This window comes from Castor canadensis, chromosome 10 (genome assembly GCF_047511655.1).
Source record: "Castor canadensis chromosome 10, mCasCan1.hap1v2, whole genome shotgun sequence".
NCBI lineage: Eukaryota > Metazoa > Chordata > Mammalia > Rodentia > Castoridae > Castor > Castor canadensis.
The window spans coordinates 64464148-64978562 of NC_133395.1; the positions used below are offsets into that span (position 1 = coordinate 64464148).

The 514415-nt window shown below is 42.2% G+C and overlaps 8 protein-coding genes, 3 long non-coding RNA genes, 5 other non-coding genes and 1 pseudogene across 50 annotated transcripts; 8 read left to right on the top strand and 9 right to left on the bottom strand.

The window, feature by feature from the left end:
- Window positions 1-69671: 69671 nt before the first annotated feature.
- Window positions 69672-74921, bottom strand: LOC141411314 (uncharacterized). Its single transcript, XR_012436085.1, has 4 exons — window positions 74762-74921; window positions 73552-73691; window positions 71958-72053; window positions 69672-71861 (listed from the first exon to the last, which is right to left on the bottom strand). It is a non-coding gene; the product is annotated as an uncharacterized lncRNA (long non-coding RNA).
- A 16642-nt stretch (window positions 74922-91563) lies between these two features.
- Ccdc70 (coiled-coil domain containing 70) lies at window positions 91564-94614 on the top strand. The gene is given in 3 exon segments (XM_020153095.2): window positions 91564-91588; window positions 93898-93947; window positions 93949-94614. Coding segments are annotated over 3 exon segments (741 nt in total).
- A 41489-nt stretch (window positions 94615-136103) lies between these two features.
- Window positions 136104-136367, top strand: LOC141411365 (signal recognition particle 9 kDa protein-like; annotated as a pseudogene).
- Window positions 136368-145390: 9023 nt separating this feature from the next.
- Window positions 145391-234146, bottom strand: Atp7b (ATPase copper transporting beta). Of its 7 annotated transcripts, none has more exons than XR_012436246.1 (22): window positions 206231-207810; window positions 190107-191337; window positions 185852-186109; window positions 183883-184046; window positions 178420-178581; window positions 176439-176515; window positions 174422-174596; window positions 172525-172758; window positions 171781-171872; window positions 167721-167848; window positions 167459-167613; window positions 167131-167265; window positions 164072-164266; window positions 162621-162803; window positions 161329-161497; window positions 159410-159553; window positions 158176-158318; window positions 156746-156949; window positions 156548-156665; window positions 155249-155351; window positions 152335-154593; window positions 145391-151976 (listed from the first exon to the last, which is right to left on the bottom strand). XR_012436246.1 is itself a non-coding variant. In XM_074043459.1 (22 exons), the coding sequence occupies exons 2-22, from the start codon at window positions 233471-233473 to the stop codon at window positions 154323-154325; spliced, it is 4404 nt and encodes a 1467-aa protein (XP_073899560.1). In that variant the 5' UTR covers window positions 233474-233516; window positions 233926-234146; the 3' UTR covers window positions 145391-154322. The 7 variants fall into 7 exon arrangements, 5 of the variants coding, with proteins under 5 accessions (XP_073899560.1, XP_073899559.1, XP_073899561.1 ...); XR_012436247.1 differs by having other exon boundaries at window positions 145391-150927; window positions 151827-154593; XM_074043459.1 differs by lacking the exon at window positions 206231-207810 and adding exons at window positions 233411-233516; window positions 233926-234146 and having other exon boundaries at window positions 145391-154593.
- On the bottom strand, window positions 196195-196327 carry LOC141413185 (small nucleolar RNA SNORA66). The gene has a single exon (XR_012437996.1). It is a non-coding gene; the product is annotated as a small nucleolar RNA SNORA66 (small nucleolar RNA).
- On the top strand, window positions 208558-213604 carry LOC141411470 (uncharacterized). The gene is made up of 3 exons (XR_012436248.1): window positions 208558-208620; window positions 209738-209862; window positions 211740-213604. It is a non-coding gene; the product is annotated as an uncharacterized lncRNA (long non-coding RNA).
- Window positions 234147-234356: 210 nt separating the features above from the next.
- On the top strand, window positions 234357-243865 carry Alg11 (ALG11 alpha-1,2-mannosyltransferase). 2 transcript variants are annotated; one of them, XM_020152872.2, is made up of 4 exons: window positions 234357-234502; window positions 237313-237543; window positions 238862-239790; window positions 243557-243865. In XM_020152872.2, the coding sequence occupies exons 1-4, from the start codon at window positions 234459-234461 to the stop codon at window positions 243826-243828; spliced, it is 1476 nt and encodes a 491-aa protein (XP_020008461.2). In that variant the 5' UTR covers window positions 234357-234458; the 3' UTR covers window positions 243829-243865. The 2 variants fall into 2 exon arrangements, with proteins under 2 accessions (XP_020008461.2, XP_073899584.1); XM_074043483.1 differs by lacking the exon at window positions 234357-234502 and adding an exon at window positions 236913-237162.
- A 720-nt stretch (window positions 243866-244585) lies between these two features.
- Window positions 244586-244718, bottom strand: LOC141413193 (small nucleolar RNA SNORA69). Its single transcript, XR_012438002.1, has one exon. It is a non-coding gene; the product is annotated as a small nucleolar RNA SNORA69 (small nucleolar RNA).
- Window positions 244719-246173: 1455 nt separating this feature from the next.
- On the bottom strand, window positions 246174-326091 carry Nek5 (NIMA related kinase 5). Of its 5 annotated transcripts, XM_074043464.1 has the most exons (25): window positions 323181-326091; window positions 322025-322100; window positions 321455-321927; window positions 320036-320174; window positions 314763-314859; window positions 306700-306797; window positions 304385-304468; window positions 304226-304296; window positions 301836-301922; window positions 297453-297507; window positions 295279-295479; window positions 295124-295205; window positions 293437-293570; window positions 290301-290485; window positions 285289-285355; window positions 283219-283335; window positions 282072-282158; window positions 280458-280550; window positions 277787-277867; window positions 277486-277554; window positions 275918-276044; window positions 270934-271044; window positions 267824-267958; window positions 263748-263859; window positions 246174-249385 (listed from the first exon to the last, which is right to left on the bottom strand). In XM_074043464.1, the coding sequence occupies exons 4-25, from the start codon at window positions 320150-320152 to the stop codon at window positions 249187-249189; spliced, it is 2409 nt and encodes an 802-aa protein (XP_073899565.1). In that variant the 5' UTR covers window positions 320153-320174; window positions 321455-321927; window positions 322025-322100; window positions 323181-326091; the 3' UTR covers window positions 246174-249186. The 5 variants fall into 5 exon arrangements, with proteins under 5 accessions (XP_073899565.1, XP_073899564.1, XP_073899566.1 ...); XM_074043463.1 differs by having other exon boundaries at window positions 321455-322100; XM_074043465.1 differs by having other exon boundaries at window positions 321744-326091.
- A 142-nt stretch (window positions 326092-326233) lies between these two features.
- Nek3 (NIMA related kinase 3) lies at window positions 326234-355165 on the bottom strand. Of its 13 annotated transcripts, none has more exons than XM_074043472.1 (17): window positions 355041-355112; window positions 352478-352522; window positions 351874-352033; window positions 350011-350104; window positions 349822-349919; window positions 347420-347503; window positions 345681-345748; window positions 345504-345590; window positions 344263-344317; window positions 339491-339691; window positions 338343-338415; window positions 334622-334671; window positions 331355-331457; window positions 330542-330691; window positions 329569-329703; window positions 327571-327694; window positions 326234-326788 (listed from the first exon to the last, which is right to left on the bottom strand). In XM_074043472.1, exons 3-17 carry the CDS (start codon window positions 351988-351990, stop codon window positions 326704-326706), a joined length of 1524 nt encoding a protein of 507 aa, XP_073899573.1. In that variant the 5' UTR covers window positions 351991-352033; window positions 352478-352522; window positions 355041-355112; the 3' UTR covers window positions 326234-326703. The 13 variants fall into 13 exon arrangements, with proteins under 13 accessions (XP_073899573.1, XP_073899570.1, XP_073899576.1 ...); XM_074043469.1 differs by having other exon boundaries at window positions 354973-355054; XM_074043475.1 differs by lacking the exon at window positions 355041-355112 and adding an exon at window positions 353851-354490 and having other exon boundaries at window positions 351874-352028.
- A 2590-nt stretch (window positions 355166-357755) lies between these two features.
- Window positions 357756-372333, bottom strand: Ckap2 (cytoskeleton associated protein 2). 4 transcript variants are annotated; one of them, XM_020178395.2, is made up of 9 exons: window positions 372170-372333; window positions 371264-371345; window positions 368145-368220; window positions 367173-368038; window positions 366581-366782; window positions 365406-365576; window positions 363492-363561; window positions 359866-360121; window positions 357756-359305 (listed from the first exon to the last, which is right to left on the bottom strand). In XM_020178395.2, exons 1-9 carry the CDS (start codon window positions 372237-372239, stop codon window positions 359041-359043), a joined length of 2058 nt encoding a protein of 685 aa, XP_020033984.2. In that variant the 5' UTR covers window positions 372240-372333; the 3' UTR covers window positions 357756-359040. The 4 variants fall into 4 exon arrangements, with proteins under 4 accessions (XP_020033984.2, XP_073899585.1, XP_073899586.1 ...); XM_074043484.1 differs by having other exon boundaries at window positions 368145-368223; XM_074043485.1 differs by lacking the exon at window positions 372170-372333 and adding an exon at window positions 371594-371832 and having other exon boundaries at window positions 368145-368223.
- Window positions 368328-368408, bottom strand: LOC141413196 (small Cajal body-specific RNA 18). Its single transcript, XR_012438005.1, has one exon.
- LOC141413231 (small Cajal body-specific RNA 17) lies at window positions 368486-368620 on the bottom strand. The gene has a single exon (XR_012438031.1).
- A 5173-nt stretch (window positions 372334-377506) lies between the features above and the next one.
- Window positions 377507-377579, top strand: Trnad-auc (transfer RNA aspartic acid (anticodon AUC)). Its single transcript has one exon. It is a non-coding gene; the product is annotated as a tRNA-Asp (tRNA).
- A 2505-nt stretch (window positions 377580-380084) lies between these two features.
- On the top strand, window positions 380085-409719 carry Vps36 (vacuolar protein sorting 36 homolog). 5 transcript variants are annotated; one of them, XM_020178385.2, is made up of 14 exons: window positions 380085-380238; window positions 387464-387532; window positions 389693-389763; window positions 392385-392499; window positions 393701-393790; window positions 394314-394400; window positions 399553-399585; window positions 399691-399768; window positions 400513-400647; window positions 402701-402766; window positions 404122-404186; window positions 404802-404886; window positions 406146-406222; window positions 406308-409719. In XM_020178385.2, exons 1-14 carry the CDS (start codon window positions 380143-380145, stop codon window positions 406399-406401), a joined length of 1161 nt encoding a protein of 386 aa, XP_020033974.1. In that variant the 5' UTR covers window positions 380085-380142; the 3' UTR covers window positions 406402-409719. The 5 variants fall into 5 exon arrangements, with proteins under 5 accessions (XP_020033974.1, XP_020033976.1, XP_020033977.1 ...); XM_020178389.2 differs by lacking the exon at window positions 380085-380238 and adding an exon at window positions 381132-381152; XM_020178387.2 differs by lacking the exon at window positions 402701-402766.
- A 2608-nt stretch (window positions 409720-412327) lies between these two features.
- Thsd1 (thrombospondin type 1 domain containing 1) lies at window positions 412328-437322 on the top strand. Of its 5 annotated transcripts, none has more exons than XM_074043488.1 (6): window positions 412328-412487; window positions 415347-415511; window positions 418548-419510; window positions 429157-429215; window positions 432986-433118; window positions 435688-437322. In XM_074043488.1, the coding sequence occupies exons 2-6, from the start codon at window positions 415454-415456 to the stop codon at window positions 437064-437066; spliced, it is 2592 nt and encodes an 863-aa protein (XP_073899589.1). In that variant the 5' UTR covers window positions 412328-412487; window positions 415347-415453; the 3' UTR covers window positions 437067-437322. The 5 variants fall into 5 exon arrangements, with proteins under 5 accessions (XP_073899589.1, XP_073899591.1, XP_073899588.1 ...); XM_074043490.1 differs by lacking the exon at window positions 432986-433118 and adding an exon at window positions 429537-429588 and having other exon boundaries at window positions 412329-412487; window positions 415360-415511; XM_074043487.1 differs by having other exon boundaries at window positions 412329-412487; window positions 415360-415511.
- A 52245-nt stretch (window positions 437323-489567) lies between these two features.
- Window positions 489568-507294, top strand: LOC141411315 (uncharacterized). Its single transcript, XR_012436086.1, has 5 exons — window positions 489568-489693; window positions 490542-490637; window positions 492552-492608; window positions 506344-506400; window positions 507241-507294. It is a non-coding gene; the product is annotated as an uncharacterized lncRNA (long non-coding RNA).
- The last annotated feature ends 7121 nt before the right edge of the window (window positions 507295-514415 follow it).

The following is a 514415-nucleotide window of genomic DNA, read 5'->3' on the forward strand; positions in this document are numbered from 1 at the left end:
GTGCTGGCAGAGAGGCTCAAGTGATAGAGCACCTGCCTAGCAAGTGTGAGGCTCTGAGTTCAAATTTGAGGACTGCAAACACACACACACACATACACACACACACACACAAAACACTGGCATAGAGGCCAACCTGGGAAAAAACTGAGATCCTATCTCAAAAATACCCAACATAAAAAAAAGACTGGTGGAGTGGCTCAAGTGGTAGAGTGCCTGCTAGCAAATGTGAGGCCCTGAGTTCAAACCCCAGTGCCACGCCCCCATCCAGTTAATGGGTCAAGTATGCACACCAACTGTAACTATCAGCAGGTGTGTGTATGGGGGGGGATTGTCCTTCTGTCCCAGGGAAGTGACTGGGGTCCATCTGAAGGAGCAGGTGGCCACACTGAACACCACTTGGTACACTGTAAAGATGATTTTGAAGATTGCCTTACCTGTGGAAGCCAGCAGAACAGAGTCCCAGAGAAAGGGAGCCATTTGGAGGGAGTAGAGGCATCAGTTTCTTGTGGGGTGCTGTGGCCTCCAGTCAGAGAGGGGAGGTTGAGTCAGGTCCTGCCCTTGGCCCCAACCTCAACCCATTGCCTTATCTGGTTCCGCTCGCCTCACAAGTATTTATCCAGGGCCTGCTAAGTGCCAGACCCACAGCTGTGGCTGAGGATCTAGAATGAGGGCTCCCTGCCATCACCAGGCACTAACAGGTTATCAAGTGGCCACTCTCCCTCCCAAGTAGAGGTCAGGGCTGTGCAGGGCTCTGAGGGAGGAGTGGAGGCCGCTCTGCACACATGGGGACAGGATGGGGTAGGGACAGGTCCCACTTAGCAATGAGGTGACATTTTAGCTGAGCCTAGGGGACAGGCAGGCAGAGAGCTGCAGAAGGGAAGGAGTGTGTGGAGGAGCGCTCAACCACGAGGCCCTAGCCCAGGGAGCAAGGCAGGGGCATCCAGGCCAGGCCAGAGCCAAGGTCACTGCCAAAGACATCAACTTGTATGAAACCAAGGGATGAAGGGAAGCACAATAAGTGGGTTTATGTGTTCAAAGACAGCTTTGTGGAGGAAGACTCTGGTGGGAGGCAGTCACAAGAGGGCATACAACATCATGGTGACTGGGGTGGCTGAGGCAGTAGCAGTAGAGTTGAAGAGAAGGGGACAGATTGGAGACAAGTTTCAGAAGCCATCAAAGGTGTGATCACTGACCCAGTGTGGGAGGTGATGGAGGAAGTGTCAAGAATGAGTGAGTGGGATGAGTGAGTGGTGGGCATGATGTCCCTGATGCGGCGGGGACAGTTACAGCAGGAGCAGGTCAAAGAGACATGATAAAGCATTGATTTTGGCCACACTGTTTGGGACATTTCAGCTCAGAGGAGAGACCTGGGTTGAGTGGAGACCCTCAGGAGCCAGGGCATATGATGGCATTTGGGGCCAGGGACAGGGATGAGGTCCTAACACAAAGCCTAGAGGGAGAAGAAGGGAGAGCACAGGACGGGGCTGGGAGGCACCAGAAAGAGGAGCTGTCCCTTGGTGGGTGGCATTGCAGGCTCAGACTGAGGGTGGCAAGGGAGCAGGGGAGGCAAGAACGGAGGCTCTCCCTGGCACACGGAGTAAGAGAGATGTCAGCAAGAGAGTGGCCAAAGTTTGGGGAGAAAAACCTAGCTGGGGAGGGTAGCAGGGTGCAGGAGGGGGTCAGGGGTTGTAGATGTGGACAGCATGACTGGCACTTGCTATCTTCCCCAGACCATCAATTCAGGGATGACTTGCAAGCCAGTCTCTGGTGTCAGGTGACTGGATTTTTGCCCCTGCTGTCACACCTATGGGGTTGTCTGTAGACTGCACTTGGACTTGGCTCCAGGGGCTTAGTTGGGATTCAGTCTCTAAGTTACTCCCAAACAAGTGCCTGTTGGCGGTACTCACCAAATCCCAGCCAGATAATCAAATGGGTCTTGGCCACAGGGTGACTTCCTGGGTTTGGAGCCAGTGCTCCTGGGCGGGGAGACTGAGAAGAGCCCAGGGCTCGAGCCTACCCAGGAAAGTGACAGTGGGCAGGGAGGTGGAGTCCTTCAGTGCATGGCCAGGGCTCAACTCTGGGAGGATGTCACAACCAAAGTGGCCTCCACAGCTGGCGGGAAAGCTGAAAGCCCTGACTTCTGAGCATCCTAGTCCTCCCCACTTAGGACTTTAAGGTTCTTTGGTGGGGCAGCAGGTGGGTGGTGAGCTCCTACTTGTGATTTGAGGAGTTCCAGATCCTACCAGCCTCCCCTGTAGTCCGAAATCTGTTCCCCAAGTTGAAGAAGACATGGTCCCCCTTCTAGAACCTCGATGATTTCTGGGGGAGGAGGGCACCTAGAAGCAATCGTGATAAATAACCCACTTCTTCCAAGAAATGGACTCAACAAATGCCAGGCTGGGTGCTGAGGTCACAATGTTTTATTTCTGTGTTCTTTCCCCTGTAGACATCACTTACATACAGTAAAATTCTGTGTCCATGTCTACACAGTTGTGTAGACAATGCATAGACTTGGGTACCTCAATCCACTGGATTGTGGAGTGACTTAAAACAGTCCCATCACCTGTCACTCTCTCATAGTCACATTCTCTTTGGGAGTCTTGCCTTCCTCCCATCCCTAATTCCAGAAACCCATTGATCTCAGTCCCTCTAGGTTTACTTTTTCCAGAATGTCACAAAGTAGAATCACACAGTCTCCATCCTTCTGAGTCTGGCTTGACTTCTGCCAATTGGGTTAAGATTCACTCATGTTGTTATGTATGTTGATGTTTTATTCCTTTGTGTTAGCGAATAGCATTCAGCAGTGCTGAAGCACAACAGTTTATTCACCAAATGAAAGACATCTGGGCTGTTTCTAGTTTGGGACAATTATGGTTAAAGCTGCTAAATGCATGCTTTTTGTGAGAACACAAGTTATTTCTCTTGGATAAATAACTTACAATTCACTGGGCATGGTGGTGCACACCTGTAATCCCAGCACTCGAGAGGCTGAGCCTGGAGGCTGGCAGGTTTGGGGCCAGTCTGGACTACATAGTGAGACCCTGTCTTAAATGATAAAAACAAAAACAGCAGCAACAACAACAGATAACTTACAACTCCTAATTTATTAGCATATACAAATATTTTATTAGCATGTAATAGTTGACAACACATTTTTAAATCTTCACCCCGGCCTATTCAAGTATTACTATCTCATTTTACAGAAGGGGCAAGAAAAGCAAGGGTAGGTTTAAGCAATTCACACTAGTCACATACCTGGAGGAGCTGACTAGAGACCCAGATTCATCAGCTCAGCTCAGCCAGCTCCCATGGGCTCCTCCTGAGAGCCAGGCTGCCCCCGAGGACCTGTGCTCTGTGCAAGAAGCCAACCCCTCAGCAGATGTCTCTAAGGTGTTTCAGATGACACAGAGGGTGCAGGGGGAGCCCAGAGGAGGAGCCCCTGAGCAGGATCTAGGCAGGGAGGAGCAGAGAGCACACCAGGCGAGGAGCAGCAGGGACAGAAGCACAGAGGGTACTGCTGGGGGTGTGTTCCAGTGGGCGGCTGCTAGAGGATCCACGTAGGAAAATAAGTATGTTTGAACAACTAGGTGAGCTCTGCAACCAGAGGACTTCAATTCCAGCGTGAGAAGAAACCATTTCTGCAGATCTGGCATCGTATGCAATTTCATCATGGTGTGAAGGTCAAGTGCACTCACACAGACCTAGATGGTAGAGCCTACTGCACACCTAGGTTATAGGTGTAGCCTGCTGTTTCCAGGCTATAGCTTGTAGAGTGTGTGACTGTACTGAACACTGTAGTGAACTGTAACTCAAAGCTAAGTGTATGTGTATCTAAACATAGAAAGGGAACAGAAAAATACTAGCCACAGGAAGTTTTCAGCTCCATCATAAGTTTACCAGGCTGCCATCTTCTGTGAGGTCCATTCTTATCCCCAACATCGTTATTCAGCGCATGACTGTACTTACTATTTCCAGGATGCGGTGCCTCTCTGGTAATCTGGAAGGCCTGTGAGCAGGAAAGGAACTCTTAGGAGCAAAATGGCACCTGGCTGAAACTCCTGATAAAGGTGAAGAATGCCTGGCATCAAAACCATTCTGCATCTGGGGAAATATTAGACCTTGAAAGGACTGCTCTCTGCTTCCCTCTGAGGCTTTGTATTCTCTTCATAGATGAAAAGGGAACTTGTCACGTGGTTCCTGAAATCATTTATGTGTCCTGCTCCCCTGTAAGGCCAGGGTTCCCTTTAATTTCTGAGTCTTCATCACTGTCCATAGTGTCTGGTATATATATTAGGCTCCTTACAAATATTTATGGAACAAATCAGGGGCTTCTTGGGTTTTTTTGTTTTGTTTTGTTTCTTATTCATTTATTCACATGTGCATACATTGCTTAGGCCATTTCTCCCCCCTATCCCCTGCCCTTCCTACACCCCTCCATCCCCCCTTGCTTCCAGGTAGAACCTGCTCTGCCATTATCTCTAATTTTGTTGAAGAGAAAACATAAGCATAATAAGAAAGACAAAGAGTTTTTGCTAGTTGAGATAAGGATAGCTATACAGAGAGATTCCTAGCTTCCATGCACAAATGTGTTACAACCCAAATTGATTCATCTCTACCTGACCTTTTCTCTAGTTCCTGATCCCCTTCCCATATTCACCTCTGTCGCTTTAAGGTTTCTGTATTAGTTCCTCTGCAGTGGGGACATCAAATACTTTCATGTTTTGGGTTTCTTACCTATCCCCTACCTCCCGAATGTGCTCTCCCCTTAGTATGTGACCCAAGTACAGCCACATTGCTGCATTTGCCCTAGATCTAAAGTCCGCATATGAGGGAGAACATATGATTTTTGGCCTTCTGAGCCTGGCTAACTTCACTCAGAATGATGTTCTCTAGTTCCATCCATTTACTTGTGAATGATAAGATTTCATTCTTCTTCATGGCTGAGTAAAATTCCTTTGTGTATAAATAGCACATTTTCTTAATCCATTCTTCAGTAGTGGGGCATCTTGGCTGTTTCCATAACTTGGCTATTGTGAATAGCACTGTAATAAACATGGGTGTGCAGGTGCCTCTGGAGAAACCTGTGTCACATTCCTTTGGGTATATCCCAAGGAGTGGGATTGCTGGATCATATGACAGATCTATGTTTAGTTTTTTAAGAAGCCTCCATATTGTTCTCCAAAGTGGTTGCACTAGCTTGCATTCCCACTAGCAGTGTACGAGGGTTCCTTTTTCCCCCCATCCTCGCCAACACCCGTTGTTGGTGTTTTTAATGATGCCTATTCTAACAGGGGTGGGATGGAATCTTAGTGTTGTTTTCATTTGCATTTCCTTTATGACCAGAGATGGTGAGCATTTTTTCATGTGTTTTTTGGCCATTTGAATTTCTTCTTTTGAGAAAATTCTGTTTAGTTCAGTTGCCCATTTCTTTATTGGTTCATTGATTTTGGGAGAGTTTAGTTTTTTGAGTTCCCTGTATATTCTGGATATCAGTCCTTTGTCTGATGTATAGCTAGCAAAGATTTTTCTCCCACTCTGTGGGTGTTCTCTTCAGTTTAGAGACCATTTCTTTGGCTGTGCAGAAACTTTTTAGTTTTATGAAGTCCCATTTGTCCATTCTTTCTCTTAGTTGCTGAGCTGCTGGGGTTCTATTGAGAAAGTCCTTGCCTATACCTATTACTTCCAGAGTGTTTCCTGCTCTTTCCTGTAGTAACTTCAGTTTCAGGTCTGATGTTTAGGTCCTTGATCCATTTTAAGTTGATACTAGTACAGGGTGATAGACATGGATCTAGTTTCAGTTTTCTGCAGATGGATAACCACTTTTCCCAGCACGATTTGTTGAAGAGGCTGTCTTTTCTCCATTGTATATTTTTAATACCTTTGTCAAAAATAAGGTGGGCGTAGTTGTATGGATTCATATTCGGTCCTCTATTCTGTTCCACTGGTCTTCATGTCTGTTTTTGTGCCAGTACCATGCTGTTTTTATTGCTATTGCTTTGTAATATAGTTTGAAGTCAGGTATTGTGATATCGCCAGCATTGCTCTTTTTACTGAGTATTGCCTTGGCTATTCATGGTCTCTTGTGTTTCCAAATGAATTTTAGGGTAGATTTTTCAATTTCTTTGATGAAAGTCATTGGGATTTTGGTGGGAATTGTATTAAACATGTAGATTGCTTTCGGTAGTATAGCCATATTTACTATGTTGAGTCTACCAATCCATGAGCACGGGAGATCTTTCCATCTTCTGTAGTCTTCCTCGATCTCTTTCTTCAGGGGTTTGTAGTTCTCCTTGTAGAGTTCATTCACATCCTTTGTTAAGTTTACTCCTAGGTATTTGATTTTTTTTGAGGCTATTGTAAATGGAATTGTTTCCATATATTCTCAGTTTTTCATTATTGGTGCATAGAAAAACTAATGATTTTTGTAAGTTGATTTTGTATCCTGCCACCTTGCTGTAGCTATTTATGGTATCTAGGAGTTTTTGGGTAGAGTTTTTTGGGTTTTTAAGGTATAGGATCATATTGTCTGCAAATAGGGATATTATGACAGTTTCTTTACCTATTTGTATTCCTTTTATTAATTCTTCTTGCCCTCTGGCTAGGAATTCCAGTACTATGTTGAATAGGAGTGGAGATAGTGGGCATCCTTGTCTTGTTCCTGATTTTAGGGGAAATGGTTTCAGTTTTTCACTGTTAAGTATGATGTTGGCTGTATGTTTGTCATATACAGCCTTTACAATGTTGAGGTACATTCCTTCTGTTCCTAGTTTTCTTAGAGCTTTTATCATGAAATGGTGTTGAATCTTGTCGAAGGCTTTTTCTGCATCTATTGAGATGATCAAGTGGTTTTTGTCTTTGCTTCTCAGGGGCTTCTTGTTTACAAAATGTTTTGGTTAATAATTACCACATCAAACTCGAGGACTGATTTCCAAATGATTTGAATGCAAAAAAAAAAAAATGCTAGTGATAGATTCTTGTTTTACAATATTCACTTCCAACTCTAGCACCTCCAGGGGTGACCGGGCTGGATTTTGAGCTCTGTGGCATGACTTGCTTTGGTCAGTTGAGAGCTAGCAAATGTGAAGCAAGTAGGAGTTTGGAGTTGCTTGCATACTTGGGTTTCTGCATTGCCATCAAAACACCCCGTGGCCATAAAATGGTCCAAAGAGGGTGCAAGACATTTGTACACTCCAGACCCAATCTGCTGCTTAGAGACACAGCTGAGCCTCGCTGAAATAGGCCACCCACCCAGCAAACTTGCAGAAGAACCAGCAAAAAATACTTGCTTAGTACTGTGTGCACCTAGATTTTGGCATTGTTTGTTATGTAGCAATAGTTAACAGATACAACCCTAGACTAAAAATGCCCCAAACATAATGTTGTTGCCCTCTATTGAGGATGGTGAGTTATAGATGCTGTTTTCAGATGACCTCTGACCCTCAGTTTCCTCATATGTAAAACTGTAAAATTATCATAAGGATTGAATGAGAGAATCTGAGAAAAGCATTTACTGCAGCTCCTGGCATGGAAAATGCTCAGGGTGTGCTATTATGAAGGTGTTTCTGGAACTTGGGTCCTTGTGTTGAATAGCAGTTGACATTGGGTATGGAGATATGCCAGTGAGTCAAGAGCGCCATGTGACAGAATGTCAAGTAACAACATTCACTGTACATAGAAGTCCCCCACCTTATTTCCAGGGATACATCCCAAGACTCTCCAGTGGGTGCCTGAAGCTGCAGTCTTGATCATCCACTACAATTTCTCCTATGCAGACCTATGATAAAGTTTAATTTGTAAGTCAGGCAAGTAAGATATTAATAATAATACAACAGAACAATTCTAGCTAGCGATATGCTTGATAAAATTATGTGAATATGGTCTCTGTCTCCTTCTCTCAAAAGAATAAAGACAAATATTAATATTTTCAAACTGCACTTGGCTTTGGGTAGCGGAAGCCACAGGAAGTGAGCCCATGGATAAGAAGGGACCACTCACTGATGTGTGTCCTTTCAAAATGACCTAACTCGAACTTCCTACCTTCTGCCAAAGAACCGAGGACTGTTTATGACAGTCTATTAATTGGTGATGCAGCTGTCCTAGTGGAGGCAGAATCTGTGTCCTGGTCTTGTGTCCTGCGGTGTGAGGGAGGCTAGGATGTGGGTGGAAGTTTTAATCCTCTAAGGCTGGGCTGTGGCAGGCTGCCAGCAGAGCACTTAGGCAGCCTCCCCTCCCTCCCTCCCATCTGTCTTCACTCCTTACTGACTTCTAATCCTCCCACCACTAACAGGCAAAAGTATATGAATGGAGAGTGCCCAAAACACAGGGTGAGACCAGAACCTCTCTCCTGTGAGCTCTTCTGTCCGTGGCTTTTCCACCCACTGCTTGCCCAAACATCTTGTTTTTGTCCCCCAGTAGGACAAACTATGAAAATCTCTCCATCTCCACCCCCACAAAAGGTTTAGGAGAATTATTTCCAAACTTGAGCTATCCAAGTACTCAACCAAGAGCTAGGTGCAGGCCTGGGCTCTGAAGGTGTCTTGTACCTAGCTAATGCTCCATCTTCCAAGCCCTCAGGATCTAATTTTAAATTCTGCAAGCACTGCTGTGTGTACCCTCCTCGGGGCATCAAAAACTACTGATGTTTGGCTGGAGACTGCAAATGTTTCTGGAGGCCCAACTGGATCTTGGAAAACAGAAAACAACCTACCCACATTACATAATAGGGCCGGGAAAACATGTTTCCTATTAGAGAGGCAGCCAGCAATTTCCCAGGACTCAGACAGAGGTCTGGCTTTTTCATTTGGCCTGGACCTGCTGGAGAATGACAATATTTTAACCTCCCTGAATCTCAAGCAAAGACACATTCAGCTGCCCCTCTGTGGCTGGCATGCCACTTTGAATATTGAACTGTATCTTTCTCAGAACCAAAGCATGACAGTCATGCTTCTCAGAGAGGATGGAAAGACAAATAAAATGCTTCTAATGCAAATAGGAGATGAAAAGAAAGACATAGCTAGGTTCTTATGGTCATAGCCCACTGGTAGAGCACTTGCCTAGTATGTGTGAGAACTTGGGTTTATCCCTATCATTGCAAAAAAAAAAAAAAAAGATATGGAGGTTTTTAGAAGCAGGTGATATACACAAAAATGCAATGTAACCAGTTCTATAATTAAAAAAAAAATGCAGTTCCTAGCTGGGCACAGTGGCTCACACCTGTAATCCAGCACTCAGGAGGTGGAGGCAGGAGGATTACAGCAAACCTGGGCTGTGTAGTGATACCCTGTCTCCAAAAGCCAAAGACTGGAGTGGGAGTGAGGGTGGGGTGGGAGGGTAGCCAGCCCAGTAGCAGAATGCCTGCCTAACATGTATAAGACCATAGGTTTGATCCCCAGAAACAAACAAACAAAACATGCAGTTCCTTCAGAGCCCACATTTTCAATCAATGCAAAGATTCCCCAATTTCCCTCCTCTTCATCTTTACCGAAAACCTTTGGGCTCCTCATCCCAGCCTTCCCTGGGATGGCTGGTCACCCTCCTCCCAGTACTCCTAAGAGAGTGACAGGTGTGGGCAGGAAGTGCTGGGGTTGGCAGAATCGTGTAAGTTACAAACATGGGCTGGGTGAATGGACTTGGGTTTAAACTCTGGCTCCTCCACTTGACTCTGGGCAAGTCTTACAAGCTCTCCAACCCAGTGTCCTTCTCTGTAATGCCTCAGTAGTCCCACCTCCCTGCCTCCTCTTATAAGAGCAGCTGCAAGAGTTAAAGGAAGTACACACATGAAGAACACTCACCACTGCTCAGCATGTAGGGAGCCTAGCAGGCTTTGCGGGGCAGCAGCTCATCCCACACAGTCGCACAAAGCCCTGCCCTTAAATGCCCTGCATTTGGCTGCATGTTCTGCTCCCCTGCACCAGAGTCCCCCAGAATTCTGTAACGTGGAGCCCCACATTTTCATCTGGCATGGAGCTCTGCAAACTACATAACCAGTTCTGCAAGAGGTTATCTCAGATGGCTGAGGATCCTTGGGAATCTTTGCCATCTATAGAATAATAAGCCAAACCCTGGCATGACCCCAGGTACAAAAGTACATATTGGTACTCCTGGTGGTTTTGGCATGGGCACCACATTTGGAACAAAGTCGATGATATCTGTGCTAAGCCTGCGGCATTTCATCGCAAGTTCCCAGGTGTGTGTTGAGAACCGTACAAGCCAACACTGGGGAGAAAGGATACCGCCCCCCCGCCCCGTGCCGCTCTTCCTCCCTCCCCCTGCACCGCACCTGACGCTTAGGGGGACTGCCCTGCCTCAGCCCTTCCCCCTCCCGGGGAACTGCAGCATTTTTCAACAGTGAATTTAGCTGATGTGGGGACGATGAACTGGACGGTGCTCGGCTCTGCGCCTCCCTTTCTTGTCTTTCTGGGGAAGAGGAGGAGGAGGAGAGGCCTGGGTGGCAGGGATATAAGCCTTTCCAGTCTTAGGCTCCCTAGTAGGAAACCCGTTTGACTCTCCCTCACCTGGCTCTGCAAGAGGGCAGATTTGGCCTTCATCTGTTTTCTGTTGTCCTACTTTTCAATTTGCTCAGGCGTTGAACAGGAAGAGGGTGCTACTTGTTAGGCATCCTTGGTGACCCCAGCAACCACATGTACCTCTGCCATCTATCTTGTGACTTAGAACAGTACTTAATTAAAATACCTTGCTAGCCGGGAGTGGTGGTCCATGTCTATAATCCCAGATACTGGGGAGGTTGAAGCAGGAGGCTCTTGAGTTCAAGGCCAGCCTAGACTACAGAATGAGACCCTCTCTCAAAAACATCAAACAAAGTGAAACCCCCACCTCCCTCAAAGCTTAACTTACTACAAGGCAGCGGTTCAACTACCGGGGAGGGTCTTAGATTCATGGCATCTTCCAGTTGAAAAGCACCAAGGTCTCTATCCACCCCTTGGTTCAAGAGATGGATAAACATCCAAAGCTTCGGTGTGCATCAGAATCATCTGGAAGGCTTGCTGGATAGATTTAGCTCTCAGCCCATTCCAGAGTTTCAAATTCAGTAGATCTGAAGGAGAGGCTCAAGAATGTGTATGTCTACCAGGTCCCAGCTGACGTGGACACTGTGCGTCTGGGAACCCACTCTGAGAACCACTGGCCTGACATAAAATGATTTCAGCTGCTATTCTAGAGCAGAATCCCGGTGTGCTGGGCTCCAGCAAAGTGGCCGTCTCAGTCCCCGCTCTGGTCCATGGCCTTGTCTTCCTCGGTCCTCGCCAGAAGTTACTTTACCTGCAGCTCTCACATTTGCATTCTCCCCACTGAGGCTGAACCTGTTCCCTTTTCCAAAATACTATCCCAATGAGCTTTGAACTTCCTAGAAAAGCACCCTTTAACAACGCTTAGTGACACTTAAGCGTGGAAAGAGAGGTTCCACGAAGAAAAGCAAATGTAATTAAAGACAAACTTAAAGGAAATGTAATTGTGTCGAGCATCAAAAACCCAAAAAGTTGACAAATGCTTTGTTTTGATCCTGCTGTGGTTCATCCATGGCTGTACTTACTTCACTAAAAACAAACAAGAAGACTGCTTGTAGAATACGAGAAGTTTAAGTCCATCTTTTGTGAGCTCGATAATGCAACCTGCATTACCAATCTAGAAACTCTGGAGCCCATTTCAAAATAAAGAAAATAGATCCAAAGGACTGGTGTCTAAATCCCTACCACCACCCCTGGCCTTGGCGTCTTTCCCAGTTCTGCTCAACTGTCACTTTACTCCAAACCCCTCCCAGGAAAATGCCACTTGCAAGGAGGACTGGGCCACAGAACTGCGCAAAGATCTCCAATTAACAGGCTTTAGTTAGGCAACCTAATCCTTGAGGGAGTGCCAGGGAATTCCTTAGACCTGCACTGTCCAAAAGAAACATCTAATTGTAAGCTTTCTAGTATCCATGGTTTTTGTTTTTTTGGTGGGACTGAGATTTGAACTCAGGGCTTCACACTTGCAAAGCAGACCTCTCCCACTTCAGCCACACCTCCAGTCCATTTTGCTCTAGTTATTTTGGAGGTGGGATCTCATAACTATTTGCCTGGGCTGGCCTTGAACTGCAATCCTCCCAATCTTAGTCTCCTAAGTAGCTATAATTACAGGTGTGAGCCACCAGCACCAGCCTAGTATCCATGTACAAAGGTAAAAAGAGGGGCTGGAGTGTAGCTCCAGCCTAGCAAGTTCAACGTCCTGGGATCCATTCCTAGAAACACACACACATACACACAATGTGAAAATAGGTAAATTAGCTTTAATAATATATTGTATCAAATATGTCCAAAATAATATCATTAAAAGTGCTTTTTTAATTTTTTGATTGGGGCTGGGGTTGGAACTCAAGACGTCACACTTGCAAAGTAGGTATTCTACTGCTTGAGCCACACTTCCAGTCCTGAGTGTCTAATTTTAATAAAAGTCTATAAACCTCAGGAATACAGCTACACAAATGGTCAGTTTAAGAAAAATGGACCAGACTCATCTTCTCAGGATACCTTCAACACGGACAGCCCCTTCTTCCCCCCCCCCAAATCTATCCAGCGTACTTCTCCGAGTCTTGAGTTCCACCTGGTATGACTGTGAGAGTCTAAGGTTCACATAAAGATGCAAAAAAGTACACAGCCACACAGATGAGAAATGTGCAAACGTGAGAATTACCCTCTACTTATGTTTACAAAGCTCCCCAGAACACTGAATTCATGTTCCTGCTTGAAATTTTCTTGGTATCAGACAAGTCTACTATGTGTAGAAAGATGTTCTAAATTAGAAAGCAAAAAAAAAAAAGTAAAGCTTTTTCAAAAACAAGACATAAATATTTTCATTCATTTAAAAAAAATTTTTGGCAGTACTGGGGCTTGAACTCAAGGTGTCAGGCTTGTAAGGCAGGTGCTTTACCACTTGAGCCATTCCACCAGCCTAAACAAGTATTTTCAAATTAAAAATATATGCACATTTTTTTAAAAAATCAAATACTTTAGAATGATATAAAATGGAAATAGTCTTACTCCTCAGAAGTAGCCATTGTTCAGTTTCTTATGAATTAACGCAGAAAATCTTAAGTATCCGCCATATATACACACATTATATATACATTTTCACACACACACAATTTACCAAACAAATAAGATCAGACTATATGCTGTCCTACACTCTTCTTTTTAACATTGTGGTAAAACACTTAGCATGAGATCTTCTTAACAACTTCTGAGTGTATGACACCACACAGCAGATCCCTAGATGAATGGGTCTTTCCTAACAGAAACCTTACGCCCAATAACTGGTCACTCCCCTTCCCTTTCCTTCCGCCCCTGGCAACCATCAGTCTAGTTGATCCCATGAGTGTGACTGTTTTAGCTATGTCATGCAAGTCGATTCATGCAGTATTTGTCCTTCTGTGACTGGTTTATTTCACCTTACATCATGTCTTCAAGTTCACCCATCGTGTCACATCTGGCAGAGTTTCCTTCTTTTTATAAGACTAACATTCCATTTTATGGATGGGCCACATTTTCCTTATCCACTCATCTGATGTGGATATTTAGGCTGCTTCCATATCTTGGCTATTATAAATAATGCCACAATGAACATGGGCGCAATAATCACACTTCTGGGTTCTGATTTCAGTTCTTTTGCAGAAAAGCCAGAAGTGTAATTGCTGGAGCATATGGTAGATCATCCTAGTTTTAATTTTTAAGGAGCCTCCATACTGCTTTTCATAGTGACGGCACCATTTTGCATTCTTACAGTGTGAAAGATCCCAGTTTCCTGACATTTTGTTAACACTTTTAAAAAAAATAATAGCCCTCGTGAGAGGCAAAAGGTGATACCTCATTATGATTTTGGTATGTATTTCCCTGATGACTAATACCAGTGAGCACTTTTTCATATGCCTGTTGGGCATTTGTAGTTCTTTAGAGAAATGTCTGCTCAGGTTCTTAGTCCATTTTTTTTTTTTTTTTTTTGGTAGACTGGGGTTTGAACTCAGGGCCTCACCCTTGCAAAGTCGGTACTCTACCACTTGAGACACACCTCCAGTCCATTTTGCAATGGTTATTTTGGAGATGGGGTCTTGCAAAGCTGAGGGAAGCTACAGGAGTGAGCCACCAGTACCTGGTTTCTTAGCCCATATTTTTTATTTGAATTCTTTTATTTATTTATTTTTTACCATCAAGTTGTAAAATTAACACTAGGTCTTGGAGATCTTTTTGTTATAAGTAAATCTATTCTATGTATATGTTATTGTTTTCTGATGCCAGTCATTTAGGATTTTTTGGTCACTATTTTGTTCTTACTATTTTAGGCACATCATAAAAATGTGAGATGCCTGCTTCCTCTGTGACCCTTTGTCTCTGCTTATGGTGCTTATCCAGTTTGTTCTTTCTTTTTTTTTTTTTTTTTTGCCATTTTGGGGTTTAAACTCAGGACCTACATCTCAAGCTACTCCACCAGCCCTTTTTTTTGGTGATAGATTTTTTTCGAGATAGGGTCTTACGAATTATTTGCCTGGGCTGGCCTTGAACCGTGATCCTCCTGATCTCTGCCTCCTGAGTAGCTAGGATTATAGACATACATGAGCCACAGACACCTGCTATGCTTATCCATTTCTGCTTGCATTATGAGCTTCATTGGACACAACTCCTTCCCCCAGGAGATTGGGAGCTCCCTCTTGGAGAAGCCATGTCTAATGTTCTCCTTCTCCTAGGTGGTACACAGTCGCATGCATGGTAAATGATTAACGGTTGTTTAAAAAACCTTTTCCTCTGTGCCAGTACACAAATTTAAGCTTGTATTCTAAGCACCCAAGGAATCAAGGCCGTTTCCTCTGAGTGTAATGGACATGGGTGACTTATCACCAACCCCAGGCAGAGATTCTTGCTATGGCAGAGACCAGAGAACCGAACCTACAGACAAGGAGGTGAGTAAAAGTCACTGTTCCTTTGATAACAGAGACATCAGTGCCCTGCCTCAGTTTCTCTATTTTGGGCCAGAGACCACAAAGCTGTGGTCAGAATTTGTTTCTACTGATCTTAAGACATACTGTTTTTCACCCTAAGACACAGACCCAGAGGGCAAGAAAGCAGAAGCAGCCCTCCATTTTCATGACTCGGAAAATCTGTAGTCAGCTTGAACACCGTATTTGGCTAAAGTCTGGCACAACTGAATGTTCCCCTACCTTCAAAGGAGAGGAAAAGTATTGTCTGCCCAGGACTGGGCTCTTTAAAATGCCTGTGTCATAAATATGTACCATCATTATGTGTCAATTAAAAAGAAAAGAAAATATCTGTGAAGGCCCTCATCCAGTCAGAGAGCACAAGGCTGCTGACTCATCCGGGCTCAGCCATGAGCCTATGTGGTGACTGCAGCTGAGCCGAGACACCTAATCCTTCCCTCTGAGGCCTCTCCGCAGCCACCCTGCACCCTCCCACCCCACAGGGCTGCGCGGCACTCGGTTAAACGCCAGCTTAGTAACCACCACCTCCACCACATGGTTCATGCGAACCACACCAGTTCTGCTTTGAACATTCCACATTCCACAAGCTTCCTGAACTTTCTGGAAGCATCCAACATGCCTCAGAATGAAAAGGAAAAAGCAATGAAGAATCACTTTCCTAGACAAATAACCATAGAGCTTGAGAAAATGAAGCACCATGAAAAGATGAAGGGGATCCTAGCTCTCTCTGGGACAAAGGAGGAAGTCAGAAAGCACCAGAGCAGAGGCCACACATGGCTGCTGTGTGGCCCAGAAGTCAAGAGGTGACATCATGGAGGCTGCTGATATGGTTTGGAACTTGAATGTGCCCAAAAGCCCCTGTGTTTAAGACTCAGCCCCCAGGACGGCACTATGGAAAGTGGGGTGGCCCCTGGAAGAAGTACCTGGTGGGAGGTCTTTGGTTCATGGGGGCATGACATCGAGGGGATTATGGGACCCTGACCCCACCCTCACTCTGTCTTTTGCTTCCGGCCATGGGGAGTAGTTAAGCTGTACCACGTGCTCCCACCGTGATGGGCTTCCTCAACACAGGTCCAAGGCAATGAGGCCAACAGACCATGAACTGGAGCCTCCAAAACGACAGACCGAAATGAACCTTTTCTCTTGGTAAGTTGATGACCTCAGGTATTTTGTTTCAGCAATGAAAAGCTGAGCAACACACATGATAAACAAAGGTAATCAGTGCATGGATGTGTCCTTAGAAATAGAAAACAAAAGGAACAAAGTCGCATTTAATCTTAAATAAGTACTTTGGGAAGCTAAATCATTCCTTTCATTTTTTTGGCAGTACCAGGGTTTGAACTTGTGCTTGCAAGGCAGGCATTCTACCACTTGAGCCACACTCCCAGACCTTTTTGGCTTTAGTTATTTTTTGGATAGTCTCACATTTTTGCCCAGGGCCAGCCTTGGACTCTGATCCTCCTACATATGCCTCCCAGTAGCTGGAATTACAGGAATGCACCACCATTCCTAGTTTGCTGGTTGAGATAGAGTCTAACTAACCTTTTGCCCAGGCAGGCTGACCTTGAATTGCAATCTTCCCAACTCTACCTCTCTAGTAACTAGAATTATAGGCCTGAACCACTGGTGCCCAGCATCCAAAAATTCTTGAGGAGCTGGAACTGTCCACTGGGTTGAAACAGCTACAAACTAAAAGCTCCGCTTTCTCCTCCTGGTGTTGTTGTTGATGGGGTCAGTCTCCCACCAGCTATGAGGCACTTCGACAGCACCTTGCAGCCACACAGGGAGGAGGCACCTCCTGAAATGCTGATCAGGCACCTGCACCTCTGCCATCTTTCCCTCTAGAGCCCATAATCCAGTTTAATCACAAGAAAGACATCAGACGGATCCTAACTGAGGGACATTCTACAAAGTACCAGATCAGTATTCCTGACACTCTCAAGATCCTCAGAACTAGAAAGTCTGAGAAACTGCCAGAGCCCAGAGAGCCAAGCAGACATGACAACCCGATGTAATGTGGCATCCTGGAGCGGACTGCGAACAGAGACATTAAGGGGGAAGTGCGGGAGTCTGGATAAAGTATGAAGCTCAGCAGTTGTGACAAACGAGACATACTAATGGAAGACGTTGGCCAAGGAGAAATGGGCTGTGGGCAAATGGGACGGCTGCATCATTCTCACAGCTGCTCTCTGCATCTAAAACTAACATAAAATAAAAAGTTTATTTAAATAAGCATTACCCAGGACTGGGGACATGACTCAAGTGGTGGAGCACCTGCCTAGCAACCGTGAGGCCCTGAGTTCAAATACCAGTACTGCTAAAAAAAAAAAAAAAGTTTCGCAAGGAGGTAACTGCCAACAAAAGTCTATACCCTTCTACCCAGACTGCAACGCGGTGATGAGGTACAACCAGAAGCTAAGGAGACTCCACCTGGTTTTCTCCCCACCATCCCCAATCCCTTGCAGACATGGTGCCAAGTGAGTGGTGAGCAGGGAATTTGTTCTGTAATAAGCATTCCTTCCCAAAGCCTGGGCAACATACAACTACTCCAGAAAGACCACCTTGGCATGGTATTGACCTCTCCATGTGTCCGCACTCCTGATCCTACCAAGCCAGTGTACCAGCAGCTCAGATTCCCATGTGACTTGAAGTGTTAGGTGGTGCCTGGCTTCCCTGAGATCACCTGTCTCAGCTGGCCTGCTGCACACCACTACCCAAGGGAGCCTGTCTTTGGATGTCCACCCAACCAGTCAGGACCCCTTCCAGTCCCTCACCCAATCACATATCTCTTCTGCTCCTGGGAGCTGGCAGGTTTCCAACCCCATAGAGTAGGATATAAGCATCAATTAAAGAGAGCTAGGTAACTTACATAGAGAATGGCAGATGGGAGACTAATAATATTAGTAAAAACAATAATGGTGACATCAGTGACATAGGCTGAGCATCCCTAATCAAGAAATCTGAAATGTTCCAAAATCTGAAACTGTTTAAGTGCCAACATGATGTCACAAGTAGAAAATTTTATACCTGACCTCATTCATATGACAGGTTGCAGTCAAAATGCAGATGCACTAAAAGTATTGTATAAAATGTCCTCGAGGCTCTATGTATAGCTGTATATAAAACACAAATGAACATTATATTCAGACTTGGGACCCATCCCCAAGATTGCTCCTTATACATATGCAGATATCCCGAAATCCTCTAAAAATCTAAAACTGAAACATTTCCGGTCCAAAGCATTTTGGATAAGGGATACTTGACTTGTAATAACAACAGCTATTCCTATTGGTTGAGAGTAATATGTTCCTAGAATACTTTGAGCTTCTCATGCTGTAGCCTTTAGTAAGTGTCTAACAGAAACTGCTTTCAACAGAGGGAACTGAATGCAGGGGATTGGTTTCCCAGGCAATGAAGGACAAGGAGAACTCAATAAGGACTAATGATGTTACCCAGAAATGAGTAACAACAGGAAACCAATACCAGCCCTAGGCTCAAGAAGCAAAGAGAGAATGAAGTGTGACCTGATTCAGAAGGAAAATCCAGAAAGGAGATTCAGCCATCGCCAGAGAAGCCAATATCCTGGTTCCCCTCCCTGCACCTACTAGTCTTCCTCTAATACCCAGCACTGGCCAAACTCAGCCAGAAGGTAGGACTGGGGTCCATACCTTCCACCCCACCCAACCCCTGCTGCCATCCAGAAGAGGGCAGGAGGCCAGAGCACACACATGCTTCAGAGAAATTCTCCCTTACTGCTTTTATGTTGCACAAGACTGTCTCTATTGCCTGTGTCTCCAGCTTCTACCATACTGCCCGACATACAGTTCACATTCAAATATATGTTAAAAACTGAATAAAGTTTTTAACCTTTATTTGTCAGATGAGGAAACTGAGGTTCAGATAAGTGGTAACACTGCCCAAGCTCGCAAGGCTATGGAGTGCAGGACACAAATCAAAGTTCAGGTTCTTCATACCAGTCTTTGGAGTATGAGCTTCCTACTAATGGGAGACCAGATGGAACCATGGAGCAGAGCTGATCTCTGGCAGAGCCTGGAGGGGACACTGAATCAGGAAGACCACACTAGGCAGACAGGTACCCCAGCCCTGGATACCTTGGGCTCTGAGCACCAGAAGCCACTTACACACAGGGGGGATTAGATTTCCTGGTATGTGTGGAAGTGAGGAGGGAAGGTGTTGAAGGGCTTGCTCTGTCCCTACCCTAGGAAACATGCTGGCTCCCCTTTTTTGCTCCCAAAGATGATGCAGTTGGATATAAGAATGGTTTGACATTATAAACAAAACTTCAACATTTCCCTTTGGAATAAGGTGGCCATGGCAGGCTGGAATCCAGGCACACCTTCTCTCTGTGGCCTGAGATTCATATTCTTGTTACCTCACGTGGCAGCACAGCTGAGTTATCAGCAGGTAGCCAGTCAGCTTTTGGTCTCAAGACCTGCAGCCACAGATTGCAGTGGCACTTGCACACATGTGCACACAGGAGAGAGGTTTAGAGAGCCCTGTGTGCCCACTCACTGCTAGCACCAAACCTCTGCAAGGCACCTGATGGCGTGGGACAAGTATCGTCCATGAGTCTGGGAGAGAAACAGCCACTAGCTTTGAAAATGTTGTTTAAAAAATAACAATAATCTCATGAGCCAAGACAAAAATATTCTACTGGTGATTGGGGCATTTTCCTCTCTGGCCTCAGTCCATGCTCAGGGGTGCTATCTGCCTCTCCCATGGTCTCTCCTATTGTGGGATCTGCAGAAGGAGGCTCACAGGACAGCGATGGCAATGGAGCAAGGATGATCCTGAGTGATGGTGAGTGGCGGTGGTGCCAGTGGGGGTCAGAGTTTTCTATCCAGTGTCAGCTTCATTGGGGTAGGATCCATGCAACTGTCCCACACTTAAAAGGACCTTACACTTATTTTAGCACTCTGCCTTTGCCATCTTGGAATTCCTTTTTTGCAGTATTGCAGTTTGAATTCAGGGCCTATACCTAGAGCCACTCCACCAGTCTTTTTTGTGATGGGGTTTTTTCAAGATAGGGTCTTGTGAACTCTCTAGCCTTGAGCCTTGATCCTCCTGATCTCTGCCTCTGAGTAGTTAGGATTACAGGTGTGAACCACCAGTGCCCAGCCATCTTGGATTTCTTAATAACTTTTACACAGGGTCCCACCTGTTCATTTTACAGTGAGCCCTGGAAATTCCATAGCCAGCCCTGGTTTGGCCTCTCAGAAGAGGGGGCTCACAAGACTCAGCCAAGTCTGAAGACTTTTTAGTGGCTGTCATCAGGACCTCTAGATTGTTCCTCTTCTTTGGAAGGCCACTGGGTTCATCAATGTATGGCTCAGCTCAATATCACCTGAGTCACCTTTGATGTGTCTCACTGATGAGGCTCCCTCTGGGGTAGAAAACCTGGCAGGGCCATTGTCCACGTATTGTCCCTAAAGCAAGGACTGGCCCCAGCCTGCTGGCTTCCTGGGCAGCCCAGAGCTCGGACCTCAGTGCCCCATTTACCCAGGGTCAAAGCCAGTTCAGCAGAGTTCATTTCTACGTGGGCTGAGGTGGCCTCTAGAGCAGAAGCACAAACACAAACACAAATCATGGCGAACCCAGGGGAGGAGGCAGGAATCCAGCTGCCTGAAGTTGACCACAGAGGCAAGAGGGCAAAGAGCAACACACCTGAGTATTACTGTCTTGATGACCTCACCTTTGGCACCTTCTACTAAGCTCTCCATCATAAACCGAGGGAACTGTGCCACCTGGTGGAATTCCACGAAACCATCTGTGAGTTTCAGCGTAGCTACAGAAACCAGCTTTTCCAAATGGATTAAGACATGTGAACCCACAAAAAGAATACCTGAGACTGACACGCTTCTGGAAAATCTAGATGGATGGTTCCCACAGTTACAGCAAGCAGCAAGGGTAATTAATACTGAAGTTGACACAGGGACCCTCTCTCCTGCCTACCTGGACTGACTGACAGTACATCTGGGATCAGGTACTGATTTCATTAAAGGCCCAAACATATCAGGGCTGAGCAATGCCAGTGTGGATATCTCTGTATCATTCACGTGCATCATCACACCTGACTCAGAGGGCACAACCCTGGCTACACTTTAGCTTCCCCTAGGGAGCTTTTAACAATCCAGATGATGGCCCCAAGGCTCCCTGGTGATTGAATGTTTAATCTACATGGAGAACCACTGACCTAGCATGTAGTAGGAACTTTACTGAAAGCTGGGCATGGTGGTATATGCCTGTAATGCCAGCACTCGGGAGGTGAGGCAGGAGGATTGTAAGTTCAAGGCCAGCATGGGGTACATCAAGAAGACGTGTCTCAAAACAAATGAATACATACACACACAAAAAAAGTTATTGAATGCTGAATGCATAAGTAGCCCTAATATTTATTCCATCAAAAGTCATATCCTCCTCACTTAAAGTTCATTTAAAGGGGACAGCTCTGGCTCTATCAGTTTAGAAGAAAGCCTGTGGAGTCTGCCTTCTTTACTAAAAACAGTCACTTTATTAACTACCTATTTCACAGGAGGCTCTGGGATGCCACAAAAGCAGCCCCTCTCCCTCCTCCTCTCCACAACTCTTCAGCAGAATTTCCAGTTGCTAAGATGTAGTTAATCCTCTCCCAGACTTGGCACATAATTAAATAGAGCTCCATATGATCTAACATTCCTCCAAAAATTGTCTATGTTGGTTGCAGAGTGTAAAGAAAAGGACTATCTTCAATATCTTGAAAAATTATAGATTCCCAACCTATTTCTCCAGCATCTGTGGAAGTACCAGTTTTTCCCAAAGAGGCTCTGGAGGGACACAGCAAAAGTTTTCCAGCCAGCAGGGCTCCACTTGCTGACCCACAGCAGCAAGGTCACACAGGAGATTCTGGCATTTACCAGGAGGAAGACCTATGCTGATTGAAGTATCACCGGGTGCTGGGAGGGCCTCTTTACAGTCCAGTTAGGGAGGGGGGAGGCTGCTCTAATCCTGGAGGCTGGACACCAGCCAGCAGGAAGATAGCTCGATGCATCCTCTAGCCAGCTATTTTGGGAGCACTAGTTGTTAACTCAGGTCCACATCCAAAATGCAGTGGACTTCCAGGGTCACCCCTCTCCCCCATTCTCATTGAGGAGACACAAGCTGGAGACCGGGTATCAGTTTTTTTAAGTTCCACTGGTGATTCAGAAGACCTGCATCAACGTTTGCCCCTCACTGCTTTTGGTTAGAAAACGTGGTAGCATGAGGGCAGGACTTGAGCTATCCTAAGAATTAGTAAATGTCAAGGAAAGGGCTCTATTCACTTGTTCTATCTGCCTCTAGCTCCATGTGAAACTGAGAAAGCTGCAATTGTGCCCATGAGCACAGGATCACTGTCCAGGACTTGCTGACCCACAGGTGACCTGGAGCACTCTTCCCAGTATGGACTGGATGGGGACACAGTGGGCACATGTGTCAGCAGGTTGGTCACCTCACCTGGCTATCTTAGTGGCTGCTGCTTTTCCAATGCCACTGTTCTCTCTGACGACTATGAAGGTTCTTGCAGGAACTTGGATCTCCAAGTCACTGGGGGCCAAAGTCCTTAGATTTACATTCATAGCCACTCCTGGAAAGAGCGCCTGGTGGAGAGCCCAGAACACAACCCCTGCAGGAAGAAGGCCTGCTTCTGGGGTTAGCATCATTATTGTCTGCTTCTAACAGCGCATCATGCACCTCCTTCCTTCCTTGGCCTTCCCCGGCCTCCTTGCTTCTCTCCTGGTCTCGCAAACAATACCATCTTCCTAGAGCCTTCCTTCCATCTCAGTGGTGGGAGATTTGCATCTAGTGTCTTTAGTTTTCTGAACCAAAATTTTCCTGAACTCCCAATGTTTTGGCATCCCAACTATTTTTTTCTAGCTGCCTCTAATACTGGAAAGTGACAAAACAATCGCTTTATAGATGGGGCACTTTGTACCCTCTTGGGGGGAAGCATAGGGGATCATTCATGTTTCTCGCATCTCACAACAGGTATCCTGACCTGGATGGAGGGGTGGGGGGAGATTTCCAAATAGGGAGTGAAGAAGCTATAGTTACTGAGCTCTCTGCCCCTGCTCAGAGGAAGCCAAGGCTCCTTGGGGACACAGGGCATGCACTGCACAACTCTAGGGTGTGCCACTGGGATCTCAGTGGTGGGAGACTTGCACCTGCGTGACAGTTTTCTGGCATGACAGCAAAGTAGACTCAGGAAGAAGTGCTTTTTCTAATTTGCACAAAGGCATCCATCATACTGGATAGATGGAACTCTGAGTTCCTTTACCATTTTTCTCTCCCCTTCCTTTAGAGGGACCTCTTCTAACTTTACTTCCCTGGGATTTCCTGGTTATAAAACTGGCTGAGGGCAGTGGAGGTAGAATGGAGGGACTGGCAGGAACTGGCTCTCCCTCACCCCAGGCAGGGAGGGGGGGTCTCAGAACTTGCATTTCTCATCCACTATCTGGTGAGTTCTCCCATGAATGTGAAACAGAATTCTAAACTGAAGGTTCCACAAGAGGCCAGGAGTCCTACCACAAGCCCTGTTTACACACACTCTGCCAGCAGCTGGCCTCCCGCCCGGTGCCCTGGCCCAGCACAACTCTACTTGTATGTCCTAGTACTGGGGAAGAGGCCAGAGGATGCTATGAGCTTGGGTTTGGTTTGGAAGTCATTGCCACAGGGCAGTCACTGCCTCTTGTCTCAGTCCAGCTAGACTTAAGAGAACAAGAGAGTGTTCCTGTTTGTGCCATCTGTAGCTCTCCTGAACATTACACATTTTGGGGGCAACTCAATGAACAACCGACCACGACTGCTCTGTTAGTGGCCCACTTAGTGGGGCAAGCAAGACTTCTTATTCTAAAACTTTCCTGAAAGTTTGGCTTGGAATTTAAAATAGTGCAACTAACAAAGGTTGTTTGTTTTGTTTTTCTACAACCTGGGTTTAAATGGCAGCTTTGCCTCTTATTAGCTCTGTGGTCTCCTGTCGATTTAACCTTTCTGAGCTCTTGTTTGCTCATCTGCAGAAAGGAGATAAGAAGAGCTATCTCTTGGGTGGCCTTAACAAAGTCATTTGTGTAAGGCACTTAGCATAGCACTCAACTTATATTAAGAGCTCAAATAAAAGTAGTTACAGTAAGGCTGGTGGTATGGCTCAAGTGGAAGAGTGCCCCACTAGCAAGGGCAAGGCTCTGAGTTCAAAATCCAATGCCACAAAAGTAGTTGTAGTTATTACTCTCCATGTTCAAAATTGAGCTCATTTGGTCACCCAGCCTTCCAAATCAGTAGGGAATTCAGAAGCATTTTAAACCATAAACAGAAATGAAGATTTGTTTTGCCCTAGGAGCAGAGATGGGAATCTCTATAAAAGCATTTTCTGTAGAGGCAAGAGCCCCAAGTCATTGAAAAACATCCTGGCTAGATGAAGTCTATGTGGGGAATGAGTCTTGCAAACCACAGCTTATCCAGGAAAAGAGCAGGCTACAGGGAACATTCTGGAAACTAGCCCAGAAGAGTCCCCTTTTCCTAGGCAGGAATCTGAGAGGTCTATCTCTGTTGGCATTCAGCTAGAGAAGAAGTCAGCCTATGAGCTACCATGTTCAGCGTATTAAAGACGAATGTTTGCTAAGGGCGGCTCCTGTGGATTAGACCTCTTCCTCGAACTCCAGGCTGGGAGTGCTGCCAAGGGGGCCGTGCCAGGTTGCCTTGCAGGACATGTCCTGCCTGCCCTCTGTCCTCTGCCTTGGATCTTTGCCTTCTACATCAGAATTCCATCCTGGTCCAATCTGTTGTTAATAATAAGACTTGGCTTTTATGAATCCTTCTGCCCCATTTTGGAAGAAGCATTTTATCTTTGAAAATTTTCTTCCTCTCTCCCTCTCTCTCTTCCTTCCCTTCCCTCTCTCTCTCTCTCTTGAAAGAAACTCACTATGTATCCCAGGCTGGCTTCCCAAGTCCTTGGGCCACACCCAGCTTCTTCACAAACTTTTGATATCACCCTCTGGTTGTCAAATGCAGAAAGGTATAAATGACTTGCCTAGAGCCACAGGAAGGTAGGTGATAAAGCCAAAGGTTTCCCTTTTCTGTAACACCCTACCTAGGTGCTCAAAGGGTGGGCCCCAGACCAGCAGCACCACCCCACCTGGAAACCTGTTAGAAAAGTCTTCTCTGATCACTGAGTCACACATATTAGTGTTTCATGAACCCCAGAAAAGGGGCAAGATCACAGGCACCTGTGTGTCCCCCACTTACCCAAATACGGTATTTGCTTAGGTCTCACCCACTCTTGTCAGGGACTTAGGAGTCTTTTTAAAACTTCCCCAGGGAATTATTAGGTTCCACAAGTTTAGGAAACAGGAAAACCTGGGGCCCAATACTGGGAGGCTTTATAAAAATCCTAGCCTGCCAAGAAAAACACTGCAAGCCCTAACTGCAAGTTCTCACACTGAGATCAAAATAAGGTTGTATTCCTCCAATTCATTAAATGCACAACAGCAGAGAAACCTTCCTAAGGTTGCCAACTGTCCCCCACAACTTGCTGTGGCTTGGGACTCTGCCTAATAACTTCCCTCAAGGTGATAAAATGGAAGAGTCCAGAATCTGAGACAGATTTTTACAAGCCTGTTTTCCTTGAGGCCAGCTGCTGGGTTACAAGTCAACTGGAGCTTTGCACATTCATTTTACATTTGAGTTCTTCGTAACATGGAAAGATCCAGCAAATAGTGGGCACTGCGAGACCACTTCCCTTTGAAACAAAGAGGCTGCCACTGTTTGCCTACATCCAAGTGGACAGGGCTGAGAGGGTTGCCTGAGAAGCAGGGCTGACAGCCAGCATTACCACCATTCTCTACAGTAGTGGGCCTTGAAGAAGGGCTGCACTTTTCCCAAAAGTATGTGGATGAAGAGAAGCAAGCAGTAGGCCCTGCCTCTCCTAGGGCTTTCGCCCAGTGTCCTGGTATGGTGGAAAATTGCCTAGGCTGCCTTAGGAACTGATAAAAAAACAAAAACAAACACAAAACAAAACAAAAAGCCCTAGAGCAGGGAGGAGAGCAAGTCTCTCGGCGATGAGTATCACAAGGGAGATTTTTATAAAATGCCAGTCTAGGCTCCACTGAATCAGTCTCTAAGGATGGGGCCTGAAAACTAGTATTTTAAATTCTCCACCAGTAATTCTGAGGGGCAGAAAGGGGTGAGAACCACTAGTGAGCTTGATGAATTCTAAGATTTAAAAGCCCCCCTCCATCTCTTCTCTGCCGGAATCTGTCGCCCCACGGAGGCACATCGTGCGTAGTCACGAGCGCATACACTGGGGGCACAGCCCACACCCGCCCTAAAACCCAAGCTCAAGAGAGCTGTCGCAGTCCACACGCCGCATTTTAGAAAAATCACACCCAGGAAAGCTCTACGTCGGATGCCTGACGTGTAGCGAGCACGCCCTGTACCGCGCAGAGGAAACGCCCGGGAGGCTGGACAGCGCGGAGGCTGCCCGGTTTATGTGGGTCGGCCCCCGAAAGGCGGAGCCCCGCCCCCTCTGACGTAGGCCCCGCCCCTATGGTGCGTGCCCCCGCCCACCAGGATGCCAGCCCCGCCCCCCTCAGGAGGCAGGCAAACCACTCAGCTCTTCGGACAGGCCCAAGGGGCCCGACCCAGCGGCCACTCCCACGGCCTTCCTCAGGGTACTAGGTCGCAGGAGGCACTGTCGCTCTAGACTCGGTTAGTCCGTCCAGCGAGGTGATGAAGAAGCTGGAAGTACGTCAGCTCTAAGTCAGCTCGCCGGCGCCAAGCAGGACCACGTGACCGCAAGCGGCCCCGCCCCCGGCGCTGCGCGTGCGCCTTGCTCCGCCTTTTACCTGGTCACTTCGCGCGGCCACTCGGAGCTGCGGTGGGCGACGGGCCGGGGCGCGCGCCGCACGCGAGTCCCGCGCCGCGCTCCCGGTGCCCCCGGAGCTACTCGCGGTTACGTCATCTCGGTTATGTAAGAGCCGCGACTTTCCTGGCTTTTCCCAGCCCCGAAGGCGGCCGGGTCCCTCGCGGGCCCGTCTTCTCCGCCCTAGCCTCGGGGTAGCCTGGTGGCGCTCAAGCTTCGCCGAGGCAGCCTGGAGCGTCAGTGCGTGTTTGGGAAATGATTATCTACATGTTGGGTAGGGCCGGAGTGCGGCGATGGCCCCGGAACGCACCTCCTAGATTTTGGTTACCTAGGAAATCATGTGCAATGAAAAGATGAGTCTTATGATAGTAAAACGATGTCTCTATCGAATGGATTTTAACATAACGTGTTCGTTCACGCAGTGCCCCTGTGTCTCCTCCCTCCCCTAGAGCCCAGGCTTTTGCCACTAGTTGTGCAACTTCGTACAGTACCTGATCTCCCAAATCTTCATTAGCTCGTTCTCTCCCTCCAAGCCCAAATAAACGTGAAGTGTAGATTATTTAAAAAGCATGGTTGTTCACTGAATCCAGATCTCAGGCAAGTCCCGCAGTCCATTCCCAGCCCTGTTATGGACGGCTCACAAAGCCCTGTGCACCTCTGTTCTCCATCCCTAATGCCAGTTAGAGATTGGGTCTCACTGCTGCTCTCAATCCCTGTCTCTCGTTTTCATTCTGTACTGATTTACCCAATTCAGGAGCACTCTTACGTAAGATGTCCCGAGGCCAGCTGTTTTAATGGCCTCATTACCTAGGACATAGGAGCATTGCCCAGCTCTCGCTCCCAGGAGGAATGTTTTTACTTCAGAGTCACTTTTGAAATAAATTTCCCCTAACAATGTGTTCTTCTAAACAGGACTCAGAGGTTCCACCGCATTGCTCTTGTTCTGACAAAGTGATGAAAGTCATTTTAAAAAAGTGGCAGTTTGCAAAGCCACTCAGCCTGGTGTGACTTTCAAGTGTCTGTCCAGTTTGGTTAGGATAATATTTTAGATCACCAGAGTTCCACACTGTGCTTTGTACACTATGCTTGGTATCAGCCATGATAAAGATGTCAGTCCATTTTGATTCTCTCTGTCCACCTCTGGAAGCATACTTTTGGCTCACAGAGAAGGGGTGCGAAATTGTTTTGAATCGCAAGTCTATTGAGGGCATCAGCGGCCCCTTGAAGTAAAAGGGTAGATGGAAACCCATGTCTCAGTTAGCCGTGTGAACTTGGGCATGTTGCATAGCCATTCGGTCTTGGATTTTTTAGTTGGTAAAAAGGGAATGAATGTGCTCACCTCATGGGGTTGTTGTGATGAGTAAATGCATTCATTTTAAATAGCTCAGTTTAACAGGAAGCAAGCTGAAATGTTTGTTGCCTTTCCAAAGTTTTCTTCTCATTCCTTTCTCCCCCTACACTTAACAATCAAACAGGGTACATTCAATCAACATGCCATGAGTACATGAAGTGTCAGATGTTTAGCTTCACATCAACATGTATCCTCAAGGAATACACTTCTAGAGGAGGTTTTAAGAAAAGCAACTCCTGTCCCAAAATGAGTTTCCATTCTCCCTTGGATGACAAGCAACACGCACACACACACACACTCAAAGGGCAGCATGAGGTTGCCCTTTGAGCAACTCCAAATTAAGAATCTGAACCAGATTCTAGTGCAACCTTTGCCACTGATAGCCTGTGTGATTGAGGGTAATAGTGATAACATTTATGGAGGGCTTCTCCTGTGCCCAAAATTGCTGATCATCTCGTTTACTATTCACAGTGACCCATGAAATTCATCTTGCTATTATCCCCATTTTGCAGACTAGCAAACTGAGACATAAAAGAGTTAAGTAAATTGGCTGAGGCCCCAGAAAATAAATGGTGGAGCTAGGGTCTGAGGCCACATGTTATGATTCCAGAGCCCATGTTTTTCCAGTCAGGCAAGGTGACCTCTGGACCACTTCCAGCTCCAGCTTTATGTAAGTAATGTGAGTGACAGAAAGATGTTACTGTGATTGTATAAGCCTTAAGTGTAATTCCCTCAGAGACTCATGCATGACAGGATTGGTCCTCAGTATAGTGGTATTGAGGTGGTGGGGCCTAGAGAGAGGTCCTTGGGTCAGTGGGGCAGGCCCTGGAAGGAATTGAGGCATTTCTCATGGGACTCTGGTTAGTTCTCATGAGAGGGTGTTGTAAAAGCCCGAGTCTAACCTAATCCATATTCTCCCTAGCTTCCTGTTTAGAGGTGGGATTTTCTTTTCCTCTCAAAATTGCTTCTGCCAGTGTTGTCCTCCCTAAAGCGATGGGGTATATGGAATGGGGGGGTGTTCACCAGAGCCTGCACCATGCAGTTTGGACTTTTAACCTTCAAAATGGTGAGCTAAATAAACCTCTTTATAAAGTTAGCCTGCCACAGGTAGTTTATTATAGTAACAAAAAATGAACTAATACAGATGTTAAATACATTAAGCCCAAGGAGCTTTTCAGAGTAACATCAAAGTGGGTTGCTTCAGAATAACTTTTGAAATAAATTTCCCCTCCAGCTTGCTCCTCTACACAGGACTCAGGTTCCATCGCACTGCTTCATTTCACATGGATAGAAAGCCTCAAAAACATTTTTTTATGTGTCCCTGGTTCCAGTTTGCCACTTGAAAGGCCAAAGATATCATCCTGCAAAGCTTCCTTCCTATTGATTTAGATCTTAGATGCTAATTTTGATAAAACTGGAAGAAGAAACAGAGGTATGAACTAAGAAATTCATGGCTTCTTGCACAACAGATACACATGATGGGAAGTCTGCATCATTTTACACACACACACACACACACACACACACACACACACACACACACACCAGTGTTCATATTGCTTCCCACTAGTTTTTCTAGCCAAGTTGTCATGGCAACACCCGCTGCCAATGAGATCATGGAAGACGAGGTCATGATGGCAATGGTGCCTTAATATTTTACCTGGCAAAGCCACTTACTTAATAAAATGAATAACCATAAATCATAGGCCATAGGAAGCCAGGCACCACTCACTGCATGTTTTGTGCATAACTGGGGGTGGGGAATGGAAATGAGACTGAGGGAAAGGAACAAAAAGGCAGAGAGGATGAGACGGGGGATGGAGAAGACGGGCTCTAATGCTGATTCTTCTTGTTTTCAGTGTAGTTTCGTTTACAGGTCCAGTCCCTGCTTGTACATAGATTAAGACATTGGAACTGGGCTCTTCCTAGTGACAAGAAAGGGGCCAACAGAGAGAAGCAACCCAGGGACGATGTGCGTTATAGACACCACACCACCCTCCTCCTGCAGTTCAGTGGCTCAGACAGTCACCATTTAGAATGCCTTTCTGTTCCTTGATGCCCTCCAGATTTTACAGACTGTCTCACCCCAGGGCCTTCTGTTGCCAATCCAAACTGTTAGACTGAAAGAGGCACAGAGTAGAAAGGTGGGGAGACTACTCAAACACCAGCACAGGATTTATTCAGGAAAAAGCCCTGCAGAGGGCGCCCCCAGCAAGAGAGCTGGAGTCCACAGCCACTTACAGACTTAAAGTAGATATAGGGGAGTGATCTGGAGGGGAAATTTTGCTGGGCGGGAAAATTTTTCAGCAGTGGAGTTAATGATTGCTAGGGGAAGCTAGAGGAGCTAAGCGGTAATTAGGTAGATAAGTTGCTCAGCTCTAGACCCCGTGATGAGGTGGCAGTTTGTCATTTCCTTAGGCTAGATGTGGACAAACCTGGGAAACAAAGCAAGAAAGGGCTCGAAGGAGGCAAGGTCCAATAGCAAAGTGAGCAAAAAAATAAGAGATCTCAGCAGAGCGAGGACCCATGGCATCCACTTAGCCCAGGAGGGCCACTGTCCCCAGCTGTCCATTGTTTGTTGTCAGAGGTTGTCACTATGCTTCCAAAGTCTCCTAATGGCATCACCAACGATCCCAGATTGGTTGACATAAAAACAGCATTTTTTCTGTAGAAGTGACATAGTTTTGAGTGGCAACCTGTGTAAAGGAATATAGCTTTTTGGGACATACAGTTAAATCCACATGGGCCAATGGTAATCAGCTTGAGAAGGAAAACCAAGGGATCTTGGGGCACAGACATTGGCTATAGGTTTAAGTTCACAAAAGAACTGGGGGCAGGGGACAAAAGTGTGTGTACTTAAACAGTGACAGGTGAGACCTGGTTGGTCATTATCTCAGTTTTTGTTTTGGGAGGGATTCTGAAGTTGTTATCTGGAGGGTGTTTCCATTCTGAGCAAAATCCATTGTTGGGGGTAGTTTTAGTCCCTTGTCATAAAGATTTCTGCCTCTTTGATTCAAAGGTGGCTGCAGGAGAAAATGGCTCAGAGCAAAGAACAATAGACAAAATGGAGAAATGCCATGTTTTCCTGTTTTTAGTTAACCTATGGGCCCAAGTAAGGAGTTAGTGCTTTTTAACAAAAGTAATTTAAGTACCTCATCATTTTTACATTTGAACATTTTTAATTTTGAGGGAATTAGGGCTTTTTGGCCAATGATAAATTAATACAAGAGAAGGGAACAGAGAGCTGGCAGTTAAGTCAAAAGTACTATTTAAGTTTAAAACTAGAAATACCTTTGTAAAGTAGAATACAGAGTAAGTAAAAGTCAGAAGACTCCCAGTTAAATAGACTGTGTAAGGGAAAATATCTCCATGAGCATGGACTACTAAAAAGATAAGTTTGGAGCCAACAAAAAATGCTTAAATAGAAGGCCTTGACCAAAAATATGAGTTTGTCTTCTGTCAGAGGTGCTTGCAAGGGCTTCAGGTCTAGTAATTATGTGTAAGGACACTTCTTTGAAAACCTCTTGGCTGTAGTAGCTTTTGTGAGGTCTGGCACAGGTGACTCCATCTGGACCATGACAGCTTTCCCCTCTTATCTCCAAATTGTTTGTCTCTGAACGGTCTCCTCTGAAGATTTTGTCAATTAACCCTTCTGGTCAGTGAAAGTCCCTTGTTGCCAGGAACAGCTTTTCCCAGATGTTTTTCAGATCCTATGTTGGAGGGGAAGCATTGGGCAGGTCAGTTGGGAATCAGTGCCAATTAAAGACTCCTTTGGCCAAATTATAATCAGCAAAAGAGGTTTAGATGAAGTGTGCTGGCATCCATTTTTAGTTTTGTCTGGATTGCAGATGATATCCTGACAACTTAAAATGCTGCAGAATGGCAACAGACAACAGTTAAAATTTTCACAAGGAGAATACAAAAGGCCAACAAAAGCGAATTCCTAAAAGACTGACTCAGTTGAAAAATAAGTACTTGTCAGAGTCATTTTGGGGATTCGATTACAAATACTCTAGAGAAGGACCCAGACTGCAAATGACAAGACTTAGAACAGCCATGGCTAAGTTTAGGAATTGTCAGAACCTCTAGTTATTTCCATTGGAGACAGCATTTTAGGAAAATAATTATGACTGACAGCATTACAATAGCAACACCAAGTGCTCCTTGTTGTAATAGGGAACACACGGACACAAACCTCCACCATCTAGCGTCATTAACTGGTTTAAATGTGGAGAACATCTTCATGGTAAAGTTTCTTCCTAAACAGGCTTATATGTTTGGGGAGTATAAATACATTACAAAGGAGCCGGCAACAATTAGCATCACAACTACACAGATGTCATAATGCATGTTAATTAACTTTTTTCTTAGAGTAAAATGTAGAAATTTTGGCTAGGCAAGATGATAGGTGTACAGCGCTGGCAAAAAATAAAATTTTTAGCTCTCTTACAAGATAGAGGGGACTGTGTCTATTATCCCAATAGCCTTATTTCCTAATGCACAAGTACATTTCATACATACAGTAACATTCATTTGGCTAAGACAAATGTAGGCCAGGTTTTAAATAGCAGGATTGCCTAAATGGCAGGGTTTTTTCCCTAACTATCACTGATTACAAACAGTAGAAATGCTAAGAGTCCATTGACTAAGTTTAGATATAGTGCATTTTGAGTAAAAGAGAGCATTACTTGGTCATTTTACATGTACTAAACTGACACATTTTTAATTCTGCAGATGTTTGTACAATATTTAGAGTCTAGACACACAGTTTTATATACTTTTAGTCACAAATCTATAGTTCACTAATTGTGTTAGAATTACTTAAAATAATAGATCAAGGTTACTGTCCATAAAATAATGCCTGTATTTTTGTTAGATTTGATTGACATAAAACCTTGAAAACTGGTTTTTCTTTAAAGCAGCATCAGAAGAGGTAGGGTAGAGAAGAGAACAGAAGCAGCAGTTCTTTTACATTAACTCTATAATAAGAATCATCCTGATGATGTTCACATATAAATACATGCATATGCAAAAAGTTCTAAATTAGGCTTGCCATAAATGTCAATTTAAGTGCACATAGATACAAGAGCTCAAGAACAGCAAAAATTAACTAAGTGGCCACAAGTACATTGGTCGGTTATTTAAAAAAATTTTAGGAGCAGATTGAGATGTTTCCCATTCTTTTCTTTCAGGACTCTTTTGGGAGGCTTGACAGCTGAAGCAAGAGTCAATCTTAGGAAAGTGTTTTGAGTCAGTCTCGGTCTACAATAAGACTGTTGCCATAGCTATCAGATTTTTGTCTCTAATCACACAATAGACATACACAGAATTCACACAATGACACACAAAACAATTACATTAATTTCCAAGTACACTCTTAGACATTGTCTTTGTCTTTTTCAGTAGACTAGTCAGCTAGAATTTACTCTAGGAGGCAAGATAGTCTTAATGCTTTTTATTTTTTAAGTTGTTTATAGACTTAGTATTTTTTATGGTTATTAGCCCATTTTAGTCATCTTTTAGTATGTGGAGTGCTGACTCGGAGATAAAATGAAAGTAAAGGTGGATTTTCCTCATCTGAGTCAGATGTAAGAGTTGTTATATTTGGTCATCACCTTTGAAAGTCGAGAGAAGAAGAGGACTGAAGTTTTTGTTGGGGTCCTGTGTATCTTTTTAATGTATTATTACTATTTTTTAGGGCTAACTGCCTTAAGTGCAGCCTTGTCTATTTTGGGCAGGAGGCAGGTAATTATGTGGCCTCTTTTTAATATGAAAAGATATTAAAGGATACTTAGAGGACACTTTTAAAATAATTTGTAAGAATAGTTTACCTTGAGTTACAGCAACTTTGTTATTAATTAAATGTTTTAGGTAAATTTAGAGAACCTAGTTTTGGGTGTAGGGTTGGCATCCCATATCCTTGTCCAGACAAAGGATATAGGATGCACAAGTCCACCCTCTTAATACCAAGAATTTGTTTTTTAAAATTAGAATTTGTATGTCAGGCCAGGAAAGGGGCAGACTGGTGTGATAAAAAGAATTATGTCTCCATTAAAACTGGTGATATCTGGCTATTTTAGTAGCATGGAAAAAGTAGAATGAATTAGCCCCTCAAGAGGCGATTTCAGAGAAAGGGCCTTGTCTTATGAATGCATAGCAGAACCCAAGAAGGCTGTCCTTTAGTCTTTTAGCTAATCCCATAAGCTAGAATATTGAGATCCCAATTTTTCAATGCATGGGCATTTGTAGGAGATAAAGAAAAGCTTAAGACAGACAATTGAAATTTCCTCTTTGGTCCCTCCAGTCTGTGCGCACGAAAGGCTGAGGGTATAGGTTCATAACCCTGACTGCATGGTGCCTTGGCCCAGCCCAGGGTCACTGCCTGCAGCAGCCTGGATATGACCTGTTCCTTCTCCTGGTCTGACTTGTCTGCCTTGAGAAAATGGCCCATTTCAAAGACTTAACGGAGAAAACTGTTAGTAGAGACTTTAGGCAGATTTAGAGACTTAGAAGTCAGTGGAAAAAATCCAGGAAAGGAGAAGCTCCAATCCTCAGCCACATGCCATTTAGATTCCCAATTGACTTTATGCTTTTATCTTGGGACTGTGTGAGTCACTCAGGAGACTGACAGAACTGACAATGTAACTTGAGCAGGACTTTGCTTTTCTCTTTCTCCTCATCCATTTCTGTCTCTGCCGTTCCTTCTTGGATGGCCAGTCTGGGAGAAGAGACAGGAGCAGGTTATGGAGTAGGAAGGTGGAAAAACCTCCATCATGACTGAGACAGATTTAGAGAGAAGAGTTTCAAAGCTAAACACTTTTTATATCTTGTGAGATGAGGGAAGAGGAAAGGATGATAGATTAAAGTCAGAGGAGGAAGGGTTTTTTAATGGATGACAGGGAAACCTGGGGGGGATTTTTGCTTAGAAGGAGAATGCAATAAAGGGAGCAAGACTGACAGCAAGACGGTCTAGAGCAGAGATAACAAAGACCTAGATATAGGGGGACCTTGGACCATGTCCCATAGCATTGGAGAAACTTCTTGAGATCATACTGAATTTGGAAATTGAAAGTGCCCTGTTTGGGCCGATGGTTATTGGAGTCAGGTCATGTTACAGTAGAAAATCAGCCATTTAGGCTTGCCAATTTCTGCCAGACCCAGGGTCTGAAGGTTTTGGGGGAGACATCCCAGTGGAACTGTCCCTCAGGGGCTTAGTTGATTTCTGGCCCATTTTTGTAAAAAAGGGAAGTAATCCCCACAGTGGTCCTACATAGTAGAACAAATGTATCAGATGGCAGGAGCATCCCCACTGGCAACTGATAGCTTATGATGTATGTGTGCACCTGGATTTTTCTAGGTCTCCCGAGAAAATAGCAGGTGAATCCACCTAGATGGTGGATGGAAGGAGTCTCTCTCCTGGCTGGGATTTCGCCATGGTCCACAGTTGGGCGACAGTGAGAGAGAAACCCAGAAGGTGGGGAAAACTCACCAAAATTGAAGGCCAGTGGGGATGGAAGTCCAGTGATAGAGATATGGTCCTTGGTGGAGCCGTCAAAGAAAGGAAAGGGTGGGAGAGCTCAAATGGTGGAAAGGGAGGCAGAGGCAGCAGGGGATGGGGAGGACAGCTCTAGCCTCCACTCAGGATCTGGGAGTGATCTTGGGAAGAGCTGCTGGTTGTCCATGGCTTCCCAGGCTGCAAGAGTGGAGGGCTGAGAGCTGAACCTACAAGCCCCATCCTGGGTTTTGGCTCCATCTGTTAAACTGAAAGAGGCACAGAATAGATAGGTGGGAGATGGCTCAAACACCAGCACAGAATTTATTCAGGAAGAAACCCTGCAGAGGGAGTCCCCAGCAAGACAGCTGGAGCCCACAGCCACTTACTGACTTGGAGTAGATATAGGGGAGTGGTCTGGAGGGGAAATTTTGCTAAGCGGGAAAATTTTTCAGGAGTGGAGTTAGCAATTGCTAGGGGAAGCTAGAGGAGGTAAGTGGTAATTAGGTAGATAAGTTGCTCAGCTCCAGATCCCCTAGTGAGGGGCAACTTACCATTTCCTTGAAGCTAGATGTGGGTGGTGGGGTGTTTCCAGTAAGCTGCCTGTAGGAGTGGGGGGGTCAGATCCTAACATGGCTTCCCTTTTATTCACCCTAACACAAACCAACTTCCTAAAGGACAACTTGGTTTTATTTAAGGGTTTCCTTCCTTTCATAAGAAATTAATCACAGTGCACATCTCTTGTAGGAACTTTGGTCAGTGGGGAGCCAAAGTGGAGAAGAGACTTAGTTTACACTGAATACCCTTTTCTACCTTTGAATTTTATACCATGTGTATGAATCATTTATTCACATTAAACACACACAGAGTTCTCCTTTCCCTCACTTTCTACTCTGCAGGTGCTGCATACATAGACAATGAGATGGGCCCAAGCTGTCCAGAAATGGGATCAAGATTCTGGAGCCTGAGTTCAGCATTCCCGCCTCCCTGAGCCTCAGTCTGCCTTCTACATGGGAGTACAGCTAGAAAGTCCTCACATGAACTAAATAAAGGAACTTTATAGAACAAACACACATCCTCCAGGGACTGTGTGTCAAGCCCTACTTCAAGCTCCCTCCAAATGAGAAAAATGAGACCCAGAGAAGTTAAGGGGTGTCCCAGAGCACAGGCACCTAGAAAGGGGAAGAGCCAGGACTCCAGCCTGAAAGTCTGGGTCTAGACGCCACATGGGGAACCCTTTTTCTGTAAGAGTGGAGATGTGTCCTGTGGTGGTGTCTCTTCAGTTTCTTCTTTTAATAACTTTTGTGGGACTGGGGACTTTTGCCACCCTTCTTCCCTATTTCTTGATTTTTTCTGCGAGTTGTTAGTTTATAATCCCCACAGGTACCTCTAGAAGGGCCTCCACCCCTAAACCCCAAGCCAGAGGCCGTCTGATCATGAGGTGGGCACTCAGATCAGTCAACTAAGAGTGGGACTAGGCTTTGAGGCTGTGAACATGTGTGCTTCTTGTGGACCAAATGACCAAATGACCTGCACATGCTGGCTATTATGTTTTTTTGGTTTTTTGCAGTTTTGGGGATTGAACTCAGTGCCTCCAGCATACTGGGCAAGCACTCAATTACTCAGCCCCAGCCCCAGCCCCAGCCCCAGCCATCATGCTGGCTGTTTAGAACTTGGCAGTTTGGTCATTCTGCAGCAGCTTTGGAGAACTAAAGGATATATTATTTTTTAAATGTTTTAGTTATGGCAAAATATACATACAATTTACCATTTTAGTCATCTTTAAGTGTACAGTTCAGTAACATTACGTACTGTCTATGCCAGAACCTTTATTTTTCCCAGCGGCAGGGATAGAAACAGGGCTTCACGTGTGTTAGTAAGTGCTCTACCACTGAGCTACACTCCCATTCCTGCAATGAGTTTTTCATTTTCTCAAACCAAAACTGTGTCGTTACACATGATCTCCCTATGCGCCTCTCTGCCAGCCTCTGGAAACCAACATTCTAGTTTATGATTTTGACTATCTCAGATAAATGGAATCTTCCATGATTATCTTTTTATGACTGGTTTATTCACTTAGTATAATGTACTCCAGGTCCATCCATGTCGTAGCATATTGTAGAATTTCCTTCCTCATTAAGGCGAAATAGTATTCCATGGTGTGTGTATACCACGTTTTGTTTATCTGGCCATCATTGATGAACATTCAGATTACTTCTGTGTTTTGACTATTTTGAATTAATACGGCAATGAGCACAGGTGCTGATCTGTCGGAGACTCTGCTTTCAGTTCTTTGGGGTAAATAAATACCCTGAAGTGGAATTGCTGGGTCATGTAGCAATTCTATTTTTAACTTTTTGAAGACCTTTCATACAGTTTTCCATGGTGGCTACACATTTTATATTCCTACCAACAGTATACAGAGGTTTTGATTTCTCCACATCCTCACCAACACTTGCTAGTTTTTGTTTTGTTTTGTTTTGTTTTAATAGTAGTCACCATAATGGGTATTAGATTGTATCTCACCATGGTAATTTTTATTTTTATTATAGAGCTTACAATGCATTTTATAATTTCTGTGATATTCAAGTGTTGCCTTCATCTTGCCCCAAGATATTTTAGTTATACACACCCTCACATGCACTTGAAAGGATCCTCCTGTGAGTTTGGTGTGTGATTTTATTTTGTTTTTTTGTTTTTCAGACAGGGCCTCCCTATGCAGCCCTGGCTGGCCTCAAACTTGAGACCCTCCTGCCTCGGCCTCTCAAACCTGGTTACCCAGCTGTTGACTGTTTTAATGGCTATGTTGATGAGGATGGTGATTTAATGCACACAGTCCTGGAGACTAAAGAATAGCACATCACCTAATCTACTCCTCTCTGTAGATTTGTCCCCATTATTGGAGACAGGTAAGTCACATGCCTTAATCCCAAAGATCCTGCAATTAACTTTACCTGGAGTTCTGGTTCAGTCAGAGGCTCATGAAGGGGAAAAGAAATATTTTCTCAAACTGAGCTCTGTTTATTTGATGAAATAAAACTTCACATTTGTAGTGAATTACTTGGCTATTGGAAATAATGAACGGGCCTCTGTAACGAGTCTTAAGAACATTGGTCTCTTTCCACTGACAAAGGAAAGAACTCCATGACTCAGAAAGCAGAAAAAAGTAGGCAGCAGAATAGTATGAATAGTCTGACATTTATGTAAAAAGAACGTATACATGCTTAAATACACATATGCTTTGAAAGGACACTAAAAAAGTAACACTGGGTGGCTTTTGGGGGCCTGGGGCTCAGAACTGGGATGAGCTTGAACTCTTTTACATTTTATTTCATACCTTTTGACAGTGTTTGAATTTCTAGCCATAGTAAATATCACTTTTGCCCCAGGGGCAGCTGGCTGCAGTCAACCAAGGGCTGTTATGGGCCTCCTGCTGGGGGAATCCCAGGGAATCTGGGTTGTAACCCCCTTCCCTGATAACTTAGGGATTGAAATGAAGCTGACTTCCTTATCAACAAATTTATAAACTGTAAATTGCTTTACTAAATGTTTTCTTTTGCAGAGAAGAGGGAATAGAAAAAGTACAGGCTACAAAAAAAAAAATCCGTTTGGAAGAATCCAGTCAGAGGATGAGAGTTTTGCAAGGGGGTAGGAACCATGAGAGGCTGTGGGACTGCTCAAGAGTGGTCCAGCCTCCCAAGGTGTTCCTGCTAGGGAAGAAGACCTTGAGGGTGCTAACCTGGCAGAAAGGGCACAGAGAAGGCTTTGTTTATTTTCTAACCTCATGGACAGCATATAACTTACTGTTGACTACATCTCCCTTTCTGCTTTGGTTGTTGAGAAAATTCATTTCAGACTAAGGAATCCAAGGAATAAGGCCAGAAAAAGGAGGATGCATGGGAAAGCCTAAAGCATCACAGACTGCTAGGATATCTCTGAGCATCTTAGGAACTCTGCCTTCAGCAGGAATGCCCCAACCCAGAAGGAAAGGCCCCCATCTGCCTAGTTCCCACTTTACCTGATCAACAGCCTGCTGGGCTCCACCTCCCTGACAGTCTATAAAGTTATTCAAATAAGCCAGTCACCCTGCATGGGAACTAAGGACACCCATCCTCTCGTTACTACAAAGCATGACCTTGCAGCCCTGTTGGTTTGCTGTGTCACTGAGTGCAACACCCCCCCACCCCACCCCCCACTCCCGAACCAGGTGGCTGTGCACGGTGAGCTGTGTCCTTCTGCCCCAGACTGTGGGGATATGTGACTAATAAACTGCCACCAATCTTATCTGTCCCATCTAGAGCTGCTGTGTTCAGCTACCTTATACTCTTTTGGGCCAGGGGACCCTCCATAACTAATGGGGGCAGATAAGAGGTGATCAGAACAAAGGGATGTTTTGGGTTTTCTTCCTTCCTTCCTCCTCCTCCCTCCCTCCCTCCCTCCCTCCCTTCCTTCCTTCCTTCCTTCTCTCCCTCCCCTCCTCCCTTCTTTCTCTCCCTTCCTCCCTCCCTCCTCCCTCCCTCCCTTCCTCCTTCCCTCTCTCTTTTCCTTCCTTCCTTCCTTCCTTTCTTTCTCTTCCTCCTCTGCTGCCACTTCCTCCTCCTCCTTTATGAGTGGTACTGGGCTTTGAACTCTGGGCCTTGAGCTTGCTAGGAAGGCACTTAAGCCACACCCCCAGCCCTTTTTCTTTAGTTATTTTTTAGATAGAATCTCACATTTTCCCCTCTGGCCTGCCTAGGACTGCAATACTCCTACTTACACCTCCCAAATAGCTGGGATTACAGATGTGCACTACCATTCTGGCCTGGAAGGATGTTTTGAGTCACAAGGTTTTTTGAGAGCCTGATTAGAACATGCTGTGTGTGCAAACCCTCACTACCAGCAGAGTCCACTTGCCCTTTCTCTACCTACACATCACAGCTTTACTTTCAACAATACAGTATGTTTAAACTTTTAACCTGGCTGATGTAGCAAAGGATATATTCTGCGGGGAGGCGGGGAGGATAAAAATGTGTTGGATTTTTTTTTTCTGTTTTTGCTGTGTTAGGGATCGAACCCAGGGCTTTGCACATGCAAGGCAAACACTCTAGCACTGAACTGCACTCCTTGCTCCCCCCACCTTTTTATACAAGGGTCTTGCTATGCAGACTAGACTTTTCTCAAACTCATGATCCTCCTGCCCATGGAAGTACTGGGATTATAGATGTGAACCACCACACCTGGAAGAGGATGTATTTGGAAAACCTGCCTCTTCCTATTTTGCTTCTACTCCCAATGGCAAAATGCCGTCTCCCAAGAGAGCCAGCATATCTTGGCTGCTGTGATGCCAGGCTGACCTGAAATGTGAACTACGGAAATTCAGTCTCTACGAAAGGGAGATCTGTTTTCTTCTTAGTTGTATTCTCACAAAAGAAATCACCACTAGAGTCACTAAGAAGGATTTTCTGTTAATTCAGTTTTGTAGAATCTCCACTGTAGGTCAGCTACCCACCTGAGGATTATGAGGTTTTTTTGAAGCAAAATTTACCTAGAACAGACCCTGAGGGTCAATGTTGTGTGCATAAGCTGAACCCCTATGACCCCAACTGGAAGCAAGAAGAAAGAAAGCATCCTAAGAACTGGAAGATTTTCTTCCCCAGGGTAATCAGGAGGGCACAGGGGAATAAACTGTACAAAGTTTATTTCATCACCAATGAAAAATACCCACAAAGAAATGGAGCGCAAGATACAGTCAGACAAAAATGAAAGCTTTTGACCATGTTGCTTCTTCCCATACCAGAAGTGGAAGTGACGTGAAGGATTACAATGAACATCATACCATCATCCTGGTTACAAGTGAGACAGCCTGGCCTGGGTCAGCCCATGCCTCCTGTGTGGCCTAAAGGCACAAATGCTAGAGACTAACCCACTGAATCAGAGTTAGTGGGCCCCACGGGTCAGAATCTCTGCCTTTGAAACAAACCTTTGGATAGTTCTGTTGGTTTGCTGGGTTTGAGAACCATTGATGTGGCTGACTTGACTGAAATGGCTCCATTTTTTACTGTTTGCAATGGTCATTTCTATAGATTCAGGCAAAGAGTGGCTGGCACAATGTGCCAACTAGAATTAAATGACTTCAACATCTAGTTTATCTTTGCTGCAGTCTTTCCTCGGGTGGGAACACTTGCCTTTTCCCATAGCTATTTGTTCCCTCAACTTTTTGTAGTTTCTGGAAAGTTCAGACGTTCCCATGTTCATTTTGCCTGGGATGTCTGCCTTACCACGTTTCCACTGGAGAGGGGTGGCAGGCTCTTTGGGTCAGACTTTCATTCTGCAGGTATACATCCACTTAACATCTGTGCAGAGTGCCTACTTCAGGCCATGTTAGCAGTTCTAACCATGGGCTTCCTATGCTTACTTAAGGAGATTTTGCCCTAAGTGAAGGAAATGGTATGACCTGAGGGTCCCTTAAAGAAAAGCAGCCTGTCACTTCCTACACAGTACACAGTCTGCATGTCGGCTCTGGATTAAGCCAGGCCTTCAAAGAAGCACTGGTATAGACCATTTGCTTGGGCCCCAGACTTCTTCCTTAAAACACGTCTCATCATAACTACCTCACCGTCCACTGAGGGAAGCTCTAACCATCATTGCATTCAAAGCTTGCTAGTGCTCTTGTCCAGTGTGCTGAAGATGTCACCGAGTCACTCAGTGGCCCCTCCATGAATCACACATGAACATTCTCTTTCACTCTTAGCTTGTGTTTACTCCAGAGAAAATATACAGCTTACAGCTGATCAGCGTATCATTACTGCCTTGGTGACGAGGAAACTCAAAAACCCAAAATTTGATCTCTAGGCCTCATGACAGATACTCTCCTTGATAAGGGGTTGGGGGGGCTGGGGGGTGCGGATTAGTGCACCTATGAGAATGAGCTCATTCCTTCCACCACTCACTCCCCATGGGGAAGAGGTAAGTGTGCTGGTGTAGAAAATAAAAAAGATGGAGAACCTCTGCCTTTTCACTATTGTAGCATTTCCTGTGGTTCTGTTTTTAATTATATTTTGCTTGTACTTTTTCCTTTAAATTATGAAATACAGTATTTAAAGACTCTGAATTTGTTGTGAACTAAGATATAAAGAAAGGAAGGAAGAAAGAAAAGAAATTCTTCAGCCAAGCCATTTCTGGGAGAGGGAATACTTTGCTGTATTGACAATCATATTTGATAAACCATCAACAATACCAAAAAAAAAATTCCAGCAAGACTCCAGGGATATCCAGGCCCAGCAGAAGCTGGGAATCTCCAACATGTGAGACCCGGTTGCCGAGGTACCCAAAGCACTAGCCCATATCTGCCATGAGGAATTTTTTTTATCCATGGATTTCTTTGGGTTCTTTTCACCTTTGCCAGTGCTCAAACAACTGCAGACTCTGAAGCATTCGTGTGGGAACAGAATGAGGCAGGCGTGTTCCTGGGCTCAGGTCTTTAATGCTCACAAATCAGGAAGACTCAGCATAGGCTGTCTCATGGGAGAGGATTCAAGTGTGCGTCCTTGTTATGCTTTGAATCTACAAATGCTCCCTGAAGGCCCATGTGTGAAAGGCTTGCTTGCAAGCTGGTGAACTTTTGTACGGTGAATGGATCACCAGGTCTCTAACTTCATCAGTAGATCAATCCATTGGTGTATTCATAGCCAAAAGGACTAAGGAGGGGGTTTGGTTGGAGGAAGTAGGTTACTGGGGGCATGCCTTTGAAGGGTATATCTTGTCCCCACCTCTTCTTCCCTCTTTCTCTGCTTCTTGGCCACCATGAGTGAGCAGCTCTGCTCACCTGCTATCTCTGCCATATGCTGTCTCACTACAGGCCCAGCCATGGGGCAAAGTGACCATAACTGAAACCTCTGAAATGGTGAGTCAAAATAAATCCTTCCTTCTTTAAATTGATTTGCTCAGGTATTTTGTCACAATGATGAAAACCTGACTAACACAATCTTCTGGTCCACAATCTCTCTCTGGGCAGACCTTCCATGTAAGTCACTCACAAGGCCCAACAGTGTTACTGTGAGGTGAGGACAGCATTGGAAAGTGAGTGGGAAAATTCACTCCCATGGCTCCCAGACCCATGACCTGTTAGCTCTGCACGTGCAGAGCTGTGGACCACGCTCCAGATGGAGGCAACTCTTCCATCTTAGCATTCTTTCTTTCAAAAAAGAGTACTACTGTGTACAACTGTGACTGGAGTGTACAGGAGAGAACAAATGCCAGCTTTTCCCTAACTGTCTCCATTGCTTGGCTTGATTGGTTTAGCTAGAGCAGGAACATCCAAATCCCTGCTCAGGAATTAGTGTCAGGGATGCAAAGGAAAGTGCTGATTAATAAAACCTGTTGATGTGTGGCCTGTAGTGGGTTTAGAGATTGGGTTCAGCTTTGTTCATTTGTGTTTGAACACTGACTGACTGCAAAAGGCTCAGTCTAGTAGTGGGGGAGGAAGGCTGGGGCTGGGTAACACTGCCACCCCAGTGTCACAATGAGGATAGAATCAGTCATCACAGATGAGGCAGGCTCTACCAGGGCACATCTGGTCCACCTTCTTGAGGGGGCTCAAGAAAAAATAAAATTAAACTGCCCAGAGGGACAGAGGCAAAATAAGTGCTGTTCCCCTTGAAACCAGCAGAGGGTGGACCAAGCATCTTCTCACCTGGGAGGAAAGCAGGGACCAAAGGTGACTCCAGGAGACAGGAGCTTGGAGAGTGCTTCCGAACTCAAGTGCAAAGCTTCTTGGTCTGTGTGTTGTTGGTACATAGGAGGACTACTGATTTCTATAGATTAATTTTGCTACTTTGCCAAAAGAGTTTATAATTTCTAATAGTTTTTGGTAGAATTTTTAGGGTCATGGAAAATTCTAAAGCAAGGGAGATTCCCAAAGGAGGAGCCCTCCCAATCCCACCCAGAAGCACCGACACACTGGCTAGCGCTAGAGCTCCCAGGTGCTTCATATCACAAGCACAGCAACAAGGGGGAGTGTTAGTGATCAGCCTAGACTTCTAGGCATCCTGACTTACAAAAGGTTTCCACAGCTGAGTCTGTCATTAAGTACAAAGCCAATGTATGATATTTAAGCTCAGGTGCCAAAACGCCTGCATGGGTGGCACTCAGTTCATGCAACCTGGCTGAAAACATACAGGACTGGTTTATGCCACAGCATCATCCACCAATCACAGCGATGTACATAGGTAGCCAGAGAAAGGAACAGACTCAAGGCCAAGTGTGGAGTGTACAGCAGCACACAGAACACACTCTGAAAGGAACTGTGCTCTTTGAATGCCAGGCTAGCAAGCCAGCTACAGCCCTCTGTGGAATCTTCTTCCCTGAACTTGGCAGATGGGACTGCGGTCCTTAGGAGGGTCCCTGCCCACCAGAGCAAGCCCTCTGATTTGGGGTGGGGAGTTGCTGCTTCTTAACTTTCCCAAAATGCAGCTGGAGTTATTATAGGATGTTCTTCTTTTAATAACAAAAGGTAACACAACTAAAGTAAGCAAGGGCTTGTCTGAAGGTCCAAGCTCCTCCCATAACTCTGTGGTGCGCATGGCTGAATGACCTCAGCAGTAGCAGCAGTAACAACAACAAACCTTCTTGTGACAGTCCTTGGAATTGCACCATAATTAGGGAAAAATGCCTTTGAAAACTCTTGTGAGTACAAAATTCTCACTGGGAGAAGCGCCAAAGTCCTTTTCCCACATCCACGTTGGCAAGAGTTTTTTTGTTGTTGTTGTTTTTTAAGTCTGGCAGAATCCTCATGCATTTTGGTGGTTTCTGCAAAGCCTGCAGGGAAGGTTCTATGGACTCACTGGCTTACTTTTCTCCAAAACTCTGTTCATGTGTGTGAACATGTGTGTGTGTACATGTGTGTGTGCCAGAAGGAACAGTGGGCAGTCTTCGTCGTCAACAAATCTCCACCTGGAACACACATAAACACATCTGCACTGGACAAGTAAGACCAGCATAGTATGACTAAGCACCAGAACCCCCACCAAGAAGCAATACAGGGTTTCGTCACAGTAAGCTTGAGGCTTTTGGAAAGGGGGGGATTAAGTCAGGCTGGTACACAGAAAAGACCCAGTAATTTCCCAGAATGAACCAGAGGAAGAGGAAGAAGCTGAAGACGAGGTGGATGTAGTATTTGTGTGTGTTCTGTCTCCAGGTATAGTCATTGTCATCATCGTAATCAGTCACCACGACCTTGGACTAAAGCTGCCTCATCCTAGTGGAGTAGGGTCATGGGACAGGGCAGGATAGAAGTTAAGGGGAGAGGGAGAGAGAGAGAGAGAGAGAGAGAGAGAGAGAGAGCGTTGTTATGAAAGTGCACAGACTGGAGTTATAAATGTTGCCAAGGAGCAAAATTTCACTTTGAAGAATTAGAATGAGAACTGGCAAGAATGAAAGCATAAATCCGTAGTCAGCATCCTGGACTGCAGTTCCTGTTGGATGTGCGAGCTGGTTTGGATGAAGGGTTAGCTGACTGAACTTATTTCTGTAACAAGACTTGGGCTGACTTTCTCTCCTATTGTTCTAGTACATTTGCACCCTGTGTGGGGTGGGGTGCTTAATATAAGTTTTCTCCATTAATTCTCCCAGCAGCCTGAGGAGAGAGGTATTAAATAAACTTGTACACAGTAGCCCCAGACTTGGAGCCATTGGGCCACAATATCAACAGTGATTTTTGCTAGGTGGCAGCATTTGTGGTAACTTTGGCTTTCCTCTTGGTGCTTATCTGTATTCTGTTATTTTCTACAATGGAGAGCTATTACTTATGAAAACATAGCAAAACCTAAGTACAGTGGTTGGCCCAATGCCTGGCAGTATGACTGACTGTGTTAAATGTTCATACTAACCTGTGGGCTGTATGTGATCACCCCTGTCTCCTGGATGAGGAAACTAAGACTCAGAGAAGTTCTGGCAGTCCACCCAGTTCACAGTGAGTAAAAGATGAGATGGGTGGCAGTCCACACCTCCTTGACCACCATCTATACCATACTACCTGCTGCTTAAATGGAGGGTTTCTCTCCTATGTCAGAAGACCGCTGCCAGTGGTCTACCTGCCCAGGTTCTCCATGAGTAAGATGGGCAGCCCACCTAGGAGGGAGAACTTTTCCATAGAAAAGCAATGTGAGGGCATGGAGGAGCCAGAGAAGCAGAGCTGTTCCAGGCAGGGCATCCTGGAAGCAGGGTGGAGGTGTGGGTGGAGGGAGGCTCAGGAGCCTTAGGAAGAGGAAGAGGTGGAGAGGTGGAGGGACCCCCTGTGAGGGAGAGTGGTGTGGCAAAAGTGAAGGGTGGTGGGCTTAGGAAAGACGAGGAAACAGGGTTGGCTAGAGCAAGGGCTCTGCCCTTCTTCATTCGTAAGCTAGAAATAATGGTTCAGTTTAAGTTTGGGTCACTCAGTATCTATCTCTCTTCCCTTCAGGGCCCCATTCTTTGTGGAACCCCCCCACCCATCCCATGTCTAGGGAAGATGAAGTGTACAGCTTCTTTCCGTAGAGACCACTTCCCTTACTCTTGGCACACAGGGCCTGGGATGGGATGTGTGTCACAAGACCCTCAAGATCCAAAACCTACATGCCCTCCTAGGACTGGTTCTTGAGCCCAGTGAATGGGGGGAGAGGAACAAGCTGAGGTTCATCCATTTCACCACTCACCTCAGTAAGGGGGTCCCACTGCTCAGGCTTTCTGGAACCTTCTGGATCCTTTCTCTTCCATCATTCTTTCAAATTGTGAATTCTTCCACTAAATCACATCTGAAGTTGTCTGGAGTTGATTTTTTTGGCTCGTTGTAGTCAAAGAATCCTTCTTAATCCAAGTACCTGCATCAGGGGGGATTAGGAAGACAGAATGAATTCCAGATGAGGCATAGCTCTTACCATGGCACCGCACTCTTTAAAGGCAAGGGCTGGCAATGGTAGCAATTATCACTGAGAAGGGGATATTGAAGAGGAGGTGGAGTGTTGGGTAGGTAATGGCCGCCAAATCAGTGGTTTTGAAATGAGCACAGCTCTCAAGTAACAGATACATCTTACATCGCGACCCAGCCACTGGGTGACTGACTGTCCTCATGACTCAGAGAAGTCATGGCTTATGCTATTGTCCAGGCATGATGATTGTTATAGCCTCCTGTACTCTAAAAAGTTTCCCAGTTTGAGCTGGGTGTGGTGATACACACCTGTAATCCCAGTGCTTGGGAGACTGAAGGGAGAGCATGGTGAACTTCAGGCCAGCCTGAGTTCATGGTGAGACTGGGGTACCTCGCAAGACTCTATCTAAAACAAACAAACAGGAAGAGTTCCCAGATTGGGTGAGTTATATGGCTAACTCACCGAAACACACACGTGTGTATGTGTAAGTGTAACACAACAATTACTCGGCACTTTAATATTTTCTGTTTTATTTTACTTGCAAAGCAGATCACAACCTGATGAATTCATTTCACGATCTTCCAATGGGTTGTGACCCTCAACTCTTTCTGGTGACTCCAGGAAATGTCCTCTCACTTCTCAGATTTCTCTTCGACAGAATGCAATACTCTGATGCATTTAGCAAAGGATGCTGGGATCCAATGTGCAGTGTTCCGAGGGGGGCTAAATGCATAGCACTATCATCTCAAGTCAACTTTTGCCTCTGGGGACTCTATAAACCTGTCTGCTGCCGCTCTAATGGTTATGGACTCACTGTGCATTACCTCGCCATGATGAGCACAAAAATTTAATTTGGCTTCAAACAGTTTTAGATTGCCAGGGGAAAAAAATCAATGCTGTTTATTAGGACCCTGGTTTGTTCATTAAAATAAATTACCTTTGGGTTCTGGGCTGGCTTTCATAAAGGAGAAGTTAGGATGAGGCTGTTAGGATAGAAACGTCTCTAAAGGAAAGTTTCACTTAGCAACCCGATGATGACGTAGTCAGGTGGGGGGCGGAAGGCAGAGGTAATTACTGCTGAAAACTTCACCCTTGTTTGGAAGGTATCTCCATGGTGTCCAAACCAACAGAGCCTTTGCCTAACACCATGGACCACAGGGGATATGCAGCCCTGTGGAACCCAGAGCCTTGGGGTTTCCTTGGAGCTGGGTAGTCTCAGGCAAACCCAAGTGGAATGTTGGAGGGATGACTGTGTGTATTTACACATTCCAAAACACTGCTCACCAGAATGTGGTCAGGAAATAAGGGCATTTAATCATGAGGTGACATCAGACATTAAAGTTCCAATGCTTTGTTTAAAATCAGATGTTTCCACAATGGCGTCGAGTTTATGGCTATGATTGCATATAAGAACACAAATTTTAAAACATTCCTTTGATATTTTTGATTAGAAGCATGACCAATGTCACCGTCCAGCATTTTTCAAAGGACCTGGGCACTGGGAAAAAAAACTGGTAAGCAAATCAGACAGTGGGTCAAATGAACTTTTATATACGGCCCTCGTGATTCTGTTTTCTTTTGTATTTTTGGCTTATTTCTATGAATCCACTTTGGAAAAATGGCTGCTGTGCTTTCTAGCCTTGATAAGAAAGCTGTGAGATGTGCTAGGGTGGCTAGGAAGAGTCCTGGATAAATGTTTGCAGGTTGACTTATGCGACTTTTGGCAGGTGTCAGAGATTTTGGAAACCTAACAGCAAGCTGTGCATGCCCCTTGATATTTCTTCTTCAGTTGCTTTTTCTGTGTAAGTGGGTGTCAGTACAACCTATGAGCAAGTCAGCTCGCTATACGGACACAAGCTTGAGAACCAGGGAGAAGCACTCCCAGCCCCAGATATCAGAGTTTAATGGTTGACTGATGTCTGTAGCCAGTTAATTCTACATAGTCAACGGACAATTAGGAGCTTAGTAAATAGAAATACAAACCACTGCAACAAGTGCTTTTGAACCAAATACAAACTCTCTTGCCCTAAACAGGACACTTCTTTTTTTAAAGAAGCAAAGAGAAAGGTCGTAATTATATTGGCTAAATTCAACGGTCAAAAGGGCAGTCAGTGAGTCACTCCTCTGCGTAACTCTTGCTAGACCAAAGCGACAACTTAGCACATTGAACTTGACAAAATGAAGGAAGTTATTGTGAAGATGTACAGTCCTGGGAGAATGCCCTCATCTGGAAATCCCTGTGTCTCTGAAGCCAGCTGTCACTTCAACAACCACCTTTGAGGGAAGGTGTTCTGGTGCCCCAGTGAGAAGGGAACAATTAATGGATTCATCCCACTGTGCCTGTAAGTTAAACATCTGTAGGAAGTATAAACAATAGATAAACATACTTTACCTTTAATGTACCAACGATCCCACCCACGAGCAGATATAGAGGAATGAGGGGCTGTATGGGGCAGTCCTCCATAAACTTCATTCCTGCACAGGGCAAACAGAAGAGCATTGAGAGAGATGCATTCAAGAGCACAACACCTGGTTATAAAACTGAAGCCAAAAACCAAAATGTAAGTCACACAAACCATAACTTGATTCCTTGCTCTGCTGGTGGAATCCGCTTAGCCTCTTGGGCCATCTATCCTTAGGATGCTCAGAGGTTGGATCCGGCAGAATCTGCTTGGCAGAATGATGGTAAGTGAACCATTAGACAGACAGCTCATGTTTTGTCTCCCATACTCCCTCCCTCTTGTCTCCCTCCCTTCTTCTCTTTCTTCCTTCTTTCCTTCTTTTTTTTTTATTTTTTATTTTTGCTGTACTGGAGTTTGAACTCAGGATCTTCGAGTCCTCGAGTCACTCTACCAGCCCTTTTTTGTGATGGGTTTTTTCGAAATATGGTCTTGAGAACTATTTGCCCAGGCTAACTTTGAACCTCAGTCCTCCTGATCTCTGCCTCTTGAGTAGCTAGGATTACAGGTGTGAGCCACACATCTGGCTTTTCCTTTTCTTCTCCTTCTTTTTTTTTTTTTCCTGTGTTTTGAGAGGCAGTTTCACTATATAGTCCAAGTTGGCCTTGAACTGTCAATCCTTTTGCCTCAGCCTACAGATGTCACCATCACACCGGCCCAGAATTCATGATTTCAAGGGTTCATCTTATAAAAGGATTCAAAGATTTCATTTAACTATCCAGTTCCCTTGATATGCTTAAAATAAGATTCAATTTATGGGTTATGTTCCCAAAACACATCCGCTGTGTAAAATGAGGTTGTCACTCTTATACTGCTTTTCAGAGCCTGGTGGCAGAAAGGAGCTGGCAGAGAACCCTTCCGCCTGTGCAGAGCAGGCCCTCTGCTGTGTTAGTCACTGTCACCATATTGTCACCACTGACCATTTCACTCACTGGACTGTAATATGGGAAGCACATATGCCCTGACACATCTTTAGCAACTGGGTATGGAATTATACAAAACCAACCAGCCCAGAACCAAACTCTTTCTTAATGGCAATTTTTCTCCCCAAAGCAATGACTTCTCTTCTTTCCTTAGATTTTTATCTTCTAGGCCTATTATTAACCAATGACATGATGCATCTATTTAAAACTAAAGGAAGAAAAGCCTGTTTCCCTCAGGGACTCAATCAGTGACCAGGCTGTAGAAGAACTCTAAGACGTAGCTTTCCCGTGTGGAGGCTCATACGTAGCTCCCCAAATTTCCATTCCTCCTGGAGGTACACAGGGCTGTGTGACTAGTTTTGACAATGGGCTTTGGGACATTTGGGGCCAAAGCCTCTCAAATCTGATGCATGATGCTTTGTTTCCTCCCCTTATTTTGATCACCTGGAAACCATGGGTGGAGATGGCCCCACTAAGGATTGAGGCAGCTTGGAATATTAAGTCATAACATTGCCTGGAGGAGTCCCTGATCCACAATGGAATTTACACAAACAAGAAATAAACCTTTATCATGTTAAACCACTGAGATTCCAGGGCTAATTTGTTCCTGCAGCACAGTTATGTTACCCTGACTAATACATCTGTCAACAAAGCCCAAGAAAGAGAATTCTCAATGTAGAACAAATCATCTGTTCAAAAGACATTTAAAGTCTTCATTTTGATTTGACATTTCCTCCACAAATGCCTTGATGGGATGTGAATCATTTTCCTATATCCACATAATATTCTGCTGACATTAATAATAATTTTAGGCATATGGAGAGCTATAAATTCAGGGCCCAAAACAGAGTAAAATCAAATATACACACTGATCCAATGAGACTTGCCTTTCTAGTTATCTCTGGTGTTCAGCTGAATCCAAGCATTAGATGGAAATACTTTCCAAGTCCCAACAAAGACCTTCAAGCACCTGGTGCCAAATTTGTTGGATATGAACTGTCTTTCAATTCCAAACCCAGCTGTGAAGTGAACATTGAGTAATGCCTTAAATATCTGCCCATTCCTAATGAATAAAAACAGCTGCTGCTCACAGGAGAGTCAACCCATGCACAGATGGCTTAAAAAGATCTGATGAATTTAACAAAGACTGCCTTCCCTCCTGCGAGCTTCACGTATTGCTCAGCACCGGTTTTAACTCTAGATTTTCTTTCTGTCTGATTGTCACTATAACAATTACCCCTTTGGCTTTTAGTACACTCGCCAGTGCAGTTAATAACAGCTATAATGATTTTTTTCCCAACATTATAGATTTTTAAAAAATTTTTTATTGTGATAATAGCTAAGCAAAAATGTTGCCATTTTAGTAATTTGTAAGGGTACAATTCAGAGGCATTCACCATCTTGTGTGACCACACTGCTGTCTATTTCCAAATATCAGCTCTACCATCAATAAACAATAGCTTTCTGCAGTGGATGCAGGGAAGTTAGTGTAATGCCCATGAGAATTGGCTATGTGGGGTCTTGTCTCATTGTCTTATTGATGCAGTCCTCGTGAATAAATTGTTCCAGTCAAGTTCATATGTCAGTTAAGCTTGCCAGGTTCCCAAGGTTTCTCTTACTTCATAGATTTTGCACAGAACACTCTTTTCAGGGCATGCCTGATTTCCCAAGCAGGGTGACCCTGATGTCTTATGAACTCTTCTTGAAAGAGCAGAGCCATAAATGAGTGTTAATTTTTGAATTGATCATAATAATACAAGCGCCCAGGCCTATTGAAGTGGTTGAATTTCTTCACCTTACATTAAACAGCCCCCAATTATTCTGTTGTGTTAGTTCTGAGCAACTTGAAATGTTTATTTTGTTCCCTTTATTCCTAACGGGCCATCAAATTTCACATCTTAGAGATGTTTCATTTTTAGAATTGTTACATTTTTAAGGTGAAAGTCATGTGATATAAAACCAAGCATGTTAAAGGAAGCATTTTGTCAGCATTTGGTGTACTCACAGTGCTGTGCAACCACCATTCCTATCCAGCCCCCAAACCTCTCTGAAGGAACCTCACACCATTCAGCAATTAAGGCATTGGGTTTTTTTGGTTGGGGCATTTTTTGTTTTCAACAACTCCCCTGCTCCTCTTAATTTCTGCTCCATTCTACTGTAAGCTTGGATCCTAGAGCACTGGCTTGCTGGGGCTCCAGGTAAACACAACAGCTAGGCTCAGAGGCTCCCATCAGCAATGTTCAGAAACATAAGACCAGTTTCAGTGACATGTGACAATGATTTTTGGCTACTCAAGGAGCTTACCCACTATTCCTGCCATCTCTCCTATACATCATACTTCTGGAATATGAAGTTCTTCAATACAGGTGATATTACCAGAAAAAAATGCATCTGTATCCACACATTACCCTAGCAGGAGATGCATTTTTCACGTGGTTCCCAGATTCCACATGGGAACACAGGAACTGGAAAGAGGCTTCAGGCAGCCTCTAGCCCAGTGACTCTCAAACCTGGGCTGGAGGGATGAGATTCATCTGGGGACAGAATATAAAAGCAGATGCCTGTCCATCCCAGACATACTGTATTACTATCTCCCAGGGTGGGGCCCAGGAATTTATAGTCTTAAACATTCACCAAGTCATTCTTGTGACAGCAAACAGGTATTATTTGGGAATCACTGGTCTGACAAGTCTCTTTCTCTCTCTCTCTCTCTGTCTGTCTGTCTCTCTCTGATTTACAGGGCTACAGATAGAACCCAGGGCCTTGTTCATGCTAACTAAATGCTGTACCACTGAGCTACACCCCAGCCCCTGCTCAGCTCTTCTTAAGCACACATTATATGCTAAATATTACATGTCAACCCATGGCCCGACCTTGTTGACTGGCTGAGGCCAGTAGCTCAGCAGCCCCTCATGTGTGAAAGTCATGGTTCGCGGCAGAGCCAGGAAGGTGAAGAGCACAGAAACAAAGCAGGCTGCAAAGAGAAGAGGGAGCTGGGTTAGAGACACACCAATCCTCTCACTACCTTTTCTGCATTTACTTTGCTTCTTGTGAAACCTGAATTCCTTCAAGTCTGGAGTCAGCAGATGGGACAGAAGGTCATTGCCTGACTCGGGGTTGCACAAGTGGGTGCGAGCCAAGACTTGCACTGCTGAGAAAGCCCGACCCCTCTGTGAACACACTGCTGATTCTAGGGCCCAGACTTCCTGCATGACTCTCCAAGTCTGACAGTTTATAGGAAAAGGATTTATAAGCTGGTTCATGCAGGGTGCTAGGCAGATGAACCCCATGTTTCCTGGGAGCCTGTACCCAGGGCAGATGGTTCTCTTTCCTGGTAAAATTCCCTGACAATGCATTTTTCTCACTTAAAGAACTTGCTATGTGGCATACAATAGAGACACCTGCACACCCATGTTTATTGCAGCACTATTCACAACAACCAAGCTATAGAATGAGGCTAGGAGCCCATCAACAGATGAATGGGTAAAGAAAATGTGGTATGTATACACAATGGAGTTTTATTCAGCCATAAAGAAGAATGAAATCATGTCATTTGAAGATCATCAAGTTAAGCAAAATCAGCCAGATTCAGAAAGACAAATATCACATTTTCTATCATATTGGAATCTAGATTTTTTTTTAAATATGAAAGCAGATGGGGGACTACTTTGGGAAGAGGTGGGAAACAAGTGGGAGTGGGGAGAGAGGACAGAAGAGGGTAATGGGTGGGTGAAGATGATCAAAGTACATTATATACATGCATGAAAATGTCACAGTGAAACCCATTAAAATGTACAAAAAAGAATTGGCTTTATGGAATTTTTTTCACTTTTCATTTATTTGGTTATATGTTCCATGACATGTAATACCTGGGTGTGCTATGGTTTGAGTGTGTCTCTCAAAGGCTCATGTGCTGGAAGCTTTGTCTTCAGTGTGGTCTTGGGAGGTGGTGGTGGGGCCAAGGTGATGTAAGTAGGCTATTGGGGGTGTCATCAGAAGAGATTGTTTGCTTTTCCATTCCTCTACCATGCTGTGACACAGTCAAGGAGGCCTTCACCAGAGGCTGAATGGATGAGGCCATCCAATCTTGGACTTTTATCCTCCAAAAGTATGACCTAAATAAACCTCTTTGCTTTATAAAGTTCCTAGCCCTGATATTTTGTTACAGCAATAGAAAATGGGTTAATACTATAATTAGTCTCCTAAAACCTCTTATTGACACCCAGTATAATAGAGCTCTGAATTGGCTTACAGTTTCTCTTCCTGTTCATGCCACCAATCCACCCTTTAGGCACTGGGCAAGAGAAGAGTCATGGGGACTAGTTCAGGTCTGGATTCAAATCCTGGCCCTGCTACTCATTATCTGTGTGGCTTTGGGCAAGTTCACTGGCCTCCTGTAGCCTCATCTTTCTCTTCTGTAAATGTGTTAGCAGATACATGTGAGGAACTCAGTGTACGGCAGCTATTATAATTAGGCAGTTACTTCTCCTCTTTGGTTTTTCATCTGTTGAATGGCCTGCAGATATAGGTTTTGCTTGCCCAGAATTATTTTTTAATTCTTAATTTAAATGTCTTTTGGATAGGCCTGTGCCCAGTACCCACTGACAATCTCGCACATTTTTTCTGCTGGGTCCTGTTGCCAGCCCTGATTGCTGAGACAGGATCTCTAAGGCAGACATCATGGCAGCATGATGGGTCTACTCCCACCTCTCTAGGTCATCACCCCAATTTTTGCTCTGGTGTCCCCACCCCCCATTTTCCAAAGCAGTGTGTGTGCTGTGGCAGGAGTTGACTCCACCCTGATCTTCATCCCTAAATTCTTCAGCATGGTCCTACTCACTGGATGTGCTTTCAGTTGGTGGATGGACCCATTACCCATTTGAGCTTTACTGACAGCAGCAAAAATATTTCTCATTCTTCCAATAGAACTTCTAGAAGCAAAGCTTCTCCCTCCCTGGACATTGGTGAAGAAGCATGTTGCCCTTGGGGTTGTTAGCAGCCATCTCGCCATCATGAAAGGGAACCATGTTGAGAATGAGGCCGACAGCACAGAAGGCAAGAGAAGAAGCAAAACCAAACCAGGTCCTCAGTGACACTGTCATCCATTGAAATACAACATACTTCATGTTTTCCTGTTACCATGTTGGAATTCTAAATGACTTTGTCTTTGTGTTTTGTGAGTGAAGTCTGATGGGATGGTGGAGCACAAGGGTGAGCAGAAGGCATCTGTGCAATATCCACATCTGTCACGCCTTGCCACCACATTTGTAGCATTGGTAAATTGCACTGGGCTGACTACGATGGTTGGAGTTCACCAGGACTCAATGAACACAAGGTAAGTGGTTGTGTCTTTGACTGGGTAAGTAGGAACTCTGACAGCCCTGGAGGGCACATTCCATTTGAACCAGAACTCCCTCGAGTGCAGGCCAAAAGCAATGAGGCGAAAAACAAGAACCACCTAGCAATCTCATCACCACCTTTCTGACTCATGTAATGATCACTTGTCACCCAACCACTCACCTTGCAAAGGACAACATAGAAGGAAAGGAAAGACAGCAACTCAGATCTCTTTTCCCTTCAGGCATCCTTACTCATGGCTAAGCAGAAATAGAGTGTTGGTGGAATGTGTACATGTCAAGAAGTGAAATGAAGACAGTTGAGTTAGTTTTGTGTATTGTTTCCACTGTTCTAATAAAACCAAAAATATATAGGAGTACAAGAGCAATGAAACGCAAATCATGCCATTTTGGTGACTTCATGTGCAAGTTAAATGCTCTTACAATTGCATTTGAAACAGTCATAGGGGCTGGGGATGTAGCTCAGGGGGAATGCTTGCCTCCCATGTACAAGGTTCTGGCTTCAATTCCCAGCACTGCAAAACAAGAATACTGGCACTATACAATATTAATGAATGGTGTATGGAAATATTACAATGAATCTCCCACTGCACAATTAATATGTGCTAATAAAAACGTGAAAAAAAAAGAATCTTAAAAAAGATAATTGGTAAAATGTATGCAAAAATTAAAATTTTTAAGTTTTCCTCTGTTAATGTGACATTAAACAGCAAATACAAATACCATGATTGGTCAAGAGGAAAAGCTTTCTGGTAGCTTGAACAGTGTCTTTTCCTGCTGTTTGAACAAGATGCTCTTCTGCATTTTCGTTTGGCTTTGGGTCTTGCACATTGTGGAGGGGACCCTATTGTTCATGGGTGACACAGAACTCCTGACAGATTTGGCCAGTTAAAGAGAGAATTTTGACCCAGCGCTGGTGGCTCACCTCTGTAATCCTAGCTACTCAGGAGGCAGAGATCAGGAGGATTGCAGTTCGAAGCCAACCCAGGGAAATAGTTCATGAGACCTTATCTCGAAACACCCATCATAAAAAACAGCTGGTGGAGTGGCTCAGGTGTAGGCCCTGGGTTCAGTACCACCAAAAAAAAAAAAGAGAGAGAGAATTTTACTTAATCCAGCTACATCTGTCTTAATTTCCAATTCAGAATGGGGTCAAGGAAGAAATTTCTTGCGGGTAGAGGATAGAAACCCTAGAGGTGATGGGTCCTATTCTCTAGCTCTGACCTCAGAGCTGGTTGCCAGAATGATCCTGGGAAACCCGTTCTTGTGCTGCAAGCTTGGGACAGATGGTGCTACCTGACTCCAGATGTGATCCGGTGTTCAGTGAGACAGAGAACCGAAGCAGGTCCCAAAGGAGCAGGGTCACTCAACCTTCCTACAGCTGGGTAGCAGAATATGCCACCCCAAATCATGCCACTTTGGAATAAAGATTATTTTGAGCTAAAAGCATGGAAGGAATTGCAGGAGTAAGAAGGGTGCTCTACCCTTCCCCCTTTCTTCCTCAAAACAGGAAGTAAACCCCTCACTTGGAAGATGTCCTCCCTACACCAAAAGGAAAGTGACATTCTTCTTATCAAGGCTGGGACATTGAAACTAAGACAATTTGGCACAAACAGGTCCTGTCAAAATAATTCGTATCTTCAGTTAGCCTCCTCACAGGTTGCTATTTCTCCACAATTCTCTTTGTTCTGCCTAGAAAAAAAAATTTAGGTTTTGTTACTTCTTTGAGGTCTTCATTTCTTATAAAGGCTCCTGTGTCACATAAAACATATTAAAAAGATACGTATCGTGGGGCACACTTGCAATCCCAGCACTCAAGGGGTTGAGGCAGGCGGATGGTGAGTTCCAGACCAGCTTGGCTGCATAGTGAGGCCATCTCAAAACAAACAAACAAACAAACAAATATCCCTCATATTAAATAAATTTGTATTCGTTTCACCTGTTAGATTGTCTTAGGTCAGTTAAAATTCAGACCAGACTGAAAAGCCCTAAGAGAATTGAGATAGAATTTTGCCTGCCCTCTGCTTTCCTAAGTAGGGCAGAGAGAAGGCTAAGGCCAAAGCACTCCTAATGACCAGCAAGAAGAGTACTGCCTGGGGACAGATACCCGGCTCACCGCCCACTCCAATCCTCACCTGCCCTGTGGCCAGCAGGACTCAGCCCTGATGTTGCAATGTCCTCATTTCAAACCCAAGCATAATCCTAGGGCTTTCCCAACCAACTCGTTATAATGATCCAAAGTCCTAATCCATGTAAGGCATGAAACACAGGGTCTGTCACATATCCACGCTGTCTGCCATTATCATTTCACAATGGTGGGAGACTGTGGCTTTCCCTTTTATTTCAGCCCCCCCCCTAGGGACCAAATGGATAAGAACAAATAAGGGCTGCACTGTGGTTCTCGTGGACTCTGGATGGGCTGAGATCGGATTGTTCTAAGCCTGATCTCCCTGTGTGGACTTGACGGCATCCCAGACCTTGTCCTCAGGACGGGTTCCAGCTTCCTTACAATCAGCCTCTCTGGACCATCACTGTCAAGGTTAAATGCACTCGTATTCTCCAAACCTCAGAACCATGATTCTCAGACTCCTAGATGTCATGCTAGACCTAACAGATGGCTACAAACAGGCCTTGGTGTCTGCATTTAAAGCATGTAAAGCGACTAAGCAGCCACTTTCCTGTAAGCTGAGCTGGAGACGCTTCTGCAGGGCTTTCCTGTGCCCAGGTGCACGGGGTCTCACTGGATGGGAGACCCCACAGCAAGGTGCTGGGCTGCACAGGCCTGTGGGGGTCTCACTGGATGGAAGGCATTAGTGGTCAACAGCTCCAGGGCTTCCTTATCACTTGGTCCTAATAAGGACCCAAGTCACAGTCCTGCCTCCTGCGGAAGCTGTGTTTGTGTTTCAGAGAGCTCTCAGGCCGAGGAGCAGGTACCCTCTTAGCCCTGAGAGCTGTCTGAAGCAGAAACCCAGCTTGGTGACATCCCTGTGCTTGGACAGCATCATTAGCACTGATGCCACCAGCTAATACTACTCTGCCTTACAGTTTAATAACAACTTCAGTGTGGCTCTGAGTGCCACATTCTGGTTTCTGGTAAAATCAGAGTTTCTGTCTACAAAGTCAGAGTGAAAGAGCCAAACCCCGGGGAGTGCCAGGGGAGACAGTAATTTTGAACAAGAGCTATGATAGAAGGATATTAGAATAAAACTGTTAAGAGCCAGAACACAGCTCAACTGATTCCTGATTCCTACAGAGAGCATTCGGGGGAGGGGGGGGGCTGTCCTCTGGACGACTTCTGTATTACCACCTTGGGATTCTAACATCTTGAAGTGGATTTAATGGGTAGTGGCTCTTATTGCTCATTGCTGCTGTCTGTGGTTATCAGAGAACCAGGTACACTGACAGGCATGAAAGATATAGCGGCATCCAGCTATGGGCAAAAATAGTACCCATATCAAAAGTAATGGGTAATGCGTAATCTTGGTAGGGAAAGTGGGTAGCTTTTGGGTTAGTCTGTTCTCAAGGATTGTCAGACTCTATTTCCTATGAATAGCAAGGGCACCCCTGCTCTCTATCTTAAATAGTTTAGTGCAGAATATGAGACCATTTCTCTGCAACACCATCCTTGGGGAGTTCCATTGAGCTACCAAATACCCAAGAGGCAATTGACAGAGTGCAGGGGGATAAACTCAGAGGAACCTCCTCCAAATTGCCCCTCCACTTCCCTGCATAGGTAATGGCACCAAAATCTCAGTTACCTAGGCCACTCCTGCCCTCTCCTGGTACACTCAGTAATTCTGTGCCTGGTGGTAAGGGAGGGGGTGGGGGCAGGGGGGAGAAATGAACCAAGCCTTGTATGCACATATGAATAATAAAAATGAAAAAAAAATTCTGTGCCTGCCTTGTCTTTAGTATCCATCCTTCTTCACCCCCTCACCCAGAACTCTGCATCACTCTATTCCATGGCCATCCACTATTTACCAGAGGTCATGGTCAAGAGCAGGTTGTAGGAGGTGATTTTCTTTTTTTTTTTTTTTTTTTTTGGTGATATTGGGGTTTGAACTCAGGTACTCATGCTTGCTAGACAGGCGCTCTACCACTTGAGCCACTCTGCCAGCCAGGCGGTGATTTTTAACACCTAACCTGCTTTGAACAGGGATGAACTTCTTCTACAGATATGCAACTATACATTCTTTCAATTGATGAAGGTTTGGGGACAGGCATGGGCATGAGGAGCCTCACAAGGGAGAGGAGATATGTACCATGGGACCGGGAAGATCAGTGTTGGAAGGGACCACCAGAGGTGCATGGAGCAGGCAGGAGGCCAGGAGAAGAGAGTCCTGAGAAGTCATGGAGGCTTCAAGAAGAAGGTGGTATTGGCACTGGGTGTTGAAGAATAAGTAAGATTTTGATGGGCTGAGTTGTGAGAAGATGGCTTTTTAGTTGAGGGGTTGGGAGACCACAGAAATAAAAGATTTGAGCCAGAGTGGCTAATCGTCAAATTATCCATAATAGAGAAGTGACAGGTGAGACTGCAACTAGACATTGTGAATAAAAGATGTTTCCATTCTGCATCTGGAATTTTATTAGAAAGATGGAGTCTTAGGATTTTCGCTATGATTTGATAAGTGTCCCCCAAAGGCCATGTGTTGAGGGCTTGGTTGCCAGCCTGTGGCTCTTTTGGGAGGTGGGGGATGTAGTGAGGTTGGACCTATTGAGAGAAAGTTGGATAATTGGAAGTGTTGCCTTTGAAGGTGATACTGGGACCTGTCTCCTTGCTCTTTCTCTCTCTGCTTCCTGGACACCATGAGGCATGGTCTCCACTGACACATGCTCCCGCCATGATATTCTGCCTCACCACAGACCCAAAGCACAGGACCAAGTGACAATGGACTGAAACCTCTGAGAGCATGAATCAAAATAAACCTTTTCTTTTACTAGGTTTATTATAAAAGATACTTTGTTACATGATTGGAAACTTCTAACAGACATGGAGTTGGGAAGTGAAAAAGGATGGGGCAAAGTTGGTGACCTTGGGTGTGGACAGCAGGTGTTGCTGGCAGGGTATAATCTGTGATCAGACTTCCAAATTCTTTGTGTCCGGTGGGGAAGAATCCATGGCAGGACACATAGGTATAAATTTATTAAAGTTTATTAAAAGTTAGGGGAGGGAAATACAAAAGGGGCATAGTGGATGCAGGTGGAATCTGGAGGCAGAGAGAGCATCTCTTCTTCAGGTGCTTTTAAAATCTACACTAATCTACGGGAAGGGAGGAACCAGGTGATTCCCATCCAATAATCAATGAGTGCGGAGGGGCACGGGTGGTTTCTGGCCAGGTGAGGGCAGTCCCTAAGCCAGAGCGTGGTTAATCTGAGATGTAATATTTTTCTGAGTCCTGAGCTTTCCCTAATGTTATCCTGCCTCACAGAGAGGAGGCTGGTCTGTAATTTAAAGAGAGGCGTCTGAGACATGGCCTTGTCTGTCAATGAGATGCAGGAATGAAGGAAAAAAAAGGAATTAAAAAAAAAAAAAAGGCTGAGTAGTGCTGTGCTTAGGTGGCAAGAATGGTGGGGCTCGGGTAAAAATGTGAGAGACAGAAAGGGAGAAGCCTTTGGAAGAGAACGTCCAGAATTCTTTGCTTTTAATGTGGCACCCAGTGAACCTGCTGGGATCTAGGACTCCAGAGCCCCAGAATTTTCTAAAACCACCTCCACTGCCTGTGCTCTTGACTCTCTAAAGCTTTGAGATTTTGGGTTGCTCACATAACACGGTGAGTTAGTAAGAAATAAATGGCCTCTTGATGTCATCTACTTGATCCCTGAAGAAATGGCATGGTTTTTGGAGCCCACAGAGAGCAATTCCATGGGATTTTCCCAAGGGAAAGGATAGACAGAAGTGCCCAGAGGAAGAGGGGCAACAGAGGGGAACTGAAGAGGGATGGAACTTCCCTGGCAGCAAAGGGAAATGCTTTGAGGAGCACCGGGGAGGTGCTCCTAAAGATCTAGCCCCTAAAGATCTTGACATCCAAGTTTGGCACTGATGCTGGCCCAAGAGCAAGGAGGTAGGGGCAGGTGAGGCTTGGGGGTGAGTGAGTGTAAATCCCTCTTGCCTAGGGGGTACACACTCCATTCTTCCAACAAAAGCACTAGCAAGTTGTGTCCTAGGACCACTTTTGCTGATGGGGAGCAGCAAGAGATCTGCAGAGGCTCACAGTGGTTTTGCTCAGAGAGCAGGAGCAAAAAGAGACAGACATGATCCCACCTCTCCAACTCCCAAGGCTGAGTGACCCAGAGGCCCTAGACTGCCTTTCCTGCTGCTCTGACATGTGCGAGCATGGAGTCAGGGGAATTGTATTTAAAGGGGGGGAAATTTTAAAAGTGAATTAAAAATAAAATAAGGGTTGAGGGTGCAGTTCAGTTGTAGAGTGTTTGATTAGTGTGCATGAGGTCCTCAGTTCAATCCCCAGCTCTACATACATACATGCATACGTAAAAAGTGCTCCTTCTCCTAGCCAGAAATGTAGAAGATGGTCCACTGCTCTATTCAGGGTATCAACTTGTGGGAGCCCATCTCATTGGTGGGGGGCTGCAGATATCACTTGGTACAACAGGTCCCTGGGTCCTGCCTCAGGTAGAGGGCCTCTCTCTGTGTCCTGAACCTAGGTTTTGCTGGGCCCTTCTGGGCTGTAGTCACCACACGGAATTAAGGAAACCTTCCCAGGACCCCTCTGACAGGTACAATAGCCTGAAGTCACTGCCACAGGTGGCACTGATGGAGTTATCCCATAAGGGCTGGTGGCCTCAGCCCACAGCCCAGGCACTCATCATGATTCCTGCTTTCCTGGCAGGACAGGATGCTCAAGGACAGCTGAAGTTCAGTAGCAGAGGTGCTACTCAGAGATCATGAGCCAGATGGGGATGCTGATAGCTAGGCAGGCAGGAGAGCTCCAGAAAGCTCCTCCAGGTGACTTGCTGAGGCCTGAGGCAGCAGACCCTGCCCTGCTCCCTGGAAACAACGAACAGGTGGAAGAACCACCCCTCTGAGACCAATGGCCACCCCACCACCACTTAGCTAACTTCACATGTCAGTAGGGATAGCCACAAAGCAGCCTGAGGGGATCTCTGAAGATTGCTCTGAACTTTCCCCAATTACACACGCATGTAGTGCTTTACAGGGAATGCAGAAAATAGAGTAAATTGTGCAGAAGAAAACTCAAGTCACCTGAAAGAACAGCACCATGCTCTATACTCATGAATAACATAGTGTGCTAGTGTGCATTTGGGAGCAGGCCAAGGAATTGTGGAAATTCTTAAATATTCACAAAAGTACAGACAGTAATGAAGCAAACATCTAGACACACGCTTCTAGGACTTTTGTCTGCAGGCCTTTCAAGGTTTTTAGCTTTTTATTTTATTTTATTAATTTGTTATTTTGGTGGGGCTGGAGCTTGAACTCAGGGCTTCGCACTTGCAAAGCAGGCACTCTACCCCTTGAGCCACACCTTCAGTTCATTTTGTTCTAGTTATGGAGATGGGGGTCTCACAAACTATTTGCCCAGGTTGCCCTCGAGCCACAATCTTCCCGATCTCAGCCTCCCAAGTAGCCAGGATTGCAGGTATGAGTCACCAGTGCCCGGCTAAGGTTTTCAGCTATTTAGTTAGAAATAATTCCGGTGTGCACTTCCTAAGGATACAGATGTTCTCATACATAACCTTACTACAGTTGCACCTTCTTATTTACATTGCTACAATACTTTAATCTATCATCCAATGGTGATGACCTAACTACGTCCTTGGAGCCAATCTAGAGTCAAGTATTTTGTTGACATATCCCCTTTGCTCTTGCTATACTTTGAATGTGTTCCCTAAAACTCATATGTTGGAAACTTGATCCCCAATGCAGCAGTGTTGTGAGGTGGGGGCCTGGTGAGGGGTGATTAGGCCATGAGGGCTGAGTGGATGGATCAAAGCCATTATCACAGGAGTCAGTTACCATGGGAGTGGGTTCATTACAGAAGGGGGAGTCCATCCCCTTTCTCTCTCTCACCCATGTGATGCTTTCTACATTGCAAGAAGTTCCTCACAGGATGCCAGGCTCTCCATCTTGGACTTCCCAAATGCCAGAACTGTGAGCCAATAAATTTCTGCTAATTATAAAAAATTATTGGATAATAATCATTATTATTATAAATTATTGTGGTGTTTCTGTTATAGCAGCACAAAATGGACTCAGCCATCCCTGACTCTGGCATTTCCACTGCGATCCTTTGTTTGCTCTGATGTTGACATTTTCAAAGAATACACTTCTAGGCACTCATTTTTAATAGCGTTTCTTGTTTTGTGTTTGTCACATGTTCCCTTACATTTAGATTAAGTTTAGGCACTAAGGAACCGCATAGGTGACAGTCCCTTGCTGGTGGTGTCCGTTTTGAACCCCACAGTTGGGCCCAATTTCTCCACTAATAATTACTGTCTTTTTTCCCCCCCTCCCTTGTTATCAGTAAGGACTCTGTGGCTACACATTAAGATAATGCAAATACTCTGGTTGGCACCAAAATGTCCTCTTACATTTGGCAACTTCTGATGATTTGTTCCTGATCCAGCCTTTACCTGAGGGGGCCAGATGTGAGGAAGGAGAGATGCATTTCAGAAGGCGCAGGGGACAAACAGAACCTGGTGGGGTTTTGTTGTTGTTTTCATTTGGTTGTTTTCTTTTGGCGGTATTGGGGCCTTGGGCCTTGTACTTGCTAGGCAGGTGCTCTCCCATTTGAGCCATACCTCCAGCCCTTGTTTGCTTGAGTTATTTTTCAAATATAGTCTTGTACTTTTTACTCAGGGCAGTCTCAGGCTGTAATTCTCTGCCTACTCCTTCTGAGGAGCTTACATTACAGGTATGAACCACCATGCCTGACTTGTTCTTTGAGAAAATGTCTTATTAATTTTTTTGCCTTTAGCAGCCTTGGACTATGATCCTCCCCATCTCTGCCTCCTTAGTAGCTGGGATTACAGGGATGTAATCAACACCTGGCCTAGAAACTGGCTAAAATATTTTAGAGGCTAAATATTTTTTGTCCTGCTGGATTTTTCAGGGTCAAAGGGAAAGACATGATATTAGAAGAAGCAGGGACCAAACCACAAGGGACCCATTTCTATGGGTATGAGGAGCTCATTTTGCAGAGATACACTCAAGTCCAGGCTGGAGAGGGAGTTGTGCACACCACAGGCAAGAGAGTCCAGGAATCAGGGAGAACACAGGGCAGACCACCAGCACTTTCACGTCTCTCCATGGGTCTGAGAGGAGTTAATGACCCTGAGTGTGGGTTTCCTGTGCGGCCAGGATCATCTCTTCTTCTGGGGAGCCCTCGAGCAATACTGCCTTGCTTGCATGTGGTGCTGCCAGCAGGGCAAACATCACAAGAACAGGACAGAAGCACAGGTGTATTGGTGGGGTAATTTCAGGAGGATCCAGCGCAATAATACAATGATATAAAAAATGATGCTCCTCCCACCCCACCCTCACCCCCAGCAGCATTCCATCCTGCTAGAGCAGAAGAACCCCTGAACAGAGAACCAACTCCACCCCCTCCTGCCCTTCCTGGTGGCAGTGCTCCCACAGTAAAATGGGGGAACTGCCCTCAGACTCTCCCTGGGGAGTAAAATGACAGAGCGGTGCCTCAGGAGAAAGAGAGGCACTGGACACCCAGCTGAGGGAGCAGGTGGGTTGTATGTGAGCAAGTAGCTTCATCCCTTCTCCCACTTACTCATCAGTGGATACCTACTGAGCTCCTTCTGTGTGCCAAGCACTACCAGAGGGGCTGGAGGTACAGGAGGCACCTGGGAGCAGTGGTGGCAGGAAGAAAGGTGGGGCTAGGACATGGGTACCAGCAGGTAAGTGCAGCAGGTAAAGGATGGTACCCATCCTCAGTCCCTTGTCCTCTTCACTGCTCTGCATTAATCCTCTCCTACCCTCTGACTACTGTTTCCTGAAATTTCCGCTCTAAGATCCACTGTCAAGGGTCCCACAATGTTCTCTTCATTCACATTTCATCTGTATAAAAGTTAGACCACCCATCTCACCGTGATGGAGTCCCAAGGCTTGGGATCTGCTTCCGAGATACCCCAAATGTCACAATATACACTGGACCTTCTGTAATGTGAACACAGAGGTCCCCAGTCAGTGTGGAGGAAAGTCTAATTTAGCCAGGCCATAGACTGGGGTGGGGGTGGGCAAAGGCTATCCCCTACCCAAATCCAATGCTTCTCATCCTCACCCACCCCCCACCACAATGATGCTCAGCAATGCTGCTATTACACACTAGTTGTATCAGTGCCTCCAATCACAGAAATGTACTTGAGCAATGTTGATATTGAAAACATATACAAGTTAGGAGCACAGGGCAGGACACCATCTTTCCCAGCTCTACCCAGGGCCTCCCTGAGCCACCCACAAACTGGTTTCAGCTCATCAACACATCCCAGAACCCAAATTCTTCAAAGCTAAGGCTTTGCTCCCAGCTCTCACTCACCATTGCTGGTGATTTTAGAAATGCAACGATGGCACGCCTTCTCCAGGCCACCTGGCCTGGTTCTTGCTCACAAAGCTCTGAAGATCAAAAACAATGCATTAACAAGGCCGGTGGGAGGATTTCCGTGGTACCCATAACTGTGTCTGTAGCCTGCAGGGTGGCTCAGTCAGCCTGAGAGTCTGGGTGTTGTGTCAACGTCGGCCTGCCTACAGAAGTGGTCTTGACATTGGGGCCAAGAGAAGCACCTCTTATTTCACAGTGGGAATGACACTCAGAGAGGTTAGGGGGCTCGCCCAGTGATGTCCAGCCAGGAAGACACAAGGCCTGGAGGGCGAGGTAGAAACAGCTACCTGCCAGTTGTTGTGTTGGTGCTCTGTGTCCCTCATCTCATATTTCATCCCACTATGGCCCTCTGTTTTAACTTTGTTTCACGGATGGAGCCTTGGAGGCTCAGGGAAGTTAAGAGTTGCCTCAAAGTCAGAGCTGGCAAAGGCAGAGCCCAAATTCTATCCAGGCACAGGAACAGATTTTGTCCTTCTGCCTTCCATCGTAATGCCTTCCCCCAAGACCTGAGGCTGAAGGGTCACGATGGGCTTGGCCACAGCAACCTGGCCTGTACTCTGGAGGTTCAAGAGCCATCTGTGTCTCTGTGGGTCACACTGTGACCCAGGCAAGCTGGGTGACACTGTAAGACAGAGCTTCCCTTCCTTGAAGGAAATGTCCACGCATTTTATATATGCAACAGAAATCCATCCAGTGGGACAGCAGATTAACCTGTGCAGTGGAATAAGGGAGCCCTGTAAAGACATCGCGTGGGGAGGGAGAACATCAGTCCCTTTGCCCCTAATGCCCAGGTGTGGGGAGCTCTACCATTTTCTAGCATTTCATTACTTGCAGTGAAACCTTCGCAGGACTCGCTGACCTAGACAAAGATCCTTACTTCATACACAAAGTCTCTCTAGGAATCTGTTCTTAGTAGTCATGGTTCCATTTGAAAGCAGGCTTTAAGAGGATCGTGATTCTTAGTAAGGTTTGCAAACGTGGGTACCGCGGCACCTTAGCCACGCTGCCTACAGGCTGCCTACAGGAACTTGGCCTTCGTGCAGGAGGCTAAGGCAGTGTAGGGCAGGATGTGTGCTGCAAGGACAGAGGTAAGAATGATGACAGAAGAAGGTGAGCTCACACCGACCAAAGCCTTGGTTCACTGTGATTTTCTCCACCACCCGCAGAGGGCATGGCCTGCTGGATACACCTTACTCCTGGCTTTGCCCTTGCAGAGCCTTCTGTTGTGCACAAGACAAGTGTCCTTTCCAACAGCGGTGAATCACCAGTGCCCTGCCAAGGTCTCCCACATGTCACCTCACTTAATCCTCCATCTCCCCAGGAAGCAGGCATGCCCTCATTTCACAGAAAAATGGAGATTCAGGTCATTCATATGCTCAAAGTCGCCCAGCTAGGAAGTAGTAAAACTAGGCTTTGAAACAAGGCCTCCAGGACTCTGTTTGCAACTTCGAAGCCCACACCCTCTACCTTACCCCAGAGCGGAAATAAAGGGGAAAACACCAGTCAGGAGCAGCTTCTCAAAGCAGGACCAGGGCTCTGCCAGAAGCTCATTGTTTCTTCACATTGGTCTTGTGGATGCCTGAGTCGATTTAGCCAGGCAAGGATTATCACACCCATTTCACAGATGAGGAAACTGAGGGTCAGATCATATAGCTAGACTGAATTTCAGGTGTTTGAAGTTCTCCCACACTATCTCTCTGTCCTGACCAGAACTGCCTTTGTCCACACTGAGGTGACAGGGCGCAAAGCAACAGAGCTGAGCACAGAGGGTCTCATGGCCTCTGTCCCCTATGGAATGTCCCCTCCCAGTTATCATCCACTGTTCCTGCCACCCTTCTCCCAGAAGCAACTGTGGAGGATGTATGAGTCTTTGTCTTCCTGGCACACAGTAGGTCTTCAATGTGTTTAATGAAAAATTCCACAAATGTCTGTTCAAATGTCCTTTCACAAGGCTCCACAATGTCCTTGCAGAAATTGTCACTATGGTGTCCTTACACACAGAAACCTCACCCTCAGTTCAAATACTCCTCTCACATCCTCTATACTCAGCTTTCCACTGATCAAAGGGAAATTAGATTAGTCCTCTGGCCAAAGGGGTCAGCCAGGTCATGCCCTTTTGTTAAACAGAATGGATTACAGGTAAGTTACATTAGATGAGGTCAAATCCCACAGGAGTGCCCCATAAGGGAAGCCACTTAAAATTGGTTCCTAAATTGTCCAGCCATCTAAAGCAGCAAGCAGGGGTGGCAGCCCAGCCCCCTGGGGCTCAGAAAGCTGGTTCTTTTCCCCACTCTCGTGGCCTGCATGAGCTCATCCTAGGAACCTAACTGGGAGCAACGGGAGATTGAGAAAAGACAAAAGACAAACATGCAAAAAAGCTGAGGTCAGGTGGGCTGAGCGCTCTGGTGGAGACACACAACAGCCTCCACCTCCTCCAGCAAGTTTATTATATACAGTGGCAAACAAGGAAGTAGAGCAACAGTTCTTGGGAGAGTGACACTGTAGTTATCGGGAACAGGGGGAACCTGTGATCACTACTCTCTGCATATAAACATCTTATGAAAAGCAGCTGTGCTGCATTTTGCCCTTGCCCCCTTCTACAGCTGGGGGCTGTGCTAAATCCCAGCCTGCAGATGATTTGACATAGCTGTGCTCATAGGCTTCTCATAATCCACTCCCCACACCCCACCCTTAGATAAAGAGGGGTGCATCTGTTTTACAACACAGAGCAGCCCCTTTTGTTAACAGCACTGGTGCAGTCTGTAATCTCACCAGAAAGAACTCATGGCAGGACACATGAGTATAAAGGGAGTTTATTAAAAGTTAGGAGAGGAAAATACAAAGGGAAGCATGGTGGGCCCAGGTGGAAGCCTGCAGGCCTAGAGAATGTGTTTCTGCCCTTTAGGTGCTTTTAAAACCTATGATTACCTATGGGAAGGGGCAGACCAAGTGATTTGCACTCAGTAATCAGTGAGTGGGGAGGGGTATGGATGGTTCCTGACCAGGTGAGGGTGGTCTGGGCCTTCCCTTGGCAACCTACATGAGCCCCAACCTTTTCCTACTTCTAGCCTGCCTCACTTTCTGTCTGGGACGCCGCTGCTCTGTGTCTATAGAGTGAGCCATGTTCACTCTGTCCCTGGCCACATTACAGAAAAAGTCCCCTTTCTTCCAATCTCAGGTTGCTGCACCCCCACTCTCCTGGGTACCCCTTGTGAGGTTTGAGAACTTGGAAACTTGTACAACATAGGCCTGGGCTCCCCAGATGCAGCACTCCAATGTTAAGAAGCTGGTGGCATTTTTTCCTCAGGGCCAGTGTGGCCTTCACATCTAGCCGCAGGCTACAACACCCTCCACCTAGGTGGCTGGAGGGAGGTGAGGATGGTGACACAGGGAGGAGAAATAAGGGCAAACTCTGTAGCTCTGTGGTGGATTGTCACTGATTGATCAAATTCCTCTGAAACTCGGTGTGCTTTGTCTGTCATCCGGACAAACCAGCATTGCAGTCTGTGAATCCACAGTGACTTTGTGGAAACCATCTGTATTTGTCTGTGTCACCATGTAACAACACAAGAGTTTGTACGTGGTCCACTCACGTGGCACATGCTTCACTTCCTGTGCCCCTTGAAGAATGATGCTCCTCTATGTAGGGCAGAGTAGATTTTTTTGGTAAAATTCAAGTATCTCAAATTGATGGATCTCTTTAGAAACACTAACTGCAAATGACAGTAAAAACATCAGTGGAAAGAAAAAAACCAGTGACACCCTTACTGGGAATAATATCAGACCTAATGAGGTAGCAGCCAACAGAAGAGATTATTATAACCATTTTATAAATTCAGCAATTCTTACTCTTTCAAGCCCTTTATTTTCATAAACTGGCAAGACGGATAAGAACTAAAACAAGAACCATGTGCTACTGATCCTATCACATATTAAAGAATGTTCCCTGACAGTCAGTAGCGGTGTCAGCAGACCTGAGAGTTGGCACCCAGTCAGAAAGGGAAGATGGAATTCCCAGCCAGGGCCCCAAACGCTGTCTGGCAAATTCAGTGTATTGTCCCCAACTTCGCTCACAAGGAATGAAATGTGCACTAGAATGACTGGGAGGCATTGGCAAAAGCTTAACAGTTTGGGATTTTGGTGGAGGTGGACAGGGAACAGAGCTAAGGATATACTGTCCGTGATGATTTAAATGAGTGTCACTTTTTGGAGGGCAATTTGACACAACTTAACATAATCACCGTAGGCAGGGTGATACATATATGTAATACAATTTCGTTCATGTGATAATGCCTACCTATATGTTTAAATGCATAGGAAAAACTCAGAAGCATTCTCAAGAGCCAGGCATGATGGTTCATGCCTGTAATTCCAGCTACAAGGGAGGGGGAGAGGCAGGAGGATCTCAGTCTGAGGCTGACTTTGGGGCAGAAATTTGAGACCTTATCCAAAAAATAGCTTAAGTGAAAAAGGACTTGGAGGGGAGGCATGGCTCAAGTGGTAGAGCACCTGCTTAGCAAGCTCAAGGCCCTGAGTTCAAATTTCAGTCCCACAGGAAAAAAGAGACCTACTCACCAAACCACCGTTAATATTGTGTCCCTATGGGGAGAGGGAAGGGAAATAGGGCATGAAGGAAGTGTTAGAGGTTGGCAAAGTAAAGACTTTGTTTCCACTGTACACCCCAGTTCTGCCTGACCTCGCTCCACCTCCACGAGCAGGTTTAACCAGCACAATTTAAAACTTCTTATTTAAGACTGGGAAGCTCAGTGGTAGAGCACTTGCCTAGTATTCATGAGGCCCTGGGTTCAATCCCCCACACCACAAAAACAAAACAAAGCGAAAAAAATTATTTAAATCCTGTTAAACTTCAAGCAGCATCTTCCTAAATTCCGGAGTTCAAAAAAAGTATGTTGTAGGAGCACAGGTTAGGAGTCAATCTCCCTGGGGACAGAAAAAAAACAAAAAGGAGAGAATGATGGGATGGTGGTTGGGAGAATTTTCTCTTTCAGAATATTTCTCTTCAGATAACAAAAGTACCTGGCATGGTGGTATACAACTATAATCCCAGCTATCCAGGAGGCTGAGGCATGAGACTTGCAAGTTCCAGGCCAGCCTGGGTGACTCAGCAAGACCCTGTCTCAAAAATGAAAATAAAAAAGATGCACTCAGTGGTACAGCACCTGCCTAGCACGTGCAAGACCCGAGGCTTGATCCCCAGCACCACACACACACACGCACACACATGCATGCACACACATGCACGCACACACCCGCATGCACACACATGCACACATGCGCACATGCACGCACATGCACGCACACAATGCAAGCACACATGCACACATGCACACACATGTGTGTATGTACATGCATGCACGCAAGCACACACGCACATATGTGATGCACACGCACACACATGCACACATGGACACACACAAACACACACACAAACACGCACACATGGACACAAGCACACACACACATATGTGTATGGACACATGCACACACATGCACACATGAACACACACAAGCACACATGCACACACACATGCACACATGGACACAAGCACACACGCACATATGTGTATGCACACACGCACACACAAGCACACACATGTGTATGCACACACGCACATACGCACACACAAGCACACACACGCACACACGCATGCACACATGGACACAAGCACACATGCATATATGCACACGTTTTAGATGATTGCACTCATATGACATGTTACATTAACACTTCACATTTTGACTTTAGAATTCTTTCCATAACTACGTGGCCTTTATACTATCGTTTTCACAGCTGTATCATTTTCCACAACAAAGGCTTCACCATCCCATACTTACCCGTATTTTCTTGCTGGATATTTACTTACTTGCCATTTTGACTATTATTATTATAACCCAAAGAGAAAAGTATTTTCTGTGAAAATTGCTTTCTTTCATACGTCACACAGTTCCTTTAGAATAATTAGATGTGGGGCTACTGAATAAAAAGCATGAGTAACATTTTTGGTTTTTGAGGTAAAATTGATTTCCAGTGCCACCAGCTTCCCCACACCTCACCAGCACTGGGTGTTGTCAAGGCAAAAGCATTTTCATTACTTTCCTAGGCAAAAATGGAATTTTTTTTTTTTGATTGCCAGTGATAATTGCACATTCTTTCTAGGTTTATTTTCTGGTCGTATGTTCTCCTTCATGAATTAGTTCATATGACCTCTGATATGGATTTATTTCAATTCAAAACAAACACAAACGTTTTTGGAGTGCCACGTCCAAAAAAAAAACAAAAAGAAAGAAAGAAAAAAACAAGATGAATTTTGTGACAATGGCAGTGAATCTGCTTATTTAATCACAGAATTCTCTGTGTCTCTGTGTGAATTTACAGATCCAAACATGCTACAATAGACCTATTTGCTGTCACAGTGGGAGCTTGAAAAACCTCCTGCCTTTTCATCTGGTGTCTCAAAAGCAGGAGTAGATCCACACCTGTGATGGCGGTGATGACTCAGATTTTAGTTATCCCAGCCCTAAGCAAGTGGCCTTTTCTCATTTGGTAGACATTTCCTCCTTTGGTAGAAGCTGAAACAGGAAGAGGATGGGGCAGAAGGCTGGGCAGTACCTTCTCTCCAGTGTGAACACAGCTGACAGAGAAGTCCGTCCTGTGTGACTGTGATCCACAGTGTCACTTGCTTCTGCATCAATGAGGGAGTGTCTTAGCCCCTGTTGCTGCCATGCTTGAAGCTGAGTGTTGATAAGAACCTGAAAGGGATTAACAAATCATAAATGCTGAGCTGCATTCTCAACAGCTTCCATCCTACAAGGAGCAGGGCTGCCCCCCAACACACACACAAACAATTACCTAGTCCACAATGTCAGCAGTACTGAGCCTGAGAAAGCCTTTTCTATCTGTCTAATCTTCCTAATTTTAGTGTTCAAGTTCATAAAATACCTCTTTTTATTTTAAAACCCAATGGTGTCACAAAATCAAAATGAGCTTGTGTATATGACGTTTGTAGTGTTAAGTTTTTAACACTTAGCACTGGGTCCATAATCAGCAGTACTGATTTTTTACCCCCAAATGCCAACCTGGAACAAGAACACATCTTTGCCCTGGTGTGGTTGTGCTTTGAGTTTGACTTGGTAGATTAAATAGCTTGGCCTAAATTAGAAGCCAGGGGGACCCCAACTCACTGGTTGGTTTTGAGTAGCATTAAATGTTGGGCATCGCCCACCGGGATCCCTGCTCCTGCATAGGTGGTGTCAGCAGGCAGCACTGAGTTTCACCCCCAAACACTTCCAGCAAGCTTTCCGGGAGCTGGGCACGCAGCCCTTTCTTTCCTGGGGCTCTCTTAGGGCCACTTCTTCTCTTCCCTGCACCAGTGCCCAGCAGATCCACGGCGTGCCACAGTGGTTCTGCCACCTCTCCTCACTCTTTGGCTCCGATGAAATGGAAATAACTTCCTTTGCTCTCTGCCTCACGTTTCGAATGACCACACCAAAGCCACCTGCTCAGAGACACGCAGGCCATGGCTATGGTCAGGTCCCCACTCTGCCCTGGAGTCAGCAAGGGGTTTGTGACAACCCGGCATAAATTGCTTTCGCCCTATAGTCCACTGTTCCTTTATGATAATTCTCTTCCACAGAAAACCCATTTTCTTGGACTTAATGAAAAGCAAGATTTTCTGTTCTCCACACAATTAAGAAAGGCACCTCCACCGCGCTGTCATTGTCTTTCCGGAAAGCGTAAGTCAGCACGCCGCCGTTATCTTCCTGTGAATGCTCCCAGAAACCCTCTTCCCAGGCTGCACCGGGCAGGCCTGACCACTCACCTTCTGAGGATCCAGAACCTGGTGGCACTGGGGCAGCCGGGGTCCCCCAGGGTGATCCAGGTCCAAATCTGCAGGGATCCTCTTCACTTGAGGCTCCCTTTCTTTCTCTTTCCAGCTTAGGATGTCTCTCCTGCAGCATGGCAGCAACTCGTGACTTTTCCTCTATGGGGCGGATTATCTGTCTTTCCCACTCCCACGTGCAGCACCAGACACCCTGCCCCCCAACTCCCCCCACCCCGCCCCGCAGCCGCCGGAGAGCCCTGCAGTACCGCCCACGGCCACAAGGGGGCAGAAGAGTCACACCCCTCCCCCTCCCCTCCTAAATCTGGATTTGGGATGTGAGTGCCATGGTCTTAGCGGGGGTGCACCTGTTCCCACTTCCTGCTTTCCCTATGTGCTGGTGACCCATGAGGAAGAGTCTAAGACAGAGAACGGCCACAGGCAGGCAGAACTCTGCTCCATAGATAAGCATTCTTCCTCCTCCCTTCCTCTCTCCCCCTCCCCCTCCTCCTCCTTATACTGCTCTCTCTTTCTCTCAGGGTTTTGATATGTAGCCCAGGCTGACTTTGAACTCAAAATCCTCCTGCCTCTGCCTCCAGAAGGCTGGGATTACAGGGGTGAGCTACCATGCCCTGCTTAGAATAAACTTTTTGATAGCTGCCCTCCTAGACCTGAAGGAGGCTGCTTTGTGAGGCTGTTTTCCTGTTATAAACATCAAGTAGTGAAAGTTCTCCGCTAGCAGTTTCTCCGAAGTGAGCAAAACTATTAAAATGCAGGTTCCTGCCCCATCCCTTAAGATTCTAGCATGTAGGGCTGGACTTTGGGCCCAGGAATCCACATTTTGGCCTCTGCTGCCTCCTGTGGGTGTTCTGTAGACCACACTTGGAGAAACAGTGGAGAATTGAAGGCATCAGCCTCCAAATAAGACTCCTGAGGTTTCTGCTGTTTTCATGGAAAAGTCCATTCTCTAGGGGTGTGACTAGAGTGAGGCACGAGTGACACCTCTGCACAAAATCTAAGGAGTGGCCCCTTTTGAAGGCCACCTGGCCCTGCAAGGCCCTGGGAGTGACACCTCCTTAAATCCTGTACCTCATTGCCTCATCTGAGCCCTGACCCTGTCATTTCCTAGTCCTGAAGGTAAGCTGATACCTCACACAACACTATGGCGGCCAGAGAACAGATGGGATGAGCTGTTGAAGGAAGGTGGCCTCTCCAACATCTGGCCACACCGTACACTAAGCAAGTCCAAGTGGAGAGATGGTGCCCAGGGAGGGCTATGATGGTGGGGTCTGGAAACCCAGACGCTATAGCCTAGCCTTTTGACTGTGTTTCAACCCATTGGTATGGGAAATGGGCAAGAGAAGGAACTCTGGTTGGCCTCTCAGTAGCTACTCCAGATATAGCAAAACATTTAGGAACAGTTTTCTCCCAAGCCAGACAACAGAATGGGTAAGTAGAAGAATAGGGAGTCTTTGGGTAGTGACTATGAGACTCCAAAGCTGAGTGACAGCAATAATAATTATTATTGTAGCTGTATCACTTAAGAAAATAGAAGGAATCGGTTATAAAAGACATGGCAGACTAACCAAAGACACGGTGGCCATGCTGGTGCTACTGCTGGTGGGGTAACCTGGGGATTAGCAGCTGGCGGTGCAAGCAGCTGCTGTCCCAGGGACAGTGAGTGGAAAACCATGTTGAAATGCTGCCCAGCACAAGGAAGGCGCTACTAATATTCCCACTTCACAGGCAAGTAGCGTGAGGCCCAGAGAAATTAAGGAAGTACTCAAGGTTGTGTGCTGCGAAGAGTGTCACCAGTCTAAATTCAGGCAAGGGAATTCAGAGCCTGTGCTCTGGACAGCTACACTTACTGCCAGATGAATAAAAGGCACACTGACGGTAGCATTAAGTGAAAGTTCAATTCCAGGTGTAAACTTTATTATGAATGAAGGTGGTTGAGTTCATTCGTTCATTCAGTGAACAAATATGACCAGATGCCGTGAGTGAAAGGATTATTCCACAAAATCCAGTGCATCCCATATAGAATTTTAACTCAAAAGATCGATGAGTTAATGAGCACATGCCTAAGTTTAATTACAGAGAAGTCTGAGTTAATGAGGGATGCTGGACTCCTTGATGGAAGCCACAGAAATGAAAGGAGTTACTCCAGTTGTCCAGACATGAAGTTCTGCCACACATGGGGCTGATCAGAGAGCCTGTGGACACGAGTCCACTCCCCCTCGCTTCCCGAGATGGTACAAAAGGTTGTCTGCTTTGGCTTTTCCTCTGTGTTATTCCCACATAAATTTGTTCTGTGTGACTCTTCTCATTCTTTTTATATCTTCCATTCCTATGTTGCTCTTCTATTTGAGTCACTTTTGTTTTTTAGCCATCTGTAATTCTGGCAGATTCTTGGTTTGGGGAAAGCCTGTAGGGTCCCTTATTTCTACTTCTACCTGGCTCAGAAAGCTTTATCTATTTTTTTTTTGGAGGGGGTGATACTGAGGTTTGAACTCAGCTGCGCTACCACTTGAGCCCCTCCCCCAGCTCTTTTTTCTTTAGTTATTTTTCAGATAGGTCTCTCACTTTTATGCCTGGGCTGGCCCTGGACCTCGATTCTCCTACCTCTGCCTCCCGCCTAGTTGGATTATAGGCATGCACCATCACACCCAGCTCAAAAAGCATTTAAGAAATGGAGAAACAGGATATCCAAATCATGAACTAGTTCATATTCCAGAAAGAGAGGAAATAAACGATGGGAAACCCCTGATCCGCACTACAACCTGGATGGACCTTGAGCTCAGAAGCCAGCGCAAAAGGGCAAACACTGTGTGACTCCACTGCTGTGAGGAAAGAGAACAGTCAACTTTCATAGTGCTGAATGAATAGAGTAGAATGGAGGCTACCAGAGGACATTGGAAGTTACTGTTTAATGGTTTTAGACTTTGTTTCACAAGGTGGAAAAGAAATTGGTTATACTATTTGAATGTACTCCACACTACCAAATGGCACCTTTTTTTAAAAAAGTTTTTAATTAGCATATGTCAATTGTACAAAATAATGAGTTTCATTATGTCCTTTTCATACATGTATATAATATAGTTTGATCATGTTCAACCCAATACTCTCTCGTCTCCTCTCCTCTTCTACGGTCCCCTCCTCTTCCCAAATAGTCCCCCTTCTACTTTCAAGTCTTTTTTTTTTTGGTGGGACTGGTGTTTGAACTCAGAGCTTCAAGTTTGCACAACAGGTACTCTACTGCTTGAGTCACACCTCCAGTTCATTTTTGCTCTGGTTATTTTGGAGATGGGGTCTCAAGAACTATTTACCCTGGCTGGCCTTGACCCATGATCTGCCCGAACTCAGTCTCCCAAGTAGCTAGGATTACAGGTGTGAGACACAGCACCTGGTTTGTGTCTTTTTTTTTTAATCTAGATTCCACATATGAGAGAAAATGTGATATTTGTCTTTCTGAGTCTGGCTTGTTTCACTTAACTTGATTTCCAGTTCTACCCATTTTCCTGCTTTCTTTATTTGTTAAATAACACTCCATTGAATGACATTTTAAACGATCAAGATGGCGATTTTTATGCTATGTATAGTTTATTATAATTTTATGAGTAAACACATGAACTTCAGGTTGAGGGTGACCCCTAATATTCTAAGGGACTGGTGGAACTGAGCTGTTGTTCAAAGTGGACTGTGAGGTCCTCTATCCTTATGAGCACAATGTTTGATGCTCCACTAAAACATTTGTTCAATGAATGCATGAAAAAGTTACTAGTGAATCTCACTCTGAGCGTGAAGATTTACCAGGTAAAATTGATATATTTTAAAAAGTGATAAATAGATGCAATTTTATTCCCTTTAATGAATGATGCTGTGGTTACAGAGCAAGTGACACTGTTCACATTACCTATTGCTGCAGAAGCACTGCAGACCAGGTAGTGTAAGAAACCTGGTCATTTGTTGTCATCTCAGCTCTGGAGGTGACAGGGCCCAGCTGGAGGTTCTCAGTTAGGCCTCTCCAGTGAAAGGCAGACATGTTCTGCAGTCATTAGAAGGCATCCTTGCTCTGGAGGGATATGACACCTGGCTGACCCTCCCTTCCTGGTGTCTGCCTAACTGCTGGATATAAATGATGGCTGGATTCTTCTATCACACAATCATACATTTCACTTAAAACTAGAATGGAATCTGTGTCATGTTATTTTGAGACAATGTCTAGTTCTCCATCAACTAATAATGCAGTGCTTTTAAAACCAATGGATCAAGCTGAGTATGGTGGTACACACTATAATCCCAGCACTCCGGAAGTGGAGGCAGAAGGAGCATGAGTTCTAGGGCAGCCTGCACTACACAGTGAGACCCTGTGTCAAAAAAGGAACAAAAATGGATCATCTTTCCTAATGAATCCTTTGACTAGCTATATGAAATGATTTTCTCATTCTTTCTTTCTTCTCCTTTTATCATTTTTACATTTATTTACAGGTGTTTACATTGTCTGTGCCACCTCCCTCCCACTCTTCTCATTCTTTCACTCCTCCTACATATAGCAATCAGGGTTTCAACAAAACTCCAAAACCAGATGGGACTAGTTAGCATCATGTCTTACCCTTTTTTTTTTTTGTCCTAGCAGTACTCTGGACCTCACACTTGCTAGGCAGATGCTCTACCACTTGAACCATTCCACCAGCCCTTTCTTGTGTTGGGTATTTTTGAGATAGAGTCTCTCAAACTATTTGCCAGGGCTGGCTTCGAACTGCAATCCTCCTGACCTCTGCCGCCTGAGTAACTAGGATTACTCAGCGCAAGCCATTGATGCCTGGCTTAATTTTTTTTTTTTTTTTTGAGACAGGGTCTCACTCCACACTCCAAGCTAGCCTCAAACTTACAATCCTGGTGCTTCAGCCTCGAAAGTGCTGGAATTACAGACATGAACCACTACACTGGGTTCCCACACTGAAAATCTTGACATTATTAGCACAATTGTTTATATGCTTTGTCATACAATCAAAAGAAAATTTTACAATAAAAATACTAACATTACTACAAAAATAAAATTATTGAGTTGGAGTTTCAAACTTCTTTGAAATTCATTTTGTCTTTAGAACACATCCCACTGAGGAAGCACAGATAGCCCCTGACTTACACTGAACATTTCTTACACATATCATTTTCTACTTGTGTAGTACTTGCTAGATCAAAAGGTAAATACATTTGTTGTTTTGTTAGTTACTGACAATTCCTCTACACAGGCATTCTGACTGTATTGCTGCCATCCCTGTAGTCAGGGCTCATCTCCTTACAACTTTGCTAACAAAATGTATCACCAAACATTTGGATATTTGCTAATCTATTGGGTGAGAGATGAAAATTTGATTTTCTATTGTACTTTTGTAATTCAAAGTATGGTTTGAATTTTTCACACATTTAAGAGCTATTTGTATTTATCTACAATAAATTTGTCACATTCTTTGGCCATTGTGTTAGTCTTTTTCTGCTGGATTTCAGAAGCACTTTGTACAATGGGCACTCTGACTATAGCAGTGAACAAAACCAAGAGCTTTGCCAAGGCAGTGCCTGGGCCTTTCCAGGACTGGTGCTACTGCGAAGAATTCCCTTCTGTCAGTGCAGAGGCTGGGGCCACAGACGGTGATCACTAGCTATGTGCCTCAGGCTTCTCCTTGGAGCAATTGTCCTGTTTGACCTACTCTTCCAGGAAAACAACACATTCCTAGTAGGATAAATCAACTTCCCCAAACAGGGAAATGTGCACACTTGCTGTTATGAAAAATTCTAAAAATATTTAAAGAAGTGGGGAAATATTAATAGCAGTATTCCATGAAAAAGCAAACCAAAGACCAGCATAAAAATGATAAAGCTAATAGTGTAAGAGATACTTAGCCAGAAGCACAGAAAAAATATGGGAAGAATATACCCCAGAATATTTATAATGATGGTCTCTGAGTATTTGGCTTATGGATGATTTTAATTTTCATCAACATCTTCACTTTCTTTTCTAATTTTTTTTACAATAGGCAGATATTGCCTTGAAAATTGGCAAGAATGATAATGCTATCCTAAAACATAATAGTATTGAATGAAATTTAAGCTTTAATTTTCTATCTTGAGTGAGCCTAAATTAATGACTTTGTGCAAAAATGTATATCTTTTTCAATTCTGTGAGTTCACTGATGTCAACAATTTATTTTCTGCGCTCCACTCTCATCCAGCAATAATAATCTCATGTGCTATTTCCAGAGGCAGTAAGTTTCACCTGTAAGAACAAACATTTTATGAATCATGAATCACTGAGAGCCATCTGAACCAACTCCAGCTCAAGTTCAAATTTCTGTCAGTGCACACTTTCCAGGTTTCCATTTTGTTGTTTTGTAATGTTGAGGGATGGAGCCCAGGGCCTGTGCGTGCTAGGTACACACTCGACCACTGCAGGTAATTTGGCCAAGCATCTGAGACCTGTCTTGGACTTCCTTTATCCTCATGCCATGCAACTATTTGATCACCTGTTGAGTCTTTTCTCAAAACAGTTCTTGCAGCTTTTCTTCTCTGATTATCCAGCTCTAATACCAGTTGTGACTCAGCACCTCCATTATGACTTCTCTACTTCAGAGAGGTACGCTTTCTAAGCCCAACTGCCTGCAATCAAATCTGGGCTCTACCTCTGGGCATACTTGATTTGGGCTCTTAGGCAAGTTTCTTAATTTCTTTATTCATTTCCTTCCTCAGATACACAATGGAAATAGCAATAATATCTAATTTATCAAGATCAAATGAATAATGTATGTACAAACTTCAGGACAGTTACTGCTGATAGGTAATGTCTGTGATCATGCATGCTAGCTATTTTAATTATTATAGTTGGTTTATTTATTTGGGTTTTTGTTTTTGTTTTTTTTTTGGTTCAAACTGGAGTTTGAACTCAGGGCTTCACACTTACAAAGCAGGCACTCTACCACTTGAGCCACACCTCCAGTCTATTTGGAGATGGGGTTTTTGAACTATTTTCCCTGGCTGGCCTCGAATTGTGGGTTTCCTGATCTCAGTCTCCCAAGTTGCTTGGATTACAGACATGAGCCACCAGTGCCTGTCCTATGGTTGGTTTATTATCCTCTACTTTGGACCTTTTGACCAAGTCAGCTTCTCAAGGTCTATCATTTCACTCTTTTGATTATAGGCCTCCATTTGAGTTTTGCACTGAGCGATGGTTGACTATGTTGATTTGGACAACATATCCTGATTTGAACAACTTGAAGAACTAGATATCTCAGAGGTACCTAGGTAGAGAGAATTTTTTTCTTTTTTCTTTTGGCAGTAGTGGAATTTGAACTCAGGGCCTCATGCTTGCTAGGCAGGAGCTCTTCTACTTGAGCCATTCTGCCAGCCCCCTCCTTGTCCTGGGTTTTTGTTTTGAGATATGGTCTTGCTTTTTTCGTCTGGGCTGGCCTCGAACCACAACCCTTCCGATTCCTCCTGAATAGCTAGGATTACAGGCATGAGCCACCAGCACATGGTGGATTGGGAGAAATTTTGATAAAGTCAGTAGAGGCGAGTCTAGCACTTGAAGATTCTTTTCCCTCAAGTTATTTATAGATTCAAAAATTGCAATCAGTGAATGAAAGTGGTTTCAGTGATGTGAAGGGGTCTGGAGATACAGTTGCAGCAAAGGGCCTGGGTAGGGGTTTTGGGAGCCACCAAAAATCTTTGGAGTAATGACCAACTGAAGAAACATATCTCATCAGGAGTGAGGCCCAGTGAGAATCTCAAGTCCTGATTAGATGAAAGTAGTCAGCTTCTAACCTCTCCACCTTCAGAAGCAAAACTAAATATCTCTGGAAGATGATGATATTGTGCAGAGCTGGAGAATATCGACAATCAAGTCAAACTGGCCGACATATAAGAAAACAAGTTTTGTAGTCAGGTACGGTGGAGTGTCTATAGTCCCAGATATTCAGGAGTTGGAGGCAGGAGAATCTTTGATCCCAGGAGTTCAAGGTCAGCCTAGGCAACAGAATTACACCCTGCCTCCAAATAGCAAACAAATAAATAAGTAAATTATCCTACATGACATGGTTTGGATATGAAGTGTCCTCCCAAAAGGCTCATGTGTTGAAGGCTTGGGCCCAGCTGACTGGCTTTTGAGGATTGGATCATCGGGCCACTCACCTCATCAATGGGCTGGTCCATTGATGAATTCATAACTGAATGGACTATTAGGAGGGGGGTGTATCAGAGGAAGTAGGTCAAGGGGGTCATAGCTTTAAAGGGTATATCATGTCCTGGCCCCTTCCTGTTGCTCCCTCTCTGCTTTTTGGCTGCCATGAGGCGAGCAGCATTCCTCTCCCATTCCTTCCTGCCATGATATTTCAACTTTGCCTAAGACCCACAGCAATGGAGCCAGCTAACCATGAACTGAAACCATGAGCCAAAATAAATCTTTCCTCCTTTAAATTGATTTTCTCAGGTATTTTGTCAGAGTGGCAAGAAACAAAAAATACATAATTGTATATTTAAAAAAAGAAAAAAGAAACAAGTTTTGATTAAAAAACCAAGAGAAAAAATGACTAGAGATTCATAGGCAAGAAAATCCAGAACTTGATTATAAGATATAGACTGAAAATAGCTACAATTAAGCCAGATGTGGTAGCACATGCCTGTAACTCCAAGTACTTGAGAGGCAGAGGCAGAAGGATGGTGAGTTCAAGACCAGCCTAGGCAAAGGTAGCGGTAGGACCCCATTCCAAAAACAGTGGGCTGGAGACATAGCTCAGATGGTAGAGTGATTGCTCAGCATGTGCAATGCCTTAGGTTTAATCCCCAGTATCACCAAAAAAAATAATAACAATGAATAATATGTTCATAAACTTAAAAATCAAGATGGATGAATTTGGTACAAATATCAAACAACCAAATGAATATATTAGACTTGAATAAAACTCAGTAAATAAATTTAAAGACTGATGGACAAGTTAAGCCATACAGCAGCACACCTGAAGAAAATAGAAAATATATGAACAAAAAATAAAGACAATAAAATTGGAATATAAGAAAATACATGGTCTAAAGCACAAAGACAAAAGAATGGCGACTGTAGAAAAGAGCATAAGAAATATAAGGAAATGAAAACATTTAACATATATGATAGTAGGATTCCATAAATAAAAGAAAGAAGGAATTAAGAAGAAAAATAATAGCCACGAACATCCTAAAGTTGATGAAGGCTATTGATACACAGATACAGGAAGTATGTCAAATCCCAACTATGACAAATGCAAAGGAAAATGCATTGAAGTCACTTCAAAATAAAAGTGTTAGGGGGCCAGGGAAAAGTCCTAAAAGCAGCTCAAGTGAGAAACCACACTACCTTCAATAGGCAATTGCATGGTGCTGGCTTCTCCACAGAACCAATGGAACCCAGGAGAACTGAAAGCAAATAGCGATTAAGCTAGAATTCTCTAAGAAGTAGAAATATTCTTCAAAAGCAAAGGCAAATGGGCTTTAAAGGATAGTAGAGCTGAGTAAGAAAGCAGAGGTATTCGATTTCAGGATAACATGATCCTAAATAATGCTTTCTTCTTTTCTATAAAAACTTGGAGCAATTAGGAAAATACATATCTATCAGAGACATTGATTTTGTCCAAATGAGACAATAGTTGTTTTTACTGATTAAGATTCATTTCTTATCCATGCTTTCAAATCCTCTACCATAAATTCTCAGTGATACAAAGAACGAGGAAGTATGAGAAAAGTAGTCCTTGATAAGTAGCATTTTAATTATCATCAGTTAAATCTCTTCTAAACTGGGGTGATGGCATATGCCTGTAATCTCAGGAGGCTGAGGCAGGAGGATTGCAAGTTCAAGGCTGGTTTGGACGATAGTTTGAGGCCAGTCTGGAATAAATAGTGAAACGTGTCTCAAAAAAAAATCTTTTCTGATATCCATTATAATTTCTTCTTTGTTCTATTTGCTATTTACAAATACATTCCTTCATTTTCAAATACGTGAAGAGTTTTTCCCCAATTACCTTTTCGTTAATTACTATTATAGTTCCACTGTGGCCTATCTCTGCACAGAGTACATGGTTTGTACACTGGGATTTCAGTCACTCAATTTGCTAATACTTGCTGGGCGCTGGTGACTCACACCTGTAATCCTAGCTACTCAGGAGGCAGAGATCAGGAGGATTGCAGTTCAAAGCCAGCCCTGGGCAATTAATGCTGCGAGACCCTATCTTGAAAATACCTAATATAAAAAAGGGCTGGTGGAGTGGCTCAAGGTGTAGGCCCTGAGTGCAAGCCCCAGTACTGCAAAAAAAAAGAAAAATTGCTAATACTTGTTCTAGGGCACGACATATATTTAATTTTGATAATTTTTTTGTGTCCATGGAAAAATTGATATTCTTCAGTTGTTTGATGCAGTGCTCTGTATATGAATTCGGTTAAGTTTTTAACAGTGTTGTGCAAATTTTCTATTGCCTTGTAAGTTTTTCCCCCTGGTTGCTTGTCTCAGTTACTGAGAGAGATGTATTAATCTATTTCTCCTTCCAGTTCAGGTCTTACTTTTTATATCATGTTATTAGGTGAGTGAATACTTAAAATTATATATTTTTTGGTATACTGGCACTTTTATTTTTATGAAATGCCTTTCCTTTTATCTTAGTAATATTTTTTCCTTAAGTTTTACTTTGTTATTAGTACAGGTGCATCGGCTTCCTGTAGTATTTGCACAGTACAACTTGTCTAGCCTTTAAGTTTAACCCTTCTGTGTTCTTCAGTCCAAGTGTTTCTTGAGGGTAGCGGGTAGTTGAGTTTTGTTTTCTCTGCTCTGCCACAATTTGTCATTTAGCTGGAATATTTTTCAATATTCACACATAATATAACTACTGATCTATATTATCTATCTTTTTATTGTGATTTCTCTAGTATTAGCTGTTGCATGTTATTCTTTTTCTTCCAGATTAATGAAATTATTTTATCATTCCATTACCCTCTATTATTTCATTAGTTATAGATTATTTTACAGTTATCCTAGATTACAATAGGCATCCTTGAGCTACTAAAGTCTAATATACTTTGCCACTGCCCTGATAATGCTAGAAGCTTAGAAGATTTTAACCCATTTCTGCCCCTCCCACCTTTTCATTTCGTTGTCATGAATTTAGATCTACATATATTTTGAGACTTCAGGCCAACACTTATAGTTACCCATCTTTTTTACTCTTTCTGGTGCTCTTTATTTATTCCTACATCTCTATGCTTCCATTTGGAATCATTTTCCTTTTTCCCCAAAAGTCATGCTCTTTGTGCATCTTGTGATGAATTCTCTCTGTGTTGTTTCAGTTGTTGTCCTTCCTTATCACTGTTAAGGATCACTGTCTATGGTTTAGTTATCACAGTCAACCACACTATTACGATATTGAATAGAAAATTCCAGAAATAAACAAGTCATAAGTTGTGCCACATTCTGACTATCAGATGAAATCTCATGCTTACTGCCCCATTCCACCCAGGCCATGGACCATCCCTTGGTCTGGTGTGTCCATGCTTTATACATGATTCACTAATTAGTCACTTAGTAGCCATCTCAGTTATCAGATGACTGTGGTAGTATCTCAGTTCAAGTAACTCTTGAACACAAGGATTTCATATTATCCCCAAAATGCAAGAGTAATGACAATAGCAATTCAGATATGACAGAGAGAAGCTGTTGAAGTGCTTCCTTTCAGTGAAAGTTTGAATGTACAACAAAATCTTTTGAGAGACCACATAATTTTGATTGTGGTATATTGCTATGATTGTTCTATTTTGTTATCATTTATGTTACTCTCCTGTGCTTCATTTTTAAATTAAACTTTGTCATAAGTGTTACAGTTTGGATATGAAGTGTGCCCCAAAAGGCTCACGTGCTGAAGGCTTGGTCCCCAGCTGATGGATCCAACCATTAAGAGGCGACTGGATCATGAGTGTTGTGACCCAAGCAGCAGATTAATCAATTGATGGATTCGTAATTTGGTGGCATAATTGGGAGGTGGTGGAAACTTCTGGAGATGGGGCCTAGTTGGAGGAAGTAGGTCACTGAGGACATGTTTTTTTGGGGGGGTTGATATATCTTGTCCCAGGCTCCTTTCTCAGTCTCTCTGCTTCCTGGCTGCTATGAAGTGAGCAGCAATGTCCCACCATCTTCACCCTTCTGTCATGGTGCTCGTAGTCCTAGAAACAATTGGGCCAGCCAAGCAACCATGGACTAAAACCTCTGGAACCTTCCTTCCTTAAGTTGTTCTCTCAGGAATTTTGTCACAGTGATGTAAAACTGACCAAACAGTGGTATGTACAATACAGGATAAAGCATAGTTTATATAACTAGGTATTTTCACACTCCATTGGGATTCTTGGAATGTATCCCGCACAGATAAAAAGGGACAACTACATATAAGAATAGTTAAAACCAATGATTGAGGGTCCCAGAATGCCTAAGGGGACAAGATGGGTTTGGAACCCCCAAAATTCCCATCCCCAAAGAATTGTTACTTTTTAAATTATCTGGCAGTTCACTGATAATCTTCCCTCACAGACTCATCTTTATTTGACCTGACTCCAAGTTTACTCTATACAAACAGCCCTGTCCTCAGGTGACTGGGTATGTGTGGGTGCAGGGAATCAGTAGTAATTTAACATTATAGAGGCTTCAGGTGTGTTACCAGTTGGAGTTAATAGGAGGGTGACCAATAACTTAAAAGGAAAAACTAAAGGATAAGATGGAGACTTTGAAAAGCTTGAAGTATGATAAAGTCCTGAGAATTTAGAAGATCACATATATGTGGCTTACATGTGCCCAAGAAAAACCCAAAAGGCCATAGTCTCTCACCTCAGGCCAACACTGAGGCTTCGAACAGCAAGAAGTGAAGGCTCAGGCAAAATTGTGAACTGTGAGTATTAAAAGTAAGCCCCAAACACGCACATGCACACACCACACACACACACATCACATGTGGCTTCTCAAAAAGGAAGGGAGATGTATCAGTTCAAGGGGATCTAAGTCCAATTATTAGCTAATCGTCAAGCAAATCAAACAGAATTCAGTGCTTGATTTCTAAAAAGACTTTCTAGAATTCATCAGGAAAGTTACTAAACAAACAAACAAACCGCAACTACAAGAACCATCAGGAGATTCAGATGTGGGGAGGGGAAATCTCATTTCCAGAGTTACCACGTTGTTACCTAAAGTTACATTATTGTAAATGTTCAACTTCAAGAGAAAATTCCAAGAAATGGGAAGAAACAGGAAAGAAGGGGCCACACACAGGGAGGAAAAGAAGTTAATAGGTAACAGAGGCCCAGGAATTAACTATAGGCAGGAAGTAGTTAGATGCCTGCACCGCCTCTTTTCCATAGAAATGGGAGGAATAAATTGACAATAGGAAAAATGTAACGGGGATGATCAAAGGGAAAAACTTTTTTATAGCCAACTTGCCTGTTAGCCAGTTTACTCTGTTTCTTAATCTGAGTAACATTGTTCTTTTTGTCTGCATACTGGAGAACCCAAGGTTAAACTCCCCTTTACCCTCCAATTAAACCAGGCAGTCTTCTAGCCCTTATCTCTCTCTGACCACCAGAGATGTAAACCTGTCATCTAAGACATACAGCTTTGCAGACACGCTGCCCAGATGCCTGGAGAACCACGGCCAGCAACTATTCTGGGACATGCATTTCATCATGTACTCAAGCTGAGCCTCTGAACTCCCCTTTAGAAAGTGGACACTTTATCTCAGAAGTGAGACATCAGAATTTTGAGAGGCTGACTCTCTCTGTCCTCCTCTTCATCTTCTTTTTCCTCAAAAAGCCTGGATTTTATTATTTGAGGCTAGAGGACTGGCTTTCCAGTAACAAGTTGGCACTATTATTCTGAGTTATTCTCTTTATGGTTAGAAACACTGGACTTACTAGACTAAGAATGTAAATCAGCTATTATCAATATGCTCAAAGAACTGAAGAAACATGCCCAAAGAATTGAAGGAAAATATGTGAACCATCTATCAACAAATTGACAATATGAATAAAAGATGGAAATTACATATTTAAAGACATATAGAAGGGCTGGAGGAGTGGCTTAAGTAGCAGTGTCTATCAAGCCTAGTAAAGCGTGAAGTCCTGAGTTCAAGTCCCCTTACCACCAAAAAAAAAAAAAAAACCAGATTCAATTTTCAAGCTGGCTTGGTGGCACACACCTGGAATCCCAGCTACTCAAGAGGCAGATGCAGGAGGTTTCAGGCCAGCCTTGGCAAAGTTAGTGAGATCCTATCTCAAAAACAAAATAAAATGTATGCTAATTAAAAAGACTATAGAAACTCTGGAGACACAATGGAAATTTCTGGAGAAGTTCTGGATGGATGAATAACTAAAGAAATTGCCTCTCTCTCTCTCTCTTTCTCTCTCTCTCTCTTATATGTGATAGATGTATGGTATGTATTTGAGTACGTATATTGAAAGGAATATTATTAAACCTTTGGAAGGAGATCCTGCCATTTGCTACAATCTAGTTGATCTAAACGACATTATACTAAGGGAAATAAGCCAGACACAGAAAAATATCACCTGAGCTCACATGTAGAATCCAAAAAGAAGTGAAATATATAGAAACAATAAAACAGTAGTGATGGGGTGGAGGGGAGGGAGGAAAAAAATGGGAAGAAATAGGTTAAAAGGTATAAAATCCCAGATTTGTAGGATAAATATTTGTACAGATATAATTGTGTTGCCTTCAGGATTCTTGCTAAGAAAGTAGATCTGGGTTCTTTTGATTTAAGGACAATAAAAGAATAACTATGTGAGATGATGGATGTGTTAATTTGTTATTTTGTTAGAAAAGTTTCACTATGTAAAAAAATTCTAGAATTCAGAATGAAAAACTAAATAGAAGGGATCAACAACAGATTTGAACTGAAAGAAGAGTCTATGAGATTCTAGTCTAAGTAACAGAAAGAAAGAGCAAGAAAAATAAATGGAACCTCAGAGACTCATGGCACACCATCAGGCTTCAGATTTATTCATAATATATGTCTTAAAAGGAAAAGAGAGAAAGAGAAGAAAAGGATATTTGAATAACGAACCCAAACTTTTCAAATTTGATGAAAAACTGCATAAAGTCCACATATCCAAGAATCCCAACAAAATTTAAATAGGAGACGCTCAAAGAGATACACACCAAGACACACCAGAATCAAACTACCAAAGGTCAAAGACAAAGGAAGATTCTTGAAAGCAGCAAGGGAAGTACTTTATTACACACAAAGCCCCACCCTGAAACCTGATTTCCCAGAAGCCCCTTCTGGAAACATTCCAGATGGAATTTAGATTAACAATCATTTGTGAGTCATCAACAGTGCTACCTATTAGTGAAGACGAAGATGGAAGACGGTGATGTGTTTCCAAGCTTTCAGGTGCTCTCTCCTTTCCATAAACCTCTTGGGTCTTATCTGGGGCCCCATTTTAGCCCCCCATCCTGTAAACCAGAACTGAGAGGGCACAAAGTGATCACTGCAGCAGTGTTTGGGTGAACCTGTGAGGATACATCACTAGGGGGTCTGACGCAACAATGACTGCCTGCCCTCTGAGGGCTACAGGATTTGCCCAGTTGGGAACAGCTAAGCAGTAAGTAACTATTGGCTTTAGATTGTATAATATTTGGCTTAAGCATAAGTTTATATGTAGCATTTCCCTTAAAAGTTAGTCCTGGTCTTGAAATACGATTATGAAGACCAAGCATGTTTCATTTACATTTTAATATCTACATAGATACGTATCAACAGTTTTATATTGTACTTTGTATCTGAATGCACATCTATATATTTGACAGCTATTTTATCTTTCTCAAAGATTATTTAGTGGAAACTTGAGGAAAAACTTGGAGTCAAGTTTTTCCCAACAGTCTAACTGATGCTTTTTGAACATCCGTTCTATGCCAGCCATTGTGGCAGGCACAGGACATAGAGATGGGAGATGAGGCGTTCCTAGTAGGACAGGAGGTGCAACACTGAGTTCAAGCTTGGTGAGGGGCTGTCAGGAGAGGCTATCTAGTGGAGGTGACTCCTTATCTGAACCTTGAAGGATTAGCTAGAGGAGGTGAAATGAACTTAGGCCAGGCTATTCAGGGAGAAAGACTAGCATGTCATGGAAGTGAAGGAGCACTGAGCATATCCAAGGATTCTAGAGAAAGAATGATAATACGACATTAAAAAGCCAGCGTTCCAAAATTCAATTACATTTAGCTCAATTCAGGCAACATTTTCAGCATAGCTACATGCACAGCTTTGTATTAGATGTTGGGCTACATAGATGGCAGAAAGACATATCCACATATAATTTTAATCAACTGTGACAAGTAACAACAGGAAGGTAAAAGACAGATAGTATTTATGAGGTGGTGAGGAACCCTGCAGGGTCCAAGTAGCTTTCAGAGAGGAAGAGAGGAATAGGAATGAAGCCCACAGAGGAGAAAAAGGAAATCTCAGAGGACACAGTATGTGTTTTGGTGGAGAGGCAGAAACAATCAGGCTATGTTCAGAGAACTGAATGTAGCTTGTTATTACTGAAATTTAGACTTGGAGTTGAGTTAAGACTGGGTAGGAAAGCAGAGGGGCAAGCAGGAGTCAGTGGGCTATGGAACCTTTGAGGGTTTGGAAGCAGGTGTGATACAATGGAGTGGGATGGTGTTTTAGAAGTTCCTGGGACTGCAGTGTGGGGGCAGACAGCAGGAGGATAAGCTCAATCTCAGAGAGAACTGGGAGATGGTGAAGAAGATGGAGGGGTGGGGTGAGTGGGTGCTTTTAAGAGATGTTAAGGATTGTAACTGATAGGGCTTGATGGTTGCTGAAAAGCCTGATGAGGAAGAGGGAGAGGTTAAGGATGAGCTCCAGGTTTCTGGTTTGAGTGACTAGGGGAATAGCTTGCAGCATGGCCACCCTCTTTGTACACACACACATCAGCTGTGTGTCCTTACTTCTTCCCCACTCTTTACCCCCATGCTAGAAATGAAAAACCTGGAGAAAACCAGGAAAAGGTCTCACGTTGCTCTGCAGTGTGGTGCTTGGTGAGTTCTATCCAGTGAGGTCTGATTCACAGGTTTTTCCAGAAAACACACAATGACAACCAGCACACGTACCATGTGCACACACCCCTTGTCTGGCTATACTGGGAAGTTTCCTATACTCTGACCACTTTCCTGTGCCCAGCTCTTTTTCTCATCTCTTGACCTACCTTGGTAGTTTACAGGAATATTTTTGGATGGTTCTGATATGTGATACCTCTGATATATGGCAATGTTTGGATGTTTGGAGATCTCTCTTCTCCTCCCCATCTCCCTCTCTGTTTTCCTTTCCTTTCCTTTCCTCCCCCTCTCTACATCTGTCCCTCCATTCCTCGCTTTTGTTCCCTTTCTCCCATTCTCTTCCTTCCCTCCCTCCCCCTCCCTCGTTCCTTCTTTCCTTCCTTCCCTTCCCTTTCCTTTCATTCCCTTCCCTTCCCCTCCCTTCCTTCCCTACCCTTCATTTCCTTCCCTTTCTTCAACTAACATTTATTTTACTGTGAACACATTATTCTAACACACACACAAAACCACCCAAGCAGAGAACTAGGCCACTTCCAGCCCTTCAGAAGCCTGGCTGACTTCACAGCCCTGGGAAGCCCACCCCAAACCCCTCCACACCTAACTACTATCTTGGCTGTGAGACTCTCTTCCTTCATTTTCTTCTCTGTGTTATCATCTAAGTACATTCCCCTAAACAAGAGTTTGGTTCTGCTTTTCGGCTAACATTATTCTTACAAATATCTTGATCCTGCCTCTGTCTCATGACACTGTTTATAAGATTCATCTACGTTGCTACATGTAGCTCTTCTGTCCATGGCATGCATAGACCACCGTGCTTTATTCCATTCTATTCTGATGGTCATTGGGTTGTTTCTAGGGGTGAGCTGGAACAAAAGTCCTTGAATATACTCATATATGTACCCTGGTCACAACTCATAAGTTCTCCCAGGACTCATATCTGGAGTGGAGCTGCAGGTCCTAAGTGTCTTCACTAGTGTTCCATATACCTGATGTATGGCCTTCCTCTCGCTCCACATCCTCACCAACATTTGGCATTGTCTCACCTCTTTGCTTTAACCTCTGTTTCCAAAATGCTCTTCTAAAAGAGACTTCCCTAGGTCGGTGGTCCACCCCCCTGATTCTCAGATGGCTTCTAACAAAGGACATAAACTTGTGAGTCACTCTGCTATGAGCCTTGCCCATAGGAGGACATGAGCAGTTCCCAAGTTGGAAGGCCAAAACTTTAATTCTGATGACTTAACAAAATTAAACTCTTTTCAGGTCGTAGTGCTTTATTATGGTGGCTCACGCCTCTAATCCTAGCTACTTGGCAGGCTGAGATCAGGAGGATTGCAGTTTGAGGCCAGCCTGGGCAAAAAGGTCATGAGACCCCATCTCAGTCAATAGATGTAGTAGTGTGCATCTGTCATCCCAGCTACGTGGGAGTCAGAGATTGGGAGGATGGTGTCTCCAGGCCAAGTTTGTGAGACCCCATCTTAATGGGAAAAAAAATTGGGCATGGTGGTGTGTGGCTGTCATCCGAGCGACTGCAGGCAGCCTCAAATAGGAGGACTATAATCAGGCTGGCCTGGGAAAAAGTGAGGCCATATTTCATAAATAACCAGGGCTGAAGGCATGGCCCAAGTGGTAGAGTACCTGCTTAGCAAACACAAAGCCCTGAATTCAAACTCCAGTATCACTGCCTTAAAAAAAGCAAAACTACTGGACACACCTTTTAAGAGATCATGTCACCCTGATTCCTGGTTTAGTAGCACTGTCTTTGTTGGCTGAGATTGTTTTTGGCAGTCTTGAGCTTGAATGTATTGACCAGCCCAAAGCCATGATCACCTAGCATGTTTGTCTTTTAATACTTGTCCCTCACAAACACTATCCATGGGACAAAGACAACAAACATCAAGTTTTCCCAGATCACATAGTACAGACCCAGCAGCTGTCCCCGTATGTGATACTCATGGACTTATTCTCTCTGGTGCCCTCACAGGGTTTGACCAGCTGACCTGGACTTGACCAACAGCCCTGTCCTCCATCACAGCCACCCCACCATCCTGGCTGACTAGGAAGAGAGTTTCCCTTCAAGATGAGCAAATGGAGGGGGCTTGCTTGTCTCCGGTCCCTGGTGGTTTCCTCACCCAGTATTCGTCAGAAGAAATTAACCCACAAGCTACAAGAGGAAAAAGCTTTTCGGGAAGAGATGAAAGTTTTCCGTGAGAAAATAGAAGACTTCAGGGAAGAGATGTGGAATTTCCGAGGCAAGATTCATGCTTTCCGGGGCCAGATCTTAGGTTTTTGGGAAGAAGAGAGACCTTTCTGGGAAGAGGAAAAAACCTTCTGGGAAGAGGAAAAAACCTTCTGGGAAATGGAAAAGTCCTTCCGGGAAGAAGAGAAAACTTTTTGGAAAAAATACCGTATCTTCTGGAAGGAGGATAAGGCCTTTTGGGAAGAGGACAATGCCTTATGGGAAAAAGACCGGAAACTTCTTCAGGAGGACAAAGCCTTGTGGGAGGAGGAAAAGGCCTTGTGGGTAGAGGAAAGAGCTCTCCTGGGAGAGGAGAAGGCCTTGTGGGAGGATAAGAAGTTCCTCTGGGAGGAAGAAAATGCCCTCTGGGAAGAAGAGAACGCATTCTGGGTGGAAGGCGGTCTCCATATTGCCGGGCAGCAGATGCTGGAAGACAGGCCCTACAACATCAGCAGAGGGGCCCGATCGCCAGCCTTGCTCAGAGGCAGGGCGTAGTGAGCACAGGAGATACAGGGCCATGGGTCCAGACGCCAGGGTGATCCCATGTGCTAGAGAAAATTGCACTTATTTGTCTCCTTGATTTGAAAGATCTAATAAAGTCCTGAGGAGAGGTTTGAAAAGCCAGCTCTTCAAGGAAGGCCAGCTGCATTTTTTTTCCAGATTCTGTCATTCTCAAAGTCATATTCCTGTCTTTCAGGCTGTATTGCTAGCCCCACAGCTTGGTCACAAGCAATTCCCAATGTTCCTGGCCTGTTTGTGAGTAGAGACACTGACTGTCTTCATGAGAGCGGGAATAGGGGAAGACAGGCTCACACAGTGACATCCACACAGACGGGCAGAGAGAGGCTGAGACATCCCTGCCTCTGTCACGTGGTGGGCCAATCACTTCTCCTTCTCTCTGTGTAGTCTGGGAGGGCTACATTTCCAGAAAAGGCCACATTGTTTTCAGTGATTCATTTGTGTGTCTTCCTCATCTGGTAGGCCAGAATCCCTTAAGATCCACTCACTGGCAGTTCCAAGTTCCCACCAAACTTCTCAGCTGCCATTAGGGCACTCAACATTGGCCTGTAGCTCAAGAACATCCTTTAAAAGTTCTGATCTTTTCTGGTGGAGACAAAGTGGACCCACGGGGTGACCTGGGAGAAATAGGAAGTCCTCTTTACCCTGCCCCTGCATATTCCCACCCTCATACATGTGTTTCTGTGTTGTAAATTCATTCCTTTGGATTTCTTGCCTTCATTCACTTAAAATTAAAATGTGCCAAGGAAATAATATGTTGAGTGTATGTACACTAAAGCAATCAAGCAATTTATGGGACTGGAGGTGTGACTCAAGTGGTAGAGCACCTGCTTTGTAAACATGAAGCCTTGAGTTCAAACCCCAGTCCTGACCAAAAAAAAAAAAAAAGCAATTTATGTATCCAACTTTTCTTCGGGGGGAGGAGGGAGATTAGATGGTCTATATGGGGACTTGGTATGGAAATGACCAGCAGTGGAAGAGTAAGAAACACTAAGAAAAACATCTGCTTCCTCTTCTCTTAGGTCCAGCTTTCATTGTTATTAATACATCAACTCACCTCACCTTTGTTGGCCCCCTACTGCTCAGTGAACACTTTCACACACTCCAACTCATGTGACCTTCCATGACCCTGTGGGTTGACAGGGAAATACATTCACCCATTGTACAGATGAGGAAACAGAGACCTAAGGCAAAGTTACAGCATGTAGCCAAGCATTAGTAAATTGAAGGGCCAGGACTAGAACCTACGCTATCTGCCTCTGGGTCCCATTCTTCCTCTAATACAACCTGGCTTGTAGCATTTGGCCTTAGAGTTCCTCAGCTAATAACAGCCCTCAACATTGCATGAGACTTAAGTGCTTTGGGATTTCACTGTGGTTTGGGGTAGAATGGAAGGATGGAGAGGACCAGGAACATTACAAAGTACTCTATATATGCTCAACAAACATTCTTGATACCAAGAAAGTGAGCCTGCTCCCTGGAGAAGCTGGGCTCTGGGACTCTACTCACTCTGGGAAATTCTGAGTTTTCCTTGAAGCCTTGGATTCTCAGAAGAATCAGGCCAGGGAAGTGAAAGCAGTTCTCTCATCCATCCCACACCATTTTTAGCTCCCTGTGGGTCTCTGGGCAAAGACCTCAGCAAGTCTGGTGCTAGGGTTTAGATAACTGTCTCCTTAAGGTCCATGTTTGAAAAGCTGGTTGTCAGCCTATGGTGCTGTTGGAGATGTTGGAACCTAAGAGGTGAGGCCTAGGGAGAGGAAGTTAGGTCACTGGGAGTGTGCCCTTGAAATAAATATTAGGATCCCAGTCCCACCCTCTTGCTTCCTGGCTGACATGAGGTGAGCATCTTCCTCTGTCACATGCTCCTGCTATGGTGTGTACCTCCCCACAGGCTCAAAAATAATGGGACCAACCAACTGTTGACTGAAACCTCTAAAACTCTGGGCCAAAATAAGCTTTTCCTATTTTTAAGTTGTCTCAGGTTTGTTGTTATAATAGGAAGCTGATGAGCACACGGGAGAGAACAAGATTTTGATTGGATAGATCTCAGAAGAGCCTGCCAGGGCCCACACTCAAGAAGATCTGCCCAGTGATGGGTAGGATGGCAAGAACACAGAATAGTAAAAAAGCTACAACAGTCCCCAGGGATTCTCCCAAAGTCCAAATCAAGGTAGTGATAATCTTAATATCAAGAAATGGGCCTGGGGATGTAGCTCAGTAGTAGAGTGTTTGGCTAGCAAGTGTGAGGTCCTGGGTTCAACCCCCAGCACTGAAAAAAAAGGTCAAAGAAATGTAAACCATGCAGAGGAAAGAAGTGGTAGCAGGCAATGAGTAGAAATGACCCCCTTAACAGTATGCCAAAGAAACTACTGGAAGAGACAATTGTCACTTGACAGAAGACTGGAGGAGCTCCCAGAGTGGACAGGCGGTCAGTCCCTCTGTGATGCCTTCACCCAGCAAACAGCTGTGACCTTTCACTGCCCTATCTCTGTCCTCCTGGCCTAGATGAGGAGATGGACTGGTAAATGGGACAGTGCATCAGGATGCGCCAAGTGCTGGGGGCTGGGAGAAGGGAGTGCCCCCAGAGTGGTCCTTTGCTCTCTTTGAAGCCACTCTGGGAGTGGTGGTAAGTGGGTGGAGTCTGAAAAGGTTTTCTAAGGTAGGTGATGGCTGGGAGAAACCTATCACTCAAGTAGGAATGGGTTAAAGGACGGGATAGGAACTAGGATGCATTCCTAGTAAAATGTGGTGATTTGAGGACCTGCAAACACTTCAGTGAACATGGGGGAAACACAGAACAGTGAACTGGAAAAGAGCTGTTGATATAAGGCCTTGTGGGAAATTGGGAGCCTTAAGAGTGACAAGGAAAGGAATGCCAAACTTAGATTTAAATTTCATTTAATTAAGTCATCATCACTATTAGTATTATTATTATTAGGTGTTGGGAATCAAACTTAAGGCCTGGAGTACACTAAGCAAGCACTCTACCACTGAGCAACATCTGCAGCCCAGACTTAAATATTAGAAACAATACCTGGCCACCCAAACATGGCCCATGGAAGAGCTGCAATGGCCTCACACGGGGGCTTCTTGGAAATCTAGAATCTCAGTCCTCAGTCCAGTCTATTAAATCAGGTCCTGCATTTTAACAAGGTCCCTGGGTAATCAGCCATTAAATGCAGTTGAAGATACATTTATATGGAGTGAGTGAGTGCAGGAGACTGGAATGGAGAAATGGCAAGATTCAGCAGGTTGTGGTGGAATCAGGGAAGAGGTGCTGGATTTGGGTGAAGCAGCAGTGGGGCTTGGAGAGCCTCCAGAAAGCAGCCACTGGTTGAGGCTGGATTGGATTTGGGCAATGCAGGAGAGGCAAGGTGATGTGTAGGATCCTGATTGGAACAATAGGACATGGTTGTGCCTGTTGCTGAGAGGGGGCCAAGGAAGAGAAGTGGGCTGAAAAGAATGGGGAAAGATGGGCTGGGAGTGAGGGCCTAGGACTGTAGTCCCAGCTATGATGGAAGCAGAGGAAGGAGAATTGTGGTCCAGGTTCAGCCCAGGCAAAAACATGAGATATTATTATTCAAAAAATAACTAAAGCAAAAAAGGCTGGGGCATGGCTCAGCACCTTTTTAGCAAGCATGAAGAACCTAAGTTCAAACCCTAGTATCATTTAAAAAGAAAAAAAAAAGAGTGGGGCTAGGGAAAGATGGAAGAGTGTAGTCTAGGACAGCAAGATTGCAAATTCTCTTTATCTACATGGAGAGCAAGTTCTCTTGGATGAACTCAACTTTCTCCTTATTCAGTGCCACCCTACAAGATGCTATGAATCAATATCTCTTTGTAACATAAATCACTCATCAGTTAATTCATCATCATTTGTCTATCAACCACCATTGTGACTGACTGACATTGTGTCACATCTGAGAATGTGTTGATTCGTGCCTACATGAAGCTTTCAGTCCATTAGAGTGGATGGTCACATCATATGATTTGTACGGGTAGGGGTGGGGTTGCTTTTCAGACAGAGCACTCCAATCTTGCAACGAATGTGTTTTAAACACAAAACATGACATGTAGAGATCCATAAAACCAAGTTAGTAAAATTAGCCTCAGGTGAAATAAGTTGTACAACTAATAACTTGGAGTCAAATGACCCTCAGCATAGCTCACAGATGAAGGTCATGTCCATAAAAGTACCTTCTGACTACTGGGTTATTAGCACTGCTGTTTGTACAAACAGAGATCGATTTCGGCACAACCTCATCAGCAGCCAAAGCTGGTCTTCCTTTTAAGACAGCATCCCTGACATTATCAAGTGAGATCCTGGGAGATTTCCTGGGTGTCTTAAGACAAGGTACATTCCCCTGGGAGTCTCATTGTACAGGAAGAAACCATGCCCAGAAAGGGGACTTCCTTATGACTGGAGTCATAACCAAGGTCTGACTCCTCTGCCACTCTCCATCCTCACATCATTAGCCTCAGTAAAGCTGCTCCTCACTTTCCCAAGAGGATGAGCCACTTTCCATGGCCTGTGTGCTGGCATCAGATTTCCTGAATTCTCTTGTTGGACTAGCTCAGTGGTAGAGCACTTTTCTACTGTGCTAAGACCCTAGGTCCAATTCCCAGAGCCACAAAGTAAAAATAAAAAGAATTCCCTCAAACAGGCATGATTCATGAGATGCAATTAGCAACTTTGTCTTGCTTCCCATTACCCTTTAAATGTATCAGTTGGGCTAGTTCTCATTTGTCCCTAAATGAAAACATAAGTATGCACCATGGCTTCATCTCATTACTTTTAAGTTAAAAACACAGTTCCAATTCAGTAACTAAGATATTCCATTGCCACGTAGCAATCAAGCTTTGAGCTCTCAAGTCAGGTCTGTGGCAGTCAGAGTCCTTCAGTGATAAGAAGTAGCCAGTTTTTTCTCCCTTTTCTGTCCTGTTCTTTCTCCTCTGCCTTACTTAGCCTGGTTTGGATCCTTCGAGGGTGGAAGTACAGGGATGGAGGAGCAAGGAGGGAAGCAAGACAGTGACTGGTCCGAAGGTAGAGGTCTAGCTTTGATCTTTTCTGAATTTGAGAATTGTTTAAAGTTGCTTCTCCTATGGTGGCTCTTTGGTGTCCCATCCTTCCAACACACACACACACACACACACACACACACACACACACACACACAAGAGGAAGGACACTCGCACCTGCTTTGCTATCCATGAGTGTGGGATGTAAGTATTCAGCTACTTGCTTGTTACACTTACTCTAGCCCAACAATCATGGTACCCCAACTCCTCCAGAAGACCGTTCTGCACCTTTTTGCCTTCTTTTGCAAAGCCTATGTCAGACCCATAGAGATTCATTACTCAACTTTGGCCTCAACAAAAACTTTGGAGTGCAAACCACAGCCCTCAATTCAGTGCCGGTGGCTGCTTCAGTCAGTGTTATGATTTGGATCCTAAAGGTCCCGCAAAATTCATGTGCTGAAGGTTTGCTGTCCAAAGTGATGTTTGAAGCTGGGGCTTTTGGAAGGTGATTAGATCATGAAGTGCTCATTGAATGGATTCATTGCTTAATGGACAATTGAAGGGTGGTAGAAAGCTGGAGGAAGAAGGTCTCTGGGGTATATTGGTATATTTTGTCCCCAGTCTCCCCTCTCTCTTTGATCTCTGGTCACCATGAGGTATATAGACAGGCACTCTGCCACTTGAGCAACTCCACTAGCAACCATGAGGTACATCTAGCATGTACAAAATCTCCATGAATATGGCCATCCCAAGAGGGCAGGCCTAAAAACAAATGGGCAAGTCGGGGGCTACTTATCTCAGGCACTTGCCTAGCAAGCACAAGGCTCTGGGTTCAACCTCCAGGACCACAAAACAAACAACAACCAAACAAAAATGGGACAGGACAAGAAAGAGTAACTGTATTGGTTTGGGCTTTAACTTCAGTGTCTAGCAAATATTGTGCATATAATATAGTGACATACAGTACATGATTACTAATACAGACGAATGAACATTTGAGGGCAGAACATTTTCTTGAAATCACTAACTATGACCTTGACTTCTGTGAGGGAGGAAGTATGGGACCATTAGAGGTGCTTCCCCTCCTGCTCCTTCCCAACTTGGACCCATGCAGACCACACAGCCCAGACCCAAACACAGGAGAATGTGAGATGTCCCCTTGGTTCATAGAGGATGCCACTCAGAAGATGTAAGGTCATCTCTTTATCCTCAGGGAAGGATGAGCTCAGAGTGTGACTGCCTGCACTGCTGCAGGTGGGCACCAGCACACAGCACCACCTATTTCTTAGCTTTCTGCACATTATGAGCTCTTGGCCAGAAAGGCTGATCTTGTTCATGCTTTATGGATGTCTGGCTCACCCCCCTCTTCTTCCACAATTTGAAACGAGCTATTAACTCATATAAAATAAAGCTGAGCAGCAGCCTGGCTGAGCCTCAATTGCTAGGGGCAGTCACTGTGCAGGGGAGCCTCAAGTAGGCGGAACTCAGTGCTGGTTGCTCAGCAACAAAATGAGATGCTGGTATAACTAGCTCAAGATCCACATTTTCCTAATCAATGCAATTTTAACCCTTTGATACAGAGCACGGACCTCAGCAATACCTCTAGAAGAGAGTTCTAAATGCTATGTACCATGTTATAGCTCAGTCAATCCCTATGACAACCTACTGAAATGGCACTAGTATTAGCTTTGTTACAAATGTGGAAACCAAGGCACCACAAGAGCCCACAGTTACACAATCAGTAGGAGGTGGAGTAGGGATCTGGTTTCAGAACCCATGTTTTTTTCAACCAAGTTTAAATGCCTCCATTAGTAGCCACTCTTCAAGAGCCAAGGCAGAAAGCTCGTCACAGACAGATGTGTGTTCTTCAGCTGTATCAAAAGTTAAGCTAGAGGGTTATACAGGGAGTATGTGCATTTTTTATATATAAATGATGCCTTAATAAAACTATTTAACAAGAAAAGTTAAGCTAGAGTCTCTGGTTGCAGTGGTTCATGTATGTAATCGCAGCTACTCTAGAGGTGGAGATTGGGAGGGTCACAGTTGGATAAAAAGCTGGGTGGTGGTGTGCCCCTGTCATCCCAGCTATATGGTAAGCATAACTAAGAAGATCACAGTCCAGACCATCCTGGGCACAAATGTGAGACCCTATTAAAAAAATACCTAAAGCAGCCAGGTTCCAGTGGCTCACACCTATAATCCTAGCTATTCAGGAGGCAGAGATCAAGAGGATCATGGACCAAAGCCAGCTCAGGCAAATAGTTTGTGAGACCCTATTTCAAAAAAATCCATCACAAAAGAAGGGCTGGTGTAGTGGCCTGGAGTTCAAACCCCAGTACCGCCAAAAAAGAAATTACCTAAAGCAAAAGGAGTTGGCGTCATGGCCCAAGTGGTAGAGCAAGCACAAGGCCCAGAGTTCAAAGCTTAATACCAAAAAAAAAAAAAAAAAAAAAAAAGTTAAGCTAGGCTTAACATGCTCCTTACCTCTAAGTGCTCTCTGCAGAATGAACGGAGTCTGATGGGAGACCTTTGCACAGCATGATACAACACCGTGAAGGTATTTTGATAACAATCTCTGCCCTCTCCCCTCCTACCACTCTCCAAACCTGGTAGAGTGTCACCCAAATTCTGACTTGACATAGTGGTTATCTTAACCCCCAGAAGCCCCAGGGGCTAAACCTAGCTTAGGGGGATGAGAAGTTGTGGCTATGCAGGGAGAAGGGTGTGTCTGGCTGGAGGCAGAAGACTGAGGAGAAAGGAACCTCCTTGTAGCAGCTGCTGACAGGGAATGACCACACTCCTCCTGGTGCACAGGTACAGCAACCTAGTCAGGCTCTGCTCACACCATGCCAGGATGGCCCCCCTGCAGACCTCCAGGTATGAGCCCTGTAGTAGGCAGCTGCCTCCTCCTCCTCAACCACAAAGATCTGCACAGATGCCAACTCCAAAATCACAGCTTTCTACCTGCCTCCCTCTTGTGTATTTAGCCCACAGCAATTGTGTTCTCACTACTATTCACTATCTGATCTCTAGGCTGCAGTTCCCTACGGCAGGTCTCCTTTTCTAAGTTGGGATCCACTGACCACCTCCTTACAATCCTCAGCCCTGTGCATTCCAGTTTGTTCTTCTCAGTTCACCTGGGGATGCTCGGGAAAGAAATCTGCAAGAGAACGAATGGGGCCAGGTATCTGAGCATTAGATTCTTGGCTTGTAGAACATCTCCCACATCCTCCCTCAACTCTACCATGTTCTCTTCCCAAAATATGCTCCCTTTTCATAATCCCTGTTGGATTTTCCAGTAGGAAAACCTGCTGGTTCATCAAGGTATCAAATAGCCTCAGGCAGAGGATTCAGGGTGTTCTAGATAATTTCATTAGCATACATTTTACCAGGTTGAAAATAAGCTTAATGTGAGTACTAGAAATCTAAATCTTGTTGGGTTCTTTTTTTTGGTGGGGGGAGGAGAAAAGAGTCTGACCGTATAGCTCAAGCTGGTCTTGAACTCACAATCTTTGTGCTTCAGCTTCCCAATTGCTGCAGTTACAGGTGTGACCTCCACATCGGCTTGTGCATTAACACACGCACAGACTTACGTATACTGCAAAGATTATTCTGTTGGCACCTCGGTTAATACCCACCCAGTTAACTTCTTTTATTATTTACTGTGATTAAATTTGCTGGTCTGGTTTTATTATTATGTTGTCGTATATCCTCATTTCTAAGATTGAATCACGGGCTCCAAAGTGGCTGACTGAATGGAATGTGACAGCAAGGAGATGACGTTTCGTGGAGTGATGGGTGGAGAGAAAGCAGAACTGGTGTGAATTTGTGATGAGGAATTGGAGAACCATTGCAGGGTTTTATTTGCTTATTTGTTTTTTTTTAAGTGGACATTTCTTTTGCTATCTAAAACCCTAACTCATAGCAGATTGGACTCTGTTAAATGCAGAGTTCTTGGTTGGTGGCATTCTCACAGACTGACTTCCAAGCTGGAGAGCACGATGCAGGGAGGGGGAAATCTTTCTGGACAGTTATAAGAAGAATCTTTGGAACGCTTAGCTGATGTGGCTCCAGAATTTCTGCACCACAGAAAGTAGATTTGCTTGTAAGGGAGGCTGAAGTTAGAGGCCCTTCTTCCTGCTCCCAGGAACAGATGAGAGGCAGAGAGTGAGGACCAGAGACGGGAGAGAAAAAGAGACCCAGCAAACTGCTGCACAGTGTGATCTTCTCTGTTGGCTCTGTCACCTTGATTTATCACATGCCATGTGACTTGGCACTTCAGCGGATTAAATGTGATGATATGTAAAGTGCTAAGTATATAACAGTTCCTCAATAATTATCAGCTCCCTGCCTTCTCTCCCCACCCTTACATGAGATGCCCATTGTACTGTAAGGATAATGCTATAGTTTAGATGTTGAATGTCCCTCACCCCAAGGTCCATGTGTTAAAGTGTTGGTCCCCAGGATGGTGCTATTGGGAGGTGCTGGAGCCTTTAAGAGGAGGGCCTAGTGAGAGGTCTTTAGGTCACTGGGGGAGTACACTTGCAAGGGATTGTGGGACTTGGCCTCTTTATCTCTTTCTTCTTTGCTTCCTGGTCATTGTATGAGTTTTTTCTGCCATGTGGTCCTGCCATGATGTGCTTCCTCACCACAGGCTCGAATCCATGGGGCCAGTTGATCATGGATTGAGATCTCCAAAAACTGTCAACCAAAATAAACTATTTCTCTTTATAATTTAGTATCTCAGGTATTTCATTATAGTGACAAAAACTGACGAACACAATAGGTTAGCAAATTTTCCTTGTCCCTCTTTTATCTTCAGCTCCTTGCACAGGGCCTAACTGATTGTAGGTACTCAACAAATGTTTGTCTGCTTGACAGAATAGGACACAATTCACTAAGCCATTTACTAATAATTGGACATTATATTTGTTCAAAATTTTCCTTCATTATAAACCTCACTACAATGAGCTTTCATCCCTAGTTTGGATTATATCTTTAGTTTAGGCTTAAGAAAGTAGAAATGGTAAATCAAGAGAAAAATTTCTCAAATTATATTCTGGCATGTCTGTATTGACCATTCTACCAGGGTTTTAAGCATTTTATTACCAATTTATATGGAGTATTTAGGTATTAAAGATCCTAACTCCTGTCTCATTTGCTGGTCATTCTCTCCCCACTCTGCTGTGTGTTACTTAAGTACAGATACACAATTTTATTTCAGTTCTACTGGGTCACATAATTTTTAAGAAATTAAAAGTCACGGTTTCTTTCCTTAGGTCTCTCTCATACACAGGTTTGATGAATATTCACTTCTGTTTTCCCCTCTGATAGTTTATTTTTTAAGTACATAACTCTTTTGTTTTTTGGTTATGAACAACTGAAAATGAATTTATTGGATATTTATCTTTACTCAAAGAAGGAATGTGAGGACCTAGCACCAGAAAGAAACATCTGAAGCAGCCACAGGAAAAAATCTTCTAAGGACACTATCCCTGGAAGAGCTTGCACAGGCACTTCCAACCACACTGCTGGATTGCTGCTCCCAGAATCTCCTCACCAAGACATTGGGACTTCTGTTCCTCCTGCAGACCTGAATGTCCAATGTGCCATTATTTTCTTCCAGCCTGGAGAACATCCTTTGCCATCTCTTGTAGTAACAAGTCTCTGTTTTAATTTATTGGAAAAAACCTTTGCTTCTCCTTCATGTTTTGAAATACCTGTCTGCTGCAATATAAACTTCTAGGGTGACAGCTGTTTCCTGGCAGCACCTTAAAGAGACACCCTGGCTTCTACTGTTTCTAATGAGAAGTCTGTCAGTGCTCTTATTAACGTTCTCCTCTATGTGAAGTGTCTTTTTCTGTCTGGCTTCTTACTCTTCATATTTTTTCCTGTACCTTTCATTTTCAGCAGTTTGACTATTATATGTTTAGATGAGGATTGTCTTTTTTAAATCCTGTTTTGAGTTTGTTGAGCTTCCTTGATGTGACTTTTTCATCAAATTTGGAAAATTTGGTGATCAATACTTTTTCAAATATTTTTATGACCAATTATCCCTTTTCTCACTTTTTAAGATTCCAATTATATATATATGATAGATTGCTTGATAATTCCCCTATCATTGAAGTTCTGTTTATCTTTTCAGTATTTTTTTTCTTTTTTATTGTTGTGCTGGGTGGGGGTACATTGTGGCATTTACAAAAGTTTTTACAATGTATCAAATATATCATACTTGAATTCATCCCCTCCATCATTCTCCTAATCCCCCTTTCCTCATTTCTGGAATAGTTTCAACAGATCTCATTTTTTCATTTACATACATGTGTACTCAATATTTGCACCATATTTGCCCTCCTTCACCATTCCCCCACCTCCTCCCAAGAATGTAACTCGCGAATGTACGTGGAGTTAAATTGATATTTGGTATATGCAAAGAAGCTCAAGGGCCAGAGATAATTTTCTGAGATGTTAAGTAGGAATTCCTTCTGATGTACTAAAAAACTCTTCCTTTCTTAATGCAAAAATCTCAAATTACACGTAATATATCCGTCCATATCTATTATCGTCATTTAATGTTTTATTGCAATATTTGGAATTTCCACAATGGTCTTGTTCCTAGTTCTAATAACCAGTCGATTTGTATGTATGCAGAGATTCCAAGACTTTAAGCCTTTCATGGACAGGGGAAGCCCGCAGCCCTGGGCCCTTTGATCACAAATACCAGCATAGACAGACTGAGTTTTGTAAGTGCTTGGGGTCAGTGGGAGTTCTGAGAAGGGACCTGTGAGCAGAACTGGCCTCCCAGCCGAAGATGGTGAGTGTCTGCCTTGGTGTGACAGCTTTGGTGCAGTCAGGCAATCTTGCAATGGCAGCTCCCGTTCACGTGGGCTGAGAACCAGAGAAAGTCAGTCTGCCGTGGGAAAAGAAAAGAGCAAAACAAACTTTCAGAGAGAGGCAGAGTGAGAGCCAGGGACAAGACACTTCCTGTGTTCCTCACAGCAAGTTGGTATCTGGCCTTTACTTGTGAGCACTCCAGGGTCCTTATAAGACCTTTCCCTCTGCACTGCCACAGAAGCCATCCATTAAACTGGGCAACCGTGCTGATGGTTTAAAAGTATCTCCTTTGTCATCCAAACTTGCCTGCAGAGAATGCAACCACTAAAATTTCCATAGTTCAGATGAAGATTTGAAACATGGGTTAAAGTTAAGATGAATGGTGACAGTAGAAAGGCAAATAAAATGTGTCCACCTCCTGCCAACACACACAGGATCCTTCTATTTCCATCAGGAATTTCAGATCACCAGGCACTGAGCACATAATGGTGACTTATATATGATCATTGTCCTCACAGACATTAAAATATAGTGGGAGAATGAGACTTAATTTAAACAGAACATGGTAGGTGCTGAGAGAGGTTTGCAGAGGGGGGAGAAGAGTCATTTAGACTAAGAAGGGGATTGTGGAGAAGGAAGGGGTAAAACGGGAGACCAAGTCATGGATGCCTCAAGCTCACACCCTTCTTGACAGCAAACTGTGTTACATGCATAAATATCTTCCTGGTAAGAACTCAAATTCACTGCTCCCTCCCCCAACATGCCATGGGGGTTGGTGTGGAGTGGAGGTGTAGTGGAATGGATTGTGTGTGGGGAGGAGTTGGTCAACAAAACTGTAGAGTTGCTGTTTTTAAGCTTAAATTTTACTTGAGCGAATTAGTAATAGAGCAAGCATGGGAAATACATAATAGAGTCGGTAGTTTTGATGGGTGCTTATTTTTGGAAGGTAGTAGGTGGTTGCAGTAATTTTGAAACTCCTAGATCTTGACTTTTAAATTCATTTTCTTCCACCCAGAAGAATAAAAAGTCTTAGGACTGAGAATCAATTGAAACCTGACTCTATAGTTATGACTCTTTCCTAGAAGTCCTTATCTGCCTTTAAGTATTTGGAAATTAGAATTAATTGGTTTTAAACACCCATTTTGGGAGGCCAAGAGATTAAGTATGATGAGGTATATTAGGCAATTTTTGAATAAGTATTTTCTTTGTACAAAGTTAAAAGACAAAGAGCAATACTAAGGGAAAACTAAGTCAGTGCCCACTCTCCTCCTCAATTCCCTAACAATTCCACTTTAGTGAAAAAAATAGACAAAACAAATAAATACTAATGACAAAAAGGAGAAATCTTTAAGTAGAAGTGTTTTGAGACTATTTTTTCCATTAGGATTACATTTTTAAACTCAAGCGACAGGCTCCACAGTCCCATGTGTCATGAGAAAACGCTCCTTGGGGCTAACAAGATCTAAGTTCTAGTCCGGGTCCTGGAGAAAGATGGGGGAGGTGAGGATGGTGTTTATGGCTTACTCTGGGAAGTTAGAGGAGCAGAGTGTGTGGCCAAGGCCCAGGAAGCTTCAGGGTGAGCTTACAACAGTGACAAAGCATTGTGTGTGCCCAGGCAACTGGATAGCCTCCACAGGCAAGGCATGGAAGGCAGGGTCTCAGTTCATACACACTGAGGCCTCTAGCTGGTGGCTGCTAGGCTGGGAAGGATATAAAATCCCTTTTCTGGGACTCCAGGGACAGGACAAACCGCCACCCACCAAGGAGAATCCCAATATTAGCTGCTAAGAATTGTAAAGGTGGCTTCAGAAATGGTGAAACCTAAGCAATAATTCTATACGTTCTGCAAAGGCATAAATATTATAACATTTCCATCAAGAAGGAAAAGGAAAACCATGAGCAGCTGGTGGTGAGCCGTGAATTGTGTACACCTGCTGCCAGTGAACTTGTGAGTTCCCCTCCAGTCACAGAAAGCTCTGCTTCCCTGGGTACATCCATTCCTTTTCCATTTTATCTTCTAGCTCCCATCCATTCTGTTCTTTTCCTTTGTAACTGAAATTATTAAAATTGATGTCAAAGGAAAAATCTCTGTTGTTATATTTCTGGGTTCAGGTGTGAGGGAACCCTTGATAACCTAGAGTAACTAGGAATTTAATCATTAACAACTAGTGACACCAAGTATTTAATCACAATGGATTATTGACCAGTGTTCAGGTAGCATCAAAAAAGACATAGAGATTGATGCTGTCTCAAGCAGAGTTCTACCATGGCTAAGGTTTGCCTATGGAAAGATCTACTCTCCCACAACCCTAAAATTTTCACAGTAAATAGGAAAATGCCTACACCCTGAAGTGGAAGATACACACGGATATTAAGGACTGGTCTTAGGTTCTCTCTCAATGGGGATTTGGAGAAGGGAATTGGTCACTGCATTGAGTGTTCTTATGGTCATGTCATATGGATTTGAGATTGATTCTGCTACCTATTAGCTCCGTGACTTTAGTTAGCTGCACCAGGCTTTGCTGTCTTTTCTGTATACAATATTACACTTCACAGGGTTAATTTGATAATTAAATGAAATACTACAAAAAAATGTGTATTTGATAGCCCTAAGGCGGTGTAAAATGTGAGGAACAATTAAGACTGGGGACGTTGAAGGCACAATGACTCCACCATCTTCCTCAGTAGCAGTTGTAACCTTGGTTGTGTGTGGTGAAATGGCCTGACACTGGAGCCAGACTTCCCAGGCTTCAATGCTGACTCTTCCCCTTCCTAACTCTACAACACAGGGTCAGGTGAGGTGGCCGCACCTGTCATCCCACTTCGGAAGTGGAGGCAGGGGAATTGTGAGTTCAAGACCAGCCTGGACTCTATAGAAACCCTATCACATAAAAAAGGAAGTAACAAAGGAAGGAGGGGGAGGGAAGTGGAGGGGATGGGAGGGAAGTGGAGGGGAGAGGAGGGAAGTGGAGGGGAGGAGAGGGAAGTGGAGGGGAGGGGAGGGAAGTGGAGGGGAGGGGAGGGAAGTGGAGGGAGGGGGGAGGGGAGGGAAGTAGAGGTGAGGGGAGGGAAGTGGAGGGGAGGGGAGAGGAAAGGGAAGGGAAGGAAACCTGACTATAGACGGAAAAGAAAAGGAAGTAGTGGTGGAGAAGTTGGTGTTAAAGAACCAGCAGGTTGAAGACTTTGGTTTTAGTTTTAAATGTCAAGAGACTAAGCAATAATGTTTACATTTGTAGAAGTTACTATATGGAATCTTCTAAGTGCTACATATCCTCCAAATATCCTACGAAGAAATGCTTACATTATTCCCATTTTAAAGATGAGGAAAATAAGGTCCAGAGCTGTTAATAAGTTCCTCAAAGCTACACAGTTAGTAAATTGCAGAACAAGGATTTGAAACCAGGCAGTCTATCTCTAGAACCAATGCTCTTTATTTTCCCACATTGGCACCTTACAAATGAAGTTGTTTTTTTTTTCTGTAGACTCAAAGTTTTCAAAAGTTCCCACATCATCCTAATTTCAAGTAACAGTTACTACAATACAAACCAAAGCTGGGCACTGGCTGTAGACAGTGAAGGTAAATACTTAGTGGGTATCTTGGAGTTTACTGTTTGCTGTTGTAAGATTCCATCTGCAGTAATTTTCCGGTGAATAAAAGTTCCAGAATCATGAGGCCCTGAGTTCAAACCCTAGTAACACACACACACAGAGAGAGAGAGAGAGAGAGAGAGAGAGAGGGGCAGGGACAGGGAGGGAGGGAAGGAAAACAAGAATCAAAACACTTCCTTCCCCTGTCTGAAATAGCACTGAGACCAGGCAAAAATAATTTAGCTGCTTGCACCAGAAAGTACTTGGAGAAGGTAGATTGCAAACCAACTAACAGTTAATTTATCAAGACTATTTGCTTGAAGCTAACATCAAGATCCTGATCTTACTGCGTTCACCAATCCAAAGGTCAGCAATTCTGCCCAATCCCAACAGGTTTCTATTCCTGCATGCAAGACCCACCTTAAAACCATCAGCGTCAGTCCTAAAACTGCATAGTGCTTCTTCTATTTTCCTCTTCTGAGGCACTATGAAGTCCCAAAAAGTGGTGTGCTCTCTATTGCGATAAGCCTAACAAACTTGACTTTGCTGGTCACGTAGGCTTGTCTGGTGGTCTTCTGGGGAGCCAACAGTTGACAGTGGGGATGCATTTACCAATTGGGACTTGCTGCTCCAACTCCTCTGAGTCACTCTCTAAACACCCCGGGCGCTTTGCAATGGCCAGAGCCCTGCTTCTATTCTTAGATGAACTTTGGCTGCAGAACTCTGAAGAATGAGACCCACGCCTGGCCAAGGAAAGTCAAGGAAACAGGAACCAGGAACCAGAGCCTTCTTCCTTTCTCTTAGGTTTTTTCTTTCTTTCCTTCCTTCTTTCTTTTTTGTTTTCTCTTTTCCTTTCTTTTTCTTTTTTGTTTGTTTTTTTGAGACTGGATCTCACTAGGTAGTAAACTCACTATGACACCAGGCTGTCCTCAAACTCATGATCCTCGTGCTTCAGCCTTACAGACATGCACTAACACGCCTAGCTGTTTTCTTTCTTTTTTTTTTTAAATAAAAAAATGATGATATTAACAAGATCTTTGCAAAAATTCTACAAACTTGCTCTACAAGCTGAGAGCCTAACAGGACTTCCCAGCCATGATTGTTTCTGTTGTGAAAGTTCTTAGCTTTGAGCTTTTTCCTCCACACTAATCCAGCAATGCCTATCTTTAAGTGCCTCTCATTCTTTGGCCTACTTAAAGGGAATTAGAGGCATTTGTTTCCATGACAGACCACAGGATGAGGAAAATTACGAGTGTGTGGAACTGAGCATTCCTGAAGACTCTGTCAACTGTCCTCAATCCTATGCTTCCTTCTGTTCTAGACTATTTCAGGCCCATTGGGGAACTGGGAGCTCTGAGTGAAGGGAGAGCTGGGCTTTTCCTAGCTAACCTGATTCCTGCCTTGCCTGGGTCTCTAACCCTGTAATACCCAGTTAGCAACGGCTTTGAGACAGACTGTGTTCCTTTTCATTTAATTTATTAAATATCTCTAAACATATACACACCTTTAAAAGTTTACATAAGTGATATAAATATGCTACACATATTGTGTGTTTGCCTAGCACAACCTTTACAAATTTATTTTCTCCTTTATAGCTCCACGTCTGCAGCCACCCGATCCCCACCAGTCCCCTTCCAGGAAGGAGTGTTAACAGCCTTGAGAATCACAGAAGGAAAGCCCTATTACCAAGCTTCATAGTCACGCACCAGCAGAGACACACATAAGAACGACTTTATCCTTCTTTTTTTTTAATTTTTATTTGCATTTATTTTGTGCTTAATTTATTGCTGTGACATGAGTTTTGTTTCTTTAGTTTTTTCTGGCATATCCTTTTATTTTGGGCAACTTCCTTTTCTGATCTAGGAACAATTTGTTCCTTTTCGATGAGGATCAACTCTTTGCAGCATTGGAGCTCATGTACAGTGGCACATTTCGGGGCTTTGTTCACCTGGATCTGTTCAATTACAAGAGAAACGACAACCCTTAAATTCAGTACTGCTCTGTGCATTTTAAACCATAGGCAGCAAAAACTCAGCACTCTTTTTGGGTCATCCACTTTGTGTCCAGCCCCACTGGCCTGGGCACACCTGCCAGCTCCCACCATTGTGACCCTGGAATGGCACACATTGTTTCTTCACCTTTGATGGCCTATACAGTTTCTCTTGTGTTCTTAAAGTGATTACAAAGATTAAAACCTCTTGATTTGCATGATTTTGTGCGGTTCTCTGGGTCAAGAGAGTAGTGAACCATTGTCACAGGTCACTTCAGACTGCTAACATCTTAAGCACACTTTTTTCTGTACCATGCTTTTCTTACACAATAGGTAAGTTCCTTCCTTCCTTCCTTCCTTCCTTCCTTCCTTCCTTCCCTCCTTCCCTCCTTCCCTCCTTCCTTCTTCCCTCCCTCTCTCATCCCTCCTTCCCTCCCTTTTTCTTTTCTTTCAGCAGGGGCTTGAACGCAAGACCCTCCTACCACCACTTCCTGAGTGCTAGAATTACAAGTGTGTACCACACCACCACGCCCAGCTGTGATTGAAAAACAGACAAACTTTTCTCATTCATGGTCATTTTCACAGTGTCCAGATGTCGCTGTTTACCGCTATAGCAATGCAGTGATAAACACCCTTGGACACATGTCCGTTCTTACTGGTGGCTTTCTTGCTATGTTGCAGGACAGCTAGACAGAGACTGCGAGGGCACCAAAGCTTTCCGGAGGCAAGTTTGTTAAGCAAGCCGGCAGCAACTGAGCAGACTGGAGTCCAAAGGCTGAGCCCAAGAACAAAGGGGCTTTCCTTACATACCACTTAGAGCAGGTTACAGAAATGGGGGGGTACAGCTTGTCCCACACATAATCACATGTTATTTCATTGGCTGCTTTAACCTCTGGGCAAGGTGACCCTCCTCTGGTCTCCAGGTTACATTCCCCAGCTCCTGTTTTCCTTTGTTTTACTGTAGCACTCATTAATCTCTCTCCCCTCCCTGCCTTCCTGCCACAGCTATGGGATAATTTCTTGGGATTAAATTTCTGGAAGTATTTTTTGTACTTTAACATATTTAACAGATATTGCAAAAATTACTCTTTTTTTTGGCAGTGCTGGGGATCGGACCCAGGGCCTTGCCCATGCTGGCAAGTGCTCTAACGCTGAACTACACCCCCTGCACCCTACATGATTTTTTAAAAAGGGGGCAGTATTTGTGCTTTTCCTCATCTCTCTCTTGTTATGGGCTGAACTGTGCCCCACTAAAATTCATACAGTGAATCCCTAACTCCCAATTGACTACTTGGAGATAGGGCTCTTAAAGATGTGATTAAAGTTAAATTAAGTCTTATGGGTGGTGGCCTTATCAGAACAGGAACAGATACCAGCCAGGTACACACAGAGGAAAGACCATTACGAGGAGACTGGTGGCAAGAAGGCAGCCATCTGCAAGCCAAGCTGAGAGAGAGGAGAAACCAAGCCTGCCAACACCTTGATCGTGGACCTTCAGTTTCCAGAACTGTGAGAAGATAAATTTCTCATATTTAAACCACCAGTACAATATTTGTTATGGTAGCCTGAGCAAGTCAATACACCCCTACTCTTTGTGTTCTTCAAAAAAAATTTAATTATCCTTAAAAGTCCTGTGTATTCCTTGCTAAGTTTATTTTATGGGTTAAGTATTTTATGGGTTATGGTTAAGTATTTGATGGGTTTTGTCACTTACCTATTCTTTTTATGTAAATTTGGGATACCTAATGTTCTCAAAAAAATTCTTTTTGTCTAAGTTTTGAAACAGTTTTCTTTTTTTTTTTTTTTTGTCATGAGCTACCCAGCATAGTCTTAGGAATATTTGAAGCTTTCCTATGTTTTTATTGTGTTCTGCTTCTCCTTCCTAATCACTCCTACTTTGCTTCTCTTTATTCTTTTTATTCTAGTCAGTACCACGATAGGTTCATCTATTTTATTGGACTTTTCTACAAATTAGTCTGTGAAATTAATTACATTTCTACTAGATTGTCTTTGGTCTTTCATAACTTTTGGTCTTAGTCAAAATTTTTTTTTCTCTGAGTAGCTATTTAACATCTTGTTGGAGGTTCTAATGAGTGAAACAAGAAAAATAAACAAGTCAGGCACAGTGGAATGTGCCTTTAATCCCAGCCACTCAGGAGGCAGGGGCAGAAGGATTCAAGTTTTAGGTCACCTGAGAAATATAGCAAGTTCCCATACCCCCTTCAAAAATATAAAATAACAATAACAATGATATAACTCTCTCTCTGTCTCTCACCTCCCTCCCTTATGTCCCTATTCTTTCTTTCTTTCTGTCTTTCTTTCTTTCGTTCTTCCTTCCTTTCCCTCTCTCTCTTTCTGTTCCTGCCTCCCTCCCTTTCTTCCTTTCTTCCTTCCTATTGTGATTATAGCCTTAGAAAATCCCAAGAGACTGCCTTTAAAGAAAACAAAAGACAGTTTTGCTATGTAGCCCAGTCTGTCTTCAAACTTGTCATCCTCTGCCTCCACTTCCCAAGTGCTAGGATTACAGGCATGTGCCAATCATTAAGCCTGGCTAAGACTGTTGGGGTTTTTTTGGTTGTTGCACTGGGGTTTGAACTCAGGACCTCACACTTGCTAAGCAGGTGCTCTACTACATGAGTGAGATCTTTATAAAAAAAATTTAAATTACCATGGTAATATGTCTAGGTAAGACAATAAATATGCAAAACTAGAATTTTTCTTTATTTTGGCAAAAGTACCCCAAAATGACAATGAGAAAAGAATTCCATTTTCCTCACAGAACATTTTAGTTCGTCTTGTTCTTTCTGTAACATTTAAGAGCCTATTGCCTCCTCTCTTTATTCACCCTTCTTTCCTGACCCCATGACCTTGCCCTGGCATTGACCTCATTCTATCTGTTCCTTCCCTGGCTCGTTCACATTCTCTCCCTGTCGCCCTTTTATTTCAGCTCCCTCTTCCCACACTTTAAGTAAGCTAGAAAACAGCTCAGAAAATCACATTCCTAGTTGCGACTTTACTAAATCGTGAAAACACCTGTAGCTAGTATTTTTTATATAAAGAAATGGTGTTGTTAAATATGGAGATGGGACCCGTGTGTGTTTACTGGCCACCTACTGAGGACACCATGACTTTCCCCAGCAAGTCCTGTGGAAGACGCCTTGGATGTCTATGTGCCGAGGTGCTCTGAGATCTCTCTGAGTCTGGAGGACATGGGAAGGTGTCACTGCAGCCACACCTGTTTCAGGGGAGCAGCAACAAGGGAAGTGGCAGGTCACCCACCAGACACAAACCTCAGGAACATGTTTGCATTTGGGGCATACACAGAAAATGCTGGCAGCTGAACCTAGGATCAGTCAACTCTTGTTGTGAGGCTCCTTCATTCACTTTCTCTGCAATCTTCTTGGAAATTTCCTTCAAGGAAGGAAAATCGCTAAAGGAAAACCTTGATATTTGTTTGGAGCTTAGGTTTACAAACCACTTGCAAACTGGTTATTTCATTTGATTCTTCCCTACAAATCCTCATCCCCTGCCTGGGGACTTACTTGCTTCATTTGATAGACTCTGACTTGCCAAGGGGTGCACAGATAGTAAAATTGAGCAATTTTTTATGACAAGCCTAATTTATGTTTTGTCTCTCAATAGATTTGTTGAGGAATTTCTGTTCTTTTACTAGGTTGCCCTGAAGCATGGGTTTACAAAGTTTGCTTTGAAAAGGCCCAGGGATTCCAAAAATGTGCTGGGAGGGGGAGTCCCAAGTCAGAGGGGGAAGTGAGCTTGGAAAGTAGAAGAGTACGGCCCATTCAAGCACTGCAGCTCCACTCCCCCCACCTTAGAAAATTATTTCCCTCAGTGAGGTGACATCTACAAAAAGGATTCTTTCTGCTGGAGTGGTTTGGAAAGAGGGACACCGACTGTGCTAGGAAAACAGAAGAAAAGAGGCAGGACTGCTTCTTATTCATGTTTGAATCTCCAGTTTCTAGCCTTAAAGAGATGCTCCATTAATATTTTTTCGGAAAGACTTTGGAGAAGGTGATGTTGAACTTGATCAGGATTGTTAAGAAGGGAGCAGGGAATAGTCAATGAAATGGAATTGAAAGTTAAATTAAAGCTTTGTAAGTTCAGTGACTTTTGAAGAATATTTAACACAGGAGCCTTTGGGGGACGGGGGGGGGGGGGGGGGCGAACTTTATATACAACAGTATACCTAACTACCATTAGGTGGTGTGATGCAGAGTTGTCTTTGGGGACATTGATTTTTCTCAGTGGCAATGTGGTCTTATTTTCATGCCCAGCGGTAGAAGGACTGGGGGAAATTTGGGTCTGGGAGAGGGATTGAAAGACTCTCCTTTCTCTGCCTTGTCGAATCTCCTACAGCAGCTGCTAGCAGTGGGAAACTGAGGAAGAATAGGATGAACCACTGTCTTTCTGTGACAGAGAAGTCCTAGACTCTTGGATGACTGGGAAGCTTTTCCCATCAACTATCTATAGATATGCTGCTTGGTGTTTTTTGAAGCCTGGAATTGGAAATATCCGCATCCCTCTACACTTTGGTTTTCATCACCACCATCATCTCATCTCATCCAGGGACACTGGCTGTGTCCTGACACTCACATGGCAGAAAAATAGCTGGCAAAGGTGGAAAGGTCACCTGCCCGTTTGCTTTTGGATCCATGCCCTGCCTTTCCCTGCTCTGCTCTGGACTCCCAGGCACAAGCCCCTAACTACTGAGCTGCTCAGGCTCCCATCCCCACTTGCTTTGGGATAGGTTGAGCAGATGAGAAGCAAGGGTAGAACAAATAGCCTCCATAATATGCCAGCCCACCTTGCCTTCTCGCCCTTCCCAGCCACAGTGGCCAGTTCTCTGCAGGTGACAGATTTCTTCCTTAGACCCAAGTCCAACACACAGCCTCTGCTCAGCTTCCAGCTACCCACCTTCACTGTGGTGGCCCTAAATGCCATCCCTTCTCCAAAGTTCCAGCTCATACTTTCTGGGACTGTGACTCAGTCTCCTTTGTTCCTCCAGTTCTAGGAGTAGTAGTGGCTTCCTGAAGCTGTTAATCTTTGGGTTGTCTTACCCACCCTCCCACCCCCCCATCAGCTCTTAGAACACCCTGATAACTAGCCTGAGGTATTAAATTCCTTCTGAGGGAAGGGTCTGCTTTCTCGGTAGCACCCTGACTATAACACAAGAGTTCTCAGTTGATTTATTTGTCCCTCTTTCCACTCTCTGACACCCATTGAGAATCTATCCTTCCTGCTTCTTGAGTTGTCCGTATATTCCTGAAACATCCACTGTTCTTGGCAGGATCAGTTATTACCAGCATTCTTCTCTCCCAGGTGACACAGAAACAGAAGGCAACCAAGGAAGAACTTCTCAGGTACAGATTAGCCACCATTGCATTTCCGGAATATTTGTTTGGGGTATTTGGAGAGAGTTTAAACTGTATCTATTGTTTAAAAAAGAATTTGGACGGGAGATATAGCACAGAAGTAGCACAGGGCTTGGGTTTGATCCCCAGCATTGAAAAAAAAATGTATTTGCCAGTATTAAATGCATTAAAAGTTAAGAACAGGCATGGTACCTCATGCCTGTAATACCAGCTACTTGGAAGGTAGAGATAAGAGGATCTCTGTCTAAGGCCAGCCCTGAGCAAAAGCAAGAGATCCTGTCTTTTTTTTTTTTTTTTGCAGTACTGGGGTTTGAACTCAGGATCTACACCTTCAGCCACTCCACCAGCTCTTTTTTGTGTGATGGGTCTTTTCGAGATAGGGTCTCATGAAACTATTTGCCAGGGCTGGCTCTGAACTGTGATCTTCCTGATCTCTGCCTCCGGAGTAGCTAGGATTACAGGCATGAGCCGCTGGCACCCCGCAAGAGATCCTGTCTTGAACAAAAAAGGCTGAGATAGTGTATGGTTCAAGTGGTGGAGCACTTGCCTAGCAAGTACAAGACCCTTAGTTCAAACCCCATACCATCAAAAAATAAAAGAAAAAGTTCTATCTTCCTCAGCAAAGTAGAAGCAAGGAGCATCCAAAATCAGAGTTTGGGCCTTGCTTTTGTGTTGCAGACCCTCCCCAGTCGTAGATGCCACCTTGGTTGCCAGTGGTGAAGGCTGGGGAGGTCTCAGAGTTAGAGCAGTTAGAAACCTCTACCCAATATTTCCAGGTCTTGTCACCAACAGAAAGAATTCAGAAATGAAAGTAAGGAAGTTTTATTACAGAGAGAAAGTACACACATAAGACGGATTGCAGGCTTCTCTTGGTGGGTTTCATACTGAATCTGGGGGTGTGGTCAAGGTCATATCAGTTATTTTTTGGCAAAGGTGACTTGACAAGGAACACTTTATTGCTCTGTCATGCCAGGGTGCGGGTTACAAGGTCACACATGACATCTGCAGTTGAAGCTGTTTTTCTTTCAACACAAAGCCCAGTTTGAAGGTTGTCGACTCCATGTCTAGATACTGTATGGTTTATCTCTATAAGTTCCTGCTGCTTGCATTCCTTCTTGTTTTTTCTTTACGTGCCTCCCTTTGACCCTTCCTGCTCCTGTTTCACCTTGCCTTTCTTCCAGCTCAACTAGGCCCTGTTGCTTCAGAATCGCTTTTGTCCTGCAACTAGTCAGAAACAACAGCAACAAGGACTGTGTGCGTTTCTGGAGCTCTCCGAAAATCATTTTTACTCAGAGGAGTTGTGCAAGAATTTCTTTCTCTAGTGCTCTCCATCTGTGCTTCTGCTTGGCCCCATCCCCTGAGAATGTGAACATTTAAGTGACCACCTCCTGCTGAGGGCTGACCACCAAAGAGTGTGATAGTAGTCGGAGGAGGCCATTCGGTTGGTTCTGTGTTTGGGGACAATGTTCCTCATTTAATTAATACTATTATTTATTGGATATGTGCCCAGAAATAAGGTCAGCCCTAGAAGGGATGTTTACAAAAATGTACAAATCATCCCAAAATTTGCCATCTTGTGGAGAAAACAAGTATTGAAATCCTCAGTGCAGAACTTTGTGATTTAAATACTAATGACAATAATGGCAAATGGCAAAGGCAACAGAGCTGTAAGTAGAGTGAATAAAGAAGGGCTAATACTCAGGACAGAGCCCTTAAGATTTGAGGTTCAATTCTTGGGGATATACCCAAAGGAATGAGACTCAAGTTACTCCAGAGGCACCTGCACACCCATGTTTATTGCAGCACTATTCACAATAGCCAAGTTATGGAAACAGCCAAGATGCCCCAGCACTGACGAATGGATTAAGAAAATGTGGTATCTATACACAATGGAATTTTATGTGTTAGGGTCCGAGAATCCTATTCCTCCGAGAGACAGAGAGTCACGAGTGAATGCAATCAACAAAGCAGAGTTTATTGAGCTGGCAAGCCAGGATCAGGCTCCCACACAGACGCACAGGTCCGACTGGGCAGACAAGACCCCGAGCCTCTTTAGGGAAGATCTTATATAGGCCCCTACCGGCCGTTACAGCAAAAGCCCGCACAGTACATAGCCAATGAGTTTGTAACACCACGTACATTTCCAGCCTATCCATTTAAGAGTACATTACTTCTTAGCCTATAGATTCAAGGGTCAGTATTCGCGCATGCGGTTACATTTAGCAAGCAGGCAGGGCACATCTTGCACGTACTTCTAGTCGTCTTTCGCAATCTGCTCACATTCCTCACATTCCACCTGCCTCCATTCTGTTTATCTTATTCTGCACGGGGCATCCTGTGCTGGCTTTACTGGTTTCTGCTATGGGGATCTGCTGGGGCAAAGGGCACATCCTTTCATTCCCCCCTTTTCTTTGGGCTATATTGAGGAATCATTCTCAAGGGGATGAAGAGCCTGGTATTGTTGGCGGAGGACCAGAAGTTGGACAGTGTTAATTCGGTATTTGATGAAAGTCACAAGTCGGTTTAGAATACAAGGTCCTATTGTTAGAGTAGAGACTGATTGTCGCACACGCCGCAAGGTAAAAAGGGCTCCTGGATGATTTGTTTTGTAGAGTCTGACTCCACGGGATTTATCCAATTTCCAATTTGTTGCCTTTTTTCAATAATAGTCTGCGATTCCTCCACATTTTTTTTCTGTGGTTGGGTTGGGGAGCAGGGCAGACATAGAAGTAACTTTGGCGCAAATCCCATTGTCCCCTGCCAGTGAATAACGCCCTTAAGTCAAAGTATAATTTTGGGAACCAGGTGCTGGGAGGGGTCACCTTGGAGGTCTGGTTAAGAATGTCTCCTGTGGATACATCTACAATCATCCAGGTCAGGTTAAAAGGTTGATGTGGATTTGTATGCCCCAAGCAAGTGGTGGACAGGGTTAGAGAAAGGAATAAGGTTACCGAGGTCCAGTTTGCTGAAGTTTGAGTTTGAAGGAATTGTCCTTGTGGTGGGACACCCTTCTTGTTGGCAGGAAGTCTTCCTTCACAGCTACCGGGTCCGCCGGTCTGATGTGGGTGTAGTGGACCCAGGTGATGATCCCATTCTAGGAGGGCTGAGGAGCATCTGGGGTGTTTTCGTTTTCTGGAGCATCCCGTATCAGCAGAAGCTTGAGTGGATTTGTGGGATGCTGTCGTGCAGTCCAATTTTCCTGCTCCTCCTGAGGACGTGCCCGTCTCACATGGGAGCGGTGTACCCATGGTGCAATTCCATCGACCTTGAGGGCGGTGGGGGTAGTAAGCAGTACAACATAAGGTCCTTTCCATCTAGGCTCTAGGGTTTTGGACTGATGCCTTTTAACCCATACCATGTCACCCGGGACTATGCCATGTTCCGGAGTCGGGACCCTCTCAGTAGTATGGTAAGCTTGAATTAAGGGCCATATTTGTTGTTGCACCTTAGCTAGAGCCTGTAGCATAGTCAGGTAATTTGGGGCCAGATCACCTAGTCCCGGGCTTAAGGTCCTTTGAATGATGGGGGGTGGAGCCCCATACAGGATCTCAAAGGGGGTTAGCCCATGGACATAAGAGGAGTTCCAGACTCGGAAGATGGCCAAGGGAAGGAGTGTCACCCAATCACCGCCAGTCTCCAGGGCCAATTTGGCTAAAGTCTCCTTTAGTGTCCTATTCATCCTTTCTACTTGCCCTGAGCTCTGGGGGTTATATTCACAATGTAGTTTCCAATTGGCCCCCATAGCCTGGGCTAGTCCCTGCAGGACTTTACTGATGAAAGCTGGACCGTTATCTGACCCAATTGCCTCAGGCACCCCGTACCTGGGTATGATTTCCTCTAGTAAGGCTTTTGCCATTACCTGACTCGTCTCCCTCTTTGTAGGAAATACCTCCACCCAGCCCGAAAAGGTATCTATGAACACTAGCAAATATTTGTACCCAAACTTTTCTGGTTTTACTTCGGTAAAATCCACTTCCCAGCTTCTTCCCGGGGCCCTCCCCCGTTCCCGAATACCTGTGTGGTGCCCCTCCCTTCGTCCTGGTTTCATAGCTGTACAGCTAGCACATCCTCCACAATTTGATGGACGGCCGCGGTCAGGTTTGGAAATCGGAGTTGTGTAGATGTCAGCAAGTCTAGCAACTTTCTCCGCCTCAAGTGGGTGGACTTATGTAAGTTAGCTAACAGGAATCGGCCAAGTTTCTCGGGCAGGATTAGCTTGCCTTCCAAGTCGCTTCTCCATTCATCCTCCCTTTTTCTAGTGAGGGAGTGGGCTCTCATCCAAGTGAAATCCTCTGAGGAGTACTCTGGTCGGGGAGGTAGTGAAGGGAGCTCAGGGACAAGCACATCTATAGCCGCGACCATGGAGGGACTCACCATTGCTGCTCTCCTAGCTTCTTGATCCACCCTGTTGTTACCGACAGCTTCCAGAGTCTTGGCAGACTGATGGCCTGGGACATACATTACTGCCACTGCCTTCGGTTTTTCCACTGCTATTAATAGATGCTGGACTTCAGCCAGGTTTTTTAAGCCTTTCCCTTCTGCTGTGCGAAATCCCCTTTCACAATAGATGGCTCCGTGGACGTGGATGGTACCGAAAGCATAGCGGCTATCGGTGTAGATATTGACTCGTTTTCCTTTTGCCCTTTCCAGGGCCTCAGCCAAGGCAATTAATTCTGCCTTTTGGGCTGAGGTTCCGGGTGGGAGGGCGCTGCTCCACACCGTGTTTCCTTCTTGGTCGACCACTGCTGCCCCTGCCCTTTGGACTCCATTTTGGACAAAACTGCTTCCATCAGTGTACCAGTTTAATTTATAGCCAGACAGTGGGGTGTCCTTTAGGTCAACCTGTACCTGGGTAACTTCGGAGAGGAACTCCTTGCAGTCATGGACAGGTGTCTGTAGTTCCGGGTTGGGCAACAGGGTGGCAGGGTTCAGAGTTATGGGATCTGTGAAGGTGATCCGAGGGGAATCCAGCAAGAGCCCCTGGTAGTGGGTGAGCCTGGCATTTGTCATCCATTTCCCAGGGGGTTGTTTAAAGACTCCCTCCACCAGGTGAGGGGCCGTGACCCAGAGGGCCTGTCCAAAGGTTAATTTGTCTGCTTCTCTCACTAACATGGCAATGGCCGCTATGATGCGGAGGCAGGGGGGCCATCCTGATGCTACTGCGTCTAATTTCTTGGAAAGATATGCCACAGGTCTCTTCCAGGGACCTAACTGTTGGGCCAGGACTCCTTTGGCTACCCCCTTTTTTTCATCCACAACAGAGTGAACGATTTTGTGGGGTCTGGTAGGGTCAAGGCAGGGGCCTGGAAAAGGGCGGCCTTTAGCTGGTCAAAGGCCCGCTGTTGTTACTCTCCCCACCTCCAATCCGGAGCCTCTTTGGTGGCCTCATATAGGGGTCTGGCTATCTCCGCAAATCCCGGAATCCAGAGTCTACAGAACCCTGCGGAGCCCAGGAACTCTCTCACTCCCCTAGTGGATGTGGGGGGTGGAATAGTCAAAATAGTCTGTTGCATGGTATCAGTCAGCCATCTTGCCCCATCTGCAATCCGATAACCCAGATATGTCACTGACCTTTCACAGATGTGGGTCTTCTTGGCACTCGCCTGATATCCCAGCTCACCTAACTCCGTTAGCAGGTGTTCAGTAGCCTCGCTGCACTCCTCTCGGGTTTCTGCCGCTAACAGTAAGTCATCAACGTACTGTAGTAGAGTGACTCATGGGTGACTCTGGCGAAAGGGCTCCAGGTCCTGGCTCAGGGCCTCGTTAAACAGGGTGGGAGAATTTTTAAATCCTTGTGGCAGTCTGGTCCAAGTGAGCTGTCCAGTCCGGCCCCCATCCTCTTGCCATTCAAATGCAAATAGCGGCTAGCTGATTTTTGACAATGGAATGCTGAAGAAAGCATCTTTCAAATCAAGGGTTGTATACCATACTTGTGAGGGCGGTAAGTGACTGAGCAAGGTATAGGGATTCGGTACAGTGGGATGAATGTCCTCCGCCTGCTCATTTACCTTTCACAGGTCTTGCACAGGCCTATAGTCCCCGCTTCCCGGCTTTTGGACGGGGAGCAGAGGAGTATTCCAGGCGGACCGACAAGGCTGCAGTACTCCTTCCTTTATTAGCCTACGGATATGAGGGGCTATGCCTCTTCAAGCCTCTTTGGGCATAGGATACTGTTTTACCCAAATGGGAAGAGCAGAAGCCTTCAATTGTATGACTAGAGGAGGGAGGTGTTTGGCGAGGCCAATTCCCGCAGTCTCTGCCCAGGCCGTGAGAAACCTTTTTAGCCATTGGGCTATGTCCCCTCCTGGCTCCTGTCGGCTCTCAAACAGTTGATATTCGTCAGCCAATGATAGGGACAGGATGTGTATTGGGCTCCCCTCCCGATCCTTCTTTCTCAATTTCTCCTGGGCCTCCCTGTCTTCCTTTCTCCGCCTTTCCTCCCTTTCTTCTGGCATTTCCCTTGCAGTAAAGACCTTCTCTGCTATCTGTAACATTTCCCTAATGGTTATCTCCCCTAAGTTTTCCTGTTTATTGAGTTTTCTCCTAATGTCTGGAGCTGCCTGATTAATGAATGAGAATACCACAGCAGACCGGTGGATCTCCGCCTCAGGGTCAATAGGGGTGTACTGACGGTATGCCTCATAGAGGCGCTCTAAGAAACCGGCTGGGCTTTCATTTTCCCCTTGGACAACTGCCTTTACCTTTGCAAAGTTGGTGGGCCTCCTAGCGGCCGCTTGGAGACCTGCCATAAGAGTCTGGCGGTAGATTCGGAGACGCTCCCTACCTTCTGCGGTCCCGAAATCCCAATCAGGGCAGCATAGGGGGAAGGCCTCGTCTATGGCCGGTTGGAGGGTTGTGAGTCTCCCGTTGTTCCCCAAGACGTTCTTTCTAGCTTCGTGGAGGATGCGCTCCCGCTCCTCCGTCGTAAAAAGAGTATTGAGCAGCTGGTGACAGTCGTCCCATGTGGGGCAGTGTGTATGCATGACGGGCTCCAGGAGATCTATGAGACACTTAGGGTCTTCTGAAAAGGGTGGGTTCTGCGTCCTCCAGTTATATAGATCACTGGAGTCGAAGGGCCAGTACTGAAACTGTTGCCCCCCTCCTGGTCCTCCTTGGCCTACCGTCCGGACTGGAAATGTGGGGACAGTTTCCTTCCCATGTGTTGATGAGGAGGGCCCATCTTCTCCCTCCCTTTCCCGTACCCCTCGGGGGTGGAGTCTTCGACCCATTCCTCCTCCGGCCATCGGTCCTGTTGAGGAGGATGAGGAAATTTCCTCCTCCGGAGCACTGGCCTGACCAGGGGGAGTCATGTATGGGGGCGGCCGATCTTCCTCTACCCCCGCGAGGGATGGGTAAAGGGGGGAACTCTCCGGTAAGACCGGGGGTGGTAAAGAGGGTGTCCTATTTTGAGGACTGGTCAGGGAGGGAAGGGGAGGTTTCTCTTCCTCTTTTATGACCAAGGCAGGCGTGACTAGGGTTTTAGCCCTGGGAGCCGAACTGGAGGGGTGAGTCAGAAAAGCTGTTAACCAAGGGGGGGGGGTTCCCCGCTAAATCTTCCCAAACCAAAATGTAGGGGGCCTGATCTGGGTGGCCTTGATTGCCTGGTCGGAAAACGACAGCCTTGACCTTAGTATCAGGTCTAGGGAGAGGGAACCTTGAATGGGCCATCCGACTCCGAAGGTGGGCCATTCTGCAGAACAAAGGGTGTCGAACTTACCTTTCTTAATGACCAGACCCACATTTAATGCCCTTTTTTTGACTTCTGGAAAGTGAGAGAGAATCAAAGACTTTGGGGTTGCTTGTCCCTGTCCCATTGTGGGATGAGAAGCAACCACCAGGAGAAATAGAAGAAAAAGGGTGAAAGCAACAATAACTCCACACACACAGAACACTCTCCACCACTCGCTTGGACCGGTCCTTCTCTCACACTGGTGCGCACCCCATTCAAGCTCCTCACCGTCCAATTTGGGTATCAGGCCGAAAGGCGTCCACTTGACGGGTGGTTGGTTGACTAGTTCAATTAGTTCTTCACCTGGCGCCAGGATTCCTGAAATGCTCGAGCCCAAATGAGAGGAAAGCCTCTCCCAGCAGGACCTTGTGGTCCCCTTAATGAGATTCCCAGAATGATTCTCCCCAGGGATTGGCCAAATCCCTGCCGCGGCCCAAACGGGAACAATCATCTACCAATTAGTTCCCTCCAAATGAGAATCTCAGACTCTCCCAATGCCTAGGACTTGGAATCACCTCTGCTTTCTTGTGGATGGTCTGCCTTCTTGAAAAAGGGTATCTCAGTGGAACCTCCAAATGTTAGGGTCTGAGAGTCCTATTCCTCCGAGAGACAGAGAGTCACGCGTGAATGCAATCAACAAAGCAGAGTTTATTGAGCTGGTAAGCCAGGGTCAGGTTCCCACACAGACGCACAGGTCCGATTGGGCAGACAAAACCCCAAGCCTCTTTAGGGAAGATCTTATATAGGCCCCTACCGGCCGTTACAGCAAAAGCCCGCACAGTACATAGCCAATGAGTTTGTAACACCACGTACATTTCCAGCCTATCCATTTAAGAGTACATTACTTCTTAGCCTATAGATTCAAGGGTCAGTATTCACGCACGCGGTTACATTTAGCAAGCAGGCAGGGCACATCTTGCATGTACTTCTAGTCATCTTTCGCAATCTGCTCACATTCCTCACATTCCACCTGCCCCCATTCTGTTTATCTTATCCTGCACGGGGCATCCTGTGCTGGCTTTACTGGTTTCTGCTATGGGGATCTGCTGGGGCAAAGGGCACATCTTTTCATTTGCAGCCATGAAGAAGAATGAAATGTTATCATTCGCTGGTAAATGGATGGAATTGGAGAACATCATTCTGAGTGAGGTTAGCCTGGCCCAAAAGACCAAAAATCGTATGTTCTCCCTCATATGTGGACATTAGATCAAGGGCAAACACAACAAGGGGATTGGACTTTGAGCACATGATAAAAGCGAGAGCACACAAGGGAGGGGTGAGGATAGGTAAGACACCTAAAAAATTAGCTAGCATTTGTTGCCCTTAACGCAGAGAAACTAAAGCAGATACCTTAAAAGCAACTGAGGCCAATAGGAAAAGGGGACCAGGAACTAGAGAAAAGGTTAGATCAAAAAGAATTAACCTAGAAGGCAACATACACGCACAGGAAATTAATGTGAGTCAACTCCCTGTATAGCTATCCTTATCTCAACCAGGAACACTTGTTCCTTCCTATTATTGCCTATACTCTCTCAACAAAATTAGAGATAAGGGCAAAATAGTTTCTGCTGTGTATTGAGGGGGTAGGGGGGAGAGGGAGGGGGCGGAGTTGGGTGGTAAGGGAGGGGGTGGGGGCAGGGGGGAGAAATGATCCAAGCCTTGTATGCACATATGAATAATAAAACAAACAAACAAAAAACAAAACAAAACAAAAAAAAGATTTGGGGGTTCAGGCTAGCAACATTTGCTTTTTTCAAATGGAGATTAAATGGATCACCATCACCTGTGTTGGGAACTGTATGGGAAACACATTGTATTCATCACATCTTTAGAGGTTAAAAGTGTCAGAAACAATTCAAATCATTAAACAGACTGTGGAATTTATTGGTACATGTAACTGGACAGGTACAGAAGTAGCCTTGGGCACAACTGGATTCAGGAACTAAAATAAAGTCATTGGTATTGTACAACTCAACAGCGTATTGTCTCACCAGGTTGGTTTTGTTCTCTCCTCCACAGACGAACTTTCTTTGAGTTACAGGGGAAAGGAACATCAGCACAGGTAAACCAGATTTACATCATCCTAGTTAAAGATGATCCAAGATGGAAGAGAGGACCTACTGGTAGAAATTCAGTAGGAGGGCTCTGATTGGCTGGGTTTGGGTGTCATAGTCATCCCTTGAGCCAATCCCTATGACTGGGATGAGATGATTGTGATTGACTGGGATGGAGTCACACACTCATGCATTCTGCCTGGGAGCAGGGCCCTGTAACTCAAAACCCTGTCCCAGTCCCACTTAGTAAGTTGGAAGGTGGGAAACAGATGGCTGGCAGATGTCTTTGGAAAGGCATGAAAAGACTGAGAATTAATTGGTGAAAGAGCAAACCCAAATGTGTGGATGGAACCTGCAGCCTCTTTAAAGGAAAGGAGTTAGGGTGGGCCTGCCTAGTCCTGGCTGGGGAGGATTGTGGGGGAGAAGCATAGAGCCTAGAGCCAGTGTGGGCTCTGATAGCATGGCCCCCTTCTGCTGCCATCTTGGGGTTGGAAACTGCATCTGCAGGTATTTTTTAAAATCCTTCAGCCATGGGAAGCCATAGTCACTGTAGGATAGGGCTCAGGCTCTGTGAAAGCTGCAGGGACATTGAGACCCATGACCACGGGCTCCAGTCAGATTTGCTCTGTTTTGGGAGAAATGAATTCTGGCTGTTTCTGGATAGCCCTGAAAAGAAAATTCCCCTGTAATGGTAAACATTCTCTCCTCTTTTCAGATTAGAATCCAGGATCCCTAAAACTCAGGATGTCCTCCCCCAAGTTTCTCTGCATAGATGCCTAATCCTTTGCCCTTGAGGCCCAAAGACCTCCTCTCTTTTCTGTGAAGGATGCCTGCTCTAAAAGAGCTCTTTTCTCAGGGAAAACAAGGGTATGCAAAGTTCTATTAGCATTCAGCAAATGCTGGGGCCCCACCCCCACCCCTGGCATAGGAAATCCAATATTCAGCATCTCTCTCCCCAAAGGATCCAGCCCGTGGGAAATCTAACTCAGCATACAAGAAAGCTTCAAAGTGGCTTCTCTTCTTCTCCAATTTCTTCCAGCAGTGCCATGGGAACATGTTGGTGAATAGAAAGGTTTTTAAAGCCTCTAACAAGCACACAGCTCTAGAGAAATGTGTGTGGGAATGTGGGGGAGAGGGACAGAAAGAGAACACAGATAGGAGATTTTTTTAGTCATTAGTGCTATAGCCTGGCACGATGGTGCACACCTGTAATCCCAGTTATTTGGGAGATGGATGCAGGAAGATCTCAAGTTCAAGGCCAGGGGAAAGTTAGCAAGACCCTATCTCAAAAAGAAAGTATAAAACAAAAGGGCTGGGGGCATCACTTAAGTGGTAGAGTGTTTACCTAGCATATACAAGGCCCTGGGTTCTATCCCCAGTACCAAATAATAAAAATAATAATAATATTAATAATAGCAATGTTTTATTCATTCAGAGACTGTTTGAATTTGAGATGAATATATCAGCAGCACATTTCCACTGTTAGGAAAAATGCTGCTCACAAAGAAAGCTCATGAGAAAAGTCTCACATCCAAGAGCAAAGTTTAAGGGCAAGGCTCAAACTGCTAGGCTGGCCAGGGAAAGATGGCGCAGCACAGACTCTGGGCTGGGTGTGGCTTTTATAGAGGAGGGAGCTTGAGGAAGTTAGCGCATGTGTGGTAGTCTCCGGTAGGGGTAGGGTAGGGCTGTTATTGGGAATGACTCCATTTCTCAAGTGAGGCCTGAGGATTAAATGGCCATTGATTTACAAATGGTGACATTATTGTTCTATCATTCCCCTAGTTTTTCTTTAATATTGATGAGGGTAGGGGCTGAGGATCAGGAATTGGAACAAAGCATCGGCCTCTTAGCTGCTTCCTGCTGGCAGGGGGCATTGTATGGAGCAGGATCCTCAGACTCCTGTGGCATGCTGGTGGGGGCCCTCATAGCAGTCCTGTGGATGGTTTTGGAGAGGCTGGTATCCCTGGAGGTACAACTGGTTAAATTTTTGATTAGCAATAGCAGACATGTAGCATGATACAAGGGAGGAAGTTTAAGAATAGGAGAGCAAGAACACAGGCATTAGGATGGGCATTGGCCAGGAGAACCACTGTGAAATGTTGTTCCCTAGAGGATTCCAAGAGTCCTCCAACTCCCTTCTCCATTTTTCTAGTTGTTCCTTGAGAGGTGCCACCACTGGGGGATCCCATTGAGCTTGACAGCAGTGGGTGTTGTGAGAATGACCAGATGAGGGCTGGTCCACCAAAGTCCCAATGGAGAGGGTTGAAGATCCTTTAGGAGAACAAGATCCCCTGGTTTAACAGAAATTGTTATAGGATGGGGCAGGATCTGGTCTGCATGCTCTCTGAGAAGTTCCCTGAGAAGGTTAAAATAAGGTAGATAGTCAGCCAGAGGAGCAGGGTATGTTGGAGGCAAGTTTATTAGAAGGAGCATAAAAAGGTATCTGCTATGGGACTGCATATCTAGGGATCTAGATTCTGCAAAATCCTGTAACTCCCAAGAAAGCTCTAAGCTGCCTTATAGTATGGGGGAGAGGAAAACGGAAGATTAGGTTGATGCACTGATGACTCAGGGAGTGAGTCTGTCCCTTTAAGGCCACACCTAGGTAGGTGACCGTGGGAGGCAAGGGCTGACTGTCAGGATTTAAATATAACACTCTTGGATAAAAGAGAGCTCTAGCTCATTTTTTATATAACTTTGTAAATGTTTGTACCTTGTTTGGATAAAGTATAGACACTACACTGTTGCAAGGTGGTCATTTAAGACACATAAGCAAATATGTAAATGAACTCTGAGTAGTGCTTAAAGCTTGACAAGATTAGCAGAAAACACAAATAATTTCTTTGATAAAATCTTTCCCTATAACAGTGTTCTGTAGATGTTACTCAGAGCATAACAATGTTAAGATAGACTTGTTATTTTATAGACATAGAGGATTTGATTTTAGTTTGACATGACCCTAAAAATCTTTTAGGCAGCTCTTAGATTATACTCAACTTTAAATTTATTACACACCAAAGCTTTTTATTATACACTTTTAAAACTTACTCAGATCTTTATATAACATACTAAACCCTTTGATGGCTTGTCCTTATCCCTCCTATTTGAAACAATCTTTAGGACAAACCTTTCTTTAAAAAATCCTTTCTCATCCAAAAGAAAATTCCTTTTTCCTTTAACTTCTCAAAAAATATATCCACTGCCTACCTATATCCTTTCCAGTTGTTTACTTTGTAACTTGTATTTTAAAATTAACTTTTATAAGAATTTTAAATTTATTATAGGGGCTGGAGAAACTAATTAGTAGCCTTTGTTGTTTTAAGGAATTTATGATTCGCCATAAGGCCTTATTGTCCCTCAGACTTGAGGGGATATTGTTTTGGGTGTGGAAACTGTGAAGGATCTTTGAGTTTTATTTCAATAGGGAGGGCCAGCCTGGCTGCCCTACACTCATCCCATCAGTCCACACTGTGGAATCTATTTGTTCCTGAAGGAGGGGGCAGAAGAGATAGCTGCCTGGGGGGAGGAGAATTTGAGCTTTTAGTTGAGATTGTAAATCCCATCCCAGTAGAGTCACTGGAGTTTCAGGAACTATGAGGAAAGAATGACAGAAGAGGAGGTCTCCCCAAAAGCAGGCCAGAGGCTAGGTAAACTAGTGCTCTAGGGGCTGGCCAGATTTTCCCCAAACAATAACCTTGTCATTGGACCAGGGACTGGGAGAGAAAGGTAAGACAGAGAAATGAGCTCCACTGTCTAGCCGGAAAATTATCTTTTGTTTTTCTGCAATCATGGCCACTCTGAGGCTCCTCAACATCGATGCCAAAGAAGTGGAGTGTGGACAGGGGGCTGGGACCCATCAATCCATAGGAGGTGGCACCCTGCCTTCCATCTGGCTACGGGGGCACTTAGACCTCCAGTGATTACCTTTGCAGAGAGGGCAGGGTCCCGGTTGAGGGTGGAGCTGTCTCCCGGGCTGTCCCCCCTTAAGCATTCTCTGCAGAAATGCCCCTCCTGTCCACCATGGTAGCAAGTTCAGGATGCAGGCCCCAGTCAGGTGGGGACTTCTCTGAGAATAGCAATGAGGTCATGGTGTCTCTTATCTTTTTCTCTCCTGTTAGTAAGGTCCCGGACATACAGACATACATACATAGCTATAAATACAGACATGGCTAGCTGTATTACTTGATCCAATGACTTTTCTCCTTCAGCCACAAACTTTGAGTTCTTTACAAATATCTGGGGCTGACTGCATTAGAAATTTATCTTTGAGGAGAACATCTCTCACCTGTGACTCTGGGTCCACCGTGGTATTCTTTTGGATAGCATCCTTAAGATGCTGCAGAAAGGTAAGGGGATTATCTTCAGAGCATTGCTGTAAAGTAAAGTTGTTATTTCACATTGACATCTGATACTCTGGAGAGCAGGTCTCTGAACTGTTCTGGGCCTCAGTTTCCTCACTTGAAGAATGAGGGATCTGGTCTAGGTTAAACTACTTTCTTCCACTATGAGATGGCTGAAGTGACATTAACGCCACTTATCTTCCTTACCATTTTTTGTTTTTTCTTAGCAATGCTGAGGAATTGAACCCAGGGCCTTGCACATTCTGGGCAGACACTTTCTCACTGAGCTACGTCCTTATCCCCAAATATTGCTTTCTCTTTCCTTTGGCTGTACTGGGGCTTGAACTCAGGACTTTATGCCTGCAAAGTGGCACTCTACTGCTTGAGCCATATCACCAGCCCCTTTTGATGTGGATGTGTCAAGGGGACTGCCTGTGCCCCTGTAGGTAGGCACATTTATTTCCTCGTTTCCAGGTGCCACTAGTATTGGGGCTCATTGTAAATGGTAATCATTTCCAACCTGAGTGGACTGGGCCAGAACCCATTGCTTTTCTAATGAGGAAAGAGTCTGGTCTAGTAGAAGCATAATATCCTTTCATGCCAATTGAAAGGTTTGGATCACAGAGATAAAGGCTTGAATGTATTGGTCAGGTGCATCAGTATAGCTGTCCAGATGTTTTTTAATTTCCCTTAGATCTGATAGCTGGAAAGGGACATAGACTTGCCCTCTTCCTACCATTACCTAGTGAAGGAGGAAGCACCCATTAGGAAGTTCTGAATATTAGGGTGACTTAGAAGGTAGGGCAGAGGGTGGAGCAGTAGGGCTGGGCCTTGTCATTGATAAGGGGCTTTTTTGGTCCTCCTTTCCATGTTTATCCTGTGGCTTACAAAGAATGACCAGCGTTAGAGTATCTAAGTAGCAATTGTGGAGCCAATCTGAGATGAAAGAAAATTTGTATAGGGGATCTCAGTTCACTTTTTTTCCTTTTATAGAAAAGGTCTAATTGGAGTATGGTATTGTAATTTAAGGAACACCGTGAAGGCCACTTCTTTTGGTCACCCAAGGCATACTGAGGCCAGGCCTCAGTACAAAGCTTCCAACATCTACCAGCCAGAAGACTGGAAGGTGCAGGTCCCATCTGGAAAGAACAAAATGCTAGGATCCTGTCTTTAGCTAACAGCAGGAAGCCTCTTTAATAAAGGCTACCTTTTTAACAAAGGAATAAATTGTCTGTAAAGTTAGAGAAGGGCATTCAGAGGGCATCCTGGGGCCAATAACAGTATAATATGGGACAACTAGTGTTAATATTTGGAGGGAAAAATTTATGCTGAGGCTGAAAGTATAGAAAATTTTAAATGAGAAGTTTAGAGACCACAGTGATGTCCATTTTGCTATTTTTGGAACTATAACCTTGAGCCTACAATTAATTGGCTTAAAAGAGCTGGGTCCAGCGCCCCGAGGTGTGAGGTGGGGCTGGGAGCAGGGCATGCTCAAGGCACCGACCCCCTCCACACACACCCTGGACAAGCAATCCTGACTGCCTAACTGCCTAGGCCTGATCCTGCGGCCCCTCTCCCCTTCCTGTGTACTCTGCATGCATTTATTCTATGGGAAGTGGCGGCGGGCCACAGCCACTGCTGTGTGCGGCTGGCGGCCTAGGATGTGTGTTGGGTCCTCTCTATGGATTCTGTTAGCTATGGCAGGTGTTCCCTCTGTGCCCAGGGGCCGGTATCCCTGTGCATGAGTGCCCCATTTGCTTTCCCTCCTCCCCTTGTGGGGGCAGAATTAGAATGTGAGTGTGGCAGCCGCAGTTTTTTTTTTTTTTTTTTAAGCGCTTTTGCCTCACTGGTGCCTAGCAGCTGATTTAAAGTTACTTTAGACCGAGAGGCCTGGAAACTAGTTGGAATAACTTAAGTCATAAGGTACTATGCTACAAGTTTTTCATGGGAGGCAGGGTCCCAGTAAGCCCAGGGAGGGGAAGGCAGACAGAGACAAAGGACATGCGGTGAGACCATGGAGGAAGCAGAAAAGGTGTCCTGACATCTTAGGTAAGGGAGGGGAAGGCAGAGCCTGGAGGCATGACACACGCCTGAGGGATCAGCCATCACCTGTGCCTCTAGGTCGCTCCCATTCACTGGTACTGGAACACTTTCAGCAACACAAAACCTCCACTCTCCGGTCACTGTCTCAGACAAAAGGGGCATTAGACAGGGGGGAAAAGAGAAGCAGTCATTAGATGCCATAATCAAACAGGACTCTGCCAATGTAGTATGAGGCATACCTGAATAAGCCCCAGGCTTGGTCTCAGCCCATAGGGAGGGAGCATGAGCTCCTCCAGAGCCGGAATCACCTTGAGGCCAGAGTTGGCAAGGAGTAGCTTGACACCATGACAGGAAAGTCCCTCAGGAAGATAGGAAGAGACAGGCAGGGTAAGCAGTGCAAGAAGTCTGCTTATGTAGGGAAGGAGGAGGTTTGGGAGAGGATTTGGTTGTTTTAGAAGCTGGTTTAGAGGCTAATAGAACCTGCACAGGGGAACAGGAAGTACAGAGGGAGGGTTTGGTGCAGAGATAGGAAAAGGATTGGACGTAGGCTATTTCCATTCACCAGTGAGCTCACAGAAATTGTATAAATCCCTTAAAATATTGGGATTAAAAATGCCATTAAGTGGCCATTTGTTGGCATTGTCTAATGGATATTGGGGCCATGCCTGACTACAGAGAAAAATGAGCTCTTGGGGCTTAAGATCAGGCGTTAGGCAAAGGGGACCAAAGTTGGCCAGAAGACATTCCAATGGGGAGTCTGAAGGAATTTGGGATGGTCCAATCTCCAAAGTGAGGCCTGAATTGAGGAAAGGATATGACAGGCATCCCTGAAATATCGGTTCCTCAGGAGAGAGTAGATGTGGAACACCTGGGAGGGACGTCTCCATCATGGGGGCCCACAGTCCTAGGGGACCCAGTCCCCAGGGACAAGAGCAAGCTGAGACTTAGCACTAGGATTTTGAGGAAATGAGAAAGAGATCACGGTTCTGCGTGTGAGGAGGACTCACTGAGAGAGGACCTTGAGGGAGGATTGGCCGGTGATGGATAGTGATTAGAGGTGCGCTGGGGTGGAGGAACTTCCCCATGAGCAGTGAGGGAACAGCGTTTTCTAGGATCAGGGGTCCTGGTAAAGCAGCTCAGATCCCAGAGGAAGGAAATGGGAGTTTAAAGAGGGAGAGAGCGAGAGAGCGGGATGGGGTGGGGAAGGCTGGGAGAGCAAGGTCAGTGCCAGGGGAAAACCCTGATCTGAGTCACGGCACCAAAATGTTAGGAAAAACCCTGCTCACAAAGAAAGCTCACAAGAAAAGTCTCACATCCAAGAGCAAAGTTTAATGGCAGGCTCGAACTGCCAGGCTGGCCAGGGAAAGATGGTGCAGCACAGACTCTGGGCTGGGCATGGCTTTTATAGAAGAGGGAGCTTGAGGAAGTTAGTGCGTGCGTGGTAGTCTCTGGTAGGGGTGGGGCTGTCTTAAAGTGTGGGAATTTCTGTTTAAGGCGGGGCTGTTATTGGGAATGTGTCCATTTCTCAAGTGAAGCTTGAGGATAAAATGGCTGCCGATTTACAGAATGGCGACATTATGGTTTTATCATCCACGAGAGAGAGCCCTCCCACCACCTGGTTAAAATGCGCACAGCAGGTCCATAGTCTGCACTGCCACTGCCCTGTGGGGAAGGTTGTTCTCTGAAAAGCTGTGGTGCAGCTGTCCTACACCTTACCCATCTGGATGCCCCGAGAGGAGGATGCCATGGATCTCAAGCACACCCTGCTGAGGCCGTCAAAAAGGCTCATCTCTTCCCAAGGGACACCCTGCACTGGCCTTCTTACTCTACAGTGTCTCCAGAACCCTCTGGGCACTTCAGGCTGAGAATTAATGCCTGTCAGAAGTGTGGCCCCCTTCAGGCCTCACGCAGGCCTGACCGGCATGAGAACCCTGGTCTCAGCTGGAAGTGTGTATCAGAACCATCCAGAGAACTCACACACACCCAGGCAACTGGGCCTGGTCCCAGACATACTAAATCTTAGCCCCTGGGGCAGGACCCAAGTAGATTCGTAGTTTTGAAACCCCACAGGAGATTTTGATGAGCACCTTGATAGGAGTCAGTCTGCCACCAGTCAGCTGCCACAGTCCCAAGGATGTTAGCAAAAGACTCCTGGGTCAGAGACGAAAGACTTGTTACTCATACAAACACATAAGCTTCAAGTTCAAGTTGGTTACTTTTGTTCCTCAAGTGCCACAGGGTGACGCAGAGGATACTGAGCAGAGTGGGTTGTCACACTAGAGGAAGCCCAAAGCTAAGGAACCCAAGTCTTTTAAAAGGTCTACGAGCACATCTGCCCTCTGCCTGGAGGGAATGTTATTTCTGTCTTCCAAGGGGATTTGCTTTATAATTGTCCTAAAAAAAGGTATCTGAAAGTGGGGATGATCACCATCTTGGGTCAGTGGCCTGGCCTCTTGTTGCTCTTCCACACCTACCAGGATGCTGCAATACCAGACCCTGGAGGAAGTCAGCCTCATGGTCGAAAAACTCTACCTTACTGACCCTGTAAAGGCACCTGTGGTTCTGAAACACAGGGATGCTGATGGGAATTTATGCATTAAGGTAACAGATGATTCTGTTTGTTTGGTGTAGAGAACAGAACAACCTCTAGATGTAAAGAAGATTGAGAAATTCCATAGTCAACTAATGCACCTGGTGGTAGCCACAGAACCCCAGGGTATTACCATGGTGGGAACGCACTGAATGGTTGGACACGAAGACTCAGACTGTCGTGTTTAAGAAGTAAATATCTTGCATTTCCATAAGTGCTGGGTCAGAGCTAAGAGAGCTATTCAAAAGCTGAGAGAGGTTGTTTCTTCTACTTTCCTCCTAGAAGTGTTTGCTTTCAGGAGTTAGGAATGCTAATGCTTTGTTAGAAACCCTTTGTTTGTTTTTGGAAATTGAACAAAATACATTATCTCAGAAACTTTTGGCAGACTTTTGATGTTGAGCAAAATATACAATGACTTCAGGTGAATGTATATCAGTAATTTGAAAATTAAATGTTAAGAAAAGCCGGTTCTTCCTAAAATTTAGTTCATCTGTCTTTAAGAGAAAATTAAACATAACCATTTTTGCAGGATCCTTCTATTTCTTTTTGCAGCATAAAATTTGTGCTATAAAGAACAATAAATACCTGAACTGTGCACTGTGGTGTGCTGGCTATGGAGGTGCAGTTTCAATTGTGAGCAACAAGTTTGTTCTACCTTGCAAGCTTTTTAGATTTGAACTCTAATTTTGAATGTTAGGGATTCGTAGTATCAGCTTGTTGAACAATGACTTAGATCCGGTTTTCAGTGATCAAAAATGAGACACTTGACTGCATGGCCAGAATGAGATCACCCTATGGACTGAAACCACCACACTGCAGAATATTTGCTTTGGATTTCCCACCTGTAGTTTCCCAGAAGGATTAAGGATTATTCCGACTGATCTAAGGCATTAATCACGATTGTCACAACTGTTAGGTGCTCCAGTAAGCCAGAAGTCTGATATTATTTCATGTTGATCCTGTATTTGGAATCTGATTTTACCATCAAAATGTAATGTTCATATGTTGGATTGAGTGAACCGACATTAAAATAGTTTTTGTAGACATTTGTCACGTTAAACATTTTAGCATGGAAAGTTCCATTAGCTGTAAGAATTTTGGCACGTTTCGGAGAAGTTAGCAAGTAAAATAGTACATAAAATGTAGTGATACATTGAGATTCCATTTCACCCCAGTCAGAATGACTATTAAAAACAAACAAACAAAAAACTGACTGACAACAAATGCTGGTGAGGATGTAGGAGAAAAGGAACATTTATACACTGTTGGTGGAAATGGAAATTAGTGTAGTCACTATGGAAATCAGTATGGAGATTTCTCAAAAAGTTAAAAATAGAGCTACCATATGATCTAGCTATACTACTTCTGGTTACAGACCTGAGGGAATCAAAGTCAGCATTCAACAGAGGCACCTGCATACCCATGTTTAGCGCTGCACTATTCACACCTAGGCTGTGGACTCAGCCTAGGTGTCCCATCCACAGATGAAATAGAGTATTATTCAGCAATAAAGAAGTGTGAGGTCATGTCGTTCTCAGGAAAATGGATGGGCCGGAGATCATGTTATGTGAAGTAAGCCAGACTCAAAAAGACAAATATTACATGTTTTCTCTCATATTGCAAAATCTACATTAAAAAAAAATACATGAATGTAGAAGGAGGACTATTTGGGAAGAGGAAAGGGACCAGGGAGAGGAGGTAGGTATACAAGAAAGGGTAATAGAGGGGGGTGAGTATGATCCAAATATGTCATAGGCATGTATGAAAGTGTCACGGGAACCCCATTATTTTATAATTAACATATGATAATAAGGCTGGGCCTATAATTCCAGCTACTTGGGAGGTGGAGATCAGGAGGATCACCATTTGAAGCCAGCCTGGGCAAAAAGTTAGGGAGGCCCCATCTCAATCTATAAGCACGGTGTGGTAGTGATTCCAGCTACATGGGCGGCCACAGGTAGGAGGACTGCTGTCTGAGGGCAGCCCTGGGCAATAACGCAAGACCCTACCTGACATTTATATATATATATATATATATATATATATTTGTATGTGTATGTGTGTGTGTGTATGTGTACAAAATGGAAAAGGAAAGAACAAACAGAAGAAAGATTGAGGAAAAGACAATCTAGACAAAAGCACACCAAACATGTAGGAACACAAGAGAGCCATGGACAATGTCCTTCTAACACAACCCTGGTTAGGAGTCACTGATGTTGCATATATATACAAGTGCTTTTCAGTTTCAAACAACCAGTGAGAAATGAGCTCTTTGTAACAGTGGATGCTTGTCCTGTGGGAGGGCAGTAGGCCAATGCCTTCTGTTATGTTGAGCACTACAAATTCACAAACCCCAAACAAACACCAGATTCACATTTGCAACCACAGGAACACTGTGAGGTTAAATTCAACAATGCACACAAATGTTGGCATCACTGATAATAAATATTAGTTCTCTCTCCTCTTCTACCCTTTGCCTACTTCACAGTCTTGCCTGGAGTTGTCCCGGCCGTACAAAGCCAACAAGAATGGCTTGGATCTATGTCTTTCCTGCTACCAACTGCATTGCTAGAGGGAACCCCTTGGATTCTGTAAATGTGTTCCAGGAGAGGCAACCATCGAACGGCATGAAATACCCAGAGTTTCTGTGGAGAAGTCTCAGGGTCACTTTAGCTTCTGAGATGATGATCTGTCCATGAGAGAGCCTCACCTGAGGTGTAGAACGAGTTTGAAATGGGCCTGGGCTCCCTGCCAGAGCTGGCAGGCACTCTCATGGGATGCCAGGCCTTGAGGTGGTTTGAGGGACAGCAACTCAATGTTGTGCCAGCCCTCCTCTAAAAGCGCACAAAGTCCCTGCAGCTTCTGTGCCAGTTACCAGATGACCTTCGAGGCTGGGGAGCAACTGTGGGAAGGAAGTGACACCCTCTCCACTTGCTAGCAAGGACAAACAAGCTGTGACTCTTCCTGGCATTGTGATCAATTCAGAGAGGCCTTGGCAGTATTCTGGAGCCAAGTCCTCTGTGGGAGGTCATTTTCAGGGGGGTCACAACAACTCTCCCATCCTGCACGGTTAAAAGTTCCCTCCTTTCATCAAGGGTGGGGAATTGGAGCCAGGCGCCCAAAGTCCCAGCTACTCGGGAGGCTGAGGAAGGAGGATGATCATTTGAGCCCAGGAATTGGAGACCAGCCTGGGCAATATATTGAAACCCTGCCTCAAAAGAAAAAGAGTGGGATTGGGGGTGGCTCTAATGCTTTGCTTGCTGACCTGGGGGATGGCCTTCCCAGTGTTCGCCTGTTCCTAGGGACAGGAATACCTTGCCCTTCAACTTACCTTTTCTGTGCAAACCAACCATCCCACACCCAGCTGCCTCCTTTCTTTCTTTCTCTTTTCTTTCTTTCTTCTTTCTTTCTTTTCTTTCCTTCCTTCCTTCCTTCCTTCCTTTCCCTCTCTCTGTTCTTGCCTCCCTCTCTTCCTTCCTTCCTTCCTTTCCTCCCCCTCCTCCTCCCTCTTCCTCTTCTCTCTCCCTCTCCCCTCCACCCCTTTCTCGGATGGAGCCCAGGACCTCCCATGTGCTTGCCTGCTAGGCAATCACATTCTCAGCAAGCTACACCTCCAGCCCAACTGCTTCCTCTATCAGCCTTCTGCTAGCTTGATGCTCTCTACCTGACCAAGGAGCAGACAACTAGGACAACCCTGGCACCCCAAGTCTGCTGCAGTTATTCAAATTAGCTCACCCCAAACCTGATCACCTTACCTCACCTATTCCTCCCCATGGCAACCACATTAAAGACTCCTGCCTGTGCTCTCCCCTCGCTGCTTATGGTCTCCTGGCTGACCCTTCTGCTCCCACCGGTGGCCTTGTGACATAGCATGTCCCCTTCTGGATCTGTGAGTAACAAATTAGCTTTTCGATGCTGTTGTCTCCCGATCCACTGGTCTCATCTCACCTGGATCACAATAAAATCTATGTTTTAAAACAATACTGCAGCCTGGTGCTGGGGGCTCACGCCTGTAATCCTAGCTACTTAGGAAGCCAAGATCAGGAAGATCAAGAATCTAGGCCAGCCCAGGCAAATAGTTCTCGAGACCTCTTTTCCAAAATAACCAGAGCAAAATGGACTGGAGGTGTGGCTCAAGTGATAGGGTGCCTGCTTTGTGAGTGTGAAACCCTGAGTTTAAACCCCAGTCCCAGAAAAAAATAAAGAAAGAAACTACATGGAGAAAAATGCCCAGGTAACGCAGCCTCACAATTTTGCCCTTCTCCAGGCTGACCCCTCAGCCAATATAGCCACGTGAGTGACCCCAGGTGGGACCAGCAGAAGACCCTCCCAGCTGACAAAATCAGAAGGAATCAGTGTTTTAAGTATCTAAGTTTGGGATCGTTTTGTAGCAGAAGCTAACTGAAACACCCACCACCATACTACTTCGGTGTTCCAGCGTTTGTCATCAGAAATCATTGGTTTCGGTGTTTGACTGAGATTTCCCCATGGTAAATCCTGAGAGGTAGCACTATAGATTAAATAGATTAATAGATTAAATGCATGTCTCCTCAGTAACTCCTTTGATTTACTGAGGAGACACTTATAGGACTTACTCCTGCCCGATGAGGGAGTCGAGTTTTCTAGATAAATCCCTTCAGGAGAGGGCATCTCCCAGGAACCTAACAGGACGCCCAGCAATTCCAAGCACAACTGAGGCCTCATCTCCAGAAGTCCCAAACGCTTGGACATTTGCCTCACCGTGAGCGCTCCTCTGCCTGTGCATCTGTACTTTTGGGTCCCTTGCTCCACTTCTGAGACCTTGTGACTCCTGCAACTCGGGGGATGTACTGCCCTGCACTGTGTTGTCATTGTCCCCTTTGTGTGCGCTTCTCCTTTCCCCAGGCAGGGGCTCATGCCTTCAGGAGCAGAATCACCCAGCGAAAGAGCCTCCACCTGCTACTGGGCTATAAGTATTTCTGCTCAGTTAGTTTCTACAGCCCCATTTTCTTCACTAAGCACCAGTTTGCTGCTCTGAAGTCTGAGCCTGCACTGGCCTGAGAGCGGGTGCTTGCATGAAACATGAGCACACCACACTGTCCCCCTGCCCAAAGCTCCGTGGCTGCTCAGTTGGCCCAGCATTACAGCTGCTGGTCCTCTGGCTTTTTATTTTGTTCTTCGGTGGTACTAGTGCTAGAACTCAGGGCCTCACGCTTGCTAGGGCAGGTGCTCTACCACCTGAGCCATTCTGCCAGCCCTTTTTTGTGAAGGGTTTTTCGAGATCAGGTCTCATGAACTACTAACCCAGACTGGCTTTGAACCACAGTCCTCCTGATCTAACTAGAGTAACTAGAATTACAGGTGTGCTCCTCCCGTGCCAGGCTGGCTGTAGTTCTTTCTCTTCTTCTTCTCCAGTTCCCCAACTCCCAGGCTGCCTGGGCTTTCCCTGAACACAAGCACCCCACTGCCTCAGGGCTTTTCATTCACACTTGGCTCTGCCTGGAGATATTCACAAGGCTTACTGTCTCAAGTGTTTTTGCTCAAATGTCACCAGAGATGAGGCTCCCCATCCCACTCATTGCTACACTCTCTTGTCTCCTTTCCTTCCTTTTCTCCATTGCCATTCATACCATAGATTTACTTGTTTGTAGTGGTTGTCAGCTCCCACATCAGTACATAAAGGTCCAAAGAGGCAGAGATTCCATTGTGCTAGCTGCCTGTTCCCACACCCTAGGACATGGTGTGATCCACTATTCATTAACACTGATATGTGAATGAATACCTGAGAGGAGGCAGGGCTCCTGGTACCCGAATTTTCTCACTCATGCTTGCTTTTGTTTTTGAGACAGGGTCTTCCTATGTAACCCAGGATGAACTGCAACTCACAGTCCTGCCTCTGCCTCCTGTGTGCTGGGATTATAGGCATGCACTACTATGCCCAGCATCACACTTGGCTCTTTGCACTGCTACTTGTGGCTACTCAGAAAAGAGCCTTCTCTGTGTTGTAGGGTGCCAGTATCATGGTCTGCACATCCAGGATGCCCTCAACAGAGCTGCCAGCTGGTGATTCACTCCCAGAAGAGAGGATCTTTTAGTAATGGAAGTGGAGAGACCGGGAAGAGGGTTTATACACACCACAGGGCTGCACTTTTCAAAAAGTTGCTTTCAACTTCTTTCTCCAAAGCTTCCCTGTAGACATGCTCCACTCACTTCTCTAGGACCTTTCTAAGGTCTTCTGTCCCCCTAGGCCCAGTGGGTGCCACTCCATGTGCCCCAGAGCTGCCTGCCTTCCTCCCTAGCACTGGCTTGTGAGCGAGTCAAGGGCAAGGACGGTACCCCGAGTGTCCAGTGCAGCCCTGGCATACAGTTTACGTCTAATGGATGCTCCTCAAATGGACAAATGACTAAATGAAGGAATGAGGAGTACTGTGGAATCTGTGACGTCAGACCGATGGAGTGGCTGTAGGAGGGAGCACGGAGCTGTAGAATTCACTCCTGAGGACACACAGTACTAAGCGGGTGTTCGTGAAACAAAGCTTTCCAAGGAAAGGACCCTCACCGCCTCCCCTCCTCCTCTGCCCGGGAGCCTGTTGATTCAGGCACCGCATTAACTAGCCGGGTGGGCCTTTGCATTTGAGGGCCGGTGCTCTTCCTGTCCGGGAGCTGCTGCTGTGCGCAGAACACAGCAGAGGCCACGGGGTTTAGGATGAGAGCTTCTCCACCCTTGGATTCTCCCCTCCCACCAAGGGGCAGAGCCACGAGCTCACCCCAATGCCAAAATAACCCTAATGAGATGCATTAAATCCTAAACAAACCACCAAGGAGCTGGGGGGGAAGCAGTTTGTTTTTACCTGTGGCATTTTGAAATTTACCAGTAGTTTAAAAAAAAAAAAGTCTTGGTACCAAAGAAATGGGAGGGGTGCTCCCCCAAGGGGCACTTCATGTGAATGACTCTATTGAGACTGTATTTATATTGTCTCCTGGCCCTCTCAGCGGTGACAACATGTGCTTAGTGAGCTGTTCCCTGGTGAGCAGGCCCTATGTTCCTCTTTTTTCTGGATTTGCAGGGCAGCTTGAAAATAACCAAACCAGGCCAGCCTGCCCCTGGATGTGAGATCCTGCAGAGCCTGGGGTAGGACCACATGAGTCTGCAGCCATTATGGCACATGTCTTTTTGGAGATGTTAATGATCAGGAAGTCCCCAGAGGATCAGGACAAGTAGGTGACACACTCTGTCCCTAGTCATTAGCATTTCCTTCTGGGAAAAGTGTCTGCAAGACAAACATCTGAAGGCCCTAGGAAAAAATACTGCCACATATGCTCTAAAGATGACAACATTGCCAGGCGTGGTAGTACAAGCCTATAATCCTGGCTACATTGGAGCCTGAGATCAGGAGGATGGTGGTTGGAGGCCAATCCGGATAAACAGTTTGTGAGACCCCATTTCCAAAATAACCAGAGCAAAATGGACTCATGATGTGCCTCAAGTGGTAGAACGCCTGCTTTGCATGAAGTCCTGAGTTCAAATCCCAGTCCCACCAAAAACCCCCAAAATCTGTACATCCACAACACCTGAGGGTCTCTTCTTTCTAAACTAACAGCAGCAAGTTGGTGGGGATATGAGGCTGCCAGGGAAAGGGAAAGTTTTACTGGCTCAGGTAACAGGTGAGGTCAGTTGGGGACAGAGAGGAATGTTCCATATAGAGGGTGCTTAGGAAAGCAAGGAGGGAGAGCATGGAAACAGGGTCAGGACCTCAGCGACAATGGAAGGGCATCCCTAGGTTCATGAATCCCCAACCTTCTCCTACCTCTACCCTGCTCGTGTGTCCAGGTACCTCATACACCTGAGCCATTTCCTGGGAGATGCCAGAGAAACACATCTCCTGAGAGCTGGCACCACCAGTTGAGTTCTGCAGGTTGGGTCAGCAGGTCCTCAGCGCTGTGTGAGAAGAGCAATTCTGCTGTTTGCTCAGCATATGTCAGGTGAGTTACCTGAAGTCTCCAAGTCCACTTTCCTGAGCTGTCATGTGTGTTGATGAGGCTTCAGTAGGATGAAGAAAATGGACAAATCACATCATCAGACTCCTGGGTGGACTCCTGGTCTCTTTATCCATAAGGAGTCCCCATTTCTCCTGTGAACTCAGTGCCCTCCAAGAACATCACCCTTCTCCTCCCACCTCTAGATGCTTGATCGACTTCAACCCTGTTTATGAAGAACTAGCTTGCCATACTCTCTCTCGCTCATTCTGCCGCTTTGAGGATCTGCTCCATCAATCGTGCTTCCGTTCTCCTGCCTATCCAGTGAGTCTCCAAATACTGATCCTCTCCATCCTGAAAATGTTGACCTTGTCCTGGCCATGCTCAAATGCCATCCTCCTCCTCATCCTCCTTTTTAATTTTCTAACCCTCAAGTGCCTCAAGAGTGATGCGCAGTTCTCAGAGCTGATTCTCTGCAAAGTCCCCCATGACCTCCTTCTGCCAATGCAGTAATGCCTGAAGGTCAGCACTTCCTCCTATCACCTCTGTGGCCTCAGATGGGCTCCATCCCAGAACTTTCATGGCAGCCCTTGGTCCTGAATGCTGCTGACATTTCCCTCCTTACAAATCTTTCTCAGAGCTGGGTGCCAGTGGCTCATGCCAGTAATCCTAGCTACTTGGGAGGCTAAGCTTATGAGGATCATGGTTTGAGGCCAGCCTGAGCACATAGAGAGGCCCCATCTCCCAAATAATCAGAGCAAAATAAACTGGAGGAGTGGCTCAAGCAGGAGAGTGCCTGCTTTGTAAGCACAAAGCCCTGAGTTCAAACCCTTGTCCCACTTAAAGAGACAAGAGAAGAGAAAAGAAGAGAACAGAAAAGAGAAGAAAAAGAAACCTTTCTTCGTGTCAGGTGTAGCGGTGTGTACCTATAGTCCCAGCACTTGGGGGGCTGAGGCAGGAGGATCAATTGAGGTTAGGAGCTCAGAGCCAGGAGGGGAAACAGTAATACCCCAGCTCTTAAGAAAAAATAAAGAAGTTCTTTGGTAATAAAATTTATTTTTAAAAAACCTTCCTTAATGTCTGGCTATTTTAGAAAAGTATACTGCAAAATGTAGGTTTGGAAAGACATGAGGCCTGGGGTTTACTTTACATGACTTCAGAAAATAAAAAAGGAAAAGAAAAACGGAGGAGGAGGAAAAAAATAGAAGAAGCAAATGTGTCGTGGTAAAATCTTATCAATCATTTAATTCAAGGAGAGGTTCAAGTGCCTACATGTGGGTTCACTATAGTAGTCTCTGTATTTCTATATACAGAGGAGTTGGCATTTTTCATGATAATTAACACATTTTTCTTTCCCAGACCACCTCTGCCTTTTCTTTCTCCACCTCCTCTCCTGAAAACAGGAATTGCGCTAGGCCTGCACTCACCTGTGCCACGACCATTGCCCGGGCCAGGAGAGCACCAGGAGCACCTGCTTTCCTGCTACCCTGCCCCTCTCTGAACTCAAGACCCACATTTACACATATTTTAAATTCATGTAACATACAAAGAATGACAAGAAAGTGTGTGGACCCACCACCCAGATTTAATCAGTGTGGACATTTTGATGCATCTGATTCATACGTATAGAAATAAATGTTCCAAACATAACACCTCGCCCACACCCCATGCTCTTCCCTTTCTCCCCAAGGGAAGCCACTGTTCTGACCTTGGTGTGCGGCTCCACACCATGTTTGTAACTTGATAACAGAAGCCTATCCGAGATATACATAGAACTACTTTGTTTTATTAAGTTCCCATGACTCTACGCCTATCTGTCTGCAGCTTTTCCCACTCAGCAGTGTACCTTGCTGATACTCGTGGATCTAGCTTGCTTATTCTGAATGCTGTGTTTTCCTCATGACACATGGCACAAGTTGTCTATCCATATCCCAGTATGGTTGTTGGCTGCTTCCTATGCAAACGGTGCTGTAGGGCCATCCCTCATGGGTCTCCTTGCATGTCCTGCACACGTGAGAAGGTCACTCTCCACCACATGGCTCCTGCCATGGGCCCTTGACGTCTGCTGTGCATGTTTATTTGTTTGATCCCCCTGCCTGCTCTCATGCAGAGAGCACATTCATTTCATCTCTGTCATTTGCTCATCATGCCTGGCTCTAGTGGATCAATAGGAAGGGAGGGAGGGAGGGAGGGAGGGAGGGAGGGAGGAAGGAAGGAAGGGAAAGTCTTTATCACCAGGGTCAGGATCAAAGGACGAGCAAGTGGGATTATTTTGGAGAAATCCAGGTATGAATTTGGTAATGAGGAATGAAAAAGGCATTTTAATAGTGACTTTTATGCCTGCCAGAATGTACTGCCAGTGTGGTGTTTAGATCTTAGCAGAAAACTGAGCACCGCCACCTGCATCTAATGTAAGTACTGAAACAGGCCCCGGTAAAAGTGAGTCAGACAATTTAGTGTATTTAGGGTCCTGCTCACTTCCCAGTCACCAGAGGCTCCCTCACTTCATGGGGGAATGGACACAATTCACTGATTCTTCTACACCACCATTGTGAGGACAGATGGGAGAAAAGCTCTGCCCTACAGGACCCCTCCTAGCCCACAACAACTGCTCTAGAGAGGGGAGAGGGAAGAACACACAAGACTAAACCAAATCAGGAGCCTCCATTATGTGTGTGTGGGGGGGTGTAGGGGCCACACAGGGAGAGAAGGGTCAGGGTCATTGGCACCATGGTACGAAGGAGGGAGCTAAGGTAAGTGACAGTGAAAAGTGCACATAATGTTAAAACATCACCTAGAGAGCAGAGTGTGGTGACACATACCTGTAATCCAAGTACACAAGCGGCTGAGGCAGGAGGATCTCCAGGTTGAGGTCAGCCTTAGCTACATAGCGAGACTCCCATCTCATCTCTTCCCCACCCCTCAAAAACCACCCAGAGATGGATGGAGTTTTAAGTGTCTAGTATACTTCATGCTTTCAAAGACACTCTTCTAGACCTCAAGTAAGTGTGCTCGAAGTCAGAGGCTGGCAGTGTAACTTCTACATTTCCACAGTAATAATATTACAGTAGCTGGATTCTAAGCTCATGTGGATTTTAGCCTTAATTCTGAGCATCAAATGAGAAAAGTTTTTAAAACACACATATGCCTCCAAAAACTAAAAGATCCTTTCACTGCCCCCATCCCACCCTACAGGCCTCACTGTGCTATTGAAGGCAGGTTATTCTGTGACTTAAATTCACCATGGCCCACTCACTGCTGTGATGGAAATACCATGCCACTGTGCTTGGGGTTATATATAGCCCCTAAAGCTAGGTCATCAGAAATAGCAGAGCAACATCATTCTATTTTAATAAAAAAGAATGAGTACAATTTTTAGGAAGCCATACCTGAAGACATAATTCTATCTTAGGGAAAAGGGAAAGACATCAAATACAATTGGTAGAATGATCCAATTCCTAAACATAATGCATGTGGGTGGAAGGAGGTAAGGTCCTGCCTTCAAAACCCAGACTGGAATGGCACATTAAAAAGAAGTCACTTTCCTTTGTGCCATCTTGTATGCACTAGCACCCTTTGCACTCACCTTCTCAACGCCTACTGTGCACATGCACCATTCAAGCAGTCAATAAGTATTTACCGAGAGCCATCCCATCCCAGGACACCCTTGACCCTCCCCAAGCGACTCTGGGAAATCCTATCAGTGTCATTCTCAGGATGACACTAACCAGTGTCTTCTGTGTGCTAGGCCTCTGGTGTATATAATTCCACCTAACCCTCACAAGCCAACGAAGTAGGAGTTAATTCATTTTACACTGATTGGAAGCTCAGAAAGGCAGAGTGACTTCCTTAAGAGGTGGAGCCAGGTTTTGAACTCAGGTCTACCCAACTCCAAGGTTGGTGCTTTTAACATTCTCTGTATTTCATGGCCTCCCATTAGAACATCCTTCCTTGAAAACAGGGCATGCCATGCTGGAGGTCACACACTAGGACTACTGGTTGATAGAGGACCAAGGGTCTAGCCTGGTGTACAGCAAATGGTCAAAGGCTGCTCCTTTTAAACCAAATTTCCTACTTCATGGGCTTGTGAAGTTTAGTCCACAGGGTCTTAGAGGCAGATCTTGGGGTTGGGGATGTGGCTCAGTGGAAAAGCATCTGCCTACCTTGCATGAGGTCCTGGGTTCAGGCCTCACTATGAAAAAAAAAAAAGGAGATCTGTAAATAGCACCTCTTCCAGCTCAGCCACGGCTCATACAAAGATGGCTTACCTGCTCAGGGAAAAGGGGCAGAGTTGCTGTTTTCCTACAATATAGACCCCCTGGTTCATGACACCAGTAGCAGACACTATGCTGCATGACTTCACCCAGCTGACCTTACCACATGCTTCAGTAGCACTGAGATAGCACCTATTGTCATCCCTGTTTAGAGAAGAAATTCTAGATCACCTTTGTTTATTTTCTCAGTTGTAATGAGGTAAGATGATTGGAAGGGGTCAGGACCATGCATCCGTGGCCCTCTTGAGATTCCCTGGGACCACTGACCACCTTGCACATCATGGGGGGTATCCTAGGTACTGCGTGGTGGTGGGTGGTATTCTAGGTACTTCCTATCTCCAGAAACTGAAGACAGCAGATCCCTTCATTAGCAGGTGTGCAAAGAGAGGTTCAGAGCAGGTAAACCTCTGAGGACAACCAGCCCTGGGAGCCTTGATAAAAATCTATCCTCAGGCCATGAGGGCCCTGGGGGGCTGGGTGTAGTCCTATGGACCCAACGCAAACGCAGGAGTTTTCCAACTTCGTGTTTGAGGCCACCAAAAATGCTGTGAGCCCTTTTAAGACCTTTTTTCTTTTTCCAAATGTTCAAGCCTAAAACAATTATCTGAATTTGCAAGGATATGTAACATGAAGCTCAAATGCACCTGATGACAGATAAGCATGGTGGCACATGCCTGTGATCCCAGCTGCGCCAAAGACTTAGGGAGATTTTGGTTCAAAGCTTGCCTGGAAAAATTTAAGATGCTATCTGAAAAATAACTAAAGCAAAAAAGAGCTGGGGGTGTGGCTCAAGTGGTAGAATGTCTGCTTAGCAAATGTGACGCCATGAGTTCAAACATTCCAGCATACCTGCTCTCAAAAAAATAAATGACCATTGTGTCATCCCAATAAAGTTCTGCAAAGCTAAACACAAGTGTGAGGAAGCCCTGACCCCTGGCTGCAAGAACAGGTATTAAATATATTATAACTCAAGCACCCAGGTGCCAGGGCTAAACTCCAGCCTCAAGCTCCTCCCTTCTTCCCATACTCTCATTATGACATTTATTTGAATTTCTAAATGCTTAAACAATGATAAAGAGAATTTGGGCTCCAGATGCAGACTGAGATGTTGGTTTGGTCAGAGAGACATCTGGTGGTGCTCCAGATAAATCACACTGTCCTGCCAAAGAACACCTCTCCTGCCCCACAGGAGAGCATGGACAGTCACTTGTGTGGGGAGGAAGGAGCTTTACACTGGGAACATGATGGATTTCAGGCTTTGGGGTGAAAGTCAAGAGAGTTTGAACACCCCAGCTGTCTTCCAGAGAAACAGCTCAACAACCCTGATGTGTGCTTTCCATCAGTGGCAATGGGAAGTAATGCCAGTAACTTTCAAGGTCACTGTGAGGCATATTCCAGGGACCTGGATCAGCTTATAGCAGGTCCTTCCAGGACCCACTGTATCAGCTCTGGGTTTAATAGTTGCAACTTGGTCAAGAAGTTGGTTGAGCTGGGTGCCAGTAGCTCATACCTGTAATCCTAGATACTTGGGAGACAGATATGGAAAGGGTCACAGTTCAAGGCCAGGCCAGGCAAATAGTTTTCAAGACTCCATATCAATCAATAGCTGGGCGTGATGGTGCATGCCTGTCATCACAGCAACAGTGGGAAGTGTAAAAAAGAAGGATCAAGGTCCAGGCCAGCCTGGGCAAAAAGCAAGACCCTACCTCCAACATAACCGGAGGGAAAAAGCTGGAGCCATGGCTCAAGCAGTGAAGCACCTGCCTAGCAAGTGCAAAGCCTTGAGTTCAAACCCCAGTACCACCATCCCCACCAAAAAAGAAAGTTGGGTGAGAGGCACGGAAGGGAGGCTTTGCTTTCTCGGTATCATGATGTAGTCCACTCAGGACCAAGGACACCCCTCCACAAAATCACGACCATGAATTTTCCTTCTGGGACCAGGGTTGGTTATGCTAGCTAGTCTTTCTTGCCTACTTTCTTCCTGCATGTTTAAATTTTTGTTATCAAAAGTTATGGATTTTTGTTGTTTTTTGTTGCCAGAGCTCAAAACCAGAGTTTGGCACATACTAGGCAAACACTACAATTTATAGTTACATTCCTAGCTTATTTTGTTAATTTTTAAAATATTCATTTCCATTTTAGAGAGAAAAATGTTAGATTTGCATCCATTCTTGTTTTCATTTAGTCCTTGGATTTTACATTTCTGTTTTTTCATCTTTTTGAATAAAAATAAAGGAGAAGCTGGGATTTCACAGGATTAGTTAGTTTCTCACATTCTATCCTGTAATTTCAGCCGTTGTCATTGTCTTCACAGAAAGGAGGAGGGCAGACAAGTAGACATCTCCGCCTGGAGTAAGCCCAAACAATGGTGTTTATGGGCAGCCCAAGGTGAGTATGAAAATTAAGAAGGTGGAGTGGCTTCTTCCTGACCAGCCCGTAATACTTTCCACACCAAATCAGCTTTCCCACACAGCCAGGTAATCTGAAAAGCAACAGAGAATTGGCGAGGATGGCTGCTTACCAAATTTCTTTGCAATTATGTTCCAGTGAAAGATGTAATTTAGAGAAGGCTGTGTGCAAATCAAACTTTTATAAGTCAAAAATTTTATGCATGTTAGGGGATTTGTGTAATGAAATACTGATGTGAGTTTTTGATTTACATTGGGGCAATGCTGGGGATGGAACCAAGGGCCTGGAACACATCAGGCACTTTACCACTGAGCTATAACCCCTAGCCCCCGACTTGAATTTTTTTAGGTCAAAAATAAATGTAATCAAGTAATCTTTTCTAGTTAAATTATATGATTGACTGATTTTGGTCTGCCTGGGATTGTCTTAAAATGAGGTTATTAATCTTTATTAATCTTGGTTCATGGTAAACCAGCAGAATTCAGGGATCTATTTTGTGATGTGTTAATTTCCAGATACCATCAAAAAACAATTAGAATTATTCACTTATTAAAAAGGTAATCCCACCACAGTTCCTCACAAAGGTCTTTGTGTGTGTGTGTGTGGCACTGGGGTTTGAACTCAAGGATTCACACTTGCTAGGCAGGCACTCTTATTGCTTGAGCCACTCCCCCAGACCTTTTCTGTGAAGGGTTTTTTCCGAGATAGGGTTTTACAAACCATCTGCCCAGAGCTGACTTCCATCCGTGATTCTCCTGATTTCTGACTCCTAAGTAGCTAGGATTACAGGTGTGAGCCACTGGTGCCCAGCACGAAGGTCATAATGATTGAAAATGTCCTAGGGATGGAGAGATGGTGGGATTTGGCCTGGTCGGGGAATCCGGTCAGGGAAGTTTGCTCAAGTTTCTGTCTTCCTAAGGTGGTAGCAACATTTTCTTTCCATAGCACAACAAGCAAACACAAATTCCGTACCTGGACCAACTGAAGTCCTTCAGGGTGTGCTGAGGCAATGGAAGCACCCAGGGCTCATCTAGCTCTGTGGTCATGTTGAGCCATAGGCTAATTATCTCTGTGATGCTACAGAGAAATGTTGGTATCAGATGTGGAAATTGGGGGACGTACCTTGAAATGTGGTAAGAATTATGTCATCAGCATGGCTCTGGAACCTAGTGTCATATCCCTTTAGGCATAATTCACTTAGCGCCCCACCACCACCTGGTCATTCCAAGATGTCCACAGAGTTTTCCAAGCAAATCCCCATGGTCTGAGTTTTCCTACTATTTCCCCACCCCACTCCTTCTGGGTCAAAGAACCTCAAACATATTCCTCCTGAATATCATGCATAGGTTTCAATACAGCTCTTTAGAGACAAAGGCCCTGAAGCAGAAAAGTGCATTGTGGGGGAGGTGGTAATCAAGTATCAAAGCTCGTGTCAGACAGGAGCCATCTCTCAGCAATCCTGGGCGCCACTGAGGCTTACCACTTGCAGCCAGCAGGACAGGGCTCAGACCGCAGCAGAACAGGGTACATCAACAGGATTCTGGCCACTTCACATCCTCACCGATACTATCCCACCCTTCTCTGTGCCTCCAAAGCCATTGGCAAGCCAGTTCCTGGCAGAAGTTCTCACTGGAGACAGACACATGGGCCCATGCAGACTTCTGGATGAATAAAATGAAGCTTTATTCTCATGTTGCATGGAAAATTTTTTGAAGTAACTACTGTTACCTCATCAAAAACACTCCTGACACTTTGAATACCTAAAAGGATATTTTCTGTACAATTGTACAAATATTTTCAGGTCTCCATATGAATGTAATGCTTATGGTCCTAGGAGTTTTAAAAATCAATTGTATTTTTTATGAAATTATCAGCCTAGCTCAAAATAAGAAATATTCCAAAGAAATAAGATAGGATGGAATGGTGACAGGACAGTGGGAAGGGGCTGGGGGAGAAGGGAAGAATGAAAACAAGTAAAACACAAGAAAATCCTGAATTTGGGTTTGGAAGCTAAAAAGCAGCAAAAACTATACTATATGTAAAAAACTGAAATAGCCACCCAAAGAGAAGGTGAGATGACCTCGTGAGCAACTGCATTTAAAGTTGATACAACTAGTATTTGACCGACACATTTGCTCTTCCAGGAAAGAAGACCTTTTCCTAGTTAATCTTACCAAGCAATCTGTTAAGGCAGTGTCAGAGTAAAAGAAAAGCCTCAGAGCATCAGATCCAGCATGTATTTTGACTGCATGATCCTGGGCAAGACACTTTGCCTCTCTTAGCCTATTTCCTTGCTTGTGAAAGGCAGACAATTGCGACTGTGCTACTTTGTTGGGGAGATTAGAGAAAACCTAACACTGCCCTGGCAAATAAGTGATAATAAATAATGAAAATTATTTGTGTGTGAGACCAGGGTTTCACCTTAGAGTAATCTGATTCTGCCAAGCTGCTCTGGGATGGTTCTGTAGTTCACCACCCACTTCAGAGTGCTCTGCTGCCAGCTAATCACAAACAGCCTCTGACAGACACAAGCAGACTTTCTCCTGGAGACCAATGGCTGCCCCTTCCTCATGCCCACTCAGTGTGTGGAAGACTCTAGAAGAGCCTCTGATGGGCCAGTTCCCTCCAGGCATACAACACTTGGACATCAGAGACTTGAAGCTCCACTGGACCACATGAGGTAACAGCACCTGCTTCAAGCACCACAGGGTGCAGTAGGGATGTGCAGGATGCTCTGGGTCACAAGCACCCAGAGCCCACTGGGAGCTGGATGTGGACTCCCGGTCAGGCTGAGCCCTCACTCCAGTTGGTCAGCAGCAGTGTGCGTGACTCTGCAGAGGTGAGTCTTAGAACTCTCATTGTGAAGTGGGGAGCAGCAGCTCTCAGCTGGGGTGTGGGCCAGTGGGCAGATGGCCTGAGAGACTGGAGACACCTGAGGGTAAGTCTTGTCCTTGGAAGGTAGGCAGACACATCTCCAGTGGCAAGGATGCCAAGCTCAGAGGTGAGAAAAGGAAGATTGTGCCAGCAGCAAACAAAAGGTGCATTTGAGGTAAACTGTGGTCTCGCACCTGCTGATATGTGGGTGCTGTTGCAAAGAGCCCCACCCTGATTTGTAGGGGGATCTCTGGGGAGGCCCAGCTAGGTTTTGGTCCCAATGAGTTTGTTCCTTGTTTCACATGCAGTGATCTGAACACTACAAGCAGAGCTTTGCAGAGAGTGCTGACTTCCTCCCCTCCTCTGCAGTCCAAGCAAGGTTCCAACATTGCCTGTGCCACCAACATGGTAAGGGGAGGAGGCTCCAGGCAATGCCACGGGCTGCAGGGAGGGCTGATAGGATGACCAGGGAGTGGGAGCCCAGCATTATGGCGAGCTTCACCCATCCTGCTGCCTCCTGCTGCTGGGGGTGCACCTGCACAGCAAGGGGAGGTGAGTCAGACCTTCAGTTGCCCTGTGTATCACCTGGAACTTTCAGATGCACTGCTCTTCATCCCTGTCACTCAGGAGCAGAGACCACTTGTCCCCACTGTCATCTGCAGCGCCATGCCGAGACAGCTTGTCCGATGTCAGGGAAGATAGAGACACTTGGCTGATGTAGCTGACCTGGTCCCAAGATGTGGGCCTGGGGGAGTCCCGCCGCCGATCATCCATGCCAACGTGCACGCTGACCTGGGATGCGCTCAGGGGCTTCATGCGGCCATGGGCCTGTGCCTCGTACCGCTCCAGGTCAGGCTTCCTATAGCTGGAAGGCAAGAAACCAAGAGCATCTGAGCCACTCTGGACCTAAGGCTCTTTTTCTTTGTGAAGTCTGTTGAAGGCCTCACATACAAATCTTTTAGTAACATTCAATATCAAAACCACATGGGTTTAAAGGCAAAGGACACTGAACTCCAATGTTTAGGTAAAATTCATCTGTTTCAGAAACTTCCTACCTTGCACATAGGCTGCTCTTAACTTCTGTTAAGCAAATTATGAATAAATAAATGAACATCTTTTCTTTCTTTCATTGCAGTGCCAGGGCACTGCACATACTGGATAAGCCCTCTACCAGTGAGCCACATCTCCAGCCCTGAATGATTTTTTTTTTTTTAAAGGAAAAATGGTTAACACAGGGATCTCATGTCCACGTGATACCCACAGAAACAACTCATGAGCAAGAAAACAGCCCAGCACATGACAATTGGTAAGTGGTCAATTACTCGCTTGTGGTCCTGACAAATCGGTACAGAAATACATTGGGGCCATCCCTGCAGTGTTGGCCTTGGGTGAATGAATGGGGAACAAGAGTGCATGCCTGTTTATAGGAAGCATGCTGGCACGCACAATCTGCACACAGGCCAGCACACAGGGTGAAAAGACCCACAGACTCTCTGGCAAGTGCCCTGCCCAGGACTCACCACTTGAGCTGCAGAGAAGAGAGCACCACAGACACGGAAGAGGCCGCCATGGCCGCCGAACCCATCCACGGCTGCAGAACAATGCCGATGGGCATGAAAACACCTGCCAAAAGTAAGGCACGTGTTCACCTGGTAGCCAGGGGAAGAGCTGGGACCCCACCTCAACTACCCCTGAGCGACTTCTTCAGGGGGTTCCTTCCTCAGGGTGCTCAGATGTTCTCCTGCCCACTGACTGGCCTGAGGTGAGGCTGTCCCTAGGAAGCTGGCAGTGGGTGCTATCAAGGGGACCTGGGTCTCTTGCTCAGAAGGAGCTGGTGGTGTCACCAGATTCAGGAAGTGGGAACCAGTGATGGAGAAGGGAAAGCAGCAGAGGTGCAGAAGCCAATGTCCTCAAAACCCATTCCCCTGGGGGACAAACACTGCTAGTGTCCACAGTCTTCATCTAGACAGATTCTCTGGCCTTCAGAGCTTCCTAACACTTTTAAAAGGGAAATGAGAGCCAGGTCCCAAACAAGGCCAGAAGACTCAAGCAGAGTATGGTTATATGGTCAATGTCTGTTGAGAGGCACAGACACTGGAGGGAAGTGCTCCTGAGCTGGCTCTTGGGGTAGAAAAGACACTGCCTGACTCTCCAAACTCAGGAGACAGAGGTGGACTTGGCCATTCCTGCAAGGGGAGTCACCACTGACCACTGGGGTATAACAGAAGAACTGAGATAGGCAAGTCATATTTAAGAACTGCAGGTGCCCTCAGCCCACAGAGGAGTGCTGCACTGCACATGAGTCTGGAACATTCCCCTACAGGGAATGGTTTCCTCTCCTACAGGATTTAAGGGCAGAGAGGGAGGGGGCAATTACAAAGCAGAAAAACCACTTCTCTTCATGGTTATTTGTGGGAGTAAGAGTGAAACCTGGGCAGGATTCCATTTTTAAAACTGATCCTGAGACACCAATCAATGTCTAGCACGTAACAGGTACACTGTAACACCCACGATGGCTATTTTTCAGACTGTATGTCTTAATAAATGGTCAGAAAATAGGACCACAGTAAATAAATAACCAAGCATCTTCAACAGCTTTTTAGAGAACAGTGTAAGTGAGACTTGGGGTCCTCCCCAAACCTTCTCTTTTGTCTTTCAAGATGTATAAAACAGGAACACCACTAGCCTTTGCACATGCATCTGGCCAGATAGCCAGTGAGGTCAGAGACTCACTAGTTCAGCAGGGACCTGGCAGAGAGAAGCCTCTCTGACCGCAGGAGAAGCCAAAGGTGACAGCAAGTGAGAGCTGTCCTCCCTACCTGCCGCAATGGGTATCCCAACCATGTTGTAAATCAACGCCAGCACCAGATTGACTCGGATCCTCCGGACAGTCCTCTTGGAGAGGTGAATGCTGGCCACCACATCCAGCAAGTCATTCTGTAGGAGAAGAGCATGCTGAGTAACGGGCCATTCCCCCAACCTCCCCACTCCCACAACCTGGATGCAGCTGAGCTCACTCTGATGAGGACCACATCAGCTGCCTCAATGGCAACATCCGTGCCGGTCCCAATGGCAATGCCCACGTCAGCCTGAGCCAAGGCTGGAGAGTCATTCACCCCGTCTCCCACCATGGCAACTTTCTTTCCTTCGTTCTGGAGCTCCTGGACCTTGGCTACCTTGTGAGAGGGTAGCACCTCAGCAAAGACTTTGTGGATGCCCACCTGAAAGGAATGAAATCAATACTCAAGAGTGGGCAAGAGGTTTCAAACAGCAGCAGAAACCCTGAATCACCCTTGTTCTCTTCTCATCAGTCCCCAGGCCCAGTTACCCAAAGCCTGCAGACTCCAGGTCACAGGGGAAGTGAACACCCTGCTCCCACCTCAACATCCTGCCCTGGCTTAGGGCCCCTGCTGCTTTGCCTGTCTCAGGTCCAGCCACCCAACAGTTGTCCCAGTGTGTGTCTAGAATAGCAACTGTTTTGTTGTGTTACTTTCCTGCCTCAGCCCTCCAGTGGACACCACTCACCTCTCTAAGGATAGTGTCTGAACTGTTGGGGGTCTACCTTCCATGGTCCCCTGAGTCAGCCTTTGCCTCCTTTGGCACCACACTCAAGACTGCACCATTTAGCCACCTGTGGCCACCAGCAATCACCATGCCACTCTGTACCCCCAAGGGATCCTCAGGCTGCTTGCTCTGCCCTGGAAAAGTGTGGTTTTTCTCCAACCTTCATTTCTTCATCTCAATACCTCCAACTCAAGCTTCCCCTCCCCTGGGAAGCTGTCACTGACCCCTGCCAGATCGTGGTAAATTGCTCCATGGCAGTTGCACACCATTGCAGAAGCCCCAGGTACTCAGAGGTACACCCTCCCCACAGGACTGTGAGCTCCAACGAGACAGAGCCCTCTTCATTCCTCTCTGTAGTCCCAGTGACAGGTACTATAGCTGTCTGTCAACTTCATTAACTCTTGTTGAATGGATGAACAAGCTTTAACCAGGAAAGGGGGAGAGGATACTCAGCAAATCCATCATCAGCAAGGGCTATGCATTCTGCTTCCCTCATAAGAAGCAATTAACTTTCACAAGTACACAGCCATACACACATCTAGGAACTTCTAGGAATTCATATCAGATCCATTGCTGTGTGGGGGTCAGGCAGCTATCCAGTGGTGCTATCATGGCCCAAGACCAAGTTATTCGTGTGGGCACAAAAGTGAGCTGAGCCAGCAAAACGCTCCCTTAACCAAAAGGTTGGGTGATTTTTATCTTTGCCCTCAAGTCATGATCTTTTTAGGAACTGGCTAGAGAATACTGGAATTGTTTTTTTCCTGAATGCAGAGGACAGGGCAGAGCAGATGCAAAGCTAAGCACTGTTGCACTGGTGCTTTTGAGTCTCTGCTTCTGTCAGCTTATCACAGTTTGCAGTTTTAAAGGAGAAAGACAGTCATACCTGAGTGGCAATGGCTCTGGCTGTCTTTCGGTTGTCCCCCGTGATCAGAACCACGTCCACACCCATGCTTTTCAGAGTGTGCACAGCCAGGGCAGCCTCTGGCTTGACAGAGTCTGCGATGGCAATCATCCCGCAGAGCACACCTGCAGCAAAACACCCAGGATCAGCAACGGTGCCGGACCAGACGGCCCTCATGTGAGTCAGGACTTAACAACGGCTCTCGTCATATGATGTTACATGCACAAAACAAAATGCCAAGGTATGGAACACAATATGGTTTGTTCTTAAGTTACGCACATTTACAGAGACACATATCAAAATGTTCACAGTGGCTCCATGAGGGTAGGACTATGAATGGTTTCATTTTATTCTTTACAGCCCTCTGAATTTTCCTAATTTTCCACAAGGTACATGCATTACTTTACAAAGGGAACTCAAAACATGTTTTCTATTAAAATATGAGAAATATAACAAATGTCATGAATGTTATTTAAAGTGATGGACATCCAACCTAGAAAAATCATTCCTTTTTTTTTTGATGTATCTTTGAAGCACGAGTGTTCTGGGCTGAGGTGTGAACAGGAACACAGTGAGGGATGTATGACAAGGCATGGATCCTTTACTTGTGCTCATTCTGGCTTGCAGAGCTGAGGGGACTAGGGATTGATGAGGACTTAGGAGAAAGGAAAAACAGAGGAAGAATACAGCATTGTAAATTATTTATTATCTACGTACAGTTTTACTTCTCTTAACAGAAACTAGCATGGACCAACTGGAGATTCCAATCTCCAGGGGGTACAGTCCAAGGTATATTCTGAGTGTTAAGACATGGGGTTGACAGAAACTCTGTGCCCAGCAATGTGTGGTCAGACAACGGAAAGGTGCAGAGGTCTCATTATTTAATGGGATCCTGTAGTTACATCATTTGGGCAGTAGATTCTGAGATGAGTGAGAAGGATGACTTTGAACTACGAACTTGGACAGAACAAAGATGACGGTAAACACAGTTTAGAATCCAAGAGCAGAAGGTCAACACAAAGCCAGCTCTGAGTCGAGATGGAGGTAGTGAGAAAAAAAGGGCCTTAGGATGGGAATGAAGTAAAAAAGATGGCAAGACAATCTCTGGAAAATAGGACTAAAATTAACTTACTTTTTAAAAGAAAAAAAACAAAAGAAGGAAAAAGAAAGAATGCATTCTCGCAAGAATGGAGGGAAGGTGCAGGCAGGCAGATACCATCAATAGCCACCAGGATGGCCGTCTGTCCTTTCATCTCATGATCTGTCATGGCGTCACTGATGTCACTTGAGATGGTTAAGCCATTGCGCCTCATCCATTCGCGGTTTCCAATCAGCACAGAGAAGGTCTGGGGGGCTGCATCTATTCAAAAGAGACTAGTTATTTCTGAACAGTCCAACTTCATGATAAACTAAGGATCAGGGAATTCTTTTAACAGTGCAACAGCCATGTAACTGTCCTGAAAAACTCTAAGCTGGTAGGCCCCTCTTGTAACACCATCCTTAAAGGATCAGGGAGAAGGTCCAATTAATGTGTAGGACATAAGGATGTAAATTAAACTGGGGCATCAGTACTACATGCTGTATGCGGGAAAACGTATTTACCTTAGTGGTGTCTGCTGATTCTTTTTCTACAGGGGTTTTGAGGCAGTTAGGTTTTAGGCCAGATCAAAGCAAGTGTTGACTAGGTTTTTTTCTTTCTTTCTTTTTTTTGGTGGTGGTGGTACTGGAGTTTGAAGTCTGGGCTTTACACTTGCTAGGTGGGCACTCTACTGCTAGAGCCATGCCTCTAGCCCTATTTTGCACTGGTTTTGGATATAGGGTCTCACTTTATGGTCAGGTTGGCCTGGACTGTGATCCTCCTATTTTAAGCTTCTTGCCAGCACTGAGGTGACAAGTACCTGCCACTTCACCCAGCTGTTTTCTGTTGAGATGGAATCTTGCAAACTTTTTTTACCCAGGCTGGCCTAGAACCAAGATCCTCCTGATCTCAGCTTCCCACATAGCTTGGGATGATAGGAAAGTGCCACCACCACTGCGCCCAGCTATTGTTTGAGATGGGGTTTTGAAATCCTCCTGATCCTAGCCTCCCAAGTAGCTAGGATTGTAGGAGTGAGCCACCAATAAACTGCTAAATTCTTTACTGTTGGGTTTAAAAGACTAAAGGAGAACCAAAAACAATCAGGGAAGTCTGTTTCTATGATATGTCTCCAGAAAGGGCAGCTGGGCCTTTCACTTGTCACCCTGTAATATTTTGTGGCCGTGCCTGAGGCGCTGCTCTACTGACCAGTCCCTGGATGCTCTAACAGAAATGTCACCATAGGGTTTTAACTGCTAGAAGGTGGGAGGTGACTTCTAACAACATCACCTAAATCAAGATTTAACTACCAACATTAAGGAAAAACACTAGACATGGGTTTTGGGGGCACTGGGTGCTCCCACTGGCTCAAGGTTACAGCTGGCAAACCATCCTTAGATTAAGAAAGGCAGCTGCCACTCTGAACAGTGTCCCTTCTTGGTTTGGGCAAGCCATTTCATCTGCTTCCCTGACTTTCTGTCAGCTCTGTAAATACTACATGTCCCATCAGAGTTCACCATATGGGCAAAAAACATGAAAGCCTCAACTGTCTTCTCATCTTGAGGCTTATGAGAAGCAAAATAATTTGGAGAAAGAAAGAGGAGACTCAAAGTTTCCTTTGTAGTGAGCACTACTCTGTGTGTCTAAGTCATATACCACTTTGGTCTACCATAAGCATCAAAATTTAGAGGCATCAAGTTGGGCCTGGTAGCACATGCCTATAGTCTCAGCTTCCTGAGAGGCTGGGGTTGGAAGATTAGTTGGATCCATGAGTTGGGAAACCAGTCTAGCAACACAGCAAGACCCCATCTCAAAATAACTCCCTCCACACACACACACAAAAAGATTTAGATGCATCAAAGCACACAAGAGAGAAACTCCAGGCTTTCCTGGGGAAGGAGGCACAGGGCGCCAGCCACAAACCACCTGTCTATACAGCAGGGGAAATCCCAGCAGGCGGACCTGGCATGGAGCTCTCTGTGGTTTGGCTCGCCTCCACTTTGACCCAGCTGGGCCCAGTCACCAACAGATCCAGCAGCTGAGACAAAGGCCAGCGATACCTTTTCCTGTGGGAAGGCTGCCAACCCCCTTCAGGTGACTGGCCTGCTCATTCAGCAGGTGCTCGCTGTGGGCCACGATGCCTTCCACGTTGCTGACTTTGCAGCCGATTCCACAGCCTGGCACTGCCTGGAAGTCCGTGCAATATCCCAGGGTCTCTGTTCCAAGTTCCTATGGCAGCAGGAAGGCAGGAGAGGGGCCACAGCCAGAGAGGAGCAGGATAGAGGCCCAGATGAGGGCAGTGAGAGGAAGAGGGAAGGGGAGTGGAATCAAAGGCAAAGGTTAGTAAATCAATTGTTAACCCAGCAAGTACTTTTCTCTCATTGGATACAAATATTACTTATCAAACTTAACCTGGTTAAGTTTAAGCAGGTTAAGCAGCCTAAACCCTTCTGGGGTGATGCCTCACGACAGCAGACAGGCTGCAGACTAGAAAGAGGAAAGGCAGTTCATATCAGACACCTAAAATTACAGAAAGGTATTTCTATGCTACAAGTAATCTCATAGAAATGATGGAATAAGTAAGTGGTGGGTGGGAGGCTATCATAACTCCCCATGTGTCAGACCCTGGAAGGACGGCAGGGGAGATAGGAAAGGAAGGCAGAACAGCAAGTGGAAGAGCCACTGAGGGGCACCCTTCTTCCTGACCTGTCAGAGGGTGGGTGTGAATTGTGGTGTGTTGAGCCCACATGAGGAGCAAAACATGCAGTGGGGTTTCTGGAAGATGCTCTGTCCAGGAAGTCCAGGATGTAGTCAGTTTTCCCAAGGTGTCCCTATATCCCCTCTACATTTATGACAATAGATTTGCTCAGGTCTTTTTAAAATTGTCAGACAGCATCCTATACTCAACTGAAAACAAACATGAAACAGGACTTGTCTGGAGAGAATGAGAAGTGCAATGGTTCCCCATGAGCTGTGCCGAGAACACTTGGGCCTTTCAGCTCACCTCCACTGGTTCCTCCCCCGAGCAGGCCAATTTTGTATTTGTGTCCCCTCACACTAGCCTCACAAAGGATGGTGGAGTTTCTAGACCACCCATCTTCCCCTGCTCAGACTATGAGGTCCCAGAGGGTAGAGGTCACTTCATCTGGAGCTCGTGCCACACACATGCTCAATAAATGACAATGGCATTGAACTGCTTTTGTGGTAACCTGGAACTGTGACAGGGCCAACTGTGAGTCCTGTCTACCACAATGAGGCCCACTCTGGGACAGCTAAGAGGGCAGGAGTCTGGTGAGGAGGGGAGGACCAGGACCAGGAAAGAGACAATGCAGCAACACCTAGGTCTGCATACCTCTTTGCAGTATTTGGTGACTGCCACGCCCAGGGGATGCTCACTGCTGGCCTCCGCAGTGCCCACTACAGCCAGAACCTTCCTGAGGGACAACGCAGTCACATCCGAGAGCAGCAGGACCCGCATGACTCTGGGAACCCCGTGGGTAATGGTGCCGGTTTTGTCAAACATCACCGTCTTTATCTGCCAAAGACAACCACATCTCAGGGAGGGAAGGGGCTTTCACAACCCACAGATCTTGAGGCGGAGCTTCACCCAACCTGCCCCAGGCAGGGAGCAATGCTCCTTAACCTGGAGGTAACAACTACTACTATGATGAATCCCACACATGGTGACTCACCCTGGGTACAGCTGGAAATGTCCAAAGCTGTATAGGCGATGGTGTGGCATGGCCTCTGTGATACCATCCACAGACTTTCTCATGCCAGGTCAGAAGTCAGGCCTGGGGACCTCCTGTTCCATTCCCTGCTGTCTGCCCAACCCAGCCACTTTTTTCTCCTATCTGTCTAAGTGCAAGGGCGTGCCTAGAATAAAATCCCTACACTCCCAAGTTCAAGAGAGGAAAGGGTGTCTCTATGGCCATAATAACAAGCAGCCACAGCCAGTTGTAAATCCAACACATGTGGCTGATGGTAGTTTTACCCCTGTCTCCTTCCTGACCACTGGTACCACCCCAATACCCCTAATAAGGCAGGCCCTGTTACACTTCCTCATGGCATCCCACACACTCAAAATGCCTGGCATTTGTTATTTACCCATTCAGTATCTGTCTCTCCCACTACACTGTACGCTCCTTGGAAGCTGGGAACCATGATTATCGTCAGACCTGGAACAGGGCCCACATGTAGTAAGTGTCTGAATGAAGAAATAGAGGTGTGGAGGATCAGGGGCTGGTATGTTGGGAAAGACAGGGTTTATTTATGAAGGACAGGCCAGCCAGAATTCCTGGTCCTCCTGCATTAGCTTCCTGAGTGCTGGGGCTTTAGGGTGTGCCACCATGCCCAGTTAAAAGGAAGAGTGTCATATACACTGTTGCTCATTATTCCACCCACAATGTCATAGGACTCTGCCACTAATTACATGGATTAAGCTGGCATATTTTCTGCTGGAGCCTGACTATTTGGGAGTGAACAATCACCCACCTGACAGCCATAGGCCTCTGGAAAGCTTACCTAACCTCCCTCTCCTGCAGTTTCCACATCCGTAAAATGGAAATAAAAGGCATCTACCACAAGGATCTTATGAATATTCATCAGCCATTATTATCTGAGCACTAACCACTGCTGCTCTTGCCCTTGTTATTCCCAGTCAATCTTGGCTTTCTACTTTACTTAACACTGCTGCCCTCAGGCTTTTCTCTTAATAAGAAATAGAAAATAGATACTATGGTCATTAGGTCTCTTTAAAAAATGCTAGCCCACCCCTCATAGTGAGGCGGGCTGAGGACCCACCTTGTGTGCCATCTCCAGAGGTTTGCCTCCCTTGATGAGGATGCCATGCTGGGCAGCCACCCCGGTGCCCACCATGACCGCTGTGGGTGTGGCCAACCCCAGGGAGCAGGGGCAGGCGATGCACAGCACAGTGATGGATGTCTGGAAGGCGAACCGGATGATGACCTCGGTCTGTGAGATGTGCTTATTGGGGTTCTGAAAAGGAAAGAGACAGGCAGGAGGAGAGTTCAATGAGGAAGGAACCTCACAGAATTCTCATATAAGAACATTTCAGCGGGGCAGTGGGAGTGCTCAGGGAGCTGAGTGTAGGAAACATGATTGCACTCTGTGTAGCTCTGGTGTCACAGAATTAATCCCTTCACTGCTCCACATCCCTCTTGATCCTACAGGCTTCCCTCAAAGAGGCAAGACGGGAGCAGAGCCAGGAGTTGGACCATGTAGATCATATCCTGCCTGATGCTAACGTCACCTCTCTACACTTTAGTTCCACCTAATACAAAACAGAGACAAAACTCAGCTCACAAGTGGTTATAAGGATTGAATGAGGCAATACCCATATACATCCAAACACATACATCATAGGTAGTATGACGCAGGCATAGGAGAGGGATCTAAGAAATTACAGCTATGTATCATTATATTTTTGTCAACATTATTATGAAAGCTTAAAAATGGGTCTCCAGAGTATATTATATGAATGTATGAAAATGTCACAATGAAACCCCTTCAAACGATTAATATACACTAATTAAAAATGGGTCTCCAATGAATGGGTCTTAAGGAGATAATCGTACAAATGGGAAAAGATACAGGGCTATTTATCACCGTGAATTATTTTTATAATGACAAACACTGGAAACAACCAAAAGGGGATTAATCAGTTAAATTGTGAGCATAATGGGATCTTGGGCAATTGCTAGAATGACAAATATCTTATCGATATGGGAAGATATCAATGACATAGCAGAGTTTAAAAAACAAATGCAGAAAGGCAAACGCCCTGATTTTATTCATACAAATTTCTTTGTCCATATCTGGACACAGCCTTTCAATAATACTGGAAAGATGTTTGTCAAGGGGCAAAAAAAATGGTTACTTTTAGGGATGGGATTTGGAACCATCTTTATTTTCTTCTGTGTATTTTTTGTTACTGTTTTCCTTGTAAACCTAAAACAAAATATTGGGTGTACTTTGTAGATTTTTTAAAAATTTTGTTTGGTTTCTTTTCTTTCTCTCTTTTTTTTTTTTTTTTTCTGGAGACAGGGTCTCGCTATGTAGCCCAGGCTGGCCTCCAACTTAACAGTTTCCTTGCCTTGCCTCTGCTCTCAATCTTAGTGTATTAATCAAAGTGGCTGTGGTGACCAATACAGTACATTCACTTAATTACAGTGAAATGCACATTTGCTAAAGCAAGGACAAAGGCCACAATCTCTACCTTCTACCTACACTTTATTCTTTGATTTTTGAAAGGTAGGATTCTAAAATAAGGTATATTATAAGCGTCATTTAATTTTCATAGAAACAATGTAGTTAGGTACAGGAACACACTGCTTAAGATATGTGATTTTTTTAAGAAATAAAGATGATGTGATTTTTTTTTTTAAACACAGCCATTCTTATCAAAATAACACCTGGCATTCTGGTGACATGGTGGACCTCTGGAAGTTAACGTGAACCCTTCCCTACAAATGACGCTTGTGCAGCTTAGAGATGACAGTATCTGAAAGGAACATGCAGTATCTCATTTGCCAGCATCTGCCCTGATTTGGCAGATAAAATAAAAGAAGTCAAAGCAAGACAGAAAATCATGGAACAGCAGAGAGCCACACATTCTAACTTGTGTAGAACTGAGTTTTCCCACGGCCACATGCCAATGAGCTGTTGTCCCCAAATCAGAAGTTTTAGGCAGTCAGGTGCCATGAGTACCACTGGCAATGCTAGGAATACATTCACAGGTTGCTGTTAAAAGCACTCAGCTCTCCTTGGATGTCAGAAAGTGCTTAAGTTGGACCTTTTCCAAGATAGGAAAACTGAGGGAGGAAATGACATCTTAGTAAGAGACGTGCACCCTAAGAATATCTGGTAGACCTTTATCTATGGGTGTACATTTTTTAAAAAGAAAAAAAATATCCATTCTATATTTGAGGTTTCTTATTCTATGGCTCTAAAGGTAAAACAGCACTAGACTGAAGGAGGTCAGAGACAACGTAAAACATGGTTCCACTTATTGGGCAGTCATCCAATACTCTCTGTGGGTCAGGAGCTTTTTACGGGCTTCTCAATCCCAGCACTATTGACAGTTTTGTTTTGGGGGGCCCATCCTGGACCTGTGTACTAGATGCAAGTGGCGCCCCATTCATGAAAACCACAAGTGTCTTCAGATATTGCCAGCTGTCCCTGAGAATCAAGGATGTATATAGGTCTTGTTTCTCAAACTGACAGTTTTTGAGGATGAACTGTATTTTCCATATTGTTTTTGTGAAGTTTAATAAAATAACATTTCCTAAGTTAATACACTTTGCCCACGTTTTAAACTCAAAAATGTATATTCCACTGCCTATAATGTTCAGTAAATACTTAATTATTAAAAAGCTCTGCCTCGATTGGTATACAATCTTTCATTAACACTGAGAAGTATTATAGCTTGGGAAGGTGGGAGGGTAAACAGAGTACTGGTAGATATAGATGGCAAAATATACATGTTTTCTTAAGACCAATTAAATAATATCATGTCATCAAAATTTTGGAGTGACCTATCTTTGAAGACATAAGCTTTATAACCTCAGAAATATTCAATACTGCATTTTGTAAATGTTTTAAGCATTATAACTGAAAGCTGACTTGATGTTTGTGAAAATTATCTGAGTAGAAATAAAACCCTGCAGCAGGAGAGTGACTGAGTGTGCTACCCTGACCTAGATTTTGTTGTCAAAGTGAAGGAAACAAATAAAATGTAATGGATAATTAAAGCCCAGTGAATCTAAGACACAAAAGAATAGAAGTCATGGCAGTAGATTATTTAAAACACAACAACCATACTGCCAAGGCGTTCAACTTACAGGAAAGTATTTCTGAACAACACCAAAATCGATAAAACCGATTACAATCCATACCACCAACGTCAAAGTTGAAATGATGATGATAAATGGGACAAAATATCCACTAAACCGGTCAGCCAGCTGCTGAATGGGTGCCTAGGAAAATAAAACATCAAGACCATGGGATATTACAACTACGAAGACAAAGTGCCACAAGCCTGAGTGGGTGGGAACCCAGGTCCTTATTGCCATGGTTACTAGACAGTCTCTACTCAACACCCACCTAACTGCTGGATCTATGGGCCTCTTGAGTGAGGGATTACACAGTGCCTTTAAGTTTCTTTGTTACCTTTGACATCTGTGCCTCTTCCACCAACTTCACAATCTGAGCCAAAGTGGTGTCATTGCCCACATGGGTGGCTTTAATGAGCACAGAGCCATGTGCATTTATTGACCCAGCAATCACCATGCTCCCAGGTTTCTTGGTGACAGGCATGGCCTCTCCTAAGGTGGAGAAGAGACAACGGTCACTTGTTCAGCCCTACTCAGTATCACGTAGCTGGCAAATGCTGTGAAACCTGCTGAAGGGAACACAGAACAAGTCACCTAACCTGTGATGAGGGACTCGTCAGCCATGGTATTGCCTTCCAGGACTTTCCCATCCACTGGGAACTTGCCCCCAGGCACGACCTTAATGATATCGCCCCGCTGTACCAGCTCCATGGGCACCTGCTCCTCTCTGTAACAGACAGCACTCAGGTCACACATGGCAACTCACAGCAGCTCTGCTCTTGATGTGTCACCAGGTCAGGTCAGATTATCAGACTAGTCACATTATACAGCTGATCCTCTGTATTTTAGGGTTCTACACCCATAGACTCAACCAACCTCACATCAAACCTCACAGGGCTGAGTGTGTAGCTTAGTGGTGAAGCATTTGCCTGGTATGCATCAAGACTTGGGTTCTATCCCCAGCAACACACACAAGCACACACACACAAAAAAAAAATTGGGAAGAAAAATTATGCCTGTATTGAATATGTACATATTTTTTTCTTCTCATAGTTCCCTAAACAATATGGTATAACAACTACTTACATGGTATTTACAGTGTATTGGGTATTCTAACTCAGTAAGAGATGATTGAAAGTGTACAGCAGGGCACTGGTGTATGCAAATACCACTCAATTTTACATAAGGGACTCGAGCACTGGTAGATTTGGTGTCTTGCAGGGGTCCTGGAATAGTCCCCATGGACACTAAAGGATGACTCTACTGCTTCACACTGAGTAACACATGGGAGCTGAGCTTGAGAAGTACATAGGCAGAGGCTGAGTCTCACTGTTATGTTGAGGACTGCGCCTTTATCCTAAGAAGGCAGGGAACCACTGAAAGACTTTCTGCTACCGAGCAGTACAATAAGGTCTGTGCCTTCAGAAAGCTCATTGGTGTGAATGTGGTATATGGAAGGAGGCAGCCAATGGAGGGCTGCCACAGTGCTTCAGGGAGACACGGGGGTGTTCTGAACAAGCGTGGAGGTAGTGATGACGGCCCTGGAGATGGAGAAGTGAGGACCAGGAGGCTGGAGGCCAGATGTCTGAATGAGGGAAGTGAAGGAACCGGAGACCTAGACTCTGCCCTGGAGCTGTGTGCTGATACTGGGGAAGAGGCAGCACTGGAGGAGAGCAAGGAGGCAAGGCGAGGACAGGCAGGATGTGAGCCCTGTGGGCTCCTGAGAGAAAGCTCAGGAGGTGGTCCTGGGGTCTGGAGGGAGGTTTGAGAATGGGCTCCACACAACTGGTACCTGAAGATATGGGAGAGATGCCGTGTCCCGGAGGGAATCAGAAATACATGAAGACAAAAGGGCCAACACTGACTCCCAGGGATTGGCCTCAGTTAAGGAAGGAGAGGGAAGAAGGCCCACAGGACTAAGCATCTGCAGCAAAGACATTACAATGTGCCAGGTGGTCAAGCTTGTAAGTGCCCCTCCATCCAAGACTCACGGAAAAGAGAAAGGACAGGTGTCCTGGCAAGGGACAGAGGGAAGAAAAGGCCTCAGCCTCACTGACAGGAGCCAGCTGGTACAGGAAAATTTGGAGGCTATCAGCAGGCACCAAGGACTTATAAGCAGAGGCTGAGGTGGGAGGGCCTTGCAGGATGGAACTAGGGACTTGTTTTGCCTCATGTTGTAGCACAGTTGCTCCTCAGAGGGGTCTGGTGGCAGAGGGAGTGGCCATGGCCCTAGGAGAGTAGAGTGTGACTGTGGGCTTGGAGCATCCTGACAGGAGGAGTGGAAGAAGTGACCTAAACTGTGTGACAGCAGTGTTAATGGACACAATCTAAGCACACAGCCTGTCTGAGGCAAAGCCAGAACAACCTCTGGTCTTCTAATCCCCCCTGGTTTAAAACATGGTATCACCCTGTTACAATGGGAGTAGTCAGGCCCACAGTGTGTCCACAGCCAAAAAAATGAATCACCATCACTGCAAAAGAACCAAGTTATGGCAGGTGTAGGCCATATTCCCTTGGCATCTCAGTAGCTTACACCCTCCAGCAAAGCTGGCCATCACCCCAAGTTCGATCATAGGAGCAGCTGTGAGCAACTACAGCAGGTGCGTAAGTGCTTCAGCCTGAGCGCAGAGGCCAGTAGGGTGGATGGAGGCTCAGTAAGTGAAAGCAAGTGCAGCGGCTTTGCTCCCCATGGTTCTAATTCTCAGAAACGTCCAGGCCATTCATGTATAAGAGGAAAAAAAGAAGCCACTGAAGTCCAGGTGAACCAGGAAGTCACATAGGATTCCTCCACTGGGACACAGTGTGGCATAGTGGCCTAGAGGGTGGCCCTGTGCCTCCAGGACCCCAATCTCAGCTCTGCCACATGCCAGCCACGGACTTAGGCCAAGTTACTTACCTCACTGAGCTTTAGATTCTCCACAAAAATGGGGGTGGTGACAGTACCTTCCTCCCAGGAGCGTCACCAGTACTATGTTAGACTATCTGTGTAAAGTACTGAATAGTGTGCTTGGTACACAGTAAGGGACCTAATCTCTAAAAGCCAGTACCCAGGGGCTAGAAGCCCAGCAGTACAACATGTGCTTAGCATGTGTGAGGCCCTGGGTTCAACCCTCAGCACCTCCTCACTCCCAAAAAAGCCAGCATCCTGAAAAAAAAAAACAACTGCTGCTGGGCAACAGTCAGCTGCAGTGACTTCACTCTCACAGGTTCATTTACTCGCAGAGACTCCTGGGGGCCTGTACTCCACTAGCCCAGGATAGCCCTCAAGGGCCAGTCCCCAGAGGACACAACTAGGTACACTGGTACTGGTGACAGTGAGATGAATGGGTGAGGGACAAGCAAGAGTCTGGATCTACATCGTCCTGGATAGTGAGAATGAGAAAGACGGAGACATTGGAGAGCAAAGAGGCATGGTAAAGGGTGGCTCCTGAACAGAGGCCCTGGGGGAGGCACCCCTCATCCATTGTGCTGTGAAAAGGCTGGCCAAGTAGGGTGATGGGAGGGAACTGGTAGGCTTTCCATCACAAGCCTTCTGTTTTCAGCAGAACGACTTCAGAAATGTGAGGAAGGCCTGAAACAACCATTGTCCACAATACAGAAGAGAGGCTAACCAATACAGAAGTCTTACTTTGTAAAAACTTCCATATTACTAAGTATGTTTTAAGAGTCAGTTTATGCAGCCAGGTATGATGGTGCACACCTGTGATCCTAGAACTTAGGAATCTGGAGGCAGAAGGATTGAGAGCTCGAGCCAGCCTGGGCTACACAGCAAGACCCCATCTCAAAAATCCCCTCCCCACCAACAAAAAAAAGAAGAGTCAGTGTATGGAAATGTTAAGAAAGTACTCTGGATCCAATGGCCTGGGTCTAATCCCATTATTTTATCCTTGTGTAACAACAGTCTCTTCCTTAGAAAGCTTTTTCTCCTGGGGGAGGGGTGACAGACTAAATACAAAGAGATTAGAGGAGTACTGACAAGCAGGAAATGTTATATTACTTTCCACAGTAATGATATGGCCCCTTTTTTTCTTCCAAGACAGGGTCTCACCTCCCACGTGCTGGGATTACAGTTATGCACCACCCACCTGGTTTCCAGCAACAATGCCACTAACAATTATTTTTAGTATCAGGCAACCTTATGAGGATGATAAATACTACTCCCATTTTATTCTTTGGTAAGTTGAAGCCCTTCTCTCTCTGCCTGTCTGAATCCTCCATATCTTGCAGGGAAGGCTCGGTTCATAGTGCATGTTCTTTGCGAAGTCTTCTTCAACTAATACCAGCCTTCCTCTTCTAGTTCCCAGAATACCAATCATCTGTACCTCTCATTTGCCATCTTAGCATCCACACACCACCTCCAACTCTTGCTTGTTCATTCACCTAAATGCCTGATTTGTTTATTTATTTATTTTAGCTAGGATTTATTTAGCAAAACAGGATAAAGTAAGGAGAAATAGAAAAGGAAGACAGGAGCACCTCTGCTTGCTGTGCAGGGACGGGATCAGAGAGGCTCCTCAATGCCTGCTTTATGTAATGGAATGAGGGTGTCCTCACCCACCCTTTTAAGGTCCAGTGCGACATCATTACACAATGGGTGCTTGCTGCATTTACACAGGCGATATAAATCCACCTCAAGTTCTACTGACGAACACAACCCACCTGATGATTAAGTTGTCCTCACCGAGGGTCACAACTGTAGCTTCTGTGGCTTGGAGAGACATGAGTTTGGCAAGGGCCTCTGAGGTTTTGCTCTAGGAAATAAGCAGTGTGTGAAATGAGAGCTGTGGTATACTGTCTGCCACAGAGCTGTGGGAGGTGTTAGTGTGAAGAGCAGCTGTGGGAAGAGGCTCCAACACAGCCACACAACAAAGGCTCTGCAGGGATGGGTGTGACCCAGACAGCCACACAGTCACCACTGCACTGAACACACAACCTGGGCCACCAATGCAGTTCTCGCAGTTCCATTTCAGATGGAAAACAATTCCCAGTTTGCCCAATGGCTATTATCTTTTAGCTTCAATGTCATTTCCTTCACAGTCCAAGTCCCAATTTACAGGACCCGTTACAATGCTGGGTGCAAAGTGGGGCATTAAAATGCCCTGACCCTGAGGTGGAAGGATGGTTTCTACACCAAGAGCTCTCCACTCAGGTAGGCACTAAGAGACCAGGTGGGCCCAGACCTGAAGTTGAGGGTTCTTTCCATTGCACAATACAACCTGAACAACGGTTTTAATAATTAACCAGATTAGCTGGGATTTCAGAAGTAGCAACCAATTTGGAGATTAGTGGCCACAGCACCTAATTATATGGAGGTTTCAGATTTCTTTAAGACTTTCTCTAAATCGTGTGTAATGAGTAATTCTCCACCCCAGGCTCAGGCGGACTGAGATTTGTATTACTGACCTTGGCCACGTGTTCCAGCCACCGCCCCAGGGCAATAAAGACGAAGAGCATGGGGGGTGTGTCAAAGAAGGTCACTGGGCTCTTCTCAGCCTTCTCTGCAATAGCGACCACCAGGATGACGAGGGAGTAGGCATAGGCAATGGTTGTGGCCAACACGATGAGCACATCCATGTTGGCTGACTTGTGTTTCAGAGACTTGTAGGCCTGAACATAGAAGTACCATCCACCAAGGAACTGAAAGACAAGGACAGTGAAGGTTGCCGACAAGTAGGACAGAGTTCTGTGATCAATGGTAGGACCAGGGCCCTTTGGGATGGCAAATATTCCAGGTTTGTGTGCAAATCTGACATCACTTTGTCCATAGTGATTGATACTGATGAAACATACTTTCGGGTTTTTTCTTTTTTTTAAGTGGTACTGTTTGAACTCGGGGCTTTGATCTTCCTAAGCAGGCACTGTACCACTTGAGACACTCCCCCAACATCTTCCACTTTTTTCTTTTTTGAGGCAGGGTTTGAGCCCAAATTGGTCTCAAACTTGAGATCTTCGGCCTTGGGCTCCCAATTAAACATACTTTCTGATTCAGAGGAATACTGGCCTCAAAGATGGGTGATCAAGATCATGAAAAACTTAAAACCCAAAGCATACAACATAAACATCCTCCAATAGAATGGTAGAAACGGTGAAAAAACATGGTTCATTTGTATGGTGGGTAGGGTTACACAATTGCTAAAGAGAAGGCACCATATGTATAAACAACCAATATAAAACATGTCCACAGCTGGGTGCTGGTGGCTCACATCTGTAACTCTAGCTACTTGGGAGGCTAGATTGGGAGGATGTGGTTTGAGGCTAGGCTGGGCAAATAGTTTGCCTTCTCCAAAATAACCAGAGCAAAACGCACTGGAGGTGTGGTTCAAGTAGCAGAGTGCCTACTTTGCAAGCATGAACCTCTGAGTTCAAGCCCCAGGACTAACCACCCCCTAAAAAAATGTTCATGATATGTGGTTAAGTGAAAAAGTCAGTATATGTCAGCGTTTTATATGATCCTGCTTCTATTAACATGCATCTGTGTGAATCAGATGGACATGCATATGTAACACATGCATGCAAGTATGTGTCCTCTCAACATACGTGGGACCTGGAGAGACACCTGCCTACCTCCTAATGATGCGCAGTAACACTGGGCAACAGGATTGCACTAATATTTCCGAATGGCTGGAATTGTTTCTAATAAGCATAAAGTACATTAGCAATTAAAAAGAAAATACAGGAAAAACAAATTCAGCCTACAAATGTTTGCCCCCAAGCAGTCCTAACATTCCAACATTAACTCAGGAGTTTGGTTTTATATTTCAAAATACATGCAAAGAGCACACTTCCCATCAGAGACCTGACTGGGTCTTTAATGTCACCACCACAGTAGACATTTCACCACACTGTCTCTGTTAAACAATAATTTACTCAAAGGCTGGTGGCGTGGCTCACGTGGTAGAGTACTTGCCTAGCAAGCTTGAGGCCCTGAGATCAATCCCCAGTATGGAAAAAAAATTTACTCAAAGAAAAGGACCACATCTTTGCTGTTCAAGATAGAACACTCAGGAGAAGCATGAGCTCCAAGGGCACTTGCCTGCTGCTTCTAATACCAAAGGTAAATTAAGCAAATTTGGACACATGGCTCAGTGGTGGATTGCTTGCTTAGCATGCTGGGTTCCATCCCCAGTGTCACAAAAAATAAAAAAATTAGGAATACACAGGTTCACTTTTATGGGGAGGGGCAGCTATTCTATGGAGTTTCATGAAGTCAACCCAAAGGACTGTGTTTGGCCTAAAAGGGAAGACACTGGCCATGCACGAGTGCAGAGGGCAGAGGTTTGCCCAGCTCCCAAATACTCACCTGGACAAAGGTACACAAGATAAAGAAGACAAGATTGAGAATGGATAGTCCTGGGATGATATTGTGGTCCAGGACCATGGCCTCGTGGGGCTCGTGGCTGGGGATTAGCATGTAGATCATTAAGCCCATAACAGGAATGCCAAACACCAGGCTGCACAGGAAAGATTTCTTCCACCTGGAGGGCAGAGCAGCCACATACATGCATTAGATACCACTCGGCACCTACATTACGGGAGTGTCCCCCCACTCCCCTATTTCCCCCCAGGACTTGGTTTAAGATTTGGCTTTGTCACACATCTGGGACAGAACATCAAGGGCTAAAACAAAAGCAAGGCTCCCTCCAACACTGACTTCCAAGGGATAGTCAAAAAGATAAACAGCACAGGGATGGGCAGAAGGTTCTGAGGCCCAGCCCTACCTCATATAGCTGACCCGTGACTCCAATTTATAGGTGAGGCAACTGAGGTCCAGAAGCTGAGAATCTAGCCCCAAAGAGTTCACTGTCCCCCGTCTATGGCTAGCTACAGCTCTTTTCTTTCAAAATGTAATCTTATATAGACCTCCAAAGGAAAAAAAAACAGACAAAAATAGTATTTTATACTAATAAAATGTGAGCTTACTTACACATTCAGTTTTTATTTTTTCAGCTTTTCAGACAGGGTCTCACTATGCAACCTAGGCTGGTTTCCTGCCTCTGCTTCTAAGTGCTGGGATTACAGGTTGGTATCCCCACACCTGCCTCACATTCAGTTTTTAAACATACACATAAAATACAGTCAGTGAGAACAGTGAGGCTGTTGATAAGCACAAAAGTCTGAAATCAGGGGATGGAGCACAGGTGACAGCTGTGGCCTTGTGTTAGCTGCAGCACACATGAAATTTCAACTTAGTAGTTGTGGGACCTTAATGTAAAGCACGTCCAAGTTAAGGCACCCTAAACAGGGCATGGAAACCAGGAGCCTATGAGACCAAAGTCTTCTATGCTTGGGCTCCTGTGCAAGGCCCTAGAGCATCAGACCTAGTAGCTTTCCAGATCCTCAGCTGCCAATCCCTCATCTGCCTGAGACACACCAATCGGACCAAACCACAGATATCCTTGAAGACCCTAGAAGGACCCCTTACCCCCATCAACTCCTTCAGCCAGGCACACTTCCACTCCTGAGGCTCAGATCCAGGATCTCCTGTTTGAAGGCTTCCTAGACCTTCCAGAATCCACTTAAGCTATTGCTGTCACTGTCATTTACTACTGTCCCAGTCATATCAGGAGCCTTTCTGAGGCAGGGATAATGCTCAGTTCATCCCACTGTGTCACAATGTCCTGCACACAACAGCAGGCTTTAAGTTTATTAAAAGAATAAGCGACCACCTGAAACAATAGTGACAATGAGTGAACCCAGGTCTCCCACTTTCTTTCTTTTTGCAGTTCTGGCATCAAACCTAAGGCCTAGTGCATGCTAAGCATGGGCTGCACCACTGAGCTATACTCACAGCCCCTCCCAGGCTGTTCTCTTTTCCCTTACCCCAGATGCCTGTCCTCAAATCCTAGTTCTAGAACATAGGCAGATAAAGTATGAAAACATTGTAAAAGGAAAAGCTGAACTTTTTACAAGCTCTCTTCCTTCACCCTTTCCATTTAAACCCTGCCCAATCTGTTAGCCACCAGTTACAGATGACTATTTAAACTAATTAAAATTATGTGAAATTTAAATTTTTTATTCCACATGCACATCAGCTGCATTGCAAGTGCTCACTAGCCTCATTACTAGTAGCTACCATACTGGGCAGAGCAGACACAGCACACTGCCATCACTGTAGAAACTTCCCCCAGACAGCACTGTTTCAGAGGGCTCACATTACCAGGGTAAAGACACTGACCCAGGCGGAGGACACCATGGGAAGCTAGGTGTGACAGGGGATTAGATGAGCACGAAGGCATGTGCACAGCTTGAGCCACTGAGCTGGCAGGGAGGGAGACAGACACTTAGTAGGGTACAGTTATCTTTTGTGTTCTACCTACTGCTTTATTTCCATCTTGTGGTCCAAGTGGTGAGCGCTGGGCCTTCTCTGGGCCAGGGAAGCATGAAAGCCAATTTCCTTGAAATTAAAAGAGAAGGGTGGGGAGGAAGAGAGAAGGTACTTGTTAAAACGTGCATCGGCCAGAAGCATTTCCTGATCTGGAAATTAGAAAGTGAGTCTCAAAGTGCCTCCGGAGACTGTAGTGGGTTCTCCTCTCATGAACTCTTTACCCAACCTGGTCCACAAGCTCAGCTTGGAGGTTCAGCGCCACCTCTGCTGACAGACTGCACCACCAGCCTGAGGATATACAGCCTGGTGACATCTGTCCCTACAAAGGCAGCGGGCTTTGTATAAACTGAGAATTTTTTAGTTAAATAATCCTAAATACTTTCATGGTCTGGAACTTTCATTCATGCAGGAGAACAGTGAAAGTCACAGATTAAATACTTTACCCGAAGCTCCAGCACTACTGACAAGAGCTGGATGGAGAGTTGAGGCCTCAGATTCCCAGGCCAGGCTGCTTCCCACTGAGGCTACAGACAGCCCCTCAGTATCTGGAAGTGTGGCTTCCACTGTAGCCCAGCTGGCTACACCTCAACTGTGCTCTCCTCGTGGATTACCTCAAGCACTTTTGCCACCACTTTGACGTGATCATTAAGTCTTTGATATTCTATATGAACTGTCAGGGAAAACTGTCAGGAAATATCTTAGCACAAATACAGACAGGGCCTCAGCATGCTGAGACTGGGACTCTCACATAAAAATTAAAACTTATAGTGGGAGAAAGAGCATCTAAGTCAACATAGGACAGATTCTTTCATAACCAATACCATCCCGATTACATTAGGAAGCCAGGCAATATTCCAATATTCCTCAAATAAGGACAGAGGAGGGTTCCCCGAGCTTGATGGGCTGGGTGGAGGATATCAGAGAGCAGAAAGGGTGACTGAGATGCACTTGAATGTCTCTCCTAGGCCTCACCTTCCCACAGCCTGCATCAGTGTGACACCTCAGTCTTACCAATGCCATGGCTACCACTCTCTCAGATTTATGTACTGCCACACTTGGAACCATGAGATCTGTGCTCCAGCCATTGTGGTACCTGAGAGCTGGTACCTGCAAGTAGCCCTTGGCCTCTGAGGATATGTCCTCACTGATAAAGCAGCTGTGAAGTCTGCCTCTGAGTGAAGCAATGGAACAGCAGCACTTCCATGTCCTAAACTCAGTGGGCCCAACAACAGGCAACATTTCCCTTTAAACCCACATGTACAATGAAGAGAAAATTAAAAACAACATGGCATTCAGCCTGCTGTAAGATACTTCATTTCATAAGTAGTCGTTCTTGCTAAGCTTAATTTACCCTTAACCCCTAGCTGTTACAAGTTAATGTTGCTTGGTTTGATTGTCTTAAGCCATTCTAATCATCACTAATCCTCACTTTCTCATGGTCTGACGTAACAGAGACCTTAAAGAGGAAATAGGAGGGCTGAGGACAAGCTGAGAGAAGGAGGTAGAACAGGCATGAAAATTTCCAAAGCAAAAATTACCAAACTCTTCAACAAGACAGCCCTTTAGCAGAGGGGCAAAGTGCAGTACCATTCTGTTCAATGTCAACATTCTCTTGGTCAGTACATTCTTGGCACATAAATAACATTTTAAAACCAGAATTGGGAAATTTAACCCTACATGCCAGGTATCTTGGCAACACTGATGCTTCTCAGGGAATATCTGAAACTAAAAATAAGATGTCTTTTCCCCCTCCTTTCTTTCTTACTATTCACTGTTATTCTCTTTCAAATTATTGATTTCCTTCTTGGACTAATTTAAAATGACTAGCCTTATTATCATGGGAAAAGTTCATAGGTTTTAGGTGATTTCCATTTTTATTCTTTCTGCTTAAGTATATTTTCTCATTTTTCTTCAATGATTACATATCACTACTTTTAAAAAAGTGGGTGTAATTTTTTTCATGAATAAATTACCTCAATAATTTTCACAATATCCCGTGGACCAATGATTTCTGGATCAAACTTCACATGGGCTTTGCTGGTGGCGAGGGCTACAGAGGCATAGGTGATGCCATTTGTCCTGGTGAGTCTGGACTCTATGTTGTGAACACAGGAAGCACAGGTCATCCCCGTGATCTGCAAGACAGGACAAGATTCTACAGACACAGGACTGAGAGGAGCCTTTGGGAGGCATCTCTATGGGCTAGCACCTTTCCAAGACTCTGGACTCCCACCTCCAAACCCATGTATAAGACTCTTACCCCTAAAATTGCCCAGTGGCTTCAATGGCTCTCCCCTAATGACAGCAATCATTAAGCAGATGGTAACAGACCACAGCTTCCCTTTGGGCTCTGTAAGAATGGGCTTTCGGAAGCCACTCTATGTCTGTTATCTCACCACTGTATCTTTCTCTCATTGTATCTCAAGCACACAGATGTGCACCTCTGCAAAAACTCTCCAATCTCCTAAGAGATGCTATAGTTGCAAATGTTGCTGGTGTCTGTTCTGCAGCCTCTGCTAGGACACCCTCCCACTCTAGTGCTCTGTTGGCTCCAATGGAGACAATGTCAATGCCTCACTATCAACAGGAGGACAGTGCTTAGGAAGGCCTGATGGAGAAGGTGGAATCTGAGGTGGTCTCAAAGGATGGAGGCAGTGCTGACAGATAATAGGAAGGGTAACCACTGAGGTGTGACTGATGATCAGGATAATGTGATTGGAAGTGCACTTTGAAATTTTCAGCAAGAATTCCTAAATGAACAGCAAAAGAGATGAGAGTTCCATGTGGCTAAAAATTAGGGAGGGAGAGGGGAGCTCATGTGTTATCAGACACATTCAACTTAGTGTGGGACCCAAAAAAAGACCAGAAAGGGAAGACTATCAGGCAAGCGGACACTTACATGTTAGCAGGTGGCTGTGCTAACAGAATCTTATCAAATCTACGAATATTTCAAATGAAAGCCCACCTTTTAGTTTCGCAATAATAACTAACATTTGTTATACACCTGTAATGCACCAGGTAATGTCCTAGGCACTGTACTATTCTCACCAGACCTATGAGGGAGGTCTCAAAACTGCAGTGCTGATGGGTCTAGTGACTCATATAAAGTCACCAAACCAGTGAGGGCCAAGCTGGAGCCTGTACTCAGAGGGCTTAGCTGAGCCACTGCTGTCTGCATCATATGGCAGCTCTTCAGAGACTAAAAGACTCAATGTTCCGGCAGCAAAACAGCCAGAATTCAAACCAGGTGCCATGGCACCTCTGTTGTGGCAAATACCATGTAGGTATGTGTGTCATGACTTCCTGACATGAGAAATAGGGGCTGGAGGTGTGACATGCCGTTCCTGGAGTATGGGTTAGGTGAATCAGATGATTCACTTGTCTGGTATGAGTGGTCAGCATTTCCTAGGATACCAGTTCAGTACGGAAGTTCTGGGCTGGGATGTAGCTCAATGACAGAGTACTTGCTTAGCCTGTGCAAGGCCAGGGTTTTGGTAAAAATAAATAAATACAGAAGTTCACATAAAAGTCTTTGATTATACGATAACAACATAACTATTGATACAGTATAGATTTTTTAAAAGAACACTGCATAAAACACATTTTTTAAAAGAAAGTTTTTGTCTTTTCTAATAATATTCTTTTTTTTTTCTTTTATTATTCATATGTGCATACAAGGCTTGGTTCATTTCTCCCCCCTGCCCCCGCCCCCTCCCTTACCACCCACTCCAGCCCCCTCCCTCTCTCCCCCACCCCCTCAATACCCAGCAGAAACTATTTTGCCCTTATCTCTAATTTTGTTGTAGAGAGAGTATAAGCAATAATAGGAAGGAACAAGGGGTTTTGCTGGTTGAGATATGGATAGCTATACAGGGCATTGACTCACATTGATTTCCTGTGCATGGGTGTTACCTTCTAGGTTAATTCTTTTTGATCTAAACTTTTCTCTAGTTCCTGGTCCCCTTTTCCTATTGGCCTCAGTTGCTTTAAGGTATCTGCTTTAGTTTCTCTGCATTAAGGGCAACAAATGCTAGCTAGTTTTTTAAGTGTCTTACCTATCCTCACCCCTCCCTTGTGTGTCTCGCTTTTATCATGTGCTCAAAGTCCAATCCCCTTGTTGTGTTTGCCCTTGATCTAATGTCCACATATGAGGGAGAACATACGATTTTTGGTCTTTTGGGCCAGGATAACCTCACTCAGAATGATGTTCTCCAATTCCATCCATTTACCAGCGAATGATAACATTTCGTTCTTCTTCATGGCTGCATAAAATTCCATTGTGTATAGATACCACATTTTCTTAATCCATTCGTCAGTGCTGGGGCATCTTGGCTGTTTCCATAACTTGGCTATTGTGAATAGTGCCGCAATAAACATGGATGTGCAGGTGCCTCTGGAGTAACAGTCTTTTGGGTATATCCCCAAGAGTGGTATTGCTGGATCAAATGGTATATCGATGTCCAGCTTTTTAAGTAGCCTCCAAATTTTTTTCCAGAGTGGTTGTACTAGTCTACATTCCCACCAACAGTGTAAGAGGGTTCCTTTTTCCCCGCATCCTCGCCAACACCTGTTGTTGGTGGTGTTGCTGATGATGGCTATTCTAACAGGGGTGAGGTGGAATCTTAGTGTGGTTTTAATTTGCATTTCCTTTATTGCTAGAGATGGTGAGCATTTTTTCATGTGTTTTCTGGCCATTTGAATTTCTTCTTTTGAGAAAGTTCTGTTTAGTTCACGTGCCCATTTCTTTATTGGTTCATTAGTTTTGGGAGAATTTAGTTTTTTAAGTTCCCTGTATATTCTTGTTATCAGTCCTTTGTCTGATGTATAATTGGCAAATATTTTCTCCCACTCTGTGGGTGTTCTCTTCAGTTTAGAGACCATTTCTTTTGATGAACAGAAGCTTTTTAGTTTTATAAGGTCCCATTTATCTATGCTATCTCTTAGTTGCTGTGCTGCTGGGGTTTCATTGAGAAAGTTCTTACCTATACCTACTAACTCCAGAGTATTTCCTACTCTTTCTTGTATCAACTTAAGAGTTTGGGGTCTGATATTAAGATCCTTGATCCATTTTGAGTTAATCTTGGTATAGGGTGATATACATGGATCTAGTTTCAGTTTTTTGCAGACTGCTAACCAGTTTTCCCAGCAGTTTTTGTTGAAGAGGCTGCTATTTCTCCATCATATATTTTTAGCTTCTTTGTCAAAGATAAGTTGCTTATAGTTGTGTGGCTTCATATCTGGGTCCTCTATTCTGTTCCACTGGTCTTCATGTCTGTTTTTGTGCCAGTACCATGCTGTTTTTATTGTTATTGCTTTGTAATATAGTTTGAAGTCAGGTATTGTGATACCTCCTGCATTGTTCTTTTGACTGAGTATTGCCTTGGCTATTCGTGGCCTCTTGTGTTTCCATATAAATTTAACAGTAGATTTTTCAATCTCTTTAATGAATGTCATTGGAATTTTGATGGGAATTGCATTAAACATGTAGATTACTTTGGGGAGTATCGACATTTTTACTATGTTGATTCTACCAATCCATGAGCATGGGAGATCTCTCCACTTTCTATAGTCTTCCTCAATCTCTTTCTTCAGAAGTATATAGTTTTCCTTGTAGAGGTCTTTCACATCTTTTGTTAGGTTTACACCTAGGTATTTGATTTTTTTTGAGGCTATTGTAAATGGAATCGTTTTCATACATTCTTTTTCCGTTTGCTCATTGTTAGTGTATAGAAATGCTAATGATTTTTCTATGTTGATTTTATATCCTGCTACCTTGCTATAGCTATTGATGATGTCTAGAAGCTTCTGAGTAGAGTTTTTTGGGTCTTTAAGGTATAGGATCATGTCGTCTGCAAATAGGGATATTTTGACAGTTTCTTTACCTATTTGTATTCCTTTTATTCCTTCTTCTTGCCTAATTGCTCTGGCTAGGAATTCCAGTACTATGTTGAATAGGAGTGGAGATAGGGGGCATCCTTGTCTGGTTCCTGATTTTAGAGGGAATGGTTTTAATTTTTCTCCGTTAAGTATAATGCTGGCTGTAGGTTTGTCATATATAGCTTTTATAATATTGAGGAACTTTCCTTCTATTCCTAGTTTTCTTAGAGCTTTTATCATGAAATGATGTTGGATCTTATCAAAGGCTTTTTCTGCATCTATTGAGATGATCAAGGGTGGTTTTTGTCTTTGCTTCTGTTAATGTGGTTTATTACGTTTATTGATTTTTCCAATAATATTCTTGATTTAGGTTTCCCATACAATAGTCTGAGCAGGCCAAGATGTCCATGTGTAAACCTAGAGGTTTACAGCAGGGACCCTCCCCTCTCTCATGGTTGATACCAGCTATAACCCAGCAAGTAGGAACTTTGCCCCGAGCACACAGATAGCCCCCTACCACCAGAACAAAGGGTGTGCTCTATAGAGAACACCATTTATCAGGAGTCAGCATGCCACTCATATCTTCAGCACTTTTTCTTCAAACATTTACTTACCATTAATGGCGTAACTAAACACATAAGGAGGCAAAGGATCTGTTTTCCTTAGTAAAATAACATCCCTCAATTTGCTAAGGGTTTCTTCTAAGTCTCTCTTTGTATACACAAAAAGAGCTTTATATAGAAGTGCTTTTGCATACTGTAAATACCAGAATTACTCTTTATTTTCAATGATTTGTTGACATACAGCTGCTAAAAGTAGACAAACAGAAATACCTCCCAGCCCAAAACATAGTGGGAATGACCACCACCTTAGGGCATTCACTTCCTAGTAAGTGTTTTGGGATACTTTGGTCACTAATTATCCTTATAGACACTCAGGTGCCTACAGCAATCCCTCTCTGTCTGTATAGTTTTTTGTTTTGATTTTGCATTACCAGGGATGGAATCTAGAGCCTTGTGCATGCTAGGCAAATGCTCTACCACCAAGCCACCCCAGTCCTCATCTCTGAGTTACACTAGCAAGCCCAAGGGCTCACTTCTTCTGTCAAGATACATCTGCAGGTGCCCAAGCTTCTCTTTTGGCTTGAAGGATTGTGACCGAATTCAATCTCCCCCAATCTACCAAGCTGAGCACAGCCCACCAATTGCACCTCTTCTTTCTCCCCAACTGCTGAACCTCACCACCCTTCCTCCTGACCCTCACCACCTCTTCCTCCTCACCCTGAGTGCACTTGATGGGAGGGACTCCTCCAACTCTCTGACACAACTGACCCTTCAAAAAATGAGCACTTCAAACAAAACAAACCAAAGATCTCCTAGCAATCATGCGATCCTGAGTTCAAACCCCAGTGCCAACAACAAAAGAACAAACCAAAAACCCAACAACAAATCTGACATATCTAAGATGGAGAAACTTAATGGTCACAAAGACGGTTGCTGTCAGAAACTCATCAGCATACTGTCCAAAGCCTATACCTCTGAGGCAGCCACTATACTTACAATCAGCTCGATATCACCGTCAGAGCCTGCGTTGTCTTCCATGACTGTTGCCTCAAAGCCCAGGTCCTGGATGAGCTGAGCAATTGTGGGTGGCTGGATGACCTCTGGATTATACTTGACCTCTGCCTTTCCCGACATCAAGGCAACCAATACAGAGAGAATACCTGAAACCATCAGGTCAAGGCTGTAACTCTTTGGACAATGCATCTGGGATAACATGGTCATCTAAAAGAAAAATATCTCCCCAGAAACCTCTAGACTGAACATGAGGATCACCTATGGAGCTGTGAACAACCTGGATGTCTGGTCCTGACCCAGACCAGACAAATCAGAATCTCTAAGGGCCGGCACCAGACATCATATTTTTTAAAAGTTCTCTAGGTGATTCGAATGTATAGTCAATTTTGAGAATCACTGTTCTAGAACAATGCTTCTCAGATATTAACAGGGACAGGGCGTGGTAGTACATATCTGCCATTCCAGCTATGTGAAAAGTGGACATAGGAAGATTATGGTTTGAAGCTAGCCCAGGCAAAAAGTTAGTGAGACCCATCTCAACCAACAAGCTAACCATGGTGGTGCCCACCTATCATCCCAGCTACATGGGAAGTGTAGATAGGAAGATTGTTGTCTGAAGTCAGTCCCAGGCAAAACACAAGATACTATGTGAAAAATAAGTAAAGCAAAAAAGGGCTAGGAGCATGATTCAAGTGATAGAGTACCTGCCTAGCAAGCATGAGGCCCTGAGTTCAAACTCTAGTATCAAAAAAAGAAAAGAAAATTAATGGGCATTTGAATGACCTGAGGACCTTACTAAAACAGATTCTGGCTCAGTGGATCTGGGATGGAGCCTGAGATTCACTTGGCCTTGAGTGATGCTGAGGCTCTCAAAGACTCCATGATGGGTACACACATCAAAGCAAGGGATGCAGTCTGTAACTATCAACCTTGGTTACAAAGAGGATGTGCCTCCCCCCCCCCACTGGCATATAAAGAAAAAATAATTTTAAAAAATAGTTTTCCTTACTCTTTTTCAGTTCCTGATGACTGTCAGGAGTGAAAAAGAAATCCCCAGACCACCTTGCTAATACTGTTTTGTTAATTTGAGGTGGAAAAGAAGTCACATTGAAATAAAAGAAAGGAATGATTTGCTTTAGCAAATATGCAATAAGGGATAAAAATGAGAGGTTTGTCAGGTGCAGAAACACAGGCATATGAAATATACATTAATTGTAGGGGCAGCCCATCCACGGATGACAAAGGAACTCCTGTAACAGCTCGATTTGAGAACAGTCATTCTATAGCTCTAGCAAGCTTTAAAGCACAATGAACAAGAGGCTGGAAAAATGTCACCCTAACTTAGGGTTGATAAAGGGCCAGGGCATCAGAGCAGAAAGACACATGGAGCCACCAGGTAAGAAAAGCCACTCTAGTGGCAAGGTAGAGTCATGATTAAAGTATTTTCAAACAAAAAAAAAAAAGGGGGATCAAGATTTCTGTTGCACTTTCAGGTTGGAGACAGTATTGGTAACACAATTTGGTGAACAAAACTGGCATTTCCATAAAACCCTGTGGCTTACAGGGGCAATAGCCAGAGTACATGAAACTAGACCTTCTGCATAAAATGCAGGCTACTTATTCATTTTATAAAGGAAATGATGACATGGGAAGATACTGAATGACACTAGGACAAGCTATGTGAGAAGTCTACCCATAGAGTGTACCACAGCCACTAAATTGGATTTTCTATGGCTAACTTACTCAGAGATACACTTTATCTAAAAACTTAATACTTAAAAGAACAGAATGCTAACTGCACAAGGACATTAGACAAACATCCACACAATATGATAAACCTGCTGCCAGTTTGTCAGGGCTGCTGATAAACACAGTTAATGGGGATCCTGAAGGGGAGATACATAGTCTATTCACAGCATTCCCAAGTTCAACAAGGGTGAAGATCTCTTACCAGCTTCTTTCTGAAGATTCCTTTCTATGTTAGACACACAGGATGCACAGGTCATGCCTTTGACTTGTAAAAAGCACTTCTGTGGGGCTACTGTACTGGTGGGTGGTGGGGTATTTGATGAGTGGCCAGGACCGTGGTTCTCAGGGAGCACCCTGACACAGGGAGCCACTTCCTTCACAGACCCAAGTGTGCTGCCTGTAGTTTGTAGCATAGAATTCCCAGCACTGTCATTTCTAACATGGCTGGTAGAATAGTTTTCTATAATAAAATGTCAGAAATAATTCAGGTTAGAATATCTACAGTATTTTGTTTTTCAGAACAGGAAGTTCATGCTTGACAATATTCAGATTAAAGCTCCTGGAGAGGTGCCCTAGAAACAGACACACATACTTACAGACCCATGAAAACATATCACTGCTTCAAAGATGATTGCTCTGTATAGACGAATGCTTTAATTTGATGATTATGGCAACAATTCATATTCCACTAAGCACTTTACATGTATGACCTCCTTTAATCCTTAAAACAGCCCCATACGTTAAATATTGTTATCCCTATTTATGGATGAAGAAATGAGTTACAAGAAATAAGTGTGTCATGGAGCAAGCTTTAAACAGGTCTGTTTAACTCGTGTCTGAACCTTTGACCACTACCTCGTTCTTGTTAGCAGAGGTTTGGCTCCCTCCCCGTGAGAATCACACCCTTATGGAGTTGTTTGCCTTTTTTTTACTGTTTGTACAAGTTCTCTATATATAATAGATATGAACCTTTTGTCAGTTATATGCTTTGCAAATATCCCCTTCCAGTGTGTGCTTTTACCCTTCTAATGGTGTCTTTTGGTAAACAAAGTCCTTCTGTTAATAAAATCCAATGTATTGTTCTTTTTTTTAATGGTTAGTACTTCTTTGTGTTCTCTTAATAGACGTTTATTCCAACACTGCAAAAATATGCATGACATGTTTTTCTAGACACTCTAGGGTGTTAATAGACTTCCATATTCAAGTCTATGACATGTTAGTTATTTTTCATGGACAGTATAAGTAAAAGGCAAGATTATTTTCTTTCCAATTATGATGTAATTCCATAGACTGAAAAGACCATCCTTTCCCAAAGTTCCAGTGGTACCTTTGCCAGAAATTAGGAGAGCACAAAGGTTTGGACTTGATGTTGGACTCCTTTATGTCCACTGTTCTTTTTTGTGCCAGTATTCCACTGTCTTTTTTGAAGGTGTAATTTACTTAGAATAAGATGCACAAATCTGAAGAATGTCACTCTGAATCTTGATGCATGTTGAATTGATTTCCTACTGCTACTGTAACAAATTACACAAACTTAGTGGCTTAAAAGACCAGAAATATATTATCTTACAGTCCTGAAATCAGAAGTGTCACACGACACTAATATCAATGTGTCAGCAGGGCTGTGGCCTTCAGGAGGCTCTGGGGAAGAATCTGTTTCCTTGCTTTTTCCAGAATGTAAAGGCTACCTGCATCCCTAGGTTTACACACTATTCCCCATCTTCAACATGTCTTTTCAGTTGTCACATCTCTCTAACTCAGCCAGGCAAGGCTCTCTACTTTTAATGACAGATGGTCTGTGACTGGGTCCAACTTGGATAATTATTCTAAAATCAGCTGTAGATGACAAAAAGACTGGCAGTGACCAGTACTAACAATAGCCTGTGACTTCTAAGTCCTTTTTTTCTGCTGAATGAATCTCACATATTGGGATACTTTGCTCATTTTCTGCTAACTTCCAAAAATTTGAGGACATAATACCTTTTTAGCATGCAAGTGGTCATAAAGGATGGTCATGAGCATAATGGCTTACTCTGAATTGAAGTTGCCAGGTTAAATCTAGGATGTCCAACTAAATTTCAATTTCAGATAAACAACAAATAATTTTTTAATGTAAACGGACTTAATTTTTTACTCTAAGTATATATTCAATGTTCACATATTTATACCAAAGAAATCACTCATTATTTACCAGAAATTCAAATTTAACTGGGTATCCTATAGTTTTTATTTTCTAAACCTGATACCTTAAGAACTTTTTGGGTTAAATAAATAATAATTCCTATAATTCTGCTCAATAAAATTGCCTCTTCTTTCTAGATTTATCCAAATCTAATTATTTTGTAATACATAGCTCAAAGGTCATTTCATTTCTGTTCCCAATAACCTGACTGTATTGTTGAAAGACTTCAAGCTTCACACAAAACAGCAGATGTTTGCACCCTTACATGTCTTACCTTCCGAGTACAGGACTTACTGTTCTATTGTGTTCGCCTTATAAATTTTTGTTTTTCTTTGAAAAAAAAAACAAACAAAAAACTTCTCCCCAGAGGGTGGTAAGTATGGTGGTGGTAGAGGGGGAAGAACCACTCCTTCCTGAAACTTGGTACAAAGGACAAAGAATGTGGCTATGCCACCCCACATGACTTACCCACTCCCTTCAATAGTGGGTGTGCTGTGTACAGAGGGGAGGCAGGAAAGTATTATAATAGAGTGGACCTTTCAAGGACACAAACCTTGTCAGTGGCCAGAAGAAACAGGATGTGGGAAATCAAAGTCCTACAGGCCCTGGGCACTGCCAGAGGGGCTTTGCCTGGGCACCACGAGCAGCTCTTCAGTGCTGGGTCACCTCCCCTGTAGTGGTAAGCTTCAGCCCAAATGCTCTGCAGCCACAGGATCCTAGCCCATTCTACACATTCACAGGACATACAGGGCCTGGATCTGAGGGCTTAACAGTTAAAACACCACCACCTATAGGGCTATCCCTCACCAAATGGGCCCCTCAGCCTATAGTACCAGATACTCAGGTTACTGAAGAAGGAAGATCACTTGAGTCTAGGAGTTTGAGAGGCCAGCCTATGCAACACAGTAAGACTCAGTCTCAAAAGAGAAAGCACCCCTTCCTGCCTCATCTTCAGCCTCTCCCTAGAATATCCTGCAGCTCTGTCCCTTGCCCTATCCTTTCCGGCCCTAAGTTACCTGTAGTCTCCATGCCTCACCAAGTTGGACTCCCACCTTTGGGTGTGCTGAAACAGTGGTGGAGGCCTCCAGTGGCTTGTCCCTAGTTAACCTGAGAGATACCTCACACCTTGCCTATGCAACCCCTCTCCTCCAGTCACCAGCTGGGAGTTTCCTCTCCTCTGTGCTTCCCTAGTTCAGCTTCTTTCCCTTCTCCTGTTCCCCCTTCCTGAGTCTCTGTCCTCACCAGGCTACCACACTCAAATCTGCATGTATAGCCTCACAGTCCTCCAGCATCTGGGAGGGCTCATCCAGTCTCATCTCTGGCTCTGCCTTTCCTCCAGGGCCTTCTCCCATCACATACAGCCCATCACTGATCACAAGCTTGGTGGCTGTGATCGCTGACCAACCTCCTGCTCTGAGCCCAGAGCCACCCTCCTGACCTCATCTCAGGCCACTGTGCATCCCTCTAGTTTCCAGGCTAAGGCCACTGGTCAGGATGTGCAGGCTGTGTCTTCCTCCCTTCCCCGCCCCACACCTCTCATTCCACGGACCATCTTGGAAAAGCCAGGGCCTGGGCTCACACAGAACTTGTCTTGCTGCTAGGCAATGGTTTACTCCTCCTCGCCTCATCTCACTACAACAACAGCTCTTCCTTGGGTGGGGTGGCAGCCCTTCCACTAGACATAGGGTATGCAGAAAGGGTTCAAGTGATGCTGCATTATGGGGGTTCTAAGGTAAGAGAAATGAAAGAGAACACAAGCCACTGAACCAAGAGGAGGGAGAGGGGATGGCCACCACGTGGGAAATTCTGCCTAATGACATGCCATCACAGGATGAGCCCCCAGCTTTGTGAAGAATGTCATAGCCACCCTGCCAACCCTCTTGCCTTATAGCTGTCAAAGGCAGGTACGGAAATCTAAAGCCTTCCTTTAAGTTCCCCTTCAACAGAATGAACTGTAGGTGCTGAAACTAAGGCTCTATTGCTTTTATTATTTAGTTTGAGTAGCAAGAGAAACCTTCAGTGAAAGTAATAATGGTTCCTTTGATAAGAAAAGGGCCTTGTGTTACCTCAGTGCTCTGTTTAGAACATAGAATTAGTATTCACTCCATGAAAGAAGCTCAAATCAGCATTGGTAAATACCATTTCCTCTACAAGTGAGGACAGGTTACAGAACTTGTTAACTGTCAGCACGCGAGACAGTCACCAGGGCTCATCCAACCACCCACACCAAGAGACAACCCCAGGATGTGCTTCAAACGTGTTATTAACAACATACCAGGAATCACTGAAGCCTCAAATCCCATGTCTTCTACAGCAGCTCGGAGTTCCTCTGGTGTAATTACAGAGGGATCATAAAGAATCGTTCCAGTCCCTTCAGCCAAAGAGACCGATATTTGCCGCACCCCTTCCCGCTGGGAGACTGTGCCTTCAATGGACTGGACACAGGACGCACAGGTCATGCCAGTGACGGACAGCACCACAGTTCTGCACGCATCCTGCATCTGGTTTCTCTGGGGGGAGCCATGGGATGGAATCTCAGAAGATCCAGTCTCTGGCCCACTCTCTTCTGCTCCATCAGGAAGAGAAACTTTAAAATTCCCAGGTGGAAGTGCCTCAATGGCCCTCTTTAGGGACAAAGGGGTGATAAGAGAAGGGTCATACTGGACTTGGGCAGTTTTGTTCTCCAAGGACACTTGAATATTTTGAACCCCTGAGAGTTGGCCTATATTTCCTTCAATATTCAAAACACAAGATTTACAATGCATTCCCTCTATTCCCAGTTGGAGGGTGGCCACATGGTTTCCTTGGTACTTCGAGGTCTCAGAGTTATTGAAATTCTGGTTAGCAAAAGCTGACAATCTCTTTGGGTTAGTGCTTTCTAACCGACTGACGTCAATTGGTCCCAGGCTTAAGGGAGCCATTTTGTTCTTGATGGCAGCTTCAAATCCCATGTCAGTTACATGGTCCCTGAGGTCTTCGGGTTGAATGAGATAAGGCTGGTAAGTGATGACGGCCTCTTGGTTGCTAAGGGAGACTTTGACTCTCACTACTCCTTGCAGTTTCCGGACCTTGCCTTCAATGGAGCTGACACAGGACTGACAGGTCATGCCCTCTACCCGGAGCTTGACCACTGCCTCCTGGGCTGATGAGGACCTTGAGGGCCAGGAGGCAGCCCTTCCTTCTGCAATGCTGGCCTCAAAACCCATGTCCCCGACTTGATGGCAAATCTGTTGCAGGCTCATGATGGATGGCACATATTTCACTGCTGCGCTGCCTTGTTCCAGTGAAACCTTAATGCTCACAACACCTTTCAAACTAGAAATCCTGTCCTCAATGGACTTGACACATGACTGGCAAGTCATGCCCAGAATGCTGATTGTGCTGCTGGTCGTTGGTGAGGAGCATATGCCATCCAGACTCCCTTCGTAGCCAACATTGTCAAAGGCAAAACTCTGCTTCATTGGTTTTTCCCAGGGACGAGCAGGCAAGGAAAGTTTAGACAAGATCTAAAAGGAAAAGAAATAAAATTTTTTATCCTTAAAACTAAATATCCCAGCTTACATGGCACCAAGGAAACAGAGAACAATGCCATTGGTGCCAAAACATCTCAAAGGTATAAGAATATAAAATATAGGGGAAAAAAAAGAGACATCATTTATAATATGAATGGGTTCCTATGGGTTTCCTTTAGTACTGATGTTCTGTGATTCTGAACCAGAAGTCAGTTATCTGCCCAGCTTAGTGAAATGTCTTCCTACCCAGTAGCTATGGGAGGCTTCTGAAAGAAGGAAGGAGAACATGATACAACTTTGTGTTGGCCTGGGGCAGAGGGTGAGAGCATAGCAGCCACAATGGGAAGGCACATGTGTCCCCAAAAAGCCTCTCCACTCTGGCTGACATCTGAAACCCCACAGAACTCGGTCCTTTCAGCTCAAACTTTGGAGATTCTGCTGAAATGTAATCCCAGAATAGGCAGCACCTTTACTCTGCATATCCCTGTGGGAATCCCGCTGATCTTCTTAACTGGGGTTACATGTGCTAAATTGCACCTTGGGGTGCAAATGCATGCTTCCCAGGCCCTGAATGGTTGGAAACTGCAGGTGGACTACATGCCTGTGAAGAAAGGTCTGAGGTAAAATGAACACGAGTTGCTGGCCCAGAGAGGCAGAAGGAAAAGCAGGTAGAAGAGGAAACTGAGTTTAATAAGGAACTTCACAGTTTTCCCTTTGGCTGTCACTGCTCTAGGTGTTCAGGAACCTTGCAGTCATTTCAGGCGTGTCACCAAGTTAAATGGACCTATTCATGAACTTTATTATGTTATTTATTTTGTGGTGCTAGGAGAGAGCCTAGGGCCTTACACATGCTAAGCACATACTATATACCACTGAGCTGTACCCCCAGTCCTGGACCTATTTTCTTAATACATCATATTGCAAGCATTATTTCCTGATTTCCACACACAATGATCTGGCCTCAATCATTCCACTAACAAGACAAAAATCTTCCTTTTACGAGCTCCCAACCTTCCACATGCTTCAGGAACTTGGTAACAAGCCTTAATATGACATATGACTTTTTTTAAAAGCATGTTTCTCTATACTCATACACAATCCTACTTCTCCTGAGATGAATCTCAGTTTTGTGGATTGATCTTCTCCGTATTTCTGCACACAAAACACATATCATTGGCTTTTGAGTGGCTTAAAGAGACAGGGGTTTTAATAACTTAAAATGCAGACTATAAATGTTCATTTTCATATCCTCAAAAGAAACCATAAACTAGGTTGGGATTAATAATTAAAAAGAATCATTTTTTAAGTATTCACTGAAACATCTTCAAAGATACCAGAGAAAAAGGAAATAATCGATTTATGATATAGTAATTCAAAAAGATTTGCTGAATTCCATAAACATATTGAAATTGTGGCATAAGTATGGAATATAGTACATAAGGATGACACAGAATAACAATATTAATGGACAACTGGCCAGCCACCTCAGAAACCTATTTGGAAAAATTAAAAATTAAAACCTATATGTCAAGATGTTTTGGACAGATCAAGGTTAAAATATAAAAAATAAGATAATAAAGAGCTGGAGACGTAGCTCAGTGATTGACCACTGCCTAGCAAGTGGAAGGCCCTGGGTTCAATCCCCAACATCAAAAAATAAAAATAATAAAACAAAAAATACTAGAAGAAAATAAGGGAGACTACCTATAATACCTAGTTGGTGGGCAAAGTCCAAAAATGATGAACAAAACAAAAACAACAAAACTCTAAAGTTTTGGGTAAACATTAATACTTAATTTATTTAACACACAAAGTTCCTCCAAAGAAGAAAAAGACCAATAAATCCAATGGAAAAAAGGAAGACAGTTCATCAAAATGGAAATATAGATTATTGAAAAGGAAGTGGCAATGGTCCATGCCTATCATCTCAGCTGCTCGGGAGGCTGAGATAGCAGGATCACAAGTTCCAGCCCAGTCTGGGCAACGTGGTGAAGTCCTGCCTCAGAAATAATAAATAAATAAATAAATGCAAATGGGTTTTAAATATATGAAAAAATATTAGAGGAAAAATGGGACACTCCAACTTCACTGTGGCACAGTGCTCACCAGTCATTCAGGTCACTCTCTAAAGGAGGCTCCTCCCACATCCCTAGATGTGGGTAGAAGCTCTCTGGAGTGCAATCTGGCAATACCTACTAAAATAGTAAATTCATCTGTTCTTCGATTCAGAGACTTGACTTCAAAGAATTTATTCAATAAATGTTCGTGTGCAAAAGGAAGTATGTAGCAAAGACATGAAATACTACAAAAGTGGAAACAACAAATTTCCATTTGTAAGAGTCCTGTTAATTAAAGTGTACAGCCATATACTACAGTACTACCCACCTCTTAAAAGGAACGAGGCAGCTCTGTACATACTGAAATAGACTGGTATCTAGTACATTGTTCAATAAAAAAACAAGGCACAGAACATATAGTATTTATAGCACGTCTCCATTATCTATTGCTACAGGACAAACCAAATGCAGGGGCTTATAATGACAGCTCAGTTTTTCAATTTGAGGAGGACTCAGCAGGGAAAGCTCATCTGTGTTCCACACAGCATTGTGCGGGGTGGCCTGACTGGGGCTGGAGGTTCCACTTCTGAGAAGGTGGTTTGTTCATCACATAGCTGCCGACCTCAAGTTGGCTGATAGCTGGAGGCTCAGCTGAGACTATTGGAAGGACCTCTGTTTTCTTCCGTGTAGCTTCACTACATGACTAGGTAGGGATCTCACAGGTGGTGGCTCCTGGGTTCTGAGAGGGAGTGTTACAATAGCAAACATTCCCAGGAAACAAGTCTCAATAGACAAGCAATTGTCAAAATTCCCAATGGCCAATACCAGTCACATGGGCAACCACAGTCAATATGCAAGGGAATTACACAGGACATGAATACAAGTGGGTGCAGCTCACTGAGAGAGCCACCAGAAAATTTTATCACAGTAGGCTAGCACTGTCTGTGTGAGCAAGAGACTACTATCTAAATGGATCATCTCTGGGAGAAACTAGTACATAGATGGGGAAGATTGGGCAGCTGAAGAATCAGGTAGCTGGGATGCAAGGAAAAAGTCATTCTCACTGTGGAACTGAGTGTACAATGCACATACATTACCAACTTCTAAAAAAGTAGTTAATTTAAAACCTAAATTAACATGAGCACAAAACAGATCTAGAACAGTGACTTAATTGGAGTTGGTATTAATCAAATACTGATTTAAATGGACTGAAACCTCAAAAACTCAGCCCTAGCAACCCTTTTCTCTTTGTAAGCTGATTATCTCAGGCACTTGTTACAGTAGTGGAAAGCTGACTGATACAATTTGCTTCTCCTTTGAAAGGCTTAACTGGAGGAGAGCTAGGTTTAAGCCTGTTTGCATCACTGTCTATTTTTCACAGAGCCTCCTAATCCACTTTCATCTTTTTAAAGCTCAACATTTTATAACTCAGTTTCTAGTCCTGTTTTAATAAATGGCTAATGCCACTAGTATGACTATAAATACTGAACTTGGACCCAAATAGGAGCTATCTAATGCTGTTTTATGAATTCAGTCATTTTTAATCTTTTACCAACCAGTCTGCATTTCTGTCACTTGCAATTGTTTGAGTCAAATTGCATGCATGAGTGCGTGCCATAGCAGGCCTCATCTGATCTGACCCCAATCTTCAAGGCCCAAACTAGTGCCACTCTCTAATCCTTGCCCTCTAATACAGTTACTCGTGGGTCCTTTGTACCTGTTCTCTGGGCCTAGATTTCCCTTCTCATCTATTTATCCAACCCTCCATTCTTCATTCAGTGCACAGTGTTCACCTCTTCTCCAAGGATTTTCTAAGTCTCTTTAGCTCTATTCCAAAGGGCTAGACGATCCTTCTCCATTATTTCTGTAGCACCCAGAACATCCCTCTATTAACTTTTCCCTTTCTATACACACTAGTCTGTCTCTACTAGACTGCACGCTCTTACAGTGCAGAGGACCATGTATTCGTCCTATATTGTTGACCTCAGTAGAGTGCCTGAAAAATAAAATTCAGTATACATGAAATGAGGGAAAAAATGCACTTTATGTTTAAAAAAATATCTGATTTAACCTGAAAGGAGACAAGGATAAAGGAAAGAAATTAAGAATGTATTTAAGGACATTAATTTTCATATAGTATCTTAGTGGGCAGAAATTACCACCTTATAATAAAATATAACCCATAGGGTGCTGGTGGCTCACACCTGTAATCCTAGCTACTTGGGACGCTGAGATCAGGAGGATAAAGTTCAAGGCCAGACCAGGAGAATAGTTCAGGAGACCTCATCTCCAAGATAACCAGAACAAAATGGACTAGAGGTGTGGCACAAGGAGTAGAGATCCTGCTTTGCAAACACGAAGCCCTGAGTTTAAACCCCAATCCCACCAAAAATAAATAAACTAAAAGAATCATATATCCTGTTGGAAAAAGAAAACCCCAGTGATTTACTATCTAATTTATATTTCTTGACCCTAGCTCTACCTTTAATTTACCAAACCCCAAGCCAAGATGCTGGTTCTTAATCCCTGGACTGTTGATTCGATGTTCCTGCCAAGAGGATTTGCAGAAGTGTTGGGAGCTATTTGTTTCTGACAATACTCAGAGGCCCCTTTCCAGACGGGCAGGTTTCTAAGGACAGGTAGTTATGGGAGACAACACTTTGCAAACAACACACCTTTATAAAACCCTTGCTTATCTGCTGCTTTAGAATAATCTCTGATCAGCTGTGTGGTGTTCTGATTGCTTTTACTCATAGACACATAGTATATATATGCTTTATTGTTTTATTTGTTTTAGTGCTCTAGGATAGAATGGGCCACCTTAGTAGCTTCAGAGGCTAATACATTTCTATCATCACAGTTACTTTGGCAAACCTGGTTCCCTTAGCTTCTACCACATCATGCAGAGCTAATGATCAAGTTTGTACAGTATGTGTGTTTTGAATTCAGTTGTTTAGTTAAGAGAGTTTTGGGGAAAGAAAAACCTCTCCTACTGAGATTTATATAAAACAAACACAGGTTTAGATTTAAGGACTCATCAAATTATTATGGGGATGGACAGCGGTCAGGGGGCAACTGTGTGTCTAGGGAAAGCTTTGTGGAAGTCCGAGTTTGGTATCATTCCCTGTAGATTCTATACCCCTTGAAAATATCTGGGCCTTTTTCTACAGACTAAACACCAGATTGGGGAAGAACATTTGCTAAACTTTGAATCTTTAATAAGCTCTTAGTGTGACAGACATCAGAATTAGAAGGGACTGGAAACACAGGAGGCCACACAGGGGACTCCAAAACTGATGATTCTTCACTAAATCTCTAGGCACCCAAGTCACATGAATTTGCTGAGAGTGTCAAAGCTTTTAAAAGAAAATAGGGGCAAGGGGCGTGGCTCAAGTTGTAAGAGTATTTGCTTTAAACCCTGGAAAATGGGATCTCTGGATAAGGCCAGACTTGTACACAGCCCAGGCTGGCCTTCACCTGGAGATCCTCCTGACTCAGCCACCCAAGTGCTGAGACTATAGGTGTGTGCCCCCATGCTCTGCAAGTGACAAACTGGAAACAATACGCCTTGTTAGAAAGTGCTGTGATCACAATCAACGAATACTGCCGAATACAGAACTGAAGGTCCACCAGTCTGTAGGAAAAAGGTTTCCTCTGCTCTCACATCCCAACAATAAACACAGAAGATGTGTGACCTCAAAAGTTGTGGGGATTTTTCTCCACTAGCAAACAAGCACCAATTTTGCAGCAGACATGGGCTGGGTGGCCTCTAATCCAATTTAATTCTAATAATATCTACCTAGATAAGGCATCAGATCCCACAGGTAAAGAGTTCAGGCCCCAAGACTACCCATCCACCCCCCCCACCTCAGATGCCTGTCACGTGCCCAGGATATTTTACCTGTGCTTCTGACAGATCTGCTATAAATCAAGGTTCCCGCAACCCCCTCCCCCTCAGGTTCAGTTAATTTGGCAGAGATGCTCACAGAACTCAGGGAAGCACTTACATGCACTGGCTTACTGTAAAAGCTATTACCAAGGACAGAGATAAAAAAGACGTACAAGGTGAGGTATGGAAGAAGGGTGCCCCTCTCTGGGTGCACCACCCTCCAGGAACCTCCATGTGGTCAATAATCCAGAAGCTAACTAACACGTGTCCTTTTGGTTTTTTACGAGGACTACATTATACATGTACGAATGATTAAACCAATGGCCACTGGTGATCAGTATAACCTTCATCCCCTCCCCTCTACCAAGAGGTTGGGTAATGGGGCTGAAGGGTCTCTCACGCTGCCTGGTCTTTTCTGTCACCAATCCCCATCCTGAAGCTACCTAGAGGTTGCCCGTCTACTCATTAGCATATCGAGATACTTATTGCTTTGGAAAATCCAAGGAGTTTAGGAACTGTATGCCAGGAAAAGAGAGGAAGACCAGATGTATGCTTCACAATATGGTAAGTACCACTTTTGAGATCTCTTAGTCATACCTAGATCTCATCATCCTTAAACAGAAGGCCACTCACCCACTTACCCTGAGACATCTTTTACATCGAAGGATGTCCCCCAAATGCACATATGCTAAAGGCCTGGTCACCAGGCAGTGGCACTATTGGGAGGTGGTGGAACTTATGAGGTGGTGCCTATAGGGAGGAAGTTAGGCCATTGTGGACATGCCCCTGAAGGGGATATTAGGACCCCAGTCCCTCCTTTTTTTTTTTTTAATTTTTACTTTTTTATTATTCATATGTGCATTCAATGCTTGGGTCATTTCTCCCCCCTTCCCCCATCCCCTCCCTTACCATCCACTCCACCCCCTCCCTCTCCCCCCAACCCCAACCCCCTCGATACACGGCAGAAACTATTTTGCCCTTATCTCTAATTTTGTTGAAGAGAGAGTATAAGCAATAATAGGAAGGAACAAGGGTTTTTGCTAGTTGAGATAAGGATAGCTATACAGGGAGTTGACTCACATTAATTTCCTGTGCATGTGTGTTACCTTCTAGGTTAATTCTTTTTGATCTAACCTTTTCTCTAGTTCCTGGTCCCCTTCTCCTATTAACCTCAGTTGCTTTTAAGGTATCTGCTTTAGTTTTTCTGTGTTGAGGGCAACAAATGCTAGCTAATTTTTTAGGTGTCTTACCTATCCTCATATCTCCCTTGTGTGCTCTCACTTTTATCTTGTGATCAAAGTTCAATCCCCTTGTTGTGTTTGCCCTTGATCTAACGTCCACATATGAGGGAGAACATACGATTTTTGGTCTTTTGGGCCAGGCTAACCTCACTCAGAAAGATGTTCTCCAATTCCATCCATTTACCTTCATGGCTGCATAAAATTCCATTGTGTATAGATACCACATTTTCTTGATCCATTCGTCAGTAGTGGGGCATCTTGGCTGTTTCCATAACTTGGCTATTGTGAATAGTGCTGCAATAAACATGGGTGTGCAGGTGCCTCTGGAGTAACCTGTGTCACAGTCTTTTGGGTATATGCCCAAGAGTTGTATTGCTGGATCAAAGGGTAGCTCAATGTTTAGCTTTTTAAGTAGCCTCCAAATTTTTTTCCAGAGTGGTTGTACTAGTTTACATTCTCACCAACAGTGTAAGAGGGTTCCTTTTTCCCTGCATCCTCGCCAACACCTGTTGGTGGTGGTGTTGCTAATGATGGCTATTCTAACAGGCAGCCCCTCCTTTTTGTTTCCAGCTGTCATGAGGTGAGTGGCTTGCTGGGTGGGAGCTCCCCACCAGAATATGCTGCCTCGCCACATGCCCAAAAGCAATGGGTCTGCCCAACCATAGACTGAAACTTCCAAAACTATAAGCCAAAATAAACTTTTTCTCTTTCTAAGTTGATTATTTCATCAGATATTTTGTAACAGTAATGGGAAGCTGACTAACACAGATATGTAACTCCCTCAACAATTTAGGAAGCAAACATATCATGCATGTGTGTAATTTCCCCAAAATATAACCTCCACCCATACAACTCTACACATCTGAACTTTTGCAGAATTCAAATTACAAAAAAACCAAAAACCTGATTCTTTTACATATAGATTCAATATCATCAGCAAATAATGAGTTCAAAGTCAAAGTGTTATTTTATGCAGAGGGCATTTTATATTGTACAAGGTATTTCTACTATTTCATTGTGGAGAAGCCTCAGACATATATCCAATGCCACAAAGGATCAATTGAAGTAACAGAGATTCAAGTCTAGCTGAAAAGTCCAGCAGGTTCTATATTTTTTTTTATTTTTATATTTTTATTTTTTGGTAAGACTAGGGTTTGAACTCAGGACTCATGCTTGCAAAGCAAGCACTCTAGCACTTGAGCCACACCTCCAGTCCAATTTGCTCTCGTTTTTTGGAGATATGGTCTTTCAAACTGGCTTGAACCTCTATCATCCTTATCTCAGCCTCCCAAGTAGTTAGGATTACAATCAAGTTCTATATTTTTTTTAAACAACTTTTAAGGTTACCTTTTCTTTTTAACCCATATCAATTACAGTAAAAGACTACAATGTAGGAAAGAAAACTTAAGGAAAACCAGCCATATCCCCCCTGCCAATAACAAGAAGGCTCATATGCAGGCTGAGCTGCCTAGACCAGAGCCTGGATTTCACCCCTTGGTGTCTGTCAGCACAGAAAATCTATAGCAGAATATCAGACCTCACTCTACATATTCCAATATTCCTAACTGCACACACACTCAAGGAAACCACACTTAAACCCAAGAAAGCAGGATGCAAGCAGAGAGAACAGTTGTCCCTGGTCCGTGTACACCATCCTGACTATGTTGTGGATGGGTCAGAGCCTTGCTCAGCCTTGCCTCACCATTCTCTGGGTGTCACAGATTCAAGAGAAGGGAGGGAGTGAAGAGGGAAGGGAAAGAGGAAGGGAGAAAAGAAGGACGGTCTCACCCAAACCAGCCCAGCACCAGATGGGTGGGTGGCAATCTCTAAAATCCCCACTGAGGAAGAATCAGTGGCTCTGTGTTAAACCCCTAAGTATACAAGGACATGTATATACTTACATATTACTACATAAAACTTAGGTTATATTTTAGATGAGTTATAAAATACTGATTTTTTAAAATATCTGTATATACGTTCTAATTTTTAAATTTTAAATTTAAAAAACTGTGTTTGTGTGTGTGTGTGTGCACACACTTTGCTGGGATTGAACCCAGGACCTCACCATTCTAGGCAGTGCTGCATCCCTGAGTTATACTCCCAGCCCAAGCATTGTTTTTATAACAAGAAAGTAAATGCTTTTTACAGTTTGTCTAAGTTAAGGAAGAAAATGTCTATGTCCAACTAACTTAAGCAACCATATTAATAATTGCAAAAAAGAAGATGAATTGGTAATGCATTTGCACACTGCTTTGTATTTACATGTATCTGTTTATATATCTTTTTTCCTACTCCTGAACTTCCAGAGGGTGTATCTGACAGTCTTGGGTATCTATCCTTGCCTGAGAAAATCCAAGCTTCTGGTTTCCTTAGGTACAAAATGGGAGTACTAACAATAACACTGTCTAGCTGAGCAGGGGAGGACATGCGAAGTAAGGTAACTTAAAAGGTTAACAACACACATGTTTGGTAATCAATGACTTTAAAGGCAAATGTTGCCTCATCTGAACGTTAAACATGGCCCAGGTAGGTTCAAAGGATACTTAATATTTTCCTTCATTTTGCTGATAAGGAACAAATCATTTAAAACTAGTGTACATGTTCCCGCAACCCCCACTCCAACCCCTCCACCCTATCCTTTAACATTGTTTTACTAAGGTCCAAAAAGAGCTTCCAATGATAAGTACTTAAAATTTATCTACTTCAAAAACTCAGGCCAGGCATGATGGTACAGACCTGTAATCCCAGGCTGAGGCAGGAGGATTGTGAATTTGAGGCTAGCCTGGGTCACTGTGTCTCAAAACATAACAAAACCTCTCTGTATTATAACACCTATTCCATAGACTCTTATCAGTCCAGTGCTTTTCCAATAACACTATAAAAAAAGAATGTTTGCCTTCCCTAAACAATGGAGTTTTAAATGACAGGCCAGTTGTTATCAATTAACTTGGAGATTTTTGTAATGTTTGAATGATTCAAAATCATAAGGCCATAATTCTCCTGTGTCATTTTCTAGACTCACCATTTGTGCTCGTGAAGTAAGAGACCTAAATGAGGTATGTAAGTATTGCCACTGGTTAGAAGAAATGTCAGAAGCAATGATATTGAGCTAATTCAGAAATTCATACTATACAGCAGAAATGGATTCAGAATTATTTTGCCTAAGACAGGGGAAGAAAAAAACCACATTTCTATACCATGCTACTTAATGTTTCTACCCAGCAAATCCTATGTTTTAGGAAAAAGTAAAGAATCCAATAGATATGCTCTCTAGAAAAGCAAATGAAATCCTAGCGGGGCTGATAATGTGATTTCACGATGATGGACAGCCACTACTTACTTAATGTGACTGGATCACCCACTTCATCTATTTTTTCCTCTCTGTTTTAGAAGGCTATACTTGTGCCAGTTGCGTCATCTTGATTTCAGCAAGGCAAAAACAAAACTCAACTTAGCCACCCCTGACCCAAGACAAAATTCTGTACTCTCTAAAATTGGTAAAACATGGGAGTGTACCTCAGTGGTAGAGTGTGTACCTAATGTTTGTGAGGCCCTGGGTTCCACCTCCAGCACCACAAAAATTTAATTAGTTAATTAATTAATAAAAATGGTAAGTCCATAACCTTGTAGTCATCATCAGTTCAATACCTCTCAGGTCAGTCCTCCATGCTATATACAATATAAACCCTGTTCCAGTTCATTTATCTTCTCACTCATTCAACAGCAGGATTCTAAGGACTGACACTACTAGATACAGGATACAAAGCCAAAGTGAGCAGCCTGTGATTGGGGTGGGCTTTTGTGTCATTTGTGAAGCAAATGCCGCCTGAAAGCTAACTTTCCATTCACCATAAATTAGTATGGCTGACTGGCATGACATGTGGCTAACATACATGAGGCTCTGGGTTCAATTCCCAGCACCACAAAGAAGGAGAGGAGGAGGAGGGAGGGAAAGAAGGAGAAAAAAGGAGCAGCCAAGCTTGGCCAAAGAGATAGAGGAGGTCAGAGGTCAGGGGTCATGGGTAAATAGGCTTAGGCAGTTGTTTCTGGAAAGAAAGGGGAGTTCTCTACATACCTGGAACAAGTCCCCAGGAACCTCTAGCCACACCCTACTCCCCAGTGAAGGTGGAGGAGGGCTAAGGAGTAGCAAAAGAGTGGACAGGTACCCTTTTTCTGTCCCTCCTATCTTGGCAACCAGCATAAGCCCCACTCACAGTAGCAAAGAGAGTTTCTACATCATAGGGAGGGGAGAGAAAATGCACTCTCTAGCCGTTTTCTTTGCCTATTCCTTTAAAAAGCACCTTTCTTTTTTTTAAAGGCACTTTTCCTCTCCACCTGTCTGAAACAGAAAAATCAAAGCAATTTATAGCTTGTTTAAAGTTGTGATTTTATTCTAAATTATACAGAATGTACAGGAAATGTAAGATTCAAAATCTATTAACTGTAAATAGCAATTCTGAAATGCTTTACTCATAGCAGCTACCTGACTTTTGTGAACCAAATGCCATCTGAAAGCTAACTTTCCATTCAACATAAATTAGTAGTTCTCCAATACTCATATACTTTCAAAACTCTGTCTTAGTCAGGTGTGGTAGTACACACCTGCAATTCCAACATTCAGGAGGCTGACACAGGAGGATTGTGAGTTTGAGGTCAGTCTGGGATACACACTGGGGAGTTCCAGTCTACCCTGGCCTACTTACCAAGACACTGTATCAAAATACACACACACACAAAAACAAACAAACAAACAAACAAAAACTTTCTTCTCCCTGGAAAAATAACAGCTTGATGTCTTAGTAGAAGAGTAAGAGCTTGTCAACAGACAGAGCTGGGATTAAATCCTTCAGGCTGGTACCCTAACCACTCAGTCTCAGCTTTTATATCTGTTACAGGGGACTGTAAGATACCTTTGTTGGTTGTTAAGATGATTAAATTAAGTGACAAGTAACACATGCAAGGTGCCTACCACATACTGCTAAATAAGTAAGTTCTTGAGACCAAAAGCTTGATTTGGGCAGACTTTGAGGCACACCCTTTAAAAGTGAACAAGTGCTCAACTGTAAGTGACTTTTAGTTTGGTTCTTATGATCATAACCCAGCTACTACAAACTATCCCTAGAGGGTCATTTAAATTCTTCATAAAAGGAATCTTTAATTTAAATGTGGAACTGCAATCAAAACTGATAAGTAAACCAGGCACCAGCATAAAATCCTAGCTACTCAGAAGCTGTGATAAGGAAGATCATTCCAGGCCAGTGCCAGGAAAAAAAACAAACAAACAGCGGGCATAGTAGTGATCTCCTTTCATCCCACTGATGGCGAGTAGCTTAAAGTAGGAAAATCACAGTCCAGGCTGGCTTGGGCAAAAAGTAAGACCCTATCCCAAAATAACAGTTTAAAAAGGCTGGAGGCATGCATGGCTCAAGTAAAAAACCTAAAAAAAAGATAATGTGGATGCATCTACCTTTTACACAGAAAACCATCCACAAAATATTAAGCTAAAGCTGCAAAGTATATACCAGGCTCAGTGGCTCACACCTTTAATCCTAGCTATTCAAGAGGTGGAGATGGGGAGGACTGCCTTAAAGGCCAGCCTGGGCAAAAAGTTCAAGACCCCATTACAAACAATAAAAGCTGAGCATGGTGGTACCTGCCCGTCATCCCAGCTACACAGGAAGCATAAAAAGGAGGACGGAGGCCCAGGCTAGCTAAATGCAAGACCCTTTTAGAAAAATAGCTAAAACAAAAAGGGCTACAGGCTCGAGTGGTAGAGTGCCTACCTAGCAAGCATGAGGCCCTTAGTTCAAACCTCAATACCACCAAAACAAGAAACACTACCATATGTCACATCCCAACCTCAGAGAGAGGCTAGAATTTGTAAAGTAATAGTTTGGACATTTTGAAGAAACTCTCTCAAGCATTTCCCAGAAAATAGTTAATATTTTTCTATCAAACACTTGGCTAAAAATAGAAACACTGGCCCTGGACTGCATAAACAAGCAACATAAGAAAAGCCAGATAAAATGCCCTGTCACTCTTTAAGACTCTAAACAAAGCTGGGCACCAGTGGCTCACGCCTACAATCCTAGCTACTCAGGAGGCAGAGATCAAGACGATCGGATAGTTTCAAAGCCAGCTCAGGCAAATAGTTCTCCAGAGCCTATCTCCAAAAATTCCATCACAAGAAAGGGCTGGTCGAGTGGTTCAAGATGTAGGCCCTGAGTTCAAACCCCAGTACAACAAAAAATAATAAATAAATAAAGATTCTAAATGATTGAACAAATACTAGCTTAGCTACTGGTTTAAAGTCATTTAAAGAGCTATAAAATGAAACTACACACTGCCTTTGAAAGCAAAGTAATTAAAATTTACTGAGCATCTATCTATATCTGGCCCCTCTCTGTATCTATCACCTGGCCTCCCCCGAAAACTACTTTTACCCTGACTCTCCTGGAAAGGTACCCAAACTGGCAGCCACTAAATGATTCCATAATTCCTATTATTAAATTAAATTTGCCTGGGAAAAAACTTTAAGAGAGTCTCTTGGAATTTTCCACACACAAAAAAAACCTGTTCTTTGTGGGGGGGGGTTGCCACAGTGGGGGATCAAACCCAGGTCCTCATGTATGCTAGGTGAGTGCTCTACCACTGAGCCACCAAGTCACAACTCTACTCTCCAAAAAAAAGCTTGTTTTTGTTTTCGTTTTAGGAGTAAAGTGGGAGAATTTATTGAGATAGAAAAGCAGTTCCTAGAGCTGGGGGGGATCCCAAGAGAGGTGCACCCCCCAAACATTTTAATATTCTAAAATAAACACCTCAGAATAAAAATTACATCCTGGTTAGAGACCAGAAGGCAAAAGTAAAAATAGTTGTTGTCAACATTAGTATTCAAGTATCTTATGACTTCTATTAAATATAAATCTCTTGCATAGTACATTTCAAAAAGCACTTTCCACAAATTTTTTGTTTGTTTGTTTAGGGGATTTTTTTCAAACAATGCACAGCAAAAAATGTCTTACAGGAAGCAAAGCACTTGTGCAAACCTCTCTGCCTCTATTAGAATGCCTTCAAAACCAGTTTTTGTTTGATTTTTTTTTTTCTATCTGACTACTTAAGGAAAAAGATCCCACACAGACACCAACCAGTCCCACTCAGAAATGCCATTAAAAGACACCATTTTTACAAAATGTCATACTGCCCCACTTTTGAACACAAATAACCTCTGGGCTAACAAAACTTACATTTATTTGCTTAAGAAAATCAGCTTCATTTTGTAGCAATATTTTCAAAGTATCAACAAAATAAGCTACACGCTTGAGAAAATAAAAAGGGAGCGATTAGGAGGATAGCTCAGTGGCAGAGTTCTTGCCTAACATGCTCGAAGCCCTGGGTTTGATCCCAAGCATCACAAAAATGTAAAATTAACATAAAAAGGGAGGAAAGACCCATTTTTGTCTGAATTTCATTTTGGAAAATTGTGCTCCATAGAGGCTTACAAAATGTCCTGGAAATATGACAACACCACTCAAACTTCACCCCAGCCCCCACCCCATAGAAATAATCACCTGTACTCTCACTTCTTCTCCCAGAGCTCTTCCCAGCCCCTCACACAGGGACCCAGAGAAGCCTGTCTGTAATGACTGTAAAGTGGGTCCCAGTCCATCATGGCTTCTCAGTCCTTCTGCAGCAACACTGACCTGCTGGGAGCTCCTTTCCTGGGTTCCATTCAAGACCCTCGGCAGAAACTCTCCCTCCTCTGGCTGAGGCTGAAGAGACCCTTTCTCCTCCAAAGACACTGGCCTGGCCAAGCTGGTGATTCCAGAACTCCTCCTGAAGGACCATCGCTTGTGGATGGACAGTAGGTTCACCTGTGGGTCACTCAGGGTTGCCAGGAAGGTCTGCTTGGGGATTGGGGCCACCTTGCCCTCAGCTTTCTCCATTGCCATGTCCACAGTCACGCCTTCCCTCCCCACCACAGCAGTTCAAATTCAGCAGACTTGCTGGTGTTAGGAGGAAATGCCGCAGTGTCCTCCTCATTAGCAGGGGAAGGCACCCTTCTGCAAGTAAGCCGCCGGCAGAGAGGCTGAGTCGTGCTGGCAGGCAGCTCCAGGAACTTGGGCAGACTGCACACCACTGTGTACCTATTTGCTTTTTTTCTCTCCACCCGTCCCACCAATCCCAGCCTTTCACTCAGCACACTGTATGTGGCACTGTGGCCCTCTGCACACGGCCCAGCACATAGTCGTGTCTCAAAGTGAAGCTCCACACAGCTGCCTTCTGGCCACGTGCACTCCTGGAAACCTGGCCTAGGGGCAAGGGAGACAGGCCACTTCCTTTTATTACCAAACTGCAAGGGTTTTCTTGGAATGACTGCAGTGGCGTCTCCCATAGCTCCAACACTGGTGAAGTGCAGACTACTGTGTGAGAGAAGGATTTTCTAGGTGACATGACTTGTATTTCCAAGACGGAGTGAGAAAGGTCCATGTTTCCTGCAGCTTTGTTTTCCCCTGGACCAAAGGCTTGACTTTCGTAAGAGCTGACTGCACAAACTCCCAGCTCACAAGGTTCATTCGTCTTTTATTCATGGCACAACAGCTGGGAACTAATCCACAATTCAGCTTCTCAGGCTACCTGTAGCTCCACAAAGATTAATCCAAGGAGACACACTACAGTGTGGTAATCCAGGCAGTCGCCTGCCTGCTCTGTCCGGCAGAGCAGCCTCCCTTCCCATCCACCATTCCACCCATTCAGTGCCAGGAAGAAGGCGACCTCATTCACCTCCTCTGCCTCGGGATAGGAACAGCTCTGCCAGTCACTAATCCTGGCAACACCCGCTGCTGTAAGCATGTGTGGAGCGTCTTCACTGTAGGCTGAAGTGAGCTGGTGAGGAAAAACAGTCACTGTCTCCCTCCACATTATTCTTCACAGCTGATATACTACCTTGGGGTCACTGGAACAGAAGGCACAAGCCTTCTGCTCAAGGTCACTGAGGATTCTTCTTCCTTATGGGTTACCCACAATGACCCTCCTACCCCATTAAAATTGCCATTACATCCCAAGAAATATGGACAGAGAGATATGTCTTTGGGCTGAAGCTGTAGCTCAGTGATAGGGCAGGCACTGCTTAGCATGTGCCAGGCCTGGGTTCCATGCCCAGCATCACAACAAACAAAAACTAAATAATCAAGAAGTGTGTTCTCTTTGAGGGAAGGTAGCCCATGGGTCCATTCACCAAAGGCCCTTCAAGACTTTACTATTCTTTTGCACATGAAGATTTGAGAGCTTGTTTGCTTCCACTTCTGAAGCATGCACAGAGCAGCCAACTACTCCAAAATGTATCTGGGTTTGGTTTTTGTCTTCCAAGTGCTCAACTAAAAGAAAGAACCTGCCTCAGTTTCCAAGAAATGCAGTGGAAACCAGTGCCCAACGAAAGAAAAGGCATGTGTGATGTTAAAAGCCTTGGGCACCATCCCCCAGCCTCCCTGTCTTGGTTTAGGATTACTCAAATCTTGCTCTTCTATTGCTCCTGTTCCTGGTAGCATCTGTCAGGATCCTACAAGCCTGCTGACCACTCACATTTAGTTTACTGGGCAACAGAAGTGGAAAACTAAAGCTTCTATTTTTAAGCATTAGATTTTTACTAAGTTTTAGCCATTTGGATTAAAAATCCTCACCAAAGGTATCATGTCTTTCTGCTGCCTTTTAAAATATGAGTTATTAAACATATCTTTAACTTCTTCTTGGTGATAAGGGATCATTACAAAGAAAAAAGTGCCTCTGCACTGTAACTGGGAATGGCTGAATAGATTCAGCCTCACCTGACTGCAGCAATCTTGAGTCATAACTACCATGATTGTCCCTGAGTAATGCTGGCCAGTTTTCCTGGAATAGTTTCCTTGCATAATAACAACAGCCAAAAACCATTAGAGTGGAATGTGGACCATGACGACCAGACCCTGGCCCAGGAATGTGCCTGAGCTCCTTGATACTAGCTTGAGATAAACCACATACATTCCAACTTGAAGTCACTTTTGTCCTGATTGTGTGTGTGCTGCTGGGGATGGAACTCAGGGCTTCCACATGCCAGGTAAGTGCTCCAACATTGAGCTAAACTTTCAGTCCCTATCTTATGAGCCTCCTTCTTCTGATCTAAATTGCAGGGATCCACTAGTTTCACTACCACCCATGACCACACTTTTGTAAGTCCTAAGCAAATTGCACTCTATGCAACCAGGGTCTGTCTGCCTCTTTCTTTGGTCTCAGAGCACCAGAGCACCAGAGCACCTTGTGGCTAGTTTTCATGCCCTGGAATCGTTTTTTTTTTTTCAGAATGATAGTTAATAATAAGGAAAGTATGCTGGAATCTCATGTCCTGAATGCTTTCAAATATTGTAGCCTGTTAGCACCATGAGCTATGGAAAATTTAAATACTTTTCTGCCCAAACTACTCCTCTTAGACAGTCTCTCAGACCCAGAACACAGCCAGAAAAGTGGGCTAGGGCCAGGTTAGGAAGGGCAGGAAGGCTGGATTTTTTGTCCTGCAGAAGGTGGAGAATCACCACGAGTTTCTCTTTTTTTTTTTTTTTTTGCAGTGCTAGGGACGGAACCCAGGACCTCACACACATGCTAGGCAAGCAGTCTACCATTGAACTACATAGCCAGGTCCACCAGGAGTTTTAAGCAGAGGACTTCCAAGGTTACAATACATTCATGGTCTAGAAATATAGTGCCGGCTGGAACACGAAGGAAGATTCAGAAGGAGGGCTTTATAGGGCTTACAGGCAACAGAGAAATCTGTTGGGTCCTAATGCCTAAGGCGGATGAGTGAGCATCCCATTCCCCCGCCACACAGAGAGCAACAGCATTCCTGCATACTGAGGAAATGGAGGCTTGCATTCCTGCATCCTAAAGAAGAGATACAGAGATATAGATCTCCCACAAGGCTGATGGGCAAAATGCTCTCAAGATTGTTTCCTTCCCCTAATAAATGTGCTAACCAAACCAGTTCACTTAAGAAAGCCCTTGAAATGCAAGGCCAATAAGAAAACCCGCCAACCCAGAGTTAAAACGTCCATTAAAAACTCCAGCCTTTACCTGAGCAGGGAGTTACCAGCTTCCAGGCTCCGCTGCAGTACTTTAGCTGTAGCCTTTCCTTTCTCTCTAACAAATCTTATTTTGTATACCGGCTTTGGCTCATCATTCAGCTGCCTCGCTAGCCAGTTCTCTGGCCTGTGATGGCAAGGACCCTCAACCCCGGCCTGCAACACTTTGTCACCGGCATGTAATATTTTGGCGACGCATGAAGGGACCCAATCTCTTCTGAACCAAGGTTGGTATAGGTCGTGCCAAACTGGGAAAAGCTGTCTAGGAATATGACCCTGAGCGTCCTGCACTCGGATGGAGTCTGTTTTCCAAGAGAGACTCCCCCCACCACGGCCTAGCTACGGTGGAACTCTCAGGCCGACCCTCTCTCTCTCTCTTTCTCTCTCTCTGGGTTAAAGAGGATTTCTCCCTTGGGAAACTGAGCTGAATGGCAGGCAATCTGAGGAAACTCGGAGCACACTGACAATGCTACATGGGTGGAACCTGACTTCAGTGCACTGAGGCTTTTTCTTTTTTCCTCTCCTCAAACTCTAACTCTCTCTTTCAAGATCTGACATGCTTAAGAGGAGGTCCGAAAACAGCCGGTGGAAACGAAAGTTCGTCTTCAAGCCACAAAAGGTGTTCTGGACAGGGCGCTCCCTGGTGTCACCCAAAGGCTGGAGACACAACTTCCTAACCCGCCTTAAGGCTCCAAAGACAGCTAAGTCTTGGACCCCTCCAGCCATGCCTGAGGCAAACAGACAATCAGATCTCTTATGCTTCCTTCATGGTTTCTGTGGCCCGAGATTGGAGGTCACCTCTTGCTTTCAGTGCTCTAGTAAAGCCTCGGGCAGGATCAACCTGGATAAGCAGTGATGACCAATAATCCTCATGTGTTGAGTCTGGTTTTTTCCCCCAACCCTCAGCCTCTCCTTCCTCTTTCCCAAGCAGTTCGGGATGAATGGTCACACTCTTTTGTTCTAAATAGCTGTGGGGTTCCTTCAGTGAGCTTAGAAAATATACCCATTAGGCTCCCTCCCTGGTTCCGCCTTGTCCTTTATCTCGGTCTTCCCCTCCCTGGGCTTACTGGGATTCTGGCTTCCCATGAAAAACTTATGACAAGGTACCTTATGACTTCTTAAGTTATTCCCACAACTAGTTTGTCAGGCCTCTCAGTCCAAGGAAACTTTAAATCAGCTGCTAGGAACCCACAAGGCAAAAGCATTTACAAAACAAACAAACAAACAAACTGCAGCTGCCCCGCTCACATCCTAACTCTCCCCCCACCACACACACACACACACACACAAGGGGAGGAAGGAAAACAAACAGGCCTGCTTGTGCTCAGAGATGCCGGCCCCTGAGCACAACAAAATGCCTGCCATAAGATACATCCAAAGCCACCAGCCACACAAGGCAGAGACTGAGATCTGCCACCACTCTTTCTAAAAAAAGATGATATAAAAATAAGCGCACGCAGGCGTGCGTACATAGGAAGGGTGAAGGGCAACAGGCCACAGGATGGGATCGCTCCTCCCAGGCGTGAGCATGGGAGGGGGCAATGGCGCTTTGCTCAAGCCTGGCTCCTGGCCCCACCCTACACCTTGGACCTGACCAACCCGGTCCTCATAAGCTAATTGTTATCTGAAGGTTATAGTCCCAAAAATAGCAAAATGGATGTTACTGTGGTCTCTGAACTTCTCATTTAAAATTTCCTATACTTTTGGCTTTAACATAAAAACTTTTCCTCCAAATATTAACACTATTTGTCCCTCATGGCACTGGAGTGCCCCGGGATGCCCTCTAAATGCCCTTCTATGATGTATTCCTTTATTTAAAAGGTAGGCTTTATTAAAGAGGCTGCTTCCTGTTAGCTGGAAGACAGGATCCTAACATTTTGTGGGGTTTTTGTTGCTGTTGTTGTTTGTTTGTTTTGCTTTTTTCTCCTCACTGCGTCGGTCAGGTGACCTAACCTGACCAGTCCACTCTCCTCCATCCTGGTTATGGATGTAGGGAAAGTCACGAGACAGGGATGCCTGGTTTCCTTAGTAAGGTCATTCCCAGTCAGGATGCTGACAAAAAGGGAAGTGACCCAGTTCATTGTTGTTGTTGTTGTCTTTCTAGATGGGACCCGCCCCTTCCAGTCTTCCAGCCTCAGTATCCAAGCGGTCTCCACAGGCCTGTCTACTGAAACATCGGAAGGACCCTCGACCCCGCCCTGCAAAATTCGTCACCACCACATAACATTTTGGCGACTGCAAAAAAAGAACCCTCATCTTTCTTTGTACTGAGGCTTGGCCTCAATATCCCTTAGAAGACCAGGAAAAATGGCCTTCCCAGGGTTCCTTAAATTACAATACCATACTCCAATTAGACCTTTTCTGTAAAAGGGAAAAAAAATGATTGAGGTACCCTATATACAACTTTTCCTTTATCTCCGAGACCACCCAGAATGGCTCCACAATTGCTATTTAGATACTCAAACAATGGTCATTCTTTTTAGGCCACAGGATAAATATGGGAAAGGAGGACCAGAAAAGACCTTTACCAATGACAAGGCTCCCACCCCTACTGCTCCATCCTCTGCCCTATCTCCTAAGCCACCCCAATATTCAGAACCTTCTAATGGGTGCTTCCCTCTTCAACAGGCAATGGTAGAAAGAGGGCGAGTCTATGTCCCCTTCCAGCTATCAGAGCTAAGGGAAATATAAGAAGATCTGGGTAGCTATACTGATGCACCAGATCACTACATCCAAGCCTTTATCTCTGTGATCCAAACTTTTGAATTGGCATTGAAGGATATTATGCTTCTACTAGACCAAATTCTTTCCTCAGTAGAAAAACAACGGGTTCTGGCCCAGGCCACTCAGGTTGGAAATGATTACCACTTACAACGGGTCCCAATACCAGTGGTGCCTGGTAATGAGGAGATAAATATGCCTATACCCACAGGGGCACAGGCAGTCCCCTTGGCAGACCCACACTGGAATCAAAATGATGACAAAGATGAATGGCATCGATGCCACTTCATCCATCTTATAGTAGAAGGGCTAAAAAGGGCCAAAGTCAAACCTCTAAACTATTCCCAGGTAACTGTAGTACAACAAGGTCCTGAAGAAAACCCCCTTACCTTTCTGCAGTGTCTTAAGGACACTATCAGAAAGCATACCTGTGACCAGAGTCACAGGTGGGAGAGGTTCTTCTCAAAGATAACTTTCTAACTCAGTCAGCCCCAGATATTCGTAGAAAACGCCAAAAGTCTGTGGCTGAAGGAGAAAAATCATTGGACCAATTAATACAACTAGCCATGTCTGTATACTATAACCAGGATATTACAAAGGAGAGAAAAAGACAAAAAACACTATGACCTCATTGCAGCTCTCAGAGAAGGCCCCACCCAACTGGGGCTTACATCTCAAGTGTGCTACCGTTGTGGACAGGAGGGGCACTTCCACAGGGAATGCAAAAAGTGGGGACAGCCCAGGAGACAGACCCTCCTCCAACCGGGACCCTGCCCTCTCTGCAAGGGTAACCACTGCAGGTCCAAGTGCCCCCGTCTCCAGATGGAAGGCAGGGTGCCACCTCCTATGGATTGATGGGTCCCGGGGCCTTCTGTCCACACTCCACTTATTAATATCGATATTGAGGAGCCTGGGGTAGTCATAACAGTAGAGAAGCGAAAGGTCATTTTCCTCCTAGACAGTGGAGTGCATTTGTCTGTCTTACCTTTCTCTCTGGGTCCCTGGTCCAATGACAAGGTTATCGTTCGGGGCATATCTGGCAAGCTCCTAGAGTGCTATTTTACCTGACCTTTGGCCTACTCTTGGGGAGACCTCCTCTTCTGTCATTCCTTCCTCATAGTTCCTGAAACTCCAGTGCCCTGCTGGGATGGGATCTACAATCTCAATTAAAAGCTCAAGTTCTACTCCCCCCAGGCAGCTATCTCTTCTGCCCCCTCCTTTAGGAACAAGTAGATTTCACAGTGTGGATTGATGGGATGACTGTAGGGCGAGCCAAGACGGCCCACCCTATTCAAATAAAACTCAGAAATCCCGCAAAGTTCCCACATCAAAAATAATATGCTCTCAAGCCTGAGGGAAGACAAGGCCTCTTACCTCTTATAAATTCCTTAAAAAAACAAGGGCTACTAATTAGTTGCTCCAGCCCCTACAATACCCCTTGGTGTCCACAAGGGGCCAAACAAATGGAGATTGGTTCAAGACCTCCAGCTCATTAATGAAGCAGTCATTCCCCTCCACCCAATTTCTCCCAATCCTTATACTCTATTGGCTCAAATACCCTCAAAAGCCCAATATTGCTCTGTACTAGATTTAAAGGACACTTTGCTTTGCATTCCTCTGTATCCTGACAGTCAGCCTCTGTTTGCCTTCGAAGACCCCACTAACCTTTCACAGCAACTGACTTGGACAGTTTTGCCACAAGGGTCTAGTGACAGCCCCCACCTTTTGGACAGGCCCTAACCAGAGACTTATTAGATTGGCACTGCCCAGAGGCCACCCTTCTTCAATATGTTGATGACTTACTCCTGTGCAGAGCCACAGAACTCTCATCTGCAGGGCAACTGAGTCCCTTTTAAATTTTCTGGTCTCCTGGGGTTACAAAGTTTCTAAAGAAAAGGCTCAATTATGCCTCCCTCAGGTCACCTACCTAGGCGTGGTCTTAAAGGGACAGACTCGCTCCTTGAGTCGTGAGCAAATTGACCCAATCCTTCATTTTCCACTTCCCCAGACCATAAAACAGCTTAAAGCTTTCCTGGGAGTTACAGGATTTTGCAGGATCTGGAACCCTAAATATGCAGCCCTTGCCAGGCCCCTATACCAGCTCCTAAAAGATGCTCAGCGAGGCTCTCAATCCCTCTTAGAATGGGACCCTGAAAACACAAAGGACTTTCAGGCCCTCAAACTGTCATTCCAAACTGCCCCGGCATTGAGTTTGCCTACCCAAGACTGTTTTCAACTATATGTCTATGAAAAAGGGGGAATAGCCAATTCCGAGGGCCAACTCCACAGCCAGTAGGGTATCTGAGCAAAGAACTAGACAATGTGTCTAAAGGATAGCCTGGGTGCCTAGGGGCCCTGGCAGCAACCTGCCTCTTGATCCCGGAGGCCCAAAAATTAATTCTTGGACGGCCCTTAACCATATATACGCCACATGATCTAGGGGGGCTTCTAGCAGCTAAAGGAGGACTATGGTTATCTGACAACAGGCTACTTAAATATCAGGCCCAATTGTTAGAATGTCCCAATGTGAGCCTTCGGGTATGCTCTGCCCTAAATCCGGCATTGTTCCTCCCCACTGAGGGGGAGCCACTCATGCATTCCTGTGAGGAAGTGCTAGCTCAGTGTTATTCGGCTAGGCCTGACCTCCTTGACCAGCCACTCCCGGGCCCAGACCTCACTCTCTTCACTGACTGAAGTTCGTTCATCCAAGAGGGAATTAGATGAGCAGGGGCGGCTATGGTCTCTCTCACTGAGACCCTATGGGCAGAGCCCGTTCCTCCTTCCACTAGTGCCCAACTGGCTGAGCTGCTAGCTCTCACCAAGGTGTTACAATTATCTGAGGGAAAAACTGTCAATATCTATACAGACTCTAAATATGATTTCCCGGTCCTGCATGCCCATGCAGCCCTTTGGAAAGAGCGAGGACTGTTAACTGCTGAAGGGTCTCCTATCAAACATTCCAAGGAAATTTTAAACCTCTTAAAAGCAGCTTTACTTCTAAACAAATAGCAGTAATTCATTGCCCCAGACATCAAAGGTCAGAGGATCAGGTTGCTAAGGGAAACCAGAGAGCTGATATGGCAGCAAAGGAGGCCGCTAAGAGACCTTGTGTTCAGGCCCCTGTCTTGTGGGAACAATCCCTCCTCCCTTCTGAATGCCCTCTATACTCACCTACCAAGAAGTCACAGGCTTCAGAGAGAGGTTATTGCTTAGATCACAGAGGATGGTGGATAACTCCTGAGGGCAAATTATTTCTCCCACAGAGTAGTCAATGGAAGGTCCTAAAAATCCTACACCAGACCTATCACTTGGGGGTCCATAAGACACTCTCTTTGGCAGGGCGACTATTTGAGGGAATAAAACTTGGAGATACTCTCCAGGGTATTATTAGAGGATGTGAAACCTGTCAGCGTAACAACCCCCGCAACACTGCTCTGCCTATCCCTGGAACTCAGAGGCGGAGGACATATCCAGGGGAGGACTGGCAGCTTGACTACGCCCACCTACCAGGGGGGCCTCTAGATTGCTCCTGGTTCTGGTGGATATCTTTACTGGGTGGGTTGAAGCATTCCCCTGCTCCTCTGAAAAGGCCCGAGAAGTAATTAAGGTGCTAATTAGTGAGATCATCCCTAGATTCGGACTCCCTCGGACTCTTCAAAATGACAATGGACTGGCATTCTGAGCCTAATTCACTCAGGGAATCTCTAAGGCTTTGGGAATCAAATATCACCTCCACTGTGCCTGGAGATCCCAATCCTCAGGCAAGGTTGAGAGAGCCAATGGATTACTCAAGAGACACCTGTCTAAATTGGCTCAGGAAACTCACCTCCCCTGGCAAAAATTACTACCTCTAGCCTTAATCTGACTCAGAAACACCCCCAAATAAAATGGGTCTTACTCCCTTTGAAGCCTTGTATGGGAGACCCTTTCTCCAAAAAGATTTAATTTTAGATCCTGAAGTAACAAACCTGGTCTCTCATATCACACAACTAGCCAAGTTTCATCAGGGCCTCTCTGAAGTAGGGAGAGAGGAGCCCCAAGGCCTCTCCCCGGCTGCCTTTTGTCCTGGAGATTTGGTTCTTATCAAACTCCCCATAACTCCCGAGGTCTCTCTAAACCCCCTTGGGAAGGGCCACACCTGGTCTTGTTATCTACCCCCACAGGAATTAAGGCTGCTGGACTAGACTCCTGGATTCACATCTCCTGAGCCAAACGCTGGGACACCAGAGCCTGACGTCCCCATCCTGAAGCCACACCCTGCTCCACCAGCCTACTCCTGTGAGCCAGTGGAAGACCTCAAATACCTTTTCAAAAGGAACACCTCAAACACGTAACCTATGCCTTCTTTCCTCCCTTTTTGTGGGTTGTTCTTATTCTCGTCTTCCTTCTAAGTGTCGGCTTGTGGGCAACTTCTCCCCGAGTGGGTACGGCCCCAACGAGTAGCCTTGAGCGGTGGGTTATCTTGTCCTGTGTACCCTGTTCTTTGTGCTGTCTTTCCTCTTATAGTCTGTGCCTTGGCTTCAGGTCCCCCTCCCTGCCCTCATGATTGCAGTTACTACAACACTGTGCCTGGTTGTTGCTGCAGCAACCTTCGCTGTTTGAAAGATAGACAAATATATGGCAAGGCATTAGGCACAGGTTTTGTGGGTATGTATGTTCTCTCTCAATGTCTAGGAAGAGCAGGCCATTGGATCTGTTGGCCACAGCACAGAACAAAAAATAAAGAAACTATAAAAACAAAAGTCGAAATACTAACATGTCACAGGAGGATCATGTAAACTATGCACGGCAGAGACTCCCACTGCCCACTCCCCCTCCCAGGAAAAAATTACAACTCCCACAGCCTCAGCCACCCATGGATCAAATCCCCAACTGTTCAGGTTACTAAACTCTGCCCATAGTCTTTTAAACTTTACAAACCCCTCTTTGGCTGAGGATTGCTGGCTTTGTCTCTCTCCAAGCCTTCCACAGGTACTGGCAACCCCCATGTACTCACTTGAGGTCTCACCAGGTAATAAATTAAACCCTCCCTTAACAAAACCCAATATTACCAATATAAAACTAACCCATCCTGCTCCCCAGTGCCTCCAAAGTTTATAGGGGTCAATTCCACTGGGGGAAATTTCCAAAGACCTTTGCATAAATATCACACAGTTAACAAGTAACATTCAGTGTTTGTTTTCTCCTGGAACTTATTTTGTTTGTGGAACTGCTGCCTATACTTGCCTACCTCCTGGCTGGAAGGGAACCTGTACTAAGGCTCTCCTAACCCCACAGATTAATATTGTACCTGGTAATCAATCCCTTCCTATTCCTCTAGAGGCACACACTTGGTCAAAAAGAGCAATCCAAATTATTCCCCTACTAATAGCTATGGGGATCACAGCTGGAATAGGTACTGGCATTGGGGGCATTTCTTCAGCAATCTATACCTATCAAAAACTGTCAACAGACTTTAATAATGACATAGAACAGGTCACTCAGTCCATAGAGGCTTTACAAGACCAGGTACATTCACTTGTGTCAGTAGTGCTCCAAAATAGGCATGCACTTGAACTATTAACTGCTGAAAGGGAAGAACGTGCCTTTTCCTAAAGGAGGAATGTTGCTTTTATACTAACAAATCTGGGGTGGTCAGAGACATGGCCCGACAGTTAAAAGAATGTGTTACAAAAAGGAGACAAGAACTAGCCAATTCATGGTCCTTCTGGAACAACATATGGAGCTGGGCTCCCTGGGCACTACCTCTGGCTGGCCCACTTGTTATGGTCCTTCTAATACTCGTATTTGGGCCTTGCATAATAAATACTCTCTCCAGATTCATATCTCAACAAGTCCAGTGGATCAAACTCCAGCTTTTAGTCAAAGAGTACTCACCTCTGCCTATGGATGAGCCCCCCGTCCAGTTCTATCATGGGGCCCTTAGAGACCACATGGGTCGACCCCTGAGACAAGTACCCTCTCTCCAATTCCCCGTCGCCCCATTGTCAGCACCAAGTAGCTAGATGAGTCATCGCTCCTCTCCCCAACAGCAGTTGGGTACTTGTCTCAGAGGGGGGACTTGTTGGGTCTGAATACCTAAGGCAGATGAGTAAGTATCCCATCTCCCAACCCCTTCCAGAGAGCAACAGCATTCCTGCATACTGAGGAAATGGAGGCCTGCATTCCTGCATCCTAAAGAAGAGATACAGAGATATAGATCTCCCACAAGGCTGATGGGCAAAATGCTCTCAAGATTGTTTCCTTCCCCTAATAAATGTGCTAACCAAACCAGTTCACTTAAGAAAGCCCTTGAAATGCAAGGCCAATAAGAAAACCCCCCAACCCAGAGTTAAAACATCCATAAAAACCCCAGCCTTTACCTGAGCAGGGAGTTACCGGCTTCTTGGCTCTGCTGCAGTACCTTAGCTGTAGCCTTTCCTTTCTCTCTAACAAATCTTATTTTGTATACCGGCTTTGGCTCATCATTCAGCTGCCTCACTAGCCAGTTCTCTGGCCTGTGACGGCAAGGACCCTCAACTCCGGCCTGCAACACTTTGTCACCGGCACGTAACAAATCTAATAGCAGAGTGGGATTAAACAAAGGAGGAGGCCCTCCAGGTCAGTGATCAGTAGACTGCAGCAGGCAACACAAACAGGACCTAGGAATGACAATGCCAAATCCATTTGGCAGACTGGGCACATGTGCTGGGTGAACCAAGATGAGGAGGAATGGTGGGAAAACAGCAGTTCTGAAGGTAAAAACAGTTGGTTCTCCTTTGTTCCCATGGAATCTAAGGGACCTGTGAAATAGTCAAAGTGTATGCCATTTTCCTGGATTACAGGATCTCCCAAACTCTTCTTTCTCGTACTTTACCCAAGAGCTGACCCTAGGTCCTCCCCACCCCACCTCCTGTCTGATCCTCCTTACCCTTTAAGCCCTGCCTCTCTGTGGAATTGCCTCCAACCACCCTGGAGGGCAGGGCTCTTCTCCTTATCTGAATTCCAACATGGCAAATGTCAAAGCGCTGGTAGATACTCTCTGACATGTACTCAGCCTTTATCATTACAGGAGGACAAGTGTTCTCTGTCCACTGAGGCTGCAATCAGATCAGTCCATTCTTGCTACTGCTGCCTAGCAGGTGCTTGGCCTCTTGAACACAAAGATCTCAAATCTTAGCTGCCTACAGGCTTAACACAGTGATGAGCAAATGTCAGATGGTAGGTAAGTCTATTTAAATAAGTACTACAGTTAACTATAGTTAAATAGAGTTGGGCCATATAGACAGATCAGAATGTGTTTTCTACAGAGAATTTCACGGTGCTTTTCTGTCCTTTTCATGCCAATGTAAAGGCAAACTCCATTATTCTCTCACACATTCCTTCTAGAATGAGAGCTCTTCAAGTATCTCTTTGCATTAAATTATTTTACCTCTCACCCTTACAAACTTCATGAGCCACTATTCAAAATAAAATTCATCTTGTTTACCCTCTACCCACCTTCCCAATCTTTTCTTTATAAATGTGAAAATCCCTTTGGTGTCCTAAACAATCCTTTAGCAACTTGAGAAGCCTGGACCCAAAGAAAGATGGGCAGCTCTGGTTTCCCTGAACCTCTGGGACAAAGGCCCTACTTGGAGGAGGGGCATCTGATTAAAATATTTCAGCATTCACAAAGACTGCATACTCAGCCCAGCTAGCGGCTCCCAGTGGGCAGGGCTTCCCAGAAAAACTGTGGGGCTGGTCAGGCCAGCCCTCCCAAGGCAGCAAGGTGTCCAGGATCCTGTAACAGGACAGGATGGCAGAACCTGACACTAAGCTGAGTACTGGAAGGTTCCCACACAGATAGCATGGGTAGTACAAACAGCCAAGTGGAGAGTGTATGCATGGCAAAAGACTCAATCGGAGGGAGCATAAGACAGGATCTGACATTGGAAGAGAAGACAGTAGAGGGCAGCATTAAAGTATGGGAGTGGGGAACCAAACATTTAAACCCCAAGTGCCCACATCACAGAGGGATGTGGCTGGTCAAAGGCCCCTTGATCCTCAGCCTAGGGAATCTGTTGATTTCCAAGAGAGAAATCACTAGCTCTGCAGGATTTCACACTAGCTTACTAATAGGAGACAGAAACAAACAAAACATATAGGCAAGCTCACTGGAGAGAGTGTTCTTCAATAAAGATGTATTTGGCTGAACTGGGATGAAAAAAAATCATAATAGTTTTAAATTATAAAGAGATCAGATGGTCTTTATAAAAACAGAAACACTGAGAGTATCAAAAAGTCAATTTCACAATTCATTAAATATGCCTTCAATTTCCTGGCTGCCCTCATCATCTGGTGCCCACCTGTAAAACTCCAACACTGGTTACTCTAAATTCTAACCTGCCCACAGCCTATCTTCTCACAGCTAATAAAGGATGATATAAAACCATGTCCAGGCAACTGACTATGCTCTGATTTGTCACCTCTAACCTGGAGAAGCCTCTTGGTACCACCTGTCACTGCAACTACTTCCCCCAGCCCTCACACTCTCCCTTCTCGTAGACACCTATCCTATACCCCTGCCCTGCTCCCAGCCCCAGCCCACTCCAGCCTAGGACTTTGCTTCTTGCTGCACTGACACAGGAAGTGACCAGAAAGCCTGCCAACATTTTTGTACCCTCCACTAACATCTGCCTTTCTTCTCACTGCCCAGATGACTTGTCCTTGCCCCCACAGTTGGCTCCAAGTGACTCCACCTTCCTGGATTTCCTCCTACCCTCCCCCCAATGGCTCCTACTCAGACTCCCTGACTAGAGCTCCTACTCCCCAAACCTCTAAGTGCTGGAGTGGCCCTGGCTTAACCCATGGTAACTACTTCCTAGGGATCTCATCCAGTTCCTGGCAGTACCAACTTTCTTAGTCTTATCAGGGTACTGTAACAAAACACTTTAGACTGAGTAATTTATAAACAACAAGAATTTATTTCTCCCAGTTCTGGAGGTTGGAAAGTCAGAGATTAAGATGCCAACAGATTTGAGTCTGCTAAAGCCTGCTCTCTGCTTCAGAAAGAGTGCCTTCTAGCCTCATGTGGCAGAAGAGCAAAGGGCTCCTTCAAGGACACGAATCCTATCCAGTCTGCCCTCAAGACTTGGTCATCTCCCAAAGGGGTTAGGTTCGAACATAGGAATTTGAGAGGGACAAATTTCAGACTCTAGCATCATAGACAACTTCCATATTCCACACTTAAGGACCCAAGGCCTCCCTCACTATCTCCCTCACTCCCTTGGGTGTCTAATATGCATCTCAACTTGTCAACAATTGCCCCCTTCTCCTCTTCCCACAGCCTTCCTCATCTTAGAACATGAAATTCCTTCCTTCCACTGACCCAAGGAAAAACCTTGAATTCATCCTTCATAATACTCATCCCCTTCTTTCAAACCCTGTAAAAATGTTCAGTCAATCCTAAAACATGCATTCAATATCTCTCTACCCTACTCTGAGGCCAAGTGTCTAGCACACCTCAGCAGCATTCTTTATTTTTATTATTATTGATATTGTTGTTATTTGGCAATACTAGGGTTTGAACTCAGGACACAGTATTTGTTAGGCAAGGCACTCTACCACTTGAACCACACCTCCAGCTCTTTTTTGCTTTAGTTATTTTTCAGATAGGGTCTCAGACCATGATCTTCCTACCTATACCTCCCCTGGCATGAACCACCACATCCGTCATGTTTGTTGACATGGGGGTCTCACTAATTTATTGGTCCACAGTGGCCTCGAACTATAATCCTCCTATTTCTGCCTCCCAAGTAGATGGGATTACAGGGGTGAATCATCCCTGTAAAGAAGTTCCTCAGCAGCATTCTTTAAAAGCTTGTAAGTGATCTCTGGCTTCCAAAGCTTTCCTTTCCATCCTGTTGGATTGTGTTACGTGTACAACCATCATTAAATATTTAGCACTCCAATTTGGAAAAAAATCACTTTCACTGGCAAATATTTTCTCTTGTGCATTTGTCAGGACTCTTATCTCCTAAAGTCTATTCTCAATACAAAAGCCAGAAGAAGCCCTTTAAGAAGTCAGAGATGTTATTCCTCTGAAAAGCCTCCAGAGGGTTCCCATGTACGTAGAATGAAACCTAAAATCCTCACCAGTAAGATGTCAGGCAGTCTGCCCCACCACTTCCTCCTGATCTCACCCTCCCAAGCCAGACCCTCACCCTGCCACCACCATTTTGATCTTGTTAGTAAAGCCAGATGCAGGGCCTTTGTATTTAGCTGCTCTTTCAACTTAGAAATCCTCTCCCACCCCAGCACCCTATATGCAGAGACCCCACTTCCTTACTTCCTTGGGGTCTTTGCTCAAATGTCACCTCATCAGTGACTTCCCCAAAATTGCTCTATTTAAATTTCAAACATCCCCCTCTTTTCTTCCTCCCAGAGTACTCAGTCAACTACCACATGCTTCAATTGTATATATTTTACTTATGTGTGCCTGTCTCCCCGACTAGGATCTAATTTCCACAAGTACAGTGCAAGAATCTTTTGTCTGTTTTGTTCAGTCCCTTGCTATATTCCCAGCACTAAGACACAGCTGGATACTTACACAATTTCTTAATACTTGTTGAATAAATATGACATGAAGAATGCCAAACAAAAACAACTCACATATTTGCTTGCTAAAAAATGAATCGCTAAGCTTTCAAATACTCAACTTCAGAAGGTGCCCCAGGCAGAGCCAGCTCCCCGTCCTTCCCTCCCCTAACCCAGGGCCTCAGCTCAAGTCATTTCAAGAGCAGACAGTAATGTAACAGTAAAATAGGCTACAGAAAGGGCTCATCGCCCACCAAAAATGGGCAATTACTTCTGACGTCAGCCAACTTATCAAATGTCCTGATGACACCATAGATCCCAACAGGTACAAAGCTGAAGTTTTGTACAATCAAATCTTCCAGTTTTAAAATGCTGAAAACTAAGCCGGAGGCTGGTGGCTCACACCTATAATCCTAGCTACTCAGGAAGCAGAGATCAGAAGGATGGTGGTTCAAGACCAGCCCAGGCAAACAGATCGTGAGACCCTATCTCAAAAAATACCTAACATTTAAAAAGGCTGACAGAGCACCTGTCTAGTAAGAGTGAAGCCCTGAGTTCAAACTCCAGTACCACCAAAATAAATAAATAAATAAACAAAATGCTGAAAACTGGTCCAAAGTTCTGGTCAATGAAGTATGAAGAAAAGCTGCTCATCAGGGCTCCTGAGCAGTACTAAGAGAACAGGTTTGTCCTGCCCCTTCTTGTTTCTGTTTCATGCAATGAACTCGATGAGTGGAGCCCTAACAGCCATATTAAGCCTGAGGTATCAGGAAGATGGAGCTGTATACTAGCTGTAGGTATAAAGCAATCACACTGGGAGCTGGGAGCATGGCTCAAGTGGTAAATCACCTGCCTAGCAAGTGCAAGGCCCAGAGCGCAAACATGAATACCACCAAAAACCAAACAACGAAATTGGGAGGCCCTTAGGCCAAGACAGATCCACGACCTTAGATTCCTAAATAAGCAAACCCAATGTAAAAATAAATCTGAAGGTTAGTATTATTGTGGTTGAAATACGAAATGTCCCCCATAGGTTCATGTGTTGGTCCCCAGCTGGTGGTGTTATTTGGGGAGGTGGTGGTAACTTGAAGAGATGGAGTCTAGCTGGAAGAAGTCAGTCACTGGGGCATGTTTTTGAAGGTTACATCCAGTCTTCAGTCACTTCCTCTCTCCCTGCATCCTATCTGCCATGAGATGAGCTACTTTGCTTCTCTAAGTCTTGTCACCATGATATTCTGCCTTACCCCAGGCAAGATTACAGACTGAAACTTCTGAGACCTTGGGCTGAGATAAATCTTTCCTCCTTTAAGTTGTTTCTGACAGGTATTTTGTCACGGAGACGAGAAAGCTGACCAACAAATCAGTCCACCAGAAACCAGCAGCCAACCTCTAACTAGAGATTTTACCAGTCAGAAACTACCAACTAACCTCTGAACTGGAGACTTCCCACTTAAACCAACTACGTATTTTCTTTGTTTTGCTTCCATGAACACCTTATAAATGTTTGTGCTTCCCCCCTCCACTGGAGCCCTGAAATGCTTCATTTATGAATTGCTATGGGCTAAAATAAACTCTTTACATTTCACAACAGGCCTCCCTTTATCTTTTGACACTTGCTGGCGCAGAAAAAGAAGTCTGGGTCCCTGATGACCAATGACCATGGGGTTGCCGCCCCTAGTGTGGGACACACACTCCAGACTTGATTAACAGCAACTATTGTTTTGAGTTTTCTGCTACACAGTCAAATACAAGTGTCAAATGCAGTGGAAGGGTGAGAACTTCTAGAATGAAGTATGGACTAGCGCTCCATGGACAGGTGTTAAAAAAAAAATCGTCTCTAGAAATGGTCCCAAAGATATAGCTAATGAAGAAGCATTTGTTCAGGAAAATCTAGTGAAATCTGATGAGAACAGAGAGTGTGGCATATGAACCAAGACCCTTTCTGTCCCCACTCCCAGCTCAGTCAGATGGCAACTCCATTCCTGATGGGTACAGCCAAGAGCACAGGACTCCCTCTCCCCAACTCTCAGGAAGGCCTTTCTTCCTCGGAGGGGTGAGTCCTCAGCATTTGTCCTGCCCCAGCTGTCTGATGCTGAGTTCCAGACAAATGCAGCTGACGGGAGGGGCTCCCCTCAGCCCCCACAGGTCACTACACTTGTGCAACAAAGGCTGCATCCTGGGCCCAGCGCTCTGAGAACACTAGGGCGTCACTGCCCTTGCCCTGGTTCATGAAGTTGTGGCTCCACACCAGGAAGATGATCAGAACTGAGGTTAAACCTCCACCCCCACCGCCGGACCCCCTTCCTCTGCTCTCTAGCACGCAGTTCCTAAGGTAGGGAAGTTTCTCAAAGACAGGCACAGCTCCAGAGCCTCAACTCAGAAATTCTGTCTAGGGGAAAAAAGCAGGCTTGGAAAACACACAGCTTCTAATCTCTCCCCAAAGGCACTGACTTCATTTGCAATAAATGTGAACAAATTTTCCCAATTCAGAATCTCAGTTGAATTCTTTATAGAAACTGATCCTAAAATTTCTGTGGATCCAGGGTAGTCAGGATAATCCTGAAAAAGAACAATATAGGAAGATTTTCTTTTCCCCTTTGGAGCCAGGGATGAATTCAGGGCCTAGCGGATGCTGAACGTGGCACATCCCACCACCGAACAACCCCTCAGCCCAAATATTAAATCTTAAGGCTTGAGAATAATCTCTGACTCCATGTCCACCTCCTGGGCACACTGGAGTAGGCACTGGACCACAGCTTTCCTAGGCACAGCCCTCACAGCAGCTCTCCAGGGCTCGAATTGCACTCTTGTGTACTCCTGCAGCTCTACAGTTCTGGGATGTCAGGGTCAGCTCAGCCTCTGCTGGGAGCCCACCCTGAGGTCTCGTAATGATCATGCCTCATGCCTCTGCTGCTCTCTGCCTCAGCCCCAAGGTTCTGCAGGCCATCCTTTGATCTAGGTGGAGGTGGCATGCCTCCAGAGCCCTTGCGCTCTACACAACCTTCAGGTTAACACCACACGAACAGTGCCAAGGTTTCCAGCCTTCACACTTCCAGAGTGGCAGTTGGTGCTACCCGAGTCTACCTGAGTTATGGCTGGGGTGGCCAAAAAGAGCTGCACTGGAATACAGGGAGCAGAGTTTAGGTGGCCCAGGGTAGCCAGCCCAGGGTCCCACAGGTGCCTGGGTCAAGGCCTTAAAACCTTCCACTCTAAAGGCACTGACACTAAGGGCCCACGATGGGAGTGGCAGCCTCAAAGACCTCTGAAGTGCCTCCAGCATTATTCTTCCATTGTCGGGAACAGCACCTGGCTTCCTTCCAGCATGTGCTAATCTCCTAATCAAGGGCCCCCATCCTCAGTGCTTTCACCCAAAGAACCTTCCAGAACTTTCCTTTTAAATTCTACTCCCCTTTGGATCATAATTTCTGCCTTTAATTCATCCTCTTCTTGCATTTTACTGTATGCAATTATGAGAAGTCAAGCAGCACCCTACACACTTTGGTTTTTTTTTTTTTATATTCACATGTGCAAACTTTGTTTAAGGATTTGTTCCGCCAAATATCTAGTTCATTGCTCCTCTGTTACACCTTCCACAAAGCGTTAGCACAAGGACACAATTCACCCAAGCTCTTTCCACACTGCAATGAGGATGGCTTTCCCCCAGTTTCCATACCATATTTCTCTCATTTTTGTCTAATACCTCATCAGAATGGCCTTTACTGTCCCAATTTCATGGCCACTTAGGAAATCTATAAGAAAATTCAGGTACCATCTACAGTTCTTTTCTGAGCCCTTACCAGAATCACCCTGAATGCTTGGTTCACAGGAATCTATACTTTTTCTCCTCCAAACTCCAACTTTCTACTCAGTCCCAATTTCAGGTATCTGTTATACTTCTCTGTGCCAATCTCTTAGTCTATTTGTGTCACTATCACAAAATAACAGAGAATGGGAAACTTATAGACAACACAATTTTGTTTCTTACAGTTCTGGGAGTTGGAAAATCTAAGGTACCAACAGGTCAGTCAGCCTCTTGTGAGGACTGCTTTCTGGTAAACGGTAGAGGAGAAGAAGTGTCCTCACTGACGGAAGGGAGCAACAGGAAAACATCCTCCATAATTAGATGGGTTTTTTTGATAGTATTGGCGTCTTGAACTTAGTGCCTTAAACTTGTTACGTAGGCATTCTACCACTTAAGCCATACCTTCCAGAACCTGCCTCCCTTTTTTTCTTTAGTTGGTTTTCAGATAGGGTCTTATGTTTTGCTGGGGGTGTGGGTAGCAGTCTCACACATAAATCCTCTTACCTATGCTTTCCAGTAGCTGGAATTACAGACATACACCATCATGCCCAACTTGTTGGTTGAGATGCAGATCTTTCTAGCTAACTTTTTGCATGGACTGGCCTCCAACCATGATCCTCCTGATCTCTATTTACCAAAGGTGTCTTTTCATAATCCCATTCATGAAGTTCCACCCTCACAGCTCAATCACCTACTAAATGCAACATTTCTTAATACTGATGCATGGGGAATTAAGTTTCAACCTGAATTTGATAGGACAGAAACATCTGAACTAGAGCAAAATTCATTAAAGTAAGAATAGGGAAGGATGTGTTACCATTCACAGAAAGGAAAACAGGTTTCAGGATGGTGGTGAAGACAAGGGTAGAAGACAAGAGGAAAAGCAGCAGATGCACTGCCTGTGTGCATCAGGGGATGCAAACAAGGATGGCCATAGTAGAGCCACTCACAATGGCAAACCCCACAAGCCACCCAATGTCCTCCAAGAGCACCACTGGCTTACCTGTGCTATATGACCTCAAGGGCATGTTATATGGCAACACATCTTAGAATATAAGAGAAAAACTAGACCTTTCAGACTAAGTGCTCTATGTATTATTTTTATAAAACTCAGACACAAGCAAAGTCGTTCATATATATGTTCGAAAACTTGCAAAACACAAAAAGCTGGGTCACAAGGACAGGAAGGGCTGGGGTGTAACTCAGGGTAGAACATGTGCTTAGCATGTACGAGGTCTTGGGTTCCAACCCCAGCACCAAAAAACCCTGGGTTACACAAAACACAAAATTGTGTACCTCTCTAGTGGGTACCTCTCTGGGTAGTGCAAAAAGATGAGGAAAGTAGGCTGGGGATGTCAATCAGTATTCCAGCACTTGTGCAGCACGTGCAAGGCCTTTGGGTTCAATCACCAGCACCAAAGAGATGGAGAAAGAGAAAGAAAGAACGAGAGAGAGAAGACCAGTTGGCTGGATGTCATGGCATTAATTAATTTTCATGTTCTTGGGTCAGGAGAGGTGCAGGGCATTCTGTATAATTGTATATAGGTGATTTATGTATTTCTTTTATATCTAATAAACTTATAAAATAATGAAGGAAAAACCCTTAAGTGAACAGAGGAATGGAAAACAGCAAGTTCAGTCTATTCTTTCTAGAAGATCAAGGAAGAAGGGAAAGGGAAAAAGTACAATAGCTAGTGGGGGGCACAAGGTAATGGAAGGACTTTAGAAAAGCGAAGTGATGGTTACACAGGCAAAGAAAAAAACTAGAGGTAAAGGCTCCAGAAAGGTAGACACAGTTAGAAATGAGATCACAACTATAGATGGCATGACCTTGAAAAGAAGGCAGGCCTGTCATCTGATTCTAAAGAGAAGGAGATAAAAGCAGGTTGTACAGCTGGGCAAGGTGGTACACACCTGTAATCCCTGTGTTTGGGAGGCTGAGGCAGGAGGACAGCAAGTTCAAGACCCTGTCTCAAAAAAAAGTGCTGGGGGCAGGGCTTAAGTGATAAGAGCATCTGCCTAGCAAGCATGAGGCCCTGAGCAAAAAAAAAAAAAAAAAAAAAATTGGAGGCAGCGAGGAGAGGAGAAGAAAGTGGGTAAAGCACACAGAAAGCTGAAGAAAAGCATACCCAGTGGTGTTAATTTTCTTGAATGAATAGATCTGCTTAGATTAAGAAAAGGTAGACTGAGCAAAAGGCTCCTGCAAGTGGTAGCATATGGCAAAAGTCACAACTAGTTAAAAAAGACCAACAAAAAGGCACTGGAAGGCACAATTGAGATAAAAAACAAATTGCTAGCAGCACCAACTCTGTGGTGGCCTGACTTTTTGGCACCAACAAAACTATTATGTTGAGAAAGGACAGATTTCACAATTCCTGATCATATTTGGCCAGGGATATATCTCCGTGGCAGAGTTCATGCTTAGCAAGTCCAAAGCCCTGGATTCCATGCCTAGAAGTGCAAAGGGGGAAAAAAGCTACTCTGCTTTGCTCTCTATCTCATAATCTCATCGACCTTTGATCTGTTCATATTTCCTCCTTCAACTTAGTTGGAAGGAAAAAAAAAAGACAAGAGGCTATGGGTATACTCAGTGCTAGCGCACTCACCTAGCACCACACACACACACACAAATAATAATTTAATAAAAAAAGCAACAGACATTTCAGAATTATCACTTGACCGTGATTCCAATTTTTCCTGTAGATAAAAATGATACTAAAGTCACCTGAACATGGATACTTCCTTGATACTTATGCTGTGGTTATCAGTGGGTAGGAATTGAGTCATGGCCAAGGCCATCGTCTGATTCAGAGGGAAATGCATGTGTGCAAGGCATGTAAAACCCAGTTCTCTTGCTGGGCGCTAATGGCTCACACCTATATTTCTAGCTACTCAGGAGGCAGACATCAGGAGGATCTCAGTTCCAAATCAGCCTGGGCAAATTGTTCTTGAGATCCTATCTTGAAAATACCCAACACAAAAAATGGGCTGATGGAGTGGCTCAAGTGGTAGAATTCCTGCCTTGTAAGCATTGAAGTCCTCAGTTCAAACCTCAGTACCACCCAAAAAATAAAATAAAATAAAATCCAGTTCTCACTCCCTTTACTACTCAGCTACCTAGGAACCCAGTGCACCTTGCATTAATGCTGTTAGGATTCCCCTGGCCTCTGGCACTCTGGACAGTGGGTCTAGACAACCTATTCTCTCTATTGAGAAGACAATTCCACAGCAAATCAGGTTAGGGCAGAGTTCACTTCCATTTCTTTCAGGCTTTTCAGAGCCTCCAATCTGGATGGGGATGATCACCTTCAGTAGCCTCCTGCTGGTCTCCCAGCTGTTTTCTTCCCAGTTTATCCCCTCCCCCACCAAAAAAATGTATCAGACTGTTGCCCATGAACTAACTCTCTAATCTATGGGGTGAAGTCCAAACTCCTGGCCTGATCAACAGGGCCTTCTACAATCACTCTCCAGTCTTATCAAGTCCTTCCTGACCCCCAAGAGCCTCCTTCTGTTTCCAGTCTTCTGGATCTTTGTACATGCTGGCTGCTACCTTGAAAGTCCTGCCTTTCTTGTCCATCCAGTCAAGCCTGCTCTTCCTTCAAGACCACTCAAGCACCACCTCCTTTTCATGTTCCTCTGTGTCTCTTGCTCCCTGGAGAGGCAGATCATTCCATCTGTGGATGCTGACCTAAGTAGACACCTGTTCTAGCACCTACAGGGCATGGGGGCTGGCCTCTCTTCATCTTGTATCCCCCTGTTTGACCTGTACCAGGCCAACAGAAAGTATCCCATAACAACTGAGGACTGAAGGACCTATGTCATCTGATCACAGCTGCCCCACAGAGAAATCCTGAAAACACGTAGGGAAATCATGGTATAAAATCATTCATTCCTGAACTTTTTAGGGCACCTTTATCTCATATGGAGGACATTTTTTAAACGGTATAAACCTGGTCCCTACTTTTAAGAATTGCAAAGAAAATCAATATAGCGTATTCATTAGTTTGAATAGCCTTTCTTCCTGATCAAGTGTCAAGCAAGTCTAGAAGACAGAAAGTTCCTGAGAAAACCAGACAGGCCCCACCAGTACTCAATTCTAGATCTCCCTCTTATAAGCAAGATCTGTTGGGCAAGTTAGTTAATGCCTGCCTAGGTTTCCCATCTGTAAAGTGATGATGAACTCTGATTTCATGTCCTACTGTTTCCTCCTCATCCTCTGCTCCAGCCATTCTGGCCTTCTTCCGTTTCTCAAACACTAAGGCCACTCCTTCTGCACTGTTTTTACTCTGACCCCCCAAAAGTAGGACTTTTCTTCACACTAACTGATTCTCTTTCTTCCTAGAGGACACAAGTCAGTTCTAACACAATCTGAAGTTAGCACAGATGCCACAGAGTAAGGGGTCAGTCCCACAAGACTGCCTTCTGCTTCTGACACCAGTCACCAATTCTGGGCACCCAAACTGAATGACTTGCTGTATGTGTGACTTTTCTTTCTTTCTTTTTTTTTTTTTTGGCAGTACTGAAGTTTAAACCCAGGGGCCTGGTGCTTGCTATGCAGGCACTCTACCACTTGAGTCATGCCCCAAGACCTGAATGACTGACTATCAAGTTGGAGGCTTCCCAAAACTTTACGATGAATAATTCGTTAGTGTGGTACACAGAAGTCAAGAAAGCACTTGACTTACTATTTCAAGTTCATTATAAAGCACAAACTCAGACATAGCCAAATATAAGAGACACATAGAAATGAATAGGACAGGGCAGGGGACAAGTGGGCAGGGCAGGGGACGAGTATACAGAGCTGCTACTCCCTCTCCAGACAGGCCACCTTCCCAGAGCCTCCATGTGTTTAATCACCTGGAAGCTCTCCAAGCCCACCACTTAGGGTTTTTATAGAGGTTCCATTATATAGATATGATTAGTTGAATCATTAGCCATTGGTGATAACTCATCTCCAGTCCCTGTCACCTCCCCACACATTAGGGGATGGGGCTAAAAGTTCTAACTCCCTAATTACATGGTAGAGTCCTCTGGCAACCAAATCCCATTCTGAAGCTATCCTGGGGTTCAGTCAAGGTCCATCTCATTAGTAGAATTCAGGTATGAAAGAAGCTTATCACGAACAACAAAAAATGCCCCATCACTACCAGGAAATTCCAAGAGTTTAACTCATCAGGAACCTAGGACAAAGATCAAATATGCATTTCTTATTATCACACCAGTCTTAGGACTTAGACACTTTGTTTCCCAAGCCAGCATACTTTTTGGAAATCTGAATCATTCAGGTCTCACAAATGCCACATCCCCTGGGAGCATTCTCTTCTCACCTACTCAAAACAGAATCTTCCTCCCCACCCATGCCTTTCCGTATGCCCCTACCCTGCTTTATTCTCTTCACAGCACTTATCAGTACCTGAAATAACACTATTTATTTGTTTAGCCTGTTTTTTCTGTATCTCCTACTAGGATGTAAATCCCCTCTAAAGGAAAGGTCTTGATCATAGCAGATTCCCACTGCCTAGAATTTCTCACAAATACTACTTTAAAAGTATGTGTTAAACAAGTTGTGATAACAGAATGGTAATACCTACAACAGGGCTGGGGGAAAGCTTACTGGTAGAATGCAGGATCCCAGGTTCAATTCCTAGCACAAAAATTAACAAAAAACAAAATCTACAGCAAAGGGTTTTAAGGCAGGGTTGTAGCTCAGGAACAGAACATAGGAACACAGTATCCTGGATTTGATGCCCAGCACTGGGAGGAAAAAACAGTGGGAGTTATGAGGATTAAATGAGCAAGAATGCACACAGAAGGATACAAAGTACTTAATAAAACGTCTGGCACACAATAAGCTCAGTGATGTTGACTGTTTATGATAAAGCTATTATCAAAAGAATCCAGAACAGGGTGAGGTCAGTTTGGGCCAGGGCCGTTGTAGGTTTCACAGGGAATCAATAAACAAACTGTGATGCCACTCTGTGCAGAAGTTAAACTAAGATACATGGTGAAACAATCTCCAACATATATTGTGAATTGAAAAAAAAGTTGATGAACACACAGCATGGGTTCATTTAGGTAAAACAAAACATTTTTAAACAACACACAAAAAATCTAAAAGATTTTTCTGACTCTGTGTGTGTGTGTGTGTGTGTGTGTGTATTCAACCACTCTATCAACTCTTCAATACTTCGCCTGAAACATAGCTGAATTTTCACTAAACGTTTGCTGAATGAAGATATGTCCGTGAAGAAAAGGACTGGAAAGAGATCGGCTTTTCATGCGAAATATTTCCATACCGTTTGCATTTTTTAAAGACTGCATTAATGTATTACTTGTATAATTTAAATGAATTCAAAATAGTTTAGAAAAACAACAATATTGCTGGACTTGGATATAGGAGTCTGGCACCAGATTGTAACTTCCCCAGGTAGCTAGCTTTGAGCAATTAGAGCTCTTACACAGCAACTTCACCCTCTTCAGCTGGCAGGCATCAGACCCCTTACCAGCATAGAGATGAACAGAAAAGTGCTGGGTTCTCAAGTGTTCCTGAACACCGGCGACCAGTGACAACGCTCCTTCTAGAGTGCTTTCCTCCCCAACTCCGAGTCCCCGGCCCTGGCGCTGGGTTCTGGATCATCTGGAGGGCAGGTGGGGAGGAAAGCCCTCCAGGCAGGTGCGCACACCTGGAAACTTACTTTCCGCCTGGCCTCTTCTCTGGCTGTCACCAGCCTCTCCTGCTCAGGCATCATTCCCCACATACGCCAGCTCCTTCTCTGATCCGACCCAGAGCCCACAGGTCACCTAGACAGGGAAAGGGAAATGGGGCGTTAAAACCCGGGGAGAAGAGGAGCGGGTGTGACTGCCGGGTTCCACTCTCACCCGAGGGGGTCTGAGGACCAGCCCCTTAGACCTTGGACCCGGGGATCTGCAGCCCTCTCCCTACGGGTTAAAGCCGCGCGCCGCCGAGCCCCTCACTTTGGGGGCACGAGAATGAGGGCGCGCGGGGAGCGGGGCCTCGGGTCGCATACACCGGGGCGGCCGGCCGGTGCCTCGGTGCCCTTGGCCGAGCGGGCCCCTCCCGCCCGGTCTCCGCTACCTGGAGCTGATGCGCTCGGGACTCGGTCCTCGTATCTCCGCCGAGTGCCGCGGAGGGAGGACTGGCCAGCAGCGCAGCCGGGGACCGGAGACTCGGGTCGCAGGGCTCGCCCACCTTCTGGGGAAACGATTCGGCGTGGAGCGGCGGCGCGGTGGCGGGTGGGTTCCGCGCAGCCCCCCTCTCAGACTTGGCGCCCAGCTCCTAGACGTCGTGGGTGGCAAACGCGCAACCGCTGGGTGAACGAACTCTGCACCTGGAAGATCGATCCGGCACCCGACAGGAACTCCCATTTGCTCTCCAACCGGCCGCGGGCTCTGGGCCAGGGGGTGGGGGGTATGCGAGCCGGGGCTTCGGTGGGGGAGGGGCCGGGGGCGGGAGCGCTGGCTGTCTATCACAGGCCACGCCTCCCGAAGTCCTACTACCACTGTGGCGGGGCCCATGAGGGCGGGACCCGTGTGCGCCACGCGGAAATTTTGTCTACGCCCTGGCAGATTCTATTGGCCAGAGGGCGTGGGAAGCTACTACTGGTAACCAATGGAAATGCACACAGGTCAGTGAGGGCGGGGATAGCAAGCCGCAAACTTCTTCGGGGGCCAATAGAGAAGAGAAACGGCCAAGCGTTTCCTGAGTTCGGGGGTCGGCGGAAGATGGCGGCCGCCACGGGAAGCTGGTGTTTGTGTGAGTTGTTGAGGTAAGGAGCCAGCGGTGCGGGCTCGCAGGCGTTTTCACTTTGCTGGTGTTACTTGCCTATCCAGTGCAACTAAAGTTTGCGAGATAATAGCCTTCCTTGTCGTGAATTTAGGATATTTGCTCTTTCTTTGGGATCTCCTAGTTTTGGTTGGAGGCGACTGATAGATGCTAGACTTTCCCTCAGTTTTTTCATCTGCCTCACTGCTTGCTGAGCGTCGTTTCCTTCCTTTTCGGCCTTTTCTTTCTCTTTTCAATCCAAAGTCTGTCATAAGTTATTACATTCTTTCCTTATTTTCCTTTATAGCGATTGAGCCACAGCGATTTTCCCATCTGTCATGTCTCTGTCTTCGGTAAAGAAGAAACTGGTTCTTCCTTTTCGCCTCTTAGTTTCTCTTTAACTCACCCAAACTGCCATTTTTTGTCACTTCATTATAAAGTTTATGTTGAAGCCTCTTGGTCATCCACGGATTTATTTTATGATTGATGTAAAAGGTAGTTATAAAACATTACCTTCGTTTTTATTATATGCATAATACATAGTTCCTTCTAGAAAAATTAGGCAATAGATAAGGAAAAGTCACCAGGAACGCTACCATCTGGTGATAACAGCTGCCAACATTTTGGTGAAAAAACCCTGACTTTTTCCCACCATTGTTGTAATATGACTATATTTCAAATGCCTTTTTCTATATTCTACCTACGTAGCTCATTTAGTTTGGCTTGGGGTTTTGGGGGATTTTTTTGAGATGGTCCTGCAGTGTGGCCCAGACTAGCTGCCAACTGAGGATCCTTCTGCCTCAGCCTTCCCTGAGTGTTGGATTACTACTGTATGTATCACTACTCCCAGCTCTACCCACTTAATTCGCTTTTTTTGGGTTTTGTTTTGCGGACTGGAGTTTGAAGTTAGGACCTACACCTTGAACCACTCCACCAGCCCTTTTTTTGTGATGGGTATTTTCGAGATAAGGTGTTTGAACTGTTTGCCAGGGCTGGCTTCCAACGGAGATCCTCCTGATCTCTGCCTCCTGAGTAGCTAGGATTACAGACGTGAGCCAGTGGCTCCCCAATCCTAGCTCGTTTTAGCCTACATATTTTTGTTCAGGTTGGAAATTTATAATTAACAACATAACTTCCTAAATAGCTGTACATACTATTGTCTATACTTGCCAAAGTTCAGGTAGTTCTTCCTTTTTGCCTTCTCTACTTCAAGTTCTATAATCATTATTTAAAACATTCTGAATGGGATGATCTATTCCCAGCCTTCATATGCTTCCCTGCCATACAGAATATCCCCTGTTCAGTGCTTTGTACATTATATTGACTGTTTGCTGAAGGAGTGGCTCACCATTGTTTACAGTTACCATTTTTTAAGCCTTTTGATTAAATATAGATAAGATTTTTTGGTGGGTGAGTGCAGTGCTGGAGATTGAGCCCAGGGCAATACACATGCAAGGTGGGTGCACTACCACTGAATTACATCTCTAGCCCTTGGATTCTTGAGACAGTCTCACTGCCTATCCCAGGCTGGCCTGGAACTCTTGATCCTCTTGCCTAAGCCTTCCAAGTGCTGGAGGTAGGCACCATCACACTTGGCTAACATTTTTTAATAGTACAAACTTTAGTTATGTCTAAACAAATTCTAAAATTGATTATTTTGATGTGCAAGTGCTATACGTGTATAGTAAATGTATATGGAACTTTCAAAGTTCCATACTTTAGTCTTTCATGTGATCCTTTTTCTGATTTTTAAGTTAAATAGTTTAATTTGAAAAGCCTATCATATGAACTTTCTACCTAAATCATTTAAAGGAATTGTTATAAAAGTCTTGCGATTCTATGAGTCATCTGCATTTTAAATAAAACAGCTTGGGAGAACAAACTTTCCTACATAGTGTTGCTTTTATGAACTCATACATTTCAAACGTTAAATAAATGGCAAATCTTAGTACTTCGTCAAACTCTGCAATTGGTTAAGATGGTGGGTCTCAAAGTGTGATCCAGGGACCCATGCAGGTCCACAATTCTTTCAGTGGGTATTCAGGGTTTTGGATTTTTTGTTTTTTACAGTACTGTTAAGACAACGTTTGCCTTTTTTGTTATGTTGATGTTTACACTGATGAGTTATATTCACGAATGGATAAACTGCCTTAGTATGACTCAAGGCAGTGATGCCAAACTGTGCTAGTACTCATTGTATTTTTTGCCACCTTGTATCTGCTAAAGCCAGTTTTGATTAAGAATGTCTGTGATGAAACAGTAGAAATTACTATTAAATCTCATCCCTTGAGTATGAGGGACTATACATAAAGCATTTCTCCATATTGAAGAGTGATGGTTAGCTCACAGAAAGTTCTTAAATGATTTTCTGTGTTACAGGCTGAATTAGACACCTTTTTTATGGAACATCATTTTTACATGAAAGAATGACCAACAAACACTCAAGTCGATGCTGCAGATGAAGAGCAAAAGATTTGCTGAATCTTGGGCTTGAGATCCTATTGCCTCAGTCCCCCAAAGCAGCTGGGACTCTAGGCACATAATACCTCCCCTTGCTAGAATGTTTAAGGTCTGGAGGTGTAGCTCATTGGTAGAGTGCTTGCCTAGCATTCAGGAGACCTGGGTTTGATCCCCAGCACTGCAGAAACAAGTTTTTTTCAAAAAGTGAGTAATAATTTTGTAGCAGGCAAATAAACTACAAAACTTCTCTTTCTGCTAATCTATAAAGAAAGTATATGACATAGACCTTAAGTTGTAGTCTTACTTTTCTTAATAAGCATCAAATTGACTTTGACCTTTTCCTTCTTATTTCAGGTTTTTTTACTCATTATTCTTCCCTGGGCTGATTATCTGTGGAGCTTTATGTGTATGCTTGGTCCTTGTCCTTTGGGGACTCAGACTGCTGCTACAGAGAAAGAAAAGGTCATTGTCAACCAGAAAAAATGGGAAAAATGAAATGGTGATTGCATTTTTTCATCCGTACTGCAATGCTGGCGGTGGAGGAGAAAGAGTTTTATGGTGTGCCTTGAGAGCCCTGCAGAAAAAGTAGGTATGCACCCTCTTAGCAAACTTGCTATAGTGTTGCCATTTTAAAAAATCATTATCCAAAGTTTATCTTCTCTTGTGCCTTAATTGTAACTAGGAATTCCTTTTTTGAATTATTCTTCATTAAGAAAATATTTCTCTCATCCCCACCTGCCTCTGTAAGATCCTGTTGAATTTTAGGCACAGCATGGTGGTGCCCATCTGTAGTCTGGTGGCTGAACTGGGAGGATCATTTGAGCCCAGGAGTTGGAGGCCAGCCTGGGGAACATAGCAAGCCTCACTCCACTCAAAAAAAAAAAAAGAAAAACTTGTTTAAATTTCTCAGATGAAGACACTGAGCAATGCTTTTTTTAGCATTATGATCTTATCTAAAGATGACTTCAGAGAAATTTTAATTTTGCTTAGGAATATTTTGTTAATATTTCATTACTGTTTTTATACTAAGAACATTGTCAGAATAAGTTTTGGTTTTTTGTTTGTTTTCTTTATGGTGCTGGGGCTCAAACTCAGCCTTGTGGGTAGTAGGCAAATACTCTGCCATTGAACTACCATACTCCCAGTTCCTTAAAATAAAATTTTTAACATTTCCTAAAAATGAAAACTGTTCATTGATAAGTCAGAAATTCTTGTTGTATCTGCTGTGCCTAAATGCCAAGAGTAGCAAAGCATTAGAAGGCATGGTATTTTAATCTAACCAAGGTGCTGTAACAAAATACCTTAAACTGGATAATTTATAAACAACAGAAATTAATTGCTCATACTTCTGGAGGCTAGGGAGTCCAGGATCAAGGTGCCAGCAGATTTGGTGTGTGGAGAGGATCACATTCTACTTCAGAGATGGCTGCTTCTTGCTGTATTCTCATGTGGCAGAAGGGGCAAACAGGCTCCATTAGGCCTCTTTATAAAGGCTTTAGGGGGCTAGCAGTGTAGCTCAATGGTATAGTGTGTGTTTAATGTGTAGAAGGCTCTGGGTCTAACCTCAATATAAATAAATACATAAAGGCATTAGTACCGTTAGTCTCATTATGATTCCCTTTCTCTTAGTATCACTATATTGGGGATTAGATTTCAGCATAAGTTTTTGAGGGGCACACACATTTACACACCTGCTTTCATTTGAACACAACATTTTAGTCCTTGGGCAGTAGAAAACTCTGGAAAGGGTGCAGTCACTTCAAATGTAATGAATGAAAAACAGTGGATAACATTTCTTAGTATAAAAATAAGCTTGTTTATGATTGTGAGAAAACTGTCTAAAATTGTTGGCTTGATTGTAACCTAACCTAATGGCATTCTTAATTATTCTGTTCTGTTTTAGGTATCCTGGAGCAGTTTATATTGTTTATACTGGTGATGTTAATGTCACTGGTCAACAGATACTAGAAGGTGCTTTCAGAAGATTTAACATCAGATTAAGTCACCCAGTGCAGTTTGTTTTCTTAAAGAAACGCTACCTTGTGGAAGATTCCCACTACCCCCACTTTACACTATTGGGCCAAAGTCTTGGATCCATTTTTCTTGGCTGGGAAGCTCTGATGCAGTGTGTTCCTGATGTTTACATCGACTCAATGGGCTATGCGTTCACACTCCCTCTGTTTAAGTATATAGGGGGATGCCGAGTTGGAAGTTACGTTCATTATCCCACTATCAGCACTGACATGCTCTCCGTAGTGAAGAATCAAAATGCTGGATTTAATAACGCAACCTTCATTACCAGGAATCGTTTCCTCAGCAAAGTAAAGCTCATCTACTACTATTTATTTGCTTTTATTTATGGACTTGTTGGTTCTTGCAGTGATGTAGTCATGGTCAATTCTTCTTGGACACTAAACCATATTCTCTCACTGTGGAAGATCGGACATTGTACTAACATTGTTTATCCACCGTGTGATGTACAGACATTTCTGGATATTCCCTTACATGAGAAAAAGATGACCCTAGGACATTTACTAGTTTCCATTGGCCAATTCAGGCCTGAAAAGAATCAGCCCTTGCAGATCAGAGCCTTTGCTAAATTGCTGGATAAAAAAGCAGCTGATTCACCTCCCCTTAAACTCATCCTCATTGGAGGTTGTCGAAACAAAGATGATGAACTTAGAGTAAACCAACTGAGAAGGCTGTCTAAGGATTTAGGGATTCAAGAAGATGTGGAATTTAAAATAAACATTCCATTTGATGAGTTAAAGAATTACTTGTCTGAAGCAACAATTGGCCTGCATACCATGTGGAATGAACATTTTGGGATTGGTGAGTTTTTCTTTTAAGCAACTTGTTTGCTGTCATAAGATATATATTTTAGGTACTTTTGATAAAATGTACCTTGTCTGCATCAAGTCCTGATTCTCTTTCCCTAACCCACCAAATATGCTTTCTTCATTTGAGACCCTGTAAGACAGTGGTTAATAATAACACTTGGGTTGAGGTTGTGATTCAGTGGTGGAGCACTTGCCTAGCATGCACAAGGCCCTAGCTTCTGTCCCCAGCAACACACACACACACACACATCCCCCTAATATTTATTGACCATTTATGGGTCACTCTGTTGAAATTTTTACAAGTTTTATGTAGTTAATCCTCTCTAAAACTAAATCGATTACACCCATTTGTAGATATGGATATTTATACACTGAGAGATTTAGAAGCTGCTCAAATTCAGTCATGTAGGAAGTGGTAGGACCCAGAGTTTAACCCAGATAGCAGCTGCTCTTAACTGCTAAGTTTTCCATTTTGTTTTGTGGCGCTGGGGCTTGCACATGCTAGGCAAGTGCTCTCCACTGAGCTACTTTCAGCCTTCTCTCCCCATTTAAACCCACCTACATACTGACTTAGATTCTTAGGCCCTACCCTAATCCTACTGAACACCAAATCAGAATCTCTGGACAGGGCCTAGGTAGAAATATTTCAATATAGCTGCTCAGGTTGTGAGCATTTGTGTAGAACATGGGAAGCCTCAACTCATGTCTCCAGATGGGCTTCTCCCAGAAATTCTTTTGGTCTTTTGTGATTTCTGCACTCACTATTGGAATGGCATATCCCATCATAAGGGTTCAATTTCCTCTCCTTGTCCTTTATTATTTGTTTTCTTTTTTATTATTATTGTGCTGGGGACACATGTGACATTCACAAAAGCTCTTACGATATATCAAATTTATAATAGTTGAATATACCCCCTCTATCATTCTCCTTTATTTCCCTTCCCCCTCCTTTATTATTTCTTTGTTTATTCTATTGCTATCTCTGTTCTGGCCTCATGTTTGTTTTGGCAGCACTGGGGTTTGAACTCAAGGCCTCATGCTTGCTAGGCAAGAGCTTTTACCACTTCAGCCACTCCTCCAGCCCTTATTTTGTGATAGGTTTTTTTCAAGATAATCTTTCGAACTATTTGCCTGGGCTGGCTTTGAACTTCTAGCCTCCTGATCTCTGCCTCCTTAGTAGCTAGGATTACAGACATGAGCCACTGATGCCTGTCTGGCCTCATGTAAGTGCACATTTTAGTGTAAAAATCATATACTGCTTTCAAGTCTGATTTGATTCAGCATATAATTTTTAAGTGCCGTCTTTGTGACTCACTCTGTTAGTTGTTAGGGAAAAAACAGGAAAACATACAGGTAATGTTTCCCATACTAAGACCATAACTTTTTATATTTTTTCATGCCTCCTTAGCATAATAGTAAACCCATAAGCTCAGCAAGAACTTTTTGATCCAGCCTTCTGCCTGGAGTCTGATTTTCTGCGTCTCCTTCTGCTGACAGTTACCTGGCACTCATCTTGGGCCAGGCACTTGGTAGGTGCTGGGAATATGACTGAGAAGAGCACTGCTCTTCCCTTAGAAGCTACAGACTTGGCTGGTCATGAGCCAGTGCTGTGCCAGGAAAGTGCAGATAATTAGAAACCACTGAGATGCTAGCAGAATGGCTCAAGTGGTAGAGTGCCTGCCTAGCAAGCGTGAGTCCCTAAGTTCAAAGCCCAGTACCACCACCAAAAAAAAAAAAAGAAAACCACTGAAAAACACCAAACACACATTTCTGGAGAAGGAACAGTCACCCAAGTCAGTCTCGTGACACTCAGGCTGGGTCCTGAACAGTAATTAGAAGTTGGCCAGCCAAGGTGCAGAAGTATCCAGCCAAGGGAACAGCACTGTGAATGGTGACAGTGGGAGCATCAGCAGCTACATTCAAGGGACTAAGAGGTCTCATGCCTGGATCCTGAAAGGAGAAGGGCAAAACAACAAAGAGATGATCAGGGCTAGGTTAAACCAGTGGGGAAGGATGGAAGGATTTGACACAGTGCATTTTCAAAGTTTCTGTTTTTTAAAATCTGCCCTGGCTGCTGTTGTGAGGAGTGGGTTGGGAGGGTCAGAGAGAACAGGTCTCAGATAACAGGAAGCGGCAGCAACCCAGTCAGGGAGTACTGACTGTGTGAACTTGGTAGGTGAACCTGCTCAAGAAAGATTCTGAGGTCATACTGAAGAGGACCAGGTGATTGGCTACGTGTATCAAATGAGGAAGGAAGCGGAGGTCAAGATGACCACCTGGCAGCTGTGCAGTGGTATTAGCTTTCCCTGAGAGGGAATCAGCCAGCAGGGGCAATGAATAGGGTTTGAGTCATGCAAGGGTGTGGGATGTGCAAGGGCTTGTGTCCAATAGGTCATGGTAGATGTGAGTCTGAAGTCAGCATGAGGGATGTGGGATGTGAGTGAGGGCTCTCCTTCTCCAGGTAGTTATTGAAACACCACCCCCCCAGATATGGATAAGGTGGTAGGGAAAGTGTGCAGAGCACGAAGAGCATCTCAGCAAAATGCTGAAAGCAGGAATGGTTAAGTGGGCAGAAGAGAAACCAGCAAAGAGAGACTGGCCATGGGTCCATGTTTAGGAAGAAGGGAAAGGACCTTAAGTCTCAGGATGCCCATATACTGAGAAAGGTGACCTGGGCAAGAGCAGGGTCACAGAGACGGGGAAGTGGAACTCTTCTTGTGGTAAGCTGAAGAGTGTGTTCCAGGTGAGCAGGTGGAGTTAATGAGTGCAAACTGCACTGTCAGTGAATTTATGAGTGAAAGAAGAGAGGATGGCTGGTGAGGATTGAGACTCAAGGTGGCATGTGTGTTTGTGTGCCTGGTTTCTATGAGTTTCAATTGGCTTAAATGCTGATGTGGACAGGAAGGTGTAGTGGAGGAAAAAAGTACGATGGATTAGATTGAGGTCTCCAAGAATGTGCAGAGGGATGCTTACCAGACTCTGCATTTCACCACTGTTAAAAAGGTAGAGTGATTGCTTAGCATGCCGTGGCCCTGGTTTCTGTCCCCAGCACCTGGGAAAAAAATAAGAAAAAAGGAAGAAATAGCTGGAATGTTGTAACTTCTCTCCTGCGCACCAAGGATGACACCGGCTCTGTACCATCCTTGAGAGAATCCAACACTTCACAGCATTTTCTCAAGTGCTCATTTCTCTCTAGGAGTACAGCTCAGAAAGGCTGACTACATCATTTGTCAGAAACTAACCACCACTTCCAATTAGTTCAGCACTGCCATTGGGCACTCAGTAACCTCCAATGTGCCAGAAATCCAGGTATTACCATAAGCACCAGCCACAGTATACTTCCTAAGGTGGATTACATCTTTCTTTTTTCTGCTAATATAATTTGAACTCTCAAAATTTTGCCTTTGGTGTCTTTTTACTATTTTTATCTTTCTGATACATGTTAATATTCTACTATTTTGCTAACATTATCTAGTCTTTGTGTTGTATATTTTTTGTAGGCTATTTTTGTGGATTTCCATCTATTTATCTGTTTTAATTAAGAGTAAAGCAGCGTTATTGTGAAACTTTGAAAGCTAAAGAACTTTAAAATTATTTTATTTTGCACTGTGGAAGTTAAATGAGCAAATTTATATACTTATAGACATTTAATTAAATTTTTCACAGGTCTCTAAAATTTTTGAAGGTTTCTGCTCATCCTTGTACTTCTGAACACACTCAAAAGCTTATGAGACTGTATGCATTTTTTTCTTTCTCAGGAGTTGTGGAGTGTATGGCAGCTGGCACAATTATCCTCGCACACAATTCAGGGGGCCCAAAGCTGGACATAGTTGTTCCTCATGAAGGAGATATAACTGGATTTCTGGCTGAAAGTGAAGACAGCTACGCTGAAACTATGGCTTATATTCTTTCCCTGTCTGCAGAGAAGAGACTCCAAATCAGAAAAAACGCTCGTGCATCTGTGAGCAGATTCTCTGATCAAGAGTTTGAAGTGACCTTCCTGTCGTCTGTGGAGAAGTTATTTAAATAATGCCATATCTGTACAAATTAAAATTATTTTTATAAAATATTTGGGTTTGGGACTATAGCTCAGTGATAGAGCACATGCTTAGTATGTGTAAAGCCCTATGTTCAGTCCCCAGCACCAGAATTAAAATCAAATGGTTAAACACCTTCACATGTAAATATTTTTCCAAACTCTCTATTATATTAAAGTCAACCTGAGCAATGGTCTCAGCAATATGTATACAGACAAGGTATTTATTTCAATGAAAATGAAATAGGGTGTTTCAGCACCCCTAGCCGAAAATTTCCTTTTAGAATAAAAAGAAATGTTGGAAGAAGATAAACAACAGATAAAGTTGACTATCACTTTAGAATTATCCTAATGTTTTGGGGACACAAAAATTCTTTTTCTTTTTTTTTTCAGAGGTTAATGTAGCAATTTTAGATTATTAGTTGGCTTCAAATACTGAAAAATAGAGATCTGAGAGGAAAAAATTAGTCTTGAATTTTTTTAAATCACTTTACCTTAGAAAACAGAAAAGAAAATTTCCTGGGTTTTACTTGTTTGTTTTTGTTGTTCTGTAGTGCTGAAAATCAAACCCAGGGCCTCATACGTGCAGGGCACACAGTCTACCTCTGAGCTGCACCCCCAGCTGAAAATTTCCTTTTAGAATAAAAAGAAATGTTGGGAGAAAAATAGATGACAGATAAGATTAACTAGCACTTTAGAATTATTCTAACATTTTTGGAACACAAATTCTTTTTTTTTTTCTCTCTCTCTAAATTGTTCATGTCAAACTGTCATGATTTTATCCTCATAAAGGCAAAAATCAAAAACAATGACCATGACTTTTCTTTTGTCAGGATAATGGCAGTACTTCCAGAAAATGAAGCACTGTAAGTGCAACCTGCTTTAGAAGAATTCTTGAGGCTGGAAGTTGTTAGGGATTGAACTCCAGGGTTTGCTCATTCGAGGCAAGTGGTCTCCTGCTGAGCTACATCCCCAACCCCAAAAGTTCTGGTACATTTAAATTCTAAACCCCATCATGAGCAACTCTTTTTTTAACTACATGTATGAGACTGAGCATTGTGAGAGATCCTTTCAAATGTACCTAATGATTTTCTTAAAAAGAAACTTTTAAGCAGGTGTATCTAATCATGTTCCCAAAGCTTGTTGTCAAGATATGGGTGAGCAGATTGCTCCATGGGTATGTGTAGGCATATCGAGGCCAAGATACCACCAGCAATCTTCCATAACTAGGTTTTCGTGGAAAATGGTGTTTGGTTAGAGCAGCAGATTTGTATGGGTCGCTTATTCCTAACAGCTCCACATCTCAGTGGCTGGGAGTCAGCCTAATTCAGTCAAGAAAACAGCAAGATAAGCTGTTTTTCTGACCATGGTGATGTGTCATACAGACCTATCCACACTGTGTGTTGATCAGCACTATTCATTGTAAGATGGCATGTTTGCATTTTGAAAAAAGCACTGGACTAGCAGTTAACACACATGGCCAGACTTCCACTTCATCCTTTACAGACATCTGACCTCTGACCCTAATGCTGCTAATCTTTCTGAGTCCCAAATTTTTTTCATCTGAAATCTTACTACCTTCTAGAGTTGCCACACTGAGAGGGAAATTATATAAAACTACCTTGAAAATTCATGTTGCTTTAATTAAAGGTAATAACCTATAGTAAGTCTATAATCCTGTCTTTACTAATGCATTAACGCTATGTAGATCCTTGGTTACTGAGTCAATAGCTAGAAATGTAACTTCTGTCCTGATTGTGTGTGCAGATATGGCTGTAAAGACTTAAACTTTTGGCACTTCTAGGTCAGCAAATTGATGCCCTTCACAGTCTGATTTGTGTTTGTGTTAGGTGCATGGAAAGAGGTACATTATTCCCTTGCACTCTCCTCTCAACTATTCTTCCAGCTAGCCAGCTTCATTATCTATCTACTCCCAGTTTTGTTGTTGATTCACTCACTGCTTCCCATCTTCTGTCATCAGATCAAAGAGCAGCAAGACAGTCACAGATGTGACGCACCAACACAGTTTTGTGTTGGAGAAGATACAATTTACAGAGACTCTGGAAATTGGAGCTGGAAAGAACCCAATAAATTCTTTAGTCTAATTTTCTCTTATTTCACTTTTACAGACAAAAACAATTTAATTCTCAAGAACTTAGTGGACTGCTTCAATGTCACAAAACTGTTTAATGACAGTTATAATCTGGTGTTCTGACTCTTGGTCCAGTGTGTTTTCTTATTTTGTGGCTAATCTTTGAGGTAAGATTCATGCTACCCATCTACACAAAGAAAATTATGGGACTACAGATAAAGAAAATGAAATGAACAGAGCAGAAGGATGTAGTGAAAAAAGAAAGGATTGTGGAGTTCCTTAAAACACTTTTAAGCTTATTTTTTTAATGAATTTCTTGCATCACAAACATAAAATGTGACTTGCATGTTTGTTTCCATTGTTCCTAATATGGTATATATATATACATATATATTTTTTAACTGAATTACCGGTACTGTAAAAAAATGCCAAAACTGTATGTCAGTTCCTGTCTGTTTGACTATTAATTCCTCTAAAACTTCACTTTTAAGTGGTCTGAGCATGTATGTTTTAGACCCATAGCACTGGGGCTTCACATTCACATAGTTAGACTTTAACTGTAAAGCATATGTTCTGGAGACTTCATGTAGTAACCTATTTGCATCTAAATATGATTTAGATCTCATAGATGTAAAATCTACCTAAATATGACTTAAAGAAGTGATTCTTCATTATGTTGAGTACTTTTCCCAGTATGATACCTTTTATACCCTTCATGTGTCTCCCAGTTCTACATGCCAAGACATAAGAAAGAAGAAGAAAAAGGACAAATAAATCTGCCTTGCTTTTTGGTATCTAAGAAATGGTTATTAGGTTTCATAGACTTTCTTTAATGAGAATTACAGACATACAAAAAAATTACAGAGCTTCATATACTTTGGGGCAAGGGGCTTTTTTTTTTTTTTCTTGTGCTAGAGGTTAAACCCATGCCTCATGCTTGCTGAAGCACACATTCTATCATTGAGCTACATTGCCAGCCCCCCTTTTACTTTTATTTTAATGATTTCCAGAGCATTTTACAAGATCATCTTACAGGCAAAATTATGACATAAAAACCACTGTTATCAATGCTTTCAGAATATTTGTGTTTAGTTATGTAAATGTACCCCAGACTCCAGGACTTTGATATAAACGAATAAATAAGAGTGCATGCTAAATCTGTCAATTAATACAATACAAATGTTCCTTCTGTTACATAACTATAAGAAGTTATACAAGTTTGTAGACCTTTTGGTCTCTATTGTTCACCCCATCTCTCCCAGTGCTCATCTGCTAACTCTCTTTCCGTATCTTAAATCTAAAGCCATCTTTGGGTGCAGAGAAGCATCAGTTCCAACATTCTAATGCTTTATGTTCCCTTGTACTCTATGTAAATGTTACAAGAAGGAAGGTTGAACAATGATACACTTTTTGGTACCAATTAAGGGGTGATCAGTTTGATAGCTGCCATACATTGCTAGCAAGAGGCTGATTTTTCTAATAAAATTTATTCTTTAAAAAAAGCATGCAGATATGAGCAATAGTTTCAATTTAATGGATGTAGCCAAGCCTAAAGCCAGAGCAAAGTCATGAGTTGTCCCTCAAGAACATGACCTAGGGCCGGGCACCAGTGGCTCTTGCCTATAATCCTAGCTAGTCAGGAGGCAGAGATAAGGAGGATCACAGTTCAAAGCCGGCCTGGGGAAAAGTTCATAAGACCCTTTCTCAAAAATACCTAACACACAAAAAAAAAAAAACTGGCAGAATGGCTCAAGTGGTAGAGCACCTGCCTAGCAAGTGTAAGGCCCTGAGTTCAAACCCCAGTGCCACCAAAAAAAAAAAAAATCTAAAATGACACGTTACTTTTTTGGAAACAAATCTGTTCTTTAAAAAATAAAAATAATCACCAGGCACTGATGGGTGGTTCCACTGTGGATGTGCCTGAAACCCAGTTCAACAAGGCCTCCCAGCTCCATTCCATGTGCCCCAAACCAATGCTACTCCACTTTGATTTCTTCTCTGTTGCTCTCCTTCCTCACTTGCCTTACTCCATAAGGGTCAACATCAGCTTTAAAAAAGGTATTCAATGTAACTTAAGAAATTTCAAAATCACAGTTTTACAAAGTGACATTCATTATTTTAAACACAAGGGTCTGTAGTTGCATACCCCTGTCCTAGCAAATTATCATAGACTGGTTGAAACAATACATCATCTTACAGTTCTGCAGCTCAGAAGTCTGAAAAGGATTCCACTAGACTAAAATTAAGGCATTGGCAGGGTTGTGTTCCTCCTGGAGACTCAAGAGGAGAACCCATTTCCTCTCCTTTCCCAGACCCTAGCATCTGCCTGCACTTCTTCGCTTGTGGCCCCGTATTCCACCCTCTGGTTTTCTTTTTTGCATTATTTTTCTACTTTTAAGGCCCACCTGGGTAATCAAAGGTACCATCCCTATGAAGGCCAGCTGCTTAGCAAATTTAATCCATCTGCCACCTTAATCCCCTTTGCCAGGTAACTACATATTCACAAAATCTTGAGGTTGGGACATGATCTCTAAAACAGAGTGTTGAGCTATATTATTCTATATGTCACATTTATATCTAAAAGACTTCTAAATAGAAATTTGTTTGTTTGTTATGAGAAAGGGTCTAGGCTGGCCTGGAACTTGGAATTCTCCTACCTCAACCTCCTGAGTGCTGGGATTGCAGGCATGTACCACCATGCTTGGCTCTTAATAGGAATTTTTGCAGCACTGGGTTTCAAACCCAGGGCCTTGTACATGCTAGGCAATTACTCTACCACTGAGCTACAGCCCTAGCCCCATCTTGACAGAAATTTTAAAGTAAAAATATAAATATATATACTCAAAAGTGTTGTATTATCTAAATTGAAAGAAAAATTGTCTTCTGGATTCCTGAAAAACTCTTACAAATAAATGAGCTTTTTTTTTTCTAAACAGATACTATAATTAATAGATACTTATTATTGAAGAAGAAGTACATGGAAGCTGGGTGCGGTGGTTTGCATCTGTAATCCCAGCATTCTGGAAGTTGAGGCAGGAGGATTGGGAGTTGGAGCGCAGCCTGAGTGAATTCCAGGTTTGCCTGAGCGACATAATGAGACTCTTCCTCAAAAACAAAAACAAAAACAAAAACAAACAGTATATTGATCCCCAACACCACACACAAAAAAAAAAAAAAGAAAAGAAAAGGCCCAGTGATCACACTTCCATCTTTTGACTCCTTGTTGGTACATGGTCTTCATTAACAATACAAAGTGGTCATTAGGATGGATTAGAAACCTCCTGGGAACCCCCACTCGATTCTTCAGATTTTGGCATGCTTGTCCTTTCTTTTTCTCCTGGTATGTCTGTAGAGGAGTTAGAAGCCTCTTCCTTTTTTCCTTCCTCTTGGGAAGTAGCCAGATTTTCTAGGGATTCCACTACTTCATTTCTCAACTCATCTTCAGATTCTTCAAAATTTCTGAAATACAAACAGAGTCCACGTGATGCTATGAAAGCACGAATAGGAAAACTACTTCCCTTTTTCATTCCCTGTCCCCACCTCCACCTGCGCAATATGAAAGTCACATTTTCATTCAGGAAATAAAGTATTACAACAGCCTGACTTCCAACCAGTGTGGAGTCAGTCAGTCCTCTGTTGAGATGGTCTGTGTTCACCCCCATCACATGTATTAATAGCTATCTACACCTAAAGAGAAGGGGAGGAAGAGGGAAGAATAAAACCAATGCCACATATTAAATACTTAAACATGCCAGTGGCTGTCCTAGGGCACTTTCACATACCATGTACCACCTAATGCTAACGACAACTTAAACATAACAACAATTTAAAATAAACTGACCTATACTATCTAGATTTCTGTGAGGGGACACTGTTATAGTCCCACAAAGACAAAGTCACCAAACAGTGCATTTCTCAAAGCTTGTCCTGTCATTGACACATGATAGTAATTAGTACATTAGGAATTGAAATTGTGTCTAAGACTGAAACACTGGTATTTTTAAAGAGAGAGAGAGTAGACCAAGAAAATAATCTCAAAGGTCACTACTGTCTGAGGGGCAGGTGAAGGAAACTGAGGGGGAGAGCTGGTAAGCACAAAAATACACGGGTCATGGAAGCAACGGAGGAGCCAGGTGGGAGGAGAACTGGGAAGTGATAGCTGTCCTGGCCATTCACAGTAGCAGATGAGCTTGGAGAGAATGTTTCATACAGCAGGGGCCAAGGCAGAATGGACTGAGTAGCAATAGTAGGTAAGAGAGTGGGGACAATGAGTTTAAGCTCCTCTTTCAGGAAGCTAGCACTGAAGGGTTATCTAGAGGGCAAGGGGATTTTGTGAGTTTTGTTTTAGATTAGAGAGATTTGGGTATATTTATAAGCTTGAGGGAAAGGAGGTACAGATGAACACCCCTCTTCTAAAAATCCAAAATCCAAGACAGTTCTAGTCCTACGCATTTCAGATAAGGGACACTCAACCCGTAATAGAGAGACATTGAAAATGCAGTAGAAAGATGAGTGAGAGATACACACAAGGTCACTGAGAAAAGACTGGGGTTTCAAGGATTCATGAAAAGAAGATCGTTCAGCAGAAAGCGGCAGGTTTTCCTTAGAAGAAGACAGGGAGAGAGCAGGACTCTGAATGTAGAGGTCATGGAGTTAGGAAACTGAGCAAGCCCACCTGCAAAGCACACACATCTCCATGAAGCAGGAGGAGAGGTCATATGAGGAGAGCAAGGCGGTGGGAAGGGTGTGCAGGATGAGGCTTTGCACAGCTATGACACAGGTACAAAGCATAGGATTTTGAGGCATCACGGGGGGGGCCCCCACTGAAATTGGAGAGCATCTATTTGGCAGGATGGGTAAGTACAGCTCTCACTTATTAAGCAAACATTCCTGCAGTGCGTGACTTACAAAAGGTCTTCCTCTGTCTTTGCTCCTCTTTGTTTAAAGTAGGATGTGTTGAAAGGAATAGGACATCTCAGCAGGCCCCAACCCCCTTGTTGGAGAAACCAGTACCAAACACCCCGTGTAGATAAGATAAGCAATGCGGCAGGGCTCGGTTAGGGCATATAGAATGTGGGGAATGTGAGCGGGAGGTACATGCAAGATGTGAGGTACGTGCAAGATGTGAGGTACGCGCAAGATGTGCTCTGCCTGCTTGCCCAATGTTGATAACGAAAATATGCACGCCACCGCGGTCTATATAAGATTTCCCCTAAAGAGGCTCAGGGTCGTGTTTTCCTAACCGGTCCTGCGTGTCCGTGTGGGAGCTCGACCCTGGCTAGCCAGCCCAATAAACTCTGCTTTGTAGATTGCATTCACGCCTGGCTCTCTGTCTCTCGGGGGAATAGGATTCCGGGTCCTAACATTTGGAGGTTCCACCGAGATTTCATTTTCTCGAGAGACAGAACCTGCCTGCGAGAAAGCAGGGGCGATCCCAAGTCCTAGGCATTGGGAGGGGATCCCAGACCCTCATTTGGAGGAACTTGAGTGTTCCATTTGGGCCGCGGCGGGGATTCGGCCAATCCCCAGGGAGATTCATTCTGGGAATCTCGCAAAGAGGACCACAGGGTCCTATTGGGAGAGGCTTTCCTCTCGAGCATTTTAGGAGCCCTGGCACCAGGTGAAGAACTAATTGAACTAGTCGACCAACCACCCATCAAGTGGACGCCTTTCGGCCTGATATCCCAGTTGGACGGTGAGGAGGTTGAATGGGGTGCGCACCAGTGTGAGAGAAGGACCGGTCCGAGCGAGTGCTGGAGAGTGTTTTGTGTGTGTGGAATTATTGTTGTCTTCACCCTTTTTGTTCTCTCTCTCCTGGTGTTTGATTCTCCTTCCACAATGGGACAGGGACAAACAACCCCAAAGTCTTTGATCCTTTCTCACTTTTCAGAAGTTAAAGAAAGGGCCTTAAATGCGGGTCTGGTCATCAAGAAAGGTAAGTTCGACACCTTTTGTTCTACAGAGTGGCCCATCTTTGGAGTCGGGTGGCCCATTCAAGGTTCCCTCTCCCTAGACATGATCACTAAGGTTAAAGCAGTCATTTTTCAGCCAGACAATCGAGGCCATCCAGACCAAGTTCCTTACATTTTGGTTTGGGAGGATCTGGTGAGGAACCCTCCCCCTTGGTTAACAGTTTTTCTGACCCACCCCTCCAGTTCGGCCCCCGGGGCTAAAACCCCAATCACGCCCGCCTTGGTCATAAAGGAGGAGGAAAAACTTCCTCTTCCCACCTTGACCGGTCCTCAAATTAGGGCATCTCCTTCACCATCTCCGGTCTTACCAGAGAGTTCCCCCCTTTACCCATCCCTCGCAGGGGCAGAGGAAGATCGGCTGCCTCCATATATGACTCCCCCTAGCCAAGCCAGTGCCCCAGAGGAGGAAATTTCCTCATCCACCTCAATAGGACTGGCAGCTGGAGGAGGAATGGGTCGAAGACTTCGCCCCCGAGGGATCCAGGAAAGGGAGGGGGAAGACAGGCCCTCCTCATCAATACAGAGGGAGGAAACTGTCCCTACACTTGCAGTCCGGATGGTGGGCCAAGGGGGACCGGGAGGAGGGCAACAGTTTCAGTACTGGCCCTTCTCCTCCAGTGATCTATATAACTGGAGGACGCAGAACCCGCCCTTTTCTGAAGACCCCAAGTGTCTCATAGATCTCTTGGAGTCCATCATGCATACACACCGTCCCACTTGGGATGACTGTCATCAGCTGCTCAATACTCTTTTTACGACAGAGGAACGAGAGCGCATCCTCAATGAAGCGAGGAAGAACGTCTTGGGGGATAATGGGAGGCCCACAACTCTCCAACCGGCCATAGATGAGGCTTTTCCCCTATGCCGCCCTGATTGGGATTTCGGGACGCAGAAGGTAGGGAGCATCTTCGGATCTACCGCCAGACTCTTATGGCCGGTCTCTGAGCGGCCACTAGAAGGCCCACCAATTTTGCAAAAGTGAAAGCAGTCATTCAAAGGGAAAACGAAAGCCCGGCCGGTTTCTTAGAGCGCCTCTATGAGGCATACCGTCAGTACACCCCTATTGACCCTGAGGCGGACCTCCACCGGTCTGCTGTGGTACTTTCATTCATTAATCAGGCAGCTCCAGATATTAGGAGAAAACTCAATAAACAGGAAAACTTAAGGGAGATGACTATAAGGGAAATGCTACAGGTAGCGGAAAAGGTCTTTACCGCTAGGGAAACTCCAGAAGAAAGGGAGGAAAGACGGAGAAAGGAAGACAGGGAGGCCCAGGAGAAATTGAGAAAGGAGGACCGGGAGTTCCAGGCTAAGGAAAACCGAAAGCAACAGAGAGAAATGGCCCGTATTTTCCTAGCGGGTGTCCGGGACCAACCCAGGGGAGGGGGCCACGCCAGGACCCCGGATAAGGAACACTGTTTTTACTGTAAGGAAACTGGGCATTGGAAGAGAGAATGTCCTAAGTTAAAGGGAAGAAGAGGGTTTGGAAGGAGACCGGGGGAAAACAGGGAAAGGGAACGAGCAGTAGAGCAGGCCAGAGTCCTCATAGCCGGAGAAGAGGACTGAAGGAGATGGGGCTCAGACCCCCTCCCTGAGTCCTGGGTAACAATACATGTGGAGGGGAAGCCGATGGGGTTCATGGTGGATACCGGTGCCCAGTATTCGGTTTTAAACAAGGCACATGGACCTTTGAACAAGGCACGAACAAGTGTTGTTCAGGGGGCCACTGGTACGCAGTTATGTACATGGACTACCAAAAGAAAGGTGAACTTAGGAAAACACCAGGTCACACACTCCTTCCTGGTTGTCCCTGAGAGCCCCGCCCCCCTGCTCGGATGGGACCTACTCACCAAAATAGGGGCCCATATCCATTTTGAACCAGATGGAATAATTGTGACTGATCAAGAAGGGAGCCCGATTCATGTCTTGTCCCTATCATTGGCTGACGAGCATCGTCTGTTTGAGAGTCAACAGGAACCAGGAGGGGACATGACTCATTGGGTAAAAAGATTTCCCACGGCCTGGTCAGAGACTGCGGGAACCGGCCTCGCCAAACACCTCCCGCCCGTAGTTATACAATTGAAGGCTTCTGCTCTCCCCATTTGGGTGAAACAGTATCCTATGCCTGAGGAGGCCCGAAGAGGCATAGCCCCTCATATCCACAGGCTAATAAAGGAAGGAGTACTGCGGCCTTGTCAGTCTGCCTGGAATACTCCTCTGCTCCCCGTCCGAAAGCCGGGAAGCGGGGACTATAGGCCTGTGCAAGACCTACGAAAGGTAAACGAGCGGACGGAGGACATTCATCCCACCATTCCGAATCCCTATACCTTGCTCAGCCACCTACCCCCCTCGCAAGTATGGTATACAACCCTTGATTTGAAAGATGCTTTCTTCAGCATTCCATTGTCAGAAATTAGTCAGCCGCTATTTGCTTTCGAATGGCAAGAAGATGGGGGCCAATCCGGACAGCTCACTTGGACCAGACTGCCGCAAGGATTTAAAAACTCTCCCACCCTGTTTAATGAGGCCCTGAGCCAGGACCTGGAACCTTTTCGCCGGAGCCACCCACGAGTCACTCTATTACAGTATGTTGATGACTTACTGTTAGCGGCAGAAACCCGAGAGGAGTGCATCAAGGCTACTGAACACCTGCTAACGGAATTAAGTGAGCTGGGGTATCGGGCAAGTGCCAAGAAAACTCACATCTGTAAAAGGTCAGTGACATATTTGGGTTATCGGATTGCAGATGGGGCAAGATGGCTGACTGATGCCATGAAACAGACTATTCTGGCTATCCCATCCCCGACATCCACTAGGGGGGTGAGAGAATTCCTGGGCTCCGCGGGGTTCTGTAGACTCTGGATTCCAGGATTTGCGGAAATAGCCAGACCCCCATATGTGGCCACCAAAGAAGCTCCAGATTAGAGTTGGGGAGAGAGAGAACAACAGGCCTTTGATCAGCTAAAAGACACTCTTTTGCAGGCCCATGCCTTAGCCTTGCCAGATCCTACAAGACCATTCACTCTGTTTGTAGATGAGAAAAAGGGGGTAGCCAAAGGAGTCTTGACCCAACAGCTAGGTCCCTGGAAGAGACCAGTGGCATACTTTTCCAAGAAATTAGACGCAGTAGCGGCAGGATGGCCCCCCTGCCTCCGCGTCATAGCAGCCATTGCCGTGCTGGTGAGAGAAGCCGATAAACTAACCTTTGGACAGGCCCTCTGGGTAACGGCCCCTCACCCGGTGGAGGGAATCCTTAAACAACCCCCTGGGAAATGGATGATGAATGCCAGGCTCACCCACTACCAGGGGCTCTTGTTGGATTCCCCTCTGATCACATTCACAGATCCCGTAATCCTGAACCCTGCCACCTTGTTGCCTAACCCGGAACTGCAGACACCTGTCCATAACTGCAAAGAATTCCTCTCCGAAGTTACACAGGTACGGGCTGACCTAAAGGATACCCCCCTGTCCGGCTGCAAATTAAACTGGTACACGGATGGAAGCAGTTTTTTCCAAGATGGAGCTCGAAGGGCAGGGGCAGCTGTAGTCGACCAATAAGGAAATACGGTATGGAGCAGCGCCCTCCCACCCGGAACATCAGCCCAAAAAGCGGAATTAATTGCCTTGGCAGAGGCCCTGGAGAGGGCAAAAGGAAAGCGAGTCAATATCTACACCGATAGCCGCTATGCTTTCGGTACCGTCCATGTCCACGGGGCCATCTATCGCGAAATAGATGCACAGCAGAAGGAAAACATCTAAAGAACCTAGCCGAAGTCCAGCGTCTATTAATGGCAGTGGAAAAACCGAAGGCAGTGGCAGTGATGTATGTCCCAGGCCACCAGTCTGCCAAGACGCCGGAAGCTGTCGGTAACAACAGAGCAGATCAAGAAGCAAAGAGAGTAGCAATGGTGAGTCCTCCCATGGAGACAGGGCAACCTTCCACGGTTGCGGCGATAGACGTGCCGGTCCCAGAGCTCCCTCCGCTACCCCCCCCACCCCGACCAGAATACTCCACAGAGGATTTCACTTGGATGAGAGCCCACTCCCCCTTTAGAGAAGGGGAAGACGGATGGAAAAGCGACTTGGAAGGCAAGTTAATTCTGCCTGAAAAACTCGGACGATTCCTGTTGGCTAACTTACATAAGTCCACCCATTTGGGGCGGAGAAAATTACTAGACTTGTTGACATCTGCGCAGCTCCGATTTCCGAACCAGACCATAGCAGTCTGCCAAATTGTGGAAGATTGTGCCAGCTGCACAGTCATGAAACCAGAACGAAGGGAGGGGCACCATACAGGTACTCGGGAACGGGGGAGGGCTCCGGGAAGAAGTTGGGAAGTGGATTTTACTGAGGTAAAACCGGGAAAGTTTGGGTACAAATATTTGCTGGTATTCATAGATACCTTTTCGGGCTGGGTGGAGGCTTTTCCTACAAAGAAGGAGACGAGTCAGGTAGTGGCAAAGGCTTTGCTAGAGGAAATCATACCCAGATATGGGGTGCCCGAGGCAATTGGGTCAGATAACGGTCCGGCTTTTGTTAGTAAAGTCCTGCAGGGACTAGCCCAGACTATGGGGGCCAATTGGAAGCTACATTGTGAATATAACCCCCAGAGCTCAGGGCAAGTAAAAAGGATAAATAAGACACTAAAGGAGACTTTAGCCAAATTGGCCCTGGAGACTGGCGGTGATTGGGTGACGCTCCTTCCCTTGGCCATCTTCCGGGTCCGGAACTCTCCATATGTCCACGGGCTAACTCCCTTTGAGATCCTGTATGGGGCTCCACCCCCCCATCATTCAGAGGACCTTAAGCCCGAGACTAGGTGATCTGGCCCCAAATTATCGTGTTACTCTACAGGCTTTAGCTAAAGTACAACAACAAATATGGCCCCTAATTCAAGCGTACCATACTGCAGAGAGGACCCCGAACACGGAGCATGGCATAGTCCCGGGGGATATGGTATGGGTTAAAAGACATCAGTCCAAAACCCTAGAGCCTAGATGGAAAGGACCTTATGTTGTACTGTTTACTACCCCTACCGCCCTCAAGGTCGACGGGATTGCAGCATGGGTACACCATTCCCATGTAAGACGGGCTCACCCTCCGGAGAAAAAACAGGAAAATTGGTCTGCACGGAAGCATCCAACAAACCCACTCAAGCTCCGGCTGATACGGGATGCTCCGAAAAACGAGAACACTCCGGATGCTCCGCAGCCCTCCTAGAATGGGATTATCACCCGGGTCCACTACACCCACATCAGACCGGCAGATCCGGTAGCTATGAAGAAAGGCCTCCTGCCTACAAGAAGGGTGTCCCACCACAAGGAAAATTTTTTCAAACTCAAACTTCATACTGGACCTCGGTAACTTTATTCCTTTTTCTAACCCTGTCCACCACTTGCTGGGGGCATACAAATCCACATCAACCTTTTAACCTGACCTGGATGATTGTAGATGTATCCACAGGAGACATTCTTAACCAGACCTCCAAGGTGACCCCTCCCAGCACCTGGTTCCCAGAATTATACTTTGACTTAAGGGCCTTATTCACTGGTAGGGGACAATGGGATTTGCGCCAAAGTTACTTCTATGTCTGCCCCGCTCCCCAACCCAACCACAGAAAAAAATGTGGAGGAATCGCAGACTATTATTGTAAGTCATGGGGTTGTGAGAGCTCAGGGGATATATGGTGGACACCCCCCAAACAGGGGGACCTTATTCAATTAAGTAGAGTCTCTCAATCTGGCATTACATACCACCAACCTAGACCTATAAATAAGGGATGCCCAACTCCCCCCAGTTGTAATCCCATTATGATAAATTTCATTGATTTAGGAAAAAAGGCAACGAATTGGGAATTGGGTAAATCCTGGGGAGTCAGACTCTACAAAACAAATCATCCAGGAGCCCTTTTTACCTTGCGGCGTGTGCAACAACCAGTCTCTACTCTAACAATAGGCCCTAATAAGGTACTTAGGCCACCCTATGTAAAGCCACCTCCCCGACCTTCCACTGCTCATCACCTTCCCTCAACCATAGCCCGGGCTAATGTTACAACTCCAAGACCATCAGAAACCAGCCCTCCCCTGGTGAGGCCCAGTCTCATGACCGGATCTAAAGACCCCCTCTGGGAGCTAGTGGGTGCTGCCTTCCTGACGTTAAACCACACCAACCCTAACATGACTAACTCCTGTTGGTTATGTTATGATGTGAGGCCCCCATTCTATGAGGCAATAGGGCTAAACACCACTCACGATACCTCATCTGAGGAAAACCCTACTCAATGTTCCTGGGGAGACCGTAAGAGAGGTCTGACCATACAGCAGGTAAGCGGCCAAGGAACCTGCTTAGGAAAAGTGCCAAAGAACAGACGGGACTTATGTGCTGTTATTAACGCCAGTTCTACCTGGGAAAATGCTATTAAATGGGTAATTCCAAAGGACAATGGGTGGTGGCTATGCTCGCGGTCCGGACTCACCCCATGCCTATCAACTAAGGTGTTTAACAGCTCTAAAGAATTCTGTGTTATAGTGGCTGTGCTGCCCCGCATCCTCTATCATTCGGAGGAGAGTCTATATTCATACTGGAATACAAAAATGGTTGAGAAAAGGAAAAAGAGAGAACCTATTTCCACAGTAACTATTGCTACCCTACTCAGCCTAGGGTTAGCGGGAGCAGGAACCGGCATAGCTTCTTTGGCCACCCAACAGAAAGGGATGTCTTCGCTGCGCGCAGCCATAGACGAAGATATAGAGAGAATAGAAACCTCCATTAGCCACCTAGAAAAATCCCTCACTTCTCTGTCTGAGGTAGTACTTCAAAACCGACGAGGTCTGGACTTGTTGTTCCTCCAAAAGGGGGGACTATGTGTTGCTCTAGGGGAAGAATGTTGTTTTTACGCTGACCATACCGGAGTTGTTCGTGACTCCATGTCTAAACTTCGAAAGAGCCTGGAACAAAGAAAACGAGAAAAAGAGGCCGGGGAAAGCTGGTTCGAGTCTTGGTTTAACCAGTCCCCATGGTTGGCTACCCTTTTATCTGCACTGGCAGGGCCAATAATAATCATCCTATTACTTGTTACCATAGGACCCTGGATTCTAAACCGACTTATGACTTTTGTCAAAAGTCGAATTAATACTATCCAACTTCTGGTCCTCCGCCAACAATATCAGGCTCTTCATCCCCTTGAGAATGATTCCTCAATTTAGGCCGTAAGAAAAGGGGGGAATGAAAGGAATAGGAGGTCTCAGCGGGCCCCAACCCCCTTGTTGGAGAAACCAGTACCAAACACCCCATGTAGATAAGATAAGCAATGCGGCAGGGCTCGGTTAGGGCATATAGATTGTGGGGAATGTGAGCGGGAGGTACATGCAAGATGTGAGGTACGTGCAAGATGTGAGGTACGCGCAAGATGTGCTCTGCCTGCTTGCCCAATGTTGATAACGAAAATATGCACGCCACCGCGGTCTATATAAGATTTCCCCTAAAGAGGCTCAGGGTCGTGTTTTCCTAACTGGTCCTGCGTGTCTGTGTGGGAGCTCGACCCTGGCTAGCCAGCCCAATAAACTCTGCTTTGTAGATTGCATTCACGCCTGGCTCTCTGTCTCTTGGGGGAATAGGATTCCGGGTCCTAACAGTGTTAGGTATGAATTTCTGTTCGTGATTGCTGCTGAGCCATGGTTTTATTTCCTATACAGGATGCTCTCTGGAGTTCAGTAATTATAAAGGGGTTGGGGTGTGGCGAAATGACAGAGCACTTGCTTAGCATGTGTGAGGCTCTGAGTGCTGGGGAGCACTGCAAAAATAAAGCGAAATAATAATTATAAAAAGTTCGCAGCTCTAATTGCTTTGAATGTTGCACTTCCCCTGTTCTCTTTTTCTGGAACTCCTTTTCCATATTGGACCTTCATGCCGTTTTATGCCTCTTTCACATTTCCCATCACTATTTTTATTAGATCTGTATCCCAACTAGTAATTCCTTTACTCACTGTACCTATTCTGTTTGTATATGTGTGGGGTGGGGGTTGTTTGTTTTGGGTTTTGGTGCTGCAGATTAAAACCAGGGTCTTATAAATGCTAGGCAAGTGCTCTATCACTGAGCTATACCTCCAAACCCTGTGGATTAAATGTCGATATTTTAATATAGTTTTTTCAACTTCCTGAAGTTCTAGTTAATTATCAAAATCTTTGCTGTAGTCTAAATGTTGTTGTCCCCCCCCACACCCAAAATTCAGAAACCAATGTGATAGTATTAAAGGTGAAGCTGAGGCAGGAAGCTAAGGCAGGAGGATCTCAAGTTCAAAGCCAGCCTGGGCTACATCATAAAACCCTGTCTCAAAAAAACAAAAATCAAATCAAAACAAACAAAAACAGGTGGGGCCTTCAGGAAGTGATAGGTCATGAAGGCAAAGCCCTAAGGAGTGGGACTAGGGCCCCTATGACAAAGGCCTAAGGGAAACTGTTTGCCCCTTCCACCATGTGAGGACAGAGCTAGAAGGTGCTGACTGTGAAACCAAGAGCTGTCCTCACCAGACATCAAATCTGCTAACCCCTTCATCTTGGACTTATCACACTCTAGAACCAGAACTAAATTTCTATCATTTGTAAGTTACCTCGTTTAAAGTATTCTGTTCTCTCTCTCCCACTCTATCCCTCCCTCGCCTGCCCCAACTCTTTCACTCCTACCCCTCTCTCTCACTGGAAATTGAAATCCACGTCTTCAAGCATACTATTGTAAGCATAGGCAGGCATCCTATTGTAAGAGGTGCTTACACTGCTTTTGCTGAAAAGCACTGACTCTTATTTGGGCCCACAAATTAACTAAAACCAAGAGAAAAGCTTAGCATCTCTGTCTCCATTTTGTACCTGAGCCATTTCTACTGAAATCACCTTGGAATCAAGGAAGGACAGGAATGATCGATAACCTCTTTATGATAAGGGACCAAAACTACCCCTAAGGGACAGCAAAGCCTTGCAGGACAGACTACCCCCAAATGAGGGCAATTACCTATAATGACAAGGCTGCACACTGGAGCAGGAGCAATCATCTCACGGGAGCCAGATTGCTCCCCTCAAGTGATGACAGCGATAACTTCTCCAGAACCCTTCTCTGGAATTCTCAGGCTGAGATAATTGTCAACCAGAACACACCTGTGACTGGGATTGTTCAACTGTACTTTCACCCCATGCCTCTAATTCTTTGTCTATTTAAAGCTAAAGTTCACATCTGTGCCCCAAAGATGGCTGAAGACGAGCTGAATGTTTACTCTGTCTCTTCCCAGGGTGGGTCCCAGGCCATGTACTTGATCTGTTTCTCAGCCCTTTATCATCCTCACCATCCTCTTTATTTGGCGTATATCCAGACCTGACATATGGAAGCCCAGGAGTTTAGGCCTTGGATCCAAAACTCTGGTTTCACTATTTCCCCCTTACCCCTTCATTGTTTTAATTAAATCATTTTGAATATATAGTATTATACTCTTCATAGGATAATTGTATTATCTGAAGTTCTTTGTGGCTTAGTTCAGCTCATTGTTGTGGGCTGTCTCTCACAGTAGACTGGGTTGCTTTGCTTTGCTTTGCTTTGCTTTGCTTTGCTTTGCTTTGCTTTGCGACGGAGTCTCACCTGGAGAGATCCTGTTTTTTAGATTTTTCAATTGTGAGTGCATCCTCAGCAGAGCTTTAGTGAGCAAATCCAATGCTTCATAACTCCAAAGTGTTTTATATTTACTTCTTCTAGAAATCTCAGGAGAAGTACTATCCTTTAGTGTTAATTTTAATGTTAATTTCTCAATGTAGGTGTTTCTAGACCACCCAAGTATTTTAATTCAAACTCCAAACCCAAGTGAAGTCAAATCCATGATTATAAATTTTAGAGGGAAAACTTTTCTTCCAGAAACTGAGCCAAAACAGGCAAGCCACATTACTGGGATTTTTTTCTAGACATCTTACTCTAGAAGCCCACCTAGCAAGAATGTTTTGTTTTCAAAGAAGAAAACAAGAACCTATTAAGTAAGAGGTACACACAGAGAGAAAAGTAAATAAGAAAAAATTTAACTCCCCCAAACAAAATAAGCCCACAAACTAAAATAATAAAACACACAAATTAATCTAAGGTAAGACAAGTGAACATAATATTTTTTTCCTGGTGCTGGGGATCAAACCCAGGGCCTTGTGCATACTTGGCAAAATGCTCCATCTCTGAGCTACATCCCTGGCCCCCAGTTAAAAAAAGAGTTTCACAATGAACTAATTCTAGGGGAGATTATTTTTATGTAAGATGTTGATACATTTTCCTAAAGTAAGTATGATCAGAGACAAATTAGTGTGCAGTACACATTTTTTAAAATTTAGGTACTGTGACTCAATGGTAGAGTACTTGCCTAGCATATGGGGGGCTGTCCTCAGCACTACCAAAACAATTTGTTTAATCATAGGAAATGATTACACAATAATGAAATAAGAATACAAGGAAAACTATTATCTTGGACATATAACCAATAAAGTTTAAACTCAATATATGGTACGAAGATACGATTAGAAAACAGTATCAAGAAATTATTTATAGCACATACAGGTTTGATCCCCAGCAGTACCACAAAAAATTAAGTAGTATCTATACCATAAAGAAAAGTACAAAAATATTGAAAAAGTCTTTTAAAAAGCCAGGCATAGTAGTGCATGCCTGAAGTCCCAGCTACTAGCAAGACTGAGACAGGAGGACCACTTAAGCCAGGATTTTCAGACTAACCTGGGCAACACAGAAAGACCCTGTCTCACAGCAAAATAAAACAAAGACATAAATTGAGCCCTATATTATATTCATGGATGTTAAAATTCATAACCATTATCAATCAATTATAAATAAAGAAAATCTGGCACCTATATTCAATGGAATACAATTCAGTCTTGAAACAGAAGGAAATCCTATCATTTGTGATGAAAGGACACATGGATGAACCTGGAGACATTATGGTAAGTGAAAAAGCTGGGCACAGGAAGAAATACCACATGATCTCACCTTATGCAGAAACTAAAGTGATGGAACTCATGTAAGAGAAGTAGAAGGGTGGCCTGGGGGCTAGGGAAGCCAGAACGTTGGTTGGTCAAAGGGTACAAAGTTGCAGTTAGATACTGAGGAATACATTCCAGAGACTGGGTTATGACATGGTCACTGCAGTTGACAACAATGTATCATACACTTAAAAATTGCTAGAAAAGTAGATATTAAGTGTTCTCACTACAAATAAATAATAAATATGTGGGGTGATCCATATACTAACTAGCTTGAGTGAGCCATCCCACAGCATATACAATTTCAAAACATCATGCTATATACCCATATATACAATTTTTGTAAACTAAAAATAAACAGTAATTTTTTTAACAATTCATAATCACAGAGGTCAATTCCCATAATTTAATCAACAAATATGAGATGGGGTCTTTTTTTTGGTGGCACTGGGGTTTGACCTCAGGGTCTCACGTTTGCTAGTCAACAAATGTAATGTCATTCCTATCCAAATCTCAACAAAGTTTCTCATGACACTTTAGAAAATAGTGCAAAGATGTATATATGGAGCAAAGGGCAAAAACAGCTGAGATAATTTTAACGGAGACTAGCAGAAGGTGTGGGCTATTGCCCTACCAGGTATCAAATGGAATAACAAATCTATCACACTTACCACAGAATATTACTGATGCAAATATAGAAAACAATACCACTGGAGAAGAACGGAGAGCCCTGTGCCTGTAGTAAGACTTGGTCTCCTTCCCAGGCCATTTTCTGTCTCTACAACAGTGCTTTCACTGTTTACAGTTCTTGCTGGAGGCGTCACCTGTGACCTACTTACGTATCATCGCCATCGGATCCTGGTTCCAGTTGCTCTTCATCTACTTCAGTGCCAGAGGCCATCTCCACTTCGCCCTCACCTTCTTCAGGAAGCCATGGTTTTAATGTCCCTACTGTTAAAGAAATGGCAAAGCAAGATTAACGCTGCCAAGCCTGTACATTTGATGAGCAGTATATACAAAAAATCCAATAAGTGAATGTCAACTATGATGGCAAAATCTTTTAAATCATCTCCATTAAAACAGAGTAAGACAGGAATGCCCATAGACACCCAGTTATTCAACTCTATACTGAAGGTAGTAGATAACACAACAAGATAAGAAAAAGAAGTGTCAGGAATAAGGATCAGAGAGGAAGAGCAAAACACCCCATTTTGGGGGTAAATGCTTTGATTGCATAGAAAATTTAAGAAAAGCATGTGTCTAAAAACTTACAGCCTGCCAAATTGTACCACCCTTACTCTCCCTCATTTCTGTAAATCCAGTGTCCATTTTTTTATTGAGGCCTAATCACTGTTGTCTGCAGAACAAACCCAAGCACACACACATGACTCTGTCTTATTATTATTGTTATTTCAAATGTACTTGAGCTAGGTGTGGTGGCACCTGCCTCTAATCCTGGCACTTAGGAGGCAGAGGCAGAAGGATCACCTATTCAAGCCAGCCTGGGCTATACAACACGATCCAATTGCAAAAAAGAAAAGAAAAGAAGCCACAGCACCAGTGTAATCCTAGCTACTCGGGAGGCAGAGATCATGGTTCAAAGCCAGCCGGGCAAATTACTGTCAACACCCTATCCCAGAGGATCTCAGCACAAAAAAGGGCTGTCAGAGTGACTCAAGTGGTAGAACACTTGCCATGCTAGCGTGAGGCCCTGAACTCAAATCCCAGTACCACGTGCACACACACACACACACACACACACACACACACGCACACACACAAAGGGCTTTTTTTCTGGGGTTGGGAAGTGTAGCTCAATGGTGCACTCAGCATGCATGAGGCCCTGGGTTTGATCTCCAGACCATAGAAAATGTGCTTCCCCCCATTTGGAAAAGGATTAGACTGAAGATAGCACACTGTTTCATTTCTTTATAGCAAAGCCGTGTCCCCTTGAAGGAATTAAGGGTGTGTCATCTCAAAATACCTCAAATTGGTATATTGATTATTTCAAGGAGAAGTTCAAGCTAGAACTTCAGAATTGGCACTGGCCTGTCTTTTCCCCTACATACAGCACGCCATGAAGATCCTGTGAGGACGAGTGTCTTCCATGAACCACGGCCAGAAAACACCCTTTATCACCAAGACTTAGGAGTCGGAATAACAAAATCCACTGGAGTAAATGTTACCTTCCACTAGCTCTTATGCTTCCCACACATTGCTTAGCATCAGCCCCAGTCACTACCCTTGTCCAGAGAGCCATTTGTCCTGCTGGCATGTCATAAATGTATTCTTTGTCTGAAAAGTAGAAAAGCATCGTGCTGGGCTTTTTCTTTCCCTTTTCCTTTTTTTTTTTTTTTTCATTACTGGGGTTTGAACTCACGGCCTACACCTTGAGTCACTCCACCAGCCCTGTTTTGTGATGGATTTTTTTGAGATAGGGTCTCACAAACTATTTGCCAAGGCTGGCTTTGAACTGCGATCCTCCTGATCTCTGCCTCCTGAGAAGCTAGGAGATTACAGGCATGAGCCACCAGCCACCTGACTCTGGGGCTTTTCTTTAGACGTCACTCTTTTGGGTGAATCCCACATACATGTTATTAAAAGTCATTTGCTTTTCCTTTGTTAATCATCACTTGTTTTAGTTGATTTCTGGATTGACCCAAATAGCCCACAAAAGAACGAAGGGTTTGGGACTGGGAGTATGATTCAGTGTTTGAGTATGTGATTCTATCCCCAGTATCAAAATAAATTAATAATAATAAAATTTTAAAAGGGAAAAAGAATCAAGGGATGGTAGAGGGATCTGTCCCTTGCAATGACAAGTATATGTTAAGATGATAACCATCAGGGAAACACAAATTAAAAAATATTACTTCACACTTGTTAGGATCATCCTTATTTTAAAAAATCTGAAATGAGCAAGTGTCAGCAAGGCGGTGGAATAACTGAGTTTTGTGCACAGTTGGTGGGATTGCAACACGGTACGGCTGCTACAGGAAACAGCCTGGAGGTCCATCAAAAACCTAAAAGTAGTGCCGCACAAAGGTAAGCCGTCATTGACTGTATGCTGCACGCCCTGTTAGCAACATTGAAAAACGAGAAGGGTGTGTCCCAGAAGTGGTATGTTCCAGGATCCTGAGGCAGAAAGGCTTGCTAACCCCAGAACCAACCATTTTCAGATGTATACTCTATTAAGCACTTGCTAGACACTTGATATGTATTATCTCACTTTATATTGAAAACAATTCTTTGAGGTTAGTGCCATCATAACTCTGATTTTACAAATAAGGAAACAGAAGATAAGACTGTTTATCTGTGGGGAGCATCACAACCAGAAGTTGTTCCACATCTGCGTATAGTGTCTCCCATTAACCATTGTTCAATACTGTTTACCTCAGACATACAACACCACTTCTGAAAAGTATACCAGTGAGAATGTACAATGTTAATACAAATCGGAACCCCACAATTCAACTCAACAAAAAGACAATTTAAAACACTAGCACTCAAAACAAGGAGGGTGTGGTGGTATATGCCTGTAATCCCAGCTACTCCAGAGGAGATGAAGTTACCAGCACCATGGTCTACAGCTAGCCCAGGCAAAAACAGCACCGGACCCTATCATCTGTAAAACAAACTAAATCAAAAAGGGCCCGGGGCACAGCTGTCTACACCTCTGGGAAGTGGTGTGGGAGATGAAATGCCAAATGCTGTAGCTGTGATTAAATGCACAAACAGCACATATCCAATAGCATAATTAAATTGGGATTTTGAAAAAATTAACGACCAGTCGCACACTGTACTATTAAATGTTCTCGCCAGGTGCCAGTGGCTCACACCTGTAATTCTAGCTGCTCAGGAGGCAGAGATCAGGAGGATCGAGGTTCAAAGTCAGCTATGGCAAATAGTTTGTGAGACCCTATCTCGAAAAAAATCCATCACAAAAAAGGGCTAATGGAGTGGCTCGAGGTGTAGGCCCTGAGTTCAAACCCCAGTATCATGAAAAAAAAAGTTCTAATCCTTTTCATGATATATGCATTATTTCTTACAGAAGAAATTTATATCATCATAGTACAAAAAATCTAGAAAAAAATCAAATAATGATACAGGTATAGGGAATCATATTTATCTATCAATGGAGAAGAAATTGCTCAGGAACAAATATAAGTTTAAACTATTTCAAGCCAATAGGAAAATCTGTTGTTCAGAGCTGGGGACGTGGCTCAAGTGGTAAAGTGCCTGCCTAGCCCTGCGTGCCCAAACAAGGACCTGAATTCAACCCCCAGGAACTCTAAGAGGAAGGAGGAGGAGGAGGAAGAGATGAAAGAGGAGGAAAAGGAGATGAAGGAGGAGAAGAAGGAGAAAAGCTATTATTCAAAAAATGGCATTGAGCCAGGCATAGTGGTACATGCCTGTAGTCCCAGATATTCTGGAGGCTGAGGCTGAGGTAGGAGGATCACTGGAGCCTAATAGTTAAGGGCTAGCTTGGGCAACATAGCAAGACTCTCGCAAGCAACAACAAAAACAACGAAATGTAGAATCTGGCTAAAACTTAAGATAAACAAAATTACACTAGGATGCATTTTAATTACTCAAAGGATAGTAATTTGAGTCAACTGCCTAACTGTCAGAAGTAAACTGACTCAGGAAGAGCTAAGCGATGTTAGATCGTCCTCTACAAAGGTGCTAGTCCTTTTCTTCAGTTGGTTGTATTAAAGAAAATGATGCACCCATCCTTAGAAGTCATGTCATTTGTTAATGGCATTGGAACAGCTTTAGACAAAGGGAATCAGGTCCTGAAAATGCTGAACAGCTCTCTCTCCAGGCTAGAGGTATTGTCATCCCCCTTCTGCATTTCCAAACCTCCCACAGAACTGAGGGACTCAGACTGATGTGGTTAAAACTAAATATATACCAGGTTCTTCATTGGCAGAAAATGAGCTGCTCGTTAGATGTGCTGCTGTCAAAACGCGCATCAAAGTTCCTGGTGCTTCCTGCCGCCATTGCTTCCTAGCTTCTGGACCACCTTCCATCACAATCACTCCGCCATCTAAAGAAGAAACTATGTTAAAAAAAATTAAAATGTTCTGTGGTGTGGCTTAAGTGGTAGAGTGTATGCATAGAAAACATGAGGCCTTGAGTTCAAATCCCAGTGCCACCACCAAAAAAAGAGAAAGAAATTAGGCCAGGGATTTGTCCAGCTCTATCTGCTGCCCTCTTTGCAGGCCTCACTTCCTGCAGTACTTGAAATCTCTATGGTGCCAGCAAGCTAGATCCAAAGTCCATACATTTTCCAGATACCAAGCTGCCCTGCTCCCTTTGATGGCTCACACCTATAATCCCAGCTACTTGGGAGGTAAAGAGTGGAAGGATTGGAGTTTGAAGCCAGCCCAGGCAAAAAGTTCTCAAGACCCCATCTCAACCAATCGCTGGGTGCAGTGGAACAAGCCTGTCATCCCAGCTCTGGTGGGAAGTGTAAATAAGGAGGATCGTGGTCAGGAGAGCCTGGGCATAAAGTGAGAGACCTTATCTTAAAAATAACCAATGCAAAGAGTGTTGAAGGAGTGGCTCAAGTGTTAGAATGCCTGCCTAGCAAGAGCAAGATCCTGAGTTCAAACCCCAGTACTGCCAAAACATAAATAAACAGAATGCATCTTCCTTCAAGTTTTCATAAAGTCACAGAATGTTAGGACCTTGAAAGAAATCTCACCCCTTATTTTACTAATAGGAACTGAGGTATAGACGCTGAGATATAGAAAAGTTTAGTGCCTTATTGTCATGTAGCTGATGGATAGAACAATCGTTTTTTTGCTTTGTAAACTTTTTGTTGTGATAAAACTTCTATTTGCTTATTTTAAGTTGTTTCCCCTCAATTATCTTAGTAAATTATAAATCAACTTACACACTTACAATTGCTAATTTCAATGATATATATACTCATTCCTTGGTATCCAAAGCAGATTGGTTATACGACTTCCCCCCAAGGACATCAAAATTCGTGGATACTCAGTTTCCTTGCATACAATAGAGTGCTGTGTGCATATGGCCTAGGCACATCCTCCCATGTACTTTAGTCATCTGTAGGTGACTTATAGCAGTGTACGTGCTCTATAAATACCTGTTATATTACATTGCTTAGGGAATAATGACAAGAGAAAAGTCTGCATGTGTTCGACACAGACTCAGGTCTTTTTGAATATTTTCCATCTGTGGCTGGTCGAATCCGAGGACATGGTGGTCTGAGTATTCTTGCCTATTTCAGTTTATAGCACCGGCATAATTTTTAGCTTTCTCTCACTGCTATGTTATCAAAAGGAACATAAGACATATGAGTAATAAAAATCTTCCCCACCTGTGAAGATAACACCCAGAGACTGCTGTGAACTTCTAAGGAAAGGCTATGTCAGAGCCTCCAACATGTCCTCCTGACAGGAGCTCAGGTTGAAAATAACATTACAGCTTAAATGAGCCAAACATTTAAACAGCACACTGGGCTCTGCCGTGTGTTCCCACCATGACGTGCCACCAGAGGCTCAAAGAACCAGGGCCAAGCAAACATGGACTAAAGCCTGCAAAACTGCGAGCCAAAATAAACCTTTCCTCTTTATAAGTTGATGGCTTCAGGTATTTGTTTTAGTGATGGGAAGCTGACTAACACAGTGATGGAACTCAGAGCGTAAATGAAGTTGTACAGTACAAGAAACCCAAATATCTGGGAATGGCCACAAGGACAGCAGTTATCAGAAACGTGAAGTAGGGGAATCTAGGGATGAGCTTGCTTCAGTGTGGGTCAGGGAGACTCCTTGAAAAGGCAGTCATAACCTCCTCTCTTTCTCTTCCTTGACAAAAGGAAGGTTGTGGCTACACCATAAACCTTAATGTAGTTATCCCAGGATCTAAGCTTTTGTGATTCAAACCCAAGAGCCAGAGCCCTTTGCCACCCACCCCATACTGGATCCAAATGCCCATCTGGTCCCCAGAGCAGCGGTGTCTGCCCACACAGCAGTGTATGAGAGAGCCACACAGGCCAGCCAGCGGCCTGACAGGTCAGAATTAACAGCTCTTCCTTGGTCTGGTGATGTCTTGCTTGGGACGAACCATTCTCAACCCCAGAGGAACGTGAAGGAAGCTGTCAAGGTCAAGGTACTTAGAAACTGCTTTTGCTAAAAAACAGACTTCTCGCTTGGGTCCACAAGTTAACTAAAAGAGGGATTAAAAAACCAAAATAGAGGCACTTCTACCTCTATTGCTCTGAGTCATCCTCCCCTGCAGTCACCTTGGAATCTGAGAACCCAGGAATGATGGATAAGCATCTTGTAACAAGGGTCAAATCTACCCCCAGGCAGCAATGACTTTCTTACTGTGACAAGACCCCACCTGATCAATCCTCAGATAATAATCAACCAGACCATGGTTCGACCAAGACTGATAAACTAAGCATGCTTCTAGCCCCTTCCCTATATAATCTGGAAACTCATGTCAGTAACCTGAACACCATTCATTATCTGTTCTTCCCACAAATGTGCTGACTAAATCTCCTTTCTCTGCTCTTCTAAATAAGTAAATAAATGAATAGCACATTGACTTACAAAGCAGTTTTATAGTATTTTTGCACTGTTAACTCTTTAACTCTCATAAGGGAAATTATTCTTTTATTTCCAATTTTACTGGCAAAAAAAGTTACCTCCCACGAAATTGTAAGGAAGTTATTAAGCCAGGAGTAGAGGGTAAATCAAGTCAACTTCCCTGCCTTCTACATTTTCCCTCACTATGAGGAAGATAATGGTAACAGCCTGGATTTTTCTTCCTTTACCTTTGCATGGCATGAGTGTCTAGGATAATGAGCAGGCAAGTCTCTCTGGGGTGGAGGAGTGACCAAAACAATGTCTTTGTAAGGTGTTTGGTACCAAATCTATAGAGTATACTGAAAAATGGGATTCTAAACAGGATGAGTGCTGGCAACACAGCTGGGAGGGGATCTTGGTCTTCCCTTGCTGCCACTGTTGGCATTGATCAGAGACTCACCATCAGGCACCATGGAGCAGGTAGAGGTGACATCGGCCATGGCCATCATTTGCAGCAGAGTCTGAGGGGCTCTGGCGTCCCACTGCCTCCTGCTTTCTGCAGCAGCAGCATCTGGAATACAAAACTCTGAGTGTAAGAGAGTAACTCCAAAGCAGCCAGAGTGAAGCTAATTGCACCCAACAGCTCTCAGGCACCCAAGACAGTCTATCAGCCAGTATGTGTAAAACCAGAAATTGCCACCCTCATTCTAACATAGATGGGAACTTACAAGACTGAAATCAAAGAAGAAGGAAAAAACAAGACTGAAATCACAAACAGGTTTAAATGGTGTTTCACTTTTATTATTAACATCTGATTGGCCAATTTAACAAAGTGTTAAGAAATTATTAGCGACATGAATGAGCACGTTCATTGACGTGTTTATGAGCACTCAAATCAGTTTCCATAGTGTGTCATTTTTTTCCACTTTCTTAATTTAAAAAATAACTTGTATTATCTTTTTTCTTTAGTACTATATTTCACTATAGGAAATTTGAAAATCAAATAAGTAGAAGTTAAATCACCCATAAGCTTGACATCCAGAGGCTAGTAACATTTCAAAAAAAAATTGTTCTTTCATATCAGTTTTGCTTTGCTTTAAAACAAAACTTGTGTCCCACAGGACAAACTCTCTCACACTAGCTTTCTTCAGTCAGCTACATATCTTATCCTGATTAGTAAATATTCTTCTGTTGTACTATTTTAAAGCAAACAGTATTCTTTTTCACGAATATGTTTTCATTCTTTTTTTGGCAATACTGGGGTTTGAACTCAGTGCCTTGCACTTGCTAGGCAAGGGCTCTACCGCTTGAGCAACTTCACCAGCCCAGCAATTTTTTTTCTGATATAAAACAATACTATAATGATTTCATTCACAGCAAAAGTTGTGTGGACATTTATGATTATTTGCCATCGATAAATTATTGAAAATGACAATTTTAGGTAATAGTGTTTTTGCTTTACCAAAGTTTTTCATTATTATTGTTGATTCCATTAGTAATTTATTCTGATTTTTTTCTATGCATTTTATGTATTTATTTAATTTAGCTCATTAGTTAATTATTATTTTGTTTTCTTTGCTATGTAGCCCAGGCTGGTCCTTGAACTTGAAATTCTCCTGCCTAAACCTCCCAAGTGCAGGGATTATAGCTACTTAAATTTAAAATTACGTATATTTTCTTTTACTTGTTTTTGGCAGTATCAAGGTTTGAACTCGGGGCCTCGCACTTGCAGGCAAACACTCTACCACTTGAGCCATGCTCCAGCCCTTTCTTCATTTTGTAATATGTAACATATTTACATATAAACTTCAATTTTTTTAGAATTTCTTGTTATATCAGATTGTGTAAGGTCTGATTTCACAATTTTTCCTAAATTACTAACAAATTGGCCCAGAAGCATGTATTTTAGTGATCAGTTCTTCTCCTCTGACTTGTGATGCACTTTTAGCATGCAGTAAATTATGACACATATTCTTATAATTTATATATTGTGAAACTATGAAAGGCAAGTACTCCTGAACTGCTCTTTTTTCTCACATTTTTTTTAGCTAGTTAAGAATCTCCAAGATTCTCCAGAATGCCAAGATCTCCTCATATCAGAAAAATTTCCTGTTGTGCTTTTGATTGAAACAGACATAAATCCATATATTTATTTGGGAAGAGTATTTCCAATATATGGCACTGCTGATACTGTTTTCAAGTGGTCTTTAAATAGTTCAATAACATTTTATAATTTTCTTCAAATGCCCTGCACAATTCCTGTAAAGTTTATTACTAAGTGAAGACACACCTACACATACATATACATGTATGTATTTACTGTGCTACTGTTAATGAGATCTGAAGACTAACTGGGGAAAATATTTGTAAGACATTTACCTTTACCACACCCAGCCAGGTGAATCTTATAGATTAAAAACAAGTGAGCCTTTTTAATAGAAACATGAATGTAGAGCTGGGTATGAGGATCATAAGTTCGAGGCCAACCTGGGCTACATATTAAGATGAGAATCTGTCTAAAAAAAAAAAAGAAGGTGAGAGAGGGGCATTAAGGGAACAAAACAGGGGAGTGAACTTTTTCAAAGTACACTGTACACATCAATGGAATTGTCACAACGAAATCCCCTGTACTATCAATGTACTCTAATTAAAAGCTAAAATAACATTAAAAATGCAAACAAAAAATGCCAAAAAAAAAATACTCCTCTAATTTGGAGAATCCCTGTAGAAGGAAGAAGGGAGGCAGGGAGGGAGAGGTAGAGAGGGAAAGAGAGAAAGAGTAAAAAAGAAAAAGAAAAATGGATGAAAGATGTGAGTACACAATTCACAAGAGAAATATGAATGGTCAGTGAACATGTGGAAACAATCTTCCTGGACAGCAATTACACAGATGCAGATTAAAATGAGATCAAAACTAACGAAGGCTTTTTATTTCATTTTACTTGTTTGTTTGCTTTTTGGCAGTGCTGGGGATTGAATCGAACACTCTACTACTGAGCCCATCCTCAACTCTGTTTTGGTGTTTTTCTTTTTATTCTAAAAGGAGTCCACCCATCCTCCTCCCTTCAGAGAACTTATACAAAGAATGACCTCTGAATTGCCTCTTTCCCTGAGACTGCTGTCACCAAGTCCACTGAGTGCTTCAGTGGACCACATCCTGGGGGCTATTGTTGAGCCTGCCTCACCCAGCCTTTCTCTTCGAGCTCATGCTGCCCACCCCTGTGCCTCCTGCAGAGACCTTCTCTCCTCTTGTGGAGTCACTCTGTCCTGATTCTCCCAATACTTATGTGAATAGTGCTAGAGTTCTGTTCCATTTCCTTCTCACTCCGGTGAGAATACCTGGGCCTCGTCTTCTTGACCATCAGGAAGGTCTAAATACTGTGCATAAGCTATGATGTGCCAAACTGTATCTTCAGGCCTGGTTTACCCCAGACCTTTTACAACTGACACCTTCTAAACATATAAACATCCCCAGCCAAGCTCAGCCGTACAGCACTCACCTAGCATATGCAAGGCCCTAGGTTTGATTCCCAGAACTCCTAACTGGACAGATGAATGAATGAATGAATGAATGACTATTTCAAGCTGGCATTTATAAAGATCTAAATCAACATATTCCAGATTTAGGCTGTGGTATGCTCTTTGCTGACCTCCTTCTACATGATATGCATTTGGTTGTTTGACAGATTCATGCATCTGAATTAGAAAATTGGGAGTGTCCATGAGTCTCTTCCCCACCCTCCCTCCACCCCACACTCTGATCTACTCCCATGGTCTGCACTGGCTCCTGCACCTGTCTTTTCCCACCTGGACTAGTCTCCTGCCTTCGACCTTGCCCTCCATCCCATCGCACATGCACCCAGTAGCCAGCATGATCACTCTCAATCGTAAAAGCAATTCAAATCCCTTTGATTGAACGTCATCACCCACTGGGATAAAGCTGAAGCTCCATGGCATGCCAAGCCCCAGAGGGATGGGGAGCTCCCTGACTCTCCAGCTAGCTCGCACCCCAATAGTGACAGGCATTTCAGGCTCAGGACTCATTTTGTGTCTCCTTTTCTTTTGCTCGTGAGACTTCCATGGTATTGAGGACAGTGCCCAGGTCTCTTTCGTCTTTGAATTCCCTACCACTGAGCTCAGTCTCTGGCACAAGCGGGAGCCTCCATAAGATGCCTAATTGAGTAAAGATGTTTCTAGATAGAAATGAGGCAAACAGTACTCTAGAAAGGGGAAACGGAGCCAAGTCAGGCGTGTAAATGCTCACATGGCTGTAAGAGAAGATGGGTGCTCCCCAGAAGCAGGCTATATGGATCTCATCACTGGTGGGAGGGAAAAAGGGTGCTAGGGTGCGAAAGGTGGGTCACCACAGGAACAGGCTACACAGCATTAAGTATGAGACTACATGGGATGGACTTTATCCTATAGGCATTCTATCTATCTATCTATCTATCTATCTATCACCTATCTATCTACCTATTGATCTATCATCTATCTATCTGTCTCTATCATCTATTACCTATCTATCTCTATCATCTATCTCTATCTACTTATATATATCTATCTGTATCATCTATCTATATATCACCTCTATCTCTATCTCTATCATCTATAGATCTAGGCAAGTACTCTACCACTGAGTCACATCCTCAGCCCTATCATCTATACATCTAAATATCATCTATAAACACAGAGTAATAATATGACTCCAGCAGCCAAGAGGCAAATAAAAGAGAGTAAAAGGAAACACTAGAGAAAGAGAGGACACATAAGCTAATAAAGCAATATAACGAGGGAAAGAAAGAGCATTTATTAAGCACCACCATATGACAGGATCCTTATGAATCGTATCTCATTTTATCCTCACAACCCTGTGTGGCTCTTACTACTACTATTACCCCGGGTTCCTATGAGGAAATAGAAATTCAGTGCACAGAAGTAACCTGTGGAAAATGTTCTTTGATCAGAAAGTGCAACTCCAGCTGGAATTTAAACTTCCATTGTTGCCAAAGCCCATACACTTCCTACCTCACCACTCTGCTGTGGGTGACAAAGCCCTAAATGGGCCAGAGGTACGGAGGAGGAGGGAGAGTCCAGGGATGTCTTTGGAAGGAGCTACCCCAGGTGTGCAGCAGGCACCCTCACACTAGTGAAGGTGTTGACCAGGATAGAAGGTTTACTTTACACATGCTGAGTTCGAGACCCTGGCACCTGTCCTGGCAGCTCTCCAGCAGGTAATGAGAAGGATTGGTAGGTGTGGAGCTCCTGGAAGAAGATGAAGCTGAGAGAGGGAACTGGTGGAATGGCCCAGAGTGAGCAGCCAGAGAGGAGGGCTGAATGTCGGGGTGTGTGCAGGAGGGGAGCCAGGAGTCAAGCAGAGAGAAAGTTCGAGATGGATCGTTAATAAAATGGTTCCTTCTCATCCACAGCTTTCAAGGAACAGGTACCTGGTTCTAGGCCGTGGAGTTCTTCAAAGGCTTTGTCTGTGTAGTCTTCATGCTCCTTTATATGTCTACGTTCCTTAAATTTCATGCCACCCTCGAAGGTCAAAGTATCATTTAGCATGTCCCTTTCCTGAAACAATTCCACAGTGTTTTAAGAGAAATAAGCCAGGGGAGGGGAGTAAATTTTTTTGTGTTCCCTCTAACCCTAATTAGCAAGACACATCGTAAGTATCCTATATATATTTGTTAAGCAAACCAATACACTTTTAAAAGTAAAACTATTTTGAATAAGATAGAAACAGTAAATATTCTCATTCCTTTTCCTTGTCTATAGTGACAAGCACTGGTCACGGGCAACTTCATTTTATCCAGATTCTGTCTCTTAATATTATTCTACTTCAGTTCCATCCTACAGAACTCTCAAGGTTTCTCTTCCAGCCCCTGCTTTCAGTATATGACATAACATTCTTTCTTTTCTAAGACAGTGTCTCCCTATGTTGCTTTGCTGATCTCCTGGGCTCAAGAAATTCTCCTGCTTCAGCAGAAGCAGGGACCACAGGTGCACACTGCACCCAACTTTATAAGATTCTTAGCAAGTCCCTAAAATTGCTCCTACTCCATAATCAATACTAAAACAATCGCTTTCATTTCAAGCATATTAATGCACAGAGTAAGAAAGAGGAACACCCTCGCAGGTAGAGCTCCTACTCCAGCAGGCAAACTTCAGTGCTTCCTGTCAACACAGCCCCATGAGGTACCTCCCTACACCTGCTGGGCTGTGATCCCACAGCTCTGGGCGCTCAGAGTTCTAATGGTTGAACAGCAGTAAGCACTATCACCACTCTAATGAAAGCTTAGCACAGCAAAATGCTTGTAGAAATATGAAATGATGATATAAAAACATTTTTGTTTATTTCACTTTTGGTTTTGGTGCTGGGGATTAAATCCAGATCCTCATGCGTGCTAAGCATATGTTCTGTAAGTGTGCACTTAGGAGTGCCCAAATGCATAACTGAGATTTATCCAAAGACACCTTCAAAGTTATCAGTAATGAATTAAGACTCAAATGTTTATGGTGCAGGGCACCTGCTCAATTTTTTTAGGTCAGTATCAGGGCTTTGTGTTTGCAAATCAGGCGCCATACCACTTGATCCCCACCTCCAGACCATTTTGTTCATGTAATTTTGGAGATGGGGTCTCAAACTATTTTCCTGGGCTGGCCTCAAACTACAATCCTCCTGATCTCAGCCTCCCAAGTAGCTAAGATTATAGGCATGAGCCACCAGTGTCCAGCTATATCATGTCTTTTAATTTGACCATGATAAAAAGTTAATATTAGAAAAATAGTTCTTTTATAAAAGTAAGTTAAAACAAAACAATCCATCTAAGGAAATAACCTCAACTTTTAAAAACAGGGGGATTAAAAAGTATTTAAAAGACTCACTTGATTACCAGAGACTTTTTTAGGGCTATTTAAGAAAAATTTCCCCACAGCCTATGGAACAATTTCATGAAACTTAAGATATATTTGTTTTCTCAGACCTAATGGAAATGAATACTTAATGACATACCTCTGTTTCTTGGAAGATGTCTTCACCAGAAACACACCTGTCTAAATTAATTTCAAATTTTACGCCTCTCTAGAAGAAAGTAAGAAAAAAATCTTAGTTTAGCCCAATAAAAGCCTTATAATTATAACTCCCATGGTCAATTTATTTTGATATACACACATTTAAATCATTAGTCTAACATCACAAAACAGAGTTATTCCATAAAACTATAGGGGGAAATCATGTAGGCACCCCAGATTATAAGGTGTGAACCCCAGATGTTTTCTAATATGGAACCAAAAGAAAAAAAAATGTTTATTACCTTAGGTTTATATTTCTGTTCTGGAATTTTACTTTCTTTTATATTCTGAAGCCTAATTTGTTTCAAGTCTCTTTCAATGTCCTAAAGTTTAGAGAAAAGTACAGTTCTATCACTTAGTAATCATCAATCATACTTTTGCAATCTCTGAGTTCACGGCACTGTATGTTTCTGTGACCTGACTTATAGATTAAATGTGATGGTTGATTTTAGAATAAAAACACACTAAAAACTTAGGCCCAGTATCCAAAAGTTTGAAATATTCATGTGTTTAGCATAGGTATTTCAATGGGTAAAAATTCTTAGGTGTGATGAAATGCCTAGTACAGCCCAATCCAACTCAATCTAATTCAAGAAGGTAATTTTTTTTCCAGTGTTAGGATGGAACTCAGGACATTGAGCATGCTCGAGAAGAGCTTTACCCACATCCCCAGCCCAAGAATGTCATTTTGACAACAGGATCCATCCTGAAGGCTTATTATCTAAATCAGGAAAATGAGAAAAGTACGCACCCCATGACAGTATAAAGGGGGATTCTAAAAATTGACAGGCAATTTCCAGAAGGAACAGAAAAGAAGACTGTAAATGTGGATGACAAGCTCTTCAAAGTAAGGGCTGAGGTTTCCTAGAGCTCCAACCTGAGCCTCTGCTCTCCTCTTCATCAGCCCGAGGGAATCTCATTCATTCCTATCAATCAAGTGCCATCTTTATGCGTTGGTTCTTCAGTGTGTCTTCTGGCTTCGCCTTTCCTCTCCTCTGAGCTTCAGACTTCCATATCCTACCTAGTTAGCATCATCTTCAATCTAAGTTATTCAGCAAATTCATCCTGAGCACCTTATGGGTCCAGACCTCTGCACAATGGTTCAGCACAGTGAACACAGCCAAAAAGGCCCCCGCTGGCATGGAGCTGACATTATACTGATGAACAAATGAGTTAACAAATCAATGACGTGATTTCAGAAAGTATCAAGTGAATAAAGAAGATAAAATAGGTAATAGGATGGACAGTGAGTGGGGGTGAGCGTAACGCAGGAGAAGCTATGTGGCACTAGACTTAAGGCCAGGAAGGACATTGGGCATTGGCACATGAAGGTCCGGGGAAAACCTTTTCCATGCCGAGCACACAGGAGGACAAAGACCCAGAAGCAGGTGTGTGATCTCTCAGATCGCCTCTAACTCAAAATGGAACTCTTGACCACCCCCACCCCTCACGAGAAGTGGGTGCTGCAACCTTCTGCTTTCAGTCAAAAACAGTGCTAGGAACCACATGCATTCCCCTCCCCCAATCCCTAAACATCTGCACATTCACATTCAATATGGATGCAACGGTCATTAACACGTTAGACACCCAGAGTAGAAACCAGGGATCATTAAGAAACAGAGAACAGGTGAGAGGAAACTGACAGCTTCCCCAGCCTATGGTGGAGAATTAACAGGTCATGGTGCAGGGCTGGGAAAGCCATGCTGAGCCTGGCAGACCCCTGAGTTGATAAGGCGAGGCTGAGAACCTGGAGATACTAAGGCTGCTACAGTTTGAAGGACAGAGTCCCGAAGAAGAGAGAATCAGAGCTCTCACACATTGCTGGTGGGAATGTAACACAGCGTGCCTACTATGCAAAACCCTTTGCAAAAACTTTATGTGGCGGTTTCATAAAGAGCTAAATACAAGCTCCTGTAGTCTCAGCTGGTCAGGAGGCAGAGGCAGAAGGATGTCAAGTTCGAAGCCAGCCTAGGCAACATAATGAAACTCTGACTCTTATAAGAAAAATAAGGGCTCAGGATATAACTCAGGGTTAGAGCATTTGCCTAGCACTCGTGAGGATTAGATCTCCAGCACCACCAAAAACAGAAAAAGAAAAATTAAACATTTACCTACTCACTGGGCACCTGTGGCTCATGGCTGTACTCCTAGCTACTCAGGAGGCAGAGATCAGTAGGAACATAGTTCGAAGCCAACCTGGGCAAATTGTTCACAAGACCCTATCTTGAAAAATACCCAGTCCACAAAAGGGCTGGCAGAGTGGCTCAAATAGTAGAGTGCCTGCCTAGCAAATGTGCCACCAAAAAAACATATATATACATGTACTCTATGATGCAGCCATTCCAGCCCAATGAATTTATCCAAAACTAAGAAACAAAGCATATGTATACACAAAGATTTGTACATGAATGTTCAGCTTTATTTGTAATAGCCAAAAGCTGGAAACAACTCAAATATTCATCCATAAGTAGATGGATAAACAGATTTTAGGGCAAGTTCAAGGCCTTAAGTTCAAACCCCAGTACCATAAAAAACAAGCTCACATGCTTAGGTGCAGAGCACCTGCCCAGAAAGTGTGAGAGCCTGCATTCAAACCCCAGTACTGCAAAAAAAAAAAAAAAAATTGCTATATTCATTGAATGGAATATCCCCAGCAGTAATGAAAAATGATGAATTCTTAATGCATGTAATGTGGCTAAATCTCAAAGAGAGTACGTGCAGTATGATTCCATTTATATGCTGCAAACAATCTGTTGTGACACACAGATCTGTGGGAGGAGAGGCCGGGAGAAGACAGAGAGAATATGACAAAGGGGCCTTGGAGTATTTTTAAAGGTCTGCACAGGCAGAGGCAAGGAGGACCAGGCCAGAAAGATCTCACTGGGAATTGCAGAGCCCAGCCCCCACCCCTACCTGTGCAGGCGCCTCTTCCTCAGGTGGGTGCTGGCGGGCGGCCAGGACACTCTTCTTCACCAAATAGGTTTCATCATTGATTTTTGCGTTCTCCTTTAACACAAATTATACAGAGTTAATGAGATTGGGGGAATTCTTTATCCTTCTCTCTTTTAAACAGCTTTCTCAGTGCATAATTTATATTTAAAATGTACACACACAATTCTCTGAGCTTGTTATACCCATGAGCTCTGGAGGCTACTTTTTGTCTCTTTGCCAGGGTTTGACTGAGCCCAGTGAGGACATGCTGTCCTCTTGCTGGTAGACAGAAAGGCTGGAAAACGCATCCCTACCTCTTTTTTTTTTTTTCCTCCTGTGGTGGCCTGATGCATCCTAGGCAAGAGCTCTACCTCTGAGCCACAGCTCAGCCCCAAAGCCCTCTTTATGACTTGGTATACCCAAAATGCTTCTTTCATAGTCTTTCTAGAAATGTCTGCTATTCAGCCCTAGTCTACATATATGAGGTCCTAGGTCTAATCCCCAGTACTGAAAAAAAGGAGGAAGGAAGAGAGGGAGAGAGGAAAGAAGGAAGGGATGAAGGGAGGCCAAAGAAGGAAGGAAAGAATGCTTGCTACTCATCTTTCTTGGGCTCAGGATTTCTGTTGCAGACCTGCCTTACATATAAAGCTAATGCTGACACAAGGCTCCCCACATGATCCAAGGTGGTGCATCACTTATTGACAGGGTAAATTTAGAGAAATGTGTTGTGTGAACATCACAGAAGGCAATTTCAGAAACTAAGATGGCTGTGTCATTACTAGGTAATATAATCTTATAGGATTATACATGTGTATGCAAATTATCATTAATTGAAAAGTTGTTATGCCATGCATGACTGTGTAGATTTTAGAACCATACCCCTGCCCACAGTTGAATTCAATAAACTTCAGTCTTGGGGCTGGGCAAGGTGGTACATGCCTATAATCCCATTTACACCAGGTGGAGGTAAGAGGATCCTGGTCAGAAACCAGCCTGGGCAAAGTTAACACAAGGCCCTATCTCAAACTCAAATTAAAAGCAAAAGAACTGAAGTGTGGCTCAAATGGTAGAGCTCGAGTGGTAAGCTCGAGGCACTGAGTTCAATCACCAATACTGCCAAAAAAAACCCAAAAACTTTTCTGTCCTATAGACATGAACTTACACTCATTTTGGACTTTGCATCTAATCTACTTCTGTCCTAAAATAGCTGCTAAGTAAGTACTTATGGATAGATCATAAAGAAGACAATCAATGTGTATTTTAAAAAATGGGTATTCCTAATTGAGATACCTTCTCAGATACCCTCATCATCTTGTACAGCCTCCAGTAAACCATAATAAAGTCAAGCTCCTACTGTGTCTGGTAACTTTCCTATTAAGAAAGCAGCCTGTGTGGTTATTTCTATGATAAAACTTTATTTTTTCTATAAGGAGACTTTACTTTTTTCCCTGTGGGATTGAGCGCAGGGTTTTGGGCACGCTAAGCACGTACCCTACCACTGAGCTACACCCCTAGTCAGGGTCATTACTTGCAATATCTACTCATTTCGTTGACTCTAAATTAATAGAATGTTTCCTTCTGGAGGGGCAAATTTACCTCATGCTCTCTTCCCATCTTCTTTCTAATTGCCTTCACGTCATTGTGGTACTGGTCGCGTATTTCCTCCAGCTCTTTCCAGTATTCCTGGAAAACAAAGCCAACCCACAAACTCTGTTTGTGAACAACTTAAAAATAATTCCCATACAGCCTACAATTTTTAAAATGTGCAGTAAAAATGAGCATTAGAAAACCCGTAGCTCTTAAATGTGATAGTCTACTTTGGTGTTGCCCGTGGTACTTCATGCCCTGTGAGAGATACTTTGGCGTGGGGACACAGATTTATAAATGCATTAAAGCTGTAAGTCACTTTACAGATCTCACTTTTATACAGAATCCTGTTATGGATTGGATTTTCACCTTCAGAAGGATATGTTGAAGCTAGCATGGTGGTGCTCACCTGTAGGACCAGCTGCTTGGGAGGCTGAGGCAGGAGGCTCAGGCAGCATAGGGAGCTGCCTCTCTCTCTCTCTCTCTCTCCCCCACTTCTCTCTCTCTTACACACACACACATACACACACACCTGTCAAAGTTCTACCCTGGTGCCTCAGCATGATTGGGAACAGGTCATGGAAGATGTAATTATCAAAATGAGGTCTTGCTGGAATACAGTAGATATCAATTTGAGTGGTGTCCTTTCAAGAAGACAGTCACGTGAAGACAGAGAACACCATGTGACAGAGGCAGAGCTTAGAGTTATACCTCTGCAAACCAAGGAATATCAGATTGCCAAGAAACCAACAGAAGCCAGGAAGAGGCAAAGGATTTCCCTCTAGGCTGGAGTGGAGCTGGATACACAGGGCTGTCAACACTTGACTTTGAACTCCCAGTCCCGAGAACTGTGAGGCAGTACATTTCTGTTGTTTTAAGCCAGGTTGCTATACTTTGTTAGGGCAGCCCTAGGAATACAAATCCCAAACAGTGAATGATGGATGGCTTCTTTAGCAATCCAAGGAGGAAAGCCTTCTGAATTAGCTGGGCTGCACTCTCTGAGGAAGTGAAATAGGTAGCTCGGTGCGCCCTAAGGCACCCACGCTAGTGCGCAATCTGAGTGTGTGCAACAGCGCCCTCTAGGTGCACTGCACCCTGAAACAGCACAGGGACCACACACTGCACAAGGAGAGCCTGGAATTAGACTGCTTTTAACCTGGTCCTTCATGTCCTTTTTCCTAAACTGCAGCTCCTGGAATCGAGGCTCTTCTCCATGACCTCTTAGCTCTTGCCTCAGGTTGTAATCTGGCTCAGCAGAAGATGGACGAAGACCCTATTGATAGAAGGAAACAATTTATGACACGCTTACATTTGGAAAACGACTTGATTTGACCTTGATTCTTTTTCCCAATAACATAACAAGAAGATCACCAAGCAAACCCAGTAATTGAGAGCATTTTCTTATGGTAAGTAGTAGAATTTGGGGGGAGGGGGAGGTGGTGCTGGGGTTTGAACTCAGGGCCTTGTGCTTGCTACTGCTTGAGCCATACCCCCAACCCTTTTTGCTTTAGCTATTTTTAGATAGGGTGCCACACTCTTGCCTGGGCCAGTCTCAGACTATGATCCTCTTATGTACGTCTCCCATGTAGCTGGGATGACAGGCATACATCACCACACCCAGCTTTTTTGTTGAAATGGAGGTCTTGCTAACTTTTTGCTTGAGCTAGCCTTGGACCTTGATCTTCCTACCTACACCCCCCATGTAGCTGGAATTACAGGCATGAGACACCTCACCAGGTCACAATTTTCTTAATTTAAATATTAAATACTAAACAATTTTTAAAAATTCAATCATTGGTATTTATTCTATGCAACTATTATTTTTTTCCATTTACTTTGTTTTTTTGATACTGGGGTTTGAGCTCAGGGCTTCACGCTTGCTAGGCAGGTGCTCTACCATTTGGCCCACACCTCCAGCTCTCGATTATTATTTTAGACTATCATTTGAAACACCTACATTCATTTCCTGGATTGGTAAATTGTAATTATGAAATTAAAGCTCTGCAAAGTTTGGCAGCTCTAGAGTGTGGGAAGAAATACAACTTTTGAGCAGTTCAAAACTAGTGATACAAATGGGATGCACATGCAGCCTCTCTCGGCCCAGAATTCTCACACAGTACCTAGGCAAAGGCTAACTTTCAATTCAAGTAAGGTATAACAGTCAAAAAATGTGCAGAACACATAAAGAATAAGATTTTTTCATTTGCAAGTAAGTGGACAGAACTAGAGAACATCATATTAAGTGAAGTTAGCCAAGTTCAGAAAGCCAAAGGCCTTATGTTCTTTCTCATACGTGGAATATTGACCCAATACAAATACATCAACATTATGAAAAACAGGTCACACTAGGGGAGGTCACTAATGAGAGAGGGAGGGTAAAAGAAGTAAGTTAAGAAGATGAATATGGTTGATGTACTTCCCATATAAGAATGAATATGGAAATTTTAAATCTGTTGAAATCACCATAAGAAGAGGACTACGTTAGAAAGGAGAAAAACAGAGATGAACCAATTCAAGTTATAATACATATATACATGGAAATGTCACAGTGAAACTCCTTGTGTAGTGATCTTTATCAAATTGTCTATTTTCAAAAACAGAAGGTAGAACAGATTCTGTCTGGGGGTTGGCACAGCGGGAGGGGGGAAGATACAAGGAAAGGGTACAGGAGGATGAATATGGTGGAATTATTATGTACTCATGTATGAAAATGGAAAAATGAGACCTGTTGAAACTGTTCCAGGAATGGGAGGAGGAAGATAAAGGAGAATGATGGAGAGTGGGGGGTGAATTTGACTATGATATATTGTTAAGAATTTTGGTAAATGTCACAATGTACCCCCAATACAACAATAATAAAAATATGCATAAGAGTCTTTAAAAACAAGATAAATAATAAAATAGGAACACATCTCTGCAGCACAGAAAGAAAGCTTAAAGTTCATCTAGTCCAAAATCATACTTTATAGAAAAGGAACTTGAGGCTCAGATAGGTTGCATGAACTGCTCGAGGTTACACAGCAAGTGTAGAGCAAGAGGAGACAAGGCTTTCCATACAGATTGAAGCCTATTCCTATTATTCTTCTTTAGGTATTAAAAGAACTGATAGATGGGTGATCTTAACCTTCTAGTGGAATGAACTTGAACTTAAGGACCCATGAATATCTGTGAGCACTGAAACTATTAGGAAATTCCGATTGCCTCCCACATTCAGGATTTTACTTACCAGTTGCTTTTCCACTTTCAACTTATATTGTTGAGCTTCAAATTTCCTCTGAAGGTATTCAGCAGACCTTAGGAAATAAGAACGTTTGGTTTGAGTAGAATTTTTTTGGAACTGAGCAGTGAACCCAAGGCCTCACACATGCTCTACCACCAGCCCCTTGAGTAGAAATTGTAACTAGTCTTTGGTGCCAATGAGACAAGTGAATTTTCAGCTTAGTAATGGGACTCACAATTCACCTTTGGCTTGAAAGTCCAAGTTCAAGAAGTAGTTCAAAGTTCCAGAATGTTTGCACTCAGAAAGAAAATCTTTGGAATCCACTGGGGATACAGAGTGGGTTGAACAGAAAAGTATCTTGATCTAGTGGGTTTTCCACAGGTGGAGACTCAGTCCTCCCACTGTTGATGACTCATTGAGGGGAGGAAGACACACCCAGGCCCAGCTCTTCTCACACCTCTTGTGCTAGCCCACCCATACCTGCTCCCTCCTGATTTCACAAAGGTCTTCTTCCCCCCACCACCCCTGCACCACACCCTCAGCCCCTCAGGAGCCAAGTGAGAGTTAATCCCTTTTTCTTTATGCTGCTATGCAAATGCTTAGTGATCATGCTTCACCTGTCTCTGAAAATGTTGAGTCTGATCAAACCATTTTCAAACTCTGGGCCTCACACTTGCTGGGCAGGCACTCTACCAGGTGAGCCATGCCCCCACTCCTTTTTGACTGTAGTTATTTTTCACATAGGGTCTTGTGTTATTTTGCCCAGCTGGCCTCAAACTGTGATCCTCCTCCATACATCTCTCTTATAGCTGGAATTACAGGTGTGAGCCACCATGGCAGCCCTATTTTGAGGTTTATGCCATGTCCTTTCTATCCCATCTATCTTTTTCTTGTTTTAAAGGAAGTTTCTAGGCAGCCCAGGTTGTTCCTGAACTTGTGATCCTTCTGCCTCAGCCTCAAGATTGCTGGGATTACAGCAGCACAGCAACTAAGAGATAGCATAGATAAATGGGACCTCATAAAACTAAAAAGCTTCTGTTCATCAAAAGAAATGGTCTCTAAACTGAAGAGAACACCAAAGAGTGGGAGAAAATATTTGCCAGCTACACATCAGACATTCTAGACATCAGAATATATAGGGAACTTAAAAAACTAAATTCTCCCAAAACTAATGAACCAATAAAGAAATGGGCAAGTGAACTAAACAGAACTTTCTCAAAAGAAGAAACTCAAATGGCCAAAAAACACATGAAAAAATGCTCACCATCTCTAGCAATAAAGGAAATGCAAATTAAAACCACACTAAGATTCCACCTCACCCCTGTTAGAATAGCCATCATTAGCAACACCACCAACAACAGGTGTTGGCGAGGATGCGGGGGAAAAAGGAACCCTCTTACACTGTTGGTGGGAATGTAAACTAGTACAACCACTCTGGAAAAAAATTTGGAGGCTACTTAAAAAGCTAAACATTGATCTACCATTTGATCCAGCAATACCACTCTTGGGGATATACCCAAAAGACTGTGACACAGGCTACTCCAGAGGTACCTGCACACCCATGTTTATTGCGGCACTATTCACAATAGCCAAGTTATGGAAACAGCCAAGATGCCCCAGCACTGACGAATGGATTAAGAAAATGTGGTATCTATACACAATGGAATTTTATGCAGCCATGAAGAAGAACGAAATGTTATCATTCGCTGGTAAATGGATGGAATTGGAGAACATCATTCTGAGTGAGGTTAACCTGGCCCAAAAGACCAAAAATCGTATGTTCTCCCTCATATGTGGACATTAGATCAAGGGCAAACACAACAATGGGATTGGACTTTGAGCACATGATAAAAGCGAGACACACAAGGGAGGTGTGAGGATAGGTAAGACACCTAAAAAATTAGCTAGCATTTGTTGCCCTTAACGCAAAGAAACTAAAGCAGATACCTTAAAAGCAACTGAGGCCAATAGGAAAAAGGGACCAGGAACTAAAGAAAAGGTTAGATCAAAAAGAATTAACCTAGAAGGTAACACACACGCACAGGAAATTAATGTGAGTCAACTCTTTGTATAGCTATCCTTATCTCAACCAGCAAAAACCCTTGTTCCTTCCTATTATTGCTTATATTCTCTCTTCAACAAAATTAGAAATAAGGGCAAAATAGTTTCTGCTGGGTATTGAGGGGGTAGGGGAGGGAGGGGGCAGAGTGGGTTGTAAGGGAGGGGGTGGGGGCAGGGGGGAGAAATGACCCAAACCTTGTATGCACATATGAATAATAAAATAATAATAAAAAAAAGATTGCTGGGATTACAGGCATGTACTACCACACTGTTATAGCTATCTTTTTTTTTTTTTAGCATGCTCAAGGCCCTGCTGTATCTTTTTTGCAGAATTTCTTGCAAAGAATTTTTGTGATTACAGGTTGCTAAATAAAACTGTCACATTTCAGATCACTGAGATCACGGTGTGAACTATGTGATAAGGCATTTTGAAAGGCCAGTAAACATCTAGGGCTCCAAAGACAGAACCACCATTTCAGACAAAACTCCCTCAGGAACATCATGAGGAGCAGTCTTAGTTTACAGAGAGTCAAGTTCAAAATCAGTCATTGAGAAGGGTGATGAAGGCAGGCACGGTGGTACGCATCTATGATCCCAGCACTGAGGTAGGAGGATCACTAGTTTGAGGCCAGCTTGGGCTACAGAGCAAGTTTAAGGCGAGCCCTGACTCAAAAAAAAAAAAAAAGCAAAACAACTATAAAAGTATAATGAATGAGAAACTAGTCAAGGTCTCTGGGTTCTAGTTCCTCACCTATAATATGGACATGGCACCATTTACAGGGATGGGAGGTGGATTTGAAGAGATTAGGGCTGTGGAGCTGCCTGGCTAGTATATGACACATACAGAGTGCTTGACTCAAATGAGGGCTAAATTATAGCATTTATCCCTCTACTCAGAACCCTCCCCAAATCTTCTGACACTCCTGTCCCACGGCCTAGAATCTGAGCTCCAGCAGAAGCAGTTTTGGGGAGATGTAGAACAATGAGGTTGGGGTCACCAGTCATCAGAGGGGCATCCTAGAGGGGACAACGATGGACAGTGACACATAAGGAAGAGAAGCACTTTCCATCACTTTAAGTGAGAGCCTGGGAGATAAAATCATACATAATGACAGTAATTGCTAGTCTGACATCTCTCTTATCTAAACAAAGAGTGGAAGATATAATTTCCCAGTGAATATGAAAAGAAAAAGTTTTGTGGCTGCTTGCAGCTCACAGGTGAAATATATGTCCCTCACAATTAAGTCCTGCATGGACACTGCACTTAGAACTAATGGAATACCTAATTTTGACAATCAAGGGGGTAAACTGAAACATGTTTGATGATGGGTGAAACCATACCAGCACCCAATAGCTTTGAAAATAAGTGCCTACTTTTCCCAGCATGGATTTCTGAAAAATTTGGTCTTTTAGCATTCTTGCTTATCAATTATTGATGAGGATATCATCTCAGTCTCTTGTATTTTTCACGATTCAACCAAAATTTCACTTGCCTAGGCATTCAAGAGGCCCTGGGTTCTATTCCCATCACCACTATAAAAAAAACAACCAGCCAACAATTTCAAACTCTTAAACACAGATCTACAGGTCTATGATGAGAGTCAATTATTCTATACTGACATCAATGTAAAAAGATTTGAAAATGTAGAGCCAGGTGTGGTGGTGCACAACTGTATTCCATCCAGCTCTCCAGAGTCTGAAGCAGGAGGATTATTCTACACAGGGAGACTCCGTCTCAAAAAGCACAGTTTATTATTTTCTTTTCAATACATTTGTATTTCAAAACTCCCCAAAATATAAATGAAACCTATTTCAAAATGTCTCAAATGATCAGTTTAATAGTTCAGTTACTAATGATTATTATAATAGTCTGTTTGGAAAATGAAATAAACTCAACTTTTCTTTCCTTTTTTCTTCCTTCCTTCCTTTCTCTCTCTCTCTCTCTCTCTCTCTTTCTCAGACAGGGTCTCACTGTGTGACCAGGTTGGCCTTGAACTCAAGATCCTCCTGCCTTACTTTCCCAGTGGTAGGATTAAAGGTGTGAGACACCATGCCTAGCCTTAAATGCAAATGTTTTAACCATCCCCCAGGCAATGGGATTCACTAGGAGTGTAGAAGGGATCAAAGGGGTTTGCATGCTTTCAGGAAACACCATGGCTGGAGTGAGAACGGTCCTCCCCAGAGCCCTGATGCCAGGAGAAAGACTATCTCTCCCTTCCAGTAATGGCCACATAGCTAAATCTACTTATGCATACTCCTGGATTTTGTTTCATCTTTTCTGTAAATTGTAATACTGCTATGCTCAAGGTGGAGACAGATTGAGAATTTCTTCCCCCCCAACCCCAGTTTTAGCCAAAACTGTACATAAATTCATTGTTCCATTATATGTATTTTATAATAATCTAATATATTATATAATATGATATATAACAACTATATATCTATATATAATTAATATATTAATGCAGGTGAGCATTGGATCCAGAGCCAAGTTTTCTGGCTGGGTGTTCCAGTAACAGCAGAAAGAAAAAAATCAAAAATCATGCCTCCATTAATAGCTCTATGGATAAGATGTGCTACATCAAATTAAAGGCAGAAAGCAGCTAAGAGAACTGTGCATGAAGTGTCTAAAGTGAAGATTTCAGAAGTTCTCCCCCTATTATTTTATCATCATCATCATTATTACGGGGGACCATACTGGGATTTGAACTGAGGATTTGGCACTTGCTAGGCAGGCGTTCTACCACACCCTCAGCCCTTCCTCAGTTGTTTGTTTTAGGGGGATTTTGGAAGACATCAGAATAAAGAGTGAGGCTGGAAGATCATTTGAACCCAGATGTTCAAGACCAGCCTGGACAACACAGCAAGACCCTGACTCAGGGCAAACAAACAAGAGAGAACGTTGGTGTGTAAAGATATTTTCAGAACACTGAAGCTGAGTTAGACTAGCACATTACCATGGGGCAGGTGACGGCCGGAGCCTTTCTTCTTGGTTGCAATCCTCCTCACTTCCAGAACCTTTTGGAGGAACACCGTGACAGCTTGGCTCACGGGCTTTCTCCCTCCACAAGTCAAGTTGAGCGTGGTAAAAGTCATAATGTCCACAAGCTGCAGCAGGCTTGGCCCTTTCTGTCATTTTTATCTGAGACATTAAGAAGTGGGGACATTTTTTCAAATGTATAATATAGATCTATAATTGATAACCACCACAGCTAAGGCAAGGCATTGTAAATGTAATTTTGTAGTTTTTACTGTAAACATGTTTTCAGAGTAAAGTAATCTCAGAGTCCACAAATCTTAGAGGTGAAAAGACCTTTAAGTCTAAGTAACTGTAGTGTGGTAATTTATAATTTTGCCAGGTGTGGATATTAATCACGTATGTTTCATGGCTATTGTGTGAAAAATATATAGCTAGCTACTATGCCTCTAAGATCTGAAACTATTCTCTATTTTTCGTAAACTTATTTATACCCTACTGTACCTTACAGGAAAATAAATGCTATTATGCAAGTCCAAATTTGGGGATTTAAAATTTTTTAATCTCTTTTTCTTCTCTTCTCCCTCCCCTCCCCTCCTCCCCTCCCCTCCCCTCCCCTTCTCTTTCTCTCTCTCTCTTCCTCTCTCTCTCTCTCTCCTTGCTTTTTTGAGACAGGGTCTCACTATCTAGCCCAGTCTCGCCTTGAACTCACTATGTAGCCCAGACTGCTCCCAATCTCCTAACTAATCCTTGTGCTTCTACCTTCCCAGTGCATGGACACACACAGCCAGCCTCTGTAGTTTCTGGCTATAAATTGAGTAATTGTGAAATGGTGTCATGACTTCAAGAAAAGACTCTGAGTTACCAAGAGTCAGTCCCCGCCAGAAAACATCAGCTGGGCAGGGCATATTACCACCCCCAAACTACTCTTCTCCACTCGTCCCAATCACTGATCAGAGGCCAGTGGGCTAGAAGACAGGAATCAGACCAGACCAGGTCAACAAAACCAGAGCCATCGAGACCTTGTGCTAACGAGCAAGGTATCCTCAATGTAACAGGAAGGGTGACAGCTCTACCTACTTAACCATTGTTAATAAAAGAGAAAACAAAAAACCTTTCCACACTGCTGGAAAGACCCGTGACCTGTTCGTTGGGAATATGAATAACCAAATAAATGATTAAAACTGAAATGTCCTCAGTGGAAAGAAGTAACACGCTACACTCTCTGTTCTTTTTGATACTTTATGGCTCAAATACACACGTTAGATTGAGATACTTTCATATCATTCTATTGAAATATTAAGGTAAATGTATAATATTTAATATATTAGTCTAGACATAAACTATGTGTTTACTTAAAAATTTTTTTGAGACAGGGTCACTCTGTAGCCCAGGCTGGCCTTGAACTCATAGTCTTTCTCACTCAACCTCCTGAATGCTGGGATGGCTTATTTTTAAAATCTTTCAAAGGGGATGTTGTTCTCTTCATTTTACAAATTCACCTGCATATAACCCAGAATGAACACATTTTTTAAAAAAGTATTTTTATTAGCATACATAATAGTACAAGGAGGTTTCATTTTGATGATTCCATGCATGTGTACAGTGTGCTTTGAACAAGCTCACCCCCTCTGTTATGTTCCATTAATCCCTGATCCTCCTCCCCACTTCTCAAACGGCTTCTTTAGGATTTTCTCCAAAATCCCAGTTAGGGATGGGATCATCCAAGGTGGTTCCTGTACAGATCCATTTATTTCACTGCATCAACAGTTGTTCAAATGATTAGAAAAGATATTCTTCTAGCACAATCCACCCTCAAATCTTTTGGGTTTTTTTTCTCTTACAGGCTTGATACAGAGTACTCTGAATTACCACATACTTATTTGTTAATCCATATTTTATCAAATGAGGGGCAATAATTTAGCCAATGTTTTAAAAAATTGTTTATATATCAGCACACTTTCTAAAATGTCTGTATATCAAGTAAACATTTAGAAAACATACTTCCAAACGGTCCTCTAATTATACCACGAGCCTTTTTTAAAAGTACAATTCTTTGGGGCTGTGGCTATGGCTCAGCAGTACAGCACCTGCCTGGCATATGAGAGGCCCTGGGTTTAATCCCAGCACCACACACAAGCACAAAGCAGTGGCCAATGTATCATTTATATGCCAGAAGCATTTCACTCATGACTGAACAATTCATCACCCTGTTGAAATGGACTCAAATACCTAAGCATAAGGAATTCCAAACAGTTAATTACTTCGTAATAAAACTTTTCAATTATACATAATATGTCATTATATGACATAAGTAATAATTTACATGAAATGAACATTTTTTCTTTTTGTTTTGCTTTGCTTGTTTGAAGAAGGGTCTTGCTCTGTAGCCCAGGCTTGCTTCAGATTCTCAATCCTCCTGCCTCAGCTTCCCAAGTACTAGGATTACAGGTGGGCACCACCACACCCAGTGAAGTACAGTGTTTACTGGGGCTGTGCTACTCACCTGTCCTATATAGGAAAACCTTTTTTAGACAAAGAAATCAGAAAATTTTCAACTATATATTCAATACTTTTTATTTATTTATTTTTTGTGATACTAGGGATTGAACTCAGGACTTCACACTTGCTAGGCAGGCAGGCATTTTACTACTTCAGCCACTCCACTAGCTCCATTCAATATATTATTAAATCAAGTCATATGTGTTCTAGGGGATGTCAGTATATATGGCACATTTCATTTTAGGGTGGGTGATTAAGCTGCAATGATTTGTTTTTCTTTTGTTGGTACTAGTGTTTGAACTCAGGACCTTGGACTTGCCAGGTCTCTACCACTGGAGCCATGCACCCAGTGAAAATTTTCAGTTATAAAAAGAAAACTAATGCATAATTATAAGAGCATTCATTGGTTGTTTTTTTTTTTAAATGAGGTGTCACTAGAATGAAGTGTCATACAAAGTACACTCTAATGCTTACTACAGAATGATTTTACTATCATTACAAAACTGGTGACCTTCAAATTAATTCATGTGTAGTAATTAGCTTGCACATCAACATGTGCAGCCGGGGGTGTCATTACACATGGCTGAAGAACCAGAGGGAGGGTTTTGACTTACACGTAAGGGCTTCTGGCGTCCAGATGGTGGTCTCCATTCGTTTCTATGTAATACTTCCTTTCTTTTAATTGGCACTGATATCCTTGATCTTGGTGGGCACTTTCCCTGGAATCTCACTTTCTGTATTTTAGAATCTTGTTTAACCAAAATAAAACAACTTCAGTTTAAAAAAGTCTCAACACCTTTAATACTGACACTTGCAAGAGTATAAACATAAGCTGCATTTCATTCACACTGAGCTACTTTACTCACAGTAAGAGAAGTGCTGGTGAAATATAATGATGCATATTCTTTGAATAGAGAAAACCATTTCTCCAGAGTTCCTTTATGTAAAGAAATATGTATTTCTAGCAGTAAATAGCACAGTATTTTTTAAATGAGGAATTAATGTCAACATTTACAGAAATAAAATAAAAATGCTTGAGAGAATGATAAAAGTAATGAAACACAGTTAGGAGCTTGGGTTGCTAAGCTGTACCATTCTTGTCTATTGTTGTTTAAATATATAAGTATGTCTTCTAAGATGTTTGTCTCCATCAATATTTGTTCTTATTTTCCAATCTTTCCTCTCCCAGAAATGTGAACAATGCACTTTCTTTCATTCTCTACTTACTTACTTTCTAAACTTTCTCAATCCAGACTGATATACAGCAATGTCAAATCAAACTAAACTTGGCAAAGAGGTTCCTCATTTTCCCTAACCTTCCTGAATTTTAGTTTCTCTACTACAGTGGATGATGGCTCCCTATCACAGATTCCTTGGAGAAATTTTCCACTTCTGCTCCTGTAAGTCCAGACATTTGGTTCTGGCTAAGTCCCACTACTGTGACTACAGCAACACTGATTGAATTCGCTTCTCTTCTTTAATGTGCACCCCTGCCCCCACACTCCACACTTCATGCCTCTGTGGATTCTTGATCCCATGACTAACTGTTCTCCAGACTTATCATTCCCATAAAATATCACCTGCTTTTTCTGGATCAATGGTCCTTACAGTGTTTTCAATTAGTTCTAAGATCCTAACTTCAGCTCCAATGGGCCTTTGCAAGAGAATTCTTACTCACCAGTTCATCCTTTCTATTTCAAAAAGAAGCCTCCTCTCATCATCTCGTGTCTGAACCTTCTCCAACTCTATGCTTTCCCCTTACAAAACATAAGCTTTGATTTAGCCTCTTTAAGCATCTCTACAAGTTGAGCTTTGTGAAGGTTTCCTGACTAATGAGAAGAAAGGAGCTGAGTTCCCTGGGGTCACTCCTGGACTAGACACACAACTTCTCAGGCACCCACTAGTCACCAGGTGAGCAGATGACTTCTCTCCTGTTTATACAATTTGTGTTTCTAAATGTCCATGTTCAATATATCTAGTGGAATTTCCCACCAATGTTGCCAGCCGTCAACATTGTCCACTGCGTGGACACATGTAATAAATACTTTCTCCTTTTTTATGTCAGTTAATGTGCTAACTTTGCAATAAGAGTTGATGGAGGCACAGCTCACATAATGGCACGAAAACCCAAGGATCATGTTTTACGAGTGAGCCAGCTTGCCTTCCTTCCTTCCTTCCTTCCTTCCTTCTGTGCTGGGGATTGAACCCAGGGCATTATACATGCTAGGCAAGTGCTCTACCACAGAGCTACACCTCAGTCCCCGTGGATGCCCTTTGATGGCATGTTTAAATTGTTCTTACCCTGGGTCTCCTTCCTTGCAGGTCGAGAGGCTAAGAATCTTGGTCTGCATATGAGCCTGTGACTGAATTCTTCACGAATAACCTAAAACCAAACACAAGTGTCAAGGACCTGCCAACCTAAATCTCTGCCAAAACAGAGTCACCTCAGAACTCACCTCGGGAGTCAAGTATTTGGCAGTAAGATTCTCTATGAAGGGTCTTTTCAGAATGGAATTAATAGACGGTCGGTCTCGAGGAGATACTTTAAAGAGCTGAGGCACCAAGGACCGTAAATCATGAGAAAACCTTGGTGATATGGGGGCAAAATGTGCTTGACAAATCTTCAGAACCAGGTGGTGTAAGCTGTTAGCCTCAAACTGAAAGGACAAGAATAATGACACTACCTGAGAGACACATTAAGTACCAGGATTAAAGTAGTAAATATTCCATGAAGTAAAAACAATATTTATTTGTTTGCTTGTTTTGCAGTGTTGGGGATCAAGCCAGGACCTTGAGCGTTAGGCTAATGTCTTAACCCTGAGCTACAGCACAAGTCTGAGCACGTTTTTTAAGCTGCAGTTACAGACCAACAGCGAACCAACAAAATAAAAAAATGTAAAAATAAATAAGCTGCAGTTAGAAGCACTAGGATTTGCTTACACCATACAGCTGTCATCAACCAGTCTCTCATAAGTAGATAGGCGGTTACTCAAAGTTATGCCGTGTTATTTGAGATAAACTTTTCAGTTTTAATTTGTTTAGTTCTAACACTGAACTACACCTTCAGTCTCTAGTTTTAACTTTTTAAACTAAAAATGTTTTCTTTAATTTTAATTTGATTATTACCAAAATCATATTTACACATTTAAAAATTGGAAGATATAGGAAATTATACGCAGAAAAATATATTCCACCACCCAGAGGTATATTTCTTTCCAGTCTTTTCAAAAATGTTTATTTTACAGAGTTAAAGGCATACCGATAAGAAATTTCACTTCATGCTTTTTAAAACTTAATGCAATATAAACATTTCCTCAAAAATTTCTCTTAAACTAGAAAATCTTCCACCTATGAAGGCAACAGTTATTAGACATCACAGTAATGTTCAACATCTTGGTTTGGCAATAAAAGCACAGGTTTTGGTGCAACCTTAGATGATAATAATAAGAGCTGGCACCAGGGGCTCCCACCTGTGATCCTAGCTACTTGGGGGGCTGAGCTTGGAGGATCGCAGCAAGTAGTTCCCAAGACCCCATCTCCAGAGCAGAATAGACTGGAGGTGTGGCTCAAGTGGTAGAGCAACTGCTTCACAAAAGTGAAGCCCTGAATTCAAACCCTAGTCCCACCAAAATAATAATAATAATAATAATAATAATAATAATAATAATGGCAAAGCTGCATAGAAAGGTGTTGGTAGGCAGGCTATCCTTACATAGACCTGGTGATAATGTTGGCCCTTGGCTGATGTATGGGGCTTTCAATTTGACCCAGTTCTATCCCTTAAATGTTAAGAGTGGCTCTCTTTGCCTAATGTATTTGTGCAAACAATATGGTTTCTGTTGAACACTTGGTTTCCTTCTGGGAGTCTAGAGGTTTGGTGTATACCAGACAGATGGCACCTGTGTAAGCAATTTCCCAATAAAACCATGGGTGTGCCGGGTGCCACTGGCTCACATCTGTAATCCTAGCTACTCAGGAAGCAAAGTTCGAAGCCAGCCCTAGGCAAATAGTTCAAGAGACCCTATCTGAAAAATAGCCAACACAAAATAGGGCTGGTGGAGTGCCTGAAGTGGTAGAGCCTAGCAAGCGTGAGGTCCTGAGTTCAAATCCCAGTACTTCAAAAAAATGGATTTTGGTACCTAGTGAATTTCCCTTGCAGATAACACTTCACACTCATCATAGCTTGTTGCTGGAGGAAACAGCACATCCTGTGTGACACTCGTATGTGACCACTGGAAAAACTCTTAGAAGCTTGTGCCTGATTTCCTACAGACTCTGACCCATGTACCTTCATCATTGCCGAATATGTGAGTGTACAATTCATTTTTAATGGAAACATGATATACTTACTATTCTCCAGCTTAGACTTTCTACTTTATAATATTACTTGGACATCTTCCTATGTCAAAACAGATGTCTCTCTATGTTGTCCAGTTGGCCTCAAACTCCTGGGCCCAAGGAATCCTCCTGCCTCAACTTCCTGAGTAGCTGGGACCACCACCATGCCTGGCTACTTTTTACAGTTTTTAACAATCCCATAAAACCAAACATTAAGCTTTTTCTCTAAGAAGTTAATTTCACATATAAAGTCTCAATAATTCAATATTAAGTTGATGATCAACATACTTACAGGATGCTTGAGTGTGCAAAGCTCATATAAGACGCAGCCCAGAGACCAAATATCCCTAGGGAAGAGAAGAGTTTAAGTGACAAGCAAATGTCCATGTTTGCTTTACTTTTAGTAAAAGCTTTTGCCCTCACAATGTAGCTTTACTTCACATAGGCTGCTCAGCACTTACAAATGCTTCCAGATACCCCATCAGTTCTAAGGTAAGAAGTCAAACAGGTTGTCAGAATCTTAGCAGACAAAGCTACAAACATTGCTTCAATCCAATGGCTCAGAAAATATGTGTCTCCCAAAAAACTAGATAGCATTTGTTGCCGTCAACACAGAGAAACTAAAGCAGATACTTTAAAGTGACAGAGGCCAATAAAAGAAGGGGACCAGGAACTAGAGAAAAGGTCAGTTTGAGAAGAATTAACCTAGAAGGTAACACACATGTACAGGAAAGAGATGCGAGTCAACTCCCTGTATAGCTATCCTTATCTCAACTGTCATCAAAAACCCTTGTTCCTTCCTATTCTTATACTCTCTCTTCAACAAAATTAGAGATAAGGGCAAAATAGTTTCTGCCTGGTAGCGAAGGGGTAGGGGGGGAGAGGGAGGGGGCAGGGTGGTTAAGGGAGGGGGTGGGGGAAGGGGGGAGAAATGACCCAAACATTGTATGTACATACGATAAAAAAAAAGGATTTAAAAAAAAAAAAAAAGAAAATGTGTGTCTGATGGAATTTTGGGAAAGACTCCAACTTGGATTTGCTGTGATTCAAAATGTGGATGGCTTTCTTTTCTTTTCTACATTAGCATTTGTCAACTGTACAAAGGGACTTTGCTGTGATATTTCCACATGTGTGTATAATATACTTCGATCAAATTCATTCCTTCTGGTATTTTTCTTATCCCTACCCCTCTTATTTACAGTTTTTGGTGGTTCTCATTATGCTGTCTTCTTACATTCATGTAATGTGTTTCAATCATAGTCACCTCCCACCACTCATCCTTTCCTTCTCTCCTCTCTCGCTGGTTTCTCCCTGCAGAGAGTACCCCTTTTACATTCTTGTCATAGTATTTCTTTTCATGTCTAGATTCTGCAGATGAAAGAAAACATGTACTATTTGTCTTCTGAGCTTGGCTTATTTCACTCAACATGATAATCTTTAGTTCCATCTATTTTCCTACAACTTTCATTCTTCTTTATGACTGAATAATACTCCATTGTGTATACAGATAAATTGTGATTGACTTTCAAAGGTTGATATTCTACTCAAGGCTCTTGACAGAACCAAAGTAATATTTAGTGATGAATACAGTAGCTGGCTCCCAATAAACATCTGAAATTAAACATGTACTTACAGCATATATCTACAACTTTGCTCTTTACAGACTTACCTTTTCAGTGGTGGTGCTGGGGAATCAACATAGGACCTTGTGTATTCCAGGCAAGTTTTACCACTGAGTTACACCCTGAGCTCCTTTTAGTAAATACTGATATACATAAATATTGATTGGTATAAGAAGGAGCTATTTTATAGAACATAAAGAAATCTAAGATGTTGAAGAGATCTTTAGAGAAGTAGAGCTGGCTGGTGTCTCAGTGGTAGAGGACATACTTATCATTCCAGAGGCCCTGGATTTCATCCCCAACACACACACACACACACACACACACACACACACACACACACACACACACACACACACAGAGACAGAGAGAGACACAACACACAGAGAGAGTGAGACACACAGAAAGAAAGAGACACAGGTGGGAGGGGAGACTAATAGGCCCAAACCTTACGCACATAATAATTTTGTGTGTTCTTTTTCCTTCTTAAAATAAATAAATACCTAGGTAGCAAGACCCTGTTCTCAAAACATCAAATGGAAGGAAGGAAGAAAGGAAGGAAGGAAGGAAGGAAGGAAGGAAGGAAGGAAGGAAGGAAGGAAGGAAGGAAGGAAGGAAGGAAGGAAGGGTAAGAATCAACTAAATCAGATCTTTTCGGTCAAAGAGCTAGTTCAATCAGTAGAGCATGAGATTCTTAATCTCAGGGTCCTGGTTTTAACCCCCTTTCCCCGCAGTATCACGCTATGGAATATGTCTGTCATTGTGTGGATATTAGCTAATTTCCCCAGTTGTCTATGTGGTTGGTGGCATGTCCCCTGGCTGTAAAATTTCTGCCTTTAAGCAGAGAATTGTTTGTCATTGGATGTCCTAAAACTCCAACTGCTAGTTTTAAGATAATCATTATCAAAGGAATCTCTGCTTCAAGGTCCCCCTGGCCCATGGTTAATTATATACTTGGTGCTGCCATTTCAAGTCAGTCATTTCAAGCCCAGTTTCCCCAGAATCTTAGAATTCCTGCCTTATGGGTCACCTCCTTGTCTTTGAGTACACCAACCAAATTAAGTTTCTGTCCATGCTCTCCAATCATGTTTGCTCTTCCCCTGTGCCCCCTCCAAACCTCAATCTTAGCCACTCGTGACGATTGTGAACCTAAACCCATCCATCAGGGTGAGGGGCAGATGTGCATGAGAGAAAAAAACTGAGCGGACTTCCTGCTCAGTGTGTGCTGGTTTGCCTGACTTAGGTAAGAGGTACACACACCTTTCTGCAGAAGTAAATTTTGCTTTGTCCATCAACTTTCAAGTGTGTGTGTGATTTGTGAATGTGGCAGCACATGATATTTCTAATGGAAGGAAGGATGGAAGGGAGGGAGGAAGAAAGAGACAAGAGACTCCACTAGTTGGCAACACTGTGTGTGTGTGTGTGTGTGTGTGTGTGTGTGTGTGTGAGAGAGAGAGAGAGAGACAGAGAGAGAGACAGAGACACAGGGAGAGAGACTTACAGAAGAAGATTGAGTACAGTAGAGAGTGAATTGGTAGCAACAAATCTGAGCTGCTTTCTAGAGTTTCTAGAAACTCGGTGCCCATCCATTTCTCACTAGATGAATTTTGTTTCCTAGGTCTTCCACAGGCCCTAAACTTCTGTTGTCAGAGCTCCCTCTGGGGCTGGTATAGTGAAGTCACATGTCTACAGCCACCTTGGGGCTTGGTGGGGGCCATTTGTACCTGGTTCCACCTCTGTATGTGAGGACTGTACTAAGGAGAACCACTGGGTAGTTTGCTGGTCTAACTGACCCAAGGCTCCACAGCTGATCATTCCAATTCTCAAGCACCAAATCTGCATGTTTTAAAGTCTTTAAAGATTTAAATGTGGATTCAAATTCTTAAAAGCATTGCGAGGGAAAAACAATGCTGCTGACCCAGAGCCCGTGGCCCTCTCGATGGTCTGTCCTCCCTCCAGCACTTTCTGGCCTAAGTCACTGCATGACCCAAAACCAATCTGAGGCCAAATGCCCAGGGCTAGGAGATGTCTCCAAAAATGAGTGGCTGGTGGTGCAGCTCAGTGGCAGAGTGTGGGAAAGAAGGGCCTTGGGTTCAACTCCCAGCACCAAACAAGCACACACAAATGTCTCTACCATCTGTGGGATAGCCCACAGATGCTATCCCAAGCAATGAGTAATTAACTCCTGGAGGGAACCTAGCCTTCTAGTTCAACTTGTCCACTGGCAGTCAGCTTTGAAAAATAAAATTTTTTTCTTTCTCTTACCTGGAGGTAGAAACTAAGAAACTTTGTCTCTTATTACTATATATATATATATATATATATATATATAGGCAAAAGACAAAGTTACAATTCGGTTTAAAGATCTCAATAGGATCTCCCTTCCTTCCCTCCCTCCCTCCTTCCTTCCTTCCTCCCTTTGTTGTTGGTACTGGGGATTGAATTCAGGGCCTCGTGCCTTGAGCCATGTCCCTAGTTCTTTTGTTTTTAGCATGTTTTTCAGATAGGCCCTCACTAACTTTTGCCTAGGCGAAAGATCTTCCTGCCTCTGCCTCCTGAGTAATCTGTCTGGGATTATAGACATGAGCCACCATGCCCAGCCCTTAGATTTAGTTTTGATCATAGAATAGGATAACATTTCATTCCACAAAACAGGATGAGTAAAAATAAAATAAGGCTGAGGATGCACCTTAGAGGCAGATCTCATGCTTTGCATGAATGAGGTTCTGAGTTGGATCTCTAGCACCACACACACACACAGACACACACTCTGAAAATAAAACACAAAGATAGACATCACAGTGACTGCCCTTTTCAATGTTATTCTTTATCACTTGTATCAAATGAAGAGAAACGGCTCTGCTCTAAGTAAGTTCAAAACCTTCAGGGGGCACTGGTCACAAATGGTGACTGGGGTTTCCATTTCATAAACAGAGAAAATGGAACTACAAAAGTACAGAAGAGATTAGGACTTCAGTTTCTGGAGTCTTAATTCAGTATCACTCATCAGATTTTACTGATGACATTTTCAAAATCAATAGTCAGCAACTCACGTTTTGTTGTTGTATGGCTTATTCTGACAGATCTCCGGGGACAGGTAATAAGGTGTTCCAACACAAGTTCGAGCAAATTCCATGGAACTAGTAAATTATATTAAATAACAAAATATTATGGCTTATTATTGGAGTAAGAAAGGCATAAGACATGAATATGCATGAAAAATGTAAATGATAACAAAACCTACTTTATGCATATATTAGAAGAAAGCAAGGCATTGCACACTGATAAAATCAGTAGATTTTGACTTTATACTATCCCTCAAAATTTACACATTAAAATATATGTATAATTAAAAAAGCATACCCTGGGGCTGGGGATGGGGCTCAATGGTAGAGCAAATACCTAACATTTACAAGCACTGGGTTAGATCCCAGCACTACAAACTGTTACATGCTGGTTGGAAGTGTTGCAGGCCGGGGTCGAGGGTCCTTGCCTTCACAAGCCAGAGACCTGGCTTGTGAGGCAGCTGACTGACTTGTGAGCCAAAGTCCATATACAAGTAGGATTTATTAGAGAGAAAGGAAAGGCTACAACTACAGCAGTGCAGTGGAGCCCAGAAACCAGCAGCTCTCTGCTCAGATGAAGACTGGGGCTTTTATGGACGTTTAACTCTGGGTTTGGGTAAGGGTTAGGTGAGCTCTCCTCATTGGCTGTGCGTTCCCGGGCTTTCGTAGGTGAACTGGTTTGTTTTGCCCTTATTGGGGGGCAGAGGGAGACAATCTGGAGAGCATTTTGCTCATCAGCCCTGTGGATGCAGGAATGCAGGTTTACAACTCTCAGGATGCAGGAATCACAGTGCTCTCCATGGGGGATTGGATACTCATTCATCTGCATTAGGTCTCCAGACCCAACAAAACTACCACTAATAATAACTACGACACATTTTATGACTAAACAACTCCACAAAAAGATACAATTGTTATACCATAAACATTTCTCAGATATATGCCAGGCATAGTGCATGCCTGTAATCCCAGGATTTGGGAGACTGAGGCAGGAGGACATCAAGTTTGAGGCCAGCCTGGACTACATAGTGAGACCCTGTCTAAAAACAACAAACTCTCTCCCATAGAGAAAGACTCCTTTCTTCCCAATTCTCAAAGGAATGCAATCTCATGCTCTAAAATGCCTAAAGAAATAGGGCTGGCGGTGTAACTCAGTGGTAGAGCACTTGCCTAGTACATGCAAGGCACCATCAAATAAAAAAAAGAAAAAAATAAAGATGAAAAAAAGTTGCCCAGAGTTTTAGTCCCCAAAATGACTATTATTAAAATTCTGATATATTTCCTTTCCCTGTCTCTTTTCCATGCATGTTTTTGACATAGCTATGATCATAGAGTATAATCCAGAATTCTATTTTCTTAGTGTAACAAAGTATTTACTTACGTTACTAAGAAGTCTTCAAAACTGTGTTTTGTGACAATCTATTGTATTTAGATTCATAGTTTTGTCATGTTTTATTAAATTGAACCATTTCTCAACTCAATTTTCCAAGTATTCCCTTGGAACAAATTTCCAGAAATAAGACATTTTAAAATCTCTTAATATATATTACTACCAAATTGTCTTCCTGACCAGTTGCACATTTCCTAGCAAGAATAAACCTGCCTGCTTTTGTAAATTTTCACTTCGTGCATATTATAGTCACATCTTATGTTTGACAAATTTCTATCACACTATACAACATCTATCATGCCACAATTTATCTTGGGGATTTTAATCATGGCTCTCTGAGTTATTTAATGCTCTTATACAAAGTTACCTAAAATTATTTGAACAACCAAGCTTTTGATAGCTTCATTTTTTCTGGATTTTTAAATTTTTTATTATTGTCTTACTTGAGGTACACTGTGACATTTAAAGAATTTTTTACAATTTATCATAGTTGGAGTCACCTCCTCCATCATTCTCCTTTATCCTCCCCCCATTCCTCGAATAGTTTCAACAGGTCTCATTTTTCCATTTACATACATGTGTACAGAATATTTCCATCATATTCACCTCTGATCCCTTTTACTTATATTCTCCCACCACATGAGTCCCCACCCCTAAGGGAGGACCTGTTTTGCCTTCCTGTTTCCTGTTTTTGTAAAAAAAAAAAAAAAATGGCATTTTTGTTGGTTTAAGATAGCTATACAGGGTGTTTCATTGTGACATTTCATGTATATATGTATTATAACCTAAATTGGTTCATCTCTATTTTTCTCCTTTCTACCTTAGTCCCCTTCTTAAGGTGTTTCAACAGGCTTAAAAATTCTATATTCATTCTTGTACAGGAAGCACATCAACCAACCATGCTCATCTTCTTTCTTAATTTGTGATACTTCAAAATGCATACTTTACCTTTTTTGAACAGAAAATAAATGATTTTGTGAGTACTCACTGATTTAGGACTCTTGCTATGCCAAAGTCCCCAAGCTTTGCAACTGTATCATTCTTGCTAAGAAAAATGTTCTAAAAATGGAGAGAGTGTCATATTATTTAAGATATTTCAAGAAAAGAAAAGACTCATTCTGTCAGAGTCTGTTTTCTGTGGTGTTACCTGAGCTTTTATGTCCCGGTGTAATATCTTCCTATCATGAATATGTTTTAGTCCTAGAGAAATCTGTACAAACCAACCCAGGATCTGTTGAGGGAAACACAAAACAAAACTACTGAATAGTTTGCTAGTCATGGTAATGTCTGCATGATAACAATCAAAAAGAGAGAAATAATGTGTTGTGTGTGTGTGTATTTATAGGAATGAAGCTAATAGATGGACCTTATATTATTTTCATTTACAACTAGAAAAATAGAGGCACAGAAAGGCAATCAACCCAGGCATAAAGTGAGACCCTATTGCAAAAATAACCAATGCAAAAAGGACTGTGGTAGTGGTTCAAGCAAGCTTGAGGCCCTGAATTCAAACCCCGGTGGGGGACTGGGGAGGAAAAGAGAGAGAGAAAGGCAATTCAAATATCATTGGGCAAAGGGAATTTCACATGCAGAAAAACACAGATAGAAGCAAAGGAGGCCATTCATTCATTTTCTTTTCATTTTCTTATTTAACAACTGGGTTGCCAAGTGCAAGTACACAGCTTGTCTCCTATTCTTGAGGCCCCAGATAACACTGGTGCTGCTGAGTTTTCCTTCTCAGTGGATGGGTGTCAAGGACAGGGAAAGAAAGAGAAAGAAGTGGAGAATCTATGAAGTTATTAAAAATTGTAATAAAATATCTGTATATATAGCTAATATAAAATCAACAAATATTTACTTTTAAAGCTCAGTTTTGGGCGGGGACACAGCTGATAGGAGAGTACTTGCCCAGCTTATGGGAGACTGTATTATTCTACCCCAGCACTGAAAAAATAAAAAGTCCACTTTGTTTTCCTTTGTTGAGGTAATGAGGATATTAACTTTATTTCTTAGTCAGGATTTTTATTTTGTCTTAGTTGGCTGTGAGCCTCTTTATTAAAATGTGTTCTTTGGAGATTTTTTTAAACTACTATAACATTTTACTTACTCTTTGTCTGCCAAATTATACAGGAAGAGGAGCATAATAGAAAAAAGGCTGTACTCCAGACATTAAGATTCTGTTGTCATTTGAGTCCTTTCTCAACAAAAGGAAATGTAATTCAAAATTTTGTCATGAGAAGCATTTTTATAAAATGTGGCAAAATAATACCTAGATAAGAAAAAGGAGGGTTTCTATAAATATGGATGAAATTTAATACATAATGTAAATGAGCATAGGAAGAATGCATGATTAAATTTACAGAGGTTAGAGATATTGATTCTTTAATTATTCATACGTTCAAAATATTCAGCCTTAACTCCAGAAGGAGATTATACAGGAGTGCTACTCTTCAATGTTAAAATAGAACAAAGAAATAAATAGCAAAAAAAAAAAAGATGGCGGGCCATTCCTGTGTGCTGCTTGAGGCAATTGCCTTACCCATCAATCACACGGGCCCTAATTTGGTTTCTTCTCCACACACATACCTGTGTCCTTTAAAGAACAACTCCCAAGAGGATTCCAAAGGAAGCTTGGCATATGAAAGAAAAAATGTGTTTGTACAAAGAGAAAATGGGAATTGAGGCCATTGTTTGTCACTTTTCTGCCCCTCTTTTTTTTTCGTGGTGCTAGGGGTCTTGCACAGGCTAAGCAAGTGCTCTAACACTTGAATCATTCCCCATCCCAATTCTTAATAACAACCAATGAAACTAGGGTTGTAGATGTAGTTCTGTGCTAGAGTGCTTGCCTAGCATGTTTGAGTCTTAGATTCAATTAATACCTCAAAAGGAAAAGAAGAAGGAGAGGGAGAGGAAGAAAAAGAGGGATAAGAAGAAGGAGAAGAATGAAACTGCTGGCCATGGTGGCCCACACCTGTAATTCCAACACTCTGGAGGTTAAGGGTGGAGGATCATGAGCTCAAGGCCAGCCTGGGTTACAGAATGAGAACTTGTTTCCAAACAACAACAGAAAGAACCAGAGAAATTAAGTAGGCATTGCTAAGAAGTTTTATCCTACCTAGCAATGTCTGAAACTATTTTAAAACAGAGTGCAATGGTAAAAGAAAAAAGAGTGAAACTATAAACATGTCATATTTTAGACATGAAGTCATTATGTCAGAGGCATTCTACATGAGATTACGTCATCTCAAAGAAAGAAAACGTCAATCTCAAAGACAGATTCTATTTCAGTTTAATTGCAAGCATGTTCTAGACTAAATCTACCAAGAATAGTGATCTAGTATTTTATGGCTTGAATTTCTCTACCAAAAGTATGTTTCTTATAAACAGTCTACTATGTATGACATTATAAATTTAATACCCCCACATACATATTAAAGTTTTTTTAAAAATTAGTGTTTTTACCTGATTTTCACTAAATAACACTCCCCGTTGGCGGTGGATCCTTTTCATGAGATCTCCTCCATCACAATACTCCATCACAATAAACAGTCTGCTGCTCTCTGTAAGAAAAGGCATTGTCTGGTGCTGGAACAGTTTCAGATGCAATAGGAAAATGCAGTACATAACTGCTCAAAATGCTGGCTGTGACATCAAGATGAACTGGGTTCTACTCCCAGTTCACCACTAACATTTGTTTTTTTTTGAAACAGGGTCTCATTATGTAGCCCAGGCTGGCCTGGAACTGGCTGTGCAACCCAAGCTTGCCTTGAACTTGCTATCCTCCTGCCTCAGCCTCCCTGAGTGCTGGGACAGCAGGTGTGTCTCACCACACCCAGCCACCACTTATATTTCTTAGCTCTGCGACTATGGATAAATTACTTCAATTTCTCCGTGCCTCCTTAACTCATCTGTAAAATGGAAATGATAATAGAGAAACTTCCTGTCAGGATTGTTGGAGAGATTAAATGAGTTGATCCATGCCAAATGCTTAGAACCATGCCTATGCATACTGAGAGTTCACTAAACGTTAATTATTACTATTAACACACTCCTACAAGAAATTAGAAATGTACTATAAAAATAGCAGCTGTGAGTTAAATCTTTCCCAACACCCCAGGAAGAATTAATAGCTCCTTTCTGAATTAGCATATAAACTTGTCTGGCATTTAATTCAACCATGCTGTTGATGCAGTAGCAACTCTAGTACCTGCTACCTGACCTCTTCACTATACAGCTGTCACTCTCATTACTGTAAGCCGTTACCAGCATCCCAATAGCACTGTCCTTGCTGCTTCTTTTACAAAACATTCCCATTTTGCACCCATTGATTCATTTGCATCCATTCATTCATCAAAAAGCTTTCACCAAGGACATGTTTGTTTTTGTTTTTTTCATTTTTCTTTTATTATTCATATGTGCATACAAGGCTTGGTTCATTTCTCCCCCCTGCCCCCACCCACTTCCTTACCACCCACTCCGCCCTCTCCCTCTCCTCCCCCCCCAATACCCAGCAGAAACTATTTTGCCCTTATTTCTAATTTTGTTGTAGAGAGAGTATAAGCAATAATAGGAAGGAACAAGGGTTTTTGCTGGTTGAGATAAGGATAGCTATACAGGGCATTGACTCACATTGATTTCCTGCGCGTGGGTGTTACCTTCTAGGTTAATTCTTTTTGATCTAACCTTTTCTCTAGTTCCTGTTCCCCTTTTCCTATTGGCCTCAGTTGCTTTAAGGTATCTGCTTTAGTTTCTCTGTGTTAAGGGCAACGAATGCTAGCTAGTTTTTTAGGTGTCTTACCTATCCTCACACCTCCCTTGTGTGCTCTCGCTTTTATCATGTGCTCAAAGTCCAATCCCATTGTTGTGTTTGCCCTTGATCTAATGTCCACATATGAGGGAGAACATACGATTTTTGGTCTTTTGGGCCAGGCTAACCTCACTCAGAATGATGTTCTCCAATTCCATCCATTTACCAGCGAATGATAACATTTCGTTCTTCTTCATGGCTGCATAAAATTCCATTGTGTATAGATACCACATTTTCTTAATCCATTCGTCAGTGCTGGGGCATCTTGGCTGTTTCCATAACTTGGCTATTGTGAATAGTGCCGCAATAAACATGGATGTGCAGGTACCTCTGGAGTAACAGTCTTTTGGGTATATCCCCAAGAGTGGTATTGCTGGATCAAATGGTAGATCAATGTCTAGCTTTTTAAGTAGCCTCCAAATATTTTTCCAGAGTGGTTGTACTAGTCTACATTCCCACCAACAGTGTAAGAGGGTTCCTTTTTCCCCGCATCCTCGCCAACACCTGTTGTTGGTGGTGTTGCTGATGATGGCTATTCTAACAGGGGTGAGGTGGAATCTTAGTGTGGTTTTAATTTGCATTTCCTTTATTGCTAGAGATGGTGAGCATTTTTTCATGTGTTTTCTGGCCATTTGAATTTCTTCTTTTGAGAAAGTTCTGTTTAGTTCACGTGCCCATTTCTTTATTGGTTCATTAGTTTTGGGAGAATTTAGTTTTTTAAGTTCCCTGTATATTCTTGTTATCAGTCCTTTGTCTGATGTATAATTGGCAAATATTTTCTCCCACTCTGTGGGTGTTCTCTTCAGTTTAGAGACCATTTCTTTTGATGAACAGAAGCTTTTTAGTTTTATGAGGTCCCATTTATCTATGCTATCTCTTAGTTGCTGTGCTGCTGGGGTTTCATTGAGAAAGTTCTTACCTATACCTACTAACTCCAGAGTATTTCCTACTCTTTCTTGTATCAACTTAAGAGTTTGGGGTCTGATATTAAGATCCTTGATCCATTTTGAGTTAATCTTGGTATAGGATGATATACATGGATCTAGTTTCAGTTTTTTGCAGACTGCTAACCAGTTTTCCCAGCAGTTTTTGTTGAAGAGGCTGCTATTTCTCCATTGCATATTTTTAGCTTCTTTGTCAAAGATAAGTTGTTTATAGTTGTGTGGCTTCATATCTGGGTCCTCTATTCTGTTCCACTGGTCTTCATGTCTGTTTTTGTGCCAGTACCATGCTGTTTTTATTGTTATTGCTTTGTAATATAGTTTGAAGTCAGGTATTGTGATACCTCCTGCATTGTTCTTTTGACTGAGTATTGCCTTGGCTATTCGTGGCCTCTTGTGTTTCCATATAAATTTAACAGTAGATTTTTCAATCTCTTTAATGAATGTCATTGGAATTTTGATGGGAATTGCATTAAACATGTAGATTACTTTTGGGAGTATCCAAGGACATGTTTTAAGAAAGGAATGGAGTGCCCTAGCGCTGCATCGGAAGAGAACAAGCCATTCTTCCTGCCAGTAGGGAATCACTAGAGACAAATGAGAAGTGCTGTAGTGGAGTCTGCCTGCTCCGGGTGAGGGAGGACAACAGAGAGGGTGAGTGAAAGTCAGACCCGAGATTCAGGAAGGCTTGGGAGAGGACACTTCCTGGTACCCCCTAAGGTCTAGAGATCAGATTTATTTTCAGGAATGCATTGCTTTAAGGAGAACTGATACTAATAGCTAAGCCATCAAAGGGCCATCCTAGCAATGAAAGGATGGCAATTTCAAAGTCACAGGAGAATCAGGAGAAGGAAACCAAGGAGGAAAGTTTCCAGTTCTCTTCCTTCCCACCACCCTCCACTTATTCAGCTTTACAATGGCTTTTGGTGAAAGAAGGAGACTGATTCAGAATTAATCATGGCTAAGCCTTCTCAAAAAAAGGCTCGGGTCAACGAGCATTATCAAGCTCTAAAATAAGCACTTTCTCCATTAGCCACTGTTAATTTCGTATTTAATAGGGTTAGAACTGTACTCTCAAATGTTGCATCTGTTTAAAGTAAAAGCTGTAGGAGGAGAGAAAAGGAGCAGGAAGCAATTCTTGTCCTCAAGGGGCTCCCAGTCTACTGAGGGAAGTAAAGACCATCACGAGCACAATCTATATTGTAAATGTCAATGCAGAGCAACAGTGAGAGGAATCGCTTTAACTTTGGAGGTGGGATCTGCATTCACTCTTTAAAGATGTAGAATATTTAAAATGTGGAAAGGGGGAAATGTATACCCCCAAAAGGAAATCAAGGCAGTAGTTTCTGGACCTGTACACCTCATGGACCATTGATTGATCTTTCAAGATCAATTGCAGGGCACTGACATTAGGGTTAGGGTTGCAACCTTTTCATTTGCCAAATTCCAACATTTGTTAAGCCATTGCTATAATTAATTTATTCTAAAATGTACTTTGTAAAAACCAAAATTGGGCTGGTAGAGTGACTCAAGTGATCAGTGTCTGCCTAGAAAGTATGAGGCTCTGAGTTCAAACCCTAGTGCAATGAAAGAAAAAAAATCAAAATTGTGTCTTACAGATATTGGCATCTTCCAATCAACTGCTACATCCATCAATCTTAATGTTTTCATTACCCACATAACTGTTAGAACATCTTAATCAATTTTATCTGCTTATATTTCCTTTGTATGTATGCATGAAAATAATATAAAATAAAACTGCTTAAATAAAAGAGTTCTTTCATTCCTATAAAATAAAAATCATGGATTGGGGATGTAGCTCAGTGATGGAGTGCTTGCTTAGCATGCAGAAGACCCTGGTTTCAATCCCCAGTGTCACCAAAAAAAAAAAAAAATCATGAGTACAAAGAAGCATTGTGTCACAGTCTAGTTGATAGTATTTTATTTCTAATTAGCAATAATGGTGCATCTTCTAACCAATGGCATCTTTTGGTTTTATGAAATGATATCTCATCCATTATCACCATAATTCCATAAAATAAATGAGCATCAAAAATCTAGAAAGTAAACAATACCAAAAAAAAAATCTATGTATCTCTTACTAGTTTCCTCTTGTTCATTGTACTGTGTCCACGTTGACATCACTCAAAGTTTTATGAAGGGTCTGAGATTCTACCCTACTTATTACCTTGTTTCTATTTCGTGGGTACTGGCAAAAGACATGAGAACCTTGGGTCAGAGATTAGAGAGATTATTCCCGTTGGCAAGAGCGGTAGCCAGAGCTTCATGTTGGCACTGGTTCCGTGTCCCTGAAGGCAACACAGGTGGGCCCACATGGGCACCTGCACATGGAACGGGCCCCATTACAGGACAGGGCCACTGAGCTGGGAGAAATGATCACTTTTACAGGGACCAGTAGACAAGCCTGCTCCATCTTTGGAGCGATGTCAGCTCATCTTCCTAAGTCTCTCACTGCAACCAAGTTCTGAGAAATGATCCAGGTAGACATCTGGCCCATTTCTGCTTTGGCATCTCCAGCAAAAATGAACAGAGATGCTCAGTGCCCCTAGCAAACTGCCTCTCCCACAAGCCTGCTGGCAGGTCCTATAGCATGTCAGGCTTACTCTTACCTCATGCCTTTGTACTGGTTGTTCCTTAGCCTAGAAAGTTCAAGACCTTAACAGGATTCTTTCCCCATCTCCTCCAAATATTTGCTTCATAATAAGGCCCATCCTGGCTGCCCTATTAAAAAAATTACATTCCCAACTCTACCTTGCCCCATCCTATTTTTCAAACACAATGCACTTACCACCTTTAATATACTAAATAATGTATTCACTAATTTAATTATGATTACATTTCTCATCCATCTCTCCCTGTTCTCTGCCCTTCAAGAATGTAAGCTCCACAGTAAAAGGCAGACTTCTAGGCTGACTATGGTGCCCACACTATGTATAACTGTCTCTCCTTGAGTGAGGCCAGAACCCATAGCATGATGGGCTATCACTCCTCCTCCGATTTGTTATGTAACATACCAATGGTATGTCATTAAAGTTTTTGCCAATGTCTTTAAAGTTACTAAGCAGTTGATTTGAGTAAATCAAAAAGTTTATCCAAGTAGGCCTGAGTCAATCCCATGGGCCATTTAAATCTGGGTCTAGAAGTCAGAGACTGAGAAAGTGAGAGATTCCCAAGTCTATTAAGGAGGCCATATGGCATGGCATAGAGGTTCACCTCTTAGGGTAGAGATAATCCTCTAATAAGCAGCCAACAAGAAAGTGGGAACATAAATCCTTCAACCGAAAGTAATGAATTCTGTCATCAACCTAAAAACACTTGGAAGAGGCCCAGGAGCCACAGCTGAGATAGCAAGCAGTCCCAATGATACCTGGATTCCAACTATGTGAAGCCATGAGCAGAGAATTCTGCCAAGTCAAGTCCAGACTTTTCTGACCTATAGAAATTAAGAGACAATACTGGAGAACCCCCACTCCCCCCAAAAAGGGAGAGAATACATCTGTGTCATTTTAAGCTAATAAATTTATGGCTATTTATTACACTACAATAGAAAACAAACACAACAGTGCAGAAATTTTTGTCTATTTTATTCACTCATAGATTTCCACATACTAGAATATGCTTAGCACATAAACAGTTAATGGATATTTACTGATGGAGTTGATTTAGCCTAAGGAAAATGCTACTATATTCTCCTTATCTTTCTTGTTGCTTCAAACTCATAAAAACCTCTTCATAGAGAAACAGTAGAGCCATGGTTCTTGTGGTCAGAGATAAGCTGTTTCAGCATCAACAAAGCCTGTATTTACACTCTCAAGTCAGGTGCACAAGTTGCACAAGTCCCTATGAGGCTTTGGATGAGGCTGGTGTTTCAAGTACCAACAATCTGCCACGCAAACTCACAGGCATCATGATAGCTCTCGTTTTCCCAAACACAGGAGTGCTTGCGCTACTTAAAACAATAACAGCAACAAAGAGCAGTCATAAGAACACTTAAACTTACAAGAGAAGTCAGCTCACAGAGGTTACTTATACTATAAAAATGACCTTAGTTTTATAAGGACATCCAGTGTAGAATGTCCTCAAAAGTCCATTTCCATGGAATAAAGAAATAGTCCAGTGTACTGAAGTGGTTCAGACCTTTCACTCACTTAGCAAATAAGTGTTGAGCATTTTTTATGTGCCACATATTCAGGACCAAAGTGTGAGCAAAAGACATAGTCCCAAAGTTCATTAAATTTACTGTGTGCATTTCTCATGTGTGTGGTGCTAGGGATCGAACCTAGGGCATCACACATGCTTGGCAAGTGACCTATGACTGAGCCACATCCCCAGGCTTTACATTTACTGTCTGAAGGAAGACACATAGCCAACAATTTGTAATCATGCATATAAACAGATACACATCCATAAGTAGAAAAGTGTGTGGAAGATCAGAAAAGGGACTATAGTTTGACTTGTGAGTTCAGGGAAGACCTGAGAGGAGTGGGATTCAGCTAGACAAACAGTCACAATAATAACCAAAAAGAAGAAGAAAAGAGAGTCTCACTGTGTTAGGAGTCAATGGACAGGAAGGTAAGGTACTTTATTCAGTGGCGGTCTCTTTAAGCTGTCCTGCACTGGGGGTGTGCCTCAATGGTAGAGCTCTTGCCTAGCATGGGCTGGGTTCTGAGTTCCATCCCCAGCACCACACACGCACGCACACACACACGCACACACATGCGTGCATTGTTCAATACAACTCAGTGCTCTGCCCACGTGTACTGCTCTGTTCCCTATTCCCAGAAAGAGCTCAGAAGAGTCCCAAGAGCTCCTTTAAATGCCTAGGAGTTAAAGAATGGCCGTATACACAGCACTTCTTTGTAACCAGTCAGGAGCACAGTGCCCTGAACAGTATGAAAAGCTCAAGAAATAGTGGGCATAAATATTTACTTACTGATTTACCCACCAGCTGATGCTTGAAGATACCTGCTCATGCTTCTGTAAGTTCTTAAAAAGCATGAATTAAAACAGTCCAGTGCTCGGGCCCCAGCCCTGCGGTGAACTGTGAGTGTATAAGGCCCTGTCACAGCCCCATAAACACCTGACATATTGTATATTTGTTTATTACCTGTCTCTTCCCACTATAATAAAAACATCACAAGGACAGGGAATTTCTGTCTATTTGTTCACTACTATATTCCTAGTATCTAGAATGATGCCTGAGAAAGCTCTCAGTAATACCTGTTAAGTGAATGAATAGTCTCTGGCCAATGCTCTGTCACTTTTTTAAATCCTTGGGATAGAGTGATAGATAGAGGCAGTATAGCTGGGTTTAGTGGGGTGGGGTGGTGGGCTCTGTTTTCTTCTTTCCTCTTGCTTACAAAACACCATGCTCCACACCCCACTGACCCTTCAGACTGGATCCCAGACTGCAGACCCCAGCCCACCCACAGCCGGCATGTCATGTGAGTGGGAAATAGATGTGTATTATTGTAAGTGACTGAACTCCGGGAGTTATTCCTTCTTCAAACCTAATACACCAAGCACTGACTACTCGGGGGAGTAAGGATTAAGAGGAGGAAAGCTTAATAGAGAAACACTGTCTGCAAAACTAGAAAGGAAAGGAAGACAATGTTTCAAATCATAACTGAAGCAAATGGGAAAATGAGCACACTTGCAAAACTTAATTTATACACCATTCTCAGGAACATATCTTTCTATATATTCAACATGTCTATGTTTTCTTGGAATACTTTAATAACGTTAGAAACTCTAACCTTGAAATGAACTGAAGAAGGTTACAATGTTGGGATGTTGCATCTTAGCCAGAAGAATCACTTCTTTCTTTGAAGCTTCTTTTTCTTGGATGGGCATCTGGATTACATTGAGAGACAGCGCAGTCTGGTAAAGGTACCTTGCCTTCAGGAACATGCATCCTGCTTACTCCTACCTGAAATTCTCCAGGATGTCACTGTTTTGGGATTTTTTGTTTGTTTGTTTTTGTTTTTAGCTATACTGAGGTTTGAACTTAGGGCCTGATGCTTGATAGGGCCGCTCTACCACTTGAGCCACTCCACCAGCCCAAGATGGTTTTAATGACACTTCTAAAACTCATCTCTCGAGGGCAGGACATGACACCTCTACAATTAGTAGCGTGTCCCATATCTGCTCAGTGGTTGGTCAAAGATAATTACAATTAAGAAAATTAATACTGCCGGTGAACTTTCACTGTTTTAAAAGTTCCATGCTGGGGCTCAGCGTGTGCTCAGCTACTTGGGAGGATGAGGCAGGAGGATCGCTTGAACTGAGGGATTTTGAGACCGGCCTGGGAAACCCAATAAATAAATAAATTACAAATAAAATATAAATAAATAAATTCAAGATGGATTTGTGGTTATGATCAAGGCATCTAAAAGTTACTTTAATATCTTTCAGTGGCAAAGGAATTCTATATAAAATGCAACGTTCCAGCAGTAATCAATGCTGAGAAGAAATAAATGATACCTTTAAAAAAAAGAGAGAGAAAGTGTGTCACACACCACATAAATCAGACCAGTAAAATAATGTGTTAAGATCTCTGCATTTTTCACTTCTAAAAAAAAATTTTTGGATTGGGCATGACAGCACACACCTGACATCCCAGCACTCAGAAGGTGGAGGCTGGAGGATTATGAGTTTGAGGCCAGCTTGGGCTCCATAGCAAAGCCCCGTCTCAAAATAAATTCTCTTGTGACTTCATTTTAGGTTTGTATTTTAGTATTCTATTTATCATCTAAGGAAACACTTTTCAAGTGCTTTGGTGCCAACACCAATAGCCACACATCGTTTCTGCCTTTTCTTCTGTTTTCCACTCAGAGGCAGGATCTTGCTACGTAGCTCAGCTGGCCTGGAACTCACTATGTAGCCTAGGCTGGCCTCAGACCTCACACTCACAATTTCCCCACCTCAGTCTCCCCAGTGCTGGGATTGCCCTCCCAATTTGGTGCTGGGTATTGAACCCAGGGCCTTGCACATGCTCTGCTACTGAGGGTGCCACTACACCCAGCTTTTATTGACTGAGATGGGGTATCATTAATGTTTTTGCCTGGTTGACCTTGAAGCTCAATCCTCCCAATCTCAGCCTCCTGAGTAGCTACAGTTACTGGCCTTGTAGAGGAATTTTAAAGGATATTTTATGTGATAAGAGACGGATTTAATTTATTTTTATTTCCCTCTAAGTTGTCTTATTTTCTCCTTTGGTTCATCTCAAAATTTCTACAATGAACGTTTCTAATCTTTGAAGTTAAGAAAAGATACAGGATGCACCAGGGCCTGTATTTGATCACCAGCACTGCCAAAAAAGAAGGGAAGGAAGGAAGAAAGGAGGGAGGAAGGGAGGGAGGAAGGAAATACATTTTTGAAAAAAAATTTTTAGGATAATATTTAATAATGATAGGATAAGAGAAAAATATTAGTGTTTGGTACCTGTAAGAAAAAACTAAAAAACTAGCTAGCATTTGTTGCCCTTAACGCAGAGAAACTAAAGCAGATACCTTAAAGCAACTGAGGCCAATAGGAAAAGGGGACCAGGAACTAGAGAAAAGGTGAGATCAAAAAGAATTAACCTAGAAGGTAACACCCACGCACAGGAAATCAATGTGAGCCAATGCCCTGTATAGCTATCCTTATCTCAAGCAGCAAAAACCCTTGTTCCTTCCTATTATTGCTTATACTCTCTCTACAACAAAATTACAAATAAGGGCAAAATAGTTTCTGCTGGGTATTGAGGGGGGGGATAGAGGGAGGGGGCGGAGTGGGTGGTAAGGGAGGGGGTGGGGGCAGGGGGGAGAAATGAACCAAGCCTTGTATGCACATATGAAAAATAAAAGAAAAATGAAAAAAAAAAAAGAAAAAATTCTGAGGTCTAGATGTATTGAGTGGGGAGAGATTGGAGAGATGAAAGGAAATTAAAATTTCTCCAGGTAAGAAATAGGGAAAAGCCACATTGGAGTAGGAAGGCAGAATGACACAGATATAACAGGCAAATTTGCTAGCATAGAGACACGAGGCAGTGGGAATCATGAGATCTCCAATAGTGATCATTTATGGCATGAATACGGGGCTGTTTCAGAAGTAAGATGATGAAGAAATCAGTACTGAAGCTTGAGAGATGCTATAAAACAAATTGACATATATTTTTATAGAAGATCCATCTCTCAACCGGCTTCTCTTTATTTGGAATTAAACTGGTTTATAATGTATGTAGTATCTTAACAATAGAGCAAGAGGACCTTAAATTATCTATCCATTCAATCATTCTTCTGACAAAACTTTATTGATTACCTGCTGGGACAAAGCACTTTTATGTGCTGTGTAGAATATCAACAAGAATGAGGATAAACATAAAATACATAGTGAAAGCCCTGAATTCTTTTTAATTGTCTTTAACTGTACAAGCAAAAAGTGATTATCTATTGATGAATTTATTGGTGCTGGGGATTGAACCCAAGGTCTCGTACCTGCTAAGTACATGCCCTACTGCTGAGCTACACTCCCAGTCTGCAAAAGACATATTTTTGACTTGCTTTTCATTTCTCAGTTTATTAATGAGTTTGAAATTTTTGTTGATGATGCCTTCATTTAGGGATTTTAATTTTTTTATGGATTAATAACAGGCTAGCAACTTTTAGTCAATATTTGCAAATATTATTCACATTTTTTCAATTTTAAAAGCATTCATAGGGGCTGAGGTATAACTCAGGGGTAGAGTTTGTGCTCAGCACATGCAAGGTCCTATAATACCTAGGACTGATACACACAGAGTTTATATATATATACATATATGTATATATATATTTTTTTTTTAATTTTTTTTTGGCAGTGCTGGGGTTTGAACTCAGGGCCTCATGTTTGCTAGGCAACATGCAACCAGCCCTTTTTTGGTTGGGTATTTTTTGAGATAGGATCTCTTGAACCATTTGCCCAGGCTGACTTCAAACTGTGATCTTGATCTCTGCCTCCAGAGTAGCTAGGATTATAGGCAAGAGCCTCTGGCACTGGGTGACTTTTATATTTTTATGTAGTCACCTTCAACATCTTTTCCTTTATGACTTCTAGGGAAGGTTGGGTGCATGGCTGGAGTATTATCAGAATTGTATATATGAAAACTGGAGCAGGGAGAAAGCTACCAAAAGATCGAAGTGACAGGGCATTGATAAGGGAATGAAGTAATCTCAAGGAAGAAAAGTCCACAATTGCAAGCATGAAGCCCTGAGTTCAAACTCCAGTCCTATTTAAAAAAAAAAAAAAAAAGGAAAGAAAAAGCATAGCATTTAGCAGGAAATTGGATTTGGAGTAAGAGCTTACAAACAACCCAAGGGTAGGAGTCCAGATTGTACAAGGACATCGATGTCATGAGCACAGCACAGCACACAGAAGTTTGTGCCTAGACCGATGAGGAATTCCTCCATTTTGGTACAACTGTAGCTAGCCTCCAAGATGGTATTAATGATCCTTGTCCTGAATTCTCTTTTTTTTTCTCATGGTAGAGATCAAACCCAAGGCCTCATGCATGCTAGGCAAACATACTGAGTATTGAGCTATACCCTCTACCCTGTCCTGAATTCTACTTTTTTTTTTGAGACAGGGTCTCACTAGGTAGCCGAGGCTGGCCTCAAACTAGAGATCCTCCTGCCTCAGTCTCCTGAATGCTGGGATTACAGGCATAAACCACCAAGTCCTGCCTATCCTGAATTCTTGATGTACAGAAACTGCAAGATAACAAATGTTTATAATTTAAGTCACTGAGTTTGGAGCACTATGTTACACAGCAGTAGGTTACTAACACAGGTAACTTAAAGATGTCTAATGCGCAGATGAAATGTGGAATGAGGAAGCTAGAAGACACTAGGGCTGGACAGGGTTTAAAGTGTGATCTGCTTAGCGGTTAACATGGATGTAAGGTGATGGCCAGGTGGCAGTGTGCACATGGGTCAGCAAAGGGCAGATGGAGGAAGATGAGGACACAGAGGCCACAGAAAGAGCAGTCAGATAAATGGAAAAGAATGAACAGAGCTGTGCCACAGAAGAAACTATGACAGGCCATTCTAGCACCCAATGAACACTATTGTCACAATATATTTTGAAACAAACACACAACTAGAAAGTGATATAAATACTGACCAAGGTGAATTCAGCAAAAATTATTCCTTTTTCATTAAATATATCTGTTCTCCAAATCATTAGACTAACAATAACATGTGTCTTCCATCCTTCATTCACTGCATTCATCAAATTTTTTCCAGTACTTGTTATTTTCCTGGCACTGTTCTGAATGCTGAGGGAGACAGCATGCAGAAAATAAGAGCAAAGCCATTTCTGAACATTATAAACGCTATTAAGAAACTAAACTGGGGCCGGGCACCAGAGGTTCATACCTGGTAAACTAGTTACTTGGGAGTATAGCAGTTCGAGGCCAGTGCAGGCAAATAGTTTGAAAGATCCCCATCTTCCAAAAAATAAAAATAAAATAAAAACCAGAGCAAAATGGACTGGAGGTGTGGCTCAAGCAGTAGAGCATCTCCTTTGCAAACAAGAAGCCCTGAGTTCAAATCCAAGTTCTACCAAAATAGAAAAGAAACTGGGTGCTGCCTTAGCATGACTGAGGTTGGGAGCTGCATATCTAGATGTCTATGGAGGACCCCTGTAGAGGTGGTCTGGGAAAGGAGAGACAGGAAATGCACCACTCTAGAGCACCGGTAGAACAGCAGGCAAGGAGGGCCACATGTCACAGAGCCTCACTGACGATTGCCACAGAGTCCCAGAGATGTGATCTTAGTTTTTCCTTCCTTTTTCCTCCCCTTCTCTCTCTTCCCCTCCTTTCGTCCCTTCTTTTCTTTTTAAAAAATAAGAACATTGTTTGCTGTTTGGGCAATGGACTGAGAGTCTGAACCACTGTGAACTGAAACTTAAAATTCATAATTGTAAAAAAAATGTGTCTTCCTCTCATAGGAAATTAAAAGCTAGTAAAATGCATCACTGAAAATTAACAAGAATTTGAACTTAAGTTTACCTTTGAAAAATTGATCTCTTTTATGACACAGGGCTTGCTGTCAGATTTCCCTTTAGCCAAGTATGCTCTTCCGAAGGCTCCTTCCCCAATGACCTTAATCAGGTCAAATTTATCCATGATCTCCAGTGCTCAGGGGTTTCTGGAATTAGAATTATAAAATGCAACTGCATATTTCTCATGATGCCGGAAATGTTAAGGAACTCACTTGGTAAAACTTTCTTTCCAGCCTTCCGACACAGAGTGAAGTATCTTCCCTGTGGCCACAGGTAACAGCCAAGAGGAGAAGGGGCTTGTGGGTGGGCTCTAAGGTCACACTTGCAGCTCATCTTTGATTACAGTTTAGCATGGTGACCTTGGACGAGTCACTTAACCTCACAAAACCCCACTTTCTTAACTTCCAAAATGGAAAAATACTTGCGCTGCAAGTTTGTTCTGAGAAGGAAAGATACGGCATTCCCAGGGCTTGTCACCTCTAAACAAAGTCCTCATGCCCTCCGTGGGGAGGTACTGCCCCCTAGGGGGAGGTTTGGGAATTGATGCAGGGCTCTCGATTCTCCGTGCAGATTTAGAGGCATCCTAGTGTTTAGCAGTTCGGACCAGCTCCGCCACAACAAAGAACTATTCCACGGCCCCACAAGCTTGGAAAGTCTCCCTGTACATTTTTTTACGTGCGTGGAAGAATCCGTTCATGACAGTCCGCAGTGGACCCAAACTCTCTTTTAAACCCAGATATAAAGTTTAACTAGCACTGAATTTCCTAGGAATGCAGTTAAATGCAAATAAAGGCTTGGGTGCATTGTGGAACTTTTAACAAGCGTGGCGCACCGTTTTTGGAAAATCACGCCCTGGCTTGATCACGCGGCTGTCTGCGTTCGCCGCTGTCAAGTTCAGGTGTCTGCCCCGGCACGGGCACCTGGCTACTCCACGAATTCACGTGTAATAACACCAGGCATTTACAGAGGGAAATACATAGTTTATTACAAGGGGCTTTCCTTCTATTTCCTCTTTAAGCTTCAGTTAGGACAGAGCACGGGTTTTCCAAACTTAGCTGCGTAGACAGGGTGTTTCGAACAACCCCACCTCAGGATAGAAGGTGGGTAGGAATGCGTTGCCAGGGACACTGTGGACACCCGAAGCCCGGGCGGGTGCAGAATCGGGGCTCGAGGTAACCAGTTCGGTACCTGAGGGCGCACGACATTTCCACCTGGAAGCCCCCAGGCTTAGGAAAAATCCTTGTCCCTTAGGCCGCCCCTGTAGGCGGCAAACAGGTGCTGGGGCTCAGGAGCGCGGCGTCTCTCACGTTGCCATGGAGACCGACGCAGCCTAGGTTGCTAGGCAGCTCCGGGCTTGCCAGACTCCAGCCGCGGGGTCTCTTTCCCTCTCCCAGAGCGGACAAAGTGCAGCCCACCCGCGGCATACCTGCTCCGCGGGCTTCGGGGCGAGCGAAGCGTCCCAGGTGGTCCGCGCTCCCGGGTGATCCGCGCTCCGGGATGGATCCGCGTTCCTGGGTGATCCGCGCTCCCGGGTGGATCCGCACTCTCCGGTGATCCGCGCTCCCGCGCGCCAAGCCTCCCCGCGGCCGGGGCGGAGCAGCGCAGGGAAGACCCGTGTGGCGCCAGGCCAGAGCAGAGGGGACAGGTTCTCACCGTCCGCCCTGAAGACAGGTCACACACCCGGAAGTCGGGAGACCAGCAGCCCCGTCACTCACCCGCAGCCGTAGGTCGGGACTCCTCAGCATAACTGGCCAGCGGAGTATTGCTTCCCGCGCGTGTGGAGGAAGCGTGTTTGGTTGGTTGACTTTTGTCGCTGTGCCGGTGATGTGACGATGGAACCACCCCTCTGCGCGTGTGGGCTAGTGCGCCTCTCTGGGCTTCCCAGCGGGAAGGAGTTTCCTGGCAAGGTGTCAAATACTGCCGAGATGTACCCGTGACGCTGGGACCCCGTGCTACTCTTTTGGCCACCACCGCTCGCAGCCTCCTGTCCTCTTACAGAAGCGGCGGCTGTCGCGTGGTCTGCAAACCCTTTCCTGGCGGTGCTGGGAGCTGCAACCAAACCGTTTCACTGCCTGTTGAAGTAGATGAAAAGGATGTAGCTTTCAGCAACGGTCACAGTAAAGCATATCCCTACCCAGAGGAATCTAAGTACGACGGCCATTGTCCATGCAAAAAGAAAAAAAAAAAAAGAGCACTTCTTTAGGAATCAGAAAATGTACACCATTACTTTTGTCTCCTTGAAATCACTTCTCCATTCCACTTTCCTGACAGGATTTTTTCCCAGTGCGATCTTTTTCATGCTTGAAAGTCTTAATGATCGCTCTATCCTACAGCTCTGAACGACGCATAGAAGTAGAAATTAATTTATATTTCCTGGTCATAGGATCTTATTTTTTCTGGATTGAAATATTACTTTAATTAACTAGTAATTAAAATTACTAGCAGTACATAATAGATCAAAATAAAATATATCACAATATTGATACTTATTAAATATAACAATAAAATTATCTTAGAAATTCATCATTTACAGATTAGATGGGTTTCCCAGTTTCATTAGTTTTTTTTTTTTTCAAGCCTACTTTCTGGTTTTGTTTATTTTCTGTAAATTCTCTAAGGAGAGAATTTCTTTGCAGCTGGCTGTCTAATGAACTGTTCAAAACAAAAACTCTCAGTCTTTCTCCCCAAACCTTGCTTCATTTTCTTGTCATGGATTAAATGTAAACATCTAATTTATTCATTCAGCGTTTTTATGGTCTTTCCCCAAAATGAATGTAAGCTTTATGAAGGCAGAAGTTTTTGTTGGTTTAATTCACTGTTCTTGCAGATGTCTGCAAGAGTGCCTGGCTCATCATAAGTGCCGATGTTTGCTGAATAAATAAAGTCGCACTTTGCCAGCACTCTGGCAAGTGGCTGCACATGGTCAACACCAAACAAATGTCTGCTGAGAAAAACAAATGTGTTCTCACACTCTCTTGGAGACCACACATTTAAGGAATTGTTATTCACATCTGGAGGTGATATTTTATACAGGGAACCAAGCAAATAATAAAAGTGGTGAGTATTTGGCTCTTACCTTCGTTGCTATAAGGATAAATTATGAACCCACTTCACAGATGAGAAAGAAAAGTGCCAGGCATGGTGGTACACACCTGTAATCCTAGAACTCAGGAAGCTGAGGCAGGAGGATCATGAGTGTGAGGCCAGCCTGGGCTACACGGCAAGACCCTGTCTTTTTTTTTTGGTGGCACTGAGGTTTGAACCCAGGGTCTCATACTTGGTAGGCAGACACTGTACCACTTGAGCCACTCCACCAGTCCAAGACCCTGTCTTAAACAAAATAAAACAAAGAAAGCAAAAAGGCTTCAAGTTTTAAGACTTTTTCAAAGGAGGAACTTGCATTAAGTAGACTGCAGTGTGTCAACTACATTTCAGAGTCCTGGGCAAAAATGTAAAAGCAAGGGACATTGAACAACAAGGTTCCAGGAAAATATGAGACAGAGATAGAGGATATAACATTTGGTCCAGCATGGAGAACCTTGGAGATAACTAGAGAGGAGGGCGCTATTGATGATTAGTGGGATGGGATCACCAGGGAGAGAATGTTGGTGGGGAGTGGGCATTGCAGAATGAGAGGTCTAGGTTGAATCAGGGCATCTGTGAGACCCAGAACAGCGTGAGATGGCACCATTCTGAGGACGCAGAGTCAGCTGTGAGGAGTCACTCAAAGCCATGTAGAATAGAATGAGTTAGGGCAGAGAGGCCTGGGCATGAGGGATTTTCAGGATAAAATATAGGATTCTAGAACCTTCTTGGGTGTAAAACAGCAGTACCTAGAATATTGGAAGTGGGTGGATATTTGGAGGGCTACAGGTCATTAGCTCTTGTAGCCCTAAATTAATACTAACTTCTTGCTAAAATAGTAAAGATTTGACATTGATTCTCTTCCATTTTTCTTTTTTGAGACAGGGTTTCACTATGTAGCCCAAGCTGGTCTCAAACTCACTATGTACCTGACACTGGCCTTGATCCTCAATCCTCCAGACTCAGTTACTGCTGGGATTACAGGTGTGACCCACTATGCCCAGCTTTAAAAAAAAAAAAAGATATAAGGGCTAGTAAATCTCATCCAAGGAAATAGGAATGGAAATTTTGCTAAAAAGCATCTCTCGATTTTTGCCTCGTTGTATGACAAGAATCATATAGTAATCTATCACCAAAAACTTTATAATTATCAGATGATAATTCCATTAGAGTCTCCTGAAACAGTATCAAAAGTAAAACCTTGCAAATCTTTTTTTTTTTTTTTTTTTTTTGTTCTGGGGATTGAATTCAGGGCCTTGCACTGAATCATCTGATTTTGAAAAGGATTTATAAACCAAGACTCATCCAACCTCTCAATAAATATAAATACATAACTTCAAGTTCCTTTTGTTTGATGCTTTGGAAATGTTTATGCCCTGAGGCAATGCTAAGATTTGAGATGACTAAGAGGCATAGGAATATAATAATAAAATATAATTTAATTAATATATCACATAATAATATAACTGGAAGTTGAATATCTGGAAATGCTCTTATAACTATCCATGCCTGCTTTTACATGAAAAATCTTCAGCAGAGTGGTGAGACTAACTTACATAATTTTGGAAAATGATCATTTGACCAGGAACTGTGAAGCAGACAATAGGAGTGATACACAAAGCCTACCTTCGTGGATAAATTTGTTTCTCATAGGGTATAGGTTAACCATTTAGAAACTGGTTTACATGTTTACTTGGCATTGGCAACTTAGTAGATGGTTTCTCACTTTGAGGGAGAGAAGATATGGGGAAGCAAGGGAGAGGGGCTAGAATGAAACTTGTGGTCCTGGATAGTCAGAGACATCAGTACGAACCCATGCTTAGCCTCAACAAATACAGAGAGATACAGAAATCATATGGAGATGTGTGGATTTGTATTCACAGAGAATGCCTGGAAGGAGTGATACCCTGGTAGCCACAAGCACATCCAGCACCCAGATCTTGCTTTCTAAACCAAAGAAAGAAACCAGGGCTTCCTGGAGAAAATGGCTGATTTGAGGTTGACTGGATCTTTTTAATTCTAATGGTACTGAGGTTTGAACTCATGGCCTCACACTTGCTAGGCAGGTGGTCTACCAGTTGAGGCATACCCCCACCTCTGGGCTATCTTATAGTGCCAGAAGTTAAGGAAGGATGGGGGCGGGCCAAAGGCTCACAGGAGTCAACGTGAAACAACTTTGAATGGTCAAAGGTAGAATAATTCAAACAACAAAACAAATGGTTAGTATTGGATTATGCTCCACCGTGGCAGAATTTAGTGACTATGGGGTATACAGCATGGAAATGGAAAGTTGTAACTTTACAGTGGAGCGCCTGGCAGGTACTGCCTTAACCAAGTGATCATGGGGAGCGGTACCTGTAGTAAGTCATGGTGATGTCATGCAGTCCCTGACATGGCATGATGACAAGAGCTTCACCTTTGTGGTGCTCTTCCCAAAACCCACAACCCCACTGAAATCATGAGGAAAACATCAAACACTCAAATTGAGGATGACCTTCGAAACAACCAGTACTCTCAAAAATGCCAAGGTCCTCAAAAGCAAAGAAAGATCAAAGACTGCCAGAAAAGACCAATGAGGACTGCATGTTTAAGGAAAGAAGCATATGTGGGGGGTGGGGGTCTATACCACCATTTTTGCATGTTCAGATAAAGGATTGTTAGAATGTTAAAAGATGTGCACATTCCGGATTCCAGCAGGTCCTTGTTAACGACCCCACTGTATTTCCCCTCACTCTTCACTTCAGCATTGTTCTCCATACTGGATCAGGAGCAGCCTGTTTCCTCTGCAAAATATTCTCACCTCACTAAAGCATCGCAGCATTAAATGAAGTAACACACGACAGAACCCAGCCTGTGAGGGTCATGGGAACCCATACATGCTAGGACTCCCTCTAATTCAGTCAACAAGTTCCTGATACCTGCCATGTCTACCTTTCTCATGTACAGCACTGCCATCTTCTGGCACAATCTTGAGCGCACCCACTCTTCCTAAAGCTGCCCCTCTGACCTGGGCTCTTTGGTGCGTCCTGTGAGGGACTATATTTAAAGATAGTTTGTAGTTGGTGAAACAATCTTGAACTACACAGAACTAGGTCTTACTGGAAAAAAAACGCACACATAATTACATTATAATTAATATATTTAGATCCCCAAACCTTTAAGAATTGTAAAACATGTTACATAGTAATAATCACAAATCATAGCGATATGAATAACGATGTGTGGGCTGCTGTGATTGTCGATGGTCAGTGTCCCTATGAGGTAGGCGTTATTCTCCTCACTTCACAGTTGAGAACATTAGGACTCAAAGAAGTTAGGAAACTTCCTATAATCACACAGTTAGTAGTAGAGGTTAGTAGTTGTCCTCGTAGTTAGTAGTAGAAGCTACAAGCAATCTGTAGGAATGTGAAGCACCTCTGCTACATCCTTCTTACTTGTGTTCAAAAAATTCACAGGAGTGCTAGATTTTTGTATACTGTGATAGTCAGTATCACAGTCAGAACAATTTTAAATATTGACATTTTGTTTCCAAACATCAATTCCTAATGTGAAATATCTCCTCCAGGTGACTCAGGCACAGTCCCTTGGGAGTCATCCATTACACAGATCCTGCCACCCGGCTCGCTTCTTCAGTTCTGACACCCAGTCGTGGTTTTCGTTATCTTCCTCAAAGTCCCTGTGAAAACACAGTTTGAATGATACACCTCTATGTTGTTATAGGTATGGCTGCATTTGTTGATGGATTCAAAGCAGAATACTACCATACAATATTATATACATAAAATTTTTATTGATCTATTTTTTTATGGTACAGGAGTTTGAACTCAAGGCCTCATGCTTGCTAGGCAGTTGCTCTATTACTTGAGCACAGCCCTAGCCCCTTTTTTCTTTCTTTCCTTTTTTTTTTTTTTTGTGATACTGGGGATTCAATTCAGGGTCTCACACTTGCTAGGCAAAGTGCTCTACCACTTGAACCCCCCACCCCCACCAGCCCATTTGTTTTCCTTTTATATTTGAGGTAGGGTCTCCCTAACTTTGCCCAGGCTAGTTTCACACTCTCAATCCTCTTGCCTCTGCCTCCAGTAGAATATTTTAATATTTGAAAATTTAAATATTGAAATATTGAATTAAATATTGAAAATTTAAATTTTGAAGAATGAGTTCCATAGGCAATTGAACTGAGAAATAAATTGTTAGTTCCCTTTCACTGTTTCTAACCTTTTTTCGATTGTAAAATCGGATATCTTAAAAAATACAAGCCAGACATAAGGTAGGAGGATTATGAGTTCAGCCACAGATTCTATAGTAAAACTGTAATGCACTTCCCATGGCAAAAAAATCAAGATATAAATATTCACTTATCAAGTCCCTACTGAAATTATTACGGTAATATGGTACACACAGCCATTCCCTAGACCCCCCCCCCAATTAAAGCTTTCTAGGTCTGTCACAACATACGTGTCCTCCTCATCCATCCTCGGTTCCAATCTCTCTGGATCCAAAATGACAGAATCGTGATCACCATCAACATCATCTGATACTTCTTCTTCAGACAGAGGGCCTTTCAAGAATCCTTCTGGACCTTCAGGTAAAAAAAGTAAATTACAGTCAAGATGTGGAGGTGTAGCTCAGTGGAGAAGCACCTGCTTATACCTGCTTAGCCTGCATGAATCTTTCTTAACATCTTCCTCCCACCCGGCTACCTCCTGACAACTCCCATAATATTCTGTGCATAACCCTGTCAGAATGTACACACCACAGAATGCTACAACTCTCTGCCTCCAGAAAATGAACTCTTTCGTCATTCTGGGTAGGAAACGTATTTTATTCTTTTTTTTTTTCTTGCAGTGCTGGGACCAAACCTATGGCCCTTGTGCACACTAAGCAGAGTTCTACCACTGAGTACAACTCCAGCCCACTTGCTTTTTCTATTTTATTTAGTTCTAACCTGTGTTAGAAACTCAATAAATATTGACCAAATAAACAAATACAACTAAATCTATTCCAATGAATACAGCTATGACTTTCCATTCTACTGCAGACTCTACTTGATAACATTTATCTTTTTTTTCTTTTGGCAGTACTATGGTTTGAACTCAGGGCCCTGTGCTTGCTTAGGCAGGTGTGCTACCCCTTGACACATGCTCCGAGCACACTATAAGTTATTTAGATTATAACCTAGCTAGATGGCTGAATATCTGAATTATCAAAAGTACATACACACACACATACACACACACACATGCACATTTTTAATTTTTTTGGCATTACTTGGGTTTGAACTCAAGGCCTCATGCTTACTAGGCTGCCACTCTACCACTTGAGCCAAATACCCAGGCCCAAAAATTTTATTTTTCTTTTCTTTTTTTAAACATGCACATTCTTAAATGCAGTCCTTTGGCCTAGATTCCTAAGGACAGTACTAGAAAGGTTATTTGGTACAATAATTTTAGTGAAAATACCTGTAATTTAAAAAAAAAAATCAAATCCTGATTGTCCATCCTTTTTGAATTCTATTCAATATAAAAGAGTTCAAATATACATCCAAAGAAATCTTAGGGTTGTCACTAAAGCAATGATATATTTGCGTGGCAAAAAAAGGGCAGTTTCCTCAATGCAGAGAAACTAAAGCAGATACCTTAAAAGCAACTGAGGCTAATAGGAGAAGGGGACCAGGAGCTACAGAAAAGGTTAGATCAAAAAGAATTAACCTAGAAGGTAACACACATGCACAGGAAATCAATGTGAGTCAACTCCCTGTATAGCTATCCTTATCTCAACCAGCAAAAACCCTTGTTCCTTCCTATTATTGCTTATACTCTCTCTACAACAAAATTAGAGATAAGGGCAAAATAGTTTCTACCGGGTATGGGGGGGGCGGGGGGAGAGGGAGGGAGTGGAGTGGGTGGTAAGGGGGGAGCAGGGGGGAGAAATGACCCAAGCATTGTATGCACATATGAATAATAATAAAAAAAAAAGGGCAGTTCATGGTCTAGGGATGTAGCTCAGAATGCACAAGAGCCTGGGTTTGATTCTCAACACTGCAGAAGAAAACAAAAACGAAACAAAATGAAAAAAAATTATTCAAAGAAAGTAGATTCAAGATTACTAAAATAAGCAACCAAATGAGTAAGTAAGAGTAAAGGAGCTCTTAGAAATTTTAATTACGGCTAAAGACTGGCTAGGAAAGATTCAAGAACACCTAAAAATACAATTTTACAGCTTTAAACTACAGGGTTTCTGGAAAGGAGAACAGGAGTTATTGTTTAATTGGCAAGGTTTCTGTTTTGCAAGATGAAAAGAGTTTTGGAGGCTGGTTGCCAAACAGTGTGAATGCACTCATCACTACTGAGCTGAACACTTAACAGTGATAAGACAGGCAACTTGTTATGTATATTTTACCATAATTTTTAAAAATCAAAGCAGCTCTATGATTATGTAATCGATAAAAATTACCTGCTCTATAGATTGTGTATGTCTGAAATGCCAGGCTGAGATCAGCATCCTTAAGAATGTTCAACAGGGTGTCAGGTGGCTCTCTGAGCCACTGTTTACGGGCATTATTTCCACCATACTTTATTACAGAACCACCTGTTTGTGAAAAGATAAAATTAGTATCCAATAAAAACACTTTCACCTTCCAGATTGTATTTCAAAGGTAATTATATCTGACTCTCTTTGAGCTGCTCCACCAGCCCATTTTTGTGAAGGGTTTTTTTGAGATAGGGTCTGTTGAACTATTTTTCCAGGCTAGCTTCGAACTGTGATCCTCCCGATCTCTGCCTTCTGAGTAGCTAGGATTATAGGCATGAGCCAACTGGCGCCTGTCTTATTTATTTTTTAAGACAGGATCTTGCTATGTAGCTCAGGCTGGCCTGGAACTTGCAATTTTCCTGCCTCAGCCTTCCAAGATACAGGATTACAGGCATGCACCACCATGCCCAGTTTTATATTTGACTCAATTAAAATCTATTTCACCAGCTAGATGGGAAGTGCTCTGATGTGTGACACCCAATATCCCTCACAGTGACATAAAAGAAAATCCTAGCACAGTGAAGAACTAGTACAAACTGTTGTATAATAAAATAGTAGCATTCAATCTGACCATTATATTCAATCTGACCCATGTCTATATCCATGGGTTCTAAATCCTCAAACCAGAAATAATTTTTAGAAAATTAAGTCTATACCGAACATGTACAGACTTTTTTCATATTATTTCCTAAACAATACAGTATGATAGCTATTTACATGGCATTTACATTGTATTAGGCATTATAAGTAATGTAGAGATTAAAGTATACGAGAGGAGTGAGTAGGTTATAGGCAAATACTATGTATGCCATTTATATAAGGAATTTGAGATCCGTAGATTTTAGTATCTAGAATCAATCCCCAGAGGATAACAAGAGATGATGACTGTACTAACCTGTATCATCCACTGCCGTTAAACTGGAGGTAAGTATGGACGCATTTTCCAAAGCTTGAAGAGCTATATTGGGCATATTTTTCTCCCACTGTCGCCTCTGGGGACTTGGTGAACTGGCTTTCCTCAGATGGTCTGACTGAGTTCCTGATTCTAAAATGTGGAAAAAGAATGGTAATCATATTGTTTAATTTATTCATCTATATTCACACATAGGCCCTATCAATGTGGACATATTTCTTTTCTCTTTCAAACCCAGATCTAGCAAGGAATTCTTTCAGTCTAAGCAACAAAAGAAATTAAAATAAGAATCCACATAAGATCATTCAAAATGATAGATCAATCCAGAATGAATCACTTAAAATCACATTTTTAAGAAAATAGTATGTATATAGTTACATATTATATGATGCATAAGAATGAAGTCCCAAGAGAACTGAAATATTCACAATTTCCTATATATTTTATGGTGGATAACAACAAAATACAACCTTTCCTAATGGCTCTCAGTGATAAATACTATTCTTTTTTTTCTGCTGGGGGATTTAATCCAGGGCCTTGAGCAAATTAAACATGTGCTCTACCACTGAGCTATATCCTTGGCCCTATTTTCTCTTTCTGTCTCTCTTTTTTTGGTATATGTGGATAAATACTATTCTTCTAACATTAAATAAAATACTGAATGAGCAAATAAATATCTGCCTGTATCCTTGCTAATGATATTTAAGACCCACAAAATAAAAATTGGTATTCCTTCCATAGCCCCAACTGCCCACATCAGTGACTCAGTAACTGCCCACAACTTGAACAACTCACCTTTTTTCCCTCTGGTTACTCTCCTCAATGCACTTTCAGCTGAATTTGTATTAGTGCTTTCTAAATCAGTATGGCTATACTTGGTACCTTGTTCTTCCTCCTGCTTAAAAAAAAAAAAAAGGTTTAAAAATATTGATTAGACAATATTTAAATTGATACAGAAAAGTTATTTTAACTGTAAACACAAATTAATGAGTTAAAAACATGAATAGTCATAGACCCAAGTACATGTATATTAATAACTATATACCCACATATATATGTTAATAGCCATTAATGTCAATTATTACAAACATGAAGGAAATATATAAAAATAACAGATGTGTCTGATAGGTTTTTATTGAGGAAAACAATACTGAAATTTTTCAGTATGGTTTGCTGTACTGGACTTGATGCAACATCAGAATGAGATATTTTATGAAGCTGCCATGTTGGGACTTGGAGTATGAAGTATGGCACTGTGGCATGCTGAGAACTTTGAACTAAAGGACGCCGAAAGATCTCCAAAGCAGCCTCAGAAACAAGGTTTCTCTGACCTTCTCCCTAAAAGAGAATCAACGGAACCAGAATTCATCTTCCCCGTGGTGGGTCATAGAAACTAGAACCCCCATTCCTCAAAGCAAGCCATAAAGCATAAAGATATTAGAGTCCTTCCCTACCATTCTGTCTAGGAGATAGCCATAAAGAAATTCTCTGACCTACCCTTGTCCAGTAGTAGGTCATAAACCCTCATTCCTGAGGAGTCCTACCCCATACCAGGGAGGAAGAAATGCTACAACTAGCGGCAAAGAAGAATCTAGACTGACCTTGCTGGGTTTCTCCCTCAGACTTATCCCCTTTAGCATAAGCTACCCTTAGTAGCTTATACCCTTTTTGCCCAGTAACATTTCTACATGGATGACCATGCTTCATCAAGCCCAAACATAAGAATGGATAGTTCACCCTGGGTCTTTGTGCCCTCATTCCGAAGGCTCCTACCCATGTCACACAAAACTGATTAAATTTGTTAAGCTTGTCTAGTTAACCTATCTGTTGTTGTAGGAGTATTGGCTATGACCCTTATGATCACATAAGGAAAAGTGCCACCTCTTCTGGGCCCTACACCATAATGGTCAAATGTATCTACCTAAATCAGTATTTTTCTAAATCATCTAAGCCCATGACTTCATGAAGTGCAGTAACCCACTGCTGATCTTTACTAAATCTTCATGTATCATGAGAAGGAATACAAAGGCAGTACTGAGACAGTCCCATGCTGACTCCAGTTATTGGTTGAATGAATAAACAGCAGGCCGCGGCTGTCACATTGAGTTCTCTTGTTCCTATACAGTGGTCCTCAGACTCCTCTTCAATGACTCACTGCGGGGAAGAGGAATTCTGGTTTCTACGATTCACTTAGGGGACACAAAAACTCTGTCACTGGGGACTCGGATCTTCTTCTCCATTGACAATCATGGCTCTACTCCTACAACAGCCTCAAACTTCTGACCCGGGTCACTCAGCGCTGCACAGAGCTGATCAACAACTCTCTTGTCCCATCTCAAGCCCTCCGTTTCTGACTTGCTTTTTGACCTTTTCTCCACTCTGTGTATATATTGTACCCTTTGTGTTTTTCAGGACCATACTGAGAAGTCCATTAAAAGTTGTATAGTCACGTGCTGTACGTCAATGTTTTGGTCACTGATGGAGGCAGAGACAACAGTGGTCCCATGAGCTGCATTGCTTAGTGACACTGTAGCCATCTTAGAACACTCTGTGGCATTTGCATAATGATAAAACTGTCTAAAGATGCACTTCTCACAACATGTCCCCATGGCTTAGCATGCTACACATGACTGTATTGGAACTACAGTGGTGGCTCTCTGGGGCAGAGTTTGGGATCATTTGCAAAGGGGTACAAAAATTTCAGGAGGCTGGAGCTTCTACATCTTTATTGTGGGAGTGATTATATGATTACATAAAATCACCAAAATTCTGTATGCTAAAAATGGGGAAATGCTATTATATGTAAATTATGCTAGAAAAAAGACCCAGATTTCACCATGAAAAGATTTTTTAGAAGTACAGTGGCAGGATATATTCCCTTTATAGCAATATAACTGTAACACATTGTTTGTTTACATCCTATGTTCTTCAAACATTTGTAGGTTTAATTAACAGTAAATTTCATGACAGTACATCTTTTCCTCTGTATTTTTTTTTTTTGAAAAAGGGTCTCACTATGTAGCCCCAGCTGGCTTCACACCCATAATCCCCCCACCTCAGCCTTCTGAGTGCTGGAATTCCAGGTGTGTGCCATCATGCCAGCTCCTCTTTTCACTTTTTAACTAAAAGGTTAGGGGCTATGGAGTAGTTCAGTGGTACAGTGTGTGCTTAGCATGTGCAAAGTCCTGGGTTCTATCCCCAATGCCACCAAAAAGATTAATTAAAATATTGAAGGAAGAAAAAGAATCATTGATAGTACCTTATTTGCTAATGTAAGTGTGACAACACTAGAAAATGGATTGGCTGTTATTATTCATAACTTTATTACATCTTTGGTATAAAGAGTACCACAGCTACCTAGGTCTAGACAGATGAACAGGACCTAATAGATCAACAGATGAATGGACAAAGAAAATTTGATATATGTACAGGCTAGTGTATTATGCAGTAATAAGAATGAAATTATCCCATTTGCAGCCAGACACAAAAGGACAAATGCTGTAGGAGTCTGCTTATATGAAATATTACAATAGGCAAACTCATGGAAACAGAAAGATAAAAGGTTACCAGGGGCTGAGTTAGGGTCAGGATGGGGTGAAGGGTGGTTTAGAGGTACACAGTGTCTGTTTAGGGTGATGAAAAGTTTTAGAAAAAGAAAATAATGGTGACTGTACAATATTATAAATGCCAATTAATGCTACAGTTAAAATTGGCTAAAATGGCAACATTTTTTGTTATATATATATTTTTTTACCACAGTAAAAAAAAAAAAGAAAAGCCAGGCTAAAACAAGATTTTCACAACTGAAGGCAGGACAAAGCTCTCACATCTACATTGAAACCACTATCATCCATAATTAAAAATGGAGAAACAAAATAAATGATGATCTAAGTAGTCTCAGCAGGCAGTGTAGAACCACAGCTACCCATTACTTCACATGCCAAAAGATGAAGAACGACCTAACTAGAATGTCAAGGTCAGAGTCATCCAAATATCTCACAGCACCTAAGGGCTGATACCCAACAGATGCATATTTTATAAATTTAATTTTAAAGCACTTACCATCATGTTTGCTTCATTTCCCAAAGCCATCCTGATTCTGCTGGGGTCTGCTTAAAAGAAAGAGACGGGTGAGAGAGAAAGCACAGGAAGGCCCATCTTACTAAGTTTCCAGTGTGATCTGAATAAAGCTTGAGAGAAAAATGAGGGTTTGAAAGTCAAAGAGCCAAAGCATTGGCCAGAATGGAAATATCAAGCTTTAATCGCCCAGGAATAGCTGAAATAGTAATGTTGAAAGAAGCTCTTTCTGTTGCTTTATTCATAAAGCTAAATTCTGGAAGTTAGAAGACATCGCTATTCACTTAGGTCAACTGACTTAAGCACTAAGAGGTAGTATGCTCACATACTTGAGGGTCATTATTCCCACCAGCACATACTAACTTGTGGAATCTGTATTCTGACAACTGTCACAGCAGGTGGAACGGGTCTCCTGCATAAGGAGTGCACTGGTTGTCACTCACAAGAGGTACGCATCAGGGAAGAACTCTGGCAACCAATCCTTCCATAGGGATGTCTCCTGCCTTGCACCACCTTGCAGTTCATGCTCCTAACTCATTCAACATTTTATAAGTTACGGTTGAACATCTACGATGACAAGCAGTGAGAACACGAGAGTGAGCACATTATACACAGTCCCTGCCCTCACATTCCCTTTCACTGTTCTGGTCTCACTGTCTAGAGACCAAATGGAGATGCTACCAGACACAGGGTCCCACTATGATAGATTTCACCGCCTCCTTTATTCTTCTGTTTTAGAAACTGTACGACTACACTCTTATCAACTACCTTGAAACTTTTCTTAGTCTGTTTTTTCTTGCCCAGTGTTTCCCACTACCCTGGAATGTGAACAAAAGCTACAAAACAGTAAAGTGAACTTAGTAACAAAGGAAACTTGTAAAACAAGGTATGCAGCTACCTCTTAGGTAATGGACGAAAGGTTGAGTTATAAGGACTGAAGGGTTTACACTGTGATATGGCGACAGATGTATTTTGGGTTTTCTCCACAGTTCCTAAGCTCAGAATTCCCATTGCCTTTGCTATTTCCTAAATGACTAAATCAATAACATATCTTTTGTTAAGTATTTGGCATTTTGTCCTTGTTCCTAATGCAGCTTTGGGACAGCTTCAGAGCAATAAAGGTAAAGGAAGGTAATGTCGAGGCGCTTTAGGCCACAGAGAGCAAGCAAACACTCTCTGCCCTTCTCCTTCCTCCTTTCTCTCCCCAGATCATCCATACAAACTAGGATTCTTCTTCCCCAAGGTGGATCAGAGAAACCAAAAATATACTCTAATCTCCCCCCAGCTTTCTGTCTTAGAGACAATCATAAAGAATTCTCTGACCTCCCTTGTGTGATAGTAGGTCAGAAGACTGCTGGTTCCAGATTTTTTCTGGACAGCCTGGCTGAGCCCCCCACTCAGATCAGACCTTCTGTCTCGTTACATTTCTACATTGCTATCCACGCTTCAGTCATGTTTATGCAACAAAGTCTCCACTAAACCCCAAAAGGACAGGGTTGGGAGAGCCTCTCTGTCACTGAACATGTGGAGGTTCACAGGAAGGTGACCGAGAACTCATCCAGGTGCCAGGAGGGTGTTGCAGCCCAACTCCACAGGGACAGAAGTCCCTGTGCTCAAGACCTGTCCAGACTTCACCCTGTGTGTCTTCTCATCAGCTTATATGAATCACTTAAAATATCCTTTATAACAAACTGTTACATAGTCCCTCTTCTACCTTCATGTCCTATTTTATGTAGATTCCACATTTAAGAGAAAATGTGATGTTTGTCTTTCTGAGCCTGGCCTATTTGGTTTAACATGATGATTTCCATTTCTATGTATTTTCCTGCAAATGACATGATTTTGTTCTTTCTAATGGCTGAATAATACTCCATTGGGTATATACAGCACATTTTCTTTATCTAGGCAATTCCATGCCTTGGCTGTTGTGAACAGTGCTGCTACAAATGTGTGCAGGTATCTCTATTGTGTGTTGTAAGGGTTTCCTGGAGTTCTGTGAGCCACTCTAGCAAAGTAATCAAGTCTGAAGAAGTCATGGGAATCCCAATTTGTAGCCAGTTGGTCAGGAGTTCTGGAGGCCCACCTTGCTACTGGTGTCTGAAGTGGGGACTAGCCTTCAACCTGTGGGATCTGGCAGGCAGTGTCAGAACTGAATTCAATTCAACACTTAGCTGGTATCTGGTGTAGAACTGAGAGCTTGCTTGCTGGGAGGGGGATATCTTACACATTTTGGGAATATAGAAATGATCTGTGTTGGGACTGAACAGTAGGAGAAACTGAGCTGGTTTTTCCTCTGTAGATTCAACACATCCTTCCAAACCAACATTTAAAAGTTAACATTCAGTTAGGTGCAAGTGGATCATACCTCTAATCCTAGCTACTTGGGAGGCTGCGATTGGAAGGATCATGGATTGAGGCCAGCCTGGTAGAAAGTTTTCAAGACCCCATGTCAACCAACAGCTGGGCATGGTAGTGTGTGCCTGTCATCCCAGCACCAGTGGGAAGTATAGAACAGGAGGACTGGGGCCCAGGAAGGCCTGGGGGGGAAAAGCGAGACCCTTTGTCCAAAACAACCAGAGCAAAAAGGGCTGCAGAAGTGACTCAAGCAGTAGAGCACTTGCCTTGCTGAAATCAAATGCCACCCCTCCCATCAAAAATAAATAAATAGATAAAACTTAAGAAAAGGTAGTGTTCAGGGCTGGAAGTATAGCTCAGAAGAAGAACACTTGCCTAGCGTGCACAAAACCCTTCAGTGTACTCCCTAGCACTGAGGAAAAAAAAGTTAACTTTCAGGAAAAAAAAAAAACAGTTTTGCAAAATGTTTCTCTGGTAGCTTATGAGTGCAACACAATAATAAAGAACCTCATGCAAAGAAGGCTTTGCACAATACCCCAGTAGTGGGTAACGTATAGTTCTCAACTGTTCTTTCTCATTCTGCCCCTATCTACTATCTCTGTTGGCTTTCTTCAGGAGGAAGTTGTTGATGACAAATGAAAAGGAATAAAAAATTGCTTTGAGGAAATGCAGAGATGACAAATTCCAAAGAGACAATAAATTAAATTTGATACCAGCTCTGGGCAGACTATAGATGTATGAAAATTTTATGCAGTCATTATGTAAATGGTTCCTAACCTTTGAAAAGGCTGTGGTTTTGTTTTTTTTTTTTAACTGATAATTTTTATTGTTTAGAGCAGTTTAAGGTTCTTGGAAAAATTTAGTGTAAAGCATATATACCCGTTTCCACACATGTACCACCTCCAACACCCCACACCATTTTCATTTTTTTGCCAACACCCCACACCATGATTGTGCATTTGTTACAATCAATGAACCCACACTGACATAGCACTACCATCCAAAGCCAGTTTACATTAGGAAAGACTCTACTTTTGAAAAGTTGGTTTAGACATGGTCCTTCAGAAACCTGAGGATAAATTTTCTTAAAAGATTACAGAAGTCTTCTACCTAACCTTAACAACAGAGTGAATGAGGTATTAATAACAAAACAATCTTTCCATCACTAAATTATCCAAATGAGACTCTTTTCTTCATCACTGGAAAGCTAAAGTACAGTACAAGAGTCAAAAGAAAGTTTTGATTTGAAGAATATCTCTAATAATCACTTCTAATAACTTGAAAATTACATTTTCTTTCTTTACTATATTTTTAAAAGGGCACTTAAAAATTACGTTTCTAAAATTCTTACCCTTTTTTCTTGATGTATTATGCTCACATATTTTGGTTTCATCTAATACCTGTTCTCCATACTCTGTGATGATCTGAAATTTTAAGTTGAAAATTTAAAGACATGAAAGACACTTTTCTTTAGACACTGCCACACTGTCATATAATTATAAACATTCTTCAACATAAGAAGATTTAAAGTTGAAAAATAAATATGCCAGGCCAGGCATGGTGATGCATGCCTGCAATCCTAGCACTAGGGAGATGGAGGCAGGAGGATCCTGAGTTTGAAGTCAGCCTGGACTACATAATGAGACCCTATCTCAAAAAACAAAACAAAGCCATTTACAAGTAGATATAAGAAGCTGTGTGTAATCCCAGCTACTTGGGAGGCTGGACAGGATTCTGATCTTGAGGCCAGCCTGGGCAACTTAGCAAGATGCTGTTTCAAAAACCAAAAAAACCAACCAAACAAAAGTACTTGAGGGTATATCTCAGTGACAGTGTGTACTTAGTATGCCTAGGGCCCTGAATTCGATCCCCAGCACCAAAAACAATTAAAAATAAAATAAATAAGTACATGTAAACTAGACAGAGAGATAAACATATTTATATGTGTTTAGAAAAAGATTTGGGAGGCTATGCCAACTGTAACTGATAATTTTTGGAGAATAGCATTGTGGAAGGGAGAAGGAAATGAAGTTTAAGTATTTTAATATACTTCCGAATTATTTGCATTTTTTTGGCAGTACTGGGGCTTGAATTCAGGGCCTGGTGCTTGCTAGGCAGAAACTTTACCACTTGAGCCACGCCCTCTAGTCCTTTTTGTTTTAAATATTTTTTGAATAGAATCTACTCTTGAATAGGGTCTAGCCATACTAGGCTGAGATCTTCCTATTTACGCTTTCCCTGTAGCTGGGAAGACAGGTGCTCACACCATCATATCCAGATATTGATTGAGACGGGGTCTTGTGAACTTTTGCCTAGACTGGCTGCAAACTCCTCCCAACCTCCACCTCCTGAGTAGGTAGGATTACAGATGTAAGTCTACCACACCTGACTTGCATTGTGTGAATTTTCATAAGCATGTATAATGAGTAATTGTGTTGACGAGATAACCATTTTACCATGCACTAGAGACCTGTCAGAGCCACGGAGTTTGTACCATACCTCAGTGGGTAAGCACTTGTGGACAAGCCGAGCTAAACTGCGTCTGGAGAGCAGCGTAGTAGCTGAGGGGCGCTGGGAGGGATTCCTTTTAAACATCTGCTTGACGAGATACTGAAGCTCATAGGAGTAGTGAGATGGCAGTGGACGGATGGACCCTTGACATATTTTGAGGATAAGATTTTTCCAACTATTTCCCTGAAACTGAAAAGTAAAATATTTAGCATTAAAAGCAGATAAAGGGAAAGAAAATAGAAATAATAAAATATCTACTAAGCTGAATTCATATCCAAGTAAGTATTTTAATTTTATAAATGGACCTGCTGTCTGGTCTTTTTCTTTCTAGAGGTGTCCTTAAGATACAATTTGACAGTCTTATGGTGGTTCAGGAGAAAAGTAACCGTGAAAAGTAAAAAAACCTCTCTTTCTAGGCAGAAAAGAGAGCCATACCCCAGCAAACCTTCCTGTCTAGAGAAAGTCTTCCCATCAATGACTCCCTTGGGTACTTTATTTGTTGTAATCTGTATGTTTTTGTAGATACACATTTTAATATATTTGAAAATCAAAGCAACTTGATTACAGACATACGCTTTTTTAAAAAGTCAAAGGATACTAATGACACTTGATTCTAAGTGTAGAGTTACTTCCTTTACTACCCTTACCCAGAACCCTCTGGCTTGCTCCATGGTGACAATCACTTCAGACTTGTCCAATTATATACTTCTGCTATGGTGGTGAAGCGTGTAGCTGTGTATGTATATGTGTGTGTGTGTGTGTGTGTGTGTGTGTGTGTGTGTGTGTGTGTGTGTGCATGTGTGTGTCTGTGGAAATTTTCAGTGTTAGGGATTTAATCCAGGACCTTGTGCACACTTGGTAAGTGCTCTACCACTTATGTATATTTTTCTACTACAAAATCCTTTTTACAATTCATTTCATTAAAGTAGCTATTAAAGTTTTGTGAGTAACTGAGTGTAATATAAAATGATATTCTGGAGTAACAGTTAAACAGTTTTCTGGGATTTGGGGTATAGTTCAGTGGTGACAGGTGCTTAGCTTAGCATGTGCAAGGCCATGGGTTCAATCCCCAACACAAGAAAGTAAAGAAAGAAAGAAAGCAAGCAAGAAAGAAAAGGAAGGAAGGAAGGAAGGAAAGAAAAAAGTATTTAATGTACAACATAACAAATATATTGGAACTAACTAATATTAAATATCAGGCTTTGTAATGCTTATGGAGGAACATGTTGGCATTCTGCCTTGAAGGTGCATTACCCTACTAATAAAAAATACAAGTAAAGATGTGAAGAAAAAAACATCAAAACAAACTAGGAACAGAAAGGACTAGGAACATAGCTCAAGTGGTAGAGTGAGTGTAAGGCCCTGAGTTCAATCCTCAGTACTGCCAAAAAAAAAAAAAAAAAAAAAAAGCCAAAAGTGTAGTTTTAAAAATGATCAATAACCTCAAGAAAGATTCAAATAAATAGATGGATAAAGTAAAGAAGTCTCAGTCCAAGACTAGGATAAGAAATTCAGCAAAGAGAAATTCTGGGGGGAAAAAAGCCCCAATAAATGAAACTCTTGGAAAAGAAAAGTTCATTAAATCAGTTGGATATGGTGGTACACACCTGTAATCCCAGCACTCTGGAAACTGAGGCAGGAGGATCTCACATTCAAGTCCAGCCTGTGAGGCTACACAGTAAGACCTTGTCTTAATACACCAAAAGAGGAGGAGGAGGAAGAATAGGAGGAGGAAGAAAGAACAAACTTCAGTAAATCAGATAAAATTCCAGCTACTTAGGAGGCAGTAGCAGTAGGATCACGAATCCCAGGTCAGCCCAGGCAAAGTTTAACAAGACCCTATCACAAAAACAAAACCACCCCTTCAAAAGGCTTGGGGTATAATTCAAGTGATAGAGTGCGTGCCTACTAAGTGTGAGACTCTAGGTTCAACCCCCAATACTGGAGGAAAAAACTCAATGGAAGCACATCCAATAGACTAGACCATGCAAGGAAAAGAATATTAGTGATTGAAGACAAGGTTGAGGAATTATTAAATTCAAACAACAATAAAGAAAAAATAAGCCAGGCACAGTGGTTCATGCCTCTAATCCTGGTTTCTTGGAAGGAAGAGATTGGGAAGATCTTGGTCTGGAACCAGCTCAGGCAAAAAGTTAGTGAGACCACACTCAACCAAAAAAAAGCTGGGTGTGGTGGCATGCACCTGTCATTCCTGCTATGTAGGAAGTATGAACAGGAGAATCTTGATCCATGCTGACCCAGGCATAAATGTGAGACCCTATTTGAAAAAAAAATAATAATAATAAGGGAAAAACTCAAGCAAAATGGGCTGGAGGCATGACTCAAGTGGTAGAGCAAGTACCTAGCAAGTACAAGGCCTTGAGTTCAAACGTCAGTAACACTAAAAAAAAAAAAAATCACATTATCATTTCAACAGATGCAGAAGAACGTCTCTGAAAAATTCAACATTTCTTCATGATAAAAGTCCTGAAGAAGCTACAAACAGAAGGATCATATCTCAACATAATAAAGGCTATATACCATGAACCTATAGCCAACATTACACTGAATGGGGAAAAACTGAAAGCATTTCCTCTAAAGTCAAGAGTGAAATAAGGGTTTCTACTTTCTCTACTCTTATTCAACATAGTGGATGAGTTCTTAGCTATAGCAATAAAGCAAGAAAAAGAAATGAAAGGGATACAAATAGAAAAAGAAGTCAAATTATTCCTATTTGCAGATGGTATCATCCATAAAGATCCTATGGACTCTACTAGAAAACTTTTAGAGCTGATAAGCTCCTTACCAAAGTGGCATGATAGAAAATCAAAATATAAAAATCAGTAACTTTTATATATATTAATAACAAATATGCTGAGAAAGAAATCAGGAAAACAATTCCATTCACGATAGTCTCAAAAACAAAACAAAAAATACATAGGAATGAATGTAATCAAGAAAGTGAAAGATCTCTACTATGAAATTATAAAACACTTTAGAAAGATATTGAAGAAGACTCTAGAAGAGGGAAAGACCTTATATGTTCATAAACTGGCAGAATATTGTGAAATATTAATAAAAATATTTCAGAAATACTGCCATATTACTGAAAGCAATCTACAGATTCAATGCATCAAAATTCCAATGGCATTCTTCACAGAAAGAGAAAAACAATTCTAAAATTCACACAGAAACACCAAAAATCCTAAATAGCCAAAGCAATCCTGAGCAAAAAGACCAATGCTGGAGGTATCCCAATACCTGATTTCAAATTATATAACAGTCATAGTAACAAAAACTGACAAACACACACACACACACACACACACACACACACACACACTCCAACACACACATAACATGTAAACCAATGGAATAGAGGATCCTCCCAAAAAAACCCATTCAACTATACCCATCTGAGTTGCGACAAAGGTTCCAGAAATACCCACTGGAGAAAAGATGGACTCTTTAACAAATGGGGCTGGGTAAACTGAATAGCCACATGTAGAAAGCTGAAACTATACCTTTATTTCCCATTCTGTACAAAGATCAATTCAAATTGTGTCAAAGACCTTAATGTAAGACCTAGAGGAAAACACTTTAAGATGTAGGCACAGGCAACAACTTTCTGACTAGGACTCCGATAGCTCAGAAAAACACAGCAAGAACTGACAAATGGGATTGCATCAAATTATAAAGCTTCTGCTCAGCAAAGGAAATAATTACCAGAGCAAAGAGACAGCCTACAGAATAGGATAGACTTTTTCCAGCTATCCATCTGAGAAGAGATTAATATTCAGAATATATAAGGAACTCAAAAATTAAACACCAAAAGAGCAAATGGTCCAATCAAAAATGGGCAAATGAGTTGAACAGACAGTTCTCAAAAGAAATACAAATGGCCAATAAATACATGAAGAAATGTTCAACATTCTTAGCCATAAAGGAACTCAAATCAAAACAACACTGAGATTCCACCTCACTCCAGTCATATGACTATAATCAAGAAAACAAACAACAGTAAATTTGGCAAGCATATAGTCATAAGGAGTCCTTACACGCTGTTGGCAGTATCGAATTAGTGAAGCCACTAGGGAAATCAGTATTAAGATTCCTTAAAAAACTAAAAGTAGAACTACCATGTGATCTAGCTTCTAGGAAAATACCCATTGGAGGGGGGCGGTGAATATCATAAACTACATTATATGTATGTATAAAAATGTCATAATGAAACACATTATTTTCTGTAATATGTGCTCATAAAAATGGTTAAGATGGCACATTTTATGTTATATGTATTCAACCAAAACAAGAGTAACAAAAAGAAGGGCCAGGCATTGGTGGCTCACACCTGTAATTGTAGCTACTCAGGAGGCAGAGATCAGGAGGATCGCGGTTCAAAGCCAACCCGGGCAAATAGTTCCGCAAGACCCTATCCCAAAAAACCCTTCACAATAGGGCTGGTGGAATGGGTCAAGGTGAAGCCCCTGAGTTCAGGCCCCAGTACCACAAAAAAGAAAAAAAAAAAAAAAGGAAATAAATGCTACATATAAAACTACAGAAATTAAATAACAGGTACTTCCTATTAGTACATAATACAAAAATGGTTCAAGGCAAAGACAAGAACAGTAGGAACATATGAAAACTTTTTATAACGAGTTCATCCAGAAGGAAAGTGGTCAATTGGAACCAGCCCATTTCTGAGGACTTAGCCAGCTACTACAACAGACTGCTGTTTCTTTTTTGCACACCATACTTACTGGATGCTTAAGGGTACAGAGCTCATACAGAATGCATCCCAAGGACCAGATGTCACTGGAAGCATAAAGAAACAATGTACAAGTGACTTATGAGCTTTCATACCAAAATATATGGATTTTCTAATAAAAATTAAAGATTATCCTACCTTTAATAATAGAGATCACAACTAATTCCTACATGTTAGATAAAACATACAGTAATCTTGTTCTCACATATACTTACTAAGAGTAACGTTCATGATAAAACTCTCTGCTCTCCCAACCCACCTCTGCAAATCAATAGCACTTCAGTAGCATTTGGGGAATACTCCCAGATTCAAATGATCATAGTTGGAGAAGACTCTGAACACATTTGGTGCAGCTCCCATCAGACTGGCAGGCACACCACACCAGCCTCTGACAGCATCTCCCCATGGACAGCTCTGTGCCTCACACAGCCTGTTCCTAAGGACAGCTCTAAGCAATGGTGTGTTTCCTCCTAAGCTAAGAGGTGTCTGCCAGGAACTCTCCTCTGTGCCAAAAAAAGAGAATGAGACAACTCATTCTTCTATAAAACAGCTCTTCAAAATCAGAGGATTTTTTTATACTAAGCATCTCTGGTTTCCTCCATCATTCTCACTACCTAGTTGGCATCTCAGAATTTTTCTCTTTTTAATTTGTGACTTTTTATCAACTTTCCCTCTCAATTTTTGATTTTTTTTTAAATTGCAAACCTACAAAAAAGTGCAATGCCCAAATGCTCTCATCTACACTCCCTAATCACTAACACTTACCATGGTTGTGTGCTATCACCCCTTTCTCTGTACATCTGCAGATATCAGACACCTCACCCCTAAACATATCAGTCTGTATCTCCTAAGAGCAAGGACACATATTCTCCCCACAAACACTCATTTTTATATCCAAGCAACTTAATCTTAATCCAATAACATTATCTGATATTTAGTCTATATTTGAATCCCCCAATTGTCCCACTAGGTCCCTTTAGAGCTGTTTTGTCCCCAGTTCAGTCAGCTGTGTGTGTGTGTGTGTGTGTGTGTGTGTGTGTGTAGCTGGGGACTGAACCCAGGGCCTCACAAATGCTGGCCAAGCCCTCTACTGCTGAGATACACCTCTAGGCCTCAAATCTATTTTTTAAAAAACCAATATGCTCTATGTGTCTGCTTGAAAGTGGTACCAGACTCTAGCTTTGTTTACATGCTGTAAGACCAGTCACTGCACCAGATAAGTACACCACTTACCTTTTATTATTATAAGGCAGATTTTCCCAAATTTCTGGAGGTACATAATAAGGTGTTCCCACATATGTACAAGCAAATGCCATGGGACTAAAAACACAAAAAGGGAAAGAACTGTTACAGAGAATTTCTAGAAATGGATGTTTTGGTTACTGTCACTTCAACACAATAGATACATACTTGGAGAGGAGACGGGCAGATCCAAAATCTCCCAATTTCACTTTTCCATTTTGAGTGAGGAAGACATTCTGCATTGAAAAAGAATTAGATTATATGTTTTATTACTCAAACACAAGGCAGAGGTCTCCAGAGAAGCTTTCAAAGCCTGCTGCTGATGGAGATTAAGGGTAGAAATACTATTGATTGACAGCTGAGACCGGGAGTAGACTACAAGACAGCAAGATCCCCTCTTGACTGCTATATATTCTGAGGTGTGGAGGAGGACCCCTTTGAAGACGTGGCAGATGGAGAAATACCAAGGGCCACGCAGAATGTGGCAGTGAGCCAACTATTTGAAATGCACCATAAGCCAAGCTCTCCAGATGTTTCTGCACATGTGGAATTCAAAACACGATTCAAAGAAGAAACAACCAATCAACAAGGCCCACGGTTAATCAGCCAAATTCCAAGTACGCTGTGTCAAAATCTGTCCCCAACCCATATTGGTGCAGCAATAGTGTCATTTTTTCTTTAATGGTGTCCTAATAAATCTTAGCTTTCCCTACTCCCCCTCTTGGTAAATTCTTTTATGAACTCTTGGTTTCAAAATCCTGCTTGATGACTACTGTAAAATCTAATGCACAATTTGCAGGTTTTATCAGCAGATCTGATCAACTGACTGGGAACTTGTGTTAGGGTGACTCCAAGAGGCAGGACTAGGTGCTGACCATTTTCCATCAAGAACATACAGACTGTGATCACTTCCAAAGCACATACAAAGGAAAAAAAAAAAAAAAGACCATACAGACTACAGTAGCTCACATCTGTAATCCAATCTACTTGGGAGGCTGAGATTAGGAGGATGGAGGGATCAAGGTTTGAGACCAGCCAAGGCAAATAGTTCACAAGACTCCATCTACAAACTAATTAGAGCAAAATATGAACTGGGGGTGTGGCTCAAGCAGTATAGTACCTGCTGTGTAAGTGTGAAGCCCTGAGTTCAAACCGCAGTCCCACCAAAAAAAGAATGAACATATGGACCTTAGTAAGAGGGCACTAAAAGGGCTGGGAACACAGCACATTAACATATACTACAAAAGAGCTTTCAATGACCTTTTCACAGATATACTAATTTCATCTGTGTAAATACTAGGTCAAAGAGTACACAGTTTTAGTTAGGATCAATGAGTTCTCAAGATCCACTATATGGCATAGTGACTCTAGTTGATGTATGTATTGAGAATTACTGAGAGAGTAGCTGTAATTTTTTAATCTTTATTTTTTTGCAGTACTGGAAATACAATCTAGGGTGTTATGCATGCTGAGCAAGCCGTCTACCACTGAACTACACTTCCAGCCCAAGAGTAAATCTTAAATGCTCTAAGAACAAAAGAATACATGAGCTTGTGGATATGTTAGTTCACATACTTTAATCACGTCACAATGTGCACACATATCAAAACATCATATTTGACATTGTAAATACATACAATTTCTGTCAATTTGACCTTAATAAATCTGAGGGAAATATTTCAAGTAAAAAATTAAATGTAGAGCTGGGGGCATGGCTGAAGTGATAGAATGATTTCCTAGTAAGCACAAGACTGAGTTCAAACCCACCAATAAGTATATAAATATTAGGCTGATAAATGTTTCTAAACTAAGCAGTAATGTTCTAAGAGGAAATGAATAATAGAAAAAGAGATAACTAAATAGTCTTGAACTTTATTTTTCTAGGCCCAAAAACATATTCTACTCACTTTGGACTTGATATCTCGGTGCAGCACACGCTTCTTGTGAATATGGTTTACTCCAAGGCACATTTGTGTGAACCAATTAAATATCTGTAAGAAAAATGCATGCAACAGCTGTAAAAATGTAATAAATGCTTCATGTTAACCCAAATTCCAAAGAGTCACCTTTAGGCTTTAGTTGACCAGGGCTTTACAATGTGAGTTCAGAACTCATGAAAGTTATGTAATTCAACTAAGATTCAGTATTACCTGGAGAAATTCAGAAAAACTGTGATTACCACGTTCCCTTATCTTATGTGTGATCTAAGTAGTATTTTAATGAAACTTCCACTAAATTCTTCTTATATCCAATCAAATGAAAGTATTTCTTAAATGCAGATATAAAGTTAGTTCACCATTAAGAAATGAATGAGTGCTAGGCATGGTGACAGATGCCTGCAACCCCAGCACTAGAGAGGCTGAGGCAAGAAGACTGCAGGATCAAGGCTAGCCTGGGCTGCACAGTGACACCCTGTCTCAAAAAATAAAAACTAAAAACAATTAAAGAGGAAATGAATATGTGCAGCTTTTTTTTAGTATAATCATTATATTCAATTTTCATTTACTTTTTTCAGAAAATTCATATGAGGTAGACATTTTCTCTTATAAATCCCTGGTCAATACTATCTAGAACTTCCAAGTACCTTGGGGAACTACAACTAAATGTCAAAGCCATATGTTTTCATTTTTGCTATGGAGATTTGTTCGTTTGAAGCCAAGGTTGACCTTTTTAAATGCAACCTATATTTTTAACAGTACAACTTCTAAATGAAGAATAATTATATACTTCCAAACATGTCATAATTTAAATCACACTAAGCCCCATTGAGGCTACTGATTTAAATATGTTCCTTAGCTAATCTGTTACAAAATCATGTAGTAGGTGTTAGGGCTCAGAACATAATACCCCAAAGAATAGTGTGTTGGCATGCTAAAGGAAAAGGACTGAGAAACAAGATCTTTTTGACCTTGTCCTGTTCTTCTTTCTCCTTCTCTCCTCTCTCCCCCAGTGCAGAATTCCTCTTCTCCAAGACAAGTCATGGAAACCAGAACCCAACTTCCAAGGTCAGCTATAAAATCTAGAAATAGTACTCTAAGAAATACTAATAGTGTATGAGCCATAAAACCAGAATAGAAGAACCAATCATGGTGGTAAATTCCTGCAATCCCAGCTATGGGGAAGATATACGTAGGAGGATGGTGGTCAGAGGTTGGCCCAGGCCAAAAATGCATGACCCTCTCTGAAAGATAACTAAAGCAAAGGAAGACCAGGGCATAGCTTGAGTGGTAGAGCATCTGACTAGCAAGTGCAAGGCCCTGAGTTCAAACCCCTGGACTGCCAAAAAACAACCAAACAAAAAACACACCAGAATCTTACTCTAATAAAGAAATTTCCTGGCAGGTGAGGTGGCACACTCCTATAATCCCAATACTCTGGGGATTAACGTAGGAGGATCATGACTTTGAGGCCATCCTGGGCTACACAGAGACCCTGTCTCAGAAAAAAATAAAAATAAGTATCTTTGACTTGTCTGAAAGTAGACTGTAAGACCTTCAACCTCCAAATGCCCTGCCCTATTCCAGTAATGAAGGACTGCTACACAGAGAGGCCAAGAGAAATCCAAACAGACAGGCCTTACTTACAGTCTATTACCAAGGTCAGACCTTTTTATCAATAGTATTTCTACATGCTTCATTGAATCTAAGGATAAAAATGAGTTTTCCCTGGGTCTCTGTGTTGTCATTGAAGGTTCTCATATCATGCAAAGCTATGATTAATTAAATTTGTTATGCTTTTCCCTTGACCAACTGTCTTTTGTTATAGGGGTGACAGTTTTAACCCTCATGATGGGTGAAGAAAGGAATCACACCTTTGCATCCCTACACATTCAATTTTCCATTAAAAATGCAGTAAGTTCTGGACTTAAGGGAATATAGTGACCTTTAGAAGGCAAAAGACTGAGAACAGCTGTTTCCAAGAAACAGCTATGACAAGCTTCGTTCTTCTGATGATTTAGTAATACAGATGAAATCTATTATACCTTCTAAAATTTCAGAACAATAAAAATCAAGATTTAAATACCTAGTACAAAGTACAATGAGTAATAATGCAATTCTGAAATTTTTCTAAGCAAGGAAGCTTTATCCCTTAATATTTTATAACCTATGTGGGCTTTACTTCTTAGAAACATCTCAAGCAGCCACACCCCCAGGACACTAAGCAGTAACACTGATGCAGAAACCAGGTGTTTCTAACTACTGGGCCAGGGAATCACAAACATCAATGCTCTTGTTAATTAATTTAAACAAAGTTTATGAAAAATGTTGTGCCTAAACTTTGAGAGAAGCTCTGTAAGTCAATGACTTACCATATCTTCAGGAAATAACTTTCCTTTCTGCTGTTTAATCTTTTGCATTAGATCCCCTCCATCACAATATTCCATCACAATGTACAGATGTCCTTCAGCTAAAACAAACATTAGACTCATTAGGAAAGTCATAGTGGGGCCATCAATCAAATTCAGAAAAGGACACATTTCGGGGGAATTCATATTTACCTTCAAAAGATTCTTTAAAGGCAACAACATTGGGGTGTTTCATTTTGGCTAACAGAACAGCCTCCTTCCTAGAATTCTGTGTATCAGAGAAAGACTGGAAAAGAGTTTAAACAAGTACAAGTTTAAGCTGAATTTTAAGAGCTTCACACTGATACTTAGTATAGTTTGTATACTTCGGTGCCATATGCAGGTTTATAAAACTGTACTTTTACTTGTTTACCAAACTCCAAAAGAAAATATATGGTGATTTTTCAATTATGGCTAAGTTTTGCATCCTTGAGCTGACCCCTTCATTGTGTTATGCTTTTTTTTTTTTCATTCCTTACATATATGGTAGGGAAACTCATTTTAATAGCTGCCTAGGCATCCCCTGATTTGAAGCCAGTATACCATTGAAAAATAGTATGTCCTAAAAGAAAAATCAGGGATTTCAGGTTTTGGCTCTCAGCATCACTTTATTGGTCCCCTGGCCAGGATAAAAAAGAATATGCTGGGATATTACTACACCAAAGATGGGAGCTGGTGGCTCATGCCTGTAATCCTAGCTAACCAGGAAGCAGAGATCAGGAGGATCAAGGTTTGAAGCTAGCTCTGAGCAAACAGTTCACAAGACCCTATCTCAAAAAAACTCAATACAAAATAGAGCTAGTGGAGTGGCTCAAGTGGTAGAGCACTTGCCCTGCAAGTGCAAGGCCCTAAGTTCAAACTCCAGTACCACCACCACCAAAAAAAAAAAAAAAAAGATGGACGAAGACAACAGGCAACATAAGTTTTCAAAACTATATATCCCTAACTTACTCTAGGACGATGAAATCCTGAAAGAGTACAATCAAGATACTACCATAGGGCCTCGGGGTGTAGCTTAGTAGTGCAGCACCTGCCTCACACATATGAAGTCCTGGGTTAGATCCCAGCACCATGAACAAGAGAAAAAAGAAAAGGAATAAGGAGGAGGGGGAGTGAGGGAGAGGACAAGGAAGAGGCAGAGGAGGAGGGGAAACTGCCACTGATTAGGTACTACCACAAAGGTTCTCAGACCAGCAACATCAGCACCAACTGCGACCATGCTAAAAATGCAAATTATAAGGGCTGACAGTGGTAGTGTTTCTGCCTAGGAAGCCTGAGGTCTTGAGCTCAAGCTCCAGTATTGCCAAAAAAAAAAAAAGACTTACAAAAATGCAAATTATATGGCTGGTGGAGTGGCTTAAGTGGCAGAGCACCTGTCTAGCAAGCACAAGGCCCTGAGTTCAAACCCTAATACCACCATCACACACACACACAAAAAGCCAAGTAATGCCCGCTGAACTTATGGTATATAAAAAAAAAAAAAAAAAAAAAACACAGTGGGAAAAATGCCTAGCACTCTGGGAACTTTATTAAAATGTATTCTTAAAAACTTGATCAAAATATTTTTAAGCACTCTCCACGGTATGGATTCTTTTACAGGGCAATGATGATACACAGTCCTCAGGGAGATAAGACGTATAAAATGATCCACAGGTAGGTTCCCTAATGACTATTGCATTTTAAGTCCGTGTTCTTTGTATTTTTATGTTCTTTCATCATTAATATTGCACCTGAGTTCCCTTTGACAAAGATTTACTACATTGCTAGGAATATGAAACTAGAAATTATTACCAACTAACACACTGAAATAAAACAAACAGCACTTATTGACTATTTTTCTCCTTTCATTAATTATGATATCCTAAGAACCATACAAAATATATCGAGCCCTTGTAAAGCTAAGGAATAAACTGATTACAGATTTTCCAGGAAGGAGAAATTACATGTTCAACCTCTAGAAGATGTATATAAACTGCAAATTCACTTTCAATGTGAGCCACTTTCTTTAGCAGTAACCTTGGGAAGCCTTATTTCTTTCATGGCAAACATCTGATTGCTGCTTTCCTGCCGAACCAAAAGAACTCTGCCAAAGGAGCCCTCGCCGATCGCTGTCAGGACCCTGTAGTCATCCATGCTGGGCGTTCAAGCTGGGCTCCACCCGCAGCCACCACCTGCACTACATGAAAAAAACAGAAACGTTTGAGAGTTCACCTTCAAGAGGCAGAGTTAATTCAGAGCAGCTCTAATCACCACGATTCTTCCTTCTGATAGGGAAGAGAGTATGCCACTCTAACATATGCTATTTTGGCATAAAATTTGTTTTGAATGGAAAGAAGTCTTCTCTTTGCCCTCCAGCCTTTTGTCTAAATACAAGGCATAAATTTCCCATTTGTAAATGTGTCCAGGAAGAAGACAACTTTTAACATCATGGAAAATATCAGTTTAAGCCTGCCTAAGAAACCTTGTCTTCTGTTAGCTTTCCAAGGACAATTTACCCTAGAATTCCAAATTCCCCCCACCTTCTCCTTTGTCTGGTTACTTCTCCATAATTTATCTCTCTTTGTCAAATGGTAAGTGAGCCCCTAGGTCTAACATTTTACATTTATCTGTATGTACTAACCTGCTTCCCTTAATCTGTCTTTTGTCAGTTTCATTCCAAGGGTCCCTAGGAAGATGGAGAAAAAGTTTTCCTTTCCCACACCATTCATTCCACAGTCAGACCCTGTTGTTATGGACATCCCCATGCAGAGGTGAACATGAACCTCAGCACATGTCAGAGGGAAGCTTATGGAAAGACCTGTGCTGGCCTGCAGCAGAAATAACCAGAGTTAGAAGTATGGTTTAATTGAAGCCTGAGGGATGATTGCAGATGAGGAAGGAAAGAATGATCACAGCAGAGGGAATCCATATCTAAGAGCAAAAAAGAAGCTGGGTGCCAGTGGCTCACACTTGTAATCTTGTAATCCTAGCTACTTAGGAGGCAGAGATCAGAAGGATCATGGTTCAAAGCCAACCCGGGCAAATAGTTTACAAGAGTGTGTCTCGGAAAAACAAAAGGCTGGTGGAGTGATTCAAGATGTAGGCACCAAGTTCAAGCCCCAGCACCACAAAAAAAAAAAGCAAAGGAGACTGAGCTCAGTTCAAGTAATTGAAAGGAGGCTAATGGGTTTGTAAAGTAGATAGAGATTTATAGGAAATCCACTATAAGCCAATTTTATATTGCTGGACTTTATCTTCAGGGTAATTAATGAACCGTCTCTGAAGTGCTTTAACCAAGAGAATATAATCGTCCTATCTGCATATTAGAGAAATCACTCATTCAGGCCACCGAGTGAACGGACCAGATGGTGGGGATGGGAGGGCCAGGATGGAAATGGGGACCAATTGAGACTCCAACAATGGAAAGGACAGGACAATAATGACAAGATGCACTAGGGTATAGGCAAGAGAAAAACAGGAAGAAAAATGTGAGAACAAGTGATGTGATCTTTGGTGACAGATTTATGGGGGACAGACAGGGAGGAGACAAGGTTGATTTCCAGATTTCTGGCATCAAATGGATGAATGGCGATACTATTCCCTCCGGAAGTTAAGGCCCTATGGTTGTGCATATGGTCTTTTGTTTGGTTTTTCAGGGAGACAGGGAAATCATGTGGCAGGAATGGGGTAAAACATGGGGCAGAAGGGGGCCATTTCATTTTGGACAAGTTGAACTGGAGGTACCTGGGACTGAAGTGATGTCAAACACTAGTCTGACTTCACCTAGAAGCAGCTAGTGGGATTTTCATACAGTTGGTCTGCTCCATAGAAGGTTCTGGATAAATCCCAGCTATTATTACTAAAACTGAGAGAGGGCTAATGCATGCTAGCATGTTAGAGGCTCTGTGTTGGATCCTCAGGGGGACTTTGGATGTGGGGATACACTTAGGGAGGTGATGTACTTTTTCTCTCAGTACAGAAAAAACAGTAGAATTTGAGTTTCCAAAAAGATACCTTGTGTTTTACTTTTTTGTTTGCTTTTGTTTCTTCTTTTTTGAGACAGGGTCTCACTGTGTAGCCCAGGAGGCCTTCAACTTCAGTTCCTCCTACCTCAGCCTTTGGAGTGCTGGGATTACAAGCATATACCAGCACAGCATGACAGCCTGGTCCTCTTTTTTTTTTTTAATCATACCACCTACTAAGAATTCTAAAAACAGGGAAGGTAAAACAAAACCACAAACCAAACCCTGTAATATAGTGGCCTGTACAACTTCCAGTCTGCATTCCTGTTTATCACAGAATTACCAAGAAACCCTACAAATAATTCCCCACATATAACCAATTCAAATGCCCTGCCTTCAAAAATCAATTCTTTCCAAGAACAGATATGTCTTTGAGCATATTCAGGAACTTTTTTTTTTTTTTTAAAGACAGGGTCTTCTCATGTGTTTTAGGCTGGCCTCTAACTCACAGTCGTGCCCCAGCCTCCCTAGTGCTGGGATTACAGACGTGTACTACTACACTCAGTTTATTGTGGCCTTTGTTTCTTTATGGCCTTCACTCTAAGCAATGGAGACTGATAAGCAAGAGCGACAGAACTCCTGACACTTTTGTCCCGCGACTCAGTATAGCACCCAGTAAGACGCAGGCCCATTGTGCCAAAGATCGGCTCCCTCGCCTGCATTTCAGTTTAAAGTGACGTGCAAGTGCCCATCCCGGCGGCTGGACCGCGTCCCCCTGCGGGGACGCAAGCTCCGCCCAAACCGCACCCACCCTACGCCAGGGTGGGAAAGGTTCGCGCGTGGGCGGAGCCCTCCTCCTCCGGGCGCGCGCCCCCGCGCCCCGCGCTCCCCCGCCCCCCGGCGCTCCCCCGCGCCCCGCGCTCCCCCGCTCCCCGGCTTGCGCCCCCGCGCCCCGCGCTCCCCCGCGCCCCGCGCTCCCCCGCCCCCCCGGCCCGCGCCCCCGCGCTCCCCCGCCCCCCCGGCCCGCGCTCCCCCGCTCCCCGGCCCGCGCCCCCACGCCCCGCGCTCCCCCGCTCCCCGGCCCGCGCTCCCCCGGCCCGCGCTCCCTCGGCCCGCGCTCCCTCGCCCCGCGCTCCCCCGCTCCCCGGCCCGCGCCCCCGCTCCCCGCGCTCACCCGCTCCCCGGCCCGCGCCGGCGCCTCCGCCCGGAGCCCGCGCGCTTCCGCCCCGCGGCGGGACCCACCGTCGTCTCTCGGGTTGCCGGCCAGGATACTGCCCGCGTGCGGCGGGAGGCGCTGTTTTCCGAGCGGCCGGGCCCAAGGAGGGCGCGTTTGAAAGCTGTGTGCCGGGTTCCGGTGATTTCGAGGGCACGTGGCCCCTGCAACACGAGTTGTGGTTCAGCTTCAGCGGGCAGCGCATATGTAGATGTTTCATGGCGACAACAGCGACTTCTAGCACTTACTAGCCGTGGAGGCAGAATTAATGACCTCCCTCTTTCGCCCCCTCAAATGGCAACATCTTATTCTGAACTCTCTGTATTTGTTCCCTTACATAGCAAAGGGGCATGGTGGGGCATACCTGTAATACCAACACTAGGAAAGCTGAGGCAGGAGGATCTCGAGTTCGAGGCCAGCCTGAGCGACATAGCAAGTTCTAGGCCAGTTTGGGTTATATTAGCAACAATAATAAAAGAAGAAAAAATTGCCTTTGGAACTACTATTTGTGGAAGAAATTAAAAGACACATTATAAAGCCCAAAATATTAGGTTGAGAGGACATAACCGACAAGACCTCAGCCACATCACTGCAGATGAATTTTAACTCCGCGCAGATGTGCACCTTTCTTAGCATATTCTGAAACCCATCAGGCCAGAACTCACCACATCCTGTACGTTACATGCTGGGAATAGTTTTCATCAAAGTGGAACATTTCAATCCTATAGATAGCCACCAAGCTTTTCTTGCCCCCATTTTCCTTCCTTTCCCAGGTTATTTTTCTTTTCACTGACACTTTCAAAGAACTGGAGAACTGCCTTAGTATATTCTCTGTTCAATCCCTTTCTTACAAGACAACTTGCTACTCTGCCTGCACCAATCAACTTTTTTTTTGGAAGGAGGGGGGGTTCAGCACACTGGCCTGGAACTCATAATTCTTGTGCTTCAGCCTCCAAATGCTGACCAATCCAAATTCTTCACAACTGATGACATCTACCTCCCCACTTAAGGATTTTGCCTTTAAAATTTGTTTGAGATCTGCTTGGATCTGTTTTCCCAAGTTTCAATTCTGATCAGCCCAAACAATTAATCAATTGTGCCTCAGTTTCTCCCAAGGGTCAACAAGAAGATTGGGGAGGTGTGGCTCAGTGGTAGAGCACTAGAAGCAGGGCCGTAGGTTTATGTCCCAGAGCAGAAAAAAAAAAAAGAGGAAGCTCATTGTGGACCAACTGTATTGCGCAGCACAGAGCCAACCCATGGTTAGTTACATCATCTCTAACAGTGAGAGGTTTGGATAAATCCAAAATTCAGAATATTAGGTAAGCCAAACAGAAGTACACTGAGATGAGAGAGTTGAGGGTGGCACACCTTGGTATCTAGGCTGAATACCATTGTGAAGTAAATGAAGTCTAGACTTACACTACCCAACATGTAGACACTTCACATGTGTGGTTATTAAGCACTATTTTTTTTTTTTTTTTTGGACACAGCATCTATTTTGTAGCCCCGGCAGGCCTGGACTCCTAAGTAGCTGAATTACACGTCCATACCACCATGCACAATGTATTAAAGCACATTTTATTTTTGTGGTGCTGGGGATGGAACCCAACCCCTTGTGAATGCTAGGTAAGCACGCTACTTGCTGAGCAACACCCCAGCCCTTATTAAGCACTTTAAAAGGTGAACAGTGTGAATAGAAATAATGCTGTCAAATACAAAATGCACACAGGATTTCAAAGACTTCAACAGCACAAAAAAGTTTTAGGATCGCTAATAAGATTTTATTTTACATTGATTCCATGCTAAAATACTTTGGATGTATTGGGTTAAATAAGAAAATTGTACCTGTTCCCTTTTACTTTTCAAACCATAGCTACTATTCTAAATTATATATGTGGCTTGCAATCTATGCTTCTAGTGCTGATCCAGGGAAAAAGCATTTGAGAACCTTAAATAAAAGTCAGAGAACAAGTGTGGATGGAGCAAGGGAGAAGAAAGTTGGCAGTGGAATAGTGAAGAGAATGAGACAAATAATGTTAAGATTTCTGAAGGGGACAGTTCTTGGCATTACCAAAGTCCATGTGGTGGTCTAGGAATCAGTTACTGAAATTGGAGGAAAAGTTCATGAGACTGAGAGTGAGGAGTGACAGAGAAGTCACCGAACTAGGAGACAGTGACCTAGCTCAGGGTTTCTCAACCTCAGCACTGTTGACACTTCACTGTGACAGGTGTGTTCTATACATCATGGGATGTTCACCAGTATCTCTAGCTTCTAGCTACTAGATGCCAGCAGTGTCCACTACCCTCAGTTTTGACAACCAAAAAAAAAAAAGTCTCCAGACTTTGAAAATGTCCAGGGCAGGGTGGGGATGGTGCAAATTTTCTGTGGTTGAGAACCATTAGTCAAGCTAAGCTGAAGGTAAAGGACTTGAGGGTGTACTCAGTGATGAAGTACTGCTTAATATGCATAAGGCCCTTCAATCCCTAGCATCACAAGAAAATAAAATAAAAATCTTAGTGTATCTCAAAGGCGAAATTCAAATTCATTCACTGTGGTTAAAAGGCATTTCATAAAATTTTTTTGTGGTGCTAAGAATCAAATCCAAGGCCTTGCATAAGCTAGGAAAAGGTCTACCACTGAGTCATAAAGTACTTGTTGAAATAAATGTCATTGGGGCTGAGAGTGTAGCTCAGTGGTCAGGTCCTGAATTCAATCCCCAGCACCAAATAAATAAGTAAATAAATCATCATTATACAGATATTTTATTGTATACTTACTGGTACAACGTTTCAAAATAAAAATCTTACTTTCTAAAACATAAGAGGACAATAAATAATGTTATTACACAAATGGAATGAGCATAAAGACTGTGATTATCACATTCATGTTACATAGTTATTAAATTCACTTTTATAAGTCAGTTATTTGAAACTATAGAGTTGATAGAAGATGCATACCATTTAAGTATTAGTTCAGGGCCTTATAAAACATTTTTATTGATAGTATTTATGTGTAACAGAAAACTGCTTACTGTATGTAATTATCATGTGTCAGAAAACATGATTTAACAGTGACATTTTTATATTATGGAGAAAAAAGCAAGTTTAAGTACTAGTTGTTTTAGAAATGCTACCTAAAGTGAAATGACATTTATTACATATACATTCCTTCCCAAACTCCATTCTTATATAGTTTATAAACTATCAAATGAAGCTATGGATGTTAAATTTTTAACCTTAAGACTGTCAAACTACAAAAGGAACTGACTATAGATTTTGGCACTTTGGCTTTCTTATGCAAAGTACCTTCTGTTTGAAATGGGGTATTTAGTTAACTGTCTTTCTTTGGAACCTCAGTTATGATGCAAAGATAGAGGCAAAGGACCACACATACAGACTATCACGTATGAAAAGTGACAGTTATGAACCATAGGCAGTCCAAGGGATGTAACAGAGCGCAACAATCTGGTAGGAAAGTAAGCTAAACCTTCTATGTCTTAATACTTAAAGGGAGTCACTCTTACCTATTACAACTTTTAACTTTTTTTTTAGTGTTAGGAATTGAATGAGGGTCTGAGCTATGATAAGCAGCATGTACTACACTACTATTCCCAGCCCCAATTTTTGACTTCCGTACTAAGCAACAATAGGCAAAAAAATTGTCTTCTGTTTAAAAACAGAGGTGAATCAAGTTTTTAAAATATGAGTGTTAAAATGTAAATTTTATCCAGAACACCTCATTTTCTGATGATGCACCATTACTGTACTTACATTTAATAAAATGAACAAGCTAATATTCTTAAGGAACACAGTAAAAAGCTGACAAAATTCACTTATATTAAAGAAAAGTAGCCTGTTGAGATTGACAAGGTAGGACAGTTTTCCACATAGAAGGGCAATTCCTCCTGTATTATGAATATTAATAAAGAAGCTCACTGCCATGAATACTTAGATACTTGGCCAACTCCAGACCTAAGGGAAATACAAAGCCACAAAAACCATCCCAGGAGTAATAAAAACCCTCATTCCTCATGGAAGTTTTATCTCTTCTGTTGTATCTGTCTCAGAGAACATAGGGCACAGTGCTGCATTAGGGCGGCATACGAAAGCATCAGTTTCACCTCCTAACTCTGATAACTGTTCCAGTGAAGATACACAAGGATAATGGTCTTTTAACATATCTGGCAATTTAGAAGTCTTCTCTTGAAGACGTCTGGAACGTCTTACTGGTGTTAGAAACTTTAGATCTTTAAGTGCGGAATTTGTTTCATCAAGTTGCATCTTCTTTTTTATACTGAAAAAACACAAAATTATTCCCAAAATTCAAAAGCATATTAACATTTTTACTTTGTACGTCTATGCTATTTATCATACTATGACTTGAATGATCACAACCATATGACTATTTGTCCTAAGAGAAAGAGAGAGGTACTACAAGGTCCTTGAAATAAGAAACTTATGCTTTCCTCTATTCATTGTTAGAACTTGTGTCTGTAGAATCAGTTAATTCCTCAGTTTCAAAACCTACTGTTATTAGTAATATACACAGATTAAAGTACAATGATGTAAAGTTTTCTTTTCAAAGTGGCACTATTTAGGAAAACCAAAAATCAATAATGAAATGTCCCAATGACATTCCACTAGTTTGAAAACTTTTCTATGTTAACGAATGTTTTTTGTTTCTAATCTAAAGCTACGCAAAGATTTAAAAATACCATACTTAGGAGTGGTAGAGTGAATGCCCAGGATACTCAAAATCCTGGATTTGTAGCACAGGGGAAAAAAAAAATTATTATCCCTTAAGCATCTTAAGCATTAAAACAAATCACAGCACATTACATCTGAAAAGTTTACCTTTGCAAGTATGGTGTAGTAGATACATTATATTTAATTAAGCAACTTGCTCCAGTTTCTGTTTCTGGGGTTCTAAATTCATCCACTGGATCTTTTACTTTGTCATCTTGTTCTTTTATATTATCTTTAGATACCACATTTCCATGATGCTTATTCTCCATTTCCAGTTTTCCTGGCTGTAGAGTAACACCTGTATCTTCAATGTTGACCTCTTGGTTTTGCTCCTTGATTACATGAGTGTCCTCAATATTTTCTCCTGTAGAAAATACATTTACAGATTTAAGCTTTTGGCCAGGTTTTAAGAAGAAAATCATACAGTTTTTTCCTAGTAGGCCAAATTTTCATAATAAAAAGAACCAAACAGCCATCTCCTAACCATTACTTTTCCTAAGCAAATACTGCTACCAACTATATAATAAATATCTACTAACTCCTGTATGCAGAGAATATAAGCACATATAAGAATGAAATCACCCCTCTCCTTTAGAAGTTTACATTCTTTAAAAGAGACACAATTGAAAACAATATGAGATAAATGCTATAAGTAAGAACAAAGGGTTATTGGAACCATAAAAAGGAACTAACTGTTTACAGTGCAGCAAGTGACATTATGGCTATGTTTTGAAAAAGGAGTACCTGACAAGATCAAGGAAGATAATCTTGCATTGCAGCATAAAAGAAAATTACCTGTTGGACTTGGGGCAAGGTTCAAGTATCACAGTGCCTGCCTAGCAAGCCCGAGGCCCTGAGTTCGTCAAACACCAGTACATTAATGAGCCAGGTTGTTTACAATATATTGGTTGATACACACAATTGTCCAGAATGGTAGGGAACGATCCATAATGGTAAGAACAGAAAGTTGTTGAAATAGCCTAAGCAAGTTAGTAGAGGTTAGGATAGGAAGGAAGGACTCAATGTGAGAAATAATTGAGTTAGAACTTAACAAACAAATGAATGCTTGTCTGAATCTGTATGACTGTTCATGTGTATTAGGGGAATTTCTTCTAAAATTTCTTGCTTAGGAGTAATTTTTATGCCAGAGGAGGGCTTTTTCTTTTCTTTTGTCAACAGAAAAGGGATGATGGGAATGAGGAAATAGTAAGGAAAGACAAAAGTTCAAAACAAATGTTAGGTTTGAAATTCTTAAGAAATAGCCTACAAAATCCATTAAGCTGAAAAGATCTCTGGATATAATTATTAAAAAATCACTAGAAGTATTTACTAAGAGATGTTTCAGTTGTAAAAGTTTCTATGGTTTTTTAAGTGAGTGGAAGGTGAAGTAGGGAATATAAGAGCATTAATTCAGCAAATATTTAAGTGTGTAATATATGCCAGGTATTGGGTTAGCACTGGGAGTCAGAAAGATTAGATACTGTCCTTGTCCAGTCAGTTTATAGCTTAAAAGGCAAACAAACAGGTAAATCAAGCACATCAAATATTGCATAGGGGAAAAACAAGGAGCATAGAACAGGTGCATCTATCTACCCTAGATGGGAGGGAGTGGGGAGAAAGTGTAACAGCAGATAATCTGGGAAGGCTACTCCAAGGGACTGAGCTCTAAAGAGTAAGTAGGAAATAAGTTAAGAAAAAGTAGAAAACTGGCATGGAGAGCACTGGAGGGAAAAGCGCTCCCCCCTTTTAGAAAAAGAAATTTAGGAATGTGAGGGAGAGAGAGGGTAAGATGAGAAGCTGGAGTCAGGAATGCAAACTGAGTGATAGGGCATTTTGGCTGCAGTATTGAGAGTGGATTAGAAAGGACCAGGAGAAGAGAGGAGAAACTAAGTTAGGAAAGTACTGCTGTTGTTAGGTAAGACCTAGAGAAGTTCCTGACTGTAGTAATTAGAGTAAGGATATAGAAAAATGGGTACATGTTTAAGAGATATTCAGGAGTTAAACTCAACTTGAATGGCTGGGGAACAGATATGAGATTACAAAGGGTGAGGGAATAAAAAATCACCCCAAGATTCTGCTTTGAACAATCAGACAACATCACTCACTGAAACAGAACCAAAAGATTGGGTTTAGGAAAAAATGATGTGTTCAACTTTGGATATGTGGGCTTGCGGTACTTTAGAGATACCCAATGGTGCCTGTCTCTGTTATTCTTTGTCTTACATTTCCCCCTTGTATCCTCTTGCTGCTTATAATTAACTTTGATTCGTAAAACTGATTTTATTTTTGGATCTTATATATTTCAGAATGTATAACAGACTTTATTAAAAGACTTTATGAAAAGCTTTTTTTCCAACTGAAGACTAGTAAGTAATCAGCCTGCTAGAAAATATTAAGAAAAAAAATGAGAAAACTGAATCAGATTTTAATGCTCATTTTATCTTTTCAGACCTCTCTAGACCTAGTGAGAATTACAATGAAGACGACTCTTTTCATGAAATGTTTATTTCTATTTTTCTGTCTTTAGTGATTCAGAGACAAGGTTGGGTTATTCTTAAACTTTTTCCTTCCTTTTGTTTGTAGCATACTAGATTTCTTATTCACTGACCATTCCTTCTCAAAGCTCCTTCATTAAGTATTACTTATAACATCAGATCATATATATGTTCTATATGTCCCTCCGGAACTTATTTAATAGTCCCCATAAATTGAAATATTCCCTTTTGAACTAATGGCATTGCTGATAGATGCATGATACAGCAAATAATCAGAAATAATTTTCTTAAATCAAATAAACAAATTAGCTTACATTTCTATGTAGTAGTTTTTTCTCCCATCTAAGCTAATTAATATTAATGGCTAAAGTTTAATGAACTTACTATGTGCCACGAACTATGATACTTGCTTTAATATATTACTTCATGCAATGGTCTGAAGAATCCCCATTTTACAGATAAGGAAGGAGTTAGGTATTGAGATTACGTGAATATTCTTTTTTTTTTTTTTTTTAATAGTACTGGAGTTTGAACTCAGGGCCTACACCTTGAGCCACTCCACCAGCCCTTTTTAGTGATGGGCTTTTTTCAAAATAGTATCTACCAAACTATTTGCTTGGGCTGGCTTTTAACTGCAATCCTCCTGATCTCTGCCTCTTGAGTAGCTAGGATTATAAGCATGAGCCACTAGCACCCAGCTAGGAGTGAGTATTCTTGAATGAGCTTTTCTAGCACTTAAAACAGAAGACAGAATTTAATAAGTGAAAGGTCTTTAAAGAAGATTGTCTAATCAAACTGCCTCACCTTTGTGTGTGTATGGGGGGGGGGGGCACTGGTGATTGAGCTCAAGGTCTTGAGCATGCTAGGCTGCCTTTTTTTTTTTTTTTTTCCCCTGTGGTAGTGGGGTTTGAATTTAGGACCTCATGCTTGTGAGTCAGGTGCTCTACCACTTGAGCCACTCCACCAGCCCTTAAAACTGCCTCATTTTAAAAGACAGGACATCAATGCCCAGAGAGATAAGTAAGTTTCATAGACACACGATGACAATTTTGAATTAGGTCTCCTAATTTACAATGCTTTTTGAGACAGAAATGCACTTTATCTCATAGGCAGGTCAACAGAAGTATAAGGAAAGAATCCACATATTTTAAAAGTTAAACAAAAGAAAAAACTAATTCAGTACAGAAAGTTAATAAAATCATAATTCACTTGAAAGAAACAAATAAAAGCAAAACTTACCAAAATTAACCTTTTCTCGACTCTTTGTTGTCAGGATATCTACAATTGCATGTCGCATCTCTTCAATAGGCTTAACATTTTTTAAAGAAAGCAGATCCATGTTTTATATTCTCAGAAATTAGGTTGTATAAGTTGAAAATATTAGAACTAGTGATTAAAATTTCACATTTTAAAATAAGGCAGTGGGTTTTTTTGTTTCTGAAACAGACTCTTGTTATGTAGCCTAGGTTGACCTTAAACTTGAGATTCTCCCACCTAAGCCTGCCATGGCTCTCTATTCAAGAGCTGATTTATAAACACACACACACTTTCAGCAGTACTGGAGATTGAACTCGGGGCCTAAGGTTTGTTGGGCAAGCGCTCTACCACTTGAGCCACACCACACACTTTTTAGTCTGTTTTTCTGATAAGGTGTTGCTCTTCTGTCCGAGCTAGCCTTGAACAATTCTACCTCTGCCTCCTAAGTAGCTGGGATTATGAGTGTGTACCACCAAGCCCCACTATATTAAAGTTTGATAGCTCTTTTTCTCTTACATTGAAGTCCTGGTTATATTGTTTCACATGCTGTTAAATGCATCTTTAAATAATTTAAGGTTGGTTAGATCAACAGATTTCATTTGTTCTAAAATGTACTGCCTATTATTTGCTAGATAATGTTGACTACCATGCTTGCTCATACAACATATTCAAGATATTATATAAAGTGGAAGCTCTAGCTCATAGTCTTAGTTCAAGAAGTTAGTTCTAGAACTACTTACCCACTCTGCTTTTAATTTTCTTGGCTAATTTGACATTATCTTCTAATTTATGCTCTGATGCCACATCTTTCATTTTACATTACTACTTTCTACATCTCTACTTCTACATTGTTCCTGTACAGTCACAAGCTACAGTAATGTTCTCTCTGGTTCAATGAAGTAGAGAACTAACACTCCCTTCCAAGTAGGATTCTATCAAATGTCATTACCCTTCAGCAAAGTTTTTATACATAATGAACATTCAGAGATGACCTGTGGATTCTTTTTTTCCCCCTGATGCTGGGGACTGAACCCCATGCATCTAATATTTATTTTTGATGTGTAGAAGGTCAAATAGCATTTGTGGGTTTTGGTGAGACTAAGGTTAATAGACCTTTCTTAAGAAAGAATAATTCAAAAAACTATATAATCTCCAAAAATGTGTTTCTGAGAAATCTGGTCAAAAGGAAATATATTTTAGGAAGACTTATCCATAAAAACAAAACAAAACACCCCTAAAGAAATGATTTACTCTATACACAAAGGCTTTGTGTACCAACAAGCAGAAGAGGGTAAAGTTATGGTATTGGACCACTACGGTGGCAATAACATTAGAAAACAGTTATTGTCCTCTTCTTTATTTGAGCAAGACCAATTTATATGGTGCTTAAATGTGAGAACATTCAGGTATCCCAAAGCGAAAGCGTTCTCTCACAAAGCCATCAGGGCTTGGTAACATTTTAAAAGTTAGTTTAATTCAATTTGCTTTATATTAAATATGTAAAATATTGAAAATTTAGTTTCCCAGTAAATTTCCCAAATAGATACTGCACAAAAAGATACTGTGTTAAATATCTCTCATAGAACATTTAATTTACATTTCAGCTTATATCCGTTTTCTAAAGTCTGATTATTCCTAGTTACATAAGTGAAAAGTTTTAGAAGGCTTAGAAATATGTATGATGAAATGCTTATGATCTTCATTTATTTTGGTGTTGGGATTAAACCCAGGGTCTCTGTGCTTTACTACTGAGCTACACTCTCAGGCCCTTCAAAGTATGGCTTTTAAACATCCTTTACTACACCACAAACTTGTCAAGTTATACTGTGGTGTGTGCTAAAATAATTCTGAATCATTTACACTGTAAAAATAAAGGTCAGCAAATTTTAATCTCACCTGAGCCCCTGAGAGAATGGCCTCCTCATAGATTGAGATAATATTTTCAATAGGACTTGTGATTGGTTCAATACGTACAAGACATATCCAATATTTAACAAGCTTTTTGGCATCTGGAATATTTTTAATCAGGTCATTTAGTGTGACCAGTATTTCTTCTTTTGAACAACCCTAAAGTAACAAGAAAAAGTTTGTGATTATGTTTTAACTTACAAACTATGAACAATTAATAATCATACTATAATCACAATCAATGAGTGATAAAGACAGAAAAAGTTGATAGAAAATTATTCACAAAAACATTTATTCACTACTGTCATTCTTCTAACTCCAAATTCATTTTGAATGGCTAACAAGAAGCATACCAACCATGTATATGAGGCAGCGAAAAATGAAATATATATTAATAAAAATTATCACTTCATTTGATTCTGATATTTATCCTCTTACAGATTGTGGAATTCCATCTAACACTTTATTTAGAATTTTTGCATCTACTAAATGTTTATGATAGAGAATAACCTGTAGGGTTTTTTGGGGTCTCACTTGTCTTTGTTGGGTTTTGATAGTAAGGTTAAACTGAATCTTCAGTGGCTTATATAAGAGTTATGTACAGTTAAAAAGCAAGGTAGAAAAATTCCGAAGTATAAAAGAAAATAGCTCAACTACACAGAAATAAGAATAGAATCAGAACTTTCCTGATTGCAACTTTCCTTGGTGGTCTGAACCACCAAAGATTTAGAAATGTTCATAGAGAGCAGAGTAAGGTTTGAAATCTTATCTGGTATTCAGTCTCGGTATGGATCTTAGACATGAGTGAGCATCAAATGCAAGATTAAAGAAAATATTCTGGACTTGATAATTATAGTCCAGAAGGTTTGGATCTAAATAGGAAAATCATACAATAAATTCAAGACCAGGATTATGTTGATTTTGTCTGACTTAACTAAATCTGCTAACAGTTATTGTTAATAATAACTTCTGTTACTAGACTTTGATAAAAGTGGAGAAAATAATTTGTAAATGTGTTTAACAAATGTAAGAAACAGAAATATCTGAGGGGAAAAATAAGTATCTATCTTAGCACACTGGATATTAACATCTTTGAGGAATATAGTATTTGTAACAACAAAAAATCCTATTAACCCTTTGATATGTACAAATGTAAGAGTTACCTTATTAATCAGATTCAGGCACTCAGAAAATGTTTTGTTTACTTTTTCAGTAAATAATCTTTGTTCATCTTCTTCTGCCATAGTAGTCCAAAAGGACCCGACTGGTTTTTCATTTTGTCCTTCAGGCTCAGGCTGGATAACTGAGTTAGGAGGCCTTTTCAGCACTTTTCCTTTGCTGGCTCTCCACTCACTCAGACGAGCTCTACAGTCAGAAGCAGTATATAAACATTACTTTGATAACTAGAACTCTGTCAAATGGAGAAGAAGGTAAAAATAATTCAAGTCTTCTAAGTAGTTCTAAGTTTATAGAGAAAAAATCTTGAATGTAGCAAGATCAATTATATACTCGAAGGCCCTAATAATGCATTTTTAAATGGAGAGGTTATAAAATATTTTCCAAGTATCATTAAGCATTTGACTTAAGATTACCAAAAGCAACCTGAAAACCACACCTGCACACAGTAACTTTCTGATCATATTGTTCTGACATAAACCTGCCTGTACATGACAGGAAAGAATCCATGAAAGAATATATTCAAGGACAGTACAAGCCAGATCTACAAAAACAATGAAGTAAATTACATCTACTCACTTTCTCTCTTCTGCAGTTTCTTTAGACTGAGCTGATCTATCAACAGTTGCTTTTGCAATAGTATGTCTGCGCTGGTCAATAGTTTTTGACTTTTCTATCAGTTTGGTATTTGAAGATGAAGCAGGCCTAGTTACAGTTTCAGATGCTGTGTTTCTTGACAGTGACTTATTTCTTTTTATGTCCTGACAAGAACTGGTTTTGACAGAAGATAAAACTGTTTTTGATTGTAATAATTCTTTTTCAGAAGGCCCTTTTCGAATGGTAATATTGGCAAAGCTTCTGCTGATGCCTTGTTTCAGAGTGTCCTGGGTGTTACTGTGGTGATTTCTAATTGGAGGTCGCATAAGTTGTGTGCTCTGAGATGTAGTGCTCACAGATTTACTGGTAGCAGTCATATTTGAGGCTCTATCACTTCTCATTGTTACACTGCTGGTCTTTACAGGCTCAGGCTTTGTGGTCTTAGAGATAGTAGATGAAAGTTTCTTTGTGGTTGCAGAACTCTCATCTGTGACTTGTAGAGGTTTTCTAAATGAATTAATCTTAGACTGAACAATTTGGCCACGATAACATCCAAGCACAGGCTTCCTGGGCATGTTAGCATCTTGCATTGGTTTTTCTGCAGTCACTTGTTTCTTTTTATTATTGTTTTTAAAATGAAATGCCTGACTTAATGTCATAGTTTGACTCTGGGGATCATCTTTAATTGGTAACAACTGCAGTGTCTTATTATCAGCCTCAAAATTATGTGTTTCAATTGCTGTAGCTGAATCAGTTAATTCATTAGAAGGTTTTAAAGGAGTACAATTTTTTTCCACTGTTGTGTTAGTTTTGTTCTCTGTAGGTACTTTGATATTTTCTTTATTGGCCTAAAAGGGTTAAGACAAATCAGGATTTTAGAACTCATTTCTTTCAGGAAGAGCATAGGAAAGGGAAAGTGGAGGAAGGGTAGGACATGCTATGTTCATGTCTTACCATTTTTGTTTTATGTTTCAAAACTTTTGTCCCTTCTTGGATCTGGTCCTCAGATGTCATCACTCTTTGGCCTCTACTACTTAAAAAAAAAAAAAAAAAAAATTAAACTTAATCCTGTAGTAACAGAGAGTGGGGACACATTAATAACTACCTAATTTCATAATTTTAATTTTGTTTTCTGCCCAGCCTCAGTCTGTTTTCAGCACTCTCCATCATCTGGTTCTTAGAACTCAGATTGCGCAGTGGTCATGTCATCATTGGCAGGGCAAGGCTCACAGTTCTGGTGGCAGGTACACGCTACTCCTCCCACCAGCCTCTGTCCCACACCCCTCATTTCCCTGCCCTAGGTCCCTTGTCCCCACTTTACCTGCCACATTTTTATCATCCTCTCAGGCTCTGGGAAGCAGTGCCACCCACATGGGGCCTGATTATATAATATTATGGGGTCATCCAGGGCTGCACAAGGGACCCAGGAGCAACCTACCCTACTATGCTTTCTGCATCTACTTTTCTGACCCATAATTTTACTTTGCGTGTATGTGCATGGTGCTGGGGATCAAACTCAGGGCCTGTACATGCTAAGCATGTGCTCTACTAATGAGTTACATCACTAGCCCCACGATTTTAAATTTTAAATTGAGACGAACTGAGTTGAAACTGAGTTTCAACTACAGTAAGCAAAATTTTACTATAGTATGATTTAATAGCATAAACAAGATGGCTGAGGCATTTAAAGATATTTTCTTACAAGTTTTAATACCCTCATCTCAATAGAGTATCTTAGCCTAAACTCCTTTTGACAGCTATTGACTGTTTAGTACAGGCTATGACAATCTCTTAGCTGGTGATTCTAATGACTTTGTGTAAAACCAAGAAAGAGGAAAATTGTGTCAATTAGACATGCCATTAATTCTAAGGCATGTCTCAATGTCTCAAGTTCAGAGATTATGATAAAGGAGAAATGTACATCTTAGAAATGACAACATCTGGTACTTTCACAGCTAATAAAATCTTTAATTGGTCATAACCAAAGAGTTTGATTGCCATCCTCAAAATTATGTGTTTCAGTTGCTGTAGCTGAATTGGTTACGTTATCAGAAGATTTTGAAGGAATACAATTTTTTATATTCCTTTCATTTTGGTTACATTGCCTTTCACATCTATTTGTTCAGTCACACTGGCAAAGGTGCAGAACTTTGACACAGCCTGTACTTACCTTTTGAGTAATAGTTGCTTATCACTCTTAGATAAAAAGATAAAAAGCCTGAAAAGATGGTATTAGTGGTTAAATCTACAGCCAGGAGACCATTTGACTTTCTACTTTCATGGTGGTATTTGTTTTTGGCATAACCAGGTACTAGTTAAACAAAATAATAATTAATAAAATATATGAAAATATTTCTATGAAGAATTAAACAAAAATCTAACTGGGGCATGGCTCGAGTGGGAGAGGGATTGCCTAGAAAGCTCAAGGCCCTGAGTTCAAACCCCAGCACCACCAAAAACAAACAAAAAACCAAAAAAAAGCCTACCATACCCTAAACAAAAAAACCTTGCTAAGGGACTGGGAGTATAGCTCAGTGGTGGTATGTGCAGTTAGCATTCAGGAGGCCCTGGGTTAAATCCCTAGCACCAAAAAACCAAAAGCCTTACTAAATTCTAGAAAGACCATGCCAGGTGTGGTGGAACACACTCAGGAGGCTGAAGCAGAAGTATGACAAGTTTGAGGTCTGTTGGGAGAACCTGTTTCCAAAAAAAATAAAAATAAAAAAGACTTAACTTTTGTAGCATACATAGATCACAAGTCAGTATTTTGGTATATACAAACACTTTGCTTTAAAGTTATTTCCTCTTAAGAATGTGAATTTTTTTGATGGTACTGGGGTTTGAATGCAGGACCTTACCTGAGTGAATGCCACTATACAGATGCTCTACCACTTGAGCCACTCTGCCAGTCCCTTTTTTTGTGTATGTTGGGTATTTTCAAGATAGGATCTAACAATTTGTCCAGACTAGCTTCCATCAGTGATGCTCCTGATCTCTGCCTCCCAAATAGTTAGGATTACAGGCATGAGCCAACAGTGCCCAGCAAGAATGTGAACTTAGTCTTTTATCTATTATCTACTTATTTTTTGCAGTACTGAGGTTTTGAACTCAGAGACTTGAACTTGCTAGCCAAGTGCTCTACCATTTTGCCACAACCCCAGTCCTATTTTTTGCTTTCATAATTTTTGGGATAGGATCTTGAATTTATGCCTAAGCTTTCCTGGATGGAGAGATCTTCCTATTTATGATTTTTGCATAGCTGAGATGACAGGTGTGCCACTATGCACAGCTTTTATTGGCTGAGATGGGTGTCTTGGAAACTTTTCTTTTTTAACCCGGGATGGCCTTGAACCACAACCCTCTCTAGACCTCCACCTCCTGAGTCATAGGTGTGAGCCACCATGCCCATCAAGTGTCAATTTATATAGAAAATGATGATCTAGTGCACCATCCAATAAAGTAGCCTCTAGCGGAATGTGGCTAGTACAAATTGAGATGTACTGAAAGTATAAAATATGTACCAGATTTTGAAGACTTTGTACCAAAAAGGATGTAAAATATCTTAACTACTGTTTTGTGTGTGTTGCTACAGATTAAACCCAGGGCCTTGCACAGGCTAGTTAAGCATGCTACCACTAAGCTGCCTCCCCAGCCTTTAACACTTTTTAATATCACATGTTGAAATAATACTAGGAATTGTATTAAAATTCATGCCATGTTTTTGAATTCAGGGTCTATCAATCCACTGGACCCACTCTTATCACTTGAGCTACACCCCCAGTCGTTTTTGCTTTAGTTATTTTTCAGCCAGTCTCATGCTTTTTGCCCAGGTGGCATGGGACTGCAATCCTCATACCTATGTCTACCATGTAGCTAGGATTACAACTGTACACCACCACACCCAGTTTATTTGTTGAGCTGGGGCCTCACTAACTTTTTTTCCAGGCTGGCCTCTAACCATGATCCTCCAGAGTAACTGGAATTATAGGCATGCGTAACCACGGCAGCCAAATTAGGTTTTTATTGGACAGCTCTAATAGAATTTTCCAGAAATGAAATAAACTTGACCTTACCTGGCTATCTTATTTTCCTGTTTGCATGCAAACATTGTTTTTCGTCTTAACAGATGTTCTGCAAGTTTCTGTCTTCTTTGCTCTAATAAAAGGGCAATATCAACATTAGTTAAACCATCAAATAAGATCAAATAAATAGAGTTGGCTAAAGGATTTTACTTCAAAAATTGTTCTACTTGAGAAAGTATCTCCTATCTAACAAAATTTCTCAGTTTGGTATTGCTTTTGAGAAATAATCCCATTATTAAGAGATTGTTAGCATAGAAGGTTCTTGTAATCACTCTGCACAAGACTCACACTGAAAAATCTGGAGAACGTCATTTTCAATACCTGTTTACCCAAAGCCAAGTGCAAGGAACTTAATGGTAAAGATGAGACTCTAGTCTCCAAGTTCTACTTGGGTAGGGTTGGTAGTCCTAACACTTGTCGTGCATAGAACAAAGACACAACGGTACTATTTTTGTGGAACACACAACTCTAGGTTTCCGTAAGGTCGAAGACGAAATGTTAAATTGAAAACATCCGACCGGACAACGCCTCGCTCCAGAATCTGGCTCTGGATCCCGCCCCGCAGTCAGCAGGAGTCCCGCGCAGGCGCAGTCGGCCTCGGCGCCCCGCAGCCCCGCCCCCCGCGGAGCCCGGCTCCCAACGCCGCGCGAACTTCGTGGCCAAACCGATTCCTTCGTGGCCAAACCGATTCCTTCGCAGCAGGTCCGCCTCCGCTAGGGAGCCCACTCAGGCGGGGAGTGACCGCCCCGGAGGCGCCCAGGCCGCACGCCATCACCACGGCCCGTCCCACAAATGCCGGGAAGGCTGCTGGACAAGGACGGGCGGCCAGTCAGGGTTCTAACACCAACAACTGAGGGCCGCCGGGTCCCCGCACGCTCCCGCCACCGCGCCCCCCACCTCTGAACGCGGTCTGGGATCTCTGAGTCGCGGGCAGCTGCAGGTCCCGGGGTACGGTGGGGGTGCTCATGGCAGCCTGGAGTCGGGGACGCGTCTCCCTCAGCCTTGAGCTCCGCGAACCGCTTCCGGCCACCGCCGCCGCACTCTGCGCACGTCGCCGTGGCGGGCTCTGGTCTTTGACAGCGGCGCCGCCGCCGCCCATTGGTGCGGGCGTGAATTGAATGTGCCAATGGGCGCAGAGGGGCGGGGCCTGGGCTGCAGTTGCTGAGGGCGGGTCGGCGTCTGCCGGGCTCAGTTAGCGCTGAATTCGAAGATTTCAAACTTAAATCACGCCCTTGGTCCTGGACGTGCAACGTGGGAGGAGTCGGCTTGCTGCTGCCCACGGTGGAGCAGGACTGGAGTGGACAGAGACTCGAGTCAGAAGAAATTAGAACAGCGTCGCAGGAGGAGCAGATGAGAACAGAGAGAGTAGGCTTCCCGTGCAACTGAACACTGCAAACTGAAAAGGATGCAGCACCGAGCATGTGACAAGAGCGCACATTCACCAATATGACTTCATTTTGAGCTTCTGACTCCGAAGTGGGTTGTGAGCGTCTCCTGTTCCACAGTTTGCAAAAGAAGACTGATACGGGACCTACTTTCTATACTTTTATTGCCATTATTAATTTTGGCTGTACTGGACTTTCTGCTTGCCAGGCTGGCCGCTTTACCATTTGAGCCACGCCTCCGGCCCTTTTTCTTTGGTTGTTTTGGAGAAAAGATCTCCTTGCCTCTAGTCTTTTTTGGTCTGGTTATTTTGTTGATAGGGTCTTCTTTTTGCCCAGGTCAGCCTGGACCACAATCATCCTATTTTATGCTTCCCGCCCTGGCTAAGATGTCAGGTGCACACCACCGCACTCAGCTTTTTTCCCTTGAGCTGGGGGTTTCCGAAATATTTTGCCTTCATTGGCCTGGAACCAACCGTGACCCTCCTGATCTCTGCCTCCCAAGTACCTAGGATTACAGGCATGAGCCACTGGCACCTGCTATTATTTATATTATTATTGAGAAAGAGTCTTGCTATGTAGCCCAAGCTGGCTTCAAACTAATGATCATCCTGCCTTGGCCTCCCCAGTGCTGTGATCACAGGCGCACACTGTCACATATGGCTCTTTTTATGCCTTTATACTTAACGATTCTCAGATAGAAACTAAGGGAGGAGAAAGGGATAAAATGAGGATATTTCCTCTTTTCCCTCAAAGGTTGTATATAATTCTCCTGTGATATTTTGTGTGTGTGCATTTAAGTGTGCTAGCATAACTTCATTCCTCCTTATCTTAAAAAAATCATAAAACCCACATTAACAGCCAATCCACAGATGTTACAAAGAGCCAGGAGGATTTAGGGGTGGGAATGGGGAAGTTAAGCGTCTGGACTGTACCTTTCTGGTCTGAAGCAAGAGATGTACAGCATGTCGTCCCCTTGCCTGGTCACAGCAGTGAGGCTGGACTGGACACCCCTTTCGTAAGGGACAGACAGGATGGGATTTCCACGTCCTACTGCTAGGGTCTGAGGACCTCCACAGCTAGCTTTCAGCAGAGGGCAGTTTTTCTCATTTTTGTCTTTTTTTTTTTTCCTACAGACATCTTGTTAAAGAGGAATTTAGTTTGGGATTTTCCGTAGTTTTTTTTTTTTTTTAACATGATTAAATGTTCTTGTATAACTGGGGATTCCCAGTGAATGATGGAAAACAGTTTATCAAAGTCAACAGCTAAAAAGTGACTCTAGAGCCTCCAGCACTATGCTAACTGAAAGAAGCTGACCACCAATGGTCACATAGCATGATTCCATTTATGTGAAACATTCAGAATAGATAAATCCATAGACACATTGATGGACTGGTGGATGCTGCAGCTAATGGAGAGTAAGAAGAGACTGCTTAATGGAGAAGGGGTATTATTTTGGAGTGAATGAAATGACCAAACTAGATAGAGGTAGTAATTTTTTTTTTAAGTTGGCATGATTTAAAGAAAAAAAGGAAATGACTCAAAGAAACCCATGAAGGTGAGTAGGAAAACCTGCAAAACTGCTAGATTTTTCAAAATGACAATTTCCCCCTAATCTCCAGACTCATCCACTCCAAGAACAGTACATTTTTTGAGACACTACCAGCCCACAAATGTTGGAGGGAAGGGAGAGCCTTTTCTAAAATATCCAAAAAGAAGCCTTCTGTCCAGAACAGTTTCTCAACTGAAGACACCTGGAGTGTTGGTGATCAGCTCCAGTTGTTTCTCCTGTGGTCACTAGAAACAGGTAAGGTGCCTGCAAGAGAACAGGGTGGGACAATCCTAAGGACAGAAGAGTGATGAAGACAGGGTGAACACAAAGTCAGGGAAGGGAGGCAGAAGAAAGAGGGAGTGGCTCATTCTCTCTTGAGTTCTGGCAGCATGAGGACTGAAAAGAATCCTTGGATTCACAAGCTAGGAAGTCCTGGTGAACACATCCTGTGAGAAATTAAAGAAACCCTGCGTAAATGGGGAGATGTAATATGTTCATGGATAGGAAGGCCCTATATTGTTAAGATGCCCATTTTCACCAAGTTCACTTACTCAGTCCTACCCCAATGAAAGTCCTAGACAATCTTTCTATAGAAACCGACAATTGGGTTCTAAAATGGAAACACAAAGGATCTAGAGTGGACAAAACATTTTGAAATATAACAAATGACTAATGCTACCTGGTTTTAAGACTTTGTTGTTTGGTAGTGCTGGGGATGAACTTAGAACCTTGTGCATGCAAGGCAAGTGCACTGAGCTACATCCCTGTGATTTTAAGAATTTTAATAGGCAAGGTTACAGTGGTACACACCTGTAGTCCCAGCTACTTGGGAGGCTGAGATCAGGAGGATCATGGTTTGAGTCCAGTTCAGGCAAAAAAGCTAGTGAGACTCCATCTCAATAAACTAGTTAGGAATGGTGATATGTATCTGTAATCCCAGCTACACAAGAGGCATAGGTAACAGGATTACAGTATAAGGCCCACCCTAGGAAAAATTGCAAGACCCTATCCAAAAAATAACTAAAGCAAAAAAAAGGAAGGCCTGAGGCTGTGGCTCAAATGGTAGAACACCTGCCCAGAAGTATAAGGCCCTGAGTTCAAAACCTCAGTACCACCAAATCCTCCCAAAAAGATTTATTATAAATCCACACAGTGTAGTATAAAGAAAGAGTAAGATATTAATGAAACAAAATAGATTCCAGAAATACAATCAAATTAATCTAGGCAATTGGCTTTGTTTTTTTGTTGTGGGGGGGGCGGGGGGGGCGGGGGGGGTGGGGGGGGCGGGGGGGGTGGGGGGGCGGGGGGGGTGGGGGGGGCGGGGGGGGGTGGAACCCAGGGCCGGTGCATGACAGGAGAGAGTTCTACCTGTGAGCTGTGCTCCCAACCAGTCAATTGATTTTAACAAAATTTCCAAGACTGCTCAATGGAGAAGGATAATCTCAATGACAAATGGTGCTGGGTCAACAAAATACCTACCTATAAAATATTAACTTCCACCTTTACATCAACCCTCATACAAAAAAACCCAAACAAAAACCCAACAACCTCCAAATGGTACATAAACCTGAATGCAGGAACCAAAACTATAAAATGGCTAGGAAAACCCAGAAAATCTTAATGACCTTGTGTTAGGCAAGTAATTCTTAAATTACTTAATTATTCCTCTTTAATTCTTAAAGAAGAAACCATCACCTCACATAAACTATAAAGAAAAAATATATACTGGACACCTTAAAATGACAACCTTTTGCTCTTTGAAAGGCACTTTATAAAACCAAATGACTCCTCTTGGTTCTGTTTGGAGAATCCCAAATGTAGCACCTATTTTCCTTCTTGGATAGATCACCCAAGCAGGTGCTTTGGCCTACTCTGATCTTATTTCTAGGCATATTTATGGCACATGACAATTTCTCCTCACACCAGCTACAAACCGGAAACTCTTGTAGAGTTGTCTATCCCAGCAGCTGTCACATGTCAGGTGTCTTATTTGTTTACGCCAGCCTGTATGCCCCTGCAGGGCAAAACACATACCTTGTTTTCAAGTCCTCACTCCCCAGCATTTTGATTGTTGCAAAGTCCAGGAGAAACTGCAGTTCCACAACTGATTAGGACCCTTAGGTCACATGATTACTTTCAATCGGAAGAAAAACTTAAAAATCATAACCAATCTAGGACTGAGGTTGAGGCTCAAGTGGTAGAGCACCTGCCTAGCAAGCTCGAGGCCCTGAGTTCAAACTCTAGGACCACCCAAAAAATCATAAGCAATCTAATGCTCAAAGGTCAGTAAATGACAGTAAATTGTGATAAACAGTGAGCATACTATAGCAATGAAAATGTTTTCAAAGAACTCTCGGTGATATGGGCGTTTGGGTCATAATGTAAATTGAAAATGTGAAATATAGAAGAGACAGCTTAGAAACAGACCAAAACACACCCCAGATTTTAGACCATGATATAGGTGGGGAAAACATGTTTTCAATATTACCCACATGTTATAAATATTTTTAAAAGTAGTCTTGCAGAGTCTGGACTCCACTGACTGACCAGAGCCCCAGGAGTGGAATGAACCTGGCTCTGCCTCTCTGCAACTTTGCATTTGAAAGACTGGGATGAACCTGGGGGAGTGAGGCTCTTCTTCTTGCCCTAATCCTGGGTAATTTTAATTTATAAAAAAGTGCTTTATATATCATTTGTTTTGATGACAGAGGTTTTTTTTTTTTTTCTTTTTTTGGCACAACCTTAAATTTTGTACCTTCAGGGATGTGCCCCAACCTTCTCACCTCATGCCAGCCCTGTCCAACTTGAGAGAAAACAGCTGTTCCTCTTGCCAGCAGCACTGGAGAAGAATTGAAATATTTAGAATAGTGTTAGACACATAGTAGGCACTTAAAAATGTTTTCTGAATATTTGTGAATATATTCAGAATATATTCAGTAGGCACTTAAATATGTTCTCTGAATATGAGTGAGTAGCCTGGGAACCAAGAGGCCTCTCTTGATATAACTTGGAAGAAAACTTCTCAGTTTGTCAACTCATTTATTTCTGGTCCCCTGCAGTGTGTGTGTAGGGGGGATAATGTGAGGGGCGACACCTGCCAGTTGTTGCCATGTGAGACCATAGGCTGACCTATGCTGGGGGATCTCACATACACTGAAACATAAAGGCAAAAGCCATCATAAGCCACCTAAGGGAAAAGAGGCTTGAAGGAGAAGGAAGAAAATGAAACAGAATAGCGGTTATTGTGGAGTACAAAACTCAGTGATATAATGGAAGAAAATGTTATTAAAAATGAAATGAGGGGGCATAGCTCAAGTGGTAAAGCTCCTGCCTATCAAGCATGAGGCCCTGAGTTCAAACCCCAGTACTCCCAACAACAAAAAAAAAAAAAAAAAGAGGGCTGGGAGTAAGCTCAGTAGTAGAGTGCTGGCCTAGCATATGTGAGGCCCTGGTTTCCATCCCCAGCACCACAAAAATATTTTAAAAAATGAGAGCTCTTTCTTTTTTTTTGAGACAGTGTCTTGATATGTACTTTGGCTGGCCTTGAACATATGGTTCTCAGCCGCCTGACTCCTGGGATTATAAGCATGTACCATCATACCTGGTATGAGGAATCTTAAATAGGCATAATTAGAAGATTGAACTAAAAATGAAATAGAAGAATTGGAGAAGTGAATGGTCACTTAAAAAAAAATCACCCCCAAAGGTAAGCATGATGAAGAAAGGAACAGATAAGGGCCATGGGAGACAGACAACTCTGACAGAGTTGTAATCCACAAATAGTCAGCAGTTTTGAGGGGCAAAAAGAACACATAGACAAAGTAATAAACAATAGTGGAACACTTTCCTGAAGAGAAAACACCTCCAGTCCTCCAACTGAAGAGTTTCACTAATACCAGGGAGAAGGAGGGAAGGGACATGTCTAGAATCTTGCACCTGGTGAGATTTCTGAACCCCAAGAATGATACAGCTTCCAGGCACAAAGAATGGACCACAAAGAAAGGAGGAGCTGGTGGAGTGGTTCAAGTGGCAAAGCGCCTGCCTAGCAAGCATGAGGCCCTGAGTTCAACCCCAGTATTGCCCCTCCCCCGAAAAAGGAAGAGGAATTGTGCTTATACCCCTCCCTTGCCTCTCTCTTAGCCCATGCCTGCAATACCCCAAGTCTACTTAAGTCCACCTCTCCCCTCCTCCCTCCGCCCCATCTAATGTTGGCGCTGGGTGCCGCTGGAAAACCCAGCCTGGTTCTACTTTACATACTTGTCCTGCTGGCTTAGCATCACACATTTCCTGTGCATTCCTAGTCACTCAACCTCACTTCCTCCTCAGAGTATCAAACGATCCAAAGAATGTTTGTGGGCGCCAGTACATCCACCCACCTCTCCTCACTTGCACTCCATCCTCTGCTCTCCTCTACCAGATGGCATACTTCCGATCCTCTTTTGTACATTCCCTCTCCCTTACTCAAGGACAAGCAAGACTCTCCCTTCTCTCATACCTCATCAGTGTTTTTTTGTCAGTTTTCATCTGCATCCAAACATTGTTTCTTCTAACTTAAAAGCAAATCAAATTCCCTCTTAAACTCACTTCCTCCAATTACCAATTCTTTGCTCTCCTTTGCAGAGCAACTCCTCAAAAGAGTTGTCTATACTTCCTGTTTACAAGCTCTCTTTGTGTGTGTGTGTGTGTGTGTGTGTGTGTGTGTGTGTGTGAGAGAGAGAGAGAGAGAGAGAGAGATAGGATCTTGCTAGATAGCCCAAAGTGTTCTACAACTTGTTATTCTCCTATCTCAGCCTCCCCAAGTAAATACTGGGCTTACAGGCATCACCATACTAGCTCTCTTTTTTCTCTTTTAAAATTACTCCAATAAGACTTTTCTTCCCCCATTCCCTTGGACCCACCATTGTTAAAGTTGTCAGTAACTCCATGTGGTTAATGATCTATGCTTGGCTTCCAGGACACACCACTCTCCTGGCTGTCTTACTATCCAACTGGTGCCTCCTTCATAGTTTCCTTTCCTGGGCCCTCTCTTCCCTTGTGTTAATGTGGTCTAAACATTCCTATGATGTTAAATAGAGGCCATGCAACTTTCATGTATTGTTAGCCATTTTTCAGGATAGTGATTTCCTTTTCACTAAAAGTTATTGAGAAAAAGCTTTGTCAGCAAATGAAAAAGAGAAACAAAAATAAAACTGTCAAGTAGCAAAAATTAGCAAATGGAATAAATATCGAATATAGCCCTGGCTACCTGGCCAGGGAAAAAACAAATTTGCTGATGACACTGCATCCTGGTTTAATAAGTCCCCACTATGTAGTAGGCTCTAAGAAGATAATCCTAAAGATAAAAAAATAGAGAGAGACCATATATATATGGTCCATTTATGATGTGAAATAAAAAGGGCCAGCAGCCATGGACAGATTATCTCTTTGAAACATTCTCTAATAGTGAAATTCAAAAGGTCTGTGTTAAAATTGGACATGTATAAATAAAAATAATCTTAAGAGGGGGAAAAAAGAGGAGCACAGGTGTCTAAAAACAATTCATGCTGTAAATAATCATATGAAAAAGATTATTTGTAGTTTTAAGCAAACCTGGCCACGTGGCCACCGGCTGGACACGGATAATGAAGGTGCCCCAAATCTGCAAGCACGATGCACCCTAAGGAAGTCCCAGCTGAGCACATAAGTTTGGGCCCTGCCAGGGTCAGGAAAGTCATAGACGGGAAGACCGCCAGGGGGCGCTCCCCGCACCATCCACGTGCGGGCGCCCGGAGCCGCGCCCGCTCCCCAGGCATCTACCCCGCGCGCCCGCCCCTCCCCCCGGCCGGCGTCCGCCCCGCCCGCCCGCCGCCAGGGGGCGCCGCAGGCTGCCCGGCGCGCAGCTCGCGGTCCGGGAGCGCCGGCGCGGGCGAGCGGCGGAGGCCGGCCTGACGGCGGCCATGGACCGCTTCTTGTGGACCAGCGGCCTCCTGGAGATCAACGAGACCCTGGTGATCCAGCAGCGCGGGGTGCGCATTTACGACGGCGAGGAGAAGGTAGGGGGCACCGGCCGGCCCCGCCTTGTCCCGGCCCCCGGTCCAGGGTGCCCGGTCCCCGCGCCGGCTGCGGCCTGGGGCGCTGGGGCGCCTCCCGCCCGACCTCGGGGCGGATCCGCCGGGCACCGCCGCCTCCTGCCGCGCCCCCCCGCGGCGGTATCGGGGTGCGGAGCGCCTGCAGGCGGTGACAGGGGCGCTGGGACACCGGGGACAGCCTCGTCCCCGCGACCTCAGGAGCGGGCTTCTCTTTGCAGTGCCCTGCCCACGGCGCCTGGGGTTTGCTGGCCTCTGTAAGGGGCTTAGAGAAAGGGATTCGGAGCCTGTTTCATAAAGTGATGGGAAGGCCTGCGAGCCGCGCAAGCAGAAATCTTAGTCTGCAAACTGCTAAGGGAAGTGGGAATCCAAGCAGAAACGCGGTGAGACTCCAGACCACAAACTGCCCCGTCCCGAATGATGAAATGTACCAACTGCAGTTAGGAAAAAGAAATTAAACAAGCCATCTTCAGTGTACAAAGTCTTCACTGGCCACCTCCCCTCCCCGCTTCCTTGTCGTTGAAACTTCCTCTCTACTTCGGCATTCCGATATTCCCTCTAATACAGCTTTTCTCGCGCTTACAGCTGTCTAGAGGTACAGGTGACACTGGACCTAAGGTCCCCTGATTTCCTTAGGGTATTTTCCATCCGCTATTATTGAGTCAAGGTGTTTTGCTTATATAATTTGCATGGTCTTAGTTCATTTACTTACCGCCTTAGCACCTTCGTTAGCTTGGTCTCAAATTGAGTCTTGTATCTTTATTTTTCTCACTAGGTAGCCCAGGTTGGCCTCTAACTCGAGATCCTCCGGCCTCAGCCTCCTCAGTCCTGCTGGGATTACACACATGCACCACCATACCTGGCCTTGCGTCTTTTGATCGGTGACAAACAAAATTTATTTATTTATTTATTTATTCATTTATTTTTCTTCCTGACCAAGTTTACTTCTTTGGAACTTTTTTAAATGGGGAACTTAATCAGCCTCCCTACCCCCACACACATTAAGTTTAATTCTTCCACTTTAAGAGAAACTGAATGCTGACATTGACAGACAGGTCCTCAGAGACTCCTCCAGCACCACTCCTGGAAGTCATATCCTTGCAGAAAACCATACCCTATTGTTTGTTGGACACCAATATACAAATTAGGAACAGCTTTGCTTGCAGACAGTGCGCTACGAGGTATTTACAACAATATAAAATCATAAACATTATACCTTTATGGGGAGAACTGTCATTGAACCAGCAAATTCTCAGGTTTCCTTTCCAAGTTTTGCTGCTTGTTTTAGCAGACATGTATGTACATGCCAGAGGTTTAGGAAAAAAGTAATGGGAAAAACCTGCCTGTTGGCCCTTTGATCGGGTCAGGAAGTCTTAACTCTTCTGAAGCTTGGATATTGAAACTAAGGGAAGCTCTAAGGAGTCTCCTCCTCCTGCGCCCCAGGGCTGGGTCTGCTCTGTTCCTTGCGGAGTTGCCTGCAGCTGCATGGTCCCTGGTATGACTCAGGGCCAGACTTATTTCTAGGGCAAAGTGTTAGGCCCTGGCTTCCTTCATCTGCTGGAAGGCTCTAGACTCCATGTGGTGCTCACCAGACTCCAGATCTGATCAGGGTCCTCTATCATTGAGAATCCTTTGCTGGTTCCCTTTTGCCTGGGGATTGGGGCCCAGACTGCTGGGCCCTCATACCTGTGCATCCCAGCATTCCCCAGGCAAGGGTGCACCTGGGCTCTTCTAAACTGGCTGGATGCTCCAGGAGGGCAGAAAGCAGACCTTAGCCATCTTTGTGTCTTCTGCCTCACTGTGGTGTGAAACACATTTTAGAAAATCAAAATAATTAAAGTACTAACTATGTGCTTGAGCTTTATACACGTGTGTATTTATGTGTCTGTATATGTATGTATGAGTGCACGCGCGCACACACACACACACACACACTCTCACATTCTCTTTGCTCCTTTCAACAGGTAAGTGAGGTATTTTACTGAGACACAGTGACTTACCTGAGATCCTCAGTTAGCTGGAGAGGCAGGATTCAAATCCAGTGGATAAGGCTCCTAGCCTGTCCTTCCTTTACAGTGTTGCAACACTTCTGAGGATAGCAGTCCCTAGTGGCAGATACTTTATGTAATGTTCACAGAGCTGATCCTCCAAAAAACGAGGAAACAGAGATCCATGGTTGACAGTCAAGAAGACCTAGCTGCCCATGGTCACACATCTGGTAACCGGTGGCACCATAATTCTAAGCTAGATGCAATGGACTGTGTTCTTTCCAGCCCAGGTGCCTCTTGTGAGGCGCCTGTTTATCCAGGCCCATTACGGCTGGATAATTGTGTTGTTTTCCAAAACAGTGTAGACAGGTCATTTGTTTCAATTCACAGATGCTTCTGTAGCCTCAGCTAATTTAAAAAGCAATGTAAGAAGGTTGGTAATGTGTAAAGTGGTGAGTTGGCAGCACATATGAGAGGATTTACAGAATGTTTATTCTCTTTCGGCTATTTCACTTTTGGAAATTTAGTCTTGGGAAATCATCAGGGATGCAGAAAAATACTACACGTGGGGCTGCTCATCTCCATATTATATATGCTGTAATATATAGGGAAAAATTAGTAGCAGTCTGAATGACTCCTATAGAGATTAAACTGTGTGACAGCCTAGTTAGCAAAGGGAATTGCTAACCATAGACTGCTAAGTGAAAAAAGTTAAAAAACCAAAATGTCATGGTCCTGTTTTTAAAGATTATACATGCATCTATGTATATCCTTTGGCTGATATGATTATGAGTGATTTCATTTTCTTAGACTAGTCTTCACATACATCCCAAATGTTTTAGTAATGAGTATGTATTGCCTTTATGACAAAAATATGTTAAAAAAGAATAAGAGGAAAAAAGAAAGAGTGCCTTCCGCATCTGCCTAAGTTCGATTAACTTTTAAACAGTTGAAATGATTTTGGCTCTGAGTGGCAGAAGCAAACCAGCCTAAACTTGTGTGTCAGGTTTCTGTCCTAATCCATTGGAAGCCCTTGAGGGAACTAAAATTGCACAATGTCTTCCCTTAAAGCAGCAACAGTTTACATTTGCTCATAGTGATGGAGCAATGGAACACATGCTGGCTTGAGCTTTAAATTTGTATCCTTATGCTTGGATTTCAGTAAGATAAAGCACAAAGGCTCTTAATCAGAACTGTTGTGTTCTAATGCAGCATCATGCACTGTCAAGTTAATCTAAAGTTTGCTTTTGCAAAGGGAAATCTTTACCCATTGGCAAACAATGATTTTTAAAATATTTTAAACTCAAGTTATTTCATTTTACATAGATGAGATTAACGAAGACATTTGAAGCCAGCCTGAATGAAGTGCCTCTGATTCAGAGGAAACATAGAACTCAAAAGATCTTTTCTCTGATGTGTCAAAATATCTTCCACAGAGTGTATTTAGGTAGTTCAGTACATCACTTATCGTTAAAGTTTATGAAGCATATGATTATTTGATGCTAATATTTTATTAGTAACACTGGCAAACCTTACCCTTACAAAACAGTGTGTAAGAATTTATGTCTAAAATGCTGGTTATATATTACACAGGGGTTTTTTGGGCACGTGTTGCTGTGTGAGCTTAATTTAACAATAATTTACATACACTTCACAGATAACATGAGTTATATACAGCAGTGACAAGTTTCCTCCTTTCCCTTCCCTTCCCTTCCTTTCCTTTGTGGTGGTACTGGGGGTTGAACTCAGGGCCTTGTGCTTATTAGGCAGGTGCTCTAGTACTTGAGCCATGCCCTCAGCCCTTTTTGCTTTGAGATAGGGTCTCTCTTTACGCCCAGGCAGGACTGCACCTCGATCTTCCAATTTGCGCTTCTCTGAGTAGCTGGGATATCAGGTACATGCCACTGCACCTAGACATTGGTTGAAATGGGGTCTGAAGAACTATACCAGGGCTGGCCTCGAACCAAGAGCCTCCTGATCTCAGTCTCCTGAGTAGTGAGGATTATAGGCTTGAGCCACTGGGCCTAGCTGGCAAATTTCTTTTTATATCATTAGACAAATAATTGTTAAATAAAAGTAAGCCAAATAAACTTGAAATAATCAGTAATCCTACTACCCATAAGCAATTACTTCTGACATATTCTATGTGATTACAGGTTTGTAAATAATCACATTATGTATGCTATTTTGAAACTTACTTTTTTCTGTCTTACAAAATATTGAGTATCTTGTAATATTGTCAACTCTGTACATCATTTATGATGATTTCTACTTCAGAATGATATATATGCCTTTATATAATAGTGCTCTGATTGGTTAGTTACTGGACAAACTACTTTTTTTTTTCTTTGTATGGTCAAGGACTAATTTTATTTATTTATTTATTTATTTATTTTTAATATCTTTTATTCATATGTGTATACAATGTTTGGGTCATTTCTCCCCCCCCTCCCCCCACCCCCTCCCTTTACCCCCCACCCTCCTTTTCTCCGTCCCCACCCTCTCCCCCTGGACAAACCACTCTTAATCACACTATTTTAAATGCAGAATTCCATTTTTTGTGTGTGATTAAACTGGACCCTTACTAAGATGGTTTCTTTAGAGTTTGTGTTGTGAGGTAGTCTTGTAAGTGGGACCAGCCTCATAACTTAAACTAGATAAATATTCCTGGAAAGGACCCAAGTAAGTCCTATCTTATGGCAAACTCTACTTTCTAGTAATTAGAATTTATAGAGAAACCTCCTATATAGTTCTTGATTTTAACAGAAATGAAGGGATTTGATTTATTAATCTCTTTTATTTCAACTCTAAAATTGGCTTATTCATCTAATTTGCAGGAAAAATAACAAGCTGATGGTTAAAGCACTGATCCTAAAGACCTAACTGGCATTTGTGTGTGTGTGTGTGTGTGTGTGTGTGTGTGTGTGTGTGTGTGATTGTGTCATGGTTTTAAAAAATCATTTCAAAATGTGTATTTTGAGTAGGTGATAACAGTCCTGACACCCAATGAGTATGTCGTAGTCAGCTCTGGCTGCTCTAACAGTGCTGCAGACTTGGGACTTAAGCAGCAGACACTTCTCACAGTTCCTGGAGGATGGGAAGTCGATCAAGGTGCCGACAGATTTGGGTCGTTGAGTGTTCTTTTTCCTGGCATGCAGACTACCACCATCCTGCTGCATGCACTTGGCCTTTCCTGCATTCCTATGTGTACAGAGCTTGTGTCTCTTCCTCTTCTTACAAGGACACTTACCCACCTCATAACCTTATCTAAACATAAGCACCTCCCAAAGGCCCCACCTCCAAATACCTTCCTATTGGTGTTGGGGGGTGGGGTTTGAAACATTTAGATACAGTTCAGTCTCCCTTCCATCTTTGTCTTTTGGTCGCCCAGTTTTTCCCACAGAGATCACCAGTGTATCACTCTGGAGAGTAATGCATGAGTCACGTGTAGATACTTGTGTGAAAAATTTTAAAACATTAAGGAAGGCTGAGTATAGATCAGCAGTAGAACACCTGTCCAGCCTCCATGGTGCCCTGGATTCCATCCCCAGCGCCACCCCTTACCCCCAAATTGTGTTTGGGGGGGGGCATAATATACCATGCATGCTGTTGTGAACTTCCTTGTCTACATAAAAATCTACCTAGAGACTATAATATATTTCATCAATTCCAAGCACACTTCCTTTTTTCACATTCTAACAATTTCAAAATCAGGATAAGTGTTATGGTTAGTGGCATCATAGATTTTTATCAAGCATGGTGAGTACAGTGTCTCCAGGTTCTTTTTAGTGAATGCTTGCACTCCATCTGTGTGGGTGTGCATTTTCCTGTTGGTGGACATTTGGATTGTTTCCAATAGCAATACATGACCTAGTGCCGTATCAGCTAACACATGTGTGAATTCATCTGTGGGATAAATTCCTAGAAGTGCAGGTACCCTTGGGTCAAAGGGTATTTATAACTTTTATTGATACTAACAGACTTCCCTGCACAGAGGCTGTGGTATCAGCCTGTTTCCCCAGTATCACCAGCACAATGCTGTCAGACTTTTGGACCTCTGTTGATCTTATGGGCAGATAGTATCTCGGTGTTCTCTAATTCACGTTTATCTTACTATTAGTGAAGCTGGACAGTAATTAATGTGTTACAAACCATTTGTAGTTCCTTTTCTAGTGGGTTACTGGCTTTTTACCATTGACTTTTAGTGTTCTCTTCATTAAGGAAATTAGCTCTTTGTCTCTGATGTGAGCTGCAATTTCCCAGTATACCATTTGTCTATTTTTTTTGCCATGAAGAATTAATTTATGTGTGTAAATTTATGTGTGCTTGAATCTTTTCCTCTAGTGCTCATGGGTTTAATGCTTTTCTTAGGAAGGACTTTTCCGCCTTGAGATTATTTTAAAATCCTTTCATTTTTTTCTAATTATTTTGATTTTTTTTTCCTCTTAAATATTTGATCCCTCTGGAATTTATTTTGGTGCCATGTGTTAAGCATAAATCCAACTTTGTTTTTCTTCCTACCTGGTAACTTAGTTACTCGGTGTCATTGATTGAATTCCCTTCCATACCTATTCTTATATGTATGTCTGGATTTTCTTAAATTAAAAAAATTATACATGTTATACATGAATCCAGTCGTTCTGTTAAAAAAAAAATCCTGATTAACTTTAAGGAGTAGAACAGCCTTTTGCTTCTCTTCCCATTTTTGTCATCCTTTTTCTGAGATGATCATTGTTAATAAGCCATTGTATACTGCTTTTGGACTTTTTTCTACAGCTTATATGTAGATTTATATATATATCACATATGTTGTTTGATGATTGCATTATATGTAGTATGCCACAAAATGCTTTTCCCCTATCAACTCTGTCTTAGAGTTCTGTGATCACCTGTACATTCTACATCATTACTCTCAACCTCCACATGGAACCAATACCATAGATTATGCTTATCTAACCACTCACCTGCAGTTATGCATCTAGGTTGTTTCCAGTCTTTCCATAACTCTACCAGGGTGAGATAGATGGATAGATAGACAGATAGACAGACATGAGGTATGTGCCATTGATTGTTTTGAATTTGTGGTAAAGCTAATTCTAAAATGTTTATATAATTGACTTTGTATTGTCTGGTTAATGAGTGAGAAATCTGGACAATGTTGACTGACATATTATTAATATTTTGTGGTGACCTTTTCTTTCTAGATAAAATTTGATGCTGGGACTCTTCTACTCAGTACACACCGACTGATTTGGAGAGATCAGAAAAATCATGTAAGAGATAGTTCTTGGCATCAGCTTTCGTTTTTGTTTCATTTTATTTTTTGGGTGCCAGGTATTGAACCCAGGGCTGTGAGCATGCTAAGCACACACTGAGCTATACCTTAAACCCAGTTCTAGGTTTTAAGTCACTGGCTTTATTTATTTATTTATTTATCCATTCATTCATTCATAAACTTATTTTGGCTTCCCTCCTTATTTGGCAAAGCTATAAATGGTTGCAACACATTTTTATTTGCCAAAACTATACCCCATGTGATCTCTCTGAATGCAGTGCAGAGAGAGGAGATAGGGTGTCATCCTTCATTCTGCTCTATAAAAGTCTGTGTGATTACTGAATGGAGAGTCATGGCAACTCCTGTGTCTTTAAACACAGGTCATACTCCATGCCTAAATGTTGCAGGAGAGCAATTCTCTCATTAGCTATAAGGAATCCTTAAGACTACATGTCCTCAGAGCAACTGTTGTCTCAGCTTCTTTGAGAATCAGGAGAGGAAGGCTGTCTGGTTTCACCCAGACACTGCGAAGAGCTGCCCCCACCATTCCAAAAGAGAGAGCTTCTCCCACCCTGTTCTTATCATTTCTAGAAGGGGAGAGTGGACTCTGTGTAATAGCAATGACATCTTCATTCCAAAGAGTGTCAATGTGAAAGCACATGTATTCTGTTGATTTCAGCAATGCCAATAAGATAAACTATCTAATTTGCTTTTATTTTCCTAATCATTCCCCTTCCTTGAAATTTTATTTGTTTATTTTGGGGACTGAGGACATAACTTGGCCTCAAGCATGCTAAGCATGCATTCTACCACTGCGCTACACTGCCAGATTAACTGTACTGTAGATCACCGCAGATTAACTGTATACAGTACTGTGCTAACCTTGCAGTAGCTGTCATTCTTGTCTTTCAGGAGCCAGTTTTTGTCCACATAGGGATGATATCACCCCTGTTAATAATGAATTCCTTAGACTGTTAGTGTTGTTTAATTCTTTAAAAATGAATGTATATGTGGAAAAGATCCCTTTTGGAGGATGTGGTTGGGCTGCTGTTTAACCATGTGTTGATGAATAGTTTTAGTGTAACTTTTTGAATATTATAAAAAGAGGTCAATTTGACCAGGAGAAGGAGGGAGAGGGGAGGGCAAGAGAGGGTTGAAGGGAAAGTGTACGTGATCAGAGTATGATAGATGCATGTATGGAAATGTCACAGTGAAACTCATTAATTTTTATAACTAATGCATCTTCTTAAAAAAAGAAGCCAGATCAAACAAATCCTTAGCTCTATTATATACCAGTCATGTATAATAATTTTAATTATACTAAATTTAACTCCTGGGCTCATGCATTCCTCCTGCCTCAGCCTCATCAGTAGCTGGGATTAAAGGCATATGCCACCACACGTGGCCTTGTATAATAATTTTTAAATTATGTGTACTAACAAAAGAAAGCTATATCAATAATTTTCATATATATAGCTACATAGCTATGTCAGTAATTTCTGTGTTTATTCTGTGTGTGTATAATATATACATATATATATATACATACATTCCTCTGTGTGTGTGTGTATACATATATATGTAAAGTATGGGAAATTATAAAAAAGAAAAATCACCCATATAATATAATCCTTAAAACTTTTTCATTTGTCTGTTTTATTTTTTCTTTTCCACATAAGAAATATTACATGTAAAAAGTTTTCATATAATTATTGCTTTCAGAAAATATACCTACTATAAAAACAAAGGTAGTTAAAGCTGCTTTTATTTTCTTTTGGGGGACAGGATCTTACTATGTAACCCAGGCTTCCTTGAACTCACCACCCTTCTGTCTCACCCTCCTAAATTCTGAGATTATAGGATTGTGCCCCCACGTACCTGGCTTACTGCTGATTTTAAACCTTATATGTTCTCCCATGCACTATGATACTACTCTTATTTAATTTTTCCTTAATTTTATGTAAGGAGGGTGGAGGTATAACTCAGTAGTAGACTGCTTGCCTGGTATATTCAAGGCCCTGGATTCCATCCCCAGTCCCACAAAAAAAGAAAACAAAAGTTCATTTCACCAATAAAATGACACACCTTTGGGGTGTGTGGCGTGCTAATGCTGTAGAACAAGGAGCACTGATGAGTGTTGTTTATTGATTTCCCCTAGGAGTGCTGCATGGCCATCCCTCTGTCCCAGATTGTGTTCATTGAGGAGCAGGCAGCTGGCATTGGGAAGAGGTGCGTTCTACATGTGACAGGATTTATTCACAAAAACATTTACTCTTTCTGTTGGTCAGGAGGCTGCTTAAGGTTTTAGTCCCACCTTAGACTCATTCTTAAAGTCTGAAGAAAATACTGAGGTTTGCTGTAATATCATTGGGTCACAATTAATAAACAGGGCCATCTATAATTGTATATATTCCACAGACACTTGGCTTTCACATGTGTGCCTGTCATTCAGTGCTTAAAATTAGAAACAACTCATCTGAGAAAAAAGAACTACTCCTATTTCTAGCTGATCATTCAGTGTATTTCTCAAGTTTGAGGATTAAATACAGAGTATCATAATAGTCATTTTGCAAAACATGTCATTTATAAGAAAATAAGAGGTACAATTAATAAATAGACCAAGGCAGCAAGCATAGCAATGGGACTGTCCCAGGTAAACCAGGAGATGTGGGCCACTGTGGTATACAGGTGCAGGCTCAAATATTCCTCATCAAATATGTCTTCATGTTTTAAGTGCATGTGATTCTGGAGACTTAGGAACAAATATTGTTGGCATGGATTTTTTTTTCAACCTGGGCCCCTCATTAGATTTAGCCTAATAGGAAGTTAAATGACATTGAATTTTATTGGAAGTGCAATTAATGCTTGCCTTAATCATAATGTTACAGCTACCGTAAAAGATTGTTTGACATAAATAAATACATACATATATATGTAGGGGAGGGTTGTTTGTTTTTTCAGGGTTTTTTTGAGACAAAATCTCCCTATGTAGCCTAAGCTGGTCTCTAACTCTCTATGTAGCTTAGGATGGCCTTGAACTTTCAATCCCCTTGCCTCAGCCTCCTGAGTGATGGCATGTGCTACTATGCCCAGTTCTTTTTGTCATTATTGTTGTTTTAAGAAAGGGTCTACTATGCAGCACAGGCTGGCTTCAAACTCACTATGTTGCTCAGGCTGGCCTTGAACTCCCAATCCTCCTGCCTCAGCTTTCCAAGTTCTGGGATTTCAGGTGTGTGCCACCATGCCCAGCTCTAACCAACATTTTGAAGAGCCAGCCATAGATGTTTAGGTTAGATTGTTCCTGTAACTTTTCCCTTTTCATTTTTCTCAAACTTACTGCATTCTAGAAAGTAAAATTTTAACAGTATTCCAGATTATTTGATTTTTCCTCTGCTGTGTTTCAGGGTAACCAAAACTCTGTAACAAGAATATCGATAATGTTTACTTGCAATTAGTTTCTTACTTTTTAAGAAGAATTAAGTGATATGCCAGGACAACTTTTCTTAAAAGTTCTCTGTAGTTTCCAGCCCTTTCTCCAAATAATCACCATATTGCATTGATTTATTGTTTTTCACCTTTTAACATGTTCTGAACTCAAGATGCTTTTTTCATTTTGTAAGTTTTAAATTTGATGAAATGTAATTGAATGACTCAGTGAAATACATGAAAAATTAACAAGGGTTTTTAATGCTTACTTTGAAAATTATAAGCTTTATTTTGTATCATAATCACATAGCTTTTTATTGGTTTTCCTTTGATAGAACCTGATAGTAGGTCCAAGAATTTTCAATTTACAAATTCTTAGTCATAATAATCATAGTTCTGGTTCTATACTTGATGATTTATTCCAAACAGTCCTATGCTTCTGCTCATATAGTTTATTTGCTCATCTGTCTTAAAGTTGTTCACCACAAAGGAACAGATGAAGAGTCCTTATTAGGCTGACCCCAGTTCACTAACCAAGCTTGCATATACTGAGGAGGCCCAACTCATGGTGTTTCAATTTTACAGTGATATTTGGGCAACAAATAGGCCCAAAGAAAAATGAAATTGTTCAATAGGCATATCTATGAGTGATCAGAAAGAAGAGTCTTTAGGAGTTGGGGGTAGCTTAGTGGTAGAGTGCTTGATGTACTAGGTATCCAGGAGACTTTGATTATGAGTTTTTTGGTTTCTCTAATCTTTATAGAAGATTGTTTACTGAGCAAGTTGGAGGAAAACAGACTTACAAAGCTGAACAAATATGGTGGTATTTTTAATAGCACAGAAGATAACAGTGGTCGTAAAGATAACAGTAGCTGTGTTCCTAGGGCAGCAGCATTTTGAGAGTTGCTTTTGTGGTTGGGTCTCACTAGATCATGCTGGTGATTAAGCAGCATTTTCCAACAAATGACACCATAGAATGTTAGTTTTGGATGGGATAGTAATAAAATACCAGCTGGCCAGGTTTACAGACAGTTTTTACATTTTGTTTTTAAATGAGTAAGGTAGTATGCTTTGGCAGAAATTATAGGACCCCTAATAACCTCTGGGGATGCATTTGCAGATGGAAAGCCCCAGTCATAAACCACTCAAAACTTTGCAAATTTATTTTGAGCTTATTTTCTAAAACCCCACTTTAAATGCATACAGTTAGTAACTTGAAACTTTTTGGTTCACAGTTTCTAAGTTTTAAGTAGAGCTATTTTTGAAAGCTTCATTTATTCTGAATTAATAAAAAATTTAAAAGATGAATTTCAGGATATTCAATGTACATGAATTTAAGAGTGGTTTGAAATATATTAAGAGTTACAAAAGAATTAGTGATTTTTGAAAGACAATTAAATATGTTACATTTGCTCTTTCTTTAGTGCCAAAATAGTGGTTCATCTGCACCCAGCTCCTCCTCACAAAGAACCTGGCCCCTTCCAAAGTAGTAAGAATTCCTACATCAAACTCTCCTTCAAGGAACATGGCCAGATTGAGGTAAGTTTCCATATGAATGAAATTGGACCAAAAGTGTGTGTGTGTGTGTGTGTGTGTGTGTGTGTGTGTGTGTGTGTGTGTGTTGTTAATACGATAGAAGGCAGTATTATTCAGCAGACCAAGTTTCACTGTACTGGGTGTTTTCGAGATAGGGTGTCTTGAACTCTCTTGAACTATTTGTCTGGGCTGGCTTCAAACCTTGATCTTCTTGATCTCTGCCTTCCAGCTAGCTAGAATTACAGGTGTGAGCCACTGGTGCCTGATCATGTTTTACCATATTTTTACAATAAAATCTTTATGTCTTAAGCCTTATCAGAGTGGAGGATATGTGTTTTAGGTTACAGTGGGAACAGAAAGCAGGAAGGTGTGGTTACTAGGAGGGGCAGAGACTAGAAATGTGCTAAGTCATGCTCCTGGCTACAGCAACACTTTCAGTGGTTGGTTTGGTTCCAGGAACAGAGTGTAATACAGGGACATGTTAACCTCAGGTAGCATCTGAAACTCACCAGCCTTCAATCAGGCAGTCTGTCCTAACTCCATACAAATCTAATTACTTAAATAGTTAGGCTTCTGTCATATTAACAACACCAGTAGTTTTTCTGTTCTGATTAGTAAGTCATTGTACAAGTATTCTTAAGGCATTCAAGGTGTTAATCTCTGTAGCAATGTAAAAAATTATTTGATTTCTTGACAGCACCCCATCGAGTGCTCCTCACACAGTAATCACTAAGCAAACATAAGTGACTAAACAATTATTCTCACTGTATTTGAAAAATATATTTGATTTTTCATAAGCCAGTGTGTTTATTTTTGGCTTCATATTTTAACTGGTCAAATGATTATCTGCCTCCTTCATGGAAAATGGCTATATATTTTTTTCTGGCACTGTGTTTCAGTGTAGATGGAAAACAACCCACATGTGCAGGATTGTTTGTGGTAAGTCTATTTGTTTCATTGTCACTCATCACTTTGTTGAGAATAACCCACTTTATGTAGAAGGTCAATTCCTTGGTTTTTCTTTTCCTTTGTGCTTTCTGAAGTTGAGCCAAGAAAACAACTTCCTTTGATTTCCTTTGATGTCTCTGGGAATCCTGGGCTTGTTGCAAATGAAAAAACAGACTAAAGAAATGTCAAGAAATAATTTGTTTGAGGATGCCCCAACCTGACTGACTCATGTAAAGTATATGTGTGTGTGTAACAGTTTTACAGGCGTCTATCAGAGGAAATGACACAGAGAAGATGGGAGAATATGCCAGTTTCCCAGTCATTACAAACAAATAGAGGACCCCAGGTATTTGTAAAACTATTAGTCTAGTATTTTCAACTCTGTACTTAACATCTTCATTAAGAAAATGTCTCTGTGATTGTAAAACTTGCCCAAAACAAAATAGTGGTGTTCTGATAAAAAATTAACTTCCATAGCACTTAGGCTAGTCACCAGCTGTGGGCAGGCACTCAGATGTGAGAAAGTAGCTTAGTTAATAACTGTCAAGTTTTAAAATTTTAGCTATAACTTTTTGTACATTTGAGACCTTATTAAATACATGATAGGTTGGCAAAGAACAAAAATAAATGGGAAATTTAATTTATATCTAAAATGCAGAGTAAAATATGCCACATATTGTGTATTCAACTTGAAGCTCATTAAGCACCTCCAGGACACAGCATTTTGAAAGGGAGCTAGATGTAGTTAGTTGTATGCTGTTTCTTTGGTTCTTTGTGGTTCCTTTCCATTGAAAACACAGTATGGTCACAAAAGATTTTGTTTCTTTTCCATTCTGTGTGTTTTATGTTCTACATTTTTTTTCCTCCAGCCTGGAAGAGTAAGAGCCGTAGGCATTGTAGGCATTGAGAGGAAACTGGAAGAAAAAAGAAAAGAAACTGACAAAAACATTTCTGAGGTAACTCTTCAACAAGTCTATTCAGCCTCACCTTCAGCCATTTGTTGTTATTCTTTGGCGACAACCATGACTAATTCCATTCTGTGATCTGGAATATATCTAGTTGGCCTTAAGATCCATAGCCTCCTGTTCCTTTAATAGATCCACCTTAGGCTGTCATAATTTAACCAAAACAAGTTTTAAAAGTTTTTTTTATCGAAATAAGAAAGAAACAAGTTTGTTTTCTGTTAGAAAATATCATAGAATGTTGTGTATAAATTTTATAGATGTAGTTAATTGGAGATACATGTAATGAATTCAAGGTCCTCTACATAATTATTTTGAAATTTGGGTTAACTTAGTTGAGAGAAAAATCCTGTTCTGTGGCTACTGTCCCTGGCTAGCCAAGGCACAGTTTTATACTGATACTGCTCGGGGACCACACACAGACAGTAAGAATGGCTCAATCCAGCCTGTCATGTCTTCTTGAAACATGTATGTTTCAGTGTTTGTGAAGCATCATCATAAATGAGGAAATTCAAGTGAAAGGGAAAGAACTCTAGTTCTGAAAGCCAGTGATGATTAGATTCTATAATTAGTTAATGTATCTAAACATATCATTGGTGTGTTAGCTTTCCATTACTGTAACAAACACCCGAGGTAATTGACATATAAAGAGTAGAGGTTTGTTTTGGCACACAGTTTTGGAGGTTTCAGTCTATGTTTGTTGGCCCTGTTGCTTTGATCCAAAGTAAATAAGTTATGGAATGCCTATCATGGTTTACTACTTAAAATGCAGGTTACCATTGAGGTATCAACGGTACCTTAAGTACTTATTAAGTGACTGGTATAGACTTTGTGGATTGCATAGTTACGGTAATCCATCCTATGTATTTCCTCAAGATTTGCAGCTGGATCCAGAAGCTTGATGACATTCATGTTCAGTCCCTTTGACAGTCACTGGAGGTGAAGCTTTGTTCTTTCGTTAGGAGCTCATCAGCTCTCTTTTTTTCATGTTAGTGACTGTTAATGTTCAAGGTCTATTAGTCATTGGTGGTTGCAGATAATGAAATTTGCAGATATATTAGTTTTGTCAGAAGTATTAGTTCATTGGCATTTACAAATGGTGATATTCTGTTTATTTTTCATGTATTAGTTGGAATACTTTTTTTTTCTTTTTTTTGAGACAATCTCACTGAGTATCCCATGCTAGCCTCAACTTCACATTCTCCTACCTCATCCTCCTGAGTGTAGGGATTATAGATGGGCACTATCATGCCTGGCTTGAAATACTTTTTAAAGAGCTGCTTCCCTTCATCTCCTGTGTGATTTCCCACTGACATAATTTATAGAGGGAAGGCAGGACTTTGCTTTTTCCTTTATCATCAGGATAATAAATTAGTCCCTTCTTATCCTCCAAAATTGACTAGACTTTATATTATCATCACAAATTTTAATGTATTGGTAAGTTTCAGTCATTTGCAATTATTTATTCTACTTGATTCTCAGACCATCCCATCTTTGCCCAATGAGAGCCTCTTCAAGTTGGCACCTGAGTACTTTTGACATGACCTATCTGGTGTCATCATTGTCTGGTGTGACAGAGGCTCTAGGACTACCTTGTGCATTTCCTGCCCCATATCTAGAATAAAAATTTAACTGGGAAGCTCTGTTTTTTTGTTTGTTTGTTTTTTTAAGTGAGAAACAGTATTTCAAGCCCACAATCTATGTGTAGCTTTGGGTTGATGTTTGTTTCAGGCCTGTACAATGGACAGAGCTAGGATTGTGTTGTTACCTGAAGTGCCTCCAGAGATTATACCATTCCTTTCAATTCAAATTAGAGCAACACTACCAGTAATTATTAAAGCAGCTATAAAGACAATTTTGTCCCCACTGACCTTGCATTTAATATGTGTGCCATCCCTACCTTCACATGCTGCCACGGCACACGCTGTCCCCACAGCTCTCGGGTAGGCTGGCTCAGGACTAAATCTAACTGATACCAGCAGTGCTTACGGTGATCTTCCCTTACTCATTTTGATGATCCAAAGCAGGAGTAATGGAGTAATATTCCTTCTATGTGGCATGTTTGTGTTCCTTGTACCTGAAATTCAGTCTTGCTGGATTTAAAATCCTAGGCTCGGGCTAGGGATGTAGCTCAGTGGTAGAGCGCTTGCCTAGCATGTTTGAGGCCCTGGTTTCCATCCCTAGTACCTCTTTTCTGACTTGTATTGTCCTCTCAGAGCCTGTAACATCTTTTAGTGTATTTTAAATAAAATATCACACTTTACTTTTTGGCAGTACTGGGTGTGAACTCAGGACCTCGTGCTTGCTAGGCAGGTGCTCTACCATTTGAGCCACACCTCTAGCCCTGAAGATGGCATTTTGATCCAGTCTGTGAACATGTCTTTCTGGTATACTTTTGTTGTCTGTACCATGTAGTTCTCCTCCATATTGTCTTTTTTCTTATAATAAGTTTGGGTGGGATTCAACCTTATCTTTTGTTGTGGCTCAGTTTCAAAGGGAATTCGTTTTCCTAAACTTCTAGAGAAAGGCTGAGTTCAGGGTGGTTTTTTTTTTTTAGCTCCCTCCTTAGCTGTTTCAATGTAGTGTTCAAAATTTTGTTGATTCTGCCAGGCATATTGACTCACATCTGTAATCCCAGTTATTTAGGAGGTGGAACTCAGCCCAGACAAAAAAGTTAGTGAGACACCCTCCACACCTCCATCTCAATAAAAAAGCTGGGCCTGACACTGTAGCAACGTGGGAGGCATCTGTAGGAGGACTGTAGTCCAAGTTGTCTAAGTAAAACTTGAAAACTAACTAGAACAAAAAATTGCTATTTGATTCCTTTGCTGGGGACCTGGTGGACCTACCCAGTAGAGAAATGGGGGAAACCCTCCCAGTTCTAGGCACTGTCATGACTTTCTTTCCAGCTCTATACCAGAGCTTCCCTTTTCTTTTTCCTGCCTACCTTCTGACATCAGGCAGGCCTCATTATATGTCCCCATTTGTTTGTACCGTCAGGGTCTTGTCAGCATCATGACATTTGATTTTTGTAGTGTATGCTGCCGATGGGCTTTGGTTTTGAGATGCGGTTGCCCTGTCTGCTTTATGTGAAGATTTGGAGAAATTCAAAACATGTGCTGCCCCAGCCCCATCTTCCCAGAATCCTCTGTCCCACAAAATTCTGATATTTTAGCATCAGAGTGGTTCTTATTATCCAGAGGAAGTGACTAGATTGGGAGCCGTCACTGTCTTCAATACCCAGGGGGTGCTGGCACTGTTCTTTCTGCAGTGCTGTTGTCACTCTCTTTGTGTCAACAGTTACAAAGATGACATGGAACAGTGAACGACTTTGGATTATTTATATTCCTTTTTCTGAATGCTGCCCTACTAACTTGGTGTTAGTATGTGCTTGTCTGTTTTTGTATTTTTGAGATAGGGTCTCACTTTGTAGCCCAGATTGATTTGAACTCTCAGTCCTCCTGCCTCACCCTCCCAAGTGCTGGGAGTATAAACGTTTGCTACCATGCCTGGCTCAAAATGACGTTTTTCTAAATTTTTATGAAATGAGTTACTCAATTTCGGTCTAGTTTCATGGATATAAGGTTCTGTAAGCTAGCAGACAAAATAATAGAAGGTGTGTGTGCATCTGTCTCACTCTAACTTTTGTTGTAGGTACTTTTTCCACCCTTTTTTTGATAGTTGGCTAATTCCAAAGTTCAGAATAATAATAGAAATAGAAGTGAGGAAGCTATTGTTTTGCTTTATAATTACATAAATTTTCTTAAAGTTATATGGATAAGTCTTCCAAGGCACTATAATTATGTTTATTTTTTAAATGATTATATTTATAAGCAATAAACGTTAACATATATATTCTATGTGGGTTCACTATTTTGGTGTGTTTTTCTATGAAAATATAATAAAATTTTGTCTTACCAGTTTTCTGTACACATGTAAAAGAAATTTATTAATATTTCATATAGTCAAAGTAAAAATCTTAAGTGTACAAATTGCCTGTGTGTTTTATTTTTGAAAACTAGGTTGGTGTGTGATTTGCCTCCCATTTAAATGCCCAGAGCTTCTCACAAAGGGTTTCCTGCCTCTGCTGGCTGTTGCTGATAAGAAGGCAGTGTTTAAGCCCTTTGTTTATCTGAGGAAATTCCTGTTAGGTGTGTGCACATTCCCCTTTGTTCTGTGTTAGCCTTAGCTGGTTGGCCATAAGAATCTCACACAACACTCTATTCTTTTAGCAAAACCCCTTTGCAGATGGGGATACTTTTCTGCAGATGGGCATGAGCTTCTGAGAGCCACTGCTTTATGTATGACTTATTTTTCAATTAATGACAAGTTGCTTAATTGATTTTAAAAATAATGCCTGTGCACATCAATTAGACAAAAAAATTCTACACAGGCAGTATATTTTCAGTAACTTGAAATAATTTATTAGAAACATGTCTGGTTAAATTTGAAGAGGCCTTTGAAGTGGAATATTTGCTATAGCAAATTAAACAACTGATCAATTAACATTTATTTAGATATACTTTTGGTGGTACTCAAATGTACAATGGGTTTAATACTTAGAGGCTGAGGCACTATTTCAGTTGAATCACACCCTATTAGTATATCCAAAATTATTGCCAAAAAAGTATTCCTGAAGCTGTGTATTGTCATTTTTAATCAGGGAAGTTTTACATTGCTTTTGATTCTTGATATCCTTTCAAGAAAGTCAAAGATAGTCACTGGGGAGTGAACTCAGGGCATACTCCCAGCCCCAGAGTTTTTTTTTTAAATTGTTGTGCTGGGGTTACATTGTGACAGTTACAAAACCAATTTTCTTATTTGTGTTACATAACAATAAATAATATTTTGTGAATTATTGTTTAGTTAGTTACCTTTTGTTTGTTTAATCAATAGTAACTATTTTCCTCTTAGAAACTGAAAAATTTGCTGCAGTTTGTTTTGGAAAGTTTATGGTTTCTTATCTAAAATAAATTTTAAAAATAATGTAGATGTATTACTTATATACTTATTTTATTAATAAACAGATATTTGTAAGAAAATTTCATATATTTGTATTATGGGGAGAAATCTGGGGATGGTCACTGCTTTACAACATTTTAATTCTTTAGACAGATTCCAACAAAAACTTCATTTCTCATTTCAGGCCTTTGAAGACCTTAGCAAGCTAATGATCAAGGTACATTTCATTTATGCCCCTTAATACATACAGTTGACATACGGTTTTGAAAACACAACATTGGGAGCATTATTTCTTTTTTAGTCTTTCTTTTTCTTTTGATAGGCTAAAGAAATGGTGGAGTTGTCAAAATCAATTGCTAATAAAATTAAAGAGAAGCAAGGTGACATCACAGAAGATGAGGTAAAGAAACTTTTTGTTTAAGGTATTCAAAACCACATTACACATTAACACAATGATGTTTTTGTGGCTTGCCTGTTTGCTTCTTTCTTTTTAAATTTTTACTATTTATTCATTTGTTGGCTCCAGGGCTTGAACCCAGGGCCATTTTTACCACTGAACTACACCTGCAGCCATCAAGTTTTCTTTCTGATTATAGTATTTTATTTCTTTCTTTTAGAACTTGATGGTATATGAAAGTAAAAAAAAAAAGTAAACCATAAAAGTTTTGTTAGTTCTAGTAGGAGTCAAGATTATTTCAGTGCCTTTTCTTGGAGTATAGAAAACAGACACTGAAGTGTTGAAGGAGTGGCTATTGTATACATATCCCTAAGTTTGATGTGTGTTTCATTAAATTTGTCCTAAGATCTGGTCACATGTATTTTTCCTTTCTGAATTTTCAGTTGTATCATTTGGTTAGTATTAAGTATAGCATGGCCATTATCTAAGTCTTCTCTCATAGTAAATTTGTGAAGTAAACAGTATGGGAAAGCAAAGTAGTAGACGGAAGGAGAATAACTTGATTTCTGCAAGAAACCACTAAGAAATCCTCTGCTTTAAAGCTCACAGGATACAGATGCAGTAAAGAAATGGTTACATAGAGAACTAACTGAGTGGAATTGAACTTGTGATAGAAGGATTTTACATGTTGAGGTGGGAAGACTAACTCTGCCCAGTCTTTTCATGCGCTTTCCCCTCTTATTGTAGACTATCAGGTTTAAGTCCTACTTACTGAGCATGGGAATAGCCAACCCGGTCACCAGGGAAACCTACGGCTCAGGCACACAGTACCACATGCAGCTAGCCAAGCAGCTGGCTGGGATACTGCAGGCACCACTAGAGGTAAAACCAAATCTCAGCATATTTTTGGGACTGGGGTTTAAACTTAGGGTTTTGAGCTTGCAAAGGAGGTGCCTTACCACTTGAGCCACATCTCCAGTCCATTTTCCTCTGGTTATTTTGGAGATAGAGTCTCTCAAACTATTTGCTTGGGCTGGCCTTGAACCGTAATCCTCCTGGTCTCACCTCCCAAGTAGCTAGGACTATAGGTGTGAGGCACTGGCACACAGCCTCAGTGTTTTTAAAAGTGTATTAAATGATTTCTGGGTCATCAGGAATCTTAAGAGCATAACTCCTTTTACATGTGGTTACTAGTAACCAACATGCTATTTTTTCTTTTAGGAATATTAAGTTAGCTGATTATACTTATTAATTATTCTTTGTAATTTCTAAATTGCTTTCAATTTCCATTTTAGATATCTATAACTTTCTAAATCTATTTGATAGAAGTTTTTATTTTAAAAACATTATTTATATACTTTCTATATATCTAGAATTTAATATAGAGTATGTTAATAATTCTATAATGCAAATTCATCTAGTCTAACAGTATTCAGCTAATCAAATCTTTATTATAGCACTTTTATTTTTTTTCTTTTTTCAAAAACATTTTTATTTGCATATACTAGTTGTACAAAGGATTTCATTGTGATATTTCCATATATGCATACAATGTACCTTGATCAAATTCACTGTTCCCCTCATCCCGTCTCCCTTCTTTAAACAGTTTCAACAGGTTTTCATTGTTGTATTTTTATACGTGTGTGTAAAGTACTTTGACCATATTCACCTCCCCTCACCCTCTTCTTCACCCTTCCCCCTCCCACTGGTACCCACTCCCAAACAGAACCTGTTTTACATTCCCATCATTTATTTTTAAGTACTAGATTCTGCATATGAGCAAGAACATGTGATATTTATTCAAGCACTTTTATTAAGAAATATTTCAAACATGCCCAAACAAATAATATGAATCCCAACCTCCATTCAAAATAATTTTAAAGCAAATCCCAGACATCACATCATTTTATCTGTAAATAATTCAATAACTATAATGACAAAGACTCCTTTAAACACAACACTCTTTTCATACACCATTTCATACCTAAAACATTAAAAATCCTCAATATCATCAAATATCTAGTTAATGTTCACATTTTCCCTTATAGTTTGTCTTTTTAAATCAGGATACATTGCAACTGATCAATTTGTCTCAGGTTTGGGTGTTTTGTTTTGTGTTTGCTTTTTGGTACTAAGAATGGAGCCCAGGGTCTCATGCATGCTAGGCAAAAGCACTACACTAAGCTAAACCCCCAGCTCCCTGTTTTTCTTTTTGTTTTTAATTCCACAGGTTTTCTCTTCCTCTACTTCTTGTCTCTCCAAGTCATAAAATTTATTTATTGAAGAAACTACTAGTTTATCCTATAGAGTCTTGTACTTTGGCTGACTATATAGTATTAACATATTTCCCATTCCTATGCATTCCCTGAGGGGTTTTTGTTTTGGCCTTTTGTCCTGGTAAGAATACTTTACAGAAGGAGTTGTGTACCTCCATGAGAAGGTGTGTAGTATCCGGTTATCTCTATTTGTAACATTAGCAGTCATTGGCAGTAATTACCTAGACCTGTTGCTTCATTAAAGGTTATGAAATGGTGACATCATTCATTAGCTGGAGTAACTTAAAAATATTTAAATGTACTTCTAAAAAGCCTTTGTAGAGCTCCTCTTTTCATTTAAGAAAATGCTGACCATGGCAGTTAAAGTCTAAAACTTGAGTTTGAAATGCCTCGTGGTACCCAAATAAGTTCTCATGTGTATAAATACAGTTTTTAAAAAGCTTAAGTTTTCTGATTTTTTTGTGTGTGTATTGGGGTTGGACTGGGGTTTGAACTCAAGGCTTGATGCTTGCAAAGCAGGTACTCTACTGCTTGAGCCATACTTATAGTTCAGTCCAAGTTTTCTGATTTTTTATTTCACTCTGATTATGATTTCTGCTGTGAAATACTAACTGGGGCTAATTGTAATATTTTTTTTTTCCCCTATCTTATGTTAACAGGAACGAGGGGGAATAATGTCACTCACAGAGGTGTACTGTTTAGTAAACCGAGCTCGAGGAATGGAAGTAAGAATAGCATATTTAGATACTTTTTAGCTAAATATAGACTTTCTTGATATAATACAAATTCCCCTCTAGTGATTACAATTTGAGGAAGGGTTGTGAATATCAAAGCTATTTTGAGAAGCAGTGTGGTGCACTGAAAAAGAATGCTGCCCTGGGATCTAGAGAGTAGAGTCTGTTCTGTTCCCAATCTTGCCAGTGACTTGCTGGGTGGCCTTGAGTGGCTTACTTAACCTCTCTAGAACTCAATTTCATACTTTAAGATAAGGGTGTGTACTGAAGAGATAAAGGTTAGCCTTTCAGTGCTAATGTTCTGCATTTTGCTGTGATGAATAAGGCTGTGAACAAAACCCTTTCTCTGCTATAGTTAATCCTTTTGATTTAACTCAGTTGGACTCAGTGGCCATGCAAAGAGCTCAGAGGGAAAGCCACCTTGTTCTTTTGACTGTTTATCAGAAGGGGCTGTTCTTTGCTCTCATTGCCCTGTCAACACCCAGGTAGCAGTGGCCTCCAAGGTTCTGTCCAGGTGCTCTTTTGCCCCAGCAGTCACAGCAGACTTGCAATGTAAGCAGTCACCTCCAAGGGAATGAATTATGCATGTCTTCCAGTCCTCACCCCAGTTCCATGAGTGCAGCCTCTTGTGTTTATTTGAATAGTCAGATCTGCCATTGGTTAGTACTTACTATCCACCAGGCATACTGCACCTGTTACCTCACTCATCCTCCATCACTCAGTGAGGTAGCTAGCTCCATTTAGGGGATAATTTGGGGATGATGAAATTGAGGTGTAGATTAAATTACTCAATCAGAGCCATGCAGGTGTAGTTTGGCTGGGATTTGGACCCAGGCCCAGTCAGCTCTGAAGCCATCCTGTGTGACTCAAAGCTGTATTTATCCCCACCATACTGTGCCGACTGGTTAAGGTTGCACCATCCAAAAGAGTACCTCTATCAGCTAAAATTGTGAACTTGTAACATACTAGATTTAGAAGACTTAGTACAAAGTAAAGAAATGTTAAATCTCAGTATCTCAGTTTTGGAGAGGACTGGAGGAACTAGGGATAGGACCCAGGGCCTTGTGCATTCTAGGCAAGTGCTCTACCATTGAGCGATACTCTCAGTCCCTTTTATTTATTTATTTACTTACTTTTTGTGTGACTACTAGAAAATTTAAAGTTATATATGTGGCTTGAATTATATTTCTGTTGGATAGCACTGCTCTAATGAATTGAAGTCTTTGTCTCCTTTGTTAATCCTTTTTTCCTTGTAAAATACTTGATTTCCTATTTCAGTGGTCATTACAGTTATATAGCATTACTCTATTACTTTGCAGTTTAAACTGGATTCTTTTCCCTATTAGTTGCTGTCACCAGAAGATTTAGTGAATTCATGCAAGATGCTGGAGGCACTGAAATTACCTCTCAGGTAAAGGAGCCTTCACAGGAAGTTTACCACCTGTACCTGTGATTCCACACAGAGGAGACCGGAAAGCTCAGCCAAGTTTACCACCCTGCGTGGCAAGCCAAAAAGTTGCCCTCTTGAAATTACATTGTATATGACCTGAGTTCACCTGGCACCAAAAACATCTTCTGTCATCCTGGCTTTGATCTTATCAGAGCTGGACATATCGTAAGAGGCTCAAAGTCAGACTCTTGTGATTTGAAAGAAGAAGATAAGAATGTGAGCTTCTCGCAGGATGTCAGAATAAGTAGCCCTCTTCCGTAAAACAGTTTGTGTTCATTTCTGGAGATTCACAAGTGAGGGGGTTAGGCTGTGAATTGTATTTTCCTTAGGCTAAAAGAGTCCCTAGCCAGACATTTTATTTAGTATATAGATTGCAGTTCATAACTTTATTATCTGTTAATTTATGAGCTCTTTAGTTCTGCCATATACTTGTGCCCATTATATTTTAAGTGGTATTGTGTGAGTAATATTGTCCTCATGCCTGGGCATAAAACAAAGTGAAAAATGTTTGCTCCTTCTTAATGGTTGAATATTCTAAATGATTCATGACTTTGTTCTCACATCTTTGAATTTCAGGCTCAGGGTTTTTGACAGTGGCGTCATGGTAATTGAGCTTCAGTCCCACAAGGAAGAGGAAATGGTGGCCTCGGCCCTGGAGACGGTATGTGAACCCTGTTTCCTCCAGTCATTAAGGCTTCCATGAAGACCCAAGTGCTTAGCAATTTGAAAAGCAGGATTTCCTGTAGAATTTAACTTTACTAAAAAGTAACATTTGCAGACTCAATAAAAAATGGTTTATTATTAACTGAAAATGACATATTCATTTAATCAAAGTAATTTGTTAAAAACTTTTTGAAGAGCTGGGCACAGATGGCTCGTGACCATAATCCTAGCTACTTGGGAGGCTGAAATTGGTAGGATGGCAGTTTGAGGCCAGCCTGGGTAAAAAGTCTACAAGACCTCATCTCAGCCAGTGGCTGGACATGGTGGTGTACATCTGTCATCCCAAGCTACACAGAAGGCTAAGATGGAGAGGATTACAGTTCCAGGTCAGCCTGGGCAAAAAAGTTTTCAAGACTCCATCTCAATGGGAAAAAGCTGGGCATGGTGGCATGAACCTGTCTTCCCAGTTACAGTATCAGCTTAAAATAAGATTTGGTCCAGTCTGGGCTGGGCAAAAAGCAAGACTCTATCTCTAAAATGAGACCTGTCAAAACTGTTCCAGGAATAGGGGCAGGGGGAATAAAGGAGAAGTGATGGAGGTGGTGAATTCAGCTATGATATATTGTGACATTGTAAATGTCACAATGTACCCCCAGTACAACAATAATAGTAATAATAAAGATTTTTAAAAGATCTGTCTCCAAAATAACCAGAACAAAAAGGGCTAGGGACATGGCTCAAGTGGTAGAGCACCTTTCTAGCAAGCTCAAAGCCCTGAGTTTAAACCTCAGTACTGCCCAAACAAAAACAAAATAATTTTTAAAGGCTTATTGATCCTCTTAACATCTTAGGGTCAGGAGGGCTAGAATTAGTGAGGTACTTGCTTTTCTCTTGAAACCCAGTGTTGAGAACAGGCTTTTAACTTGGGTCCTTTACTGGACATAGACATAACTTTATGACTCCTTTACTGGAACATGTGATATGCTGAATTAGAATTTATTATGTGTTCACTTCAGAATATCCTATTCTTTCTAGGCTTCAGTACAGTGCTTTCTACATTATAATAGACTCATGTTGACAGCTTCTCTGTTGTATTTGTTCTTGGTTCATCAACTTTTGTAGAATTAGGCATTAGTTAAGCTTTAGTTCTATAGTTAGTATTTAGATTTTAAAAGAGAATATAATTTCCTGTATGTAATCTAGTACCTAGGTATATGAAAGTAATCACTTTTTTTTTCTGTTGTGTATTGCTGTTAGGTTTCAGAAAAGGGATCCCTAACATCAGAAGAGTTTGCTAAGCTCGTGGGAATGTCTGTCCTCCTGGCCAAAGAAAGGTAAGTGCACCCTTGCCCTTCATGACAACTTGTGTTTGTATTTCCAAATGGACAGATAATTGTGGCTTTTTCTCTTTATTCCTAGGTTGCTACTTGCAGAGAAGATGGGCCATCTTTGTCGAGATGACTCAGTGGAAGGCTTACGGTTTTATCCAAATTTATTTATGACACAGAGCTAAGGGTTTCATGTTTGAAATACTTTTTTGACCACACACTTGCATTGTGTAGCGGTTTTTATGACATTGAGCTAAGAAATAAACCCTGATAAACTGAGAATTTGTTAGAGCTTCACAGTATCATATAAAACTCTTTTACTCTCTTCCTAAATACTATGGTCACAGAAGCTTCTTATTTAGGGTACATATAGGAAAATACAGAAAAAGGAATGCTGATATAAATTAAAAAGTATGCTATAACTTGAAACATGGTGGATTTTAACTTGATCCCCAAATGTAACCATTTATAAAGAAGAGAATTTAAGTTCTTGGGGGAAGAAAAGGAAAAGTTGCATGTTTAGAAAGGTTAGATTATTATTTTGATGTGACTAAAATTCACTGAAATGTAAACGTTTTCTTCTATGTCTGATATGCCCACTATGGGAGGTTTTCATGAGGAAGTCATAGCTACAATGTAGTTTAAGAACCTGACAACACTGGAACCAAATATCAAACTGCAGAATGCCACATGAGGCTCTTCCTAAGGGCTTTTCAAAGCAGCCATAGGCATGTCTCCAACAGACCAAATAAAACACCTTTTAAAAAGGAGAGGGCTGGGGTATGGCTCAGTGGTAGGATGCTTGCCTAGCATGCATGAGGCCTTGGGTTCCATCCCTGGTATCAAAAAATAAAAAGGGAAAAGGAGAAAATATTATTTGACTTATATATATATACTCCAACTAATTTCTTTTAAAGAATGCAACTGTATCATTTTGCTTAAAAAATGCCATGGATTTTGAAGCTGAATTAAAGAACTGTATGGACATGCCCAGAGTTATGATTACAGATCTGAGAGGTAGATGGCTCAGGAGTTCCCTAGAATGTTGTGCAGGTAAAAGAAGCAAGGGAACCTTTAACTAACTTCATAGGAACCTCACTAGAAGCCAAGGCTAGGAAATAGAAAGTGGGCAGCAACATGTCTCCTTTTCCCCTCCCCTAAGGAGTCTCAACACTGAACTTTTAAAAGCATGTCTGTCATATTCCAGCAATATGTTTTTCTTCTTTCTCCTATGCATTATAACTTGTGTGGAGAAACCATCTCAGTAAAAAGTGTTACTGATAACAAAAACTGGCTAATATTGCCTATAGATGCTTGAGTTTAAAGTAGACTGCTGGACTTCATATGCTGCTATTCTACAGTATGCAGCTTGTTGGTGTTACCTCAAACTCAGGGACCTCACAGAACAGAAGGAGACCCCCCTTTTTGGGACTAAGTTGGAAAGTGAAAGGATACTGATGGTTTTGGCCAAGTCGGCATTGGAAATAGTATCTGTATTGGGAGAGCCATTGGGACCAGGAGGAGGAATGCCCAGGTACACTCTGGGACTTCTCGTACATTCTTACTGAGTAAGGTAGAGGCCACTGCCACATTCTGGGGAAGTGCCAGGGTCCTCAGCCACAGAGCCAGGAGCAGTGGCTATTGCTGCTTTGTGTCCTTCAGTATCACAGAAATGCTGTGGCTGAGGCAGTCTGCTTTAGTCTTCATTTTCAAAACTGTCACTAACTCTTCATTGTGGTGACAGATCCCCTAATTACCTCATTGCTCAACCTCAGGTTTATTTTGGGGGTAATTCAGTGTCTGGCCACCCAAGTCTTTTAGGGGTTAGTTAGACCATTGTGTAAGCTTGTTTGTGTGTCTCGCCTCTCTCTGAGTTGCACTTACTCTGTCACATGGCTCTGGCAGACAGACAGACACACATACACACACACACACACACACACACACACACACACACACACCACATCTCATCTGACTGAGGTTCTTAAAATCAGAGAAGATAAATAATAATCTTGCACCAGCTGGAATAGTTGCAAGTAAGGGTGTTGGAGCAACTGAGTCTAGCTCTAATGGTTTGGATTCATTATACCAAACTTAGAGAGTCAGCATATTTATGTACTTTAGTGTGACAAGGTATTAACAAAAATGGAGCATTCGAGTCGAACAGGAAAAGTGACATGAGTATAATCTCCAGATATCACATTAATTAAAAATAAGTATGATTGATTTTATTATTTTATTTTAAAGTGGGCATTCTTCACTGTTCCCAGACCTCTGTGTATATATTTTCATTTTTTGCCAAATGAGATGTTATTTTGGTTCTTTATTTGTAGAGGTTATGTTTAAATACAACCAATCAGGCCCTAAGTGCAAAAAAGTTCTGCTTTGGTGCTTATCACTGTATAACTATTATTTTTATTTCTTAACTTTGCTCTTAGGAGCACAAATCTCTTTGTAGCTTTATGGTAATGGAATATTTCTAGTCACTGTTAAGAAAAAATTTTTACATTGTATAAGTAAAGGCTGTTTTCGGGGTTAAATGATCGGTATTAATGTATATAGAGTAAAATAATTGCAAAATTTTTAAATGATTTTCTTACCTTGGTGTTCTTTTGAAATACTCTGAAAAATACATGAAATTGGTAAACCTTTAATCATACTAGTCCGGTATGTTAAGAATTTTTCCTTCAGATTTTAAAATTAAGGATTGCTCATAAATATGTATGCTTTGAGCTCTCACAATTTTAGTTATCTTTAAAAAATGGGAAATGAGTGGTGAACTGTTTTTTTTTCAAAGCTCCTGATGTGAGTCCCACTGTGGACTAACCCTGTGTACTTGTGTGAGCATGCTGTCTCTTGTGCCTTGGTACCCAACTAAGCTGACCAGAACATGCATTGCTCTTGTCATCATTCTCTTACTCAAATATTTAAAATGGTTCTCTTTAGCACAGCAATCTCAAAGCCTTCATTTTGGTACAGTGAAGTCACAACTTGTAAGGCAGTTAGGTTTTAAGACTTTGCCTAAGGACACAATTTAGCACGCTCAAAATGATCCTCAAAAAAATCTCTTAAATGCCAATAAAGTTCTCTTTATAGTCTTACGGTTTGTGGAGTGATATGTAAGTACAAAAATATTATGCATATAGTAAATACAATATGTAATTAAAAGTGCATATCAACATTAGACTTTTATAGCATTAATAATTACACTGTGGGTTTAATGTGTCTTTTTGCCAATAGGTATGGTTGGATTTATGTAAATTTACCTACAATCCTATCCCTTATAGTAGATTTAGACTGTAAGCTTCACAAGGGCAGAGATTTTTGTTCATGGATATAGCCCCAGAGCCTAGAACAGGGCCTGGCACACAGTAAACATTAAATAAACATGTACTGAGTGAATGAACTTTGGTGTAAATACCTGTTTATACTTTGACTCCTCTCTATCCTACTTGAGCTCCCATTGAACTCAGTGAAACAAATAAACCATTGTTTGGAATACACATGAATTTTGTGTGAAGAACTTTGTGGGGCACTGGGCAGTGGGAGACAAAAAGGTGAATAAGAAACAGCCCTCCCTTAAGAAGATGCAACTTCCATTGAAGATAGAATGAAGTGCATGCCATGGAAGAGACACAGATACCCCACTGAGGAAAACTGAGGAAGGAGTTTTCAGTTCTGATGAAGGGCACTGGAGATTTTGTGGAGAGGAAGAGCCTGGTAAGCTAGGCTCACAAAGACAGATTGCCAGTGAGAGGAAGGTGCTGGTTCACCAGAACAGAACGAGGTATGCCCTCCTGGATGTATCCCCCTTGTTTGTCCAGACTTCCTTTGATTACTTATTCCCATTCATCCACACTAGTCCAAATCATACCTTGTTCAATCCCACCTGCTCTAGAATGTCTGTTTCCAGTACTAGCTCTACTTTTTCTAAACTCAATAAGAGTTACTGTCTGTCTCATATACTTGACTATATTTCAAATTGTTCCCTTGATGCCACAAGAAAATAGAGATATTGGGTGTCTTTAAGTTCAAAGACTATCCTGTAGCACTTATGAATCCTCACTGCATTGGGTGAGTGACTACACAGTAGATTCCTACTTGAGTATTACCTGAACTGAGTAGCTTTGGATTATATACTGTTGGGGACTAGTGGAGTGGCTCAAGAGGTAAGTGTGCCTGCCTAACAAGCATGGGGCCCTGAGTTCAAACCCCAGTGCTGCCAAATAAATAATAAAAATTATAGTACTGTCAAGTTGACCAGCAACCCCAAGTCTGCATCCTTTACCCTTTTCTTGAGAGGCTTCTCAGCAAGACTTGCCATAGCTCAACCTGTCTGATACCTACTCTGTCTTACTCAAAATTCCAAGACCTGGGCCATGTCTATGATACAGGATGCACTCCTGAAAAGTCAGATTATACACATGTCAGATCTTGTTTTTACAGTCTAGGATTTGGGTTATTCATGTTCTTGTGTTGTGATGCAAAATCGTGAGTCAGTTAAGACTTTCATCTTAAAGCATTACCAAGGGAAGTAAAGATTGTTCCATTTGTATTCAGGGAGTAACTGAATTTTACAGTTTGCACAGAACACTAGATCAGTGGCTGACTCAGAAAAACAATGCAATGTATTTGAGAGTTTTAGTTCAGTACTGACAAGACCTTACCACTGTTCTTTGGAAAGCTTTTTTTCTCCCTTTACTTTTATAAAAATATTAAGCTATACTTAATTGTCTAATAAAGATAAGACAGTTTGACCAAGCATCTCAAACTGTTATTTTTAAAATGACCAAGCATATGGGTAGAGCCACTTGTACCTGGAGTTAGGTATTCTTATCATGGAAGAGTGGCTCTTTGGAAGAGATTGTCATGAAAGGTTAATACAAAGCACGTTGCTTTCTATATATCACAGTCACCATAAAACTTCACTGTAACTATTGTATGGCTTGTATGGTGGCAAGGAGGAGTGATTAGTCATGTCCTCAAGGTTACAGAGCAGGGTTGGAATTTTTAGACTTTGTCTTAACTTCAAAGCCCTGTCTTTCCACCAGAGACTGTGTGGCATGTATTTGAAAAGAGCCCAACTTGAGTTAGTGAATGGCTGTTAGACTAGATAATTTTACTGGCTGTGAACTAGATGATAACCTTAAAGCTTTCTTTGAGACATGGATTGATGGATTTAATTAGTACTGCTAGTATTAACTATTTAACAAGATAAGTACTTAGAAAATTTGGTATTAACGTAAGTGAATAATTGTGTTACGTTTTAAAAGTTGAAGTGGTAGGCTTAAAAATCTGCAAATGGCATATTTTTAGACGTTTTAAAAGTTGAAGTAAAATTCCCAAACAGTGAATTGCACAGATGTTAAGTCAGATGAGTTTTGACAAATGCATGGTAAATCCGTGTAACTCACTCCCTAACCAATAGAACATGTGTATCATCTTCTCTTCCCCAAAAGTTGCCTGGTGTCTTTCCCATCGCTGGTTTTCCGAGGTCTGTGCTCTGATGTCTATCACCCTACCTTAGTTTTGTTTGTTAAATGTTTTGTGTGAAAAAAAGTAAATGGCAAACTATTGCACATTACTCAGCACACACATCTGTTCAACAACAGGGACCCCGTTCCGTCCTGTTTTAAAAAGACAACTTTTAACACTTACAGCGGTTTTGGAATGTTCAGTTATTTTTAATCTAACTATGCCTGGCTCCAGGGGAAGAAAAGGAAGATGCGCTTTACCTGAACTGTGTTCTTTTGAAACTCTCAATGACATTTGGGGAAGCAAGTTTACAGCCCACACGTTATACCACCTCAGTGGCTCTTCTGTGGTCTCCCAGAAGAAAAAGGCCCTGGGGGACAGGTGATTGAAAGTGAAGTCTGGAGAGTGGCTGCTGGTCCTGGGTCCCGGCTGCGGGTGCTTGTGTGCCGAGTGGGTCTGCGTCCGCGTGGCCGCGTCCCCTGGCCGCCCGCAGGAGCTGTCCCGGGCGCGCGTTTCCTGCGGGTTTCCTGTCCAGCCGCGGGCGAGCTGGAGGCGGGCTGGAAAGCCTGAGCTGCCCAGAAGGGGCGGGGGGTGGGCGGACCTCGCCGGGCCCGGAATGACCCCCGCCCTCCTCTGCCCGCCTCCGGGTGTCGTCCGGGGCGGGGGCGGGTGCGGGAGCGGCGCACCGCGGGGCCAGGCACGCAGTCCCGGGGCGCGGGATGCTCGGCGCACTGCCTCGCGGCCCTGGAGGCCTCCCGCCCACCTTGTCACCTCGCCATCTCGCCCAGCTGGAGAGGTAAGAAAAGCCCTGGGCAGTTGCCCGCCGTCCCGTGCCGCGGGGACCCTGGAGGCTCTGCTGGGGTTGGGAAACGCAGGTGGGCTGCGGCGTCCCCTCTACCGCCCGCCTCCGCCCTCAAGGACATACTTAAAAGGGGTTGGTGTCACACCTTGGAGTGGGCTCTCCCTTGGTGCAGGTATTGCCCAGTGACTGTTGCCCAGTCTGAGTTGTTGGGATCTTTGAAAAATCGCAACTTGGAATACTAAGTCGAGTTTATTTCTTTCCAAAAAGAAATCCTTTGTGGGATGTAAGCAATGAGATATAAGCATTTCAAGGCGGTCTCCATTAAGTGCCTTGCTCTGATCCCCGATGGGCCGGCGAGATTTCCTAGCATGAACTTGACTTGCCGCCTTCGGAAAGCTGAGTGTCTGGGGCGAGCGCGCGGCTGTGCAGAAGTGTGACCAGGGCACAGCGGCCTCCACTGAGTCTCTAAATAAAGCCCGTTTACACGAGTGGCTTTGGAACTGTTTTTTTCTCTTAATAAATATTATTCCTAGATCTCTACAAGGGCGTGTGCTTGTTTGTTAGAGGGGCAAAATCAGCTTGCCTCTGTTTTCCTCTTACTCTTTGACAAGTCGTGGATTCCATGAACACCAGAGTAATTAATTCCTTTTTTCCGCAGCCTTGAACGGGGTATAGAAGCATTTACTTAGCTGGTTTTAGCAAAAACATGATCTAAAGCTGGGTGACGCATTAGTCATTGAGAATATTCACGTTTCCCCTCCTCTTAGCTGATACATTTAGTGTTTATCTTTATGTATGCAAATGCTATATACAAGTTTCCCTTTTTTTTGAGCCCACTGCTGGTGCTCAAACCGAGGGCCTCCTGCAAGCTAGACAAGCACTGTACCAACTGAGCTAAAACCTAACCTATAAAAGTATTTTCAAATATGTTGAAAATGTGCCCAAATTCTTATTTTTGTGAAATGATTCTCAAGCCAACCATTCTAAGTAACTAGTCATGGAATTGGGAACATATTGAAAGAAGATAAGCAAGCAAAGTAAATAAAAATATTAAAGAGGCATGCCATGGTTGTGGTCCTAATTCATACTATGACTTACAGGTAGGCTAGTTTATTTTATAATTTCATCTCTGTTCAGCTCTAAATATAGATCATCACACAAGTCTGTGTTTAACTGGCCATTTTCATAAGCAGGAAAATATAATCACAAAATCAGTTATGATTAAAGGCTTTTTTTTTTTTTTAATGACTATGGTAAAGAAGCAAGCAATTTGGGAAAAGCCAGTTCAGCTTTTGGGAGGTTGGTTGCTTCGTCTTAGTTTAGTTACTGAATCAGTGACTTAAAGGAAGCCTCAGAGATGGAGGGTTTTTTGACCTAGGCTGGTCTGGAGCTCCTGAGCCCATGGGACCCTCCTGCCTCAGCCTCCTCATAGCTAGGATTGCAGGCACTGGGGGACCGTCATGCCTGGCTGGAGGACGCTTTCTGTCTTTCACCTGCAGTTCTGGGCCAGCTTTCCCCATTTGTGTTCAGGGAAAGGATGGGTCAGGTCTGTGGCTAGTTTGACCACACTGGACTCTTCCTTTTTTTGTGTGTTGAGGAGGAAAGGGAGGTCTAATCATCTGCAAAATTACACTCTGAATCTCCACTTCCCTTTCAGGAAGTGCGGTTTCCTTTGCTCAACTCACTCTTTCTGAAAGAAAGCTCATAGAGACACCAGTTTCCTTTCTACCAAATGTTGGCTTATTTCACTCAGTCTTCTTAATTTCTGTTCTTATCTGTAGGGATGTAACATACATTTGGAATATGAGATGCTTGCCTATTAAAAATGTATTGATCGTGGGGCTGGGATGTAGTTCAGTGGTAGAGCACTTTCCTAACGTGTAGCAGGTTCAATCCACAGCACATGCGCGCGCGCACACACACACACACACACACACACACACACACACAGACACACACACAGACACACACACCTGAATAATAGGGAGTGGAAACATTGGAGAACTAGGTATTTGGTTAAGATGTCATCTGGTTTAAGATACCTTAAATGGCCTGCATCTTATTCTATAGAGTAGTGTAGCATTTGTACCAAAGTCAGTGCCTCTTTCTATAAATCCCTCTGACCTACAGACCAGTAAGTTCTTCCCTGCCCTCCTCGGTGGTCCCGGGAGATTGCTGCATGAATCACCACTCCTGATTCATACCAGGAACAACAATGAGTATTGGAAGATGGGCAGGAGGTGATCATTGTTATTTGTTTCTCCTTAGACTACCCCAAATAAGGGAAGTCAGGACCACATTTAATTGTAATGCACTGAATATCTTTTTCAAAGATTTTTATCATTTGGGTATAGCTCCAAGGAATCAGGAAATTAAGCAATCCAGATAACACACCAGTTGTGCAAGGAATGTTAATAGCTCACTTGTGGAAGCCAGGTAGGGAGGGTGTGGACATATACAGCCCAACGCTACATAGAAGTTTGGAAAAATTTAGTAAGTTGATCACTGTGAAATGCCAAGCATGTAAATAATGTGAAAGTGTATTATCCAGATTGGCAATTAGCTTTGATAAAGTTAATCAAGTCACAAACTCTCCACTTGAGGATATGTTACAAAGATAAGAGGCTGGTTGTTTTGTAAAAGCAATCTTGGCATTGGGCATGCCTGAATGTTATTGACAGATGAGCTATAATAGTTTCAAGCACCTTGTACCATTACAGGACATCACACCTTAGGGAGAACTAATGTCCTTCCTAGTTTCCTGTCATTATCACCTGGAAAGTTTGACTTCTTAGATTGGTTTTGTCATTTCTGATTTTATGAATTGCATGGAATGAATTATCATTTTTCAAGCTTCTAATTTCAGGTGTTTTTGAAAAAAAAAATATATATATATAATCCCAATTTGGATGTGAAAAAGGACATGAGGAGACTAAAGACCTGGGATTTTGCTGATCAGAATGAAACCAATGTTGAAAGACTTCTCAAATTTGTTGCTGGTGGTGCTTTGGGACTATGGTGAGTATTGTGAACATACTCTTACTGCTATTAGGTACCAATAAAGAAACAATCGTGAGGTTTATACACATGGATGTTAACGATCCTGCACACAGGATTCCAACTTTACCTTGAGTGTCTTTTTCACGCTTAAAAAAAACACACTACCAACAAATGAGAGACAAGCGTGTTACCCCGAGTGTCATGTCACTTCATATCCACACAAAGATGTTTTGTGTAATGGGGCCCTACACAAGTTTCACTTGACAAGAGTTTTGCAGCTAGAATGTCTCTGGAAGCAACTGAATTTCAGTCCTTGTCAGTTGTGTGCTCTTAGATGTGTTTCTTAGTCTCTTCCAACCTTAGCAAGAGCATTGACTTCACAGGGTTGTTAGGGTAAAAGAAAATTGAGAATGTGGAACACTGTAAACGTTTGTGTGTATAGGAGATGCTTAAAGTTAGTTCTCTTTATCCAGTTTGTTTGATTTCATTTCTCAGAGTTTTATGCAACTACTGAGCCAATACAGTCAACAATATGGCATAATCTTCACTAGTTTTGATGATTTCTAGATATTTCATAGATATAAGCTGTTGATGGTGTGAGAAAGGAGATTGACTTCAAATTTGATGGCAAAATTATGATCTAAGACAAAGAGTACCCTGGCTTGTATATAGTATCATGAACCAAAGCATGTCAGTTCATTTCATCCAATAAATCTACTTTCTCACACTTTCCTTTTTAAGAAGTAGCTTATTTAAACAAGAAGACACTTGGTTTAAAACCAGTGTGGGATTTATGTATTTTAAAATAATCTATCCCTACTTAAAAACAGATTGCACTACATATGACAGCCTCTTACAAAAAATTATGTGTTCTTGGTTTCATGTCAATAAATAAAACATCAAAATTCTGCATTTCAACAAACCATGCCAGGATGTTTGTTGTTAAGAGTGAAATATCAGCTGGGCATGGTGATGCATGCCTCTAATCCCTGCACTGTAGGATGCTGAGACAGGAAAATCGAAAGTCTGCCATCAGGCTGGGCTGCATAGTGAGCCCCTGTCTCAAAAACAGGAAAAAAAAAAAAACAAAAAAACCACAGACTGCTAATGAAAATGAAGGTATTTTCAGACTTGTTTTTCCCCTTACATCTAGAATTGGTATGGATCAAAATATATGATTATCAGTTAGTTGCTTTTTCTTTTTTTAAAGCAACGTGTTTTTTAAAAAAAGCATGTAGAAGTGCCAGTTACTTTAAATTCAATTAAGAATGGGGAGAGGAGAAATAAAAGAATAGCGAGAATTATACTGTGCTCGTTAGGATGTGGCAGAACCAAATTGTAGTGTTTGAAGAATGTCTTCTTGCTTGTAGGACAGGAGTTTAGGAGTACATTATCAAGTTCTCCCTCAGTGCCTACCTCCTGTCCTGCTAGGCCCCACCCATTGCATCTTTGATTTCCTTTTCCAATTGGTCATGTGTGTCTGTCTCTTTCATCAGTTGCCTCCCATCCAATCAGAATGTGATCAGCCTTGTGACCAATCCCTGTCATTTGCAAATAGACCCCTTAGTAAACTAAGTGGCATGGGCCTCTTCATCTTAAAATGCACTCCAGAACCAGCCTGCCCACTTCAGATTCAAAGTAATAGGACTTTGCTCTCAGTCTTAACTCCTTCCTTGGGTTTTGGTGAGTATTGGAGGCTCTTTGGCCACTTACACACAAAAGCTACCTGAGGGGCCCCTGAACCGGCACCCACATTGTACCAGAATCAGCCACCTTCCTCAACCTGATTTGTCTCCAGATACAAAAGAATAGCCTTCAACTTCTGTTTTCCCTCAAGGAACAAGCGAAAAAACCTTTATTCTTTTATTTTCAAGTAAGTGTGATCAAACATCCAGTTCTACCCAAGTTTTATATATTTCATTTAGCCTCATCTCAAGTAAGACAGAGGTGAAGTGATAAGCTAATTTAAAAAGAAAATTTCTGTGCTAATTAATATTTGTGCAGATTCTACCAATCATTAATTAAATGCATATAAAAATATCTTAAAGACAAGACTATAAGTCCAAACAAAAAATACATGAGACCTTTTGGACATATGTATATGATATCTATAGTATATATAGCAAGAATAATAAATTCATAATTATACAAGTTGTTTCTCAAACCAAAGGGACACTGTAGTTCCTTAAATCTAGAGTCATTTCTCTTCTAGCCATGGGCCAGCTGATTGTCACATTGCCAAAGTCTGCCTCCTTTGATATCCATTTGGATTAGTTTCAAAACAGAAACAAGGATTCTTGTGTGTCTGTGTTCTTTGTACTGTTCACTTCAGCTGCTCTGCTGGGTCCCTTTTTAAAAGATATGATTGATCCTAACTGAATAATACTTGGGAGACTAGTAGTCATATGTCCTAAAGAGGCCAATACCAGTTGCCAAGGACAAGCCTGGTTATTTCATAAATGGTCATTCTGTCCCTTGGGTGACCCATCTGAATAATGTGTCTACATTTCTTATCCACTTAAAAATTTCTTCACATAAACAGAACAGTGGTTCCTCTACTGGTAAAAATTCCCAAGTCTTCAATATAATAACTTGAAATAAATTTAGTGTCTTATATTTTAAATTATAGAAATTTGTATGGTGTCATTTAAATCAACCTTTTTCTAATTCTGGTGTACATACATTTCTGCTGAATACCTAAAAACTACAATATGATTAAAATGAGAAATGCTAGGCATTGTCCTTTTAACCTGAGAACTGTCGACTCTAGCTTCATAGATTTTCATTGAAGATATATGCTGAATGTTGTGAATTCAGAGTACTTGTCCCTATTTTGCTATTCAAAACATCATGAAAGATGGCGAGGAACACAGCCACTTAGAATGGAATGAGCTCAATGCCCGGCTCCCAGGACCTGTGTGTCACTTAACATTTTACATCATCCCTGGCTTGTTTTCAACTTCTGTAGTGTTTAAAATGCTGTTTTCATTAATGTCATTAATAGTGCTGCTCTAATGCACCTTTTAAAAACCAAATCTGACCATTTCATTTCAGTCCTCGGAGAAGCTGAATATCTCCTCTTTGTAGAGCGAGGCCATGTAGCGCTAAGCAACAACACAGTGTTGGTGGATTTCCAGTATTTTGACGATGCTAATGGGACACTGCGGAATGTGTCTGTCCTGCTGTTGGAGGCCAACACCAACCAGACTCTAACGGCCAAGTACCTCCTAACTAACCAGTCTCAGGGAACACTGGAGTTTGAGTGCTTCTACTTCAAGGAGGCTGGTGACTACTGGTTCACAATGATTCCAGAAGTAACAGACAACACTCCAGTTCCCTGGTGGGAGAAAAGTGCCTTTCTGAAGGTGGAATGGCCCATCTTTCATGTGGACATAAATAGGACATCCAAGGCAGCAGAAGGAACCTTCCAGGTAGGCCTTTTTACCAATCAACCATTGTGCGCATTTCCTGTGGACAAGCCTGACATGTTAGTGGATGTCATCTTCACCAACAGTCTTCCTGAAGCACGAATGAGTCTTGGACAGCCACTAGAGATCAGAACCAGCAAAAGGACAGAGCTCACTCAAGGTCAGTGGTTGGAATTTGGCTGTGCCCCTGTGGGGCCAGAAGCCTATGTCACTGTGGTGCTGAAGCTGTTTGGTAGAGACTCAGTCATTACTTCCACAGGACCCATTGACCTGGCCCAGAAATTTGGATACAAACTAGTGATGGTGCCAGAATTCACATGTGAGTCCAAGGTGGAGGTGATGGTGCTGCCTCCACCTTGCATCTTCGTCCAAGGAGTGGTTGCTGTTTTCAAGGAGGCCCCCAGAAGCCCAGGGGAGAGGACCATTCAGCTGGCTGAAAACAGCCTGCCTCTGGGAGAGAGGAGAACAGTGTTCAATTGTACTTTGTTTGACATGGGGAAGAATAAATACTGCTTTAACTTTGGCGTTTCCAGGAGAAGCCATTTTTCTGCAAAAGAGAAGGAATGCATGCTAATTCAGAGAAATATAGGTTGGTATTGAGATTTTTAAGCATTTGAAAATCAAACCAGTGTCTTCATGTAATCAACATTATTATTTAGAATTTAGGTGAGCTTTAGGTAAACTGTACTATCATTTTAATGGTTCATTCCTCAAACTGTACCAATTGGCATTATTATCCTTACCTGAAAATTAAGAGTACACTCATCCCTCAGTATCCTTGGGATTGGTTCTAGGAATTCCAGGATACCAAAATGGCATAGTATTCGTATGGAAGCTATGTACATCCTCCTGTATACGTTAAGTCATCTCTAGGTTACTTTTAACACCTAATATAACATATATGCTATGAAAGTAGTTATACTGCATTGTTTAGGGCATAATGACAAGAAAAAAGCCTGTACATGTTCAGTACAGATGCAGTTTTTTTCCCTAATACTTGGGAAGGGCAGCTGTTCCAGTAAACAGACCCACTTACTTTACTTAACCTCTTTAGGTCTCTGTTAATATGGGATAGTAAAAATACCTACCTTAGTGAATTGCAGGGATTGAATGAAGTAAATGTAATGTTCTTAGTGTAATGCCTGGCTTATGGGAAGCACTCTTATAAATGTTAGCTATTATTAGACTATATTTTTTTAAATTATTACATCATATAGGAAGTCCATGACAGAGATGATTGGAATTCAAGACTAAATTCCAAATTGTATTTAGTAACTTCCGTTTTCTGCTGAGCATCTCTTTTAAGTCATTCATTATGGGAATGAAGCCTCTTTACTAAGAAATCACAGCAAGAGCTCTAAGAACGTCTTCAGATTCAGTATTCTGGGCTGGAGGTGGGGCTCAAGTCTAGAGCACTTGCCTACCAAGCACAAAGCCCTGCGTTCAAACCAAGAAGGTATTCTTTGCGTAATTTTCTGTCCAATCATTGAAAAGTGGGGTTACATAGTGCCATCCACTACCGCTCATTCTACTCTTTTCTTCTTTTCAAGTGACGGTGATGAAACCCAGGGCCTCATTTCATTCATAGTAAGCAAGCAACCTACCACTGGCTCTCCCCACCCCCAGACAACTCCCTTTCTGCTCTTTGAGTTTCTTTCCCTTTCCCTGGGTACAAGCCTGGTCTTAGCAAGTGGTTTGATTTGGAAGAGATCATCTGGTTTTCTTACCTGCTTTTCTTATCTTCATCCTACAGAGCCTAGAGCCCTCTTGACTGCCCAGGCTTCTGACTATAATCCCAGATCTATCCATCTCTTCTTCTTAGAGTCTCTTTCCTTTAACTCACTCCCCTTTGCTTGCCTGCTCCCACTAACCTTTCTATCCTGCCTAGGATCTGTGACCCATTTCTTTATCCACCCTATTACTGGTACCCTAAATTCCTTTCCTGTTGGTCTTTTGATACCCCTGCCAGGCCACACCATACCGCTGCATGAATCCATCCACTTGCTGGCCATTTACTCAAGTCGCTGAGGTTACATGACAAGTTCACACTTGAGTGGACTGGTGCCACTATGAATGGCACACGCCTCCACCCATAGTTGGGTCTCCGTGCTACCCAGTAGGTCACCCTGGCCAGGTTGTGCTCCTGTTTTGCACAGCAGCTCGTTTATACCTTCTCCACTCTCCTCAGACCTCACCCCCTGCCTCGTGGTTAACTCTTGGAGTTGACTTTGCCATCTGCCACCTGGGAAGCCATTAGGTAGGAACACCCCACCCTCTTCCCAATGATCTGTAAGCCTACAGGAATCTGCTGCTTCTTTCCTGTCACCATGGAAGAAGTGTCATTCCTCCAATATCAGGTCAACCCTCCCCTCCACTGTGGACCTCTGCTCATTTCAGGAACCTTCTGTTAATCATTATCTCTCCCTCCCCCCAACTCTTGTCTTTTAAGTGTCTGATCCTATGAAGGCTCATTCTCATCGGCTTTGAAATGCATTTAATTTTTTTTATCATTTTTGCAGTGCTGGAGTTTGATCTCAGGGTTTAAGTGCTCTACCACTTGAACCATGCTCCCAGCCCCTTTTGCTTTACTTATTTTTCAAATAGGGTCTCAAGTTTTTCCCCAGGCTGACCTGGGCCATGATTCTCCTATTTTTGCCTCCACACATAGCTGGGATGACAAGCATGAACCACTACACCCAGCTTATTTGTTGAGCTAGAGGAAGAAAGTCTCACTAACTTTTTGCCCTTGGTGGCCTCAAACCTGGGTCCTCCTGATCTCCACCTCCCAAGTAATTGGGATTACAGGTATGAGCCTCCATGCCCAATCTAATTTTCTTATCATAAAACAACAAAGAATACCCCTCACAAACCCTGTGTTCTCCCTGGACATCACCTTCTTTCTCTTTTCTTCCTTTTGTAGCCCAGGTTTTTGAAAAGACATGTCTACACTTTGGGGTTTGTTTTCTTGCCTCATTCACTTCTTAACCTATTGCAAACTTGCTTTTACCCCTATTTCTCCCCTGAAAATACTGTCTCTAAAGCAGCCAGTAAATGAGTTTTAGGTCTCCAAATCCTCAGCAACTTCAGCCTGTATCTTCACTGACCTTGATTCTGTGTCATCATACCTGACTCATTTACCTCCACCTCCGTAGCTGCACCATCATGGTCTCCTAGGCAGGTCTCGTCTCTTTGAGAGTTGGTTGTCTCTTTTCACTCTTCATACACTCACTAGGCAATTGCTATCCTGATGCTAGTGGGTCCAAATAGGAACCTCTCCTCTGCCCTTCCCCTGCTGAGTAGCTGTCATCCCTCAGATGTTTCCCAGGTATCTTACGAGCAGGACATCTGGAACATGATGCATCATCTTAAACCCCAAAGCTTCTCCTCAGTGTAGGACTACACCACCCATCAAATTGTTCAGCTCTTCCTCTTCCTCTTCCTCTTCACCTCCTATAAAAATAAGTTCTATGCACTTGTCTCCTGGGTGTCTTACTCTCTCCACTTCTTCCCAGTTCCATGACTTGGTTTCATTTCCATCATTGCTTACCTGAACTCCTGTTAAAGATGCCTAATTGTTTCCCACCTGTCCACATAATTCTTTTACTGCAGCCAGAGGGGCTGTTTACAATTCAGATTTGCTGAGGCCATTGCTCTACACAAAATCTTTCAGTCCTCTTGGAATGAGGATGAAAATCCACAAGGCGGATTGGGGAAGCTCATTTGGTGGCAAAACTCAACTTGTGGGTTTTCATTTGGCTCACTTAGTATGCCTGACACATTAAAAGGAGCTCAACACAGGTCTACTTTTTATTTATTTATTTATTTATTTATTTATTTATTTATTTATGACAGGGTCTCGCTCTGTAGCCCAGGCTGGCCTCAACTCATGATCCTCCTGCCTCTGCCTCTTAAGTAGCTGTGATCGCAGGCAGGCACACACACCTGGCTTCAATATGTGTTTATTAAAATGCAATTGAATTGAGGTCTGGCTAATCTCAGTTAAAGTATTACAAAAACAGGTCGAATTGATTCAGTCATCCAAGATATTTTTATCTTTTCAAAAGAAGATACATGTTCAGGGGAAAAAAATTCTGACTAAAGCTAATCCAAATGAACCAAGGCAAATCAAGGAGCATAGGCTGCTCGATTAAAGACATCTGAGGCAGAAGGACCCTCTTGTTTCACCAGTCTGCTGGGCATCCAAAGATGCTAATGATGGATTTTTCCACAGAAGCATCGGGGAAGATACTGAAAATGGGCGTGGTGGAGAGTGGATCTCTGTGTGCCCAGGCTAGGGGTGCTGCTCTGTGCAGCAGCTTCACACAACACAACATCAGGGCTGGGAATGGTAATCATAGGAGCTAAACACAGATTCTCATGTGGCAGTGATCTGACCTTGACTAAGAATGAAATTTATACTTGAATAGGAGCCTCAGTGTCTTCCTGTGTTTTTTGTATCAGTTGAGAATCTCTACTCCAAAAATATGAGGTCCTAAATACGCCAAAATCTGGGCATCTTTGAGCACTAACATGATGCTACAAGTGGAAAATTCCATACCTGACCTCCTGTGATCAGGTTGCAGTCAAAACACAGGCATTAGATGGGTGTGGTGGTACACACCTATAATCTCAACTACTTGAGAGGCAGAGGCTGGAGCATCAAGGTTTGAAACCAGTCTGGGCAAAAAGTGAAACCCTGTCTCAAAAACAAACAAAAACACAAAAAACAAAACAAAATGCTGGGGACATGGCTCAAGTGGTAGAGTGCTTGCCTAGCATGCTTGAGGTCTTATGTTGCATCTCAAGTACAGAAAAATAAAACAAAACACAGGCATAGCACAAATATTGCATAAAATTACTGAGCATTTATAAGGTGCGTATGGAACACAAATGAGATTTGTGTTTCAGCTTGGGTCCCATTTCTAAGGTATCTCATGATATATATGCAAATATTCCAGAGCCTGAAATACTTCTGGTCTCAACCATTTTGCTAAAGAATACTCAGCCTTCTATACATTTGTGACTGAACTGAGTTCTCCTCATTTTCTATTTAAATTGACCTGTAAAGGCTATCTTTTTTTCCAAATGACATCATTTAGGGACCCACCACGACTTGTATGAGCCACTAACTCTCTGAAATTCTTGTTAGTTCTTTTTGAAAGTGGAATAACATGTTTTATATGTTTATCTACTCTTCTAAAGATGTCTTTGGACCATAGGAACAAATTTTGCATGTTGCCAAAAATGACTATTTATGATTTTTGCACAGCTATTACTCAGCCACAGGCAATATTCTATTGCTTTGTGGCTATTAACCTGTTGATACCTCATAACCCTGTGACTTTATTCATTATGGTGTCAGTTTTATAGAGGAGGAAATGAAGACACAGATGGCTACATAATTTGCCCAAGGTGTTTGAGTGGTAAAGCCAGAACACAAAACCAGGTAGACTATGGGCTGGGGGATATGACTCAGTGGTAGAGCATTTGCCTAGCATGGGTAGCGTCCTGGGTAGACTAGCTTGAATGTTTGCTTTTTTGTCACTATTTTGTAATGACCATCCATATAATCAGCTGTTGGTTCATATTAACTACTAAAAAACTTTTAGGTTAAAATAAAGGTTCTGTTTTTTCCTCTTTGGCTGGCTTGTCCTGTGCCACCCCTCTTCCCTTGCTTGGAAGACCCGGGTCTTGCAGTACATAGTCTAGGCAGAAGCATGATTTGTTCAGTGTAAGTGAACCTTGCTCAGTGCAAAGAAAATCTGAACTGAACATTCCAAAGTGCCTTTGCTCCTCCTGCTACTTCTAGCTGTAGAATTTTCCTATAAGCATGTTTTGTTTAGTTACCGTGGTCTCTTGAGCAAAATATATTACAGATGTGAATATTTCATAGGCTTTAGTCCCTTCAGTCTTGAAGACAGAAACAAATTTTCCTTTTCACATTCCTGACAAATTTTGCTTGTTCTGAACTAGTATCATTTTTAGCAGCCCAAAAGGCATCGAGCCTGGCCAAACAGGTATGCTGTGCAGTGTGCACACATGTATGGATATCTAAACAGGACCGAATGAAGTAGCCTTTCATTCATGAAGAAAGAGTATTTGGAGTATCGCTTATTTGCTCCTTATGTCTCATGCATGAACTATAGCTAGCTAATAAATTTACACCTGCAAAGCATTTTCCTCTTATTAGCAAAGATCTTCAAGGACCCAGTGTTTAAGGCATTTTAAAAATTTTGCCTGATTAAATTGATCATTACTTAATTTGAGTGATTTCTTGTTAATTAATTTGATTTAGAAATAGACATAAAAGCTTAGCTTAAATGTTTGGGTTTTTTCTTTGCCTTTTTTTTTTTTTTTTGGTGGTATGGAGTTTGAACTCAGGGCCTCAAGCTTGCTAGGCAGGTGCTCTACCACTTCAGTCACACCCCCAGCTGTTTCTTCATTGTTAATTATCCTATAAGTCATGATTTAACTTTCAAGGGAAAAGAACACTTAATATTTTTAAATGAGATTGTTTTGACATTAAGATTCATACTTGGATTCAAACTGATTTTTTTTTTCTGGTCTCCACTAAAAAAATTTTTATTTAAAGCCCAACAAATGACTCTATATATTTAAAGAAATTAAAGAAATTAAATATATTCTTGTGTAAACTAAAAGAATGAGAAAGAGAGAAGATTCTTAGCTTTTCTAATTCTAGCTTTTGTGGTCTTAAACACAAGCATATGAGGAGAAAAAGTATATGGACTCTTAATTTGGAGTTCAGTCATGGGACTCACAAGGGATTTTTTCAAAAATAAATCACAATAGTTTAACTCAAAGAGACTTTCATATGAGATTCTCAAAACTTTTCAACTGGGGGCTTAGTGTCTGAGCAGCTCTGAAGCTTTGTGGACAAAGCCTGCTCATTGTTCTATCACACGAGGAGCACAGTGTGATCCAGGAGGCACAGAACCAATATTGTGTTCAGTTGGACCTCTGCATGGAACATCATTACCGCACCTTAGTTGGTGTTAGTCCAGGATACTTGCTTGTAATGCTCCCACTCTTGTGCAAATCCTCAGAGACTTTTAATTGCTGTAAAGAACTCATATTCCATGACTCACTCCAGAGATTGCACCACTTGGCTCCCCTGAGAATGCATCTGCCCTACACATTTTCCTTATGTTTTTGTAGTGCTTTGTACACCTTTGGCTGTGTTAGAAATGTTTGTTCCTAAAGGATGAAAAGATACTTTTATACAGAGAATGTTTGGGTGTTTACTGTTGCCAGGACCTTATGAGTCTTGGGGTTGGGTGGGTGCTGATAGAGAAAGGACACAGGCTAATTCTTTATAGGGAACAATTCCATTATTCTTTTTGGCAATAATAGCATATCTGCTTGAAGAGAAGTTTGCATGTATCAGTCAATATTGGCTCTTTGGCTGGTGATGTAGCTCAGTGCTAGAACACTTGCCTAGCATGTGCAAGGCCCTGGGTCCAGTCCCTAGCACCCAAACCAAACGAACAAACAAAGCCAACAACAGCAAAAAGACTGCCTGGGAGTTTTGTTGTGTAGTTTGAAGTTCTGTTAGGTGGATCTACACCTAATTCAGGCTCCTTCCTGAATTATTGTTATATAATGCTCTTCTTTATCCCTGGTAAGAGACTGGGCTCTGCATCCTGTTTTGTCTGATTCTAATACAGCCAGTCCAGTTTTCTCCTAATAGTCACAAGATATGTCTTCCATCCTTTTTCGTTTAACCTATATATGTCTTTATATGTAAAGTGGCTTTGTGTTTTTTTTCTTTCACAGAATATAGTTGGTGTTTCCTATAATACAGTCTGACAAATCCCTGGGTTTTTTTTTTTTGGCGGTACTGAGATTTGAACTCAGGGCTTCACACTTGCTAGATAGGCACTCTCCAACAATCTGTTTTTTTAAAATAGACATGTTCAGATTATTTATAAATTTTAATTTTACAATTATACTTTTGGGTTAAAGTCTACTATTTTGCTGAGTTCATATTTGTTTGGTTTTGGTTTTTCATAAGTTTGAATATTGTGTGTATAAGATTTTTGTTTCCTTTTTGTATTTTATACTGCTTGATGTTTCAAGAATATCTTCAATCTGTGGTCTAGTATCTTTCATCAACTTTGGAGAGGTTTTTGACATTATCTCTTCAGTTATTTCCCCTGACCTCTCTTTTCCTCTTGGTATTCCAATGACATGTGTAAGAAGCTGAGATCATTCCATAGCACTTTGGTCTTTTGTTTTATTCACTCTTCACCTACTGTCTTTGTCTTAGACCATTTTGTGCTGTTACAACAGAATATTGGAGACTGGTAATTTGTAAAGAGTATAGATTTATTTCTTAGAGCTCTAGAAGCTGGGAAGTCTGAGGTCAAGGGGTTTGGATCTGGCCAAGGTCTTCCTGCTGTGTCATCCTGTGTCAAAAGGTGGAAAGGCAAAAGAATTTGAGTGTGTGAGAGAGGTCAGTCTTGTAGGCTCAATTCTTTTACAGTCAGTATTAACCCATTCATGAGGACAAAGCCCGCAGGACCTGAACACTTCCCATTACACCTTCTCATTGCACCCTACATCCCAACACGGGCACACTGGGCATCACATTTCTAATACTGCTTTTTGGGGGACATATTCAACTCATAGACTCTGTGTTTCAGTTTGGGTAATTTCTATTATCTATTTTCAAATTCACTGTTTTTTCTTCATCTGTGTTTAATCTATTCTGAGCCCATAGAAGGCATTCTTCATCTCTGTTCTTAATTCCAACATTTCCATTTGACTCTGGTTTGCAACTCTGATGAAAAGTTCTATTTGTTTATGTATCTTGTTCACATACTTCACTAAAGTCTTTAACATATTAATCATAGTTATTTTAAATTCTCTCTCTAATAGGTCATATCTGAGGCTGGTTCTTTGGTCACTTTGTCTTTTGGTAGTTTATTGGTTTTTCATTGCTTTTTTGCACATCTCAGAATTATTGTTTGAGAGCCGAAAATCTTGTTTGGAACTGTAGACATGGAAGAAGTAGTATTTATGCCTGGGAATGAGATATCTTTGTTTTCACTAGGTCTTCAGTGTGGGTATTGGGTTAATGTAGTAAGGAACTGTGCCATGTTGGGGTTTTTCCTGTTGCTATGGCTACCCTTAGTGCTCCACAGTTTTCAGTATTTTCCAGAGTTACTCTGTGTTTAGGATGGGCATTGCATTGCCAGAGAGCTTTCCTCCAAGCTTCCTTCTGTTACACCTTCAGCTTTAGGCTTGAGCCTGCAGATCAGACAGGTTTTGCCTTTCCTCCAGCACTGTGGTGTTGTTATTTGCCACACGGTAGTGGTTTAACCTTTTCTTTGGCAGTTGCTGTGTCTGAGACTCAGGGATGGGGCCTTCTTGATGATCCACCCAGAGGTGGAAGATCTCTAACAGTGTAGGCCCAGGACATTTTCAGATTCTCCTCAGGAACCAAGGATTTTTTTCTTTTTTCTATTCCCTAGGATTGAGTGGTCTCAACTGATGCTGCCTTTTGCTCAGTGGTTATGGCTGTTGTTCTATGGAGGGAGGGTATGTGGGGAAAAGATCTGGATCAGGTTTTGTGTCTTTTCCCCAGTAATATATCTCTTCCCTCTCCAGACTTGCACTGGGGAGAGGCTTTACCCTGTCTTGCACTTGACCTCAGTGCTTCAAGTGAGATCCCTAGAAAAGAGCCTGCCTGGGTATAATTTCCCTTGTTATATTGCTCCTAGGGGTTCTGTGTTCTCATCCTCACCTGCCCTAGGCTTTTAGCAATTCATTACATATTTAGATGGATGCCTTGCACCAGCTTGTGTGGGTGAGTCCTGGAGTCTATCCTAGGTAAGCAAATGTTGCATCTCCTTTTTTTTCCTTGGAGGGGCCTGTCTTTCCTGATGCAGGCTGGTTCGTTGTCCTGTGACCTCAGCTGTCTGGTGGCTTCTAGATTATACAGCTTTTCTTTGTTTTAAGGTTAGGAGTAACACTTCAGATTTCTCCTTCTCTGAGAGTATTTTTACATGACTTTTTAAGACCTGAGATTTCAGTTTGGCTGCTTCATTTGGGTGCAGTTAAATACTGATCCTCAAATGAACTAGCATTGAAAGCATGACTTATATCCTTGCAGAAACTTGGGGATTATGGCAGCCATGGAGCCAGTGTAGCACCACATGTGGGGATGGTGTCAGAGAGCGTCGCCGAGCGTGTCTCACTTCCTTCCCCTCCAGACCCAGCTGCCCTGGAATGTCCTCAGAGACCTCCCTGTGCTCCCTGGAAGAGTGTGCTGGTAGGTATTCTTTCTTCCTTTGTGAGTCTCCCCCAGGGCCTCTTCGGGAGGGAATATTGAACCAGCAGTCTGCATTGAGATCTGCTCTGAGATTTCTCTGGGTTGTTCTAACCCTGTCTTCACTAGTGCGTCTAAGACCAGAAAGAGCTGAGAAGTAACTTGCCTGTGAGATGATGGGATCTAACACAGTAGAGGAGAGAAATGACAAGGAATATAGCTACTTAAAGACTCAGGCATATTAAATAACTTTTAAAATACAAAAATGGAGTGGGAGGAGAACATTCATTTCTTCCTTAGTTTTTTTTTTTTTATTTGATACAGGCCTCCAACTTGGAATCCTCCTGCCTCAGCGTCCTGAGTGCTAAGATTATAGGTATCTTTTGTCATTTTTCCCTCTGCTTTTCCATTCCTTCCCCACTCTCCACCCCCATACCCTACCTCCCCAAAAAAACCTGGTAAAATATTTTTCCAGTAGTTTTTTTTTTTCTCTGCCATCCCAAGAAGCTTGAGGGGACCACATAGTTTATTTATTATCAAAATGGGGCAAGACACTGTCTTTTCCCCTTTGTGACCTAAATTTATTCATTATTATCCCCATCTGGGAGGAGGAGGTAGAATATTTTTTCGTGCTATCACCTGGGGACTATCCTCTCGTGTAAGGATACTCACATGACTCAGTTAAGTTTGTGGAGCCTGATCTTGTCTGTGTGACATAGTTCCAGCAATGAGTGACTCTTGTAGTTCCACACACCATCCCACCTCCTGACAGACAGCCCCTGGTTTGTTGGCCAGCATCTGCTCTGGTTCTGTCCCTTAAAGTCCTTCCATCAAGTCTCACCTTCTTTTTCTCTCCATTTTCAGATTTCAAAGTCTGTCCTTAGTTCCTTGGCCCTGTGGGATGTGGGGGAGTTAGGTGCTTGGTTTTATTTGGATCTCAGACCACCTTTTAGCCAAACTGCAGGCCCCTGGCAATGTGCTCAGCCAGTATCCTGGCCTCTAAAATCCTTCTTATGGACTGGGGATGTTGCTTAGTGGTAGAGGACTTGCCTAGTATGTGCAGGGACCTTGGTTTGATTCCCTAGCACCACAAAACAAAATCCTTCTTGCTGTTTTCGCTTTCCAGCTAGATGCCTTGTTCCTTTCCTTCAGTATTTCAGCATCTGAAGAACTTGGTTCTTCTCTCTCTGTCTCTCTGCTCTCTTTTGGAGGTAAGAGGTTTGAACTCAGAGCCTCTTGCTTGCTAGGTAGGTGCTCTGCCACTTCAGCCATGCTTCCAGCCCTTTTTGCCTTAGACTGTTTATTAGATAGGGTCTTGTACTTTTGCCTGGCTGTCCTCAGACAAAGATCTTCCTATCTATGCCTTCCACATAGCAGGGATTATAGGCATGCACTGCCACTCCTGGCCAAGAACTCATTTCTCTCTTCTGTCTTTTTCTTATTGTAGCCCCAAGTTCTTCTCCCAGCCCTCAGTCTACCCCGTCTTCTTCATAAGCCCTGGGTCTCCTCTCTGAATTCACTACTTCTTCAATTACATCTCAGACTGTTTTTTGAAGCTCTCTTCTCTGTCCATTTCTCTGTAAGTTCCTTTTGCTTTCCACAGTTCCTTCTGTGTATAAGTTCCTCCAAATACACCTTACTCTGCCAGTTCTGGGATGGTACATTGTGTTAAGCCACTCTATCCAGAGTTCCATAATACTCAAATGAATTTAAAATCTATTGCCACAGGCTTCTACTGTTCTTTTTTTAACAGTAGAATATCAGCCATTTATTGACCACCTGTTGTATACCAAGACTTCAGATACAATTCCACAAGGCAGGTATTATTTGCTGATCTCAGATCTTGACAGCTTACTGCCTGGAAGGCATTTTTCTAGGTTCCTACATATAGGAAGTCGGTGTAGCTGCTCCTGAATATCTGCAGGTTTTACTGCCATGGATTCAACCAGTCACAGATGGAAAATAATCAGAAAAAATTTCATCAGTGCAGACCATGTACAGACCTTTTCCTTATCCTTATTCTGAAACAGTATAGTATCACAACTAGTTACATAGCACTTATGTGTACTAGGTATTATAAGTAACCTAGAAATTATTAAAAATATACAGAAGGGTGTATGTAGATTCTATGGACATACTAATCCATTCTATAGAAAGGACACGAGTACCTGTGATAGCTGAAATCCACAGGGGCCAAGGAATGATCTGCACTATTATTTCCACATTACACACAAAGGATTCTGGGCCATGGAGGAGGATTAACTCTGGGGCAATGCTCATAAACAAGGAATCACAGGACAAGAAGTGACTCCATAGTAAGTTGTCTGTCTTGGATACTTTTGTGTAGAAATCTGGCTTTCTACACAAGCATTAGCAACTGGAATTGGCAATCCTTTTGGAGGAAATGTGATTGTATTTCATGTTCTGGTATCTTAATTCTGTAACTCTGGGTTGGACTTGTAAATACAAGCATCATTAATTAGTAAAAAGGATAAATGCTAAAGACATGCCTACTTCTACACTAAACAGACCTCAGATGAATACTTAGTTGGATAAAAAATGATTCTTTCTTCCAAGTCTTCTCTTCTTCTGATATCACTTATTTCCCACTTCTGTTTTCAGGCTGCCTAGCATCAGGAGATCTTCCTCTCTTCAGGTGACTCAGGAAAGACTGAATGAGGCAGGGATGGGGCAAGCTGGTAGCTTCCAGGCTTTTTTCCAGCTGTGGTTTTTAAGGGAGCCAAGCAGAGTCAAAAGATAACTGATCTAAGAGCCATGATAGCAACACTGCTACCTACTGTCACCAGCAGCCAGTGCAGATGAAAGAAACAATTAATCAGGGAACAAGTCTTTCACCCTTCAACTGCTTTCAGTGGGTTGGGAGTTCAGAGTTTTGTTTGGCTCTCAAAGAATACTTTTATGCCAGGCCTGAGTGTAGCTTTGCATTAATTTGGTCTTTCTTGTTCAATTAGAAAGTAGGGGGATCCAATTGCTGTAATACACACATTCCATCTGGTGGAATGTTGATTATTTTACTGTTGTCTTTTTAATAGTGAATCAATTAATTGAACTAATGCTCATTGCGTACCAACTATGTGCAAGTTACTGTTGGGAATATATTAAATACCTTAATAAGATATGTCCTCATTTTGAAAGGGCTTACGGTAGTGTAACCTGGGAGGTACATAAAAAGGCACAATACACAGTAAAATATAGGGCCTGCAATGATAAAGGTATCCACAGCTTGCTATGAAATCTTGCAGGGTGGATGATCCATGACAGGAACAACTGAATTCTTGGAGCAGGTGATATTTGAGCTGAAGTTTGAGAGCTGAGAAGGTACCACCCAGGTGAATGAGGCAAGCCTGGGAGTTTTAACCAAGGGAGCAATGAATGAAGGCCTGGAAGAAGGTGGCTCAGTAAGAGACCTAGAAAACTACAACTAGTTTCCTGTGGCTAGGATAGTGTGCCAGGAGGGGGTGGTAAAAAACAGGCTGGGTGGGTGTGCAGGAGCCAGATCCTGCCTGAGGGCATTTTAGAGGGACCTCTGGCTATAGCATGGAGTACAAATCAGAACAGTAGGTGTGGTGAAGAGGTGCCGATTTAGGAGTTTTTCAGTAACTCATGTGATAATGAAAGTGCCAGCTGTGAGGACTGAGGGAGGGGGTGCCAAGACTCCAAATGTGATGAGTGCTAGAGCGGCAAGAAGGAGGAAAGCTAGGAGTCTAGTAGTGGCCACTGCTTGGGTGACAGTGTCATCCCCTTGATCTCAGGAATATCAGAGGAGGCACAGGTTCCGGGGGGAGATGCTGAACCTTGGACAAGTTGAGATGGACATGGCGGGACATCTAACGTATATGAATCGCCCTGATCCAAAGTTCCTGCTCTTCTCTCCAAATCACAGGAGTGAGTACCATCATTGAGCAGGTGAGAGAGTTCCAGGTGGCACCCGACAGTAGCTAGCGCTGCAGGACAGATCACCTTTACTTTTGGAGTTAGGAGGTCATTCATTCATGACCTTGATAGAGGCTGTTTCATTGGAATCCCGAGGGCAGTTTGCAGGCGACAGGGGTGAGGATGGGGCAATATGTCAGTGTGTGGCTGGGGAGACCAGGAATAAGATCTGGCAATTGGCAGTGTGAGAGAGTAAGAGAAGAGTGTACTGAAGGTGACAAAAGTTTGTGTGTGTTTCCATGCTGAGTAACAGGAGTCACATAGAGGAGATGCTGGGGATGATTGGGACAGAGGGATGATCCTTTTAGAGAAAGGATATATATAATAGAGAACACATATTGGTGGACTCACTTTTGTAGGAGGACTCTTGTCCCCCTAGTTGGGTGAGAAAGAGGAAGTAAACAGGTACAGCTGCTGAGAAGTTTATGGGGGCAGGGAGGATGGCAGAAGAAGCTGGGGGTGTACCTGTCTGATTGGTTCTGTTTTTTGATGACCTCCCTGACTATGGGGGAGGCAGATTGGGTAGAGGGCTTGAGGAAGTGGTGAAATCAGAAGCAGGTATTTTTAGGGGATGAATGAGAGAGTTGCTTAGTAACTCATGGGAGGCTTTGTGGGCAGTGCAAGGCTGAGCACTATGATTATGCAGAGGCACAGCCTGCATAGTCATGGGATTTTTGTTTTGAGACAGGGTCTCACTATGTAGCCTGGGCTGACCTCAAATTCATGGTCCTCCTGCCTTAGCCTCTAGAGTACTGGGATTATAGGCATGTGCCACCATGCCCAGCATTCATGGCCTTTTCCCCACCTTCTGGTGATCAGGGACTGTGAACAGCAACTGAGGATTCATGTGTCTGAGTTTGTTTAGGGTGAACTTTTGCAGGGGGTGGGAATAGCTCAGTGTTAGAGCCAGAAAGTTGAAGTATTGGAAAGAAAATGGGGTCAGTGATGGATTATGGGTATGAGTTGGTTAGGGACAGAGTGAGGCCAGGAGGCAGCTGGCAGATTAGGAGGAAAGGGAAGGTTAGAGAATTGAAAGTCTTAGTGAAATTGGAAGATACAGTGTAGCAACCATGAGTGAGTTGGGGAGCAAACACAGCAAGAAGGGGCGGTGAAAATTAAGATTCCAGAAGTAGGGTTTGGAAGGACACTTCAGTAGTACAGATTTTGACTAATATGTATGAGGCTCCTGATTTGATCCTCAGTACTACAAAAACAATTTTTTTGGAAGAGCAGCTATGGACAATGGGAAAGACCTAGGTGCTGGATGGACACTAAGTTGCTGGGATTGTCCTAGCTCTGCAATGACAAAAACAGGATCCCAGGTGCTAGAGTGATTGATGGTGTTGGGGTGGGGAGCAGAAGGATGGTCTAGGTGGCTGGCATGGGCACCAAAGTAGCAGAAGTTTCATGTGGAAGTGAAGGAGTACTGGTTGAACTTGGCAGTTGGGAATGAAATTGGGGACACACTGTACTGCTGGCCCTGTTTGCTAATTAAGAAGTGTGTGTAACAGTTACCCCCGAGAGAGTGGAAGGGAATGGGTGAGTCTCAGTTCAAGCAAGGACGCCAAGGGCATCCTCTATGGGAAGATGGGAAGGTGGGAAGGTTGGGGATGATAAGGAGTTTATAATCAGGCATCCTCGTACAATAGAAAGGCACAAGGGGAACAGCAGAGGACAGGCCAAGGAGATGAAGCACAGAGCTATGAGAAAGCAGAGCACAGTGCCTGGAAGGGCTTGAATGGTGGACAGTACCCAAGGGGGAAAGAGTTGCAGTCAGATGGCATTAGTTGATCTCAGATTTCCAGGTGTTTTGGGGGCAGTATAGGCAGTGGATCCAGGTGGCATCTACTTATTGGTGAAACATTTTGAGGACCGTGGGACAAAACAGTTTAAAGAGTGGGGAAGAAAAACTGATGCCACATGGAAGGTGGGAAGGAAGTGGACAGCTGAAAAGAAGTGAGAAGCCAGTGGCATCTGTACTCAGAAAGACAGTTTCTGGATATTAGAGGAGAAAAGAGTGGTACATATGCTGCCAGTCTCATTTTCCTCAATAAATTTCTCTAATTATTGAGCAAGTATAGTCACAACCTACTTACATCATTTTGTGTTTCAGATTTTATACTTGTTAAGAATTGCTCCACATACCTCTCACAGGTACAGAGATAATCCGTGTTTGCATTGTTACAAATGAAAACCTTGATTTTTGCCTTGACATTTTGTACCTCCTGCTTCAATGCAGATAATGTGAGAGGAGCTTCATCAGGAGTTGTTGGGCACAGAAGTCTCTCTCATCTTGGTTTCCCTGGCCTCCTCCCTTTTGTGGTCTCCCTTCCTCTTTACCGTGAAGCCTTGTGTGGCATCAGCTCTCAGCAGAGATCCATTTGTAAGGGTAGAAATCCCAGCCCTCATTTCTTTTCCTCCTCCTCTTTAACTTCTTTGATAATCAGAACAAGCAACACAAAGGCCTTAAAACCTTGCAGAGAAATCAACACCAAAGAATCTATTCTTCCTCTTTTTGTAGTTTTCCGGCCATCCGGCCCATCTCCTCTTCCACCCCAGGATCCAGTGAAGTCCAACAACATCGTGACGGTCACTGGGATATCCCTGTGCTTGTTCATCATCGTTGCCACTGTGCTTATCACACTGTGGAGGAGGTTTGGCCGGCCCCCTAAATGCAGCACCCCTGTGCGACACAACTCCATCCATTCCCCAGGCTTCCGGAAGAACTCAGATGAGGAGAACATCTGTGAATTGAGTGAGCAGCGTGGGAGTTTTTCGGATGGGGGTGATGGGCCTGGGGGGAGCCCAGGGGACATGGGCATTCCTTTGACCTACAGGCACAGTGCACAGGTGACTCCTGAGGATGATGCTTCTGGCAGTGAGAGCTTTCAGTCCAATGCACAGAAGATAATTCCCCCATTGTTTAGCTACCGCCTTGCCCAACAGCAGTTGAAGGAGATGAAGAAGAAAGGTCTGACAGAAACCACCAAAGTGTACCATGTATCTCAGAGTCCCCTGACAGACACCGCCATTGATGCTGCCACCAGCCCCCAGTTAGACTTGGACAGCCCAGAAGCAGCAGCAGCAAACAAGTTCCGTATCAGATCTCCATTTCTGGATCAGCCCGTGGTGAGTGCTGGGGAGAGGCCTCCCGCCAGGCTGGATTTCAGTGTATCTCCAGCTAGTTGTGCCATCAGCCCCAGCCAGACCCTGATCCGCAAATCACAGATGAGGCACATGGGTGGCAAAGGGGGCTCATCGGAGAGGAACCACTCCAGGAATTCCCATTTCCGGAGGACAGCTAGTTTTCATGAAACCAAGCAAGCCCGGCCATTCCGAGAGCGGAGTATGTCCACTCTGACTCCACGCCAGGGCCCCACCTATAGTTCCAGGACACGGACTTGGGACCAGACAGAGGACAGGTTGAGGCCTTCCAGTCGAGGTGCCCACCTGCTTCCTGAGAAATCTGAGCATTTCCAAGGGGTGGGTGGAACCAGTGATCCATTAAGCCCTCTCCCTAAATCTTACACCATGGGGCAGCCCACGAGGAAACCAGACCTGGGGGATCGCCAGGCAGGATTAGTGGCAGGAGTTGAGAGAACAGAGCCTCGCAAATCTCGGAGGGGGCCATCCCCCAGTCATAGGAGTGTCTCAAGGAAGCAGTCATCTCCCACTGCCCCCCAAGATAGCTATCAGAGGGTCAGTCCCCTGAGCCCTTCTCAATGCAGAAAAGACAAGTGTCAGAGCTTCCCTGCTCACCCTGAGTTTGCCTTCTATGACAACACATCATTTGGCCTCACTGAGGCCGAGCAGAGGATGCTGGACCTCCCAGGATATTTTGGATCAAATGAAGAGGATGAAACCACAAGTACACTTAGCGTGGAGAAGCTAGTAATCTAGACCAAGAAACTTTTCTCACCGGGGGTCTTTTGCTCAGCTTGCAGTATCCCCCACTCACATTCTGCTGTGGACTGTTTTGTGTAACTGCTTGCACAACAGGTCAGTAGAGAGGAAGTAGCTCACAGAGAGGAAGATGGGTGTATGCGTGTGTTTTGATTCATAAGGAAGAAATTATTTATCCTAAACGTTTACTTTTGTTATCCTATTTCTCTTGGCTTATTGCTTATAACAATAATAAAATTTAAATAAAAACAAATAGAGTTTGGTCTGTCAAGTAGACATGAGAGATGACAAGATGGGACCTGGGAGTATGCTGTGCTTTGAACACCACATTGGTGGTTTCCAACTTAAGCAGAAATCTGGAAACCTCACCTACTAATTAATAGGGACTAGAGTAAAGTTAACTTGATATCATAATTCTGAATTATAGCTTTGTAAGTTGCATGAACATAAGCATTTGCCTCTCACTAGGACAGCATGGAACAGCTTCATATTTGACTGATCATCAGACCACCAAGCTACCTAGAAATGGTGACCCCACAAGATATTCTAGAAGAACTTGCAGGCCACAGTTGGTTGGGATCTTAATGCAATGATGAGTCCATATGACTTGACAAAATTGTGTGAATTCACTCTGCTTTGGAGAAGTAACAAAAAATCTGATGGTTCAGGTTGTGAGCCAAATGAAAACCTAGGCATCATTGCTCTGAGAAAGTAAGTAAACATTTTAGAAAGGCAAGGACTGTCTGCTGAGAATGCATCTGCTAGAAAGTGCTGGTTGGGAGCACTGCCTGGCAACAGGGTGCTGATGGCATTCCTGGACCATGTATGTTTTTAAACATAACCCTATCATGTTATGAAAATACTGAATTAATCTCAGGCATATAAAAAGCAAGCAGACCAGTTTATGATCTTATAAATTAAGCTTTTTTCATTGGAAGAAAGTATTATAGAGAGTATGGAAGGAAAGTATTTGCTTATTCAGTCTTCCTACCATATTTTTCAGACAAAGAATTTGATGCACAGAATAATTAACAAGGTTGGGTAGGTCATGGACTGAAACTTTATTCAAAATACCATACACTTTGCACTGTGCCATCACTGTCTTTGCAAATCTTTGCCAATGGCAGAAACTTGAGAAAAAAAACCAGCCCTTTTTGTAGTAAAAGGACATAAAGCAATACTTCTGTTAGCTTTTCCCAAAGGATAGAAGCTCTATGGTGTTTGTTAGGACTGGTCTTGAGCAAATTGCTTTGCTGAGAAGGAAAAGCTAAACAAAAGACCCTAAAGGTGAAGCTCCTTCATTAGAAGTTTGTTATCAGGTGCCATATGGGTATTTGTCCTTTAGCTCTTGACCAGATGACTAGCCAGTGTCCACTTGAGGAGTTACGTTTTCCTTCTTTTTCATGGTCACCTCCCTAAATGCCACACCCATCCTGCCTTTTAGATTGTTTTCCTTCTTGTTTTTAGAGTTTATCAGGATGTTAGCCTGCCAGGGAGGTTTTAGATGGGGAAAAAAAGTCACAAGTGCAGATACTGTAGTTTCAAAGGTCTCTTTCATATTTGCTGCATTACCACTTCATTTGTGCCATTTTCTTGCCAGTTTAAATGTACCTCCTTTTGGAAATGCTTTAATAATAAATATGTACCCTTCAGGAACAGCAGGGATAGATTATTCAGAGCTATCTGACAACTGGTATGTGCTGATGCAAAGAGGAAACCAGGCTTTTTAATCTCCATTTTCTCTGTTTATCATAATAGAACGCTTTGTTCTTTTTCCAAGTTCCCAGGCCTGTGTGCCAACCTTTGAACACAGGGTACATGCTCAGTCATTTCAGATTTCATAGTGAATTACCTTATAGTGTCACACTAAGACCAAAACAGCTACAGAAAAGGTAGAAATTAGAAGGAAACCTTATGAACAGAAACATTTTCTGTTAAATTATGCTACTTTCCAGTTTATTTTATATCTAAATTAATATCATAGGGAGCTAACACCAGCATGTAACACATTCACCACATTGTTTTCTGAGGCTCTGACCAACAGTGTGTATCTACATTTCAAAGTTCAGTCAATTTGACTTCTGCCTCTGAGAAAGAGAAAAGATGCCCCACTATTGCCTTTGGTGGGTAAGTGGTAAATTTCAGTAGAAATACTCTTCTATTTTTCACCATTGTGTCTCTAGGTACTAGATCCAGTGTCTACTATAGAAAAGGAACTCAAAAAAAGTTTGTTGAATAAATTACTAGCTATTCAAAAATACTCAAACTGTATTTATGCTAACAGTTTACATCTTAAACCATTATAAAGTGAATGTGTTTCTAGGAAATATCATGGGATTTTAAATTTTAGAGGTCTCTTCAAATGAAAGAATATTTACCTTGGCTGAAGGTAGAGGTGTCTCTGGAGCCTACTGAAATCTCTAGTAGATAGTAGTCAGTTAAGTGTGTTAACCAGTTTTTCTTAAAAAGATAAAAGGTATTTTGGCTCACACATTTGAAGGTTTCAATCCATGGTCATTATCCCTATTGTTTTGGGGGCTGTGATGAGTCAGTATATCATGGCAAGAGCAAATGGTAAAACCATTTGCCTCATGACAAGGAAATGAAAGAGAGGAAGGGGGCTACAATGCTGATAACCCTGTTTCAGGGCACACCCCCAATAACTTAACTTCCTTCCAGTAGGCTTCACCTCTTAAAAGTTCTACCATCTCCTAATGGTATCACAGGTTGGAAATCAACCCTTTAACACATAGGCCTTCGGGGAAACACAAACCTTATCCAAGCCATAGCACCAAGTACTGAATGCAAATAAGAAAGTGGCTCCAAGTAGACAGGGGACTCTACCTTCCTAGCAATCTCCACCATTCACCCAGCTGCTCTCATTTGTCTCACTCTTAGAGACAAGTGTTTCTCAATGGCAGCTTTTACTTAAGTGGGTTTGATAGAGCTGAGAGCACACAATGTGCCAAGCTCTCACCACTGCTATCTAGTGATAATCCAGCCTTTTCTACCAATTTCCCCTCCTCAAGTTGTACTCCACCCAAACCTGACCCACAGATTATATGAAACTGCTATCTCATGACTTTGATCCTATCCCATGCTAGGTGTATAACTGTATAAAATGATATTGCACACTCTTCAGTCTAGGAAGTTTCGGGGTCACTTTTAAACACAAAGGACACAGTATTAGGTAAGAACTTATTTCTCCAGGTCATGCCAGATAAGGCAATAGTTTGAACAAAAAGAAGTAGTATGGCATGGTTTAAAGAATAAAAGTCTAATATTGCCCTTCCCTTTCTAGTTATGTAGTCTTAAGTGAGTCACATGAGCCTCTGTTTCCAAAATCTAAAATGGTGATAATAATTGCTACTGGTTAAAGATGAGGATTTAAGCACACATTTATTTCCTTTCCCTCCTAGGACTCAAAATTATAGTAAAAGAACATAGAAAGTACAGTATCAAATACAGTTTAGAGAACATAAGGATAAGTGATTTGGGAAATTTCTAGAAGACAAAGTGCATGGAAGAACACTGAGTGGAAGAAGCTTTAGCCCAGGAGATGCTTACAAAGACCTGCAGAGTCTCCCGTGTAGTAGAACATTGCAGAGGCTGGGGACAAAGAACTTACTGGAGTGACAGAGACTGAGACAATGAAGATCTGTCTAGGAAACAGTACTTTTCCACACCACCATTCTAGCACTGAGAATCGCTGGCAACGAGGCATTTAACCTCAGACAAAGCCAAAACCAATCAATCAACAGCTAACCAGAATGGACTTTTCTACAAAAATTGAAGGACCTTTCAGAGAAAACTTGGGCAGCAAGTCAAAGAATGAATCAAAATATGTTTTTCTTAAAAAGACTCTACCAGAAAGACATAAGAAAAATATGAACCAAGTTAAAATAAGACATCAATAGACTTCAAGAAAACACTACACAAAGAAGCAAAAAGAAGAAAAAGAAAGAAAAGTAAATTAACCATGACTTTGAGCAATTGACCTGCACATGCTGAAATCACTGTGATTTCAGAGAAGGAAAATTCATAAAAACACCCTCTATGGCTTTGCTGTGATCGAAACTATTGGCAAATATAATGTTAAAGCTGCTTATTGCCTGTTAGATTCAGCCCAAGGGCAAGGTATAGAAGATTTAACAATAGTTACAGAAGAGGAACAGAAATATTAACAGTCATGAAAATCTAAGAGTTAGAGCACAGCTGTAAAAAGTTTGCAGGTTGGAATTGCGTGGAGCTCAGTGGTAGAACACTTGCATAACATGAAGGAAGTGCTGGGTTTCATCCCGTGTGCATGTGCATGCACACACATACATACACACGAAGTTTGGAGGTAGAAGTAGAAATAGAGAATCCAAGAGAAATAGGAGTCCAAATGTCCTCCACTCACAAAACAACCAAAAGATACAGTCTGTACTTGATAGGATGAAAAACAAAAGTTTAAGGCTAATGTTGCTATAGTGCTAGTGGAACTAAAACTAATAATGCAACTATTGCATGTGTGTGTGTTTGTGTGTGTGCTCCTCTTTTCCTTGTATATGCCCTTAACTTAGAAGGTATGTCTAAAGACTTGCTTAGACTCAGCCTGAAGCCGTGTGGGGCAAACACTCACGGAGCTGTGTGTATTTGTGTCGTATCACATCAAGAGGCACAGTTGTGGCATTATTAGCCAGGCCATTTGAACACTAGATTAGGATGACAGTTCCAAGATCTCGCCACTGTAAGATATATGCAATGGGAAACAATTCTTGAGCAGAAATTTCATCTGTCTCTACAGATGAACGCTCCAAAATACCAGCTTAATCATACTTACACAGCTGAAGAATTTAAACCCTTCACAAGTTCAAGTGGTTGCCCATGACTGAGGTGGGGGAAATAAAAAGCAAGGAACAACTACTTTTTGTCTTAAGTCTTTCTGAGATAGACAGGTATTTTTACTTTGACAAAACAAAAACCAAACATAGCAATCCTTTACATGGCTATGGTGAGAATCAGAGATAATCTAATTTTTAATTGCTAGAAATATAACTGGTGAGTTTTTCTTATTGTTGCTGGGAGAATTTGCTCCCGGTGTTACTGAATCTCCAACCTCCCCGGGCACATTTTTTCCTTCTTTAGGAAGGCCCATTTTTTGCCTCTTTGAGCACCTACCCTCAGCTGCCTTGTCTCACCTACAGTTTCTCCCATTACTCCAGCTGTGACTGTCTCTCTCTGCCACCTCCACTGCTGGCATGGGCGCCCCTGATCCTGCTGTTACTATTTTTGTCTCTTTTTCTCTTAAATGCTGCCAGAACACATCAAGCAACATTTTGTTATTATAAATTAACTGATATAAATTGATTCTATAAACTCAAGTATGAAATTTAGCACTTAATATTTTGCTCATAATTATATAGTCACTCATAATTTAAAATATTTCACATAAAAGCTTTGCTGTTTCTAGTGCTACACCACAAAACCACTTTTAAATAATTTTTCCTTAAAAACAAAGCAATATGTGTTCACTATAGAATATTTGAAAAAAAGATGTAATTGCTCCATTCCTCTCCCATAACTTAGGGTGCACAAAGAAGTCCTATTTGGTCAATGTTAAAATTACATGTCTTGGACTCCCTGTACTGTCTCTGACTCCCTATACTGCTGCTAAAGAGAAGGTCTCTCTCTTTCCTCCTTTGGTCTTTTGGCCTGAAATAACTCCCACCCCCTCCCAGGGATGCTTCTACTTCCTCTTCCTGAGGTGTCACTCTGGACAGAAATCTGGAAGTCATCCTAAACTTCTCTTTCCTCTTCATTCTTCAGATCTACTCAATAGTAAATTCCTTAAAGAAATTACACACCTCTCCAAGGTCACATAGCATCTGGTGAGTGGGCCTTCGGAGACAAAAACCAGTGCTAGGGCAGCAGTGCTGAAGCACACTGTTCTTAGGGTTATGCTTATGGAGGGGTGGGTATGGGCCTGATGAATAAAGTGAAGCCTCCTCCAGCTCCCTCCCCAAGAATCATCTCTTGCTATCACTGTTGTCAAACTAGTACTAACAGGGAAAGGCAAGATTCTTTTCCTCAGTGACTTTTGATTGCAAAATATTATCTTTTTTTCTTATTTCTTTTGATTTTTCAAATTTTTATTAATAAATTTTCCAGATAATCCAAAAAGTTGAAAGAATAGGATAACACTAAACAACATTCATATACCTGTCAATCATCAGACTGAAACAACTGTTAATATTTGCTGTAATTTTTTATGTGCCACATGAAATTGCAATAGGAAATGGCTTAGGAACAATGTCATGCAGTTGAATAAAACATGTGCATTGTTGTTAACTCTTTAGACTGGACATTCTTCTAAGAATAAGGACATTCCTCTGCAAAACCCATCTGTTATTATCACACCTAATAAAGCAGTTCCTTAAAATAATCTAATATCCAGTCTATATTCTCTATTGGTCTCTCAGTTTTCTGCATAACCTGTGATCAGGCACTGACTGCATGTTTTTCATGGACTATTTTTTCAAGCAAGCAGCCTGGGAAGATAAAAGTTGCATCTCCCTCTGCAGCAAAATAATTTTTAAACATTTATTATTATTATTATGCTAATGTTTGAACCCAGGGCCTCTTGCATGCATGGCAAGTTCTACCACTGATCTACATCCCCTGCCCAATTTTAAAATATTTTTATTGTAGTAAAAAAGATATAACAAAATTTACTATTTTGAGTGTGGAGTTCAGTTGTGTCAAATACATCTACATTGTTGTGCAGCCAATCTCCAGAATTTTTTCATCTTGCACAACTGAAACTCTATACCATTTCCCTCTTGCAGGGAACCCCTCACAACCACCATTCTGGTTTTCTCGTTCTAGGAATCTGACAGCTCTAAGACCCCCACGTGAGTGGAATTGGACATTGTTGGTGGTGTTGTGAGTGACTTATTTCACTTAGCGTGTTTCCTTGACATTCATCCACGTTGTGCCATGTGTTAGGATTTTTTTCTTTTCTTTTCCAGTTCTGGTGTTTAAACTCAGGTCCTCACAGAGGAGCAAGTGCTTTTCTGGTTGAGTCATGTCCCTAGCCCTTTTTGTTTTAGTTTATTTTTCAAATAGGGTCTGGTATTTTTGGGGGTTCTGGCCTCTGACCATGGTCTTCTGTATCTGCCTCCCAAATATCTGGGATTCCAAACGTGCACCATCACACCTAGCTTGTTTTTTTTCAGACAAGGTCTTGTTAAATTTTTTTGTTTGGGCTGATTTTGCTCTGTGATCCTCCTATCTCTGCCTCCTGAGCAGCTGGCATGCTTTAGTTTTTTAGGCTGAATAATATTCCATAGTATACACACACATACATGTTGCATGTTGCAAATGTGTCACATTTTGATTGTGCATTTATCCATTCATGGTCATTTGGATTGCTTTCACCCATTGGTGATTACCAATAATGCTACTGGGAACATGGGTAAATGAGTATCTTTTGAGATTCTGCTTTGAATCTCTAAAAATGTAGTCCCTCAAGTGGAATTGCCGGATTGTATGCTGTCTGTAGTTTTAGTTTTCCGAGGAGCCACCACACTGTTTTCCAGAGCAACCTCACCATTGCACAGTTCACTGACAGGGACAAGTGATTCCAATTTCTCTAACTTCTCCCAACATTTGATAGTTTTCTTTGTAAAAAAACTTCTTATTAGCACATATTAGCTATATTGGAGATATAATAGAAAAATGAATATATAGAAAAAAGAATGAAGAAATGTGAATGGAATATGCAAGAACTCTATGACTCTATTAAAAGACCAAATCTATGAATCATGGGCATTGAAGAAGGAGAGATGCAAGCTAAAGGCATTAAGTAAAGAAAATGGAACAAAGTGCTGAAAGCTGCAAGGGAGAACTGTCAAATTACCTATAATCGCAAACCCATCAGAATAACAGTGTATTTCTCAACAGAAGCCTTAAAAGAATGGAATGATGTATTTCAAGTGTTGAAAGAAAATGATTTCATGTGTAGATTTATCGTATCCAGCAAAATTATCATTCATAATTGAAGGAGAAATAAAAACCTTTCATGATGAACAGACACTAATGCAATTTATGACCACTAAACCAGCACTCCAGAAGATACTCAAAAGAATAAAGCTAGGTTATTTTCTTTTTTTATAACAGCCTCCCGAATAGATCTGAGCTGGTATCTCATGTTTTTTATTTGTATTTCCTTTATGATTAGTGATGTCAACCATCTTTTCATATACCTTTTGTATAGCTCCTTTGGGGAAATGTCTATTTCGTTTCCTTTGCCCTTTTAAAAATTGAGCTGCTTTGTGGGTTTTGTAGTTCTTTCTGTATTTTGAATATGATCTCTTTGCGGATATGTAATTTGCAAGCATTTTCTCCTGTTCCTTATGTTGCTTTTTAACCCTGTTGATTACATCCTTTGATGCACAGATAAATTCAGATTTTAATATTAGATCTCTTCTTAACTTCTATCATTTGATATTTGTATACTGTTTTTCTCACACAAAGCACCTTAGTTTGTAACAATAAAATATTTGTTTTATTCTACAATACACAGAAAATAGTCTGAAAATCTAAGTACTACAATTACTACAAAAATAAAATTCCAAGGTGATGTCTTAAAAATTTTTTCTTCCTTTGGCAGTCCTGGGTTTGAAGTCAGAGCCTGTGCTTGCTAGGCAAGCATTCTGCCGCTTGAGCCATGCCCTCACCAATTCCTTCTGTCCTTGGAATATATAACATGAAGACACGTGACAGCACTGTGATAAAAAAAAAATCATTGTCTGTGGGATTATCTTACCATTTGACATGGAGTTCAGATAATTTATTTCAGAGTGTTTTAAATTTTAAAGTTTTCTTTAAGTATGTAAAACATCTGTATGGATCAAAAATAAAACCTCCCTAAGAAGATATTTCTTAAAAGGTTTTATTTTCATCCTGATCTTATTGACCCATTCCCCCACATTCTTACCCTAGAGGTTTCTGCTTTGCCCCTCCAGTATTTCATTATGCAAAACCTGTATGGGCATATATGGCTTAGTTTTAGTTCTATACATTTATATTCTTATTTCCCCCGTTTTTTACACAAAATATAAATGTATTAGCATCTTGAAGCACTTCACTTTAAATAGATATATGTTAAGCTCACTAGTTTAAAAATCTGCAAATAAAGTTTGCAATAACCAACTGCATATAAACTTAAGAAATTGCTCATTCTAAATGGCAAAAGATGAATGCCTATTTAAAAATCAGATGGCAGTGAAAGATCCTCATTGTACCAGTATGAGCATTTATTACTCTTTTGCCTTTGTCATTCCTGCTCTTCCTCTCTGCCTACTGTAAATATGCAGCTGCCTGGGAGAACTTACAAGTCTGTATTCCCACAGTACTTTGCTCATAAATCAGGTTCACATTCATCTCATTGTTTTCTAGTTATTAATATGCATTTTCCCTATAGTGTGTGAGATCTGAGAACAGGGATCATATATCCTATTCCTTTCTGTATCTCAGGCAGCGTGTTGTAAGGAAACGTTCAATCTCTTTGGAATCTTGGCTCTGCTACCTCTCAGCTGTGTGAGCTTGTGCCTGTTACTTCACCACTGTGGACTTCAATGTTCTCAGCTGTAAAGTAGAAATAATGTCCTCCTGCAGCACTATTGATGAAATTAAGTGAGATAATGTGAGTGAAGGGCCTTGTGTCCTAACTATCCTCTGAACTCTCTGTGCCACTTGGCCACCATTTTGCTTGTTCCTAGATACAACTTCCTTGTCCACTTGTGACATCAGTTCTTTTGATCAGTTTGACATCTGTATTTGTTTGTTGTCTATGTCCCAACCAGTCAAAACCATCCATGATGTCTGCGCTCACTCTACTGAGAATAGGTATTCTTGCTTCCTAATTCATAGCATAAAAGGAGGTAATTAAGGAGGTAAATTGGCAACACCTGTCTCACATTTCCAGGCAGCAACATTCTCACAGACAAAAGAGTGAACAGTGAATTGTGAATTGTGCAACTTGCAGCCTTGTTTCCTGGCCTCCAACTTAAACACTCTGTTTCCAAGGTCCTCTTTATTTACTTTTTCCCTTTTTTTTTTTTGGACCATGTTTTGGATCTCATCCCTTCCTTTAGCCATCAGTCTTTCTTGGAGGTGTGATTTACTCCATTTCTTTCTCTTTTATCAGCTTTTCTCTTCCTTTTTCCCCACTTACTCTTCAGTTCATTGTATTCTAGCTTTTGCCTTCACTAGATTGAAACTGACTCCAGTAAAATCACTGTTTTCTAGGCCTTTGGGGTTGCTTATTGAAGCTTTTTCATCATTCTGTTTTACATTTATTTCATCCACACCTCTCCCAATCCAACTCCACACCCTCCTTTACCTGTTTTATTTTTCTTCATAACACTTATCCAATATGTTATATTTTCACAGATTTGTTTATTGTCTGTGTCATCCCCCACTAGAAATAATCCTAGAGAGATTTTTGCTTTCTATTTTGTTCATTTATTTAGCCTTGGTGTTTTAAGTGTGATATACACCTGATAGGAACTTAATGCACACTCACTGAGTTGAATGAGTGGCTTTCTGATTTCTAAATTCATTGTGTCCTTTTCTTGACAATGTCCTCCTGCTTGACCTCTCAGTGACATTTGGCACTTGCTTCCCTGTGCCTCTATTGGTTACTTCATTTTTTCAGACCTCTTATTTCTCTTTGTCAGCTTCTTCTCTTTTTATTATTCTTAAATATTGGCCACTCTGATACTGTCTTTGTCACTTTTCTCTTCTTACCCTACACACTTTTTCAGGTGAGTTTATCCACACTCAGGGCTTCAACTACCATTCACAAGATGAAAATTCTCATACATGTTTTTCCAGCTTCTGATAGTGCTCCTTCCATCTTCAAAGTGGTTCTCATATCCTGGATCCCAGAGCATCCTTTTACTCCCCCAGCTGCTCTATATTCAGACACACAACTGTCCCCTCAAGTCAGAAACTTCAGAGTCACTTTGGACTTCTAATGTTGTGTCAGCATTAGCCCTGCTTGCTCCATTCCCATTACACTGCTGTCCATTTCTCAACTGTCCTTTTCCACTCATTTTCTAATATCCTCGTTTCTATCTTGCCCTCCTCTAATTCATCCCTCAGATGGCTGCCAGATCATTCTTTGTAAAATGCAAATCTATCCATACTACTCTACTTCACAACTCCCAGTTTCAGAAATCACCTGAACATCTTGGAATGGTGTAGAAAGTCTTTTAAGACCTTTACATCGACCTTACACGCATGACCTGCACACTGTGTGGATCACTTGCAGTTCCTGTAAAGAAACCACACTTCTCAACACCTAGACTTTGTACATGCTGTTCTCAATACACAGACGCCCTTCCATGCTTTGTCAGTCCGATAAACTTCTCTCACATCTTCTCTGACATCTCCGGCATAGACAGGAGCATCCTGTGTCCTCTCCTGCCATCCAATGCCTCCTTCACAGCACTGTTCACATTGCAGTAATTGTTTTTCACATGTCCATCTTCCTCAAAAACTGTGAGCTCCTGCAGGGAATAAGGTCTATTCGAATTATCTTCAATACCTGCGTGCCTAGTGACCGGCACAGAATTTCCTCTTAAATTATTTATTAAATCAAACTATAAAAGTATCAAAAGCATCATCATCATCTCACATTTAACACAGTTTTTTTTTTTTTTTTTGTAGCTGGGGATCAAATTCAGGATCTCTTGCATGCGGCATCTCCAGCTCCCAGCGTGAGATTATTACTTAACACATCACTAAAACGCTTTCTGGGTGGCCTAGCAATGGGCGATTACTATCTAATGCAAAAAGGAGGGGCTGTTAAGTGAAATGGCTGTCTCTTGGTCTCTGTGGACTTTATGTGGCATTCAACCCTCAGGGTTCAAGTCAATTGAACCCTGTTGTGGCAACCAATTTGTGTTGTGGCAACCAATTTATAAGCTTTACCATTCTAAAACTAGAACTGTGTATTTCATCTCTTCTTGTGGTAGAATTATGATTCTGTGTATCTATTATGAAAGTACCAGAGTCAAAGGTAGTCATTTTATTTATTTGTTTTTTTATTATTATTGTTGTTGTTTTGGTGGTCCTGGGGATTGAACTCAGGGCTAGTAAGCACTCTGCTGCTTGAGCTGCACCCCAGTCCTTTTGCTTTTAGTTTGTTTTTCAGATAGGGTCTTGTGCTTCTTCCCAGGCCAGCCTCAGACTATAACCCTCTTACCTCTGCCTCACATGTAGCTGAGATCATAGGTGTATGCCCCTATGCTTGGCAGTCATTATAGGTTGCAAATTACGATATGTATATATTTACATTTACTGGCAGAGATGACTTGATCAAAGGTTCAGAAAAACTTTATAGCAAGTTTAGAAATGGCAAGATAGGTGCCAGGGTTGTAGTTTAATGGCAGAACCCATGCTTTGTATGCTTTACATCCCAGGTTCAAACCCCATCATGAAAAAAAAAGGCACAATTAGAAGCAGATTTGCTGTGATTTTATTTATAAGTAACAGTGAAAAGATGCTTTGCTCCTGAGAAATTGGAAGGTCTGAGATTACTCAAAGGAATAAGAAAGGAAACTGATGTCTTGATTTGCTAAAGCTAAATCCTTTGATAAAACAGAAGCTGCAAAATGCGGAGACCTGCTCTCGCTGCCTTCATGATGCTTCCTTATGCTCAGCGTAGGTGCGCTATAAATACCTGTTGAATGACTGTGTTAACTGCAGTTAACTTCATCTGATACAGCTTTAATGAGTTCTTAGGAACAGTTAACCTTATTAGTGTCCACTGTTGACAGCTACAAGATATGTATGCTGTTAGCATGGTTGCTAGATGATGGAGCAGGGGAATGGCGATTCTGAATCATTATCTCAGAATTTAGTAAGAGAAGTTTAGCAAAGACCTGCATAAAACAGCAAATAAAAAGACTGATTACCAGTTAAGGTAAACCTCATTCAGTTCAGCACATCAATTTAAGAAAAAACAAAATGGATGTCTGGCTACCTGAGCACAAACTCCAGCCTACAGATGAATTTTGAACAAAAAATGTTAATTGGGGGCTGGTGGTGTGGCTCAAGTGGTAGAGTGCCTGCCTAGCAAGTGAAAGGTCCTGAGTTCAAACCCTGGTACTGCTAAAAAATATAAATTGGAAGCCTCTTTATGATGTGGCTTGTGGAATTCAGTTTTCCGCCGTCTGTATAACAATCTCTTACTATCTCACGTTTCTCATTGACACAACCTTCTATATTCCTGAAGGCAGGGACCCCTGGCTTAAAGGAAGCAGACACGAAATGAAGAGAACTTAGGGTGCCATCAAGTTGAGATTTAGCCTTGAAAATTGATTCAACCAAGATTTCAGAACTGATGGTCATGTTGTGTAATCTAATTCATTTTAAGAGCTTTGTTTACTATTACTACTTGTGAAAGATGAAAAAGAAGGGTTCATTATGAGGAATTTTCCAGAGGACCTTACAAATATGCATTTTTCCCAATAATTAAGAACCATTTAAGATGTGCATTTTATATGCCAGCCTAGGTACATTGTTACAGGGCACTTCATTGAATGTGCACAACTGTGGGCACATTCCACGGTTCTCATTCCACGGATTATTGGACTTCTCCAACAATCACTGTGCAAGGGGAGACTCAGGCATCTTCTGATCTCATCCCCATCTCCATAATTCAACACATGACCTCCTAGTATACTGAGTGCTGAAAAGAAGGATGATAATTTCATAATCTGTAAGAGATCATCCTGAGGGAAGTCTGCTTTAAAATTATAATAAAATAAAAATAACATTTTTTGAGTGTCTACTATGTGGTGACATGGTTTCCAGTGCTTATGTGTTAAATTAACCCAATTCTCACATCAACTCATAAGATACTGTGCTCATTTTATAGATGAAGAAAGTAAAGTACAAAGTAGCTAAGTTACTTGCTTGCCCAGGGGCCCAGTGAATGGGTAAATCAGGATTTGAACCCAGGCAGTCCAGCTCCAAGGTTCACATATTATACATAAACCATGTTGTAGCTATTTTCCTTTCATTTAATGGGGTGGGAGAGGAGAAGACATGGTAAATTAAACACTAACCTACATTCAAAAATCCAACCAAATTACCAATATTTCTGGTAAAAAGTCAATGATGTAATCTTTATTGATATTTTTGATATTCCACATTTTATTACTATATCATCCCATGACATAAATGTTCAGTTTCTTTGGAGTGCTCTGGAACTATAAAATATTTTTTGAGCTTATTAGTTGGAGACAGGCTTTGTGTATTAGGGAACAAGAAAATAACTATGGGAAATACAACTCTCAGGAGAAGGCTACAGTACTTCCACAAAGCCACCATCTGTTTCTGCTCTTTCATGTCTGAGTCCAGATGTTCCCATCATCCTACTGAATGCTTTCCAATTGGAACTCCCTGTTCAAGCAAATCAGAGCAGAGCAATGTCTTATAGATTGAACTTTGTCTGTGGCTATTTTGCTGTTTTCAGTCAGCCAAGAGCCCCTTCATTCATTTAATTAAGCTTTGGACCTTGTATCTCAGAAAAAAATTAAATTTCAAATCTGCAGTACTACAGAAAAATTTCTCCTAAAATATTGGAGGAAGCAGGAATTTACTTTGAGCACTCTACTCACAGTTATAAAACAATCATTATGACAACAATGTTTTACTTGATGCAGCTTCTTCAAAGCCAATTGGTTATGAGGATACTTATATAAATAATGATGTCAAAAGTCATATGAATAAAAAGAAAATGGTCATTAGTGAGCAGAGCCATGTTCCACATAATGTATGATGTGTCCCATGAGAGTAGAATGGAACTGAAAAATTCCTGTTGCCTAGTGACATTGTACCCATTGTAAATTGTCACAACACAACACATCACTCACATGCATTTCCTTAATGATCAGTAATGTTGAGTATCTTTCATATCCTCATTAGTCATTTATATATCTGCTTTAGAGAAATGTTGACTCAAGTCTTTTGTATATTTTTAAACAGGGTTAACTTTTTATTTTTTGTTGCTGTGTTATAATTCCTCATATATTCTGGATATGAACTTTTATAGATATATAATTTCTCTTATTCTGTAGACTTCTTATAAGCCTTTGATCACATACTCAGATGTCCAAAAGTTTTAAAATTGATGTACTCCAATTTATCTATTTTCACTTTTGTTGCCTGTTATTTTGGGGATCACATTCAGCACATCAATGCCAAATTCAATGTCATAAAACTTGCCCCTATGTTTTCTTCTAATAATTTTTTATAGTTTAAATCTTCTGTTTAGGTCTCTGATCCATTTAGTGGTAATTTTTGCATGTGGTGCAAGACGTGTGTCCATATCTTAATTCTTTCATGTGTGAATATTCAGTTCTTCTAGCACCCCACTTTAGGGGTGAAAGGATAGAAGAGACTATCCTTTCCTCCATTGAGTGGGCTTAGCATCCTTATAAAAATTATTTAATTTTTATGTCAACCATATGAGATAGAGGACAATGACATTTAGAAAGGTGACATATCCGGTCCAAGGTCACAGTGAATAAATGGAATCAAGATTATGTTGCAAGTTAAAAATCTTTGTGCATCAAAGAACACTGTCCACAGAGTAGAAAGGAAATCCACAGAATGGGATAAAATACCTGCCGATCAAACATGCAGTAGGGACTGTTACTGTTTGAATATAAAATGTCTCCCGCAGGTTCGTGTGTTGAATACTTGGTCTCCAACTGGTGGCACTATTTTGAGAGGTAATGGAGACTTTAGAAAGTGAGACCTTGCAGGAGAAAGTAGGTCACTACCTGGTCCCCTGTCCCTTCCCCTTTCTCTGCTTTCTGCCCTCCATGAGTGAACAGCTTTTGTCACATGGTCCTTCTGCCATGATGTATGACTTTGTTACAGGCCCAAAAAACACACACAACCAAGTGATCATGGACTGAACCCTCCAAAACCATGAGCCAAAAGATCCTTCCTCTCTTTAAATTGTTCTCTCAGATATTATGTCACAGTGACAAAAACCAAAACCAAAACCAAACCAAATAAACCTAACAGGGATTATTATCCAGACAATAGAAAGAACTAAAACTCAACAACAAAAGGGTAAACATTCTAATTCAAAAAAATGGACAAAGAAAATTTACAAATGTCCAATAAGCACATGAAAAAATGCTCAACATCACTAATCATTTTGGAATGCAAATCAAAACCATGATGAGATAGATACCACTTTATACCAATTAGGATGCTAGTATGCAAAACAGAAAACAACAAGTGTTGCTGAGGCCATTGGGATATTGGGATCCATGTGCATTGGTGGGTGGGAATGTAAAGTGATGCAGCTGCTGTGGAAACCAGTGTGATGGTTCCTTAAAAAATTAAACATAGGATTACCATAGGATCTACTTCTAGATATACGCATAACAGAATTGAAAGAAGGGACTTAACTAGACATTTGTTCACCAAGGCTCTTATCAGCATTGTTCACTGCAGCCAAAAGATGAAAGCAATGAGAACATCTACTGACAGGTAAATGGATAAAGAAAATGTGGTATGTTTATTATTGCACCCTGTAAAGAAAGGAAGTTTGACACATGCTCCAACATAGATGAGGCTTCATTCCCACAAAAGGAAGCCCTCAATACCCATCTAAACTAGAAAAAGCAAAAGTAGATGTATAAAGATTTTATTTAAAGTCTTGGATGTAAATATTAGAAGGAGAGGAAGGGAGAAAGGGAGGGGAAAGAGGAAGAAGAGGAGGAAGCAGAAGGAAGAGGAAGAGGGGCAGGAGGAGGAGGAGTTTCCCAGAGAAAATTGAATGGAAGTTGAGATGGATGAGGTAGGAGACTGCTGTTCTATTAGAAGTCCTGTAGTGCTATTGGCTGTTTAAAAAATTATGTAGAAGTATCAACTTAAACACAAAGATTAGTTTAAAGTAAAATGGCATTTTTATATTTCAAATACATGCACTGTGCCTGGCGTTGTGCATATGCAGTAGCTGGTCATCGTTTGTGTTGTTTGTGAGATTGGAAGGACAAATTTCAAGGCTTCTCCAGAATTTCTATGGGAGAGGCTTGCAGGCAGCAATCTGATTAGAGGGTGGCTATAGTAGGTTGAATACTTATTCCAAAAGGTTTGTCAAAGTCCTAACCCTCAGTATCTATGACTGTGATCTTATTTGGGCATAGGCTGTTTGCAGAAATAATTAAATTAAGGATCTCACATGAGATCTTTCAGGTTTTAGCAGGCACCCTAAATTCAATGACAAAGAAAGCACAGAAAAGAAGAAGATTGAGAGATACAGAGGGGAGTCCACATGAAGAGAGAGGCAGAGATTGCAGTGATGCATCTACAATCCAACACATGCCTAGAGTTGCTGGTAGCCACCAGCTAGGAGAGGACTGGAACAGATTCTCCCTCAGAGCCTCAGAAGGAACCATCTCTGCTGACACCTGCATTTTACACTTCCAGAACTCAGAGAGAGGAAACAAATTGCTATTGTTTTAAGCCACTAAGTGTGTGATATTTTGTTATCAAAACCCAGGAATTAACCCAGTGGGATTAGCAGATGAGCCTTGAAACTTCATTTGCACTGTATAGATCTTATTCTTTAGACTGTATATTTATTTGGGAGCTTTGATGGAGGAGAGCTAGTGGAGATTTGAGGGGTGACTAAAGCCTTCCCAAACTATCCCTTGGCACTGCCACTGGTTAGATCCCAAACTGGATATGTCCAGTGAAGTAGTGTGTTTAGCATTATTTCATATGCATAAGTTTATGTTGGGTAATATTTTAAGGCTACTTCTGTGTAATAAAGAGACTGAGTGCTTTCCTAGTTCATCTATGAGGCAGATATGAAGCCAAGAGAAGAAGTAGGTCTCTAATCCCATTCTAATAGAGCTGAACAAGACTGGCTGCAATAAGACATCATTTATTGGTCTCACTTCTCTGGACTGACTCCTCAATACTTAAAATCAAATGAATAATTTCTTCTTCTACCTCATTTCTCTTCCTTGTTCTGGAAATACATTTTAATGACTCATAGAAAATCATCACCACACACAAAAAAATGATAAATTAGGATTTCAAAAATAGTACTTGGTAAATTACTTGGCTGTTTTTGCATTGCTTCTTACATAGAAATTCATTTGTTTTCGTAAGTACCATGATCTCAAATTCTACTTTCAAAATACATTTCAAATCTGCCTATGTCCATCCATCTAGCCCAACTGCAGAGATGCTCATCTCCCTAAAGCTCTATTGCAGGAGCCTTTTCTGCTGTCCACCCTCAACCCCCCACCCCTGTCATGGTTGATCTTGTCATTGTGAAGCACCTAGAAGATTAGTAAAGTGCACTTCTGGGTGTGTTGTCAGGTTGTTTCTAGAGAGGATTAACTAAGGGGGAGGACTGTGGGTAGCCCCACCGAATACACTGGGGGCCCAGAGGTCATGAAACGTGAAGAAGGATGAAGCTCAGAAGCATAGGCATTCTCTTTCTGTTTCTAGCTGCTGTGATAGGAGTTGCTCTGGTCTTCTGATATGCCACGCCCTCCCCATCATGATGGACTGAAACCTCTGAACTATGAGCGGAAATAAAGTGTCCTCCTTTTAAGTTGTTTAAGTTAGGTGTTTTGTCACCTGGTGAAAGTTTAACACATCCCTCTATACTTTCATCCCCTCCACATAGAATCATGACAGATCTAATCTACTTTCTAAAACCGTTCATTGGATACACTTAAGATAAAATCTGGCATGCTGAATGTTGCCTAATGGGCCCTCCTAAACTCACTCCAACCTTCCACATCTCCTACCATGATTCTCTTCCAACACTGTACTCTAGCCGTATGGCCTTCTCTATGGTCCTTAATTGCGTCACTTATTTCCCTCCTCAGTGCCTTTGTACATGCTGTTCTTTTTTATCTACCATGCTGTTTACTCTTTACTCTCTTCTTCAGTGATCATTATACCTCATTTGCTTGGTATATAGGCTAATTCTAAAAAGTAAAACCAGTAAATAGTATTTAAGTAATAATTTTGTGCCTATGAGCCATCAGAAGGACAGTAAGTACAAATTGGCCTATATTTGAAATTCCATTTTAGGTATTTACCTAAGAGAAATAAAAACATATGTCCACACAAACACTTGTACTTAAATATTTGTAGGGCTTTATTCATAACATCCTCAAACTGGAAACAACCCAAATTCATCAACAGAAGAATGGGAAAACAAATCATGCTATATTTGTATGATGGTGTATTTCTCAACAATAAAAGAAATCAAACCACTAAAACACACAACTTGAACCTCTAAAACATTATATACTACATAAGAAGCCAGTCACAGAAGAATGCATGTCATGATTCCATTTATGTAAAGTTCAAGAGCAAGCAAACTCATCTATAGCAACAGAAATCAGAACAACTACCAACTATGGGTGTGTGTACAGGTGGGGTGAGCATTGGCTTGAAAGGGCACAAGGGAACCTCCAGGGAAGTGGAAATGCTCTGTATCTTGTTTTGGGTAATGATTACAGAAGCATATAAATTTGTCAAAGCCTATTAAACTGTATACTGAAGATCTGTGCATTACATTGCGTATGAAGCACATCTCTATTAAGGAACTGTATAACTTTATGTTTGGTAACCTGGTTATGTCAAAGAGACTTGAGAATCAGGTCCAATGAGTCATACTGTTTATTTTATTTTATTTCATTTTCTAGCTTCCTTCACTTCTTTTGGATCATACCCGAAGCATATGAGATTAATAATGTGAGAAGGTTACCACGCACACCTCCCTCTAGGTCTCCGGCTCTTATTTTGCATATGGTTTTATGGTTCCACGTATCTCATTCCCAAGCCTACATCAGATTATAAGTAGCTAAAAAGTACACAGACAGGTACATTGGTAATAGCAAGTAGGTGGATACCCTAACATTCAAGGAGAAAATGAAACACTAAAAGTATGACCTAAGAATTCAAATGAGGTGTGGGCCTGAAATAATTGAGACAAAATCAGATGCTGATGTTTCCCGAGCCATAGGGCATCTCAGTTTACCATAGTGTTCATCCAGAAGTGTTACATTTTATGAAGTATAGCTTGCAAGGAAAGATATAAATGAAAATCCTATGAAGAACAATTTAAATAACATTTTTGTTTTGGTGCTCAAAGGGATAAAACTTCAGATATCTAGATTAAAGGCAGTCTATTGTAGAACCTAGGACTGGTGATCAAAGAGCAACCTTGGAGTAAATAGTTAACATTAAACAACTAAGTAAAGTTCCAGGCCACTAAACAGGATCATGTAATGCAACAAACACTGCTTAGCACCACAACTGCCAGGATATCATTTTCTCACTGTGGCAATGATGCTGAGAAATTGGCCTCCCTTGGGCAGCGTGGTTGTGAGCACTCCATAGAGTCAGGCCATAAAAGGGTCTTGCTTGTTCTTCTGGGAACAGAGCATTCTAAGTGGGCTCCCAGAGAGTTTTACGGATGATTCGATTGCAGAAATTTCCAGTAAGCTTGGAAAACAAAAACAACCCAACTTCCTGTAACACTTAAAAACTGTACCAGGTGGGGCAAAGGATTAAAATCACTTGGTTGTGGTACTGAAGGAGAATCTTCATGTGGAGAACTTTGAAATGAGAGAAAAAGGTGAAATGGTAAAGAGGATGTGACCTGGTTGAGACTAAAGAAAACCTTGCTAAACTTGGGCAGTATAAAGAAAAGGGGATGCCCTCCTAGTTTGAGGCTGTGTGTCCCTTAATTGATTTTCACTTGAATTAGATAACTATGTTTCTGAAGGATGTGGGGCTCCCAGAAGGAGAAGAGGAAGCGGATACCGTTGGAGGGAGAGAGCCTGGAATGTCCGTCGTGGTTAGGAGAAAGGAGTGTGTGGGTGCGTGGGAGAGTATCCAGGGAAATGTTCACTGCCAAGCTGTCTTGTTTTATAACTGCCAAAGCATTCCTGGGATGTTCTCCCTGGTTGCTAGGACTAGAGGAGTGGCGAGTTTCAACAGAACAAGCATTTTTTTTATAGATATATTTGTAATACTGAAAAGATAATAACATCAGGAAAACATAGATTTTTCCACTATTCTTTAATAGGTAATATTGTATTTTAATGTTTTCTTCTAGTCGAAAAATTCCCCTTTTAAGAAATACTTTTGGTTGAGTAAGTTTCTTCTTGGCATGACACCTGTGAAAGTAGCTTTGGGCTCTTCACAAGCTGGGAACGATTCTCTGGGCCTGTGTCATTTGAAAGTTAAACCCCAGAGATGGATTACCCTCAACAGAACCTCCTGACTCCTTTCAGCATCTACTGATCAATTGCTTTGTTGATGCAAAGGATGACAAACACTGTGGGTAAGAAGAACTCTGTGGTTCTTCAGGTGGAATCGAAGGGCCATCCATCCTGATTCATGGTTCAGTAAGGAGAAAGACCCAGAAAGATCACAGGGTTAAGGAATGCTACAACTAAGATTTGAATCGAGGTCTTATGAATGAAACTTTTAGTTGTAATACCATTAGACTTACAGAAAAGTTGCAAAAATAGCAGAGTTCATGAACTCCTTCACCCAGCTTTCCCCAGTGTCAGCAACTGGACAGCCATAGTTCAATGACCAAAATTAAAACTGATACAATACTATTAAACTTTAAACCTTATTTGAATTTTATAAGTTTTCCCTTTTAGTGTCTTTTTTCTATTGTTGGAAATTTTGATCTCTGGAATCTCCCAGTGTATTTAATGATATACCCCAGTGTTCTTACTGGAAAAAAAAAAAAAAACCTCTAGATTAATGAATAAGACTCAGGAGTCAGTCAGCAAGGCAAACAGTTTTCAGTTTTACTTCTGCAGAAGGGTGTGCAACTGACAAAGGTCTGGTAAGCAAGCACACTGAGCAAGAAGCCTGTTCCGGGTTTTATCCCTGGTGCAACACTGCCCCCTTCAACCTGGTAGGAGCCAGGGTTGACCATCTTTCTCAATTAGCTAAGGCAAGGCTAACTTCTCACATTCAGGGAAGCTGTGAGTTAAGCAAACTTAAGGGGCTGCTGCTTTACAGTGGATTTACCTGGGTTGCTATTTCTTTGAAGGAAAAGACAAGTTATCCCCCACATTCTCTATTCTGGTGGAGCTCCTAAGACTACACTAAAAATAAATTTTTTTTGAGGTACTGGGGGTGAACCCAGGGCTTTACATATGCTAGACAAGAGCTCCTCCACCACTGAGCTACAAATTCAGCCCAAGTCCATACACATTTTATATTTATTTATTTATTTATGCTGGAGATGGAACCCAGGGCCTCAGAAATGCTAGGCAAACACCCTACCATTGTGCTATACCCCCAGTCAGAGCAAACAATTCTTATTGGGGTATAGCTCCCTAACTACATTGACATTTTAGCTTTATACATCAGTCTCACATGAGTTTTGTTAAAAGGGATCAGTTCCTCAGGGTTTGGTTTCTTCTGGAGACCAAATGGATAAAAATCTGAATGGATAGTGCTGCTGTCTGACGGCCCAACCTGACGGGACAGCCTCACCTTTGCTGGCTGTGATATCCCTGGCTTTGTCAGTCATGGGCTGTGGTGAAGCTCAGTCCGCCTTCTGTGTTCTGGGGTCCTCCCAGAGGCCTTAGGACTCTGTATAAGATTGCTTATCTTTCACTGCTAAGAAATCTATGAAATGGACATGAGGCCTTATAGTCTGATACTATTTGGTGTGTTCCAGACCAATGGGAGGGTCTCTGATACATGTTAGAATGACTTGGTGCAATTTGTGGACCTGGGTTGCATATATTTTTGTCTCTTTTCTGTCTCAAATTAGACTGCAAATTCTTTCACAGTGGAGTGTGGGTCTTTACAGTTTAAAACCAGTCCCTAGGCCCTGAGTGGCGGTGCATACCTGTAATCCCAGCACTGGGGAGGCTGAAGCAGGAGGATCTTGAGTTCCAGGCTAAACTGGGCTACATAAGGAGACCCTATCTCAAAAAACTAAAATAAATAAATAAATAAATAACCCACAAAACAGCAGTCTTTAGCCCCGGCCTCATGATGATAGGAAGGGAACCCGGGCCCATTTCCATATGGAGCCCATGCAAAGCACCTTCCCCTCTCTCCAGTGGTCACCTGCAGACAGATTGGAGAACTTGGCTCTACGTCTCGTCTACGTATCTGTATGTGTAGACGAGAACATGCCAAATGACATCTGTGTGATGAAGCAGTAGAGAAACAAGTGGTGAAGAGGGCCAAGGTGGAGAAGATGCAGGACAAGTGGGGAAGTTGAGAAGACAATGCAGGTATTCTGCAAACTCAATGTATGTTTAATTATCACCTAATCTTTGCGTTTTCAAAAAGGCAGACATCTTCGCTGCTCCTTGGAGAGATTATGGTGGCCTTGGCATACTGACACACCAGTAATAAGACTTATATGTTAAGGACAATCATGAACAAAATGATGAGAGGGGTAGGGTTGTGGAAAGATGACTGACAACAGTTAGCAACTCCGGGGGCTGTCTCAGTCTGCTTTCTCTTGCTAATAGCACAAGGCCACAGACTGGGAAGTTATAAAGTTGGCCTTCTCTCAAGTCTGTTCCAGGGGTGAGGACCACATCTGGTGATGGCCTTCTTGCTGGCAGAGTCCAGAGGCGGTCGTGGGAATCAGATGGCAAGAACAAGGAGCTTCCATATACATTTAATGTAATTGGTTTTTATACTTGAGTTTAAAGAAACCATTTCACTTTTTTCCATTTGGGTCATAAGTCTCATGTCACTTTTTCTCTTTCTTGACACTTTTTATACTTATAATCTAAATTCTTCCCTCTATCACTTAGTATATTACGGATTAATTATTTATAATACAGGACTCATCCTGGATGTTAACACATGCATATTCTTTCTCCCTCAGCCTCTTCTTCTCCCTCTACCTCTCTCTATCCCCCCAACTCTCTCTCTCTTTTTCTCTCTCACTCTCCCTGTCTACTACCCCCTCTAGTGCTAGGATTGAATCCAGAGCTTCACATGTATTAAGCAGGTGCTTTACTGGAGCTACATCTCCTTGACACTTTTGAAGGGAACTGGTAAGGTATTTTGCAGAATGTGCAAAATTTCAGCTGAGATTGTCCGATGCTTTCCCATGACTAGATTTACATTGCGGATGTTTGGAAAGAATACCACAGATGAGGATGCTTCCTGTATCACATCAGGAAGTACACATTGTTGATACGCCCTCATGACTATTACCGGTGACAGTAACCTTGATCACTTGGTGAAGATGGTACCAGCCAGGTTTTTCACCACAAGCTATTTTTCTACCTGTAAGAGATACAGCAAGACTATGTTAATATCCTGTTTTCCCACGAATTTTCACCCACAAATTTTATTATCTATCAGTGGACTTTGTTTCCAATAATTATTATTGTGATATTTACCCAATAGTGATTTTGTATTTTCCTTACTCTTCCAAAATTTATTATGATTCTCCTATAAAAAAGAGCTTACCCTCTCTTCCATTTATTTATGTATTTATACATAAAATTACTTATTTATACTGGTATGTATGAATATTTATTTTATTCTCCTGGATTGTAACCCAATACTATCATATTTTTTTGTTGCTCAAATTATTTCAACTTTTTTCATTTAGAACTCTTTTAGGGGCTGGCAGAGTGGTCAAGGTTAAGAGCACCTGCCTAGCAAGCATGAGGCCCTGAGTTCAAACCCCAGTACTACCAAAAATTTTAAAAAGTAGAACTCATTGAGGCTGGCTCTTGTACTCACTTGACTCATCACTGTGAAATTCATGTTCTTTTGGGTAATTCCTTGGTTTTTGACACCACAAGATTTTCAGGTTCAGTTAAATTTTCCATGCCACAGTATTGGACTCCATCTGTACCTTCCAAACTCATGTTATAGCTTTAAAAAAATTGACTTAAACCCTTTACAAATTTTCTCAGACTGTATTATATATATAGGTGGAATTTGTACTTGTTGAGTTTATTCTACTCATCAAACATTACTGGTAGCTATCCCTGACCTCTGGAATGACTGGGGCTGGAGGTGGGAGGAAGATGAGAAAACGAGGGGGTGGATTTGAGTGTAGATGAGGCTGTTGACATAGACAGAGACAATGTAGATAAACAGGAAGAAATGGATAGGGAGGCTGGGAGAATCCCTGGATGGGACACAAATATACACATCTAAATTCTTCCTGCTTCACCCACTGTCCAAATAAAAAATTCATACACATACGAATTTTCAAAATACATACAAAAGTTTCAAAAGCAAGTCTGCATTTTTGAAATTTTTTTTCTGCCATGCCTGTAGGAAAGGCAACCTTTGTAACTTCAGCTTCTCTTCTCTCCAGTTGCTTCCAGCAGCTGTCTGAGATGATTTCAAGGTTGTAGAGTCTCATTGGGAATGTAGTATAATACTCCCTGTGTTAGGGATAATAAAATTAAACATATAGATGATAAATGAAGAGAGAACTGAGCTGATAGTGGAACTCGAAAGGGACATTGGAAACAAGAACTTAAAACTTCTAAATTTCTAATCTTTTGTATGAATAATGGGATTAAAAGACAACTTAGAAAACTATTGCAAAAGATGAGTATCTATCATGATAGAAATACCTGCAGTAAGCTTCATATTCTATTGCAGAATTTAAGAACACTCAAGGAAAATAACTGCTCAGATTCTTGTGCAGTTATCATAGGATCATTATGAGCACAAGATTGTTCTCTGCTTTATGAATAATCATGTCATTTTTATTTATAATTTTCTACAAATGATACTATACCTTTTTCTGTGTATGTGCGTGTGTGAGAGAGAAAGAGAGAGAGAGAGAGAGATGACATACTAGTTTCTTACTTTTACAGGAAATTTAATACATGTTAGCACAAATCTAGACTGAGATTGAGTCATTATCAGGAAGAACAAGTTCACTCTGTTAAAGTAAACAGAAAATGGGGTGGGAGTTCTTCTTCCAAGAAGAGGGAAAGAATAGGAAGGCAATTTACAATTTAAGATATGAGCAAAGGTGCTTTATTAAATTGGTTTTGGGACTTGGGGTGTACCACTGAGTTAGAGTGCTTGCCTAGCAAGCATAAAGCCCTGGGTTTAATCCCCAGCACAGGGGGGAAAAAGTTTCAGTTTCTCCTAGCAATGTTGCATTTTTATCCTGACCTCCACAGAACTGTTTCAGACACTCTAGAAAATTTCCTCCTCCCTCCATCCCCATAATTACCAAGCCATTGAGTCCAACCTACTTTATCTCCTACACATTTTGTGCATCTGTTTTCTCTCTCTTCCTGAGTACCCCACAGGTACTCATTTGATTCAGGCCCTCATCAACTTTTGTTTAGACTAGTGCCTTAGTCCTATTCCCACTCTTGAGTAATTCCTCTCTTCAAATTACTCCTTAAAATTCACCCTAAGCATTTTCTCCTACTCAGATAGGAGAGCTTAGCATTTCTTTCTTGGTGCCACCATGGAAACCTGTGTTGGTATTCTGTACTTCTGCCACCCAGATATTCCTATTGGTAGTTCATATCCTTTCCCCACTATCTGACTGGGGCTGTGAGCCACTTGAGGAATGCGATATGTCTTCTTGTATGCATCTCAATGCTTAGCAGTATTGAGCACACTAGATGCTTGACAACTGCTTGGTCGATGAGTGAAAAAAAATGAACAAATGAGTGAATACATGAAGGCATCTACTCAGTTCCCCAGTGAAATATTAACCAGTAAAGAACTTATCCTTAATCCCAGCAAATTTTTCTCTTTGGGGCTGACATGGTAGGTAGGTTATCTCCTTTAAGATGACATTTTATAGGCTACAGTTTCTCTCCTAAAAACAAGTGATTTTCTCAAAATCTCAAGTTCTTTTTCCTCTGAGTCCATTTTAGATAATCATGCCTCATATCTCCAGCTAGTGAAGCAAGTTGGTAATACAGCAATTAAGATCCCTAGGTATAGATACAAGCAACTGTTCTGAAAATTATTTATAGGAAATTCTTCTTCCTCCTCCAAGGTTCAAAAACCTTCAACTGTATCAAAGTTCGATAGTAGTTTTCAGAGTTCAGAAAGTTCTTTCATGCTGAATAGCCTATTTCTTTTTGTTTTGATTCTCTTCATCCTTTTAATACCCTCCTCTCTCTCACTGATCCCCCCCCAGATTGTTCCCCTTTTACACTCATGTCTCATTATTATTAGTATCATCATCATTTTAGATCTAGATTCCATACATGAGCAAAAACATGCCAAAATAGCCTTTCTAAATGTTGGAACATTGCCATGCTCCTGGGAAACATTTGGGTATATGAAAAATGTAAAATTAATTAAAAGATAAAAGAGTCATAGGTATTTGTTAGCACAGAGTATTCTTTAGGTACTTTGTAGAGTAACATTTTGTAATCTGTGCAAACAATCCTAGCAATTTAATCTAGCAAATATTTATTTATTGAGATACTTTAAATGATCAGGATGTGATTCAATAATATGATTTCAGCATGATACCTATTTTTATAGAACTTAAAAACAAACCTAAAATAATACATTTATAGCTATTTGTATACTTGCATATCTGTATCTCTATACATGAACTTTTGACTTAATGGAATATAAATAAAATTTTCATAGCATACATGAGGTGAATTTTGATATGCATTAAGATTTGATATATATTAAGAACATTTGTGATGTGAGGAAGATTTGTGATGGGCTTTCTGTGGGTTAAATGTGGAACTCACATATTTTAATATTCACTATTTTATTTATTTATCTTTTAAAAATTATCATATTATTGTTGTACTGGGAATATTCAATATTTTAAATGAACAATGCATGAGGAGAATGCCAGATCAGTACCTGGCCATTTTTTTGTTTGTTTTGTTTTTGGTGAGACTAGGGTTTTGAACTTAGGGCTTCACACTTGCAAAGCAGATGCTCTAGTCTTTGAGCCACACCTCCAGTCTATTTTGCTCTGGTTATTTTTGGAGATGAGGTCTGGCAAACTGTTTGCCCAGGTTGGCCTTGAACTGCCATTCTTGTGATTTCAGTTTCCCAAGTAGCTAGGATTACAGGCTCCAGCCACCAGCACCTGGCTAGCTGGCTGATTTTTAACCATAGTCATGCCATTCATTATACTTGCTTTTCAGTACAAGTAACCACAATTAAGTTGCTTTAGTCCTCATACTTCACGAAATCTATTGCTGAATAGATTCAGTTGTCTATTAACTCAATAATGTTTACTAGACGTTGTTAATAACTATATGAGCTTAAAAGAATTCTAAACCAAATTTAGTTTTGTCTCTCATCTTGATTGGATTAATTCCAAATTCTGTAATGATTCATCTATAATGGTTCTAGAAGGTAACGGATTTGCCTTAATCACTTTTATGTTAATTCGAAAAAAAATTTAAAAATAAACATACCCTGACTGGATCTGACCTCTGATTGCCATCACAAAATGCTGCCTGTAAAAAAAATCCTACCTGTTTAGGCAATTGACAGCAAATAGTTAAAGTTAATAAGGGAGTGTGACAAGTTTTCTGAATAATTAATACACAAAAACACACAAGAATGGTTTCATTCTTATATACCATCAATAACCATTTAGGAAATGTGATTTCACAACAGACACTGTTATAAAATAGCAGCACAATAATTGTGGAATCATAAAGATGTCAGTTCTCCTAAAATTAATTAACTTAATGTTAATGCAATTCCAATAAAATTTCAAAAGGACTTTTTTAAAACCATACTGAACAAGGTAATCTTACAATTTATGAGGAAGAGGATAAATTTGACAAAAAAGCATCAAAGTGGGAGACCCATTCTTCTAGACTTAATTATTCTGAAGTTTAATTAAATGATGTGGTATTGGTACAGAGAAAATGAATAAGCCAGTGAAATGGAACAAAGTCTAGAATGTGCCCAATTAACATATGGAAATATATATATGACAGATATGGTATCAGATTGTGAAAGATGGGAGGACTCAATAAGGTGTATTGGAATTTTTGCTTATCTGTATTGTAATGTAATAAAATTAAACATATTGTCTATTCCCAATTACTGGCACCCATTCCTAAAACCATCAGAATTTCTGAAGTGACCAGATTGAGCTCATCACCAATGACCAGAGGCAGTGATTAATAGTTAAAACCAAGCTGAGTGTGGAGGCTCAGAGAAGGAACCCAAGCAAGATGACCTCTTTTCTTTGAGGCCTGTCATGGATAGCTTCCATGATCACTAGAAGTCAGATCCTAAATTAGCCTGTTATTTACCTTGAGTTTCCAAAACAAGTTTGGGTTTTATTAGGGAGGCCAAGTATCAGTTCAGAAACATGTGGCTACTTTCCCTAATATCCAAAGTTTGTTCTTTCTATTAGGGTGCTAAGATGGGCAGAATGTTTAGCAGGAACTGTGGCAATCCTTCACTGTGGGAGGAAGTTTGGGCTAGCAGAACTGGAAGGAAAATTTCCCTTTATAAGCATTCCTGCTCTGCCAACTTGGTATAAGACTAGTTGTGATCTAATCAATCTTGTTTATAGCTATTGTCATGTTATAAGTGCATGTTCATGGTCCTAACTTCTAACAGTGAGTTATTCTTGTAAATAAAATAAAAATTAGTAAAGTTTCTGAGTCCTGGAATTTACTAGTATCTTTTTTTAGTTTGGAAACTCTGGGCAATTATAGTGAGCTGAAGACAAGAAACTCTCACACTTCATAGGGCATGAATAGCAGGTTAAAAAGGGAAAAGGGTCTCCAATTATGCCAGACATAGGCTGCCTTCCCACCCTTATCAATGGGGACATACAACCAGATTTGATTAAGAAAAGCTAACATGATATTTCTTGTTCTTATGGAGAAAATTCATGTTTTAAAATTTATTATCTGTTTAATTTTACAATTCTATGTAATGTTTTTTCCCCTTTGACAGAAAGAAACTAAGACACAGAGAAGTTAATATACATCTGGTGAATTAGCTCAAAAGTAGGAGACAGAGGTGGCAAACCCCTGGTATTGTGATGTAGAATGCAATTCAACTAAACTCAAAAGGGAATATTTTGACCCATGTCACTGACAAGTTTGGATGTGATCTGGCTTTAGGCAACAGCATTGATATAGAGCTCAATGCTGGACGTTAGGATTTAGCATCCTCTCCACTTCTTGGCACTTTCTCAGGCTTTATTTGGTGACATGATGTCTGCTGGCAAGGTCAGGATAATGTCCTCTCATATTTAAATGCAGCTGAATATAGGGCACCTCATTCATTAGAGTCCAGGCAGAAGTTTCCTTGTGCCTTGCCAGCTCCAGTTTAGTCACATGCCCATCTCTTAGCCAATCACTGAGACTGGAGGAATGGAAGAGTCCTTTTGCTCGTCCTTGGTGTACAAGTATAGTGGGAAAAAGACTATACATAATGTCTGCTCATAGACTGAGACTGAAGAATAGAGTTATTCTCTTTGTCCTCATTCCCAGCAGACAATAGAGATACTGTTTCAAGAAGGGAGAATGAATGCTGGGTGTCAAAATAAAAACCAAGCCCAGATCCACTGCATCCTTTTGTTACCGCCATAATCTCCATAATCAACCCTCTTTTTCATCCTACACAAAACTTTTAAACCTTGTCCACTGTCCTCGATTTTTGTTCCCCTAGCTCATGAGCTGCAGCCTTACTTCACAGAAGAACCAGATCCATCAGATGGGAACTTTTCATCATAGAGTTTTCAATGAGACTTGTACCCCATTCCTTCTGTCTTTTATTTTGAAAGAGATATCCCTCTGGGAGACCATCCTTGTCTCTTTCTTCACCACAGCAGTTTTCACACTGTGGTACCTTTGAGTCTTGGTCATCTGGCTTCCCTGAGGATGGAAACTTAAGTCTATCCCGTTCACTGACTGGCCTGCCCCGAACTTTTCCTGTGATTAACTCTCAGAATCCACTCTGGAAGCAGTCATTTCCTTCCCTTCCCAAAATGTGGTGCCATTAGGCTGGGTACATAGATACCACTTGTAATTTCCATCACACCCCAACTCTTGAACCCACTCACACCCATGGGAGAGGAGCCTGATTAGGACTCTCTCAGCTTTAACTATATTGCATGATTCAGTATTTATGATTCATTCACACTTTGAAATACTAAAACTGTTTTGTTCAAAAATGTTTGTTGAAACGGGAAACTGTCCACAATATAAAGCTATATTACACATGGTGCTGATATCGAGAGTTGTCTACTAAAGTGTGACCCATGGTAATTTCTGGGCTTTGAGATTACTGGTGACTTGTGTTTTTTTAATCTTTCTACATCATTTGGCATCATAATGATCAGTTTCTCTCCAACACAGTGACTGTACACAATGTGAGTTCAGGGCCTGTGTCTATTGTGTTCCTGTATGTGTTCATGATACAGGACAGGCACTTGACAAATATTTGATGAATGAAGAATGAGAACTTTGCAAGTTTTATAAGTTATTGTACAATGAACCAAAGGTAGTCCCCCCTTTTCTGTGGTTCTCAGTTACCCAAAAACATTAAATGGGAAGTTCCAGAAATAAATAATTTGTAAGTTTTTAAAAAATTCACTTTTAAGACTCACTACGCCTTGGGAGGGCCTCTGGGATGAGGTCCCATCTAGCGTGCCATGGGGGCAGGGCTAACACTGGGGTGGGGCTAACACTGGGGTGGGGCCAATGCTGGGGCGGGGCCTATGTTGGGATGAGGTCTGACCTAGGCTCTCAGGCATCATGAGATTTTCGCCTGAGAAAACCGAATTCTATCTCTGTGACTTTCCTGGCACAAGAAGTAGGGAGGAAACTTCTCAAGAAAGGGCCGGGTGGGTTTTTGGATGTCAGAAAGAACTTTCAGCTGCGGGGTTTTCCCACGGCCCTGCCATATCTGCACTGTCTCCAAGCCCCTCAGCAATCTCGGAGCCCGCGAGGGCCGTCAGTGACCAGGACCTCCAAGGGTGCTTGGAGAACTGGAGCTCCTCTCTGCTGGAATTCCACAGAGATAGTGATAATACATAAATAATAGCAACTGCTGTTTATTGAACCTCCACTCCATAATGGCTGCTAGGACTGGGTGAGTGGAGGGATCTAAGGCCCAGACTTCCTCTAGTCCGTGGATATCTATTAATACCAACTAAGAGAGCTGTGGAGAGGCATGCAATGAGAAAGAAAGGCACTTTGGACTGTGGCAGAGTGGAGGATTTCACCGGTGGCCCTGCTGCAGTTGCCACATGGCCTTGGAGAACAGCCTCATCCAGCCTTGAGAGCCTCAGTGCTCTGGAAGCATCAGGACTGGTCAAATATATCCTCCAGGTGCCAATCCTTCTCCCTCTCCCTAGATGGAGTGAATATCTCTGATTTTGTCACTGCAGGACCTGTATCCTGAATGTGGAGAAGACCTACATCCCTAATGGGACTTGCTTCCAGAAGAGTTGATTTTGGCCAAGGAGCTCCTGGTGTCCTCCGTGAAGCAAGCAGGGAAGATGTATGGGAACCCAGGTTGAAGGACAGAGACAAGCTTGTCTATGAGAGACAGATGAGGGATCACTTGCCATGCCCTGCAGACTCCAGGACTGCATTTCTTGAGGCCACCATGACATCTCCAGAAGATGGGACTGAAGGGCAGAAAATCAGAGATGAACATCTTCAGAAACTCAGGTATGGATAAGTTCTGTTTACCAAAGCCCACATCAGATGTGATGTAGATAGGAACTGAAGTTATATCTGGCTCCCCTAGAGGGGGAGGGAATTGAAGTTTTCTTAAAATCTTTAATGAGGATGTAATTTTTGTACCGTACAATTCACTCTTTCAGAGTACATTGTTCAATGAATTTCATTTACATTTATAGAGTTGTGCACCTATCACTCTATATCATCACTCTCTAATTTCAGGACTTTTTCATCCTCCAGATAGAAACCCCAAAACCCTACTAATCCCTCTCTTATCCTTTTCTCAATCCCCCACCTGAGGGGGTTGAGAAAACTAAACTACTTTTTCTCTCTATAGATATGCCTATTCTGGACATATCATATAAATGGATTTTTATAATTTGGGATCTTTTTTGCATGACTTGTTTCAATTAACATGTATTCAGAGTTCATGTAACTTGTAATATATGTCAATACTTCATTCCCTTTTATCATCAAATAATATTCTATTGTATAGATATACCACATTTTAAATATCCATTCATCAGTGATGGACATTTGGGTTGTTTCTACTTTGGAATTATTATAAGTGATATTGTTGTGTACATTTGCAACCAAGTCATTGTTTAGATAAATGGTTTTATTTGTTTTGACTATATACAGTATCTAAGAATAGAACTGCTGAGCTGTATAATTCCATGTTTAACCCTTTGAGGAACTACCACAAAGTTTTCCAAAACAGCTACATCGCTTTACATCCTCACTACCAATGTGCTTCTTTTGAGAACAGTCTCTTTAGTTCATTTGCTCATTTATTGATTGTATCACTTGGCTTTCTGATGTTTAATTTTTATATTCTGGGTATTAACACTCAGTTGAATAGTCAGAAAAAATTTTCTCCCATATCCTGGGCTAGCTCTTCACTCTATTGATTTTTTTTTTGTGTGTTGTGCAGAAGCTTTTAAGTTTAAGAAAAACAAACGGCCAAGTAAATATATGAAAAAAAATTCAACATTTTTAGCCATTAGGAGAATGCAAATCAAAATTACATTGAGATTCCATCTCATCCACCAAAGTGACTGTCCTGAAGAAAAACATCAATAAATGCTGGCAAAGATGCAGGGAAAAGGAACTCTTCCACAGTTGGTGGGAAAGTAAATTACTCCTGCCACTGTGGAAATCAGTATGGAGGTTCGTTGAAAAACTAATATAGACCTACCATGTGATCCAAATATGCCACTCCTTGGAATATTCCCGAAGGAATCAAAGTCAGCATACAATAGAGATACATACGCACCCATGTTTATTGTGGTACTATTCACAAAAATGAATCAGCCTAGGTACCCATCAACAGATGAGTGGATAAAAACTATTTACATTCAGGCTTATTAATGAGTGCTATATACTAATACCTGTCATTTTGTTGTTTTCATGTTTAATTCTTTCTCTTTTGCTGATCTATTGTGGTAGTGGGATTGATTCTCTCTTCTGTTTTTCTGAGCGTGTTTATTTTTGTCTTCTGTGTGTTGGATTCCTTTAAGCATCTTTTTGTGACTGATGGCTTAGTGCCCTTGAATTCCTTTAGATTGTGCTTATCTTGGAAGGTTTTTAATTTTTCCTTTGATTATAAATGATAATTTTGCTGTATACAGTAAGCTGACAGTTATTTAATTTCAGAGCTTAAAGTGTATCTTTCTATGCCTTCTTGGCCATTAGTTTCTGTTGAGAATCTGCTGTTATTCTGATAGGCAACTTGGCACTTTTCTCTTGTAGCTTTCTTTCTTTTTTTATTTTATTGTTTTTACATTTACTCACATGTGTATACATTGTTTGGGTTTATAGCTCTCTTGTAGCTTTCAATATTCTTTATTTGTTCTGTACTGTTGGTATTTTAACTATAATAAGATGTGGAGATTTTCTTTCCTAGTCATGTCTATTTGATGTTCTAAATGCTTCCTGTGCTTATATTTCCATTTCTTTCACAAAATGTGAGGGATATTTGAATAGACTTTTTTATTCCTTTAGTCTGTACCCCGGCACCTTTTTCTACACCAAAAATACGTAAGTTTGGTCTTTTAATCAGGGGTCTTACATATTGTAGTCATAATTTCTTGGTTTGTTTCTTTTCTTGTTTTCTTTTTTTTTTTCCAGTGGTACTGGAGTTTGAACTCAGGACCTCACACTTTCTAGGCAGGCACTTCTACCACTTGAGTCTCTCTGCAAGTCTTTTTTCATGTTGGGTATTTTTGAGACGGGGGTGGGAATCTCACAAACTATTTGCCTGGACTGATCTACTGATCCTACCAGTAGCTAGATTACAGAAGCGAGCTACTGGTGCCCAGCTTTCTTTATTACTGTCTGAATGTGATAATTCATCAGTCTTGCCTTTAAGCCCTGAAATTATTTCTGCTTATCTGTTACCTAGTCTATTGGCTTTCCACCGAGTTTCTTATTTGACTTACTTTTCATTTCCAAGATTTCTGTTTGGGTCTTTTTCAAAATTTCTTATCTCTGTTGAGATTCTCTTTCATATTCAATATTGTCTTCCTTAATTCATTCAGTTGTTTCTTATGTATTCTTGGGATTTATTGATCTTTTTAGAAATCATTCTTTTCATGTTTATTGCAGCACTATTCACAATAGCCAAGTTATGGAAACAGCCAAGATGCCCCACTACTGATGAATGGATCAAGAAAATGTGATATCTACACACAATGGAATTTTATGCAGCCATGAAGAAGAACAAAATGTTATCATTCGCTGGTAAATGGATGGAATTGGAGAACATCATTCTGAGTGAGGTTAGCCTGGCCCAAAAGACCAAAGATCGTATGTTCTCCCTCATATGCGGACATTAGATCAAGGGCAAACACAACAAGGGGATTGAACTTTGATCACAAGATAAAAGCGAGAGCACACAAGGGAGGGGTGAGGATAGGTAAGACACCTAAAAAATTAGCTAGCATTTGTTGCCCTCAACACAGAGAAACTAAAGCAGATACCTTAAAAGCAACTGAGGCCAATAGGAAAAGGGGACCAGGAACTAGAGAAAAGGCTAGATCAAAAAGAATTAACCTAGAAGGTAACACACTTGCACAGGAAATTAATGTGAGTCAACTCCCTGTATAGCTTTCCTTATCTCAACTAGCAAAAACCCTTGTTCCTTCCTATTATTGCTTATACTCTCTCTTCAACACAATTGGAGATAAGGGCAAAATAGTTTCTGCTGGGTATCAAGGTGGGGGGGAGAGGGAGGGGGCAGAGTGGATGGTAAGGGAGAGGGTGGGGGCAGCGGAGAGAAATGACCCAAGCATTGTATGCTCATATGAATAAAAAAAAAGAAATCATTCTTTTAAATTCTTTATCTGGCATTTCATTCACTTCAATATCTTTGGAGTTAGTTGTTACAAATTTAAGAACTTTTGGAGGGGTCATGTTTCCTTATCTTTTCATATGTGTGTGTTGAGATTTGTGCATCTCACATGTTGGATGGGATATCTTTTACTTTTATGTGATGGTCCTTTCAGGTAATAGCCTTCTCTTATCAATGTGTTATAGGATATAGGATTTTTGTGAAGTTTTGAATATATTTCCAATTGGGTGCCACTGTATTGTTTCCCCATTGATTCTTTGGTGGTGATTAATGTACTTTGACACACTGTGTAGGCTCTGTGTCAGATCCTGAAGGTTCTGGTTTCTTTATAGGTCTCACAAGAATGGGGTACTTCAGCAGATCAGGCTGATGTGTTGCAGACAGCAGAGCATATGTAGTATGCTCTTTGTGGTTACTCCTCTAGTTTTGTCCATAACATGTGGTCTGAAAGGTAAAGGATTGACCTAGGCTGAGGCCCCTCAAAGGTACCATATCATAGTCTTTTTATTGTTTCTCTCTGTTGTTGCTACAAGGGTGGATGTCCAGGAGTAGTTCTTCAGACTTTCTGCAGCCATCCAATGTGGAGCCTTGTTGTTGGCTCTGTGTATGTGTGTGTGCTGTTCTAATCTCACCTATACTTTGAATTAAATCATATGCTAAAGTTTGAGCAGGGTGCATTGTGTATGGATCAAAACATGCTGTCTCGTATCAGCAGATGTACCTGAAGAGACATGTGTGATATCCAGCACCACTTAGAAAATGCAGTAACAGTAGTAGTGAACCAGACTACTGTGAAATGAAGTGAAGACTGAGTACCAGCTATGACATCACCAACACTAAATACAACAGTAATAGTGGGGGCAAAAATTTTTTTAAAAGGTGATTAAAAGGCCTGGTGGAGTGGCTCAAATGGTGGAGCACCTGCCTAGGAAGTATGATGCCCTGAGTTCAAACCCCAGTACTGCCCCCCAAAAAAGGAAAGATGTTTTTAAAAGAGAGAAGAAAATTGGAAATGGAAAGCAAAAGAAAATTTAGAATACTCAAAAAGTGAAAATGAGAAATCAGGTGAAAGATCAAAAACAAAGACGAGAGAAGAGAGAGAGAGAGAGAGAGAGAGAGAGAGAGAGAGAGAGAGAGAGAGAGAAAGAGAGAGAGAGAAAAGAAGAAGGAAGAGGAGGAGAAGAAGAAGAAGAACAGAGAAAAAGTAACAAAAGCCAAAAAATAATAAAATAAAAATATTTAAAAAGAAAAAAATACATACATGAATCAACCAGCAGGTACAAAAAGAGTCATCATAAAAATGCAAGTAGGCCAGGTGCAGTGGTACATGCCTATAATCTCAGCACTCTAGAGGCTGAGGCAGGAGGACTGGAAATTCCAGTTCAGACTGAGCCATATAATGAGGCTCTGTGCCAAACAAACAAAATAGTGTCGTCTCTTCAGAGGTGGTTTAATGGGGAAAAGTTGATATTTACTACCTATGCTAGCCTGCACTTCATCCCATTTCTCCTTGGAGAGAGCAAGGCCTGGAAGTTATTTACCACATCCTCTTTTGGTGTGTTACTCTCCAGTTGGTTGGTAGGTGTGGTTTTGGACCACAGCTGGTTGGATATCTTCTTTGCTTGCTGGTACAAAGCACCACAGAGCACATAGTTTCCTTGCCTTGAGTTTACTCCAGACAGATACTTCCAGAGCCAGGTTGACACTGAGCTTCCCTGTGCACTTGAATCCCAAGTTCCCCTGCAAAGCCCAGTCCCTGCATTCAGACATGCATACCTTCTCAGTCTCTTAGTTCTCTTTAGTTGGTCACTTGAGCCACCAGTATCATAAGGAAAGTGAGCTTTGTGTCATCCCATGTCTCTGACCACAATCTCACTGCATAGATTTTTAATAGACTTGCTTCAGTGGTATTCCACTGGGATCATTCTGCCTCACAGGGTAGATGCTGGCAAGACCAGCATGACAATATCTGCTATGAGTTCCAAAGGAAAAGAAAATGTAGGGGCTTATGTTTCCCAAAGCAGCAAGTTCAAGCACAACTTTCTCAAGATGGATCTCTCTTATAGCTCCATGCTTATGTATTGAGAAATATGGAACACTTCTCATGTGCCAGCCCACTATGCAGACCCCAGGTCAGCTAAGTTCAGACTACCTTTCTATTCTGCATCTGTCTCCATGCCAATTTTGCCCACTGTGTCTGTCTGTCTGTCTTTCTCTTTCTGTTACCCCTCCCCTCTGCTGGGCTGCCAAGCTGCCATGGGCTCAGTGCTAATGTGCTCTTTCTTACTCTCTATTCCAAATCCAGAGTGCCTTGGTCTCTCCAAGTCTGTGTTTCTCCAATATTCAATATTGTCCAAAATTCTGAGGGGAGCTTCCGTGTATTTCCCCCAATCACCCACCTCATTGAATAGCTATTTTCTGGATGTTTCAATTCTCTTTCCACAGAGAAGTTAGAAGGTGCTGCTTGCTTCTAATCTGCCATCCTGACTCTTTGACATAGCCTTTTAATAATATACCTTAAATATTCTGAAAGAACTAAAGGAAACCATGTCTAGTCTGTGGCCATACCACCCTGAACGCACCGGATCTCATCTAAAGGACACCATGTCTAAAGGACTCATGGGTAGTTTGAGAATGATGTCTGTCAAAAAGTGACATCATTAATAAAAGATAGAAATTACAAAAAAGAATTCATTATAAAGATGCAGTTGGAAAATACAGTATCATAAATGTGGGATTCATTGGAGGGAGATCAACAGCACTTTTAAGCAGGCAGAGAAAAAATAAGCTAACTTAAAGTGAAAAAGTTGAGTTTATCTTGTTTGGGGAATAGGAAGAAAAAAGAAGATGACAAACAGAGTGTCAGAGACTGTGGACACACTAAGCTACGGACATTAATCTGCATACCCAAAAAGCCCAATAATCTCCAAGTAAAATAAACTCAACAGAGGTCCATACAGACATATCATAATCACATTGTTCAAAGTAAAGAATTTTGAGAGTAGCAATGGAATCAACTCAGTACAAATGAAGGGATCCTCAATATTAACAGCTGATTTCTCATCAGAAATAATAGAGGACAGGAGGCAGTGGGATGACATATTCAAAGTGATGAGAGAAAAACTGTCAACTAAGACATTAGTGTCTAGCAAATATAGCCCTCAAAACTCAAGGAGAAGTTATAATATTCATAACAAACAAAACTGAGAGAATTTGTTGCTAACAGACATGCTGTATAAGAAATACAATTGGAATCTTTTAGGCTGAAATGAAAAAAATCACTAGATAGCAAGTCAAATCCACATGAAGAAATAAAGTTCATTGGAAAGATAACTACATAGGTAAATCTAAAAGTGACATAAGGCATAAAGCAGTAGCTATAAATACGCTGATGGGCATACAGCGTATAAAGATGTAGTTTGTATGGCAGTAATAGCATAAAAGTGGAAGTAGAGAATGAAACTATGGACAAAATGGTTTCATATACTATTATAATTAAGATGGTATTAATTGAAACTAGATAGTTTTAAGTTAAGACATTAGTTATAATATCCAGGGTAACCACTAAGAAAGTGATTTAAACATATAGTAAAAGAAATGTCGAGAGATTCCAAGATGGCGGCTAGAGGTAGGAAGCAGAAAGTGACCCTCCTATAGTGAAATCTTGGAGAGATGCTGGAGACACACTTTGCAGGCATAATCACTGAGAAAAGGCATAACTTTGACCCCTCCACATCTCCAGCCAGCACAGAGAATCTCCACTTCACGTTAAACGGAGAAACGAGGAGGGCCCCCGGGCCACCAGTGGCCAGCACTCACTGGGAAGACGTGGACCAGGTGAGCTTCGCAGTACCGCGGTACTCCCACAGACAAGCCTGGGCCAAAGCAGCATAGCCCCCTGGACAGACTGACCTCCACCCGGGAAAAAAAGAGAAACTGAGTAATAAGCAATAAGAACAGTTAAGACACGCTGGAAAGAGGGTGGGGCGCACTGAGCGCTGAAGATTGGGGGAAGGGAATCCTTCCCGGGACTGTAAATAAACAAGCCGGGCTGGCCGGAGAGCCTCTGGCGGGAGCGGGGCGCGCACCCAGCAACCAGGAGCGGGGATGCTTGTGAGAGTGGAGGAGGGAGAAAATCTCCACAGGAGATGGGGGAAGACCCATTTCCCACGTGAACTGTAAATAAACATGGCGGCCGGCAGGAGCAGCAGCACTGCCCAGTAAGCAGGAGCAGGAAAGCTTCTGAAAGTGGCAGTGGGAGGAAAACTTCAGAGGAGATGGGGGAAGACCCACCTCCCATATGAACAGCAAATAAACATGCAGGCCTGACAACGCGGGGGCAGTGTCACCTTTCCCAGTGCTTGGAAAGGGGAAAGCCTGTAGCAGAGGCTCCCGCACAGGAGAACTCTGAGCAAACAAAACCTGTGGGACCAGGTGAATGCTAAGTTCACCCCAGAGATCTGCATAAATAATGCCGCCAGCTACAGGCTGAGAGCAGCAGGCAGGCAAGCCACAGTTGCAGATACCACTCTCAGAACAGTCTCCAGACGCTTTTTTTCTTTTTCTCCCTACCTTTGATGAGAGAACAACCGAATTACACCTGCAAGCCGAAAAACTTACTGAAACTGTATTGCATTTGAACTGGGGACACTTGGTGGGGCTTTTTGTGTGTGTGTGTGTCTGTGTGTGTGTGTGTGTGTAGTTTTGTTCTACTTTATGCATCCCCTTTGATGAGACAACTACAGAACAACATCTGAGGCACCAACTCCAGGATTGGAGATTGAGACGGACACCCAAATTATTAAGACTGAAAATGCATTGCATATAAACTTGGAAGTTTTTTGGTTTTTTAAATTTTCTATTTTCCATTTTATTTTAATTCATTTTTATATATAGATATTACTTTCATTTACTTATTTTTTATTTTTTTATCTTTGATTTTCAATCCTCTCTCTGTCTCTCTAATGTCTGTTCAGCTTACTGTCGATTAGTACACTAACACTCCCTGTTTATACCTTTGAAACTCTCTTGTCTGATACCTTGTTCTGCTTTCTCCCTCTTGTCTGTATATTTGTTTTCCCCTTTTCTTTAACTTCTTGCTTTCCATCTCAGCTCACCCTTCCATTCTAAATATTACCACTGTTATTATTACAAGCTAGAAAATACTTAATTGCACACAGTACAGGGACAGTAACAACACCAAAGACAATGACGGGAAGACAGAAAAAACAGGGAAACCAGTTTCCCCACAGCAAAAACTTAGTACAGGAACCAGAGGGGAATGAAGAGAACAGAAACTCAGATCCAGACTCCAACAAAATGAAGATAAACTATGCCAAAGGACCCAATGAAGCCCACAAGAATAATTTAAAAGAAGACATACTACAAGTACTCAATGAGAATTTTATAGAGATGATACTGGACAGGGTCAACCAAAATGTACAGGAGACACTCAAGAAATTCCAAGACAATAAAAATAGAGAATTTGAAAAAGCAAAAGAAGAAATAAAGGAAACCACAGAAGCACTGTATAAACACCAAAGTGAAAGAGAGAACACAATGAATAAATGGATAAATGAACTCAGGACAAAAATAGACAACATTAAAGAAGAAAACTGCCAGGATATGGAAAACCTCAGAAAAAAGAACGAAACAGAACTGCAAAACAAAACGGAAGGCCAATCCAGCAGAATAGAACAAACAGAAGACAGAATCTCAGAACTTGAAGATGAAATGGTAATTAAGGGAAAAACTGAAGAACTATTAATTAAACAACTCAAGACCTGTGAAAAGAAAATGCAAGAACTCACTGACTCCATCAAAAGACCAAACTTGAGAATCATGGGCATCGACGAAGGAGAAGAGGTGCAAGTGAAGGGAATGCATAATATATTCAACAAAATAATAACGGAAAATTTCCCAAATCTAGAGAAAGATATTCCCATACAAATGCAAGAGGCCTCCAGGACACCAAACAGACCAGATCAAAATAGAACTACTCCAGGACATATCATCATTAAAACAACAAGTTCAGAAACTAAGGAAAGAATATTGAAGGCTGTAAGAGAGAAAAAACAAGTAACATACAAAGGTAAACCCATCAAAATCACAGCAGACTTCTCAACAGAAACATTAAAAGCAAGAAGAGCATGGGGTGAGATCTTCGGGGCACTGAATGAAAATAACTTCAACCCCAGGATACTCTACCCAGCAAAGCTATCATTCAAAATAGATGGAGCAATAAAAGTCTTCCATGATAAGCAGAAACTAAAACAATATGTGACCACAAAGCCACCATTACAAAAGATTCTGCAAGGGATCCTGCACACAGAAAGTGACACCCAACTTAACCATGAAAAGGCAGGCAGCACCAAACCACAGGATAAGAAAAAGCAAGACAGTAGAGAGTAACATCAAGTTAGGTACACACAATCAAACCTTCAAACAACTAAGACAACTAAATGGCAGGAATCACCACATACCTATCAGTACTAATGCTTAATGTTAATGGACTTAATTCACCCATCAAAAGATACCGTTTGACAAAATGGATTAAAAAAGAAGATCCAACAATTTGTTGCTTACAGGAGACTCGTCTCACTGACAGAAATAAGCATATGCTTAGGATGAAAGGCTGGAAGAAGATTTACCAAGCCAATGGCCCCCGAAAACAAGCAGGAGTAGCAATACTTATCTCTGACAAAGTAGACTTCAAACCTACATTGATCAAATGACATAAAGAAGGACATTCCATACTAATAAAAGGGGAAATAGACCAAAAGGAAATAAAAATCATCAATCTGTATGCACCCAATGTCAATGCACCCAATTTCATCAAACATACCCTGAAAGACCTAAAAGCATATATAAACACCAACACAGTGGTTGTGGGAGACTTTAACACCCCATTATCATCAATAGATAGGTCATCCAAACAAAAACTCAATAAAGAAATCCAAGATCTAAAATATGCAATAGATCAAATGGACCTAGTTGATGTCTACAGAACATTTCATCCAACCTCTACACAATATACATTCTTCTCAGCAGCCCATGGAACCTTCTCCAAAATAGATCATATCCTAGGGCACAAAGCAAGCCTCAGCAAATATAAGAAAATAGAAATAATACCGTGCATACTATCTGACCACAATTCAGTAAAAGTAGAACTCAACAACAAAAGTAAAGACAAAAAACATGCAAACAGCTGGAAACTAAATAACTCATTACTTAATGAAGAATGGATCATCGATGAAATAAAAGAGGAAATTAAAAAGTTCCTGGAAGTCAATGAAAATGAAAACACAACCTACCAGAACCTATGGGACACAGCTAAGGCAGTCTTGAGAGGAAAGTTTATAGCCATGAGTGCATATATTAAAAAGATTGAAAGATCCCAAATCAATGACCTAATGATACATCTCAAACTCCTAGAAAAACAAGAACAAAGCAAATCCCAAAACAAATAGAAAGAGAGAAATAATAAAAATAAGAAATCAACGAAATAGAAACCAAAAAAACCATACAAAGAATTAATGAAACAAAAAGTTGGTTCTTTGAAAAAATAAACAAGATCGATAGACCCCTGGCAAACCTGACTAAAATGAGGAGAGAAAAAACCCAAATTAGTAGAATTAGGAATGCAAAAGGGGAGATAATAACAAACACCATGGAAGTCCAGGAAATCATCAGAGATTACTTTGAGAACCTATATTCAAATAAATTTGAAAATCTAAAAGAAATGGACAGATTTCTAGATACATATGATCATCCAAAACTGAACCAAGAGGAAATTAATCACCTGAATAGACCTATAACACAAAATGAAATTGAAGCAGCAATCAAGAGTCTCCCCAAAAAGAAAAGTCCAGGACCTGATGGATTCTCTGCTGAATTCTATCAGACCTTTAAAGAAGAACTGATACCAACCCTCCTTAAACTGTTCCATGAAATAGAAAGGGAAGGAAAACTGCCAAACACATTTTATGAAGCCAGTATTACACTTATCCCAAAACCAGGCAAAGACACCTCCAAAAAGGAGAACTATAGGCCAATCTCCTTAATGAACAATGATGCAAAAATCCTCAACAAAATAATGGCAAACCAAATTCAGCAACACATCAAAAAGATTATTCACCACGACCAAATAGGCTTCATCCCAGGGATGCAGGGGTGGTTCAACATATGAAAATCAATAAACGTAGTAAACCACATTAACAGAAGCAAAGACAAAAACCACTTGATCATCTCAATAGATGCAGAAAAAGCCTTTGATAAGATCCAACATCATTTCATGATAAAAGCTCTAAGAAAACTAGGAATAGAAGGAAAGTTCCTCAACATTATAAAAGCTATATATGACAAACCTACAGCCAGCATTATACTTAACAGAGAAAAACTGAAACCATTCCCTCTAAAATCAGGAACCAGACAAGGATGCCCACTATCTCCACTCCTATTCAACATAGTACTGGAATTCCTAGCCAGAGCAATTAGGCAAGAAGAAGGAATAAAAGGAATACAAATAGGTAACGAAACTGTCAAAATATCCCTATTTGCAGATGACATGATCCTATACCTTGAAGACCCAAAAAACTCTACTCAGAAGCTTCTAGACATCATCAATAGCTATAGCAAGGTAGCAGGATATAAAATCAACATAGAAAAATCATTAGCATTTCTATACACTAACAATGAGCAAACTGAAAAAGAATGTATGAAAACAATTCCATTTACAGTAGCCTCAAAAAAAATCAAATGCCTAGGTGTAAACCTAACAAAAGATGTGAAAGACCTCTACAAGGAAAACTATACACTTCTGAAGAAAGAGATTGAGGAAGACTATAGAAAGTGGAGAGATCTCCCATGCTCATGGATTGGTAGAATCAACATAGTAAAAATGTCTATACTCCCAAAAGTAATCTACATGTTTAATGCAATTCCCATCAAAATTCCAATGACATTCATTAAAGAGATTGAAAAATCTACCATTAACTTTATATGGAAACACAAGAGGCCACGAATAGCCAAGACAATACTCAGTCAAAAGAACAAGGTATCACAATACCTGACTTCAAACTATATTACAAACTATATTACAAAGCAGTAGCAATAAAAACAGCATGGTACTGGCACAAAAACAGACATGAAGACCAGTGGAACAGAATAGAGGATCCAGATATGAAGCCACACAACTATAAGCAACTTATCTTTGACAAAGGAGCTAAAAATATATGATGGAGAAATAGCAGCCTCTTCAACAAAAACTGCTGGGAAAACTGGTTAGCAGTCTGCAAAAAACTGAAACTAGATCCATGTTTATCACCCTATACCAAGATTAACTCAAAATGGATCAAGGATCTTAATATCAGACCCCAAACTCTTAAGTTGATACAAGAAAGAGTAGGAAATACTCTGGAGTTAGTAGGTATAGGTAAGAACTTTCTCAATGAAACCCCAGCAGCACAGCAACTAAGAGATAGCATAGATAAATGGGACCTTATAAAACTAAAAAGCTTCTGTTCATCAAAAGAAATGGTCTCTAAACTGAAGAGAACACCCACAGAGTGGGAGAAAATATTTGCCAACTATACATCAGACAAAGGACTGATAACCAGAAAATACAGGGAACTTAAAAAACTAAATTCTCCCAAAACTAATGAACCAATAAAGAAATGGGCATGTGAACTAAACAGAACTTTCTCAAAAGAAGAATTTCAAATGGCCAGAAAACACATGAAAAAATGCTCACCATCACTAGCAATAAAGGAAATGGAAATTAAAACCACACTAAGATTCCACCTCACCCCTGTTAGAATAGCCATCATCAGCAACACCACCAACAACAGGTGTTGGTGAGGATGCGGGGAAAAAGGAACCCTCTTACACTGTTGTGGGAATGTAGACTGACTAGTAACCACTCTGGAAAAAAATTTGGAGGCTACTTAAAAAGCTGGACATCGATCTACCATTTGATCCATCAATACCACTCTTGGGGATATACCCAAAAGACTGTGACACAGGTTACTCCAGAGGCACCTGCACACCCATGTTTATTACGGCACTATTCACAATAGCCAAGTTATGGAAACAGCCAAGATGCCCCACCACTGACGAATGGATTAAGAAAATGTGGTATCTATACACAATGGAATTTTATGCAGCCATGAAGAAGAACGAAATGTTATCATTCGCTGGTAAATGGATGGAATTGGAGAACATCATTCTGAGTGAGGTTAGCCTGGCCCAAAAGACCAAAAATCGTATGTTCTCCCTCATATGTGGACATTAGATCAAGGGCAAACACAACAAGGGGATTGGACTATGAGCACATGATAAAAGCGAGAGCACCCAAGGGAGGGGTGAGGATAGGTAAGACACCTAAAAAACTAGCTAGCATTTGTTGCCGTCAATGCAGGGAAACTAAAGCAGATACCTTAAAGCAACTGAGGCCAATAGGAAAAGGGGAACAGGTACTAGAGAAAAGGTTAGATCAAAAAGAATTAACCTAGAAGGTAACACCACGCACAGGAAATCAATGTGAGTCAATGCCCTGTATAGCTATCCTTATCTCAACCAGCAAAAACCCTTGTTCCTTCCTATTATTGCTTATACTCTCTCTACAACAAAATTAGAAATAAGGGCAAAATAGTTTCTGCTTGGTATTGGGGGGGAGAGGGAGGGGGCGGAGTGGGTGGTAAGGGAGGGGGTGGGGGCAGGGGGGAGAAATGAACCAAGCCTTGTATGCACATATGAATAATAAAAGAAAAAAAAAAGAAACGTCAAGAGAATTAGAATAGTACTAGAAGACACCTAGAATAAATCTTCTCTTATCAATAATTACATTAAATGTAAATGGATTAAACATTTCAATTTAAAGGCGAGGTTGAATGGTTTTAACAAAATGCATTAAATAACATGACCCTACTATGTGCTATCTACACAAGACATGCTATCTACAAAGATTCAAATAGGTTGGAAGTAAAAGGATGAAAAAAGATATATAAAGCAGACAGTAACAACAATAACAAAAAGAGAAAGTGAGAATACAAAATCAGAAAAAATAGATTTAAAGACAAAACATTTTATCAAAGACAAAGACATTTTTAAGATAAGTGGATCCATCTATCAAAAAGCATGAAGAAATACATAAAGAAAAACTGACAGAATCATGAAAAAAACTGACAGAATTGAGAAGAAAATTAATCAATAATAGTTGGGACTCAAATTCCTTACTTTCAATGATGGATAGACAATTGGGAAAAAAACAAAGGAAATATTATATGAATCATACTTTAAATCAACTACAGCTAACATATGCATGTCATATGTATGATATATATATGCTATTATAGAAACAAAAATAATTATAAGCAAATACCATAAATAATCATATTAAATAACCTAGAAGAAATGGGTAAACTCTTTGAAACACATGAAGTGCCAAAATTGACTCAAGAAGGTACAGAAAAATCACAGTAGGCACATTACAAGTAAAGAGCTTAGATTATTAAGAAATTTTAAAACTTCCCAAAAAGAAAAGTTCAGGTTGAGATGGCTGTACTGGTGAATTCTGCCACATGTTTTTTTTTTTTTCATTTTTCTTTTATTATTCATATGTGCATACAAGGCTTGGTTCATTTCTCCCCCCTGCCCCCACCCCCTCCCTTACCACCCACTCCACCCCCTCCCGCTCCCCCCCCTCAATACCCAGCAGAAACTATTTTGCCCTTATCTCTAATTTTGTTGTAGAGAGAGTATAAGCAATAATAGGAAGGAACAAGGGGTTTTGCTGGTTGACTCAAGAAGGTACAGAAAAATCACAGTAGGCACATTACAAGTAAAGAGCTTAGATTATTAAGAAATTTTAAAACTTCCCAAAAAGAAAAGTTCTGGTTGAGATGGCTGTACTGGTGAATTCTGCCACATGTTTAAGGAAGAATTAAACATTATGAAGGATGATGTTATCCTTCCTAAACTCTTGCAAAAATAGAAGTGTAAACATTTTCTGCTATGCTATGAGGCTAGTGTTACTTTGATATCAAAACCAGACAATGACATCACAAGAAAAAAAAGTTATCGACCAAAAATGTCTCATGAATATGAACTCCAAAATCCTAAAAAAAAATACTAGCAGACCTAGTCTAGCAACATATACAGAAGGATTATATACCATAGACAAGTGGAATTTATAGCATAAATTCAAATGTGGTCCAGCATACAAAAACTAATTTGTTGCACCATATTAATAAAATAAAGAACTAAAGCCACATAGTAATCTCAATAGATGTAGAAAAATATTTCACAAAATCCAGTATCCTTCCATGATAAAACAATGGAAGGATCAAATTATCTCAGAAAAAGCAGCAGCTAACATTAAACTAACTTGAAAGTCTGAAAGCTTTCCTCTGAAGATGAGGAACAAGACAAGGCTGTGTGCTCTTGCTTCTTCTACTCCACATTGTACTGGAGGGTCTATCCAGGATAATTGAGCAAGAAAATGCACATAGACTATTTACCAAGAGAAATATTCTCATTATAAAACAAGTTAGAATATACTTAAAATGATTCCAGTCATAAAAAGTGTGCTCTCTACAACAAAATTAGAAATAAGGGTAAAATAGTTTCTGCTGGGTATTGAGGGGGGGGGAGAGGGAGGGGGCGGAGTGGGTGGTAAGGGAGGGGGTGGGGGCAGGGGGGAGAAATGACCCAAGCCTTGTATGCACATATGAATAATAAAAGAAAAAAAAAGTGTGCTCTCTGACCACTATGAAGTTAAATGAGAAATCTATAAGAAAAGATCTTGAAGAAAGGACTGTAAATGTTTCTGCCGTAAAATAGTGATAAATGTTTGAAGAGTGTGATGGTTAACCTTGGTTGTCAACTTGATTGGGTTGAGAAAGGCCTAGAAAATCAGAAAAGCACACTTCTGGGTGTGTCTGTGAAGGTGAAAGACCTGAGTGTCAGTGAACTGAATGGTAGGTGGTACCATCCAGTAGGCTAGGGTCCCAAGTGAGACAAGAAAGTGGTAGAAAAGGGAAAAGTTTACACACATGCATGCATGCTGATCTCCTCTTGACTAGGTGCATTTTTTTGTTGCTGCCATTCCCTGCAGACATCAGACTCCAGATTCTTCAGCCTTTGAATAAGGATTTGCGTCAGTGACCCTCCCAGGGGCTTCCAAGCCTTGAACTGGGGTTGCATCATTGGTCCCTCTTGTTCTGAGGCTTCCAGCTTCTTGGACTGAGCAACTACTGGGTTCCTCAGCTGTCCAGTCTGCAAACAGCCATTGTGGGACTAGCTTCTGATTGTCTAAAACAATCTACTAAGTCTTTCCTTTTATCCCCTCAAAGCCAGCATGGGCAAAACATTAGTGAGACGTCACCTCAATCAATAAGCAATACGTGATGACATGTGTCTGTGATCCCAGTTATATGGGGGTAGGTATGTAGGAGGCCATAAGTAGGAGGAGCTGGGTCTGAGGCCAGCCCCAGGCACAAACACAAAACCCTACTTGAAAAATGACTGAAGCATAGTGTTGTGGCTCAAGTGGTGGAGCATCTGCTTAGCAAGCACAAGGCCCTGCGTTCAAACCTCAGTACCGCCAAATTTTAAAAAAGGAAAGGGGAAGTGGAAATACAATGGCAGGGATGAACTCGTTCAAGATACACTATATTGTTAATGTACAATAATTTTGAAAAAGATAACATCAAAGGGAAGTATTTGAATAAAAGTAAAAACAGAACATGTCATTTTGTAGGATAAAACTGTAAGAATAGTGCCATTTATAATAGAATAAAGATTATTAAATCCTTGGGGTAAATCTGACACAGCCATTGTCAAACTAAGCTGAGAGAATGCATGGGTTTAAATATATTGATTGTACTGTCTCCTGCCCCTGACTTCCAATCGGAGCCTCCCAAGTGAACTTTCCACTGAACTGAAGTGGAGACCAGAGAGCAAAGGAGATTGTTGATAGAGTCTATAAATTCACCCTCCCTAGACAGAGTGAATGGAGAAGTATGGTACAGGCATCCATAGCAGCAAATGGAGACCATCCAGAACAATAATGATGCTCTAAATTGTAGACTTCTTGTGCATCTTCAACTAATACCTGTAGATAATTTGGATGCATATCGGTCATAAGTGAGCAAAGTCTCCACTATAGGTGAAGATGGAGGCTTGGGGCCACCACCAGGAGCTGTAGGACACATTGGTTGTATCAGTTAGAACAGACTTTGGCAGTTCAACTCAAAAATGCTCAGGTGAACATGAAATTGTCATAGTGTTTTTTTAAACTGTCACACACCTAATTCTCATGTCATGTGGTATTTATATCCTCAAGAAATACCACTTCAACAACTCAGCAACTACCCTGCATTTGCCATATCAGTTGACTTTATTCCTTAACACTCTCCAACCCCAAAGTACTCATTATTTATTCCTTAAAAGGTACCACCATTTAGGAAAGCAGTCACTACCAGACAACTATTTGCCACATGTTTGAATTTTACCTTAAGATTATGAATCTGACACTGAAGATAGTGAGCATGCTTTATTTATTTTTGTATCATGCAAAGTGCTTCACAGAAATACTAAAATATATATGAATTTAATCATTTTTTACTCATCCCTTCAACTGTGACCAGTTAATCACCATTAGATCATGTACCAACTAATACATACCAGCTAACTGAACTTTATTCATTCCTCTTTTATGGTAATTTTTATGTGGAAATAGCCACACAGCAATTTCTAGTGCTTTTTCTACATTTTAAATTTTTCTTTCATTCTTTTTGCATTTATTTTCATCTTTCTGATTGATTCAACCAGAAATCAGTGTATTTTAAATTTATAACTATTTGTTTCCTTCCAATTCTATGAAATGACAGCTTAATTAAGTGAAAAAATTCCCCCAGGCCCCAACTATCAACATTGCCTATTTGAGCCAGATTTACCATTGGCCAGAAAACATTCAGCCCTCTGGTCATTCTCCCCAATTTATAGGAGAAGCCAAAAGCTGATGTAGTCTCATGCATCAGAATATATGAGAAGTGACAAGAGAATTCTAAGATGTCCTAAATTAAGTTATAGACCATAGCTTCAAGTTAAACCAACAAAGAAAAAAAAAAGTGTTCCAGTTCTTTACCTGATGCTGAAGATTAACAAAGGCAACATTGCTTTCTTTTTTCAGAACCAACCAAGCAACAGCAAAACCTTCTTTTTATGGACTGTCCTCCTATTCCAGGACTGTTCCCATTTTGCCTTGTTCTGCCCCTCTTATCTTAAGCGGATATATGTTTAAATAGGTGATTTATGCTTCTCCTCAAATTTCCTTTTTTCTCTTTTGGTGGGAGTGGGGTTTGAACTCAGGACTTTAAGCTTCATGCTTGTAAAGCAGGCATTCTACTGCTTTAAACAAACCTCCAGTCCATTTTGTTCTGGTTATTTTGAAGATGGGGGTCTCACCAACTATTTGCCAAGAGGTTTCAAACTGCTATCCTCCAGATTTCAGCTTCCTAAGTATTTTCTTTATAAAATACCCTGGGCCCTTAGGTCTGGTAAATGTTTTCCCTACCACTATCTGACCATGGTGCTGGTAGTATAGGGAGTTTGTTCCAGGACCAGTCCTTTTATTTTTGGCTTGCATATGTAACAACTTAATGATCTCTTTTATTTCAGAGCTCTCTTAATCTCAAAGGTTTAATTTATCAGCAACAAAAAAATCCCCTCTGTTAGATACAAAAGAAAAAAATAAGACGAAATCTCTGCTCTGAGATTATTACCTGGCATCTTTAATATTACAACTTCTCCCCGCTGGGCCCCCAATCTTTAAAGAGAAGAACTTTTAATCCTCTGAGTTTGGAACCAAGTTCATTCTATTATTCACTCTATAATCTCAAGACCACCAGAATCTGCTGTTTGAAGTTGCCATGGACACAGAGTTCTTATGTCCGTATTGGCTTGTTCCTCAGCAACAGATAAAGACCTTGGGGTGAGGGTCTGAGCAAGGGTGTCCCATCCCTCCCCCTATCCTCTATGTCAACTTAAGTCATCTTTTCATCCTTACAAAGAGAGTTAAAAGAATGTGGGAGAGGGTCGGGGGGGGGGACAGAGGACTGAAGGGAAATCTTTGGGACTCCCAGACAGGAAGGTTAGCCTTGTGTTTAGCTGAGGGGCGTACTAATTAATGTGCCTTCCTCCTCCCTGGGACCTACTAGAGTCCATTTACCCTCGATTCAAGAACTACTAGGCTGGAAGATGAAGGGCCAAGTAGTACTGACATTGTTGCTGGTCAGGAATTGGGTGATTTAACTTAACAAGCTTGGTTTGGGGAAATTAAGAATAAAAATGAATTTAAAAAGGCAGCAGGAGAGGACACTGCTGTCAAGATCTGGAATAAAGTTAGTTTTCCTTTAGGTCTAGCTGTTCCCAAGTCACAAGACGTGAGACCACATGGGCCCCTCTGCCCAGCCACTGACTCTCCCTGCCACCCGCAGCCCTTTTAGAGCCACAGAAGCCACAGAAGAAGCAGTGCCACCAACAGGTAATTGAGTCCAGGACTTGCAGGGAAAAGGGGCTTCCAGAAATCTGGCTCTGCTGTGCCTGACCTTGGCTCGCATCTCTGGAGCACCAGGCACTAGTCTGAGAGCTTACAGATTTCTACTCCTACCGTGCATAGCTGGTACCTCTGGAAGGTATGGAGTTTTCAGGTGTCTGTGCCCCAGTCCCAAAGCTCAGAATCAGTATTTTTGCCTAAATTCCTCTATTTATTTATGTATTTTTAAAAAGAAGTATTTTTCTCTTTGCTTTCATTTTTCTCTCTTTGTCAAGGGTTTAGGAGCTTATGGCACATTTTTGTAGACATCATTTTATTTTTTACTTACTAACTTGGGCGTCTATTTGGCAATGTCCTTTTATTTTCTAATGGCTTCTGATTTTCTTGCATGATGTAAATACACTCTGTGAAATGCTGACTAACACATCTCTTTCCCATTTCTTTTACTTACACTACAGAATATTTCAGGATGAAAATATAAATTGCCATGGTGATGCAAAATTGCCTTGGAACTGGTTTTATTTCATGTTTTGTGTCCCATGTAGCAAGTGAATAATCTCTAAAATAACTGTACTTCATCTAAACTTAAAATTTATTGAACATTAAAGAATTATTTTCCTCTGTTTCTGAAACTAAAATATCAAGAGCAAACATGTTTCATAGGATTGATAAAATTACACAGTTTTGTAAATGTCATAATTTTGTGTGTTCAAGGCTAGAAATGCTGACCCATATTTAATAAGTTTTATGTGTGACTTTCTTCCTAATTTTAGAGATATCAAATATATTTTAAACACATTGAATATAAAATTCACATGTGCTTTTCCTTTTCTTAGGTTAATTGTGGATTAAATTCAACCACAAGACAATACCATGAAGAGATTAAAGAAGAGTGCTTTTTATCAGTGGTTGGTACACCGCAGACCTAACAAGTAAGTGATATAACTCAAATGTACTGAATCTTAAGTGTATTTCCCATCCTTAGTTAATGGAATCAGGAACACATTTGTACCTTTATTAATAAATTAAGTGATATGCAAATAACACTTGAAAAATTCACAGCTTAAAGAGCTTGTTCTGTGTCTGTAATTTCCTTTTAAATATACCAGAAAATTATAAAATAGAATGTTTAAAGCATACTGTTACAGATGATTCAGTTTAAAAGTAGACTAGGAGCCAATGTGTACTGGGCAAGAGCTGAAGGTCTGCTTGGAACAGCACGCTGTTGGGGCTTGCAGGTATTGTCTCAGCACACTTAGTAATAGTGCCTCTTTTTCACCTTCAGAATTGTCTTGTCTTGGCTGAGGAATTATATAGTCACCCTCATTGCAAGATAAAATATCATCTTTGTTTTTTTCACTAAGTTTAACATAAGGGGAGATGAAGAACCCTGGAGAACGTAGGAAACACTGAGTAGCAACCCTCTGGTCAGGGATAATCCCTTTAGGCTCCTGGGAAGAGCAGTATGGGAGGATACAGTCTACAGAGGCTGTCACTTGGGCTTTGGAGGCAGAATGAGTGGAGGAGTGAAGGCTTTTTAGTCCTTCCCTGGTTTCAGCTACCCTAATCCTACTTGAACTATACCTAGGTAGCCATTGCTGGTTTCTACTGAGAAAGGCCATGATGATACTCAACCAAATCAGGTGAAGGGCAAAAAGAGAACTTGAAAGCCTTCCTCCACCAACACCTTAGGTTGACAGCCCTGGTCCTCAGGGTGCTGCTGCTCTAAGGCACAGCTCTGACTCCTTGGTGCCTCCCAGGGCTTCTCGTTATTGTTGTGGAAATCTATATTTCTATTCTGTTTCTGAAATTTGGGATGGAGGGTGAAGCATGCTCTGCTATTTGTCACTATCATTATGATATAAGAATCCACCTTTACAATAAAGGTGTATTATTTTCATGAGAATGTTTGGTATTTGAAATTTTAAAATATGTATGAGTTTATATTGTTGCCACATAGTGATTTTTATGGCATAATTTTAGTGGAAGGCAGATTGTCTAAAACTCAATAATACCTGTGAAATGGTGACTATTCAACATGTTTTTATGAATTTGATAGTTACAAACTGTGTTTTGCATATATCTTAATTTACAGAGGAGAGATGGTCTTCATAAAGAAGTTAAACTACCCAAGTCAGCAGTTTGGATAGTGGAAAGCCTCAATTGTATATAATATAGCTGAATATCCTTTAAAAGGCAAATTCTGAGGAAAAACCATTTCAAACATAATTTTTTACAATTTTTTGAGGTATGAAACCCAGCACCTTGTGTATGCTAGGCAAGTACCATGTCACTTACATCCCAGGTCCCTACAAATTCCTTTAAACATAATTTAGGCCATCTTTGATATACTTACTTGTTTCTTTCTTGCAGAAGGGTGACTAGGAACTAGCCTTTGATATTACAGTATTCATTGTTCTGGAGTTTTATTTATTTTACCTGTCTCTCTTCATTAGCTATTACCTGAATCTACCTTTCCATCCTTATGCTTCAAGATCTATCTTGCATTTACTAAATTGATTCTAGAGTGGTCTAAGTGGTATATAAAATGGGGAAGAAAAAGGGGGAGGTCATGAATACTATGCTTACCTTCCTTTCTTCTTCCTCTTTCCAGTGGATACTCTCTCTCTCTCTCTCTCTCTCTCTCTCTCTCTCTCTCTCGCCCTCTCTCTCTCTAGGGTTTGTTTTGGAGGTCCTAATTTTGTACTGTGAAGCCGTTTCTTTAGCTCTGTCATAATTCCTTCTGATTTTCATTTTTGTGCCCTGAAATCCTACAGGATAAAGAATCTGATTGCCTTCCAAAAATATCTGAATATATATTTTGTGTATTTTCTTAATTTTTTTAGCAGGGTTATGGATGCTTTCATGGACTCTACAGTATTCTCTGGCAACAATGACAAGGGGTGAGTTGATTGATCTAAGTTGTGAAAGGTATTGGGAGCATAAATAGCAATAACAGTTTCCTTAGAGATGATAATCATTTGTAGGTAACTGTCTTTTTGGAGCTAAACAGAAAAACCTTAAAAAAGTCATTAAAGGGAAATTTCTTATAATCTGCTTGTTACCCTTAGTAAGGAGCAGTTAAAACTCTTAGGGAGCTCTTAGATCCATGTGTGTGAGGCTTTCCCAGATAGGATCAAGAGAAGAGAGAATTCTGCTTGAAACAAGGAGGAGGTAGGAATGGGCAGGTAGAAGAGGGGCTCCCACAGAAAAAAATGGAGATAATGGATATGTCCTTCACTCTCCAGAACTCTGAAAACAATGGGGGTAGGTACCCAAACCATAAAACAATGTCAAATTGGATGAGGCCCCAACTCAGGTCTATAGCTACGAGACCCTATCTGAGGAGAAGGAAAGATAACCGTTATGGGTGAAAGGAGAAGAATAAAAGGACTTAGGAAGCAGGGTATTAGATGGAATTAGAGGGAAGTAGACCAACAAACTTAAACTGCACCATATTGTGATGAGTTCAGTAATAAAGAACTGAACTTTCACACCTTGAGTCACTATGTTTTTGATAGGACTAAAAAATTTAACACAATCTTATAAAGCATCATTTCTAGGGAATATGACAATTCCCAGCAACTGATTTGCATGTGAATTTTATAAGGGTCAACCAGTTTATACATTGAAGATTAATTGTAATTAATTTGAACTTTTAGGAAAAAGAAAAGTAATTTGGTATCTTACTATGTATCTTTTAATCCTTTGGCAATATCCGGGCTGAATTCAAAACAGTATCCCTAAGTGAATTCCCCAATGCCTTGTAAGACATAAGTGAAAAGATGTATATGTACATGCATGCACGCATGCACACATATGTAGAGCCTGAGATATGAGATAGTCACTGCAGGAGCACCCATGGGGTTCAGAGTTTCCTTGATACTATTTCTAATGCCCTCTCTTAGTGAGCTTCTGAATGGACTATCCTTATCTTTTAACTTGAGGTAGAAAAGAGGTAAGGACTCATAGAGGGAATCTTCTTATTCTTGGAGTTTGTTTTACTATGTCAGTTAATGTGTATGTATGAGACTTTCTCGAGTCACTGAGGGAGGGGAGAATCCTATCTGGAGCCAGGAGAAGGTGGCAATGGGCAGGGAGTGGAAGAGCCTTCAGCAGAAAACAATGAAGTTTAGAGTCATGGAAGTGTTCCTCACCCTTGAGAGCACTGCCCTGATTTAGGGCTGGTGCCCTAAACCTACACCCTTTGTCAGACTGAATGGAGCTCCTGCCTTAGCCTTGTAGTTATTTGACCAAATGTGAGAGGAAGTAAGACATATATGATTCATAAAGTGCACAGCTGGTGGAGGGGCTTGAAAGTAAGAAATTAAAAGGGGGAAGAGCCACAGATACCTGCTAACTGAAATTGAATTTGAAGCACATTTAAGCTGAAAATGCTGTTACATAAGATACTAGGTTCAGTATCAAAGAGAAATTCAGTAAGTATGAATTTCCATATTTATGTGTCTATGTATTTATTTGTTTAATGGTATTTGGGATCAAACCCATGGCTTGCACATGCTGGGCAAACACAATACCACTGAGCTAACCTCTAGCTATACCCCTAGCTCAAAATCTGTATTTAAATCTTGATTCACTGAACTTTTTGACAGGCCTCATATTTTCATTAAAAACATATAAAGGCCTATTTCTAGGGAAAAATCAAATACTAGGTCTAACTTTTCTGATTTCTATAAGAATTTTTAGAGGCAGCAAGTTTTGTAATTTGTAGAGTAATGTAACCAATTCAAACCAAAAGAAATAAGTGTATGAAGTCACATGGTTTCTTGCAAAGTACATTTCAAATTTCAGTCCTTTAGCACTGATCTCAAGATTTGACATCAACAATCAGTGATGGTAGCATCAATAAAATATGTGTGTGTGTGTGTGTGTGTGTGTGTGTGTGTGAGAGAGAGAGAGAGAGAGAGAGAGAGAAAGAGAGAGAGAGAGAGAGAAGAGATATTCACAAAATCAATCTTGGAAATTTCTATTAGAAAAACAGTTTTCCGGACTTTGATTCTGTAATTCATTCTAAAAAGAGATTTTCCAGTGAGCTAAGTCATATTGCTTTATCCTTTAGATTCAAAGAATTTTGTTGTTCAAATAAATCAGTCATATGTGGCAAATCTCTAATGTCCTTACTCTCTTCATTTGAGTAAGTCAATATGATGTTCGGAAAGAGAGAGCCATTAGTGAATCTCTTATCTTTAAGAACAGGGTTGTGCTGAGGCAAGAGAAAAAAAGGAAAACTATGGAATGATATTAAAAATATATGGGAAGGAAGATATATAATAATGATTGTAATTGAATTTCAGACAAGCACCATGTTTGAAAAAGATACAATTTACTCACAAATACTTATTACTTTCTACTTTGAAAGCATGAAAATATCCTTAGAAATGAGCAATTTTATTACAAACTTTCTTATCAGAGAACTGCAGCAGACTACTTATTCATTAATAGTCTTATTCTCATCTTTCCTGGATGTTTCTTGATTCCAAGTCTTGTAAATTTTGTCTATGAGCAAATAGCATGGGTATCAAAGGGAACATGTTTTTGCTGGTTAAAGGCTTCTTCACAGTCACTGAGATTTTACCAATTGTAATTTGTTTCTGAATAATCTCACCCAGAGTACTTTCTATTACACTGATCTGATGGTACACACTTAATGTGTACACACTGCAACAAAACAATACATTTGTTCTGAAACAACCCAATCCCAGTATCTGGGGACCAGTCCCAAGGTACTGTGAGACTAAAGACAGAGACACACAGGTCCAGGATTGCACAGAATGCAACTTACTGGGGACTTAGTGACAGAACCATAGTCTTGGATGGCAGCTAGACCAGTGGATCCCTGTGATTTGAGTCAGAAGGAGGGGGGTTATAAAATTGTCAGGACAAAAGTGACTTCATGCAAGCTGCAATGTGCTTATTTTATATGAAGCTAGCATCAAGAACATCAAGCACATTCCTGGCACTAGCAACACCAGGTTCTGGGTCAGGTGGTAAAGCTTCATGCACTTATGTGATGGTTTTGTTTATTTATACTGTGTGGGAAACTATGCTAAGAAAGCTGACTAGGTCTACATAGGCAGTCATGATAGTTAGGATTCAAGATGGCTGTGGGCTGGTCAAACTGAATCCCTGTAACATTTTATATATTGTTTTAAAAATTCTAATTATGAATACATATTAATTGTACAAATTAATGGGTTTCATTGTGACAGTTCCATACATGCATACATTATGCCTTGATCATGTCCACTCTCGCCCTCCTTGTCTCCCCTCCCCACCTCCTTCCTCTTTCTCATTCCCTAATAGTACCTCTTCTACCTTCAAGTCATCTTTTTTGTTGTTAGTTTCTACAGGTGAGGGAGAACAAAAACATGTGATACTTATCTTTCTGTGACTGGCTTATTTTATTTAAAACAATGTCATCCAGATCCATCCATTTTCCTAAAAATGTGTGTGTGTGTGTGTGTGTGTGCGTGTGTGTGCATTTTTTTCTTTATCCACTCATCTATTGGTAGGTAACTAGGCTGAATCCATTTCTTAGCTATCAAGAATAGTAATCAACAATGGGTATAGATATTGTGTGCTTCTGACTTCATGTTTTTCAGTCTTGAGTGGTATTGTGTGATCATATGATAGCTCTATTTTTAGTTTGTTGAGGAATCTCCATATTGATTTCTATTGTGGTTGTATTACTTTACATTCCCACCAACAGTGTACACAGGTTTCTGTTTCTCCACATCTTCACTGGTATTTTTTTTAATAATAGTCTTGCAGACTAGGGTGAACCTCGCTGTGGTTTTGACTTGCATCTCTCTGAGAGCTGAAGTTATTGAGCATTTTTCCATATGTTTATTGACCATTTGTATTTCTTCTTTTGAGAACTGTCTATTTAGATCACTTACCCCTGTGTTGATTGGATTATTTGTTATTTTGGAGTTTAATTTTTTAAGTTCTTATATATTCTGATTATCAATCTTCTGCCAAATGAATAGCTAGCAAAAACTTTCTTCCATTCTATAGCTTGTCTCTTTACTCTCTTGATTGTTTCCTTTGCTGTGCAGAAGTTTTTTAGTTTGATTTACTCTCATTTGTTGGTTCTTGCTATTATTTTCTGAGCTATTCAAATCCCATTTGAGAAATCATTGCTTGTGCCAATATCTTGAAGTATTTCTCATATGTTTTCCTTCAGTAATTTCAAAGTATCAAGTCTTACATTAATATCTTTGATACATTTTGAGTTGATTTTTGTGAGAGATAGGGATTTAATTTGTATCTTCTACATGAGGATGTCCAGTTTTTCCAGCACCATTTGTTAAAGAAGTTGTCTTTTCTCCAACATATGATTTTGTCATCCTTGTCAAAAATTAAATGATCATAAGTGCCTGAATTTGGTTCTGGGTCCTCCATTCTACTCTAGTCCATTGATCTTTATCTATGTTTCTGTTTTTCCATCTTCTGGTGGTCTTCTTCAACTTCTTTCTCCAAAGTTTTATAGTTTTTACTACAGAAGTCTTTAACCTCCTTAGTTAAGTTTATTCCTGGAGGGGAGGGTGTGATTGTTTTCCTGATTTCTTTCTCTGCCTATTCATTGTTGGGTTATAGAAAAGTTACTCCATTTATATGCCAATTTTATATTCTGTTACATTACCAAAAGTGTTCATCAAAGCTAGGAGATTTTTTTGATGGACTCTCTAATGTCTTTTAAATGATAAAATCATATCATTTGAAAATAAGGATAATTGATTTCTTCCTTCCCTATTTGAATCCCTTTTATTCCTTTTTCTTGCCTTCTTGCTCTGGCTAGGAATTCCAGTACTATATTGAATAAGAGTGGTGAAGGTTGGTAGTTATTTTCTTTCAGGGCTTCAAATACATCATTCCATGCCCTCTTGGCCTTTAGAGATTCTTCTGAGGAATCTGCTGTTGTTCTGATGGCTGTGCCTTTATGAGTGACTTGGTGCTTCTCTTATGCACTTTTAGTATTCTTTCTTCTATATTTTTAGTAGTTTAATATGTCATGGAGAGGTTCTTTTGTGATCATTTCTATTTGGGATTCTAAATGCCTCCCCTACTTAGATGTCCATATCTTTCTCATGACTTGGGAAATTCTTTGCTCCTGTTTTACTGAACACATTTTCTATGCATTTACTTTGTACTTTGGCTCCCTCTCATCTGTTCCTATTATTCATATGTTTGGACTCTAATGGCATTCTAGAGATTTTATATGTTCTGTTATTTCTCATTCTTATTTCCTTTTTACTGTCTGATATTCTAATTTGTCAACCTTGTCTTCAAGACCTGATATCCTTTTTTCCACTTGATCTAGTGTATTGGTGAGGCTTTCCATTGAGATTTCTTTTTTAATTTCACATATTGAGCTTTTAGATTTCTGCTTGATTCTTTTCAGAATCTCAATATCTTTATTGAATTGCTTTTTTATATCTTTCATTGTCTTCCTTGTACCATCTTTGAATTCTTTGATTAATTTTTTGGCTGCACTGAGATTTGAACTCAAAGCCTTTCTCTTACTAGGGTGCTCTCCCACCTGAACCATGCTATTCAGGAGACAGAGATTAGTAGGATCAAGAATTTGAGGTTGGTCCAGAAAAAAGTTAGTGAGACCCCATTTCAAAAAAACAAGCTCAGTTTGGTAGGACATGTTTATAATCCTAGCTACCCAGGAGGAATAGGGAGGAAGATTATGGTCTGTAGCTGACCTGGGCAAAAATTCAAGACCCTATCTGAAAAGTGACTAAAGCAAAAAAGGTCTGGAGCCATGTCTCAAGTGGTTGAACACTTGCCTAGCAAGTGCAAGGCCCTGAATTCAAGATCCAGAATTATATATACACACATATGTATATATATATATATATATATATATATATATATATATATATCCCAGTTGTGTTAATGTTAGAAAGAGAGTATGTACTGCTAAAGAGAAGATCAGTTAGTCATTATTTTAATTTGTTGGCATCTATACAACTAAGGCTACCTGAAAAACAAAATGAAACAAATAATTCATTCAATTACCTTGAATTTCCATTTCCTATAACTTTTTTGATCATGGACCATAAATGAAGATTTCACATTACCACTTTGTTAAATTATATGTCTGCAAGTTAGCTATATGTTTTCTGTAATAGTGTTGACCAAGACTGTGGCAAATTTTGGATAGATTGAGCAAAGCAAGAATTTCCATCTTCTTATCCCACTTCAAACAAAATAAAATGTTTTTTTTAAGTATAAAATCTTATTTTGTAGATTTAGAAGACATTTGCATAAATCCCTGAGAGATGCACTGATGTTTCAGACCAGAGGAATAGCCTCGGATTTGAAGAAAGAACTGAATTCAATTTTTGTCTCTGATATCTTATATTCACTTGACACCCAACAAGTCACTTAAGCCTCTTTAAACTTCAATTATTTAAATATCAACTAGTAATATGATATCTACCTGCTTGATAGTATATAATAGAAATTAATAATAGAAGCAAAATAATATATGTGATAGTACTTTGAAAATGCTAAAGCTATATGTATAGGTTTCCTGCTAAAAACTAAAAACAGCACAGCAAAGGTTGATTAAGAAATTAGGAGTGTATTTAAAATACAGTTGGTCATTTAAAATTAAGATTTTTATGTCTGTCATTGGATTGAAACATTCTTTATTCATTATATCAATCCTTCTTGTATCTTTATGTAATACAAGTTATTTTTCTCAGATAGTTATTCTTTTTTTGTATATAACTTTATAAGTTTAATGTGGTCAAATATTCCAATACTTTTATGACTAGTGTCTTTTGTGTTATACTTTGAATGTCTTTCTTGATCTAAAGAAAATATATTCATCAACAAAAATCCTCAACAAAATAATGGCAAACTGAATTCAACAATACATCAAAAAGATTATTCACCACGACCAAGTAGGCTTCATCCCAGGAATGCAGGGGTGGTTCAACATATGAAAATCAATAAATGTAATAAACCACATTAACAAAGCAAAGACAAAACCTTGATCATCTCAATAGATGCAGAAAAAGCCTTTGATAAGATCCAACACCATTTCATGATAAAAGCTCTAAGAAAACTAGGAATAGAAGGAAAGTACCTCAACATTATAAAAGCTATATATGACAAACCTACAGCCAACATTATACTTAACAGACAGAAACTGAAACCATTCCCTCTAAAATCAGGAACTAGACAAGGATGCCCACTATTTCCACTCCTATTCAACATGGTACTGGAATTCCTAGCCAGAGCAATTAGGCAAGAAGAAGGAATAAAAGGAATACAAATAGGTAAAGAAACTGTCAAAATATCCCTATTTGCAGATGACATGATCCTATACCTTAAAGACCCAAAAGCCTCTACTCAGAAGCTCCTAGACATCATCAATAGCTACAGCAAGGTAGCAGGATATAAAATCAACGTAGAAAAATCATTAGCATTTCTATACACTAATAATGAACGAACTGAAAAAGAATATATGAAAACAATTCCATTTACAATAGCCTCAAAAAAAAATCAAATAACTAGGTGTAAACTTAACAAAAGATGTGAATGACCTCTACAAGGAAAGATATAAACTTCTGAAGAAAGAGATTGAGGAAGACTATAGAAAGTGGAGAGATCTCCCATGCTCATGGATTGGTAGAATCAACATAGTAAAAATGTCTATACTCCCAAAAGTAATCTACATGTTTAATGCAATTCCCATCAAAATTCCAATGACATTCATCAAAGAGATTAAAAAATCTACCATTAAATTTATATGGAAACACAAGAGGCCACGAATAGCCAAGGCAATACTCAGTCAAAAGAACAATGCTGGAGGTATCACAATATCTGACTTCAAACTATATTACAAAGCAATAACAATAAAAACAGCGTGGTACTGGCACAAAAACAGACATGAAGACCAGTGGAACAGAATAGAGGACCCAATAAGAAGCCACACAACTATAACCAACTTGTCTTTGACAAAGGAGCTAAAAATATATGATGGAGAAATAGCAGCCTCTTCAACAAAAACTGCTGGGAAAACTGGTTAGCAGTCTGCAAAAAACTGAAACTAGATCCATGTTTATCACCCTATACCAAGATTAACTCAAAATGGATCAAGGATCTTAATATCAGACCACAAACTCTAAAGTAGATACAGGAAAGAGTAGGAAATACTCTGGAGTTAGTAGGTATAGGTAAGAACTTTCTCAACGGAACCCCAGCAGCACAGCAACTAAGGGATAGCATAGATAAATGGGACTTCATAAAACTAAAAAGCTTCTGTTCATCAAAAGAAATGGTCTCTAAACTGAAGAGAACACCCACAGAGTGGGAGAAAATATTTGCCAACTACACATCAGACGAAGGACTGATAACCAGAATATATAGGGAACTTAAAAAACTAAATTCTCCCAAAACTAATGAACCAATAAAGAAATGGGCAAGTAAACTAAACAGAACTTTCTCAAAAGAAGAAATTCAAAGGGCCAAAAAACACATGAAAAAATGCTCACTATCTCTAGCAATAAAGGAAATGCAAATTAAAACCACACTAAGATTCCACCTCACCCCTGTTAGAATAGCCATTATTAACAACACCACTAACAACAGGTGTTGGCGAGGATGCGGGGAAAAAGGAACCCTCTTACACTGTTGGTGGGAATGTAGACTAGTACAACCACTCTGGAAAAAAATTTGGAGGCTACTTAAAAAGCTAAACATTGATCTACCATTTGATCCAGCAATACCGCTCTTGGGGATATACCCAAAAGACTGTGACACAGTTTACTCCAGAGGCACCTGCACACCCATGTTTATTACGGCACTATTCACAATAGCCAAGTTATGGCAACAGCCAAGATGCCCCACCACTGACGAATGGATTAAGAAAATGTGGTATCTATACACAATGGAATTTTATGCAGCCATGAAGAAGAACAAAATGTTATCATTCACTGGTAAATGGATGGAATTGGAGAACATCATTCTGAGTGAGGTTAGCCTGGCCTAAAAGACTAAAAATCATATGTTCTCCCTCATATGTGGACATTAGATCAAGGGCAAACACAACAAGGGGATTGGACTTTGAGCACATGATAAAAGCGAGAGCACACAAAGGAGGTATGAGGATAGGTAAGACACCTAAAAAATTAGCATTTGTTGCCCTCAACGCAGAGAAACTAAAACAGATACCTTAAAAGCAACTGGGGCTAATAGGAGAAGGGGACCAGGAACTAGAGAAAAGGGTAGATCAAGAAGAATTAATCTAGAAGGTAACACATACGCACAGGAAATTAATGTGAGTCCACTCCCCGTATAGCTATCCTTATCTCAACTAGCAAAAACCCTTGTTCCTTCCTATTATTGCTTATACTCTCTCTTCAACAAAATTAGAGATAAGGGCAAAATAGTTTCTGCCGGGTATCAAAGGGTGGGGGGGAAAGGAAGGGGGTGGGAGTAGGGGGAAGAAATGACCCAAGCATTGTATGCACATATGAATAATAAAAAAATAAAAATTAAAAACACATATATTCATCAAATTTTCATCTCTTATGTTTTAAAATCCATTTTATATACTTAAATAAAGCATAATAAGTGCTATCATTATTATTATAAATTTCCAGTAATATTACCTAAAACTAGTGTTCCATTATATGCACCTCAGGATATGTTGACTTAATGGTACATTTAATATGACCCAGGATGCAACAAGAACAGATGGATGCCGGTGCGTTCCTATGGAACATGTGTTGAAGAAGGCATTTCTTATGCAACTGATCTGTTTGTCACTTGCATTTGAAGTTTACTAGGCATGTATGATGTTTGAAAGTTTATTAAGAACATTTTCCACGCAAAATATTCTTCAAAACCAGATATATGACAATGGTGAAAAACGGAATTTCCAAACATTTCAATTATTACCAGAAAGACCTAATAGAATATCTAAAGCATCCTTTGAAATATGAGAGGACTAGAGGCAAGCCGGTTGATGAGGGACACAATCAAATCCCAGAGTTGTATGTTGATAGGACCTGTGTTTTGGGCATTTGTACACAGCTTTGCCCTTTCACATTTCCAAACATACTATCTCATGTTAACCAAGTTTTCAAGACCATTTGATGCGTTCACATTTCAATTTGTTAATTTTAATCTAATATATAGTTGGCAGGGGGAAGAATGTTCGTAGTGGTTGGCAAGCACATTCTCTTCCCAGACTCCATCGCCCCCTAGAAAATCCAGTCAAAATTTATTGCTGAGGATACTGAAGATAAATACAGTTGAGTGATCTCAAGGACAGAATTGATTTTTTTAAAAACAAACAAACAAAACAAAACAAAATGCAGGAACAGATAAATCATTATAGTGAGGTTTCTGGGTAGAAGGTTAATATACAATGGTCAATTGCTTCCCTATGTACCAGAAATTAATAAGTATAAAAAACAAGACAAAAAGGAGGCAGAAACAAAGAAATGGGCATAAATCAAACAAAATATGTATAAGATCTATATGAGGAAAACCACAAGACCGATAAAAGAAATTAAAGATTTAAATAAAAGGAGAGATAGTTCATGTTCATGGATAGGAAGACTCATTGTCAAGATGTCAATTCTTTTGACATATAGATTCAGTGAACTATTGAGTTTTTCATTGCATCTTATCTTTTCAAGATATTCTTCTATATATCAACAAAATGACTCTAAAATTTGTATAGAAACTCAAAAGACCCAGAATAGCCAACACAATATTTAAGAGGACCAGAACTGGACATGGTGATGCTGACCTGTAATCCTAGTACTCTGGAGACTGAGGCAGGAGGATCGTGAGTTCAAGGCCACCTGGGATGTGTAACAAGTTCCAGCCTAGCCTGAGATACATAGTGAGACCCTGTCACAAAAAGAAGAAGATAGTCAGAGGACTGACACTACCAGACTTTAAGTCCTACTATAAAGGTAGAGTAAATAAGATATGCAATATTAGCAAGAATGGAAAATATACCAAAATGACAGAATAGAGAGTCCAGAAATAGGCTCATGCAAATATAGGCAACTGTTCTTTGACAAAAGAGCAAAGGTAATCCCATGGAGGGCTAGAAGAACACGATGTCCACATACAAAAAAAAAATGTAGACACTGACCTTACATTTCCCCCAAATTAAATCAAAATGGGCTATGTAACTAAATATAAAACACAAAACTATAATACTTCTAGGAAATAACATTGGAGAAAACCTGGATGACCTTGGATTTGGCAATGACTTTTTGACTACAGTACCAAAGGGATAATTCATGAAATTAAAAAATGATAGGCTGAACTTCATCAAAATTTAAAATTTATACTTTGTGAAAGATACTTTCATGAGACTGAACAGATAAGACGTAGATTGGTTTTCAAAAGACATATCTGATAAAGGATTGTTACCCCAAAATTACAAAGAACTCTTAAATAAAATTCAACCATCAAAAAAAAGAACATCCCAACTTAAAAGGTGGACAAAAGTTCTGGACACCTCACCCAGGAGACATATAGATGGCAAATAAGTATATGGAAATATGCTCAATGTCATATGCCACTTAAGAATTAAAATTAAAACAATTAAATACCACTACAGGCCGATTAGAATGCCTAAAACATAGAACACTGACAATACCAAACACTGGCAAGGGATTGGAGCAACAGGAACCCTCACTCATTGCTGGTAGGAATGCAAAATGATACAGCCACCTTAGAAGGCAATTTGGCAATTTCTTACAAATCCAAATACAGTCTTAGCCTGCAAAGAAGAAATTACACTTTTAAGTATTTGCCCAATTAAGTCAAAAATTCATATCCACACAAAAATTTTGCACACAGGTGTTTATAGCAGGTTTATTCAAAATTTCTAAAATTTGGAAGCAGCTAAGATGTCCTTCAGTATGGGATTGGACACAGAAATTGTGGTAAACCTATGCAATGTAATATTATTCACTGAGCTAGGGGTGTAGCTCAGTGCAGAGTACATGCTTGCTTAGCATGTCTGAGGCCTGTATTCTATCCCTAGTACCAGAAAAAAAGAAATAATGAAAGAGAATAGAGCAGACAAGTCATGAAAAGACACAGAGATACCTTAAGTGCATATTGTTAAGTGAAAGAAATTATTTCGTTAACAATAGCCAAGTATATAATTTACAAATAAGTAGAAGAGAGGGGCTCAAAGCTTCCATATACAAGTAATGACAAGGAGATAGAAAATTTTGTTTTTCTGATGTGATCAGTGCACATTGTATACATGTATTGAAATACCACACTCTACCTCATAAATTTGTATATAATTATTAATATAAATCAAAATCTTTTTTAAATTTAAGGGGAAGGAAATGGCAACAAGTCTGATTTGATCATTGCACATTGAATTATGACATAATACCATATAAACCACATATAATTAAAATAATTATTAATAAAAAGAAGCTGATCTGAAATAGCTACATGTAATATGATTCCAACTATGTGATACTCTGGAAAAGGTAAAACTAAAGGGAAAGGAAAAATGATCAGTGCTTGCCAGGGACTGGTAGGTGAGTGAAGTGATGAGAGAGAACAGTGAATTTTTAGGGCAGCAGAATTATTTTGTATGATACTATAATGTTGGAAACATGACATTATGCATTTGGCAAAACCTACAGTGAACCCGAAAATCAGCTATGGATATTAGTTAATAATAGTGTATCAATACTGATTCATCAGTTATAAGAAATGTGTCATAGGAATGCAAGATGCAAGCTTATTAACATAATAGGAGTGACTATACGGAAGAGAGGGGTATATGGGAGTTATCTGTACTTTCTTTATAATTCTTCTATAAATTTTAACTTGTTCTAAAATGTAAAGTCTGTTTTAAAAAGATATCCAAGAAAACCCATCATTCAGGTCATGTGCTCTATTTTCAATTCAGAAAATCTTGTAAACATAATTCAAATAGACTCTGACCTATCTACTTATTTCTGCTAACCAAATGTTGACCAGGCAGTATCCCTTGCCATTGAAACTTTCATCAACTATTACCTGAATGCACCTCCCCATCCCTATAATCTCATATCACTCCCAAGTTTCCTCACACTGACCAAAATGGTAGAAAACATAGGTGTAAGCAAAGATGGTCAATCCCCATTGCTGCTTCTCTTGCTTCCTTCCATTTCCAGTAAACACACACACACACACACACACAGACAGACAGACAGACAGAGTTCCCACTATGGTAGCCTGAAGCTTTTGCTTCAATTCTTGTTTTGAGTCCTCAAGATTTGTTTTTTGTGACCTGAAATTCCCGTAGGTAAAAGTATGTTTTCAGACAGGTGCAGCAGTACATACCTGTAATCCCAGCTACTTGGGAGACAGAGGCTGGAGAATTGTGAATTCAAGTCTAGCCTGAGAAAAGATAGCAGAGAGACACTATCTCAAAGACACTATCTCAAAAATAGAGGGAAAAGGGCTGAAGACATAGCTCAAGTGGTAGAGTGCTTACCTGGCATGTACAGGGTCCTGGGTTCAATATCCATCACAAGAAAAAAAAAAGCATGATTTCTTCTACATTGTCTGACTTTGGTCTTTGTGTATGTTTTTCTTTGTTCACAGAGATAAAAATGTGTTAACAGCCTTTTCTGTGTCCTCTAACCCAAATGTCAACAATTGGTGAGTTGACTTTTTGTCATCTGAGTGGGAAACCATTTTGGAGTGTTCATGACAATACACAGTATACATGACAGCCTGTCAGCATCTCTATGCAATCTTTTTCTGTTTTTAAACTATATATAAAATGGTGGACCAGGTCAAAAGATGCTTGCTCATGGACTGCTATGAACTTTGGGACCAGCAACCAAAAGTCTTAGATAAACTATCACAATGCCGGTGTGTACAACTCACAATGAGCCAAAAGTAGTGAGAAACCTATTCAGAAACAAAGAGATAGTAGCAGTGAGCAGCAGAGTTCAGCAGAAAGAAAGGAGCTAATAGGTCTTGGATTGGTCCTTCATGCTCCAGAAAGACTGGTTACCCAAGCCCAAACCCAAACCTAACATCGTATTGGATGTAGCTCCTGCTTCTATTCTGCTGTTACTTGAGTCTGTCTGAGGGGTAAGAAAGACAACCATGATAGGTAAAAGTTAGGAGAGAATGGAGAAATATAGGAAGCAGAAAATTAAATGGGATAAGTTCCTATGAAGTGAAGGTGAATTTAAAATATATTCCATCACAGAAGGCCATTAAATGTCGGGTTAGGTTTGCTAGTAAAGAAATGTTCTTAAATCTTGATTCATTGAAGTTTCTTTTGTAGGCCTGAGAATTTTATATTCCACCACATAAAGCCTCATTTCTGGGGAAAAAAAAATAGCTGTTTTCAGACAGCTAAATTAAATGTCAAGTTTTAGGATTTCAACCAATTTATAAGTTACAGGTAAATTGTGGCTAATTGGAATGAAAAAGTAAATCTGTGAGTTCACATGATATTTCATGATGTATAATTTAATCTTTTAGCTCTGATTCAAATGAACAGACACAACTAAAAACAGATGGAGTTGCCAATGAAAGGTAAGATTCATGTATACCTACGCATACATAAAGATACACAAATATTAAGCACAGAGTTTCCTGGAAATTCTTTCTAAAGTATTGGCAGTGTCAGCTTCTGGATGTGACATTCCTTACCATCTAAAGATCTGCCACCATGCTGAGGCTGGTGCCAAACCCAAACCCAATATACATTATTCAGAGCCCCTGCCTCAGGCCTGCAAATTATTGACCTTATGGGACAGCAGGGAAGACAGCTATGTCAGAGAAAGTAAGGAGTGGATGCAGGGACTCGAGAGGGAATGTAGACAGGGTGGAAATGATTCATATCCAGAAACTACAGTCGAATTTGAATACACACAAAATGCTAACACTCTGCTTCTATATAGTTGCAAACACAAAACAAAAATACCGAGTTGTTAAACTTTTACCAGACCAAATGTCCGTTGCGAATATAGTTTCAAAATAACTGATTTACATGTGAATAAAGGTTCACCAGCTTATAAGCTGCAGAGTGATAAGAATTCATGTGATATCTGACTATATATATATTTTTAAATCCCATGGCATGTACTCCTATGAATTTTCATAAGTAGGTGGCACCAGAGCTATAAATATTTACATCAGATATCTGGATGGACCTGGATGGATAGATGTAGATTTATGCTAATTATATGTACATACAAATAAATGTATGTACATGGACACTTGTACACAGACCTGTACACACAGAGAAGGGTGGAGATGGAGATTTGGAAATTTCATAGTGCAGAACAATGCAACACAGAGGGTCATTGATATATTTCCACAAGATCTCACTGCAGAATACATGAGAACCTTTTTATCTTTTGGGGTTCATTTGGATAAAAGAGAAACATGCCATAAAAGAAATATTCTTGCTTCTGCTGTGACTGGTGTAACCACCAGCCAAAACTAAGGAACATTTCAGAGTGCCTATGTATTGAGACTTTAATAGGTTGGGTAAAGAGACAAGACAGTCCTGTTTGGAGCAAGGAAGAGGTAGCAGTGGTCAGAGAACAGAAGAGCCTTTAGCAGAAATGAATGGAGACAATTGTCTTGGCTGGTCTCTCTGCCACCATCCATTGTCACAATGGATGGAGACTCTGCAGATGCTTCATCTTATCCCATGGGTAGGAAGACACCATCAGAGTAAATGCAAGTTAAGAGGTGGTCCAGGGGCTTAATCAGGAATCCAGAAGTTGTAGCAGGGATGATATGTACCTATAAAGTGTAATTAAATTTGAAATAAGTGTTAACAAAAAAGCTGTCATGCGTTGGGATTAATATAATAGCTATTTAAATCTGGATGCAAAATGGTTTTTTCAGGAGCCTAAGATATTTCTTACCAACACTTAAAGACTTATGTCTAACTAAAAATACAGGACTTGAATTAGTGGTGAATATTCAGAGATGAACTAGTGCATAACTCATTGAATAAATGTAGTTATTTACCATCAAAAGGCTAGTTACATTTACACATGGAATCTCTGACATGCTCTTTTTAATTTCGGAATGAATTGACTTCAGACACTTATGTTGGAGCCACCAATGAAAGGTGAAATATAAATTAATTTTAAAAAGATAAATATATGCATGTATATACATGAAAACTGATATACACACGTACATATACACATTCTATATGTATATATTTAAATGCAGAAATACATCTATCAACACACACATACATGTACGTATCCCTCAGATTCCCACAAACACATAAAACCATGAAAATAAAGAGAGGTAGAGCTCTGTAAAATCTACCCTTGGGAGTATCCTCAGCAGGATGACTCTACCTGTGGCAAAGAGAATACAACATCAGACTAAGACAGCGGAGCCCTCAGCAGAAATGGCCTGAGCCGATGCAGACAAAATGTGGCACTCACAATGCAGAGCTCTGTCACCAAACAAGACTACAGTCTCAAAACCAAACCCAACCCAGGCCACCATGTTTGAGAGATCCCAGAGTCAAGCCTGCAGCAAACTAACCCTATCTGATGGGTTTACATGTGAATAAAGGTTCACCAGCTTATAAACTGCAGAGTGATAAGAAGTCCTGTGATATATGACTATATGTATTTTTACATATAAAAGGACCAATCCATCCACAAATGATGGATGAAAGTAAGGAAGTGATGGAGGGTCTTGAGAATCAGAAATTTGGATGGAGTGTTGGTACCTACAAAGTGATAATGAACATAAAACAAATGTGATCACAGGAGAGGGTCACTAAGGTAATACTAAGGCATTGGTAAAGGTAATACTGAATAACTGCTACCAAATCTGGAAGCATTACTATTTAACACAGGCTTAAGATATACATTGTTAGCATAGAAAGCTTTAGGTCTAATGAAAGGATAACACACCAAATTCACAGAACAATATACAGATGAACAAAGATCAACCAATTCATGTCTTGAGTAAATGAATATTGGCCAAAAATATGTTAAAATTATGTCATGTCTAACTATATATTTTTATAACCCCTTAGCTTGCCAGTGAAAGTATTGACATCAATACCTCCTGTAGAGCCTACCAATGAAATGTGAGTTAAAAACAGAAAGAGATCTCTACATACATATTTCTATCAAGAAACTCGCACACAGACAGACATAAAAATGTCATAGAAGAGGGGTCAGGTGTGCTGGTGTATACCAGTAACGCTAGCTATGTGAGAGGCAAAGATCTGAGGATCAAAGTTCAAGGCCATCCTAGGCAAAGTGTTAGTGAGACCTCATTTCATGCATGGTGGTACACATCTGTCATCCCAGACACAAGAGGATCTGGGTCCAAGGCCAGGCAAGGACAAAAACAGCAAATGCTATTCAAAAATATATCTTAAGCAGAAAAGGGATTGGGGGCAAGGTTCAAGTGGAAGAGTACCTGCCTATTAAGCAGGACTTCCTGAGTTCAAACACAAGTATACAGTCAGAGAAAAAGGTCAAACAAGGAAAGAAAGAAGAGTTAGAAATTTGTAAAATTTATCACAAGGAGTCCCTCAGCAATACAGAGCATCTTTGACACTGGGTCCAGATCTTGGCACTGAAAGATTTTGTTGATAAAAGCAGGGTATTGATACCCCCAACCATTATTGTGTAGAGGCTAGCTCTCCTTTTAGAGTTAATGATTTTTGCTTAAGATGTTAGGATGCTGTAGCACTGGATGCATGTATATTTTTAATTGCTATTTCTTCTCATTAAATTGACACCTTTATCATAATATGGTGACCTACATTGTATCTGGTTCATCTCCTTGCTTTGATGGTTGTTTGTATTGATAAGGTTTGACTGTTTCTTTTGTGTATATCTACTCTACTGTTGAGTTTTGTATTTTCATGGTTTTTAATGATGGTACTCCTTAATCATTTCTTATAGGTCCAGTCTGGTGGTGGTGAATTCCCACAGGCTTTGTTTTTCTTATTTGTTTTCTTGCTCTTAATTATTAAATGATTGCTTTTCTTGGCATACCATTCTTGGTTGAGATCTTTTTTAAAATTTCAGGATTGTGAGAATTATTCTCTCCTTGCTTGTAACATTTCTGCTGAGAAGTCTGTTGATTGTCAAATTCCCTATAAGCATAAGTACCTTGATGCTTTTCTCTTATTATTGTAAGAGTTCTCTCTTTCTCAGCTGGGCAATATGGCTGTAGCCTAAAATCCTATCTACTTTTTGGTAGTGATTGGGAGGGTCACTATTTGAGGCCAACCTGGAAAAAATTGCCAAGAAATCATCTCAACCAGGTGCTGGGTAAGGTAGACTACAACTGGTATCCCCAAAACACAGGAAGTGTAAATAGAAGGACTGTAGTCCAGGTCATCCTGGAAATAAATGAGAGATCCTATCTCAAAATTATCCAAAAAATAAAGAGCTGTGGCATTGCTCAAGTAGTAGACCACCTGCTTGGCAAGTACAAAACACTGAGTTCAAATACCAGCACCACCAATAAAAAAGAATTTTCTTTTTCCTTCTATCTTTTACTGTTGGACTTTAATCTGCATCAGAGATCATCTTTTTGGACTGAATTGATTGGGATTTTGCAAGTCTGTATCTTTCCCAACATTTCAAAGTTTTTAGCAATTATTTAATTCCTTTCTTTTCTCCTTCTGGAATCCCTACATCACAAATGTTTGTTTGCTTATTGGTGTCACTTTAATGTTTTTCTTTTTAAAAATCTAACTGAATTATTTTCAAAAGGCCTGTCTTGAAGATCAGAAATTCTTTCTTCTGCCTAATGAATTCTCCTCTTGAGGCTTTCAACTATATATATATACATTTTTTTTTGGCACTGGGGCTTGAACTCAGGACCTCATGCTTGCTAGGCTTTGGTAGGCAGGCACTGTATCACTTGAGCCACTCCACCAGCCCTCAACTATATTTTTAATTTTTATTTCCAAATTCCTGATTGGTTCCTTTTAAGATCTCTCTCAAATGAATTTCTCATTCTTATCATGTCTTTGTAAACTTATAGAATAGTCTGTCTTTATTCTCTTGTATATCTTTCCATTTCCTTGCAATCATTCTTTTGAATTCTTCATCAGACAATTTGTTGATTTCCTTGCCTTTGGGGTCTGTTACTAGAGAGATTGTATCACTTCAGAAGTGTCATGTTACCATATTTTTTCATTCTTCTTGTGTCCCTACATTAATAACTGTGTATAAGGTTGACCAACTTTCTCTACCAATTTTTTTCATTTTGATAGTACTTGTTGGAACAAGGGTTTCATACTTGAGAGGCAGGTGCTCTAACACTTTAGCCATGCCTCCAGCACTATTACTTTGGTTATTTTGAAAATAAGGTCTTGCTTTTTTCCTCAGGCTGACCTAGTCATTGAGCCTTCTATTTTAAGGCTTCCCACTGAAGGTAGGTTGACAGGAGTGTGCCATGATGTTTTCCTTTGAAATTTGGTCTCATGAAGTTTTTTGCTGGGCTGGACTAGCTTGGAACCATGATGGTCCTGCTCTAGCATCTTGCATGTCTTAGGATAGCAGGCTCATGCCACTGTGCTCAGCTATTGGATGAGAAGTCTCATGAACTTTTGACCTGGGTGGGCTTGAATCACAGTCATCCTGATATCAGTCTCCCAATGAGCTAGCATTACAGGTGTGAACCACCAGTGAGTGCCTGGCGGCCTCCACCAATTTTATAGACTGCGTTTTGTACTAAAAGTCTTTCTGGTGATTATGTGTGCTAGGGTGTTGTTTGGATCATCTGTATTGGCTTTGGTTCCAGATGGGCATTCTATTGTAGTGTTCATGTAGCTTCTTTGGCTGTAACCAACATCATGATATTGGCAGTTTTCTCAGTGGCTTGGGATACAGGGACTTGGGATTTCACTGTGAAACTAGGATGCAGCATCCTCAGGTAGAGCAAGTTTATTATCAGCTCTGAGCTCAGTATGCTGAGATATGTGTGTGGGGCAACCATGTTTTCAGCTCCTGTGAGGATGCAACACTCCACAGGCCCAGGTAGGTGTGGGCAACATGCCTCGTAATGGGTGAGGTGCTCGTTGGTGTCTGAGGACCACATGCGACAAGACCCTGATGAGCTACCTGTCAATGTCAGGGCTGCCTAGGTGACTTTGCAGGGCCTCTGTACTGACCTATTCAGGAAGATCAGGCGACCCGCTTCCCTGGGTTGAAGGTGGACAGGTGAGGCAGAGCATCTGTTTCTCACAGCTTCAATAACCATTTCTAAGAATTAGCAATTCAAATGCTTCTTAAGACAATGTGTAGGGCCACACACTTGCTTCCTAGAGGCCTTTTCGGGAAGAGCCACTCAGGAAAGTTTCTCATCTAATTCCCTGGGCCTTTGTGAGCCAAGCTTCTTGGGGCAGGCTTCCTTGTACATTCTGGAGTAATGGTAGAGGAGCAGCCCACTCATTCACTTTCTGGGAACCTCAGTGGACTGAGTTATTCAGGGCTGGGAAACACATGTACAGGTAGGGATAGGGGTTGTATCAGGGGTGGTGGGAATATAAGCAGGGGCACTTGACTATTTTATTTGGGCCTTTGCAGGCTGAGCTGCTCAGAGTGGGCAGCCCAGGTGCTTCCCATTGAGCAGGAGAGGAGACAGTGCCTACTGACTTGTTCCCAGACTTTGGGTGGAGGCTCTGCTCAGGGTTACTGCCAGGCTGCTTCCCAGTACCCTGGGAAGTTGCATTCTCAAGATGGCTCTTGGCAGCAAGATCCAATGTGAAGGAAAGCACAACATGGGCTGACTCTTTCTTTGAGACAGTGGGGAGCTGAGAGCTCCCCAAACTGTGCTCAAAGCCTGCATAGGATACAAAGTTCTCCAACATTAAGTACCTTAGGTGTATGGCATGAATGAGTATTCCTGTAGGCTGCTTGTTTACTTTTTTTGTGCCAAGTGAAGTCCTTCTTTGTTTCAAGCTTAAACTTGAGGGACATGATGTTTAGATGCTATGTGTTTAGTTCCCATCATTTATCGCTATGCTCTGCGACATCTCCACTCTCACTCTTCCTCCAACACACTAGTGAAATACTTTTGTTTTTTCCCTTGTTGTAGAGAAAAGTGTGGCAACTACCTCAAATCTATCATCTTTTTTCCTCCTAACTTGTCTGGGTTCAGTGGAATCCCTAAGTACCACCTACAAAACTTTTTTTTCTGCAAGTGCCCCGGTGGGCTTAAGGCTGCCAGGCTGCATGCACATCCACAGCAACAAGGGCTTCTTCTACTCAGTCTAACTGTGTATCGGGAACGGATGGGGAAGGAGAAAGCAGAAAAAAAGGGGAAAATATGCCTCTCACCTCCCTCAAATCCCACCATAAGGAGGCCTGTGTGCCAAGCATAAGGGAAGAGTGTGCTCCCCAAACATATGGTTCTGAACAGGTTAATATCCTGCTGGTTTTCCTTAGAGACCTATTTTGAAAAAGTCAAAAAAGAGGAGATTTTCAAATTATTCAATCCTGGCAGAAATTAAAACTCCCAAACTAGGAGCAAAATCCCCTTCACTGAATTAATCCCTTCTTCTTTTCTCTTTTTTTAAACATTTTATTTATGTCATAGAGGGATTTGTTGTTTGGTTTTTTCCCAATTATTAGGAGTTGAGGAGTACTGAATCCCTCACTACTTTGATGATACAGGTAAGATTCCAGAGTCAC

Excerpts from the sequence above, each read along its gene's own strand:
- Atp7b (XM_074043457.1), bottom strand. The coding sequence starts at position 206,479 with ATGGCAATGGAGAAAGCTGAGGGCAAGGTGGCCCCAATCCCCAAGCAG. Across the intron at positions 161,498-162,620 it reads TCACCAAATACTGCAAAGAG|GAACTTGGAACAGAGACCCT; the intron begins GTATGCAGACCT and ends CTGCTGCCATAG. Across the intron at positions 159,554-161,328 it reads CAGCCTTCCCACAGGAAAAG|ATGCAGCCCCCCAGACCTTC; the intron begins GTATCGCTGGCC and ends TCTTTTGAATAG.
- Alg11 (XM_020152872.2), top strand. The coding sequence starts at position 234,459 with ATGGCGGCCGCCACGGGAAGCTGGTGTTTGTGTGAGTTGTTGAG. Across the intron at positions 234,503-237,312 it reads TGTTTGTGTGAGTTGTTGAG|GTTTTTTTACTCATTATTCT; the intron begins GTAAGGAGCCAG and ends TTCTTATTTCAG. Across the intron at positions 239,791-243,556 it reads GAATGAACATTTTGGGATTG|GAGTTGTGGAGTGTATGGCA; the intron begins GTGAGTTTTTCT and ends TTTCTTTCTCAG.
- Nek5 (XM_074043464.1), bottom strand. The coding sequence starts at position 320,152 with ATGGATAAATTTGACCTGATTAAGGTCATTGGGGAAGGAGCCTTCGGA. Across the intron at positions 293,571-295,123 it reads TGCAAGGAAGGAGACCCAGG|ATTCTAAAATACAGAAAGTG; the intron begins GTAAGAACAATT and ends TGGTTAAACAAG. Across the intron at positions 263,860-267,823 it reads TTCTGCCAATGAAGAACCTG|TAGGGACATTAAAACCATGG; the intron begins GTATATATTTAG and ends TTTCTTTAACAG.
- Nek3 (XM_074043474.1), bottom strand. The coding sequence starts at position 351,990 with ATGGATGACTACAGGGTCCTGACAGCGATCGGCGAGGGCTCCTTTGGC. Across the intron at positions 347,504-349,821 it reads AGTTATTTCCTGAAGATATG|ATATTTAATTGGTTCACACA; the intron begins GTAAGTCATTGA and ends TTTTTCTTACAG. Across the intron at positions 330,692-331,354 it reads AGTAACCAGAGGGAAAAAAG|AATCAGGAACTCAGTCAGAC; the intron begins GTGAGTTGTTCA and ends TCCACATTTTAG.
- Ckap2 (XM_074043484.1), bottom strand. The coding sequence starts at position 372,239 with ATGAGCACCCCCACCGTACCCCGGGACCTGCAGCTGCCCGCGACTCAG. Across the intron at positions 371,346-372,169 it reads ATCCCAGACCGCGTTCAGAG|AGCAAAGAAGACAGAAACTT; the intron begins GTGGGGGGCGCG and ends CCCTTTTATTAG. Across the intron at positions 363,562-365,405 it reads CCATTCTCTCAGGGGCTCAG|CCTATTGAAGAGATGCGACA; the intron begins GTGAGATTAAAA and ends AAAAATGTTAAG.
- Vps36 (XM_020178385.2), top strand. The coding sequence starts at position 380,143 with ATGGACCGCTTCTTGTGGACCAGCGGCCTCCTGGAGATCAACGAGACC. Across the intron at positions 399,769-400,512 it reads GTGACATCACAGAAGATGAG|ACTATCAGGTTTAAGTCCTA; the intron begins GTAAAGAAACTT and ends CTCTTATTGTAG. Across the intron at positions 400,648-402,700 it reads TACTGCAGGCACCACTAGAG|GAACGAGGGGGAATAATGTC; the intron begins GTAAAACCAAAT and ends TTATGTTAACAG.
- Thsd1 (XM_074043488.1), top strand. The coding sequence starts at position 415,454 with ATGAAACCAATGTTGAAAGACTTCTCAAATTTGTTGCTGGTGGTGCTT. Across the intron at positions 415,512-418,547 it reads GGTGGTGCTTTGGGACTATG|TCCTCGGAGAAGCTGAATAT; the intron begins GTGAGTATTGTG and ends ATTTCATTTCAG. Across the intron at positions 433,119-435,687 it reads CTTCTCTCCAAATCACAGGA|TTTTCCGGCCATCCGGCCCA; the intron begins GTGAGTACCATC and ends CTCTTTTTGTAG.